Here is a 576,716-nt window from a genome sequence, read left to right as displayed (position 1 = left end):
TCTTATAAACTAATGATCTTTATATTAAATTCTATAAATTATGTTTTAAAAATTTTATTACAATTATAAAAAATTATTTATTTATAAATTTTTAAAATAAAACTAATTCCTAAGGATTGTAGTTTGTAATGCAAAATTAAATAAATATATAGTTTTAAAAAACAAATTTTATATTAAAAAGAAACATAAAAATATTCTTTTTATTATAAGAATAACAACAAAAATTTAATAATGTAACTAATATTAATATACTAAATTTATATTCTAATTCAATATCAAAAAATTATCATATATTTTTTTATTATATAATTTTTTATATAGCACAATTTTTGAAAAAGCAAATTACAAAACTAAATTAAATAAATTTTTTAAATGAAAAAAGTATATGACAATTAAGAAAATTGTTAAAAAAGGGAAGTTAAGTTATTAAAAATAAGGAAAAATGATCTTTAAAAATAATAATTAATCTATTAAATGATTTTTTTAAGAAAATATTAAAATTATATTTCTGAAACAATATTATTTTAAAAGTTTGTGATTATACAGTCTCTGAAATTACCATATAAATAGACGAGTGATAATTCTATATGCAAAAATAAGTTAAAAAAGAAGAATAGTTCTTCATTTGAAACTTCGTTTTAAATTAAATTTGAAAAATTTTCAAATACAAGAAAGTGTTAATTCCGAATTAAATTCAAATTAGTTAATTTCCGATTATAAACATTGAACGATTGATAGGAGATAATTCTATATGTGAAAATAATATAAAAAAGTTTTTCCATTTATAAATTATATTTTTAAAAAAATTGAATTTAAAAATTTATTATTTATACAACTGTAAATATTTTATCTTGATTTAGTTATAAACGAGAATATAAATGATAAAACTTTTTTTTTATATTTTTTGTTTATTTCGATATATACCTTAATACCTTATCTATATACATTAATCTATATTTACACTTATCTATTTAACTTACATCTTATCGACAATTCATTTATATCTATTAACTAATTTTATTTGTATTTAAAAAATTTTTAATTTAATTTACTTTAATTAAATTACTTGAAAGAGAAGCCTTACGAAAATATGTTATTTTTTTTTTTCGATTTGATTTTTGCATGTAGTATCATTTGTAACATGATTTCATAAAGACTCTATCTATATCGCCGATTATGGTACCAATCAATGATAATATATTCAGACAGTTAATAAAAATACGAAATAATTTATACGTGACATATATATTATTCCACAGAAGATCAGAAATAATATTTAGTGAAATATGTATTATTAGATTCAAAAAAGTTAAGTATTTATGCTTTAAATATGACAAATTTTTTTTTATTTTTTATTGTTGTATAAGATTTTATTGTTGTTAAAGATTTTTTTCTACTTTTTAATAAATAATAATTTTTATTTATTTATATATTTATTTTTAGAAAAAATTAATTATTTTTTAATAAATACATAAATAAAAATAATGAAAAGAAAATTAAACGATGAAATATCTTTTAAATGTAACAAAGATTCGAACTTTGAAAAACAATTCTGTGATATCCCTAAAATTAAAAGTTTTATAACGATTACTATCAGATTGCCGTAAAAACTTCTTTTAACTTTAGGTCATAAGTTTGGACTGTAACGTTAAAAGTAGTTTTATATAAGAAACTTGGTGAAACTGGTATCTTTATGGAAGAAACAAGTATCTGGCAATTTCAAACAGTGTTCGAAACAAAATAAAAGCTGACCAGAATCGAATCAATATTGTGCGATATTGTCGAAATAAACTGCTGTATTATCGTTGGGCAATACAAATACTAATTAATCATCAGTATCGGTTTAGAAAGAATTTAAGTTTGTTGAGAATAAAAAACTTAACTTTGTCACTTGTAGCGTAAAAATATATTTTGTTTTCTGGAATAATTATCTTTGAAACATGTAAATATAGAAAAAGAGGAAATATATATATATATATATATATAAAATATGAATAATTGATTTAACATTTTCAAAAATATATTTATCTTATAATAAAATGAAAACTTTTAAAAAAATTGTCCTTTAGGATAGAATGATAAATCGAAGGATAAAAGTCAATAATTGAAGGATAAAAAAAACCAATTATTGTATTCAATAATATAAATCTTTCAAGTTTTCATTGAATCAAATCTTTTGTTTTTTCTATTTTTTAAAATATATATATTATTTTTTCAAAAATATTTAACGTTAAATTTTATTATTTTTTCTATTAATAAAAATATTTTTGTACAATAAATGTTTAAAAAATTTGAAATATTAATAGAAATAACAAAAGAAATTTATAAACGAATTATGTATGTTTAATAAATAAATAAGAATAAATTAATGTGTTAATTGTTCGAATCCTAATTATTATGAAGAAGTTAAATATTGATGTTATAAAATATTATGTTTTAATTTTCATTTATTTATTTAATTATAATTTAATCTTATGATTATATCATATTTATCAGATTTATATAAGTAATATATTATTAACTAATATTATTAATACTATAAATTTAATTTTCAATGAAAACACTTATTAGAAGAAAAAAAAATATTATAATATATTATAATTTATGTTGTTGTATATATGTATGTATTACTTACGTATAAATTGAATAGCTATCATATAAATACGAAACATATTATAGGCAACAAGCCTAAGGCAACGAAAAGTCACAAAAAGTTTTATGTAGATTATGTAAATATTTTATATAGACAGAGTAATATTTAAGTTTAAAATTTGTTTCAATTACTGAATTTACTTACTGAATGTGAAATGAAAATATAATACAAAATAAATTTAAAAAATTATTTAAATGATTGCATTCTTTTAATTTAAATAGTTTTTATTAATAAATATTTTATATATATTTTAATATTTTGATATATTTTGATATATATTTTTTATGGAAATATGAATGATAAATTTAAATATAAATATGAAATTTTCTTATTTTTATTTTTTTTTTGCTATATAAATTTTTTTATTTTTATTTTATATCTTTTATTTAATTGATTAGGGAATTTTTTAAATTTTTAATAACTGTCGACTATATTAAAAATCTCATCAAATATTATAAAATTGTACTATAAAATTAATATATTCTTTTAATTTTAAAATAAAAATATAAATAACAATGAAATAATTTTAATTTCACAATGATAGATTTAATATAATTATATTAAAAAAAATTTCGATTGCATTCCATTGTATTCATATTTTATATTTTCATCATCAAATGATCAATTCTTATATATATATATAGGATGTTTGAAGTTTATGTTATAGAAAACAAATAAAAGAGAATAATTGTTTTATTTCTGTTACATTCCTATTGAATTTTATTCCTATCTCATTTCATCTAACATAAATTTAAACTATTTATAATTTAATAAATAAGTCTTAAGACATTTTTATATATCAATCTTTATATTTATTTTGATTTTTAAATTCAATAGAAAAGTATCTTATGAATATATTAATATTCTGTATGCCTTCTTCCTTTAATGCTAATTTCTTTTAAATTGTTATCTTTATATAAATATAATTTTTTATTCTATATAACAAGGTTTTGTTCTATCAATGTTATTAATGTCCGTATATAATATATCTTTGGTTTCGTAAGATTTGATACTTATATACATGTATATGTATATGTACATATGTACATGTATATGTAATATATTTACATTAATATTACATTAATATTAAAATGATAAAACAATTGATTCAGCAAATGATTGATTTACTCATTTTAATATAAATAAATTGATAATTATTATTTATTAATTTTTAATAGCTTTTATATGTGAATTAAAATTGATTTATTATAAAGTTTTATTGTTAATAAAATTTTACTTTAAACGATCAAGAGCAAAATCTATATGCCAATGAATATTAAAAAATTTATTGTGAGTTTACAAACAATTCTCTTAATTAGTCAGGAAAAATTTAAGATTGATTTAGTTCAGTTCAATTAATTCGAATAGTTCAATAATACAAAACGTTTTAATAATTTCAAAGTTAGAATTATTTTATAGTTGAAAATATTCTAATAGTTAAAGATTATAAATAGTTTAAAGGTTAAAATTATTTTCTTAATTCGGATTGTTTAATGATTTGAATAATTCAAAAATTTAAAATGTTCTAACTTTTTAATTTTTTCTCGAATTTTACTAATGTTCTTTGAAATTCTCTTCACATTTATCTTAGGAGATCGCTGATTCTCGCTCATAAATAGTCAATAACCAATTTTTTGATTGTGAGATATTTAAAAAAAAATCTTAGAATTAAATTGCAGACTATATCTCATAAAATCTGTTATTTTTAGGAAAATTAATTCGCATTTGTAATAAATTTTCTGAAATATAAAAATTACCGTTAAGATTAAAAAATGTCCTCTCAAGTGTTAAGATCATGTTCATATTCCAATGTTTCTAAAAAATATACAAATGCCTTTAAAAGATTCTAAAAATTTTTTAAAACAATATTATTCTCAATTCATTTTTATTAAATATTTTAAGAGAAACGCTATATTTATGAAAAATACTTTTTTTATCATTTTCGATAACATATTTTCTCATAGCTTCTCTTCTTGTCATTTCATTTAAATAAAAATTGCTATACTTCTCATTTTCGCGAGGATTGTTTCAAGAAGTAACTCTGTTAAGTAACTCTCCGAATAAAACGAATTTTAATAACAAAGACATGAGAGAGAGATAGAAATCAAACAATTTCCTCGCAAAATGAAGCTCTGTATTGTGTAACGATCGAATTAGAACAGGAATTATCTTAAAATTCAATTTTTGTTAGAAACTATAAATGAAGCAAGTTTAACTGCGTGTTAATTCACGTATAATCTAGGTGTAATCATTATCTTCTTCGTTATCGTTATTTTAATTGTAAAAAATCGATTGTAAATATAAAATTGCAAAATATGAAGAAAATAATTAATTCAAAAAATATAGAATATTCTTTAATTAAAAAATGCAAAATATGAATATCAGTACATAAATAGATTTTGTATATGAAAATAATAAAAAAAATTTATAATATGTATAATATTAACTTCATAAAATTCTATAGTATCTTTATATTCATATAATATTAACTTCATAAAATTACGCAGCATCTATACCTACACACTGATAGTCAAAAATGAATATACACGGTATTTATTTAATATTGTATATATGTTAATTATTGTATATATGTTATATGTTAATAGAAGAGTTATTTAAAAAACATAAAGTGTAGAACGAAGTGTAAAAATTAGAAATAGAAAATATAATTCAATTTAATAAATAATATATAACATAATCAAAAGTTAAATAGTTGAGATTCTATAAAAATATAAATCAAAAGTAAGTATATAACTAATTAAAAATGATTTATCTATTTATTAATAAAATTATGTACATTTAATATGTAATTTTAATACGACTTTATTGATCCATCTTTAGCTTAATCATCACAGCTAATTGTTCTGGTATGGATTCGACGAATTTATATGTTATTGAAATAAATATCATTTCATTTCATTTTTAGTATTCAATTTTAAGATTTTTCTTATTCATAATTTTTATTTTGCGTAGTTTCAAATCTAATATTTTTTACAAATTTCTATTGTATTGAAATCTGGGAATTGTGATGAAGAATTCAATTGATTTGAAGTATTTTGATGCAATCAATCTTTAATAATCTATGTTTAGGATCTCGATTTTGCTGAAAAATCCATAAATCTGGCAATTGAACTTTTGCAATATTTGCAGCTAAATTTGTTTTTGAAATATTTAATCTATATAATATTGAAATCTATTGTATCTATTATATCCATCATATTGTTAATAAAACCTAATTCTCCGATTTTAGAGACAATCATGCTTCACCACCATGCTTTAATATTCATAATATTATTACATCTATTAACAAGATTTTTCAGTTCTAATTTCGTATTTTTTTCTTTTAAATTTTTTGTTGCTTTTTTCTTCTAAAAATTTCAAATTTACTTTTATCAGTGAATAATATAATGTTATAAAATTCGACTAATTTGTTTATGAATTTCTGCAAAACGATCAGCAATACTTTGTACTTATCGCTAATTTCTTGCATAAAATACGGCTATATATATGATCTACGAATCGTACTTTATAATGTATATATATATATTTGTATTTTATAAATTTTTCTTATATTCCAGATATTTTTTGAATGAAACTGCATTCAATGAAAATATTCAATATAATGGAATTTTTTTTCACTATCATTATAATTAATTGATTATTTATTTTATTTAACTTTCTTGAACGACCGAAATGAGAAAGATTTTTTACACTTTTTGTATCTTTATACTTGTCTATGATTTTTTTTACAGTTCTTTAATAACGACTTGCTATTTTTCCTATTTTTCGAAACAAGAAAATAATTTTGTTTCTTAATTTAACAATAAGTTTCTTCATTCTTTTGAAGTTTCTATACGTTTTTCATTCATAATTCTATTTATACATTAAGTATTTTGAATTAATCAACATTGATGAAACATGAATTCACTTTGAAATTATTATTTCTAGAGAACTATTTTACCCGATTATCTTTCATAACAGACTAACTTTTGTTGTGTTTATTTATTTTGATACATTTGTAAGGAACTTACTTTTAATAAATTTGTTTTTAAAACAAATTGGAAACGGTCATTAAGATAAAAATGCTTATATATGATTGTGATACTAGAAATACCATGTACTGTAACATTATAATTTTAGTTTTTGTGACATATGCTATAAATATAATGTAGAATTTTATATGTATGAAGTACATTCATTTTTGACTTTCATTGTTATTATATTCAGTCTATTAAAAAAAAAAGACATTAAAATTTTTATTAAGTAAATAATGTCAAATGTTAAATTTTTCCACATAAAATCAATTTATATTATTTATAAATATTCGATGACATAAATGGATTTTTTTTCAACACATTAAATATATAACAAATAGAAAAATTGATTTAAAAGTGATGATTATATTAGTTTAAGGTTATCAATGTAAAGTTATTACCAATATTCTTATTTTTATTTTTTAATTTTTTAAACAATTTTTTTTACTTTAACTACGAATATTTATAACATAACAAAATATATGTATTATTATTTTCTTAATATTATTTTAAGAATATTATTTTAAAAATATTATTTCGAAATATTATTTTAAGAAAATGAGATTAACATTCAAAGTTTTTGGTTTTTCTTTTCTTTTTTAATTTTGATGTAAGACTCAATGTAAATGTGTATTTAAAATTTGACGAAATTTTAATAATAAATTTTGGAACTTGATTTCAATTTCTGTTGCAGTTGAAAAATTTTGTCGTTAACAAAAATATTGCTCCATATATCATTATGTTTTACAAATTTTCATTAAAATTAGAATATTTGAATTAGTTAAAATTTTAGTAAGATGATATATAAAAATCTTTGTTCTGATTGTAAATGTTTCTGTTAAAATTAGAACTTTTTCAATTTTTTTTAAAAATAAAAGTTTTTCATTTATACAAACGTATATTTTCTCTTTTTTTGAGATAAAAACAATAATATTAATTGAAAAATTACTATTATATCAAAACATTAGGCTAGGTATATTATATCAAAACATTATAGGTATAAAATAGAATTTTTGATGACTTATTTTTTGATTGACTTATATAGTTTATATCTTTATTGAAAATAATATCAAACAAAGTTTGATTCAAATTCAGTATATTTTCTCTATTTGAAAATAATATTAAAATTATTACAATTAAAATTTGTTGATTGTAATCAATAATCTTTTGACTTTTTAATTATTTGTAATATTTATATTCGTTAATTTAATAATAAGTTGTTTATTTCTTTTAATATAATTGTTTCGAAAATTCTATAATAATTTTAATGTATTTTGACTTTATAAGAAAAAAAATATTCAAATTATATTGAAGCATAGTTCATCGTAATGCGCAATTTATTCTTTTCATAATAAAATAATATAATATTATTCTAATTATATTCAATTAACTTCAAGTTAATTATTCTTCTACTATTATCTATATATACATTTATATATATACATATATACATTTATATAATATATATATATATATATATATATATATATTATACATTTATAATATATATATATATATATATATATATATATATATATATATTATACATTTATAATATCAGAAACAATGTAACAATTAAAAATTTTATCATTTTTTTTATCCATGCCTAAACAAGCCAAAAAAGAGAAAAGCCAAAAAAATGTTTTGGTGTATCTTTTTCTTTTACAGATCTTAGCTTCGCTATCCTTTCCTTCAACAGGACTTGTTTTATTATATATATTCTAACTCTTCTAATTCTCGGTCTTAAGGGATTTCTTGCCTTGAAATCCAATAAGCAAATCTTATTTTCTATTTTTTTTCCTCGTTTCTTTTTCATTTCCAATCAACGGCTGTTGTGCACAATTAAAATGGTCCAGATGGTATGCGCGCCGTTACTTCCGATTTTTTAGGCTTCCATCGGATGCCATTGGTGATTGTCATTGATGAAAAGTTTGAGGATTGGACGCTCTACTACATATTAAACAGGAGTTATGATTGAGGAAGTGGAAAAGAAAGAATCTCAAGATCGTAAGACCTTGGTCGACTGGAATCTTCAAAAATTAGTAAAGGATTATGTTCGACTCTCATTCTTGGACGTGCTGTCCGATGTCTTGTAATTTTTGTGATTCTATAATGAAATATTCGTGATAATGAGATTTTTTTTGTTTGTTTCTTGTGAAATTTAGAATTGAAGATGAATTTAAAATTGATCATTATGAGTGGAGATGAACTATGTATATATATATAAGTGAGATAGATTATATATATAATTTTTTAATTAATAATTTAATTATCATAGTTTATATATAATTGTAACTATTGATATCGTATTGATAAATATTAATTACATCGATATTTATATTCATAATATTCTTGAAATGCCAATAATATGAAATAGAATTGATTGAAATGGATTATATGTAGTTTTTCAAGAAAAATTATTAATTTTTATTATTATAAATAAAATTATTATAAATAAAATTGGACTTATTTTGAAAGAAATATCCATTTTCTTTATTCTGAAATATTTTTTATCGATTAATTAAATTTGATAAAGTTTATTTACGATTAATCTACGACTTGTTTGAATACATATATATTCATTATACAAATAATTTTGTGCGACAATTAATTTATTAATTATAGATAATATTTTTTTTTATGAATCGATTTATATCATTTTTTAAAATTATGAATTTTATAATTCATAAAATTTTAATGATTTAAGATTTGTTTTAAACTATTTTTAGAAAGAAGAAAAAACAAATTATGGTCGTTTATTTTTAATACTTATTTAGTGTTACAATATATATACAATATAAATACATGTTATATGGAACTACATGTTATGTATACTTTGAAATACTCATGATACATAGAAAATATATAAAGCAATAACTATATTTTTATATTTTTTATATATATAATCTAACATTTTTATATAAAGATGTTATTTAAATATTTTCAAATTTTTATAGTTTTTAGTTGATAATAAATCTAGAGTTTTAAATTTCATCTTCTTTATTAACAAAATTTTATACAAAATTACATAAAAAGTATTTTTGATCTTCATCTAATATATTTTAAATTAGTTTACTTATTCTTCATTATTTTTCTGTAATTTTGTTGAAATTATAAATTGTAATTTTGTAAATTCTAATTTGTTGAAATTGAAAAATAAATAAAATCTTTATATTTTATTCCACACTATTATTTGTTTTTCAATTATTAGGTTATAGTAAAGAATTGAATTACTATATTTTCGAAATAAATAATTATGCAATTCCACTATTCAGTTTAAATTATTCAGTTCGTTTATTTTCATTATATCATAACGAAATTTTAAATTGAAACAAACAAATATTTTAAAATTTAAATTAGAATTTTTTATGAATAAAAAATTCATCTTTTTCGAAAGAATTAAATTTATATCGCTTTTAAAATAAACAATTTGTAACAGTATGTTTATATGTTTTAGCTGTAATTGGATTTTTCTTTTAAAAAATATTTGTCTACTTTGAAAAATACTTTGAAAAATTCCATAGATATAAAAGTATTATTTGTTATTTTATTATAATTAATAATTGTAATTAAAAAGATTCTCATTTAAAATTACCATATCTTAATTTTTCATTATCATTATTTGCAGCGAAAAATATTTGAATGAATATTAAATATTTGAATGGATATGGATATTAAAGAATTAAATTTCGAAATTTATTTTGATGTTATTAATTTTTTGTAAAAATATAAATAAAGATCAACTTCATTTTTTTTAAATAGAATTATTTATTTTTTAATATAGCAAAATTTTGTATAAAAATATAATTCTGTATAAAAATTAAACAAACAAATTATATTCAAAAATTATTAGTTTAAAAGATATTGTGATAAGTAATTCGGCTATGTGCAATTCGTGTTTATTCAATAGATGAGTAAATGTTATAGAGATTCAGTCAGCATCACAATCGATTGCAGGTGATGACAGGAGTTATAATTGAAATCTTACCAATCGATAAATGTAAATTTATTTTTTTTTCAAAACATTGTTTATTCACCATAAGCACAAAAATTTTCTTTTGAGAGAATGACATTATTTTTACTTTTATCTATTACACTTCAATTTTATTTTATATCTATATAAAATTATTTACGAAAGTCTTGGAATTATTATTTATTATTAAATTATGTATTATAAAACTTTATAAATTTATGTTTACAATGAAATTCTATAACATATAAAAGATTGAAATAGAACATATATATATAAAATTACAAGGAAGAAGATAATCCGACAATGTAAACAAGTTTAATAATACATATAATATGTATCAAAATGATATATTAAAAAAAATATGAAAAAATACATATATTTTTTTAATATTATTTTGATGTTAATTCAATCGGATTGATGTCTGGATTTTGTAAAGGAGTTTTTTAAATGCATGAAACGTATTATGTAAAACTATTCTTTACAACGATCCAAGCAGAATATTTTATATTGTTGTATTGTTGAAAATAAAAATTTTTCAGCAATTCGCACTTTTTTAAATTTTGTTTTAAAACATTGAGATTTATATTTATCTAATATTTTATCAATAAAAATTAAATTTCCGATTTCATTCTGTCACCATGCATATTATTATAGAACATCTTTATGTTTTATTCTTGGTAGTAAATTTCATTTTTATAATTGCATTTTCTTTTTTTTAATATAATTTTTATATATTTTATATGTATATATTTTTATACTGTCCATTCAAATACTGTCCATTCAAATCAAAAAGACTGAATTTATTTTCATCTGAAAAGATGATTATTCCAGAAGAAATTATTTTTATTTTTAAAAAAAAAGTTAATCTTTTTTTCATATTCATTTTGAATTTTTTTGGAATAGAAATATATAGATTTTTTTTAAATTTTTCGTATAATAATTTTTTTTCAGTTAAATTATGAGATTTGCGATATTTTTTTCATTTTTTGATTTTTTAATTAAACAGTTGACTTACTTCTATTTATAAATTTTGCAATTTCTTTGTAAGATTTTCTTTTCTTATGCAATTTCATTATAAATTCATGTTCATACTTATTGATTTCTAATTTTTCTATAACCATACACAAATTCACGAAATCACTATTCAATATGAAACACTTGCGTCTTAGCATAGATTGAAATATAATGACATAAATATGAGTTTACATCATATTATTTTTTGTTATATGAAAGTGGTATTTTGATTTAGGCGGTAATAAGAAATTTCTGAAAAATCAAAAATGCAAGCATTAAACATCTCTTACAAGCGTGATTCAAATCTTATTATATTGTCTTATTGTAATTCGAAAATAATCAGAAATATTGATTCGGTTTATATCTTTTGCTATCTTTTTATATAAGAATCGGAATACACAGTAATATATATATATAGTATTATATAAAGTTAGAAAAATAAAGTGCTAAAATATTTTTGATATAATTTTAAGAATTAATCCATGTAATTAGCATTTTTGTATGTGAATGTATTAAAGATTTTTGAAAAAAGTCAAAATCAATTTTTTTTAAATGGAATTTTATTCTATCAATTTTCATTTTTATGAAAAACTCAAGTTATTTAGGGAAAAATCAATATTGTAAGAGATATTTTAAATAAGATGTAAAATATTACAAAATATTACTTGTACATATTTCAAATTCATTATTTCAAACATGAAACATGTTTTGTTTTTCAGGCTTTCATTTCATATGTAATTATATTGATGAATGTTCTTTTGTTAAATAATATTTTTATAAATCTACTTTATATTATCTTATTATATTACAAATATATATTACAATATTTTGTTATAGAATATATTCAAAATAATGACATTTAAATATTTTTGTATACTAATCTTGAAAAAATATTACATTTATTTAATATCTATACTATTTAAGTGCTACACTCTTCATTAATCTTCTACAATCTTCAATAATCTGTTTTTATAATTAGCAATTATTGGTGCATTTATATAAATTTTATTTTTTAGAATTTTCATAAAAAAAAATCTATTGGATTCAAATAAATGGATTAGTCATTGAATATATCTTTAACAATTCATTAAGAAGGAAAATTTCGATTTGTAATTTCGAACAAGAAATAATCGTATATATATATATATATATATATATATATATATATATATATATATATATATTTATACATATTCATATATATCATAGATAAAATTTTTGTATAAGAAAAAGAAAGATAAGGAAAAATTAGACCGACAAAGTTTCTGCGAAGAATTCCGTATTTAAATATAGAATTGTTAATAGAATTGTTGAATTTAATTGTTAATAATTTATAAATATATATATATATATATATATATATGATCCGATTGATGATGTAATAATATTATTAACTTTCCATTGTCTTTAATGTTGTACTTTTGGATTATCAATAGACTAATAATAAGATTTTTAAAAGTATGTATCATGATTTGTAAATATTGTTTTATTTGTAAAACATTATTAAAAAATATCGAATTTTAAAATAATCTCCATTGATAAAAATTCATTCTGTTTGGAAATTTCTTTCTATTTTGAAAATCATTTCTGTGCAATTTATATAGACAAAATGAATGAAATAAATATCTGTAAAGAATTTGTATTCGTGTTTGTTTGACTAATACTTATTTTCTTTTCTTTTGATTTATTTCTTGTATTTTAATATGTGAATCTATATTTTTACCATAGTTAAAACTTTTAATTCATTTTCTATATTTATTTATGGTTTAGTTCTTCTATACTTATTCTTGAGCATTATACTTGCAATTTCTTTAAAAATATTGAGAATATTAATAATTGTTAATTAATAAATATTAATATTTATTCTTATAAAGATTTCGAGCATGGAAAAAATTTTGTTTATACCCATATATTTTTTATACATATAAAATTTTATTTATAACATTGCACCTTTCATTAACTGAATAAGAATTCAATACAAAGAATACTAATGGACGAAGAAAATGGATGAAGAATAATCGTAATTATTTTAAAATAAAAGATAATCTAAGAAACAAAACATTTCATATATAAAATAAATGAAATGGCACAAATAAATTAGAAATGTATATAATTAATATTTTGCAAAACATTTTTTTAAATATTTTCAATATAAATGACTTTTTAAAAGAATTTTTATAGAGAATGATGATTTGAATCGATTGATATAATAAAATTAATATGATTTAATTTAAGAAAAGCAATTTGACTTTCAATACTTTTTTAACATTTTTATATACAAAAATGTTAATTATATGAATTTATAAGACCCTTCTTTCTTTCTCTTCTTATAATATAAAATTACTCAATTTTTGTTTGAAATATTTTTTGATATAATGATCATGATAATAAAATATTAAAAATATTTAAATCATATATGACTTATTTTGTAAATTAAGAATTGTATATTACGAATAAGTTTATGACACAATGAACAATATTGTTATTTTTGGGAAAATTCATTTTTTAGAGTTTTATATCTATCAGGAAAATATAATATAATATGATATAATATAATTTTATAAACGCATTTAATTTTAGACTAAATTATTTTTAAAGTTCAATAGAACAAATCATGCTTTGGATTCGGCGGAAATATCTTGTTATAATTCATCAAATTGATTTTAATGGCACATCTATGAAAACTTTTACTAAGAAAATTTATAAGTTAATTCTGTGCACGCAAAATCTCTTTATTCTTTTGAATTGCGCGCAAAACGTTTACTTATATTTAAAATATAATGCTTATATTTTTACATATAAAGATAAGAGGTACAAAAATTTTAAAAAGTCAACATTTTCTTTTGATATTTTAAGATTTATATAGATATAATATAGATTTAAGAATCAAGATTCAAAATTCAAATGATTCATAATCAAAGATTTTGCATTTGCAATCATCAATTTTCTTAATGAAAAAATATGAAATTTCATTTCACTACAATATATAACGTATTCATTTAAGTCACATAAGTTCGTATTACATAAGTAAGTTATACAAGTTCTTGAAAAAAAAATGAAGTTATCAAATAAATATAATCTCGTTAAATCATATAATTTTAAAAAAATCATCATATTATATACAAATGCCAATAAATATTATAATCTGAACAATATTATATCACGTAAAACGATTTTGTATCTACAATATTTGCAATTTTTTTTTCATATTTTTTGGAATATCAACACTTACATACTCTTTTATTCTTAAGAAATAAAAAATTAATAATTTATGGCACTTATTTACAAAAAGAATTAGAATAAATTCATTTTCTCGATTTTTTCTCGACATTTTCGATCTGATAAATAATACTACGAGAATGCGCTTGCAATCATATAGCGGCAGTGCAATCATTTAGTCATCGTGGCTACCTAGCGACAATACTAACAATTAATAACTAATCAATGCCACCTGGATATAACATCACGTTATAAACACATTACATTATTTTACTTTGAATTTTATAAAATTTATTATAAAAAACAAAGAACAAAATTTTGTGCATACAAAATCTAGTAGATTAAACATAAAATTTTTTTTGTAAATAAATGTAGATTTTATGTAATATATATAAAGCTATATTTCCTCTAAATTAATATTTATTAATCGATAGTATATTGAATTATTCGATTGAATTAGTCAACATTAGCGATACATCTTCGTTTTAGCATTATAGTGAATATCTATCTCGTAACAATGTATCAATGTGACAAACATTCGATGAATATGATTATATTTTAAAAAAATTGCAATTTTAATACCTTTTTTCATTGATATCAGTCGAGAACTTAATTTAAGCATAATCAAAATATAGGAATAATAAATGACATTTAAATTAATTGTGTATGACAGAGAAAATTTAAATCTAACGACTAAAAACTAAAAATTTTTGTGCAATTTTTCGTTCATTTAGAAAAAAATAAAAATTCACAAAATTCTTTTATATTTTGAAATCTCTGATTATTATTTATTTATATTGAAATTTTGAATTAACTTGTATTATTATAATAAAATTATTAGCTTTTTCTTAGAAATAAGAAATATAAAAATTATATACAGACAAGATATGTAATTTCCTCTTTCGTTCTATGTTCACTGTTTGCAATTCTTTTTCTGAGAAAATAATTTTAAAGACCATTTTGATGTGTTCAAAGTAGACAGAAACTTGTGTTATAGAAAATGTGCACGATATAACAGAAAAGCAATGATATAGTAACAAATATAAAAAAATGATACAAAAGACTTACTTCTTCTCAGTTTTCTTTAAAACAACTCGCAAAAAGCTCGTTATTCCTCTTAAAACATTGGTGGAAGCTTTTAAAAGAAGTTGAAAATTTTTCTGGTCTTCAAAGGTTGTTTAGATTTTCAGTCACATTCTTTTAAATATTATTACATACAGAATGAAAGAGAGATAAAGATAAATATAGTTATCTGTTTTCTTAAAGATAAATATAATTATCCCTTCTCCATTTTTCATTTTATTATTATTTCAGAATATTATAAGTCAGTTAAGTATATATTTTCTTTCTTTCTTTTATTTAAACAATTTTAATCTAATGAGATTCCATAAAAATTTCTTCGAATTGAAGATTACAAATAGCTGAACGTGTTATTATTTTAAATCAGAATTTTTAAAAAAATTTTCTTAGGATTCTTATAAGTTTTAACATCATATTTTTGGGACTATATGAAAAAGAAGATTTAGAGATTAATTAAACTCATTTATAAACTAAATTTATAACTAAATTAGAACATAATGAACATGTACATGTATGTATATATATTTTTATAAATCAAATGTAAATTCAATTTTTTAAAGGAATAGATTAAAAAAAAGGGAAGAAGAATCGTAAAAATAATCAATATTCAAAAGCGAATCACAAGTCGAAAAAGAAAAAATTTATATGTTAAATTGATAAACTGTAGTCTTTCAACAATAAATATGTTTCAAATTATTACTATATGCTTAAATAGTATGATATAAAATAATAAAAAAAAATTTAATTTTTAGAATCCAATAAAATTAAATTTGATTTTTTTTGCATAAATTACATTTATAAAAAATATAGAAAATCATATTTAATATCGATGTTATTAAATATTGTCTATTTGTTTGTGTATTTTGTTTTTTTGAAGTTTTTATATAGAATATTTCAGTTTTTATATGCTTTTTTCAAAATATTGTATAAATATAAATAAGAAAAAAAAAATTATATATCTCGATATAGATTATTTGATAGTTTGTTAAAAAATTATTATAAGAGCAAGAAATAGAAAACGAAACGAAGAGAAGATATGAAGAAAAAAATTAATGTTATTATTACATAATAATTTTTACATAATAATTTAATTAATTACAATATTTATACAACAACAATAATATATTTATAATAATTTTTGCTAATCTATCGATAAATTATTAAGTTTCATATCAAAATATTATAATCATTTACGAATTAAAACTATAAAAAGATGTATTATGTTTATTATGCATATTATATTTCTCATGTAAACTAACTTTGTATACTTAAATATTTATTTCTACATTATTTTTATTTTTTTTCACTTAAAAAATGTTGATATATGCAATTATATTGTCGTGTAACAATTATTATCTTATGCCTATATAAGATTTTAACATATTGTTAATATTACGTTGTAGAAAATATTATCTATAGCCTTTGTTTTATTAAGAAAAAAGTGTTCATAAAATTTGTTCAATTAAACAAAATGCATTTATAATAATAGAAGTTCAAAAACAATTTGATAATGAATAAAATATGATATATAAAACTAGAAATAATATAAAAATTTTTAATTTATTTTAAAAATGAAAAAGATAAACATTGAGAAATGAATTTTGCCTTTAAAAAAGAGAAAGAAAAAATATTATTGAAAATTTAATATTTCTTTAAAATGTAACGAATCAAATATTTATCTACATATATAGAGGAATTTTAAAATGTAAAAATAGCCGATTTGATTTTATTTCTTATAGGTCGAAGAAGATCTATGTCTTTATAATTATTTTTTTTAATAATAATTTTCTTTAAATTATTAATATTCTTTTAAAATTTATTAATAATTTATTATTTTTCTTAGAAAATGAATAAGCAAGCCACAAAACTAATTTTAATATTAAATTTATTAATAATTATTAATTGCATTAATCTTTTTATAAAAAATTTTATTTTAGTATTTGAACTTATCTAAAAAGTTATAAGCGTAATTTTATCCTATCGGCTCACAATATATTAATCATCATTACTAATTCTAAAGAATAAAATAAATTAAAAAATTAAAAATTAAAAAAATTTTAAATAAAAATGTCGGTTAAGACTTATTTATTATATTATTATTATTTATTAAATTATATTATTATTTATTAAATAATAAGCAATTTAAATTATCTTAGTTATTCTATATTCTCATTTTATCTTTATTTTTATGTAAATTTAAATTATTTATATTTATAACATAATAAATATAGTAAATGAGTCTTAATCAACATTTTTATTAAATGTTATTAAATTAATTTTTATGTTTGTTTTTTTTTTTAAATCGAAAGTATCTCATGAATTAATATTAATACTTATCTGTCTATTTATAATTATTTTTATCAACCTCATTAAGTTTTTACTATAATTTCTTATATTTTTATTGCGAAAAGTCATTAAATTTAAAATTCAGATAAATCAAGATCAATATTGAATAAATTGATTTAAAAATGATTGCTTACTTAAAATAAAAATCAGAATTATAATAATTGATAAGAAATATTATGCAAAGCTATGAATTATTATTATATATTATTAAAATTTGTTCAAATAATACTTAAAACAGAAATACTTTCTAAAATAATATAAAAGATTTAGTAAAGAGAAAGTGAGAAAAAAGATCAATGAAATTATATATACAAGATTAATATATTTATTTACTTTTTAGAAGTTAAAAATTCTAAAGATTAAAATAAATATATACAAAAATAGTAAGGATTAATTGTTAAATTAAAAATAGTTTAAATTCACATTTAATAAAACTTTATCTCATATTGAGTGAGATAGCTCTATTCTATCTTTATTTCTTTTTTAATATAAATTATAATTGTTTAATATAAATTATAATTTATAAATAAATCTCAATTAATTCGACAGATATTTTTATATAATTTCTTAACTTCCGATCAATTTCTAACTGATTTGTTCGATCGAACGACTCTCTATTATTCTTTGAAAATTGGTTTTGCATTAACTCGTGAAAATGAATTTGACATTCGTTGAAGCTAAGTGAAATTCTAGTCGGAATTGAATACGTGGTTCGATATTTGTTCGCAGTTTGAATAGCATCTGATTGTTGTCAATAAATCACGCGAAGAACAACCGCGATGAGAAATCTTGAAAATCTTGAAAATCTTTTTTTAATTCCGCGGGATAATCCAGAGATAATTCAAAAATATAATCACACGTTCAATTTTTCTATATTTTCTATGTAAATTTATAAATTTTCTATATACCTATTTTCTTTGTAAATTTTCCATAAATTTTTCCATAGTATTTCAGATTTCGACTAATTTTGTCAACATATTTGAAAAATAATTACGAACATAAAATATTATATAGGATGTAGTACAAGAATTTTGATACAAAAGAAGAAAGAAAAAAAAGTAAATCTAAAAGATAAAATGAAAGTAAATAAATTAAAGAAAATATAATTTTTGATATAAAATGTATATAATATATATGTATGTATTTTTTTAGAATAGTGTATATAATAATATTTTAATAAATATATACACTATTCTAAAAAAATTAAAATTGAATTCATCCATATTCGCCCTCTTAAATTCTAATTTATTTCTAAAATTTCCAATTTTTCTTATTTTTTAAAAAAGAATCTTAAGGATATTCATTTCATTATAAATAATAATATGATAAAACTCAGAGTTGTTTGTAAGAATGCTTATGTAATAAAGAATACTTAATAATAAATTAATAATAAAGAAATTTATCGCACTTTGGGAAAATTTATATTCTTATACCGGGATTAAAAAAATATATATAAATGTTGAAAAATAAATGCACAATTAAAATAAATTAATGAATCATAGCATTCTATTTTATTTCTATTTTAATTTTCTTAAATATCTCTTTTTCCTTTGGAGATATAAATAAATTTACATTATTTTTCAATCAAAATCAATTCTATAAATAAATCTCAATAAAATTTTTACTTCTTTATTTATTTTGATTTTAGAATTGAATCTTCAAATATATTATTGTCAAATATATTAACACTTTGTATATGATTTCCACCATATAACTATGATAATATTTTTATTGTTGAAAAAAACATAAAGTAGCACAAACGTATCTCGATAAATGAAAAAAAAATGATTCTACATGCATATTCTACTATTGCGTTTTACGCCCGTTTAACTTTTTTATCCTCGTTAAATTATTCGCTTCTCTCTCTCTCTCTTTTTTTTTTGATAAATTAAAACGGCGAAAATTCCGGAGAAATAAACCGACGAAAATTAACCGAAGCGCGAGAACGAATGAGAGTCAATGTTGGTATATTTTCACGAGATATTTGGATTAAAAAGTGGTGGAGACCAACAAGTTGTGATGTGCCGATAAGAGCTTAAACAGCTATGAGCCCGAGTCACTGGAATAAAGTGTTTGCATTTACGTACATATGTAACAGCTTCGTTAGAAAGTTATCGCTGATCTTGCTACTTCCAATTCTCGCGAAAGTATCGGTTTAAAGTAGAACTTTTACTACCTGAATATTCAAGTATTCGTGAAACTTAAGACTTGAATGTTTAAACTTGAATATTCGAAATTCGAATGTTAATAATAATAAATAAAGTAAATAAAAGTAAATAAAGTGAAAGTTTTACTTTTATTGAAAATTTGTATATATGAACTCTATTTATGCGAACTAAATATTAAATAGTATTTAATTAAACTATTTAATTATGAATTTTGTTTAATACTAAGGTAATTATTATAAATTTAGAATTTAGAAATGTAATTGTTCTATCACATTTGATTTTTGAAATATACACATTTTTGTAAAAATGCATGATTTTACACAAAAATAAAATATAGATAAGAATAAAATATAATCTTTCATACAACACAATTTCATTCTAATTCGAGAAATGAGGAAATTTCCCATACAATATATCATTCAATATATAATACGATTTTATTTCAATATGATTAGAGAATTGGGGATATTCTCGTATAAAACATCAATTTTTAGTACAAATATTATTATTTGCACTAATATAATTTTATTCAACAAGCATGTGTATTATCTCAGATTTGTTCGTGAATTTTAGAATATTAAAAATTGCAGTGTTTTATATCTTTTGTTTTCATTTAACATTATTTAATAATGACAAAAAAAAATTAATCTTTTTCAAAATTTAATTACTGAAATTTTATTATAGAATATATATTGCTATACTATTGAAAGCTAAAAATGTTAGAAAATTCTATTTTATCTTATAAAATAGAAGATTCCTGACTATATCAGCATTAATAGTTATTATATTATATTTTATATTTTTGAATAGCAAATATATTTCTATAATAGTTTTATTTTTTATGTAATATTTCATTTTTGTTCAAAATCGAATGTTTTTATAAATATTTGTTTTTTGAAAGCTGAAGAGAACAATTTAATTTTTAGATTTGTGTTTGGATCTCTTTTATAGATAAGTTTCTTTATGATTTTTATATTTAAGATAAAGATATCTAACACTAAACAATATGTTATATGTTTTATTTTAGCTATAGAAACAAAAACATACCACACACAGTAAAGTATATTTCTTGTTAATAATAAATTTGAATAATTTAATTACAAGACATAAATAATCTAAACAAAATATTCAATTACTGAAAATTTTTTTTAAAAAATTATAGAATCTTTAAGATCCATATTTGTTAATCAAATTCAAAATTCATTAGATAAAAATTTAATTCAAATTTCAATCAAAGAATTTTTTAAATCAATTTATAATTTATAATTTTCAATATATTATTAGTAAAATCGTTATAAGCAATATTCTTTTAAAAAAAATATATTTATAGTTTAATTTATATTTTAAAACTTAAAAAATTAGAAAAAATTTAGACTATTATAATTGAAAATATTGATCAAAAAATGAAAGACCATTAGAAGCATAGAATTTACTCTTTATAGCGGTTTTTTTTATTATCTTAATGCAAATAAATATTGCTCAAAAAATAATTTAAAAAAAGTAAGTTTTAATCAATTATCTTAAACTTGATTAAATTTTATTGAAATTAAGAAAAATTTAAAAAATTTCTGGTCAATGAATTTTTATTTATTTCGATATGGTTTTCAATTCTCAGATATTATGCAAAAAAAAAAGATAATCTTTAATCATTTCCTATTTCTATTCTTGTATTAGATTTTTCATTCTCTGAATTCTAAATAAATGATACATACAATAAGTGATATATGATTTTTAAAAAAGTATTTTTGAAATAAAATAAAATAAAAAATATAAATTAAATTAGATTAATTTAGAATTCATAAATCTTGGAATTAAATAAAAATTTGGTCTTATTTTATTATAGAAACTTTGAATTTTTGACAATTGATTAATATATAATTGTATAAAACAAAGAAATAAAACAAAGAAATGACTTAAATATATAGAAAAATTTATAATTTCTTCTTACGCTTTTACATGAAAAAATGAAATTATATTTGTGACTTGGTTTAAATATAATAGTTTATTATTATGATAAAGAGATATATTATATAGAGATATAGAGACACATGTGATATAAATATATACATTTAACATACACACAACATATTTTTACACAATTTAACATACTTTTTTTGAATAATATGATATATTTTCTATATATTAATTGAATATTTGATTATGTCGTAGTAATATAAAATTTTATAATGCTTACGAATTTCTTATCATTTCAAAAAAATCCTTTCTTATAAACTATTATTAATTGAAATGGATTTCTATTATGTTTTTCAACGAATTCATATATATTGTGTATATCACATATATTTGATAATGCTTTTGACAATTCAAGATACATATACATATATCTAAAGAAAATGATAATAAATGGTCCTTTTGAATTCATAATTTCACAGTTCGATATAATTTCACAAACGAGTGATATCAGTATAGCTATACTGGTATTCCAATAAGTTCCGGTTTAGCTTATGCGATCAAAGTAGACATATATTTCATGTAAGATACCTCAAGTCTTTGAATCGACAGGAACTTTCGTGTATCAACTCTCACTAGTTCTATCAAAATGAATTTTGTTTGTTTTATTTTTTTTTTTATTGTATCAGATTACGGGTTACGATATTTTATCAAGAATAGTGATAGGATTAAATGTATCAAGTAAATGTAGTAAGTAAAACATTTGAATCTTTTGTAAGAATTTTAGAAAATAAAAATAAAAAATAAAAAAACAGATTTGAATTTTCTAATAAATAATAAATAAATATTTTGAAAAATAAGCAATACTTTAATATAATTGGTCTGAACGTTAGATTCAAATCTAAAAGTCTAGAAATAAAAATAATATTTCTAATTTGAATCATTAATTGAATAAATTTGAAATTTAATGAATATTTTATTAGAAATTTTCCACTTATTTACAATTAAATATTTTTGTAATTACTTTTGAAAATAATTCTTGCATATTGTTATTCTCATATATAATTTAATGAAAATGATTATGATACATAATATAAGATATTTTATTTTTAATAACGTAATAAATAAAAAAACTAAGTGAAAAAATTTTGAGAAATTTCATGCTGCATAAAAATAAATATTTTATATTTTATACAATTTTGAAATTTTTTTAAATAAAAGCAGAATTTAATTAATACAAATTTTAATATAAATTTATATTAATATATAATTTTAATAAAAAATTAATAAAAAAAATTACAATCAATTATAATATAAAAATAATTAATCAAATAATTTATGTTGTTTTGCAATAATAATATATTTTATTATTAATGTAATGTACTTTGTTAATTGTGTTTTTTGTTCAATTATAATGGATATCCATGATTAACATGGATAATTCGGCTAAAATCTTCAGAAAATTTTTATATTTCTTAATTAAATATCTTATATTTCTACTAATTATGTCATTTTACTTTTTCTTATTATATTGTAATCAAAGACACGAATATTTTAAATTTATTATTATTTTTATATTTATTATTTATTTTAATATTTTAATTGTGATTATGTAATATAAAATATTATCTTATTTTTAACAATGATAAATAAAAAAATTAAATGTAAAAGTTTTGAAAAAATTTCATAATTACTGCAAAAAAAAATATTCACTAATAAATACTAAAATTATAATTATTATAATATAATTTATCTTTTCTATTTCAATAATAAATTAAAGTAAATTTTATTTTGATAAGCGCATAGAGAAAGTTTTTATTATACTTAAAAATAAAAACTCCTAATAAACAAAAAGAAAAATAATTATCAACAACAATTGCTAGGGCAAAGTGTTTATCAATATATAATATTTGAAGAGAGAATAGAATCATTAAAATCAATTAATAAAAATCATTTATTTTTTCTGTGTACTTATTTTACAAAACAATACTATTTTTTTTTATAGTTTTCTTAGAAATATTAGATTACAGAAATTCTTAGATTAAATAATTAAATTTAAAATATTGGGCACTTTAAAACAAACACTTTAAAACATCCTTAAAATAAAACTATCTTCTGGATGTATATTCGAATATGCTTCATTTATGAAATAGTGATTTTTAAAATTATAAAAATATAAAAATAATTACAACAAGTAATTTAAGTTTTTGTCTTGGAGAAATTCACAAACAATGTTCCACGTGGCGACATAACAGTACAAATGATGTTTGGACATGAAACATCATAAATCAGCACAAAAGATACAAAAAGAATGATATCTGAATTTTTTTTCTTCTTATCGTTTTTATATTCGCAGAATCAAGTTTATTTCATTTATTTCACAAAACAATTCTGATATATTGAGATATAGAAAAAATTATAATGGTTTTCTGTCTATTTTTTACTAGTTATATTTCAAAATAGTCCTTCGATCAAAGTCTATCAAAGAGGTTGCCTAATAATGATTGCAATTATTTTCTTTTTTCTTTCGTTGTTGGATAAATGTCTAATAGCTGGTACAACGATCCTTTATGACACCATTATTCGACCATTAATAACTCAACAGAGAACGTAACGAGCGCATGGAAAGAACAGAAAGAATGTTTCATAGACGTATTTTTGTGAAAGTAACAAGTATATTATGTTTACTGAAAGTTCTACTTGAAGGATAATTTAGTGAATAAATATTAAATTGTGTCATAATTTTTTTATAAAAATATTAAATAATGATAATCTATATATGAAATTTATTTGATTAATTATATATAATTATTTCTAGAAGTATATATTTGGATGTACAATTTTGATTTCCATGTTTTATATTTAGAAAAAAAATATGAAAAAATGAAAATATTTTAAAGTATAGTTGAATTTTTTGAATTCAATATCTGCAATTTCATTTATTTGCAATTGATCAGTGTTATATAATTTAAATTCAAATATTTAATTTATAATAATTTATAATAAGCATGTAATTTTACGAATTTGACATTAATTATAATGAAACTAATATATAAAATATTATTATTACATATTTTTATATTAAATATTATTATTACATATTTAATATGTAAAATATTATGTGATAAATAAAATTATTATTATGGGAATGTACAGCTGTATATATAACATACATATATGTATATATACGTATTTATATATACATATACATAATAAACTATTACAGATTTTGTATTCGCTAAAAGTTTTGCAACCAATTTGAGTTCTATTGTATATTGAAATGTAAAAATATAAAGAAGCATAAATGAAATATTATTTAGGATAAAATAACAAGAAAATAAAATGATTATTCTAATTTAACTATTATCATTTGATTATTAGAAAAGTCATTTTATTATAACAATAATGTTTTCTATGAGTTTTCTACATTTATATTTATGATAATTTATAATAATGAAATTATACAAATATTTATTTTATAATTAATATTTTTTTTAGATATTGCAAATATAATATTATTTTTCTCTCGTAAATTGTTTAAATTAATTGCATTAAATTTTACATTTTATGTTTGAAAAATAAAAAGTTTTTACAATCTTAATCTTAGGAAAACATTGTATTCAAAACATGAAAAAATACCGATATTTTGAAAGCTGTTTTTATCTTTTCAAAATGATTTCTCATTGCCAGAAAAATTCCTTCATGTATAAATCATTATGTTCTATATATATATTAAAATGAGAATATTTAAATTAGTGAATTCCCTTGTCAGATAATATACGAAAGTCTTTCTGTAGAATAATAATATTGGAAATTTAATTTTAATTTTTCAATTATTACTTTAAAAAAAAATATTTGAAATTTTATATTACTATTTTTCAAAAAATATCTCAAATGTGATAATTGAAAAATTAGTTTTTGAAATGTTTTTGAATAATAGAAATATTATTGAAATAGGAAAGATTATAATATTATAATTTAATTATAAAACATAAAAATAATTGTTTATTGTCATTGTGTATGAACAACTTTAAATTAAATATGAATGAACAATAAGTAAAAAAAATATAATTTCATCAAAATGATTTATTTTTGAGATAATTAAAATATCGAATTCAATATCTGTTCTCTTTTATTTATATCATCATTTTCTCTATCACATTATTTAAGTTTCATTTGTATGTAACATATAATATATATTTCATAACGACCTAAGGATTATTTAAGGATTATTTTTTGGAAGAGTCATAAAAAAACGATAATTATATATCTTAAAATAATGAATAATTCTTTTTCTCTCACATAGCTATTTTCTCATATTATTCTCTTCAAAATTTTCATAAAATTTTTAAAATTATAAATATAAATTATTTAAAATTATCTATATAGCATAAAATTAAATTATTTAAAACTCAATAAATAAACTCCAATATTTTTTGCATTATTTAATTTAAATTTCATGTTTATTTCGATATCTAAAATCGATTCTCGAAAGATCATCTTATACCATAAAATTTTAAAAAATAAGAAAAACAAAAATAGTTTGATTTTCTGTTAAACTTGGAGAGAAACAAAAATGAATCGATATCGTTGAAATTTCTCTGATATTTAACGAAACCGAATATTCTTCCGTTACGTTGAAAAGGGAGGGTAATGAAGGGTAATTGCAAAAGTTTATGAAAGAGAACGGTGACCTCGATGGTTAATAAGTTATCAGTGAATTTCGATATCGAGTAGGTATTCCGTTGAATGGAGTTAAATTATGAGGTAAACGGCTTTCAAAAAGAACGATATTACTGCTACTCTCTCGATTCCACTTTACGAAGTGTTCGGTTGCGATTAAACCGCTACTCGCAATTAGCACAGTTTTCCTGTAATTCTCCTCGAAACTTTGCTTCATCTACGATCACTGGTGGAAAAAATTATTGATCTCATTTTTAAGACGCTTTTTCACTCTTACCTTTTCTTTCTCGTTTCCCGTACCTTCAGTTACATGAAAAAAAGAGGATTCGCTGAAGAGGATAATTTCACTCTTGTCGGTATAAATAAGAAAGTTGTAGCATAAAAAAAAAATACTGTTGCTCGAATAATCTATTTAAAATTATTTTATTTTCCACTGTCGTGACCAATAGGGATCAATTAATTAATAGAATGCGAAATCGTTTATTACGTTAGATATTTTAAAAAATTTTGAATATATCTATCTATAGTATTATTTTATTTTTTGAAATTACTTTTCAGGAATTAATGCATTAATTCCTGAATTTGATTTGATTTAATCTTTTAATTAATCATGCATTATTTAAAAATTTAAAATAAAAAATGAATTTTTAATGAGGATAATTTATTTTTATTTGGAAAATATATTTTTTTATTGAAAAGATGTTTCATTTATGATGAACATGAACGTATCAAATTTTGATTTTTTTAAAAAATAAGAAATTTAATTTTTGTAAACATATTAAGAATAATATTTAATAAAATTATTATTATTATTTATATGTCTTATAATATATATATATATAATATATAATAATAATTATTATTATTATTTATAAGTTATAATTAATATTTTAAATAATAATTAGAAATATTTACATAATATTATATTATTTTATATATTTATTATGTATGAGGTAATATAAAGAATTCAGAAATATAAATATTCATTTTCACGATAATAATTCTTTGATTATTTATAATATAATACAATATATAAATAGAATTTTTGATTTATCAATCTCATATTTATTTTTTTATCAAAAATAAAAAAATCATTAAAAAAAGCAAATGCATATAAATAAAGTAATAAGATTCCACATAATATAGAATTCCGTTGCTACAAAATTAAACATGTTTATCTATATTATTTATAAATAATTAAAAGATTTTATGAAATTTTTCTTTAAAACATAAATATATTTTTTAAGTATACATGAAAAAGTAATAGATAAATTCATAAAAATTTTTAATTTTTTAATTAAGAATTTTTTAATTAAGAATTTGAAAGAATTTTTTAATTTTTTAACGTATCATATTCGTATGACTTAACATAATTTAATATAAGTCTATTTCATTCATTATATTATAAGAAATTGAATATTTATACTCATGTTCACAAGATATCCCTTTTTTATTTTTACGATTATAATAGTATGATATAAATAAATATTTTATGTATAATATTTTTTGAAATTTTAATTATAATACATTATATTCGGCATAATAATTACTTAATAACTTGATAATAAAATAATTTTTAACTAATTTTGTAAAATAATTCTTAAGAGAAAGCAAATATAATCTTGTGTTTAATATAATTTTTTTAATATACAATTTGTTTTTCTTTTATATTAGGAATAATATATTTTATTGTTTTAATTATTTTATATTAATAAATGATATTCGATCATAATATTATTGTAACGTAGAACAAAAATTTGGCACATATATATTAATATATTTATTTTTGGATATTAACATTATTAATATAAACTTTCATCTTTATTATATTTATTATATTTATACTTTATGTTATATTATATTTATTATCTCTACTTTATTAATCTTGTACTTATATTATAATTCTTTAACATATATATGGAATTAAATAAAATATATTTATGAATTTCATAAGTAAACAAAATATTAATACATATGAAACATTTTTGGAGAATTAATGCCAAAAGTGAAAACAAAGGCAAAAGTTTGAATAGTATACGAAAATGTTGATTGAAGTTTATTTATTAATATAATTATATTTTAATTTTGCGTTAAATGAAATAACGCAAAAATAGGATGATCTGTTTTCATCATATTGTCATCTTATTTTTGTTTCTACTTCGCTTCCATAATGAAATTTTAAATTATTTATAAACAAGCTTTAATTAATACCAATTTTACCAATACCAATTTATTATACCAATACCAATTTTTGTATATCAACTTCTTTTTTTATTTTTAAAGTCAACCTTCCAAAAATATTTCATTATATGTTATTTTCATATAATAATTAACTATGACATTTAAGACTATGACATCTTTGAGAATTGATTCTACAAATTAAAATAAAAATTGATATATAGAAAAGTTAATTGAAATTTATTTATAATTAGTTAAATAAAACGAATAAAAACAGGATAAGACAAAGATAGAATGGTTTCTATTTTTATTTCATTTAATACAATTTAGTTCATTTAGTTCATTTAATGCAATTTATAATTAATATAACTTAAATTGTTTATAACTTAATAAAAAAACTTTAATCGATATTTTTGTATAGCAACTTTTGTGTTTATTTGATCATTAAAATTTTCTAGAATATCTTACGAATATATTAATATTCTGTATAACAATGCGAGAGATTAATAATTTTAATAATATCAAAATTAATTTATCTTTATTTCTTAATTATCTCATTACCAATTCACTCACCAATCTGACAATTTTTTATTGCGAAAACTCCCAATATCTGCCATCCTATTTCACTATCCAAAATAACAAAAATTGAAAAAGACATAATTATGAGAGCTTGGTAATTATATCTTCTTCCTGCAATCGCAAAAAAATAAATATTATCAATTCTTATCATTAATAATTGCAATGATCTAATTAAACAAAATATATCAAAATTGTAATCAAAAAATTCTAGAATAATAGGAGCGCGGAATAAATTGAGCAAATTAATAGACAATAGTTTTTTGATAATTTTAGAAAATTTTATAATACCTAGTAATTTTAGTCCATTTAAGCATTTATTCAATTAATTAGTTAAAATAAATTAAATAAATAATTTATTATATACATATTAGTAAGAAATTCAAATATAAATTTCAATTGTAAGATTTTATACAAATTCAAAATTCAACTTGCAAAAATATTAAGAATTATATTATTTATATTATATATTATATAATACAAACTATACTGCATAAGTTTCAAAATGTTAATATATCTTATGATTTTCAATGTTTCTAAATTTCAATACAAAGCCAGATATCATTAAAATTATATGATTATAAATTAAATTTTATGAAAAGATTAATATGAGATATAATTAACAAACATAGAAAAAATATTATTTTTGAAATATTTTCTTAAATATAATAAAAATCAATATTTTTTAATCATTTATTTCCAAAAATTAATATAATAGATAATTTTTATAGTAAATTCAAATTTATGATATAAATGAAAAAATATTTAAGAAAATTTTATAAAATATCTATAAATATATCTATAAATATATATTTTATAAAATATATAACATAATATGTAAAAAATTATTTTTTCAAGTAATACAGCTTTGATTTGTTTTGTAGTAATTGTACTATCTTTTCATCATTTCATTTCATGTTATTATTAGTTAAGTTAAATTTGTCGAAAATAAATTATAATTATTTTTCTTGCATTTTAAAGAAAGAAATATAAATACATATATAAAATTTGGATACAATGCTCTTAAGAAATATTGAAATATAAAATTATAAGGTGTATTATTATTTTGTTGTTGAATATAGACAAATTTTGGCTTTTTTATTGATTCAAAAATGAATTTGTTTTTTCAAAACTCTCCTCCATATCCAAAAAATTATGATTAGAAATAAGATTTGGAAGAATTACTTTAAATTCTATAAAATGGCAAAAAATTCACTTTGAATTTGATTTAAAGTCTCGCTCTATTACTTATTTCTCACTCTTACCTATTTTTGAGAATTGGGCAACATTATCTAACTCTTAAAGACGAAAGTGAGAAGCATAGTATGAGTAAGATGGATTATATTCTCAAGATATTATATTTTTATTTTTTTATTATTTTCTAAATTTAAATCATGCATAATTCATTATTATAATTTATTATTATAATTTAGCATTGAAAGCTAAAATTAATTAATTATAGAATTTTAGTAAAAGAAAATTTGCAATTTTTAGATATATAAATATGTAAAATATACATATATTCATATATTCATATATTCAGATTATGCATGATTTAATTGTATTTTATAATACATTTATCTATTTTTAATTATTTTAAAGATACAACTTATCCCAGTTATGTGTAGATAGATTGATAAAAATCTATTGAACATTGATAAAAATTTGTAATATAGTTTAATCATATTTCCATTTCATATCATCATTTTATTTTATTCTATGTCACATTATCTTTATATTTCCTACAATTGCGATATGTCTTTTTTTTATTATTTTAAAAATCATATTTTTTATAATTCTCTTTTTTATAAATTTCGAAATTTTTTTATTAATCTATTTTTAATTCATATTTAACGCAATTAATTTTTAATAGCATACATTTGTCATTTTTTTCGAAACTCATAAAAACGTATAAATTTACAATTCAAAATATACTGTCATTTCAAGAAAAATTGAAAATAGTTTAATAAAATAGAATAATGTTATTTGAAATTTGGAAGAATATTTCAAATAAAACAAAATAACAAGTTAACTTTATTAATCTTATCGAATTATATCTCAATGAATAAAATCCAAGATATCGAGATCAAAAAAATAATTGATTTGATATAGACTGATCAGATTCATATTGATAAAGTATTAGATTATTGCACATGAAGTAGTCATTTTCACAAATATGTATAATTTCAAAATTTTTTTTTTTGTATTCAAATTTTTGTTAATTATTATATTATAAAAAAGTAAATTATATATTATAATGAATTATAAAATATTTATAAAAATATAGTATCAGTTTTTTGGGAGAGACGAAAAAAGTTCATATATAAGTTCATATATATATGTATATATATATATATATATATATACATATACATATATACATATATACATATATATGTATATATATATATATATATATATATATACATATATACATATAATATACATATATATATACATATATTCGATAAGGATTAATTGATGAATTGTAAGCATTTTAAATTTGCATTTTTCAATTAAGCATTTTATCAAAATGAAAGCGAGAATGCTTAATTGAGTGTGCAATATCATCAAAAATAATATATCAACAAAAATATATATATTGATATTCTTTGATACATTATTTCTGACATATTATATAACATATCTATATTATATAACAATTTTAAAATTGTTATATAATATAAAATAAAATAATAAATATCATGTAATATGAATATACATTCATATAAAAGAATTTGTAAAAATTACTTTTAATTATGCAAATTGAAATTTATCTGAAAAATTTATTATTTAATTTATTTAATTTATTAAAATTTATCTTAAAGAAATTATAGCATATTCCATAATATTCGATATTGTATGATGATTATACAATTTTATTTAAAATCGTATAATCGTTATATTATATTCAATTTGTCAAAATACATAAGAATAAATCAAAACAGCTCAAATGAATATAAATCTCATACTATAAATATTAATTTCTTTTTTGCGCTTTTATTTCTGATATATTATCAATGAACTAAGAACAAAACAATTGTTTTGATAACGGTAAAAATTATTAAATTAAATTTTCATATTCTTGTATTTAATATACGCAAATATAAGATTCGACTTCAGGTATTACTATCTTAATTTTTCTTTCTATTTAGTTTCTTTTTTAGTTTAGTTTTAGTTTCTGTTTAGTTTCTTTTTCTTTTTCTTATGATTAATAATTAATTGTTAATAACGTTATATTATTCAATATTATTTCAATAATAGTACCACGAAATCGAGTTCGAATTTTGATGAAAAAATATATATTTGAATACATATTTTAATTGAATAATCTTCATATAAAATAATTGAAATAATTTCATTCAAAGAAATAAAAATATCGCATTTAATGTAGAAAAGAAAACTGCAATGTTTATATGGATTTTTAATGAATAATGATATTAATGTAATTAAAATATAATTAAAATATAGATATTGAATTTCAATTATTATTTTTTTTTATATCTAATTTCATATCAGAAGAAAAAACATTGAATTGATACATTAATATATGAAATTTAAATCATTATTAGTGATTTTGTATCATTTTAATTAATGATTTTCTTGTATATGTAAAAATAAATAAATTTTTGTATAAGAAAACATATTCCTTTCTAAAATTTTATAGAAATATATTTTGATTTGTTTTTATAGATTTTAATAAGTAGGCAGATTGAACAAATTACGATTCAATCTATGGATTTAAATAAAATGTTGTATAGTGTCAATATTCTGGAATTTATTCGGAATAAGTTTTTATTAATTTTATCAATTATTTCTGTTAAATAATATGTACATTGTATATTGCATTACATTGAAAAAATTCAAAAATGGTTAATTGTGTGTAAAGAAATATTAGTGTATTTACTTTTTGTTGAGGAATATTGCTACGTAATGACAATGCAAAACAATAATGCTATATTCTCAGCTGAGCGTTTTTGTTCTTTCGTTGTTTTATTGTATTACTTAATGTACTATTTAAATTCTTATAACTCTTATAAATTCTTATAACTTATTAGATTAATTAAACCTAATCGAATATATTTTTATATGAATTTTTTCTATTGTTTTGACGTCTAGAATCCATTCTCGAAAAGTATCGCAAAACTAATATTTAATTTGGATAATAAAATATTATAGTAGAATGTTCGAATAACTAACATATTTGAATATTCACATAATTTTATTCTTCAATATATAATAAATATCAATAACTATTATAAATAAAATTCTTTTATTAATAACTTTTATATACCAAAACTTATATATCAAACTTTAAAATACAATTTCTTTTATTGACAATTATTGTATAAATTGAAATAATTTTCAATAATTTTATAATTATTATAATTATAATTTTTAATAAGTGATCGATTTATAATTATTATAAGCGATCGAAATAAATATTTTTCATTAATGATATTTATTGACATCAAGAAAAATTTTCAATCATTTGTATTTCTTATTGTAAATTAAAACATTTAAATCGAAAAAATAATGATTATGATGTTATTTCATTTTGATTAGAATTATTTTTAGATTATCACAATTTTATTCAAATGAAATCTTATTCATAGAAATTGATTATTTTTTTCTTTCAAAATCTATATTTATTTTTTGTTTTGTTCTATAATATTATAAATCTACATATATTTGTGTGTATAAATATATATTTTTTTATTTAAATATCAATTAAATTTATAGTGTATATATACTGATTATTTTAAAAAATACAAGTTATCTTATTTGAAATTATAAAAAAAGTTTTTATTCCTAATTTTATCTTTATATTTATTATATTCCATTCCATCTTGTATATATAATAACGTACCAATTATTTTTTACAAAAAGATATTATATATGTTTCTATTAATTCCTGAATGCCATAGAATTAATTTGATTTTCACATAATATCACGATTTTGATCCTTGAATCTGAATTAAACAGATAATTCTTTCAGATAATTCCGCATGAATCATCTTCCTCATTCGAATCGTTTTTGTCTCAAGGATCTTGGATTTTTTTCCTTAATAATAATTATACTGTGAAAGAACTGGTTAATTCTTTCACTGTCGAATTTTGTCGCATTCCATTGTGTAAACTTTTTTAATGATGTTATTGATTCTTGCTCCAGTTCTTTCTTTCTCTGATTTCCTATACTATTTTTTCCTTTTCTTTTTTTTTTGTGTTTTTATTGATACATAAGATAGTATTTCGTGTATTTTTTCACAGTGTATAGAGAGATACAAAATTAGTCGTTAAATTTGCATGTTGTCATGCGTTGTACATGTTGAATAAACCATAAGAGCAAGTGAAATTTAAATTCTTTGTTGATTATATTTTGCGACAAAATGATGGCACAGATATGATAAAATATATTAAATAGGTTCTATTATTTAGAATAAAAAACAATTTTATTATATGCTGAATCCGATCATAAAAATGCAAAAAATTTATTGACTATCATATAAATTAGGTTTAAAAGATAAATGGATAAAAATATCGATTTTTAGTATATTTACGAAAATATTTCAAAAAAATAATTTTTATAGTTATTTTTCTTCAATATTTTTGTTAATTATATCATTTAATGTAGTTATAAAATATAGTTATAAAATCTTTTCCAATAAAATCAAATTTAATTTATAATCATATGATTTTTTTTTGCCAAGATACAACTTTGAATTTACTTTGAATTTACTTGAATTTATTTTACTGAAAATTATAGAATGTGATATTATTTTGTTGCAAAATATAATTAATTGTGCAAAATATAATTAATTGTGCAAAATATAATTAATTGTAATTTGATCTTCTAAGATTTTTTAATAAATTAAAATAAAATGATACTGAATGAAAATAAATGAAATTTTTTTTTTACAGAAAAAAAAATATTTTATTGTAACAACAGTATGTGTTTAAATAATGTAAATATATTTATTTTTATAGTTATTTTTCGTATAAAATTAAAAATATTGTTAATATGAATCTATCATTTTATTAAATAATTAGGAAAAATAATGACAAATATATTGTAAAATAATATAACAATTATATCTTTTCCCTAAAAAAATCAAAAAGACTTATATTATATTTATATCTTTATATATCTTATAAATAAATCTTCTATATTTCTCTTTCTATATTTAGTACAAAATTCAAATCATAAAGTTTAAAAAACACTAGATTGAATCTCTCCCAAGAAAGTATATAATTCATCACATATAATATTATATTAACACAACTGTCTGTAATCGAACTGTTTATTTGATACTTAAATATTATTTCATATTATTGTAATAGATAATTATATGGAAATTATGAAATTATTCGTTTCTTGTTCTAGATTATGTATATAGTATAATAATATTAAAATAAAATTAAAACATTTTTATTTTAAAATAAATTTTTTTTATAATTAATTTTCATATAATTATCGCTAATTTACAATATTTTTTCATTTATTTCAATTTCATTTATTTCTATTCATGTTCAATCTATTAAATCATATAATTTACATATATGAAATTTTTATATAATTTTTTATTATTTAATGTCTATTTTAGTATATTAATATTTAACAATAAACTACATTATTATCTCATAAAGATATCAGCATATATTAGTTATTAAAAAAAAAAATATGACATTTGCTATCTTATCTCGATTTCTTTCAAAATATTTCAAAGAAAATATTCAACAATTCGATCGAGAATGTTTTTCACTTAAAACTCAGCAATCAACGATTTAGCTCTTATGACCCTATCTTCTTTTAATTAAACTTGCATAAAACGTTGTTTCATTTTAACATTATTTTTCCGTTTTATTACAGAATTATACTTAATTTTATTATAATGAAACACGAATAGGAAAAGTATAAAATAATGAATACACTTGAAAATTTGTTTTGCAATTATGCGCTTTTATCTTTATTTATTTTTATGACAGTGTAATTCTTTTTCAGTATCATATGTGAAATTACATGCTTAATCCCTAAATTAATGCAGTTTAGTAATTATTTTATGGACAATGTGGCGAGTAGCCGCGAGCAACATTGGGCGATATAGATAGAGTAATTGGCAATATAATAGATCTAGTAAGGTTTAAAGTCTCAAACTCTTTCTAGCTTCACTGCCCATAGCTTTGCCCGCATCATTACCCACGAGTAATAGACAATGAAATAAGCTCAATAGGACCTAATGTCTCAGGTCTCCACTGCTACGCTTCGCTGCCCATAACATTTCTTTCAGCAATACCTGTGAGAAATTGGACTGAGCAGTAATTATATGTATAGTAATAATAGTTCAATAAGGTTTAAAATCTTTAATCTCTACTTTGTTAATTTTGTTACCCACAGCTTTACTCTCAGCAAAATTGTCCATGGATAATTGTTAAATAGCACTAATCTAAAATATAAAGTAGAGATTTAGATTTATTCATTTCGCTATTTTAATTATTCATAATTGTGTTCTCAGCATTGCTTATGAACAATTATTGAATAGTATTGTAATAAATTCAATTGGTAGTATTTAAAATCTTGAATTTTTATTCTATAAACTTTATCGATTTATTTATAATTTTTTGAACTTAAGTCTCAAACCTTCATTCTTTAAAGTTTATAATTTACTCTGAATATCGTCCATACAATTATTGCAGAATATTGCAATGAGCCCAATTAAGCATTAGGATTTACATGAAATCTCCACATTATTAATTATCCATTACTTTGTTATTGACATTGTCCATAAACTGTATTAGCATAATATTTTATTAATAAATCTAAAATTTTTAATTTTTACTCTTCTAATTTCATTGTTCATTGCACTTTTGTCTTTACTATTATCTAACAATATTGTAATAGATCAAGTTAATAGAATCTAAATTTTTAAATCATTATTCTTATCTAATTTCAATATTATCTATAGACAAGTATTGAATAATATTATAAGTCTAATTAATGGAATTTTAAATCTTCATTTTTTCAATATCATTATCCATAATTTTTTTTTTAATATTATTTATAGACAATTGAACAGTACTAGTCTGAGATCTAAAATCTCAAATTCATATTTTCTTAGTTTATTGTTCGTAATTTTATTTTGAATATTATTCAACAATGATCGTATTTGTAGAACAAGATGAACTATTTTATATCTTAGCTATTGAATAATTGTCAAAGATATAATTATTCAATTTTTAATAATCAATTTAAGTCAATAGATTGTAATTGAAATTTGCTATTATATATATATTATTATTTGTCATTATTCAAAAATATAATTTGATGACTTGATTATCAAGATGCATTATTTTCGAATGCATTGTATCCTATAAGACTGTATTCTAGAAATAATTGTATCTTAGTTTCAAGAACATATGGGTTTTCTGAATTCTTCTTTTCAAAAAAAAAAAAATTAAATTTTTTTTAATTTTCGAATTCATTTTGTTTATAATTTGCTTATATTCTTTGATCAGTTACAAGAAAAATAGCATTTAGTATATGTATATATATTTATTATTATGTATTATTATTATGTATTTCTTATCATTCTTTTTTTTTTTAAATTTATCTAACATAAAACTTAAATTTAAGAGATTTTTAGAAATTCGATATTAAATAGCGAAAAAAAAAGTAGAAAAAAAAAAGAAACATATTATAAGGAATTTTGTTGAAAAAGGTGATACAAGCGTGGAAATAAAATAGTAAAATGAAACGAATTTTTTTTGGAAATGTTCTATTGATGATCATTGTCCTTTTTTGAATATATTTAATTTTTCCTTTTTCTTTAATGTATTTTTGTTTTATTGTTGAATAAATGGAAAGAAGAAAATACCATGATCTGCTGATATCATATATAATACTTAGGTTTTTCTTGACACATTGATATGAGATATACATATAAAACTATAAAATATAAAATATTTATGTGATAAATACTATTTTTCTTGTAATTGAAAAGTGTAAACAAATTAAATAAAATGTTTTCAAAAATAAAAATTTAATATTTTTTTTCAAAAGAACAATTGAATTGCGATCTATAGTTTTTTTGAGATTTAATTGAATTTAAGAATAGAATATAATAATAAAAAAATTTAATCTTGATTTTTGAATTTTTTCCATACATTTTTTTTACAGATCTTTATCAATTCAAAAATATAAAATCACATTAAAATAATACTTTTTATACTAATTTTTTTATACATTCTGTATGAAGTTAAAATTATAAAATAATAAAAATTAATATTTTTACGCTATGTTACAAATATTATTTTCTTAATATTATACATACGTAATATAAATTTATTGATATTTTACAAAATATAAATGAATAGTGCTTACGAATTAGTTGTTTTTCATAAAAAATTATATGAAAAAAAATTATTTTATGCAAATAAAAATCATATTTTTGAAAATTACTAAACAAGAATTTATATATTCTATGAAAATTACTAAATAAGAATTTATATATTCTATGAAAATAATTATTTTTGCTTAATTCATTTTACAAAATATAAATGAATAGTGATTAAATAAAAACAGAGAAAGAAAAATTGTACAATATTGATTATTCCAATTTTCTTTTATTATATTTTATTAATAAAATTAATAAAATTTAAGTTTATAAATAAAATTTAATGAAAAATTTAAGGAAATTATTTTTATAAAATTTAATAATAAAACTTGATAATTTACAAAAATTATGTATATAATGTATGTATTATGTATATGTAAATTATGTATATAAAAATGTTATAATTTATAAGAAACGAAGAATTTGTACTTAACATTAATAGACCATTTAATTTTTAAAATAGAACATTTTATTTCAATTTTTATTGTTATAACATAATTAATTTTTTTCTGTGAATTCGATCTTACCTTCACTTCAATATATTATATTTAATTTTATTGCGGAATTTGAAAAAATATTTGAAAGATTAAATAAATATCTTCTAATTTAATTTTAATTATCAACAATTTAACTTAAAAATAAAAATAAAAAATTCTTCTGCACTGTGTTAAATATGTATAAAAAAAAACAGATGGAAATATCATGGTATAAAAAAGATAGTAAGAAGATCTCTTATATTTTATATTAGAGATAGTGTACATAAAAGAAAATAATCATTTATTTAAACATGAAATAAAGAACCAACTCTAAAATAAAATTTTTAATATAACGAAAGTCAATGTATAAACATCAGAATATCAAAAACAATACAATAAATAATCCTAAAATATATTATAATGAATAATATATAATTGTTATTTCAAAAAAAAAATGTTAATATTTGATGGAAGAAGTGAAAATTGATTTTGATTGGTATTGTACCTCCATCTTTAATAATAATTTAAATATTATAAAATAATTTAAATATTATATATTATTAAATAATTTAAATATTAAAAAATACTGAAGATTTTAAAATGATATAATTAAAACTAGTTAATATTAAATATTAACTAAATGTAAATATTAAAGAAATGAAATATAAAAGATTTAAAATTCAAAAATACAATCTAGAAATATAAATATAGTTAGAATCTCTTATATTTCATTTTTAAATTTAAAATCCAAAAATACAATCTAGAAATATAAATATCCTATTAGAATCCTATTGATTGACATATTTATCGATGATCAACGCATTTTTTATCTGTTCGCTATTTTCCTTTTCGCTATTAGAAATCATGAATAGCGAAAAGCAAAATCCTATATTTCATGTTGTCCTAATGTAATTTATTTGTTATTACAACATAAAAAAAATGACAGAAAAAAAAGTCTTCGAAAATTTTTATAATGGATAAGCAATTAAAAAGCAAATAATTCGCCTATTACTTCACGTAGTTCACATTTTTTATCGTAAATTTATTATCGTAATTTAATTTTTCTTAAGTTTCTTTTTTTATTCTTCTTGCAATTCCATTACAAGTGATTGTTTCATGTACGAAATAATCAAGCCGTTTTCACGGTTGATGTATGAAACTTAAATTTGGTGGATTTAATATGAAATTGGAAAAATGTACCGGGTCAATTCGTAGATTCGTATGCGCTCTACGCATTCATAGAGTTTTACTGGTTTCTAGGAAATTTCTACCAGACTGTTTCAATACAATTTCTTTTTGTCAAGATACCATTTTTCTTTATACAATATGGATTTAATTACTGATAGCGAAATTAAAATTTCAGAATTTCATTTTTCTTATATATATTTTTAACAAAATTAAAAATATATTATTGTAACATTATATTTATATAAATATTAATATAATTTAATATTTTAAATTTAATTTAAGTAATTAAATTTTAGTAAATTTAATAAAAAAGATGTACAATATGTTCGTGTTTGTATTACATAAATCTATATTCATGTCTTAAATTTGACTTTAACAATACATCAGTAATAAATTAAATACAATGATGTTTGGATTTTTTAATAATATAGAATAAAATATAATACAGAAAAAATTTATATGTAATATAAATCATTATATTACTATTAAATATGCAGTTCCAATAGAAATATTTAATATTTCCTTTATATAACATATTTAAAAAGAGATGGACTCTTTCTTGAGGTTATTAAAAAAAATTCATATATAATATCATACATATATAGATATGATATTCTGGTTTTTATTTCATTGGATGCTATTATAATTTTATCTATATAAAATTTCAACTGCATATACATCATTTTTCCATATCAAGATAACAAGAAATCTAATTGATTAGTTTAGTTCTAACTCATATCATTAGAATCAGTTATTTTATTATAGTAATAAATAATATTAATAAATTTCTCAACATCTGCTATTTTTTACATTTTAAGGAAATATATATTAAGAAAGTATATTTTCTATTTATAAAATGATTATAAAATGGTTTTATTTATGATATAAATTATTTGAAATTTAATGATGCGAAAATAAGAAAAAAAAATTTGGATTGAAATTGCTATAAAATTAAATAAGAATTAAATATGGTTTCATATATTGTTGATATGAATATAGTGCTAAATCCGTGCCTTTTTTTCAATGATTACTTACATGTTCGACATAATTACTATGTTCATTTTCTTTAATTCTGTGTTTTTCACATATATTTTTATGAATTCTATGTAAAATTTTATCTTTACGAATAGTTTTGAATATTTAAAAATTTATACATTATATATAACATATATAACATATATAACATATAAAACATAGACTAAGATTAAAAATAAAATTTGTAACTAATTTCCTTTCTTGTTCTTATACATTATAGGTTATTTATTATTATTGTGTATTATCAAATGATATTGTTATAAATAAACATACTCATACTTTATATTATTCTCAAGGGACTTTTCATCAGATTTTTGCATATATACGATGCATCTTATTATTGAGAATTCAGCCATTTTTACAGCTTTAGCAAGCACCGAATTATGATTGGTCGACAACTCAACTGAAACGAACTTCATTGCGAGTTATAAATGCTCAAAGATCTTTACAGTAGACTGTGAAAGATCTATAAGGTCAATTTTTCGACGAAAAGACTAGTGTAGAACGAAAAATGGAATGTTCTACTTGCGGAATACGGAATTCCGGCTTCGTTCTATGCATGAAAGTGACTCGTTCCACCGAGATTCCGATGCAATTTCATTTTGAGTATGCATGTTTGTCGCTTTGATTTTATGCAAAATTTTCATGATACATCAATTGTGTATGGTGCAAAGAGAAGACTTTGAAGATGTTAGATGAAATTGAAAAACTTTATGTTCTATGAGAAATATATTATACATGCTTATTTTACGTATAATATATATCTTGATATTTCGGTTTTACGAAAGAATAAATTTCACTTTTATGTCAAAATAAACTGAACAGATATATATTATTAAATAAAATTGTACATATTTTATATTTTTATATTATATTTTATTTTATTTTATATTATATTATATTATATTTTATATTATATTCTTTGAATAGTATAAAATTTTTAATTTAATAATCTTTTTACTTGTAAATTTTAAATTTTAAATAAAATATTTTAATTTCTCTTTGTTTCAAAAATGATGAAAATTCTAGCTTGATGAATTATAGATATCTAATTGATAATATATCTATATATTTAACTTATTCATTTATAAATTCTTAAATGATATAGTTTATTATAAAAATAGTCCATTCTTGAAAATAATTGAGAAAAAAAATATATAAATTAGTACGAATTTTTTATTTATAAATTATGATTTATAAATTACGATTTATATTTTATAATATATAACATGATTTGATTAATGAAAATTGAAAATTTGTTAAATGAGATTGCATGATTATTTATTTTAAATCTAATTGAATATTTGGTATATTATAAAAAGTTAAATTATAGAATGTAAAAACGAAATCTAGTTTACATAAATAATATTCAATGTGTTTTATAAAAATATAAAGATATATTAATAAGAAATACAATAATACAATATTTTCTTAACTGTTTCTATTAATTCTTGAAATTAAAACTTCAATTTTTGAAATATACTTTTAAAAATTTAATTAAATTACATAAAGGAAAATATGAATACTTCTATTATCTTATTCATAAAAAATATTTTTTCTTTTCTTTTCTATGAACTTTCTATAAATGAAGCAAGTAAAATTAATAAAAAAACTAACAATTCAAATTTAATCAATTTAAAACATCTATCTTTTCTAAATTATATGTTTCGGCATCGATTCTTCGACAATTAATTATTATAATTAAATAATAATATCTTTTTTTTATTTAAAATTTTACATAAAAATTATTAGAATAATTAATTTTAAAATATTCACATATATTTATAAAAGCATAAATAAATTTAGTAGATTTTATTGAATTAATGGAAATTTTTTAAATACTTGAACAAAATGTAAAATAGATTTACACAATTTCTAAAATACTTTTATTTTTTAATTTCTCGTAATTTTGGTTATTTTTTAAATATAATATTTCTTTCATATGATTTTATATTGATTTGATATTCTATACAAACACAGGAGCAATAATAGCAAATATTTTTGATTCATTTGCAAGTTAAAATCATTTTTTTCTTGATTGTATTACGATTTTAGAGAGTTTCGGTATTATTTTTTAAATAAACATTTAAAACTTTAAGACACTTTAAAAATTTATTTTTATATAAATCAATTTATTATATCGTCATCCCATAAGACAAATGAATTTTCTTATTCTTACTAAATATCTTTTTAAGAAAAAAAATGTATAAATGTATAAAAAATGTATCTATTTTCGACTTTAACAGATGAACAAAATTTCCGTTTCGATCAAATATTTTATTTAATTTTCACACTATCATTTTTTCATTTAACTTCTTTTCTATTTAATTTGAAAACAATATGATTGATTGGTTTCATAAAGTCATAAAATTCACCAGTTTTTATGTCGAGACGAATTAAATTATCCTTGGCAAAGGTTTTTATTTTTATATAGCTTCAATTTTTTTTTGAATCAACTAAACTACTTATTTATCGTAGTTTCAACTTGTTAGTTGGTGAACAGATCTTGAAAGTTGTTCAAAAGTCGAGAATCGAACTCAAATCGGCACATTGGCTGATAAATGTTTAAAGGAAAGCACAAGAATCGTGATCGCATTCCCCATTGGGGAATTGTTAAAAAGTTTAGAAGCAGTAAGAATTTCAAATAAAAACATCAAAAGTATTTGTAATTTAAAATTATTCTTTAACTTCGAAAATTCTCACAAATATCTGAAAAAAGTTTTCTTTATTTATAAAAGCAAATAGCGATAAATAAAAATAATAATAGGAAACTTGCAACAATTATTCATTATAAAAGAACAATCGATCGCATTGCATTGTTTAAAGACAGCTTATTGGACAGTATTGTATATGATTGGCAATTGATTGGCATCCATTTAATAGCATGACAGCAACATGATACCGACATATCAGTTATCTGCGCATGAGCAATACATTATGTATGTTTCGTAATAAGATGAATAAAGATTTGTAATTACCATTCGAGTAATAAATAGTGAATTGTTACCGTCAACATTTCTATTAGACTGGCACATGTCTATCAAAATATGTGTAACTAATATGATTATGTCGATATAGATTAGTTGTCAATCAATTACGATTCTCTCAAATTTTATTTTCTCAAATGCTGTCAGGCAATAATTTTAAATATATTCATGGCATGAAACAAAATCAAACGACATTGAGCTAACTATTCTATTGAAACTGATTAAATGATTTTTAATAATTGATAAATTTAATCCAAATCTATTATAATATATAATAGATATATATATACAGATAATAATATATAATATATAAATTTTTGATAATTTTCTAATATTAAATAAATTGAAAACAATATAGAAAATAATAGATTAATATTTAATACTTTTATTACATAATTAATAATATTAATTAGAATAATAAAAAGTACATTATATCTTGGAATTCTCCTAATTAAAATCCTGCTTTTATAATATAATTATAATATTCGTTAAAAAGAAGTTTAAAATATTTTGAAAATTGTGAAAAAAATCATTAAATAAATTACTATTTATTAATCTATGTAAATCACTAAAAATTAACTAAAAAATGTCTAATAATTAAAAATTATTAAAATTAAACCAAACACTATTTAAGCATGAAATTTATAATATAAACTTATTATTAATTTTTTGTGAATGTGTAAGAAGAGGAAAATATTTGCAGTTTGATAATTTTATAATATAATTTCATAAATATTCGAAATTTCTTCTACTTAATATAAAAATTATTAGACATATCAAAATAACAAATTTAAAATTTTTTTATTTTATTGAAAAAATATAAATATTTTTAGAAAAATTGGAAAATATAATATTTTAGTAGAAAGAAGAAGTAGTAGAAAAGAATACTAAAAAATGATAACAATGTTGCAAGAATTTCGAATTAAAAATAAGGAAATATTTTAAAATATTTTCTCTAATATTTCATGTATTCATGAAGATTTTTAATAAAAAAACTTTTAATAATACAATATAATAAATGTTATATGGCAAAAATATAAATTATTTGTTTGTTATGAATTATGCGAAAAAAATCTGAAATAAATTGATAATTTTTATAGATCATAGAATTTAATATATTTATAGAATAGTTTGGAAGATCTATTCTTTTGAAGATCAAGACAAATACAAAAGTTTGTATAAACAATGTCGATTAAAATTAAATTTATTAAGTTAGAAGCAATTTATTAATTGTTTTACGATAAATAAGGAAAATAGAGATAAAATGAAACAACTTTTATTCTGTTGCTATCAATGCTATTTTGTTCTATCTTATTTCTAATTTAATAAATACATAATTGTTAATGATATCAATTATTTACAATTTAATAAATAAGCATTTATCATCATTATATACTAACTTTTATATTTTTGTTTTGGCTTCTAAAATTGATCTTTCAAAAATATCTTATGAATATATTAAAGTCTTTATTATATGTTGTAATTCTAAAACTAGTTAAAAATGAATCTGTATTCTTGTTTCATAATCTTTAAATGTAAATTCTTTAATTTATTAAGTTTCAAATAATAATAACAAAGAACAATATTCAAATCTTAATTAAGATAATTCATATAATAAATTATAAAAAATATATGAAAAAGATGATCCATTATATAATTTCGCCAATTTAATTTCAACTTAATCTAAAGAAAAATAGTTTATCATAGTTTATCATGCTATAAGTATATTCATTTTTTCAAATTTTATAAAATTTTATAACTTTCAATTAGTAAGATATAATCATGAAATTATCGAAATCGATAACGAAATCGATTACGAAAAATATTTTTAGAAATTAAATTCTTAGAAATTAACTAAATTCATAAATTAATGTTAAATTTCATTATGAAATATCACTTTTTTCTTTTTATCTTTTTTGAATTTTTCAATAAAAACGAAATGTATAATAATTTCGATTTCAAGAATGTTTTTAATTGTTCCAAATAATCTTAAAAATCTTCATTAAAAAGAAATATAACAAAAATAACAAAATAAGAATTAAAAAAAGGCAGATATTTGCAGATAAAGGATAGAAAAAATGTGAAATGATAAAAAAGATAGGAAAAAAAGAGATAAGAAAAAGGGATAGGAAAAAATATGTATATATGTACATACACAGAAAAGCAAGAAACGAAAAAGAGCGGGTTAATTTATCACGAAACTCTTGAAGTTTTCAAAAGTGAATCGCAAGTAAAGTTTCCCCCAAGCGATGTTTTATTTTAGTAGGATAAGAAAATTCGAAGAATTCTGTGCGATCAAAATAAAAGTCGATGTCCTATCCCATTGGATAAGAAGAGAAGTTAGATCTATTTACAGAATCTCTACTCTTTTCGTAATAGATCGAATCTATATACACAAAATCCTATTCCATGAATGTCTAATATTTTATTCTCTGAATATTAGTCTGCATTAATTTATAATAACACGATTTATAAAAATCGATTCTATCGAGTATCTAATATGTTTAGAACATAAAAAACAAAAAAATGAACATCTGTATTGAAATCATATTATACAAATATCGTATAAAACGTTTTTTAAAAAAAATTAAAAGCATTCATATTAAATTAGATATTAGAGCATTGTTTTATTGATATTGAATATTTTAATAAAAGTGTATTTTTTTGTGTCATAATAAAAATAAAATGACAATATATAGCTAAAATGAATTTTAAATCATTAAATCATTAAATCATTAAAAATATAATATATATTGATTTTAAATAACACACATTTAAATATTATATAATATATAGTATTTAATATTCTATATAATAGAAAGATGTAGTAATAATAGTAAATAGTATATAGTAGTAAAAAGATGAGATATTACTATCTATTATTTTAACTGTAATATTTAGGTTATAATTTTTTGAGTACAAGTGTTCATAATTGTTTATTTTGAAGGTTATGAGCTACAAAATTAGCGAAATTTAGCGAAATTGAAACTTTAGATCTTAAATTAATGCTATTTAGCAATTATTTGTGAACAATATTAAGAAGAAAATTATGGACAATAAACTTAACAGAGTGAAGATTTAATATTTTAAATTTTATTAAATTTATTATTCAGCAATATTATTAAGCAATTATCTATGCTAAGAATAAAGTTATGGATAGCAAAACTAGCAGAATTTGAGTTTCAAAGTTTAAATCTTAGTCTAATGTGATTCAGTACGTTCATGACTAAACTGAAGATATATTATATAGCTGCTATTTTATTTATAGGGATAACTGTTGAACATCAATAACATATAAATTGAAGCAACATAAAGGAAATCATCTGTTCGCTTCAATTCATCTTCTTCAATATATCCTATTTTTACTTTTCATCGTAGAAAAATTCTCTATGTTTTATATGCTTTATAAAGATTTAAAGTTATGATTAATTTAATTTTATTTTTTTAACTAATTAATTAATTTAATTTTTTTGACTCAAAGAAAATTGTAGATATTGCAGTTTTTTCGTATATTTCAAATGCTAAATAATACATTATGTTTAAAGAAAATAATATTTGTAACTAAAAATATTATTATTATATGTTATTATTGTATGCTGTAAAATTTAAATTAATGACGGGATTTCTTTTTTTTTTATATATTTTATTTTAACTTATAAATAATATGTCAACAATTTTATCTTTTTATGATAACTATAGCATACTAATGCTATATATATGCTTGATATAGTTTAATTTTGATTGTTATTATTAATTGATATCGATTGTTATTGATTATTAATAGAGGACTACCACTAACAATTGTTCTCAGACGATGTTCATTTAAATATTAATTATGTTTAATATAGATTAACTTTGATTGTTATTATTGTTAATAGAAATCAACTGCTATTGTTTATTAGTTAGAAACTTATATTTAAAATAGGTTTCAAACTATTATCAAACAGAAATCAATAAATTTGAATAATTAAATACAATTGAATATTTCTATTTCAATAGCAATAAACGTATTATTAATTCTTGGCAAGCAATTAGGAAATGTGGTTATTACTGTATATACTGTATATAAGAAAAGTTTGTGTGATATGTAACTTTGTGAAGTTATTTATTACCAGATATAAAGTTTTAAATCACTAGAATAGTTTATAATTAAAAATTTTATATTTTTATATTATATAAATTATTTATATAATTATATTATATTATATTATATAAATATTATTATTTATATTATATAAATTTATTTTATTATATAAATAAAATTTTATATTTTTAATTGAAAAATTTAATTATAGTTTATAATAAAGAATATAAAATTTTAATGGCATATTTTATAAAATAAAAATTCTGTTTCTTCGAATATCAATTAGAAATGCAATTATTTCAAATTATTTTTCATATTCATGCTTTTCACTCTTCATCTATTCAATATTTCTTATATTAAATTATTTCATAAATTATTTAAATTTTCTTAATCTATTAATGGCTATTTTATAATGTTTTACAAATTAAAAAAAAATTTTTTTCGCTTTTTTTTTATTCGCTTTGTATTGTTCTACAAAATGAAACGAAAATATTCTACCACAATCTATTTTTGACTTATAAACTGATACTAGATAGAGTTCTATATTCACTCCATATTCAAACTAGAAAAAAAAAAGAATAAGAAGTATGAGTAATATGTTTTTACAGTTGATGATATTTCCTTAATAAGATATATTCGATTTCAGATATATTTCAGATATATTCGGTTTCGATTTCAAATACTTAATAATATTTTTAATCTCTTATATATTAAAATAAATGGATATCTATTTGATGTGACACTGAATTATATATTCTGTCATACTATTAACAATTTTATAAATTTCATCAAATTTGGAATAAATATAAAAAGCTTATTAAATTAAACAAATATTAAACAAATATTATTATATAAATATTTATAATAATTATTTCATTTTGAGTAAAAATATGAATTTTCGAATAATAATATAAATATGAATTTTATTTATTAAGTTCAATAATTAATAATATACAAAATATTTTGCATATAACTCGAAAATATTGTTCTTAATCCATTCTTTATTTTATTATTTTGTGTACTGTATTAAATAATAACTCATAAGATAAAGTAAATAAATAAATAAAATTTATAGCATATTTCTTATAACTATATATATTCCAAACAATTCAATTTTATCTCAATTTTAAAAATCAATCAAGATATATAATTACATTAAAATTGAGGACGTTTACAAGTAGTAAACCAGCTGCATTTCCGATGCTTTTGTAATAATATATTTTCTCGTTTGTCAGACATCGCTTTGCTTCGCAAATCAACAAATAGGAAAGAACAAAATGTTGGACAAGTATCTAATTAAAATAAAAAAGGGATGTACTTATAAAGTCGGAGTACCGTTTTCTAAAGCACGAAGTAGAAAAAGGTAGATTGGAGGAGGGAGGTGATGAGTTCAAAGGAAGAAGTGGAAACGAAACGAGATGTTAATAAATAAAATATTATTCTCTATCTCTTTGACAAAGAGGAAATTTGTGGGGAGATGAAGTAACTGGTACATAATTATACGATTCGGTCCCTTTATCGCGAGGAATTTCAGTAGCAAGTTCGCGAATCATCATAATTCGATCATTTTTATAATTTCCTTCTGTTTGGATAAACTCGGTCGGGCTTTGAATTGCTGTCGGTTATCCTTTGTCGTGTTTCTCGACAAACTCAAATTCATTATTGAAAAAAATTACAATCGAAACAGATTAATTTCCATCTTTAATTGGAACGTATGCAAGAAGAGAAAATAATAGGAATATTTGATAAGATAGAATATGAAACAAAATCATTTATTTTGAATTATAGAAAGTTAATATGTATATCTATTAATTTTTAATAAACTAGTCGATTCAAAACATTGCAACATTTTTATTAATATTATTCAAGATCTTAAGTATAACTATTTGTATTATGTAAACGAAATGGTGAAATGATGAGAATGATGGAAATTATGTTATTTATGATTAGACAAATGTAAAATGCAAATTGAAATATTATTACATTATTTACTCCTTCAGAAAGAAATTTTTGTATCCAACGCTATCTATTATAACACTTATCTATCATCAAATTATGATTTCATTAAATTAATTCGAATTTGAAATAATAAAATCTGCCATAGTTATAATAAATAATTATTCCAAATAAATATTATGTATAAATATTCGTAGCATAAAAATTATTTAATATATATAGAATTAGTTTTGGAAATAAAATTATATTTTTAAATTATTAAAATTTTGGTTTCTTGTCTAGCATTAAATTCTGGAATTATTGAAATCCATGGAACAAGATCCATGTATTATAAATATATAATATTTAGATATTAAAACATATGTATATTTTAGTGCAAGAAATAGTGCATAAAACAAAATATTTCCTAAATCTATTTTTTATAGAAAATAAAAGAAAATATTGGAATTATTCGTTCATTTTGTGCCTTAATTTATGCTATTATAAATTTAATTTTATTTAATAGTCACTATATTTGATTTCGATCTATTAAATTATCTTTATTTTTAATCTTTATTTTTATTTTAAATCTGTTATATGTATTTTAAATATATTATATGCAATGGAAAAATTAGAAAGAATAAAAAATTTGAAGAATATTTGATTTGATTGAATATTCGATATTTTTGAACGACTACAAAATTCAATGTGTATATATATATATATATATTATATATATTATATATATATATACATATATATACATATATATATGTATATAATATTTTTATAATAATTTTATTAATTTTATAATTTTTGTAAAATTCTATATAAATTCTCTCAAGTATAAATCTATATTTAAGAATCATATTATATTAATAGTCTATATTAATAATATATGCATAATAATGAAATCTTTGTCAATGATTAGAAGTTAATACGTCGTTTAAAAACAAAATTGATCATCACAGATTACATTTTGATTATAATAATTTTATACAACTTATTTTTACATATATATTGAAATACGCTTAAAATTCATTGTCAAAAATTTAGTATTTTAGCTGTGTGATACTTGATTATGAGTGGAATTTTATCTATAATTATCAGACATGTATTCGAAATAAAGAAAAATTATATTTATCATCAGTTTTTATCATTTTGTAGAAACTATGCAGAAACATTTTTATTTTTAATTTATAATAATATGTATGTTATAATATGTATATTTTGCATATATTTAAGTATATATCATACAAATATCTTTTCTATATTAATCATATCAATTTTAAATTCAATTATTATAACATTGTACACAAATATTATCCTATAAAAAGAAGTAAATTTTATATATGGGTTTAATTATAATATTATACGGATATTAATAAAATAATATATATATATATTTGTACTATAATAATATATATTAATTATTATTATATTAACATATGTATTATAACAATAATATAACATACAATAGATTATATGTAACATTATACATATTATATATATATGTATGTGATACACATATATTATATTAAATATAATATTTTGCACAGTTTGAGACAAATTAACATTTAAAATTTTTTAAAAATTTCGAGATATATAATATATATAATATATTTTAATAAAAATCACATCATATATTTATTTATTATATATAAAACTTTGCAATTTATTTATAATTATTTCGAAACTCTTTAAATTAATAAACAAGAAGAATATATTCATATCTTCTCTTGTAATCCTAAATATCGGAGATAAATATTTAAACAGATTCTTCTTGTTGTTTTAAGAAGACGAGGATAAAAAAAAATGAAAGAAGAAACGATTCCAAGTATCCATCGTCAAAGACATTGAGCAATAATTCCTGCATGTATAATTTATCAGTATTTCTAAACAATTCAAAGATTCGAGAGGGCGATTCCTTTCCCTTTTTCAAAGGCAACTTTGCAAGAGCTTTCAAGAAAGAAGACAAGGGAAAAGAAAAAAAAGAGGGAAATCGATGGAAATATGAAATTGTTTTCAAAGTTCTGGAAAAATTATAGCATATATATGGCGGAATATATCGCGGATGAATAGCATCGGGAAATTAAATGAACAGTCTCAGGGGTGGCGTTTTCGAACTTGAAACTTTGAACTCAAAAACTTTTCCCGCTATTGTGCCTGAAATTATTTATGGTTTGTAGGTGAAAATAAATTATTGATAATCGTGACTACAAATGTTGCGGGAAATTTTCTACTCCTATTTATAAATCACTAAACATTTGCTAATTTTAAATATAAATTTATTAATCCTATTCTAAGAGAATGTTAATTATTGAAATTAAAAGGAAGTTTGCATAGATAAAAAATTGTTCGGATAACAAAATAACAGTTTATAAAATTTTATATAATGAGTAAAAGAAATATTCGTATACTAATTGTAAATGTTTAATCTTAATGATTTATATTTTTATTAATTTATTAATTATGGAAGAAATGAATAGAATATATTCTAGAATATATTATTATACAAATATATAATTTATGATTAATTAATTTATTAATATAAAATAATAAATATTAATATTTATTACAATATTATTTTATTATTATATTATAATATTTATTTATTTATATTATAATATTATTTATTTATATTTATTATAATATTTACTTATTTTATAATATATATTTATAATATTTATTAATATAAAATAATAAATAAGATCACAATATTTTTCTTGTAATAAAAATATTTAAACATTTAAATTAAAATAATTTATTTGAATAACTGAAATTCAAATAATCAATTTGTTATTACATAAGTTTTCATATTACAAAACAAAGAATAGTTCATTACTTCTCTAAATTATTTTAAATACTCAAAATATTTTATTTACTTATATTCTTATATATACGAATATTTTTAAATTTAAATATTTAAAAATTTTTTTTTAAAATTAATTAAGAAATAAAATTTGAAAAATGATAAATATTTAATGAATTATTTTATACAAAAAAAATAAATACTTGTAATTAAATGATTTATTTAACATTTTAATAATTAATAAATTGTTATTTGATTTGATTTTGATGAATTAGTTTCTTAATATACATCATTAAATTATATTATTGTTTCTAATGTAATAATATTAACGTATTTATTAACATGATTATTAATATATTTGTTAATCAATATATATTCTGTTTTTTCAGGGATAAGTGAAATTTTCATTAAAAAATAAACGTTATTTCATCAATTCTTTAATTTATTATTCTCCAAATTTCTTTAATTGACTAAATGAACATAATTAATTAAATTGAAAATATATTATTTATAAAATAATAAATAGCATTATTTTTAAATTATCATTTGAAATAGATTCCATCTAAATCAGACTTAGTGAAAGTTGCTCGAGAAAATCTCAAGATCACACCTGGTGCAAATGCAAATCAACTTCCGCTTACGAGGAAATATCGAACAACCGGTCATGTTATAATCTTGAAAAGCGACGACGAACAAAGAAAAGTTCAATAACGCATTACATGGTCATCTGGAAAAGCAATTTTATCGGAATCAATATTTGCAGAATCATCCATGTACTTCGAATCTATAGCAATCTATACGATTAAATTGCTTGAAAACTTGCAAGTTGAAGAATTGAATGCCCATCTCTCTTTTCTAACATCTGCTTCTTCATCCGTTTTTTTCTTTTCCATTCATATTCGAATTAATGTTCAACGAATTAGAGTTTTACATAAAAGAAGATTGTATAAATATGAAATATTTATTTTATTTTTAATGACGAGGAGCAAAATATACGAAATATAATAAATAGAAAAATAAAATAAAAAAGTTTGAAGAATTTCATAAAATTATATAATGCATAAATATAAATATGAATATATTTTTCATTTCTTTGTAAATATATCAAATTAATATAATAAATAATATATATATAATGTAATATATATAATATAAATAATATAAATAATAAATATAAGATAAATAATATAATATAATAAATATAGATACATAGATATTATTTTGAAAGATGTAAGTTATAAAATTATATTACATCATTAATAGAAATAATTTATTTATATACAAACATAACATATAGTGTCAAATATAATAAAATAATCACACTTAAATGGACAATTTATTTTGTTTTGCATTAATTGCATATGTAAATGTAAATTATACAGTCATGATATATGAATGCATAATTAATATGATTTTTTATTTTTCTAATTTTATTTAATATTATATTAATTTGTTTAAAAAAAATTAAATTTTTTATTCAATGAAATTAAAATTCCATATTTTCATGAAAACTCTTCAGTAAGAAGATATAATTTTCAAACTTCAAAATAAAATTTTCTCATTAAAAATTTTGTTTTTATTTTTTAGTTTGTAATTCTTAAATATAAAAAAATAATATATAAAAATTAAATTAAAATAAAATCAAAGGTAGTTAATGCTATTTAAAAAATTTATAAAAAATAAATACACAAATAACAATATATGTTATATATAAATACCGTAGATAATATTATATCTTATTAATAATCTGTATCGTTATAATATATAATAATTCAATTAATCAATTTAGGTGGCTAAAATTAAAAATATTTTTGAATTTTAAATAAAATATGATAATATCACATAATAATATCATGATAATAATAATATATGATAATAATTAATTATAAAATATATAATTGTAAATAATATATAATACATAATATATAATAATTTATAATTCATTTGAATATATGTAAAAATATAATTACATATTATAAATACATAATTATATATTTATCATTGTAGTTCTTTTTTGCTTTTTCAACTATTTTATCTATACAAAATTCTTATAGAACATTGAAAAATTAAATTTTTGTTAAACTTTGTTAATTTTTGTTTTCTTTTGTTAGATTTTTTTGATATTTTTTGGCCCTTATTTAATCGTCAATACAATCGATTCCGCATAATCAACACATTGCGTGATAATTTATTGCGCAACAAAATTCTAAAAACAAAAGGCGAACATTTACGAAATTAATTGTTTTTTTGTAAGCATTTGTATAAAATAGCAATATTTAATAATATTTATTGATATATTAATTATTTTTAAATATCAATAATTACAAAAAAGTACATAATGGAAAGATAAAAATTTTTTAGAACATAGAACATACCAAAAAATTTCCATAATAAAAAAAATATACATATCTTCTTTAAAATATAAAAATTATTTCAGAAAATTTTAAAAGTTGAACACATAACAATTCCAAACATATAGTTCTTAACATTTCAAAAAATAATACTTTATAAATACATAAATTATATAAAAAAAAATATTAAAATATTATTCCTTGACTTTTGTTTTATTATATTGTTTTATTATATATATTATTTCTTATATGTTTACTATTTCGAATAATAATAATATTTTAGTCTAAGTAAAATTTTTCAAATTGATTTTTATCTAAATCAAATTGGAAATATTACTATTAGAAGTACATTACAGACATTAAAAAATATAATAAATTTAAAAAAAGAATATAAGTGGTTTTAAAATTATTTAAAAAATTATTTAATTATTAATTTTTTTATTTATATTGAAAAATAAAATTATTCTTTTATAAATCTTTTTTTTTTACAAATAACAACACTTTAAAGAAACGAAATGAAAAGGAGAGAAAGAATGAGAATGAAATTAATAAATTCGTTCATATGAGAATTAAAACCAAATTTAAGTCAATAATGGATTAGTTTTTGAAAAGTTGAAAAATGAATTAGAATTTGATGTTTCCACCTTCTCTTTTAATTATAACAGTATAATCATTTTTTTCACATTTAAAAATGTTTTTAATCTGTTTCTTCGTTTTTCGATGAATGATAATAAAAGTATTCAATGTAGTTCTATGAAACTAAATTTGGATTTAGGAATTTCATATTAATTCTTTTTCAAATATTAAAAATATTAAAAAATTGTTTGATCAGATTAAAATGAATATTAGTATTAGTATAAAACATACAGGATCATAATTACATAATTGTATATAAAAATATGCTATATATAAAAATGTTAAGATTTTTTACTTATAAATTTATTAAATTCGATATTATTGTCTGCTTAGATATTCTATTAATGATCTATAATCTTTTAAGATGAACATGGAGAATATAAGTTTTTTTAAAAATCATAAACAAAATTAGATTTATTTAAATCATTGAATTGTTTAGATTAAGAGAATATATCTAATAATTTTTAGAATTATTAAAATATTTTCAATTATAGAACAATTCTAATCCTGTAACTATTGAAACATTTTAAAGTATTGACTATTCGAACTAATTAAACAATCTAAATTAAAAGAAATCAATTTTAAACTTCGAATCTTAAACTAAAAGAAACTAGAATTTGCACATTCATTCAGTGATACATGTAAACTTTCATTAGATTTTGTTCTTAATTAATTATGCAAGTAGATTATCGTAATAAATCAATTTTATAGCTTTATAAACGAATTGGAATTAATTAAAATTTCTCAGAATCCTTTCTTAAAACAAAATTCAAGGCTAGTTCAAATAAATTGTTGAACTAATTGGAATTTTTATCGAATTGATAATGATAATGTTCACACATTTTCGCAACATGTTCAGCTTTTAAATGATCGATTAAAATGAATTAACTGATCGGTGACGATGTACAAAAGCTATTAAATAATAGTAAGTAACAACTTATTCACATTACGAGTGAATGAATCATTTGCTAAATTGTTTTATTGTCTTTTGTAAATGTACATGATTCATCCATTAAAATAATCAATTTGCTCGATTTTTGACATTTTCTGAAAGATCAAAGGCGTATCTGTATTATATATAGCATAAATTAAAAAAAAATGATGAATTTAATAAAAAAATCATAGAGATATCTCGATGATTTGTAGTATGATTTGTAGTAAAATTCGTTTTTTTTAATTATATAAATATATACGTGTGTTAAAAAACCACACAAAATGAAATATATATATATATCTATACACATATATCATTGAACAATTCGGATTAAAAAAAACATTTGAACTATAGATATCTAATTGAACAAAAGGAATTTGTTAAATTTTTATCTAAAAGAATATTTTTAATTATTGAACTGATCAAATTAATTGAACAGTCTGGACTAAAAAAAAATCATTATCCATTAAACCATAAATTTCGAACTATGAATTTCAAATAAAAATTCTTTTGAATTCACATATTCATTCAATAATATATATAAGCTTTTATTAATATATTCTTGATAGTTTAAAATAGAATATTTGTTAACAATACAATTTTGTAATAAATCAATTTTATTACTCTATATTATAATTCCGAACGAACAAATTAGAGATAACGATTAACTTAGAAAATAAAATCTAATTCTATCTATTTTTATGCATCGAATTTTTTGTTAAAAAAAATTAACCTCTATTATCTTCTTGTTTTTTAATCATTCTTAAAATCTTAAGATATATTTCATGATCGTGAATCATATAGATAAAGCTATAACTACATTACATAAACATTTTTTATGTAATTAATAGATTAATTAATTAGATTCAAATTTTTTGCAAATGTTTAAAAAAAGATTAATTTGAAGTATTTTTGACAGATTTGAATTTTTTCAAATTAGAGAAAAATCAATTTTCTGATCTTCAATTGTATAATTTATTTATTAGAAAGATCAGACGTTTTACTATAACAATATCAAGTTTCTCTGTATATTTTTCATTTAAAAAAATGTATTTTATTTAAGATCTCGTTCACAAATTAATTATAAAAGAAAGAATAGAAGATAAAATATAGGAATTTATATGATAATGCAATAAAATTATTGATTTTTTCTTAAATTATAAATATAATTTTATCACATTAAATTTATAATTAATATTATATTTTTAGGATTATGTGAGAATAATATAATATATGAAAAAGAAATATATTATACTTTACAATAATAAAAAAATTAGAAAAATTTATTCAAATTTTAATGATAACTGCATTATTTACATAATATAATTAAGACAAAATTTTTTTAAAAACAAAAGAAAGAGTCTGATTGTGATTTTTTTTTAATTATCTTATATTTCAATAGAAACGGATTATAAATTGCTATATCATAAGTCATGACAAAAATAAGAATTAAATAAATAATCATGATATTTATATAATAAAATAAATCTTTTTTACTTTGTTTTATATTTATAAATAAATATAAATAAATATAAATATAAATAAATATAATTTTTATAAATAAATATAAAACTTAATTCTATCTCTAATTTTAATTCTTTTTGGAGAATTCTTTCTTTCTCTTTACTAATATTGTTCCCTTTTTCCTTTTCTATTTGTTCGAACTTTGCAACTGGTCTAATAACATCGGTCGCGTTAAATATGGAAATGAATTACGAAATTAGTGTAGAACCGACTTAAATAGCCGATTTAAATGCGTTATTCCGAAGAAGAACAAGGAAGAACCATTCTTAACGCGCATTCGAAGTCACTCCTCCAACTTGGTCGGATCCCCTATTTCCTTTTCGAACATGGTCCATTCTTCGAGAGGGTAAACACTGGCGAGAAAACTTAAATCCAATGGAAAAGTTAGAATATAATCTACCTTTTTTCTTTGTGATATTCCTTATATGATCATTTTTTAATTATTAGAAATTTTATATTTTAAAAGATTGAAATTTTTATTTTTTTAAACATAGTTTTGACTTTTTAATTTATATTTTTAATATATTATAAATTATAATATTTTTTTTTACATATATATATAATATATATGTATATATATATATATATAATATATGTATAATATCTTTAGGAGGATTCATTCAAATGGTTTAATAAACAAAATATATGAAAATATATATTATTTCGAAGCAACTTTGATTCATACTAGATGAAATGTAACAGTTCTATTCATCAGTCTTATTTTATTGAATACAAATTTTAATTGATTTTAACTTAATAAACATGACTGATATATTTTTTGTATTTTTAGCCTTTATAATCGATTGTCTAACTATATCTATTGTCTAACGAATATATTAACATCTTGCACATTATAAATATATTATAATAAATCTTACAATGAATATAATATACACTTTCCTGTAATTTGAATAAATTAATAAAACATAATATAATTCATAATTAAACTTATATTAATAAACATTCTATACCTTACTTTTTTTTTAAATGGAATTTAAATATTACAGTTGGATTTTTGAGTCAGAGCAATATACTTATACTTCAATTATGTAATATATGTGAATATACAGAATTTATTTTTTATAATAATTATCTTATAATAATTATCTATATAATAATGTTTGTCTTTGCGTTATGATTAGTTAGTTGAGTTAGTTATGATTATGAATAATTATATAATATGAATAAATTTATTTTGAAATATAATTTTATGTCACAAACATAATTCTCTTTAAAGAATGAACAATTAAAAAATAATTATTCAAAAACAATTAAAAAATAATTTTAAAAAATTTTTAATTTTAAAAAATAATTATAAATATAAAAAATTCATATCGTAGCATTATATTAATCAAATAAATTTTCCTCTTTCATTTTTCCTCACTATCATATATTTCCTCATCCATATTAATTATAATTTATTTTTATGTAATAAAGATAATTATTATAATTTTCTTTGTTGATTTTATCTTTGTTGATTTCTCAAAATCAGACTATCTTTTAGTAGTATTTTTAATTTTCATAATTTTTGTGATATTTTAATTTATATAAAAAAAATTTGTGCAGTTTTTCTTGTTACTTTTTTTTAGATATTCGACTATATTCAAATAAAACATCTTATATGTAACTTTTTAATATTGATGATAATATGATTAATATTACAATATGTGATAAGGATACGCACATCGTCCATTTTAATATGTACTAGGTAGATATTGTAATATGAAAAATTTCGTATGATTTAATAGTATTTAACTTCAACTTACAAATGAAAATAATTTCACCAAAAATTATGAATATCAAATATGTTCTAAACATTTTATATATTAGAACGAGATGAAAATAAAAATAGATGAATTATTTTTCAAATTCGTTATTAAATTCGTTTATTAAATTCGTTTATTAAATTCGTTTTCTCGCTATTTTTACTTTGATTTATACGCATCTAGATTATTTAATTTCTCCATTTTCAACAGAGAATTTATCGTCGTCTCTTTGATTAGGTCTACAAAGATATATCCTTTTGATTACAAGCAGCAAGGAATAAATGTATATTAAGAGATTATGAAAGTGGAAAAGTCGCGGAAAAACAGTCGAAAGACTTGTACAAACTGATCCTTCGTGATTCGTAAGAGAAGTTAATAACTAGCATAATGGTTCAAGAGTCTTCTAACGAAATTAGAGACTAAATTCGCAATTTGAATCGAATTCTTTTATTTTATTCAGATTTAAACGATTTCTTTTATTGGAACAGTCTTTAAAATGTTTCACAGTATTGGAATTGATCTTATAATAAGAAATGCTTTCGGTAACAGATGCACTCTCTTTTAACGCGCAATAGAAGAATAATATTCGAATCTATCGAGTGATATTGTTACTTAGGTTTGCTCTTCTGAATATTAATCGTATATCTTTTTTGTATTATGATTATTATTGTTATAACTTGTAATTATTGGCACAGATTATTTATGGATTATTTTTTAAATAAAGTAAATTTGTAATCAAGGATTAATTATCAAATTATTCAAATTCAAAAATAAATTTTTTCAAATAAATAGGATTTTTATTATCATCACAATAAAATATAATAAATATCATCTTCAATAAATTTATAAAATAAATAAAATATGTTATTAATAATGTAATATTATAAATGTATTGTAATTTATAAAGTAAGTAAAAATTCATAAAATGTGAACTTTATAACCCAAAGTTTTATATAAAGTGTATATATATATATAGTTTTATATAAAGAAATACTCAAAAATTATTTTTTACATATAAAAATTAAAATTTCATAAAAGATAGATATGAAAGTTCATGAAAAATAAATAAAAGCATTATATATTTATATTATATATATTCTAATAGTATATTTTAAAATAATATATTGAATTTTTAATAGTTGATATTAGCACATTTTAATTTAATCGACATCAATTTAATAAAAAATGTAAGATAAGAATTTCACATCATTTTTTCCTGAATTATGTTAATTAGAAAGAATAATCAATTAACGCAAATCTAATATTGTAATTTATATAGTTTCGAAAAAATGCATAATATGTAATATATATAATATATAATGAAATATTTTTTATTAAAAATTTTTTAGATAATAGACAATGAAAATTTAAATTTTTCTATCTTCTTTCTTTCTTTTTCCCATAAGTGTAATACATAAATGCATAACATGAATTACATAGTTACCAAATTATATGTAAAATTCTAGATTTTTAAAATCTAACGTTACATCTTATTCGTAAGTAATAAAAGGGGGAAAAGCTAACTGAAGAGGGAATAATACGATGCGGTTGCTACGCCACTTATCGAGACTCCGCATCTTCTGTTAAGCGACGTTTTCGAGTGATGCTAAATGTCATATGTTTTCATTGTCGCTATGCTATATGACAGCGTAATATTGTATGTCATAATACCATAATTTAATACTATAATAATGCGACGACAAAAGTCATGACATTTAATATCATATCATTAAAAGTCACAATTTATTTTCACGTAAAATCGTATCTTAACGCATTTATTCTAATAGATGGCGTAACAGTTACTTTCTTCTCAGTCAATTTTTTTCGTTTTTACTATTTTCAAAAGAGAATATATCAGATTCTGAAAATCTAGAGTTTCGTTTGGTAATCTATCCTTAAAACTGGATATCCATATCAATGTTCATAAAAAATTTCAATTATATATACATCTATCAAGAATCCGTGGACATGAAGCTGTCTCTCTTTCAACAATTATAAATCCTTCCACGAGTTATAGATACGATTTTGGCTCCAATTTTCCACGTATTTTGATAAAATACAAATCATAGATTTATTGAAAAGGCAACGGTGCTCGATAAATTAATAGAAATCTTCTCAACCGATTGTGCCAACAGTACCAATCGATCAACGTTGGAAAGGGATGGGCTGCCTCTTTCGTGACTTTCCGCCACGATTCATATGAGTCGATTGCACGCATCATGTACACATACCAATGCCGCGTTGTAGAATCGGAATTGCATAGCTACACGGAGAGTAATGGAAACCTTGTCGGGCACCGACGAGAGGAAACAGGGGATGAATGATCGAGATGGGAGTCAGAGGAGGGATAGAGACTTGATCGAACCGCACAGGGGAAATGGATCAGACGGAAAGTGTTCAATGTCGTGAGAATTTATTTGAAGAAAATTCTACAATTTTCGCGAATCACGGTATCGAGGCAAGCATGGGGACAGCTATTTTTTGAATAAAGAGCTTACTATTTTTTATTTTATGATTCGTTTATGCGGAAATTGATTGATTGATCAATTGCACAAAACTTAATTCTTTCGATATTTTTTATACAAGTGATTAATTTTTTAAGTGAAATCAAAAAATGTTTTTTTTGAAGTTACAAGTGCGATAATTTATAGTAGTATTTTATTAGTGAGTTATTTTTATTCTAATAGAATATTACGGAAAAGTTTTTTTATTTTAATTATATTTTATGAACGAAATAAAAAAACATATTTGTTTACCGAAACAAAAAATGAATGAATAAAAAATATTAATAATATAATATATATAATATATGTAATTATATAAATAATATACAATAATAATATTATTAATAATATTTATTATCCTATGTTATTGAGTGTACAGATTATATTACATAAGTATAATCTAATAAAAATCATAAATAATAAAAAATTTATATTTTATAGAATTTATAATAAAATTGAATTTTGAAATAATTTTCAAAAATATATGGAATATAAATACATTTGATTTATTCAAATTACAGAAAAGTGCGTATCCTATTCATTATAAGATATTCATTATAACATATTATTTATTATATATATTATTATAATATATAATATATAATATGTAATATATAATACATAATATATATAATAATATATAAATATATATAATATATATTATAATATATAAAAATGATATATATATAGATATGAAATAGAATAAATATAATATAACTGATGTACGTGCTTTTGATTTTTTTTTTTTTCGTAATTGTCAACTACTTGTAACTCGTTATTATTCAATACTTTTATTTAATCTTTTAATTTTTTAAAAAAAATATTATATAAGAATATATTCTAAAACTTTTATAAAAAAGTTATAATAAAAATAAGAAATGATAATGTATGATATACAGAATAAGTTAAAAAGAATTATCTATTCAATTGTAACAATATTTGATCATTTTCATAAATATGTAAAAATTTTTAAAATTTAATGATTAAATTAAATAATATTTATTATATTATAATTTCATATTCGAATTTGGATAGTTTATTTTATTATAAAAAAAATCATATGTTATATAAACTATATTTTAACATCAAACTTGAATATTTTTTTTACAAAGATTTAAAATTTAATATAAATAAAAATATAAATAAAAATCTAATAATATTAATAGATAAATGATATATTTAAAAAATAATCTGATTTTCATATGAAAAATTTAAATTAACTTTCTTTTCAACGAAGCTATAAATGTTAAAAATCAAAAAAGGAATTAGGGATATATTTTATATGTAATTTAACGAAATATTTTATATGCATTTTACGAATTTTATCGAAAAACATTGTAAATAAATTATGTTATACTTGAAAGGATTCATCGGATAAATGCAATTTATTTTAATTTTCTTATATTTTTCGATGTACCAAGATAATCTTGAATTTTTGTAATTGGACCAATAAAACAATAATTATCTATAAAATAACATTAATTATTAATTTTACTTGTATAGTATATGAAGCTTTTTCTTTTACAATTATTTATTACAATTTTGTATTAAATCTTTTTTATTACAATTTAATTTCGAAAGAAATACGAAATACAATTCGCCAATCATTTTCATCTTTTGTAAAAAATATAAAAAAATAAATAATGCTAACATTGAAAATATTATGATGAAAAATATTAAAACAATTACATTCACATTCATATTTTGTATTTTGAAATCAATATAAGATTATTATTATACATCATTGAACTTCTTTCTTTATAGAATTAAAAAGAAATACATTTACTTTGAAAAAATTCAAAATTATATATAATAAGTTAATTTAATAAAACGATTATTTAATTTATTTAAAACACTTTTCAATAAAATCAATACCAGTTAATTTAGTTTCTTAGATTTTAAATTATTAACTCTTTTTATTAACTTGTTCTGTGTTATTTATGTGCATATATTATTTTTGGTAAATTTGAGAGATCAAAATAATACAAAAATTAATATTCAAAAATGTTCATTGAAATGTATTTTTCAAATAATTTTAATTTTGCATTAGATCATCATTTCTTAACTTAGAATGCAAAATTAAATTGCATTAAATATTTAATAAGCGAAATAATAATCGTACAATATATTCTTTGAAACAATTGTAATAAAAATTTATGAATGAATATTGAATATTATTCTTTATGCAGAAATCATTTTCAAATATACAAATAATTTTTTTCATTTATATAATACTTGAATGAATACAAGAGAAATGAATACAATAATAAAAGATTTAAGCTAATTCGATTTAGAATTCTTCTTTAAAATATTATTAGTACAATTATTATAATAATATATTTTAAAAAATAAATAAATATATCATATAGTTTATCTTGGAATTTGATTTAGTTCTATTAAAATTAAGAAAATTTTAAAATGCTTATAACTTCAAAGATAATAATTTTTGATTAATGAAAGGCAGATTGTTAGAAATGTAAAATTTTGTTATTTAAAATGTATTTTTATTTATTTCGATTTTCGTTTTCTGATATATTGTCGTATAAAAGAAAAAATAATTTTAATCTTTCAGTATCTCTTTGTTGTGCACTTGAACTCACTCGCATCTTATTCACTAACCTATTCCAAACTACAGATAACTGGTAGTCGGTCAAGATAGAGTTGAGTCAGCAGTATTTTTTGTTATTTTTGGAAAAACGTACGCATTTCCAAAATAAATATGTAGGTCACGAGACTCGCGGATCCATTCATCAAAATTTTTGTACGATTAACCACTATAGATACTTTAAATCTTTATATCTCAGGAACCGATTGAGATATCAGAATGAAATGAAAAATAGCTTGAATAAAATAGTTCTTCTACTTTTTCTATTTCCTCAATAGATTTTAATGAGAAAACTTTTATTTTTTTTTATGTTTTTAAATTAAAAATTAGAATTTTATTTATGCTTTGCAATAGTTAGTACAATTACAATAGTTACTTTAAGTCTATTATTTAAATTGTATGCAATATAATTATAATTTATAATATAAAATGTATGTAATAAAATTTCACAATTATGATTATTATATTTTTATGATAAAATATATAATATATATTTAAAAGGATATTTAAATATTTAATTAATGTATGAAAAATATGTCATATTGTGTATAACATATAATTAAATTATATAAAATGAATGCACGCGATAAATATATAGGATATTAATACATTGGACATAATTTGATATGATAGAACATTTTTGAAAAGAAAAGTCGATTTTGAAAAGAAAAATAAATACAAAAGTTGATAAATAAAGTTGCAATTCGTGTGACGCAAATAAAAAGAAGATTTTAGAAATTAAAAAAAATTGTATTTGATATATACAAATTATATATACAAATAAAGTACTCTTACAGGTAGCTATGATTTTATACGATGATTTTATAAAAATATGATTTTATAAAAAAAAAAAAAAAAGAATTCGTTTAGAACTTCATTATTAAATAAATCAAGATAATAAATTTTTAAATATAAGTGAAATTGTCTAATTTTTGAATGAATTTAAATGAATTATCGATGGATATTTTATATGAAATAAGCAAAAAATTTAATAATAGTAATAAAATTTTATATCTTATATCCTTAAGAAAATTCAGATTAAACATTTACAGTCAAAAAACTAGAGAAAATGTCGAATTTCCAAATGCAATTTTTTAATTTTAAATGAAAAAATGAAACTAATTTTGAAATAAAAAAAATTTATTTATTTTATTATTATTATTATTATTTTATTTTATTATTATCATTATTATTATTTTATTTATTTTTATATATAGAATTATTTCTTACAATTCATATTATTTTTTACATTTATATTTAATCAGGAAATAGATAATTTTATATATACTATTAATTAACTAATTATTATGTAATTTTATATAATTCTTTATTCTTGAATTTTCTAATATGATTTATTTAGAAATAAAAAAATTATTCATTTTTTTATTTATTTTTATATATAGAATCATTACTTGCCTCATTATTTCAAAACAACTTATATAAAAATTGAATTTATTAAGTTATTTAAATTTAGATCAAATAAAGTGTACAGTCATAGAATGAAATGACTTTAACTCTGTCACATTCAGTTTATTTCCGTCTCATTTCATTCAATATAAATTTCAACATAAATACTCATTAATTAATAAATAGCCAATATTTTTATATTTATTTTGATCTATAGAATCGATTTTTGGAAGATGTTCTACAAATTATATAATTAATATAATTGAATTATTGATATATTTATATAATTAATATTATTGAATTTGTGATATATTTAAATAATCATATTTAATTAATAATTATAAAATTATGATATTTAATAATTATAAATGAATGATATTATTATTATATAATTATATAATAATAATAATAAGATTACAATATATAATATAAAAAAATATTAAAAATATACAAAAATTATTTATTTTGCAAATTATAATTCTCAACTTATTTCCTGAACTTTTTTATAATACTATAGCAATAAATGAATTGTTTCCTATTGAAATTTTGTTACGAATAAATACGTATTTTTGTTTTTAATAAATACCAGAAATTAACGAATAACTTGCTTAAATGCCAATATTACATACGCTAATGAGATCTAATTGAGATTTTATCAAATTTGAACGATCCTCGTAAATTTCCTTTCATGGTTTTCATCTCGTAAGATTCGTCCCGTTTCGGTGGCCAGATTCTGCATATGCGTTGCGTGTCTCTCGGTACTTATGTACGTGGACGTTTGTGACACTTAGATGGCAGGTTAACGCGTTTGCTCGCACGTATTCTGACGTATCCTCGTTACCGGCCAGGTAGATGGAATGCATGTAGTTCCGTATTCGGTCGTATTCGATCATTGCCGCTTGACAGGCTAATTTCGGTAATTAGATATTTAACGTCGTGCATCAAGGCGATTGATTCACGGTTCTATGTTGCCTTTGTAAACGCAGATTTCGTGGTTTCGACTTATTCTTCCGGAAATGATGATTTCCCAGCGGGGATTATTTGCCCTACGAAAGAGCTCGAAATTACGTGAAATAACGTTGATGAAATTTGCTTAAGATGCATAGTAAGAGAGCTCTTGTATACACGGTGCTGCCTGTTAAATTACGTAAGCGGATGCAAATTCACATTTTCGGTTGGGTTACAGAAATTTCCCGATCGAATTTTACCGTGTATGTACAATTAAATTAGAGAATCGCACGTCAGGCCAGGTGGTTAGAGCTTTCCAAGAGATTCGAGAGATGTCGAGCTTTCGACCGACAAGTAGGTAGCTAATACGGAATTGCAAAGTGAATTCGCACTCTGCGAAGGGATACTCTTGTCGCGGCAGATTGCCACAAAGGGTGTCTTAGCCACATCATGGAATATTCACTCTTGGAAATCGTTGCAGACAAATATATATCGCTTTGCATTCCTTTATGATGGAATTGCTTTACAAATTTATCGATACAATCTGAAAGAATATAGCTTAATTTGTGACAGAACAAATGGTATTATAGATATTTATTGGGTATAAATTGATCATTTTATAACTTTCATATTTATAATAGACATCAAGCAATACATTTAGCAGAAAATGGTGCAGATAACATGCTTTTATTATCTTCTATTATAGATTTTAATTGGTAAGATTTGTGTTGACGTGCGGACAAACAATTATTATAATTGTCATAAATTTATTTTTACAAATAAAACTTGTAACGAATTTATTTTTTTATATTGTGGATATTGTTATATTAATAAAATTAGAAGTGAAATATAATATTTATATATTGATATAAATTTGAGAAAACTAGCATCTTGAAAATATTTTGAAACTTTTCATTCATCTTAAAATTTGATTTCATGATTTTCTTTTTTTTATTTTTTTTTTATGTAATTATGTAATGTAATTTTTTTTATATATTAATATATTTATATATAATATATTTTATATATTTATAATAGTTCATATTGTTGTATTATGTTCATATTACACATGAGTTATTATAATGATTTATTATTAATATTATTAATTAGAATTTTTCGATACACAAAAGTATAAATAATATCAAAAATAAAATATTAATTAAAACAAATTGTTAAATATTCATTATATTAGTTTAAATAATATTGTACATGATATATATATATATGTATTCGATGTATGTATATACGCATATTTTTTACGCATAAAAATATTTCTATATTTTAAATATTTGTGTTTTAGATATTTATGTATTTTAAAAGCATAAATTCCATATATTATTTACATATCTTACGCGCATAACAATCCGATTATTTAACAGAACAGATTATTTAACAGTAAGTTTCTTAATTTTTTATATATTTTTTATATTTTCAAATATAAATTATATAAAAATATTTTAATCTATATCTGTTTCGTATATTTTCGAAGGCTATAGAAAAATAATATATTAAATGATATAAGAATTTTGCGCCAGAAATATGTAAAAAATATCTATGAATCTCAAAATTTATTTTTTGATATTTTAGACATTTTTTTAGATCTCTTTCTAAGATATTTTATGGAATAATTTTTACATATGACGGAATAAATATTTTTCAATAAATGAAATATGGATTAAATTTATGAAAATTTAAATATATAATTATAAATAAAACAAATATACATCCTAAAAAAAAAGAATTATATGTGTGATTTTATTTATAAATAATAAAAATGTTACTAATGAATTATTTTTTATAATTTATCTTCAAGAATTATATTACCTATATTTTGTAATAATTCTTAAAATCAATTATTTATTAATTTTTATTTTTCATGAATTATAAATATATACATATATACACAATATTTTCAATACAATTTATTATTTTCTTTTGTTTTCACATATAACATGATTAATTATATATAATTTATTTATATTTTATGAAATAAATATTTAATTTTTAATAAGATTTTAAACAACTTAAATTCCGAATTATATTTTAAAAAGATATGTAAAAAAAAAAGATATATAAAAATGAAAATCATATGTATTATCATTTTCTAATCAATTTAATATCTATTTGATCAATTTTCTATTCATATTCCAAAATTTCAAGATTATAAAAGTTTTTCTTTTAATAGGATTATGGAATCTCCAATATTAGAAGATTTATTTAAATATTCTATTATCTGAATATTTTATATAAAAAAATTTGTTCAAAAAATTAAGAAATTAAAAAATTTTTTTATTTAATTCAATTTTGTAGGTCTATAGAATATGATTTAAATGATTTTCAATTTTTTAAAATAAAATTGATTGAAAAAGATGAAATTAATGCTCAAATTTCAGTTTCTCTTTTTATATTTTTTAAAATATTTCTAGTATAAGCAAAATTTAATAAAACAAAATTTTAAATTATGAAATGTTTTAATATTGAATACTCTATTAAATATATTAAAAAAAAATTTCAAAAAGAGTTATAAACATGAAAAGATACTGAAACTTTTTTTACAAAAAAATTTTTCCATAATCTATTTTATATAGATAAAATTAAAATTAAAAATTTTAAATTAAATTTTCTTAAAATTCTTAAAATAAAACCTTTTTTTTATCATTTGTTATATTAATATTGTGTGCATAAAAAACATTTAAATTCAAATTCATTTTGTTATTAAATAACTATACTATAATTATCCTATATTAAAATAGGTATTTTATAGCTTTTTATTTATTTATTCAAAGAACTCATAATATGTAAAAATATATTTAAAAATTATATTTTAATGTTTGTATTAATTAATAGTTATAATGTAATATAATATAATAATTAAAATGCATTTTTTTAAACATATTTTATATATTTTATATTTTAAGATACAATTTCATGTTGAATATACTATTAGATGATATTAGAAGATTTTAGTAACATACAATTTATATATTATTAAAATTTTATTAAAATCTTTTTTTTTTAATTATTTTCAGTTTAATCTTTTCTTTCATATATTGTACGAAAGATTCTATCAACTTTAACTTGTTTGAAAGTCTAGTGATTGAAAGACTAGACTTCAATGTTTTTATTCAATTACTTACAACTAGTTAGCTAATCATATAACGTTTAAACATGTAAATGTTGTTCTTCTTCATCAATTGAATAAAATAAGTAAAGGTAAAGAAAGCACGGCAAGTTTAACTAAGTTTATGAATTCCAAATAGATGCAAAAAAGAAAAAAAAAGATATTTGTGGCGAAAAAAATAGAAAGTAGATTAAAATATTAATTAAATAGTTCAATTGTACTTTCTTTCAATTATTAGACAATTGATTAATTTTTAAAAAATTTTTTAAAAAAGATTTAAGTTTTATTTTAAAGATATAATAATTTAATTAAATCTTCATTTATCTACGTAAATCATCATGATAATTTTTCTATCAAAATATAGAAAATATTTGCTATTCATTTAACATATATATATATATATATATATATATATATACATATACTATGAAAAATATATATATATATATAATATAATGAAAAATTAGAAGAAAGACATATAAAATAATAATTTATTATTAAATATTTATGTTGTTTATAAATGCAAAAAGAATAAATATTTTAATTAATATCTTTTTAAATTTTCAACAATTTGTTTAAATCAAACATAATGAACATAATTAAAAATTATTAATAATCAAATTTTAATGCAAAAGGAAAATTAAAAAATATTTTCAAATTATTTAAAAATTTTTAAATCACTAAATATTAATAAATATAAATATTTATATTTAAATGAATTAAATGAGTTTATTTTAGAAAATTACATTAATAATATTAAATATAATATAACAGATTAGAAAACATTGATTTATATTATAGATGTTAAATATCAATATATTTATTGGCTACTCCTCGATTATGAAAAGAAAACGAGGAAGTATTTGCGTTCCCACAGTTGTTATTATCACTACTTTACGATTAGTAATGTAAAGAATTATTTTATTTTCTTTTTATTTATTTTAAAATCTCTATATTGTTTAAGAAATGTAATGAATATAAAGGATATATTGTTGAAATATTTTTAAAAGATCGATTTTGAAATAACTGCAAAAGTTGATATAAAAAATACCGATTAAGATTTGTTTATTAAGTAAACAATTTAAATTTGCATTAGATGATAGAAGGTAGAGAATAGAAAATTTTATGTCATAACATTATTCGTAGGAAAATATATTGTAGGAGAATATATTGAACAAACAATACAACAGTGCAATAAAAAATTCTTGTTTTCTTCAAAAGATGTATTAAATATTGTATTAAATAAAGAGAGATAAAGAGAAAATGAAATAATGATAGAGATAAAACTATAAAGCTCTTTATTTCTGTTTCGTTTCATTTAATGCAAGTTTAAATTTTTTATAATTTAATAAATAAGTTTTAATCAATATTTTTATATACTTAACTTTTGTATTTGTTTTGATTTCTAATTGTATAAATATATCATCCTATACAAAAAGTTTTCTTATTTATAGAATATTTATAAAACTAAACTTAAAAATATATATTATATATCTTTGAAAAATTGAAGATATGTATATAAACACTGTCTGCTTTTCATGGATTTCATAGATAGTATTTATAATAATTTATTTATATATCTATTGATCATCTATTGATCATTTAACAGATTAATTTTGAAATCTTAATTAATAACAATGTTTATTTCAAAATTTAAGTTCTGATTAAAATTTAACTTTCTTATTTTTTTTTATAAAAATTTGTATATATTTTTTTTTTCAAATATTTTGTATATATTTTTGTATAAATTTTGTATATATAATTTTTTTATTCAAATATGAATTTAATTTTTTTTTTTTATTAGAAATGAATGATAAAATTTTTGGTAATTTTCTTTTATATTTTCTATTAAGCTAAATATATATTAGATAATTTATTTTTTTGTTCGAGTTTAGATATTTATCTTATTTAAAACTTACAATTAGTTTTTTAAAAATGATTGCAAACGATATGATGATCAATTTGATGAATCAAAAATTATCACAATATAACATTATATTCGATATTAGCTTCAACGATATTGCATCTAAGTAACATATGCTAAAACGATAAATTATTTATAATTTGTTATAATTTAAGTTATCTTATAATATATCTTATATTATCTAATATAATCTTATCTTATATTATAATATAAATAACATTCGACATTAGTTTCAACGATATTGCAAAATATAAAACAATAAATAATTTACAATTTGATTTGATAATAGTGATTTTTATTTATTAATATAAAAAAATAAATTATATATGTGTCATATGTAATAAATAAATTTTTATTTTATAAATTTTTAAAATATAATATTTTTATCTTTTTAAAATATAATTTTAAAGCCTAATAATATTCATATAATAATATTCATATATGCCACAAATTATTATTGTTAAGTGAAATAAAAATAAATAATAAGAAACATATAAAGATATGTTTTCAATGAAACATAAATATAGTGAATATTTTGCAAATATTGTAAATATTATATTGCACATAATGTTTAAATTGTAGATTCTAAAATCATATTTGAAAAAATTTATATAATAAATTATTATTACAATATTAAAAAAAATAAAATAAAAATTCAAAAATATTTCAGAGATTTAAAAATATTTAAGAATATTATTTAAAAAACTAGAATTTTTGTTATATTATTTTTGTTATATATTATATATAGTACTAATAATCAAATCTTATCATCTATATCTCAAATATATTATCAAAATATCTCATTTGTTTTTGATGTCAAAAAATATTATAATTTATTTTCAATAATTTTTAAAAATACAAAAGAAAGAAAATTAATTAAAGTTTTTATACAAACAATAAAAATTATTAAATAAATAATTAAAGTTATTATACAATAATAATAGTTTCAGAATAATAATAAAATTTTGAATTAATATTATATTGTCGATTTCAGTATAAGATAAAAAAGAGACATTTAAATTTTATTAAAAAATTTTAGAAAAGACTTTTAAAATTAATAAATAATAAAATAGATGCAAATTATTTATTCAGATATTAAAAACAAACTTGAAGAAAAAAATAAAAATTTATAATAATTAAAACTCGGAACTTCAAATTTAATGTTTGTTATGTTTGTTATGGACTTATTATAATTGTGTAAAACAAAGTTTACATAGTATACCATTAAAACTTGGTTATTAATACAGTTTCATAATTCCTTTAAAAATTATACTATCTTATAAAGATTTCTATGTATTTGTTCATTTTTTTTTAACTTTTTCTAAATTAAAATGAAAAAAAAAGAATAAGTTCCAACATAACTTTTAAGACATTTTAATTTTTCTGGTATTAACAATGAGAAATTTACTTAGATATTTAGATATAGAATATCATTAAAAATGAAAGATTATTTTGTCTTTTCTTTAATTTATTATATCTTTTAATTCATTATTAAAAATTTAATTCATTATTAAAAAAGTTTATTGGAAAATCATTAATTTAAAAAAAATAAAAAATTTATAATTTACAATATTTATCTTTATATTATGCATAATATGAAATTTTCTAAAGTTAATTGTTTTATTATTTTATTTATAATTATTCTAAGATATTTTAATAAAAATAAAAAAAAGCAAGACATTCGCTATTTAGCTGTCTATTCTTGTATATTACTAATTAAGAATTGCTGTATTGAATTGAAATGTAAAACAGCTAAACAATTAAAAATTAAATAATTAAAAAAAAACATTATCTTATAAAAACATAATATTAATTACTCTTTTTATTTTAACATATTAACGAGATATAATATTATAAAATTGAAGATATTTTTTTTAAAGAAAATTAGATAATTTATATTTTTATAAATTAAAAATATTTCATATTTACATTTTTAAAATATTGAAAAAATATTTTAGTTTGATGCACATTTAGTAATAATGCATGATTTGATGTGATTCTTCCATAATAATCGAAGAATCGAATCAATAAAATAAAGGAAATAAAATAAAAATAAGAAAAAATAAAAATAAAAAAATTAAAATGTGTATACATTTTTATTAATAAATATCTTTCAGATTACAAAAATGTAATCATTTAAGTATTTTTTTTAGAATTAGATGAATTTAATAATTAACAATAAATTTTAGATTTATTTTTATTATTATATTATGTCCAATATCTCATTTGATGTATTCTAACTATAATTATAAATATTTACTTAATCTATAAATCGAAATTTTCTTCTTTTAATATATTTTCTCATTTTGATATTCAATATTTTAATAATGTCGCAAATTATATAATATTCTATATCTAATATATGATTTATTTTTTAAAAGAAGTAAAAATAATTAAAAAAAAAGATATTATTTTGTATAACTCAATAATTCAAATTTAATCTAATACAAAATTTATAACATCGTATTCAAAAACTAATTAATAATTAGCATATAGTAATTTCTTCTACTTTTAATTTTTCTATTTTTGCAGTACACAATAACTAATTCATGAACTTTTTCTGTTATTTTAATTGATATTTAAAATTTTTTAAACATATTATATACAAAGATATATTATTTATTGAAAGAAAAGATAATAACATCTAACATATATATATATATTAAAATATGGAAAAAAATTACTGATTTAATTTAATAAAAACTTAAAAAATTAATCTCAATGTGTATAATAATTGTTACTTATATTTACTTATATTCCAGAGAATCTAGAAAAAGATAATTATAGATAGAAATAAAAATATAGAAGTACCAAAAGCATACGTAAAAGAAATATATCGAAACATGAAAATAAACTCATGAGGAGTCATGAGTAACATAATCACAAAATAACGTTTCATTAATAACAGAAACAATCGAAAGTTGTCAAGATGAGTACGTGAAATTGATAGAGCTCGATTTTCGAGCATATTGTTCCCCTCTTGATCCCGTTCACTGTCGGTTCACCTATGGTCACGTTGCTAGATTGAAGGCTTATCGTTAGCCACGTTGGCTGACAGAATCCTCTCTCGAAATTAGACATCAGAACAGTCGGCTGTCTCGCTTGATTCCATCCTCTGTCACCTCTGCAAATCCTCTTTTCACCCCACCTCTCTTCGCCTTCGCTGTCCCTACTTTCTCGAGCTGAATGACCCGGATACTAATTCCTCAAGGTTTGTTAGGAAATTCTGACGTTTCCTCCCCTTCTGTCGTCGGAAACAAAATGATCGAGATGATATTTAGAGAGACCTGTCAGAATTTTTGTTCGAGAGGAAACTTTATAGTATTGGAAAATAGGATGGAGCGTGGCGATAGTACCCTCGATTTCGTCGGGAATCCAGTAGAAGTAAATCCCAGAAAATTAGTATTGGTTCTTTGTCATTTGTTGCTCTTTCGATGCGATAGACAAATGATGTTTTATTTAGGCTAGATTTTTGCTTGAAATTGTGTATTCATTATAAGAATAAATATGAATTTTGATGTCTTTTCTTTATTTTTTCATTGAAGTTTAAAAATTTTCTAAGACAATCACAGTTAATAAATTGATTTTTATTTATGAGAACAAAAAAATTGCTAGGTTTATTTATTATATAATTTAATGATTTTTTGTTTTCATCTTAAAAATATAATTTATATAAAATATATTCTTATATAATATATGAAATTTTACATAAATCCTGATTATGTTTATGAGAATCACATGATCTAAAAAATGTTATAAAAATTATAAAAATTATATATAAATATATAAATATATAAAATTATATATTAATATATAATTGTAAAAACAATAAGTAATAATAAATTACAAAAAGTAATAAAATTATTATTTTATTTTAACTATAGTGATATTTATTAGAACTGTTATTACATATGCACATATTAAATTTATTATGTTCAAATATAAAATATTAAAAGAAATATTAATATCGTTATTATTAAATCATGCTGAAAAAATATATAATATATAATATATAACATATATATACATATATATATATACATATATACATATATATAACATATATATATACATACAATTTCTCGTGTTAGATCGAAATTGTATTGAATAAGAAGTAAGTAATATAGTGTATATGATATATATACTATATTATATCGATGTAATATATTTCCACAATATAGGAGGAAAAGGTAATGTAGTAGAGATTATTTAAATTATCAATTATTTGAATTTTAATTATTCAATGATTGGTATATCCGATATATATATATATATGATAGTAAATAGATCTAAATTAGCATATTTAAAAATGTTTACGTTTTGAGAAAACATATTCTAAAAATGATTAATTTATTTTTTTTATAATGCATTTCTCTTATAAGTTATATACTTTATGTAATATATATTCATATTTGAAAATTGTATAATTTTTAAATATTTCACAAATTTTCTTTCTAATTCTTTCTAATTATCCAAAAAAATTAATTTAAAATAATCAAAATTTTACTATAATTCTTAAGTATTATCATTAAGAATATGTATATCAATATATTGAAACTTAGATAGGAAAATATATTGTTTAGATGATATATTTTCGAAATTAAACTCTTCAATATTGAAAATTCTATTATAAATTAGTCTATTACATTAAAAAGGAAGAAGTAATTTCAAATTGAATCACCATTATGTGAAAATTAAATGAAAACTCGAATCACGTTTGTGAAAAAATCAAAAAATTCATTTAAATGATATTGTGTCTCATAATTAAAATCATAAAATGGATACATAAACAAATGGATAAGAAAAAAAATTGTAATAAATATATATATTATTTATTTTTATATATATTTTACATTTATTAACAATAAAAAAATTTCGTTTCAAAATCATTATGAATGTTAAGATTATTATTTTTATTTTTATTTTATTTCTTTTTAATTTAATATTTAATTTATGCATATATTTGTACACATAATGTTTAATTATATATTATATATATGATTTATAGTATAAATATATTTATTTAAAGATATTATTATATTTTAATATTAATATTTATTCAAAATTCGATTATAAAAACCAAAATAAATATAAAAATGTCGTATAAAGCTTATTTACTAAGCAAAATATATTTTATAAGCAATATGTTATAAGCAATAAAAATTTAAATTAGATAAAGCAAATTAAGAACAGAATGCGATAGCATTGTAATGAAAAGAGAACAATTTTACTTTATTTATATTCTTTTATATTTCTCTTTAAATAACGCAAACTTAAATTGCTTAATTTTATAAATAAATCAATACTTTTATATATTAATTTTAGTTTTTGTTTTAGCTTCTAGAATCAATTAAAGATATTCCATGAATTAATATTATGTATAAATAATCTAAATAAATGATCGCGTAAATATAGTTGGTATATTTTGGAAGTTGATGGAAAAAAAAACAATGAGAAATAATTTAAAAAAAAGAAATATAATTACTGAAAGAATGAATAGGAAAGTTGAATTTTTAATTGAATTCAAATTTATAATAAACGATATTTTTCATTTTTTCAATATTTCTATAATATATTGTATTAAGATAAATATTTTTATTTTAATATCATATTAAAATAAAATAAATGAAATATCGAATAAATATAAACGAAATAAAATAATTTGTGTTTTATTTCAATTTATAAATCAATCAATTTGGACAATCTTTTATCCTGTATATTTGTTCAATATAGAATACTATTCTCTGTATATACTGTCTCCATATTGGGATAAAATATTCTTCATTTTCTCAACTATTTTATTGATTACAACATTATCGCACCTCTTTATTTTTATTTTATTCGGTAATTCATTATAAAACAGAAATTTATAATTTATTATAAAACAGAAAAACTAGGTTTTTCGTGAAAAATCGACGAACGACTTCTGCAAATTTCTTTAGTTTTTAATTTTCTTGTTAAACTGGTCGTTGTTTTCCGATGAAGAAGCATACGAATGCAATGCTATCACGATGAAATTACTTGGCTCATTTTGTTTGAGGGGGCTACGGAATAAATTCTGAAATAAATTCGAAAAATTCAACGCAAGGATAACAAGCTCGTACAAGTTAATCTCGTTTCATTACCGCGTTTCTTTTGTTTACCCCTTCGAGTTCTCGCAGGTACTGCTGATCGTGTTTTCTATTTCGATGGCTAAATTTCATTTTGAAACATCACTTTTTAAAAACTCGTTTCGTATTTTTTTTATAGTGTTTAATTAATAGAAACTATTTTTTTTTTAATTTTTTTTTTATTTTCTGATTGAGTTTGATGAATGAAGAAATATAAAAATTTTGAATCTAGGAATTTTACCTAACCTAACTTAGCTAATATGTTTCGCTTTTATTTATAGAGAAAATAAAATAAAAATTTATTTGATCATTATTTTATTATTAATATTTATTATTAATATTATACATTTATTTATACAATTTATTTATATTTGTTTTGGATTTTTTAATAGTCAATGAATACATAAAATATACTTAATAAGTTTTTAAGCTTAGGAATATATTTTATTTAATCTAATGTATTTTACGTTAAAATTTATTCGTAGTGCTTATTATAATGTGTTTAGAATGCTTAATTTGCTTACTCTTAATGTTATTGTAATTAAAAATTTATGATGTAAGGTCAAAAAATGAATATTTAAAATGCTATCTATATATTATACAAATTTGAAAGAAAAATCATAACTATAAAAAGTTGCATTTATTTTAATAAATGTATTTTTTTCGTATAAATAATGCGTTACAAAATTTATTATATTATTATAAACTTTGTTATTATAAATATAAAAAAAAAAGATTATAAAAGATATTTCTACTTTAAGTGCTTTAACATAATATATTATGATATATAATTTTTTAAAATATATTTTCATAAAATATTTATTTAATGATGATATTTATTTTATGATTATTTGAATTAAATATCTAAAAAAGTTTAGATGTGTTCACATAAATAGTAGCAAAATTTTAGAAGCTTAAAAAATTAAAAAAAAAAAAACCATGTATTAAATTTATTTACTGTAATCAAAACTTGCTATAATAATAAAATATATTTATATATTTAAATATATCTATACTCAAACAAAAATGACGAAAAAATATTAAACAAATATAAATAATCAAATTTTATCAAATTCATCAAAATGACTATGTTCTTTTTATTATTTTCAAAATTGTAAATATTGTATTAATTTTTTTTGACTATAAATATCAATTTCAATAAATTTATTTACTTTTATATGTACAAAATATAAAAAAAGTTTAGAAAAAATGCCGCAAAATTAAATTTTTGTTTATTATTTTGATAAACAACAGTATTGTTTACAAAAAAATTAAGAATAATTTTTTGTTTCTAACATTAAATTTAATTCGTTTTCTTTATTATCTTACTTCAAAATCAAATCGATGAATCTTGTTTTAAGTTATTCTCTCATTTAATTTTATCAAGTTACGTTCTTTTTAAGTTTTTATTATATTTTTTAAACGAATTTTTTGAAACTTCGGGAATATTAATGAGTGTCTTACATAGAAATAATTAAAAATACTATGTAAAGATGGTTTGTAATGAGAAACATTTTCAAATCTTCGATAAATTCATTTCAAACTTCGATCACGTTCTTTGTGGATTCGTTAAATTCCTATTTTAAATATACGAGCATAGATATAAGCTGTTTTAATTTATAAATAAGAATTACTTATAAACTACATACTATATATATAAAATATTCAAATAGATATTATTGAATATTTTAAAGAGTATATAATCTAGTGCAATTATTTTTTCGGCAGAAAAAACATAAAAATCATATTATGTTTTTCGTGTCACAAGCACGAAATGTATAATTCGATAAATTATAGAAATTTATATTTTAAGCAAATAATAAATATACATATAATTAAATATAACATAATTTAAACTTACAATAAAATACAATAAAATTATAATATTTTGATATTCAATAATTCCGTGTACTTGATAATCCCAATTATGAACACGTTTTATGAATCATTTACAGATATTATCTGTAAATATATTATAATATATATTATAATATATTAATAAATATATTATAATATATTATATTAATATATTAATAAATATAATATATATTATAATATGTTATAATATTATATTATATTATATTAATCATTTTTTTATATTTTTTTATTTTAAAAAATGTAACAATATAAATATTTGATTTTTGTTCTATTCCTAAATTCTGAAACATATTAATTAATTATATTATATTATATCTAAATTTATATATTTAATTATTGAATTAAGATATTGATTACTTTAAATTTCAATTTTATTATAAAGCATAGTTTTATTTTATGCTTTTGATATGAAGATATATATTTTTTTAAAATGAAATTATAATTTTTAATACATTTATCAATGCATCTCATTATTTTCTACTAAAAATCAATTTATTTATAAAAATTATTTTATATTGAAAAATAATTAATTCAGAAGATATTTTTATTTTAATAATGCAAAATAATAGTAGTACGGATATTATTATTATGAAATAATATAAATAGATTAAAATATGTAAAATGTAAAATGTAAAATTTTTAGAAATACTCTTTTTTGCTTGCTTGTTTCCTTTTTTTTATATATATATATATATATATATATATATATATATATATATATATATATATTTATATATAATATCGTTTTTCTGCAGATCATGAACATTTTATAAATTATTATATATATGTATATATTAATATAGTTGTGTGACATTTAATGAGACTTTAATGATCAAAATAAACATAAAAATTATAGAAAAATATCGATTTAGATTTATTTATTAAATTAAAGCAATTGCTATATAAACAATTGAAATTTGCGTTAAATAATAGAGATAAAGCGAGATAATTTTGTCTTCGTAATATTCGCTTTATTTATCTCATACAAATCTAAATTACCTATAATTTAATAAATAAATTTTTAATAAAGTTTAAATTAATAAACAAAATAAAATAAATTTTTAAAGTTCTTAATTTAATAAATAAGTTTTTATTGATATTCTGTATTTTTTGAAATATCTTCTGATTTTTCATATCTTCATGCTGTCATTTAAATTTTTTTATAAATGAATAATCTAAACAAAATCGCTAGACCTAAAATAATATTAATAATATTGATAATTAATTTTCATCATTTTGAGATATATAATATGAAATTATCGAAAATATTATTTAAAATAATATATTATTTATTTTATATCTATGATACTATAATCATTATAAAAATAATTGTTCTAAACAATTTAAAATATTATTTCAAATATTATTTTATAAACATTCATTATTATATGAAAAAATAATAGTCAGCTATATAAGAATCTGTTTTACTTGAATCTGAATTGGTTTTTTATTCATATCATTCATATTAATTTCATAACATATTATGCAGAATTGCTTTTTCGAAAAATAATTTTCATTATAGATAAAATTTGAACATCCTATATTGTAAAGTTTAAAATAATATATTGTAAAGTTTAAATTTAAAAATATCATAATATTTAATAAATCTTTTTAACGATTTCAAACGTTTTGAAACGTTAATTTGTAAATGTTTTGACGAAATTTTTTTAACTCCCTTTTAATTCGAATTCTTTCTATTCATGAGATTGTCCACATTGGACATGTGTTTCGCAGAGTTGTTGATTCGTATAGACAGATCGTAGAAAGGTGAAATACGGGCCCGGTTAAAAAGAATTTTGTCTCACAATAGAAAACTCTGCAACCGCGTGATGTCCAACTTTCTGTCGATTGCTGCATTTTTTTGAATGCAACAATTTCAACACATTGGTGAGTTTTTGAGTACGCACAGAGTTGAAAATGAAAAAAAATTAAAATTTCAGCTGAAGAAGAACGACGAAGTTTACAAAGAGTGCATATTATCGATATTGATTAATATATCGATAATATAATTAAGATATCATTAAAACAAATGAATGTGATTGAAAACGAATACAAAATTTTAATTAAGAAAATTATTTAAAATTTATTTCTTTTATTCTAAGTATTATCTTTTATTCTGGTAACATATGTTCTTGGGCTTGAAAGAATTTTATTTACAATTTACAATTTTATAAAAATATTTTTTTGTACAGATCATTAATTTAGACAATGATATTTTAATGCATATAAATAAGAGTAGATTTTGATAAAAGAATAGAAAGAATAGAAAATTTAAACAAAAAATTTTTAATTTATATTTTATCAATACAAAATTATAATAATCAGTATTTAATTATATATATATATATATATGTATAATAAATATATTGGTTAAATCGAAAGCTGAACGAATTTGGATATTGCACAAATATAGTACCTAAATTGATGCTATTGCTCGAAGGATCGCCTATTATTGTAAGATGTATAATCGTTTATGTTATGAGCTCTAAGCGAACGAATGGTGATATTTTGATGTAAACTGTATCATCGCTAAATTCTATCTATCCCATCTTCTTTCCATTAAAGCATTAGAAAAATTATGCCTGCTTATAAATTGTTGTTAGATTATTAACGGTAATCGAACTGTTGAAAATAAATACTAGATTATTTGAAAATACTAGATTACGTTTCACAAGCTCTGTTCTTATATATATAAAATATTGTAAAAAGAATTTCAAGAAAAATGTAATATTATAAAAATAATTTTAAAAATAGATTATGGATATAATTAAACTATATATATATAATATTTATGCAAAAAAATAAAATAATATATTTAACTAATAAAAATATGTTGTTTGAAAATATATGTCAAACTACGTAATATTTACAATATACCAATAATTTTATTATGTAAATTTGTCTACATAAAATTATTATATATATAAAAGTTTTCTCATGATTTTTTGATAAACTATTATTAAAAAATTTTTGGAAATATTGAATTGAAAAAAAAGTTCTTCTATGAAATATTATGCAATATATTACTTCAATATTACGTTGGAATTCATCTTCTATCAAATAAACTATTCAAAATTTTTTCTAGTTTTCAATATTTTAATAACTAGAAGTTAAGAATTTAATTCAGAATTTAGTTTCCATATAATAATAATTGTTAATTAATTTCCATATAATAATTGACATATAAATAAAATCAATATCAGAATAAAAATATATAATAATTTTAAATTTAGATACAATATATAATAAATATATATATATATATAGATTTAATTTCAAGAATATTTTTTTTATATTTATAATATTATCAATATATAATATCATGTATACATATATTATATATTGATATGTAAAGTAAAGTTCCATTAAATGAAGCGAGATGGAGATTGTAATATGATGGAAACAAAAGTGTTTACGTTATCTCTGTCTCGCTTTATTTAAAGCAAATTTAAATTCTTTAACATCTTCCAATAATTTAATTAATTATTTGAATGATAATTTGGATGTAAAAAGCGTTTTCGTTCTGATCTGATGAAAATATTTCATTTCATGGATAAACAGATATAATAAGGCATAACAACTGATTTGTTATAACATTTTATATAATTCTATAAATATGTGTGCGTGTGTGTATGTTAAAGGCATTTTATAAGAAATAAATTTTTTTTGTAAAATAAATTTCGGAATATTAAGAAATATTATTAATAAATATTTTTTGAAGCATGTCACATTTGACATATTCATAAAAAATTAAAATTTGCTGATTCTAATATCTAATATTAATCTCTAATATTTAATATTGATCTTTACTTAAGTTTTTTTCAATTTCGTTTTTAATATCTATAAAAATAATATTTATATAAATTTATATCTAAAAATATTATTTTATATAAATAATTAATATACAATTTTTTTACAATATTTATAAAATATAAAATTATCATAAAATTAAAATTATTTTTATTTTAAAATTTTCATTTTATTTTCTATTTTTCTTTCCTAATTTATAAGAAGAAAGGATAAAAACATAGCATAGAAAGAGTATATAGCATCTTTGTTTTTGATTCTCATTGATTAGAGTTTAGTTTATTTCGAAACTAAACTTAATAGAGAAAATAATAATAACTAAAATATATTTTGATTTTCACTTGGAAATAAATAAATTTTTTAATTAAAATGTTAAAAAGTACTAGTTTTCCATAGTTTTAGAAATATTGACTGATATCCGTTAAATTTATTCTAGACAATGAAAGTTTAGAATAAAATAATAAGAGGACTTTTCAAGTTAATTAGTTTAATTTTGTTAAAATGTTTAAACTTATCGAATCAAAAAAAATTAAAAATTGTCCCAAATTTATTATCAAATTCAAGTGAAAGAATTTTTTTTATTTTTATTGAAGCTTATATTTATAAAAAATCTTTTAAATCATATGCTCAATACAATTTGAATTGTGAAAAACAATCTTTGTTCACAATCTTTTATATAACGAAAAATTTTAACGAACTTGCAGACAATATGCAATACAATAATCAATAAATTCATTAAAAATTTTAGTTACATTAGAAAGAAATAATTTATAAATAAAAAATAATTTATAAGTAATATAAAAATAAATTGATCTTTATTAGAATCTATTAAAATTAAAAACAAATTTTCAGCTTTTCTTTTACGTTCCATACACTATTCATTTTTTCGTTTACCTGTTTCATGAGTAACTTGTTCAAGATACCTATTATTATCTACATGAAATATCTGATCTAAGGTTAATTAAACTGGCATAAGTTCTTCTCATAATTTAAATTTATGTTCTAAAAACTGTTCGAAAAACTTTTTCTAAATAAAAAATTCATATATAGTAAAAATGAAATTAAATTTTTCTAAAAATTATTTTTTCTATTTCTTTTCAATATCCATAAAATATCACTTTAAATGATTCTTTATTAAATAATATTTTGCATTCTAAATAGGATACACAAATCTGTAATTTGATTAAATTTTTCTTTCCTTTTACAACGATGCTTATCTCTATTCAAATTATTTAATTACTGAAAATTACTAAATTACTAAAAATTATTTGAATTTAGAAAAAATTAGTTGTCAAAGTTATGATTTTATATGATATCGCATTTGCATTTGTTTTCTTATCTAAATCTGTTTTTATCCTTAAGTTAGATTCCTATTTTGAGAATTTTTATGTAAATTTGTGTCTTTTTTAAATATTAATTTCTATAAAAAATATATTTCATTTCATTGAAATGTGGAAACTTAGTTTATAGTTACAATGAAAAACCATCACGTACAAAATTAATTTCACAATTTTAATATAAATTCTGATTAGTACAGAGAATTCTCACATCATATAATCGAACAGAATAAAAAAAGAAACTGAAAAAGATGGAAGTCACGTAACATGATATATCAATAATCGTTGTTTAAATCTTTAAAATATTTCTTACATATATCTTTATATATATATATCATTATCTATTAATATCTATAAAAAAAAACACAGAATTAAAATTAGTTTTACCTTAAAATTTTCGCCATCCCTCAAATCTAACTTTTGCAATTTAGCTTTTTATTAGTTCGATTTTAATAAGAGAGGAAATTATGTCATTGATACGTTTAATCGGTCTTAAATCAGGCGGTATTTCACGTAGATAATACAAGTGTCTCGATCAAGTTATTCATGAAACTTTCACAGTAAACCGAAAGATAGATAGCGCAGAAGGTGATAGAAAATCGAAAATGAAGTAGCAATTATATATGTTTTATATATATATATAAAACTAACTGTTTTGCAAACTTCGTTAATCCATGAAGAATTTTCGAAATTAATTCGCGAGCTTTGACTCGGTTATTCGATTATGGGAAACGATCGTGCTTCAGGGAACTGGAAATCCTTGTTTCGAATTGCTTTTTCTTCAGTTATCCCCACCACAGAACAAAGTAACTAAGTTCAATTCGATATATATACGCATATACCCTTCTTTTCTTTTCCTTTCTTTGCCGTGTTTCTCGTTTCCGCGTTATGTCTCTTCGAGCTTGTTCCTTATCCCGTCCTTTGAAGGACAACGCGGTATTAAAAGTTTTTAATTTGTCCAGGATGAAATTACTTGATGTAGATGGGAAATTTTTATTCGAATCTATCGTCTGAGAGAAAAGAAGGGAAAAGTCGATCAAAGAATGAGATTTGTTTTGATATCTCTGTATTGCAACTCGCTGGTGTGAGTAAGCAAAAAATGTAGCTGCAGAGTAGAATGAAAAATAATGATGAAATTTTTTTTTTATTATTTGCAATTCATAATAGAGAACAAATTTTTTAAAAAATGTGTAAAAGTGTTGTAAACTCTTTGAAATTTACAATGAAAATTCACAGATTCGTTCAAGTATCATGTTTTGAAAAATGTTTTTTATTTTTAAGAAAACAAGTGAATGCCGATATTTATATCAGAAAAATATTAAAATGAATATAAAATTATGAATGCATTTTTCAATCATTATATATACAAAATGTTAATATATGTTAATATATCTTTGGAGGGTCTTTCTAGAGACTAAAATAGATATATAATAGAAAAGTATTAATATAAATAAATAGTTTTATAATTAAAATAGAGTAGGAAAACTTGATTTTGTATTTTATTAACAAAAAAAAGATAAAAAATATATAATAATATATAATTATAATACATATAATTTTTATGATATTTTTATATGTAATATACAAGATATTAATATATATTAATATATTATATATTTTATATCTTTAGATCTAAAGATTCTAATCAAACATAAAAATTGATCGTAAAATCTAGTTGTATAAAAATTATCGATTGAATTATCACATTTATCTAGAGATGATTACGTAATATATATACGAATATCATCATTATTTATAATTAATTATATTTTTTCCTATTAAACTATTAAATAATCCTGGAAATATAATACTAACATATATTTAATATAAAATTTATTGCAGTAAAATTTGGATATTTATGTAATTCAAGATAAAAATCAATAATATTATAACTAAAATTTAAAGAAATAATAATATAAAATTAATATTAATGTTTGTTTCATTAACACTGTTTCATTCAATATAATCAATTTAATAATCAATTTATGAATAGGATAATTATATTTATATTTTTTTAAAAAGGGAAAAAATACTTAGATAAACATAGAAAATTTTGGTATGCGTAATTATAATAAAATATTGATTTTTTTTAATGATATAAAGTAGAAATAAAATTATCGTTTAATTTTTTTAAACAAAAGTAATTTATGGTTTTCTTTATTTTTATATGTAACTCAAATCTGTGAAGTCAGTGATAAGGAAGATGGTAAATTAAGTAAAATTATAATAATATTTTTTTTGCTTCTTTTGCTAATATATGCTAATTTTCTTAGAAAGTTAGAAATTTCAACTTCATATATATCTTATAATATTTTAATATTTTAAATTAGTGAATTAATGAAATTTAAATAAAAGTTTAAATATATTCTGAAAAAAAATTACGGCGTTTATAATGCAGAAATGAAAATTATAAAATAATTTAAAATAATTTTAATATTTTTCATTTATTATTTATATTTTTATTTTTATTTTTGTTATATAATTTTATTTCTATTTATTTACACAACTATGATAAGAATAAGATAACGAACTTATCATTTTTTAAGGATATTTATTTGTTTTATAATTAATGCATTTCATATTAAAATATCAACAATTTAATTCAAATTCGATATTTTATTATCTTATTAAGAGATATATCTTTCTTTAGAAATATATAAGAGACATATAATATCTTAAGTGTTTAAAGCGATAACATGATTTTGTATATTAAATATCGAAAAGGAATTATTCATATATCATAATTATGCATTCATAATTATTAAATTAATGTAACCATTTTATCAGTATGATCATTATTTTATCTAACGATCGAGTAAAATGATATAATTATTAATTAACTTTTCATTTTTCATTAAAAATAAAAATTTATAAAATTAATTTTTTTATTTAATTAAATTGTTTTACATCATAATTTATAAAATTATTAAAATAAAATAAAGTATCTATCTTTATTTAGGACATTTATTTTATTTCATCCTATATATAGAAGAATATAAAGAATATAAGATTATAAAATATTCTTTAATTTGGAAAATTTCCAAATAATTATAAATAAATAAATCAGATTAAGAAATTTAATTGTAATCATATTTAGAAAAAAACTATATAAATTTACATATTGTAAAACTTAATTATTAAAAGCAAGTGAATTTTATACTTTTGTAAAAAATAAAATTAATAAATAAAAAATTTGAAATGTAATGTATTATAAAAAGGAAATAAATTATGAAACTGAAAAATGAAAATACTAAAAATAAAAAAATTTTAATAAAAATCTTAAATACAACAATATAATCAATATATATTTTGTTTTTCATTTAAATTAAATTCCATTCTGTACAATTACAATTAATATGGAAAAATTCTAATTTTTTTCTTTTTTAATTTTTAAATTTTAATTTTTTCTTTTTTCAGTTTTTAATTTTTTTTTAATTTTTAAATTTTCTTTTTTAATTTTTAAATTTTTATTTTTTTTTTATTTTTGCAATACAATCGAGTAATGGAAATTATTATTTCACAATATTAATAAATGTCAAATGTCTTGTATTACTTATATTACTCGTATTACTATCAATTTATTTCATCAATATTATTTTCTAATTTGTTATGATACCACGATGAAAATATATAAGAAAAAATACAATTAATAATATATATAATTTCAATAATTGAAATTATTATAAATAATATTAAATAAAATTAATATTAAATATACAACAATCTGTAATACATATATGATATGCTCTGTATTGCAATAGAAGAAAAATATATCGAACATTTATTTTTATTTTAAAAAAATTTTCATTTCTTCTTAATAAAATAATTTTTATTGTTTGCTATTACTAGAATTGTTAACAATCTTACAAGCTAACATGTTTCAATCTCTTTGTTTAGGTTTAAAGAAGGAAGACGCATTGATTGTTCGTAAATAATAAAAATCGATTTTATAACGAAGAGATTGATTATAAAATTTTAAAATGTTGTATATTTTTTTAACATTTTTAAAAAAATTTTTTCACTTATTTATTTTAAAATAATACCATGATTATAATTTTGATGTTGAAATATATTCTAATCATTTTGAATAATTTTTTTTATAAATATAAAGCGGATTTTTTTAGTTTTTGAAATATTCGCAAAAATATATTTATTATGCATATTTAATATTAAACATTTTTTAATATTTATTTTTTTAAATAAATATTTACATGTTTACATTTATATTATAAATTTATATTATAAATATATGTATATTGTGAAATAAAAATATAAGTTCTGTCTCTAATCGTTCATAAAAATCAAATATTTCTTTATATCTCTCTTATTAAGTGCAAAATACTCAAAAATTAAAAATTTGAAATTAATATTTTTTTATAAATATCTCGTTAATCGCCGTTTAATTTATAAGGAAAAATTATTTAGAATGATATTCTTAGAATCAAGATCATCGGCAAAATCTTCTAAAATAAATAATTATCTTCTTATTAATTATCTTATTAATCTTTTTGTTTCAATGAAGAAATTCACTCATTTATGATATCGAATTTTCATAAATAATAAAAATCAATTTTATAATGAAAGAATTGATTATATTGATAGGAATATTTTGTTCCTCTTGACAAATAATAATATATAAGTATAAGCCTTTAAAAATAGTTTATATATATATATATATATATATATATATATATATATATATATATATATATATATATATATACTATTTTCAATCTCATCTTTGTTTTTTTTTTTGAAAAAGTAATTCAAAACGATAATACATTTCAAAATCAAAATCAAAATGAAATAGATTTTGAATAAGTTACATTTATTACATTTATTCAAATGTTTCCTTTCGATATTCATCGGAAAAAAATCTTCTCAGTAAACTCTTGAAAAAATATAACATTTCTCAAGAGAGTCGAAGACGAGAGGGAGAAAAAGAGGATAAAGACAGGAACGAGGAAAAATGTCTCGGGTTGAAGAAAGGCTGTAGAAGCGTGGAGACGAGTCTGTGAGAGGACTGCTTAATTTAACGACAATGAATTCGTTGTCCCGGCGCGAACATCTCGACGAGCGGGGGGAATAAAGTCGAGTTTCGTTCCGGTTTCGTAAACTGCTGTTGTCCCTTCCACACTTTTCCTTTATAATCGTATTGCCCGCAGGGTTTTATCCGCGAAGGAGACGCGCATACACGCGCTCATGCTCGAACCGAGAGTAAATCGCGACACGCGTGAAAATGCTCGCCAAAACTACCAGTTCTTTATCGTGGCCAAGGAATCGTGGACGGGATCTCTTTCTATTCAGACATTGCTTTGTTTATGAGGGAGGATGCCGGGATTTTCGTCGTTTCGACCTCCAATCCTCGAATTTACATCTTCAATTACTTGTTCCTCGAGAAGTTAGGAATGGGGAATGTACATCGGCATTATTATTTTCAGAATCATGGAAAGGAGAAGGGGATGATGATCGTTCGTTTGATACGTAATTCTGAGAGTAATGACATTAAAGATGTCAGTAGAAAAAAATTCTTGGAAAAAGGAAGAGATTGGTGTTTGAGGGCACTTCCAGTAATTGATAGGATGAACGTGAGTAAGAATTGTTACAAGAATTTCTTACTGTGAAGAGAAGTTATCGTGTTATTGTATAAGATGTATCATATAACAGTTGCCATGATTTTTTAATATTAATTATATATAATCTCAAAAGATCATATTTTGAATAAAAAATAATTAGTTTAAAGAAAAATAATTTTTTTGAAAAAATAATTACTTTGATTTTTTTTAAATTGTCTATTTTATAATATTGTCAATTTTAATGACCTTTAATACAAATTTAATGACCTTTTGTATAATCATGATTTTGAACTAATTTTGAAATCAAAAATATGAAATCAATGAACAGAAATATTCTTGTGAAAAATTATTTTATATGAATTAAAATTTACATATTCAAAAAATATATTTTCTTTAATAGAAGAAAATTTTATGAAGATAAAAATGATTTAGTTAAGAAAAAAACTCTCTTTTGAAAAATCCACAAGTCAACATAAAGAAGAGGAAAAATCAACAATTTATAGATCTTTTGTTGTTAAATTTTTATTAAATTTCTATTTTTGTTTAAAGATTGATAATCTTGATAAAATTATACTTATATTCATTCGTGAAAAATATACCTTGTAATTAAAAGATTTTTAATTTTTCATTTAATAAATTAATAATTTTAATAAATTTAAGAAAAATATCAAAATACATGAAATTATTATATTATACAATTATTTTTTTTTGTATACAACAAAATATTTAGAAAGATATAAATAATTTTTTATAAAACTATTTTTTTATTTATTGATTTTAATATTTTTAATTTCAATATCATTTCAAAATTACTATTTAAAAGATCGTTGAAATTATATTAACATAAGTTTAATTTAAAATTCAAAATTTACAAATTTAAAATTTATATTTCAAAAGATACTAAAAATGTGAAAAAATATATTTATATTTAAGAAAAAAGTTATCAATAAAATTTCAATTGAACCTGCTATCATTTATTTAATAATCTTGTAATATCATTGAACATAAAAGACTCAAAAAGATTAAAATCAAATTTTTAAGTTACACTTTTTCATACTATATATAATACTAATATATAAACTATTGTTATAATTTGTCATGTCAATTTCAAAATATTATTTAAAAATAGATGTTCTGAAAATTGGCAATTTTTTTTTAAAAAAAATAATTCATAATCCATCCATTAACAAAATAGTATGTACCATTATTGCATATACCATTTCATTTCTACCATTTTACAATTCTGATCATAAAAATGTATTTCATGCGTATGTGATAAATTTTATATGAATTTTATTAGCATTGCTATTATCATATAATTAAAGAAAAATGAAGATGCAATATATTCGACGTTCATTGCCGATCGATAGAGATAGAATATTTACTGTGATAAACGTGAATTTAGAGGATTCTATCTGAGCACCTTTCAACCCCCATCAACTTGCTTCGGATCATTTTTTCTTAGAAAGTGTAATAATTATTCAATGTCTACATTTACATGGAAGATAGTTAAGTTTCGTATTTGATGAACACTATATTTTACCAATTGTGATTTTTTGTTACGAACTTATCATTCATTTTTAAATCTAAATAAATCTAAATAAATAATCTAAATTCATTATTAGTAAATCTATATAAATGAAAAATGTTTTTAAGTTTACATTAAGTTTATATTTTTCAAAATCTAATCATATATTTGATTTCATTTTTTCAATTTTTTTCATGATCAATCATAAACATTGATATGAGATCGAAATGTACTGGATCATATTTTTTAATACAAATTTCTCATAACGAATATTTTTTTTTTAATTATTCCGAAAAAATCTGTAAACATTCCTTTTTAATCAAATTTATACATTCAACTTTTTTATATATATTTATAATTTTATATATATATAGAGAGAGTGAAAATATTTTTTATTCTATTTTTAGATTGAATTACTATTAAAATGAAAGTTTAATCGTATTTTAAAAAGCAGGAAATAAATTGATATGGGAGGAAGATACTATAGTAGAAACTATGAGATAAAGACTTTTTAAAAAAATTTTATTTATTTATTTATTAAAATTTATTTAAGATAAACTATATATGGGACTTTATTATTTTAATATATGTTAATATGTTTATGATTTTGCCCGATTTTAAAAGCGAATATAAATATAAAAATTGATAAAAATATTAAGATTTATTTATTAAATTATAAATAGAGCGAATATGTATTGTGAGAAATTTAGAAATGTAAAAATAGCGAATACATAAATATACAAAATATAATATTCAAAAATATATAACATGCTTAAAGTATTTATTATAATATTTAATAAATGAAATAAATTTCTGTTTCTTTTATTTTTTTATTGATATTATAAAAATTCACTTTTATAATTTAATAAATATCTATAATCTAATGATAAGTAATTTAAGTTAAGAAAAGAGATGGAGATAATAAAGCAATGTGATTGAGACAGAATGAATTTATTTTATGCATCTTATTTCGACTAATGAATTATTTGCAACTTAATAAATAAGTTTTGATCAGTATTTTTGTATATCAATTTTTTTGTTTGTTTTTGTTTGTTTTTAAAATTGATTATATATATCAACATATATATTAATAAATGCAATTATCTCTCGTACTATTTGTTATTCAAAAAAATACTTTAAAAAAAATTATATAGTTGATCTTTAATGAGATGAATTCATAATAAACATGATTATAAATATTTTTTTAAATAGAATCATATTTTTAAATATATAAAATTACTCTGTATATAACATTTATTTTTGAGTCGATTCGAAACGAATCTCATTAGAGACTGAATAAAACGAATAAAAAAGTAATAGAAATCTTTGTATATTCAGACAGAGATTTATAATAGAAGAAGCATTGCTATAGTTTCTATTTATATTACTTTAAAAAAAATTTTTGAAGAATTGTTTTTGTCTTTATGGTTAAATTCAACATTATTTATAAATCTAATTAAATGAAATAGTAATAAAAATTCATTTTATAATTAAATAATATAATTAAATATTACTAATAAGAAATAATATTCGTATCAGTTTTTTTGAAGTATTTGATTCTCTAGATTGGTTTTGAATCTTAGAATGAATATTTGTCAGTTTTAAAAATCTGTTTGTAAGTACTTCGATATTAAATTTTTTATGTCATTGAATTTCTATAAAAAATTTTTAAATATTTAGAATATTTATTATTAAATATAATATTATTAAAAAAATTTCTAATTTTCTTTTTTAATTTTTGTATTTATAAATACTTAAAAATATTATATGATTAATAATATATTTTTATTAAAAACGTAAAATTATACATATAATTTTTTTAAGAAAACTAAACTAAAGAATTATAATAAATATTATGAATTATATTATATATTATTAATAATATTATTCTATAAAACACATATAGTTATTTAAATAAATAAATACATTATACATTATATAATTCATACATTAGAAAATAGTTATTATCAAAAATAATTATGAAAATTATTTAAATGAATGGAGAATTTCTAGTAAGATACTCATTAAATTTCAAATCTATCTAATGAATATTCGATTCTACTTTGAATTATGTTTTGACTTTTAAAAGTATTCATAGAGGATTTGAATCTATTATTTTTATCATTAAGCTAAGTTGAAAATATTATTTCTTTTTTTCTAATTATTTATAGAAAATTTGAATTTTTATAAATATTTGAAAAAGCTATTTGATATAATTACTAATTTGTCTGAAGCAACATAATAATAACAACAATTAAAAAAAAATTATTTTTCCATTGTTAGCTTGCAACAAAATTTTTTTTCATTATCGAGATTCATTTTAGAAAATTATTAGATAAAATTTATAATTTATATTTATATTTATATTATTTATAATTTATATTTATATTTAGATAAAATAGACTAACTAATAATAAAATTATAGTGAAAATAAAATAAAAAATTAATCAATATGATAAAAAATTATTATGTGCTCATTAGATAAAATCAATTATTGTCAAAATATAAATTTATATAAAAAATGGATAAAGAAATTAATTTATACTTTTCATCATTTAATTTTTAATAATTTAATTATTCATAAATTTGATACAATATTCTCAATATTCATGATTATTTTTGTTATACTTAATAGTCACGTTATACTTTCAACACATTTTTCTTCATCTATACTTCATCATTAATAATAATTTAATAATAATTAATAATAATGTTAATAAATACAATTTTTATTTTTCATTATTTTTTATATTTCATTATTTATTTTATTCATATTTACAATAGAAATAACTTTAAAATTCACAGTTGAAAAAATCTTAACTTGAAATTTAAAATAATATTTTAAATCAAATAAAGTAAATGGTTAAATGGTATCAAATATTGTCATTTAAATTTAAATTACTTAAAACAATTTGTTTTAACCTTTTCGTGAAGTTATAGTACACAATAATAAAATTGATTTATTATAAAATCTATTAACAAATTCTATTTTTAAACTTAATCAAGAGCAAAGATTCATATGCTGAAGAAAGCTTACATTTATCATTGAATCAGAAAATTCTAAAAATTCTGTTAGTTCGAGATTATAAACTTCTAATAATTCAATAATTCAAATTATTTTAAGTTTTTAGATCAATAATAATAAATTTTTTTTGGTCCAGATGGCTCAAAAAAAAATCTGTAGTTTAAAAAATTTTGATATTTTTTCGAATTTTACCAAATGTCTCTAAAATTTCATTCACGCTCGTTTCGCAATGTTCAATTGAGCATATAAATAGTCAATGATATCATAGACAAGATAATTGAAAGATATTCCTAATCTAAGGAAAATTTTTAGAAATAGCTGAGAGATTGTGTCATCCACAGAATCTGATGTTTTCAGAAAATTTATCCGATTGTTTTTAATAAATTTTCTCGAGTAGGATGATGCTGATTACCTTTGAGATTGGCATGGCTGGAAAATGTCATCAAGTCACATTCATACTTCCAACCACGTCGAACTGTTTCCAAAAAATATATTCCAAGAATCTTCTAAGTAAATTCTTTTCTCAAAAACTATATCTTCTTGTCTAATATCACTCTATATCATCTATTCAATGTCTTAATACAGATAATTTAATTAATATGAATATCGACAATGGAATAATAAAAAAATATTTCAAATCAAATAAATCAAATGGTTTATTTTCAAGTTTCTTTAATTAAGTAGTTTCAATTCATATACAATATTTTGATTAAATTTTTGAAAGAAAATTTAAGATAGCTAATTTATAGGTACAGCATTCTTATAATTAAACAGTGTTTTAAGTATAATTAATCTTTTATGTGAATGCAATATATTTCATCATACAAACAAAAAGATATAATTATGATAATTTTAAAACGCACCTTATATTAAAAATACAAAATAAAAGAACATGAAATTGCATAATTTTATGAAATTATATTATTTTCAAGAATAATAAATTGTATTATTTTCTCTGCTTTATACAAATATTGTTTCATTTTCAGATTTCTTTCCTATCTTTAGATTATAAATATCGATTAAAATATTTTATTTATTCTTTTACAAAAAAATAATAAGTACGACGATATAATAAGTATTCCATCATCGTATAAAAATAATTATTCATTTGAAATGCAGTTATTTCAATATAAGCAGAAAAAAATCTCCTAATCCCTTAGGAGATTAATAATTTCACAATTTAAATATAAATCTTTATCTTTATCTTTAATCGATTTAATTAAGAGCAACGTTATTCCAAATTTTTCCTCCCAAAGATATTCTCTTTCGACTCCAGAAATTTCCAGTAGAAACATCAGGCCGAATTTCCTGCGTATGTACTTAGCGCATAGGCAGGAGGTGACATGTAAGTGGTATGCGCCCGAAGGGATTAATATTAAGGGCGCATTTCGATGTGCCTTAGCTCTCGGCCCATCGACAGCACCGCCTAGCTGTGACCCGATTTTCCTCGATAACAGCGCCTGTGCACCGGCGTCTACATAATTCACGCGTCGAATGAAGCCGCCCCGTCGTTTTCGGCCAATACAATCCGACTTGACACTTTAATCCACCGCGATCCTACGAATGCACTTCGTATATGTATATATGTATATATATATATTTGACTTGGCAATTCGCGATTTGTGTTACTCACCGGCAGATCCGCATTCTCCCTTTGCTTCTACACGCATTATCGAAATCTTTCTTAATAATCATCTTTCTTTCTTAATATCAACGACGTTCGAAATAAATGCGAAATTGGAGTATGTGCGCACTGGATTCTGGAAACGTATGTTTTTCATGATTAATTTGATTGAGTCTATTAAAAGATTTGGATGAATCTTGAACTGGTGTTTTATGTATTGTTATTTCTATGATACAAAATTTCCTAAACATCGATCATTCACGCGTGTGATGTGAACTGAACTTTTGAAAGATTATCTTGCAAGATCTAATAATTAATAATTTAATAATAATTATTTAATAATTTTTATGTTTAGATTATAAATTAAATATTATTTTTCAATATATTTGTTTTAACAATTTGTAAGTATAACATACAATTGTAAGTATAACATATAATTGTTATTTGATCAAATACGTATATTAATTGTATTATTTACCGATATGTTTTTAATTGAAAGTAAAATTATTTATAATTTGAAAAATAAATTTTGATTAAAATTTTTTAGATAAATTTTATATATATATATATATATATATATATATATATATACATATAGATAAGATATATTCAATACAAAGTTTTTAAAATTTAGATCATTATAATGATTTTTTGAAAATTATGAGCACCTTAAATGGACATTATATCGTTGAAATGAAATATCGTTTTCTTAATATTGAGCACATTCGAAATAAATGATGTTGAAGCATTGGATCTAGAAATTAGATTTAAATTTATTTTTGAATTGATATTTTGTCACTATAAGAAATGATGAAAATTAATTACGGTTTCCTGAACATAGATATTTCATTTTTGATGATCGTTTGCATAATGTGAGTTAAATTTTTGAAAAATCATTTTATGAAATAAATTTAAATCTATATTTTATAAAATTTTTATATATACTTTAACTCTAAGATCACGAATAGATGTTATTATTTATGTTATTATACATTTCTGAAATTCCAAAAACTTTTAAGTAATATTGATTACATTTTATAAATTCGATAAAGTGTGTATACTTATACTTATATTGCTATCATATAGACTTTTTTTATGAAAAATAAAATTATTTATAGCTTAAGAAATAAACTTTAATTGATATTCTTGTATACTTTTTATTATTTTGATATTAAAATTTGTAAATATGATTCATGCAGTATGTACAGATTACTTATATAAAATTCTTGAATAAAAAAAGTTGTATGAAAAAATTTATTATACGAAAGCTACAGAAGAATTATTCATTAATTATTAAGTTTACCAATAAATAAAAAATTTGATATTATTTGATATTTTGTTATAAAAAATAAAAATTTCATTTAATAAAATAAACTGATCTCTAGCTAAAACAAAAAAATAAATACATTATATAATGTATATTTTCTATATGTAATATTGAAATTATTTAATGTTGAATCCAATATTAAAATTTAATTTATAAATATATTAAAATTATAAATATATTAAACATAATTCGTGATTTTAATAGAAAAAAGTTGCAAAATTTATGTTAGCATTTTTTGTTGTAGTAAAGTTATATTAAGCATTTTTTATTGTTCTCAATATTATAAATTATTAAAATCACGAATTTCTTCTTTTCAATTTATATACGTTTTTTAATTTTGTTTAATTTTGTTTAATTTTGTTTTCAATTTTTCATTTTTATATAATATATTTAGGTATATGTTATAAATGGGTACTCTAATATTAATCTTTTCAAATTTTTTTGAATACAATGAATATTATATAATAGTATAAAATATATTGCAAGCATTAAAAAAGCTGAAAAAAAATAAAAAATAATTAAATTTATTTATTGTAATCGAAGTTTGATAGATAATATATTTTAAAACAAAGATAATGAAAAAATTTTAAATGGATAAATTAAAATGAATTTTTGACTTATTAAAATAATTATCTTTTTTTTATTTTTTTTAAATAGAATCTATTTTAGAATAAAATCTTTAAATAAAATCTATTTTTAGAATTATTTATTAATTATTTTCTTTAGCTAAAATAACGTTTAATATAAATAATTATTTATATATTTATAAATTTTTCTTTATTTTATGTAAAAATATAATTGTTTTCAAATTTTTGAATTGTATATTGTATATTATACTTTTAATTAAAAGTAAAGGTTGATAATATTAATTTTTAAATTAATATTAATAATTCATTTCTAAAGGATATATCATGTTTTAGCAAATTTCTTATCAGTAATATAAAAAAAATTATAATTTTAAAATCATTTAAAAATTAATTTGGAATGTAATGTTCTATTAATCTCGAAAAGATTAGTAGACAGTTTATTAAATTATTCAATGAATATTTCATTTTTGATGATCGATAAACATATAATAGCAAGCTGAATTTTTAAAAGATAATTTTGTAAAATGGATTCGTCAACAAATTTGAACGTGTCAGATGATGAGTTGCTTTCAAGCATATATGTCTCGACTAAAAAATGAAACAAACAATTTCGTTAATCTGTTTCGTTTTCATAACAAACAGTATGTGTCATCTGTAAAAGGAATTACATGAAATATTTCATTGTCAGTTCAATATAATATTTTCGTTTGACAGTTTGGTGATAAAAAGTATAATATAAAATGCAGTAATGGATGATAAGAAGGCATATTTTCTCCATTACAATTTGAATGAGATTAAAATTTAAAAAAAAAAAAAGAAAAAAAAACAAATATAGAATTGATATATTATAAATATCAATTAATCAAAATGATTTGATCAGATTTAATCGAAATAATCTATTAAGATATATTATCAGTCACAAAAGTTTTCATAAAGTTTATGTAAAATATAATGAGTTTTATTATATTACCTATATTATTATCTATAATATAAATTACATTATTTATAAATTATTAGGTATTTAACAATACGAATAAATGATTATTATGATCATAATTTGTAAATGACATTAATTATTTGCATTAAATTATTCTATAAATAATATTTATAAATTCTATAAATAATGAATAATCTAATACAAATTTAAATTTCTTAATTTAAAAAAAAAATTTATTATTGATAAATTTGTATTTTCAAATTTTATAAAATTGTATGGATTTATAATCAGATGGAAAAAAATTGTTAATAAGATTTATAATTATATAAAAATTTATATATAAATATTTAAACATTTATAAGTGCGATATTTAAAAAAAATTAATAGTTTGTTAAAATTAATAGTTTGTTTAATTAGCAAATATATGATCGAATTTATGAATAGAAATATATATACATATAGTAATTTCTTTTTTAGTGTAAAAATTATCTTCGAATATATGAAATCCAATTTCATCATTTTCTAATATTTTAAATATAATTTTATCTGGAAAATTTTTATAAATAAATGTTTCAATGTTACAGAACTAAAAATGTTTCAATTTAAATTTTAGCTTTAAATTGAAAAATTAATAAATAAAGAAAAACATTGAAACTTTGAGAATTAATTTCAATTTATTATAATTTGAAGTAGCATTCGACTAAAAAAAAAATTGCACCGTATATAGAATGTTTATTTTATCTAAATATGGTGAAATATGTTTTCAGCAAAAAAAATATTATAAAAAAAATATTTATATAAAAGTTATTCCAAATTGTAAGAAATATCTAATGCAATAATAATTTTTTTTTGTAAATGGATAAAAGATAATCAATTTTAATTTTTTAAATGGAATTATATAATTTTTATTGGAATAATAGATCATTTTCTCATATCCTATAAAAAAATAAAATTATTTATATTGAAAAATCATTAACTTAGAAATATTATAATTTATAGAATTCGTTATATAAAAGACAAAGAAAATAAACGATAAATAGGAGAATATTAATATTTCTCGTTTCACTGTTAAATTAATATATTAAAAATATATGATGCCATTTATAAAAAGGAAAGATCATTTTCATATAACTTTTATTCATTTATAGAAATACTATTAAAATATGTTTTCTTATATCAAACAACTTTTATATAAATATTTTTTTATAACTTTTTTAAAAAAATATTCTATTTAAATATATAATTTATATAATATTTTATACAAAGTAAAATTATTGTTAGTTTTAATAACGTAACTTATTATTCGCATAAAGTATATGAAGATTTTTTCTGCTGTCTTTATTTTCTCTTTGAATGTTTACTTGTCTTTCTATCTTGCAATTAAATTCGTTATGTTTATAAAAATAATCATTCTTCTCGTTTCTTTTTTTTAGAATGATTTTTCACGCGATAAAAGTAAAAAATGCTTCCTTCGTTAATAATGTTCGAAAGAAATCAATTTCATTGCAAACTTGATTTTTCTCGTACAAATTACGAATACATCAGTTCCAGTTTCATAAAACTTGACTTTTCAACCAAACTTTGTTTGACTTTGTAGAAAACGTTTGGTATGGAATAACTTTATATTTGAACGAACGGTAATCGATAACATCCAGGTCCGATGGATTTGGTTAGCTGGGAAGAGAGTTTTTGCATTTCGGCACGCAAATTTTTAATTCTTCATTTTTTTAACAGTCACGCGTTTACAATGAAAACAAAAGAGACAAATGTCGATGGACATTAATCTTTGAAAGTTATTATCAATGGGAATCTTGTTAAAAAAAAATTTTTTTTTACATGATATTAAAAAAAAATTGTCTGCATGTAAAATTTTATTCATAAAAACCTTTCAAAATTAATGATAAAAAATTAATAAACAATTTAGTGTAATTTTTGTATAGAAATATTGATATGAAACGTGTATTGAATAACGTAATTTATTCTTCAAATTAATTTATTATTCTAATATAAATTTTCTATTTTAATATTGTTGTTATTATTTTTAATATTATTATTATGTTGTAAATTTTCCCGTGTAATATTTTTATGTAAAACGGAAAGTATAATAGAATCTCATTGTATAAATTAGTTGAAGAACAAAAGTGTTTACATAAATGAATTTTTACGCTAAAAAAAAGAAAGAATAACAAGCAGTTTTAATACTCACTTTTATGTAATATATTTGAAATTAAGTAAAATGAAATCAATTTGTAGATAAAATAATTTCATATATAAAATATGAAATAAAAAAAATATTATTTAATGTTTCTTCTTTTTAAAAAGATTAAAAAATTTTTAAATTCTATATTTTTTTGACAACTAAATTATGAAATTTTTTAAATATAATTAATTCTGCGTTATTTCATTTCTTATAGACCTTAAATCATTTAAACTCTTTTCCAGCTGTCTCAAATTTATTGTACATTTCCCACGTTTCATAATTGTATATTTTTTTTTAATATCTTGATCTTAGTATCTGTTTTCAGTCTTGAATATTATAATATAGAGAGTGTTAATATATTTATGAGTCGATTTTAAAAATAGAACTTAAATACAAAAAATTTTTATAAAAATGTCAGTTGAATTACTTATTTTTTAAGTAATAATTCTGCATTAAATGAAATGAAAAAAAGATAAAATAGAACAATGATTTATTATGAAAATGATTTATTTAATGAAAACAAAACCAAGAAATTTTGAAAAATTTTTCAATATTAAATTTGATTAAATTTTTTAATATTATTTTTTGTTAAAATGTTAATAAGTCAAATAAATATAAAAAAGAAATATTTAACATTCATCATCGAAATCAAAAGCATTCTTTTTTAATTCCAATTATTTCATTTCATATATATATTTATCTTACATATATATACATATATTTAGATATATATCTAAAACATAAAAAAAAGAAAGATTACAAGATTACTTACAAAGATATCTATATCTATCATCATTTTCAATTATATTAAATTTTGACATCGACAATTGAATGATATTATTTTAATTATTAGAAGGCACAGTATTATAACTTCTAATAGTTATTTTTTAAAACTAATTGGATAGTTTTCATTGTAAAATCGGACATTTAGAAAATCCAAACATTTATTAGACATAGACATTAGAAATTTAATTCTAACATCTATACGTTTATTACCTATCGACATTAAAAATTTGATTTTTTACGAAATCCACATTTTTATTAGATATTACAATTTTTATTTTTTGATAAAATATCATTGAATTTTTCAATTATTTTTCAATTAATCGATATTAAATATGCATATTAATCGATAAATCGATGAAATAAATGAATTTATATATTGATTGGAATTATAAAAACATAAAAAAAGAAAATTATGAAAATTTCATTTTTTTTAGATTTAAAATGAAAAAAGACTTCACTAGCAAATTCTTAAAAAAAAATTTCTTTATGCATATATAAAATATTGAATGTCAATATATAGCATAGGGATTATAAAATGCTTATTTTTGTATACGAATAATTGTATAGGAACAATATTATTTATATAGGAAATGAATTTTTAGTGTTTATTTATTTCAATATACACGAAAATAATTATTTATTTTTATTTAATTAAGAAATTTCATTCGTACTTAAAAATTTTCGAACTTGATTTATAAGCAATTAGTCATATTAAATATAAATATTTATATTTAAAATATAATGTAATTGAAATGCAATCATTGATTTATGATTAATTACCAATTCCATATTATAGACAACTGTTTCGGAACGCTTGATTTTTCTTTGATTATATAGCTATTCTTGAAAAGAAATTCTACTACAAAGTAAAAGTGGAATCATATTTCACAATATTGACTGTGATGATCATTATTGCTGTGTTATTCTTACATATTCTTATAAAAAAAATTTGTTTTACATTTCTTTGAAAAAAATTTTTTTATTATTGCGTTATATAAAATGATAGTTTTATTAATAAAATTTGTTTTAATTATAAATATTAATAAAATAAATATTAATAAAATTAAAAAAAACAAAAAATTCCAAAAATATATAATTTCTATTTTGATTTGAAATTTATATATATAAATTATCATAAATTTAAATTAATATTTAATTAAAAATTAATGAAAAATTAAAAATTTTCAATATATTGTATAAAAACGGAAATTTTTCTTCAATTTTCTTATACAACAAAATTCCTCATTTAAAAATAATTTATTTTGAAAAAAAAATTTTTCTATATCGTATAATTTCCAAAATAATATAAAAAATAAATGTTATCAATCCTTAATTTTAAAATTAATTCTATCTTTTCAAAATATAAACAGATATTAATCGATAAAAAAAATCACTTATTAAATATTTTTTTGAAAATTATTTCTTTTATAAATTTTATCAAAATCGACGTATATCGTTTCAATATATTTTTTGTTCGAAAACGAAAACGAAATCTTAAAAATTTTATTCTATATTTCCAATTTATTTTTTCACATAAAATTACCTTCTGCCGATTAATAGTATCATTAGTTTCCGAATATTTTATATGTTAATTTTTAATTTTTAACAAATGAAATTAAATTAATTCTTAAATAAATTCGAAAAAAATTTGTTTTAATGTGTAATTTTAATAAATTTAATATTAAGACATACATCTTTTTATATATTATACGTTATATATGTATCCTATATGTTAACAAACAAAAATATAATTACGGTTTAATTTTTTTAAAATTGAACCAATTAGAATTTTGAATTTTTGAGAATTTAAAAGAATCAATATAAATTTATGAAAAAAAATTTGAAAAAGTTGTAATTGATCATAAAAAAAATAATAAAAATTTCCATAACTTTTCTATTTGAACTTATAATGAAAATTAAAAAGATACATTTTGTAAATTTATATCAATAATTTATATCAAATATTTATTGAAATCAATTAAATAAACTATAAAAATGATTGATTGAAAATTGTATTTTTCAGGATTTTTGTAATAAATCTAAAGATTTTAATATCTATCGATGTCTGTCGCTTGTTTTTATATTAATCGATTTTGATGAAATTTTTAGCATATATATGTATAATTGATATAAATTTATAAAATATATATTTTAAATTTTCAAGCTGAAATAAAAAAAAACAATCTTATTTAAATCTTATATAAAAAACAAAACTATTTTCTTTATGATTCTTATAACTTTTTAAAATTTTTTCAGACATTATATAATGAACTATTTTTTTAAAAATTTTTTTAAAAATTCAAATTCTTTGATCTAAAAAAAATTATTCTTTTTTCTGTAATAATTTATATTTTTCCATTGTTATATATTTTTATTATTAAATTACATAAAAATAAACTTAAAATTTTTTATTAAAATTTTTTATTTCATAGCTCTTTGCAGATTTCTTATTACAAAATACTATCTTATAATCTGCAAACAATCTAAAGTTTCATGTTCTGAAATTAATTTATTTAAAAAATTTTGATATATTATAAAATTATTATATTTTCGTAAAATTATTATATTATCAAGCTATTATTTTTAATTTTTTCAAAATTTTTTTCCAAATTTTTCATTAATATTTTATACATTTTTTTTTTAATTTAAAAATGTAATTTAAAAATAGCTTTAAATGTAGATTATAATGATATTATATATTTTATAGTAATATTATATATATAATTATATATATCATACATATAATTTAATAATATGTGGCGTAAGTAATGTTTCACTTGTACTGGCCATCGACAATATCTGCCACAATCATTAGATGATCATAATCATAATCGCACCACGCTGTGCCGCAATCAGTTCGTGCACTAATTCTTAGTACCAACCATAACTGCTACCGGCGACTATTAGCGGCACTACAATTCTCGTTAGGATTATTTATACAATCATATATAATTGTTGGACTATGTTGAAATTATCTAATTATTGATATATACATTTGAGAATCATTTATTCCACATTCGTTCTACAGACATTGAATTTAAAAGTTGTTTTTTGTTTATGAAAGTTTTCATTTTATTGGCTGGTGTATAAGTGAAACTAATAAACATTTATTGAACCAAGTAAATATCTATTACAAACTATTTATGGTAAAAAGATTCTTGGATGGAGCATTCAAAGAAGGGTGGAGGAGGATCTTGAGCTATTGTTTCCTATGGATCAAGACAGCAACTATAGTCTGATAATTATAAAACAAACTTAGTATATAGTATATAAAAAATAAAAAATTAATTGTTTTGAGATTTTGGCGCTATCGCAAAATGCTTTATGTCCCAATTAAAAATCGTTTTGACATTTTTAACTTTAATGATTTTGTTATATTTGCACTCAATCAAAATAATTTTGGTGATATAGTGATTAAAAAAGTTAATGACTCTAATAATAATATCAACGCTAATAAATGTTTCACTTGTAATAAGGATGCAACTGAAAGTAACTGTAATCCTAATAAATGATCCGAACCATCATCTATATTTTGTATCAAACCTAAAGATATTTTTAACTTTTCAGCAGAATTAGAAAAAACCATTGAAAAATTCCATCTTAAACACTTAGGGGAACAAATAAGGATACATTTTAATGATATTGCTGTTTTTTCAGAAGGCCTTCAGTCAAACCGAGATTCAATTTCACACTTTTGTACTTCAAGTAAAAAACAATTTTTGCTTGTATTAAAGGAATTATTTTTGATATATCTAACATAACTGTTGAAGAACTAAAATTTCATAAACTTAATATTGAATTGTATAATATTCAAATCTAGCTTATTAACTTTTTTGTTAATAGAACTTTTACTCAGGTGAGAAAAATACAAAATATAAATTCATATTCATCATCAACATCAATCAGTATTTGGCTTTCTTGATACAAATAAAGCATTTGATTCAATTTGGCATAATGGCTTAATATATAAATTAATTAAGTTAAACTTTTATCTAATATTAATCAAACTTAACTAAACTATTTATCAAACATTTCTACTTGAAAAAAAGATTTTGTTCAATTTTGTTCAATTTGATAATAAGAGGATATCAATCAGAGTTTAAAATGATAAGAGCTGGAATATCGCAAGGATTAATACTTGGTCTGCTATTTTTAATATTCATAAACGACATCCCTCATTTTAAATCAACTTTCCTAGGTTTATTAGCTACGATCTTGACTTCATTTTGCATATTCATACAATTATCCAAGCTCTTACAAAATCATCTTACTTGCTGAATACTTTATTAGATAGAAAATGAAGCTTAACAGCTCTAAGAATCAACTAATTATGTTTATTCGGAAACGCAAGCACTTTAAGAAAGACATTCCGCCATTGATACTCAATAATATGAAGTGGAATTCAGTGAAAAAAAGAAGTGAAATGTCTGAGAGTGATATTTGATTCTCAATTAAGATGGGATTCGAGTTCCATTAAGATGAAAAAGCTAATGTCACTATTGAAGCATCAAACATATTTAATGGATTCCAATTAAAATTGCCTACTATTTTAAAATTATTACTTTATAGAATATGTATACATTTGATACTAATCTGTGGAGCTCATTTGTGATATATGACATCACTAACACACCTCGCAACTTTACAAAAAATATAGAATAAAACACTAAAATTATTTATAATCCATGAATTCCACTTATGATAACATTTGTGATAACAAATCACGAATGCCATTACTATCAATAGTGTTAAAATTTCTTATTATTATTTACAATCCGCACAATCATCAAAATTCTTTTGTTAGATGTACCTTTGATTATTAAAGATGCCATATAATATTTATTATATCCTATTATATCCTATTTCCGATTAATTTGTCTCCCTAACCTCTACCATCTACTCCACCTGATCCAAGAGGATAGAAAAGATTTACTGATCATTTACCGATATCTGTCACCGATATTCCATTGTCTATTTTCTCTTCTCTATTTTTAATACCAGACAGACAAGAGGAAAATTCATGGATTATTTATTAGATACATTTACCAATTCCAGTGGCAAGTCCAGATAATAAAATATATATCATATTAGTACATAATTGATACTGGATTTGCACTTACCATTCCATCATAGCGGTTGCCGAGTTTCATTTTACCAATGCATTTGTAAACTATCTAAAACAACAATCCATTGCCCTCAATCGCTTTTATTGTACTTGTGTGAAATACTTTTTCCTATCTTTTTTTCCTTCTTTTTTTTCTCTATCTCATAATCCTATTATTACGTTCTTTGTTTTATATGTTCATAATATATTTATATATATTATGCATTCTATTATATAATGATGTTAATAGTATACTTACGGCATAAGTTTCTGAAATTATTCCTGCTCCTCAATGTTCTTGTTGCAATAATTTGCTCTTACTAGATATTATTTATTATTTTTTTTTATATGCCATTAAAAATATAGAGAGGTATTTAATCTCTAGGTAACTCTATTCCTATTTTCCTATTTATTTTCACAAGCTTCGTAGCTTGTAATTAAAAAAAAAAACTTATTTGATTATTAACAGAAAAACATATATTTTAAAGGATATTTCGTTTTCAATCTTTTTTTGAAATATAATGTGATTAAAACGTAATCTTGTATCAATAATATCATTAGTTTAAAATTAAATCCTTCTTATTTACGACTAAATTTATTCCTTGCAATTTTTTTTTGCATTAAATTAAGTTTGTTTTTAAATGAATTTATGGTATGTTTAAGATATTAAAAAATAATACTAAAAAATAATATTAAAAAATATTAAAAAATAATTTTTTATTATAAATGTTAATATTTACATATACAAATAATAATAGTAGTGTATTATGATAATAATAATTAATTATTATAATAATTATTATTAATTATAATTATATTGTTAAAATCGAAAATGATGAACGACTTTAAATATTGCATGAATGGGATGCCTAAACTGATCGAACGATCATTTACTACCATAGGACTCTATATTCGTTTATATTATGAGTTCTGAATGAACGAATGCTGATACTTCTTTGCGGCTAACTAATGATTCTAATTGTATTTTGATGTATACTGATGTATCGTCGTCGAATTCTATCTACCTAGTTTTCTATTTCTATTCTAACTCAACTGCAAGATTGTTGCAAATTTTGATTTTTCTTCTAATCTTTGATCTCGGGAAAAATGCACATCGAGAGAAGGTTGGAGGATGGGACCAATGGTTGCGTTGAAGAATGGGCTCTCGCGGAATCGCGTCGTAGCGTGTGAAGATCAGAACTTTCGTGTTCGCTCCCACGGTAGTCCATCGCATGGGATACAAATGTAACTTGTGAAGTGTAACTTGTTTATTTGTGCTTTGTTTAAATTAGATCCGGAAAACGTTAAGAAAACCGCTCATAAATTATTGTTAGGCCATTGACAGTACTTGAATTGTTGAAAATAAAAACCAGGTTATCCGATTGCTTCATAAGTCTCTCTTTAGTAATAGAGCAAGATAACTATTGCATATCTAATAATACAATAAAACATAATCTAAAGAATTAGTTTTAAAGAAATTAAGTAATTTTCTTGAAATTATTGAGATTTCGATTTCATCTCAAATCACTATCCACAACTTATTCATTTTTTTATTAATCGATTAAATTTAATAATTTTTCCTATTACAAAACGACCGGTACATTCTGTTACAAACAAATGAAACATATATATGATATAACATATTCTTATGTTGAATTTATTATAAATAACAAAAAATTCCCAACTAATTTACTTATACAGATATTATCAAAAATCAAAAATTTCAAAACATTTATATTTTTGTCTTAAGTATTTACAATAAATATTTAAAAGTGTGTAATAGATATTGATAACTATATTTTTCAAAAAAAAAATCAACAGACAAAAATAAATAGTCAAAAATTTAAAAGTTGAAAATTTATTTTAATGAAACAAGAATTTAATTTTCACTTATGCTCAACTAAAATTTTTTCATTGTTCTAGTATTTTTACACTATTGTTTAGATTTATATATTTGATATATAATATATCTTATAATTTTCACTATACTTTATCAATTATTATATACTTTATCAATATATTTTTAGTACTCTATAATTTTGTTTCTGGAATAAGTTCAAAATTACATCTCGATATAAAAAAAAATCACATAAATATAAATTAAATTTGATTTTGTAAAGAAAAATTAGTATTATATGATAGTTGAGAAAAATATTGAAAAAAATTGTAATATAGCAAAAATTGATATTTTTTCTTAATTTAGTTTTTAATTTAATGTGATAGATAATTTTTTCGATCAGATTCGAATTTTACATACGAAGAAATCTTTTTATTTTCAAAATAACGAAATTTTTTATGTATTTTATCATACTATTTTACCATTATTTTTGCATATACTTTTCACGTCAAATTCATAGAAAAAAAAGGAAATTATTAAATTTTTATTAATGCAATATTTATTAATATTTATTTATTAAAAAAATATTTATTAAATATTTATTAATATTTATATAATATTTATTAATGCAATTAATCTTGAGAAACATTTAAAATCTTATAACATGTGCTATAATCATTCATCGCGGAATGTGATAAAGAAGAATGTTTTTCTATAAAACTCTGCTTCCAAATTTTTAGGTGTGTATAGTAGATAGTGTATATATGGTGTTTTAAGTAATTTCAAGATAGTTTTCTTTTATTTATTAAAACATGAATATTGAGAAGACTCGTAATATTTCATTTTATATTTATTGTTATTTTGAAGTTCGAACATTTAAGGCTAATATTACGTTTGTTCGTAAGCGCAAATTTACTCAGAACAACTTTTCACTCTGAATTGCTCAAAGTACTAAAATACATATTCGTCTACATACCGAAGATAATTACTTGACGAAAATTATTATCTAATAGAAATACGATAGGCATTTACAATGTATTTTCCTATTTCTCATAATTATTTTCTTCTTATTCCAATTTTTCAATCATTCGTTTTAATTGTTCAGTTCATTTGTTTTATATCATTTTTATATATAGCAAAGCTATGACTACAAATTATTTTTCACGTAAATTTTTCATGTAAATTTTGTGGGGATAACGTAATTTACTTCGTAAAAATTAATTACATTTCAGAGTTTGCATTGTATTCAAAGAAAAGATATATACGAGGGGATATAAGAAAGGAACAAAAGATCTCTTTTTCTGGTTTTAGAAGCGCGAATACACTTCTATGCTTGTCAGAAATATGCAAAATCAAAAGTTAATTAAACGACTTATCATGCTTTCGGTCTCGAGCAAGATAGAGAAAATAAATCTGATGTTTAAGATGAATTTTTTAGGAAAATACTTTGATTTTCGATTACATTAATTGGGAATTATATTTATGGGTATTGTATTTATAGCAATAATTTTAATATAAAAATTTTATATTATTATTATTTATATTACATATTATTTAATTTATCAAAACTGTTTTTCTTCACTATTCTTCAACTATTCAAAATAATAACAAGGTTATTATAATAAAAATTTAAGATAAAAATTTCGAATCTTGCATCATATTGTATTAATATAAATTCAACATTAAAAAACTAAAATATTTATCGAATTAAATTATGATAATATATATAAAAAATATAATATTTGTGTTCGTAAATGAAAAAGTTAAAACTAATTAAAAGTTACAAGATTTTTAATCAAATTAAGGATTATTTTTAGGATTATAATTCTATAATCATATATGTACATATAATTTAATCCATAATTTAAATTTCATTTCTAAGATAAATTTTTTTAGAATCATGAATTATATTCATAATTCATAAGAATTTATAAAGAATGAAGTATATAGTTTTTTCATAAACATTTCACTATAGTTGATTTAATGCGGATAAAAAATTGGAATTTAAAATAATAAACTTATAATTATAATTATTTTCTCTTAAAATTTAATGATATAATATATTATCAATTTGCATATTAATATTATAAAAATTAACTTTTAATTTGATCATTTTATTCCATTATATATTGTATTTGAGAATTACTTTTTAAATTTTTGAAAACTGATTTTTTTTTTGTACAAATTATTTTATATTATAGATCAAATTAAAATGAAATAAGATTATGCTCATTTTAATTATCATTTTTTATGTAAAATTGTTACTTTTATTATATTTATGTCAATTCTGCTTTATATCTTATATTTGCACTTGCACTTTTATTTCATGATCATTTCATTTATTAATATATTAATATTTATCACAAATATATAAAATATTAATATATTCATAAAATATTTATGAAGAATTGATTCTAGAAATCAAAATAAATATATAAAAATTAATATACAAAAATATATCATGCTGATGCTTATTAAGTAACAGATGATTATAGTTTATGTTATATGCAGATAAAAAAAGATAGAATGAAATTCTTTGTCATATCGTCGATTCACTCTGTTTTCATTTTGGTTTATTCACACAACACAAATTTTAATTTCTTATAACTAAATTACAAAACCAAATTTTATGAATATTATGCAAAATTCAAATTTTTATAAAAATACGGTTTAAATTTTATAAATTATTTTATTCTTCATAATAACTATAATATAATAATAAAAATAATAAAATATCATGATAATTTTAATTATATTTTTATGTTCTATGTTTTGATATATAAAATACGAACCAATATTTTTGTATATCAATCATATCAATGTTTGTACGTATGTTTTTCATTACTTATATTTCATATATTTTCGCATATTATTTTCTAGATTTTTTTCGCATTAAAATTTTACATAAATGCATAAACAAATACAATTTATTTTTTAATTTTATATTTTATATTTCAATTTTTATATTTGTTTTGTCTTCTATAATTTCCAAAAATGACGAATATTTTATTATCTAATATATGTTAATACTTAAAAATTAATATTTTCCAATTAATAAATTAATTTCTTTCCACATTCACATAAAATATTAATATTAGTTTGCATTGTAATCTTTTAGGCGTTATTGATACTTAAAATTCCACTCTAAGAGTTACTTCCTTAAGAACTGTTTAAAACAAGTCCTTTCAACTATTTTATCTTTCTTTCTGTTTCATACTAGAATAATGACGAAGAAGAAAGGAGAGAAAAAAGAGAGAATAACATAAGGTTAGAAAGGACAGAGATAGAAATCGAGGTTGGGGATGAACAGAAATTGAAATATCGTCGGTGCCTGCTCGCCACGTGGTATCTTGTAGCGAGAAATCTTAAACAGGTTCTCATCCTCAGATAGAGAAGTTTCCATTAAAATCTTTTTAGATACTTTTAATAAAGTTTATCACGATGAAGTTGTTCACTCTTTGAGAACAAGATATAATTTATGTTTCATTCCCGTTTCAATTAAGAGTTTAAAAACGCCCCTTCTATAACATATCCATCCTGCATACCATCTGTGAATATCGTTAAATGATTTCTATACTTCTATCTTTCGTATCAAGTTATCCATCCCTCATGTAAATTTTCCTTTAAAACATATTATTGAAACGCGCGTATTTGTGTCACGAAGGTATGCCTTTGATACAGTCACGAGAGTAAGAGTTCCTTTCTCCTCGGATGTAGAAAGACCTTATGGAACAGAGAAGATGTTCATCGCTCAAAGTATTTGCCTCGAAACTTCCCCCTTAGCCCTTAACTCGAGGAAGAGTTTCAATTGGAACACGGTAATTTCATGCATCGACTACCATATCGTTTTAATTTCCCCCAACGAAACCGCAAACGACGCTGGGGAGAGAAGTTTGGACCACCATTGGAACTTGCCACCCTAACCTTCGAGCATTGCTCTCTTTGTACGTTTCGTCTTAGGAAGGAACAATTGGTGTCCCACTCTTGATCTCTTGCTCGATTGGAAAAAATTTCCTTTCAATTTATCAAATCTTGATTTGATATATTATTATATTAATGATATAATATAATATTATATTATTATAATATTATATTGTATATAAACTTTCTCTTTATTATGAAGATTAAAATTAATAAGTAAATTGTATTTTCATGTAAAAAGTAAAAAAAAATACGGAAAAAATATTTTTTATTATTAATTAAAACTTATATTTGAACTATTATTTCTCAATCTTCCGAATATTTAGAAATATTTATCATACGAGGAATCAATTTGTAAATTTCATAATTTGTAAAAATTTACTTTCAATTTATTGATACTTTAAGATTATGCGATACATAAAAAATCGGATAAATTAAATTTTGAGGCATTTGTTATATGGCATCTTATATTTATTATAGATGATTGAATAATGATTGAATAACTTGAAAAAAAGAATATATATATAATTATTTTATAATATTTTAATAATATAATCACCAAACTTCTTTATTTTTTTATGTATCAGATAATAAAAGGATTCAATGAAGAATACTGATGAAAGCAAATAACGTGAATAATGTTATGAAATATTCTTTAATTCGATATTATGAAATTTTTCAAAAAAAGTTATATTTATGCATGATATGACTTGATATGATTGATGAAAAATCAAATGATTTTGAAAATCCAGTAAAATGTTTTACAACAAGATTTTATATGAGTACAATATTGTTTTATATATCATACTATTATATGACGTATATTGTGCAACAAGTTTCTATGCTTACAATATTTTTTTTATTTTAAAGAATTTTATCACCATGAAGAATAATTTATAATATTATTTATTTATATGTTTTGACTATTATTTACCCATTTTTTATTAAATTTTTTATTATCTGATATATAAAAAAGAAGTTTGACGATTACATTAAAAAGATCCTATAAAATTACTATATATGTTTTTTTTCCCTGTCTGATACGGTCATAATGTTTAATGAAAAACAGAAATATAAATTTTCTTAGTTTTGACTAAAACAGCAATAGAGCTGTATTTATTAAAATTATATAAATAATTAAATTTTATTTTTTTTAATACCATTGCATAGTTATTTAGATTGTTGATTAAAATCTTGAAAAATAAATTATATAAAAAAAAATTATTAGTTTTTTTGTATATAACTTTTTTTTTATTTGTAATAAAATGTTAATATAACTTTATTTTTTAATTATGTTTTAATTAAATTTTTTAGCAGATAATTCTTACGAAAAAAGGAAATTTTTAAACTTTTTTTGTATTTTTTTATAATTTGCAAGTTGATAAAATTGTTGAATTTTTAAGAATTGATTTCATCTTAAAATAATTTTGGATAGAAAAAGAATTACTTAATACGTATCTATATAAATATTAAACAATATTAATATTAATTTAATATTAATATTAATATTAATATTAATTATATTAATATTAAACATTATATTTCTCTCAAGTTTCATAATTTTTTGAACTTCCGGGTTGAAGATCTTCCTTATAAATTATAAGCAACTTAAGTTCGAGTTAAATGAAACCAGACAAAAGCAAACAACGATGCGGCTGTGTAAGACAAAGCGATTTCACTCTGTTTCCTTTCGCTTCGTCTAATGAACATTTTAATTATTTATAAATAAGTTTTAACCAATATTTTATTATATTAATTTTGCAATTATTTTGAAAAATCTTTAAAATCAATCTTTTAAAGATGTTTTATAAATATAAGAATGTAAAACCTTTTTAATTTGTTATAAATGTTTCAAAATGAAAAGAAATATTTTCATCATTTAGTTTACTATTAGAATTTATAACATTTTAGAGAATTTCAATTGTTTCTAATTAATCAATTGGTTTTAATTTTTAAATATTACAAAACTATTTTTTAAATTAAAAAAGTTCCAAATAAAGAATGATATAATCTCTTGTTTTGATTATTTTGTAATTTTTATATTTATCATTATAATATATTTTAATATTTTTTATCTAAATATTATTTTCTTAAATTTTATCATGTCGAGAATTTGAAAAAATTGAAAATTCATATTAAAATATATAATTACATATATAAATATATTTACAATTATAAAACAAAAATATAAGTTAAAAATTTCCGAAATTATTTATCTTAACATATTGGCTTCGTATAAAAGAAATAATAAAGAATGTTATTAAATAATTAAAATTTTAAATAAAATTCCAAATAAGTAAAGTATATAAGATTCAGAATTTATCTTATATAATAGTGCTTGTTTAGCTGTGCTTGCAAGATTAAAATTAAAATGTGTCAATTTAAATTTAATTTATTTAAAGAAGTAAGCATTTTTGAATTATTAATGACTTTTTGTTTCAGGAATCAGAAGAAAAAAACCTTATAAATAGATTGCAAATTTATATATTAAAAAAAATATTTAAATTTATAAAAAATATAAATGGGCAAAAATTTATAAAATGTGTATAATATAAAAAAAAAGATATAAAATATAAAATACATCATGATATTTAAAAAATAAATAAAATCTATATAAAATCTATGTTTATACTTATATTTATTGAAATTTTAACTTAGTTTCTTAGGAACAAATTATATATATATATATTGTATTTTTCAAAGCATATATATATGCGTGTTTCAAAAATGTCAATTTTAGAAAAAATAACTTCACGATAGTTAAATAGGCATAAAATATGATATTTAATCAAATATTGGTTACTATTTTAATTGTATTTTTATAAACAATTGATAAATGATAGTTCATAATTTTATTATCATAAATGAATATATATAAAAAAATTCAATTAAAAAATCATATTAATAAAAATTTTTTACGAATAATTTGAAAATTATATTCAATCATTGATTATATATAAAAGAAGAAATTATTTAATAATGTTCTTAATAATATGTCTAAAACTTATTAAAATCAATAAAAACAAAAATTATTGATAACTAGATTACAAAAAAAAATTTAATCAGCATTTCACATAAAATAATTTTGACTTGAAATTATATATGGTTGAACATATACTTATATAATTACAGACATAATATAATTTTATCATAGGAAGATTTATTATTTTCAAAATAATTAAAATTTTTCTTTCATTTCTTTGTCATTTTAAATTATCTTCATTCAAAAATTTTTTCAAAATGATATTCATAATAATATATATCAAGAACATTCAAATTAATGAAATGATATCCTTTTAATAAATTCGCTTTTGGATACAATACGCTTGGACAAAAGTTTATCATTTTCAATGTCGAAAATGTATTTGAAGAAAAAAGAAAGGGCATGTGCGGTCCATGATGTTGAGAGATATGCGAGCTGAATCGTTCTCGCCAAGATAAACGTTTTTATTACGAAAAATCAGGAGGCGAGACGAAATCTAAGACCACGCGCATGCGCTGCTCACGAAGATGTTGATCACCGTGAAAAGCGAGAAAGGACATACAAAAAAAAAGATGCGTGCATTACATTTTAAAAGACGTAACTTTGTTAAATTAGCAAACATTAACTGCGTGACATCGAAAGAATCAATTAATTAGCTAGATCGTATAAAGTTTCATTTTTCGCTGTTTCTTTTCATCTATAAGAAAATTTAACTGTCACTAGAGCGAGATAAATAGTACGAACAGGAAAGATACAAAAGTAGATGCGGAATTTCGGAATTAAACGTGCAATTACGTGCAATTATTATTACGTTTCCGAATTGCATGTAGCTTGCTATTGCCAACAATATTTAATTGTCAAGAATAGTTAAAGAATCGAATAAACAAATGAAAAAAGAAAATAAGAAGAGAAAAGAGCGAGAAAAATACGGGTTTTTCATTAAATTGATATGGTGTTAATCACATAACGACAGAAATCAATCTAACAGCTCGTACAAAATTCAATTCTTATCGATTTACTTATACTAATAAAGAAAATTACAAAAAGGGAGAAAGAATAAAAACTCTCGCGTATAGGAAAGAGCGAAACGGCGAAAAGAGGGGAGAAAGGAATCAGGCGTGAGGGTGAGAGAGTTGAAAGGAAAGTAGGGGTGAGACTAGCGGTTTCTCTCCATCGACTGCCCCTCTTTATCTCCCATGGTCTCTAGTCAGTATAGGGTGGCACTCCTGCCAACCAGCCAGCCAATCCCCACTCCTTGCCTCATCCCGCTGGTAGCGCCACTCGTGGCAGCTTTCTCAATCGCTCCGTTCGCGGTGGTCAGTTGGTCTTTGTCTGTCGCGCGCGTTCCGTGATCGGGGTGTTGTCGAAAGGGTGGAGGTGTCAGGCGCCAGTCGCTACGCGGACGTTGAGCTCGAGATTTCTGTTCTTTGTCGCGAGACTTTTTCTTTTATGAATACAGTGTTCACGATCGTTAGATATTTATTCGATTTATTCGCGGTGACATGCGTTTTTTCATTGTTAATCGTGATCGGATCCGATCGAATGTTGCATCCGCGTGACATCGATCGAGGAGGAAACTCGATCTCGATCGTTGATTCCGTGTGTCCGAAAATCGCGCTCATGTGACCATTGCTTGATAAAGAATGATGAAGAATAAGTGTCGTATGTGAGACCAAGGATATTGAATGCATAAACGTTTTCGATTGTTGTGATTTGATTACTAATTACGGAGGATATTTCATAGTGTTATATGTGTAACAATGGAACTGCATCGTATGTAACGGATATCGACAGTGATTCAATGCTACCATGAGACACATGGAATCGTGACGATTTCGATGGTAAGTGGATCAGTGGTGTATCTACGACTATTTAGATGGATTTCGATGTAAATCTGATTCTGGAGATTAACGACACGTTTTGTGGACCCTTGTTCTTTATTTTTCTTGATCAGTCCCATTACTGTGCCATCCTTCGCCAAGATAGAAATTGGATAGATCAAGGAATAATCGTGTTTTCGTGTCTGTTCTTGGAATGTGAATACCGATCTGAGATTCATTGAAAGATAGAATCTTATCGCATCTGAATTTATGGAAATTAGATTGGAAAGTTTAAGTACATCACTCATCAAGGAACGTTCGACTATTATTGTAGTTATATAGATATTAATACTTGTAATTCTTCGTTATTCTTTTTTTTTTTTTTTTGATAGAAAACCTACATTAAACAAAAAACAGTATGTTTTTGAAATTTTTGAAGAAATTGTCTTGTTGTCATCATCAACTCGATTATGAAGAAACTCGAATTTCTCCTTCGTGAAATGTAAAAAGTACTTAAGAAAAATTAATGATTATATCGCATTAAAAATCGAACAAAGAATTTCGTTTTCCGAGCGACGATTTCGATTATGATGACAATTTTTAACTCCATTTACGTATTCCATTCTGTCGAAGTATGATAAAGTGTATCAAATCATTCGCCATTCTGAGATAGTGCATCGAGAAAAATCGTTCAAAAACTTCGATTTGAGTTCGACATTGGGTGAATCTTCTTGAAACGAATTCGATTGAAACGAAAAGGATATCAGAAGAAGATATATTCTCTTTTTTCTTTCGGTGAATACCGATAATCGAAAGAATCGGATAAACTGTCCAACTCTGTTCACATCCCTTTTAAACATATCTGTTCGACATCTACAAAGTTTTAGTGTCTCAAAAGTTAAAAAAAAGATGGGAAAGGCGACTGGATGAGCAAATAAACGAGGACGACAACGAATGGATTTGTCATAAAACTCGAAAGGGGACTTATCGACCGTGTCCTTCCTTTGACTTTTCGAGGACAACAGTTATAAATACGAGTTCTTTCCATACGCACGCAATTCAAGTGATAACATCGCTTCTTTTCGTTTATCCGCTTGTTTGTTTTCCTTTTCGAATTCCTTTTCTTCTTCAAGATACTCCCGGAAGGTTAAATGTTTTCGAACCTGTGATGAACTAGGGAATACGGGTTATTGTAATGCTTACTATCAATTTTATAATTTTTGTTCAAATTAAAATTTTTGTCTCTTTCGTTTATACATTTTGATATACAATAATTTCATGAAAATTCATTTTTGGATATAAATGAAATTTTTAGAAACTTTGAAACTTCAAATAAAAATAAAAATAAAAGGAAAGTTTATGAAGTATTTTATATGGATTTCAAAAAGAAAAAAAATTATTATGCTTAAGTTATTGCGTCGTTTTAACCGAATATTTATCTTGTATATTATACTTTATACATTGTTTGTTTATTAATATGGCTTTACAAAGTAAAGCCATATTTTACAAAAACTTTTCGTGATGGATATAATTAATTGTTATGTCATTAAAAAAAAAATTCTGTATATTGGAAAATTCTGTACATATTCCACGATATAGAAATAATAAGAAGTAAAAAAAATTATTTCTGGATTGTTTAAAAAAATAAAAATTGAATAATGTAATTCTTAATAAATTATAAAGTCATTAAATCATGGAATACCTATTATTCATTATTCAAAGTTATTAAGTATTATTCGAAGTTTCATCACTAATTTTATTATTCGTATAACTACTCTGTAATATATAATAAATGCCATATTTATTCTTTTTTATTAAAATTATTGAATCTAACTACTTACAAAATCTTTTTTCAATAGTATGATATTTATATTGACAAAATTGTTAAAATGGAAATAAGTGATATTATTATTTTAACATGTGGAAAAGATGAAAAATAAAAATATGAATATGCAATAAATATAAAAAAACGGTAATATTGAGAAATTATTGATATAAAAAATAAATAACGACTAATATGATATTATGAAAAAAGTTTAAAATTAACAGAAAATAATGATTTGATGTTCAAATTGAAATATAAAGTTGATAATTTTTATTTTTGTTAATTTTTGATAATAGAAATAATTGTGAAATAGAAATATATATCAATAGAATTTTAAAAAAAATAATAAATATATATTATATATTTTCGAAAAGGAAATGATTTAAAGAAATACAATTTCAAAGTATTAAAAAAAATCTATATGTATTTTTGATAACTTAAGTCATACAGAATAAAATTTAAATTACAAAAGAAAGAAAATATGAAATATGAAATTGGAAATTCATGATTCATTAATTTCTAAAAACATTTATTTTTTTTTTTAGTTTTAATTATATTATAATTTTTAGTTTAATTTATATTTCTTTTTAAACCAATTATTTTTCAATAATTTAAACATAACATACATATTTTATTTAATAGAAAACGTTTTATTTAATAAGCTTTTTTTAATAGATATTTCTTAAGCTTTTTCTTAAGACTTATAAGAATAATCATATATTAAATGTCATAAATTTGAAACATTGTATGCGGAATTAAAGAAACAATAAATGTCTTAGATCTTTAATTAGAATAAATAAATTAAGAATTAAAATTTATTTAAAAAATTTATTGTTCAATTTAATATATTCGGTATAAACTATTTAAGCTTTTTTATACAATTGAAACAAAATACATTTTAATATAACAATAATGAAGACATTCATGAACGTTCAAAAGTGCGTTAGCAAATCGAATTAAATTATATATTATGTAATATAATATATATATAATACAATAGAAAGATAAAACTGATAAAAATATATCTTATATATGATATACAAAAATTATGAAACATGAAATAAAATCTTTATTTATTTATGTATACTTGATTTGTTTATAAAATAAAATTTTTTTATTCAAATGTTTTTATCTTAAATTAAAGTATAATATTCTATAACGAAAGTGCAAAAAGATGCAAAAGCACAATAATAACTTAATAAAAATTCAAACACAACAATTTTGCATGAAATAAATCAATTACTAAATAAATTATATAATTGTTTTCGAATGATTCATCTGTTTTAATCTATTTAACGAATTCATAATAAAGTACTTCGAGGTGAAACTTTGGAATGATATTTAGGTATGTCAACTCCACTAATTTTACGATAAGAGAATTATTAGTACGATCTTTCGGAACTTTAGACAAATAGATAAAATAGATATCGACATTCTTCTAATTTTGAGAGAATATAATAAATAATACAAATTATATTTTTTACATACTTGAATCAAATTGAGATACAGTAGTATTCGGCTAACTATATTGTATCTTTTATTTTTTTATTCATCAATTTTTGTAATTGAAACTTCAGTTTTTCAGATAGACATATTTATATATAAAAATTTAAAATAGAAAAGATGTGCAAAAAAACTTGAAAATTTTAATCTTCTGTTTTTTATTATTTACCAATTTTTGTAATTAGAATTCTAATTTTTAAGGAATATGTATATATAAAATTTTAAGTTCTATATTTAATTAATTCATAATGTAATAACTTGATTGACCCATCTTCTATTTTCTTTTCATTAACTGTTATTTTTTATTTACTAACTTCTATTTTGTGATGTATGAATATGGAGATTCTTTAGATTTCGAGAAGTTGTCGAGGCGAGTTTTGTAGAATATTTACTCGTTATCGATTGTTTGTAAACATTTCCAATTCACAGTCGTATTCAACAAAACTCATTCCAAAACATGAATTCTCGAAATTCATGTATTACGAAATATTTTTGACAATCTAATTTAATTTTAAATCGAAAAAACTTTCGATCTGTTTTGATATTTTTATTATATTTCTTACATATCTCTGATTTTTAGATGATTATAATTAAATATGATTATAAAATATTTAAATTTTTGATGATAAATAAAGATGAATTGTGATCTAAAGAATGTCTATTTTTATTGACAATGAATCATAGTAAATACATATGATTCTCTATTATTAAAAGAAATTAAGCTATAAATGATATCTATTTATTTAATCATTTCTTTATAAGGAAGATTGATGTTTTAAAATTGATGTTTTCATTTTACTTTTGTTTATACACATGACATCATTAAATATAATGTATATGGTTTTCAGATTCAATTCTTTTCAATTTTTATTCATTTATTTGATTTGATATTATTTTATTATACATATTTCATTTGATATTGAAGATTTAAAATTAATTCAAATAATTTCGATATGGCATTATTATATTACTGATCTAACTTGATATTATTGTTGATTATTTTTAATATACGTTATAAATTTTGAAATAAATATTTAAATAAAAAATTTCTTGAAAATCATGAGAAAGATTGGTATATTATATTAATTATTATTAATATTAAATACGTAACGAACAAATCTATATTTGTTTGAGCATATTTATTTTTGAAAAATTATCCTCGATTTGATATTGTTGCAATCTGTCATACAAAAAAAAATAAGCCTGAATAATCGATATAAATATTACTATTCTTGGGACACTAAAAGGGAATCTCATGATGAAATACTCTTCTCATGCTCGTTGCCGATTTAATTTTATATAAAATTCGTTTAACATAAATACCGTTTATCGGCTCATATATTTTTACTTGCGTTAAAGCATTTCATAGATTACGCATAAAAAAGAATATTCTGGTAGAAATATTATGAAACATTAATGTTTTAAATATAACGATATCAATAATATTAGTTTTAAATTAAACAAATAATCGATGAATATCGCACAATTTTCGAACGCGATATTTAAATAACAATGCGATAAATATTAAAAATAATTATATATATTTTTTATTATTTTCGATTTCTCTTTGTAAAACGAGATAAATAATTAATAATGTTACGTTGTGGCGTTGGTAAGCTTGCATTGTAAAATATTTATTTGTGCGATCATAAAACGAATGAAAATTAATAACTGTAATTTGAATTGTGAATTCCATTTCTAACGGAACGAGAAAATCACGTATATTTAAATCGAGTATTAATTATTACCGCGAATTTAAACATTTTGTCATAATTAAACGATGATTCTATGAAAAAACACGATGAAAAACAGAACAGAACTATTATTTGATTTACAATACATATTTTTTCGCCCTGTTATGGCAAGATATGCCGTTTTAGATATGCCATTTGTAGTTGTCTAACGCTTATTATTAATCTGAAGTACAATATTTCATTCAAATTGCGAAGAAAAATCACGTTATGGTATTTTGTATATAAATATATATATATATATATAAACGTGAAATTATTCGAAGTATTCGCGAAGAAAATGTTAAATAATAAATAATAAAAATATATATGTTAAATTTAAATTTCGAAGATAATATACAGTATCTCACCTGATATTAATATCTTAATTTATGTCACTATTATTATCCGTAGTAAAATATATTATCAAATAAAATGGTTTCAAAACAAATATTTTGATGTTATTAATTTTTTCGTAAATGTAAAGATTACTTAAAAACTTAACTTTGTTTTTTTAAATGGATTTACATGTCTTTTTATTGTTTGATACAGATATTGTCTATAAAAAATATTAAATTAGATATAATTAGATAAATTAGATAATATGTTTAAAATATATTAAAGTAGAAGATATTCTAATTAGAATTTTATAAAACTTCTTGTATGCTAAGAAATATTCGATTATTTTTCTTATCTTTCATATAAAAAGTTTTACAATTTAAATTTTAAAATTGAGGTTAAAATGTATCCTAAATCAATAATTTTTAAATATACATGAAGAGATTATCGAATTGTTATAAAAAATGTAGTAAGATATGATTTCATTTAAAAAAACATTTTCATATAAAATATCTACATACAAAAAAACAAATATTTTTTAATAAAAAAATATGCTTTCTTTAAAACTGTTTAATTTATATTTATTATGAATGATAATAATAACATAAATCAAGATGTTTCATATTAAAAAATATTCAATATAAAATTTTAAATAAATCAGATAATATTTATAAAAATTATTGAAAAATTTGTGAATATATGCAGAGAAGTTACAAAAATACTCGAATGCATGAATTATTATTTATTTCATTTACATTATATTCATATTTACTTTTTTTGCTTCATATTGTGAATTAATTTTTCTGTGATATTTATACAGTTAGCATTTCATATTTCAATAATTTTCTATTTTCATAATGTTTTATTATTTATTTCATAACTCAATGTTCTATTTATTTCCTATTACTTTATAGCGAATGTTCGAATATTTTTGTATATGTATATTTATCGTCGCTCTCTACATTCCATACGCTACTGCCATCTACGCATCATTTTCTTTCATATGTAAATATACCAGAACGCATATAAATTACGCTGTTAAATATTTCGTCGAGATTACCTCAACAAGAAATGTGCACCAGCTTTCCAGTTGATAATTTTCGATTAAAGTAAAAATTCTTGCTTTTTTCATTCAATATCTTTTGTTGTTATATTGCAAAAATACTTTATAACGCTGAACGAAAGTTAGCTGCTCGACCAACTATTATATCTTTCTATTGTGCGTGATATTTATATAGGTTACCATTCTTTAAGTGCAAATTTTTATTTTATCATAAACTTGATTTTTGCAAATATTTAGTTTTTTCTAATCCTCAAAATGCAAATATCGTTTCTGATTGTTAAAAAAAACTATCATGAGAATGTGTCATTATGTAGTACAATATATTATATTATTATATATATATATTATTATTATATAATATAATATACAAACATCTTATATATATATATATATATATATTAATATATGTGTAATATATGTACTTCAAATTTTATCAATTTTTGAATTTTGAATTTAAGGAACGGAAAATCCGATATGAAATTCGATCGATCAGATCGTTTAATCTTTTAGTTTATAATATCATAAATCATACATGATAGGCATTATAATTTCAATTTAATAAAGATTGAATGATATATTCATAACGAAGTTTAAATTCGAGATCAAATACCAATCATACATAAATTTCGATGTTATCTTGGAATATGACATCAATAACGTTTTAAAGTAATTTAAGTACTATAAAAGAAATGAGAATACGAGAAGAGGTTAACGAACTAACGAACGAGTTTATATAACTGACAGCTATATAAAAGACTATATTTAATCTATGCATTTATAACATTATATATCGTATTTGTAATATAATATATATTATAGTTTTATATATATATATATATATATATATATATATATATATAATTATTAAATATAATATATAATATATATATAATATATAAAATTATAATATATATTATATTACAAATACGATATATATAAATATTATAGTTTTAATTGTAATAAACATTAAATTGTATTATATTCATAAAAACTTCAGTTTTAATTTGAATTTAAAATTATTAAAAGATTTTCTATATTATTTTATATTTTCCTATAAAAATTGGATTTTGAGATTTGAGTCTAATATTTATTTAACATAATAAACATAATATTAAATACATAAATACATATAATTTAATAAAATTTTTTATTAATTTAATAAAATTTTTTATTATTAATTATAGTTAAATATTGTACATATTATTAATCGTAACTTCCTATCACAAAAATTATTAAAATATAAGATTTTATATTAATTTATTATTCAAATTTATTGTTATGTATATTGATTTCGTTCACAAAAATTCTCAATAATCTTAAAGTGATTCTTTATCTGCCAATTTATTTTCCTTTGTTAAAATATTCTTTAATATTTCTTTATTTCACAAGATGTATCAAAATATTGTACTAAATATATTTTTAAAGATCTACTTTTTAAAAATTTAAATCAGATTAAATCTTAATTTATTTATTTTTTTTAATTAAGATGTGAATTTTACACGTAAAAAAGTTTTTATTGAGTAATGTATAAGATTTTTCTATTTTTCTCAATTCTAGTGCATAACAAAATGCCAATAAAAGTAATATTACATATCGAAATTAATAATATTAAAATAAAAATATATATTATCAATATTAATAATTCATTATTATTTTATTTTATTATTTTATATAATACAATGCCTTATATTAGCGATAACTAGTGTTCAAATTATATAGTTACGATAAAATTTCCATTATTCCATATTTCCATTGGAAATATATATAAATAATAATAGAGACAAGAATTCGGATAGTGAATTTTTTGATAATAAAATACAAACTTTTCTTAGATGAATTATTTTATATTTCAAAACTGATTTAAAACAAAATTAATAATTAAAATTAATAATATAAAAACGGTTTTTATTATAAAAATATTGATGTTATATTTTTTAAGTAACCAAATTGTACAAATTTTTGAATATAAAAACAATCAAGAAATGTTCATCATTCAAATAATATTTCATTTCATTCTTTTTTTCTTTTTTTTAGTGCCAATGATTATAGATTTCGCAAAATTATATACTTTTGTCAATTATATAATATTTTTAATTTCTTAAATATTTTCAATTTCGTTTCAATAATATTATACATTTATGCTTTAATATAAAAGAGATTAGTGTTAAAAATTCTAACAATAAAATGATTATATTTTCATAATGAAGATACTTAATGTCATGTTTTCATTTAATTTTATCATCACATTTTATTATTTATTTTAACAATATGAATAGAACAATATGAAAGAATAATATGATTTTACATAAAAATTTAATATATAAGTATATATTATAATATATTTATATATTATATATTATAATATATTACTAGATAAGAATATATTATAATATATTTATATTTTATGTATTTATTTATTTGGTTTTCGAAAGTTACTCACCAGTAAGTTTTTATGCTTATAAATAATATTTATATAGATAGATTGTAAAGAACATGTTGTAATAGAAAATATAAACAGAATATTTCTATTATATATATGTATGTGTGTGTGTGTGTGTGTGTGTGTGTGTACAATGTGTTAATGAAGACTAGGCTATCAATTATGACTTATTATCATGACTTGAGAGAACAACTTGTCTTTACTATAAATGTACTTTACTATAAATTATTCCTATCATAATGATCTAGAATTTCTAAATTTTGTTTCTTTACTTCATTTTATTTTTTTATACTTTATATGATATTTTATACTTTATAACAACTTTATAACAACTTTTTAATACATAATAAATCCAAAAAGTGAACTTATTATAAATAATAAAAAATACAATTTCATATATTTGCATACACTCCCAAACTGTGGTTTTAATATGATGATGACTTTTAATTTTGTTTTTTTAGAAGATTAATTAAGTATATTAAGTTTAATGTTATTAATAATTTATGTAATCATTAATATCATAATAATATGTTATTATTGGATTATTACTATTTTTCATTAAATTATTTTTAATAAATTATTATTAGTAAAATATAAAATTCAATAGATTATTTTCAAACATAATATTCATGATTATTAGGTATTGTTTTGATTTTCTTTTAAAAATAATATGCTTTTGTTAATTTGAAAAAAATAAATGTTATTAATAATATTATGTTTTATTTCATTAGAAAATAAAATTAAAAGATAACTTTTATTTCTCAATATCAATTTACCCGAATATGGTGACAACTAACCTCATAACTTCACATTGTCACTATGTGAAAGAAATATCTTATATTTATACATTTCTGAAAGAAGTTAACCATCATCAATTTAAAATTTTTTTTCTATCGTTGTAATAATGAAAAATGTCTCTTTATATTATGAATAGAAATACTATATTTTTGGAATATTGAAATATTTGAATAATAAAAGTTTTATTAAAAATGTAAAATAACAAATAATTAACAAATTAGTTTACGTTTCAAACGCAAATATTTCGAACATATCTGCTATCGTCGAAGTGACTGACTGGCATAGGGGATAATCAGATGATGCATAAAAAAAAGTCAGAAAATTGGCCGGAAAGGGCAGTAGCACGGCGCACCGATGGCAGCAGGTGACGGTAACGCAGTTTGTTTCCGGTATCGAACAATCGAAGCGAGGTGCATCGCGCGTGACGACTGTACAAAGGCAGATGCAATTTGATGCATTGTGAGCCGTATGTTCAGAAGGGCCGGTGTATGGCATGAGTGCTACCGTATATTTAGCACTTGGCGCAGGATGCCATGTAGACTATGACAGAACGCTTTTCATTTCCTATTGGGTATCTCTCGATGCTTATGATTAATGAAATCATTCCTGGCCAACGATGTTGCGATTCTTCGTCGTCTCCGCTCGTTTCCGCTATAATGAATGCTAACGAACGAGCCGAACCCCTCTTTCGTTCACGGATGTTGTGTTTCATTGTCGATGGTCGTTCGGCTTGAAATTCGTGCTCGTGCTCGTGCACGCTGATTGTTATATGCAAATCTACACGTGCGGCATATAAAGTTGGGTTCTTTTTCTTTTGTTTTGACATATACCCAACATTGCTAGAAAGAAATTGATTTCTCTTGGTCTTTTTTGCAATTTTTTTGGTGGTTAGTAACTTGTTATTCAATTGAAACTTCAACTTCGATTAAATAGTCAATCACACAATTTTGTATATGTATCTTAAATAAATTTTAATTAATAAGTTGTGTTATTAAAATGAACGAAAATTTTATTTTTAATGAAATTTTGTATATATATTTTGTATAATCATGCATAATAATGCATAATAAAATATATATTTTGTATAATATAGAATAATTTTGTTAGAATATTTTGTTTTAAAATTAATTTTTAAAATTTTAATGTTTTCTTCATTTTTTAAAATATAATTATGTGATAACGCAACGAAAACTTTAGGAAAAACTTTAAAAACTTTATAATAATATATATAAACTTTATAATAAATATATAAAACAGTCTAAATTTTAATGTTCTGTCATTTTGTTATAAATATTTTATTATTAAATTAAAAACATGAAAAAATATTTAAATTTTGAGAGTTAACTTAATCGTTTTATTTATAAAAATATCAGAAAAGAATTCATTTATACATATTATAACACATTATATTTTGTATGTATATATATATAAACATTTATTAAATCAAAATTTTGTTGTCAAAAAGTATATGAAGATTCTTATAATTGATTGTATATGTTACATTCTTTTCTTTCAAGAATCTTATTATCTGCAAAATGACAAATATAATTATTTAAAAGATATTCTATTTACTACTCTCAGATTATTCTATATATGAATAATTTCTGCAAATCGATTAGGTTTTTTAATCATTAAGTAATTTTACTTTTAAGTTTTAAGTCATTTTCATACATAATCTTTTTTTTTAACTTTTTTTTTAACTAATTTAACTATAATAAATTATACAACTATAATTTATTTTTCTGTCCATAAATAAATGTTCTTTAATTAAATAATCTGTTCTTTAATTAAAAAATTATGAAATTATTAATGAATTTCAAAATCAAAATATTATTGATGAATTCATATATTTTAATATCATCTAAAATGTAATATAATAAATGTATAGTGTTATTAAAAAAAAACAAATTTTTCCATATCATTATACATAACTCTTCAAATCGCATTTTCGTATTTTCTCGATACACTTTTTGATATAATTAATAACCAAAGTATTAAGTGATTCATACTTTTATGGAATTATATAATATTTTATGGAATTTCTATATCCTTCAATAAATGAATAAATAAATAAAAATGAAAATAAGTAACAATTATCCATACCACTTACATTTAACATATTATTATATCATTTTACTAAAATGATAATATAATATTGGAAAATATATATAGTTATCGTTACACAAGAAACGAAAGTTAAAATGATTTCTTTCGATAGAGAAATATATCTATTCGAACAGGCAACATTGTTTTTATGGCATCGTTAACCGCATCATTCCAAAGGAAAATTGTTTTTAAGAAGTGCCGTTCAAACTATCAAGATATTTAACTAGCGGAGAAGTAAGTCAGTATTAGTTACTTTGGTCGATCAGGTGTTTTAGAGAATGTAAGTAGATAATAATAATAGAGTTTTAGATAACAATTTATTACAAGTTATTCGCGAAAGTACCTCTTTATTTCGAAATAACAGCACATGTTGATAAATTTAATAGGAAAATGAAATAGAAAATGATTTTACTTTTCGATTCAATTTTCTATATAGCGTGCAGCAAAATCTTTTTATATTATTATATTATTATACGTTTATTCTATCCGATATAGTACATTCGACAAGATTTGCATAAACATTGCAAACGTTGTATATCACTAATTAAGAATTTATGTTATAACATTATGTATAAATAAATATAAAGTGAAATATCTTATCTATGTTATAGCTTATATAATATAGCCTAATAAAGTTATTAATAACTCAATGACATTTTTGTATATTAGCTTTTGCTTCAACTTTTAATGTTAAATGTATCCCATAACATTCTGTAATTTATAACATAATAAAAAAATAAAAAAGAAATACAAAATAAAAATGTTTTTATTCGACGCTTAATTTTTGAAAAAATTTAACTTGAAAATTAATTGCGTGCATTGTATACAAATATATACAAATAATAAGATATATTTCACATATGATATATAATGTTTATACTGTGAATATCTATTAAATGTTGAGATTAATTTTTGGTGTTTTTGTTTCAGAAATTTATAATAAAGAACATGTATAAATCAAATTTGTGTGATAAATTAAAAATTGGATATTACGTCATAATAATTTTTTTGAATTGTATATTGTGTTTTCTAAAAAGAAGCTAAATACAATATATTTTTGACTATTTTGAAGAAGATTTATAGAAATTATACTATTACAGAAATAAAATATATAATCTCATAAAAAAGAAATATAATTTTATTAAAATATAGTATCTTGATAAATATATAATTAATAAAAATAATTTGAAAAATATTTTAATAAATAATGTTATATTGATATTAAGAATAAAAAATTACAATAAAAAAATTTAAATAATCATTCAATATATAGGAAACATGAGGCTTTTTTCTATTACACTCTAATCAAATATATTTATTTTATAAATATATTTAATTATTATTATTTAAATATGAAATTATGAAATTATGATATGAAATTGTTTAACATGAAGACTATAAAATATATCTATAGAAGATTACAAATATTATTTATTTTTTAAAATTAAAAGAGGTAATATGAATCGTGATAATCATATATCTCTCATTTAAAAAAATAATTAAGGTTTGTATCCGGAAAAGAACAAATTGAAATTCATAATATTATTCAATCATATATTATTTTCAATCATTGATCATTATCTATGATTTACTATTACAATTTATGATCTAATTTCGCATACACAGGATGTTTATATATTATTATATTATATATTCACGGAACGTCTTTTGAGAATCAAGGCTAAATTAACCATAAAAATTAATATACAAATTAATATATTAATTGGGGCTTATTTATTATGTTGCAAAAAACGAGATAAGGATAGAGTCAGACAATTCTATCATATCTATTTCTGTTATATTGGCGCATCTTTATTTCGCTTCATCTAAACTTTAATTACTCATAACTTAAATAAATAATCTTCAATTGATTTCTATACATTGACTTTTATATTTATTTATTTATTTTTTTTTATCCTCTAAAATCTGCTAAATATGTATTATTATATCCATATAATGTACATTATATCCATATATGTACATTAATATCCTTTATTATCTTATACAAGATTCAGTATTCATTGGAACGTATAAGATGTTCTTCTAATCTAAAGGATCAACTGATATAGCAATATCGGATATCGAGATGAAAACAATGAATGGTAAACGAGACAGAATCGCGATTTGCTCACTTCTTGCAAAAAGAGTTAACGATGTTGCACAATGCGGAACATTTGTCATTATCGATTCCCGTGGTGGCTTTTACTACGATAAATATGCACCTTGCCTGTTATTACATTCCGTACGGATCGTCTAGCCTGTGTGAACTAGATAATGCGATCTTTTTCTCCATTACGCGCTATCATTATTGGCGATATATCGAAATTGTGCGCTCGAATTCTCTGTGTAAAAGGGGGAACGAGACTCGATGGAACGTGGATATCTGTGGTAGAAATTGCAACAGCTGTGGAACGTTAGGGATGTTTATCGTGCATTTACATCGATTGGATGATGATCGGATAATGAATTTCATCTTTGTGATAGCGAATAATTTCATAATAAAGATGGTTACATATAAATTATAAAATTATATACTTCGATATTTTTGAATTTTTTCGTTTTAAAATTTGTCGAACCAATATTTGTGTTGCATTCGTATCGATTTGACAATGATCAGATAAAGAATTTGATATTTGATTAATAAATAATTTAAAGTGCGATAAAAAAGTTTCAAAGTGAAAGAAATATAGTTGTTATAGGAAAGAAAACTTGAATCATTCTTGAACATTTAAGTTTCGAAATAAGATATATATTGGCTTGTAGAAAAAAATTGAATTATTCTTTGAAAATACAATTTTATAAAATTGTTTTCATAAAATCATTAATATAGAAATATAGTGCAGAATTGAAAATTTTGAAACAAAAAAGGGGCAAATTTTTGACAATTTTTGAATTATGATGTAATACATTATAAATTAATGATAATCTAATTTTATAAATAAAAAAATAAAAAAGAGATTACTTTTATTTTTTATATTTATCTTTTGATAGAAAGTTTTGGAATAAGGAATTATATTGTTGAAAATCATTTATTCAAAATTAACTTTAATGGAAAATAATTTATTTCGAGATATTGATCGAATATTTTCCTATTTTTTAAATTAAAAAAATTTCACATTAAAAAAATGATATTTATATCTTTCCTAGATCATAAAAAAATATCATTGATGTCATATTTTGTTTTCCATGAAACCAAAGGTGGATCTGATGCATTTTTTTTACTATTAAATTATTAAAAGAAATATAAAAAGATTCAAATGATTTATTTTATTATGTACTTAGTATTATTTTAGCTATATTATATGTGTATCTTATAATGATTATAACATTATTTTTTTAAATTTTATATGCATATAATTGTTTAACATGCATAATCTAATATGCAGAGTATTTATTTTATTTATTTTATTTAAATTAAAATATGTTTTAAGAAAAGAATTATGAAAAAAAAAAATCGACAAGAATTGTTTGATATGAAATAATATGCAATATTAATAGTTTTTTTTGTAAATGGATAAATTTTTTTTCTATAGAGATCATATGATAATTAATTTTAATGTTTTATATAAAATTAAATTACTAATATTAATTTTTAATCTAATCATTATTTTCTTAAAAAAGTATATCATATGTTAAAAATCATTAGTTTAAAAAAATATTGTAATTTGAAGTTTATAAGATTTTATTTTCATGCAAACATATGAAAAAAATATATATAAAGCGATAACGTTTTTCTTTTTCTTTCAACTCTTACAAATTTCAAGATACAATATGTCCTAAACCAGTAATTATTCAACATAAATAATTGAAAATTTTTTTATAGAAAATAACAATTTGCATTGATTAATAAATTATATGATTCCATTTAAAAAACAAAATATCCTTATATGACTTTTATGAGTTCATTTAGAATTTAATTGCAAAATTTTTGCAATTATTAATATTTGTTATTCAATATTTGTACTTTTCTTTAATTTTTAATTGAAATAACGATTGTGGATTGAAACTTAATACATATAATCGGAAAAAGAAAAAACATATAAAATAACAAATGGAAAATAGTTATAGTTTCTATACAAATAAAAATTAATATCTATAATAATTACAAGTTTTTGTAATTATTCAATACTTATTTGAATAAAACTAATTTCCTAATGAATTTCAAATAATTCTTTTAAAATTGACTTTCGATTGCAATGATTTTTAAGAATGAATTTTTGAATTAATAATGATGAGTACAAAATAATGTTTCAAGTAATCGTGAATTTAAATTTTGTGATGATTCAAATGACTAATCCATTACAAGTCATCAAAGTTCTAATTAAAATTTTCGATATTCGATATATTCATTTCGCTTATGCATCCATATCTGCCTTGTGTCCTTTGTGAAACTAGATTCGTTGCTAATGACAAATATCGAATATCTGTCATGTTAGAGCGTTTATGCGCAATCTGCTCTGACACTGAAGGTGTTATTAGAAATACGTCTCTGGAAGGTCGAACATTCCGCAACGCGATTCATTATTCTATATTTCTGATGAGGCTTTCGTTCGAGAATCAGCGATCTTATAATCAATCTAACAGTTATTTAATAGTATTTCACGTCTTTATTCGATGATGAATGAGTTATATATTTAGTTTTCATTAGTATTTTATGAATTAATTAGAGAAGTTTGAATGTTTGATAGGAATGTTATTTGAATTTCACCAATTTATCAATGTAATATTAAATTTAAATTTACTTAATAATAACAATAGTTATTTATCGTTAATTTTACTTATAATATTAAATATGGAATATACATATATATCGAATAAATAACCGTTTGAATTTGTATATGCTATTTTGAGAATTATGAGAAAATTCACTTATTTGAAAAATCTGATTTTAATGAAAATTTGTATATAGATATATAATGAAATGTATATACATAGAGATATTTATTTTGTAATGGAAAATCTTTTTGAATGTGTGAAACTAATATTTAAATTTATATTTTGTTATGTTTTATATAGAAATATTTTTTAAAATTAAATAATAACATTTTTAATAATATTTTTTATTATAAAGTTCTAGAAATTGAATATTTTAGTTTAAAATAGTTTAAAATTTTGCTTTGTTTCGTATCATTACGAAGTTATATTTAAAGAAACGAAAATAATAATGAAACTTATAAAAGTTATAAAAGTTACAAGTATTAAAAGTTATAAAACTTATAAAACTTTCAGTATTATGAAGAAGTTGATTTCATTCCTTTCAAGAACTAATATTTCATTAATAAAAAAATTGTTTTATATATAACTTATTAATATTTATATATCACAATGTTTAATATAAAATAAAATTTTGATAATATAATTTATTAATTGAGTTAGCTTCAGATATATATATATGAGTCAAAATCATCACGTATTTATTGTGTTACAGTACATGATGACGAATTCTTGAATTGAATTGTAATATTTATAATTAGCAAATTTAAACTGACATCATTAATTAAATTCAAGCAAAATTCTACTAAATTACAAACATAAAATTAAAACTAGGAATGCAAATAATGCGAAACATTATTACATAATGTTTCGCAAATTTGTTAGTAAGTTGTAATGTTTGAAATAACTTATTGTTATGAATTTATTTATTTATTTATTTCTGTAATATATACTATTTTAACATTGTATCATTCATTTTATGGAAATAATGAAATAAAATGAATTTTTACATGAAATCTGTTGATATTATATTTTTACTAATGGTTCGTGTATATAAAAATTAAATTGAAAACGAGAAATATTACATACAAAAAAATTTTTTCAAATTAAATTAATATCAATAAGGTAAAATCCACAAACTCAATATTAATACTTCAATAATTCTTAACAAACTCAAAACTCATCGAATTTACTACACGATTTTATTTTTCATATTTATTGTACAATCCTTATAGACCGATATGTAGAAACAGTTGAAGGATTAGAGATAGATTGAAATCTGTTGTTTAGGTTCACGATATTCGAATCTAAAACTTTATAAAGACTTTAAATTCGAAACTTTTCTTTTTTTTTTTTTTTTTTTAATGTATATTTTAAATACTTATGAAAAAATAATTATACAATCATTTTATTGATGATGATATTTGATTCAATTGATAAATTTTAATTTTTTGAATTCTTCAATTTCAGATTCAATTCAAAATTAATATAATAGTAATAATATTGATTTTTTGATTTAAAAAATGTTTTATTTTTATTATTTTCTTTTTATATTATATTATTATAATAAATTAGTGAAATAGTACTGAAAATAAATATTAATTAAAATTCGAATACAAATTAATTAGATTGTTATTAGAATAATCACAATATATTCGTGATATATATGCAAAATGTTTTTTAAATATATATCTTGAATAGAGATATTATTAAACTTGCTAACAAAGAATAGTTATTACGTATTAATAATTAAATTAATAGTTGAATTTATTTAATAGAAGAAAACTTATTTATATTATGTATCAATGATGTCGTGCCAATTAAATATTTTAATTAATTTGCTTCCTAATATGTTAAAATTTTGTCTTTATATTATTAATTATTGTTACACAATATTAATTGTATTATATTAATATAAATACTTAATAATTAAATTATATTATTATATTGTTATGTTGAATATTCATAATACAATGCGCATTTATAAACTATTACATAAACATATACAGTGTTAATATAAGTATTAAATAGAATATTAAATAAATTAGAAAATAAATAACAAAACGTTAGTAAAACAGGAAATTATTGAAATATGAAATGCTATTAATATAAATGTCACACATATAAATCATATATTCTTTGAAATTTATATTTTTCATAATTGATGATTATGAATTTTTCATAATTTTTAATAAATATTCTGATTCATTTGAGATTTTATGTACATATAGAATGTTAGTTCTTACAATTAGAAGTTTAGAAAATAAATTCTAATGGTCAAAACAAATATAAAAGATAGTAGATGAGAATGTTGGTTGGTATCTAAAGTTTATTTATATATTTTAAGCTATTTAATTTAATTTAATTTAAATTTGCGTTAGACGAAATAAAATGTGATAAATGAATTTTATTCTGTTTCTATCACATCTCTGTCTTATTTTGTTGCTGTTTCGCTTTATTTAACGTTAAGTTTAATTTATTTAACGTAAAATTAATGTATTTAATTTTATTTTTATTTTTTTATAATTTAAATTAAAAATTAATTATTGTAAATTTTGTTGAAAAATTAATGAATTCTATTAAGGATTAATTTTAAAAAATGAGTTTTAAAAAAACAAAGTTATAACGATTGTTTTGCTATCATTGATTTCGATAACTATCAAAAAAAATTTTTTCTGAATAATAATATTTAGTTGAGAAAAAATTACATTTTTATTATTATTTATTAAATAATAAATTTTTTAATAATATTAATTTTTATTTAAAAAATAATTATATTCATGAATCCAAAATAAAATAAAGAAAGAAACTAAAATATAAAACTAAAATAAAATATATAAAATTTTAAAATGAATGAAAAGTTTCAGAATATTCTAGATACAATAGTTTCCTGAATATTTTTGAATATAGTGATAACGATATTTAATATCGTGATTACGATATTTTTTTTATTTAATTTTCTAATTAATATATACATTTAAAAAAATGAAAAATAACTATTTTGTTTTTTTAGCGAAAATATATGATTTTTAGTTTTTAGTTAAATTATTTACTAAAATATCAACACAAAAACGGTTAAAACTATCAATAAGTTAATAAATAAATCTTATCATATTTTTTTATATTGACTTTTGTGTTCATTTCTATATTTTAAGAATATATTAACATTTCATATACTTTAATTATTAATATATCTTTTTAAATAATTATAAATTAGATTAATAAAATAATTACAAATTACTTATAATACTGATAGTATTAATAGTATTCGCAAGGGAATGATTCCAAGTCTTTCTGCGAATAATAGCAAATCCTATTACTCATGTATATACATATATCCTCGTACATATTCATGTAAATATATGTTGTACATGTCTGTATATATTAATTGAATATATACATAATATTAATATATATATGAAGTTAGTTTTAATTAATTTGATTATTATATCTTATTATAATTAGTATCAAATTTACAGATTTATTAATAAATTATTGAATGTAATTTTGTACATTTGAATGTAAATTTTTTGGATCGTGATCAACTACGATATTTTTATTATGATATAGTAAAAATCCATTTATCTGAATTTCATTTATTGAAACAAAATTTTCAGTATTTGATTAAGTGAACATTGGAATTGGAATTTTATTATTTGAAATTTCCATCATTATTTTAATTAAAAATGAATATTTTCTACGAACGAAAAGAAAATAGTAATAGTAGATTAATATATTAAATGAGCTAAATGTATGATTGAATTCATTTATCTGAATTTGAAGTTTGAATATTTAAATGAAAATTTATTAAAAGATAATAGAATAATATTATATAAAGTTACTCGGTTATTAAACTATCTGTCAAATTTATATAAATGGAGTTTTATTATAATCAAAGTCTATTATATTGAATCTTTGAATACGGAAATGCTATGTATTTTCTATCTATTCATATAATTTTTTTTTTGCAAAAGTAAGTTTTGTATCACAATTTTAAATATTTATATTTTTTAGCTATACTGCAATCTCTAACATGAGTCTTAGAACTATTATGTTCCAATTATTAAGTATTAAAAATAAATTCATTATTCAAACCATTCTTCTAAATAATTTATATATATTCTTTATTCGAATCTCGAGTTATAAAAAATAATAAAAAAATTCGAGATCCGAAAACTCAAAGCTTTTTAAGTTTCAAAATGTTTCTGAGGTTTTGAGTGTCTCATTCTTATCAGAAATACATTTTAACATTCTCATTCTTCCCCAGAGAATAGCCAATAGATCGATAGCGAAGGGAAACGAGGAAGCAAGAGAACGTTCGAAGGAATATATCGATGGGAAAGAAGAATGGCATTTTCGTAGTGCGATTATCAGCTAGTCCCGTTCAAAATTCGCGCGCATATTCTCTCTCTTTCTCTTTCGCTCTGTCGCGAGGAAAGCCGTCGCTGAGCCCTCTTACTTAAAATTTAAGTAGGATTTAACTTGGAAATCCTGCCGCTTGATTGGGTGATTGACGGTATAAGTAGAGCTTAAAGTTTTGCCGGTAGTTCTGGTAGAGGTGCTCGAGGCGAAATCGGCACAGTTTCTCGCCATCTCTTTCCTCGTTTGTGAAGTGGTGGCGCTGCGATCGATTCTTGGCTTGGATATGCATATATATATATATATATATATATATAACCGTGCGAACGTGCTTCACTTTAATTACCGGCGACAAAGTGGTCGAGAGTTTTGTTTGCGTTTTATTGTCTTCCAATCTCATCCGCGCCAACTCGAAAATAAGATTGCACGGAAATTAAGTTCGGATGCTTCGACGACAAAGCGGATTTATCGCGAAGGCAAAATTGACTCGCGCTCGTTTAATGATAGCTGACCCGTGATTTAGTTAGCTTCTTTTAAAGACTTGTATCGTGTATATCGGTTGTTTGCTCGATTTTAATCCGTAGATGAGAAAAAGTCTCGCCCTTCTTTTTTCTTTTTGAGATAAAATTGCTTGTTACGAATGCATATCTATGATTTTAAAATACTTGTATTTGTGAAAAATGAAAAATGTGAAAATATCTTTGGAAAAATTTTATAATGTACATTAAGATACGTAACGCACAATAATCTAAAATGGAATATATTAAATTATTCTATAAATAATACTATTTTAAAAGTATATAATTTAAATAAAAAAATGATAATATTTTTGTATAGCAATTGTATTTTATTGATGTTTTTATTGTTGTTTATGAAGATTATTTCATATGATTGAGGCAATTTTTTAATTTTTTTAAAAATAAATTTGTTGTACTTTTAATTAAATTTAATTTTAATTAATTGATTTAATTTTAATTTTTATCGCCTACAATTTCAAAGATTTTAGCATTTCATAAATTTTATCAAAAAATAAATGGGAATATTAATAATTATATTATTTGTTGAAGTTATTAATGCTTTTTCAGTATATAATTTTTTCAGTATAGCTAATAATAAATAAAATAATAAAATTATTATATTATAAAACGATATTTTTTATAATTTGTTAATATTGAATAATTTAATTTTATTTTTATAGATTTATAATTTGCTATAACTGTAATTCCTTTTTCAAAAATATTTATGAAATGACTTAGTATGTTAATATTATTATGATGTCAGAAATTATCAATAATAAAATCAATCAAAATATCAAATTATTAATAATATATTTTATGATTATTCTAATGAATTATATTGCAAATACATTGACTACTATTTACTAATACAGATCATTACTAATATTTATAATTATATCCATTTTTTTTTGATAGCATTAGTTGCCAATATTATTTTATACATAAAATTAATTTATATATCAAAAACTTCCACATCATACAATCATACATACAATGTTATTGCATATTCATTTATAATTTTTTTTTATAATTAAATTGCATTTTATTGTAAATTTTTTTAGTAATTAATATATTAGCAGTAAATATATTGTCAATAATGATATAGAAAGATTTTCGATTTAGCTCTTTATTAATGATTTTTCTTTTTGAATTATCATATCGAAATATATTGAAAAACATCTTCATAAAATTAATTTTATTGCTGTTACATCAAATTATTCAGATTCAAAAAATAAAATTATAGTCAAAATTACAAAAATATAATATCACTTATAATTTAATATCACTTATAATTAATAATGACTTATCGTTATTAATATAATAATAATAAGAGAATTTAAAATAAACGAAATTAATTTAATGAGATACATATTTCTTATCAATAACTGTATATGATGACTGTGCACATGCAATGTATTCTTATATACAATAATGAATTAACTATTTTATATATATTTATATAAATAATAATAAGAATTTCATATTTTGAATATATAAATGTATGGTGAATTTTAATTATATTTCTGTTTAGATCTCATTATTTTATCTGTTTATTATAAAAATATATATTTGCATAAATACCCGCAATATACTAATTATAAATCTATAACCTTCCAATATTTTGAATTTTATCAATAACAATATTGCAGAGCAATGACTATGGAAAAACGTGGCTGGTGCGTAATGTCGGCGATAAGCGACAATGCTCTCGTTAGCCTCGATTCTTCATTAAAATTACATAATTAATCGCGAAATTATGGAAAGCCGATTAATTTCATAAATATTATTCTTTGCTTGCAATTCCTATTCATTTGTTTTTTTTAATTTTTTCGATTTAATAATAAAAATTGAACAAAAAAATAATATTGTAAATAATTTAAAATCTATTATTGTTATTTTTAAAAATGTTGGAAATATAATAGAAAACTGAAACACATAAATCTAGGTATAGATTTACAATTTGTATACAATAATATATAATATTAATATATAATATGTATTAATAATATAATATTAACCCTTTTGTTATTATGGATGGTTATAGTCGCTCTCCATAAAATAGCATTAATATATTACGGACGACTAAAATCTGCTTAAGATGTCGTATTGTATTGTTCGTGATATTTGTCTATGTGTAATACCATGTTTCGAACAATATCATACGCAATACAATTATTAATAGTTATTATTATCATACAATTATATCATATTATATCCTGTAATGTTATTTGATTCCAAAATATAATTAAATGTGAGTGTGTTTAGAAGTTATAAATACCTCGTTTTGAGAAAAGTTTTTTTTTTCAATAAATACCGATAAAGTATTTGGGTTGTATTGAGGCATAAACGTGATCGCTGATCTTTCGAGTAATCTTTCGATATTGTGCACATTTTTGGCGCGATGGAAAAATCGCTACTAGCGAAAGAGTTAATATATTTATGGGATATTTTTAGTGAGTCAAATAGAAATTAAAACAAAGACAAAAGTTACAATTACATACAAAAATAATTAAGATTTATTTATTAAGATATTTTGAAGCTATAATTGAACTTTGCTCATTAAATGAAACGAAATAGCTATTCATTACAGTCATATTTTATTATCATTTTGTTTCATCTTATGCGAACTTGAATTGCTTATAATTTGATAAATAATTCAATTGATTCATTTTATTTATTAATATCTTTTTATTAATATTAATATCTTTATTTTTATTTCTAGAATCAATTTTCCAAAGATATCTCATAAATATATTTACAGTTTGTATAAGTATATACAATATAATAATTTCAATGTGCAGTACAACTGAAGAATATCTCATGAAAAAGTAAATTGAAAAAGAAAAAAATTTTTTTTTAAATTTATTTTTTAATTTGTAACATTTTAATCAATATTGGATGAAAAATATTATTTGCTTATTATCAAATGATATATTAATTCAATGCATTAAAATTAAATATATGCAAAATTAAATATAAATATTAATTTAATTTTAAATCATTTTTATCTTTTTTATACATAAAGTTATTTATGCTTAATTTCATTTATTATTATAATTTAGTTCAATAAATAATTTTTTAATATTATAATTGTATTATAATTTTGAAGTAAAAGTTGTAATATTTTTCTTCAATTTTTTATTTGTAATTTGAACATTATTTCTTCAAATTGCTGAATCAATAATGTTATATTATATATTATTGTGATATTAATTTTTGTTGTGATTGTAATAAATTTCGAGCAATCAAATTATTATTTTCGATCTTTACACAAAGAAAGATATAATAAAACTAAAATTAAAATCTTTTGAAATTTTAATCAAAAGCGAAACGAAATTTCCTTCTATTCAAGAACTTTTTCAAAAAACTTTTTTTTAATTCATAGATAATTATGTAATTTTTCTCTTTATTTGTGATCTAAATGCGGAATTAGACTGGAAACTAATTAGCGAAAATTAGCAATCCCTAATGGAAGCGTAATGGCCAATAAATATGAGAGCTGTTGCAGATAAAAGGAAATCCAATATTCAATTATTGTTTCGTGTATCATTATGAATTTATTGTTTCGTTTTTTGATATTTGTTTGGATATTGTTTTAAAATCCTCAATATTTCGTAAATTATTATCGCGCAAGATCTCATTAAAGCAGCTTGAATATCTTTGGCAGATAAGAAGATGAAGTATTTAATCGAAGTATAGAGCATAATCTTGAATTAGATATCGCACTTTTGATTAGAAATAGAATGAGATAAAAAGGAAGTAATAGCAGTATAAGTTTTATATTTCTTTTTAAATTCATAATTATAATAGTTCTTTGCTTAAAATGTAAGGTAATAATAAGATAATAATATAAGGTTATGTGCAACGCAAAGCAAAAAAGAACAATTGAATTAAATGAAATATATAAAATAATATTATGAAAATAATTCATTTTAATAACTCTTATAAAAATGAAAGTAATGTGACTTTCTAACAAAAATTATAAAAAAAAATTTCTATTGCTTATAAACAAATGTCATGTATAAAATCCCTTTTTTCCATGCAATGTATATGTATTATAATTTACGAATGAGAGATTTAATTCATATTATGTTACATCGTTCCATAAAATACTTTACATAATACATATTATTTGTTCAAAAGTTTCATAAGAAATCTTTATTTTTCAAATAAAATTATTTTTGAATCAAGAAATAAGTTTCAAGACTCATATTTTCTACTTATTTTTGATTCAGAATTGTAACATCATTACAACAAGAAATCATTCTTTACTATCTTTCTTATATGGCTCTTCTAGGCCGTATTATCCTCTATTATAAGAAGTCAATCTATAATTTTTTTTTTAATTTTAAAAAAACTTTTAGTTTATAATTTTTTTTTGAAACTATAAATAATTAAATCTAGTTACAAATATCGATTTTACATACTTTTTATTAAATACATTTTCATATACAATTTCTTTAACTCTTTTAACTTACAAGAAATAAAAATAATAATTATTATCCATTAATTCTTTTTTAAATTTTTTTTCAAATTTTTATTAAATTAAATTAACGTTTTTTGCACATATAAAAATAAATAAAAAATATATAATAAATTTTTTTCATTTAAAAATTAATTTTGGAGATAATTGAATTTGAAAATTTATTGATCATTATATCGATTAAAATTTAAGCGATAAAATTTTATTTTATATTTTTTGGTTATTTTCAAATAAATAGCGTTTACCAAATTCATACCCATAGAGAAATTTTATTTGTATTTAAAAATTTTTCAAATTTGACATACTTGAAAAGACTCAATTATTTTTTCGTGATAAATTATTGCTTGCACAATTATTATCACAAGACGCTCTGATATTTATTTTCTTTTTTTAATAGAATTAATTAACAAATTATTTTCTATTTCTACTTCTATTTTAATTTTTATTTCATGAATAACATTCTTATGATCCAAAATAAATTAGTCTTCTCTCCATTATCTCTCTATTTTCTTTCCAAACATAAATTTTTCGAAAAAAAACGATCTTTAAGCAAAAGAATATTTTTGTTCTCCCGAAAAGACAAGTGGAATGCAAGAATCTCGACGTTGTCAATAAAATAACCGTAGAAAACTGTGCCTTTTTCTGCCAGGACTACGAAAATTTCTTTGAGAAGGAAGATTTCGGTCCCGAGCCACCGTCCATCGAGTTCTGCTTTGCAATTTAGACAAGATTTGAGCGCAGTGATTTTCATACGGCTGGCTTGAGTAATTTGACGGGGAAAGCTTTGAGATGGCTGGACTGTTCAAAGGATCGCTTCACCCGTCGGAGACCTGGGCGAAGATGCGGAAAGACACGCGAGTATGTGTATGCGGTTTGAAAAGCGGTGTGCGCCATGTTGGTAGGCCTTGGTGGTATGGAGATGCAGAAGAAGGCAGACGGCTCGTTGAATCCCGGAATATGCATATGCAAATTATTTTTCATCTACGAGTCGATCCTCCACTCGAGTGTTTTCAGCAAACACTCGCACGACTAAGCCGAGTTGCGTCTTTAGATTAACTTTTTTTTTTCTTTCTTTCTTTCATCTTTTTTTCTTCTTCTTCCTTCTCGTTCTTCTGAATTAATTGGATCGCGATAGAAATTGAAGGGAAAAAGATAGATAATCTTTTTTTTTGTTCATTTATTTTTTTATTCTTGCATATTTTCTTGCTCGAATGTCAAGTTGTCGTGATCAGCTTTAAACGTTATTGAAGTGAAAAATGATTTTTTAAATGGAAGAGAAGTTTATTAAATCGAAAGCAATAGTTATTTTCTTAATTTAATTTAAACTTAATTTGTATTTATATATTTAATATTAAAATGAATTTAATTGGAATTGAATTATCTAAATTAATTTTCTCTGATTCTATTAATAATAAAATTCTGATTAAAGAGTTTTTGAACAAGAATTTCAAATAATTTCTTAAATATTTTTTTAATTATTATATATGCTACAATGATAGTAAAACTGCAAAAACGTGAATGCCCTGACAAATTCTTTGAACTAATTTAAAACAACATCTTAAGTATATTTAGATTATGTGAAAATCTTTAGATTAAAATTTTAATAATTTGTTAATTGGAATAAAAATTAATTCGTTTAAATAAAGTAAATATAATAATACCATTTAATCATTTAAGTCATTTTTTAATTTATTTGAATAAATTAATTCGAATAAATATTTGAAAAAGATTTATTTGTATTTTATATATGAAATAAATGTTATTTTTCATATATTATTTAGAAAATAAAAATAACAAAGTAATTAAAATAATTAATTAAATTTCAAATTGTTATTTGTTATACATATTTTTATTTCAAATAGAATATTTTCAATTTTTATTATCATTATATTTAATTTTATCATCTCAATAATTCTTACCATTCTTACCATTCTAGTCAACATCAATTTCATTTCATTTTAATAATTCTTATTTTCATTCTTCACTTCATTTTGCTCAACATTATTTTCCTTGTCATCTTAATTTATTACCATTATCATACTTAATATTTTTATTATCATTATTTTCATCGTTATCGTCTTCTTTATCATCACTATATATAATTTTTATTTTCATTATCTTCATCATCTTTATTTTTTTTTTTTTTTTTTGATAATAATTTTATTATTATCAAAATCTTCGTTAAATTCTTATCATCATCATTGTATAATCAATTGATATTGATATTATATTTTTTATTCGAGATCAAATATACATGTCTGAATAATCGATAGAAATAGAAAAGGAATGAAAAATCGTAGAAGAATTAATAATAATTACGTGAACGAATCTTTTTTATCATTATTCGAAATACGATATCGATTTACTAATCATGGAATAAGCATCGAATATATTTTCGGTATCAATGCGTCTCGATACTGAAATGGCTTATGAATTTCCCTTTATTTATCCTTTTGCTTTTTGTTATATATAAGGAGAAAAGGCCAATTCTCTTTTCTTCACCGTATCTTCATCGTGTCTCTCATAGTGACAGTAAATTTCCTATTTCCTATTTTACCGATGATTTTCAGTCCGTCTTAGTTTTATCATGAGTTTTAATTTTTCAAAGAAAACAATCTTAAAGAAAATTTTTGGTATAACGTTGCTTAATAAGTGTGATTAATGGTGGAAATTCATGAAAATGATTTTTTTTGTAAAACTAGATTTGTTAGATTTTGTTTTTTGTAATTTTAATTGTATCAATTTATGCTAAATGATTTTGGTTATATGAGATATCCATATTATGTTTTTTTAAAAATTTTATTTTACACATTTTATTTTGTATTTTAGTTTATTTTATTTTATTCTATTTCATTTTATTTTATATATGTATATAATTTATTTGGAAAATAAATATTTTAAAAAAGATAATTTTTTAATTTAAAATCTTAATTTTAAAAAATAAATTAAATAAATTGAAAAGATAATTTGATACAATAATAAATATAAGTATTTTAACACTTCAAATTTCTGTAAAATTTCTATAAAAATAAACAGAAATTTAAATATTACATAACATTTAAATAAATTATTAAAAAATTTGCAAATTATAATTCACATTTGAATTTTATTTTGTTGATGTCCATTGAAATTTTATTAGAATTATATCACGTTATGATTTTACAAATTTTATAATATTTAAGAATAATTCTGTTGCTCAAAAGATATTAGAAAATATCTTTTTTTTATGATATATACATTTTATTAAATATTTTATTTAATATTTATGCACATTTATGCAATCAGAATAATAAACAAAAGATATTATTCTCAACTTTTTATTTGATTAATTCATAAAAGTAAATATATAAAGTATTCCAAAAATATGAGAGAATATCCGTTAATTGAAGATTTTTCTTTCTAAACACAAAAGTGTATTGAATATTAATAAATATTTTTTTAATCAAAAATTATATTGAATTATATTATAAACGATCAATAAACTATAATATTCAATCTCAATATATATTGTTTAGATTTGTTCGTATTCGATCAATGGCACAATCAAGCCGACAATAACCAACGTTATCGGCTCGATTAAATACATGCTTTGTGATTGGCTAATGTTTTTTGTTAATAACTTGTTAATAAAGCTGAAACAAAAATTTTGGCAAAGAAAAATGTTACTTAAAATTATCTCAGGAATCTCCAGTTAATAGATGTTTCCATATTTTTGGAACATTATATATATATAAAATTCTTACGCATGCATGTAGAAAAAAATAAGAAAACAATTGAGAACTACGATTTTGTTTGAATTTCAATAATTTTGAAATATGTTATCAAAAACATTATTTTGAGTAATTTTATCTTTATATAAATAGTTGTTAGTTAATTTTCATTTTCGAGTTATATATAAAAATATTTTTTATATAAAAATATCATACATTGGATTTCATACATCTATTTAATTTAGATATAAATATTTAAGTAGAGTTAATTTTAATTTGGTATTAAAAGATTTATATTTGTTATTAATATTTATGATATTAATATTTAATAATATTAATATTTCAATAAAAATTAAATATAGAATATATAAAATTAATGACCAATATATAAGTATATAAAGAAAAATTGTTCAAAACAATGCCTATGAATAACATATTTTTAAATCATTGAATTTGATAAGGACATATTTTTTTTGACAAGTTGATTTATTATTAGTAAAGAATAATTTTTTATATTAAAAAAAAATAAAATTTTTTGTATAAAAAAATAAATATTTATTTAGGAAACAATTGATATTCTTATTTATAAATTCTCATATTGTCATACATACAAATATATATTTATATATTTATATATAATATATAAATTGATATATAAATAATATAAATATATAAATATATATAATATAATTTATATAAATACATATAAATTTTTTCATAATTTTTTAATAAATTATTATTGTTTATCTAAAAAATTATGTGTTGAAAGATCTTTTACATGTCATATAATGCTATATATTATATTTCTGCTCTTTCTATAAATATACTTTTCAAAATTTTTCCAATTTTTCATTTTATATCATAAGTAAAAATTTTATTTAAAATATAATTAAATTTGCTTAATATTCAATTATCATGTAAATAAAAAAATTATTTAAAGAAATAAAATTAACAAAATATATAATATAAAAAAATATATAATATATTTATTTATATTTATGTAAAAAATATCTATAAAATATATGAAATATATGAATATATATGTAATATAAAATATATTATATATACATATTTTCATAAAAATGCACAGTTAAAATAATAATTATTTTAAGCAAGAAAAATTAATAATACTCAATACATTAAAATAAAATACTCAAAATTTGTTTACGAAAAGTGATTATTTTGATAAAATAAAAACTTGATTTTGATTTATATTATTCATCATCTAATAATATATATTGAAACATTTTAATAATTTTTATTTATTCTAATATATAATAAATAATATCTAACAAATAAATCATGTAATTTTTAATGTCTTTTATTGTTGCTAGTTGCTAGTATATACATAGAAGAAGGAAATCGAATGAAAAGAATTAAGAAAGAAAGGAAAAAAAGACGACCAATTATCAGTTTGCTTTGAATCACAACGCCATTCTTTTTAATTTCTTATTTTCACACTTAGTTTCAACGACAATACATGAGGAGGTTCTGTCATGACGAATTGCTAAATAACGGGGTGTAAACAACGACGGCGACGATGTCCAATTATTTCGTTTCGTTCGAGAGGGAATTGGGGCGGGTTATGGATCTCCAACAGCCACTCGCAGTTATTTCGGTCGCGTCGATAAATACGCTTGGCCGCTATATAATTAAGCGTTGATGCGAGCAACAATACCATAACGCTGAATTCTACTGCTTTAACGAGACGAAGAAACGACGATCAATTAGTGCATAATTTCCATGCAAACGTGCCAATGGGTTCTTTTGCATACAAATTGATGAAATTCTATACGTTCAATCTTTATAGATATTTAGATTAATCCTCAAATGGAATTATTAAAAGCCTATACCTTCTGTCTTTATATAGGATATTTATGATTTCATATTAGAATTATTGATTACTAGGTTGTAGTTATAATGGAATTCGTTTATATGATATGAAATAATTTTATATCTGATTACTTAAATTTATCTAAATGAATGTCTTTGAATATTAATATTATTATAATTAAAATGTATTTATGGTACAAAATAAAAAATTAATATATTGTTATTATTTATTGTTATGTTTACAAAATTATTTCTTAATTGTTCATAACATTATCATTATCATTTTAAAAAAAATATTTCATGAAATACTTTTATGAATATGAATTCTTATTAATTAAGTGAAAAATCATAATTGTGAAATTATGTCTTCCAAATTAATATAATTAATAATAATATATTCTGTTATAAATGCAACTATAGAAAATTTAGAAATATAAAAACACATAGAATGTATGCAATATTAAAAATATTAAAAAATATGTAAAATACTTAAAGTATAATATTTTTTTCTATGATAATATTTATTAATTTTATTTTTTTAATGTACTATTAATTAATTATTATTTTATTTCTTTTAGTTTTTTATCTATATTAATGAAAATATAAATTTTATATAAGCAATTACAATTTGATAATAAATATTTTAGATATTTTATATACCGTAAGATAACTTATTGACATATTAAGTATTGTTTTAATTTTATGATAATATTCATGTTATGTTTATATAAATATTCATATAAATTATCATCAACATATTTGCAGCATTATTATTTTTTAGAATAATATTACGTTTTTTGTCTTTGTTATTTGTAAATAAATCATAATTAATCTTAAAAATCATTCATATAATGATTTCATATAATGATTCATATAATGATTTAATTTTCTAAAAATCGTTTAATGATTTTATAGTAAGCTCCGTTCATCTTTGACCAAATAGCTGATTATTTAACAATATATCAATTTTATATATATTAATATATTAAATATATAAAAATTTACTTTTTGATAATTGTTATATGGCTAATATTTATTCGACGAATTTTGTGCATATATTTGTCTATTGTACATATATTTGAATTTATATAAATTTAGAAAAATTTAATAGTATTCATTATTTTTTAATGAATCGGAATATAAATTATTCATATAAAGAAAAAATTACTTACATTTTTATAAAGCATTTTATACATTTATTTTTACATTTATATAAAGCATTTATAATAAGCAGTCCTATTATATTTTTTTTTAAATTTATTTTTTATAAATGTTAAAAATGATTATAGAATATTCATCATCAATGATCATAGAATATAGATCAAAATAATAAGTTATTATTATTTTTAGTTGAGAAAAAAAAACTTTAATAGATTTAAATTTTTCTAATAACAAAAAATATTTTATTGGAAATAAAAAGTTGAAATTTCCATTTGATCGTTAGTACAGTCATTGAAATTTAATCGAAAATTAATCCAAAAAAAAAGAAGAAGAAAATTCCTTTTACATTCACGGAATTAGAGATTGTGTTTAAGCATCCTACAAGTATTTTCCAAATCTCGTTATACATTAGCCTAGTTGACAACGCAAGATAGCGCAAGTCTCGCAAGACTCGATTCGTAAAGACGAGAATAGCGATGTTTGTTTGAAAGGAAAAGGAACGGATATTTTAGCAAATACAGACAATCCAGATTTGAAGCTATGTGAATATACGCATCTCATACCAAGGAAAATTGAATGTAAATCTAGATGGCGCGCGCGTTGAATCGAATCCAAAAGATTAGAGAATTCCAATAGAGAGGAAAACATTTCACGAACTCGCTATTCATCGTGGAAGCCATGTTCGATCTTCGATGGATCGTATAAGTCGGAGAACTTGCTTGATCTTTTCGAAAATGGAAGCTATAATTTCGCCGTTTATCGACTGTTAAGAACTTTGTCTGGTGGATATGGACATGAACGATTACTATTCTCGGATGAAATTTAAAAAGAGTTTTTCGATTTTTTTTTGAGATAAATCATAATAATAGAAATATGAATAATAAAAATAGAAATATTTTTGATAAAGAAAAAGATGGCTTGAGCGAGATATTTTTGTTTAAAATAAGATAATAAGAATATTAAAGTTTTCAAATAAATCAAATTTGAAAAATTTTCAAATATAAGCAAAAATCCTAAATACAATACAATTATTGATAGAAGATAATTTTAAAATATAAAAATAAATAAAAAATATTAAAATATAAAAATTACATAATATTTTATGTAATAATTATAATATTATGGAATAATCTTTTTCGTTTAAAAATTAATAAAAAATAAAAATTAGATATGAGAATTCATCAATTACGATCCTTTAATGGTAAACATTCAATCTTGTTTTTCAAAAATAAGGAAATAAGTGATAAAATTAATCAATTTGACTGTAATTTGAAAATTTTTCAAATGTGATTTATTTGAAAATTAAATTTTATTAAAAAAATGTTATTCTTTTTTGCACGTACAATTACCACAATTACCTTATGTACTATAATTTCATGGACATTTTGTATGTCGCATACTTAGAAAAATGATAATCAAAAATTACTTATTTCAGAAATAACCATTTTAAACATTTTGAATTGTAAGAATATCATGTCAAATTGATAAATTTAGAATTCATAATTTGGAAATTTCTCTTGTGATTTTCCTAATAAAAGTTATATTATTTTTTTTTAACAAGTGTGTAATTTTATGTATTATAATGATGATGCAATAGCAGCATTACGAAATCATTAACTATTACCTCAATATCTTTATATATTTAATTTATTTTTTTTTTTATTATATTTATATATATAATTTTTTAACTGCTTATTAATTAATATTGTATATTATTTTTTACGATTAAATTATTGCTATTGTATTATCAGTTTATAAAATAAATTATTTGTATTGTTATATTATTATGCTTTTGACTAATTCTTATTATTATATATTTTCTATTGTTATATTAATTATTCAATACCTATTTTGAAAGTAATTTCAAGAATAAATAAATAAATTTTTTTAAAAATAAATTATTTATTTCATCGAATAATCAATTCTTTAATTTATTATTTTCTTGGATATTAACCTTACTTCAAATTTTTTTGATTCAATAAAAATCATAATTTCACTTGAAATGTATCATATAATAAATAGAATTATTTGAAATAAATTTCGCTCAAATCTGTTTTAATCTAAGAATATATTTTGTTAAAGTAAAAAATAGTGAACGATTTTGGATGTTGCACAAATGAGGTGTCTAAATTGATGTTATTGCTCGAAGGACCATCTACTACCGTAGGACTGTATATTCGTTTATATTATGAACTCTGAGTGAACGAATGCTATTTTAATTCTTTGCAACTAATAATAATTCTAACTGTATTTTGATCGTAAACTAAAACATCGTTGAATTCTATCTGTCTCAATCTTCTATTTTTATTCAACTCAAATGTGAGATTTAAACTTTGATTTTTCCTGCAATCTTTACTTTTTGTGAAAATACACACTGAGTGGAGATTGGAAGAACCAATAGTTGCGTTGAAGAGCGGTTTCGAAGGATGAGCCCTCGCGGAGTCATGTCCGTAGCGTATGGGTGTCAGGATCTTTCTGTTCGCTTTTACGGTGGTCCATTACATGGTTCGTGAAATAGCTGTTGTGCTATCTTTGTTTAAATTAAAGATCTGAAAAAAGTTAGGAAAACCATGCCCGCTCATATATAAATTATTGTCAGATTATTGAAGATATTCGAACTGTTGAAAATAAAAGCCAAACTATCCGACCGCTTCACAAGCTCTCTCTTTAACATATTTCATATAAATATTTCTTAAAAAATATATTAAAAATAATAACTAAAATATTCTTAATAAATAAGGTGATATTTAAATATTTTATTTTATTTAAAAATATCTATTTGAAACATTAAAATTATTAAACAAAATCAATTATTAAACAAAATAATTTTTTAAAAATATATTAGAAATAATTATCCATTTAACATTTCATGCTTTTGAATTTACATCAATTATTTCAAATATTATTTTTCATAGTTATTATATAACAAAAAATATAATTAACAAAGGAAATATACAGAAAAAAGTCATAGAAATTTAATTAATTGATCTTTTTCTTATATTTGCTAAATATTTATATATTTTGATTATTTGCTCTTAAAATCATGCATATTTCAAATAAAAAATTAATTAAAATAATCAAAACAGTGTCATTTTACAAAAATGATTAATCTATATTTGTATAATCGCTTATTAACTTTACAATATTATAGTGTGTTAATATATTCATAAAATAGTTTTGGAGGATCCAAACTATTCAAAAGCCAAAACAAACACAAAAATTTACAAATTAAAATATATTTAATTTATTATAAGTAATTTAAGTTTTTGTTAGATGAAATGAAATGAATAAATAAGTATTAGCTTATTTTTTTGTATACGAAATTATGTTTCGATGTCTAGAATCGAATCTTTAAAGATGTTCTTTATATACTAAATTATGTAAAATATATTAATATCTTGTACAAACATATTTATGAATATCAAAACATATTTATAGATCATATTTATAGGTCATATACAAAAATAAAGAACATATTAAATACAATTTTATGCGAATAATATTAAAATATTTTGATATAATGCAAAAAATATTCATTTTAAATAATTATTTCAAATTCGTGTTAAAAAAGATACACAATTGAAATACATTTCATATGTAAAATCAAACGAATACTTCAAATAGTATTTCGATTAACATAAAAATAAATAATTATTTATTGATAAAATTATAATGCATTTTAGAAAATAAATATTTTTTATTTAAAATACTATTTTCCTCATTACCTTCATATAAATTTGCCTTAGGTACACATAAAATAGGGGATAGTGAGCAATAGAAAGAGGGATTAAACAAGCAGAGAGCCTAGGTGCTTCAATCTCGACGAAACGGGCACGCAAACGAGAAACAAGAGCAAACACGATGGAAATTAAGTTGACGGCGTCGCAAAAAGTCAGCCGGACGTTTGAAAAATCCCTCGGTGCGGTGCATCAACCCTTCTAAACTACCAATCACGATTGGCGAGCGTTGCCGCAGGCCAGAACAAAGCTAACCGCATCTACTTTTTGCCCGCGTCAATTCGGACAGTGGCCGATTATCGGCTTCCCGAAGAAGAATGAAATGGTCCTGTGGTTTGACGTTCCACGGGGTATGTCCCAAACGCCTGCGAAACTCCATCAAACTTCAACGATATTAACGCACGATTCGATCCACCGATCGATGGATCGTGATTGATCTCGATGACCGCATCGAGCTTGGAAATAACCTGGAAATGTGTGGGTCAACTTCATTTAATTTTGCAATGACTATGGAAATGTTGTGTAATATCGCATGACTGACAAAAGAGAAATTTTAAGAAAAATTTTTGTTTCGTGTCTAGTAATTTTTTTTAACGTTCTATTGAATACATTTTTCTTCCTTGTGAGAAGAAAGAATTTCGATCGATTATTTGGTTTTATTCGAAAATAACTAAATCGTTGTAAATAAATTGTATACCGTCAATTGTATACCGATAGCGAATGAATAAAATATAAGAATAAAGTGAAAAAAATAAATATAAGATTTAAAAAAATTTAAAATGTACAAAGATAAATGAGTATGTGAATTCCAAATTATAAAGAGTTAAAAGGATATTCATATTTATAAGTATGAATATTTATGCAAATTAATATTCTTAACTTGACTAATGAAATGAAGCTTAAAAGAAAATCTTTCTTGAATATGTGCGTATAATTAACAATATGTATTTTATTTTGGATATTTTGGATGTCTTTTCTATATATTTTTCTATATATAAATTCTATATTTAAATTTTCTATAAATACACCACAATCTATGAATATCTAACTTTATTAAAACTGTTAAGAAATAAAATGTTTATTTTATGAAAATAAAAAAAGATATGAAAATTTTTCAATAAATAAAATTTTTTTTTGAAAAAATTAAAATCTTTTATTTGAATTTTTATTTATTTACACATATTTATTTATATTTAAAGAATATTCAAAATTTTCTATAAAAAAATAATAAAAATAATTTATAAATTATTTTGTAAGATTTTTAAAAAAAATTTATTTGTTAATATGAAAAAATAAAAATTAATACATCGAATTTTAATACAAGTTCTGTTTTAACAGAAAGTAATCATGTCAATTAACAATTTTTTGCAAAGAATTTTGCAAATTGATTTAAATTAATTGAATATTTCTAACTTTATTTTTAATTTTTTTATTTAAAAAAATTGTGAATATTTCTTAAACAAAAATAAACAGACATATAAAAATTCATACAAAAAAATCTTACTTTTTGGAAAAAAGATCTGAAAATGAATAAAAAAATGAATATCTAAACAGAAGTAAAGTTTTATGTCTAACGCAAATTTAAATAGCTTATAACTTAATAAATATATTTTAATGAATATTTCTATCAATTTTAATTTTCAAAATTAATCTCAAAAATATGTTTCACAAATATTTATAATAACACACTGTATACGTAAATTTGTGTATATATATATATGTATAAAAATACGTAAATATTGTGTGTATTTTATATATATATATATATATATATATATATATATATATATAAATTTATATAGAAAAAATTTCAATATATATATATATATATATATATTGAAATTTTTTTCTATATAAATTTTATCAGTAAATTCTACTAATAAAAGTATGTCATATAATAAAAAATTCATGAACTTATATAAGAAAATATATGAAATTCATTCAAAAATAACTGTCAACAGTTTTATTTTCAAATATATAGTTAGTTTGTATTCTACAATAAATTTTCTAGAGTTGTTATTTTGAATATTTTTTCAACTTTTAATGAAATTTTAATCTATTTGCAAAAAAGTTTTATATATATTTATATGTTATACAAAGGATTATCATATTCTAATATTATTTATTTTTTTTTGTAGATGAAAATGTAAAAGATATATAAATAAAATTATATATTTTAATATTATGTGATAGTATTATTAGAAGATATTTTAAGTTTAATTTTGTAAAATTTATGAAAAAAAAAAAATGTAATATTTGTGCTTTCATATTTTTCTTATCTTTTATATATTAAGTTTTATAAAATTCAAATTAAAATATATTTTAAGTTAATGATTGCTCTATTACTCTAATTGAGTTAAAATATCTTTATGAAAAATATCAATCATATAAAGAAATATATAATTTTATTTAATCTTCACAATTATTCTTTACATATCCTCTAATAAAAAAAATAAATACATTTAAAATGTATTTTTCAATGTGTATAAAGTTTTTTCGCTATAAATAATAATAGTCATGTTAATCAAGAATACTAGTGATGATAATAAATTCTATTTATAATTCTATTCTATAATATATTAAACGATAATATTTTTGAATGATTTTGAAAAATATGTTTAAATCAATTAATTCGTCACAGAATAGACGTTGAATAAAAACATAATTTTATTTGAAAAATCAAATTCCATTTTGATAAAATCATAATTTAATTTGATAAAAAAAAATATTTCCAAATTTATCTATCAAAATAAACAAAGTAAGTTTTGCTTAAAACTTTCTTTAATAACAAATAGTTTAAAAAATAATTGTGTAGTTCAAATGAAACACAGTGTCTTTCCTCTCTTAACTTGAATTCAAAATTGAATATTTTTTGTCAATATTTATTCAATTCGTTCTAACTTTAATAAAACATTAATAATATTTATTAAATATATATGTTGTAATAATCGTTTTGGTTATATATTTGATGAAGTTTAGTAATATTTAATATTGATAAGTATATGATTGAGTTGGATTCGTTAAAGCTTTGTTTCATTTGATTATTTAAAAAATGCCTTCATCAGTGATAGTTTGACCACTTCTTGATTTTGATCATCTTATCATACACACATTCTTTACTAGTGAAATCACAATGATCTCTTTTAGATAAAAGTTTCAGCTGAAATTAACCTAATAATTTTCTAATTATCTAATTATCATAATATATATTATAAAAATTTATAATATATCTTTAATTATATTGAACGGAAAGGGAAATAAAAATTCTAAAATCATAATAAAATATTAATAATATATAATAAATCATAATAATAAAATATTTATTACTATTTACTTAATATCCTAAAAATTTTCTGAAAATAATATTAATTGTTATAAATTGTACTATAAATTGAATTTCACATTGAACTATAGTAAATTAATGCCTATTATTTATAAATTATCATATTCGCGCAAAATAAATTCCGCTAAAATTTGCTATATCTCGAATAGAGGAATGAAAATATTATTTATTTTATTTACGAATATTAAATTTACAATGTTTATAAGCTCATTAATCTTGTAAACGATCAATAAAATCGTGTGTAAGGAAAAGAGTAAAATGGAAGTAGAGAAAAAGGAAGAAGGAATTAGACGGTCGCAATGCATAGAAAAGAATGTGTGGCATTCGATGTATACATATTCGAATTCCATCAATTTTCTGATAACTTTGGAAAGCCTTATCGAATTCGAAACGCAGCCAATAAGTCGACAAAATCGATAGTCTGTGTAAAATAGTTCCGAGCCAGTATGTATGGGATATATATCGGCACGATTGTTCATTTAATTCCTCATATTTTTCATCTTTCTATGCCCTAGTTACAGTTGCTACGCGACTTTTTACCTGTTACTGTTTTGGCAGTTTCCCTTTTTGATTTTGTGTAAAAAAATTTTTTATTTTTAAATATGGTAGATCAAATGAATTTTTGTGTTGTCAAATATTGATTTTTTAACAGATATGTAATTAACGATGAGATTAATATCTATACAAATGAATATTTTTTATTTTAGATATATCTTATTGCATATCAATGTGATGATTAGTATTTTATATATAATCAAACTAAAAATCATTGTTTTTTTTTTAATTTCCTTTAGATTAATCGAGTTAATTTGAATTCGAAGAATATGACAATTTGAACAATGTGAATCACTCATTTTATTTAAGAAATAAAAGATTCTTTCAAGATCAAGTGGAATTGAAATCGAAACATTCAAACTTGAAATGGAATTGGGATTCTTTTAAATTTTCTTTAAAAGTTTTTAAAAAATTTATGCTTAAACTGTTTTTCCAATATAAATTTATATGAATTTCGAGCATTGAAGGATTTACAAAATCAATTAAATTGAATTCAAGTAATTTAAAGTACCTATAATAATGTGAATTTTTTACTTGAATTTTACTTGAATTCTAATAAGTTTCAAATACAATATTGAAGTTTGAAATTGAATTCCTTTCAACTTTTTCTGAAAGTGAAACAGTTTCTTCTTGAAGGACAAGTGAAATTGAACTATACAAATTTGTGTGAAGTTTGATCGTATCAATATTAATTGAATTGAATTCAAATAATCTGAGATAACTATGATAATGTATGTAAATGTAAACTATTTATTTCACTTGATTCTTAGACTGAAACAAATTTGAAGTTTCAAGTAAAGTTGAAGTTCAGTCAGAAATAATGAAAAAAAAAACAATTTACAATTATATAATATTATATATATTTTACTATTTTGAAATAATTGATTTTATTTATATGAATATTTTTAAATTTTTGAAAAATATATAAATAAAATAAATAAAATAAACACTGCGTTCAAATATTAATAAGAGTATCTTCAATAACAAGAGAAGCGGAATATTTTTCGTTTATTCTGAAAAAAAAGATAATCAGGACAGGTTCCATTGATTATCGATAATTAATCAAACGACACGCAAAATCACAGAGTTTCGGCGATGATTATTGGTCGCAAATGAAATTTGCGGGTACATCGACGAATATTAACGAGGTTGGTTATCTCGGTTTTACCATTATATTTCGTAGATTGCGGTAATTACCACATTTTTACTTACCATTGGTCGCTCTGCGAAACCGTTAATTACACGCGCACGAATGCTAATGATCGTTAATTAAAACAAAAATAGGTTTACTATGGAAGCCTATTGTGTATCTAATTGAAGAGGGAAAAATAACATCATATACAGATAGATTTATTAATCTTATTCTTTGAAAATTTCTTTCTCTAATCAAAAAAAGATTTTTCAAATATTTTCAAAATTCGAATGAAATTTTATGTAGATTTGGATGATGAAAATTCAAAAATACCACACTCCATAAAATTAAAGAAACAAAAAAAAAATTGATAAAAAATTATCGATATCTGAACTGTTCTAATTTAATGAAGAATTGTACGTTTGGGTTTATTTTATAGCTTTTATTTTCTTTGACTTCATTTTTTCAAGCTTGCTTTTTAGCACAGAATACAATTGAACTATAAGTATAGCATGATACATAAATATACATCATTCGTTTTAAAAATTAATGAAACATTCGAGGAAATTGTATTTTTAAAAAAAAAAGGATTCAAGATAATAAATTTGAAAATTTAAGTTTTTTATGAAATTTTAAAATTTAAATTTTTCACTTCTAATGAAAATCAGTTTTGTTTAACATTTTTTTTTTTTAATAACGATCTTTCTCTATGATGTACAAATAACTTTTTTTAATGAAGCTCCATAGAGTGCTCATAGATAATGGTAACTGTAGAAGCGATGACAAAAAAAAAATCGAAAATAGAAAAAAAAATGATAATAAAAAGTAATATAAATAATATAGAATGTTCGTATTATTCAGAATATTATATCTAATATTTTTGATATGCTAATATAATTTTCCTTAGTTAAATAATTTTTTATAATTAAAAATTATATAATTATTATCATATTATTATGCATTTATTAAAATTAAAAAATAAAACTACTCAATTAAAAATAGTTTAATGATATAAAAGAAAAAAATAATATTATGAAACTTTTCTGCTGAATTAATTATCTTGTATATTTCTTATTTTATAATAAAAGTGTCTAATCAAATAATATGATATACAATGGTTCATAATTTGAACATTATCAAAGAAAAATTCATTTAATTTAAAAATTAGAATGAAAATTTATGCATTTAAAAACACTTAAAACACAATAATTTATATATGGCGCAATTTTTTTTGCCAAAAATTAGCTTTCGAAATTTTAATATATTTTTATATTCTAAATAAAATTTTATCTAAGAATTTTTCTTATAGATATGACTTTAAACATTTTATAATTTAAAATTTTGCTTTATCTTGTAAAAAAAAAGTAACTTTATATATATCATTATTATGCTTTATGTAACAACATAAAATTTCATTAAAAAGAAAAAAATAATTATTATTAATATTTTATTAAAAAATAATTAAAAATGTTTTATTTATTAATTAAACATAAAAATATTCATATTAAATGAAACATTGTTATCACTAGTATATCACAAATATAAGCAAATATCGCGCAACATTATCTATAAGTTGTTGTTCGAATGTTATTCGAACTTACTATTATCCGAATGTTTCATCATCGTAATTTTCTATTATCCGTACATTTCGTATTACATATGTATTTCATACTGTATTTATCTGTTTCTATCAAAATTAATGAAGCTATTGAAACAATCTCGTCATAATATTTCTTATATTATTTACATTCGAATTATATAGAGAATTTATGATAATAATTTTATAAAAATTCATTGAAATAAAATGTGAAATTTTTAAAAAAATGAAGTAGTAAATGTGTGATGAATTTAAATAATTAATAATATGAAAAATAAACAAATAATATAAAAATATTAAAAATAAAAATATAAATAGGATAAATAATCACATCAAAATATAAAAATAAAGAATGAAAAATTATTTAAAGAATGAAATGTAGACTATTGTAATATCATGAAAAATGTTTAACATTAGCAGAAAATAATGATTTGAATAACTCAAATTGAAAATAAAATAATAAAAAAATAATTACAGAACAAAAATCAATGAAATTCTCTACAAATATAATTTTCAATTAAGAAATCGATGATAGAAATCTTTTTTCTTATTCTAAAGCATTTAGCTTTTGAAAATAATTTTGAAGTATAACAAAAATGAAATAAATTTCAAAGAATTATTTATAATAAAAAATTATATTACATTATATTAAATTTATATATTTTATGGCTAAATATATTTTAATATATTTTATTCTTAAGATTATTTATTTATTTGGTTTAAAATATATAGAATTTAGTTTAAAGAAAACTATTATTCTATTATTCAAAAATTTTATCATGCGCATATAAATCTTCTATTAGTTCCAATAATCGAAGTTTTAAAGTAACTTAATCTCTAAAACGAAAGTTTTTCGTCTTACTGAGAAATAATGTATTTCTTGTAAGTTGAAAAAGTTGAGCAGCTTATATATATTATATGCTATATGTGAGAAACTATGCGAAATCCATATTTATAATTTTTTACTTAATCTTTTGAAAATTTACGTATTTATATATTTATGATAATCTAAAGGATAATGTGGTCTTTGGAAATCATAAAATAAAATAAATGATCTCGAAAAAATTCTGAACTAGAAATAAATAAAGAAGCCTCAAAATTTATTTTTTGACATAGTCATTTTCTGATAATAAAATGTAATATATTTATTATATTTTACTTTTACACTATTACAATCGAATTATTATAGTGGAATTATATGGATTAATATCTTATTTTTAAATTATGGACAAATAATTATACGATTTTTATCTATATATTTCATTGAAGAAACATTTTTTATAATTTTTAAAAAATTATCTTATCTTCATTTTTGTTAAAATTCTTAAAATGATTTATTTCTATAATATTTGTTACATCCATTTTCCTCTTTTCTCTCTTTCTCTTTTTTATCATGATCATTACAATATATCTTTCACAAATTCGATTATTAAAAATTGTTTGTAGTTATATATTTGAAATTTTTATATGAATAGTTTGTACTTATTTAAAAATTTTCTATTGTTACTTATAAAAGTTTATCACAATTTATATTAAGGAATAAATTGTGAAATGATTTAATTAAAATAAAAAATATGTACTAAGAAAAAATATATTTAATAAATATAATATAATAAATATAATTAATCATATAATTAATTTATAATAATCATTATACTATATTATATAGATGTGGATCGTATCGATACTTTTGTTCTACGCTGAGCTCATTATGTTTCGTCGCACAATGGATCAAAAAGAGAAACAGACAAAACAGAATCGAAATAGCGATCGCACCCAATAAATATACAAGATAGGAATCATATTTTACATATATGAATTCAACAATTTAATTTTCAAATTAGATTCAAAGGAGAATATAAACCTAACCATATTATCACTCTTTCCTCTATTATCTATTCTACTTTCTTCTATTATCTAGTAATTAATTAGTAGTATTTCAATATATTATATCTTATAATAACATAATATATAAAAATGAAAATTGAAAATATGTAAAATATAATAAAAAAACGTTTCGTTATATAATTCAATATAAATCATCAATTTCATTAAATCCCATTAATTATTTTTACCAGTTTTAAATAATTACATATGCACAGATTTGATAAATAATTATATTATATTTTCCACCTATATATTTTTCTTTTTCATGAATGACAGAACTTTCTACCTGAATTGTTATCTGATACAAGTCTCGTTAAAATTTTCTTTATGAAATTTTACCTTAGCTCAAAATCGAGTTTCAAGTAATTATTCAACGAATCGAACGAGATCGAAATTGTATGAGATTGTTTGTTACGGGATCTCTAGTTACGTAACACACATATAGATCCACGAGATACGTAATTTCGATTTAAAACGTTCATGCGTTTCTTCGATGGTTTGTATACGCTAATTGTCTAATCAAGTTGGTGGATAGTTCGTTCGTGGCACGAAATTCCCTCATTCTCTTACATCCCTATATCCAGAGAAGTACAATATCGATCAGTGAGTTGCGTGTAGGCAGCGAAATGCGATTCTGAGCGGTTACCAATTCGATTTTTAAATAAACAAAAAAGATCGGGAACTGCAGCGATGGGAACGAATATATCGCAATATTCGGTTTAAAAGTTGATTTGATATTAGTTTATCAGGTTAGGTTAAATTAAATTGAAGTTGATTTATTGAAATATTCTTTAGAACCAATTTGATTTATTTAAATAAGGAAGAAAAATAAAAAGAATTATAACGTAAATTATAATGATGAAATTAAATACATCAAATATAATTTATTTGGATTAAATTAGATTGTTTATTTAAATATCGAAATGCATTTCTAATTGATTTTCAGTTTTATTTTCAGATTTATTTGGATAAGAAAAAAATGAAGAATTGTAGCAATAAAATAGTACAAATATATTGCGAATATTAGGTTTAAAAGTTAATTTAATATTACTTATTTATCAGATTAAATTTCATGAAAATATATTTTTGAACAGTTACTAATTTATTTATAGTAATGTAATGTACAATAATGTAGTATATCGTAAATATTAAATCTCGAAATTAATTCGTATCATTCATTTATTAAATTAGATTAGGTTATCTTTAAACATAGAAATACATTTCTAAGTAGTTGTCTATTCAAATAAGCCAAATATGAGAAAAAGAGAGATAGAACCAAATATATTGCAAGTATTAGATCTAGAAGTTTGTATTATTTATTTATTATAGAATTTTATATTATTTATTTATTACATTAGATTAGATTAAAAATATTTTTTTAATTACAATTATGAGTTTGATTTTTAAAAAAATTAGATATTAGAATTGTAAGATCGATAAGACCAAGTATATTACAAATATTAATTCTAGAAATATTAATTCAGTGTCATTTATTTAAATTGGATTAAATTAGATTATGTTTAAATATCGAAATACGTTCTTGATTGGTTTCCAATTTGATTTATCTAGATAATAAAAAAAAATAGAAAATTATAGGATTAAATATATTATAAGCATCCTAAATCTAAAAATTAATTTTATACTGGTTATTTGTTAGTATAGGTATAATAAGTTTCTAAGAGGTTATCAGTTCGATTTATTCGAATAAAGAAAGATGAGAAACGGTGATGGATGGACAGAAACCGATGTATCAGAACACATTTGGGTAGGGATAATAAGTATCGAATTTGAGATAATTGCGAGGTGGAATCCAATTAGGAGAAATTCTTGTATATTCAACAAGCAATCCCCATGTTCCATGGATAGATAGAAGATTATCAATAAAATACTTGCGTGTTTGGTAGCTTATATGATTCCGATGACTAATTTTATTCCCGGTTTCATTTGTAATCCCGAAGTCGTCGATAATTACAACATATAACATGATTTGGATTGGTGGTTTATAGAGATTAGAGAGACGTTAACGAGAATTCGATCGGCCATCCATCGATATCTTCATCGTGCGATCGTTCAATTCTAGGATGAAGGAAAAAGCTCTGGGATTCGATTAAATTTCGTTTTGGGACACTATTTTTTTTTAAAAATACTTTTTTCATATTTTTTAGTACTATTCGATGAATAAAAAATAGTGGTGCCTCAAAACGAAGTTCATTCACTTATCTTTGCCAAAGAAAAATTGTACGAAATGTAATAAAAGGATAAAACGGGATTTTGTTACTTTTTGTACAAATTGCAATAAAAAAATTTCTCATTTCAAAAAAAAGTTTAAAATATCTTGTTTATTTTAATATTGTTTAGATGTCATATAATTGACATCAATATGATAACGATTCGAAAAAAAATAATATTAATATGGCTTCAACAATTATCACAATTATTAATATTTCAATCGATTCAAAAACGAAGAAAAGAAAATTTTCATTTTTTTTCAAATCCAATAAATGAGAATACTTCCATAATCGAGAAATCATAAAGATCTCTCTTTCTGTTTTACTTTTTCCATTAATTGAGTTTCTGCAAGAAAGATCGGACAAAAAACAAATTCGAGATTTCCGATAATCGATAATCAAATTAAAAGAAGTCGAAATCGTTTTCGAGTCTTACTAGGACTCGAGTCCACCAACTCTATCTTGTCCTAAATACCAATCGCTTGAATTTCATCCGAAATTCTATTTAAATCCAAGTTCGCTGAATCTCGGCCAATAATTATTCAATCAGATTCCTAATAAACCGCGTGCAAGGAGCAAGGGGTTCGAATCGTCGCGACTCACGCGGATACGCGGGCGGAAGAACATGGAAACATCTTCAGGCACGATGCAATCGAGGGGGATTCCATTTGCTTGAACGGTCGAGAGATAGTTGGAAGCGTGGAACGGCGGCGAGATAACGGGGAAATAGAGAGGCGAAGCGAGCAGGGTGCTCGAATATCCGATAGACGAGCGGAACTGCCGGTGTTTATCAATTCGGGATATTCTAGGTTCGTTGTTCTCGCGGCGATGTAACGCGGCAAGGCCTCTCCACGCAGAAGATGGATCGTAGCGAGTTTCCAAGTTCCTGTATACCTCGATAGAGACCGCCACTCTCGCCATCGTTTCCGCCTCGATGACGCGGGTCCGCATGCGGACACTCGACGTGGAAGGATGGAGACAGTTCGCATTGGATCGCGAAAATATCGAGTTAAGGTCAGTTTATGTTATCCGTCCAAGCGTGGAATGTTTTGGTTCACTTCGTTTCGAACAAAAAGATAAAGTAGAAAAGTTACTTTCTTTTCTATTTCGATGATTGTTGGATATGTTACGGAGGATAGGATTTTGAACAATTTTTTGCGACTTTTGCAAAGTAATTGGTAAATTTTTATCATTTTTGATACTTATTCCTTCTTTTTCTGAAATTTTTCTCGCGACAAAGTTTCTATTCGCGACTATCACAGTTATTCTGTTACGATTTAAAATAGACAATTTGTTATATATATAACAAATTATATATATAACAATAAGTTGAATATATTACATTCGAGCATCAACAGTGATTAATATAAATGATGAACTATTTGTTAGAAAAAATATATATTTAGTTTTTTAAAACTTCAGAAATTATGGATTTTCATCCTCAAATTATGTAAATAGAAATACAAAGAATTATTTAAACAGTATAAAAATAAAAAAAAAATTTTAAAACGTTAAAATAATATAATAACATTAAAACAATATATGAAGAAATTTACTTTAAATTTTTTATCTCGGATAAAAAAATTGTGAATTAGAATTTTGTACTATTTCTTTGAGTTTGATTGATCTCTTTCGAGTTTTTCATACGCAAAGTAAGTAAACGTGAGATATCATGCAAAATTTCTGACCAATCGAACAAAAGATTGTTATTATTAGAATTTATAGAATTTTGTTTATACATATATATCATATTAGAATTTATAGAATTTTGTTTATATATATATATCAATGTATAATTACTACTTATTTTCTGTTAATGTAAATACATGGCGAAGTAATTAAAACATATAATAGATAAATCAAATAAATTTATTTCTTATAAATTCTAATGAGTTGAAGATACTCGATATTGGAATAAAAATAATTATCCAAAATAATAATTATCGTTAGCTTGGAAAAATTTATTCTATCAATTTAGATTCTTACTATTGCATAGAATATATGCCCGTATGTGTCACAAAATGTGTGTCAACATATGATCGTGACTTGCTTTTCTTAATATAAATATATCATAGTAATTGATATCTAAAATATAAAATATGAGCTAATTTCACCAATATTTAGTATCTATAAAAAAATCCTTTAAATCATTCTTACGCTCTAATAAATATTGCTGTCATTGTAACTTGTACAGTAATTACAACTAATAATATAATAAATAATAGTTCAAGGTTGTTTTATATATTTTATTTATTTTATTTATTTATTATTTTATTTAGTTTACTTCTGATGAGATTACAGATTACAGAATTACAGATTATTGTTGTGCTTCCAGCGATTCAATTTCAACTTAATGATGCTGAATCTCGTTGAGATTATTGCTGCTCAGATAAGAAATAAGTACTATTGATATTGAAGTGACTTCTGTTTACTGGTTGATCTTTCTTTCGCGGTGGTTGAATTTCTTCCCGTTGCTCATCTCGTTGCTGCATTCTTTGATTTGATCGGTGATTTTGATTTTTTTGAAAAATCAATTAAGGGATACATTGACAATCACGTCTGTTCCTTCCAGTATCGAAGGGATGGGATGGTAACTCGCGAAATAAAATTTGTACTATTTCGAAATTGTCTTCTGGATAAGGATTGCAGACAAATTACTTTCAGAATTATCCTTCAAAGTGTCTGGTTTGTAACATATCTGCAGTTATTGAATGTAAAAACGAAGATCTTAAAATCTTAAAATCGTACGATTTATTAAAAATTCTTTTAAAAATTTTCACTTAAAAATAACCTTATATTATTATAAATTATTATATATTATATATTATTATAAATTAATTCTCATATGTTTCGTTCGGCTTTGAATGATTTGGTATATATACTATTGCGACGTAACAGATTCCATGGATCTCTATAAATAGAGGTTAAATGTGATGATATTGATTCATCCGTTTTACATTTTGGATGCCATGATATATTTATATAAATAATTGGTAAGTGTCAATTGATAGATTAATAAATTCATAGTCTAATATTCATTCTCAATTCAATTTATATCAGTATCATTTAGTTCATTCAGAACATCAATCAAAGTTTTATTCATTGACAATTAGAAAGTCAGGATGATTTAACACCGCACATATCACTGATCATAATAAAATTAATAGCTAGTTTCAATATTGCTTATAAATAAAATTACAAAGCAAACGATTCGAATATTTGAAATATTCGAAAAATTCAAAATATTTGAATCGTGGTATAATTCGAATATTGGTATTAAGATGAAATTTTATGTGATAAAAGCAATTTTTTTCGCAATATATCTAAGAAACTAAAGTTAATCACTGATAACATATCGAAAAAATTATTAAAAATATTATAAATATTATTATAAATAAAATATTATAAATATTATTATAAATAAAATATTATAAATATTATTATAAATATTGTTTTCTATAACTTATATTCAAAATCATTAAAATTTGAGAAGAAATAATTTTTTTTGCAATTTTTTTATTATCAAACATGATATTTTCAAAGATTATTGAACATGTAGATTTTGATCAGTTTAGACACTTTATATATTCAGACACTTTAGACAAACAAGAAAATGATTTTGCTGCAGCGATTAAAATTATTGATATGTAAAGAAAATCATCTCGATTTTAAATTAATCTAAATCTAATTTGTATTATACATATCTATCTAATTTATATTATTATACATATTTTAATTAATTAATTTCTATATTTAATAAATTAATATTATAATTTATTAAAAATTATTTAAGTTAAATATGAAAAATAATAATTGCTAATTTTTGATTCTCATTCAGTTATTAGTAATCTGTATATTTTAATTAATTAAAAAATATATGATTACAACATTTGATAAATTACTATTGCAAAAATGTTACATATAAGAAAAGTAAAAAATGATAAAAGAAACAGAGCAAACAATTATAAAAAGTACTGCTAAAGATAAAAAACAAAAGGCAAAAACAAATACGACAAGAAACATGATAAAAAACTTTGTTTTACGTGTGTTTCCTTCCTTGTTAAAGTAGGATAGTAATTATAACTAGCCAAAAAAAAAATTTGTGAAAATATATATTCTAAACATAGAAAAAAATAGTGAATCAAGAACAAAAAATACGACGAATTAAAATAAATATAATAACACATTATTGAAGTGTTTAATAATCAAAATAGTAATGCATTATAAAATAATGATACTGAAATTGAATATGTCTCAATAGATCTTGTTGGATTTTATTAAAGATAAAAAAGGATAATAAGTGAAAAAGGAAAAAAATAAAGAATTAAAATAAATAGAATAAAACATTGAATAAAACATTGTCCAAGAATTAGAACCCACGTTATCTATTTATAAAATAATAATACTTAGGATTGAAATTCAATCCTAATGTCTTGGCTACAGTTTCATGTTGCTCTTGTTTTTTATAAAACATAGGAAAAAACATAGAAAAGATAATAAATGAAGGATAAAGAAAGAAATAGAGATAAAGAGTGGTTTATTAAAGAAGTAAATAATGTATTTAGTTATGCCATGGATGTATCATGCAATTTTATTTGAAAAAAAGGATAAATAAATAAATAATAAATAATAAAATAAATAATGAATTTTATTCGAATTAAAATTGAATATATTTTGAAAAGAAAATAAATTATAATTTGAAATAATGAATGAATAAATGAATGAATGAATTATTTACTTATTAAAAATACTTTATTTTCATAAATAATTTTTAATTTTGAAATACAAAAAACAATTATTTTTAAATTTTAATTAATTCAAATGAACAAATAATTTGATATAAAAAATTATGATGACATTAACTATTATTTCGTGTAAATAAATTAATTTTCATTAGAATATCATGAAACTTTGAATTGAAACTTTTATGATATAACTATTTAAAATAATTCGCAAGAAAGACTTGTCTCATATTCTTGTTTTCATTTGATGTTGTAGCAAATGAAAACAATTTCTCCACAAAAACAAATGATATAATAAAATTAAGGAATATTTGATAATAAATTATTTAAAATTACTTAAACAAAGAACAAAGATTATTTCACTTAAAAATTAAATAATGAAATAATCTAAAAAAAATCATTTCAGATAAATTAATATATATATTAGAGAAAACAATAGATAAATAAACAATAAAAATAATTATAGTTATAGAATCAACATCGTATAATATCTAAAAATTAATTTATCCTATCATATCAATGGATTTTCTCGTAAATTCTCAGCAGCTTATCCTTTACTATCACATATTACACCACGTGTAATATTCAAAAGTGAATTATTATCGTTATTTTAACAATATGATTAATTCAAATAATACTCAGTTAAAAATAAAATATATTATTTCTATCATTTTTATGATTATTTAGAAAAGGAGCTTTTTTTATTGATTTCGATGATTTCTTAATATATCGTAGAAATCAATATTTTAAACAAGAATTAAAATCCAATTTTGAACAAATTTTTATGCATACACTTACTCTTAATTTTCGAGATAGATATTTGGATTTGTGAAAAATCTTTTGGATTTATGAAATGAGAAAATAAAATATAAAATAATCGAACGACCGAAATTACAATGATAGATATCAAATATGATGCTATCCACTTTTCAGACTGATAAATAACAAACTTTTGTCTTGAAAATAAAAACAATTATCGAAATGAAACAAAGAAAAAATGAAAGTATGATTTTTTTTCTGTAAGGTAATAAAGCCTCATCATAATATTTATTTTTGAACACCATTAATTTCGAAATCTTTTTCCATGCGTGACAAGTTTTTTCATCTCAACGAAAAATTCTGCCGACCTACTTTTGATAAAGAAAGTCATTGCTACTTTGACTTCATCATACTACTAAAAATGAATATCCTTGAATGTTTTTTTCAATTTGAAAGAAGTGAAAATCTGAAAGGATTTGGATTGCAAGGTAGATGCGATATGACCTCAAATTTTAAATTCGCAAGAACATCAAGAGTTCTACATACGGCGTTCGACCAAGCATTGTTGTTCAGATCGCATGCATTTCAAATCTCGCTCGAAACTGTATAAAATAAACTTATCTATATTCGGCATATTTATAAAGATGAAGTTATAAAAATGCTCATGCAAAACTATATCTTATTGTTGTATATAGATGAAAGTTCATTACAATCAATTTTGATATTTTAAACTCATCATAAACTATAAAAAAATATCTTTTTAATCATAAAATAATAAATAAGTGATGATTGCAATGGATTTGTATGTATAAGAGAAATTCTATATAGTAATAACAATTTTTTTTTGTAAATATCTTTAAAATTAAGATCAATATGCATAGGAAAAAAAATCATCAAAATCGGCAAGGAAACTTTTTTTTTTTTAAATATCAGTTTTTAAATGTTTTATTTCAAACAAATCAAATGTTTTATAACATTGTTTAAAAACAATGAAGTTACGATAGTTGCAATAATTCTGTTTCCTTTCGCTTCGATGTAAATCGATTCACAATTCATAATCGTACGAAATTTAATGATAGGAATAAATAGTCGATGCTCCGTGTTGGGATGTAATTTGCATCAAATGCTGTGGTTGATTGTTTGAAAATAACTTGCAAACAATGGAATAAGCACGTTTTGAAATCATCGCGTTATGAGGTATGGACATGAAATCAGGACATGGAATACTATTCGAAATTTATTATTGATCGACTATCGGGTGTCAACATTTGACCAATATTTGCACGATATCTAGTAAACATTGATTAATCACTGTTGTATCTGACTAATAATTAAAATCGGTTTCGTGCGTCAGAGAAAGAAAGAAATATACGCGTTAATTGTTTTTACATATCCAAATTCAGTTCTCGATCTGCTTTCAATATACAGGGTGTTCTATTTGAATGGAGTACAATCTCCAAAAATTACATAATTTTTATGAATTATGTATGTATGTATGTATGTGTTTCTGTAAAATATGTAAAATATATAAGAAATATAAAATAATATAGTAATAGGATCGACTGGATCTCGATCATCCAAAATCATCGAGAATTTCAATTATCTGTTATCTTTTGTTTACTTATATCAAATTCATATCTTTTTTTCGAATTTCTCTAATTACTTTTTTTTTTCATTAAATTTCTATTTGTCAGTTATTCATTATTTTTTAGATTGATTGTTTAAGACTGAACTGTTAAATAATTATTATAAATAATATATTATATTAAATTTAATTATAAATAATAATATTTAAAATATAAAAATGGAAAAAAATTATATAAATTTCGCCTACTTCATGATTCGATTACTTCATGATTCTCGACTTATTTGAGTTAATTATTGTTTATATTTGTTTATGCTGATTAATCGAAATCATATTATCAGTCTATTTACAATTCTAAAATAAAAAAATAAATATCTATATTCTCGTTACATAAATATCTGTTAACAATGTAGAAAAATATTTATAGAAAAATTGAATGGTTTAAGAAAAAACAAATATTTAATACAATTTGACGATAATTATTTTTGATTTGATCGATTAGCAATCACCAATAATATTAATTAAATAATTAAAAATTAGATAAATTTAAATCATCCGATATAAATATTATTGATTTAGTTTATTTCATGATCTATATTTTTTCCTAAATTGAGCTACAAAATTAATTTATTATTAATAATTAATATATTAATAAAAATTATTTAAAAAAATATTTCAATTTTATTTTTTTTTAAACAGAATCACATCTTTTTAAATATAAAATATTGTTAGCTATTTTTTATAAAGAAAAGTATTACGAGATCATTAATTATTATTAATTTAGGAAATATTTCATCTTAATTTTATAAAATTTACTATATAAAAGACAAGAAATACGTGAAACACTATTTTTTTAATTTTAAGGGAGTATTTAATTTTAATTTTAAGGAAAAATAAAATTTAATTAAAATATCTCTTAAATTATAATGATAATTTGATATAAATGATCTTTATGTAAAATGATCAGATTGATTATTTAAAAAATTATGATTCTATAAAAAAAAAATCAAAATATATCTTTAATTCGATGTCTGATTTCTATACTTCAATCTAGATAAAATCTCTCAACGTAATCAATAATACGTATCTTTGAATAATTCAATCTGTATTCAAACTATTTTTCAATATTATCAATATTCTGAGATATACGAATGAACCGGTTTAAACAGAACACTGTATATATTCATGAAATATCATCGAATCAAATCAATGTTCTGTTTCGTCTAACTATATTCGGTTTGCCATTAATTACCGTGAAATTATTAATTCTCATTGATACACGATAATAAATTGCTTCTATCCCTCGAATTTTCCATTCGTCGTTTTAATTTTCTCTGCTTTAACAAACAAAGTTACAGACAAAATGAAATAAAATTAGACATAAAAAAGCAAGATTTTTCGATAACAATCTCTTTTTGTGGCGGATGTTAAACTGTCTCGAAAAAAGATGTAGATATTGGATAAGAGTTACATTGCGCATTATTGAATCGATCCATGAAGAGTAATGTCTTGTACGAGTTATCGATGTACATGTACGTTCTTCCTTCGACTCGAAGAAGTCTCGAATGGAACCGCAAAGCCGATTATTTGCGCTATTTATAACCATTTCAAGTTAGCGAGGAAAATATTCATATAAAATTCTATCTTACGTAATATTCTATTATTTAGATTAATTATATTTTTATCCATTTGCATATGTGTCAATTAAACGATAAATATTATTATGTTATCTAATATTTGCAGAATTTGTTATTGTTATTGTTATTTATCTAATATTTGAATACGAAAAAAATAGTTTTAATTCTTTTGCTAATATATGTTGTAATATTGTGTAAGATTTTTCTGAATGAAGAAGCCCATAAGGCACAGAAATACTTGCTTAATTGTCACTTTTCTTTTTGATTTTAACTGTTGTGAAATCATTCTCATTAATTAATAGAATTAAAATTTCTAATTTTGATATATGAAGAAAGAAATATACTCGTTAATTGTTTTTACATATCCAAATTCAGTTCTCGATGCATATGCATATGCATTTAGAAATTAAAATTTTTATGACGAATGTTTCAGATGACATTTATTATTCTGCTTGTATTTGCTTAATCGAAATCGTTTACGCAGCAATCAATGAAAAATGCAATTATATAATTAATAAATAGTAACTAATAAATCTTCTCTTGTAATAAATAATTATATAAGATAAATAATTATAATAAATAATTATATAAGTAAATAATTATATAAGAGCATTTTCAATTATTTTATTTTAATTTAGTATTATGAACTGATAAAAAATTGTCATTATATTGAATATAAAAAACAATGAAATTTTTATTTTTTCCATTTTTTTCTAAAATGTATCATTGTTAAAAAAATGCTGAAAAATAATAGCGTGAACACTATGTTTGTATAAACAAATGTTTTTATTGTGCATGTATGTGTGAAATGTAATTTATAGCATATATATTATACTATATGTAATTTTGAAATTTGTTAAAAAAAAAAAATTTCGTGTGAAAATTTATCTGTTCAAAAATCAATGTATGATTGAAAAAACGAAAAAATTAAAACTTGATAGCTCTTATGAATTAATTTTATCCAAACTATTTTTATATATAAAAATAATATATTTTTATATATTTTATATATAAAATTTAATTTTTAATTAATAATTAATTTTTCTAGAAATAATGTTTTCTAGAAAACATTATTATTATTATATATTATTAGAAAATAATCGTATAATTTTGATTTTTTTGTTTCATTCAATCTGACAAATAATCTTTTTTATATATATTTAAAATAATAATAAAATCTTATTCAATACTATAGTTCAATATTTTTATATAGAATTATAATTTCAATTATAATTGTTTAGAAGTTTTTAAAATATTAAAATAATTATATTATTTAATTTTAAATAAAAAGTTATCATTATAATAATCATTATAATAATTAAAGAATTAAAATTAAGAATTTTCGTACAAAATCGATGTCTTGTGAAAACGTGATATGAAATCATTCAAAATATCATTTGAAATCATTTGAAATAATTTGAAATTTTAAAATCATGTGAAATCGATCAATCACTTTTCTTTTGAATGATCAATATTTCATTTGTTTGAAATAAATAATTGATATTAATCGATATTATAAAAATTTAATATTAATACTTAATATTAATATTCATTCATAAATAAAAAATTGCAAAGGATTCGTATTTAAAGATAAGTCAAACAGAATAAATATTACAAATTCATATATATATAATGTTCGATAAAATAGTTAAAAATACAATTTATTATTTCCAATCTATTCTACTTCTGCTGACAGTCGACGAATCGTTAAGAGATAACGAAATATCAAACTGAATTTCATCACGCAAGAATGCTTCTCGCTGCTTGAGCATCAATCTCGAAATAATGGAGCCATAGTCATGACTGATGGTGCGGAGAGTCGACTCTCATTGTTTTTTTGTTCAATCCTTGCGTTTTTCCTTCATCTTTTAGACTGAAAAATCATGAAAATCGTTAGTCTTTCGTTAGATGCGATTAATCGCGTAGAAAACGGAAGAAACTTTTAACGCGAGATAAGTTGATTAGTCAAGAGATGATCGTTACTTTCTCGATGAGAAATTTTTTTTTAATCTTATCTTTTTTTGTTGAGTTGTAATATTTATATTCTTTTTTGTAATATTTAAATAATTTTTCGACTTCCAAATTTCTATATGATAATGCTCGTTTTAATGTTTGCAATCTAATAAGATGGACATTTATGGCAAATGATTTCTGTGATTTAATTTGAGGAAAAGAGAAGAGATGAATATGAGTTAAGCAAAGAGTAAATGTCAAATTTTGTCTGTCAATTTATCTTATTCGATATTTTTGCAATTCAATTCGAAATATTATTTTGAAGAATGTTTCAGATATTAAAATGAGCAATGTTATATTATATAAAATAATATAAGATAGTGACTTTTTAATAAGCTTTTATACAAATATTGAATAAGATTTTATACAAAAATTGAAATTAATGATATTGATGATTTTGAGCAGAGACAATCAATTTATAAAATACAGTGATATTATTCCGTTTATATAAATGAAATCTCGCACAACGCCTGTTTATCTAAATTATCTAAATTTAAAATTTCAGCCGAATTCATTTAATAATTTCTTATCATTAAATTTATATCTTTATGATATAATATAATTAGAAATATATTAGAATTATATCTATCTATGATATAAAATAAATAATTTATTTATTAAACATTAATTTATTTAAGCATCAGACAATTATTATGTTTGCAAAATTATTTCTAAATTTATAATATTAAATATATTATTATGTATTATAGAAAAAATATATATAAAATTTTTTTATATGAACATGAACTTTTATTAATTGTATGAAAAATCTTAGCTAATAAAAGAATTAAATAATAAGATTCATATTTAAATAAAAATAAATACCTTGCTTACGTTAAAACTTATTTTCAATAATTTTTATATCTATAATGATGTTCTACAACAATGCTTAGTTAATTACACACGATCACACGTGTAAACAGCGTAATCAGAATTATTTATTAATTAATTATTCGGAGAAATGATGTGATATATTTTAAATATCTAAAAATATATATGTATTTCAAAAAATAGAATTTAAATAGAATTTTTAATGAATTGATATGAAACTTAATGACAGTTAAATAAACAGAGAGTGTGACAATAAATTAATTATTATATAATTTGTGTATACATCTTTTCTAAATCAAATTATAATTACAATATTGATAGTTTCTTAATTTTATATTTTTTAAAATTTGTTATATTTTCGATTATTTATAGAAGATGATAGTCCAATTTTTCAATTTTTGATTTATTTAATAAATTATATAGGCATGAACTATGGATATTGATTATAAAAATTTCTATATTTAATAAAATATGTATTCAATTGTCTTATATTTTCATAATTAAAGATTCAATGTAATAATAATTGAAATATTTTTTCGAACATGTTTCATGTTAATCAATAAACTCTATAATTATTTGAATTGATAATATCAATTAATTAAAAAAATATTTAGCAATTTATTTTATGATAATAAAATAATACAATATCAAGAAAAATTATATTTTTATTAAATATTAATTAATTGTTTATTAAATGTTATTTTTTTTGCATTTTAAAATTAAAGATTTTATTTATTTAAATATAAAAATTGCTTTTTTGATGAAATAATAACAAAGATAACAAACTTAAATAATTTAAAAAATTTAAAATATAAGAAAACATAGAAACTTATAAGTTAATACTTAATCTTAAACACTTATTTTGTTTTCAAAATGACTTTAAATTAATTATATTATTTCAATAGATAATATAATAAATAAACTTTAAAGTGTTTATTTAATTCTTATATAAACGTAACTAAGAGCGTATATGAGCGTAATATATTGAGTGTGAATATAAAATTAAAAAAAAAAATTTATTTGCACAGTTAATTTTTCGATAAACATTAATATTTCTGTAATAACGTGCAATCACAACAGAAACAAATAAAAGCGAATTTTGATTTTTTTCACTTTGGATGTCGCGGATGATTTATAACAATGAATATGAAAAATGAAAATTGAAGTAGTTTTGTTCAATGATTCGATTCAATTCTTAAAATATGTTAGTTCTTAAAATATCAACTAATGCAAATTATTTCTATTTTATCTTTATATCGTATAATTGTAAATTCAACTTTTTATATAGACTTATATATATTTTTTTGCTTTATATAGATTTATATATATTTTTGCTATTTGTTTTATATATTTTTTTACTATTTGTTTTATGATAATTTTCAAATTTGTTATTTCATAGACATTGATAGTTTCGATATGTTTTTAAAATGTTTCATATATTTATCTTTCCATGGAATTGACATTTTCAAACTTTGCTAACACAATTATACGGTAAAACTACATGATATCTAACAACCGTTCATTTGTTATTGAACAAGTTTTTAAACCTGTCAGTACCGCTTCACTACGGATCAATCTATTCATATTATTTATGGAAAAAAGAAATGGCTTTATTTTATTCAATAGAATGTTAGGTTTTCACTTTGGATGAAATGCAGAAGAAAACAATCTTTTCATTGCATGATTCAGAATGCAAAGTTTGAATTTGTTTTAATTAACATAATAGAAATTATTTCTTTTATATATATTTTTATATATACGTATAACACATATATGCAATATCAACGATTAATCAATCTATCCTAATTCTGTTCTCTAAGTTATGATCGAGTCCTCTTGCATAATGAATGTAAGAGATAGAGTTTTAATCTAAATTTTTAAAAAATAAAATTAATTTGAACGCAATCATTGGTCTGAATCATACGTTTCGACATAATTTTCTTACCTGTTAGATAAATCATTTAATCACTGCGGAGATAATGTTTTTATAAAAATTAAATTAATAGCTTGAATAGTTTCCAAGTTGTTTCGTTTGAACCTAACATTGTTAGAATTCTGATATTACGATGTCATTAAAACACGTTTGCAATAGCATTTTCTATAATGTCGCGCAACGAGAAACATTGATGGCTTCCGCTTCGAACATTATCAAGTTTAACATGTTTTTCGATTAACTATGTTATGATCGAATAAAACGTCCACAATCTGAAATCAAAAATTTCCGCCACGTGTATAACATAATTATGAACGCTATTGAAAATGTGTGCTGTGGTTTCGAAATACAAACTATGGAAACTATGAAATGGAAGAGTGTTTGACAAGATTTTCGTTCGAAAACGTGTTTCTAAATTCTGTATCGTCTCATAATGGAATGCTTGGATGTATTTTCGTGATAAAAATCAAACACCAGAAATAAACATCAAAGAGAGGTATAAATACTGTCTTTCAATATTCCAGTAATTTATCATTCATGGTATTATAATGGTCTATTACTTCTAAATATTACATATAGTGGCGTCAAAATTTTATCAATCTTATTTAAATTGAAAGATTTGAATATTTATTGTGAAGATAACTATAATATATATAGTATAATTATAGAATAGTATGTTTAATCATTAATGTATAAATTTGATCGTGATTCTCTAATTATAATAAATATTTTCTAATTGCAAACGATTCGAGAATTTTGCAATTGTCTAATAAAAATATTGATTTTCTTTTTATTATAATTTATTATAATTATAAAAAGTAATGAATAATTGCATATTTATGTACATATTGCATACATATTTATGTAAAGATGAATATATTGTGAAAATGAAAAATGTTGTTGATATGTTATTTTGTGATTGGAATTCTGAATTTGATTAATTATATAATATAATTCTTTAATTATAGTAAATTATAAAAGATTTAGAACTTTCGCAATTATATAATAGAAATATTGATATTTTTTTATATAGTTTGAAAAGTATAGAATAATTGAATAATGCGAAGATGAAAGATATTGATGTGTCATTTCATGATTGACTTCTAAATTTTATTATGTGATTCTCCAATTTCGACAAACATTTTTTAAAAATTTAGGAATTTTGCAATTATTCGACAGATATTGATTTTTTTAAATCGAATCATTATACAATATATTAAAGAAAACTGTATTTATTAAAAATTTATTCTTGATGTGATATATTAATTGATTTCTAAATTTGTATTCTTCAGTTAAAGTAAGTATTTTATAATTGCAAAAAATTTAAGGATTTTTTAATTATTAAAAAAGATAATAATTCTTTTGATATAAATTGATTGATTTATGTTTATTAAAATTAGAAATTAAAAATTAGAATTAAAATTAGAAAAAAAATGAGTGAAAAAGATAGAGGATATTATATGTATAGTTAATTCTATCAAAGGATTATTTATAAGTGTTAAATAATTATTTACATATATATATCATGGAAGTGACTAATATGTTTATTCAAAATACTGAAATATATGTCATTGATATTCTAATTTATTATTGAATCTAAAAATTAAGTACGACTTTTTATAATTATGAAAAATTCCGGATCGAAGATTTGCAATTATCCAACAGAAGGACAACGTATTGATTTCTATTTTTGATTTCTATTTTCTATTGATTTTTCGTAGAATATAAAGAAAACAGTAAAAAAGAAATAAGATCGATGATCGAAAATCAAGATGAAACCAATACAATGATAATATTTTTTTTATTTTTCATTTCATTTAATATATTTATTTAACGTACTTAATAAGCAATAATAATTCTTTTAGCATTATTTATTAAATAAGTGAATATAATCTGAATTGTATTATTTTTAATTTTATTACACTTTTAATCTGAGAAATACATTTCAGAAAATTTAAATTAAAAAAGAAAAAAAAAGAAAAAGAAAATAAAAATATTTTACTGTATTATCTAAATATTTGAGATTTTTCATATGAGATTAAATCAAGCTTTGTTGTATTAAAAAAATCCACTTTACAATGTTGATGTCTTTACAATTATAAAATGTTTGTTTATTATATTTATTTATTATACAAATAGCTTTATAGAACAGAACTTTTATTATTTAAACTATCATTTTGACTTTATGTCAAAAAACATTATTTTTTAAAAATAATCATCTTTAACTATCTATCGTTGAATTTTTTCTAATTGTAAACTTAAACATACATGGAATGACAAAGATGAAGAGAAATATAAACAAAAAATACTCAAAGATCTTTAAAAACAGTTATTTGAACGTGTCATTCACGTTATCAAGACATCATTGTTGAGTTAAGTCGGGAATGATAGCTTCAGGGTTATCGCAAATGCAGGAAAAGCGGTCTTAGTTAGCCACGTCCTATGGGAATCCAGTGAAGGGACACAATTTCCACGATCTCAGCTTGACATGGTCGCTTTGAGAATGAAGTCAATTCTTCTTTGAGGTTGCTTGAACTTGGCCTCGTGCGGTCTAACTTCTGTCAGAATATACGCTTTCCCTTGCGACATCATATAGAAGATGAATAAAATAATTTGATTATTTAAAATATCTGATTTCTTTATTGATAATGTTAATAATGGCATATAAAAAGAGAAGTTTAATAATTTTAATTATTATTTTAACAATTTAATATTAATAATTTTTTTATAATTTTCATAATTTCTAATTATATTTTATAATTATAATTATGAATTTATAATTATAATTATGAATAATAACTTTCGTAGAACATATAGAGATTATACATTTTTTTAATTATATATTTTTAATGAATTTTTTCATGCGTTGTTCTGTATAAAAAAATAAAAATTGTTACCGGATAGGAACTGCATAAAATTTTAAAATTTTAAAATTGTTAAATTTTTTTTAATAGAAAAATTAAATGAAAAATTATTAAATAAAAAAATTTTATGAAAAGATTTCTAATATAGATCTTGTTTTGCGTTAATTAGTTTCGATATCTTCATTGATAATTAGATCCATGACACTAAATATTATATGTACTGCTATTAAAATAAAGTAATTAATGAAGAATAACTAAAATTTCTTTTTGAAATCAAGGTGATCCACGTAAAATATTACAAGTTATTTTTTTCTGGAAAAAATACTTAATATTTATATTAATTTATTTTCAATAATTTTATGGAATCAAATCAAAATATCTCTTAAACTATATATTTTTAAAATTTATGGTATGAGAAATATGAATATGTTCTTTATGTTTCATATGATATATTACAAAATTCAAATTAATATATTTCTTAATTTAATTAGAAATTTTTTATTAAATTAATAGATTAATATTTCTTTATAGAAAATAATTTATACTCTCGATTAATGTAAAATATATATAATTTATTTAATAATGATCGGAAAAAGAAATGAAGTGATATATTTTAAAAATATAATTCAATTGGTAACATACTTCATGTTAATAATTTTTTTATCAATATACATGAAGATATAAAGATTAAAACTTTTTTTTCAATATAATCATATTTTTAATTTTTAATTTGTATTAATTAATACAATATATAAATTAATATAATTAATTTTTTGTCTAAAAATAATTTAACATTTCTTTTATAAAAAAAATTGTATTACATTGAATAATATATTAAAAAATATATTGTGTTTCATTAAAAAAAACAAAGTTGATCTATATTATATGATGTTTATATACATATATTTCCTTGCAAAACAAAAAATGATTGAATTAATAAAAAGATTATTAGTTGAATATAATTTCAAATAGATAACATATATTACATAATTTTCAATTTTTAAATATGTTACATAATTTTCATTCTGTTAAATTTATAAAAGAAAAATATTCAAATTCTATTCTAAAGCATAATTTATTATAATATTTATTTTTTTTATATAATAAAATAATAAAATGTTATTCAACTTATAACTAACTTTAATTTTTAAATTAATATCATTTAATAAAACACTTAATTATTAGATTTTAAATGATTTCACACATTTGTGAACGGATTTATTAAAATATTATATGATTTGAAATTTTTGAATGTACAATATGATTCGTGTAAAATATTACAAGTTATTTTTTTTTTGGAAATTATAAAGCTTAATGATTGTTTATTAATTTTTTTTAATAATTATAAAAAAGACTAATTATGTGAAATTCAAAACATAAATATAAAAAACAAAGAATTTTTTTTTTTAAATTGAATATATATTAATTTTTTATTTGTTAAAATAATTCTTGCAAAACTGAATAACATTTATAATATTTTTTTATTATTTTTTATAACTAGAAAATTATGAAGAAAATTAAAAAAGAATAAAGCTTAAGTCAAAATGTCAGAAAATAATTAAAATATTATTAATAAATTGATTCTAAATTCATTTTATTGTTCAAAATATGTTCATACTATACCATTGTATAAATACATTATAGCAAATTGATTTTTTTTTGTATTCGTAAAATGGAAATTATTCCATCAAAAAAAAAAGTTACTTTCAAACTACATTATAATTTTAAAATAAATAATGTTAAATAATTTAGTTTATATTTTAGTTTAAATTTAAATTTTAAGTTTAAATGATAATTTTAAATCTGAATATATGGATATGTTATAGTAAGTCAATTTATTTTTTTATATTCACAAAATCAAAAGCAAATAAATTGTGCTTCGCTCTGCAGCATGTAATTTTTATTTGAAACATTTCTTTCTATTCTGTAATAATAAGTGATGTAAATGATTCTGTATTGTATACTTTTCTGTTTATGCCACGATCTCTTATCATCGATTATGATGATCATTCAATTTCTTTAAACTCTTCTATTTTTTCTTTTCATTTTTCTCTGTTCTATTTTCTTTTCATGCGTGACCATGAGTTTTCAAGCAATTTATCCGTACGAATCTGCGGCAAATGTCCTCGAATATTATTTGAATCGAGAGCGTTTGAAGAACCGAGAAAAATCTTTTGAAACTCGGTCTTAGGAAGTTTTAAGGACTTGGGGAGTTGGAAGAAGTACGTTGTAAGAAGGAAAATAGCTTCCACCGAGAAGCATTACGCGGATCTCGAAAATATCTTGAAAGTTTCACTCTACGATTTAGGTTATTTGTCGCGTATCGTTCATTTTATGATCTCTTATATTATATGCGAATCACTTAAATTTTTATGTTTATATCTATATATTTTTTTTCTTTTTTTTTTTTCATATTGTAACAATCATTGCTATTCACTTGGAAGAAATGAAAAATGAACGAGAAATGAATATTTTTGTCATAAACTTATAATTTTTATGAAAATTTGGGTGTAAGTAGAACGTAATAAGTTATACATAGAAGAATTTTTTTAAGGAACTGAAATTAAGTTTTTTTCAACATTTTAATATTTTTTTTATGTTTTGATTACAATTTCACTTGAGAATTTTTTTACAGAATGATAAATCATTAAATTCTGAACATTTTGTAATTTAATACTTTGCTTTTTTTTATATTATATATAAAACAGAGTTTTGTTTAAAAAGCGAAAAAAGCATTGAAATCTATTAGCATGATTTCATTTTCAAATGATATTTTGATAAAAGAAAAAAATTTCGTACAAAAAAAATATATGTATATATAAATTTTTAGATTAAATTAATTTTCTTTGTAAAATAATATATGAAAATTTTTATTCTTTACTATAATTGGTTCAAAAGTTCGTTTAATAACGAATATAATATAATTTCTTCTTTTTTTTCAAGAATGGAATTCATAATTTTATTATAAAAAATGTTATCTTTTGTACAAATTACAAAAATCCATAAAATATAAATGATTTTTTAATTTTTTTTCTTTTTTTCTTTTACTTCATTTTCAATAGCAAACATTTAATTTCACTTATTAATAATACTAATAATAATTTATTAATTATTTATTAATGATAAACAATAATAAATGTACATGTTTATATTAAAATTATAATATAACATTTATTATGTTATATTATAAGAAAATTAAAATTAACTGTATAATTTTAATTATAATTATAACATAAATGATAATTCATAAATTATTTGTACACTTTTTTTTCTCATCTATTATTAAATATATGTAATATTATAATTGTTCGATGTTTGCTCAATAATAAAATAAATGAAAAAGAATTACAAAAAATAATTTATATTTTAGGAGTTTTAACATTTGTCACAATAACTCACAATAACTTGAAACTTAAAATTTAAAAATAAAAAATAGAAAATTTTAGAGACAAGGTTTGAATAAAAAATTTAAAGTATAATTTCCAATTTTCATTCTTTGACCATGATATTCAAATATATTTGTCTCACTAAATCTATTGACTTTTTTCCATACATTTTATTATGAAAATTATGAAAATTACATACAGTTATGTTTGTAAATAAATAGTGGATGTTTATACATTTATATAAAATATAAATAAACGAAAATGTGTAAAATGTATACGATATGAAAAAAGATACAAAATATTGAAAATAAAATACACCATTAGAATGAAACATTTCTAATTAATTCCATTTTTTTAATCATGTTTACGTTTCAATCTATTTAATTAATTGCGTAGTAAAGTATAACGAGTATATTTGTTATGAAGAAATAGCAATTTTTTTGTATTAGGAATATACTCGTTATCTTTTCATTTTTGTAATTTAGACTTTAATAAACACTTTTATAATAGAACAACATAGCTAACAGATCAAGTATCTCTATTCTAGTTATAAATTATTGAAAAATCCTACATATAATCTAACAAGCAAGACTGAAGGATGTGGTCAATTAAGTATGATTCCAGTAGTAATTATAATTTGAAAAAACGGGGTCGATTTAATCCCACGCTATTTTTTGATCACGTACTGTCCTAGATACCAGGAAATATGGATCGATGCATAATTGTACGTGATTTATGAACGTAATCTTTCCAAACGCATTCGACGGTTTTTAAATATGCGCTTCCCTGCATGTTTCGATTAATTGATTCCAGGCCCCATAAATTCGCGTGACCCATTTTATTCTTTATCTTATGGCATATAGAATCGTTATGTGATCACTTCTATCATGATTTCTAAGATGTAATGTATATAATATATGTGTAAATCTAGCAATATACCATCATAAATTGTACATATTAAAATTTAAAAATAATATTTCTGAATATTTGCATATATCTCTAGAATACTCTATGAATCTAGATCTTCGAGAAGTCTAGTTATCATCAATTAGTCGATAACACAAACGAGTTTTGAAGTAAATAAAACAATATTTTGCACATTTGTAAAGAAAAGATATAATTATATCTTGATAAAATATCATGCACTGTATATCTTTTTACTCTAGTATCATTCAAATATATATTTTTTTTCAATTGATATTCGTAAAATATTTAGAAACTATTTATTTAGTTTCATTGCAAATTTTATTACGAATAAAATAAATATTATATGTTTTTTTGTTGTTGTTTGAAACTATCTATGAAAACTATCTATAAGGATATTTGTCAATATCTCTTATTTCAAGTGTTTCAAAGAGATATCAAATTCTTTTCTCTATTATGTTCAGCGTATTCTATTTTTGAAGAAGTCTTATATATAAAGATGAACGGAAAGAATGCAAAATGCTTTGATTTTTCTTGCGGAAAGTTTCATGGATTACGAGGAGAACGTGGAAATCATTGAAAAATCGACTATCCTCCAAGAGTTTTCAAGAATCGTCGCTGATAATCCTTCAATAAGTTTTTCACAAATTTTTCCAAAAATTTTGTCAACTTGTCCATAGAATCGAGATTGAATGTATTTGAATATTGAATATAGATTGAATATGCTTTTTCTAGAAAATTTTTTTTTTTAGAGTTTCAATGGAAATGCGAATCAGTGTTAATAATAATCAAAAAAAAACGGAATTGAAAATTCAGAAACTTATGAAATTAATTAGAATAATATTCAGAAATAAAAATCTCTAATCGCTCACAATAATTGTCAATAAAGAATTATTGTTTGTCCAAGAATTATGTCATTATTACTCGGGTCCAAATCGAATGAATTTTGATGATTGAACTTTGATGGTTTTTTGATAAAAAAGGAAAATTCAAACAAAAAATTCAAGATCAGCTTAAATTACATTAAAAACGTTAAAAAAGAAGTATTAATAATATATGGTACAACAAATGCCACAGCTAATGATATTATCGATTAAAAATCATCATTAATTAAGTCGATATTAATCGATTATTATTTTCAATTGACTGATTTTCTGAACTATCGATAGAATTTAAATATGATTATCGGATGGATTAATGAGATTTAATATTATTTTACTATTTACATTATTAGTGCTATTGAATTAATGAATTCATTAACAGAGACAATAGAATGACTCATTCGTTAATAAATATATATGTATATATTTAATTGTTTTATTATATTATTATATAATAAAATTATAATTAAAAAATCATTTTCAAAACTATATCTAAGTACTACATAAGTTAAAATATCTTTGGAGGATCGATTATTGAAGAAACTTAAAAAAACATAAAAGATCAAAGATCAAGATTTATTTATTAATGATAATTTTTGGAAAAATTAAATATTTTTTAACAATTTTTAATTTAAAAGTTTTTTAAAAGTGTATTTCTTTATTATTATTTTTATAAATTTGTTAAAATTATAATTATTACAATTATAATAATAATAATAAACCTCAAAAAAATATATAATCAACAGACAGATCTCTAATTTGCCATTATAAATTCATGTGATTTTTTACCCTGATGATAATAAATTCAAGAATTCTCAAAAAATAATTATTATCAAATAGTGGATCTTTAACTTGAAGAATGTAGGAAATCAATGGAAGAAAAATTTTTTTTAATTATATAAAAAATAATTATCCAATTATAAATACGAAAGAGAATATTATTAGGAATTGTCGCTTAAAATTTGAAATGAATCGAATGAAAATCCATTATTATTTTTGTAATATTATTTTAACCATTTTAAAAAACTTAATTTTTGAGAAAAATATAATTTGCAACAAATCTATGAAACGACATTAGAATTTATTAATTTAAGAAACAAAAAGTATGTATAACTATTTTAGTAAATTAAAGACAAATAATATTCTTTTTTAAATTAGAATAATTTTTTTATTATTAAATTGGGTCAAATTTAAGTTTTTTTGAAAAATTAAAAAAATTAATGTATTAAATAATACGTAAAAAAAATTTGAAAATAATTGCAATTAATCATGAAGAAAATAGGAAATATTATTTTTTATAATTTTTTTTATCATAAGTCTATATATGAAAAGTTAAACGATATTTTTTGTAAATTTATATCATTTATATATATTATATTTGCTAAAAATTTCATAGAAATCAATTAATGTAAAAACAAGTAGTCAAAGATATAATAATCTGTAGATTTCCATCACATATCATGTATAATATAGTCATTGTCCTTTTTATTTATTTCTTTTTTTTTTTAATTATGCATCACTATTTTCGTTTTATATTAAATTTTTTAACATAATTTTTTATTATTTTTTATCATTATATATTTTTTATTATTAATATATATTATAAAATTTAAAATTTACTGAAATTTCATTTGTTTTTATATTAAATTTTGTATTAACACATGTTATAGAATTTAAAGTTCACTGAAATTTCATTTGTGATTTTATTATTGAATATTGCCAGCAACATCATTATTTTATAGTTGGTATCTATTTGTTTTTCTTCGATATATACATTTCAAATGTTTTATAAACAAATATCCGCAATTACATATAATAATAAATATATTCATTTAGAATATATATACATATATTCATTAAATATATTTATTCAGCTAAATCCGTATATTTTATTTATTGTTTTTACTATCAACACATGTGAGACCATATTTGAGCAAAAGATCGAAATTCTCAGTGACGGATATTGATTTTCTATAATTCATATACCAAAAAACTGGTCAAAGAAATGCAAAAAGACTATTGATATGCAAAAAAATCGGATATTATAAAATAATATTGTAAGTGATATGAATAAATTATATATAATAAATGATTTAAGATGAGAAGGAATGAGGAACGAATGAAAAAATATCTAGTTTGAGCCAATAATTCGAACATACATAAAGAATACATTTTACAAAAGATTTAAAATTGGATGTGTTTTGAATAAGTGAATCTTTAAGAATGCGATATAATTGAGAAGCATAAAAGAATCATATGAGAATCGTATCTTAATCATTTCAGCGAAAATCTATTGTTATAATGAGTTGTTATAATTGTTATAATAAATTCAAATATATTAATATTCAAGTTTTAATCATAGATAATATCGTTCGATTTAATTTACTCGCTTTAGTGATCCTATCAAATATCGAAAATTCTTTTCTATCTTTCACTTTCTTTATTCGAAAAGTTTATAATCCATGTATCAATTATCATAGATTCGGAAATCATGATGATGCATATATTCAAATTGAAACAAAGATCCACCATAAAATTATATATATTTGTATAAAATATTTATATGTAATCAAATTGTGATTATCGATTATTGATATGTTATTGATAGTTTTTAATAAATCGATAATATTATGTTAAGATATTATTTATAGATAGATTTTTTATAGATAAAAAAGATTTTTTATTTTTTATTTAAAGTTTATTTATATTTATTAATAAGACACATAAAAGTGTTAAATTTGTAATTACTTGAAATAAAAATAGATTGGAAAATTATATATTATTATTTATTTAAATTATTCATATTTTAATTATATTTTAAATATATATTTAATATAACATTATTGGTCCAAAAATATCTTATAATAACTTTCAATAAGAAAAATTCATAATTTTAATCCGTTATTTTTATCCGTTATTGATATTTTAACGATATTATTCATGATATATGAATATTATACAACATAATATATCAATTATTAATTATCGACATTTATTAATTACCATATCGATCGGTACAATTTTAACACATAACTAGTTCTCGTCTCGCCAAATATTGGATCACAAGATTGAGAAAGAAGATTTTTGTTTGTTAAAGAAGATTTTATCGACTGTTGTTAATCGTAAGTTCGTTCGAAAAGATTCGGTAAACAAATGTAAAGATACGAAAAAGTTCGGAATCTCGAAAAGCTTGAAACGAGATGCGGAGATAACTCGAGTTCCAGATAAATCAGAATTTTGTTGCGTGTTTTCGATCCCACGGCACCAATCAAATTCCTTGCCTACAAATACTCGCTGATTAACTCCTTGATTGAATATTTCATGGCGGATGGAGGAAAGCAATAACGGTGCAATTAATGTTATTAAATTTTGCGCAATTCAAATCTCGGATACGATCATCAATACCGACTATAAAATTAAACTACGATCAGAACATATATCCTATTATCGTTTCGTTCAATATAATTTTGATATAAAGGTAATTTTCGAACGAGATTCAGGAGGGAGAAAAAAATCAACGTTAAAATCATTCGATAACAGGAACAGATCGAATAATATCGTTCGATTAAAATTGAAAATACGATAGGCTGCATGTTCCCATGTTTCCGATGATTTTTCAAATAATCTGGCAATCCTAAAAAACGCGGGATTAGCTTCGATGAAATATCACTTGGGCTGTATTTCGCGAGAAACGAGAAGGGTCGATTTATTCGAATAGGAAAAATCGTTAGGTGTCGAGGAAAATAAGAGTATATAAGGTGTTATGTATAAAAAATATTAATGAATAATTCGCTTTTGATGAAAAAAATGCATTAAACTAAACTTGTTTTAAGGTATAATCTTTTTTTTATATTGTAGCTACAGAGATTAATTATACAGCATTATACATAAGTAATATTTAAACAGATTGATTAATTAGTATATTTTATTTTATATCATTTAATTTGGTAAATATATTAAATATTATATATTTGAATATATTTATCACAGAGAAATTGCAATTTTTTGCATTGCGAAAAAAATGATGTTTATGTTATTTGAAAATTTGTATATAAATTAATAAGATATTTTTAAATAATTTGAAATATAAAAAAAATAAGGAAGTACAAATTTACTTGAAAAAATAAAAAACAATATTCAAAAAGAATCAAAATATTTACCATGTTTACCATATCACTACGTATCATATTTATTTTGTATCGTATCTTACTTTCCAAAATAATATAAAAACAAATTTCGAATTCAGAATTCCGTACAAATTATTTATTACAGATTCTGATAAAATTCTAATTTATTGTTTTTATTTTATATATTTGATTTTCTTCCTTTAATAAGAAAATAATGAATGTTTAAATTTTGTTAATAATATCATTGATTAATAAAATTATTATTTTAATTATTAATATTTTATTTTTAAAATAAACTTTTTTAGAAATTCAATTATTTACTATATTTGATGAATATAATAATTAGCACTTAATTATAATTATATATAAGAATGATACATCAACATACATAAAAGAAATCAATCAAAGAGAGCATGAAAATATTAGATTATTTTGAAATAAATTATTTTTTGTTTTACGTGATCTTAAGCGACCTTCAATGATCTTCAACGACTTCACTTTCAAATACACGATGAGACTTATCTCGAGAGATCAATTAGATTAGATCAATTTTTATCTTATGGGAAGCATACATTCTATGAAGCAGAGATTTGAAATAATTCTAAATGATTTCGATCCTATCTATTATCAAAAGCTAAGCAAAAAATATATTATTCATTCTAAAAAATGAATATCTTTTTTACAATAGTTCTATATATAAAAAAATTATATTAGAAGTATATTAAGATTATGACTCCAACCAAGTTTTGGTATCATTCTATTACCAATAAAAAGTAATTATTCGGATAATTTATTTCGTATGTCACACCCTATAGAGTGACATCTTCATATTGTGGAATCATGACTCGAAATTAATAGGAGATAACGACCGGATTCTGCGGAAGATTAAATGATTGTCGGTGTGACATAAAATCGGTTGTTGTCCGTTCGCGATGAAAATCTGTAGATCGAGCGATTAAATTGACAAATAGCTCGATTTGCTTAATGACGCTAATGACGCTTTATGTTCGCTGATGATTTGCAATGGCAATTAAGTAAGAGGTTAGATTTCTATGTGCCATTTTTATGGAAATTGAAAATCATTATAAGATCGAAAATAGATCGAAATAAAAAATAAATATTTTTATTTTTTCAAATGTCAAGATAATTAAAATTTTGTTAAAAATTATTGTTTCATAAATAAATAATATTTTATACATATATTTTATTACTATCTCATATAAGTAATAAATAATAATTATGAAATGAAATAAAATATAAGAAAATATTAGTATAAAGAATAATATCTATTTCAAATAAATAATAATTTTTAATTTTAACATTATACGTATATTAAATTTATATTATTGCATAGAGATTGTTAAAATATTCGTGAAATTTCTTTGGATAATCAATTTTTAGAACCAAAACAAATAAATATTTAAAATAAAAATAAACGTATTTAAAATATAAGAAAATATTAATACAAATAATAATACTTCATACATTACAAATAAGATGTCTTTAACATTAATATCATTGCAACACAATATATTGAATTCATAATTATTGTATATAATTTATATAATTGTTGTATAATTATTGTATTAATTATTATATAGTAACATATTACATCAAAAATTCTATTTTTATTTTCGATATGTAAACAATAAGAAATAAAAAATAAAATATAGTTATTTTCGATCTTATTGCATTTCATTTAAACATTAAATTTAAATCTAAATATAATAGTAAATGATATTTATTTTTGATTTATATATTAGATAAAAAATATTATTTTTAAATATTTATTCATAGAAATATTTTTATTTTTTAAATATTTATTTTAACTTAGTTCAAATTTTTTTGATTTGGAAAATAATTGTTGATGATATCTATGATGCTGATAACGTGATTGTTAGATGGAAAATGTGTACCTAATACAGTTAATAGATCAAACGATAGATTGAATTAATTGAATAATAATATTAAATAATTAGAAAATTTTTTCAATGTTAATTATTATTATTTGTATTATAAAAAATTTAACAATAAAAATTTGGTGTTGAGTTAAAAAAATATGATGGATTTTATATCACGATTCATCAATATCAGTTATCATTCAATTTTTGTTATTTCTTTTTGTATATAATCAGATAGATCCTCACTTGTCATCTGTTCAAAGCAATGTTACTACAGAAAATATTGCAATGTTTTATTTCAATGTATTATATTATTTCCGATGAAAAATCAGATAAATTTCATATTTTACATTTTTTCCTGTCACAATTTGTTCTCAAATTATTCAAATTAATAATTTTTCTGCTCTTAACTGTGAATATTATTTTTTTTCTTTATGAAAATTAAAAATAAAATAATTGTTTCTCATATTTTTTGATTTTTTTATTTGTATAAAAAATTTTATAAAAATCAATATATTAATTTTCGTATGCTTTCCATTGTTCTTTCATACGATGATGACATTATGAAAATTATTCGATGCATGAATTTCATAACATAGTCCTGTTCAATTTACTTATGCGAGTTGAATAATTCATCGTATCATATGAATGTTATTATTTATCATTATTTCTATGTTGATCTTGATAAAATGAACAATTATTTATTCCATATTCGAAATTGAAATTTTTTGAAATATTCGAAATAGCAATTTTGAATCTCACGAGATTTGCCATCTAAATGCTTCCATGTATCATATTCATATTTATCATAAATCGTTATTTATGTATGAATTATTGTATGAAAAAGCCATAAAATTGACGTCAGTTTTCTTTATCTATTAAAATATTTCATTTCATTTTTTCACATGTCATCATTTCACTGAATCGGCAACATATTTGTACATTTTTCATTTATTTTGTTATGGATAATATAAATTCATTGTGTAAAATATCGACATATATTTCTTCGATTCGATTCATCAATTTCCAATCCACGAATTTTATGTAATTCTTGGTTGAAAATTAATCACTAATGATCGAGTAATAATCTCCATTCAACAAAAGATGACCATTTCGAAATGAGACAATTATATAAACATACGAATTTATAGAAAAATTAATAATTATATTATATATATAATTTTGATTTTTCTTTTATAAAAAAAGTATCATATTTGTCGCTTATTTTTTTAATGAAACCATATATGATATAATTAAATGATTTTAAATTGATAATAATAATAATAATATCATACAATCATAGTGTTTATGATTCTTCGATATGTCATATGCTTTAATGATTGAATAGAATTATATATAATAATCCATCCGTTTTAATGATTAATAATTTATTCTTTATTTATTTATATTATATATTGTAATTATGAATTTGTTGGTTGAAATATTTGCTTAATTATTTGAATAAATTGCTTGAGCGTATGTGTTAAGTATATGGAATGCTTGTATAATTTGAAATGAAAATTTGTAATTAAAATATTTTTTAATAATTAATTGGAATATTGTAATAAGAGAAAATTCTAATGAAATAACTAATAAATTCTTTTAAAACTTTAAATGTTTCATTTAAAAATAGTTTTTATTTGGGATTGTGCTATATTATAGCACAATTCTTTTTTTCATTCTTTTTTTCATTTGTTATCATTTTTTCTCACTTAATTATATATTTTTTCCTTATCCAAATAAAAATATCAACAAAATTTGACAAGAAACTCAATAAAATCATAAAATTACCAATTAACACACACTATTTCTTTAATTCGCAAAGACAGATCTCGAATTATTGCTCATATATAGGAATAGATTGCAAAGGAACAAAAAAGAAAGAAATTCTCACGTATGCAATAAAAAACAAAAAGAGAAAACACGATTCAACATCCAATTTGTTCTAACTTCATACAATCATATCCTCGTTTCTATTCTAATTTGCTTCTTATTTACTAAAATATTATTCTATCGTAGATAACAAAGATTGAAATATCAATATATTATCGAATTATTCTGTACAATTGTTTCCGAGCTGAAAATTGGCCACTATTCAGATATATGCCGAGACAAATCTCCGTATCGTTTCTCACCGTATTCCTACGACTACTATCGTTAATCCTGTTTCACGAACGCACAGAAAGGAGGGGGTGGTGTGTTATCCATGAAATGTTGGTCGAATTGGTCGAAACGACGCGTATATTCCGCACACGCGGCGCGTGGACATATCCGGTTATTGTAAGCGCGCTAATCAATTAGGGAAACGTTATTCACCAACGATCGGAGAGAAGTGTTCGTGTTTCTGGACGATCGTTTGAATGGTGTTGGAGTCAACGAACCAAAAGGGATGATTCGACATCGGTCACTTGTTATCCAGTCGGTCCAATTAAAGATCTGCGCTTTTTAACATCGATTGCTTAAAGAAAACGTCTCCTTTTTTCTTCTGTCTATACTTCTGTTTATTATAGATCATTAGAAGCTTGTTAATTTAAAGAATATATTTATTAACGATTTAAGCGTAAAATAACTTGTAACTTTTTGATGTTGTATTTCATCATTGAAATTATATTTTGAAAAGTTTTGAAAAGTTTTCAAGTAATATTATTTTAAGTTTATTTTTTAAAATTATTTGAAAAATAATTTATTTTTGAAATCATATGAATGAAATATTTCAAACGAAAGTAAATAAATATATTTTTAATTGATTTGTTTAACATTTCGTGCAATGAATTATTATTATTAATGTCTAATATTATTACATTCAACATTTATCAAGATTAATTATATTTATTGTTTAATATATTCTGAAAGTTATTTCAAAAATGAAGATTATTTCATTAAAAAATAAATACTATTTTCTCAAATAAATAATTCTTTAATTTATTATTTTCTCAAACATTTTTTTCATCATCAAATTCCTTTAATTAATCAAATAAAGAAATAAAATACATTAGTTCAAATAATGAAAAATGTTATTTTAAACAACTATTTTTAAATTATTATCTGAAATAAATTTCGTTTAAATCTACAATGGGATTAATTTTTCATCGTCCTTATTTTTTTATGTTACATTATATTTAAATATATAAACTTAAATATATTAACTTTTTATCTTTACTATATTATATTATTATATTGTTTATATTATGACATATATATATATACAAAATTATTTATACAAAATGTATAAAAAGATTCAAAAATTTTAAAAATATTTGATATTCATCGAAAGAAACAAAAAGTTTTTATAAACATATGTTTAAAAATTATTAATTTTAAAATTTTTACATGCCTGTTAGTTTTTATGAGAAAGTGGGTCAAGTATCAGTTTTAGCAGTTGGCCATCATATCATGAGTGTAGAACATATTTTTTACAAAAATCTTCAAGCACCCGATACGATGGGAAAATTACGTGAGAAAAATTCTTCTCTCTTCTTGAGTTTCTCATAAACATAGGCAACAGCTCTTTAAAAGGATTCTTTGAAACATTTAATCAATTTTTCGAAATTTAGATAATATTTTTAGCTCCATCCATCCGAAGATTAATCAAATTCATAAATTTGACTTAATAAACGAATTAATTTCAAAAAATATAATAAATGTCTAGAAAGAAGAATTTAGCATATTTTCCATTGAAAAATAACAACCATCAAAAATCAATTATTCACAATGTGATATTATTTCTATAATATATTATGTTTTCCATTTTAATACATTTCATTATTTTTCATAAAAGTGCGCTCGATTTAAATCCGATAGATTTATTTTATCTGATTATTTTATAATGATAAAAAACATAGTATTCAATAAATCAATTGCTTTGTTAAATGAATTGATATAATAATAATGAATAAGAGAAACATCGAATATCTTTCAATATAAGTGTATTTCTATTAAAAAAAATGTGTTAAAATATATATTAACTGACTCCTGGAATAATGAATCATTTAGTTCCAAAAAAAATTTTTATTATCTTTAATTTTCTGTTTAAAATTTTTATTTTTATTGCAAAAAATTTAAACATTTGGCTGAAATATCATTTATATAGTAAATTAAAAATTATAATAAATATATTGAAATTTTTTTCAATCTTTTTTTTTTAATCCAAAACAATAAGAAAAATAAATTAAACATATATTGTAAAAATAATATCTCAATGATAAAAACATCTCTTCTAAAAATTAATGATATTTGAATTTATATTTATTAAATTTTTTTTTTTTTTGATAAGTATTATGCATTTGTAAATTTATTTCCAACTTTTTTATATATTCTATAAATATAACTATCTACGGTTACTAATAATTATTATTATTATTAATCTTATTATAATATAATATTATATTATTATGTTATTATGTTATTATATCATTATAAATTCATAATGATGTTTTATACTGAATTTTAATTTGTGAATTTATTTTCTTTTTTAATATTTCGATTATAAATTTTCAAATATTTATTTGATATTATTTTGTAATAACTTTTTTTTTGAATGTATATTATATAATTTTATAAAATTTGATGAAATGAATTTTTTATTTTTTATATTTGCAATTTTATAAATTATATTATTTTAATATATATATTTTATATATTGATATAATATTATATGAATTATACTAAATGTATAATAATTTATTCATTTTTTTTTATTTATATATGTCTTATGTATATGTCTTATACAAAATAAATGCATATATAATATAATTAAAATTTAATTCATATATAAATATCAAAAAATAAAAATTATTAACGTATTCATAGATATATAAACTATAGTAAGTATATTATAATATTAAATATTAAATATTTAAGTATTTGAAAAAAAATGAAAAGGAATAGAATAAATTTTCATATTACAAAAATTTTCGAACTTTTTATAAATCTAAAACAATAAATTGTTTATGATAGCAATTTTCTTAATGAACTGTGGTAACGAAAATTTATTTAGTTACATATTTCTTTTAAAAAATTAATATATTCTGAACAATGTAATGTATTACATAATGTACACATGAAAAATTAATAATATTACTATTTTATTTTCATAATATAATCTTATAAAATATATAATCAATTGTGACTCTAATTGAATTAAAACATAAAATAGAATATAATATTTTACTGGTTTGTATAATATTGCGAAGTGATGAGAATTAGGATAAGTTTCATTATTTTTTAAATATATCTTAACAATGTTTTATAAATATTTTAAAAACTAAGCAGTATAGAGGAAAATTTTTTCAGAATAATGATTTTGATATTATAATGAATATAATAATATTATACATTATAATAATATTATACTCTACACATTATTGCATTATATTTTCTTAAATACATTAATCTTGATTTTTTGAAAATAAACAATAAAATTTTATTTTAGATGTTTTGTTTAGATTTTTAGATTATTTTCGCATATAAAATAAAATAATTTTTTTAGGTTAGATATATATTTTTTCATAAGAAAGCCGTACAATGCGGATATTCAAAGCGATTAAAAATAATCATAAAGCGATCATCGCATTGGATGTTATTCGATTTTTGTTTTGTCGCGAATGATCGATTTCTATTTATTCTTAATCCATATTCTTGTTTTCTTGTTCATTAAAAGTGTTTATTTAAACGTAGAATTCATTCTGTGTTCTAAATAAAATCTCACGACTAGAGACACGGACAGGATTTTTTGGGAAATAGATGTGCCAGATGAAATTGTTTTTCCACGATAGTGGAGAAAACAATGTCATTGTTTGCGGACGTGTTCAAGTTCTATCGCTATGGATTTATGAAATTTTTGACACGCGATTCGACTCGACCAGAAATCAGCCGAGCCATCGAATTTTCGAACGAATATGTATTTTCTTGTTTTATACCGAGAGCTCTGAGCAGTTTTTCTGTTTTATACCAAGCCGTGCCGCTCGTTTAATTACCCGTACGCCGTTCTTTAATCCTGCTGTGTTCCGCTATGCGACCTAAAACAAATTTCATTCTTTTCACAATTCTGTCGTTTACAAAAGGATAGCTTTGTATTCTGTGATCTTGTTTTATATTACTTGATAATTGCTTTGCAAGCAACATTTTTATGTTTACAGACAAAGATATGATGAAACGTTATTCGCCGATTTTAATGAAGCTTTGAAATAACGTAGCTAGTTTATATATATAGATATATATATGTAAATGTTCAATACATATTTTTTTTTGTATTATTTCTGTTAAGAAGTGAAGATTTTTTACAATTCCTGAAGATTTGCACGTGGATCAATTATGATCGATTGATGTGAAAAAAGAAAATAGATTTTTTCTGGACTGTATAATTTATTAAATTTAAAAATAGATACATATTGAAAATGATATTTGTTAATTTCACTTTTCCTTTTTTCAAAAGAATAAATAAATATTTTAAAATTGTTAGTTGTTCTACAATAAATTCTTTAATAAAATATTTATTGTAGACTATTATGTGTGTGATTATTTTCTGCATTCGTTGTTATATTGAAAAATTATATCTCATGGAATCATGAAGTTATATGGATCTTTGATTAAAATTATATAAAAATTGTTTTTGTTATGAATTTTTTAATTTACATAGAAGATTTTTAATTTAAAGAAGAAGATATAACTAAAGGTTCATATTCTGACGTAATTGTTTTTTCAAATTAAATTAGCTCTCAAGTCAATGTCTTTTATATTCTTTGAGATATTTAATCGAATATGATTTCTAATTTAAAGATTGTTTCCATATTTATAATATGAATGAAGAAAATATATATCAAATATTTTTCTATTTTAAATTACATTACATTATAAGAATGTTTCACTAAAATGAATGATTGATATTTTGGTATATTTCATTTTTAGGATACTGATACTATTCGAATCATTATAATCAAATTATTAGTGTAACGAATATTTATGTTAATATACGTGTATTAAAAATAGTCTAATGTAAATTTAAATTACATTTTTGTATATCAATTTACTATTGTTTGTTTTAACTTTTAAAATTGATATTTTAAAAATATTCTATGAATATATTAGCATTCGCATACATATATACATAATTTTAATTAAAATATCCTATGTAATATTTCAGGATGTCTAAAAAATCTAAAGTTTTATTATTCTCTTTATTGCATTCTTATTAAGATATAAATAAATAAATTAAGCTCTTTTGAGATATTTATAAAGAATATATTTTGAGAAAATATTAGATAAGACAGAAAAATAATAATATAATGGATCAAATAGACTCAAAAAACAAATATATAGTAATAACTAGACTATGAATTTTTTTGCGCGATAAATAATCAAAAAGCATATTACCATTAATATATCAATATAAGATATCATGGTATAAGCGACTGTGATTCTGTATACAAAAATAAAGAGATAGAAAAGAATATCATTTTCAAAATTTCATTTTCAAATATAAGTAACATTAGCTATTTTTTGATTAGATACGAATAAATTATCGATATAAAATAATTCTATAAATAAAAAATATAGAATAAATCTTTTTCTAATTTAAAAATTAGTTTTCGAAAAGATCGGATTTCAAAATTAAATTAAACGATTTCTTGATCATAAATGTTCAATCTTTTTCAAAAAAAAAATATAATTGATAAAATTTTATTTTATATTTCTTGCTTTAATTTCTAATAATTGAGAGTAATCATCTTTCAATAATTTATTTATATGAATTCAATATTCAGTTCATGCAATAAAGAATTAATAAATTTTATTTTTATTTTATTTTATTTGAAAAACATGAAAATGAAGTTCTAAACAGAAAATTATTTTTTTTTCGATTTATTTTTTTATAGAATCACCACACAATTTGTATCTATATATCTATAAAACTCTATATGAACAATTAATAAAAAATTAATAAAAATTAAAATTAATTAAAATTAAAAAATGCAAAAAAGTACATTTTTATTCTTTAATAATAAAACATATTTCTGTCAAGATTTCATTACTTTATTTATATCCTATAACTTGTGCATTTGCATAAACATTCACAGTCTATTAAAAAAGACAAAAGAATTAATTTGAATCTTTATGTATGTTTTTTGTCCCGTTTTTCTTTCTTCTTTTTGCATTTTTCTCTTTTTCATTCGAGTTTAACAAGTAGACTCGCGTTTCAAGAGCCGGATGTTTAGCGTCCTGTGTATCAAACAGAAATTGCTTTGTACCACGGCCCACTTTAGTTCCTCGACGACCTAATTTGCGAGGTTAATCGTGCTACTCTCAATTAGTCGCAGCATCTGACTAGTCCATTAGCGATCATATCTCTTCTTTCGAGCGATTGTTTCGTCTTTGATCGTTCTTTCTATATCATCTTTATTCAAAAGTATTTAAATCGGGCCATTTAAAGTCTTTCTCAATCACAATAAAAAAAACATTTTATCGAATGTGAAAATAGTGGAAAAAATATTTATTCTTTAAGATCAAGTTTTATTTAATTATAAAAATCTTCATAGATTATTTTTAATTAATTTACAAAGAAATAATTCATATAATTTAAATTAATATAATTCATATAATTCATATAATTCAAAAATTTTTGATTTTAATAAAAGTTTGTACATATTTTATACGTATATGAACAAAATATTATACATAATTTCTTTTTCGATGACAAATCTCTTGAATGAACTTAAAATTATTTTTTAATCAATTCTTTATATTTTAAATTTTAATTTTATCTAGGATTATTTTTTACAAAATATATTTTTAGCAACAGAGCATTGAAATCTAAACATTTTATATATTTAAAATTTTTCTCTTGTGCTATTATAAATAATAAAAAAATTATAAATAAAACACCGAAAAAATATTGAGATTGTAAGATTGAATTTTAATTCCAAAATATTAATAAAAAATTACTTCATATATAATACATTATATTTTACATTATTGTTGTTGATTTTGATAAAACAAATTGTTAATTGAATTCATATAAAACTTATGAAACTTTTTTTATCTTCTATATGTTTATTATTTTATATATATACAATTATTAGTGTCATTTAAAGAATTTAATTATTATTGTATAAAATAAATGAAATTTTTGTTTTATCAATTTTATTTTCTTTATAATATTATTATTTATAATATTATAAAGAAATTTATAAAAGAAACTTTAAGAACTAATAATGTATACACTTTTTATATATATATATATATATATATGTATATATATATATACTATAATAATAAGTACATTTACATATATTAGCTATATATAACATATGTATAGTTAAATGTTTGAAAAATTAATTTCAAAAAAATAAATTTTTATGAACGAATAGTATTATATTCAAACTCAATAAAACATATATTTCAATAAAACAGAATTGTTCCTTATTAAATAAAAGATAAAATGTATGAAAAATTATAATGAATATTAATTTTTTATAAAAAAAGTAGAAATTAAATTTCTTGAAATATTTTATTTTTAATTAATAATTAATAATACAATTAATTGAATTAAAAATAAGCATCTTTTTAATATTTATACAACTTGTTAGTATATTTCTGAAATATTTTTGGAAAATCAATTCTATATGTCAAAACAAACATAAAAATTAATATAAAAAAGTTAATTATAAACAATTAATTCTTTCTATTTGTTGACTACTGGAATCAATCCTCCATGAATATATTAAAATTTTATAAGAATTATAAAAATTATTAATATTAATGTTATAATAAATTTTTTTTGTTTTAAAAAAGATAACATTTTCAAGAGCGAATCGCATTATACTCAAATCCATTATATTCCACGTTCACAAAATTTCATATTAAACAATATTATTGTTAATTGATAAAATTTGTTAGCTAAGAATTAGAATCTATAAAAATTTGTATATCTAACTGCAAATAAATATCTTTTTCAATCTTTTTTAATATCTTTGGAAATTCCAATCTTTTTATAATAGAATATATATACTCTGTATGTAATAAATTCCTCTTACATTACAAAATTATATACATAATGTTTCATTTCAAAACAAACGCAAAGTAATCAATTTTAAGTAATCAAAAATAACACTAACCATTGAAATTTTTTGGAAATAAATTATTTTGTTGGAAGAACCAGTTCGAAGTGCACTGGAAATGGAAGTCCGGAATAGCTTGTTGAACGACTACTTATCGGAAGGTTCTCGCGACTTGGCTGAATGAAATCTTTTCACTTGATGTGTTCAATCTTTGATCCTAAGGAAATTACAGTTCTCTCGAGAAGTGAAAGAAAAGATGGCAGAGAAAATTATACGACTGGCCATGGTCTCTTCGACCTATCTCTTTTTATCAATGGCACGATGAGAGGAAGAGGGAAGTTGCGCGCAAACACAAAGTCTTGAAATATCATGGTCGCAAGAATGAACCGAAAAATTTTCCATTTTATCAAAAAATGAAAAATTGATATGTATGGAACGAAATATAGCGAAAAAAATTTCTTTTTGTTATTTGTGACTTTTAATATTGAAAAAGAAAATAAAATTATTTTCTATGAGGATATTAAGTTTTTGTTAAATATTGTGAATTTTATAGATAAATCTTTTTAAATATTATAAATTTAAAAACTGCAGTAAAATATACATAAAAATATAAAATATTTAAAAAATTATGTATTTTCTAATTTTGTATATTATTATATATATATTATTATATTATTATATTGTATATTATTATATATTATTTTTTACATTTCTTCTTTTCGTAAAAATATAGTTAAGATTTTCAAAAATATTTTAGTAAAATTATGTTATATAATAGAATACTAAGTAGAAAAAAAATAAAATAAAATTAAACATTTATTCATAAATTTTTTGTATAAACATGTAACGAATTCTAACATGTTTTTTACGATTGAAATATTCCTTGATTCTACTACATAAAAATAATTAAAAATATTTGTCCAATCGGAAGATGTAAATAAATACTCAATCTTTAATTCAACCATGCATCAAACATATTGCAAGGCGAAATGAAATATACGAGTAAAATTTTCATTTGCTATTTATGATTTGTAATTGAGTATTAAAATTATTTTTTTATATCAATATTTAAGCTATTAAAATCTGAATTCAATCAAGAAATTTTTTTAAATATCATAACCACTAAATATTATTTTTATTGATTTATTGATTTTATAATTTTTTTCAGTAATTTATGATAAAATAAAGTTGATGAATGAAAAAATAATTTAATTTCGTTTATAATATAATAATGATTTTAATTTATTAAAAAATAATTTCGTAATCGAAAAAATTTTAAGTAGATTTGGAATAAATTAAGAAAATTATTATTTCGCAAGAATTCTTAATTTTTTCATAAATATTTTGAATATCATTTTAAAATATTATAAAAAAAGTTATTACAATTAATTGTATAGAAAAGTAAAAATTAAAGTTAAAAAATTCATTTAAAAAATATGTATTTAAAAAAAATTAAAACTTCAAACATCTCTTTAAAATATCTCAAAAATTAATTTTATATAATAATTATATAATTTTTATTTTTTCTCTCAAATATTTAAACGATTACTTTGATTTTAAAAAGTAATGAAATTATCAATTATTTTATTTGAATAAATGGACTTTTACTTTTGATTATCATATATTATTAAACTTTTAATTTAAAAATTTTTACAATGCAATCAAATTTGCTTTCATATCTGTTAAATTATAATCATTTTAAACTAATTTAAATAATTCATCAAGAAAAATTTTTATATTTTGATAAATATTCTATTATCATTATAATAAAAATATAATATAATAAAAATAATTTTTTCTTATAAATAAATATCACAGAATATCATAGAATTAGCATATTGATTTATAAGAATTATTCAAATAAGAAATAAAATAAAAATTATTTATTCTAATGATTCAAAAATTAATTAATCTAAAAAAATAATTTATTTGTTTAAATAACACATTTCATTAATCAAATATATGAAATTATCTTATGAGAAATGTTTTTTATGTATCATATTTTTACATAGTTACATATAATGGATTCTATATAGTCAAAGAACGGAAAAATAGATTGCAAAAAAGAATACAAGAATAACTATAAAATAGTTATATAATTACAAAAATAATAAGATACTTTATTCAGAGTATGGTGCATAACGATTTGCATGAATGAAAAGTATCGAAGCTATAAAATAAAAAGCAATGGTTTATGCAATCACGCCACCGAAATTCAGTTCAATGATTCTCATTATAACATTTTAATGCTCAAACCTGATCAATAACATGGTTAGTCTACCTATTCTACAAGTTTACAATATAAAATTGGCAATTTAGCATTTCTCTACTTTTTCCCAACCATTTCATAATGGTATAACAACGAATATTAACAAGGAAGTGTATTTAAAGTGTTAAAAAACTTTGGAAATTTCCTCCATTGGAATAGCTGCAAGTTTGCGAACAGTTTCGTTCGTTTTATTCCCTGTATATTAAACGAGGAATTCTCCTTGACCTGGAACTAGAGTACAATAATGCTAAAAGAAAAATTTTTTGATTGAATCTACGTGACTCTGTCCAAATAAAAAAAGAAAAGAATCCTCGAAATGTAAGGAATAGTTATTATATAATATTTGTGCTTGATTTGAAAAGTTTGAACTCGTGAGATTTGTAAAACGAAAAGGAACTAAGTATGACATACGTATAATATTCTTTGAAAAAGAAAGAATAATCTTTCAAAAAGGAGAGTAAGAATTAATAATCTTTTTAATTAAAGTTATCTATAATGAAAAAAAAAGTTTTTATAACTACACTTATTACGAAATTTAAAAATTAAGAAAATATTTGCTAATTTCATTATATTTTTATTTAGTCTTTATGCAAATATATATGCAAAATAATCTTATTATGTTTATTAATTTATTATTATTCTTTTATGTATTATTATTTTTAGTTTCAATTTATTTATTTCAGAGAACAAAAAAGATAAAAAATTACAAATACTTAATTTTTTCAATTTCTCTTTTCAAATATATCTTAAAATAATATTACAAAGACATTTATCTAATTTAAATATTTTGATTTTGATAATTCTAAATGAAAAGTCATATTATTTTTTTTATTAATGGTTTTTCAGGGAATAAAATCAATCTTATTTTCAGCATCTTTCAAAATCTCAAATATAATTTTTTCTAGAAATTCTTTTACAGCAAAATAATAAAGCATTAAATTCTGAATATTTTATAGTTTTTATAATTTTATAGTTTTTAATTTTGCTCTGTTTCGTATTAAAAAACATAAAAAACATTAAAACTTTGAATATCGATTTCATATTCATTAAATAATATTTTTCTAAAAAAAATATTATGTTCACATTTAAAATATTAAAATAAATAATAAAATTTTATATTAAAATATAAATACAATTTTTATTTTTAATTTTTTGAAGAAATTTTTTATTTTTTGATATTATAATTTATTTGATTATTTATTTTATTTATTTGATTTATTTTTTTTTATTTATTTATGATATTTTATTAATATATAATAAGTTATATTTTGAATAAATTTTTTTTTTGATAGAGTATCGCTTTAAGAATAAAATCAAAAATCAATTTTTTGTTGAACATAATTTTACATAGCAGCAAAATTTTAAATCAAAGAAAATTTAAAAATTATTATTATATAATTATTATAAATAACAATATAATTACAATAATAATACAATTATTATAAGTTTCTAGAAAAACTGTACTTTATATTTTGACAAAATTTAAAAAATTTCCATTAATTCTACTCCTCAAAAAGATTTACTACTTTATCAAATAATAATAAAAAAAACTATAAATCCTTTTTCCGACGAAAAATAAAAAAACATAAAAATATTGTCAAATAAAATTTATATTCTTCAGTTGTATATATTATTAAGAAATACTTACTCATAAAAGTGTTAAAGCGACAATAATATAAAAGAGTAACCGCAGAGACAATCTTTCGGTTTGATCGATCATCTTCAAATTCGCTATTTATTAGAGCGATTGATCGGATGCATTTAGGTTTACGCCTCGTGCACGTAGAGACGTCGTTGCTCTATAGAAAAATGGTCGAAGTAAATGCAGGGAAAAGAATATCCGCGACAAATCATCCGGTGATAAATTTATGGCAATGGCGCAATGGCGGGGAAGAGGCGGGGTGAAATTGTTCGGGACGTGGGGCGAATTCAGCCCAGGGTGGACGATGTCCTCTGGCGATAGTTCCCTTGACTCTGTCGTAAAATCCATTACGCGATTGAACGGGTTGAAAAATTATGAATTAGATATAATAAATGTTGGTGCGGCCGTGTGCAGAGAAGAAACCTTAGTAAAACTTTGTTTCGGCGACTTTCACGTTATTAATCTCTTTAATATTCGAATAATTTGTGATTTTCATTTTACAAGGTAAAGGAAATTTAAAAGAAATTAACGAATTAGATTTTATTGTTTCGCAAAAAAATTAATTGAAATGTTTTTGATAAGGAATCATTCTGATTCTAATATCTTTGATAAAAAATATATGATTGTAAAATAATTATTTAGAATATTTAGAGATATTAAAATCACAGTAATAATTTTCTAAAAGATAGAACAGATTGGGATACGATAAAAATTCAGAATGATCGAAAAATTAAATCATATACCTCTTTTAGAATTTTATCATAGTAATATGAACAATAAGTAATAGATTTGTAGTAATAGAAGTGATATTTGTCTAAAACTATTTTATTTCTCAATTCCTATTCTTATTTAATTCTTATTAATACTTATTGAATATTGTATATATCATAAATCAAGATTAAATTTAACTTGAAACTAATTAAATCTAATTTTCTTTATATTTATCGTGGTGAATATATGATTTGCATATTTATTCATTATAAGTTTACTATTTGTTTTATTTTTACTGACAAGATCGCAAAAATGACAGAATGACAGGAAAAATTAAGCAAAATTAAACAATTAAAATTTATTATGTGTTATTTCTATGTGATATGTAACACGAAACAAATAAATACTGTATTCATTTAACAAGCGATTTTTTATTTTATTGATGTTCTTATTCTCAAATAAAAAACAAAAAATAAAGATTAATAGCGATGTCTAACTCTTTTAGCCTCTCATTTACCATATAAAGTAGATTAATATATTTGTGAAACATCTTTGGAAAATCGATTCTAGAGATAAATATCGTTTGAGTTATTTTATAAAATAGATGGGAAGATGTTAAGATTGTCTTAAATTAAATTAAGACAAATTAGCTTCGTCCCATTTATAAATTTTGCAACGAAGAATAAATTATATTGAAATAAACTATAAACTAAAGTGATAACAAACGAAGTATAATGAATAGAATAAAAATCCTCAATTATTTTATATGAGGTTTCGTATATTCTTCACGAATATCTTAAATTTAATGAAGTTACTAAACTTCAAGATGGTTAAAAATATGTGACTTAAAGCTACATTATTAATATATTATAATTTGACTTGGATTAAAATATTCATTCAAATTTCAAATAAAAAATTTCTAGATTTTTTAATTTTTCTCGAATAATAAATTTTGAATAATGCATTTATACGATATCACTATTGTACAAATTGTCAAATGCTATCGAAAAATAATAATATATTAACTAAAATAAAAATGAATTAGAAACGAAGGAATAGAAAAATTTTTAAAAATTTAAAAATTTATAAATTATGACATTTTATGAAATATTGAAAGAAACATATAATGCTTTCAAAATGTAAGAGATGAAAATATAACACTTATGTAATGACAATATAATACTTATGTAATATATTTACATTTATATATTTACATTTACTTAAATTTAAGAAACTTGCATTCACATTTCACTAATGTGTACAAAGTTTCACCATTATGCAGTATTATAAAAATAAAAATTAATCGAAACGAACTTTTCCTTTTTACTATTCATATACTTCTCAACTTTATAACATCTCTTTCATAGTTCACGTATGATATCAAATGACGATTCTCGTGAGATTCAGAATTACGATTCCGAGTTTATGTTTTTTCGTTCGATCTGGCGTCGACGATTCTTTTCAAATTGAAACAGCTGACGAAACATGGAACAAATAATAATAGTATTCACATGATAGCTATAAAATTTCTCATTTACATTTAACTTGAACAAAAACAGTATTACGAAATTAGATATTCCATTCAAAAGATTATCTTAACAGTTTCACTGTTATTTAATATTCGATATATTTCAACACAATAAAATCTATTATTTATCATTTTTTTATTTTCATTACGTATCAATTTGCTTGATAATATGTAAGGAATAAATGAGGCTTTATCGCGTAAAAATGAAATATGTGAACATGACATGTTTATTATCGACTTTCTTTTTTTTTTTCCAGGTTCTATTATTTAAGGAATATTTATAAAATTTTTATCAGATGTATTATGAATGATATTGCAATTCGTTGGAATTGAATTAATAAAAAAATTAAGAGAAATTGCTGAATAAAATTGAATAAAGTAATCCAATAAATTGATGATCAAGATTAAACTTTTTTATTTGTAATCAAATTTTTATATAAGTAATGGAAGAGGAAGAAAATCGGCAGAAATAAGAATTAACTTATTAGAATTAAAAACATTGATAAAAAGTGGATCATTTTTGATTTTCATCTAAATCTGACACGTGAATCATTTATGGAAAACATAGATTGTAATCCGGCTTAGTCGAATAAGAATTAATGGTTCATAAATTTTTTTATATTTTTTTTGAGATTGGAATTGAAAATGATAAATAACACTTCATGTATCATTAAATTCTTCGAATATGCTTGGATAAAAATTAAAAAAAAAAATTTTTCAAATATTTTATTTTATTTTTTATTTTAATTTATTTTTAACATTTTCAGTAAATGTGCATGAGTAATATGATTATATCACAAATATATGAATATCACGTATGAATCATGATTTATAGAAATGAAAAAATAATCGGAAGTATATATATATATATCGAAATAATAATCGGAAAGAAAGCTAAGGATATACGATAAAATAATCAAATTATTTGTATTGGATACAACGCATTCTTTTCACCGATATAATCTGATCATGGTTGATTTATGGAGATTAAACTGGTGCTCGTTAAATTTTACATCGTTTATAGCGTTCAACTGCGCACATTGTTAACCGAAAAACCAATTACGAAACATCCATCGATATTTGTATAATTATTTTTTTATTGTGAAAAAAATTTATTTTTAATACGAAATTACGAAACATAATTTTTATAAAAATAAATTTGAAATATTACAAAAGCTTTTTAATTTTTGATTTTTTATTTCTTATTTTTGCTATTAATTATAATATTTTTTTTTATATATTTAATTATAATATTTTTTATTAGTTCTATATTATTTACAGATTTTTTTAAATTTAATATGTAACACTATACAATATATACAATATATACAAGACTTTACAGTATAAAGAATCAAAGTAAAATTTTTTTAAAAATGATAACTTTTATTAATCTATTTTAAATTTATTCCATATTTCCTTATCTAAAAAAATATTTCTTTTACATGTTATCAAAAATTAAGTTACTATAAATCATCAATAATAAAATTAAGAATTTTTGAGAAATGATAATTTTCTTTAATCTATTTCAAAATTATTTTTACGAAGAAATTATTTTCTGAAAAAAATTAAAAATTATTATAAAATTATTGAACAAAAATTCATAAAATCAATGAAAATAATAATTTTTAAATTGTTTGCGTTGTTTAAAAAATTATTGATTCAGGTTTGAATGTTATTATAGCAAACAACTTTTGTTCTTTATTAAAATTCATGAAAGAGAATTTCATCCCCATGTTTCATTTCACTCTAATATGCACGCCTGTTTCGCTCTTCCTACTTATTGGCAAAGTAAATAATTCGACATCCTTGGCGCGGCGAGAATTTCAAACTCGTGCTACTCCCATTCTTCGTTTGATAAATAATTACAACGAACAGCCGTGTGTCGTCTAAACTCCGCCGGATAGTTTCGAAGCTTCCTGATAATAGACGGAATATCGGAGAAGCGATATTTGTACGATATATCGTTGGTGGAATATTGTATTAATCGTAAGATATTCTCGCATTGCGAGGCTATTTTTCTTCAAACTTTAATGGGATGGAAGGAAACATCCCATAAAGCAATTGAAATTGAAGCATAAATTGATGTTACATTTAAATCGAAGCCTGATTCGAAAGAAATGAAAGAGGTTTATCGGTGAGAAATAACGAAAACGATCGAAAATTCAATCGTTTCGAAGTGTCTTAAATCATAGCGGATAGATACGTGACAAGCGATACGATATAATGTAAATTCTAGTGATGGGTGTGATACTATTTTTTTTCATGATTTTCAAACAATTGTGAATAGATGCAAGCAATACAATATAAATTTTAGTGATGGATGTACTTCTTTCTCATGATCTCCAACAATTTCGTATTTAAATATTGTTTGAAGATATATGATGTATCGAAAAAAATAAGGACCTGGAATTAATATATTAATATCTAATATATTACGATATTATCAAAAGTATTGTATTATATTATATTGGTATTACAATGCCAAAATTATTAAAATAAGGAAGAAAGAAAGTTGAAGTCTTCGAAGATTCTGTCAATAAACATGTTGCTCATGAACAATCAAAACTACGATGAATATCTCCAATAACATCTTCAAAGACATCAACATATCAAGATCATATAGCGAAGCCTCAAGAAGAGTAAAGCAAACTATTAGCACTCACCTCCCTCGAAATCTGAAAATTCAATAATTAATTCTGATTCGAATATTTCTAATAGTAAGGATATAAATGACTTCAAAAACAATGTAATTCGCTAAAAATGCACTACCAAACATTAAATTCCTAAAATCAAACTAGCGACGTACCGTTCTCTCTTCGATAAAATCAATAAAAAGTATTCATAGAAGTTGCTCAGCTCATTTTTATATAAATGACTGCCTTTTCCAATTTCAATTTCAGAATGCGTGTTCGCTACACAACAAGCTAATAGAATTCGATTTATTCTTGAGAGAAAACGATGTCGGAATTGCCTTACTCCAGAAAACCTGGTTTAACTCGGGAATTGAAATCTCCTCAACAAATTACAATATCATCAGGTGCAATCGCAATATCCAATTCCATTGGATCTTCCCGATAACATCGAGACAATACCAACAAAGATAGTTCCATTTAACTTAACAGTCGTTTCAGTCTCTTGTCCTGTTGAAAACTTGGCAACATTGGACATGATCATTGGATTTAATGGATCATTCATCTCGGGAGGTGATTTAAATGGCAAACATTCCAACTGAAATAACTTTCATTCTAACCACAACGGCAAAATCTTAGACAAACATGCACTAAAAAGGATTTATTCTATTATTGATCCACTTTCCCACATCCACTTTAAGCAGGGCTATCTCTCTATTATTGTAAACTTCTTCCTGACAAACTCATTTACGGACTTGCAGTGTGAAGTCTCCGAGAGTCTATTCTCTGATAACAAATCGGTCTTATTAATACGTAGTAACAAGTTAAAGGTTATCGCTTCAGTGCCCTCCACCGATTCGATTAGCAATAGAAAGGAGAGGATGCACAAACTTGGAATAATAATCTAAACTGTCGTCAATCAGAGAGATTAACTCAGCGATAGCAAACTTGCACCGATTCTAGGAAATGTCTCTTTAAGATAACAAAATATGCTCCAAATCGATTCATTTTCCCTAATCCAGAGCTGAAAGAACTTATCAATCTAAGAAATGCAATCAGACATCGCTACCGGAATTCATACATTTCATAATCATTATCATTAAATAAGCATTAAAAAAAAGATAATCCATCTTGAATGAATGAAAGTACATACAAGATCAAATAGGCAAAATAAAAATGGACCACATGTTCTAATCTATTTACAGGAAGATAACCTGAAAGCCTAATAAAATGCCATAAAAGAGTCTAAATAACTATCACACCAATAATGAAAAGAAAGCCTTCCTCTAGCGGATCAGTTCAGTGTATGACTTAACTTACAACTCAGTGTCATGACTGCAGACCGAAGTCAATGAAGGATTAACAATCTTGGGATAAAATTTTCCCGAAAATATTGAAAAAAGCATCCTTCAGGGTTAATTTTCAATTGTATTACATTTTCAGAATTTGCATTATAACTTACCTTCCCCTAGCGTGAAAGATTACCAAAGTAATTTCCATCCTTAAAAGAAAGAATCACAAATTTCTAAAAAGTTATAGACTAATTAACAGACTATTATCGATAACAGCAAAAATTTAAAAAAAAACAATATACACAATACTTATGAAACAAATACTTATAAAAAAATATCATCATTAATGAACAATTCGAATTAGAAAGAACCATTCCATCACCTACCAGTTGATAAGAACGTCCCAGTATCACTGCCACAATACATTGAACACAAAAATTCTCAGATATAGTCCTCTCAGAAACAAGGCCTTTGATTCAGTGTGACACAATGGACTAATATATAAATTAATCAAACTTAAATTTCACTTTAAATTAATCAAATTCTTACATATTTATTTACATAACAGATTATTTTTTGTAAGTACACAATAAGAAATCAGATTTAGAAGTAATAAGAGTTAGTGTTCCCCAAACTTGGGATCATTATTATTTCTGCTATATATCAATGACATATCGTTCTGCGCTAAAATCTCCTTGACTCTGTTTACAGACGACGTTGCAATATTGAGTACATTATATAGCCATCTAAAACTAGCAGAATATCTGCAAAATCACCTCAATCTCATAGCAAGATTCTTCAAGGATTAAAAGATGAATTAAATAACTGCAAAACTCAAATAATACTATTCATCAAAAAACTAAACACTTGAAATCAATTCCTTAAATTATCGTCAATAACCAGAGTGTACCATATATGAGAGAAATCAGATATGGTGTTTGATTCAAGATTACGATAGGCTCCAGTAATACTGGATAGATATAAAAAGACTTTGGTAGCGATCGCTGCTTTTGTGTCCTTATAGATCTATGTTCAGTCTTGAATCAAGAGTTAAAATTATTGATATACAAAATGTGCAGTGGTAATGATCTATAGAATACATTCGTAATCCATTACTGCTAAAACGCACTTGCTGAGTTTACAGAAAGTGCAAAACAAGACCTTCAAGATAATATTCAACAGTCAATCAGGTCATCACTTGGGATCCACCGCAAGCATGCTATACCTACTCAGGACTCTATTTTCTAGTAGTTATATAAATGCAAGGTCCTTAATACAGAACACCTTGAATTTCAGCAGGAATAAATTTCCTTTTAATCCAATCATCAAATTCCTATTGGATGCCCGGATCGAAGACTTCAATCCTGTTCCATTTCCAGCAATAGTAATAACAATAGTAAAACCACAATATTAATAAGTAGCCTCACTCCTCCTTGATCGGAATGAGAGTCTCATTACATGTAAATGAGATTTTCAATGGAGATTCTTTACAACTCACTGCCCAATCAATCTGGAAAAGAGCAATAACACATTGGACATGCCATAAGATTCCCTTTATCACTGTTCCAGCGTATCAGAGTAATCTACCCTCAATTGAATTAAAAGTCATAAAATTATTATTCATATCATTGCATCAGAAGTTGAAAGATCGTGGTAATCTATTTTCAGTCGGATTCAGAAAAATGAACCAATCCTCCATGAAAAATTAGGTTTTTGAAAATTTTTTCCTAAATTCAAATTATTAAGTTAAAAAAAAATTAAATTGATTAATATATCTTATAAGCATGCTCCTGAAGCAATAAGGATAGGATTTAATCGATTATGGTTTTTCTTATATTCTCAAATTAAATGGTAAGCAACATATATACATAATTTTGTATCTTTTATTTTCTATGGTGAAGAAGAAAATTACTGAAGAATATAGATGAATGTAGATTAAAACTGTCATCACTGTCATACTGATTTTGAAATCATAGAGAAAGAAAGAGATAATTGGAAAAATAAATTCAGTTATTAAGTCGTACTTTATTTTGAAAATAATAAAGGAGAAACAAATTGCCATGGTTTTGATCTTTAGTTTTCAATTAACTCTTTCCTTTTTCATTACATCAAAATCAACATGTGACGTTATATTAAAAGTTTATAGATTTTAAATTCAATCTTATCATTAACATCAACCTTGTATATTCTAATTTTTTCAAAACAACAATCAAGATTTTGAAGTTTCTGATCATTCTGAATAAGAGCGAGATGGAAGAATATAAATCAATCTTAATGTTTTCGCCATGAATTGTTGCAATATAAAATATCTATTTTGCATTTCTAAATCTTCATGATTCTAATAACTCTATCATCATCTAAATTAAGCTATTATTGTTTACCTTGAATGATAATTGCAAGAATTTAATCTCTGATTTATATATAACAATATTGAAGAAACATAATATAATTCTAATTATAATAGATAAATGTTACATAAAATAAATCTAAAATAAATCTTTCAAAATAATGAATAAACAGTTACTGTATGAAATTTAGAAAAAAATATAGCTACATTTATTGAGATTAATGAAGTCTTAATTGCAACTTCTATTAGAATCGAATTTTGGATTGAATTTGTTAGTATTTCTTACGTATTAAACAAATACAAGCCGCATTCTCATATTATCACAAATAAAAATATTCATGTTTTCAAAATAATAATTTTTTCGTATTATCCGTTTTTGTTTTTATCATCCAATTGAAAATTAATATCAACTGATGATCGATTATTATAATGATCATTTTTGATATTAATATATCGATTTCGCGAAATCAAGTACGAATTTTTTTTAATATCAAAAATATATGTAACAAAAACAGTAAAAAAAAATTAAATGAAAATGAAAATTAAATTAAATGAAAATTAATGAAAATAATAAAACGACATGAAATATGAGCATATATGAAATGATTCTAACAATGTAATTTGTAAATATAAATGTCAATTCTTTTTAGGATATGCTTATAAAGATTCAAAACAATCGAATAAGAAATCATTTACATTTCGATTTTTTAATAGTATCATATATAATATTATATCATATTATATGTATGTCATGAATTCTTGTCATTAAAAATTAATATTTGAAGAGCACAATAGATTACTAATGAAAAACTTGTAAAAATAATAATAAAAATTAATCCTAATATAATTTAAATAAAATTTAATCCTAAAAAAAATCTAAATTATTTTAATAGATCAATAATAATAATCATAAATAGATATATAATATAACATAAATTCCAATTTATAATTTCATATCAATTCAATTTTTTCCAAGTATCTCATCAATTTCTCATTTTCCAATAGATCGAAACCTAATGAAATCGATCGCGGAATAATTGTTTATTTTCTTGAAAATTATGCCATGGATAAAACATGTTCAGCAACAATAATGTTGCATAAATAACGAAAATCGATTTATCGTAAATAGCATAAGGAGAGGAAGAATAAATCTAGCGTTGAGGAACGAAGGAGTTGAGCCGTGTTTGCTGACTCGAGTCCTTTGGTTGAATTTCGCGTTGCGGCTTGCTGTCGTTGCAGCTTTATCCTTTTGCAGACGATATCGATTATTATGTGAGACCATAGACTTCTTCGATACCACTCAACTTCTCCTTTTATCGCTAGATGTTGAAGGAATTTTTAATAAGATATGATAACAATGTTTAAAATCTCGAAATATGCGATTCTTGTTGAATCATATAATATTTTATAATAACAATGAGTATTTTCTCTGTTATATAATAATTTTAATCAATATAAATTCTATAATTAATTCTTTCGATGTAAAATTGACAATTTTTATTTATAGATATTCTATTTTGTGATTGAATTTCTTTACAATCTATTAAACAAATTAAAGAAAGAAATTGATTTAAAAGTATATTAATTAAAAATTGTCAATATACGATTATTATTAATATCGATAAAAATTATTTCAGATATAATCCAAATATTTTTTGTCATAATAAATATTTGATATATATTTCGTTATAAAAATTCGTATTTACAATCATAAATTGACATATATTTTCAAATTTTCAAACTCATATTGTATATAGTATATATATGTATACATTTATATATATATATATATACATTTATATATATATATATATATATATTACAATACGAATAACGTTCCAACAATCATTCTTTTTCTTTTCATTATAAAATTTTATTATATTTTTAAAAAAACGTAAAAAATTTTCTATTCTATATTTATAAAGCAACAAATGCATAATAATATTATACTTACTAATTCCAGATTTCTATCCAATGAAATTCAAATTAAAAATTAAGAATTAAATAAAGCAATCAAATTTCAATAACGTATCTTCTTTTTTTATTCTTTAAAAAATGTGCAGGGAAATGAAAATTTTTTTTCAAAAGAAAAAAAAAAAAAAGAAAAAACGATTCGTGTGAAATTTTCACCGACTCGAATCTATTAATTTTTCGTTATTTCAGAGAGATTCAAAAGAAGTTTTTATTTAATACCATACAAAAGGATGAGGTGAGAAAGGGAAGAAAAAGAGAGGAACAGTATACAAGCAGAAAGATTAAAATTTCCCTCGATCTAATTACACGGATAATAAGCTTGGACAATTAGAGAGCTCTCAAATAAATGGCACGGTGTGCATGGAATACCGTTTGCATAGTGTTTACTCTACTGCCCTGGCAAAACGGCTACGAATGAAATTTCATCACTGCGTTTGTCCAAGTGGAAAGAGTTGTGTTGAATTTATTTTTAATATCTCAAACTTGGCGACGCGATATTTTTAAATTTCCTACGCTTGTCGCATCACGCGATGAATTTTTCGTCGAAGTAAAAGTTGCAATTTAAGGAGATTTGCAACAATAAGGAGACAACTTCACTTTTTATATATTTATTTGTATAGATTTTTTTATATAGATTTTTAAGCATGATTTTTAAAGTATTTTTCACTTTAATCTGAAAAAGTTTATTTCGAATAAAAGTTTTTTTATCAGATATAAATTACGATATTAAAGTTTTTCAAAAAATAATTTTGTTTTTCTTTTTTTTTAGATAATGAATGGAGGTTTTAATATTTTTTAAAAAATTATATTTTAAATTTTATAATTCATAAATATCTCAGAATAGAATATCTTATATATTATGATTTTGAAATAATGTTGAAATCAAAAATATGGAATCAGTAAATGGAAATAGAAATTGAATTTTTATGAAGTAAAATTTAATATTTAAAATATTCTCTGGCAAAATGAAATTTTACAAAAATCAGAAAATTGGCTTGATTAAATAATTTCTGCTCTATTAATGTTTTCCAAATTTTTAATTGAAATACATGAAAAATTTACAAATTAAAGTTGTAAATTTACAAATTAAACTCAACAATTTTTAGTTTTCCCATTAAGTTCTCATATTCTATTTTGGTTTATAGTTGAAATAATTATAAAATAAACTTTAAAAAAATATATTTAAACAAATAAAAAAATAAATATGCCATAGATAAATTTAGAAGGAATGCACAATTTCGTATATTGCAAGATATCTAAAGACCATTTCTCATTCATTGATTCCATTTTTAATTTCAATATCACTTCAAAGTTATAGAATATAATATTAAATATTAGATATAATTATAATTAGATAATAAAAAAAAATTATTTGTTACAATTACCGATCAGTTTACAAAATCTTAGTAAAAATTACAATATAGATTTTACAAGAATTTACAAAGAATTGCTAGAATTTACAAAGAAAATATGTTGGAAAAAAATCTTGATTTTACAAATTGAAAGCAGAAAACTTGATATTAGATAATTTCGATGATTCAGAAATTATATGAAAATGATTTTATATTATTGTATTATAATTACATATATATAATTGTATTAGAATATTACTATAATATTATTTGTAAATACATTATTCATTATAATAAAGATTGCAATAAAATTGATTCTGTCTTTAAATTTTTTCATTAAATTCTTTATTTTCTTTGTTTTAATACAAAGAAAATAATTCTAACAATGAAATGATATTTTAACAATGGAATGATATAGAAAGATATAAATATAATATTCAATATACAAACTTAATAATAATTCTTGACTATAAATTTATAATAAAGTATACAATATATTTTAAGATAATACTTGATTATTAATTATTTTTTATTAATTTACATAAATAAAATTTAAATTGTTTTCTTATTGCTAAAGATTCTTCAATTATATACATATATATGTATATATATAAATTTGAAAAAGTTATCGAGAGTCAAAAAAGTTATCAAAAGTGATATTGTATCAAAAAATTGGATTTTTGCTTATATATTGTAATAAGAACTAAAAATCATTAAAAAGTAATAATAAGTAATTAAATAAATGTATAAATAGATAAATAAATATATTTATTGAATAGTAGTAGTTAATACTCAAGTAGCATTAATGTCAATTAATGTAAAGAATAAAAAATCAAAAAATCAAAATAATATAAATATGTAATTATTAAATACATAAATAATACAATGTTGAAATATTTGTAATTATTTATAAAAGAACTTATACTTAGAAATATTTGTGAACATTAATATCTTATTAAATTACGAAATTTTCTAACTGCAATAGAACTTTCATTATTCAAATACTATAATACTTGAACATTCTACTAATTAGTTATTTTATTGTTTGAACTATAAATAACAATATAAATAGATACATTTTTTGTTATTATAATAATGGAAATAAAATTTAATTTGAAATTAGACACATTAATACAGCATATACATTTAATATTTATATATTTAATTTTAAATATATCTTTAATTTTAGTTATTAAAATGAAATTAAATATAGATATTTAAAAAATTAAAAAGTGATGAAAGTAAATATATTAAAGAATAGGACAAATATAATATAATATTAAAAAATTAACATAATAATTAAAAAATAAAAGGATAAAACGAAATATTATTTGCAAAATGATCATTTTTTTATACATTAAAAAATTAGCTCTCTAAAAAAATATGGAATTTTACAAGAAAAATTATTTTTTATATTGTATTATTATTTTTATTTTATATTATCTCAATTCTCTTGCGAATAAATATTCTTCAAAAAAAAATTCTCTGTTCCATTATCCATCAAAAGTGATATCCGAAACATCTCTATAATCGTTCGAATAATGGAATTTTTACTGTATATAATTTCGTCATTTACTATATCTACCATTCCGCTAATATCGGCAAGCTTGATGAGATGATGACTGCAGCAAGATCGACGTTTTCTAACATGAAGTTTCACGGCATGTGAAGTCGATCGTTCGATCACACTGTATGCAACGGCCATCACACAGCTTTCCAGTCTATGAAGTGTTAGATTACTTTGCTCCATCATGCAAATGATGCAACGTATATGATGCGCGTGTACACACTCGGCCAGACGATTCGGCTCGTGTTTATGATCACTCACGGATTGCGTGGACTCATCGATGCAGCACTCATCTCTGATTACCATGATATATCACGCTCCGCATCGAGAATCGCGATATTTTTCTAATAGTGTATTGATCTTATCTGACAAAGAATTGGCCATTCATCAATGAGGATTACATACATAAGTGAGATCAGTTTGTCACTGATTAGCTTTTGCGCGATGGAAAAATTTGAAAGGTTATATATTCCAGTCAGTATAAAAACTGCTTTCTCGAATTCAGAATGGGATTGAAAATTGCAGTCCGATGAAAACGGTTTCTCTGATGTTTGGCTAATTAACGCTACTTTGTAATCATTCGTTTTCTATTTCTTTAATATTCGTTACAGTATCAACGCGATTAATAGTCGTATTTGATACGATTGCTGATAGATTTTCAACGGATAGGATATGAATTTTTTGATTTATATGATTTTTACATGAAGTTACAAAATAACAAAAAGATTGAAAAGAGATAGTGAATGAGATACTTTCGATAGATAGCGAAAAAAATGAATGAATATTTTAATTCTAATTTGTACTATAAGAAAAATAGAATAATATATAATTTTATAATTAAAATAAAATAAATTCATAATAAAATAAATTCATAATAAAATAAAATAATTTTAAATTAAATAAAATTTAAAATAAATAAAATAAAATAAATAAAACTTCTATAATATATAAGTTTTTTTCTATATTTTATTTTTTTATCCATTTTTATTTTTTATTTTTTTAAAAATAACGTAACGTTATCTTGTTTATAAATTACTCATAATTTGTATCGAATAGATTAATATAATAAAGCAAGATATTGATATTATTTTTTCTTTATATATAAATATTATAATTAAAATTTTATTGATTTTTTTAAATTATATAAGTATATAAGTAATAAAATTATATAAGTAAGTTCTTTTAAATTATGTAAGTACCATATAAATTATATAAGTAATTGCTTTATATTAAATTAATTATTATACTTTCAACATTATTCAATATTGATCCAGTAGTGAAATTAATAAAATTCATCATTCTTTACATAATAAATATAATTTAAGAAAAAGATGTAATAAAAACATATATTTATTCTGATATTTAAAATATAATTAAATGTATGATATAAAAAAATATAGAGAAAATAAAATAACAATTTTAAACAAAAAACAACCTTCAACATTTGAAAAATATAATGTCTAATAAAAATCAGAAAAAAATTACATATCTTTTTTATTTTTAATAATACAGTGTAGTTTCTAATAAGATTTAATATCCAAATATTTTATTTTTCCTGTATTCATTAATATATTTTCTATGTTTTTCATATATATATTTCCTATTTATGTTTTTCATAATTAGATATTCTATATAAATAAATAATTAAACTAATACGTATTAAACTAATAGATATGTAATAAATGATGTGTGAATTCATCCTTTCTGTTATTATAGAATAAAATTAATATTATATATTTTAATATTAATTTATATTAATATTTATTTATGTTTATTATACAATTACACAAAAATACATTTTCTATCCATTTAATCATTGCTGTTATCTACTTCAATTTCTGGAATTTGAGCTCTAGTTTTTAAAGTATGCACATGCTTGTAAAACTTTGAGATAGAATAGAAATACTTTTTTTTATCTCACTTATAAGAAATGTTTCTCTCTCTCGTTTTTTACGAGTCAGTGGAGCTGGAAAAATCGAAAAAGGAGCTGACAACAATTCTCAGAACACTTACCATTACTTTTCAGATACTTGATATGTTCCGATCTCGATCGTATAACAGTTGACCGGATATTACTTTGGTATGCAATACCAAATATTGAAACGAAATAGGAGATACTCAAGGAGGTAGAAAATTGTGAAAGTGTAACAAAATGTAACAATGAAATTGCAAAAATGTATGATATCGAGATATATATTACTATTATTATTATAAATTAAAAGCAAAAAATAATAAAAAATAACTATTCAAATGATTTCATAAAAAAAATTATAATGAAAGCAAAAATTTGAAAATCTGGATTATATTGTAACAATAATTCTGTGAATCAATATCTGATAAAAAACTTTCAAAATTTGTTTCAAAAAACCGATTATGGAAAATATTATCTTCAAAACAAGATTAAATATTATATCCTCAAAAGTAAATAATATTTTCCATAAAAATTATTAATTTTAAAATTTATTTATTATTTTTATTAATTTTCAAAATCTCAAAAATTTTTCTACATAATACAATATTAGAATAAGAATATTTACCAAGTTGATATCAAAACCTGTATAAAGTTAAAACTTTGTATAATGTTATCTTTTTATCGACCTTTTAAATAGGTATAGTTTACCTTTGTATTAAAAGAAGGCTCCAGTGCAATTTTCGTTTCCAGGCGTATCAAAATTCCAAATAGTTGATCCTTTGAGAACAGTATACGCTTGGGATAGGCGTTCGTGATGATAGAAAAGCACACATTCAATTAAACTTTGTCTTATAAAACGAGCGTATTTTCTTTTTTATTTTGACGAAGCATCAATGCATTTTATTGACTTATCGATAGTAGGTATTTTAGAACATGTAATTAATTATTTATTGTAAGTGAAACAAAGATAAATGAATGTAATTATATTTTAATTTAGAATTATTAAATCAAATTGTTGTTGTATATTTTCGATTGACATAAAAAACTTGGAGAGATTGGGAGAAGCGGGAATAGATTCTAAAATTACTTTTTTGATACTTATTAATTTCTTGTAGCAAATTTAAATGTCATTTAGTAAGTTGTTTATATTTATTAAAAATAATAAATATTCTTATAGTGAATTGATATTTTCATTAAAATATTTCTTAAACAATTGAAGTTATAATAATTGATTTTATGCATATTGTTATGTACAATATTATATTATTGAAAATATAAAAAAATATAAAAATATTGAAAATGTGATGATTAATAATATGAGGACGCTATGCGTTAATATTAATGTGTTAATAATATGTGTTAATATATATTAATATTAATGTATTAATAATATGTGTTAATATTCAATATGTATTTAACTATGTACCTATATCATAGGAAAATTCAATATATTACATCAAAAATTTTTTATTAATATCTTAAAATTGATAAAAACTCAAAATTAAAATTTTAGATTTAAAATCTATTCTTCTTCCCGTCTAAATTTCGTATTAATTGAGATTATAAGATAAATATATTATAAGATAGATATTTGATAAATAGAATTTTTGTGAACAATGTATATTCACAAAATTATTAGATACATATATATAGTTGATAATACTAATTTTAAGAAATTTTAATCAAAAGATTTAATTTATCTGCAAGAATTTACTTTTTCTTTATAGACTGTAAATTTTTATACAAATACATATTTTTCATATTGTATATATTTTGAATATTTTAATTAATCATATTGAATATTTTAATGAAAAAATGATATATTAAATTTTGTTATTTAATCACAAATATGTTTAAAAAAGTACAATAAATTTTAAGCAAAACTATATCTGACTTTAATAGTTGTTATTAACAATTTTTTAATATTATAGTTATTGAAATTAATAGGAATTTTTAAGTGCAGATTATTGATTAAATTTGACATATTTATATTCATATAAATATATGTTGATATTATCATTTGTATATTATGAATATAATGTGACAAAAATGATATTATCTACAGAAAACTAGAGAGAAAACTGATTATTTCAATGTAGATTTATATTTCATATGTAATTGTTATGAATATTTTTACAAAAAGAGATATTATAAAATTAACATGCTAATGTATATAATCATATGTATATAATCATAATGTAACATCTTAATTAAGTGAATAAGTGTAATTACAAAATTATAAATAATTCAGTTTAATATGTACTTGCTTATGTTATTTATATTATTATAATAAATTATATTGTTTTATAAATACAAATTATATTGTTTTATAAATACAAATATGACTTACAAATAATTTATATTTATATTTAAAAAAATTATTAATATTGAAAATCATATTTTGATATTATATTATGAAATATTATAATATACATATTGAAATTATATTATTTTACATATTAAGATTATATTATTTTAAATTTGATCAATCTTCATATTAAAAATCATAATTTAAAATGCTAATATTAGAATGAATATGGGAAATCTAATTTTATCTAATGTATATAATATGAAATAAAGAGATTTTTAAATATAGATATAACAAATAAGAAAAATATTTAGCAATATAATATATAGTTCATAAAATAGTAGTATACGATATTAAAAAGAATTTAAATTTATATATATTTCAAATATCTTTTATCTTTTTTCAATAAAAATTCATTTTTCCAAATAAATAATATCAATTTATTTGCTGCAAGAAATGTCGAAAAAATTATTATTATATACATATCATAACACAAACTATGATAAATAAATATAATAAAATTACATAATATATTATGTAAAATAAAATTATATAATATATGATATACATATTTACATAATATATACATATATGTATTTTAATATGTTATTAGTTAAATATTTTAATATTTTAACACGTGTTAGCTGTTATATACAATATCCACAAAATGATTATCAATTATTAAATGATTATCAAATTACCAACATTTCAAACATTTTTTTTTTTAATTCAAATAATAATTTAACAAAATTGGAAAATATATAGAAAAATATAGGAAAATAAAATGATTTGGGTTATAAAAATTCCATTCGCAAAACCACAAAATAGAAAAAGAAAAAGTATTATCACTCGATGGCTCGTAAAAAAGGAGAAGGATTATTGAAAACAATGTCACTTGTTCGAACCATACGATAAACGGTTGTGTCGGATGGCCTATCAAACGCGTTCATCCCGTTCCGATTGCTGTACAAGCTGCAGCAGATTATTGTTTCAGCCATCGGATCGTGTTAAACCGTTCTGTGATGATAAATTGATATGGTAGTCTCTACGACATAACGAGGTCCCAAATTAAAGCATTCGATTGCATTACCGATTGATATATACAACACTTAACTTTCTATGCATCCTTCTATTTTAAATTATTAGGAGCTAAATTAAAACATTTTAAATTATTTTGATTAACTTTTTCTTAAGTTAAATTATATATATATATATAAAATTTATATATATTAAGTTAAATTATTAGGAGCTAAATTAAAACATTTTAAATTATTTTGATTAACTTTTTCTTAGATTAACTTTCTATATCAATTTACTTAATCAAAAACATCTTAAACTTAGACTTTAAACAAATTTAATTTTTTAATATAGTTTAATTTTTTTTATCTAAAAACCATCTTTGAAATTATTTTATTTTATATTGTTTAATATTTTATATTATTAAATTTTGTTTGTATTATCATTGCTTTCGACAATAAATTATCTTTATATTTTTAAATTAAATTTTTAAATTAAATTTAAGCTAACCTAATCTAATTTAGTTTAATCATATTGTAAAATTTATGTTTATTGTTATTAAATTTATATTGTTTCTTTTCGACTGTAATCTTTATATTAATGAAAATTTTAAATTAAATAATCTAATTTAATTCAAAATAATCTATTTTAATCATATTGATATCGATAAAGATTATATTTATCGATTTAATTTCTCATTGTTCTCTTTTGATCAAGAGTCACCTTTATATTATTATTTGTGAAACATTTTGAGTTAAACTTAATTTAATCATATTGCAAAGAATAGATCTTTTCGTTATTTAATTTCATGGTGTTCTCTTTCGATAAATGATTTTTACATTTTAAATGTAAACGATTGAATTTATTTTTTATTCATCAACAAATTCATCTTATAATTTAAATATTCCCTTCTATCTCACTTAATGTAATAAATATATAATCATATATTTGTTGAAAATATATGATTATTTAATTTCATTTTCATATTGTTTTCTGATTGGATTAATTTTTTATGAGTGAATCTATAAGTTAATGATTCAAGTATTATATTATATTATTTTAATTTAAAGTTTGGAAAATAACGTATCTTTAATAATATATTTCAAGATCACGAAAATTATCATAAAGTTTTACATTTTCTTATTTTTTAATAATTTCTATACTTTTATGTAAAAAATTATAATTTTCATATGTTAAAATATTTTTAATTTGATAAAAATTGCACAAGAAAATAATTATCAATGATTATTATTATTAAGTAAATAGCAACTTATTGATTTATTTATTAATATATAATAACAATATATAATATATAATATTAATATATAATAACAAATCTTATTTACAAATATAATAAGTGCAATAAGTGAAAATCACATTTATATCAAAATATATCATAATAGTATATTCAATTTATTTTATAAATTCCTGTATTATATTTATAAACTTTTATATATAGACATTTTTTAAATTGGAATTTAAATTGTTTTTTAATTGTATGTGATCAAGATTAGAAAATCACATTTAAGCAAATTACTCATAAATTTTAACAAATTTGTTATTTTCTTTAATTATATTTTGCATTTTAATTCTCTTTTTAATCCTTTCATTTTTCAACATTTTATAAAATAGAATATGAAAAATATTTGATAATTATAGAACCATTAAACAACTTAACAGTTAAAAGCAAGTATCATGCAATTTTAAATGATTTTAGAAAGTACGATGCAACAATTTATAACTACATTATAACTAATATATAACTACATTCAATACATTATCTTAATTCCTTGAGTTTTCTTTTACCAAGAAAATAAAGAATTAGGATCGATATATATGCATCGATAACATTGCCTCTCGACTAATCAATAAATTAAAGAATTATATTTACAAAAATATCATTGATCCATGATTTATTTGTCACATACTTTTACGATTTTCATACATTCTTTTTTAAGCAATATTCATTAATTATAATAGAAAGGTCACTTTGTTTCACACAAGAAATTTTAAAATTTAATTTCTTTCAATAATATATTTCTTGGAAATATGTTATTTAATCAGATGTTCCATTTCGAATTACAAAATTTAAATTTAAAAATTTATCAATTGCTCAATAACAGCCTTATCAAGACAAAAAAATCTTAATGAATTATTTATTCATATACACATCGAATTTCTGCTGTAAATATATAAATATAATATAATGAAAATTGAACAAAATTATGCAATGTAAATTAATATTAATATTAATTTTTTGTAGAATCGAACTAAATTGAAAACTGCATTTTAATTATTCAACAACTTTCTCATGACATGTATTATTTTTATTAATCAATTAATATTTCTTTTATTTTAATATATTATTATAATTAATAAATCTATTAATATTTTTTATAATATTTTATTACTATTTATATATCAAATTATTGTATTGCACATACAAAACTATTTTATTTATTATCATAAATTTTTATGACTATCATTTTTATTAATTTACTAAAATCTATTTATGATATATAAGTATTTAAATATATATGTATTTCATATCCATCTCAACTTACTTTTTCGATTTATATTTTTTACATCTGAGTTAAATTTAACCCATATCTAAATCATATACTAAATCCCATATTTAATCTATTTTAAATAAGAAATGGCGTTTTTTCATATGAAAGATATTTTCATAAATATTTCTCTCTACCTTGCAATCTTAGAAAATATAGGATAATATCAATTTTCTATCGATCAAAATTCTTAATCATCCTCGACACGTTCAGGAAAATTCTACATTCTATTCTTATGAACATTCTGTAATACTAGATGCTATATCATAGTATTACAGGATACTATATGCTATACAGGAGTGTAATATATATATATATATATAATATAATACTATACTACATCTACAGGACTATAGTGCAATCTATCCACAATTGTGATGAAAGGAAAAAAACTTTCTGCTGCGAACAGAATCAGAAATAATTTAATCTAACTTATCTAAGCAAAAGTCGATTTATTAGTAAAAAGATAAAAGTGAATATCCAAGACAATTAGAAATGTGTAAACTTGGTTTTGATTTCAATTTAAATTCAAATATACGTAATAGTAAAAAGTTATTAGTCAATTTAAAAAAAAATTCATGAATGTTTTTTTAAAAAACATATAAAAGACTTTTTGCAATCTAAATTAATATCAAACTTTTGATAAATCTGATAACAATCATAATTTTCAAAAAATAATAGATTCTCGTTTTCTTTTATTTTATCACAAGGAATATAAAATATAGGTTAGTCTTCAAGTTAGTTTCTGGGAAGGAGAGAACGAAATAATCTGAAATTATGATCGCTGTCACATTGGAAGAAACATGGTTTCCGAGATAAACGAGTTTTTAAGAAGATAATTTTTTCATCAAATGTCTTGTACGTATCAGGAATTTTGGCAAGTTCGTTGATCTTAGTCAGAAAATTGTAACGCACGAAGAAAGAAGAGGAAACGAACTCAGAACGTGTCGTCATTCGAAATTCTTGGACCAGTTTCGACGGTTTGGCATTGATCCAATCGAGTTGATTTCCTAAGATGAGTTCGAGATTACATGGTCTAATTCAATTCCTTGAATATTATTTGTCTCTTGTGCTCTGACTTTCGGCTTCTTGTTATGGTTTCATTTTACGCCACCTCATCTTTGACAGTGATATAAATCATTTTAGATAGATAATAAATAGATAGAATTTAGAATTTAGAATTTGTTATTTATTTTAATTATTATATATGTTGATAATTAACCATTATTCATATATAATATAATATATTAATATACTATATTATGTTAAATATAATATAATATAATATAATATAATATAATATTATGTATTTAATAGAGTATAAGTCTGTAATATATTATGTTCTTATATAATACAGTATTATAATAAACAGTTTCGATTAAAAATATAAAATCTGTTCTATATTTGTAACTATTTAGTATGAATGTTAATTACGATATCAAAGTTATGACAATTACAATATCTTTCACAAGATAATTTTTTTATTTAAATGATTTTTTTTAAATTTTGTTTCAGGTATGACAATTAAATATTAATGGACTAATCCTACGTAACGAGCTCTTTAACATGCTGTCCATATTGCTATTTATTTGTCATCATCGAATGCTGCTAATCAATAGCCAAAGATCTACAGTTTAAGGTGGATTTTAAACCCATCACTAATATCATATAGTTTTCCAAAGCAATTATCTATCTTAATATTAATCATGTTTGATATAGTTTAAAATATAATTTCTGATTATACTGTTTTATTCCAAAATAAATAATTCGGAATTGGAATTAATTATTTATTATTAATGATTAATTATGATTCTCAGACAATATCGATTCTTAGTGACATTGAATAATCATTTCATTGCATGTATGATTTTCTGGCTGTTTCTATTATTGAATAATAGTAAATAATATTTGTTCGATTATTTTAAATCCTTATAAAAAATCGATAGTTATACAATTTACGTTTACTATAATTTTTAAATTATTAGCATAATATATTCATTCTATTTTTCTTTTTTTGTTTCTTATGCTTGATATCAATAAAACATAAAATATAAATGTGAATAGTTTTGATGTTCGATTTTTTCGATGTATTCACTAAATATTTAAAGATTCAATACGATATTATTCGTCATAGATTTCGATACAATTTGATATATTATATTTATAACGTATATCGATTCTGATTCTTTGCTCTTTTTATGTTTTATAAATTTTCAAATAACTACTTAAAAATTGCGCGAAAATCGCTAAAAAAAGGCTACGTTCATCACATTAGTAGGAAATTACAAAGTTGGAAATGATATTATTTTTCGTATTTTATATCTCATTTTTGTACATTATTTTACAGGTAATTTCAAACAGAAAAGTGAGTATCTTTCGATTTCGAATCAGAACAATTATCAATCGAGAATATATTTTAATTTTCAAATTCTATAGTCAATTAAACAATACAACTAAATTCTTATTCTTACTTCTAATTATAAAAAGCAGCAGATTATGAATCAACGTGATAATAATATGCAACAAAAAAGTTTTTTTCAGTAAAATTACGCGTGATTAATTACTTTGATCCTGTCTTAAAAAGTTAGAAAGTTTAAACTTTCTAACTATTTAAAGAACTGAAACAAAGTTAATTTACAACAACAGATATGATGACTGAAACATTACGATAATGAATTGAAATCGTCGAATGCTAATTTCCATTGGAAAATGAGAATTAAATATGTCGAGTGTTTGAACTTGGCTTTATCATACTTTCTAGAATTGCCAAGGTAAATTATCACCTGGAAATTTTAATAAAATTTACTTTATTAAAATATGTAGGATCAATAATAATGAAAATATCAATAAAATTTATAATATATATATTAAAATTTAAAATATCTTTTGAAATATTTTTTTTTTGGACATTGTATTCTATAATAATATTGTTTTATTCAAAAATTAATATGAAAAATCAATTTGTTAAAAAAAATCAAAGTTTTATTTTAAAACAGATTTAATTATTCTTTATAATTGTATAAAATCGTATTACAAATTGTATAAAAATCGTATTACAAGATAATAAAACTTATTAAAATCTATTTTAATTATTAATTTTTATAAAAAGTTAATATTTTATAATTCAAATAAAATATTTTAAAATTCATTTATTGCAAAAAATTATAAATAAAAGAAAAATAATAAATAATAAAATTTTTTAAACAATAATAATTAAAATCGATTATCATTTTTTAAAAATAACTAAAATATTTTTGCTTAATTAATGATAAAAAAAATATTAATAGCTAATTAGTTTGAATTAATATTATTCAAATATTATTAATATTATTCATATCAGAGTAAAAAATATGATGTATTTGGAATATCAAGATATTTAAAGAACTATTAGCTGTATTTTATACATTATCTAATTTGTAACATTATAAATAATTAAATAAAACCAATGATATTTGTATAAAAATAAAAATTTTAATATTTTTGATTCGCAAAAGAATAAAATTGCAATTTATAAAAGTTTATCAGCAAGTATCATTCAATCTATCCATTTGCATTTTAATTTCATGGTTTCATGTGAATTTTGCAAATATTTTGAGAATTGACATAGAACATAGTAAAATTGTTATCCGAGATTTTAGTTTTCAATGCCATATTGCTAATTCGAAATATTGAAGATAATTTGTATTCCATATAACAAGAACTGTTACATTATTCAGATTAGTAAATGATAATGAGATAATGAGATTGACATTATAAATAAAATGACAATATGTAAACCTATATTTAACGAAAATTTTGAAAAACTGATTGATTTAATATTACCATAATAAATAGATATTATAAATTAGCATTATAAAACTAGAAATCAAGTATTTATTTAATTAAAGTTTTGTAAAATAAAGAAAATTTAGAATACAACGATTAAATTTTCACTTTATTTTTTAATTAAATCAAAATTTCAGATACTTTATTATTTCTTTTTTAATATTATTCAAAGTTTGAAATAATAATTTTTTACTTTTCTTACAATCTCATACAGTTTTATTTGTTCTATGCAATAATTTTTTATTCATTTTAAATAAATTTATATTGCAAATATGTTGCATTTTTCCTTTTTAAAAATTATTAAAAACGAAATTTAAAAATTGCGATAAACGTATCAAACGGATACCAATTCTGAAGAGGTCTTACTGCGTCATTTCTGCATAGATAGATAGATCTATCTTCCTCCCAATCTATTGGACCACGAACGATTGTGCTCGAGGTATTAAAGAATCGTTCTTTCTCATTTCCGGTCGTTCTCGACTCTGTCGAGATTGCTCACCGATGTATTCCCTCGGGTGCCTACTTTGCTCTTTCGTCGCATTCCTCCTTTGGTGATGCCTTTTTCTCGATTCGTGGCTGCATCGAACCGTTATCATCCTCCTATTTTGCCTCTCCTCTGCTCCTCTCGGCTCTGATTTCCACGCCTTTCGATCACGGATCGTCGCGTGTCGAACAATTCATGCTCGAACTGCACACATCCCCTCCTTCTCCTCTTCTCCCTCTCTCTTTCCGCTCATCCACCAATTAATAACGTCTGCGTAGTTTAGTGACAAATGTTGTCTTACGTTCGAGTTCCATTGTTTCGAAACAAGTTCATTAGAGTTTCGCGATTCTGTTCTCACAGTTGAATTAATTATTGCCGCCTTTTCTTTACCAAGATCGATGTTTCGGGTTTAACCGCGCAAACTTTCGTAATAGAGTAATTAATCTTATCGAGGCAACGCTCGAATACGTGGGAACGAATTATCGCGGGAACGCGTGGATTTTGTGGAAGAGACGAGAAATTCAATGTCCTTTTTGTATTATAAAATATTCGTAATGAAAATTAAGAAGAAGATATTATTATCTTTAAATAAAGTTATAAAAATTTAAAATAATATATATTTAAGATGTATTTGCAAATTAAAATATGTGTTTCAAGTGATTCAGCATTGGTGTTCTGTTAATATTAGAAAAATTTTTCATTCTTGATATTTGATGATAAAGATAAGTTGTTTCTGAAAATAAATAATTTAAAATAATAAAAATTATTAATAATAATAATAGTAATGACGGTATTAATAATAATTATATATAAGAAAGCGATTTACAGACATTGAAATATATTGTGATTGACTTAAGTGATATATGAATATATTGATATACATGTGAAATTTCAATTAGTAAGTAGTAAAGTTAATAAATATAAAGTTAATAAAGTTAATAAAGTAGATTTTGAAATATCATAACGCTATATTTGAGTCAATACCTAAACAATGCTGAAAATGATAGAATGTTTCAATTATAGATCTATGTTTTTTAATATGGTATTTATGACATTTCAAAATCTATTTTATTAATTATCTTAAAACCTTATATATATATTTAATATATGATTATATCTTAAATAAAAATGAATTCAAAATCATTTCTTCTATTTTCTTTAATTCTCTGAAAATTAAAGAGACACGAAAAAAATCACTAAGATTAGATTTCGAAGAATTGTTAATTTTTTAATTATCGATTTTTATCTTTTTTAGTTTGTTATATAACTTATTCTATCCTACTTAAAAATCACAAAAATCTCCTTCAATTTTCTTATTTTATAAACAAAATAATTACTTTTTTTTTGCTAATATATTGTTAATATATATTTGCTATAATATTATGTAGTATCATTAATTTTGATTTTATTTTAATAAACAAAATTTTAAATATTACTAAAATATATTTAAATATATATATAATATATCTTGCTTTTGCAAAAAAAAAAAATATATATAATTTTTGTACAAAAAATATCCTCTAAAAATGTAAAAGGAAATTGAGTTTTATACTTGAATTTTTCTTAACGTGATGGCGTTACGTGTCAGCAGACTGAAACCGAATTCTCGGAAAATGAAAAATATTGATAAAGGAATATTTAAAAAGACCGAAAGAGATAGAGATAAAAGCAAAAAAGAGATTGAGAGAAAGAGTAGATATGCAAGAAAAGCTAAAGATAGCGAAAAAGTTACAAAAGGTAACTCTCTAAGTTATCAAGTGGATTCAAATGGAACTTTGTAATTAAAAAAAAAAAAAACATTGAAAACAAAAAAACTGAGAAAAATAAAATAAATATATAATAAAAATATATAAAAATAAAACTAGAAAATCGTATGGACTCGATTAAATGCATGAAATAACAAGATGTAAAAAAAAACATATATAAAAACTTCAAAGAAAAAATTGCAATAGCCAAAATTAAAAAATCATCAATTTTTTGCAAAAATTAATTTAACGATATTTATAACAGCGATATTAAATTTTTCATTTTGAATTTTACAAGATATTCAAAATCAAAACTCAAGAATATAATATAATTTTGAAGAAAATGAATCAATGATTAAATATGTTTATAATTAATGAACAAACTATAAAAATTTTTATATGTATATTTAATTATAAATCTAATCCGTAAATTTATTTCGAAAATGCCCAATAAAAAAATAAAAATTATAATATTTTTCTTAAAAATGAATACATGAAAAAATTGTAACAAAACATTTTATATAATGTACAAAATATTATCATTAGATCTTTAAATAAATAATTATCTTTAGATAAGAATTTTAGATTAAAAATTATTAAATACGAAATAAATTGATATATTATATATAAGAACAGAATGTATCTATTTCATATATTATCATATATTTCACCAAAATAAAAAAACAATCAAGAAATTTGTATATTCAATTCAAATATGAAATAATATATATTCTTTAAATGCAACTTATTATTATTTATTATTATTATTACTATATAAACTTGTAACATACATATTTTGTAATAATTGTAACATCAAAGTTTCGAAAATTATTATAATATAAATAATTTCTTTCTTATGATTTAGAATGAGAAAGATCGATTTTTATGAAAATCGTATGAAATTTTAAATTTTAATCAGTTTAATTTAAAAAAAAACCATTAGTCTATATTTCTTGAAAATTTTTACAAAATAATTTTCTCTGATTTTAATTCTAAACAAAATTTCCGTATGATCCAAAAAAAAGTCATTTGAAAATCTTATATTCTAAAATATTTATCGTGACAATAAAAAGGCGTTTCTATCTTTTTCGCGTAATTCATGAGTTCCGTCTTGGTCATTAAGTGAAACTGTAGGAAAGCGCAGTAAATGCAAAGTTTGAGTTATTACAGCCGAAGAAATCGCTTCCGGTTGAAAAGAGATTCTGGTGATATTTTATTTTACTTAGCAGGAACAGAACTCATTCTTCTTTATCAGTATGGAATACAGAATTTTCTTAAAATAGCGAAAAACGAAAATACCAAGTTGCTTGAACAATCCGTATAATTAATAATAAACTGTTCATTCGTGCAATTATTTAGCGTAATTGAAATAGTTCTTATATTTTACTGGAATTATAAAGCTGGATATAAAGATGTTTGAAGTTGACAATTTATATATGAGACAATTATAAAATTAGTGTTTTTAATATTTCAGAGATATCCATATTAAAACACAATAATATCAATTTCATGTATTTTATGTTTTTCGTTTTATTATTTTTGTTTTTTATACGTTTATAAATTATATATATTTATAGTGAATTTAGATAATTGTAAAATTCAATATCAAAGATTTGCAATTATCCAACGGAAGTATTTTAATTGTTATTTCTCAGAGTTTTATTATATTATTATTATATTTTCTGCTAAATAAATAAATATTTCACGATGTATAGAAGGAATTTTTTCGGTATAATAATGAAAATGAATATTTTGCGATTACGATATAGTATTGTGTATATAATACATTTTTTTTACTTTATAATATAATATTTTTTTCTTTATATTTACTTCTAATATCATAATATAACTACCATTATAATCTCAATATCTATTTCTATATAGAATCATTTCTATCTATATTTCCTAAAATTATTTGGATAGAAGAAATTTTTGGCTTTCCATATATATCGAATAATTATCCATATTATCAAGTCTAAATTTAATTAAGAAATTTCGATCTAAAATTTTTGAATTATTTAAAATATATTTTCTTTAATATTCATAGAGTGAAAGTTTTTCGATGGTAGTTTAATCTTTGACTCAAAAATAAATTTTTATCTACTTTTTTCTTCAATTTTAGATGAATATTTAATAAATATTTTTAATATATATCTTGATTAATATTTATATCAAAACAGAATCCATTAAAAGTTCCAATATATATATTTTTTATATTCTTGGATAAATGTTAAATAATTCTTGTGTCTTGTTAGATCCAAAATATAAACGAATACAAAAAAAAAATCAGTTTCAATAATTTTTGCGAAAAAATTAAAAACCTCCAAGAATTTTTATATATTATGTTTATATTTATTTCTTTTTTTTTTTTTCAATAATTATTGAAATTTATATTACATCGTTATTTTTTTCAAAGACAATATAAATATTTAGATATAATTCTTTTTACTTTTATTTTTATAAATGTACGCAATTTTTATTTATTTTGTGCATATAAATATCACAAAAATTTAAATGGAAATTATAATATTTAATTATTAAAATTGTACAAAAATAAGATTTTTAATGTAATTTTCATTAAGTTCAACAAAAATATTCTAATAATAAGAACATTATAATATAAACAAATATAAATTTGATAAAAAAATAATTATTATATCTTAATATGTTAATTTCATTTAAATTTTCAAAAATATAAATTGTAAATTGTATTATAGCTAAATTCTTACTTTTATGTATGATTCAGAAGCTAATCAATGTAAATCATATTTTCTTAAAATAAATTACATAATTCAAAAATTTCTTTATTGTTTAAATTTTTAATTAACATATCAATAGCTATTTCAATAATTTAGTATTTAATTGATTTGTCAATTGAAAGTTTAAAAAATGATATTTTTGAATACTTATTTTGACTTAATTTTAGTTGACTTTTAAACTCTGTATTATGTACAAAAATATTAAAAATGTATTATTTTTATAAAATAAAAATCCATTTTCACTTTATTACAACTTTTCATATAAATTTTATCCTTCTAAACTTCTCTCCATTCAATGTAAATTAATTCATTTCTTGTTTCTTTTTACTTTCATTAACTGCGTCACTCGACGAATTTAATGAGGAAAGCAAGTGTTACGTAATAATAGAACGCGCGAAATGCAGGCATGAACTATTTACAAAGTTTTCCCTGCAAAAGCAACCGGGATCGTAGAAACTTCATCGGCTAATAGAATGTACAGTACGAGATAAGTTAATAGAATATAACCTATCTCTAATAGAAAGAGGTTGGGCCGAAGAGATAAAAGAGAGCTCTTCGTTTCCCTCCATTAATTTTTCCGCGTAAAAGGAAAGGTCGGATAATCGAGATTTTACTACGCAACAAATATGCCAAAGGATCGGTTGCTAGGCTGCAATTAACTTCTGCTTGAACGCACCTCATGAGTGTACAATCGCCACTAGAAAAACTCTAAAACGACACAAATAAAAAACAAATATAAAGAGAGTTCTACAATAGAAAAATAGAAGTAGGATAAAAAACAAGAGAAAACTTTCAACAGAAAAGAGATATTAGCTTCTTTTAGCCAAGATACGAGGCAATAAATAAAATTTGAAAATATTCTTCTCCATATAACGATGCACAGTTATATTGCGTGAATTCTAGCATAAAGAAAGTAGTGATTAAACTGGTACCAGCGCATTCTCATTCCGTAAAAAAATTAAAAGTTTAGTAATTTTTCATTTTCAAACTAAGATAAAAAGATAATTAAAGTTTTATGATTATACTTTTGGCTTTGATTTTTATATTAATTTCACATTAAATTGCCAAGCAGGATTATTAAAAATAATTAAAAACATGACATAATAATATAACATGATGCTTGTATTAATATTATCTTATAATTGCAAAACAGATTTATATTAATTCATATTTATAACTTTCTTACGTATTATGAAATTTTTGTTTTTTCTACATAAAAGTAAAAGAATTCAATTCAGCCATATCAGAAATATATTATCTCTATTCGATAATTACAAAATTTCTGTTTTAAATCTTTTAGAATTATATGTTGAGCAAAAATATTAATTTCTAATTATATTAATTCTTAATATACATAAGTTGCATTGATATATACATATTATTCTATACAATGATAATAAATTATAACTTCATACGACATATTAATCTTGTGCAAATATTTGGATGATAAAGAAATTAATAAAGTGTAAAATTATTTTATTATAATACTTATTTGACAATTCTCATTCTATAAGAATAACTTATACTTTTTAATTTGAATAACTGTTGTTTTACTTAATTAATTATCAAAGAACATAAACTTTCTAATACTTTATCTGTAGTCATGGAAGAAATATCATTTCAATTACATTAAGTTATTAAGTTAAATTATTAAATAAGTTAAGTCATTAATTAAATAAATCATGTCACCATTTCACAAATTTTATTTATTCGTTAATTTGATTACCTGTCTATTTGAAAAATTATTATGTTATTAAAATCTCTTGTGTGCAATAAACAAAATTCTTTACAATATTCAATGACATATTTTTTACTCATACATTCTTCATAAAGTTTATATATATGAAAAATACATATATGAATGAAAAATTAATTTAATGTTATATGCTTTTTTATATGCTTTTTTCTTATGATAAAAAGTTTTTCTGTGATTCGAATGACATTTTTCTTGTTGAAGTTATTTCGATCATTCTCTGTTAAACGCTCTTAGAAACTTTAATAAGATTCTTTGCGACGTCTCTATCTTACACGTATCCACACACAATCATCTCATTCTCAATTAATTCTGCTCTGCAGTTCGTGAAAATTCATATGTCAGAATGTGTTTTAAAATATGTTTCATTCATACATAGGATTATTGATGATTTATGGACATCTAACAAAACGGAAGAAAATCTTATTTTCTTTAATTTAATTAAATAATTTAATTTAAGAATATAGAATAAATAAATTTTTAAATAAAGTAAATTCCATTAATTATTCCTTACTTATTTTAATTCTTTGAGAATAAATTATTTTTATGTGCAGATCGAGGATATTTTTTATAGAAAATGAGATAATATAAATTAAAGATTTAAATATTAGAAATAAAATAAAAAATTTTATGAAAATTTTAGTATATAAATTATAGTATAATTATAGTAATAGTAATTGAATATATATTAAAATTTAATTTAATTTTATTTTATTTAATTATAATTTCGATATAGCTATAATGATTTGTCCATAAAGATTAAAAATAAATAAATATATAATCAAATTTGATTCAACTAATAATATTCGCTATTAGATAAATGTGATGTTCATCTTATATTTACATATATCATTTTACGATAATAGAAAGCACGATTTGGAATTATTTATTTTATTTTATGAAATATTCCTTTCAAAATATTATTTTTGTAAAAATAATAAAAAATTAAAACTTTTTTTGGATTTATCAAAATGAATTTTTTAATTGGAGCGAAAAATTTTTATTTGTTATTCATTTTGTGAATATGAATGCAATGACTTTATCTTATACCATTTCAGATTTAAACTTCAAAAGGCAAATTCTTGAAAAAAAAAAAAATAAATAAATTTTAAAAATGTAAGATTATTTTTAAACAGTAAAGAAAATTTATTTTCTAACTTCTAAATTTAATGAATTTATAAAAGATATTTTTAATAAAATTAATTTCTTAAATATTTCTAGAATTTTTAAATTTTAATTTTTTTTTTTTAATTTTTTATATATTTCGATTCGTTAATTTTCTTTTTATATAATATCATTAATTATAATATTTTTTTTCATAATTTTGTTAATGTAATAAATTTATTTTGTTATTTCAAAAAGAAATGTTCATAATAGAAATTAAAAATTTTTTTAAAATAATAATTTTCTTCGATAGATTCCAAATTTAGTTCAAATTTCTTCATTTCTTTCTTCATAGTTATACATAAAAAGAAAAATTAAATTGATAATAAAAAGAATTAATATTAAATCAATAAAAACAATAATTTTTAAATTGTTTGTGACATCTTAAGATATTGATCAAATTCAGATTTTATAATTCGAATACTAATTATTGAAGATAATTTTTAATCGCTATTAGAAATTATTAATAATAAAAAAAAATTTGTCTTCATCTCAATTCTTAATTCTGCATACTTGCCTGTTACGAAACCCGGTCAGATCGAATTAAACCGATTGAACTTCGATGAATAAGCCTCATCGAAACTCGAATTAGCCATGGGATTTTTGATAGCCAAAACACTTGTTTATATCGGATAAAGAAGAAAAATATTGGTCTGCTCTCATCTCAAATTCTACGAATGCGTAAGATGTTTTCATTTTTTGAATTAACTTTTAATTCGATTTTTCTATTCATCTCTTTTCCAATCTTATTGATTTTGATCTTGAAAAACTTTCGATTTAACAATATTTTCTGATTGATCGATTGACTATTAATTCGAAAGATCAAAAGATCGATTTATTAATTTGAAATTTTGAAATTGTAAATATAAAGTATCACTTGTAAACTATATCATAGACATCATGTAACAATAAAATCTTTTTGATTTACATTAAAGATAAAAGTTCTGGCGCACCTTTCTTTCACATGTTAATATTTGCATCATAAAAATGTTATAGATAATTTTGTAGATAAGTTATGTACGATAGATTATATGTGCAAATTCAATGTGTAGAATCTCTCAAACGAAGATCATTTATTTTAATGAAATTACATATTTTTTTGTATGCAGCAATCAATATTTTATTTTCAAAAAAACATTGGGGAATATAGATTGAAAATTAAAAATTATGATTTTTTTTTGTGCTATATATTTATGAAACACTTCTAGAGGATCGATTCTATAGAAACTAAAACAAATATAAAAATTGTTATAGGAATTGAAACTTATTTGTTAATTTGAAGACATTTTTGTATATCAATTTTTATGTTTATTTTGACCTCTTGAATTGATTCTTTAAAAGTATTCAATATATATATTTGTAACATATTTGTTAATGCAAGAATTACTTTCGAAATAAACGATATATACAATATATCTAATTAATTAATAAATAACTAAATAATAAATGTATCGTTGTCGATGAAATAAATATGAAATTTAATACATTATATTTTTTTAGTAAAAATATTATAAATAATTGATAGAGAAGAAAATTTTTTTCTGAAAAAATTACAGTTGATGCATAATTTTTAAAATATCTATTTTTTTATTATATAATTATGATATAATTAAATTAAATTCAATATTAAATATTATATTTATTACTATTATATTTTTAAATATTATATTACTATATTTTTCTTTAATTATTAGAAATAAATTATAAAATTAATAATAATTATTAAGAAATATTTATAAATTGTTCACAATAATCATTATTATATTTCTTATGTGATATAAGAATTTTCGGCATGTTAATAAAAAATATTAAAAGCAACAGTTATGCATATTCCACAATGTTCAATTTACATCGTTTTTTACATCGTTTGAAAAACTGTCGAAATCAATTATGGAATTGACAAACTGTCTTCTGCAGTGTACTCGTGATTAATTATCCCTTATCTTCCGCTTCTTTGTTCGCCCAAGACGAACGAAGGAAGTTTACGACTGACGTGAACGAGAAGTTCATTAGAATTTTATCAAGTCTCATGGCGGATTCGAGGATCGTCCAGAGAATCCGTTACGTTCCCAGAGCTAGATCCTGATATATCCAGGCTCGACTTCATCTGCAGATTATTTCTATTAACCTGGTAAATAACAAGTCCTTAATACGGAAGGATAGAATGGTAGCGGCTCCTAATGTCGTTTTTCTTTTCACTCGGTCGAAACGAGTTATCATTGGATTTATAAGATGACACAATTGCATCTATATATCGAAAAATTTATTTTTTTACGAGCCCGAAACACGCTTCTTGATAGGTTGGCTAATTACTATTGCACGTGATTACTGCCGGGTGAATGATCGCGAGTAAATTGAAACGGGGAAAGTTTGGCTTAACGGTAGCAGAAGATTCTCGATTTGATTTCGAAACTTCGCAATGGAATGATGGATTCGACGAATATAGTGGAGCCTTGAACTCTGACCATAGTTCTGGCCAAGCAGAATTTATAAGAGGAATTTGATGTGATGCGAATAAAAAAATAGGGAGATCGGGAGTATAACTTTTTAAACTGCACTTATTTACATTAGTAATTTTCCCAAAGCTGTGCTATTTTAGATGAATATAATTTTGAAAATGAAATACTTTATCTCCTACAGTAAGATTTTAATAGTATTTTATTTGAAGAATATTAAAAATATTTGGATTTTGAATTATTTTATTTAATTATTGAATTATTACTTTAATTTGTTTAAATAGAATACAAATAATTTCTTAATCTTTCTTTATATGCTATACATCGAAAATCGTAGTACATTGGCACATGTAAAAATATTTTTTTTAATATTTTATTTAAAATATAATATAATTTTTATCATCATTTTATTATTTACAATTTTAATTTCTTTACCCATTTTAATTTCTTTCCCCATTTTAATTTCTTTCAATAATCTCAATAATAGAGACTTTTTAAGTTTTAGAAAATAAGTTGAAGAATGAATCGAAAAAATTGCATTAGTTGTGAATGATCCAATATTTTCAAGAGATTAAAATATTTTATTTTATATTTTAGATAATTAAAATAAAATATTTTATTTTGTTATTCAAATTGATAAAATAAAAATATTTCATTTGCCGAAATTTTATATTCTATTTAAAGTAGTCTTTATTTAAACAGAGCAGAATTTAAAACATTAAATGGTATTTTGAATATTTATTTCATCAAATATTACAGCACTGTAATTTATTATCCTCACTACACGTCTCGATACTCTCTCGCTAAAATTTAAATATAATTAATTTAAACAAAAATTCAATTCCTATAATTTTAATTTTTATTTTATAAAAATATGTTGATTTTATTTGTTTGATTTTATTAATGAAAATGAGAATAAATATGATATAATTAAAATGATTTTAAATTAATGATATTATTTATATCGCTGTTATTTTCTGATTATTTGTCATTATTTTTCATTAGTTATCTCTTGTTCTCCTTCAGTTTGTTTTTCTTCTCAAAGTATTGGCAAAACTTAAAAACGAACGTTCAATTACGTTCAGTTAGTAGTTCAAAAGTTATTAAAGTTGAAAAACTTTGATCTTGAATTGTGAATGTGTTAAAGGCATATGTACTTTGAAAATTAAAGTTTCAGTTGTAGAAATTGATGGACATAACTTCACAACAGTTAAACAAATAAAAAGTGCGATAATTAATGTAATTATAAAAATAAAAATTCAAAAGCACAATAAAGCTTGATGTTGGAAGAAAATAAAGAGATCATGAATAATCGTGGATTAATAAAAATCAACGTTATATATAATAAAATTTGTAAAAATTTGATTAATAATTACATGATTATAGAACAAAAACGAAAATAAGCGATTTTCTGATTTGTTCATTAATGAATTTTTAATAATGAATGAAACAACAAAATGCGATAATGAGTGATTTTATAATTGATAAACATTGTGAAAATTTAATATCACTATTAAGATAGCAAAAATTCAAATTAGAAAGAGAAATTTTTTCACCAATTTTGGATTACTAAGATTAAGCTTTGAAACTTCTATTTAAAAGAGTAAAATACATAAAAATACTTACGAGAAAGACAATAAGCAATGAGATATCTAGCATTGAAGTAGTCATGCGTTATTTCCTGTACGTAACACGCACAATGAGAATTGTGATACTTAGCTGATATAGAGAGGAAAAAAGTTGAAAAGAATTTATAAAAGTTTCGAATCCAATATGTAACCTGTTATAGAGAATAAATTGTGAGGCGAATTCGTCGGTGGTTCGAAATGAAATTTTTCGAATTCCCTCACAAAATATCGGCCAAGTCTGTATCGACGATGATGCACATGCATTGCACGGCACACGTACATATGTAAACGTCGTAACATTTGTGTTCGACAAAAAGTACTACCGTTTGTGACCAATTGAAAAATTCCGGCTTTGTTAATCAGTTGTCATTTAATCGGTGCTCAAGGCTATTCAAGCTTGGTTAGTGTTTGGTGTACACGAAATCTCTGAATGTTTCGCTTTTCCTCATTGTTAGGCCAGTAGCCACTAGCGATTTCTGTAACGTAATTTCAGTTCAATACTATGTGTATTTGTAAGGATATGACTTTTAAAATTTACTACGTAACAGTGATTACAGATCAAGATAGATAAGAAAAGATTCATTTTGTCGATAATCAAGGAATATTTAATTATTATAATAATAACAGTCACTTGATGACTTTAGATATATATCTAATCCATATACTATCCTCTAAATTTTATTAATTCATTTAGTTATCATTTTCAATTTGATTCTAAATTGAATATTGATTTTTGATAAACATTTTTTTGATAAAAAATAATTGTAAAATGAAAAATGGTAAAAAATCCAATTAAATCAAAAAATAATAATGGTGTAATGGTATATGGAAGCTTATTAAATGCATGTACAAATGCTCTTTCGATGTGCATTTGTCGTGTAGAAACAGATGCTTGTGACCGTGATATATTTTCTTAACGATGAATGTACTGTTTAGTGTAGTATACGAGAGATGAGTCTTTCACAATGTCACAGTAGATGATCGTGTCGGACGATTGGAGTACGATGCATAATTACAGAATAGCTATCTATTGTCGTATCCGACGGTCAGAATACAACGTGTTCACAATTAATTAGATTCTCCACAAGTGAGGCTCGTGCCCTCAGAAAATCCCTCTCTAATTCAACTGGAAGGATCACGATTTCTCGATAAGGCATGATAATAATATCACGATCAGTACTTGACTGACAATACTAAGTTAGAAGAAAATTCTTCGAATTGAGTTAGTGATCAAGATACTGATAATCATAGATATCGTATATTTATTATAGATTTTCTCGAATTAGGAAAATGTTGGATCCGCTTCAGTTAGGAAAAATATACAATTATAAGTGACAACTAAACTCTTCTTAAAAATGGCAATTTTAAATAACTCATCCTTTGTTTAGATTTAATGGAGATCGATGAGCAATAATAATAATAGAAAAGGGTTTCCATAGGTGGATCTTCTTTTTCGAATAAGCTGTCATAAATGCGCGAGCAATAAATATTCGCGAACAATGGCTTATATTGACGATTTATTGAATATTTGTAAAAACATATGCAAAAGAAAAACTGGATATATGATATGAAGCTCTTTGTGTCTTTTATATTTTTTGAAAAATTTCGATATACATATATGTATATATATTTGTATATATTGTATTTGTATACAATCGCTAATAAAGTAAAAATTCTCCATAATATGTACGTTCGTCGTTTACATGGAATGTATTGATCATATAATTAAATCAAAGGAATATCTAAGCTAAGTTTGAATTTATGCAATAACGATTTTTATTTTTATTGTTGGTATAAATTCTATCATATTTACAATTATATTTATTCAAAAAATTATATGAATAAATTAGATGTATGCAAAAACATATAATGTTCTGCTGATGTTACAATACAATATTATCATAGAAGGAAAATATATCAATATTCAATGATGTGATTGTTTTGAGAATTATTAATGGTTTTTATTATACTCATCTTAAATTTTTAAAAACGTATGCATGAAAATTAGAATTTCAATAATTGGTGATCGTAGATAATTACGCGATACATAAATAGAATGCGATTAACTTAATTATTGCAATTTATTAAATATTATAATTAATATATTTTATTAAGTAATTAGTTGATATGATGTAACTAAATGATTCTATCTGTTATTTTATTATTTAAAATCTAAACTTTTTAACTGTTCTAAGTATTTTAGAATAATGAATAGATATGACTTTTACTTTATGATTAAATAATTTTTTGATTATTTGTTTTATTCTAATACTTTATATATTTTAAAATTTTAAAATTATGATCAAATTGTATTTTTATCTCTTACTGTGGTTTCCATAAATTTACGATCTATTGCAATTTATAATGACTTATTCCAATATATAATTATTTATTATAATTTATTAATAATACTTTAAAGAATGTATAAACAAATGGAGAATTTATTCAGAATTTTAAATAGAAATTTAGCTAAAGATAATGAAAAAAAAATATTGTTGTGTGTTTATATAAAAAAAATAAATCTGTTTTTTAAAAAAAATATTAAGTAATTTTATTACAAACTTTCCAAACTGTCTTTTCTATCTTTCTATTACATTTTCAGCATGTTATTTCTCTAGGAAAGAATATAGAGAGTTCCTTTCTTGTGGAAAAAATCAGAATGTGTTGAATGGTTAAACTGATGTGTGGAATTCTTCGATAAAAAAGCTCTTATATATATTAAATAAAAAGTATTTCAAATACTTATTTAATGAGTTTTGATAGAATAATAAATAGTATACCTACAATAAACCAAGCTTACATTCAATAATTTTTAGAAAAATATATATATCATTTAAAAAAATAATTAATGGAATATATCTCAATAATAACATCTTACCGAATTTTATTAAAATCAATAAGATTCTGAGTATTCTTTAGTATAAAGCTTAAATAAAATGCAAAAATTAAAGAAAATGTTCTTTTAGTTTTTTAAATTACATTACATAATTACATTACATAATTACATTACATTATATAATTATATTACATTGTTTATCCATTTACAGCTACTTTAAATAAACAATATTATTATAGAATATAAGAATAAAAAACAACTTCATATATAACGTCAAATATCTTACAAACTATCTATTCCCAAAACTAATTATCATTAACTTCTAGTCTTTTTAAAATCTATCACTCTGTAAAAAATTAAATTTATTCATGCCATTTCTTGTTATGCTACATCATGCTTTACTATTTGATTCTTACCATTCAAAAAACTCTTTTCGTTAAAAATACCAATCATCTCTAACCTTGTCGTATAAACTTTGTCTTAACTATAATTGTAACACGGTGAATAACACGCATTTTAATGCGCCGATGAATATTTCTCGAAGATCCTTCTTTTTCATCCCTCTTGGCTTGTTCAAGAGCTTCGGATATCTCCAACAACGCAGGATTTACGAGGCGTACCACTGACCCTAGGAACGAACCGATCCGTTTAAATAGTTGGTTCAGGGGAAGATTTGTGTGTCGGCATACTAGGCCGTGCCATTGGCCAGAGGAATCGAGCGAAGCTCACCGGATTCCCGCGTAACTCGAGCAACTTTACGATTCCAAGAGCTTTTCTATCTTCTTCTATCTCTCGCCTCTTCTTTTTCCAAGAAACATCCGTGACAATATTTGAACGTTGCTCGGCCATTTTCATGTCAGGGTGGTTGAATACGTGTACATGAATATATGATCCTGAATTTTGTACGTGCGTCGAGTTTATGATGAATTGATTTTGGTAAAATTTTTTAGTAAAACTTTGTCTTGAAGTATTATTTCGTAAATAAACAGAATTTTTCAAAATATTTTGACCAATATTTAAAAAAATTTTTTTTACTATTGCGCTCAATTTTTTACGTAGATTTACGAAACAAATAAAAGTTTACAAAAAAAAAAGGAAAAGAAAGGTTTCTATTTAAAATGATAGCGTAACGACAAAATGATCATGCATTATTAAAATATGACCATTCATATGTAGTATAATTTAAATATTGACTGACGATAATGAAATTATAATCTGATATCCATAGTTTTATGGATCACTTTATATGTAAATATTATTTTTAAATATTTTTCAATTTTCACTGTTTAAAAATGAAATTATATTATATTATGTATTTTTATATTTAATAATACAAATTTTATTAAAATCACAGTAATAATTTACTGTATCTTTGGATACTTTTATTATTTGGATAAAAATCTATCCATTGAAAAGATTGATTCTGATCTTTATGATAATTTACTATAATGACTGATTGTTCAAGATATAATGCTTCATCATATGCTCCATATGATTCTTTTCTTTTCTTACTGAAACGATGCTAATTCACCATATTTCTATTTGTTTATTGAGAACATGATATTAATTCATCGTATACTTTTGAATGGATAAGAACGAATAAATATATATTGGAAGAAGAATAAAAAGTGCTAATTCAATTCACATATGAATATTTTCATTTAGATCGATTACGAACTAATATATTAAATTGATTTAATCAAATCTGAACAAAGTATTATTCTGATTATTTCTCAACTTACTTGAGATGTTATCTTTTTTTTATTTTTAAGAGAAAGAAGATTTAAAAAAAACGATTTTCAATTTACTTCTAAGAAGTGATAAATCCATATCTCTTTGTCCTTAAAGTATAATAAATTTCAAATGAATTTAAAATGAAATAACGAAAAGTAATTAATGAAATAGCGAAAATGTGACGATAGGATGGAAAAAATTAATTTAAAGACGAAAATTATAATTAACAAATACAATCTAATTTTAAAAAAAATCTAATTTTAAAAGATTTTTATATCTAGCGACACGATAATGTCCTTAATAATAATCTATTATATCTAATAATAAGTTTCGAGTAAATACCATAAATTGATAATAAATAAATTTAAAGAAATTGCTAAATAAAAAAGCTATCAAAAGTCTCAAAAGTATAAACGAAAGTTTAAAAGTTTCATTAATTCATTCTATTGTTTATCTGACTTAATTGTTCTAACTTGATTAAAAATATAAGAATATTTTTATTACTGATTGAGTCGATCATATCTATATACTATAAATAATATATTTATTAACAATACGCAGTTTCATTCAATATTTTTGTGAACATTATAATCTTGTTCGTAATTTAGAAAATTTATAAATAATCAAATTCTCACAATTGAAATTCTCAATGTTTTGTACTTAATCCATCAATCAATATAGAATCTTAAGAATTCTTAATAGCAAAATCAGATATCTGTATTAAATTCAAATGTAAAAAAATCAATGCGGATACGCGACTTGGCGAGAAGCGGTGCTAGAGGACGCTAGAGGGCGCGCTTTGAATCGTTGGAAGAAGCATTTAAAGCGTTTAATAGCGTACTGCAGCAGATTCAAGTTCCGTTTTCTATGTTGAGGTAACAGCATTCCGTGGTTTCCATTGTCTGCTGCACACCATTATTTCATGCGCATTTCCACGCGCTACGCTCGTTTTCTTTCCATTCTTCCCGATCACGTCCTGGCTAATCTTGGGAGGAACACGTCTTTGACGCGTTCTATATATATATATATCTTCTTGTTACTTAATTTTAACCTCTATACTCTCTTTACATTTTTTTAACTAATGCTATGCGTTGTATTTCATCGTTTTGACCTCGCGTTTAATTAAAAGTTTATTGTTACTTGTTACGTTCCTAAAGCATGAAATAGCGTTTGTTTTGTTATTTGTTTTATAATAATGTACGCGGCTCATGTAATTCATTGTCATTTTTTGATAAAAATAAACTATAAAACATTTATATTTGAAAGGATAAAATCGAATAATGTGATGGAGCTTGGCTATTTATCTTGTTTTAAATTTAATTTTTTAACATATAGTGAAATGATTTTAAGTTATATCATGGAAGATTTTTGATCTTCTAAAGAATAGAAAATCGAAATAATGTTATGGTTAATTAGGTATTGTGTGAATTGAAGAAATATATATAATTGTGTGAATTGAAGAAAAAGTGTAGTGTCAAAATTTTACCTGTTTGAATAACATTTTTTCATTTCATCTTGAAAAAATGTATGAGGATATTAATCCTTTGCACTTCATATCTTTTTCGTTCGATCGAAGCAACAACTCCAGACAATTTCTCGTTTGATGAATTTCTTAGTTGAAATGATTTCATACATAAATTAATGTAAAAAATTTTTATCTATATATATTTATTTTATATATATTTTATTTTATCAAATCTTGTAATAATGTGCTCTCACATTCACTGTCTATTATTTTTATTTTTCATTCAATTTATATTCTTCTTATACTACATTTCTATTTTCATCATTATTTTCTCTATCATCAATTTCTTAACGAATAAAAATAATTTCATTATTTAATAAGGAAAAATCAAACTCATCTTCACTCAAACTAATTTCATTACTATGCTTACAAAACTCAAAAACTTCGAAAATTATATTTCTATTACCACAAAGTTCTGTTAAATTCGGACTAACGCCAAAAATATAGTTTGATCCGCCATCACGGTCTAATTTGAGATAAAAACACTATTCGATAATATATTATTCTACACCTCATAAGATTATATATATAAAGAGCTTAGGAATCTATTCGTGAAGCGATGTTTTTTAAAAAATCAAATATGAATAAATATTTTCCCCATTCCAATTGCCACATTACGATCCAAGTGATGGCGGAGAATCATATATTTTAAAGTTATCATATCAAAGTTGTATCTGAAAGTTACCATTGAAGTAAATAAATTAAAAACCAAAAAGTTAATAAATTTAATTAAAGCAATTAATTATTTAAAATTATTGATTAAAAAAGGAAAAAAGCGAATTTTCGTGGCGAGTGAAACAAAAACTAATAGAATAATTATAATTAAAAAAGCAGAATTAGCTATCATATCAAATACAATTAATAAATTTATCTGGAATAAGAAATAATATTATTCGATAATATATTAATTTTATCCAAGATATTTTTTAGAATTCTTTATGAAAGAACCAATTATTTTGTTCTTCGATATTTAATATTCCATTGATACATCATTCTCTTGTTTAAATTATATAAAGATTTTTTTGAGAAATCATTTAACATTTCTTTCCGATAATAAAAATAACTCTCAAACAGATAAAATAAGATATAACGCTTTTGAATATATAATCTGAAATAGAGATTTTACAATTACACAATAAATAAATCGATTTTGCATTTATAAAATATTTATTGCATAATCGAAATAAATCTTTCACAGTTACATTACATATCGATTTTATATTTACAAAATATTTATAGCATAATCAAAATAACTCTATTACATATCACAGATTGATTTTACATTTATAAAATATTTATTGAATAATCGAAATGAATCTTTTATAGTTGTATAAAACCGATAACTATAAAATTCATTTCGATTATTATAAATATATATATTTATATATTTATTGATTTTAAATCGATTTAATACTTATTATTGAGAATATAAAGTAAATGCAAATATTAATAAATGATGGCATTTTTTTTGTAAATTATATCAATAAATGTTATTCTTATTTTAACAAATATATTTGTACATCGTCACGAGATATTCATGTACTAATCTTAAAAGTATTTATCTAAACTATAGAATTTTAAATAAGGGCATTTTAAACGTTTCTTCTCACATTTATAAAATATTTTCTACATAATCAAGATGAATGTTTTATCATAAATTGATTTTGCATTTATAAAATATTTATCGTAAAATAAAAATAAATTTTCACTTTTGCACTTACATCCATTATGGATTGATGTTGCACTTATAAAGTATTTAACATAATATTAATCATTTTCGGCATACAAATCAAGTTATTATCCATAGGGCTGTATTCTATTAATATTTACAGCATCGTAGTCCTCACTCAACGTAAAATAATAATGCCAATTTCAAACAAATCTTTACACTCTGTACTTAGTGTGTTTATCTGATCTTTGTTCTAAAAGGATCGCGGTTCGGTTCGATAGGAATTTGCAATCGAGAGTTACATCAATTCGATGCCTCTATAAACGCGCTGATCCTTCACTCCTGGCCCTGCCAAATTGTCGTTCCGAATCGTAGAACGTTGCGCGGAATTTTATTGCCGTGAATTTGCACAGTTTATTTGCGTTCCCCGTCGCCAACTTCCTATTCGTTTTCCCGATTTTTTCCCTTTATTTTTCGTCAACGTCACGTCCCACACTGTCTTTTTTTCTCGACCGACATTCGGGTGATGAATTTTCCAGGTTTTTTCTTCGTTTTTTGCAACACGAGTTATTCGCTTGTTGGACTAGCCATCTTGTATTTTGCGATTAACAAGTTAGTTATAAAAGTATTATCGATATTATCGTGTAATAACAGTGATTTCATTCATTTTCCTTTTATTCGTTCATAATTGAAAAATCTAAATTAATATTAGTAATTGGTTTTTTTATTCTTTTTTTGTATTAAATATTGCAAAAAAGTTTTTAAAAAAATTGCTATCTGATTTTAAAAAGTTGGATATAATATAAATAAGTAATAAAATATAATATAAATAATAAAAGATATAATATTTAATGTATTAATAATAGATATTATACAATGAATTAGGAATTATATAATGAATTGATATAATGTAAATTTGAATATTGCTAAAAAAGGAGTATTTAAAGAGTGGAAAATTTAATAATTACAGAAATTTGATTATAATATAAATAAATATATCGAAATAGGTGTAATATATAATATTATAATAATAATAATAACTAATATATAACAATATAAATTTAAATAATAATTTGTTAACAAAAAATGCTTTAGAAAAATTGTTATTTGAATTTAAAAAAAATTTAAATATAATATAAATAAATATAATATAAAAAATATGTTGTATAATAATAAATATTATATAATGAATAAATATAATGTAAATTTGGATAGATATATTGATAGCTATAGTAATGTATATTGATATTAATCTATATTACTCTATATAAATGATAGATTCATTATGAATAAAATGCAAAATAAATTAAATGAAAAATAATAATAAGATAAATAAAACATAAAATTTGGAAAAATTATGTGAACAAAAACAATTAAATAATACAGAATTTTTTTCAATAAAAACTGAAGAATGAATGAATGAAAAAACAAGAACATAGAACTGAATGTAAAAATATTTTTCTTTTGTTATTATATATGAATATGTGAAATATAATATTTTATATTAAATATGTATATATATATATAGTATAATATTTTAAATTAATATTTATTATTAAATTAATATATTTTAATTTAATATTTTAAAAGTATTATTAAAAACATAAAATACAAAATAAAAACATTTAAAACATAAAATATAAACGTATGGAATTTAAAATTTTTTGAGAGAATTTTTTTTTTAAATTTCATTCTGAAAATATATTTTTTTTATAATACGCAAGAAATAATTATATTAAATAAATATTGAAATTTTTAATATATGAATAATTTTTTACAATTTGTTGTTAACAATATAATTCTAATAAATGAGAAAGAGATAAATAATAATAAAAAATAAATCTATAAATTTAAATATAATATGGCATATTATAATTGATTATAATAAATTGTAACTGTAATTAAAATTTTATTAATATAATCGATAATATAATAACTAATTATAATTGTTAGATTAAGTTTTATGTTTATTCTTATTTATTTATTATTATTAAATAATAATAATTAATGAATATTGATCAATTAATAATGCATCATTAATAAATTCTAAAATATATTTTACATTTTAATGATTTTATCACTTGAAATATTTCTGATTTGGAATTTGAATTCTGAATAAAAATTTTAAAGTTTTATATTCTATCATAATTTTTATTGAAAAAAGTGTATCATTCGATTATATTTATTCATACAATTCTTTTAAACTTTGCATACATTTTATTTATAATTGGTTGATTATCTATAGTTATATTCATATATGATTATATATATGTATGATTATTGTTTACAACGATTTGTGAAATTTCGTTGAAATCCATGCCATGAAATCTTCATGACATAAAAAGATATTTTAAGATATTTTACTCAAGAACTATTAGTTAAGAGTTTCACATTGGTTCTAACTAAATTCTAACTAGTTTCATGAAATAGATATTACATATTATAGGAAAGGGAATCCAAATTATAGGAAAATGATCTAATTCATTTATATTATATTAGATTGTTACATATAATTTGGAAATAAAATAAATAAATAATCAATTTTACAAATATTTGAAATAATTTGGAATTTATTGAAAAAAAGTATAATATTTATTATATTTTATTAATTTAAAGTTAAATGAATAGAAATTGAATAGAATTTTATTATAAAAAATTAAATATTATAAAAAAGCAAATTATGATTATTATAAATTATTATAAATTATGATTCAACATCAACTTCATTATTTTTCTCATAAACTTTAAAAATCAGTTAAAAATATTAATAAAAGTTTAGAAAAGTTATATTAAAAAAATAAAAATAATTCATTAGTCATTAGTGTAAAAAAATATATAATTAGCAAATATAAGTATAAAAATATAAACAAAGGATAATTAATTATTGATAATTAATGATAATATTAATAATAAATGATAATATAATAATAAAAATTTAATTCTTCAATGGTGGGATCTTATTTTAGGATGTCATAAAATTATTACAAATATTAAAATTATCTTTATAAACTTTCTTTTGAATATTTTTTTATGAAATATATATATATATATATATATATATATATATACATATATATATACATATATATATTTATATATTTATATACAGTATATATATTGATATACCTATTGCTTATAACTTAATAAATAAATCTCAACTGACATTTCTATATATTAACTTTTATTTGTTTCAGTCTTTAAAGCTGATATTTCCAAAAATATTTCATGAAAACATTAATATTTTGTACATAAAATGGACAATCACTATAGGATGTTTTTATATAGATTAAGTATTCCTATTCGATTGACTATTTCATTGAAATAAAAGGATTTAAAACAGCAAATTTAATATAACTTAATATACTTCCTTCTACTTTAAAAAATTACTTAAAGAATATTAATAACTTTTTTAATTATGCTACAGTAAGCAATTAATTATTTTCATTATATTGCATTATAAATTTTGTGAAATATATCACACGCTCTTTTTCTCTTATCCAATTTCCTTTTTCGTTTCTCAGTTGGTGAAGGACCAACTTGAGGGTAAGCGACACGAGGGATGGCACGTGAAATCGCGAGGCGTGTATCATATCTTGCCCTTAGCACTCTGCGTTCACCATCTCGTGGCGTATGCGTGAAATCGTGAAAGGGAGAATCACTTGAGCGCTTAATAGCGTGCCACCAATCCTCGTTCCGGTTACAACGGTTTCTATTGTTTCGCTCTATCGTGGCAAGTCTATCGCACTGTCAAGTGCGCGCACATATCACTCTTTCTCTCTTTCTCTTGTTCTCTTTCTCTCTTTCTCTCTTTCTTTGCTTTCCTTTTTTCTTTTTTTTCCATCATGTTGAATGTATATGATTTTTCAAAACGTTTTTACACTAGTATCCCTCTGGTTAAACTAAATATAAACTCAATTAAAATTGGTTAAGTTAATTTGTAATTTAGTATATAGTTAGCTTGGTATAGAAGTTATATAGAAGTTCAGAAATTGGAATATTTTGAACAAAATATGGAATAAAATTTTTCGTTTCGGATTAAAATAAATAAATAGTAAAATAAATATATGAAGAATATGAGTTTTGTGTTTTTATATGTAATTTGAATTAAAATGTATTGTTTTAAGTTTTGTTTTACATATATTGAATGAGTTATATATTTTGTATTATTCAGAACCAATCTCTTTTATCACTTTGAATATTTTAATGTTTATAGAGATTTTTTTATAAAAAAAATTTTATATGTAAAAATCATGGTGTAGAAGGAATGATAATGAATATAATATATTTATATAATATTATATAATATATATTTATATATTTATATATTTATATAATATTATATATTTATATAATATTTATATAATAGACAATAAGAATTTTTATATTTTTTGTATATAAATATATATGTATTTTAATTCTATATTATATAAAGTTACAAAAATGATATAATAATTGAAACAGAAAACAAATTTTTTAAATTTTTAGATCGTTGTATAATATATTTTTATATGTAAGAGATTTGTAGAGGTTTGTAAATTTGTAAAATTTAAAAAATTTTAAATTTTATTTTTTTAAAGATACATTATACTTTTATTCCTAATATTTTTATTTGATAATAGATAAAGGTATAAAATAAGAAAAACTTGTTTTTTAAATTTTCTGTTCAAATACTTGTAAGTATTATTTATGGACAAAATGATGTATTAAAAATAAAAAAAGAAGAAAAAAAAGATAAAAAAATATTACAAAGTAATACATTTTCTTAATCTATTTAAATCTAATCGGTTTCTTTATCCAAAATTATTTAACAAAAAGAAAAAAATTTTACTTAAAATTTAAATTATTATAAATTAAATACAAATAAAAATTTACAAAATCAAAAAATAAGTAATAATCTTTAATTTGTAATATATTATTATATAAAAACTTATTATCATATTATTATATATTATATATTATTATATTGTTGATTAAATTCAAATTTTATCAATTTAAATTACTTTACTATTATTAGATTTTTTGTTTTCTATTAGAAGTCATAAATGGTAAAAGAAATTTATATTAATTAGAGTTGACCGTTATGATCCGAGTTTTATTCAATTTTATCACGCCATTTTTCTTTTTTCTCTTTTTTGTCATGCGTTAAACCTGGAAAATTGAAATATCTATCATTGATTATTCGCGAGTTCTAAGAAAATTTCAATTAGAACAACTTTTTGTTAATCTTATAATCATATTGAGAAAAATTCTCGATTTTTTTCTTTCTTTTCTTTTCGTTTTGGATTCGATTAACTAACAGATCTCTTTCAGATTATCAATGAACTAAATACTTGAAAAGTTTAAACTTTGTGATATATATTTAATTCTGGATATTATTGAATAACATGAAACAATTATTTTATAAAATAATATTAAATGTGAATGTAAATGTAGTGAATGAGATGAACAATTGAAGAACTCATTCAATGAATATTTATTTTTTTAATAATTTATGACAAGATTATGTAGATTAGAATTACAGTATTATTTAAAATTAGATTTTTTATATCATATTTTAGTTTTTAGAATGAATTTTATTTGTAACATCAACGCAAATTTATTATTTAAAAAATTTAAATAAATAGAATAAATACAAGTATATTTATAATATTAACAAAATATCAGTATAATATGTAAATATTAGAGATTAATATGATATTTTATAACTAACAAAAATTTTCTATTTATTGCGTTTGTCAATATTATAATTGTAATTATGCTTTAATTTTATAATATTTGACTGTTTAAATTTATTTCTTTGAATTTAATTAATAAAGAAAAAATTAACAATTTAAACTTTAGGAAGCCTTAATTATTTTTCGCTAGAAATTTTTTTTAAAATGAAATTATAAACATAATTATTATTATTATTGATTAAATTTTTAATTCTTGATGTAACAAATATTTCTTAAAAAGGAAATATTCTGTTTTTTAATTTTTTGAATTTCAGGTTTGTAAATATAAAAATCAGGTTTCAAAAGAATCTATTTTTAAAAATTACATAGGAATATTTTTAGTTTTTCTGTATCACAAATTGAAAATAATAAATTAATGATAATAAATATTATCACCTAAATTACTTATTGTATTGATTCATAATATGTGAATGAAGGAAAGCGAACTACGTCCAATTATTACGTCCAATCAAAATTCAATATAGATACATTTAAATAATTACGTTGAACGACTAGGAAATTAATTTTATTATATTTAGTACTTAATATGGTCAAAATATTGAAACGAGACATCTGTTTATGGATATAATGCGAGTAAAATAGAATTATCTAACATTGTAATTGTTAAAACATGAGTTTGTCTATTTGAAATTTTGATTCTCTATCGAACTTCTTCTCTTTTGAGAACGACGAAAATGATTTTCGGCTTGAACTTTCCTCATTTCTTTTTCCTCAAGATTCTAAAAATTTAGAATCCGGTTAGTTAATCGGCTAATTTAATTCTCTATATTTACAAGATGTCAATATATTCATGTGACGGAAAATCAATTTTGACGTTTAAACTTAGTACACAATATCGATTAAAACATATTCATTAAGAAATTTAAGTTTATAGCAATAAATATATAATAACAATTCTCTATATTTCTGTGAAAAATTAAACAAAAAAGAAAAGAAAAATTTGTTTTTTTTTTTAATTTTACTTTAATATTGGAGTAAAATAAATTTAAGATGAATTTTATAGTCAGATTAACATGATTTTAGATATAATTTGGATTATATTTGCATATTTAATAAATTAATAATAACTTTTTTTATTTATTAAGTATAATGATCATGATTGCTTTCTTATTTAATAAAAAACGTAAATAAATATCAAATTCCGTTTCATATCTTTTAATTCATATTAAAAATAAGAATCTATTAAATAATTATAAAACATTGATCTTTGCATTCAATATTTATTATAATCGAAGAGTTAACTTTTATTTCTTAATCAATTGAAAGTTTGAATAGTTTCATTCAAACTCACCGCTTCGATCCATGTTAAAAGAATCAATACTTATATTTGATAAGCAAATTTTAAGTTCCAAATTTTTTTTAATTGACAAAATATGATTTAATAATTAATTAATAATTAATTAATTATTTTCTGTTCAAAGATCTAGTCAAACCATGTCAAAAGTAATAATCAATACGTACGTTGGATAATTGCTAATCTTCGGATCAAACTCTTTCGCATTCATTCAATATTTATTACAATCAAAAAATTGCTGTTATTTTTTAACTAATGAAAAGTTTTAATAGTTTCATTCGATTTTAAGCACCAATCTTAGATTTATATTGAAATTTAAAAATAAATTTCATTATCGAATCTTTTTGTAATTCAACATAAGTGATAGTTTTCACAATTTCATTCGTTTCCAAGCTCCAATCAATCTACAGTAAGAATCAATACGTCTATTGGATCAATTGTAAATTCGGTCTTAAATTCTTTGCAGCTACTCAATATTTACTATATCGAGATTCGAATTTATCCATCGACTATGCTAATATACTGAACGAAATATCGTCCATGCTTTGTTTATGAAACGTTGAGAGCGTGTATCGTGAACACGTCGAACACGATAGAAAGTTTAATAAATCGGTAGAAATACAGCGTTTGTTCGGGACGGTTGAGCTTTTACCCTGCACTTTACGATGTATACCGTTTGCCCGGTAATCAGCTCAAACTGACCGATAAGAGGATGAAATTCATCCTCTTATAGCGTTTACCCAGTAGACGGCTACCGTTAGGAAATTGAAAGCATGCTTGTGTCGAACCTGCGGATTTATGCCGATCATAATCATTATGGTAATATATTAAACTTCAATCGATCTTCTATGCGAAACGTTCGTTAATAATCATTGCTTGTGTTTTACTTATCGTATGAATCATGTGATAATTTCCATTTTGCGATCCTATGTTATAGATTAATGCATTGATGTGTAAGAATATACTTTATTTTTTTCTTTTTTTGTGAAAATAATTTTCGAAATTTAAAGATGATTAAAATATATGAATTGTTGTTTGAGAGTAAAAATCGATCAATTTTGTTTCTTTATGAATTTTTAAATTTTAATGAAGAATGTGTAAGTAATAGTTTTGAAAGAATTTTCAAAATTTTAAAATCCTTCCAAATTGTTAATGTGCATGAATTTTCTTCTAGAATAATTTAATTATTAATAATATTAATGATTTAATAATTTATAAATTTAAGTTTTAAACATCTTTTTATAAATACAATTTTGTATTAGATAGAATAATCTAATAATCAGATATCTTATGATTTAAATAACAATCATTTAAAATTTCATTTCAAAATTCAGTTTAATAAATTTATTATTAATATATAAAAAAATTTCTTATTGATACCTTGAAAATTATAAAATTTCAATAAAAATATTATAAAAATTATAATTGTGCATTAGATTCATAGTTGATTTCATATTATGTCAATATTAAAAATTGTTGATATTTAATTTTAATCATTTTATAATAATAAAAACTTAAATTTAAAAAAAAAATTAATCGAGTATCAGTGATTTAATTGAATATGAAAATCTAAATTTCAAATCCAATTCGAAATTTCATTTCAAATAAAAAATATGAATATATCGAGATATTATCATCATTTTTATTTATCATTTATACAAAGATGAGAAATCAGATGTTACAAAATAAAATATCCAAATGATATACATTATTATTGTATAAGTGTCAAAAATGCAAAATGTATTATAAAAAAACAAGTGTAAAAATTGAAAATCACGCAGCAAGAGAAAAACAAATTCATTTTTGAATAATTTTTAATTATTTCATGTAATTTTTGTAAAAAAATATATAAAATGTATTGTAAAATATGTAATTTCATGTAAAAAAATATAAATATATAAAAAATATTCTGTACGATTTGATGCAAGTTTTTTTTTGTAAATCGAATAAAAAATGATTTATTGTATTATAAATTTTAAATATTTTTTATTATATAAATTATATTTATATTTATTATATTTATATATAATTTTTATGCGATATGAATATAAAATAATATTTTTTTTTGTTTGATGTGTAAATGTAAATATATATTTTTCTTTTTTTATATTGGATTGATAAAACAATAATAAATCAACAAATTGCATGTTTTATTGCTCATTGTTTACATAAAATAATTATTTTTAATTTTTAATTAATTTTAATAATTAGATATAACAATTTACTACATCAATTTACTATAATTAAAAAAAAAAATAATCAAATAAAAAAATTTTTAAAAGACAAAATAAATGCTATTTAAAATGTCATTCGTTGAGATTTGTAAAAGGAATTGAATGTCGATTACTTCTTGCAAAGGTTATGTCTATACTTTTTATCATAAGTTCAAAGTTGCCCTACTATCCTTTGCTAACTATCCCTTAACTTCTACGATTGATGTCCATCCTGTGGTTAAGCAGTGGCCAACTAGTGATCACTTTCTCCGAAATCGTTTCTACTGTGAACACCCAAAGGATTTCCTTACGATTTCAACTACGATCAAACTGTAAACAGTTTTTATTTTTAATGGTAGAAAATAAACTATAGTTTTGTTATCTTTTTCTTTTTTCATAATATTTTATATGCATTCGGTCAAAATAATAGAATATGATTTTCTCGAAATTAATACAAATTATATCCGTATAAAATATTTCTTATTAATGTAGAAAAAGATTAAACACTTTTTTTCTTATTTGATTTATATGATTCGTATATAAAATAAATGGGACTGAAAATAATGGAATTGGCGTGATAAAATATATCAACGAGATTTTGAGAATAAAAATTGTTCGAGAATAAAGAATGTGATCGTATATCCATCATGTTATGTTTAGAATAAAAAAATTGATTTTTATTATATTTATGACAATAATAATTTTTTCAATATTTTTATAAATAACACAGTATAGCAATAACCTTTTCCTATAAAATCAAATTTGATTTATACAATTTTTTTGTAGAAATGTAGCTTTAAAGTTACTACAGAAACAAAAAAAGTTAAAAATATATATATATTATAATTTTATTATAATTTTATTATTAATTTTATTAATTGCTTTTTTAAGTTTTAATTTAGATACTAGTTTCTGTTTTTATTTATAATATGCCAAAATTTTATATTTTATTATTTTTTTTTACTTATGTATATAACAAAATGAATTATGTATATTTATCTATCTAATAATTAATATAAATAATATTATTACGATAATATTAATTCATAATTATTATTAATATTAATAACAATATTTATACTTTTCTTTTTAAGAAATTAAAATAAATAAATTTTATCTTTGAGGAAAAAATTCTATCATAGCACAAGATAATGTTACCGGAAATTGAAGTAATTGTGGATTTCAATTTACAAGGAAGTAAGGAATTCCTCTAATAAGAAGTTATACAATAATGCCACGCAAAAAGAAAATTCTAGCAATAATATTACGAGAAATATTTTAAAATATTCATATTTTAAGCAATACTTTTATTGCAATTATCAAGATAGGTACATGCATATAAATTATAATATTTCTCAAAGTTATAAAAAAAAAATTATTCAATTCTTTAAAAGAATGTAAAATAAAAAAAGAAAATATGACCTGAATTAATGACACACAATAAAAGTGAACACTGGCCAACAGAAAAAAATAACTGTAAAAGATATGAAATAAATTAATATATCGTTCATTTAATGTTAAATAGCAAGAAAGGTGATATATTTTTTAAAGTAATAAAATTCTTATTGCCATTATGACAGAACAAATAAAAAAAATAGTAATATTGTTTCTTGAAATAATAAAAGCTGATATTATCAAAATTTTATGTATTTGCCATAAAGAGATTTTTCAATAAATATATACTCAATATATATTCAATAAATATATAATAAATATATATATAAAAATATATTTTCTATAAGACAAAATATATATCTTCAAAGCATATTTATTTCATAAATGTTTTATTTGATTAACAAGTTACATTCTTCAAGAAAATTAATTTGATTCAAAAATATAGAACATAATAGACTATATATATAAAGAAATTTTTCTCCAACGCTTGATGGAAATAAATTAAATCAAGAATTTTTTTTTAAATATAAGTTTGTAATGCGAAATGGAATAAAACTTTTCATATAAAAAAAACATTTAATTTTTCAATGTTTCATTATTTCTGTAAAAAATATTCCATTTAATATAAAAAAATTACATTTAAAAAATAAATAGTGAAAAAAGCGATAAAAATTTAAACTTTACTCGCTCAAAGAGATTTTAAATAAATTAAATGGTGAATAACCTGTTATATTTTACATATGTATAAATTTTCATTAAAATCAAGATTTTTGAATTGGATAAATTTTTTTCGGAAATAATTCAAATACTTCTATCCTCGCTGTATTTAAAAAGAGCAAATATTTAGACTATTTGTATATTTTCTTCCTATTTGAAAAAACTTATTAAATTTGTTAAATTAAACTTATTAAAAACTTATTATAATTTCATGAAAATAATTTTCAAATATTTTATTATCTAAAAAAGAAAATATTTATTTCAATTAAAAAATATACATATAATTAAAATAATTAAAATCAAATCTAGCAAAAAGTTCTATTATTTTATTATATTATTCTAAAATAATTTGAATTTCATCTAAAAGTCATGATTTGTCACGTTATTCAAATTTACTTTTTCATTTATTACAAAATGCAAAAAAATACATATTAATCACATTTAAATTTCTTTATTTCAAATATTATTGCCCAGATTTGTATTAAATAAATATTATTTCTGTAATTTTCTTCTTATATATACATTTTTGATGCCCTACATATTAATATCGATCCTCTGTATAAAATTTATTATTCGAAATTAATACAATATACATACAATCACGAGATAAGAAATATTTTTATTTCTTATAAAAATATTATTATCCACATTTGTATCAAGTACAATATTATATTTGTAAACTGTCCACATGCTTTTGTTACCATCTATATCTATATCGATCCTATTCAATCGAATCTTCCGACCAATTCCCCAAATTCTTCGCGGATTCGTTCGCAATTCAGCATCGTCTGCTATTCACGTAATTGTCGCGCTTAACGAGCACGAGGGGCAACAATGCGAGGCGGATACGGTGTATTCGGCGTGGATCGTTGAAACGAGTCTGATATACGAGCCGTGACGTCGGGTTCGAATGATATTTCGCGGCGTATTTAATTTGGATCGTCACGGTCGCGCGCAAACATTCAATCCGATTTGCTTGTAACGGTGAGGACGGTATTCGCAAACAGAACGGGCAAATAAAAATTTCACGAATTTTTCGTTTCAACCGTCGAGTTGCCAGTCGATGTTGGCGCACGTGTTACCCAAAATTCCGAAACAGATGTACGTGAAGGCGTTAAAATAAAAGAGAAGCAGTTAGATATAATGGGTGATTAAATTGTTACAAACGTATTAAAGAAGAAGGAATTATTAGAGAATAAGATGATAATGTAAATTGGAATTCTTCAATAAAATTAATATATATTTTGACACATTTTATTCAACAACTCCTAAGAATAAGAGATTTTTTTCGAGATTTTTTAAATAATATTATAACTATATTTATAATATAGTATAAATATAAAATTAATTTATTTATTTATTCATCTTATTTATGCACTTTTCCTTACATTCTCTCGATCTTTATCTATTAATTCTTTTATAAAATTTATTCTTACGATTATCTTTGTTGCCCTGTTTTTTCTTTCTTTTTTCCTTTAATTTTTCGAGCCTCTATAATTTTCCTGTCCTGTCTTTTACTCATTACATTTTTTATTCTATTGATTCCATTTTTTCTTTTTTTTTTCTCTTCTATTCTTTGTATCCTCTTTCCATTTCTCTATGCTTTACAATTAAATGTTTAAAATTCGCATATCTGTTCTTTCACAATCTTTCTTTCTTCTTTTTCTACTATTTATTTCAATTTTCTAGATTTTCGCATCTGGATAATATATATTGAATTTATTGTGTCAAATTTTGATGAATATTATTTTCAAAAAAATTGTAAATATCGAAATTCTTATATTAACATATTCAAAATCAGTGAAGTAACGCACGTAAGTATTCACCATAGAAATTTCCTATTGTATGACAATTGAATCCATTCTATGGTTGCGTCATGAACGTTTCCAAGAAATATGAAAAATGCAAAAAAGTTTTGCATATATCCGATTATTTTTTTTACATTCAGTATACGAATCATCAGAATGCGTAAATATTTTAAATATTTCATTTTACAACTTGTTTCAATACTCAATAATATGAAAACTTTCTTTTTGAAATCTGCTTTAGAAATTACTTCAGCTAACAATCCAATAATAAGAATATAAATAAGAATATTTATTCTTCCATTATTCTTGTAATGATAAAAATTACTATTCTATTGTAAGAATGACTTATGAAAATAATAATTCTTCTAGTAAGAATTATTATTCTTGCAAGAAGAATAGCTTTTAGAAGAATAATAAATCTTTTGATAACGGGAATTACTATTTTTGTGAGAAATATTATTATTCTTAAAAGAATAACTGTTACAGGAATAAATTTTACTATTTGAAAAATAATAAAATGATAATTTCATTTTTATTATTTATTTATTCTTTATTTTATATCATGAAAGGAATAATAATTTTGTTTTATTCTTTTACAAGAATAATTCCAACTGGTATTTAATATCCATCTATAAAATAATACTTATTATGAGAATTATTATTATTATTATTTACATGATAACAATTTAAATATCACAAAATATTAAAATACAAATAACTTTATATTTGCATATATATATATTTTATATATGCATATTTTTGAAATTTTAAAGAGTTCAAAATCATTATAGAAGTATATTTAATAAAATATACGTAATAAAAATAATATATTCAATTTCATTTTTGATCATACTTTAAGTGAATAATAATTTTAAAATAATAATAATTTCAACAATTTCAATATACGTTATTTAATGATTTATAAACTATATTGGTTCTATCTTAGATTTTTTCGTGCAATTTTTTCCAATAAAAACTTTAAAAAAATAAAATGTGATGAAATAAAAATAAAATAAAAGAAATTCATAAGTGTTAAACTTTATTACATATTAATTTACAATAAAAATATGAAATATATTGAAGATATATACTATGTATAGATCTTTCAAATTTTTGTCTGTCTTTATAAATATCTAATATATATTATTAAATATATTTAATTCAATGCAATTTTGTTTAATTTTTTTATATATAATATCGAAATTAATTTATAAAATTTAAAACAAAATAATATAAAATTAATTTCATATTACAATTTGTTTATGCAGAGAACCAATATAGTTTATAAATTATTAAATAATGGACATTAGCTTCTGCATCGAATCATAAAAGATAACATTATTGTGTTTTTTGATTTTTCATAATTTCATTATAATTTAATAGTTTTATTAGTAATTTAGTTATAGTAATAAAATATTTATAAACTTTTCTTTACATAATATTTTAGTTTTATTTTTAGCTGTAGAATTTACTGCAAGTTTTGGAAAAATCTGGGGCACCTGTATATACAGATGGCCGGTATCGTTCCCTTGTGGAAAAAAAAGTGATTAACCCAGTCGTAACGGGGCTGACTCCAGCCAATTAATTTTACTCGGCGCCAAAATTTCATGAACTGAAATGTGTTTCGTTTCACCTTCCGCGTTTCGAATTTTTCGTCACGTTACGTTGCCTAGTATTATTCGTCGTTTTTAATCGTGAAAGATCCTTTAAATGCTTCGAAAAATATGGATTTCTGCTAGAGCTGCAGGAACGCGAAGCGAAAAATAACCAAATGGAAGATCAATTCAGCTATTGATTTTATGCATAATACGTACATATTTCATTTTACGAATACGTTATTATATACCATTATAGGATTTATGGAAATGGAATCTACGTTAAAATATATGTGATTTCATTATACCAAAATTCAATTTCAATATTGATTTTAATCTCAATATTTTAAACTGTTTTTTGACCAATCATTGATATATAATGTATATGTCAGATTTGAAACGTTTATAGTTCAATTTTCACTTTATTTCTAATGAAAAATTTTAATATATGCGTATATTTTTGTTGTTTTGTGAACCAATATATAGATTATAATATGATTATATAATAATAACTTGATGCTTAAAAAATAATTACGTATTATGATATATAATAACGTATAATAATGTATAAATAAATTTATTATAGACTCTATTTATTAATTGGAAACGCTGAATTTAATTAGAGAAACATCAAATATAGTGTACATTGATTTCGATTAAATTTGAGAAATTATATTTACAGTTATAAACGTGTTTGTAATTTTACCTGTAGATATATAAAATGAGAAAATTAATAATATTTCATAGTATAGGGAATTACAATATTAGATACAAAGTTTAAAAATAAAAGTTTTACAATTATTGTACAAAGGTATTGATTCTTATTTCTAATATAGGTCAATCAAAATTTTTGGAGTTTGATTGCATTTTTTGTTAGGATAGAAAATCTAGAAAGAATAGAAATTTTGTAATAAATGTAAGGATATTGTAAAGATTTTACAATTATAATAATAAAATAGTATTCATATTTAGTTTATATCTATAATTATCGAATAATGATGTTAATTTTTATTTCTGATCTAGTTGGAGTTTAAAATGTAATTATATTTATTTTATAATTTAAAAAGAATAGAAATATCGTCATAAATGCAAATTACATTGTAGATTTTACAATAAAATATATAATTATAAAATATGTTTATTTTTTACATATTTAAATTCTTCTTATGATATATCGAAAGTCATCTCTTTAAAGGCTTAGTTAAACAATTAATATTGCGAAATAATATTCAAATTTCTTTCTATATTTGAATTTCCAATTTTTTATCAGTCTTTCACTAATTTTTATTCTCTATGATTTTCGTTCTTGATAAACATAAGATATAGCCATATATGATTATAATTCATCTGAACTGTGTACATATATAATGAATAATTTGTATTTATTATGTCTACATATTTATATAAAAATATCGCATTATATATTAGTTCAAAAAGTTTTATATAATAATAGAAATTGTTTTTTAAAATAAATCACAATTAAATTTATATTTTTGTTTTATATAATTTTTTAATAAATATTTAATGCAAAAAAGTAGTTTATTTTAATAATAATTTTATTATTAATAATTTACAATTGATAATAATTAATAATAATGAATAACAAAAATAAACATAACTTTCTAATTTGTAAAAAAAAGAATGTATTTTAAATTTAAATAAAATAAAAGAAATTGATATCATTGTACATAAATTAATATTTTAATTTAAAATATTTTGTTCTTCAAATTGATTACTATATGTATATTAGCTTCATAATTGTTGATTATCTGTTTGTGAGGAGTGTTTCAAAGGAGAAAAAAATCATTTTTAATATTAAATGTAAATATTTATCATTAAAATTTCAAATAAAATGATTAAAATCTTTAACAAAAATTTTGTGCAAATAGTTTTAGCTTATAAGAAAATTATAATATTCAGTGTTCAATTATATCATAGTTTCATCAGTCCCAAATCTCTCCTATCAAGAATTTGCTCCTTATTATATCTTCAAATATATAATCATAATTTTTTTATTTTTGATAACTTTGACAATAGTTCTTCATAAAATATCAAATGTTATTTCAATACATTTTTTTTTACAAAATACAATTAACCGGGCATTATTGTAACAGTAATCTTAAATACATATTTCTCAACTCTTATCGATAAATCTCGCATATGATATGTGAATCTGAGAAACATTGGATGTAATGGTGGAAAAGGGTGAAAGAGTATGCGAGGCGCGAACAAATGGCGAAATTCGTGGTGGGATGGAGTGGGTTCAGTATTTCATCTGGGGTTCGTGTTAATGTCGAAGTTAGCCGTACCCCGTCGTTAATTCTCAGCTGAAGCTTCATTCGTAGGATATTTCAGCGTTTCGCTTTGCGGTTGTTGAAATACTTCCTGGCCGGTCCAGGCTTTTTACTTGGCCGATCGTTAATTAACTCCTATCTTTCTGACTGGAACAGATGCTACCGTGTAAAATAAGATTCAAAATTCATTCTCCTATCGCATCTCCACTTATTTCTCTCTATCCCTCTTTCTTTTGGTACCCTTTTAGTAATTTACTTCTTCTATCTCGCGAAAATATTTTTACGATTACTGTATAAGGAATAAATAATTAAAAGATTTCTTTTTCTTTTCTTTTTTTTTCGTTATCATCCTCAGATGAGTTTCTTGGAACTAATGAATACACTTTGAATTATAGCAGATAAATCTAGATATCGAGATAACTAGTTGTAAAGTACAAGTTTATTAAAATTGTTCTTCATCAAGAAAGTGATTCGAGAACGAAGATTGTGTATTTGTGAATTGTTGTGTTGTTGTTTAATTTCGCGATATCCGCTTGTAAGGAAGGTGTCATTTATTTGAGTTCAAAATTGGAATTCCAAGTTTCAATATTTTGTGAGACGAATATAAAAGAGATTGCTTTGTTAACATGTACGTAATCTTTGAAGATTAGATATAAAATGTAAAAATTTTTATTGGAATTTTATTATATAATTCGTAATCACGTTATTTTTCGAATATTACACGATTAAATGTTTTTTTTATAACCGCAAAATTGATCTGCATTATAAATATTATACAAAAGATTCATTCTTTTAACATTTCAAAGAATTATTCTCGATATTTTATGAATAAGAAATGTGATCAATATAATCTTGTTTCAATATCAAATATTTTAATTAGAGATATCTTTCAAATAAGTTAATAAAATAAAAAAAAATTACAAAGAATAAAAAAGTTTTATAATTGCATTAATATTCTTCTATCAATGTATTCTTTTGATATTATCGATTCTTTTTATTCATCGTTTTTTACACTTGATAAAAATTCATATTTTATAATAAAACGGTAAACAGTTAAATCACTAAAAATAAAAATCTATATTTTTATTAGATAAAAAACTGAGCTTCTAAAAGTCTGAATCTTTTGCATTTATAAAATATTATATATGAAAAAACTTAATATTTTTATTGCGAAATATAAAATTTATATGATTTATTATTTAACAGTTTTATCTGGAATTTTAAATTTTACAATAAACAATTTTATAAACTTTTTTTCGTGATAATATATGTATTTTATATTATGTTATATTATATTTGAATTAATTTCATTTAAACATTGTACTATCTTAAAAAATAAACAAAATAAAAATGTTGTCGAAGGACTTTTCCGGCCAATAAGCTGTCTCATTTTGTCTTCATTAAATTATAATAAATAAATCTCAATTGTTAGTTTTACATATTAATTCTTATATTTGTTTCGATTTTTAAAATGGAACAAAAAATGTAAATATTCTGTAAATTAAAATATAAACATAATTAATATATAATATAATTAATAAATATAAATATAATTATAAAAAAATAAATATTCTGTAAATTATTTTATGTATTATTAAATAATATTATGTAAACTATATTATCATTTTAATAATTTCTCAAGAATTGTTTTTAATTTGTTCTTTTAATAAAGTCATAAAATATCCTGTTTCATTTGTGAAGACAATTAAGAACAAGTGTCCATTAACATTTCTATGAACTTTTCTATAGTAAATGTTCGAATACTTTAATAGAATCAATAAGTTCAATTAATATTATAACGATAAAAGAATATTTTTTACTGTGATTCGTAGCTATTAAGTACGTCGTTCATTCTTACTGCAATAATTATCGTTGCGAAAATAATTAGCGAATTTTAACAGCACGTTGTAACTGACGATATTGTAATATCATACTGCTGATATTGCATGATTGCCTAATTACAGGCGAAATTAAATTGCTTCATTAATTTAATGAATAAGCATTAATTAATATTTTCATTTCAACTTTTACGTTATTTTAATGTTTAAAAATCGCTCTCCAAAAATCATCTATGAATATATTTAAGAATCGTATTTTTAAATTATTTAGCAAAGTAAATTTTTATTTTATTAATAAATAAATCAGTCATTAATAATTTTGCATACCAACTTCTATATTTGTGTCAATATCCAGAATTGACACTTTCATCCGTAAATATATATCAATACCTTGTATATTTTATATTATTTAATAAATTAACTATAATTTAATAAATAAGTATTAATTTTATATATCATCTTTTATATTTGTTCCGTTATTTAAAATTACTCATGAATATATTTAATATATATATTATATATTTTGTATCAAAATTATATTTTATGCTAATTTATATATTTTATTTCTAAAAACTTTTTCTAAAAATTGCATACAATTTTTTTAAAAATTGCGTATATTTTACATTATTTATTAAATATTATATTATTTACTTAATATTTATTTAATATTATATTATATTATATTATATTATATTATAAATTATTTTTGCATAACAATTTTTACTGCTCACTTCAGTATTTAAAATCGATTCATGTCTGAATATATTATTAACACTTGTATATTTCGAAGAGATGGCCGACGAGAATATTGAGTATTTCAATCCGGCGAGATTAAATGTTCAAATTAGAGAACTCGTAGCTCGTTCTGAGTTGATTGTTTCCGCCACATTTCTTCTCTCCCCAGTTCCTCGAGATCGCCATCCGTGTCATCCTTCTATCTCTTCTTCTTTTACTTCTTCTCCTTTACAACTTGAACTCGTTTTAAGCTTCTTCGATTCCTTAAATATATCCATCTCTTTCGAAACGAGATACGATTTTCTCGTTAGCGTATATCGCATTTGTCTGGAACGTTGAACGCGTTATTTCCAATGCTTCCTATCGTCACAGACGTTTGAACGATGTGTAATTATCTTTAGAATCCTTGGTTAAAGTCAAACTCTCGGTTGACTCAATTCGGAAGTAGATGCTACTGTTTGATGTTAGACTTCTCAAGACCTGGAAATCCAAGTGATGCGCTTGATATCTAATTGTGATTAATTACAATTCTAAGTATTCGAAATAAATTGATGTTTGAATAATTAAATTTATTTTATTAAATTTCAAACGATTTGATTTTTATTTTAAATTTGCACAAATTTTATTTTTCTCGTTATTGAATGATATATATATTTTTTATTTAATTTTTGTTGATTTAAAGTATTTAAAATATTTATTCATATAAGTTATTAATTATCGAAAAAAATTCTAGGATTTTCAATCAAACATTTTGAAATTTTCAAATAAATTGAAAATATATAAATCTCAATACAATATTCTACTTTCATAAGTTAAATTATAAAATAATCAAAAATATGAAGAAGCTATAAAATTGGATATTTTGAAATCTATGAATGACTGAAAGAATAATTCACTCTCTTAAATAAAACAGGAAAATAAAACAAAAATACAAAGTATATTAAAAATGTAATATTTTTTTTCTTGAAACTCTAACGTTAAACTTGAAGAACAACTAAATCTCTTTACGAATACATTGCTACGAATAAAAGATCGACTTATAAAAATTCTATTACTTTATTTCATCGCCATAAGAAACGTTACATCCCTAAAAACTTAAAAATATAAAAAAACATGATCTAGAATGAAATCACGAGTACAAATGTCACGATCTCGTCTTCGAAATCGAAATGAATTTGATTTCTTTGCCTGTTTTTCTAATTATTCCAATTTTCTTTATCTCGAAGTCGATATTATCAAGAACTTGTATCTCGAGAATTTCTCGAATTGAATTTGAAAATTTGACTTTTTAAAAGTAAATAAAATTTTCATAAGTTTCCGGAAATGATGAAATTTGCTGCAGTGACGAATAAATAAAGCTTAAGTAAACAAAGCTGCTCAAGTTTTCTCTCGATCCTCTTCATTTTGATCATACAATATGTATGATCAAACGGAAGACGAAAGAATGATTTTAATCCGGATAGTTCTAATGAAATGCAGTAGTACGGTGAAAAATAGGTCAGATTGCTTACATTGCTGTTCTGATATTACAAATAGATTACTGATCATTATTTATAAATATAAATAGATATAAGTCTAATAATGATATTTGGATTTGACCAAATTGTAGAAATTAAATTAATTTAATCAATTAGTGACGGGAAACAATATTTATTACCTTTTTGTGGAGTGAGCAGAACAATAATTAATATTATCTAGTAAAAAACTTAAAAAACTTAATAATTAAATAATTAAATACATTGAAATTAATTAAAGAATATATTGATGTATGTATATCGATTTTATATATATTTATAATATCCAAAGATTTAATTGTGATAAACATAATATGATATAAAATATTATCGAAATTATTTTAAATGTTATTTAATTATTTTATTATTAATTATTTTAAATTTTATTTATTTTTATCAATTTTTCATATATTTATATTATTGGAAGATTTCATTTGATATAAATTATATTAAATTATCGGAAAAATAAAATTCCTTCGAAGGTTTTCTTTTGAAGTCTATCAAAATTAAATCTGTCAGTAAAATAAATACATGTAAAATCAATAGATGTATATCGAATATATGATATGTTTTTAATTATATGTATATAATAAATTAAATAATTTGAAAAAAATTCTTAAGGCTTCTTGAAGAATCAAAGAATTTTTCTTTTTATTGTATGATATTTTTTCAAAGCAAAAATATTCTATTAGATTATAAACGTATTAATCTTGGAAAGAATCTGGAAAAGATCTTTTTAGGCAAAATTTCAAAGTTATTATATTTTTAAATCTTATCAAAAATATGTATCCAATTATTTATGAGCGATAGTATATCTGACTAAAAAAAATACATTCAATTAAATATACACAGACAAATTAATAATCTTAATATATACTGATTTTGATTAAATTTTACATAATTATTTAATTATTTAATCAATTTAAAAACAAATATTTGATTCGTGCAATTTTTTGATTTAAAATAAATCAATCTTTTCATTTTCAAATTCTTTTTTTTATTCATGTGATTATAATTGTAAAAGACAGAAAATATCAAAAATATTTGAAATAAAAATTTTATTATTTATTTAAATACTATAATATTATTAATTTATGGAAAAAAATTCAAAACAAAATTTTTTTATGGATCAAATTCTCTTTTTTGAGAAATTTTAATTTTTTTTTCAATGAATAAAAATTTCGATTTATTTTAAACTGAATTATATACTGCAATATACAATTATTTTAATTATTTTGTTTAAAATTTTCACTATAATTTTTTAAATTTTCTAATTTTCTAATAGTTATTGGATTAATTCTACTGTAGTTACGATATGCTGTCGGATTAAAGGCTATTATTACTACTTATTCAGTTGAATGTTAGTATTTCTAATTACTTATTTATTTCTATATAACAGAATGAAAGGAAACATATTCTTTGTTATTCTTTATTTATAACAATAAACAAAATCTTATATTTTTTAATAACATTTCATCTTTTAGCATATAAATTTATTTAAATAATTTTTTATCATCATAAACAATTAAAATCTATTATTTTTATTGATTTTGTATAGTTTATTTTGTAATGCTTATTTAATTAATTGTATAGTATATATATACATATTCAATATAATTCACAATAATTTAATTTTTGTTTTCAAAAAATAATATTTCTTTCTATGCAAAAATAATTTTAGATAACAAATGATTTCAAGTGATTAAAAAAAAATTATTATTTCGCAAATATTCGTAAATTACTTATTTATATTATTTTAAATTTATTTTATTTTATATTTTAAAATAAAAAAAAATAATATAATTTAATAAATAATATATTACAATTTATAATAAAAATATTTTATATGAAAGCCAAAGAATTAAAAATTCAAAATATCTTGAAAGGAATCTTTAAAGTATTTTAATAAATTTTATAGAAATATTTAGTATTATATAATAATAGTATTTACAAAAATTATATATATAATTATTTTTCAATAAAGTATTTTTTATCTAATAGTTTATATTTTATTGTTCATAGATAGATAGAAAAATTAAAAATTATTTATTGTTTTTGTAAAGACATAATAATATAATTCCATAATTATGATGTATTTAAATCTTATCAAAAATATCAAAAATATTCAATGATTAATCTGATTATACAGCAAAGTAAAATGTAAAGAGTTAAAAATATAATATAATTATTTTTAATAATAAAAAGGATTTATTTTGTTTTTAATCTTTTAGAGTTATAAAAATTTATTTTAAACATCTATCTATCTGGAAATAATGAAAGGATTTATTTCGTTTTAAAAATGCATATGATTCAAAATGATCATAATATAATTTTAATATAATGCAGTAAAAAAAAAGAAAAAAATATTTAGATTCGAAGGAAACTAAAATTTTCGGAAACATTTAAATATTCGAAATCGTCAGTAACTCGCGATCCATTTATAAAATTTATTTAAATACGAATAGGAATATATCTTTATATTACATTTCAATATAATCTTTTTGATTTTTAATGTATTCAGTTAATGGATGCAAAGTTTTTGCTATATTCTATGAATAAAATATTTTCGATTAAAAGACAAATTAGGAATACATCATACTGCTTTCATCGATAGAAAAAGGTTTTCAAATTTTTCAAGAAATTTATATAACATATCTCGTAATTGAACATACTTGTATCTTCTTTGCTGAAGAATAACTAAAAAGTTATTTAGTTATTCTTTATAAGAGAATTTATAAGAGAAGAATACTAAAGTTAAAATTACTTATTAAAAAAAAATGTACAAATTAGATGTGTAATTCAATTGACTATATTTTTCTATTTAAATAAATTTGATTTATCTTCCACTTAAAACATTTCATTTATATTCTCTTGCAATTATTGCTTTTAATTATTGTTTGCAATTATTATTATTATTTTATTTATTTATGAATTAAAGATGTAAATTTAGAAAAAAGACAAAATATAAATACAAGAATGAAATATAAATAATAATATTATTAAAAGTTGAAAGAAAGATCAATTGATAGTTAATATATTATAATATATTATAATATAATATAATATATTATAACATAAATAATATTAATAAATAGTTAATTAAGAATTAGTAATTAAAAACTATAGTTAGTTTCTAATTACATAGTATATGCTTATTCAATTAATTAATAGTTATGATTAGTATAGTATAATATTCATGAAAAGAATAAATTAATAATAATTATAATAATTATAATTCATATTGTTACAAGCTTTGACAGCTAAAATATAAAACATTATCGCCAACATGAACTACTAATGGAACTACTATAGAAAATGAGAACATTGGTTGTCATTGATATTAAAAATATTGATTTAATGAAATTTTGTTGAGTATGACGTTGTTCTCTACTTTTAAGAATATTATATTGTATAATAAACTAATTATTATTATGTAAATAATCATAAATTAATTAAATTGTAATTAATGTGAAAAGTATGTAAATAAAATTATGGAAGTATAAACGTTAACTTGATGCAACATTATCTAACTAATTTAAATATTAAATTACTTTTTTCAACATATAAAATTAATAATATATTTTGTTAAATTGAGAAAGAATTTGTGAAAATCATTATATGAAGCAAAAAATGATATTTATTGATCTATTGATTAAAAATTATCGCCTATCGAATAAAAAATTAAATTTATTACTCTACTCTCATTATCGTTAATTTTTTCAAATTATATTTGTATATAATTTGCATGCATGTAACATTAGTAAGTAATGTTGTCATCTTAATGTCTTAGAAACTATAAATGTTGTTTAACTTTATGACACTATCCAAGCTACCTAATCATTCTAATCTAGCATAATACTCTTCGCTGTTAAGAGAATTTATAATAACCTCACTTTCATACTCTCTATACTTTACCTTTCCATCTGAATTAGTTGGATTCTAAGAAGAACTTCTAAATGAATAATTTATCTGTGAAAGTTAAGAAAAGATATAAGAAACAAACTAAGATTTACTTCTTGAACAATTTATTAATTTTTATGGTTTCAATTCTTCTAATTCGAGTGAATTATATTTTTAATATAGATGAATATTTTTCAATGATTCTTTTTATGAAAATTTTACTTTTATATTGAATTCCAGGATATTGGTTAAAATTTTTAATTAAACTTAAACTAAATTTAAAATAAATCAATTTGAATTAAATTTCTATATAATACAAACTTCAAATTTGTTTAATTTAAACCTAACCTAAAGTTAAAATAAATTTATTCTGAATTTACTCAAATTCAATTCCAACTAATCTAAATTTATTTGACATAAGGCAATTCTAAAACTAATTCAAACTTATTTCAATTGTTAAAAGTGCAATACTATCTAGATCTACATATCATACAAATATTTTTAATAATATATAAATAATATAAAATATTTTGAAAACTAAGATTAATATCCAATTACATGCATAGGAAAAAATTGTTAAAATATATCAAAAACTTGACAACATATTTCAAAGATATTAAAATCGATGAAGTGAGCCTATTTTAAAAAATTATTTTACATTAATTTAATATTCAAAAAATGATTAATTAATAAAATTGATTAATAATTGTTAAAGTTGAAAAATGAACGATTTTGGATATTGCATAAATATAGTACGTAAACTGATGCTATTGCTCGAAGAATTACTATCATAAGAGTATATATAATTTATATTATGAGCTCTGAATGAAGGAATGATGATATTTTAACTCTTTACGGCTAATTGTAATGATTCTAACTATATCGTCATTGAATTTTATCTATTCCGTCTTCTCTTTCTATTCTAATTCAATTGTCGGAAGATTTGATTTTTCCTCCAATTCTTGCTTTTCGTGAAAATGTATACTAAGAGGAGGTTAGAGGGATCCATCGTTGCATTTTCGAAAGATGGATCTTCGCGTCGCGTTGCAATGTGTAGGAGTCAAGATCGTTTTCATAGTGGTCTTCATCATCGCATGACATGTAAGTGTGGCTTGTGTAAAAGTGGCCGTTGCTGTGGTATCTTCTTGTTTAAATTAAAGATCTGGAAAGTATTAGAAAAATGCTTAGCATGCTCGCTCATAAATTATTGTTAAGTTATTGATAATACTCGAACTGAAAATAAAAGTCAGATTATTTGATTGTTTTACAAGCCCTATCTTTAACTATAATAATCTCAATGTAATTTTTAATAAAAAATGTTGAATTTAAAAAAAAACTATAGAAAACTATTTGAATCTTTACATACACAATTTTACATTACAATTTTTTCATTTATATAAATTTAAGACTTTAAGGACTAGAGATATTTATTAAAAATTAAGATAAATAATTAATGAACATTTGAATATTTTTATATTGATTTAAAGATAAATTTTTTTCTTTTTGCATTAAAATAAATTATCAATTATTTTCCTATGTGTATTATTATTATTTTTTGGACAAATTGTTGAAAAACGAAACAAATATTAATCAAAATAAAATTTTAGTTACTTTTGTCCAATACTATACATTTCTGAAAATACATTATTATTTTACTTTTCTATTTTTCTAATATAGAACGATAATATTTTTAATATTCTTAACTTTCTATAATATAAATAATGCAATGAAATATATATTTATTTTATCAGTTTTTAACTTAAAAAATGAATAAATTATATTATTTTACATAATAATGTGAAATTTCAATATATATTTTTCATATTTTAAAAGAACAGTATTGTAAAATTTTATCTTAATTACTTCAGTTTCTTTTTTATTTTTTTAAAATTAATTAACTCGATAATTGAATCACTTATCCTATCTTGAACGATTATTATACAATTTCTCAGAATATTGTAACGAATTATTCTAACTTTTTAATGTTTAAAAATAATGTAACAATATTATCATTAATTTTTTTCTCCACTAACATCATTTACGAGTTTAAGCAAATCCATTATGATATAATGATTTCTCTATATCAAATAAATTTTTATTTACTCTCAATTTAAAAACGAGCATTAGAACAATAATTATAATATAGTTTCATCTATATTTTTCAAACGTATTTTGTAAAACTGACATTTTCAACCTAAAGTTTGCGCGTGACTTGATCAATGACGAGAACTCACTTGTCTTTTTGTTTTGAATCGTTACGTCGAAAGAAATACAACGAAGAGAGGAAAATTCGCGAAGAAGTGACGTTACGAGTTTCACTGCCTTCATCGTTAAAGTCAATTTGGCTTGTTTTCGCAACTCGTTCTCGGCGATGCCTTCCCTTCTATAGAATCAGACGTAGCACGAAATGTCTCCGATAAGAACGACTTTTCCGTGAAGAGACGACGCACTCAATTATCCAAACGTCTCGCGAATCAGAAGAGAAGTCAGATATCTCGAATAAAAGAGACGTGTATGTATATAAAGTGTTTTGTTGTTACAAGGGGGTGATTTCTCGCGAGAAAATAAATTGAAAAGAAAGAATACAATTTTTTCATTTGAAGCTTTGTTGAGTAAATGAAGTTTAAAATTTTTCAAATTTCGGTGAAATTTGATAATTTTCGATTTGATATGAATTATCAAAAGGAAATTACATATAAAGAGATTATATTAAATTTTATCATTTAAATTTTTATTTGTAAAAAAAAAACATTTTATTATACAAGCAATTATTATATTAAACAAATTTTTAAATTTATATTAAATTATATATATTATATATTATAAATTTTATTTATATTATAATATTTAAATAAATTTTCAAATTTAATTTTCTCGAAAAATAATTTAAAAAAAATTTATTTTATATTTTTTATTTATTTTCATATGCAAAATTATTGATAGTTCATTCATAGCAGAAAATAGTTAATTTTATTTCCATTTGAATATTTTTTAAATTTGATTTATTTAAAAAATTCTATTTTCAGAAAATTCTGAATATAAAACCAAATAATGATTATATGTAAAAAAAACTATTTAAAATGTTGTTTCTAATAATGTATTTCAAGTATTGAATTGATGAGATATCTTAGAAGTAATTCTTAAAATATTAAATAATAATAATTTTGGTAAAATATAAATTAAAATTTATAATTATTGAAAATGATGCCATCTAATTGATTATGTTAATGCTCTTCAAATATTTTATCAAGATCAATATTCATTGAACATTATTTGTATCTATAATTGCTGTTTTATTTACATTTATTTTTAGAAATATAATTATATAAAAATATTTTCTATATCTGATCTTACAATATACGATCGTATTTTTAAAGTTTGAAGTAAGTGTGAGTTAGATTTTTAAACAGATTAAAGACAAATAGATTTAAGACAAATTCAGATTTGGATTAGATTTAAGATAAGTTTAGAATATATTTAACTTAAATTAGATATCTTATAAGTATAATGTCTAACCTAAAGTTATTCTAAATGAATATGTTTTAATTACATTTAGAATAGATTTAAGTTGGATTCAGAATTTGTTTGAATTAATTTGAAATCAATTTTGATTAACTATTAATTTTCTGGCTAGCAATTGAATGAATTAAAATCTAACATTAAATTAAACACAATCTAACATTGATTTATTTCTTACTTAATATGTATGTATATAACAACATATGTCATTTATATTTATTAACAAAGAAATTAATTAAGAAATTAATGAATTGCGATTCAAGAAATAAGTATGACATAGACAACTTTTTCCTGCATCTATATATCATTTAATTCGTGTAATCACCCCTTCCACTCTATTGGTAAAAAAGTGAACTGTATGTATAAATTTCGTTTAACTTTATTTTATGGTTGTTTCGTTTCTTATCGATGCATCGACGCGCGAAAGTTTTCAGTCGATAAATTCTACGGAGATACTAAACAACTCGAGAAAATCTATACCGAAAACACTTCGCGTTTCTTCCATCGAATGTAAACCTTAGGATTCCTAAATATCACGTTTACAACTCTGGAATACGAAAACGCGAAACTCGAAGAGAGATTTTACATTCCCGGTTTATCAAATGTTATTCCAATGATGAGTATGCTAGAATTGTGCCAAGGATAATGATATAAATAATGCAGAGAATAATTCCCTGTTTATGATATCGTTACTCTGTCGGTAAACCTTGTTTCACAAGAGATAGTTTGAAAGAAAAAAGAGAAGTATGTAGTTTATCCGGGTAAAAGAGTATAAATTTTATTTCCAGTCGTTTGTGCCTACGAGGAATGCTTGTATTTCTAAAAAATTCATCGACAAACATCATGAATTTTCTTCAAAGCTTATTCCTTAACATGAATACTTCGCCATCCAGTTACTTTTTTTCGAATGGATAAACTAGCTACATTTCGAAAACATATTTCGCTGTTTTTATACTATTTACTATCGTTTGAATTTATGAATTTCACTACGCTTAAAAAATAAATTTGATTTATGTGAAAAGAATGAAATTTTTAATATTCTATTATGCGTATTATGATAAATAAAATACAAATATTAACTTTTTATCTAAAGATAAAAAAGTGCTAATATGGTAAAATCGACAAAAATTTTATTAAAATGAAATTTAGTTATTTAAAATTTTTATACTTATAAAGTTTCAATACGTATAACTTTTTAGCTTCTCGTATCAGATATACAAGATAAGTATTCCGTAAATGAAATAGATTTAATATCGAATATTTTTAGTTATCAAATATATATTATTTTATTAATTTAAAATAATATTAATTACTAAGTAATATTTATAGTAATATTCGCTTAATTTTAAATTTATTTATAGCTTAAACAAGTTTTTTAATAAGATATGATTAAAATCGTGATAAAATTCAAGATTAAATGAAAAATTTTCAAACTTTCAATGAAATAAAAATACTTTACGGTTATAATTGTAATATGATAATTGCAAAAAATCCAATATTTGCAGTTATTCAAGGATATTGATTTTTACTTTTAATACAAAAAAAAAGAAAAGTTATAATTATTCATAATCGTATAATAAATACGGTTCATATTATATCATAAATCACAATATATTCATAGTTCACAAATATATTCATAAAAATTGCATTTAAAAAAAAATTAAAAAATTTTAATTGTTTATGAATATTTAATCTTGGGTCAACTTAAGAATCCAATGGATAAAATTTTTGCAATTATGCTATAGATTTGTATTGCAATTATGCCATAGATTTTTATTGCAATTATAAAATATTTACTAAAATTTAGAAAAAAAACTTGATTAAAAATAGATTTTTATCCTGATTAAAAAATATAAATATTATTTTTTACAAAAAAAGATATGAAATATCGATTTAAAATAAGAGTAGAAATGTATGATGATGATAATGAATAAACACGAATAAGAAAAGCCACATAATAATTAATGAACTAGAAAATCATCAAAAAATAAAAACCCATTATAATAATTCATTGAAACAATTTGAAATAACTCTATGAATTTATGAACTTACTGTATATTTCTTACTGCATATTTCTCAAAATCAACATTAAGAATTGGAAGGAAACTGTAATGAAGCAAATAAATGAAGCTCTTTTTACCTGGAATATGAATATTTTCTTACTCACAAAAGCCACATCTCTAAAGTTTTATCAAACATCATTTACCAATCATTCCAATTATTTTTTCACTCGCGAACAAATAACTATGCAATACATACCCTTAAAGAGTTTCGTTTCAAAAGGCTTTGACATCTTTCAGCAGCGCATTTCGTGATCTCTTTCGCGCAAAAATTTTCTCGTCGACTCGACGACAAAGGGCAGGAAAGAGAGCTCACGAATCAAGAAACAACCGTGATGGGAAAATGAAACGTGTCCCGGTAACGAAGAAGGCAAAAGGGGGGGGGGGATGATTTTCATGCGTGAATGAATGAGAGAACGGTACGCAGCGAGTAATCTCGCGTCTTTTGCCGCGGAAGGAGGAGGAAAGAGGAGGAAGGAGGGGAATCACGGAGCCGCGTTAAGCTCGACGTCGACGTCGTGCAATCGATGCCAGGCTGACATAAAGAGCTCGCAGTAAGGGGACGAAAGAATAAGCAGAGAGTGAGAGCTCGTTGTATGGAGAAGATACACGTGCATATCCCTGTGGATGGGGTGGGAACAAGCGTAATCCTTTTGTCTTCGTGGACGTACGGGTGAAGGTTCCATGCGTGTTCACGAGTGGTAGGATACAGGGACTTTAAATGGTAATTTAAAGCGTCGACAGGGAGCGCACGGATAATTGAGCACGTAGTCTCTGAAAGCGGAGTTTGAGGAATGAATATCCATGGGGAAGATGATTACGTTTAATTTTAATATTTTGATATTCAATATTTTAATATTATTAAAAAAAATTAATGAACATTTCTGTTTCGTAGATTAGAAAAATGAATGAATATATATATATGTATATATTTTTTTTTAATGCTCCTTAACGTTACTATGAGAAATTATATAAGAAATTTACCTTTCAAGAAAAAAAATTATAATACAAAATTATTTCCTCGAAAATACAAATTATTTTTTTTATTTGTTCAAATTATACATTAATAATATACATTTAATATACATTTATAAAATAATAATAATAATTATTAAATTTAAGAATATAAAATAAAAAAAACATCATAAAATTTTAAGATGAATGAAAGATTTCGAAGTCTTTATATTTATGTAACATTTATCTAATTTTATTGGTAATAATTTTTTGCACGAAATATATAAAAATTTATTTTCATTTTTTCAACAAAATTCATTTTTTCATTTTTTCACAAAATTATTGCTTAATTTTTCATTTGGAACATACATATTTTATAAAGAAATCAAACAAGTAACACTAAGATATTCAAATATAAATTAATTAATTTAATTACTAATTTAATATTGAAATATTTTGAATATAAATTAAACATGTAAAAACAATAATTAATAAAGCAACAAACAATACTAAACAAATAACTGAATTCAAATGTAATAATATGATCAGATATTTAAATATTTGAATATAAATTAAATAAACGAGAAATATAAATAAAGTTAAGATATCTGAAATCAAATAAAACAAATATGGGAATATTTGTATATCTGAACTTAAATAAAAAGAATATCCAATTACTCAAATATTCGAATTTAATTACATAGATTTAATTATATTCAAATCTTCAGATACTTGACACCGCAAATAATAAGAGTCCTAGTTTTTATCACAATCTCATCATTGTCTTATATCTCAAAGAATATATTTTTGTTTGTTGCAGTGATTCTATTTAAAAAAAAGGTGTGTCTCAATTTTGATTCAAGATCACGTTGGATTATGTTTTGATTCAACCAGAGGAGTTTGTAGTTGTCGGCATAACTCATCGGTGAGTAACATGATCAAAAAATTTACGATATTTACTTACAGTGTAATAAATAGAATAAAATATCTCAATCTTTTTCAATCTTTTTTTTCGATACAATGTTATCCATAAATTAAAAAAAAAAAAAAACGAAGATTGAAGAAAAATTAATAATTATTATAAAACTCGATATCTCTCTCGTTGTTAGATATACGCATTCAAAGAAGCTAATATCACAAAAGCAAAGTAAATAGAGTGTCTTTCAAGTCGATTGCGAACGAGCAAATGGCATCTCGTTCAACGAGACGGCATTCGTGCGCAAGGGAGTGCATCGACGATAAATTAATCGTTCCCTTCGAGCCACGTTTCGAGCTTTGAGCTTGAAGAAGAAATGAATTCAGTCGTTCACATGTGTTACTCCTGACTCTTCGTTCGTCTTTAATGCACTCGATAATTACCAACGAGATTAATGGATAGCTTTCCGAATGCGCCGTGCTCACCAATGTTAGCAAGTAATAACGTCGCGTTTTCCCGGGAAATTGAACCGATACTCTCTGAGAAAAGTAGAATTCGTTTCGACTCAAACGAGAAATGAACCGAGTTCATGAAAAATGAATTGAATTCCTTGCTCGTATTATCTACATGAGAAATATACAATTTTACGAATAATCAAAAATATTGTTAAAGATTCGTTAAATGCAAATATATAAACATAAAATTTCTATTATCGTGGAAATCTTAATTTTCAGTAATAAATCATTTAGTATTACATATCTTATTTTCATTATCTATATATTTTATTATATAAATGAATTAAATGCATAGATATAATCTTTATATATTTATCTTATTGTAAATAATTAATCAATGTCAATAAATGTCAATAAATACGATATTAAGTTATAATATTTATCAATAAGTTTACATAATATTTGCTGATTATTAACTTAAAATAATTATTTGTTAAGTGTATACTATATTTGCAGAGTTACAATCCTTTTGTAAAAAACTTAATCATTCATAATTATTATATAGTGAATGTATTAAATTTCAAATAAAAAAAAATTAATATTAGAAATACAACTATTCGTTAAATACACAGGCTTAATCTTTACTTATAAAATGATTAATTATTCAAATTAAAATATTTAATAACTTGTAAAAATAAATTAATATCAAGTAGAAAATACAATAATTGATCATAAAATACAAAAATTGTATCTCTATTTAAGCAAAAATCAATTTAAAAATTTTGACTCAATAGAAATTTTTCTTCTAAAACTCATATTTTGAAACAATATTAATACAACATCAAAACTTTTCTTTTAATTTTTGTTAATAAAAATTTTATGAACATTTTGATGAAATTTTTCGGATTAAAATGAGAATAAATACGATATAATTCCATTTATATTTATTAATTTAATTACAAATAATTAAATTCATTATCGAATGAATAAATCGTGTTCATTTTAATTTTAAAAAAACTTTACCAATATATTAACGCCATTTTTATTGAGAAACAAAAAAGGATCAAAAATAATCTTTCTGTATTATTATTCATTATCTGATAAAGATTCTAATTCTTTCTAATTTTCTTTTTCTGTAGATATTATAGTATTAAAATAAATAATAACGAAACACTTAAAAAATTGTATTTTTCACACAATAAATATCAAAAATAAAATCATCCAAAATTTACATATATTAACGAATTTTTATTCGCAAATCATCGATATATCGTTGTAATCGGTGTGATTGATAGTAACAACTGTGGCCTCAAAAGGAATGACGCTTTCTCGTTATCGATACCAACGCACGAGCATATAATTACTCGGTCCAGTGAACATGCAAATTTAGTTTTTGTGCCAGGAAATGGCACCGAGACGCCTGAGGTTAGATCGCCTTTTACCCTTTGTATATTCGAATTAACATGTCAGCGTTACGTCTGTTTTAACATGTCTTTCTTCAAATAAACATCGCATAACATTATAATATGATACTTCAAAAAGTTATTTGACAGAAAAATAGGATTTATGCTTTTCGAATACTTTTTAACATCTTTGTGATATAAAAGTAAAAAGAATCCAAAGTATTTTTGTTAATGACTAATGTAATTAGTGATGTAATTAAAAATTGTGACAGAATACATGACACAGTAAAAAGAAAAAATATTAAAAAATATAATATTACATGAAAGAAAAAAATATAAATATACGCGTCGCATATAAATTTAAATTATAAGGAAAAAATTAATTTTAAAAGAGAGTTTTTTATAATTATTATTAATTGATTTTTGATAAATTTATGTAAAAATTGAAATTTCGTATTTAAGTAAAAGCAAATTTGACATTTTTTTTAAATTGTGCCATTATCAAGCGACAATATTAAATTCGAACGCTTTTATAGCCGTTTCCTCTGTTTACACATTTTTATCGCCTGAAAATGACTTATGTCGGAATTTATATCTCTATTTCAAGAGGATGCGAAGTATATTTATTTCCAGCCGGCAGGTAATTTACATTTAAATTCGCCCCGCTTTAAATTTCGCATCAACCGCGCGATAAATCCTTAGAAACTAACACGCCACGGTGATTATCTGAAATCAACGACGACGAAGAAGGGGAAAAATGTCCACGATCGCTGTTGGTTTCCTCGTAATCGTTGGTAAGTAATACGAGCCAGGTCTCCTGGAGGGATAGGGGGATAAAATGCACGATTTCAAGTCGAATTACACCCTCGACGATGTAATATCGCGTGACTGGGAATTGTAGATGATCTTAATCGAAGTGGCTGTGTAACTTTACGAGAGAACTTTTGAAAATCTGTGAATATCGTTCATGGCGTAAAAAATTATTAATTTCATTCGATAATATCTATATGATTTCTCTTCTTGTATGAATTTATTTTTGTTTATCTACACAATTGTCTTCAATTAAAATGTTCTAGTTACAAGTTTTCTTATTTTTTAAGATATAACGAATATTTTATAACTGAATATAAAACCAATTTATGGTGTAATTGTAAAATTCACCTTATTGAATTGATTTGATATTAAATATTTCAATATCAATGAAAAATAAAATTTTTTTCTGTTTTTTTAAATTGACTTTTGTTGACATATTTTTAACTAAACAAGATATAATTATTCTGAATCGTATTTATATTTAATGAATGATAATAATGTTTTTCTTTTTTTTTTTATTAAATAAATAAATATAATTCAAATTATATCACGTCATATTTTAAAGAATTTATTCTTATTTTGAATCTTCATAAATATATTAATAAAAATTAATGAAAAAAATAATTAAAATGTTATATATATAAATTATTATATAATTAAAATGTCTATTGTTATATGAGAAATAAGAATCGATCTCTATTAGATAATTGCAAAGTTTAATTTCCGAATTTTTTTCAATTATAAAATATTTAAATTATATTAACTATTTATATTAAAACATTTTTAATTCTATTTGTTTTTCATTACTTTTAAGTAAAATTATAAACTTTTATGCGTTTTATTTTAGAGATTTTAGTTTAATTTATAAAAGCGAAATATAAAGAAAACGATAAAAATTTTAAATGTCTTTGATTTCATAATATGTAATCTACGATTATATACATTATATACATTATTAGCTAAACGATCAGAATTTGACTTTCTGATGTGTTTATGATCTTCTACAACTATAATATGTCATCATAAACATTAATCAATCCAAAATATTCGATCATTGATCGATCACAGTCATACATCAATCTATCGACTTGATTTTTTCCGATTCTAATGGCGGAAATCGCCGATATATGTATAATATTCGAATAGAGATAGTTCATTTTCATATTCAGAGTTCATGGAAATCTAATACACCGTCGGAAATCAGTTCATATTAGTTCATTCAGCGCAATAGTTTCAGTCAGTTTCATTTAGTTGAAGTGATTCGATATATACCACACTTCTATAAAATAAATATTTTCTTAAAAATAAACACATACATTATTTTATATACGTTCTTTAATCATTTCTATCCGAATCGAGATTTTATTTCAAAGAGACTCGATTAATTAATTATAATTAATTTATAATTCGAGTATTGATCATAAGAGATTAATCATAAGAATTTTTTCATGCTGAAATTGTTAAGTAACTGTTTAGTTTTTTAAATATTAAATTTATTTTAACGTTTTACACAAACAGAAGATTAAAATTTTACTTATCGCATTCATATCAAATCACTCATCCACAAAATAATCTCCATTATTCGATCTTATTCGTATAAAATTACGTAAATGCAATTCTTTAAGAAATGTGAATAAATTTAAAATAACGAAACCATACAATTCCAAATATGTGATTTTAATCATCTGATCGTAAAATTTTCTCGAGCAGACATTTCCTCAGAACTTTACATACATAAAAGTTTCTCGTTCTTTCAATTCACTTATCATTTTTTTGCTTCAAATTACACAAAATTCATTTCTTCCACGATCGATCACGATTTAATTCCGCGGCTGTGAGTAATATATTCGGAATGGCGGCCGTTAACTGTGATCGCGCAAATGAACGAAACGTGTCTAGCTCCCCTCCCCATGCCCTTTTATAGTCAACCGAATTCAATCATAAAATCATAAATGTTTGAATAGAGAAGCGTTATGAAATCGATCTTGACGATGCTGCATGCTGCATTATTATCACCGGCACTAACCAGCCTGACACGAGGTTCACCGAATAAATTATCCCGTTCTGTTTGCCCTGTCCATCCTCTCGCGCCCTTTCTGTTTCCCACTACATGTATTCTCTCATCATGGAATCGCAGTCGGATAAATTGCCAGGGTAATTAACTCGATCGGACATTGTTCTTCTATTATTCGGATGTCTATCGTGTCTATAAAGTGTTTTGGAAGAGAAGATACGAGATATTGTTCCCGTTGTGAAATTATGTTCTCGACACCGTGATAAAATTATGTACAAGGAATTTGGAAAGTAATTATCTTTTATCAAGTTTTATTTTTTGATGGTTCTCGTATCAAAAATAGTAAAAGAAAGTAGTTGAAGAGGAATTTAAAATATATATTTTTACTTTTTAATATATAAAGAAATAAAGTTGTAAAATTTATTAAATATAGAAATACGTACTTGTTATATTGTGCTGTTCACAAATATGTTGGTAAAAGTTGCAAAAGAAAATAGAAAATTTTAATGTTACATCTCAGTTTTATGACCTACTTGATGTTCGATTGACTTAAGAATGATAGAGATAAAACTTTTACTATGCCGAAGGTTTGTGTTATTCGATCGAATTGAGAATGATGTAAGTAATGAAAATGCAACTTAGTCGTATTGTAGAAATATATAACAAAAATCCATTATGTAAACAATAGATGATATAGTAATAGATAAGAAAAAAGGATATTATTCATGTATTTGATATTAAATTTATAATAAGATAAGACATAATTAAAACGTTGTCTATGATTGAATGAATAATTTGTTGAATTTTTTTATAAAATAACAATAATTTTCCGATTATAATTAAAATAGAATAACTGCAAAGAATTCGAATATTTGTAGTTATCAAACAGAGGAATTAATTGTTATTTTTGATGAATTAGTGCTCGAAATCTAATGAAACTAATAGAATTTTCATTTAACAAATAAGAGATTTTTTGATTTCTCAATTATAATAAATATTCATTTAAGATAGAAGTTTTATAATAATCCAATAGAATTGTTTCTTACTTTTAATAAAGAAAATAAATTATTACTTTATTATTGCAATTATTATTCACTTTGTTATCATACTATTAAAATATGATTTAAATTGTTTGTTCTTATTTTAATTAAAGAAACTATATTGCATTTCATTAAAAATTAATAAAAATATATTAAAATTTTTGTTCCTTTAAATTTGTTATATTGTATTATAAAAAATTATAAAAAAATTTAATTATAAAAATATTATAATATTAATATCGCTTCATAGATATTTCATCGCAAAGATTTTTTATCAGAAATGAATTTTTTAAGTTTTCATGATTATATTATAAATAGAATTTGCAATTATAACATATTTATATATAAATATATAAACAAATAAAATACATCTAAATAACTTCTTCACTTTTGACAATGAAAAAAAATATATATATCAAATAAAAAGTTATTTAGTTTTAAGAAATATAATCTAACGTTAATTTGTTTGTAAATAGAGATCATTATTTCATTTTTTTAAATGAAATAATGCTTTTTTTTCTTTTAATAGAGCTTTTATTTTTTAACACAAATATAAAAATCTATAATCAAAAATTTAGTTTTTCATAGTTAATAAATTTAATAATTATTTATATAATTAATTACATATAATGATATTTATGAATAATATATGAAATTTATATAAGTGTTCTTAACAACTTGCATTTCTTGAATTTCTTTCATTCACTGAAAAAGGATTAATCTCGTTTTTTCGATGATTTACATTTCGTTTGAAAATCATTAGAATATTCTTTAAATATATTATTGTCGAGATTTGGAATCAATAAATTGTCTTTTGTTACAATTGTTATAAATTCACTTACGATAAAAAATTATTTAATATTTTTTTCTGGTAATAAAAGTATTCTTAAATTTTGCTTTAAAGATAATATCTCTGAACATGTAATTTAGCATAACGTTATTTTTATAATGGAAAAACAATTTCAATTCGTATAGTGTAACAGGAGTTTGTTTAGACGTATTTTAGGTTACGTGGATTATACATATTGGATTTTGAACGCGTAGGGTGAAGTTCGAGCTAATTAGGGACCGGTTATAGAACGTGCAATTATTGACTGTGCAATTTGGAAAGCTAGAGAGGGCGAATTAATTAAGAGATAACAAAGAGTTGAAATTTTGTTTATTATTATTCAAAGGAGAAATGAAATGGGAAAAGTATCAAATAAAGAATAAATGAGAGAATAAGTAATCTTGGTAATTAGAATTTTTATAAAGTAATCTGTTAATTTTATACAATATTTGACGCATAAATTCAAACATTAATTGTTAATGAAATTAAATTTAATGAAATTAATAAAATATTGTGTTAAAAAATTATTTTATACGAATTATAAATAATATAATAAATAACTTTTTCATTTATGAAATATCAGAGAATCAATATTCTTAGATTTAAGTTGAGACAAAAAATGAATACACTGAATCGTGAATATAATTTAATTTTTGTTAAATTTAATTTGAAATTTTTAGAATTTTGAAGATTATATTTTTATCAATCAATATTTATATAAACTTTGAAATTTTTTGCATGTTATTGTCTAACATCAAGTTTAATATCTCCAATCATTCATTCAATCATTCATTCAATATTTATAAAATTGAAAACTTATATTGTATTATTTAAAATTTTTTTATAAATATCATATATTTGATTATAAACTGTGTTTCAAAAGAAAAAATTTTAATTGTAAAATTTTATGTTCTATTATGATTTAATTTTATTTTAATTACAATTATTCTTATCATTTATATTAATTATATATAATATCTTTGGACATGAATACATTTTTTCCATTTATTATAATTTTATTCTTCATAAATGTATAATTTCTATATAATTTGTATTTTTATTTTATAAAAAAAATAAAAATACCGACCAATAATAAGTCAATATAAATCATTATAAAAATATATTAGAAATTCTTGATTTTCATTTTTTCAACAAATTGTTTCTTTCCTAATATCTCCATCTTTTAAAATCTTCGAGAGGAAAAAAGAAAAGAAAAGATCGACGCAAATATCCTATAGAGAAGCTTCTGCATATTAATTTTTATCTTAACGATCCATGCTTTGGGCGTGGTTTCAATAATTAATTCAGCCATCACCATGGAATCGATATGGCTGTGCGTGCTGATCTTTGAGGTATATATATCATAGAGTCATGGTAATTAATTTAAAGAGCAAAACGCATGTATCGATGGTAGTAGAAGCATATACGATGGTAACGCGTATCGACAACCCGCTTACAGTGACTTAATTGCTCTCATGCATAATTTGAGATCTTCGCTTCTGTCGCGCCCTCTGTATCCTTCTCGTTTGCTCTCCGTTTCTGGCTCTCGATTTCTCTCTCCACGTGTCTATACGCATCGCTAATTGCAATTCGAGAATTGTTGGCGTTCGATGTTAACCCTCTATTGTGTTTCGATCGAGGTAACCTACTTTACTGTCCCGATTCTAAACAATTAAATACACGAACTTCGTTAATGATAATAAGATTAAATTGCATATAATTCTTTTTCAAATTTAGATTGTTAGAAAAAAAAATTTAGATTGATCAATAAATGATTTTATTTAATAATATTGATTGTTTCGATAAATCTGTTGGATCAGTGCAAAGCTACAATTTTGAATCTTTGTTGTATTTTTATTAAATATGCGCGAAATTTTAGATCTGAATTTTATTGTACTGTAGTCAATTGATAGTGAAATATTAAATCTTTCAATATCTCTGTTAGATAAATTTTGAATCTCATCTGCATTATATAATAAAATATTAAATTTTTATATTTAGATAAGTATAAAACTTTTCTTAGATAACTTTTAGATATCTCTGTAGCAATATATTAAATCTTTCGATAACTTTGTTGAATAAGCAAATTCCATTCAATTTCAATTTCTTTTTTGTACTGTAGTTTTATAATAATAATTTCGATATCTTTGATGGATAAATGCAAATATTCTTAACTATTTTTTTGCATTGTAGATAATTTTGCAACTATATATTAGATTGATACCTTTATTGGATAAGTATAAATCTTTAATCTTTATTTTCTATATTATAAAGAGTTTTGTAACAATATATTATTTCGATATCTCTGTTGAATAAGTATAAAACTTTAAATCTTTTTTTATAATAATAAGATAATTTTTATAATAAGAGAATTTCCTCGACTAAGATTAAATGATAAAATATATAATCTTGAAACATTTAATTTTATAGGTCATTTGTAAATAATGATAAATTATATCAAAAAAAAATTTATCTTTATATCAATTTTTTTTTATTTTAGAAATGAATCATGTTTTTTTGAAATAATTGCTTTGCAACTTAGTTACATATTAACATATACTTCAATTAAAATATTTTTATATCGTTCTTTTTATGATAAATAAATTATATATATGTTTTTGAATTTCTATAAAGTTTTAATAAACTTTTAAATATTGCTCAAACGATTGCAAAAAATATTTTATTGATATTTTAATTATTATCATATATATATTTTAAAATGAAAAAATGTTAAATAAAATATTTTAACTGAGGAAGATAAAATAAATTAAAATTGAAAATTTATTTTTAATCAATTTAGTTTTCAGATATTACATTTATATAAAAGAATAATTTAATAAATAGAAACAAATTTAGTACTCAAATCGACAATTGAAAGGAAATCTGATTACTTCAAGAATAATATTTAATTCGATTTGTGGCAAGAAAATTTTTTTATAATAAAAAATAATAAATATTTTATAATTATAAATTATAATTATAAAATTCGAAATTAAAGATTTCTAAATATTCATCAGAAATATTAATTTGATGATTCGACTTGTTGAGTTTATATATATAAAGATGCGACTTATATCTTGTATATTTATATATGAATTGGACGCACTGGACGTGATTGTTCGAGTCTGTTTTATCTGTTTTCCTTTTTGATCCGTCGTGCGACACAATATAATGACTTCAGGATAGTAGAACGAAAACACTAACATGACTTACATCTATATAACATAGTTCTATTTTTCCTTTATTAAATATATTCTTTCTTGCTGTTACTTTTGGTCAAATCATTTCAGAATCTATAATAGATTATGAGTCCACTATCTTCCATTCTGTAGTAGTGAGTGATTTGACATTAAACGAATAATAACAATAAATTCAGCAATACGAAAGAACAATTTGCAAGGGCCAAGCATGCAGAAATATTTCATACCGATTGCGCCAATAGATAAGATGAGTCAATCATTGAAGGGTCATATTATTTCTCATTATTGAAGGTTACTCAAGATATTGCTATATTTATTACTTAAAAGAGAGAAGTTCTTAAGAGAAAAATTATTTAAAACAATTTTATGTTGATAATCAAGCAGACAAATATAATATAAAAAATTTGAGAACTGATTGTGATAAAGAATTCAGTAATAAAAATTATTTATTTATTTATCAATTATTATTATCGAAATTATTATCGATTAAAAATTATTTATTTTCGAAAAACATTAAACATGAGACAAAGATGTTTAGCGCGTACATCAAAACAAAATAGATTTATCGAGAGACAAAATATAACAATTAAATCAGTTTAAATCAGAAATATATATTACATATAAAAAGTTAGCATTATATTTATGGGCTGAGATTACGATTATAGCTGTTTATGTTAAAATTTGAATAGCTACAGAAACTTTAGAAGAATCATCGCCGTATGAAAAATGGCATAATGAAAAGTCCTCTGCCAGCGCATTTTCAAAAATGATTGTTATGTTTATATATCGAAAAGTCAAAGAAGCAAGAGAAAGTAAATTCAGAAAAATATTTCATGATCGATTACAGCGAAAGAAATAAAGCTTATCGGTTATTCGAAGAAATATTCCTGTTACGAAGAAATATTATATATATAGAGATGTTATTTTCAACAAAAAATCCTCGACAATCGATTCAACGAGATTCTTATGTGCTTCGTGAAAGATATTCGATGTTAACAAAAGTCCATTCTGAAATGGTTGAAACATTTTTTGTTACTTATGAGCCACAAACAGTTCAAGAAACTAGAGAATTATAATAAATGAATAAAAGCAATCAATGAAAAATTTGAATCTCTTGAAAAAAATAAAACATTTCTACTTCCAAGGCTAAGCGATGTTAATATTATTTCAAAGGAAAATATAAAACAGATGGAATAATTTGTAAATACAAGGTCAAATCTATCGTAAGAGACTATACACAAAAGAATGACATTGACTATAAAGAAATGTTCTCTCATTATAAAATATGATATAACTGTTAAATTGGTATTATCGTTATTATTGTAATGGATTTGAAATTGATACAATTTGACGTCAAGACTACATTTCTGTATGGTGATTTAGAAGAGACTATTTAGAGCAACCAACTGATTTCGAGCTAGATAATATATTGTATATTTGTTACGAAACAAACACCAACAATGGAATAAAAGAATTAGTAAATTTATGTATGAATATGGTTTGATACAATCTAAAAATGATGCCTATATGTATTACTTGATTTCAGAAATTTTAATATTTTAGAATTTAAAGTTCACTAAAATTTTATTTATTAAATTAAATTTATATTATTTATATTTATATTTAATTATATTATATGGTTTTATTATTCAATGTTGACAGCAATACCATTATTTCATAATTGGTATCTGTTTTTTCTTCGATACGCATATAAACGCATTCAAATGTGTTTTGTAAACAGATGCGTATAATCAATTATATTCATTCAGCTAAACTCGTACATTTTTTATTTATTGTTTTCACTGCCCATTCAAAAAATTACGAAAAAGCAATAAATAATTAGATAAAGTACAGTTAAATTGAAAAAGCACGTGGGTTAGTTATCCGGTCCTGAACGAACGTGAAATATAACTTAATCGTAATGGAGTATAAAATATGTATTAATAAGCTGAAAGGAAGATTGAACTTCATGGAAATTCCAAATGCGCGTTACTTTGAAATTCTGCGGTACATGAGAAATAATTACAGGTGAATCAATTCTTCCTATACCAGGAGATGATGCGAGCACGCGCTATCTGGATAAAACTCAACAATACAGCTCAACGCATAATTGTTACATAGTAGATGAAGAACCACTTTTACATATTATTAACTATGAATCGGTTAAGGATATGTGGAAAAAGCTGGAATCTGTTTATAAACAAAAATCTGATACTAGTGTACATATATTGTTGCAGCAATAATACAGTTATCAGAAGGAACTGGGCGATGATGTCGCTACTCACATCGTAAAGCTCGAGAATCTTATACATTGGCTGCAAACTCTGGGTGAAAAAATTCCAAATTAAATGATCATTATTAAAATACTCATGACATTACCTCCGTCATTCAAATACTTTATTAGTGTGTGGAAATCAACTCAACCCAACGAAAGAACTCTCACAAATCTTATTTTAAAGCCCATTGAGGAAAGAAGAACCGAAAAAAGGGCAGAAAATATTGCTTTTATTGCCAATAAGCATCAATGTAAAAAAAATTTCAAAAAAAGCAATGTTAGATCAGGCGTATGTCACTATTGCCACAAACCAAGACATTGGATCAAGGAATGCAAAAACCGAAAAGCAGTAACACCAAAGAAAAATACACAGGAAGGAAAGGAGAGGCACTCATCGAAACCGTGTTTGCAGAATATAATTTAGAAACATCCAGTGATGTATGGCACATGGATTCGGATGCGATTGAACACATGTCAAATCATCGCGAATGGTTGTCATATAAAAAATTCGACACAGTAAAGAATATTAAGATAGGTAGATGGAAAATATTCAAGCAATGGAATCAGGAGATATCGACATTCTTGTTTTCAATGGAAAAGAATGGATGCGAAATTATCTTAGTAATATTTTTCACGTACCAGAACTGAGTTTCAATCTTTTTTCGGATGTAGCTTCTGATAAAGGACTACAACAATATTCCGATGATAAAAAATGTACATTCATGAAGAATATATTGTTGCAGTGGGAAAAAAAAAATAAGTTATTCGTAATGAAATTTAAAGTCATTACAGATGAGCATCAGGCAAATGTGGCAGTATTCTTTTTTTTCTTGGCACAAACGAATGGTTCATCAGAATGTGGATCAAGTGAAGAAAATTCTAAGATCCAAGAATATTTTTTTTTAAGGATCAAAAGTTTTGTTGCGAAGATTGTATCCTAAAGAAAGTGCAAAGATTACTATTCCTACCAAAAAGCGATACAAAATTTGAGCGCATTGGAAAACTCATTCATGTAGATCTTTCAGGTTCAATACAAGAAAATTCGCTTGGAAGAACTCGATATTTTTTAATAATAAAAAATGACTACAATCATTGGAGAAATTTATATTTTATCAAAAATAAATCAGAAATATATCTAGAGGATTTCTTTAAGAAGACTGATAAGCATTTAGAAAAAAGAATCAAGATCTTCAGATTGGACTTGAATTTGTCAATAAAGAAATTGAGGAATTAACACGTCGATATGGCATTACACATCAGAAAACGATGCCATTTATTCTGGAACAGAACGGTTTCGCCGAACGAGAAAACAGAACCGTAGCTAATTTAGCGATCGTTGCATGCAGGAAAATTACCAATCAAAATGTGGCTTGAAGCAGTTAATTATGTTGAAGCGTTTTTACTTTAAATAGAACCGAAACTAGCATGGAAAAGAAGTAACACCCATTGAACTATAATTCAAGAAGAGACCGAACATTTCGAGCCTCAGAATTTTCGGAGAAAAAGTATACTTTCATATAAAGAGAAGAGACGAAAATAGGACATCAAAAGGTGTTTTTGTCGGATATGATGAACACACAAAAGGATTTCGGATCTGGATTCCTGATAGAGGACAAGTTAAAATATGTAGGGATATAAAATTCACAGATTACCACTACGAATTTAATTCAAATGAAGAATGGAAATTATATCATAATCTTTGAATAGAAATAGAAATAGAAAAACGACACAACCAAAATAAATGTTGAATCGAAAATTGTTATTCAGTCAGAAAATAATGAGCAAATAATTCAGATGAAGAATCAGACTTAGAAAACAAAAATCAATACGAACAAAATCGACATTTGAGAGACAAAAATAAAATACGCCGAACAGACAGACTCACGTACGGAAACATTTTAAACACAGAACAAGATAAACTGGAAATGCTATGATAACGCAATCACATATAGCAATGCAATCAAATATAAAGAAGTCTTGGATGATGAAATTGATTCTTTGAGAAAACCTCAAAGAAGGTTGAGTTTAAAACATGGACATTAATAAATCCTCCATCAGATCATCAAGTCATAGATAATTGATGGACAAACTGAAAATGAATAACGATGGAAGCATTCAACGATTCAAGGCAAGATTTGTTGTTAGAGGTTTCAAACAAACTATTGGACTTGACTATCATGAGATGTTTAGTCTTGTAGCTAGATTCGATTCAATAAGGACTATCCTATCTATCACAGTCTCGAACAAAATGTACTTACAATTTGTCGTCAAGATGGCTTTTCTTCACAGAGAACTCAACAAGCATCAACTCATTTATATGCATCAATCGAAAGCATACAAGGATAGAAGTGACTGTGTTACAAGTTGAATCGTAGTTCATATAGTCTAAAGCAGGCATCAAGATTGGTATCATCGTTTTACAGTAGTATTGAAAAAAGCATGATCTCACGTCCACCAGACTATTGCGTATTTATAAATGGAAACGATTGGGACCGATTGATTCTAGCGATCCATATCGATGATAGATTAATTAGTGCAATCATCCATAAACCGAACCAATCATCCATAAAAAAGTTATTAGTTGTTAGCTAAACTTCGTAAGGAATTTGAAGTAACATCCAATGAGATAAATACATATCTTACAGATTGAGCGATTGGCAGATGGATCTATATTTTTGCATTAGAAGGCTTATACTAAGAAAATTTTGCAAGGATTTTGGATGAAAGTGCTAACGCAGTAGCAATCCCAACAGAGCAAAACCATCAACTGTGCGTGAAGACGCATAAAAATGGGTATAAGAAAAAATCAAAGTTTCCTTACCTTTAATGTACTTGTCAGTGGGTACTAGACCAAATATTACATTTGCAGTAAACAAAGTCAACCAATATTTGGAAAAACCCAAAATTTATTGGAATGCAGTAAAAAGAATTTTCAAATATTTAAAAGGAACAAAATATGGTATTTTTTTCAACCAAATAGAATAATCACATTAAAACATTTAATGATGCAGATTGAAGACTGAAACCAGAAAGTCCACTACTGGTTTTATATTAAAACTAGGCGATTATGCAATTGCTTGAGGATCAATACGACAACGAATAGTGGCTCTATCGATTACTGAAGCCAAATACATAGCAACTAGTCTAACTGTAAAAGAAATCATATGAATGAAAAGTTTGATCAATGATCTAGCTATGTTTAAGAATCTTACAACGACTCTTTACATGGATAACTTGAGCGCAATTAAGCTTATTAAAAACCCAGAATTTCATCGAAGAAGTAAATACATTGATGTATGCTATCTTATGTATGCTATTTTATACAGAGACAAATTCAACAAAAAGGAGATTCTTCTGCAATATATAGCATTCGAGGATCAGCAGGTAGACCTTCTGACAAAACCCGCCTGAAAAAAACAGTATTTGAGATACAAAGAAATCGACTGAATCAAGAGTATCGAAGACATGATAGAGGCATATAGAACTATGACACTCAAATATAATAAACATACACACATTAAATAAATTTTAGTTCACTTTTAGTGAGAGTGTTATAGAATTTAAAATAAAGTTATAGAATTTGAAATTTTATTTGTAGTTTATTCAATGTTGCCAGCAATACTATTACTTCATAGTTGATATCTATTTGTTTTTTCTTCGATATGCATATTTCAAATGTTTTGTAAACAGATACACGCAATTACGTATAATCAAATATAATCATTTAGCTAAATCTGTACATTTTTTATTTATTGTTTTCACTGCCCAATCAACATTTAATTATACGTGTACTATATGTTTATAATGATATAATCTATTGTAATAATTATTTTAAAATGAATGATTTAATTGAGCGTTTAAAATAAAATATTTGGAAACTGAATATTTTGTCGGAATGCAAATAGAAAGAAATAAAAAATTGCGAACATTAAAAATGTTTCAAAAGGCTATGGAGAAAAATTAAGTAAATTTAATTATAGAGATTATTTTCCAGTTGTCTGCTGATCTTAATCTTAAATTTACTAAGACTACTGATATATAAGTAAAAAGAACATTGAATCATTCTCTTATAGAGAAGCTATCAGTTCGTTAATGTTTTTAATGACTGTTTTAGTGACTATATAAATATAAAAAGAGACGATAAATTATGGTTTAGTTTATGATCAAACATCAAAAGATTCAATTATGTATTGATTGAGTAGGCGACATAAATATCAGAAAGAGTACCACGGGATGGATTTATCATTTGAACGGTCTTGTAGCATGATTGTCGCGTAAACATTCAACGGTTGTTATCGTAGCAACTGAAGCGGAATTTATAGCTTTTTATTCAGCAACGAAAGAAATAACATGATTAAGATCTTGCAGACTTAAATTATTTTCAAAATTTCAAAAACCGATTTATTGTGATAATTAATTATAATTATTTTAATAAAAAATCTAAAGTCATATAAAACGTCTAAACATATATTATGTATCATTTTACTTGCGAAAAATATAGAATAAGAAAAATAGATGTTAAATGTATTAAAACTAATAAACAAAATAAAAAAAATTAGCCGATCTATTTACGAAAGCATTACTGAAGCAAAAATTTCAGACTTTGTTATTTCATAATGATATTAAAAGAATATGATTTGTCCGACATGAATGTATAATTTTAACTTTATAATTAAGATATTTGTCGAGAGGGAGTTTTGAATATTGAGTTTATATTTGTAAAAGTGCAACTCATCTTGTATATTTCGGATGTCATTGGATGCGATCGCTGTTTCGATTCTGTTTTGTTCATTTCCTTTTTTGAATCGTGTAACGCGACATAGTGAATAGTAGAACAAAGGCATCGGCAAAACCCACATCTATGTAATAGTATATAGTTATAGTTTAGTCCTATTTTTCCTTTATTAAATATATTCCTTTGTATTGTTATTTTTGTTCAAATTATTTTATAACCTATGCCGTAATAAAAATAATAAAAAAATTTGCTACACAACAGAAAAGAAAAACGAATGAAAGAAAAGAATTATGTAGAACTGCTCGAAAAAGATTTTATCAATGATATAATTCTAATTCAATCGTAAAGTGTTTGTATATTTGATTTTTTTTTTCGTTGAAATTTTTACTAATATTTTTGACATTTCTCTGAATAAAATCAGAATAAACACGATATATTTAATTTAAATTATATTTATATATATATAAATATAAATATAACTGATTTCTTTATCTATTAATATTTTTTTCTTTATTAATAATTTAATAATTAAAATCAATAATTAAATAAATAATTAAATATAATCAAAATATATTATTTTTAACTTTATTCCAATCAGGGGATAAATACGTTGAAAAAATTATTAAAAAAAGAATTAGATTATATTGTTCCCTATATTCTGAAAAGAACATAAATCAAATTTAAACTAAAAGAAATTTTGATTAAAAATAAGAATTAATTGTTGAACCATTGTTGAATAATTGCAGAGCTTTGATTTTTAATCTGTTACAAGTGTTAAATTTATTGGTTCTGGAATTCTTTTACGATGGTATTTTAATCAAAGATATTCAAATTTCAAATTTCGATCGAATTATTAACAAATAAAAATTAAAATCATTAATTATTAGTTAACTATAGCTTTGGTTATAAATTTATTACAAAAATATTTATTATTTTTATACTATTTTTTGAAACTTTCTATTTTAATTGTTATATCATAATTTTAATTAGAAAAATCCTATAATGAATTTAGACTTCGAATTTCGATTGAGTTACATCAGAAATAAAAATTAATACTTCTATTGGATATTTGTAAAACCTCAGTTACAAATTTTTTACAGTTTTCCAATGCTCCCTGTTCTTAGAACCCTTTAAATAATGACATTATTCTAATTAGAAAAATTTTACAATAGATTCAAAATTTGCGTTTTAATCATTTAGAAGTAAGAATTACGACTATAAATAAATTGTAAAACTTTTTTGAATCTGTTGTAATTATTAAATATTTATCATTTCTTTCCAAATTCACTTTCCAAATTATGTCATTTTAAGCAAACAAATTTAACGATATGATTCAAATTCTGTTGAACAATTAGAATTAAAAATCACTACCTCTATTGGATAATTGCAAATCTTTGATTTCGAATTCTTTCTATTTATAAAATATTTTCTCTAATAAGTTATTTTATATGCTCTTTCTCTATTGTAACGAGATTTGAAACCTGGAATTTATGGTTCCTTTAAATTGCTCCAGGGTTGGATATCGTTCAAATTTCCAGAGGCCACGGTAAATAACTCTAAATACTCGCTGTTGCTGGTACAAATGGTACATTGCCGTGGCCGGGTTGGCGCGCGAAATTTCACTAAATATGTGTACCTATTATACGAAAACACAATACCGGTACCATATGGCACGGCTAGACTCCGGCTAACCTATTTGGGCATCATTCATTCTGCCAGGGAACCTAGTATTTACTGTGTCATATATCTGCAAATATTTAAATCTTCGATCAATCATAACGCGGATACACAGTGCGCGTTGCAGCATATCTATTGTTCGTCCTATACATCTTAACCAGGAAATTTGCGAAAGTAAATATTGTACCGAGAGCGAAAAACAAACGAAACTACGTATGTATATCGATTCAACGGAAAATTGACAAAGCTCTGTCTGTTGGATTTGGAAGAAGGATTTATATGCAATTTATGTTTGTCTTATGTTAACTCTGTTTATCCGGTTCGAGATGAAATGTATCCGTATTCTCCTAAACATTATTTCCAAAGTTGTCATGTGTATTATTCGAAAGATATTTTATCGCTTCTTTTGTACTATTATTAGCGTTATCAGATCGAGGAATTCGAAGGGTTTGAGGAGATCATGCTAGAAAAGAATTGTTGTTTAGCAATCTGGACATAATATAAGTAGCATAGATAGAATGGTAATAGCAATGATGAACTTATGATAAAGGAAATGAAAAATCTTTCATTTGAGGAATTTCTTTTGATATGATTAGATTAAATTAGATAAATCGAATCGATCGATATCATAATTTAAGTCAAAAGATTACGAAATATTTTGTTTCATTTGTGATGAGAACTAGAAACAAATGCATAAAACCAACACAAGTTATGATCGTGAAATTTGAACTGATCGTCAACAATATATAAATTGAAACAATATCATCAATCGTTGAAAACGATATAATAAAATCGTGAATTTGATGAAATTAAGTTAATATGTTAAAGTTTACATATTTGAAAACCGAAATGTGTAATTTGAAAAATTTTCGATAAGAAATTTGAATTTCGTTTATATCCATACAATAAAAAATATAATTTTTTTAAAATTATCTTTTAATTATAAATCATTAGTATACTTTTTACAAAATTTTTATACACAGTATTTTTATACACATGAAAAAAATAAAGTTTAAATAAATATTTGTTTTAACAATATTCTTCAAATGCAGTAACAATATTACATTATGTACTGTATTTTCGATTTTTGTGTCTTTTTGCATGTAATATATTTTTATAAATTCAAAATTTGCATAAATGTAAATATTCATAATCTAGACATTACTACCTTTTTATTACTTTTTTTCTTCAACAATAATAAATCTCTTAAATCCTTCGATTTAACTAGAAGATGACATGGAACGAAGTTAGATTAATCGGAATCACTAATTATAATTCACTTATAATACTAATCGTACTTATATGCTTATCGAAATATTCAAATAGCGATTTTCGTGAAATTTATAATCATGGTTCTATATTATTATTATTTTATTTTTATTATTCGGTTAGTTGACTAATCATTTCCTTTGAATGAAAAGATGATTGACAAAACAAAAATAAATGACGGTATTCACACAATAATCGTTATTCGCAGTACTGGCAATAAAGTTCCTAAACTAATTACATTAAATTAATTTTAAGCGGATTACATTACAAATATTAAAACATATTATGATATATGTATCAATTCAAATTACAAAACATCATTATATCTCTTCCAACATTCTGTAAACTATTGATTTGATGTCTATATTGCAACACATTTCTGTAGAACTGCTTTAAAATAATAAGCATTCAATTATAAAATACTCATGCACCAGCATTGTTCATAAATTATAGAAATAACTCTAAGAAATCTCACATCAATTTAAATTTAAATTTGAATTTAATCTAATTTGTTCTAATTCATATAAATGCGTAAAGTTAATAAGAATAGAAATATCGAATCAATCATGATTTTATCTTCGTTTCCACCGATTATAGATAAATAATAAAATCAAATATATATCAAATAGAAAAAATAGTTGCAATATATTCAATATAGAAAAACAAAAAATTAACATACAAATGACTATGGTTATTTTTGACTATTTTGATCACTAAAAAAATTCTAAATTTCATTTTAAATCATTGTGCTAAATATTATTTAATTAGTTTCATATTAAAAAATCATGGAATTTGTAATAAAATGTAATTTTTGTTTAATAATAAATATTAATAATAAATATTAAATTGTTAAGTGAATTTTCATATCACACATATATGATTTTATCAATAATCTTATCATCTGTAAGTATCACGTACAATATTGAACAGAGTAGAAAGTTCATTTACATGTTTCAAATTATTTTGATCAATAAATAATTTAAAAAAATATACAAAATATTTATTATATAATATAATATAATTCTATAATATAACTTGTTCTTAATTTTAAATTATAATAAAATTTATTTTACAATATACAAAATAAGCATAAAAAAAATATATAATTATAATTTTATAATACATATATATAAAGAATATTTTAGATCCATCGAAATTGAAATATTATTCTTAATATTTTGATCTGAATATTAATATTTATTTTTTGTATTACAAAAGTAATTTAAATAATTTAAAATTATAAAAAAATAATAAAAATAAAATTATATAATAATAATAAATAAATATTTGCATATTTTTATCTTTGTTATCTAATAATTATTTATTGAATAAAATAATTATAAAAAAATAATAAGCTCATGATTTTGTCCAGCATTATACGTGTAATTTGAATAACTATCAAATATTATAAAAAAGTATGTATCGCTATTACATAATGCGACGATAAGATATTTCTTAAGCAATATATTTTATTTTTATTTTATTATTTTTTAAAATAAATTTTTTTTAAAATATATAAATAAAAATAATATTTCTTTTCTTAGCTAACAATTTATTATTATTTAATAAATTATTTAATTATTATTTAATTTATATAAATTCCTTTTGATGACTAAAAATATTAAAAAACAAAGTTATTTACATAATTTTTTTACGTTTTTTTAAGATTCTATATGATTTTCATATATGAGAGATGCAACATTATAAAATATCACTCATTTATATTCATATATATACATATGTAGTTGAAAACTTTATTATAATATATCCTTTATATAAACTTTATTATAAAAATATCCATTGTTCTTTTTTATTCATACCTCGTGCGATACTTTCAAGATAGTTTCAAAAATTCTAAAATTACGTAAATATATTGATAAGCAAAACTGTGATAAAATTTTTGTGGATTTAAACTGTTTTTACGCTGGTGAAATACGAAATCGTTACGCCAACAAGAATCCTTACGATCGTAGGAAACCGCAGACATTTTTGTATCCCTTGTATTAGCTTCCATTTCTCTGTTCGATTTTAGGAAAGAAGGATTTGGGTTAATCTACTCAAGTCAAGATTTTCAGGACAAAAATATATTTCGTTAATCTTTCAGAAGGATTTTCATTATCGAAAATTTAAAAATTTTGTCGAACGAATTAAATGACGAAAAATTTAAAATTTTAATAATTATCTGGAGTAAAGGTGTTTTATTGATTTCAATAATGTTGAAATGTATTATAAAAATCAGCATTTTAAATAAATTTTTCTTATCTTATTCTTATTTTTTGATGATACGCAAAAATATTTTTTATTGCGCACGTTACATTTATGAAAGTTCAAATGAAGTTACAGATAGATTTGTGATAGATATTTTAAATTATATTTGTATTATATTTGGTTTAAATAAAGAATATTTTTAATTCCATATATTGTATTTGTAATATAAATGAATGAAGTTTGATTGTGGTTGATTTGTGCTAAGTATGATTTAAATTTGTATTATATTATGTTTGAATTAAATTTAATAAATTTAGAGAATTAGAACCAAGCACAAAAAAATTATATATAAAATATTTATTGCTATAAATATTTTAAATATAAATGATATTATGAAAATAAATTGATTTTAAATTTTAAATTTTTGTTTTTATAAAATATAATATAAATTTTATCAATTTTACAATATTTATAGCAAAGAAAAAGCATGAAATTTATCGTTTAATGATTTTAACGTTAAATTAAATTTTTAGTTAACTTTCTTGAATAATAAGTAAATGAGAGTAAATATAATTTTGATTGATCTAATCTTGATTAGAAATTTGATTAAAATCTTTGATAAAAAATAAAATTTTTTCCTAATTTTCAATTTTTCTTTATTTATAATTAATACTTAAATCTATTCAACTGTGAAGAGAAGAGCATTAAATTGAACGAAATAATTCCAAATTCAGCAAAATGTAATAAATTTATTCTGAACATAACTCATCTAACTCAAATTTATTTATTTAATATAAATCCACTCTATATTTGTTTATATTTCTATCTTATTATCTTTATATTTCTATCACTCTATATTTTATTATATCTATATAATAATTCATATTTATTGCTAAATCGTATAGATATAATTAATTAAAATTATTTTTTTACTTTTTTTATTTTTCAGTATATTTTAAAATAAATTTAAGTTTTAGATATCCTTTAAATAAAGTTAAAAAGTTTTACAATTTTGCTTTTTCTATATTCTATATATATATATATATATATATATATATATATATATATATATAGAATTTATTAAATATAATTATTAAATATATATATATTAAGAATGTTTCAAAGAAAATGATGCAAATTTCAATTTTCGCGTAATGTTTTGAAACATTAGAAAATTTTAACTAAGAAAGTCAATATATATAGTATCAAAAATATATTTTTTTATATACTAATTATAAAAAAGAACATCTGTTATATAATGAGTTATAGATTTATTTATACATTTTACAAAATTAATACATTTTTTCTTCTTTTTATATTTTTTTTCTCTTACTGTACGAAAAAGTACATTATAATAATACGTACAATATACATATTAATTAAATATCATATTAATCTATATTAATTTATTTATTAATTTGCTTGTAAATTTATTAAGAGATAAGATATAATTTTTTTATTAATATGTAGTGATATATAAACGATACCTCGCATCATCGTATACATTACTATAACGATTTTGATAACACGTTTTAAAAGCATCAAGATACGTGCGGTGAAAAAACTGTCCTAAATAATTATCAAAGTTTTTTTCACTGCTCAAAAAATGTACCTCGCCATTTTGTTTTTAATTTTCGCACAATTCTCATCTAACTCGTATCTTTTCCGCTTTATTACCATATTATCCAACAAACTAGCGTTTAACCAACACGATTAAGCGCCATTATTCATAACGAGTATGAAACTTTGCTAATCCACGTTATCCTTTCTCTTCGCAACGCTCACCACAAATTAACAAACCGGTTGACCCAAAATCGTGAAAATGTTGCATGCACGACCGCTCGCGGAATAAATCCTTGTCTTCCTGTCATCTATCCCCGTGGTTACTCGAGTTGGAAGCGAAAATTTCCCTTACACCGACAAAAACCTTCCTGTGATTCCAGCTCGTTAAAGATAAAGAGATGGATTTGATTTTTCGTCACATTACATCATTTCCCAAATTCGATTAGGCGATTTTTTAATTTTCAAAAAAGAGAGGTACATATTATGCAATGTTATGCAATGAACGAAAAAAGTTATGGGTTTTAATAGACAATATGATAATACAAATATGAGAAATATAATAAGATATATGTATGTATGTTATTGTGCTTCTGGCTTATTTTTTTTTTTCTTTAATATCATCAAATTGACGATCATTTTTTTTTTTAAATAAATATTAATCTTTCTGTTTCATTCTGTTAATTTCTTGCAGTTATTAAAAGTAATGTATTAAATTTGTGATGTTTAATTTAGATTTTTCTTTCAAAAAGTTTAAAAATGTATGATAAATAACAATGAATCATAACAAGTAACACTCTTTTATCGTTAGTTGAATAAAAATTGTACATTATATATTATGAAATATAGATTATTAAAAAAAATTTAATTTACATTAAAGATTAATACTTTTTTTTACTAGTTCAGTGACGAAAACTTTAATTTTAAGTTTTTTTTTATTAGTTTGGACATTACAGAAACTTTGCACACTCTTTTACCTTTAAATCCATAGTAATCCATAAATTTTTTCACATTTTCATACTTTTTGCCATTTAAGATTATATTAGCATTTAACTGGTGAAAAAAAATTTTACCAATAGAAATAATATTAAATTACATATTGCCTAAATAAGTGTTGCAGCATTAGAACTTGATTAGAGGAGTCTCATATCAATTATCTGAATTATTAGCGACTTTGTTCTCAATTCGCGTCACTAGATCGAAAAAGAAAAATATTTACATATAAATTATATCGAATTATTACATAAATTGGAAAAATTATTTTCATTGTCTGTTAAAATAAAATATATGAAATTGTATTTTATCACGGATATATGTTCAGAACTTATAACGTGAATAATGAATCCGAAAGCACTCAAATTTCATCAAACATTTTTGTCAAATGTTTCTTATCTTTCAATATCTATCGCTTTTTATGATCCATAAATATAAAATGAAACCCGAATTTTATGTTTGTAGCGGATATATCTCGCAACCAATTTCAAGCTGTGAGTGTGTATGAAAAATATGGCTCGATAAAATTAGATATTTTGAGAATTATTATCGACTTTTTTCTTGATTTCGTTCTTTTTGGCTTATAAGAAACGAGAATTAAGCATATTTTTTATAAATAAATTGGGGATGCTTGTGCATTTTTGGTAAATTTGAATATGTTCAAATCTATATAGTACACGAAATATGCAAAAAGATAAGAAATATTCTCAGAATTATGATACTTAAAAAATGAAACAAATTTTTATTTGAATCCCATTTCATTAATTGTTTTTCATAAAAATTTAATTTTGCATAAACATTTCTATAATAATATATTATACTTCATTCAAAATTCTTCACTCATTATTGCATTTGTATATCAGTTTATAATAATTAGTATATTATTTATTTAATCAATTTTTCAATTTTTATTTTTCTCCTTGTTTCGTTCTTTAGTAAAAAATATATATCATTTAATTTATTTATTACAATTAGTAGAAATATAAAATAGATCTCTCAAGAATATAAATTAATTTATATTATATAATTTATAAATTAATTTATAATATCATATATATCCACCACGTTTTATAATTGTAATGTTCTAAAATAATTCGTGTATATTAATCTTGTATAAATATGTCTCGAAAAATGATATGAATACTCATTCGAAGGAATTCTTTATAGAACTTTTTTTCTATTATTATCGTTCGCAGACTTCTATCAAACGTAAACGGATATCAAATCTAAAAAGGATCGAAAAGGAACGTTATCCGAGAAGACTGTCGTTTTTGAGAATTTAGTGGACACTTATAATCGTATATTTTCGGAGCTCGATCCCAAGAGTGACATGGCTGACTCAACAGCAATCAACATCAATTTTCCTCTAACTTGGTGGGGGGGTTACGAATCAGCCACTGACCATCATGTTATTGGTTATTATTGTGCCCCACCTAGAAACTAAGATCCTCCCATTCGAACTAGGAAGGGATTTTCTAAGGGATTACGAGTGTTACTTGTAAATAGAGGTTCAGGATGAATGCGTCGTATTCTGACGGCCGGATACGGCAATTAGATAGTTCGTAAACATATCGTGCTCTGACACGTCGGATACGATTGCCTGCTGTGGCAATGTGTTCTCTCGTAGACACGCGCTCCGCACGTGTGACCACTTATATATAGTGTATATATATTGTATATATACTGTATATATATATCTTTAACCTTTTGTTACTACGAGCGACTATAGTCGCTCTTCATAAAATGCTACTGATGTGCTACGGGCAACTAAAGTCGCTTTACATAAAATGTCACTGACATACTATGAGCGATTATATTCGCTCTGCATAAGATGCCGTGCTATTGTATATATGACAAATGATTGAAATATATCAATTTTATTTTTCTCTGGAAATGTAGTATCAGTATGTGGATTACGAATATTTATAAATTTCATTGCAATCATTCAGGAATAAAAATACCAATTGATTATTTGGCATCAATTTTAGATTTTTTAAAATTATTTTGTTCTGAAAATTTTATAAATTGTTGGCACGACAAACGATTATCGGAGTAGAATTGATGAGAGTGCTAATACGAAAAATTCCCGAAACGTTTCTCTTTAGAAATTTATTGTTTCCTCGCCATAAAATTATTAATATAAAAAATTGTCATATTACAAATATTGGTCTAACGACCAATTATTGAAGAGCAAAATTTTTGGAAAAATTATGAATAGAGATCAACCATTTTTATATTTGCTAAAAATTTTACATTTTAATACAGTTAATTCGGCAAATTTTGAATCATTATTTACAAACAAATAACAATAACATTTCGAATAAATCAGGATAAATCAATCCACTTTGTCTTACTGGAAAACACTTTCCTTCACTTTACACAAATGAAAATACAAAACGAAAGAATCCGTTGCGAAAGTGTGTTGTATATTTAAAAATGTTACAGGAACGAATCGCGATACCAGTGCCAGATGTTTCGACCAATATCACACGCAATACCATTGTTAACAGTTATTATATCATATTATTATATTCTGTAATGCTATTCCATTCCAAAGTGTAATTAAATGTGAGTATGTTTAGAAGTTAATAATAAATAAATACCCTGTTTTGAGGAAAGTTTTTTTTTTCTAATAAATATCAAAGTCAAAGCACTCGAGTTGCAGTGAGCTGTGAACAACCGCTGACAATCTTTCTCGAGTATATTTTTTCTGCGCACATTTTTGGCGCGAAGAAATCATCTGGGTTAAGAAGTATATTACACATCTATCAAAGGGCATTCTACAAGCATCCAACTATTAACTTTCATCCAAACTAAAGCATTACAGTACTACTGTTATACGCAGGCGAATATATGATAAATATTATAAAATCGAAATGGATAAAAAAAAAGAAATCTTCACTTTAACAGAGAATCTGAAACTTGTCTAAAGGAAGACAGTTATCAGTGCAAATATCTTACTAGGCACGCGCTGCAAATGATTATGGCGCGGGTTGCGGACGGGCAGAAAATGGACAGTTGAAAATATAAAGCTGTCAGTCGCAAGCGTTTATCCCCTTGTGCCGTGTGCACGTGGCCACCCTCTGAAACGCAAGATCCATCCTCGAACCCCATCCTCGATCTGGGCCCTCGACTAGACCAACGTAAGAAATAACGTTCCGCTCTGCGAAGCAGTATGATTAACTTTGGAATGAACGGCCGCTGGCTGGAACTAATGCCTTTGTAATGCTGTTATTCAACGATGCTGTGTCTGTCAGTTTCATCGTGGTCCTCGCGTTTCGAAAGACTTTTTAAGCAAATTATATCCTTATTATATTGTTTATAAGTCCTTATTATAGTGTTTAATCTTTAGATTCGTTCAATGTTTTTTTTAATATAATTTTTCTATTTAATATTGGAATTTTTTAATATTGTAATTACCGTTCTAATAGCAAATATATTTTTGTCTCTGTAATTTCACGATGAATGATCGTTTAGATATAACATGGTTGGCGTCAACGAGTTGTTGTATATTGAATTCTCATTTTCATTAAAAAAAAATTATCAATTTTCAAAATATCTATCTCTTTTGTAAATAATAAAGTTGTGACTATTGATTATCAATATATTGATATCTTATTGATATCTTTTAATATATCGATAATATTGTTGTGATTGTTAATAGATAAATGATTAAATTTTTTATTTTTATTTAAGGTTATTAAGACACAAATTAAATTATCTGTAACAAATTATAATAAATATTAATAGATTTTATTGAAAAATTATATTGTAATCTATTTGAGCTATTTTTTATTTATGTTACTGATATTAATAATCATTAATAATATCTTTTAATAAATAATTTTCATCAATTATTTTCATCTGTTATCGATATTTTAACGTTATTATCAATATTTATCAATATCGATATTCACAACTTTAGTTAATGATAAACTTGAAAATTTTATAACATGGTGCTTGCTATTAAGATATGTAAATGATAATAAATAAAAATTTATTGTTTAATTATATTAGCAAATTCTTTATCATCTGAGTCATTGATCATTGATATCAAATCATAATAAAAATAATAAGTACTATTCCTCAAAAATAATAATCTTTCTAATTGTGTCATTTTTCTAATCATCATTTCCATCTGCTGACTTTATTTCATTTAAAGAATATTTCTTTTAATTTACTCTATACATATATAATTATATATATATATATATATTAACTTTTATATTTGTTTTGAAATCTAGAATTTGATCTTTTAGAAATTTCTCACAATTGTACAAACACTCTGTCAAATATTTCGTGATTGCCAGACATCGCGAAGACATTGGCCGTTATATAGTATTAAAGTTCAGAAGTGAGTATTGGTAGAATTGGTAGCATTAACCCAGATCGAAAAGAAAAGCTCAAGAGGAAAACTCTTTATGGCCAAAGGAATTAAGATAATGTCTTATCCGAATGAACTGATTAGAAAATGATATATTTTACTATGGCTTTCTACTACCACTATAAGAATTTATACTATTATGTTAAAGTAAATTCTTACAAATAATCTAATTACTCTTTTTGCAAATATATTCTATGATCTAATCTTCATTATATTTGCAAACATATCTTCTTTTTTTGCATATTGTCAATGCTTCAAAATATAATAATCAATTATTTTAGTATAATAAAATGTTGTATTTCTAGTATGATTATAATGGTAATGAAGTGACGAATGCGATATCATTTTTTAATTTGTCTTTTTTTTTTTAAATATTATTGTATGCCAAACTAAATAATTATATTTGTATTATATTTAATGAATTTTAATATTTATGTTTACTTATAAGTTATTTATTTATAACCTAAACATTTTAAGTTTATTTATCCTTAGTTATCCTAATATTCATTTTCAAATTTGAATTTAGATCTCTATTTCTTTACTTCATCCTTTATTCAATCTTAAGATATTGTTCCCTTCTTTCTGAATTTATAATATTTTTACTTGTACTAAAATTTCTCATTCTTTTGTTTGTAACTCAATATAATTTGTTTATAATAATATCAAAATATATGTAATGTAAAATTTCTAAAAACCTAATTACCTGGTATCATTATGTATTCATTATATTATAAATGTCAATATATTATAAAATTATTCATATATTAAAATTATTAAATTATTCATTTATCATATCATATCATATCATATCATATCATATTATATTATATTATAAAATTATCATATATTATAAAATTATTCATTTTGAAATAATCTAGATGAAAAATAATATTTAATACATTTTCATGTATCAATTTTTATATTTGTATTGATTATCTAAAATCAAATCTCCCATTATAATAATATATTAACATCCTGTATATGTATGTAATAAAATCTTGATTAAAAGATAAATGAGAGTTTTGATACTCATGTAACTTTGCAATTAACTGAGTAACTGAAATTCAAAGATTTTTTGTTTCCAAATTCTAATGGTGAATAATATAAACAATCTGAACAATTCTGAAATTTTCAAAAATTCCATATAAAGTTTCAAAAAACATAGACCATTACATTTGCTAAATAAAAGAAAAATTTGTAAGTTAGATGTAGTATATTGCAAAAATTAATAAATTTTTTCTTTAATAAAAATTTAATGTCATTTGAATTTTTTTAAAATATATTTTTATGTATATATATATGTATACACACAATTATATTTGTACTTTTGTAATTTTTTTTTAAAAATCATTTCAAGTAAAAGATTGATTTGTTTAAAAATAATGATTTTTGTTTCTAATGTCCAAGGTGTTCCAGATAAAAAAAAATAACATACATTGCGCAATTTAAATTCATAAATAATTAAGCTTGCATTCAAGCTAATTTTTAATAAACTTTTAATAAAAATTATTTATTTTTTAATAAAATCATATTATTACATTAATGACTATGCAAAAAAACTTGAAGGAGATCCAACAGCCAGAGAAACTACATCGTATGCCATATGTATATTACATGGCATACATATGCAATATACTGTACATTTATCGAGAAAGCTATACATGTGATACGCATTCTTTGAAAATATTTAATCCTTTGAAAATATTGTAATACATGTATTTTTTCCGATTTTTATGAAAATTTATATTTTTCAAAGATTGCAATATTATTTTTGGAATTATTGGAAATTTCGACAATAATATTTATCATTCTTTATATATCAAAATATGCATTTCCTTTGTTGTAAAATTATATATATTTTTATTTATGAAAGAACTTTATAAAATTTATTTTAAGCTTTTAATGAAATCAATATTTATATTCATTTATATTTTCATATTAGTTTCAAAAGTTTTTATCATTCTGGTAATATACACTCGAAAAACCATTTTCGATTAAAAAGAGTTAATTATTTACATATTATTTACAATTTAAATATTTCTATCTCTCTATTAACTTAAATAAGTTTTAATTTTATCTCTCTTGATAACTGAATATCACAATTTAAAAATATTGTTAAATAAAATTCAAATTTTTTGCAATTTTTTGAAAACAAGAAGGGAATCTACTTTTAAATAGATTCGAACTTTCTATCAATGCTAATAAAACAAAAAAAAAAGTACTTCAAAGTAGAATTCTAAAATATAAATGAAGATAATCAATATTCTAAAAATTCTCTATTGATTTAAAATTAATTTTCTTAGTAATTTTCTTCAACTTTAAAAGTAATTTTTCGTGTATAACTTAAAAAAATGTGTATAAAAAATAAACTAAAAAAATAATCATTCGCAATTTTTTTTAATATTTTTATTTTCATTTCGTGTTTATACATATCGTGTTTGAAAAATTGCTTATTGAAATATAGACTGTTATACTTTTATGTTATTTTTAATTTTATTTACTTATTTATCTCAGAGAATAAGAAATGTAAATAAATTAACAATCTTTTAACTTTTGTATATTATGAATCAAAATATTTTTAAACAATTACAATTAGAAAAAAATTAAAATAGAATTGTAAGAATTCTACCAATTATCTATATTTCTATAATTTTTTTTTTAATTTTAAAGTTTATTTTAAGAATTCAATAAAATATAATTTTCTAACTGTCATAATTTTATTATTACTAATAAAAGATTTAATTTTAATATCGAAATACTTATAAGTATTTATAAGTAAATTTTTGAAACTGCTAAATATTCGTTTTAAAATTTGAAATTATCTTAAAAAGATCAAATACATCACAAATATTAAAAAATTAATACCATATTCGCTTTTTATGAAATTTTGCTGAATTTGATTTGAATTTATAAGAATATATTGAATTTGATCCCATCATTTTGACATGCGGAAGCATTAGCTGACAAGTAAATCTGGAACACGCCTGACCCATATGTATCAGAAGACTGGTTAATTAACCCTTCTATTGTATTCAGACACAGTAACATGACACAATTGTATATTGTAACATAATAGTTATGGAATTGAATTTTACTGTAATCAGATTATTGAAGTTTATTCATTTTTTATAGATTTTTATTTGTTGAAAAGAATTCGTATTAAATTTATAAGAATAAAAAATCATATTAATTGCACGATTAGAATTTTTATGGATATAATGAAGGAATAAACGTTCATGTCCGTAAATTAATCACGTAAAAGTATTAATATAGAAAGATTAAACTTATGAAAAGATCGAAGTTTAGAAAATTTTATACAACGATCAAGATATAAAAGATAGAAATTGTATAAATAAAAATAATATGTTTTGCATTTATTTTTACTTGACAAAATATTAGTGAACAAAAAAATCTTGTAATTAAAAAAAAGATAATAGAAATTTAAAATAAAAAATTATATTTCTTCAAATATTAATTATTAAAATTATTATACTTATTATGTTCAATAGAAAATTATAAATATTAATTTTATGAAAAATATGATTTCAGAAATTTATTATTATCTTTTTCAAAACTTAATTTTTGATTCTCAAAATGATTGTTTAACAAAATTAGATGTATAAAAATTACATAGAAAAAAAGAGAATATTTTTTACAAACATTTTTTACGTTTCTTAAAAAATATAAATTTTTCCAAAAATAATTAGTAATATAATATTTTTTATTTTTTGATATAATTTTTATATTCATATTTTTCAACATAGTATCATATTTGCTCACGTATCAAAATAACATATCTCGTTATTCTTAATTTTATTTTGCATCATTTTCAACTTTTATTTAGTATTTTAAGTAACACATAAAACCTTTTTTGCCATATAAATATATTTCATATTTTTCATTTTATCCTATTTTTGATAATTATAAAATTAAAAAAATTTTAGTTTGTATTATAATATAACCAGTAATAAAAACCATATATATAGAAGCAAAAAAATGTTAAACTTAAAATTTATTAAAATTAAAATTCTTTTTATTTTTTTTTTATTCGTTAATTCGAAGAAAAAATTTCAGAAGACTGAAAATTAAATAAGAAATTTTTATCCACAAATCTTATAATAATTTCAATACTTTGTGAATTTATTGTAATAAATTAATATTTACGGAAATATATAGTTTTTGAAATTTAGTGCACATACAATTTTAAGTTTTAATAACCATTTACAATTCTGTATACAATAATATTGCACAGATTTTTATAAATGGTTATTTTTACATTATTGTCACAAAAATAAAAGAATTTTCTTGATTATCTTCATGACATTAAATCTTAAATTTTTATATTTTCGATTTTTATGAAAATTTTGCAGAGAAAATTGAATTTTTCCATGTTATGTACAATATATATATTGTTATAATAATTCATTTTGTATCTGAATACTTTTTAATAATTTATTTTTAATTACTTTAATTACTATTATTATTCTATTACTCATTATATATAATATATATAATTATTTAATTATATATATATATATATATATATATATATATATATATATATATATATATATATATATATATATATATATATATTATATAATTATAGATTATTAAATTCTTATTATCAAAATAGTATAATATACGTAAATTGTATAATACATTACTAAAATATAAAATAAATCTTTTTCATTTAAAAATTAATTTTCGAGAAATTTGAATTTGAAAATTGATCAATTTCATGATCATAAATGTTCAATCTCGTTTCTCGAAAACAAGGATATAAATGATAAAATTTCATTCTATATTTTTTTTTATTTCTATATGTAAAATAACTTATCAATAGTTTATTTACATTCAATAGGGAATTGATCAATTTCATTTTTATTTGTACAATTTTCAAACATGATTTATTTGAAAACAAAGTTAAATCAAAATATATATATTTTTTTATTTATTTTTCTTTTGTGTTGTTTGAATCATGGGACATTATTTCAAAGATATTCTATATATAAAAATACGCATTTTGCAAATAATTTTCCATTTTTTATTTATTTCACTTTTCTTTTTTTTAATGTTAATTATTATGAATTTCATAATATTATATATTTTTGTTAATTCTAGCATGCATATTATTTTTTATACAATATTTCTTAAATATTTTCGATTTTATTTCAATAATTAATATTATCAATATAATTATGTTAATATAACTAACATATATGTTTACATTCTGATGTTAATAATCATAATACTAAACTGTTTTTAATATCAATTTCAAATTAAATTTTATTTTCATCATTGTGATAAAAAAAAATATCTGTTCACATTGTTGTGTATAATTCAAATATATTTTCAAGCTGTATTTAAAAAGTAATTAGTCATTAATATTATGCAAATATTATTTTACTATATACAATGTGTATCTTTATTTTATCTTCGGTATCAATTTCAATTCGATTTAAATAATACAAATTTGACAAGTTTTATAAAAATATATATGCATGTTTATAATTCAATTCATTAAAATGAAACAGTGACATCGAACAACGAACGTTATATGAATTTTGACAATTAAATTTTATTAAAAACATATATTTCTAATTTCATTATTTCTATACTATTCTCGTAATTTATCCATGTGACTTTTTTCCCCAAAAATCAAAAGACATTTCGAAAATCGTCATTTTAGAGCAATGGTCAACGTTCAAAAAATTGCGATTGAAAATTTCAGTAGAATCGATTTAGCATTAGAATTATATCTCCATTCGGTATATTTTTGAAATACATAATATATATTTTTCATAAATATTTATTTTAACATTAATTTTTTTATATTCTAGACTCTTTGTTTATTTTATCAATATCACCATTGTAATAACGAAACTTTCTTGATTACCAAATACGACGTCAAATGATATTTGTTATATAATTTGATACGAATATTCGATATTTAACTAACGATGTAAGGTACACGAGTGATGTTCGACGAGATAACAAGATCTCTCGATCATATAGCGCACATATAACGCATAACAATCGATACATAAATCCATAACCTGTTATATAACGGTCCAATCTCTCGAAACATGACTAATTCGCGAAAATACGTTAACAATTCGGGAATTCCATTGATCTTGACAAATTTCAAGTCACCTGAATGCATTATACGCTCTACTTATTGTGATAAATGGCGATAGATATTACGAATGTCACTTTAACAATAGAAAATTAAACTAGAAAATATAAATTCGAAATTTTATATAACGAGAAAAATATAATGAGAGATAAATTTCGAAGTACAAATATTGAGATTGAAATCATACATTTATAATTCCTTTTTTGCAATTCATGAATAATTTTAATAATGAATAAAATTTATTTTTTAATAATATTTAAATTATTTTAATTTTAATTTTAATTTGATTAATAAATTTTTTAAATTCCTCACTCATATAATAATATTTACATTATATTTGTATACTTAATATTTAATATATATAACAATACATAATATAATATTTGTATATAGAATGTTCATATAAAGCTAGGAAAAATTTTAAAGTCATAAACTAAAAAATATAAAAGTTAGAGAAATATTTGTTAAAACTTATTTTTTAAGTTGTACATCATTTAGTTTCGCATTAAATAAAGTTTCAGATTAGAAAAGAAGATAATATGAAAAATAAATTGCACTAAACATTTTTGCATACTAATTTTTGTATTTTTTTTAATTTCTAGAATTATTCTTTAAATTCTTTTAATTTCTAGAATTATTGTTCTTTATTGTTTCTCATTTTTTGTCGATATAATAAATAAATTTTCTTATTAATTTTAAATCTATAAAATTATTTTTGTAGATAGGATAGAAAAATTTAAAAAAAATTATTTTTTTTATAAACATATAACGAATTAATATATATCTTTTTTAGTTTTTTCAGTCATAGTCACTTTTAATATAATTTTCATTAAAAAATAGTATTATTCTCAAATGGATACATATTTGAAAATATTTATAGGCAAATGTAAGTAATAACAATGAATTTTTACTTTCAATGAAATATTATAATCACACACAATAGAATAAGAACGAAAAATAGGAGTCAAATTTTTGTTTATAATTTCTAACAAAAATAATATTTAAGTTATTAAAATTTTAAATTTCATTAACGAATTTTTCATAATGATAATTTACAAATTATTTTCATTAATTTTATATATTTTTTATTTAATAATTCATTTACAATAATTTAATTTTTATTTTCAATGAATAATAACGTTTCTTGTTATGTAAAAATAATAATTTTAAATAAAGAAATTTGAATTATATATTTGGAATAAATTAAAGAAAATGCAATGTTCTTATTACCAATATTCCAAACTTTACATGTTTATGAAAACTTTTGAATTTGACGTTGAAATATAATTCATTATAATATTCAATTTATTTTTTTTAATAAAATAATTAATAAAATATTCAAGTTATATTCAACTTCAAATTTTAATATACAACAACAAGCATTGTTCAATATACATTTACTCACCTACTTTTCAATAATTTTACAAATTAATGAAACTAGTCATTTCATATACAACACTCCAATATAATACAATCCCTTTTATTTCCAAATCCAATTAGTACACAAATATCACAATAAATGCAATAATATTTAAATACTTTTAATATTTTCCACAATATTTTTTTCATACGATATCTGAAAAATTAAAAACAAGTTTTTTTTTCAAAATTGTAATTGCTTCGCAATTCGAGAAACAGGTTAGAATATACGAATATTCGAGGTGCACAATTAAACGTATACTAAGTACATAGCTATTGTCACATATTTCGAGGTGAAATTTTGACGTTGGTCTCGAGTTTGAGTTCGATTTACAATTACTCGAAAGGTACCGTGACGTACGATTCCAACTAGTGAATTTTACCGCTGTAACCGCAGAGACACGACCGACACGGGATTTTGTTAACGTTGCGGATAAGAAGGACAGTGGAAACAGACAGTGGAAAATATGCGGCGGCTGTCAGTGGCAACGGTTCGAGACTCTTTCTCGCTTGGTTAGAACGCGATCATCTCGACAAGGATTCATTCTGACTACGTGGAACTTTAGAGGAATTTTCGTTAATACCGCTGTAATTTGTTTCGAGTGTCGGTTTCCAGTGCTTCATATTTATACCCGATGATATATCATAAATGTAACGTCGAGCATCCGTGTCGAAACTATTCTTGAAGTTTCGAAAGTTCAAACTGATATGCGGTAATTATTATTCGTTAACATTTCATAGCGATATCATATATTCACGAATATAGTATTAGATTTGCAAGCGTGAACGAGTTTTGTAATTTGAAACGTGATAAAATCAGGGATAGGATGAGAGATTGTTAAAAGTTTCGATTAATTATAAAATAACTATTTGATCATACTGAGTGTTGGATAAATGGATAAATAAATTAATTAGATTATGAAATAAATTAATTTTTGATTATAATAAATGTTGGATAAATGTAACATATTTTTTTTAGTTTTAATGTATGAGTAATGAATAAACTGTGAAACAACAGTAATTTTTTTTTATTATTATGAGTATTGAATAAATATTTGAGACATTTTATATTATTTTATATATATATCGATTTTCAATTTCAACATGATTAGATTATCGATTAGATTATAAATAATATAATTTGAATAAATGCAAAATATATGGGACTGAAATTTTGTAATTATCGAATAAATGTATTGATTCTTAATTTCGATATATAATTGGATTATGAAATAAAAGTAATTATTTGATAGTAAATTAAATAAATGTAAAATATTTTTGTCAAAAATTTTGTAATTATTAATAGATTTTCATTTTGATATAATTTTGAGATATGATTTTAAATTATGAAATAAAAATAATTTTTTATATAATTATAGTAAGTATTGGATAAATTATAAAAATAATAATTTCTTAATAAAATACTTAAGAAATTGTTTATCGAATATAATTTGATTTTTAATTTTGATACGATTCAATTAATGATTATATCAATGATTATATAATTGTGTATATCTTTATAGAATTACAAATATAATAAAATATAACGGAATAAAAATAAAGAAGACCAAGAGATGAAATTTAATAACAAATGAGGTAATATTATATGGAAATTTTTTATTTATAATTTTTATGGAATATATTAATATATTTATGAAGTTTTTCTGATTAAAATTAGATTGAATTATTTTTGAAAATAGAACTAAACATATAATACTATTTAAATCATTTACATATTTAATAATAATAATTAATAACATTCTTTTCTTTATTTATTAGATATGTATATACAATCGAATCTTTAAATAGAAAAATATCATTTTTTCTTTTTAGAATCATGATCTACTTTTGAGATATTCTATTTAAGAACAGTTTTTTCTTGAAAAAAGAACGAAAACGAAATTATTACTTAATCTGACACAATTCGATAAAAGATTCAACAATTCATAAATGGAATACGATTTCACGGTTGATCGTTGAATGAGTAAAGCGGAATGAAAAATTCTCCTCCCCCCTCCTCTCCCCTTTTTTTGACGAAATCCAGGTGGATATGCAAACGAGTCCTCTTCAGCCGTTCTTTCTGCTCGTTTAATTTTATAGAAGCGGAAACGGCCAGCATTTCGAAGGGAATGCAGCCGGTGAAACGTTTTTCTCGGCGAGGTAAATTCTTTTATAATTAAAAATAAATCCCATGTTCGAGCCGTGCGACGACGTTCTCGGAGAAACATGATATTTCAAAAAGGAAAGAAGAAAAAAAGGAAAAAAAAAGAGAAAAAAGTTCACTACGGTATAAGAATTTCCGCTTTAATGGACAACTCATTCCATATTTTTTATTATTATCAGGCGAGCAAAAGCTTTGTTCCGTGAAATTTTATACATTTTTCCCCTCCGATAGAAACGTTGAACACGAACGAGGTATTAAAAAAAATTATTGCGATAAATGTATCGCCTTGGCACAGATTTATTAAAATTTTTTAATTAATATTTATTGTACGATACGTGAAATCGAAACACTTTGGAAATCGCCTCGATAAACTTGTTAATTCGATACAAAGAAGCACGCCGTGCATGCGAATTCGTGGTAATGTAATGAGTTACGGTGACTCCAAAAAAAGATATTAACACGTCCTTTAAAACGCGATAACTTTTTTAAAATTTCGAATAGCTTGTTAATTGAATTAGGTGAAAGTTAAAAGAATCAATTTACTATGTGATGTGTGAAACAAAAAAGAATCTTGAAAAAAATTTTAATTTGTAATCGCGAGAAAAATAATGAAAATCGCTTTACACAATATTTTTATCTGAATTTATGAAAATATAATAAAAATTTAAAAAACAGATTTTAAAGATTTATATTAGTTATATATACAAAATATATAATCTCATGATGATAATTCAATGTCTCATGTTTCATGTGAAAAGTAATATCGAGAGAAACATTACTAGTTCTTCAGTGATTGAATGCATAAATGTGAACGAAGATTAATTTCATTTTTTTATTATAATATATATAAACGTTTTAATTATATAATTTTTTAATACATTAATCAATGCAGTTCGATTAAGTAATTTAGAAGATATTTCAAATTAAATTTTGTAAAATTCAAATTGAAATATCTATTGAACTGTTAATTTTTAAACAATACATGGATTAATAATTTTTACATTATGTAATCCTTCTCAACTATGATATTCATTAAGACAGTATTAATGCATTCATAAATGGCAATTCGTAATTATACTATAATTGGTAGCCCGAATATTCCCATTTAATAGAGAGATGACCACCTTGGAACTGGTCTATCTAGTATTTAGTCCAGTTCAGCAGTTGGAGACTCCTTTGCTGCCATTTGAACATAATTAATGTAAGATATATAGGATTCAAATAGATGATACAAATAGAATCAAAGATATTCTATAGCTCGAAATAAAACAAAAATATAGAATAAAATTCGATAATTTATCCTTCGATTTAATCTATTTATTTCATAATTGGTAACATAGAGAAATCTATACAATGATAACTTTCTACTGAAATTTCATTGAGAATTAAATTTTAATTCTATTTCATTATATTTCAATATCATTATTCCATAAGTGTACAGTTTAACGTTAGATAAGTTCATGAGTATCGAGACGTAATTATATCTTGGTATAGGTTCAACGAAATTCCAAGCTTTAGTCGAATCTCATTAGAATTATATTTCTGTACCACTATTCCAAATGAACAGTCTATCTGCCGATAAGTCACATTATATTTCTTCTCAAATAACTTATTTATTCAATTATTGTCATTTATAGAATTGCAATCAATGCTTAAGCTTATAAATAGCGAATATACATCGAATATATAAATGAATATATGCTCGAATTTTATGAAGTGATATCAAAATAATATAATAGAACATAAATCTCTTTAAATACTTGAACTTTTCTTAATCTTTTTTTTTTATTTTTTCGAGTTTTATCCGATATTTTTCTAATCATTGTTCGTAATTGTTTCATCAAATGATTTAATTTAAACGTTCTACTTCTTTTACTCTAATGTCTAATTCGCATAAAATGAATAGAAGAATAGCGATAAGAATCTCTCTTGAATGTAATAATATGATAAAGTATTTAAATTTCCTCAAATGCTTAAATCTCAATCTTTCTTTCACTATGTTCTCATTCTCTATGATCTTTCTTTGTTCTCAAAGATAAAATAAGATGTCGATTTTCATATTTTTAGCAGTTGCAATAAAATATATCGAGCCATTATCTGAATATATGCTCGAAGCTTGAGTATAATAAGATATAAAATGCAGGTATTTAAATTTTGTCTGAAAATTATATTTGGATTTTTAGAATTCTTTTTATTATTTTATATTATTGTATTTATATTATATTATATTATATTATTATTGTCATTCTCAATAATCTTTGTCATCAACAAAGATAAATTAAGTTTGAATTTTATGTTTTTAACAGCTATATACTCACAAATGATTCCAAGCTAAGAGCTTATAAATATATGATATAACAATTAAAAATTAAAATAAAATACTGTCATTTGTTCAGGGATGTTTGGAAAATTATTGGTAGTTTCTTTCTCGATTTCTGTCATTGTCTCGTGAAAGAAATAAAAGAGAAAAATATTTATTGTGAATATTTATGTACTTATGAAAAATTTGAATATGTATACATATATGATTTACAAAAGGATATGAAATATTAGATTATCAGCATTGTTAATAAGAAATCGGCTTATTATCATATTATACATGTCTAGTATTTTTAATTTAATTTAATTTAATTTAATTTCAAATCTAATTTCATAGAAACGAATCAAAACGATATCAAATGAATTATTATTGAAATAAAATATTTATTTGAAATGAAATAAAATATTTTTATTTACTATTTATTTATAAACAATTTTGAAAATCGATTTTATTTGTTATTTGTTTTTCTATCTCTCCAAATCAAAAAAAATGACATTTTTATTTGCATATAGTAAATAAAAAGTTGTTATTTACAATTACAATTTCATTTATTATTTATTATTAAATAAGAATTTAAGAATTACTTCAGAATTTATTTGAATATTTATTCATAATTATTATAATTAATTATTCTTCGTATAGCTTTGATTTTTCGATGTTATAGTTAACTGCGGCCGATTCGATGCTTTGAATAAAAAGTTACTAATTTTGAAATAACTTTATTCTTAACTTCAACCATTCAACGAATTTTTCGAAAACCAAAGGAAAACTAAGGGAAACGATTAATCAAAAGGATCTTTTCCTAAATAATTATTTTAAAATTTAAAAAAAATTAAAAGTAACTTTATTCAAGAAACAAGTCTCTATCTAAATATCATTAATCTAGTTCACAAAAATTAATTTTGCGAATAAACATTATGAGATAATAGAAAAGAATTATTCCATTTTACGTATCTTAAATTTCCAAAGCGATTCGTGCGCGTTAAAATTTGAAATTCAAATTCCAGAAATCGGTGGGTAGAACGGTTAAGGGGGGTAGAGAAACAGCGACTGGCCCAATTAACCGAGTACACGTACACCATACCGTATTTAGAAAATCACCACTTATCACAAGTTCAGCGTAGAATCGAAATTCCAGGAAATTCACGGAAATTTACCGAAATAATGAACCGTTCTACGAGAGGATACTATTCATTGGCAGAGGCGATATAATTGGAAGACGATTCGTCATGATAAAATTAATCCGGTTCACCGAGGGCCGCGGATGAGCGTGAAATCAATGATAGCCGGCGATCGCGTGAATGTCGGCGTGGAATTATCATCATCGTCATCGTCCCCAATAATACGGAAATCGATCCGGCTCGATACAAGGATGACCTCAGCCTGGGGTCATCCCTTTGACACGATGCTTATCGCGTCGCATCGTGATTGACGCATCAGGTCAACCGTTTCTACTGCGATTTCATGTTACCACTCTATCACTCCCGGCTTTTGTCACCGATGGATCCGACGTGCAAGCCTGCTGCCTTGTTTACACTCGATTATACGTACGAGCGCGTGCCGCGGTCATTAATATTCTTGCATTATTTTTGCTCGAGCGTGGAACAAAAGAGATCGATTTCCAGCTTTATTTCTCCACCAATTCCTCTCCTTATTGATTTCCTTGAAAATTTGCGTGTTTATATATGTGCACTTTTTTTCAAGACTGAGAAAACGATTCATACGTTATAATTATTTTTTATTTATTGAAAGTTTACGGGGCTGTACGAATCATCGATTCATATGTGACATAACTTTTTTTATAAATTCTAAGAAAATGGAGAGGAAGGATTAAAAGTATTTAACCTTCTAAAGATTATAACTTTTGATTGAAAAAAAATTTGGTTCTTGTAACAAAAAATTAATGTGATAAATTTCAAGCTTTCTAATGATGTATTGTTCGTCCACGAAAAAACTACGAACAAGATGGCAGAGAGATTCCGCTTCGTTTTATAAACTACGAGTATCGATGCTTAGGATGAGTTTGTATCAATATTATGGTATCGTCGTCACTGCATTGTTCTGTTGCATTCGATATTTGTTTATTTGTTCTCTTCGTCGGATGATTCGATTGATGTGATTGTTTCAATTACAAATATACACACGACACGAAGAAATATCAGGACGAAGAACAATAGTAATTAATTTTCATGTATTTTTTTAGTTTGCATGTTTGTGAACGATTTAGGAAAATCAATGTTTCAAAAAAAGTATCATCAATTTGCTCCATTCGATTTTTTGCTATGTTTTTGCGATAGATTAATTCAATTGTAGATGACTCGATTTCAAAATTGATCATATTTGGTCAATAATTGTGTTTGAAATTGGCAATTTATTGATTCTTTGATTGAATTTACATGGGGAGCTAAATTGCTATCAAAAATTATGGAAAATTTATTGAATATTTCGAAGAGTTATCCCTTCTAAAGTCTATATTTTCTACATTTATGGAAGGAAAACAATTTCTCTTTTCTTTCCAAATATAATTTTTCTACTACATGGAAGATATGGAGATTTTTATGGATATTTTCCAAAGTCGTGACGTACATTCTTTGTTATCTTATTTAAGTCTAAATTTGGCGCTATTTTATTATTCTGGATCTTTTCGTCTGGGCATGAAATAGTTGATTTAGAAAAGAAAAATGCAAAGTCTAAAGATATTAAAATTTGAATATCTCTTGAATGACACATAATTGTTTCGTTTGTTGATTCATTTCAATATAAGATTTTCTGAAAGAAAAGAAGAGATAAAAAAAGATTATGAGTATTTATCGTGCTAAACATTATTTAATTAGTTTTATATTCAAAAATCATTTTGCAGAAAAATTAGTTCAAATAATTTTCCTTTTTTTAAATAAATAGTCTTTTTAAATAACTGTTATATAATAGAACTGTTAAAAAAGATGATTAAAAAAACTTTTATTGAATTTTTCAATATATTTCGATGTAATTTTCTCAAATTAATTTTACTTTTGAATATCATATTTTGTGATAATATTATATGTGTATCTTGAACAGTCATCGAATATTATATTCTAAATAAATTTATTCTAAGTATTCTAAGTAAAAACTGATTATTTATGTGGAACATGATATTTTTTAAATATTTCATTATCTTATTTTTGTAAAAATAAAATATATTTTTTAAAATAAATTTTCAATATAAATAATATCTAAGTCTTTTTATTTGCAATTAATTTATTATTGCAATTCGTTATAGTTATCATACATAATACAATATGAATATATAAAAGTATCCATTATTTTTTGATAGGATTTTTAAGTGAATTTTAAGTGGATTTTATGCAGATATATTTATGTTCAAATATTTAAACAATATGTAAATAATATGTCAAATTGTATAGTAAATTATGTAGAATAAATTATGTAGAATATATGCACACAATTTATTACATTTTACATTTGCAAAGTACATTTATAAAACAGTAATAATTTTATTATGTATATTTAGTTATTATAATTTGCATATATATATAATGTATAGATATTTTGGAAATCAAATTGATTAACTTGTAAATTTTTCAATTTCATCTCATAGTCACATATATGATGAACATTTAATATTTGAAAAACAAATGATTTATTTTTACGTATTCATTTAACACAACATAAATTTAACAAACTTAAAATAAATTAATTTAACTTAATTAATTCAAATTTAATTAAATATATGTAATAACTCATAGTAAATTCTAATATAATTAGAAATAAAGAATAATAATTGTAATATTAGATTTGATTGCAATACTGGTGATCAAATTGAAGATTGATTATTACTGCTTGTATTCATCAATCAGATTATAATCAGTTCTATTGAAGAATCAAAATATGCTTGTGAAATTCTTATTTATATATATTTATAAAAAGAAGTTTTCAATTTTTTTAATGTTATAGAATTTATTCAAAACATATAATTGGAAAACTTAGCTTTATTTTGTCCAACATTTTTGTCCAAAAAAAGAATGTAAAAATAAAAAATAATAAAAATAATATCTAATAACATACAATTAAAATATATATAACTTCTTAGGTACTTTTATGTCTAAATTAAAATTACTTAAAATTTAATAAATAAGTCTTAACCAACATCTTTGCATGCCAATTTCTGTATTCGTTTTGATCTCTAAAATATAACTATTTCGTATATATTCGTATATATCATTTTAACTAAAAAAATTTTTTGATAAAATTCAGATCTTAAATATCATCAAAAATATTATCATAAAGCAACTTTTGTTTTCCATTAAAATTTACACGTAATTTCGCTTTTACGTTTCATTTCATGCTAACCTTCATTGAGAAGCACAAGTTATACGTGCGATTTGTTCGAACTAACTAGAAGACTCTGCAGAAATAGTAAGGAGATATACGTTACGTTACTTCCTTTGTATAGGAAAAAAGAAACGTGACAGAAGAGATCAAAGAACAGAGATCCGTGAAAAATCTTATCGAGTCGAAGTTCGAATTTTGACTGTGTATAACATCGTAAAATTGGACAGGCCAAAGAATTTTAACTTAAAAAAATAGGAAAACAGAGAATAGAAGGGAACGAATAAAAATACCACATGAATTATCTCAGATTTTCATCCAAGATAATTTAAAAAACAAAAGAAAAGTGATGATAAGATGTTGTTATATATTTCAATTTCTTGTGCTAAGAAAAGAAATAATAGATCTCTTTAAATAAAGTATTTACGTTGTTCGATCGTTAACACAGTTCATTTTTAGAAAAATTAACATGTGGAACGAGATTAAGCTCGAACGAAAGGCAATCCACACAGGCGGAAAGATCGACGAAAATATATATGTTCGGAGAAATTTATCATTTGCTGATATTATTCGATATTTTGGCCGAGATGAAGCCAGAGATAAGTGACGTTCCACACTGCAATTCCACCATTTGTTATATATATATATATATATATATATATATATTATATATATATATGTGTGTGTGTGTGTGTGTGTATATATATATATATTTTTTTTTCATTTCGTTTGAAACTGTTCGAAACCTCTCTGGAGCTTTTATTCATGATATTGCAGATCGGAAAGATTAATGCATCGAATTGGATTTAAATATTTTATAGGTGTCTATCTATAATTTGTACAGGTGCGACTAACCGATCTGTAATCTTGCGGTAAAATTTAGATCTGTGATTCGTATCAACGTCGATTAGTCACATGAAAAATTGCGTCAAGTCTTGAATTATGAGAATCGAATAAAGTGACTATATGATTCCTTTATGATTATGTCGCAATTTTGAAAAATTTTATGTTAGCCCATTAAGATCTAATTGTTAAATTTTTATTCAATGTTTCTTAAAAATCATAATTATAGAAAAAAAATTTCAAGGATTTTAATATTTTTAATATTTTTTCAGATCATCATTTCAATCTTTTTAACTAGATTTTATATGACTTTATCGATTTAGATCATCTGACTAATTGATTTTGAATTATTAGATTAAGTTAAGTTACGTTATAGAAATAAAAATTGGAGAAATGTTTATTACATTAAAAAATATAACAATGATTTAACTTAATTTAATTAAAATACGACACTAAATACAAAAGAGACTTATGAAATATCTTATTTATGATTATTTATAAACATAATATAATATTTATAAACATAATATAATATAATATAATCATTATATTCTTTAAATACTTATTTACTTACTTATGAATTAAAAATCAATAAACTATTAAAAACTCTAAAACTATATTTTTATAAATATTTCAAAAGAAAAATATTACATAAATCTGTTCAATATAATTTAAAACGACCCTTATAATATCCTTAAAATCGGCGAGGATTCATATTTACTAAATGGATAAATAATCATCTTTGTTTCAATAATGCGCAAATCCATCTTAAACTCGATGCAGGATTTTTAAACAGTCCTTATTCACTTTTGCTCCTGACTGTTGATTACTGAATATCATTTCAGGGTCGTCGAATCTTGGATAAGCATCCCACTTCGTTAATTTTAGACGGTAATTAACCGGATAATAAATAAACATTTGATTTGCTTATGAATGAGAGCGACACTGAGTCGAATTCAGCTTCGACCGATAGCCATGCAAATCGAGAGTGATTACTCTTTTTTGCCCCAGTTACAGCTTAGGCTGTATAAAGCGCATCCTCGACTTTGAAGGTAAAGAGTTTATGCTGTTGAGTTTCGCGATCCTTTTCGGAGTTTTATAAGCATCCGTACACTTTTCTTCAAGTCTTTCCCTCCGAACTTTTCATCAACCATATGGCTTATTTAAGTAACTCTCTGCAAAAAGGTCCACCCCGGCCTAGTTCGAAACCAATTTCTTACTCGAGATGGGAAAAGATTTTGTTGATATTTAACCGGGTGAGCATTCAGATAAAAATAAAAAAATTATACATAATATAAAAAAAAATGGAGAAACAAATGAAACGAAGCAAATAAATCGATTTCTGTTTTTAAGATAGGAAAGAGGTCATGTACCAGGTGGCCAAGGCAAGTTGATTAATTACGCTACAATCCTCTAGAATCCAGGATTTCAAATACGATTCTTCTTTCGGTAAATTATATTATGGATTACTCTTTTTCTTTATATTCGCGTGATTGAAATTCGGGATGAAAATATTTGATATTGTAGAAAGAAATATTGTAGAAATTATCTTTATATTTATTTTATTAGCCATTAAACATTAATTTATATTGTTCATGATGTTCCATTATATTCAAATATTCACATTATTAAATATTTAAATTTGTAAATATAGTATTGCTTTCGTAAATAGCAGTGGATCAATCTTATAGTTAAATTTGAGATTCGTTTTTAAATTTTTAAATTTTGCAAATACTTTGACAAAAGGAGAATAAATAATAATAAATGAAAAGAATGATAAAAAATGATAGTTAGATATGTGTGAAAATGTAAGGAGTTAGAAAATAAGAGTTTCATTCGAATTCTCTAGAGCATCTCCAGACTATTCGAAATAAATATTTGTGCTCTATCCGCGGTATCAATTTCAATTCGATTGGAATATTATAGGCGATTTGGCAACGAGTTTTATAAGAGTGTTACAGAAATGAAACAATGACATAAAGCAACGTTATGCGAATTTTTCCAATTAAATTTGGCCAAATTTGTATTATTGAGCTTTCTTCTTTCCGTGATTTAAATTCGCATGAATTTTTTTTTTGTTTTCAAAAATTAAGAACCATTTCAAGTGTCGTCGTTTTATAATAATGGGCAATATCCAGAAGATTGTAACTGAAAGCAGTTTCTGAAGAAATATTTCACAACGTTGTTACCATTGTGAGAATAACATGTCTACCAGTCTAGTTTCTCAAGAGAACTATTTCAAAGGAGATAATATATATTCTTCATAAAGAAAAATTGCTATAATTTTACAATAGTAGTCTCATTATTTTTTAGATACACTTTATATGGATTTAGATTTTTATTATTATGAATTTAAAATCATTTTTATTGTATCATATTAGATATCAATTTTCATCAATAAAATCACAGAAATATGATAAATATATTTTTATAAAAAAATTAAATTATATTGAAATTCTGAACTAATTTCTTTAAATGAGGATAAAATGATAATTATAGAGTCATATTACTTATTACTTATTTTCATAAAAATTCTCCAGAGAATTTAATCATATTAAAAAATTATAAAAAAATGTATACTAATGAAAATGTAATTAAATATTAATTTTTATAATTAATATATTTATTGGACAAATTTAGAGAAACAATTTTACAATCAAAACAAATCAAAAGAACTTACTGATACACAAAAATAAAATCTATTGATCTCTGTCTATATAAATCATTTTATTTTTCACCTAACGCAAATTTAAATTATAAACTAAAAATTTAAATTATAAACTTATAAACTAAATAATACTAAATAAGTCTCAAGTAATTTTTACATAGCAGCTCGTGTTTTTTTTTTTTGTTTTTAAAATCGACTTTCCAAAAAAATTCCACAAACAAAATTCCTCAGTATTTGATACAAAATATCAATTTACAAAAAACTACGAGAAATCCGTCTCTCTTAATGAGGAAAACTTTCTTTACGTGTCATAAAATTCTTGTCCCTCCCACAAAAAATTCAGCAAAAAGCATAACCGAATCCCAAATTCCAATTGCACCATATCAAAACTAAGAATCAATATCTCTATTCGATAACTGCAAAACTTGAATTCCTTATCGAATCCTTCGATAATATTCAACATCCACTGCACGCACAGAAACATTCAAACTGTACACGCAACGAAATACAATAAAACGACACGAAATACACGAAGCCAACAGCGCCGCCCTGCTTGCTCCATCCTTATCCATGATTGTCCCAGATGCCAAGTGAAATCGAGAGTTCGAGAGTTAACGAAAGATGGTGGGATGGATGGTGAAAATGGAAAACGATGGAAAAAATAGCTGAATCTTATTGCAGGGTGTAATTCGATGCACGCGCGTCCCATTTGTTCGTCAGCAGAAGGAGAGAATCGCGCGGATCGGAGGATTCCGCGGAAATAAACGCGTACCGGGCAGGAAGTCATTAGAGCGGTACGTGATGCAGCTGGATCGCGGAGGGAGCGCGGCATGAAGTCGGTAGGAATTAAGATGAAATTTTTAAAGCGGTTGGAAATTCGAAATTCCCTCGCCGTACAGTCACGCTCGAAAACGAAATCGGGTGAGAGATCCGCGAGAAGTAATTGGAAGTCGTGACCAGCTGGTTCGTTTCTCACTAATGGGTGGTTCCTGAAAGTGTTGGCTGATTCTCTTCGAAACAGAAAAGGGAGAGTTTTCGCGTCAAGTTTAATCCTTTCCACTCCTTTTTCGCTCGGCCGAACCAACAATTCCACACGATTTCACACGCACCCATTCGTGTGAATTTCTTAGCTAAGTTAAAATAATTTCACGCATAGATTAACGTATAAAACTTTTATATTCTAATATTTTGGGTATCTTTGCACGTAAAGAAAAAAAATTTGTTGAATATTAAAATCTATATTGTTGTTTTGTATATTTTAATAATAACGTAATTATTAAGATGCATCCTTGGTTTATTAGGGCAATAAAATATCGTTTGATGTTTTTCACTTTTCTTATTCTATCGAGAGCAAACTTTACAATCCCAATAATGTGCTCTCACAGTCACTATCTATTGTTCTTATTTTTTATTCACTTTATATTCTTCTTATACTATATCTCTATTTTTATCAATTTTTTCTTTCTCTCTATCGTCAATTTCTTAATGAATAGAAATAATTTCGTTATTTAATAATGAAAAACCAAACTCATTTTTGCTCGAATTAATTTCATTATCGTATTCAATGCTTACAAAACTCAAAAACTTTGAAAATAATATTTCCATTTCCACGATTGTAAACGGACTAACGCCGAAAATGTAGTTTTATCCGCGATATAATTTGAGATAAAAAATCTAACCATTTAATAGTATATTATTCTACACTTTATAAAATTATATGTATCAAACATAAATAAATATTATGTATCCATCCAAGTGGTGATGGAGAGTCACCTCTCGAATTATCGCATCAAACCGAGTAGTGATATCTGAGAGTCATCATTAGAGCGCAAAGGCTCGTAAAGCAGAAATATGTAATGAGCTGGAAATATGGAAAAATAGAGAGATATATAAACGATATATGAAGATATATGAAGGAGGAATAGAGGAAAGAACGTTGCAAAATCATATAAATATTCTATAATAAAACATTTTTTATTCGAACTTGTAGAGAGATAAGATTGTTTGGATAAAGCGGATAGAATTTTCTTAAATGAGTTATTCTATATTTTAAAATAAATAGTAAGCTTATTAGTGACAATACCGAGATAACAATACGAAATACGATATTTATTATAAAATTAAGGATTTTATGCTGTTATAAAATTGCACAAACTATTTTATATATAGAATGATTCTTATAAAGTATTGCGGCACTAAAGACCCTTTGAACAATCTTTCTTAATTCGAGCTTTAAATTAATGCTTATTTTAAATATTCGACGAAAATAAAGAGAGAACATGTAGTAAGAGGTATTTGTTTATTTTTGAAGAAAGATATTTGTTCTAGAAGAAATATATTGCAATCTGGATATTAACAAAATGTTTGATTTCGAGCCAGTTGTTCAGAGATATATATTTCGAGAGAGACGGATTGGATAGAGTAAGAGATTGACTAGACAAATTTGGAGGAATGAGAAATCCAATCTCTGTGTATTGATTACCATAGCGACCGATTGTAAAGTGACCTTATAAGAATAGTTAACACGAGCACAACAATAAAATGATTAACTAAAGTTTTATATTAACAGAACGAAAAGAAATGTGTGTTGGGATTGTAATTAATGACTAATTAATTTAATTAATGTAATAAATGGCTATCGCGCCGCTGAGTTCTCTCGTAATTTCGGCGATCGAAAGCTTAACAATTATTTGTTAAGGTAATATATTGTTCGAGACAGATTATGTACTTTAATTGTCGCGCAAAGAAAGAAATATAAAAAAATCGAATAAAAAATTTTTAAGAGAAAAATTTTTTATAGATAAGAAGTGTTGAAGCGTTTAGATAATATTAAGATCAATTCAGTGTTTTTAAAATGAAATTCCATATTTTTTTATCTTATTAATATGATAATGATTTTTTTTTTATAAATTCAGCTATTGTTGTACAAAGTTATACTATATTATTATAAGGTTAAAAATTTTAATTATCATGTTTTAAGAAAATAAAAATATAAAATAATGCACTTTTCACACAGTCACAATGCTTTTAAATAAAAAATATAAAAATCAATGAATCATTCATTACGGATTATTTCTTGATGATACGTAAAAAACATTGTTAATTAGATTAAATTATACAAGCAGAAAACAATGATATCGAACATTTTGATATAATATAATCATCAATAAATATGTTATCTCGAGATATAATAGTTAAAGTTTTTGATCTCATGTAATTTAATATGTATAATTTTTTGAAATGATTGATGAATTCATAAAAAATTATTAAATTATAAAAAAAAAATATAGAAATGAACTTGACATTCCATAATTATTTTTATCTACAATATTATCGTATACAGAGATTTTCCTCCCTTGAATAAAACGTTTTTCTTTTCAATCATTTCTTTCTATTTATAAGAAAATTCAATAATAAAGACATCTATTTATATTTTTAGAAGTAGTGAACATGATAATATATTAAGTTATTTAGACAGCTATTAAATATTAAGATATTCCAATAATAAAAATTGTGAATATATTTAAAAATAATCTTTAAGATAATGTTATTTTATCTGGATATATTATTATTTTCAAACGAAATAATTTTTTCATTTTATTTTTTATTTGATCAAATATTTTCTTGAAATGATTATTCAAATATTTTTTAATTTTATCATGCCAGCATGTCAATTATATCAGAAATTCAGAAAGATTTTTAAATTCCAAGAAATGGAAATATAACTATAAAATCATCCAAATATAAAGAAAATTTTGAAATATAATACTATAGTACCAAGAAGATGAAGATTATGTATCATTTGCTATAATGATACATTTATCACAATATGCATATCTTTCTGATGAAGTGAGAATAATTTTGAAAATTCAACTAAACTATAAAAATTTTCGTATTTTAATTTCAATTAAATATTAATTTAATTAAAGATTTTATCATATTAGATTCTTATTTTATTCGAGTAAAGTAATTTGAAGATAATTTGCTTCAATTAAATCCAAAATAAAATTAATTTCGTTTTATTGTCGCATAAAAATAATAATCTTGAAATAATCCATTACTTCAAATAATTTTCTGTTATTATTGTTTTATCTCAAATAAATGTATGCTCAAATTCTAAAAAAGATATTGGTGCAAGGAATTTTTGATGCACAGAATTTTAAGAAGGAGAGAGATTGAAAAAATAAAAAGGATGAAGAATAACTGGGATTTGGAATAGAAGTGAAATGTGAAAAAGGAAGAGGGTGAAAGAAGAAATAGAGATGATGGATGCGCGACGTTAGGAAGGAAGGGGATATTTTATGGAAAGTATAATAAGAGAGAATAAAGAAGGGGAAGAATAAGATTTTATATAATATCTAATCTTTTTGAACAGATTGAATAGTATAAAATTTGGTCGCGTCCTCGTTCGACATAACATTGTCGAGCAACTTTTTGAAAAGTTAGTAAATACTCAACGATAGTAACGAAAGACATCCTTTTCTCGACGATATGTAAATGTAATTTGGAGCGCGTAAACGTAAGTTTCCCGTGGACATTTGCTTGAACGCGTACTGTAAATATTTTATAAGCACAACCAACCTACGGCGTAAATCCAAAAAATTCATGATTTAATACCCGGATTTAATGATTTAGTACGCGAATTTGCAATCTGTAACTCTCGAAAGGATTGCTTTAATTATTTTTTATTTTAACTAGGGATTATTTTAGCAAGAATTTTTATCATTATGTATCTCAATATAGGTATGTAATAATATTTGATTGTTTATAACATTGATTTTTTGATCGTTCGAAAAGTTTGTATATTTGATAAATATAAAACCAATTAATGATAAATAGAAAATGTTCGCTAAGAGATGATTTTCTTTGAGCTAGTTATGTAAGAAATTTATTCTTATAAAACATCAAATAAAATAATAATAACACGGTTGTGGAATTTTTTTCAAATGGATCTATTTAAAATTATTAATTCTAATATTTTTTTTTTATTAAAAGAAAACAAAATATATATAATTTAGATTATATTCATATATTTAACGAATGAATAGTAACATTGATCTTTATCTATTTTTTTTATTCGTTTTTTTATTTATTTTTTCTACAAAAAATAAAATCAAACTTAGTGCGCGTTTTTATATATCCAAATAGAAATTAATATTTGTCGAATGTTCTAAACTATGATTTCAAATTATTGGTGTATTAAATATTTGATGTAATTGAAATATCATTATTATTTATTATTGTTATAATTAATTAAAAACTTTAACAATATTATTCACTCTTGAATTTCATTAAATTATATGAGATCAATAATTAAAAAATCAATACTTCTACTATTGGATAACTGCAAAATTTCAACCACGAATTTTTTATTATAGTTACAAAATATTCACTTTAATTTCTTTTAATTCAGACATTATTATGTCATAATTAATTCATTTTAACTGTTTCATTCAATTCGATATCTTTATATATATATATATACATACATTAGAATTAAAAATCAATACTTCTATTTGATAATTGTAAAATTTTAACTTTGAATCCTTTGGAAATTATCCAACATTATCAACATTTTCCAAAAAAAGAGAACAAACGATATAAATATGAAAAAAAAGAGAATTAGAAGAAAAAATATAAAACGAGGATAAGAAACAGAAAAAAAGTTACAAAAACTGAAGAGAACATGCAACAACGAAGGCGAAACCGGTTCAACGAATGTAGGACAGCTCGTGGCGTTGCTTTCGACGTCATTGTTTGCTCGTGTTACTTAATTGGTACGACATCCATGCTCACGCGTATAATTGGAGAACGAACGCGGGGAAGAAACGTCGCATCGCGGAGGCGAGGAGGAAGGGTTGAGAGGTTGAACCCATTTATAAAGCCGTTCCACGGATCTGGCACAACTGGTCACGCCCCCCCTTTGACGAATTAATCACAGGCTAAGAATTCCTAGCAGGGAACCAGGAAGGCGTTAAGGTCTGCACGAACGATTCCGCGATGGATTACGGCCACGGATGTTATACTTAAGTCTCTCAATTCGCGTAATCGCGTTACTTCCCGCCTAAGACGATTTGCCGAACCATCAGCTTTGCATGAAATTTAATATCGCGTGAAATTTGTACCCGTACACGTGACACGTTGCAACGGAGCGCTTAATGAAATTGTGTCTTTTCTTTCTTTTCTTTCGATAAAATTTTATTACAAATATGCATACTTATTACAATGATGATATAAATAAAAAATTATAATTTTGAAAGAAACGACTTTGAATGATTTGAATGATTTGATTATTGTAAGTTTTATATCGATATTTATATCGAGATGTTAAATTGAAAGTAGTCACGATAATTAAAATTTTATTTATTAAGATATAGTAAGATTTTCAAGGAACAATCATTTTCTCTTATTTAATATAAAAATCAGAATGTCATTTTTCTTTTTTTCGTTTTTAAATCTTATTCATATTAATATTATAATATTTTAATATTTAGTATGCAAGAAATTTTATAAAATTAAATAAATTATTTAATTAAATTAATTATTAAATGGATTAATGCGAATTTAAATTTAATTTTTTATTTAATTATTTAATCATCTTATGCCTGACAATGAATTAAAAATATACAGTCTAAGAACAAGTCAAAATTTAAAAAATAAAAATGATTGATATAATATATAAAATGTTCGAGCGAAACTGATTTAAGAATTGATTCTGAAGATTGAAAAAAAATACTTAAGTTGATTTGCAAAAATATTTGAATCTTATGTTTCAAGTTGTAAGTATTAGATAATATAATAGATAATATAATTGTAATATAATAGATAGATAATATAATTGAATAAAACAGAAAAAGAATATAATAAAAATCACTTCATCTAATGCAAATTTAAATTATTTATAATTTGAAAAATAACTTTTGAATTAAATTTTAGATGAATATTCTTACATATCAATACTTTAATTTGATTTAATTTCTAGAATCACTCTTTTTTATTTCAATCATCATGTATAATACATTCCTATTTAACACGTATATATCATATCTCTCATATATGTAATAAAGTTTTCTTAATTATCAAATATTTTCTAATTAAATTTCATTATAATATTCTTTATTAGTAATTCAATATTTCAATCTTATTCAAGTGCCTTGCAAAATCCAATTCATTTATACTTCAACAATTCTTCAAGCAGTTGTTCAATATTCGCAAGAATCCGATTATTTTTTCATTTTTTTCTTGAACTTGTCACTAGACAAAGCTGATCATAGTCTTCTTCGTCCACTTGATACTCCATCTAAGAATATGAAGAAGAAGAAAAAGAAGGAAAAAAAAACCGATAAAAGTAATAACGAGGACCGATTGAAGTTTCAAGGTCTTTCGTTGAGGTCCATCATTGATAGAGTAGGCGTCGCTTCTGTCGCGTCCGGGATAAGAAGAAGAGAGTAAAATTCTTGGAGGAAGTTGAGTAGCCCGTTTAACGACGTGCCATACTCTTCGTGCTTGGCATGCGGTTCTTATTATCTTTCAACGAAGAGGTTCTGGAAGATGCTCCCCCTAAAGTAGATGGAGATGTCTCTACTTGTCAGAATGGCATATCGGCTCGACAGTCTAACCACTGTGAATTAGCCCATTTATTTTTATCATCCAATCGAACGCAGCTGTCGAAGCAACCGTGGAAGCAAAATTATGCCATTCCTCTTCATTGTTATTGGTTAGCCCTTAATCTTTTATCAAATCATGGCGCATAAATATTATGATGGAGTTGATATCAATATTTATTATGATTGTTAAAGTTTACTCGAGTATTTATTTGAGTATTCATTCGAGAAGAAAGAGTTATTCATCTATTTCGATTATCTTGCATTTAAAGTCATCATTATGAGCAATTTTTCCTCCCTCTGTGTGTGTGTGTGCTATTATCATTTGGCTTTAGTTTCTGTTCGATATTATTGAAAATTTTTCATTAAATTTTATTCTAATGTAGTTCAATGATCATTCATATACATAATAATAAAAAAAATGAATACATTATAAGTTTAGATTAGATTAGGTTTCAGTTTATTGTATAACATTTAACTTATTAAAATTTTGGTTTCAAATATAAAAGAAAAAAATTAATAAATTATAGATTAGATTAGATTAGGTTTATTGCACTATACACACACAACTATATACCACAATTCATCATGGCATGAAGTATTTAGTTTACTTAAAACTTATGAGAGGTGATGAGATTATTTTATAATTTAAATTAATAAAAGAATAAAAGTAATTGATTACAGATTAAATTAGGTTACGTTTAATTTATTGTATTTTCATATAATTGTAGCGTTTTTTGTCAGATTAAAGATTGTATTACCTTCCATAATTATTATCTGTATTTATTTTTATAAACTTTAAAATTTTTAAACTTTTTGTAAACGTATGTTTGTTACCTATTTATTCATAAATTACTGATCGTATCGTTCGGAAGAAATACGATATTGAATATCAGCAATGATATTATATAATATAGTAAGAAATGAAATAAACAAATATACTTAAAGTCAACACTTGGAAAATTGTAATATTACATCGAAATTGAAAATTATTATTTCTTAGAGATATCTTCTCTGAAATATAAAATTGAAAATTTTTTTGTTAATTTCCAACCAAAATGACCGAAATGACTTTGTTCCATATTTATCATTAAACATATTTTAAATCCTAGAAATTTTGTGAACTCCTTTCTACAAATATTGCTTGTCTAATAAAATTTTTTCTAACATATAATAGTGAAGATATTTGAGGTGATAATAATTATTGATTTATTCTACTAATGAAAATTTTTTTCTAAATACCTCGAGGAACGATAAAATATAGAGAAAAAAAATGTATTTCAACATCATTTCGATTCTTTAATTACTCGAACTTTGTTTCAAAATAATTATAAAGAATTAATCGAATAAGTATTAATCGTATTGCCTATTTTAAAAGTGTTTAAATAAATTATGTTAATGAGTATAACACAAAAAAAAATTACCATTTCTTTTTACATTTGTCATATGTAGCTATTAGGTTAATAACTATCGATCCCTTTTAATAGCCAGAAAATCATGCATACTCACGATTCTTTGCTAAGGATCGATAACCACTTAAGAAGCATCATGACCTATCGCTAATAAATGCATCGTTATATGACGTAGAGTAGAGCTACGACATAAATAGAGCAAGCAATACTACGATCGTGCCAGAAAGATTCTCTTGGGGTGAATTATTGTTGTCATTCGACCTCCTTCCCTATAGTGTCCTCCTTTCTCTCCGGTTACACGCGTGACGTGATCCCGGGATTCAGTTGGAGCAATCGTTTGCTTGTTCTACTTGCATATTATCATTGGTTCATCGTATGCTATTCTTCGTACTTTTCGACCGTTCAACTTCCTTTTCTTCGTATTCTGAGATGCTGCATACTGGCTATTTGATGAACAATGTGTCCTTACTGATTCGTCGATTTCTATCGAGGATATAGAAAAAGAAAACTAGTTCGTTGCGAAGAAAAGAAATGTGTATTATCAATTGTACTGTTTTTATTCGTTTCTTGCAATACGAGATGAAAAATTGAAATGAGGTAGAAATGAATAAAATGGCTTGGTTATTATTCTTAAGAATGATTAGAGAATTTGGATTTTTCTATTGATACTAATGACACCATTCTGAGAGATTAAATGTTATTTGAGAAGTGTAAAATGTGAATTATAAAATTTGAATTCAAACATCAGATTATACATTTATTAAATGATTTGTAAGAAAAAATTTGTATCATTTGTTTATAACATTAATTATATGTATACTAAATTGGTAATTTTAGTATAATAATAAATCAATTATTATTATTGTTATTATTACACATTATTATAAATGATATGAATACTAAGAGTAATGATTTATAAATACATAAAGCATAATATCTAATTACATATATAATATTAGAGAAATAATTAAAATATAGTAATAATATGAAATAATTATAATATATAATATATGTATATAATTATTCTTCTTTATCAATAAAAATTAACATTAATTTTATCAAAATTATTTCTAGTCTTTTTAGTCTTAATAAAATACAGTTTTTATTAAGTATTTTATTATATTAAATATAAAAAAAAAGAAAAAAAAGAATCTTAAAATTTAAAAAAGAACCAAACTTAGAAAAGAAAAAAGATATTGTGAATTTAAAAAGAGAACTTAAAAAAAATAATGAAATACGGAAAAACTTTATTGTGTTAAACTATTTGTACTTACTCTCGATTAAATTAATATATTTTACAGATGTCCACAGATCGGATGATAAATTTTGGAAATCAGAACAATTATTTTTGAAAATGACACACTGGAAATATAAAAAAATGTTTCTGTCAAAAGTTGAAATTAAAAAACAGATTAATTATATGAGATAATGAATAGTATTAATTTTTATTTCTGATATGAAATTTAAAGTTTGAATATATCATAATATTTTTCTAATTAAAATAACATTATAATAGTTTCGACAGAAAGTTTTAAGAACAATAAATATTTAACAACTACATCAAATTCAGGATCGAATTTTTGCAATTATCCAATAAAGATATTAATTCTTATTATAACTCTATCAATTCTCGATGTTTAAATGTATTGTAAGATTTGTCTTATTCAAATATGACAATTTGATAGAAAGTTCTAAGAACAATAGATATTTAACAACTGTAACAGATTCGAGATCGAATTTTTTGCAAAATTCAATTCAAAAAGTATTACAATTTTATTTTTAATATGTTCTATTCTATAATATTTCGAATTCTGTTTTCATCTTTCGTTGAATGTAGAAGAAAAATACGAGTAAAAAAAGCGATACTCAAAGAATCAAAAATAATTAATTAATGCAGAAATAAAAATTTATTTAATTTTTCATTATCATTTAAGAAAGATTTTACAAATATTACGAATATATTTGTAAGATTCCTGTAATTAAAATAAAATTAAGCACGATATAGTTTAAATTGGATAAAAAAAAATTTTATTACTTCTTTTTGATTTTATTTTAATCATAAAATTTTTCAAAAATATATTGATGAAAACATTAAAGGAATAAAAATTTTATATTATTATTTCTTATAGATATTTGATTTTAATTAAGTTATACATCTATACAAGATTATATAGATACGTGTTATACATTCAATTTAATAGTAAATATAAATCTTTATCTATAGATTAATTTTGCAATTATAAAATATGTAATATAAACCATAAATCAGTTATAAAGTAGAATATTGATTATTAATTCCAGAAACAATCATAATCACATCGTTAAATAAACGTATTAAACAATATCGATAGAATAAACAACAAAACTTGTATTTAACTACATAATTAAGAAACTTGTATCGAATATTTGCAATTGACCCATTAGTGGATCATTAAAGTACTCGATACCTCGTGTTTAAATATTCGATAAAAATGATCGAATGATTAAGAAAAACATGTTGTAACGCAATTAACTTTTTTAATATACAACATTACACTTTGAATCCGTTGGTAATCCACTTATATTTCTCTTTTTTTTTTCCTCGTCGCAGTTAAATTAACCTCGGTCTGGCCGTTACGTAACAAGTAGTTTACTTTCCAGTCGAGGATTAAAAGCGGAATCTTCTCTGCAATGCCTTGTAAGTAATATATTACCACGCTAAATGCGTAGCATTCATTTTATTCCAGCTTGGTACACAAGTTGATGGTTAAATCTCAAGCGACCAGATGGTTAACAAAAGAAATTTATATACCACTGATCCCAAAGATGGACTCTAATAAAAATATTTTTAATAAAGATAAAATGGAAGAAAGAATGTAATTTAATGGAAGAGTTATTGCCACTGTAGGGTCATGAATTTCATCTTCCATGTAACGCTTAAGGATGCGATATTTATGCAAACAGAATGAAACTTTTAAAACTAATAATGTAGAAGTTTCAGGCACAGAAAATGTAATCGCAATGTTTTATTTGTATTATGTGTCATGATATGGCAAAGTTTTAAATTAAATTAGGAGTCTGCAAATGCTATATATATATGTTATTTGTCCGTATAAAATATCCTTTTCTTAATAATAACAGAAGATCATCCACAATTCGATTTGTTCATATGAAAAGTAGATATGATATTTTAGATATAATAAAACACATTAATTAAGATTTTATTTTAGAATGAAAATTACATTCATATTTTTGTGTCGAAACTGGATTGGAATCTGGTTACAAAAATTATCTATCATATTAAGTTTTGAAGATAAATAAATAAATATTTCGATTTTTGTCATATGGTATTTTCTTATAAAATTAAATTAGATTTATAATCGTATGATTTTTTTCTGTTACAACGCTTTAAAGTTATTCGAGAAATATTAAAATTTAATTATTTTATCGTGAAGAAACTAGGCATAATCTGAAACTCTTGACGTGATTACAAAGTTCTTGACAAGATAATTATTGGCTATTCAGGTGAAAATGTGAAAGTTTATAAATTGAATATTCTAAAAAAATCTTTTTAATAACTATAAAATTATATACTATCTAAATGGTAATTCTTGTTTTGATAGGTTAAATTTTCATTTTTTAATCTCAAAATCAGTTTTTATATAAACATGATTTATCAGATAGCTTTACATATGTACCCTGTTTAATTAAAAGCAAAGTATTGAATGTTATTTCGATATTCATTTCATATTTTTATGTATAGTCATAAAAGAAAAAATTTTATTGAAACAGCAAAAGATAAAATTTTTATCCTCTAATTTTTTAAAATAAAAAACATGAAACTGCGTTTCAAAAATATAATTTATTTTAATAAATTTTAGAAAATTCTGTTCTTAAAATTATTTAATTACACTTAATATAAAAACAAGAAAGAACAAGAAAAGATATTTTGGACTCTTTTTTTCAAACGAAAACTATCAATAAATATTACAATACAATGGTAAAATAAAAATAAAATAGATCGATTATATTTCGCAACAATCTATTCATTGATTAATTTTTCAAATATTATTATTAGATTATATTTCGTATTATGGATATTTATATAAATACAAATTTTTATGGAAAATAGTTAAAGAAATAGGATTAAGATAAAAATTTATTTTATCATTTGAAGATTCTAAAATAATGTATTTTATTTTATATATTTTTTGCACACTGTTCATTGCATCGATATATTGCATTGATATATTATTGATATATAAATTATTAATTATTCATCAAATATGAAATTATATCATAAAACTAATAAGTATATTGTAGTACAATTGCATTTATACATATACATGTGTATAAAAAAAGTGATAATAAAATAGTTTTATCTTTAATTATAATTTTTATCAAAATTTTTATAAATATTTATTCATTTTCTTTTTATAAAAAAATACTTAATATTTCGCTTTAATTATATTAAGGTCTAATTTTAGTTCAAAAGGAAAAGTTATTTTAAATTTTCTTTTACTATATTGTGAATTCACGAAAAATAATTGAAATGAGAATTCAATAAATAAAAAAGAAAGAAAAGAAAAAAAAAGAGAAAAATGCAAAAAAAATATAAGTTATTTGAAATATAGCTAATAAAACTGATAATATCAAAATATTATATAAATATTATAATAAATTTTCATAATACAAAAGATACGGTCATTTTCTAATTTTACATATAATTTTTACATATCCTCCATTTTGTATATTTTAACATATCATATTTGTATTTATATTTTAAATAAAAATCTGAATTTTAAATATTATTTACATTATATTAGTCTCAAAAAATAACAAAAATAATAATCCAATCTCTATTATTTTATGAAATATAAAACACATTCTCACAATCGCCTTCGATCAATATTCCATCTAGATTCAAAAATTTTATTCATTTTCCCTAGAATTAATATCATCATTAAATATTTCCAAGAAATATGTTGATGAAACGAATTGAAAGCGAATTGAAAACGAATTGAAGGTGACGTTTTTATAATATATCGTTCGGCCGCGTTTTCGAAGGATTAATTTTTTCTGAACATGTGCCGGTGCATGTTAAGAACGTTTCAATGGAAAACCTATCCGCTCACCGGCGCGCGTTTTAATCGCGCCGATTTTCGTATATTTTAGTCTGGGAAGCCGCTGGTTATTTGGATACAGTGCACACCGGACACGCATAGTTTTTTACATTTATTTGCCTGAGCGTAAAGTTATTTCTTTGTTTTCTTTTTTTTTTCTTTTTTTTCTTTTTTTTTTCCGACCGATCGATCGAGCTGTATTTATGCGAGCCACGATTCAATTCGGTTCCTAGTGTACGTTTTAAATGAGAAGTTGCTTGGACACAGGATCGACATGCAATGGATTCTCCGTTGTGTGAAGTGATTGAAGGGACAAAAGTGTTCGTGTTTGAGAATATTTTCAAATAAAATGATGGACTTATGTAATTTTAAAATAAAAATTTAAAATGAAATTTAAACAATGATTCTTTTATATATTAATGAACGTAGTAATACTTGAATTGTTTTCCATCATTATCGTATTTTATTATGTTAGGTAGAAGAATTATTTATCACACACTATATTTCATTTTTAGAATAATTAATGTATAACGAAACTATCTGGATTTTTAATAAGAGCAATACATATGCATATGTATGTGCCATTTATAGTTATAAATAATTTTGAATGGAACATTTCTTTTTTCTTATATTAATATTAATGGTAATATACTAATATTTTTAAATAATAGTATTTAATGATTGATTTCCTAACGCTATTTTTGAAAAATCATTTCTTATGTTCAAAATTATTTTTCTTATTGCCTTAGATTTTCAAAATATCCGAAAATATTTTAGAACATTTATTAAAATATTCTATTTTATTATGTGATCATTCTAAACTAATTCGATTTGAAATGGAAATAAAAAATAATAAAATATTTGAAATATTTTATCTCAGATTGTAAATTTTTAATACTTTTGTAAATTATTTAAAAATATATATGGATGTTAATATATTCCTGGCATATTTTTGAAAAATTGTTCAAGTGTTTTTTTCTTTTTTAGATTTCAAAATTAAAATCTAAAATATTTTAGCTCGAACATTGTATGTTATATTAATAAAAATATTATATAAAATATTGTATAAAATTCTCAATTTTTTGAATTTACAGACATCTAAGAAAAAAAGTAATTTAAGAGAATATGATGAATTAATTTGTTTTTAGATTACATTGTTCTTAGATTTATTTCTACTATTCATTATTAATCATAAGATGATTAAAATTATAATCGAATCTATTTTTATAAATGAAATAATTTAGCTAAATTCTTTCAATTTGATATTTAATTTTTTTCGAAGATCACAAAAAACCAACAAGAATAGTACTTTTATAAATTGTCGTAATATATCCGTGGAATATAAGATAAATTCTAACGATATAAACATAAAAGTCGATATACAAAAATATCGCTTGAGATTTATTCATAAACAATTTTAATTAAATATTAAATTATAAATAATTTAAATTAAATAAAGTAAGGCTAAAACAGTTGCAACGATAAATAAAGGCAATACAATCTCATTCTATCTGTGTTTCACTTCCTCTCACACAAACTTTAATTGCTTATAATTTAATAATTAATAATTCAATATTTTTGTATACTAATTTTATTTTGATTTCTAAAATTGATTCTCTAAAGATATTTCATAAACATATTAACATTCTATAAATAATATTCGAAATACTATTTCAAATTATCAAAAATATTCATTTCAAATAATTTTAACGTAAATAATAAATATTATAAAAATCATTTATAATCATTTATAATCATTTATAATCATTCAATATATCCAGGCACAATTCGTCCAATATGTTCGAAATTGACATCAGTAAAAATAAAAGAAGAAAAAAAAGAACAAAGAAAAAAGAACAATCCGATTTGTATTCGCATATATATTGAAGCAATGATTATCGTCTTTGCGTAACGCGCGTTCATCGAATGGTACGTTACGCGGCCATTGACACGAAACGGGGTCGTTTAAGGGATGGACGAGCCACGCGGGTAGGGGTTGAGACGTTTATTGCCGGGCCGTACTTTTACACCCTGCCGTTGCTCTTAGCAACCCTTATTTGCGTGGTACGGCACAACCGGCCTCCGTCGAGTATGGAAAATTTACGAGAATGCTCTCCGAGCTTTTCGAGCCCGAGCCTCCAACTTGTCGACCTTAATCGTTGTCAAATTAAAATTGCACACCGCGTAACTTACTTCTCTGCTGAGTTTCTCGATATATCTCGAGTTGGACGGATCCCTTTAAAATATCTTTTCTTCAATTTCGTCTTTACTCGATCTCCTTTCCTCCCTAAATTTTTATTAATGCTTTTACAAATGCCAGGAATATCGATTTTTCGAAAGATAATTATCGAAAAACATCGTTATTTAGATAGAATAGAGTTGGATAGTAATTTATTGTATTTTTAATATTACTGTAATTAAGAACGTTTTTGATAAATTGTCTTTAACATTTGTTATTAATACTTGCTATAGAATGGACGAAATCTCGTTATGCAATATCATTATGATATGCTTTGAACGAGATATTATAACGTAATGTCCTTCCTGTTGTGTACACATAAATGGTTTAGGGGATATTATGGACGAGATATCTCGATGCGAAGGAACATTAATGGTATTTGACAAATATACTCGTCGTACGAAGAAGTGAGATATCTTTTGTAAAAATTGGAATTTTTGCGAAAAATGAAAAATGTATTTCTTTTATTATCAATAAAAATTGAAATAGGGAATAACTTTTTACATTTTCATGAAAATATTGTATAATATCGATGCAAATCAATTAATATGCATGAAATTGAACTCAATTTGTGAAAATTGTCTGAAATCAATAATGTGTTTGTTACTTTATAATTATTTATTGCACAATACCATTTTAGTAATTAAATTACAATTTGAACAGTACAAATCATAAATCTCAATGTATTAATAACATTTGTTATATTAATGAATTTTTAGGCAATAAAAAAAAATTATAGATTTTTAAAAAAATTTTTGATCTAACATGTAATATTTCCTATTTTAGTTATAATTAATTCAATTTATAGTAAATATATTTATTAATATATAATGCATTTAATGAAATAATATTTAATTTTAAATGAATAAGTAAATACATACTTTTAAAATAAAATTTCACTATTAAAAAATTAATCAAAATTATTTCGTATATGATATCTTTACATAATTTTTTTTTAATTTTTTCTCAATCTCTTCGAATACCTATCAGTTCGAATTTGGATATAATACTGTATAAATATGTGAGTAAAAAAATATATCTTTTATTTATTATGTATTTTTATTTTATACGTAACATTTATATCTATTAATTTCTAACTTTTCTATTTAATCTAGAAGATTTATAATAATATATTCTTTTAATATTACTTTTAATATTCTTTTAAAATTTTAATAAATTCTTTTTATTTTTTATTTTAAATAACATGTTTTTTTTATTTTTTCTAATGTATGTCTAATATTGTTTCTAATATGCGTATAATATGTAATTGTCAATTTATTTTCTATCGTGAGATTATTCTCTCATATGCAACAATAATGAATATACCAAAGACAAACTGATTATCGAGTAAAATGTTTGAGATGGAATTTATATTAAAAACAAATTATACTTGCGTAGTTAATGTTAAAGTAAATAAGCAATTTGTTTTGATTATATCCAAAACTATGTAAATAATAAATATGTATTTCTCACAAAGTACACATAATATTATTGCAAATTATATTATCGATTTAACCGTAATCAAAAATGTGTTCATCTGATAATTAATAATTATTGTATTAATTATAACCTTTAATTATAATGGTCACGATTATACCTCAATATGATTTTACATTAATCAAAGTTTCAATTATTTATTATATTATACTTGTCTAATTTAAGATATTGTTCGTTTGTTCATTTCCTCTATCTATTGTCTATGCGTTGCATTAAAATTATTTATAATAATAATAATAATAATAATAATAATAATAATAATAATAATAATAATAATAAAAGGATTAAAAGAATTCTGATAAATACTACAAAGAATACTAATAATAGAAGAAAATAGAATTATTTATTTTAATTTAATTTACAATAAATTTCAAAGAAAAAAATTTCATACACAGAATATATAAAAGAATATTTTATTATTCGAATCTCATGAAGAAATCGAAAATATATAATTTTTTGTATTCTGTAAGAAGTAGAGTTTTGTTTTCAAGAAATCAAATTTGAAAATTTTTCAAATGCAAGAATGATTTACTAATTATGATTGAATTATTAATAGATGGTTATATGAAATTGAACAAAAAATATAAAAAAATATAAAATAAAATTTTATCGCTTAAATTCATTTTTGAGAAAATTGAGATTGATTATATACAATCAAGTGAATTTTCAAGTTTAATTTTTTCAAAGATTAGTTTTCAAATGAAAAAAATTTATTCTCAATTTTTTATCTAATCAATAAATAGTTAATTTCATTTATATTTAAAAATTTTTAAATTTGTCAAAATTTGATTTGAAAATGAAACCTTTAATAGAAAAATTTTGTCTTTTCTTTTGATTTACTTATTTTTTTTTTTTTACCAAGAATTATTATCTAATTGTACTACAAATAATATACAAAAGAAATACACTTTACACAAATTTCTCTTTTACAAATGATTCTAATGATAAAACAAAAATACTGCATAAAAAATAAAATATAATTAAAACAATAAGATATTTTATATTATTTTTTATAAGAGGAAACTAAATACAATATTAATAATAAAATATCTTATTATTTTTCACATTTAAATATTCAATGTCTAATTGCTTGGCCGTTTAAAAAAACGCAGTTTTTCATGATTCGTCTTTTGTTTCGTTACGGTACATATATATTGTGACAGAAATTTATTTTCACGTATGAATAAAATGCAAACATAATTCTACTGTCGGCATGATTCTGGTATACACAGTTGAACGATTTGAAAAAGAACGGAATTTTAATAAATTATAATAGTGCCAATTTTCTAACTTCAAAAAATTAACAAAATCATACTATTTTAAAGAAAAAAAATTGATTTAGATAAAAATTTGAAAAATTAAAGAATAAAAAAAATGATCTATTTCGAAAATAATTCTGTCACACTAGATTTCATGAAAAAAATAATTGAAAACTGATAGAAATATCGTATCGATGGTATTCAATAAAATTTTTGTAAAACAAAGCTTTCAAAGTTGAATTATTGTCGAGCATGTAAACTTTAAAAATATTGATTATAAATTATTAATTTTTATTAATAAATATTTTTCATTTCTTTATATGATACAAAATATTTCAAATATTATTTTAATTAAATAATAAATTTGAATAAAAATACTAATTACACAATGAAAATCTTCACAATATGTTTATACAAAAAATTTTTTAAAAATTTATTGATATACTTTCAAAAAATTTATATATTAATTTAAATTACAATCAGTCACAAAAATCTTCATAGCTATTTTGATTTAATGTTAATAAAACAATAGTTTTAGAATAGTTTAATAGAATAATTTATTTTTTGAAATGGAATATTTTTTTGAGAGCATGAAATTAATCCTTCAATCTTTATCAGTTTTTTTATATCTAGAAATATAATATAACAGTTTTTATATTTTTATTGTCTAAAAAAACAAAAATAAAATAATATTAATTTAACGCTTAATAACATCTTTAAAGTGATATTTTATTATTAAAAAAAATTAATTTATATATCATTAAATATAGCTTACTATATAAGCTTACTGTTTCGCATACAATAAAATTTTCATTTGATTTTAATAAAAAATTTATTAGTTAATTTTATATAGGATTTACTATACGTATATGTAAAAACTTTTGATTGAATATAATTAAATGTTTAAAACAAAATCTTATATAAATCTTGTATTGGCAACAATTTTGCGATACAATAACAAAAATGAATTAGTTAAAGTGTATACATTTAAGCATATATTAATATACATTAATATACTAATATATTCAAATATTTAAATATTTCATTATACAAGATGTTAATATATTCGTAATATAAATCTTTAGAAAATTGATTCTAAAATAAACGTAAGAATATAAAGAAATATCAGTCGAAGCTTATTTATCATAATTTATTAAATTATAAACAATTGAAATTTATATTAGATGCAACGAAACAGAATAAGAGATAGAATAAGATTGATGAGATTCTGTTTTTGTTAATTTTGTTTCTGTTTTATTTCATAAATGCATTTTATAAATTATAATTATATAGTTATAATTATATAATTATATATTTATATCAATAAAAAAGCGATATTTTATATTTAAATTTCAATGTTTGTTTTAACTTTTAAGATTCTTCAAAGCTATAAATGTATTAATATCTCATAAATATATTAACATTCTATATATTAAATCATCTTATAAATAATTTTTTTAATTATCTTATTAATAATCTTTTCGAAAGTTTAATCTCAATAAAAATATATTAAATATAATATTTACTTATTTTTAATTTATAATATATTTTCACTATATGTAATATTCCATTTTCAAAAAAATCTTGTTTTTCAATTAAAATAATTCTAATTCATATGTTTCTCATTTTCATAAGTTAAAAAGTTTTATAATAATGGTGATTAGTAAGATTGGTAAATTTCATATATTAATCAAATAATCTATCTTTTTTTGCTCTTATTCTGATATTATTATAATAGAAATTTATTTACTTTAGTAAATTTTTCACTAATGCTAATAACTTATTTTTCTAAATTATATGCTATTTATTTAATTCTTGCTATTTTTAATTATAATAGTTTGATTTCAATAAAAAGTTTATAATAAATGATTCTTTGCAACTAAAATTATTTTTTATTAATGGAATAATATATAATATAATATAAATAAATAATTATACGAAACAAAATGTAAATATGTTAATATACTTTATTAATTACGTAACCGTATAATAAAAACTACATACAAATATATGATAATAAAACACAAATATATTAGTTATAATGATATAATAATTTAAAAACATTATATGTTTTCAGATAATGTTAGATACATGTGAAATAGAAATCTCTAATGCTATTGAAAAATTTTCAACGTATCATCGCAGAATTAATTGATCTAATAAAAAGAAAGAAAAAGAAATCGATGTTAAACCTAACCTAAAAATATATTCTTCTTTAATACAAAATAAACAGTGACTTACATTAATATACATCAGAAGTTACCATTGAATTAAATAGAAATCCGGTATTTATTAACTCGACTCGAGGAAGAGAAAGAGAAAAAAAAAATAAATGCTGAAGAAATAGTGAACGTTCGTAGAATGGTGCTCGACGAAGCGAGAATGAAGACTATTTGTTAAGGATTAAAGTTAACAAGATTTTCGTTTCGAGCGTATCGCGATTCACGATCATTCTCCAATTAAATATAACTCCAGCCAAGGGGAAACTAAACCGGTCCTTCTTGTCGTTCCGCGAGGAAATAAAGAGATCGGCGCGACATGCCGTGCCACGAATCGCCATTCATACAAAAATCCAAGGGAAAAGGTATTATCCGCGTTGATGTTCGTTCGTGATGGTTTTACTTATCGTTAGAACTCGAAGGCATCGAGATACAAGAGTGATCAAAGAGCCGACGCCTTTGCCAGATCTCTCGTACATTACTTCCCAACTTTCTTTTTTCATTTCGCTCTTTTTCTTTTTCTTTTCGTTTCGAATGTCATGGAAGAAGAGACAGACGGATCTCTCTCGACCCGAGGCATAATATAGTTTCGTTGGCCTTTGATGGTCAAAGTGAATTGATTCCTCGTCGAGGAAATGGTTTCTTTGTTCTGTGACAAGTAATTAAAAACAATTGAAGGATTGATAGACAGAGTGTCTTTGCGAACGTCTTTGAATCATTGGATTCGATCTGAATTAATTTGTTTAATATTACTTTTTATTTGATATTATTTGATTATTGTCCGTAAAATTATATGATACATATATTTTCTATATTTTTTGAAATTATTAATTATATAAAAATATTAAGTATTAATGGAATGTAATTTTACCTATTATATTTATACAAAGTATATCTTTCTTAATAAATCAAGATTAATTGCAGATTATATATTCTTTTTTCGTATAAATTTGACAATTATATTCGATTTATGAATTGCTTGTATAACATTATTTGATTTTTAAATCAAATAATTTTTATTAAAACTATAATTTCTAATAAAAATTCGAATATATCGATTAAACAAAACGCTTGTTGCTTATAATAATAAATTCTAAAATTATGTTCACTATTAATCGAGAAGAAATCATAATCATTCTTAACATTCATTCTTATAGTATTCAAAATAAATTACTCTTTGATTTCATGTAAATTGATTGAATATAAAACGAAACAAATTAAAAGATAACATTGCCAAAATTTAAACAATAAAAAAAAGCAGTTTTTCAAATCTACAAAAATATTTATTTTGGAAAAATACTACTGTCCTAGTAAATTTTTGTTTGTAATTGAGTTCATTGGTTTCGATTTGTAAAAACGAAAAACAAATTAGATTTCAAGATTCGATCTCGAAAATCATCGAATCTTTATTATCAAATCGAAATAATTATATGCTCATTGCCTATTTTTAATTACTTTGATCCAAAATTATAAATACAATAAAAACATAAGTTGAAATTATGTTGTTTATAAATGTTTTGAAACATTTATCGTATAAAAGACATGATTCTCTAAATTTATTAAAACTAAACAAATTAGCATTGAAAAACCTAATATGTTCTTCATACCTTTATTCTTACATTATCTATTTCAAAAATGTTACAAGTTACGAATGTAATAGAGATTTGTTAAATGCAAATAAATTGAGATCATTTTGAAACATTTATCGTGTAAAAGAAATAATTTTTTTACTTTTTCATAGGAACATTTCATAAATCTAATTTATGAATATATCATAAAACAATTAGAAATCAAATAATTTATATATATATATAATTTTTATGTTATTATATAAAAAGAACATATCTGGCTTAAATAGATATGTTATGACTTGTTCTGTATTTGTATTATTCGTGCAAATAATTGATCATTTAAATATTGAAATTTAAATAATCGATATTTTATTATATTTCAAAAGAAATAATGGCCAAATTTATATAACTTGAATAAGTAAAATTTTTAAATCCATAAAATTTCTTTTCTTTTTTGTCATATCTCGTATTTCTCATCGCTTCGTTTTTATATCGTTCAAGTTATCATGCTGAGTCATAAAATTAATATTCCCAGGTATTACATGTGTAAGTCCACTCTATTCACTCGTATCGCAATTTTCCTGATAATCTCTATCGAACGCACCCCTGATATTTGATTGCACAAGAGAGGAGGGTTATATGCTGCTCGTTGAATCAGATACTACCCCTTATTTCTTGACCAAGTCCCCTCGAGCGATACTTAACAATGTTACTTCAACCTATGTTCAACCTTAATGATATAAATCCGATATCGGAGATATTTGCACGAATTCTTTTTTAAAATAAATATTTTCAAATATAAATACTCATTATTTCTTGTTGAGAAAAGATTTTTCATCTCTGAATATAATATCCAGTAATAAAACTCCATTTATATGAACTTGTTTAGGGGATAAACGAGTTCATGTAAGTAGGTCAATCGAATAATAAAAAATCCACTTAATTATACTCGCTAGCTGTGATTTTTCATTCAGTTAATGGGAGTTCATATAAGTGAATTTCAGAAACATTTGCCTATAAATCTTTGATAATTGAAAATGCTTTAAATTATGAAATAAAAATATCTAATTTTGAAATAAAAAATTAAATAATTAACAATTAAATAATCTAATTAACAAAAAAACAAATTTATTTGAAAAAATGATCTTTATACTTACATAATTTCAAATTTTACTTGAAAGATAAAATATTCATATAAATGTATAATAATGTTTTGAATTGATGGTTGGACAATTTTTATAACAATAAAAATAACAAAAAATCAATTAATTTAAATGAGAGAAAATATAGATTACTTGAAATGATGATGTTTGCAAATAAATTTTAAAATCTTTTTTAAGAGATAAAATACTTAAATTAATTAGTTTATATAACTTATTTATAACATTAATAGACATAAATTATTTATTTAAATGTAAATTAAAATAATATACATTTCATTTATTCAAATTTGAATAATTCTTATATTTTCTCATGAATTTTAATTATAAAATATAACATACACGAGAAAATGATAGCATATTCTGATGATTTTCATTATTTTTCAATTTCGACGCAATATATCTTGAAAAAAAATTATACGATTATAACTTTGATTTTACAAGACTATTAAAACGACGCAATTGGAAAAATTATCGTTGGAATATTTTTGTAATTGATCGATCGATTATCCATTCATTTTCTAAATCTATGGTAATAAACAGATTTGAATTCAGCACATGAAAATACATAAAAATTCTACTATCCTCAAATAAAATTTTTTTTATTTTTTTTATTATTTTATATATATATATAATTTTTTTCATCATATATGAACTACTTTTTTTATTCATTTTTTCACATGAATAAATTAAATTTATAGAAAAAAAAATAACTACCAACTACCAACTTTCCTATTTAATCTACTTCTACACATATTATTAAAAAAAATATTTTACTTGAATATGTATATAAAATTTGAATATACTACAAGTCTCGAGAAACATGAATTTGAAAATCATAAGATATTTTATTGTAATATTATATCGCTATTTCCTTCTTCCAGACACCTCTTTAACTATTTAAATTCAATTAGATCGAAATCAATCGAAATTCGTCTTCCATCATCTCCATGTCCTTTCCATATCTTCCAAATCATGATATCCAGATCTCCATTAATCGTTACGCATTAAGTATTATTATATTTCAGCCGATGAAAAGAAACATCGCATTTGTTCCATTCCCACGAAACGAATCTCCTCGTTCGAGGAATCCCCTTTTCTCGTGTCCATGGCCCATTCTTTTATCTGTGAATTCGCATAAAACTTCGTTTTCTGATCTATGCGAAGCTCGTGTTCGACGCATCGTCATCTCAAAGATCAGTTTTACGAGGGAAGCATATGTTTGAAAATCGTTATACTTTCCATCTCTCTCTCTCTCTATCTCTCTCTCTCTCTCTCTCTCTCTCTATTTCTCGAGCCACGTTAATTCGAATTTATTTGCCCCTACGAAACGTGGCTTGAAGCTTAATCTGTTTTGCATTTTCGCCCCGTATAATTCCGGTACTTGGAATTCGTCGATGTGTAATCGATGTATTCGAGGTTTGTCTATGTCTATCTTTTATTTTTGTTTATTTAAGCTGTTTTGTCTCATTGAAATTAAAATCTTTTAATCTGAAATATTCTATAACATTGTCGTTATCACAGATGAATATTATTTGATAATATTGAATAATTTTCAATATTTTCAATTAAATTAGATCTTAAGCGTTCGATAATATTTTATTGTATTATTTTATTATTGTATATTTTATTATATGAAAATTAAAAATTAAAAATATTGGAATTGCGTAGAATGAAGTGGTTTATATGATTCTTATGAGAAAAGTTTTCGAATTAGTTTCTGCTAATTTTAATATTTAATATTTAATATCGTGATAGGATAAACATCAGATAAAAATATTACGTAAATTATTTCTATATATATATCTTGTAATTATTTTTATTATTGAAAGGATCTCCTTGACACAATATGATAAATACATTATTAATATATTTATTTTTATGATATTTGGCTCTCTATTTCTTTACTTCTTTACTCTCTATTTCTTTACTTACTGTTCTTTGAAAAGATAACTGGAATTCAATCATAAAATTTTTCAATATTTTACTATTCTAAATAGTGTATTTTAAGATCAATTTTTGAAATTTTTCTACAATAGGAACAGAATTCTGAAGTTTGATCGAACTATATTAAATTTATTAAATTTCAATATCATTATTTCAATGCAAAGTTCAGATTCTGATTTTTTTCTAGAATAGGAACTTTGAACTCTAATCGAATCATGTTAAAATTAAATTTAATTCCATTATAAGTGCAAAGTTCAGATCTTGATTTTTAAGATTTTTTTTTTCAAAATAGAAAAAGAACTTTGATCTAACTATATTAAGATTAAATTTATTATTACTCCATAAATGCAAATTCGAGTTTTGAGATTTTTTTTAGAATAGAAAGGAAATTCTGAGTCAAATTATATTGAATTAAATTTCAATACCAGTATTTAATAATTACACAATTTGGATTCGATTCTTGGACATATATCCAACATTTATTGTAGCTTTACATGAAATAAATGTAATTAAAATTTTAATTGCTAACCATAAAAAAAATTTAATATTTTTAAAACATGTATATTAAATTACTTTGTTATCGTATCATATTGGAATAGCCATTCTAGAATTTTGCTTTATCGTTCCAGTTTAATTTTTCATATATAATTGACTAAACATTTTATTTTTCAAAGCAATTGCATTGAATAATACAATTATTAAATGTCAAATTAAATTATGTGATTTTTTTTTATTTAGTATTATTAAAATGTGTAATTATAAGTCACGTAATTCATTTCATCGATAACTTGATTATTAATTATTAATATCGAAATATTTATATATTCGTTTACATCTATTTAATTTTTAATGTAAATTTTAAATTAAAATTTTATTTGTAAATTATTTATTTTTTAAATATATAAAATGTATATTTGAAACAAAAGCATGTATATTTTATTAATTCTTGATACGATTGAATCAATATTGTGCTTAAAATTATTCCATTATAATATTAATAATAATGAAAATATGAATGTGATATTTAGATTAAAATTTTTAATTTACATTCGACAAATAATATGAATTTTATATGGATAAATTACTTTCGTTAGAAAAACTAAATAATATGTAGCAAAATTAAAAGATATCATATTCCTAAATGAAATATGAAAAATATTTCAATTAAGCTCAAATATTTCAAAATTCTATTCTTGTTTTCCATATGAATTATTTAACGAAATAATAAATTATTAATACAAAATCAATATTCAGCAAAATAATTTACTATTATAAAGTAAGTATTATAAAAAATTATAAAAAAAGATATTTAATCAAACAATAACAATAATAGTACTTCTATTATAAATAATATTTAAATAAATATTGAATTATAAATATAATAAATGTAATAAGTAAATATAATAAATAAAAATAATAGAACGTGAAGAAAGAATTCGTCACCCAAAATTAAAGTATCCATTTAAAAATAACCATTTCTCTGACCATGAGCGTAAGTACGAAACGATGTCAAACCCCAAATGTCTATCGCTAAACACATTTACCGCTGCAATCAAGATTGACACATCCATCACTTGCTCTGTCACTTCTTTCTCGATCACGGGTGAAAAGGGCCGCATCCGCTAAAAGACATGACGTGGCATCGAGTTCGATCGTTATCGAGGCTCTCCGCAGGTGGACATCGTCGCGTTATACACGAATGTATATTGACAATCCGTCAGAGAAGAACATCAGGAATCCTTGATCACGCTCTCCTCATCCGTCCACTCTCATCCACTTTTCATTCGATGCGCAGCTAAAAAAGAAAGAAAGAAAGAAAGAGAAAGAGAAGGTAAAGAATCTTTCAACGATCGAGCGCCTCTATTCACAGGAAAACTGTCAATGAGGTAAATTTCTCAAAAAGATTGATTGATTGTTTAAAAAAGAGAATGAAATTTACTGTTAAGGTAGGCATATCATATCATTGGCAATGATTTTTGAAAAATTAATTATTGAATTTAGACAATTTCAAATGTATTTTGGTAATTCTCTCTTATTTGATTATGATAATTTTTTCGATCGAAAGAAATAAAAAAGAGATAATTATTTAGAAGTGATCTCTTATCGGTTTCAATGATCTTCATATATTATCAACAATTTTTTCCTGAATAAATTTTTAATATTCAATTTTAGTTCTATTATAGTTTAATCTTTTTTTTTTATAGATTTTTTTTTAGATACTCACAAAAAATTTTTGTTAAATTTATATTTTGAAAATTATGATTTTGTCAATATGATTTCTCTATATGTCATTCATATTTGGATATTTGATGTTTCTTTCAAATAATGTATTTAGTAATTATTTATATTAGTATATATTTATAGCGAAAATATTAAAGAAAATTTAATTCATAATAAAATTATATGAATTTCTGAATTATGATAAATTATAATTATAATTTTTAATCGTGCAAAAAATAAATCATGAATAATTATATAAAACGTAATGAACGAATAAAACCTAACCTAATAATTTATTAATTTTTCAATTTTTTTTAGATTAGATTATTAAATATATTATAGATTAGATTATTAAATATAATTGCTATTAGATTGCTTTCGTAAGAATGATTTTTTATTAACTTACTATAAATTTAACAGAAATATTTTTATAAAATGAATATTTATGAAAATATTTTTATGAAAATAAGACCATAACATAGAAACAAATTTTAAAGAATGTTAAATTTTATAATAAATTAACTTTTAAGTAATTAGTAAAGAAATAATTCAATAGAATTACTGATATAACTACAATGATTGAATATTGTTTCTTTTACACTTTATTTATTCGACAATTTATGTTAATTTAATATCTGTATAAGTTTATTCACGTATTTGAAGATAACATTACTCTTTAGTTAACTAGAAAATCATCTTGTATCAGATTAGACGTAGCACGATATTATCCGTAGATAGATCACATGCATAATTCGTCACATTAACGACAGGATTGTCTACAAACGTCCGTCACATATCAGCTTTAATATTCAATATTGTCTCCATAGATGGCAGCAGAACAAGTCATTTATGATATAAATCAGCTATCACTAATTATAAAAATTGCAATTCTTAATTCTTAATTATTAAGAAATTAAATTTATTTAATTTTTGATTTCTTAACTTGAATATTCGTTTGCACGTTATAAAAAAAAATGATTAAATAAAAAACAATAATAAACAATAAAAATCATAAGAAATAATAATGAGCAAAACACATAGATTTACGATATATAGATTTATCATTATTTATAATTTAATATTATCTTAATTACATCATATTTAGTTTTATTTTTATTGGCAAATTTAAAAAAAATGATCAATTTAAAAATATATTATATTTAAAAATTATTTAAAAAAAATATTAAAATTATAAAATTTTTCCTCTAAACTCTCTACCAACAAAAGAATATCGAATTATTCGATTTCAAGTTAATCGTCTCATCGAGTGAAGAGTTAGCATCTTTCATCAAGCAGTGGATTACCAATTACAAACATAATTTGAGAAGACACTATTTTAATATTTTAATCCATTCTTTCAATCTATTACTAAATTCTCTTATAAATGATTTTTCATTTATGTTTCTCTAAATATAACATTTAAATCTTTCTGTTTCTTAAAATAGGAATTGTCTTTCATTTTTAATTTTTTCTATTCTAACATATTCCACGATTAAAAATAGAAACAAAAATATAAATTTCGAATCGATCATAGAAATCGAAATGTATTACAGTCTTTGAAATAAAAATTTAACATTTTTATCACAATTTGCTTTATTGAATAAATCAAATTAAAAAAAATCACAAGTTAGCATGACTTGTGCACGTCAATGTGCAATAATTCACACGCTTGACGTACTGTCTAGTGTAAACAGATGGGGTAAAATTATCTTTCTGGATTTCCTTTCCGGATGGCTGGACTCCCCGCAGAGGTCACTCTGTGGGAACGATGGTAAACCGAGCTTCCTACTACTCAGAGTAAGGAACAGATCGGTTTTATTACGCAACAGTGCCGAGGGTTGAAGAGTGATGACAGTTCCTTACGTAACTTGTGGTAGATTCTTGATAAAATGGATCTTTTTTTTTTTCTTTCCTTTCTTAATGAGACTGGGATTAATTATCTGACATTTCTGATAGACACTTTGCAACGTGAATATTGCAATTGCTTCGCGATAAAAAAATATAATTTAGAAAATTGAAAGGAAAATGAAAAATTGTCAGAGTGAGAACATTGAACATAGAATATTGAAGAGAATATAAAGTGAGAACGTGTAAAGTAATTTCAACGAAATGTTAATTTTTGAAATTATATAAATATATATCGTCATAACATTATTAGTTGGTTAATTAAAATTATTAATGAAACAGTGTTTGCGATATCATCGATTTACATGAATTGGTTCTTGAGTATGAATATTGACGTTTCGTGCTATTTAACGGAAATTATCGAACGGCTATTTATCGATAATTAAAAGCAAGTTTCAACATAAAGTCTGACGAAGAGCGAATTAACGTTATTGTTTCTTAGGTTATGTTTGACCCTTAGCATAAGGCGAGATAATCGATGTTCTTTCATAAAACGAAGTTTTTAAAAGACATCATGATTTTTTCTTCCTTTTATATTTATTTATATCATAATTTTTTCTTTATTAGATTATTTCTGTTGACAATTATACAATAGTCGTGAAAGCTTTTGTATATGTCGCATGAATTCAATCATTGTATTATCAAAATTAATTTTTATTTTAATGAAATTTTGTATAATGCATTGTATTTTGTTTTCAAGAGAATATTGTATTGAAAAAGTAAAATCAATCTTTAAAATTTTAGTATTTTCTTTTCTTTCTTTTTTCTTTCTTTTTAATATAATTATTAATAATATAATCATTATAAATACATAAGTTAGTATTAAAAATATTATTTTACGATCTTATTGCTTATGATTTTCTGAAAAGAAATATATATATTCTATATTTATTATATTATATAAATATATATATTCTATAAATTATTATATACATGAATATTTTTATGTAAAAGATTAAAAGTTGTTGCTAATTATAATTTATTAGCATTATATTTTAACTATCATTTATTTAATAGCAACACAATACCAGTTTAGCAATTTTAGTTATTTATGAACAAGACAGATATTTTGTAATAAGACGAAGGAATTTTGCTACGTAGTCATAAATCAAAAAATAATAACTAGACACCAAGAGATGCTAGAATTAATAACAATTTCATTTTTCAAAATTTTATTATAACTTTCTCTAAGAAATGTAAATACGCAGAAAATAAATATAAATCTGGATATTCAGATTATTAAATTATATATTCGTGGAAGAAATCAATTCTCAAAGGGTTAAAAAAAAATCATAAAAATTTGTATACAAAAATATTTATTTCAAATTTAAATTTTTAAACTAAATTCTTTATTAATTGAATTATTTATTATATTTGAGAGATGAAGCGAAACTTCAATTGCTTAATAAACAAATCGAGTTTCAATATTTATTATATATATATATATATATCAACTCTTTTGTTTATTTTAACTTTTAAAATTAATCCTATAAATATATATTCTATGAATATATTAATACCCTGTATAAAATATTTCGCCTATATGCATCTCACTTATATGAAAAGTACTATGTCAAAAGTAGATGCTGTCATGCTGTTAAATATCAAGCGATATCAATCAATTATCGATCATTTTATCAATAATCAAAGTTGTTCTCAAATGGATGATAAAATAATAGAAGTCAATCAGACAAAGGACAAAATAACACAATAATCTTAAAATAAAGATAACTAAGAAAAACTAATAAGCACATCAATCAATAGCTCAAAAAATATACAATATACAAAAATATATAAAAATTAATTATTCGAAAGAAGCACACAATAGCGCGGATACAAAAGAAGATTATCATCAAATCTATCCTACTAGTAACTTATCGAGAGACAACTCTGAATCTGCCATTCTTCGTGGCATATTTCGATCTCGATTTCACAAGCCGTCTTCTTTATTTCGTCTCGATCTTGAGAAATCCTACTCGAGAAATCGAGTGTAGTCTCTGCTCGAAACGACGCGATGTCTTGAACATTCGATCTCGATTTCCTCTCAAACGTCACTTCATCGATTCGATCCTTAACGACTCGACGTACGCGAGAATCGACGTACCTCGAGATCGAGGAGAGAGAGAGAAAAAGAGAGAGAGAGAGAGAGAGAGAGAGAGAGAGAGAGAGACTGACATGGGCCAAAGAGTACTCTTACGATATGCAGGCTTTATTTGCCCATGATAGAAGAGTTCCATAAGGCGAAGACGAGTGCCACGAATGGTGGAGCGAGACAAGGAGAGAGATGGAGAGAAAGCTTGAGAGGGGAACGAACGAAGAGAGGAGGGTCGAGTCGGTCGTTGACGGAGGATGATGCCGTGGTCTCTGGATCGATTCTGACCCGCCACCATCCCGACGTCGCAACCACCAAGCATCGGCTAACTACTCATCGTAGATGCGTATAATAGTGCACATCCACAAGCCTACTTCCAGTCCTCCTTCTACAGGATTGCTTCTCCAATCCACCTTGATCCACATTAATATCGTCCTTCTCTCGTTCTTTGGCCTGGGCTGTGTAACAGTTTGGATTAATGTGTGTTTAATGACTGACAAATTGTAGATCCAGAAGAGATGTTTTATGTTTCTTAACATCACACGTTTGCATTTGTTTTTTTTTATAAAATTTGATTTGAAAAGTATGTAAATAAAGAGGATACATCATATCGATTATCTAGAGCTGTTCTTGGAACTTTATCTGTTATTTATCTATTGTAATTTTTTTTATGAAATTTGATTTAAAGAATATATATATATATATATAAGCGAAGAATTTATTTAATGATTCTGTCCATTTATGTAAGATATATATTTACTTTCTAAAAAAAAAGAAAATATCACGTATAAAATATCTTATTTGAAATGAATTATACAATTATCTAAATTATACGTTATTTAAAAAAATATTTCAAGGATATTTTATAATGATGATAAATCATGATGATAAATGTGAATATGCTTTCAAAATGTTATTTCAAGATAATCTTTTTTTTTTTTAATGAAATACTATTCTTTTATTCAAGTAGTTATGTAGCTTATTCTACGATGAATTTATTGATTTAAATATATTAAGATCATTATTATTATATTTAAAGTTTATCATTGTTATCAATGATTAATGGTTCTCAAGATTTTATACATATATTATATATACGTCATTTACTATTTATGATTTTTATCGAAAATACAATTTTTTCTGATAAATGATGCGCATATGTTATCATTGATAATGTTTGGCCATAATTATGTTTATCTTTTAACGCTATAATGTTGGATAATTCATCTCTTAAATTGGACATATGCTTCTCAGAATTCATAATTTTATTAATAGACTATTATATCGATGAATAACATTCTAATAATTATAAATTTATTATTAACTATAAATATATATAATGTTTTAAATAGAAACAAAATGTTATAATACAAAATATATTTAGAAAAAACTTAAAAAACTTATTTATTCATAATTCTAGCATAATTAATAGAAATAAACAAAGAAACCTATTCAAATCTTTTGTTTCTTCTGTTAATAGTTTTTTTAAAAAAACAATCAAATATACATACAATCCAAAGAGAATATTTCCTGTAATTTCCTGTGCCATTGATTACGAGAGACTTTTCTGACTTAAGCTAATTTTTGTATTTATCTACATAAGTTTAAATAAATATATAATTTTATTTCATATATACAGTCTGTCTATATATTCATAGGATATTTTTGGACGATTGCTTCTAAAAACCAAAGGAAACATAAAAGTTAGACAAAAATATCAATTAAAACTTAAATTAATGTTAAGTTATAACCAATTAAAATTTGTTGTTTAAACGAGCGAGACATACAATTTTTTATTATTACTTATAAATTCTTGTTTATTTCAGCCTCAAGAATTAACTATGAATATAAATATGACTATTTCAAGTAACTATTTAATTAAACTATTATTTGAATTATTTGTTACATGATAAATGTTTATTATAATTTTATATTATTATTATTGTAATTATAAATGTAGAAAAAAAATTATATAGTGTAAAGATAATGTGATAGTAATTAAATTTATTTTTTAAAATGAAATCATTGTATATTTTTTTTAATACATTAATCAATATTATTCTTTTAAAGTACTAAAAAATTATTAAGCCACTAAAAAAAATTATTTTAAGATATTTTAATATATAAAATTTGTCACAAAGAAAGATAAGAAAAGTATAAACAAAAATATTTTATAAAAAATAAAAATCTAATTAAATACTATTGATTAATATATTTAAAAATTCATAATTCTATTAAAAAAAAATTCAACCGTTGTATATCCATTTGCAAAAAAATTAATAATACCAAATTATATTTGTACGAAATATTTTTCTATACAACAAATAATTTATCATTTACTAGAAGTAACCATATTTATTTTCCATATTAACATCCTATATACTTCAGCTTAGAAATATCATATAAAAAAATATCAATAAGTAAGACACTCGTCACTCTCTTCGCTTTTCGTGATCGATGCTGAAATAAAATATTGCATGTTCGTTGTTTCAATTGTGAGATTCCAATGATACGTTCATCATCCATAGAAAAACAATCCGTGTGGATTGTCCCATACAGAGGGCTCAACGAGAGCGTGGAAGCATGCGACCACATGCCAGCTTTCTCTTATGCTGACACCATGCGTGCTAACTCGTGCATAGCGTGGTATCAAACACAGACATTGGACAAATCGTGTGCACTGCTGGCTGTTCCCATACTCGTGCATGAAGGAGGAGAATTGCTCCGCAGTTTCTTTGTACGAATTGAAGGGTTACGAAAGATCGTTTTTCGGATCTGGAATGGAATCTGGTATAAAAAGTGATTTTATCGTAACGGTTGAGTTCATGTTTATCTGGTGAGAAATGAGATTGCGATTTCGATCGATAATATAAGATCGAATCAAATTGAGATTTGGATATTTGGATGGATTTTGTAACTTTGTGTTAATTTTTGCAAGAAATTCGAAATTGTATAAAGTAAATATAAATATAATGGGAACAATAAGTTAAATCTTTCGATCGAGTTATGAATTATTATTGTATCTGATTGAATTGTCTCGAATTTTCATTCGTGAATAATTGTTGTATATGAAATCGAATATCAAGAGAAAAATGAGAGAATTAATTAGCAAAGTTAGAAGGAACAATTATGATTTTCAGATCTAAAAACTTAGAATTTAGCTCTATACTATGATACTCTTTTATTTTGTCATTGTTATTCTTATTTATGCATAAGCATCTATAAAATTTGCAATCAGATAAGTTTTACAAAGATAATTTTTGAAAAATAGCATCAATTTTTCAATGGTGGCAATACTGTTAATAGTATATTTTTGGAAAAAATAAAATCACATAAGGAAGAATATCAATATATGCATTTTAAATAATAAATACATCAATAATAAATAATAAATATTATAAATTTTGTCATTATTATACGTTGTTCAAAATTGAATGGTCTTCTAAATATAATTAATAAAATTTAAATCAATTATCAACTTGTATGCAATCTATAAAAAGTTCATAAATATATACTATTATTTTGTTCTATAGTGCTAAAATATTAATTTTATTTATTTTTTTTTTTACTTTATATGGAACATAATATGAATCAATATGAATCATATTTATATTAGAATATTAGAATCATAGTAATATTAAAATATTAAAAAATTAGAATTTAGAAATAATTGGCAAATTGAAATTGATTTAAACTATATGCAATATCCATATATAGAATATATAGAATATATAAACAAATCTACCAAAATATATATATATATATATATATATATTATAATTTTATAGAATTTAATATGAGAAATGATAACACGAATATGTAAAAAATACTTTATATTTGTTTAATAAATTGCTTAATTTAATATACAAATATATGAAAAATCAAATGATATTCAACAACAAGACACTAGTTCGCAGCACTTTTATACAATTATTTTTGTCAAATAACAAAATTTCTTTCGTCTTTATGCACACAGCTGAATCTAATCTAATCTTATCCAGATATATCTATCTTCTATCTCAATATTTTTTCAATTATCACGCCTAATTTTCAATCAGCTCCGTTCGAAATTTTTTTCGATTCTGTTTTCGATCTAATCTATGCCGGAACGAAAAGAGGTTTCCGCTTGGGAATAAGCATAGCGACTTGGTTCGAGAATTTTGATGCATAGCATTGCCTGTCGAAGTAATCATAGTGTTGGTGTACGAGCCAGACTTTCTCCACCTTCTGCACAGCATCGTGCTCGCAATTTTCCACAGTCTGTCGATCTTGTTCCCAGATATTCCCTCGCCGATGATGCTCGATCGTCGAGAAATATCCTTCTTTTCGTGAACATCGATTCTCGATTTTTATTCATCCCTTTTCTTCTTTATTCTACCCTGCTTGCTTTCGCGGAAATTAGTTCGCTACGAGTTCTGACACTGCGTTCTGTCATGATTAAAAGGAGAACAAAGAGAAACGAATTCGCGTTGTCTACGTGCATCCTTTCGACATTGTCGAGAAGTATCGGGTTAAAGTGGGTCCGTTGAATAATCAAACGAAGAGAAATTAACCAATTTAATTCCGTGACGGTTTGAGTCTGCTTCTCTTAAAGACAATAGCCCTGTGTATACATATTCATGAAATTTTCGTCACAGTTTTTAACACCTGACTACGATCAGCGCTTTATTAAAGAAACGCTTAAAATATACAGTGTTGAGCAAAATTCGTGGTACGAGCGAGACCAGGAAGATATTATATGGGCTATTATATGAGCTAAAATAAGAATGATTAAATTGCTTTGGAAATATATCGTTATTTCTTTTTATTCTTTTATATTTCTTTTATATTTATTATTTCTTTTTATTATTATTATTATTATTGTTGTTGTTGTTGTTGTTATATTTTTAAATAAGTATTTTTGTTTCTTTTTTTTAAAGATATATTTTTATTATCATTACGACGATCGGTTAATTATAACTTTCTTATCGATTAAAATATATTTTTATCATATATATATATATATAAAAGATATAACAATTCGAGTGTTTGAAAAATAAAAGAAATAAAAGTTAAAACTAATTAAAAATATGCATAAGTAATTAATTTAATCAATAAATGAATATATTGGACGCGAGTAATTAAGAGTCACATCACGTCATTGATCGCCATGATATTAATATGGAAGAGATATATCCAATTTAAATTAAAGTAATTTCTTTCGGAATCGATTATTTTTTGCCATTTCTCAGGTAACAAACTAATTTCTCAACGAAAAATTGCATCTTTTGAAATGATATAATCGTCGATTAAATATTTAACTTTTGTTTCATTCTTTAAAGAAATTAAAAGTTTAGTTCAAATGAAAAAAAATGAAAATCGATTAGAATTGATCACTTTTTATAATTTCTCAGACAAGAGGTATCTAATTTTTCGATAAAAAAAAATTTCATCTTTTGAAGTGATTACCAAATTTTTTATTTTTTCTTTTGCGGATATTTAAAAAAATCATAATAACACGAAAGAAATGAAAATTCTGTAATGTGATATTTAAAGAGATTTGCTGATTTACGATTTATTAATGCTCTAAATCAAGAAATGTGTGTTTAAAGACGCAAAATAAATAATTTAACAAAATTGATAAATTTTCAAATTTGACTTTTCAAAAAAAAAAACGAATTTTATTCTTCTTGACTTTTATTTTATTTCAATACACTATCTCTGGTCTCATTTATATTACGAATTTTGATTCGTAATTTGTTTCATTATATTTTAGTTTTTAAGGTGATTTCTCGTATCCCAAGCACCAACGATATTTTTCTACTGAATCCAATGGGGATAATTATAAATTAGAAGCTGAGAAACAACTGTGATAAAATGGCCGTTCCCAAAGGGCAATAAACGTCGTGAGAACAGAGGTTTGGGCACACGAGTGGCCACGATTTCACATAAATCAACTGAGTGAAGGAACACGGGAAATCAGGCCGGATATTATATTTACTTCCGTCCGGAAAGAATTTATTTATGAGACTCAAGTATAGAGAGTGTTTCAGAAAGTTCATAAGAAATACTTATCGAAATAAAAATGAAAATCTTAAGAAACAACTAGGATTCGAAAATATAAATTTTTAATAGAATAACACACTTAATTACGGTGTTTATATACAATTTATCAATATATAAGCATTTTCCAAATAACGTATCGTAATATAATGATAGAAAATTCACAAATATTTTATTAAAATTTTCTTAATAATATTTAACATTTATTAAATACAGTAGATATCTTGATTTTTTGTTGTTGTCATAAAAATCATCATGAATCGTGATTTTTCTGTAATTATAGTTAGTTTTTATTTTTCTATATAATTAACATATAGTAATAATAATATTATATTATTTTATATTATTTTATTTCTAGGCTTTAAATGATGATCGAATAATCGGTCATTTGTCTATTTGGTTTGGACTTATAATTTTTAAAAAATTTTAAAAATATTATAATTAATGATGAAAATATATTTCATTAAAGAAATATTTAAAACGAACAAATTAATTAAAAAATTATCATTTATACATTGAATTAATGGCAAATTTTTTTTATTCCACTATACCATACAACCACTGAGAATACATTTCCTAAAATCTCGATCTCGTATTAGAGTGAACTCCGGCATTCGCCAATCTAGATTCTAAACTTCTGTGACTCTTTTCCGCGCGGAAAGTGATATTTTAAAAATTCATGCGCCTTCCTGCTGAAGTGCAGAAGCAGTGAGGATGACATCACGGGGTGAGCAAACGAAGCGATTGCAGGAAAAGAAATGATTGTGCAATCATAGAAAAGAAGGCTATCGAAAGTGGGAATAGAAGAACGAATAAATGAAAACGAGTAGATGTGCAAATAAAGAGAATTTAGAATGAATTAATATTTTACAGAAAATGTTCGGTGAAAACGATCGTCAAGTCATTGAAACTGTGGAGAATTTGAATTATATAATTTGAATATAATAAAATATATTCAACTCGTATGCATCGATTTTTATGAAATTATGTGAGAAATATTTTTCCTAAAAATAAAATATAATAATAATAATCGTATTTTTTAATCGCTTCAATATTAAAGGAATGAAAATTGTCCCTGAAGTTGAGAACTGAAAATATATTTTTGGAATTTCTCAGAAATCGATAAACGAGAAGAAAATTTTTTAATTATTTATTTAACATGTATAATTGATAAAAAAAATTTCTTAAATCTGGTTCTTAAGAAATCTCAAATAATAATATGTTTAATTCTTTATTTTAGGAATTATTTTTAACTTTGATATAGATGATAAAAAATATTATTTTTTTCAAAACTATTACTCATATCGATTTTATCGAAATCGACATATATAAATTTTATAAATTTTCTTGTAATAAATACCAAAAATAATACTACATAATTAATTTATATATAATTGACAATTTATTATTTTTATTCAAGAAAATAAATATTGAAAATAATGAATTGCATAATTTAAAATGTCAAATTTTGCAAGTTTATTGATTCGACATTTTTTTTTCTATTTAAATATAATTAATTTTGAGAAAAATTATTTTGAATGTATGATTTTGGTGAAAATGAAATCAAATAAAACGTAATTTAAATAATGACATTAAATGAATTTAAATGAATAATAATATAAATCAGTATATAAATCATATATATCTCGTTTACTTTTATTTCCTCTAATTTTTCTTTATTCATTTTCATTTGTTGTTATTTCTCACTCACGGGGAACTTAGAAATTAAAAAAAATTATAAAATTTCACAAATAAAACAAGTCATCTTATAATATTAAAAATATTTAAAACTCTACTTTTCTTTCGTATCAAAATTTAAATTTAAAATTCGAAAATCACTGAAAAAAAATCAGAATTTTTTTTTCTAAAATAAAAAAATTTAAACAAAAATTATTTTATCGTTCCATTTTGTTTACTAACGTACTAACCTAACCTATTGTCACTTGTATATTTTTTTTCCTTATCATTCTCGAGTCGAAGACTGTTAATAAAACATAAGCGAACTCTTGAAATTCGATCGCTTCTATGATTAGAGAATCTCATACATACTCTAATAATTGTTTCGAACTAACCGTTTATGTCCCTGCTGTCTCGTTCTTCAACTCGAAACAAAGGATTCGAAGAAGTTTGCATTCTAACTACCGAAAGACAGCCGAAACTTCTAAATAGGCAACTGTCGTCACTGCAAGATAGAAGTCTGTGAATCATAAATGAAGAAAACGTTTTCGATCTTCGAACGAAGGTTATATCAATCGCTAGACTTGGCGTCTGGAATTTCAATGGGTGAATACAAGAGTGATAGAGAGAGAGAGAGAGAGAAAGGAGTCGAGGGAGCGGCTCGACGAAATTTTCATAATTCTCGTTTCCGGCATCTAGTTACGCGCGACGTTGCACAACGAAGCATGCAAGAAGAGACTTGACGGACGAAATCTGTCTCGCTTTGGAAATGCACAGGAGGAAAGAAATGCAATGGCAAGGCGGAAATTCACTCTTCGTTTTGACTCGCTCTCGATATATGCTGGCGCCAAGACTGGGGAAAATATATAGATTTTTGAAATACATAAATGAAATAAATATTTCTATATTTCTATATTTCGTTCGAGTGATAGTAATTTTGTAATAATAAACATTTCTTCCGTAAATGTGAAGAAAATAATATTTTAAATAAATATTAAATCATAAATTTTGAAATAATCATATGAAGAAAAGAGATATTCAAATAACAATAATGTTTAATTTTAATTTTATATGTATTATATGTGTTATTATATGTATTATGTATATTACATATATTATGTATATGAATATATTGACAAAAAATTAGAATTTATATCTTTTATTTTCAATTGATTTCCTATTTTTAAATCTTTTATGAACTAGTAAATAATAAGTTTTGTTTCATGAATTGTTTTCAAAAAATAATTATTTTAAATTTATATTTTACACCAACTTTCTTAAATATTAACCATTATAAAAAAAAATAAGAGAAATTTACAAAAAAAATATTTATTGTAAAAATATTTATTGTAATAATATTATTAAAAAAAAAATATTTATTGTAACATTATTTTATTATACTGTCAAAACATTTTTGACTATGTATCACTTTTTGGTAATATGGAAAACAGAAACTTAAAAATAAAATCAATAACAATTGTTTTTAACAATAATTCAATTGTAATCCAATTTTTACTTTAAATAGTGAGAATAGATCGATTAAATTATTAGAAATTATTTAAATTAAGAAGATTAAAATATTAAAATTATTGATTTATTATTATTTTAATAAGCTCGTGATTTAAACGTTACACGAAATGATATTATCAAACGACATTTAAAAATTAAATACTCCTTCAAATAATATTTTCTTATATTATTTTTTAATGTTTCATTTCAACCTATTTCAACCTTTTCAACACTTTTCAATTGACAATACACAAGTTCTCTCTCAGTGAGAAAACTAAAAGGAAATAGATAGGAAGACTAGAAGAGAGAGAAGGGAGAGAGAAAGTCGCGCTATCGTCTTTAATTTCCGTTTGACCGGTGCTTTTCTTCCCATCGTGAACAAGATCCTAAGTCCTTGACCATGCCGAGATTTTTCAGGTCACAAGACTTGTTTATTTATGGCGACGATCGGACATGTTAACACTCGGTGCACACGACTTGGTAACACACGTTTCTCGTGAACTTCTTACACGACTCGAATTCCAAATGGTCGTTCCCCTGGGCAGAAAGTTAAGCTTTATCAAAAGCGATTAAACTTTGTGTGTTTTCTTCTTTTTTTATTTTTTCCTTGGTGTCGGGTAAATATCGCCTTTTGCCCTTTTTTTTTAATGCATAGATATTGCAAGAATATTGATAAGATAGTCGATATTTATTTGATATTCAGATTTCGAAAAATGCGAATTGTAAATAATTTTTTCGAGGAGTAATTCTTCGATGCGATTATTTTTAGGAATTGTTTTATAGAATATTTCGTTGTGATATTTTTATTATTTATTTATTCCAGTGTGAATATTAAATTGCGTATTTAATCATCGACTAGTTTTTGTTCAAATATGAAAAGAAATATTGTACAAGAAATACAATATATATTTTGAAAAATATTTGGAATCTAAATTTTATTTCGTTGAACAAAGGTTTTAAATTTTATTAAAATGAATGATTAGAGTTAATAATAAACTTGCAGATTACAATTTATACTATCGTAATAAATATAGTAACTATATATAGTAAATATTTTATACTACTAAGAGATTTAGAACTGAAGCTTTGCAATTATGCAATAAAACTATTAATCTTGCTTCTGATTATTAAAGATTTAAATTTTTTTGATTGACAAATGAAACAAGATGCTTATTTATTTAATTGATAAAGAAAAAATTTATTATTATAGGTTATTATACACGTTATTATTTAAATAAAATTCGATTAAATTTGATTTCATTTTAGTCGAAAAAATTTTATAAATAAGTTAGTACATTTAATTTAGTAAATTTAATTTTTAAAAAAAAATCAAATATAAAAAATTATCATTGTATTGTTTTATGAATATTCGATTTCGAGTTATATTGTATTATCCGTATGTCAAATTCCACACATTCACTTCTTTCTATTATAAAAATAAATTTTTTATAATTACATCATAAATTTGCAATTATAAAATATTTATAAAAGTATAAAAACATTGAGTTAGAACTTTAGAAATAAAAAGATTTTTAAATCTTTTTACGATTCTTATCCACAAACTTGATATTTTTTTATTCGAGTGCTTATCAGATTATACTAGTTTGAATTGTATCGGACAAAAAAATTATTCTTATGATCTTAAGATTGGATAGATATCACGTATTTAGTAAAAATATTAAATAATTTTATTTTTTATATTTTTTTGTATCTTTGCATATAAAATTTCTTTTTTTTAACTTTGTTTATCTTTATTCATAAATTTATTCATTGAGGATAACGATTTTTACCTGATAGTATATGAACTAATTATTAAAATTTTAATACTAAAAATATATTATATTTTTTCATTAATTTGAAAAAAATATCTATTTTTTCTTGATTTATAAGCAGAAAACAAAGTAATAATAATAATTTTTTTTCCTATTTCAACTTAAATGGAAATAAAATTATTATTTCCTTTTTCCAAAAAGAATTTTGTTTAATTTTTTTTAAAGAATTTTTTTAAAACCTCGTTTATTTATTTTCCAATGTTTACTTTAAACTGAAATAAAATAACTATTTTTCGAATTCGCAAAAAGAATTTTCCGAAGAATGCTTTTAAAATTTTATTTACCTATTTTTCTATTTTTGTTTTAAAGTAAAAATAAAATAACTATTTTTTAAATAAAAAAACAGAATTTTGTTCAAGTTCCATTTTGAACAATCTTTTTAAATCTTTACTTTACATAGTTTATAATATATATGTATATATACATATTCTATATATACATATATAGAAACAATAATCAAAATTTTTTAGAATTAATAATTATTTCTTTTTTTTCTAATTTATATAAAAAAATCTTAAGTATATCTCATAATTAGAGTACAAATATTTATGCAAAATCAAATTTTTATGAACATAATTAAAGAAAGAAAGCTTAAATAGAGATTTTCTTTATTTTTTGAATAATGCATATTATAGCATTATATATTTTATCTTTTTTATATTACATGAATTTCACATTCTATGTTTATACAATCCAATTTTACACGAGTGTATAAACATTCATGCTTAGCATACTACATCATAGTGTACCATTTTCAATTTTAATCAAAAGTTAAAAATTGATTTAGAAATCTCTCCTGAAAAACGAATTAAATTGAAAGAAATATACGAATAAAATGAATAACTTGGTTTAAAAAAAGTCATGCTCACGTGATGAGACAATAATCGTTCCTAACAATAATTTAGCTCGGTCAATTATCGTTCCTGGAAGCTGAAATATTTACAGGACGAACTGATGTTCGATTCAATAAAATTGTCGTTTACGAGGATGACGAATCGGTGACGGGACACATATACGGTCGAGATATGTGGTGAAGGAAATTACAAAGCAATTTCGCGATGAAATATATTGGGAAATCATTTTGACGAGGAATATCGAAAGTATCTATTATACAGGATACGTTATTGTTACACGAGAAAGCTATAGATGATAACGCGGTTGATGTCGCGTAGGAGTGCTAATCGCAGGTCACTTGCCACTGAATAAGGTGATGTAAGCAGATCTATGCAGAGTGTGGCGCATTAGGATTGTGTCTGATTGTGTCATAAATTTATGAGGAAGGATCGTATATAGTTTTCTATTATAAACGTATCGATTGTGTATTTTCGATATCATTGAGGGTTTGGACTGGTAAGAATTAAGATAATGAAATTATTTGTATGATTATTTATATTTGTTATAATCAAGTCGGATAATTAAAATACTTATAATTTTCAATATTTTTCATGTTTTTAGTAAAATTTGAAAACTTAAAATTTAATTGCAAATTTTTATTTTTATTATTAATGTATTTTACATATATACATATACATATATTATAATACGTAATATATTATTATTTTTTTGCAACAATGCTTCTGGTCAAGCAATTTTTTCGATATATCTGGAGTTTAGTTAAAACAATTGTTTACTAATCATTACCAGTCATCACATTAAATCTTAAAAGAAACTTCAAAGAAACAAATTCTTGATATTTGATAAAATCATCCAAAAATAAAAATACCATAAAATACCGATACATGTTATTATTAAAAACAAAGGAAGATAGAAAATATATATATGTGTATGTATGTATTAATAATTAATAAAAATAAGTAAGTATTAATAATTAATAAAAGTAATTAAGCTATAAAATAGAAGATTATGCAGTTTATTAATAACTTTAATCCATAGCATTAATCAATAAATTAATGCGTAGCGATTATATCGCTATTTATTATCGATATTTAATATCGATAGTTACAAAATTAAAAAATTATTAATTTTATAATAAAGATTTTTTTAAAATTTAAAATTATATTCAATATTATTACTCCAATTTATTATCATTGTTATAAAATTTGTAAAAATTTACCAAAAATCAAAATTGATTGCCACTATTAATATCAAGCAGCGATATGAAAGTTCAAAGTTCAATTTTTTACATAGAATCATATAATAATTTTTATTGCACTAATAATAATCGATGTTCGTTATTATAAAAAAAAATGATACTAAAGTATTTCGAAAAATCTTTATTTTAATTTGAAATTTATAAAATTTATCAAAAACAAAGCAAACATGAATAAAAATTGAGATAGAATATCATTTTTCATTATTTATCTCAATTTTTGTAAAAATCTGTTATTTCCGTAACATTTTTTTTTTATTAATATTTTACTGTAATTAGATAAAACATAAAATCCTGTATAAAATTATTAATATTGTCCAGTAAAAATATGTTATATTTTTTCGTTAATCTGAAAAATAAAAATGTCGAAAACACCGCAGCAAATATTAAGTAATTAATTTAAATAAAACTTTCAAAAATTAAAAAATTAAAAAAAACCTTATCAATCTTTGTCTTAATAATTTAAGTTTTTTTGATTATACAAAAGAAACAATTTTTTCTTCCGTATTTGCTTCAAATTTATATAAAATACATATTTCTTCCATTATGCATTGAATGAAAAAAAGTTTGTTCAATTTCTTTTTCAGATAATATTTTTAAAATTTCTCTTATTTATAATATTTTAATAACAATAAAAGAAATTGAAGTTTTTCAATTGTTGATCTATAATATATCTAATCTAATTTGAAATTGTGAAATTTAAATTATTAATATCAATTACAATCATATATTACAATATTATATTATATTATAAAGAAAAGTAGGATAAGAAATTGTAAATGGGCTATTATTATTTTTGTACGATAAGAAATATAATGTGTGATTAACATGTAGCATTAAATATGAACTGACCTCACGATAGTTCCTGATCAATCATAGACTGTACATCATAAACATTATATTTAGATGAATTTAACTCTTTCGTGGGCAACAAAATATCTAAATATCTATCTCTATATTTTCTTTCTGTATTCTTGGCATATATATCATAAAATCGTAAAAATATAAATTAATATAAAATTTTCCAGAATGATGATTTATAATTTCAGCAAGAATATAAATAATTATTGAGATAAAATATAAAAATGGATATCTAATTATCTTCATAAAAGTTGAAAATAAAAATTGAAGAATCAAAGGATATCTCATGATTTTTATATTAAAATTAATAGTACAAATGTATCAATTGAATATCAATTACGATACATTTCAATTATTGATATATTTATTATAACTTAAACTAAGATATTTAATGAAAGAAATTTAAGATTATACAAAATTTATTATGCAGAGAAATTTTTTAAGCAGAGAAAAAATATATCATATCTTACTCTATTTTATAAGGCAAATTTTAGAAAACTTTCAGAAAATCTTATTTCTATTCGTAATTAAATTTGTTTTTGATTTTTTGTTAAAAAAAATATATCTTTAATATTCTATTTTTCTTTAATTTTTCCTATGATTTTTAAAATAACAAAATCTTTTTTATCGAGTAAAAAATCCCATTTTTTTTGATAGTCTAAGTTTCACTTGAGATTTTTAGAAACTTTTCAAATTTTCTTTATCTTTTACTTAATTTTTTATTAGCATAAAGAAATTTTTGATATCTTATCGTCGCTATCGTTTTTATGAATCTTAGAAATGATGATTATTAATAAAATATTTTTTTAACAAAAAATTCTATCTATTCGATAATCTAGCTTTTATTTAAAATGTTTAAAAACCTTTAAAGTTTTCTTTCTCTTCTGATATTTTTTTTTGGTTTTTATATCATATCTTTCCTATTTAAAAATTCTTAGACACTTGTGAATCATTCTCTGTACTAATGTGCTCTGGTTAAAAATTCATAATCTAAATCAAATACCATCAAAGAAACTAAATAAAAACTAGCATAAAGAAGAAAATGTCTAATAAAAAAAATTAATTCCATAATAGCTGGTAGGAAAATTAACGATCGCGAATTCTTTAAAGTTCTTTCGCGTGTCAATGGCGCGTTGATCAACGAAAGCTCTTTATCGGTTGCTACGCTATCGGTTGAAAAAAAGTTTCACGTCCGGTGAATCACGAAGCAATTTAACTTGAGCGGAAAATCCATTTCGTCGTCGAGAAAAAAGGGGCACGGAACCATCAGCGCGTGAAAAATATTAACTAATTTATATCGTAGGATTTAATAACCCGAGGAGTTGAGTTCGGGGTGCAGAGACTGTCTATTACAGTTGGAACAGCGTTATTAATACAAAAGGAGGCTCTTACGACCGATGGGTGGCCATCCTTATCGTTGGCCCTCTGCCATTACCGGGTCATCGGATGTGCGCTGTTTCAGCTGCTGTAATATATCGGCAAGTTGAAACGATAACTGGAATAGCTCGTGTTATTTTGGCCATGAGAGATTGATGAATGAAATTCTGGTTGAAGATATTATTAAAAGAATATTTAAAAATTATTTTAATGAAGTTATAATGAAGTTGTAGTATTTTTAGATTTTTTAATTCTAATAAAAGAAACATAAATATTTCAATTTTTATGAGAAAAGATATTATTTTCATATGGCGAATATTTTAATATTCTAACAAATTAATTTATCGATCAATGTTTTTCGAATAATTTAATTTAAGATAAAGAAGAACTAAAATAAAAATTAAAAAATTAATAATATTGTAATAAATTTACAATTCATAATTAGAAAAAAAAAATTTACATTCAAAAGAAATATTATATATTAAAATATTTATTTTATAAATGTTTATTTCTTTTTAATAACAAGTATTTTTTTCAGACATTTTTTCATAATATACAAAAGTTTAAATTGTTATTTCTTTTTTATTTATTCACATCATACTAATTTCTTTATACTTTATATTTATATTATACTATTTTATATTTAAAAAATTGAATTCTTCAAATAAATTTCATATTATCTTCGCCCAAAAATATTTTGCCAAGAAGAATATTTTTAAAATGAAACTTCTTCATTTATTTGTATTAATTATCGTAATATTTTTTTCAAAATATTGATTAAAAATACTATTCCGCGATACATATATTAATTTATACGTTTTTATCATAGAAAAAAATAAAAAACAATGTTGATCAATTGATCAAAAAGTAATAAAATAAAAATTTTATTGTATTATAAAAAGTTATAATATATGTAATAATATATGTATTATTAATTTTTTATATTAAAAAATATAAGAAATAGATAAATAAAATATGATTTATTATTAAAAATTCATTATGTTCGATAAATTTAATTAAAATCTTGTTTTATATTTCTTTTATTTCTTAATAATTCATCAAAAAAAGAAAAGGAAAAAAGTGAACGTAGAAAAAAATAGTTATTAATCAATTCTTTACAAATCATAAAGTAAGAAATGTTAAAAAATACTTTCAATATTATCAAGAGTCTTCTAATTATTACTAAATATCTTTTGCATACATCTTTTACGAATATGATATTAAAATATTTTCGAGAAATGAACGGAGAAATAGAAAAATATGTAATCAAGTTAAAAATCAGTGAAAAGGGAGACAAGACAGATGATAAGTTGCTTTAATGTGTAATATAATCAAAACCAGAAAAAATACTTAAGGTTCAAAAGAGATAGTGCTCAAGTATTCACCGGGAGATTCGTTAGTAATTCGGACGTAAGCGGTGGAGGATTCGCGTTATTTTAGGATTCATTTTAATTTGCCGCGACGTTGAGATTCTTTTCCCCCTTTCTCTTTCCTTTTTCAAACATTTTTACGAAAGAAAAAAGAAAGAAAAGAAGTGAAGCACTCTTTCCATTCGGCGGTCGCAACTTCTCGTAAACTTCGTCCCTGAATTTTCCTGTGAAAAAGCTTGGAGGCACTCAAATAGAGGAGGGCTTATGAATGCGACTCCAAGGAAAAATTTTTGCAACAAGAAAATTTATTAACAACGGTTGACCGCGTTTTTTTGCGGGACACCGATTCACCATTGCGAGCGCGAATTTCCGTAGAATTTTTCCCATGTATGCGCATGTCTGTGTGCATAAAAGAAGAAATACACATGGATGGAACCACGTATTTCGCGAAACGTTATTTGCTCACAGCGAAGCACTTGCAAACAAATGTGTATTTACCCGTTCATTACATTCATTTGACAACAGCTCCCTCGATCCCTCTATCTTCTTCCTATTGAACATTAGTGTATCGTTTTTTACGTATTCGTTCCGTTAATTTTTCATGGAAATTACCGACCAGTTCAAGGTCAATCACTCTTATGGTTTATTTTATTTATATCTTATTTATTTTCTGTTCAAAGTTAGCTGAGTTTAGAATTTCATAGTTGCAATCGAAACTTCAATGATTTCGAGAAGATAAAGTTATTTCCTTTAAGCAAATTCTGGACGATTCTTATTATGGGATTATACAATATATAATATTATCAGATTATCAGATTATAATAGAGATTTTATGCTACCACTTATAAATATGAACTTAGATTTTCGTGAAATCGTGATTCAATAAGACGAAGTCAGTTTAAAGTGATACGATAAACAAACAGAGGATCAATATTCTAATCTAACTTGCTGTAGATTAGAAAAAGCAAAAATGCAATTAAATTTCGATCGAATACACAATATCAATTAAATTTTATTTACTTTAATAAATTAGGACGCATTAACTTCTGGTTCAATAATTATATTTTTCTTTAATGTGAGAGAAATCCTCAAAGACAGACCTCTAGAGGGAAGATCGAAATGACTTGTATCGAGTAAAACCTGTCTCATTAAGTACTGTGGAAAACACACCTGATACTACCCATTGCCTTTCTCACGGTTCTTTTCAAAGAGAATCAACAGAACTTTTCAATGTATATATTTTTGGTAACGTTGAACTTACACCGATAGTTTCTTATCATCTAGAGCTACAATTCCGTGGCTTTGAGATGATACAGAAAGATAACGTTGGTTTTTCTTAACGGAAGCTGACATCACGAATCAATAAAGATAATATTTCTCCTGAAAGATTCGAAGACTGAAGTCACTAGATATCACTAGAATTATTACTAGATATGTCTGCTAAATAATATTAATGAGAACCATGGTGACGCTTATAGTACTTCATGTTTGGTACTAAAGATAGATAGACAAGCCGAACAAGTAGCGACAAATGTGCGATGATTCGATTATGACCATGTGACCAGTAGCGGCAGTAACAAATAATAATAATAGCCAAATAATAATCAGTATATGTATAACGAACTATGTTTAACTGATCTGAAAAATCGCTTTAGCTAATGACAAGTAGATTAGATTTTTAAATTCAAATCTTTCATAAGAGCTGTATTTAGTATTTTTGAAAACTAATAATAATTAAGAAGAAAATAATTAATACTTTATATATATTTATATATATTTGATGTTATATATAGAACATAGTATTTTAATTAGTTATTAAATGTAAGTAAAAGTAATTAATTAATATTTTAATATATGTTTAATTTTGCGTATACATATGAAGTATATTTCAATTAGTTATTAAATGTAAGTAAAATTGGATAACTTTAGTTCAAAGTTTCATAATTTGAGAACATCTAGATTCTGTAAGACTAGAATTATGTTCAATCTGTGCTTCAAGGCCAAGTATAATTATTTATTCTTTACAATTTAAATTTAGACTAATTCGATATCTACGAATTTATATAAAATATATATTTTTATATAATATATAAAAAAATAAATTATTATCATAGCAACATCAATTAAAGTTATTTTAATTTAATAATAATGATTATTATAGATCTGTATTTGTCTCAATTTTATTTTCTTTTATTCTTCTTTTCAATCGTATATCTTTCTTTGTCACAATCGAGCTAAAAATATTGGTAAAACAAAGACTCGAATTAAACCGAGTGAATTTGAAAAATATATTTGAGAATCTCATATCTCTCTATAATTGACTTCTATATATTCTCTATATATTGACTTCTTTTAATCGATTGTGATTAGCGTATAATAGCGATATTAATATTAGATAAATATCCAGTTTTTATTATTGGGTTTCATTGACAAATTATGAAACTTACAAATATCTAATTTAAATCTCAGTTTTTTTCGTATTCACACACTGTTTTTTTTTTTCAATAAAAATACAAAGGAAAATTCTTTGTTTTGATCAAAGAATTTGATCTTATCTGAATTGCCAATAATACCACTATTCTATAATATAAGTGCATAATTTCAATTTTGGATTCGAATTTCTACATATCTAACATTTATTATATTCAACGTATGTTTTTACATTCGATAAACTGCAAAGGAAATTTCGAACTCGTCAATCCATATTAGGATCAAATTTCAATACCATTAACTCCATAAGTGCATAAGGATCGTTGCCTCAGGCTGAAGCCCTTATGCGTATCTCATGCTTTCGTGCATATCGTGCATAAGCACCCAAGCTAAATATCCCTGCATCTCGACTACGTTCCAATTGAATCTGTTTGTAAATCACTATCTGCATGATTCCGACAGTAGTCTGAGTATTCTACTCTTTGAAAGGATATTATTTCCAGAGTTTGGCTCGATCCTCGTGATATCGATTACAATATAATCGTCGATTGGTTTGATTTGATTTCGAGCTCTACTAGATTAAAACGAACTCTGTTTGAAACGTAGCTCCATGGCTATGTCACAACTCTAGTAGAAGTATTCACATAGTTCTAAAATGGTTCTTTGCACAGAATAAGTACTCGGTTTTGTTTATTCAACACTTATCTAACGTTTATTGTAATTGAATTGAACTGTACTATAATAGTGTTTTTTTTTTATAATAATTTTGACGCTTAATTGGACAAATGAATTCGAAGGAGAAAAAATTGATATGAATCAAATTTTATTTAATAGTTTATGTTAGATGATCTTATATGAGATTCCATTTTTAATTATAAAAATTAATATATAGCAATGGGTAAAAATACATTAAAGAGTGCATTATTATATCTTCACTTATTGAATATTGTAATCGAATACTCAGATATTTCAGTTTAAATTTTTTACATATATGAATATTCGAATATTTAAGATTTGAATAAACGAGACTACTTAAATCTTAGAAAGTAAAGAAATTTTAACGATGTTCAAAATTACACGTAAACGTAATATAAATTTTTATAAATAAGTTTTATAAATAATTTAAATGCAACATAAAAGTGCGAAAATCGATTTAAATCATGATGGGAAAGAAGAACATAATTTTCAGATAAATTAATTAATTTATTTTCGCATCAGATTTCCTAGTTAGCGAAAATCTCTCTTTTCAATTTGTTATTCACCGTGTATAATATCACGCGACTGATTATTATGTTTTTCGATATTCGCTTGTAAACACTTTAAAGCATGTAAGTATTAAAAAATTGTACAAAAAAAAAATATCTAAAATTAATTACCACTTCTATTTTTTTATTCAAATAATTTAAAATTATTTGAATAAATTTGAATAAAATATTATTATTAAAATAATTTAATAATTTATTCAAATAAATCACAATTTATAATTTTATTTAATTAAAAAGTGCATTATTAACTATATTATTATTTGAATTATAAATATCATTGCAAATTTATTTTAATATTGTAATGTAAATTTTAAGTTTAATATTTCCAATAATCTTTGACATTTTGCGGTTATGCATAATTATAAACTTAGCTAAAAAAAAATAATAGAATTCCTAGAACGAATGATGCACAATGGAACATCTGTTATCTCCCTCATATCTCCATTTGTAAGATCCACTACCATTATTATTTTCTCCCACTTTTACAATGATTAGACATTTTTTGACGATAATTTAAATTAATCAATCAAGATGATTGATGACCATAATTATTTTATGTCAAAATATATAAACATATTTGTTACATATTTCAATTAAATAAGGATTTAATTAATTTACATATTACATATTATATATAACCAGTAATTAATAAAGAAATATGTAAACCAAAATATGAAGTAATATTTGTGAATAATTATTTGTGAATAATCTGTATTATTTATTTCATAGCTATAATTACAATATTGAACCTGTCTTCAAACATTTCTTATTTGAAATTTGATTGGTGATTATCAATTAGTGATTATTTTCTTAAAAAAATATAATTTATTTAAATTTGAAAAATAAAGATTAATCGATACGACCAACGTATTTTTTATTTATAAAATTTATAAAAGTTGATATGAAATGTCAAAACTTATAAAATGATATCCAAAAATACAAAATATTCAAAGTATTTTTACATCTATATTACATACATTTATAGAGAATATATATAATAAATAAATAAAATAAATCTCTATTTAAGTTTCATTTCTTTAATTATGTTTCTAAAAATTTAATTTTATATAAAATATCTAATGTCTAATCATAAATAATTTATAGTTACAAATAATTTTTGTATTAGATGAAGCAAGACTCTTCATTTACCTTTTTTTATCTAACATAAACTACGATTATTACAATTAACTAAATAAATAAATCTTTACTAGTGTTTTCACATTTTTTATTTATTAACATTATATTAATATTTTTTATTTTAGCCTTTAAAATCGATCTTCTAAGGATATTTCACAAATATATCAACAAGTATAATTAATTAAGGAATCTGCAAAAATGAATAAGCTCGATTTGCGTGCAGTTAAACAACTCTCTCATTCCAAATTAATCAACGTTGAACCTTTTGATCTTCTTTCCTCGATACATTCATCGATATTAGAATCGATAAATTTCCATTTCCTCCGATTCCAGTCGCTATATTAATTTCATTAATGACCTCGTTATCAGTCGCTCATCCAATTCGCTTTTTCAGCTTTTTAATCTTTGCATTATATTCAATGCGAAATTTCATTTTCCATCGAGATTATCTCGATATTTTATATTAATAATATTTGATCAAGAACGAGAATTTAGATTAATTTGACTTTTTTATTAATTAATTGATTAATTATATGATTGATTATATATGCTATATTCTGTAATTATATTATAATAATTTAATTATGTACTTAATTATCGTCGTTAGATCAATTTTAAAAATATATCTCATTTAAATTATAGAAATTTTGAAAATGAAAATTTCATCAATGGTTATAAATATATAAAATATATGCAGGAAATCTTATTTTCAAATAACCCATATAAGTGACATGTAATATGATATTTAATATATTTATTTAATTTTTTAACATATAATATATTTTTTTTTATTAAAACAAATTAAAAATTCTTTTATTAATATTTTATCACAAGAAGTTCGGAAAAGAATATTTTTCCATTATTAATTCTCGATCAAAAGGAGACCAAGTCAGGTCACTTTTGATTATATTTGAATTGTAGATAGCCTAATTAAATATCATTTACATTATCGGACATTTGGGTCAAAAGTGACTCAAATTGATTGCGCGAAAGATAATAGATAATAAACAATTTTCACAGTCTTTAAAATCTTTTTAATCCTGAAAATGTTAATCAAACAGTATACAAATTGTCAAAAAAATTCTGTGATATACAAATATTTTTTTTTTCGTTCGATTTGAATAACGAATAACAATTGTTATTGCAGGTAATTCGTTATAGAAGAAAATTATCTAGAACATTCTAAAAGTCTTTAACTCGGACTATAGTACATACGTAACGAACAGTTTAAAGTCCATCGTATCGAGTAGATCGAATAGATTCGAACAACAACTATTCAAAGTGGCAATTTCACGATATAGAAGGGGTTTGCAACACGTACAAACAAAGCTTACCTACAATCTCTACGGTACGCAATATTTGTCGACAAACTATAAATATCAGGTCCCTAGCTACACGAAGTAGCAATAGTTTCCACGCACAATTGCAACATAGTTTAACTTACAACAAGTAATAGCATTGTACTATTATACTATTGCGTTCTCTTACATACAGAGTATTTCAGAGAATCGATACAAAGATTTAGTAAGATATAGCATTTATTATAATAGAATTATTCTTATAATATCCAATAATATCCAATATATCCAAATATCTCTATTCACATGTTTTATTTTATTAAGATTTTATTAAAAAGATCTTTTTGTCATAAATAGATATTCTAGTTGCTATTTATATGTATATTTATATTGTACCATTTATATACTTTTATTATATTTTTATAATTATACATTGTTACAGTATATTTTTTTATATATATTTGCCATTTAACATACAGAACATAATATATATATATCCTAGTACCCAAATAACTACCAAAGTGAAGAAAATTATATTGATTTATAGCAATTAAATAAGAAAAACATAAATTTCTAATTTAAGGAAGTAGAGAGTATGATAATTACTTAAATATTAATATATATATGAAGTGTATTTTAGAGATTAAGGAACATTTAATTATATAAACTTTAATTATATAAAAGAATAATGAAATATACAATATAAAATAAAAATACAATATTATTGATGTCAATAATGTTATCAAAAAAAAAAAATTAATTTGGTCGTATTAGAATATTCCTTCTTTATAATAATAATCCCCAAAGACTATTTTCTATTCCCAAAAGTAAAGGAAATATTGAAAGGAAAACATTAATGGGATCAAGAGTAATAAGACCATGAAGACCATTTTACGAAATCATTTTCAAAATTTAAACAGCGTTGTTTGAATAATGGCATCGATACGTAATTTTCCAAAGGGAATACTTTAAAAGTGACCTCAATAACATTCTGTATAATAGCAGTTATTATTTTAACATCCTTAACACCGAATTGGACGCTTATCTGGGCAGATAACTTTTGTGAATTCGACTTGAGCGAAAGAGAAAAAATAGATATAAATCAGATAAAAAAATAGTTGGATTTCGTTCAATAGTTTATTTCATTCGATACATTTAAACTTTCATTTTTATTTAGCGAAGATAGCAATGGATACTAAAATGAACATATTGACATATATATGACATATATCATATATACATATGAACATATAAATATATTATTTCTCAATTGTAAAAATTAGGTTTTATCCGTGAAATGAATTAAATTAAATTATTTTAATATATTATATGTTTAACAATAGATTTATGAAATCCGTCAATTTGACGCGTTTTCGATTTTATGCTTAAAAATTTTGAATATGCAAATATTATTCTTTAAATATTATATATTGGTTTTTAATATCCATGTTTTATTGGATATGATATATTTAATGCAGCAAATATATATTTCAATTCGTTTTCTTTAGAACATTTATATTTTATTATTTCTAGATTGTATATCTATTTCTAAAAAAATCCATCAATTGACGGGTTAATTTATATAGATCAATCATTGTAAAATAAACAAAAATGAAATAACAATGAATAAGAAAAAAACAATACCAAGCAAATGATGACTTTAGCAATAAATACATAATTAAACAAATATTTATAATTATGATATAATAACAAATAATCCTTTCAACGATGAATTTTACAGAGAAAAGAAGTGATTTTTGTAAGTGAATCTGTCTTATTATTTTATAATAACAAATAGATTTACGTGAGAGATAATTTCAACAGCGTGTTTTGTAAAAAAAAAAAAATAATGCTATTTTGTTTAATAAAAATTTATTTTCGCAAATGAATATTTGAATTTTTCAAAATATTTTCAAAATCTATCCAAAAAATATATTTTTTTATATTTATATTATTATGGGCAAGTCTTCAAAAGATAAGAATTGATAAAAAAAGAATAATAAGAAGAATAAAAAGAATAACCAGGATAAATGAAGATCATGGATAAGATTCTGATATAAACAAATTATACGAAAGCGGAAGAGGAAGAATTTGACAATATATGAAATTGAAGATTCTGACAACAGTGAAAATGAAAATTATCACAATACATACCGTGAAAGAAAAAGAATGCTGATTATTTCAGATTTTGAAAACGAAAATAAAACAAAAGATGTTGAAAATGAAGAAAATATTGTGAAAGCAGAATTTTGTAGATGGCCCTTTGTAGATGTGTTTATAATTATTTTTAGATTTGGCAGCCATCAATGCCTGAATTATTACACAAAGGGACCATAATTGGTAATAAATTGGAATAAACAAAATTCGAAAGAATTTTCTTTTTCAATTAGCCAAAGAATTGATTAGCCAATGACAATCACGACAAACAAAATACTAGCTTCAATTCAGTGTTTGGGATCTAACTATATTTGCATGAAATCTAACAAGTATATATGCGAAAATATACATTGAAGATAGAGTTTACACGTAAAAAATGTATGAAGACAATAGTAAATAAAAATCTATAGATTTTAAATAATTTACAAAAAATTGCATTTTAATATACCCGTCAAAAAAACGGATTGCAATAAAAAAAAGATATAAAGTCAATGTCCGTAAATCTTGTGTTAAGAAATCTCATTTTTTAAATCTTTTTAAATCTATAGATTTTAAATAATTTACAAAAAATTGCATTTTAATATACCCGTCAAAAAAACGGATTGCAATAAAAAAAAGATATAAAGTCAATGTCCGTAAATCTTGTGTTAAGAAATCTCATTTTTTTAAATGTCTATTAATAAATTAAAACATAATATATTATCCGTAAATAATGTAACTTTAAGCACATAATTCTAATAGAAAAATAATAATAAGTATCTATTTAAGTATAATTATGTAATTGATTAATTGTTTTTTTATTGTCAGTTATTTAATTAAAATTACTTAATTATTTAAAGATCGTTTTTCATTTTTTAAACAAATTTCTTGCTTTTAAATTAGAAAATTAATATTTAATGTTAATTTTTATTGTTTGCATTTTTTCAAAAATTTTAAAAAATATTGTAACAAAAAAAAAAGATAATTCTATAATAATGGATTAAGAAAATTTAGTTACAATACAGTTCATTTTTTATTGCTATTTTTGTAGCGTGTAATTAAATATTATCACAATAAAAAAGAATTTGTTCACAATTTTTAAATAGCAATCATTTGTTTATTATATATTAATAAAATGATATATTATTCATTTTTACTGTAAATCATAATCGTTATTTGATTTTAAAAATTTTTTTAAAAATTTATAACGATTGATTATTTATAACCTCAATTTTCGAAACGATATAAATTATAGAATAGCCTAATAAAAATTGATAAATACCGATTTATTAAATCTGATTTTTTTTTTTTAAGCGATTAGGTAACATTTGAATCCATTCTCGCGCATATCACAAACGAAACCAGTTAATCAACGATCTAATTTACGATTACCTACTAATCGGTTTAAAATGGTTTATATTTAACCAGCCATTCTACTTCGCTGTTCCATTCGCTAATTTATCATTTCATCTCCGCCCAGCCAGCTCATCGTTCCATCAGCCGCGTCGATTGAGCGAACAGAATTTAAATTACCCGTATAATCCTCGCGCGGTATCGCGGCTCATTAAAATTACACTGGCTGATTTATTTCTCGCACATTTCACGGATGGCCGATGGATTGCACACCTACGTGATTCAATATCTTTGAATATTTTCGATGTTTCATCGAATGTTTCGCATTAAATTTTATCTATTTATGCGTCTAAATATTATATTAAATTATATATGAAGATGAAATTAAAGATACAAAAATATAAGATTTAAAGATCTTTTTTATTATATATTTTATTAGAAGATTTTTTTTTTCTTCGATATTATCATCTCTTCTTTCTTTTCGTTAATTTGACTTGTTTCTATGTTCAAATATAATAATATTTTTGTTATTCTGGTTTGATAAAGTAAATTTGTAATTTGCTAAAATATTTTTGCCAATTCAAAATGTATTTTTCTTTAATTTTTCAGATAAATTGTATCAGGATATAAAAATTTTTATATTGACGCAAGTGTACATAATTACTTATTTAAAGAAATTAAATATGAGTTATCTTATATTGAATTTCTTTTATAAAAAAATAAGAATCATGTATGTCAAAATTATCAAAATATTTTATATTGACCAGAATTTATAAAATAATGTTATTTGAAGGCAAAATTAAATTAAACTTCTTCTATAACTCAAAAAACTCTATAAGAATTTTTTATATTTTATTTCATTATGTTTTAAAAAAATTTGAAAATTAAAATATAAATTTACTTTAACACAAATTATTTATCATATGTGTTATTTTATTTTTCTAATTCAGAATAATTTAGTACCTGTCGTGAAATAAATTGCTAATTTCTGTAATGGAAACTTCAGATTTTGAGATATACCTTTTTAAGCAAAACGCTTAATTTTTTTTTCTATCTTACATATAAAAAATGATTTTTTTTCTCGATTTCCAGTAAAATAAAATCTAGAAAGAAGTCGCAAATAATTATCAAAGCATTTATTTCTCCGGATAACTGATATATTTCATAACTGATATATTTTTGATTTTCATTATTTAGATGCAATTCGATTTCGAAAACTTGAGATAAGTATTACAATTTGATAGTAAACTATTATCAATGTTATTCCTTTTCTTTTAACTATTAAAATTATGTCCGAGAATAAAAAAGAATATTTGCGAATTTTTCTTTCTTTAATTTTTCATTTTAAATTACTGAAAAGAAAAAAAATATTAATTTCATTTCAGTATTTAACTTTCGTACAAGATTTATCATATTCACAAATGGCTATTTAAAGTTTCAAATTTCCCCTTTAAATTTTTTCGAATTTTCTCAAAAATTTGAGATCTAAAATCTCCAATAAACCTATAATCTTAATTTCTAACTCAAACGAATCAAAAAAAAAAAAAAAAGAAAGAACGAAAGCAGAAAACGGAAAAAATGCGGAAAAAGATTGAAAGCTAAAAAGGAAAATGGACGAGAGCGATGGATAGTGTTCGCAAATAACAGACGGCAAAAGCTCGACCTCGATCGTCGAGGATAAAACGTGAACAAAGCTGTCACATCAGCAACAAGGGTCGAAAACTCGGTCGATCTCCTGCTAGAGAGCAGCGCGATCAAGCATTCGAATCTAAAAGCGATGGGGTCTAGTCTTTTGATCGCGAGGTTATTTTCTTCCTCTAAGCTTTCATCGCCCCTCCAAGGATTTTCCAGACGAATTTGTGCTTGAAATCGGCGGTTTCCTTGTTACTAGCCACGGTAACCGTAGGCGAACAGGTGTGCATAGAAACGGGGCGGGCAATTAAGTTACTAGTCGATTCGAACCCAGTTTCCAAGTTTCATAACCCGACCGTGTTACCTCCCAGTAAATCTGTTGTATCCCTGGCTAGCCGTGGGTTAGGTTAGGTTGGCCGAGAGGCAACGTTGCCTCTCGTAATTTTGTCGATACGTTCGCCGCGCAATTTAAATCCTCCCCGAGTCCAATGCACAATCCCTTTCCCTCCCCCCCCCCCTCTGTCCTCTCGAACTTTACGAGGATATAATGCTACGTGATGCGAAATTGGAACGAGAAGGTCCGTACTATTTTCTATTATAATCCAGCATAGATCGTTTTTTTTCCGATAATTTACCTCATTGCTCACTCACTGGTAGAAAGAAGTCTCGCGAGGCGATAGAGGGGCAAGATCATCACGCTATGTAATAATAGAAGATTTCTCTTGAAAATTCAAAATTGTGAATAAAAGAATTTTATTGTACAAATAAAATGTAATTATTTTCATTTGTGAAATTATGCATAATTGAGATGTATTTCAATAGATTTTACGATCTCTCTTTGTCACATTAGAAAAATGCACATGAAAATAAATGTTCTCGTCCTATTTTAGTCGATTAAAAATTTCTTTTCAGTAATGAATAGTTGATTTGAATTTAATAAGATATAATAATTCGAGACAGTGATTTGTTTTTCCGATAAATAAAGTCCTGATTTTGTATACGTAAGAAGTTTTAGAACTAAGTTAAAATAGATTAGATTAGATGGCGATTTTTATTTTTATGATATTAAATAAAAATTTATTTTGTCATACGTACTATGTATAATTTTCTTAAATTTAGGATTAAGTTAAATTAAATTAAGATAAATGGTAGATTAGGTTAGATAATAATGTGTTTTTATTTTTAGAATATTGAATAAAAATTTGGTTTCGTAATGATATATCTAAAAAGTTATAGAATTATAATTTAGTTTGGTTAGGTCAGATTGGGTTATTGATAAGGAATTATTATTTTAATAAACAATTTATAGTTAAATAAAATTTACTATATTTCAAATAAATATTATGATTTAATTTTAAGATTGTATAGAAAATTAAATCATAATATGCTATACTATATAAATTTTTATAGGCGATCAAATCTTTATTTTTATTATGTAATTTTGTTTTTTTTTAGAAAATGATTAAATATTAATATATAGATTCAGAAATATTATATTAATACTATATTAATATATAAATTCAGAAATATTATATTAATACTATATTAATATATAGATTCAAATTGATTGACTTCACGTATCATTCATCTATGTTTTGATTTCTATAGAGAAATTACTGTATATAGTTCTATGAATGTGTTTCTAAATGCGAAATAAATGCATAGTCCAAAAAAAAAGAAAAAAATTTTAAAATTAAAAAATACTGTAATTTTCGAGAATTTATTTTTGAAATAAAATAATGGAAAAAAGGATAAGATTTAATTTTTTTGATCTTAATATTGCGATATTAATTTTTTTTTTTAAAAAGAATTAAATCCTAGCCTAAATTAATATTTAATTTTTTTTAATTGTCTGTACATAATTTTTTTTAAGCAAAATTTTTTAAATAAAAATTATTAATAACATTTTGTACAATTTTCTTTTATTTTGCAAATTATTTAACTCTAATCATTTATTTTATTCAACTTAACTAAAAAAAGTATTTGAATTTATACAAATGACTTATAAACTGAGGTCGATCCATGATATGATGGCGATATGAAGTCGATCAATTTGTTTGATCAATCAAAAGTCGTTTAAACTTCATTTTAGCCGAATACTAATGCAACTAGGTAATATGTGTTAAAACGATAATTAATTTATAGCTTAATTTAATACCAACTTAACTTTAATTTGAGTTAAACTCATGATGCAATGAAATAGGACATAGATAGTATATAGAGTAATAATATATTTTGGAAGTCAAAATTATCTATATATACATATATTTAAGATTAACATAAAAATATCGATTATTATTTAAATTTGCGTAAAGCAATCGTTTAACGAAATGTAATTTAAAATTAATTAAAATTAAATTAAAACTTAAATTACATATAATTGTAATAAATAAGTCTAATTTTTATATACTTATTACTTTTATACTTTTATGTTAGTTTTGATCAAAACGAATATAATTCCACGAATATATTAATATTTTACATTTTCATAATAAAGAAGTTCAATGGAAAACAGACATATTAATTTTGTGTTTATCATCATAATAAAATACAATTTTATATTTATAATTTGATGACATCATCAACTATCTAATCTATATATCACTTAAAATAAATATAATTTCTTATGAAAGTAAAATTTTTTTTAATATAATCATTAAAATATAACATGCTCCTATTTATATTGAATCTCTCAATTTTAATATATAACAATTTAAGTTTTATACCTTAAAGAATTAAAAAACTGAAAGAAATTATAGCAAACAATCTCTAACCAATTTCAGATTCAGTGCTTCCGATCAAAGCAATTCAAACTCTTGCAAACAAACAACATATTTGTTTTAAAACAATGTTTCAAATTAATTAATTTTCATTACAAATCTAATCTATAAACAATCCTTCAAAACTTCACTTTTTTTAAATCTTCCAATACTCTTTGAACCTTAACGAACCTTTTCTCGAAACTTTTGCCGAAGTCACTTGCAGGAACACGCTTTGGAACATCTAATACATATTCGTAGAACGCATATACCGATTCCCAAAACAAGTCAAACAATTAAAACGAATTCATTGGATTATGGATACGCACGCGTGCAACCACAAAGAGAATTAATTCGGACAAGATGGATCGTAATTCTCTGAAAGCGGCGTGTCCCTTGGAAACAAGAGAATGTGGCCACACGAGAATATGGCCAAGCGCGCAAGAAACGAGAGAGATAGACGCGGAGGAGCACAACAGAGAGAGAGAGAGAGAGAGAGAGAGAGAGAGAGAGAGAGACTGTACCCGGACGTTCGGTCGTAAAGCTGCGCGTATCCGGTCTCCGGCGCACATGAACGTCCTTCCCACGTGTAACTACATCGGATTACGAGTGGAGTTTCCGATGCGTTCGGTGTCAGGATTTGTTGAAGTCTGGCCAACACACAGATTCGGACTTGGTCGTGTAATACCGGCGCGCATATCGCAGGTTTCACGGGTCGACTGTCAAACCGTAGTCTAGAGGTTTCCCTTATCCCTTGGCCGCCCAGCCGATCTCTCTTTCTATTTCTTTCGGCGGCCACCGTTATTACGTTTGTTCGACTGGTATGGTTGCGAGTGGAACTTCGTGTCTCGTGGTTTTACGTGAATTCTTCTTGCGGCTTCCTTGGAATCTAGTCAAGGATATTTGTGAAATACAGTGGTTCTCAAGATTGTACATATTTCTCAAAGATTCGTATATTTCCTTTTGAAGGTCATTAAATGTCGTTATTATTTTTAGTATTTAATTATTTTATATTTAATATATTATATATTTATTATATTATATTATATATTAAATTATATATATTATATATTTAATATAAGGTATCGTATTTTAATATATATATATATATATATATATATATATATATATATATATATATATATATATATATATATATTCCTTTATATTCCTATATATGTATTCCTTAATTGAATATTTTTTTAAGATCACTGTTGTTATTTTTAATTATTTTGAATTTTTAAGATCTCAATTTTATTATAATTATATATATTATTATATCGTACAAAATATTTTCTATGGAATTATTATATTAAATATATAATTTCTAGAGCTATTATACTAAATGTTTCTTATTATTATGCTATTTTTATTTTACAATTTTTAAGATTTAATTATTTTATTATAATTGTATTATCATATATAAATATTATGGGAATTAATTAAGTTTCTTAAAGAATCATTGTTTTTTAAATCATTGCCATTTGGCAACATTTAATATCCTTTTATTTATATATAATTATTTAATTGTACATAAACAAAAGTTAATTATAATTATTTATTATATAATTATGTACATTAACATATTTTATAAAATTTTTTTAGTGTCTTTTTAATTAATAATATTTAATATTTATTTATTTCATTATAATTACATTATAATATTAGCTATATATTATAATATATTCCATGACTATTAAGATTAAGGACAGTATTGCTAATTATTCTAATGATAGAATAATGATAAAATTGTGTTAATTTCTAAAATTTTCTTTAATTTATATAAGGAAGGAAAGAAATTAAAATATTACAAAACAAAATTGTATTTCTAAAATGTTTGAAAAATATTATAAATATTGATCAATGGTTTTTATTACAAAACAAAAATTAAGATATAAAAAGCACACAAAAAATACAAAATCATCATCAATATCTTTATTATTAGTTAACATTCGATGTATTTCAAGACAATAATTGTTATATATATTGATGCAGTACTTATCATTTTTCTCATCACGTATTTTATTTGATATTTTTTGTTTTAATTTAATATTCCATTTATTCAATCTATTCAATTATAATCTTTTTATTTGGAAAAATTAATTTTTTAATTTTTTTAATTATCAATTTTAACATAGAATAACTAATATATAATATTATAAAAAAAATCGACATGTATTAACAATAGAAAAAAAATAAACAACATTTGTCATCTTATCTGAATCTCTTCTATATAAAAACACATTCTCGATTTCAAACTCCTTTTAATCTAATTTTTATTAATATAATCACCATTCAACATTTACCAATCTATCTATCTTTTCTCTCGCGAATGACTGTATCGACTAATAGATTTTCACTCGCGTAATTGCTTTTAGAACAGTTTCTCCATGCAAAGCATCGTTTCACTTTTTCAGAAACTATAAATGTATCATGTCGGCTAATTTTTATAGCTTTAATTAAGTGAAACCGCGACACGGCATCGCTTGAAGTCGATGATTTTCAATGAACCGTTTGAGCCAGGAACTCGAATGTTGCTTCAACTATGAAAAATCGTTGCGAGGAAATTAACCAACCATCTCTATATCGCTTTGCATCCTTCCACTTTTTTCTTTTCCTTTTTAATATAATTTTGAATACGACGCGACGCGATGAAGTTCATCGTTTGCTTTGAAAACGAAATTGCCATTGCCGTGTCGCACTTTTATAGATGAAAGTTATATCGGATACGATATTTTTTACGTTTTAATACATTCGCTTCTTTACTTTTTATTACATTTCTTCTTTTTTTTATTACTGTTATTGAACATATTTATTTTGTCATAGAATTTGGTTCTTTTAGATATTTGATTTTTATTATGTGAATTGGAAATTGTATGTTTTTTTAATATTGTGTTTAATTTTTATTCTTACGAGATGGATTTTTCTTATGTTACAATATTATGAAATATAATATAAAATTAATTTTCAAAATGTAATTTTAATAGAATATTGTAGGTCTTAATAGGCCAATAGTATAGAAAAATTGTAAAAATTTTAAAATCTATGTAAATATTACTTTGAAATTAATACTATTAATCTCATTTTTAAAGTATTATATTATAAATTAGTCATAAATTATACCAGATGTGTAATAAACGGAAATTAACTAATTTTGAGGAAAGATTTTTATATGTAAATTAGAGAATAGTTACAAATAATTATTGGTATAAATAATTTTGAAAATTTTTTTTTACAAACATAAATGAATTTTAAAACAATATTTTTAAGATGTTGATTTCTTGTATCATATATCATTAAATAATAAAAACAGATTAAATTTTTTATATTATATGAAATACAATAATTATCTTCTAATGTAATTACTATTTCAAAAGATTCATTTGGAATATTCTGTACAGAATACAAAATACTAATTGCAGAAATGGAATAATTTATTTATAATTATTTATTTCAAATAAAAATCTACTTTTTGTTACTCTCGAGTCAAATCTAATTTTGATTAATATCATTATAAATGTAATTATAAAAGCTAATTAATAATTCATTTCATTCATAGCAATCTAAAATTTAAAATAAAAACAATGATATAAAATTACTGAATTAAATTACATATATACTTTTAATATAGGAAAGTAAATTATAAAATAATTTTCCTTAGAATTCATAACTATTAATTTTCAAATGTCAATCGAGTTTTAATTCTAATTCCACAATTATTTCTAATTATTTGTTTCTAATTATCTATTTCAAAATTATATTTTCGCTAATTCTGAATTTAATTTAACAATTTGATTAATATTATTATTTTAAATATAATTATAAAAATTAAGCTCTTATGAAGTCAAAAAAGAACTTTTGTTAATTATTCGTTTATTAATTCTATCTTTCAATAATTTATTTATAACTCAGATAATGTTTGGATTTAAAGAAAAAAAGAATAAAACTTTGTTTATATACGTCGTGAAATTTCAATTACTTTTAGCTTATTATTATTATGTGAACATCTTACCTCAGAATTAAAAATAAATATATTGTATTTATCATACAAAATAAATGAAAAATTAATTTCTTGAAGTTAGATAGTTATTATGTTTGTAAAATTGTTTTTAAATTTATAACGAAAAATTTGAGTTTTTTATTCTGAATTTAAAAAAAAATATTTTATGAACTCTTATTATATAATATTCTTATTAAAAAATTATAATAAATTGAGAAATTCCCATCTATACATAGTAAAACTCCTATTATATAAACATTTATATATTGTTTTTGTTTATATAATGTACATGTATATATTTGTCGATAAATTTATATATTATTAAAATTATTGAAACATTTTCTTATTTTATATAAGATGTAATTTTGTAAAATATTTTTATGTAAAAAATTATCTTTTATTTATCTTTATATACACGCAATATTAACATATTATTTAAACATTTAATATCTAAAATTAATATCTATTACTTTTTAAAAAATTATATGATGTTTTATGTTATTTATTTAAATTACATATTCCCTTCTTATTCAATATTTAAATACGTGTTGTCAATATATGATTAGATATTATTGTTTGCCTAACAATATAATAATAAACGTGATAATCTTTCGAACAATTTTCTTATTTCTATGATAATTTCTTTCCATTTTTCTTTCAAATACTTCTACAACAACTTCTCAATGAGATCGTTTATTGAATCATCATCTTTATAAAATTATATTATTATTTGTAAACGAAATTCTATTATATATATACTTTTTAAATTGCATATTTTTAATTAATAATTCAGTCAACAACGAAAACTAAAATTTAAAATGGAAACTATATACATTGAAAACTAAATTACACGCGTAATAATTATTTCTAATATAGAAACATAAATTAGAAAATAATTTTACACCGTTTAAAACCGTGATTATTACTTACTTTCGAATAAATATCGATTTTTCAATGCTTCAATTCTACAATTATTTTAATTTCGTTATTATGCAATTAAACAAAATGATGACATACGAAATTTGAATGTATCGTAATTTTAAATACTCCTTCGATGGTTACACTTCCCCTTCATAGCATATGAATTTCGTTTCGAAAACCAACATTGGAAAACTTGTTGCGTTATCGAGAATCGTGAACGTGAGTGGTGAGAAAAAAAAATTCTCTTTTTTTCTGGATCGGCATTTTTTTCATCGTGATAAACTTGTAACATTTCCAGTGACCGATTATGATTTAAAAACAAAAAATTGATCTTATCGAAGTTATTTTTTTTTTCCTCTAAATTTTTCAGTAAATATGAATATATCGTAGTTTTGAGGAAAATTTCGCCGTTTATTTCGATCCCAATAGAAGTTTCATCGATGTCGAAAGCACCGCCCACGAGTATGGATTTTTCCTTTTTTTTCTTTCTTTTTTTTTTTTCTATTCTCTCTCTTTTTCGTTTTTGCACGGTCATGTTAATACTTCTACCGCATCGAAAGTTTACGAGAGCGTTAAAAAATCGCGAGGCATGCATGTTCCAACGTTGGTTTTTCCAAAACTTTCGAAACCGGTGCGAATTGCGAACAGGGTCGATTCATATATTTTTGAAATACCTTTTCTCTCTCTCTCTCTGTCTTTCTCTCTTTGGCTTATTCACTATTTGTAGTGGAAAAATTTGTCCTTGTCCTTTTTCCTCTTTTTCGATTTTTTCTCTTCTTCTTCACCTTCCTCTTTTCTTTGTACTTTCCTGTTTCGCTTCTATTTATAAAGTGTAAACACGTGATACCTTTGTTTGCCGCGTTTCATAAATATTCTCGAGACTGGAAAAATTAGTTTTCCGTTTCTTTGTTTGTCAACGTCGTGAGCAAAGCTCACGCTGCGTCAGCTTTGCAGAATCGATCGCGTCTTTTCCCTAGCTTTCCGGTTTCCCGGAATTGTGCCTCTTTTATTTACATATAAGGGAAACGTACAGAATTATGTATATGACAGATTTAAACTCTATACCGTATTTATTTCAAAAATTCAATTTTGAAATAATCTTGCGTGTGGAATAAATAATTCAAAAAATTGATACTTGTTTTTTTGCGATATTAAAATGTTAGTAATTTAAAATTATAAATTATGTACACGTTATTTTTCAAAAATATTTAAATGTTAATATAATTTTGATTTCCATCTTTTGTATCCAAAATAAATATAGGGAATGTTTATGTATTCATGGAATGTTTTTAAAGAACATGTTCGATTTTAGATAGATAAAACTAAACACAAAACTTGATATATAAAAAATATCGATTGAGATTTTTATTTTTATTTTTTATATATCTTTCTCTCACTTCATTTAACACAAACTTCAATTCTGTCCGTAATTTATTAAATAAATCTTAATCAACATGTTATTTTTATATTTGTTTTCAGTTCTAGAATCAATATTCCAAATGTATCATAAATATTATCATTTTTTCTTTATATAGCGTATTAAGAAAGAAATTATTTTTGGTCTTCGAAAAAAATTTATTATTATATATAAATTTTTAAATATTCATCTAAAATAATTTCCTTTTTCATTCAAAAGTTTCCTATCTATTGATTTATTTTCCAAATTTTTTTTAAAAAATTTATAAGTTTTGAATTATTTATAGAAAATAATACATTTTTTCTCTGTCTTACTGTATTAATACGCTATATAAAAAAATAGTATAGTGAAATCGAAGTTAATTTTACGATTTTCAAAAATGAAATTATTAGTTAACTTAATATTAACTATAATTTTTTTTTAATAAAAGTAATTTATTCTTACAATATAAATAACAAGAAATATTGTATTATTGTACGTTAATATTGGAAAGATACGATAAATATCATGTCCAATATCGATGTAGCTTAATAAATAATGGCAGATTATGGATTAATGGATCTTATTATTAATTCAGCATACACATTCGCTCATATCCTTCCACGATTTGCAAACACACATATCATCAGGAGAAACTAAAGACTTCATTAAATTTTACTTGTAAAATGGACATTTTGGCATTTTGTTCTTTTCTACAATTAATTTAAATAAGAAATTTAATTTTATTTATAATATGTAATATTAATAATTCATTTTAATTATTACAATAGTATATTAATTTATATAATATAAATTTATATTATTATAATATCGTAATTTTTATTTTTAAATTTAATTAATTTTAATATTTAAATAATTTTTTAATTTTTTTTATTTACGTTTATTATAAAAATATTTAATAAATATTGTATTTCAATTCTTTATATTAATTAGAAAATTTTTAATCTTAAGATTACAGTTTTATACAGATTTTTCTTCAGAAATAAAATCTCCAATTAACGATTTTTTGTGCTTAAAACACCAGAAAATTAGACTTTGATCATTGAGCATCAATGATTTTAGCGTCAATAAGATAATTTATTAAACATGCTGCTTATTCATTGTCGAATGTTGCATTATTCAGTGATTCAACCCCCTACCGGTAGTTGCTTTTCTTTCTGCCTTTCCATTTATTTTCCGGATTGAAGAACAAATGAAAAGCACTTGACTCGTTTCTAGCCGGGATTATGCTTCTTCTTCCCCTTTTTACATCGTTTTTTCTGATTTTTATTGCTTGTCATTGTTACGTGATCAAACATATTCTTCCCGATACTATTGGATATTTCAAAATTTAGTTTCGATTATTATTAAATTTTATTTTGGATAACAAATTTTTGATTTATTTTTATATCGTTTAATATAAAATATAATCAAATAATTAAATTTAATTTTCATTATTAATAGATTGTTGGAATGATGTTATAAAAAATTACTAAAAACAAAAATAATGTTAATTATAAATATTTTAAATGTTTATTTTAAATGATTATAAAAAGTTATGAAAAAACTATAACAAATATCAAGATATACCATCATTTAAAGTAAAGAATTTTCATCAACCATACAATAACAAATATGTTATATATAAAATCTAACTAGTTTTATATAAGTTAAGTTTTATATATTATTAATCCAAAAATATTGAAAAATATTGATGTAATATATTCATAAATTTCATGTTGAAGGAAAAATTTTAACAATATTCTTCAAACTATTCTATTCTAAAATTTTATCTTATAATTAAAACCAACCTCTTTGTGATCACTATAATAATTAAAAAAATCATTACTAGAACAAAGAAGCGACCATTTCCTTTCTCGTCACGAACAATTTCAAGGTATCATGGTTCTTGCGTTTCATATCTATCCATAGACCAATCATGAAACAAAAAAATCGCTATTATAAGAATGATTGATGGACCAAGTAAAACTAACAAAATTAACGAAAAAGAATCCTTAGAAGAAAAAATTGTCATTCTCTCTCCCATTCTGTCATTATCTTCTTTTTCTCTTATTTTGTTTCTCTCGTTATCTCATCCTCCACTTTCCTTCATTCTACCATTCTCCTTTATTTTCTCATTCATTTTCTTTCTCTCTTCCTCTTATTTTTCCCTTTTTATCGTCCATTCCTTTCATTCTTCCATTCCATTATATATGGAATTATTGTCTCATTCCTTCGTTCTTCACCTCTTTCAACAATGCTAATAAAAGTAAAAAACACATGTAAAGTAAACACATTGTTGATCTTCGCCAAGAAATTGTTTCGCGTAGAATTTTTTAAGCCGGATAATCATATTTTTCGTTTCTGGGATGCACGATTGATGTCGGTGTTGAAATTCGGGTCGGAAACCGGTGACCGATGATGGTATACTGAGGAGGGGGAGGTGCCACTTGTTCGCGGTTGTCGCCTCGTTTTACGCAAAATTGGAAAATATTTCGTCCCTTCCGTCACAACGAACGTCGGCTCGTTATGTTAACCAATGCGTGGCCAAATGTGAAACGAGTTACGCGAATTGCATTTCGAACGATGAAATTACGGAAACGGTGGTGAAAGTGTAAGAATGATTAGTAGTTTCATTCGCTGTTTTGTTTATCGTTTGTTCCGTTTAAATTGGATTGTTTTCCGGGATATATTTTTTGATTATCTATTCAACGTTTGATAGAAGTAATGGTTGTATCAAATTGTTTTGCAAGCAATAGAAATAAATCCATTTATATTATGTTATGTTATTTTTATCAAGTAAGAGTAACAAGTAAGATAAGGAATAACAGATTAATTGGATTAAATAGTTTATTTCTATTCTAGATTAATAATCTGCATAAACTGCTTTTAAAAAATATTAGCAAGCAAAGCAAGATAATCAATAAGATAATTAACTAAAATTATAATAAAATGATTTGCATCTATATTTATTTTCAAAATGTTAATATATTTTTTATAGATATTTTTGGATTGATGCTTTGAAATAAACACAATAGTTGATATATAAATATATGTTTTAAAATTTGTTAATTTAAGCAATTAAAGTTTTCTCTATTTTCGTGATAGTCTTGTTATATAATTATTTCATTTTGTCTTGCATAAATTCTAATTGCTTATAACTTAATAAATATATCTCAATCAAAACTTTAACTATACCACCTTTAGCCTTTAAAATCTATTCTTCGAAAGTATTTCAGAATATATTGACATAATATAATAAGAATAAATAATTTATGAATTAAGATATAACAGAATTTTGTTAAGAATAGTTCAGATATGAAAGAAAAGTATTTGAATTTATTGTGCGAACTAAAATGCATGGATATCTAAATATTTGGACAAATATTTTTTGTAAATGGAAGAATGTTTAGAATAAATGAAAAATAAACAACTTGAGAGACAAGTTGAGATCAATTTTTGAGAAAAAAAGATATATTCGTGAGAAAGAGTCAAAATTTATTTCTTATTATATATTTCTTATTATATAGTTTAATAAATTATTGCTATTATTTGTCAAAAAATAGTTAATTCATTTTTATAATTAAACTTAATCCCTAAATCACAGACGTATTTATTCGAAATAATCCTCATGCTATATATTACCTATAAAATGTTATTATAATTATGATTTATTATTAGTAATAATAGCAATGATAATATTGAAAATTCTATCCTCGTTTCATTTAATTCAGAATTTTACAAATTTACAATTTTATCAATATTTTTATCAACTTTTGTATTTTGATTTTTAGAATCAAAGACTCCAAGGATCTCATGAATATATTAACATATTATATAATGAAAAATAAACGAAAAATTTGAGCTTTAGCTGACTTTCTATTATCCGAATTATCATAAGTTTCTCTGGTTATATGAATTTTTAATAATGAATATCTTTAATAATCTTTAATATAATATAATATAATTGAATGAGTGTTAAAGAAAAATTATATTTCATATACGAAAAGATATGAAAGCAATTTATTATTCGCTGTAGCAATTAAACTGATATAACATACAATCTTTTCATTTTGAATAAAATTTTTCAAAAAAATTTTTTATAATGTTAATAACGATAAATTATTTTTATACATGCATTCAATTTCGTAAAATTTTTCTAAATGAACACGAACATAAATCAAATGAAAAAATTAGATAAATTTCTATTATATGAACGATCTGATTACATACAAGTTACTTAACAAGTTTACACAATAAACAAAGTTCTACTGTAAACTTGTCTCTGCTAACAAATTTGCTTTTGCTTGATAAATTGGAAAGATTGTAGGGCAAGTCTATTTTCGCGCTGCAAAATTAACTGACAGTTGGAAGGAGTCTTTTGTCACTGGATGAAGTGTGTTCACGAAGAATATGTATGCACAACGACTGAGAAAGCATAAGAGTGGGTGTTGTCGTGCGCATTTGACGCGCAGCCACTAGTAGACACGAATCCTTAAATTATGAACAGCTTTGTCGAGTTCGTAATATTACCTCGAGACCAGGTTAACTTTCCCATTTCCCTCCGTGTTCGACATTTTACACCGTGGTGTTAGTTTGAAGCGTCAGAATTAATTTTGTGCGTCGAACTTGCCGAAAGTAAAATATCTACGCTTACTGTCGATAATATAATAGTGGTTATATTACCTTATTAATAGCCAACATTGTATTAACGTGATATTTCGTTCGAGTATAATTTTTTTTTAATAAAAATAAATATATATTATATTTTTTAAAAATTATAATTATAAAAGAATATTTTAAGGATTTGTTTTGCATCATTATTTTTTTTTTAATTTCTTCAAAGAAGTTTTGGCTTCAAAGAATGAATGGTATAGTAATTTAATGTTATAATATATAACGACAGATTACATTGTTTATAGATAGAAACAGAATTAATAATTACAGAATAAAAAAATTAGATTTTCTTAAAGTTTAATTAATTTTTGTATGAATTATAAAAATAATGAAACAAATGAAATAATGAAACATTTGTTCATATTGTTTTTCTGCTTTCGTATTGAAATCATGTATAAAAGAGACTTCTTCACAAAGTAAATTCATTTCTTGCAATCTTGATACATAAATAAATTAAATTAAATTAAAAATAATTTATTTATATATGTATAAAATCTTTTTTTCGATAAAATCGAAAAGAAAACAAATTAGATAAAAATACAAAGATATAAATACTTTATGTAATATTTTGTATAATTCAAAATAAATTAACGCTTAGAATTATTTGTCGAAGATTCAAAAATTCAGAGATACTACCAAGAAGCCACCATAATTAAACATAACTCATTGAAAATTTTTTATTTTTTGAAATTCGAATTTCGTTTTCTTTATATAAATTATAAATATTAATAAACTATTCTAAAAAAGCTATAATCTATTAATTTTTTCAAATTTTATCTTTGAACATATCCTTCTATTAAATCTCAAAAAAGCATATATCGAGATAAAAAAATTTGCTAACATCTATATATCTATTATTTTATTTGATCATCAAAGTCAAATTTCACCATTAATCCTTTTGTTATTACTGGCAATTATAGTACTACATAAAATGCCACTAATATACATGAACTATGTATGGCGCATAGTGAATAAGTTAGTGCCTACTGAAGAAGGATAATTTACTTTTTTCCAGACATAAAGATATATTTTATTTTTTTATTTTTCATTTTATTATTTTTCAAATTTTTTTTATCTTTATTTAGATTAATTATTTTTAAACAGATTTTATCCCATCCCTTAAAATAATAATCTGTATGTTCAAAAAATGACAGGAAGAGCGAATCGTGATACTAGAATTGTGATTTGCGATGTTGGTCTATATGTAACACCATGTTTCGATCAATATCACACGCAATATCGTTATTATTATCATACAATTATCATACAATATATTATCATATAATATACAATATACAATATACATATTATTATATTCTGTAATGTTATTTGATTTCAAAGTGTAATTAAGTGTGAGTGTGTGAGAAGTTATAAATATCCCGTTTTGAGTTTTTTTTTCAATAAACACCTTCAAAGCATTCGGGTTCCAATGAAGCATAAACGCTATGGTTGACGATTTTTCTCGAGTATTGTGCATATTTTTGGTGCAGCGGAGAAATAGCAAAAGGATTAATAACTGTTTAAAAACACTTTTATTATCGATAAATAAAATTTACCTTGAACTATATATCTCCAATAAAACCAATAATAGACCATATTTGTTATATTACCATTAACAAAAATAAATTGTTTAAAAATCCTCTGTGACGATTGTTTCTATTTAATAACCAAAATCAGTTAAATTTATTACAAGTATTAATATTAAGTAAATATTGGATGGATAACCGGTCAAGATTCATTTTACTGCTATTGGCGTAAAATCTGAATAATTCATATGAAACTGGTAGATATCTGTACTAAATGACCAATATTGCTGACTCGATATTGGCTAGTAATAAACAACAATAACACCAATCACAGTTACGTTGGACACATTTAATATTTGAACTATTTGGAAACACCGTCAATACTGGTACCATAATCTGCCTGTAAACCTTAAACTGTATCGTTGGCCCGTAACAAATACTCGTGAAGGTATTGAATATCGATTTAAGCAACAAAACATATTCGCAAAATTAATAACCAACGGAGGAGAAGCGGAGTTAATCCTTTGGGAAAAAAGTATCGTTGCGCACAAATTACAGATCACGAGAAAAATTGCGTGAAAAGAAAGAAATGAAAAGAAAATATCGAAGTTTTGACGACGACGATTCCTGCCGCGAGTTTGAATAATCGACGATTCTCGTGAGAGACCAAGAGACTCTTTTCACTCGTATTAAAACGATGCAGCGCGAGAAGAGGAATCGGATTTGGTAAATGCGCGTTCATTCGCGCGTCACTCAAACCGCGTTACAGCTCGATTTTTCCCAGTATCGAAGTATTTCACGCGTTCTCCCGTGTTAATTCCGCGACTAAGGATAAACAATCGGAGCCCATTGCGTGTCGCTGGATGCCGCGTCTTGTTTTCGGCATTCTCTGTATCGACAGGTTTGACAGGGCATGGTTGCTCGCGTTCACGCTGCAAACGTGGAAAAAAGGGTGCGATCGACAGTGGTTCGATTGAAAACTGTCCGCGTGATGGGTGAACATTTACAAGTGGTCTTTGTCCCGTTGATACGAACAGTTTTTCCAAGATTTAGAATTGCTCTGTTAAATTCGTTTTCTTTATTGTCTTTATTTGTTTTCTTTTCCGTTTTAGTATATGAATTAAAGTTTATTTCAATACATCTGTGAAGTGATAGACAAATAATTAGATTATTATGCAAAATGTGATTATTAGGCAGTAATTTTTTTATGTCACATGAAATGTTTATATAAAACAACTTCATATATTATACCGTTTTTCTAAATATTAAATTTTTCATTATGATTTTTATTATTATTATTATTATGAAGAATTAAATATTTCATATTATTAAGAAGGAATTAAATATGTATATTATGTACTTATAAATAATTGAATTTTATTAAATCAAATGGAAATTATATCAATGATCTGAAAGGAATATATATATATTCTAATTTAATTAATCTAATTCTAATATTATATTACAATTTTTTTACTAATATTCTATATCTATTTAATTTTTATTGTATAAAAATTTCATTCATATGAATAATATATATATAGTTTATATAAAATTCCATTATATTCAGTTAATCTAATATTTTCTTAATCGAAAAGATTTTATTGAAATCATAAAAGAATATAGAGGAAGAAAAAAAACATAAAGAATAAAACTTCACATGAATAATGATAAAAGTAAAGCTAGAAAATGAAACATTTCTCCCCCAGCAATAATATTGCTTGGAAGAGAAGTCAAAATCTGTCACAAGAATGTCCCAATGGATGTATATATCTCGCGGTTGTTTGAAAATTATTCCGTTCAACAACGAAACAATACATATAAATGGATTCACTGTGATATGTCCGCATAATGTTTGAACGTACTTTCTATGTCTTCCATAAGACCAAACTTTCTTTCAAGTGTCGAACTTCTCACCATTTCATATTTTTGTATTCTGTAGAAGTTCTAATATTAAAAATTTATTCTGTCATTTAATAATAAGTTTATTTTTATTATGTAATAAATAATAAAAATAAATAAATTTAATCTTATTTTTTCAGCGAAAAAATATATAATATATAATTTATATAATCGTCATTTTTGCAACACATCAACAAATTTGATTATAATGTCCGATTATAATTGTCATTTATGTCATTTATGTTATCAATACTTTTGAAGAATTGGACAATATAACAATGATATTAAAGATAAAAAAATCAGAATTTATATTAATATTCATGAAATTTTAATTTTTAATCAATTAATCAATTTTTGATTTGCAATGATTAATTTCCATTTTCTAAAATAAAACAATAAAGAATATATAAGATTTAGTTATAGCTTTTAAGTGGAAGATAAAATAGAGTTTAATTATTAAATATGATAATTATAATAATTATTAAATGAAATTTAAAATTAAATTATGGTTTCAAATGAATAAAGCAAAGATAGCATTATTTCTATTATTTATTACAAATTATTTCTATTTTTTAAATGGAGCTCTAGATTTTGTTATTAATCAAGACATTGTATTTTTATTTTTTATAAAAATTTATAGAATATTTTTTTATATATAAATATTAAATAATTGAAATTAAAAAAATATTTCTTACATCAATCAATTTTCGATAAAATTAATTTAATATAAATCACATAGTTTCATTTTAAAAAACAAAGATGACTTTCTAATCTGTGAAACATTTTTCATCGTACATCATTTAAAACGAGAAATCATTTAAAAATTATTCTTATGAAATTTTATTTTATCGTTTTCATTATCTTCAAGCTATATATTGCAGATGTTGCGTCTTTAGAACATTTTCAATGTTTTTCTACGCATTTGATTATCAATAATATCAGAATATCTTTTTTTTTAATAAAAAATTTTAATAAAGAATCCTTTAATAAAAAATTCTTTTCCTTTTTTAAATAAAAAGTTTCCTTTTTTTTCCCTCAATCAATTTTTCTACAATTCAATGAAAATTCAGCGAAAATTTTTAAAAATGTATAAACAAAATAATATAGATTTAAAAAAAATAGAATACAATGCAAGAAAAAATTATAAAACAACCATAAAACGAGGAAGCGTATTCGAGTTTGGAAATAACTGAAATATTTTCGGTGCATCGTTGTTCTCAAACCAACTGGCATTTTCGCTTGAAGAATTTCTTGGAAAATTCATCGGATGCACGAAATTCATTGCATACTAGATAAAATAACCAGTCAGTTTCACCTGGTTGATTACTTGATTATTTATTCGTGTTCCATCTTCTTATTTCTTTTTTAACCTCGCAACAAAAAACAAAGAAACGACCAAAAAGTATGTTTTTATATATGTGTTATATATATGTTTTATTTTTATTATGCAAATTTTAATCTCTTTAATATTAAAACCACTTTCAATAATTCTCTACAATTTAATTTCTTTTTCTTTGTGTGAAGAAAAAAAATTATAGTCTTGAAAAATAAATTATGTTCAATACATTTTAAAATAAGAAATATCGATCACAATTATTATAAATATATTTCTATATATTTTTATATAAAATAATTACAAATAAATCAAAAATCTATTTAAATTTTACTTAAATTGTACCATTATTGTTTTTATTTTATTTTATTTTATATTTATGTTAAATTTTTAACTAAAAAATCAAATAAAACTAAAAATTACAAATATATATATATGTATATGTGTGTGTGTGTGTGTGTGTGTGTGTATATGTGGCTTTATACACACGAGTAAATAACATGACAATATAAAGAGTTTTCAAGAGTGCTGATTCGGTTAGATATCGGTTTTTCTTTTATTTCATTCCTTTATTTCATATTTCAATGAAATATCAATATTTCCATGTTATTTATGTGTACATATAATATCATATGTTTACGATCGTCTCTATATTGTTTCGAGAAAAATAAAATTCTTTTGAAATACTTTCAATGCTTGATTACATATGACTTTTCATTCGTGCCATGTGTATTGAAAATAATACATTTTGTTGGATTTGTTGGAAATTGAATTAAAATGTATTAAAATGTATATGAATTAATAACTGTAAGTTGACAGATGGTATTGTAAAAATACGTATGTTTGTTAAAATAAATAATTTAAAAAAAATAATTACTCTTTATGAAATTATAATTATATAATTTAAAAAAATTTAATCTCTTATATTTAATGTGATTTTATTAAATTCATTTCTAATTCTAATGATCAGTATATTTGAAGAACAATTTTCTTTCAATTTTATGTTTAGATTGCATATTCAAATTTGAGTTATAATTGCACCGTTATTTTTTTAAATATTTTTTATTTTTTAAAAAATTAAAATTAAAAAATAAGAAATAATACATACATATCGAAGTAAAGTACAACTATAAGACAATAAAAGAAAATGAAGTTTATCAGTTTTGTTTTAAAGTATATGTATTGTGTCAATTTATATAAAAACGAAATTCATTTTCATTCATTATAATTGAATTTTTAACAGAATTTGATATGTGTATATTATAATAAATGTCTAATAAATGTTGGTCTTTTTTTATGTAGTATAAAAATGGATCACAATGGAATAAAAATAATCCTAACTATAATAAAAGAATAACAAATCCATTTGTTACTTTAGATTAAAATTAAATTAAATTAAAAAAAAATTGCTTATAAAATTATTATTTTGATTTAACATGAAAAAAACTGATTGAAGAAAAGTATATTTTCACACAATATTTATTCATACAGTTATATAAAATAAATCTATTTTAATTTTTAATGAATTTTTAAAATTTAAAACGGTGATAATAGTTGGTAATAATAAAAACCTTTCTTAAGAAAATAAAAAAGTAAAACACAGAATTGATTTATGATTTTTAAACTGTAAATATTGAATAATTTATGTATTTGTACACAATTTGACTATTCAAAGATTTAGAATGCTTACAATATTCAAAAAGATATAAAATATTCAAAGTATACCTTATGATATTTGAAAAATAAATAATAAACTTTTATTTAAATTTTTTTTCATTTACATAGTTATGTTCATAAAAGTTTGATTTTCTATAAAAATCTACAATCTAATTTTATTTGTATTAATCTCAAATTCTTATTTGTTATTGATTTATTTTATTTTATGATTTGAATAAAATCAAATATTGGAATATCTTATATAACAATGAAATTCTTTCAATTCTTCAAATTTTTAAAAAATGTAGCTTTCGTAAATACACTTAAAGTAATACAGCAAACAATTTTCGTTTGATTTGAATATATCATAAAATTTTTATCAATAAACACAAATATTCTAATTATCTTTATTATTATCATTTTTTAAATTATTTTTATTATTATTATTATATTTTTTATCATTCGTTATACAATTCTTTAATTTAATTTTATGATTTTTTCTTGATGTTGAATAAAATCGAATGGTATTCGAATAATATAATTTAATAGAATTTAAATACAAACAATAAAAATAATTTATATAAAAAAATATTTATCTGGACTGATGTTCTGCAGTTTCAACATTTATTTGTCAAAATTTATTGGAAGTATTTAGACGAATGCATTTAGACGAGATAGAAAGCGATAAGAAAACGACAATAATGAATTGAAGTTTATTTATTATTAAATATGGCTAGATGTTTCATTAATATTAATATTAATTTAATGATATAAAGTTTTTATAAATAAATTGTAAACAAATAATATTATTTCTTATTTGATAAAAATTTTTTATTTTTTAAAAATCAATACAGAAAAGATTGAAATGAAATATCGTATAAAATATTCGATTATAATTATTCAAAAATAATAATTATATACTAATTATAATAATATTATAATAAATTATATATTATATATTATATAATAATATTATAATAAATTATATATTATATATTATATAATAATATTATAATAAATTATATATTATATATTATATAATAATATTATAATAAATTATATATTATATATTATATAATAATATTATAATAAAAATTAAAATAATATTCAGAAATAATAATTTAAAGAATTCTTCAATTCGAAATAAGATTAAAATCAAAAATAAGAAAATTATTATTTTTCTTTGTGTTAGTTTTTAACAATTAAAAAACCAATAAAAATGTTTACTTGAATTCAGGAATTATAAATATTTGTATTAATTTTTAATCATCGATAAGTAAAGAACTAAAAATTAAAGCCTCAAACATAATTTTTCTATTTTTATAATATTATACCTTAAATGTTTGAATAACCAAATATTATATATAGTCTTATATATATTCTTATAGTATCTATTTATTCTTTCTATATTATAAAAAAAAAAGTTTCAAAATTATCAATAATTTAAAGATTCTGTTAAAAATTTAAAATTTTTAAAAATCAAAGAAATCAAGAGGGTAAAGTGGAAGTTAGATATTATATATAGATATTATATTATATTCATATGATTTGGAAAATAAATAAATTTCTCTGGTTTCTCTGGTCATAAAGTCAACCGATCTTCTTGATAATTCACTAATACTTATGTTTCGATATCAAATGACATTTGTATCGAGGAGAAAAAGTGTCGTCTCGTTTCTCTCGTTCTCCTTCATTAACTTGTTTTCCTGATCTCGTGTATACCAGTGAGCGAACATATTACTTGAGACGTCCATTTTCCTCTTCTTCATAGCACGAGATATTTCCTCTTCTTCTAAAATATCCTTAAAAGTTAGTCAGAATTTTTATTTTTTCTTTTTTAGTAACACCACGTTGATCTTTTTTTTTCTTTATTAATGTTAATAAAATTTTATTATTATTATCAAATAGCATATTGAATATTTCACATTCAAAAAATTCTGAAGAAATCATATATTTTAATATTCATTTTTAAGTTATATAATTATATATTCAAAAAAAATTTCGCAATTTCTGGCATGAATCAACAATTTTGGCATAATAATAAAAATTACTGAGTTGTTGGGAAAGTAATTTTTTTTCATGATAATGAAATACTTTTTTTAATAGTATATACATATTTTAATTATGGTCCAATATATGTTGCCATCTTTTAGATAATAGCATGATTTTGATCTTGCATCACATACGAAAAACAAATTTAAGAATTAAACAAATTTTTCTTATAAATAAATCATGAAATGCCAAAATACATAATAACAACATTTAAAATGAAGTTGATTGGATAAATAATCAACTAGCGACACTCGCATGAAAAAACGAAATTACTTTCCAAACAACGCAATAATATTGTGCTAAAGTAATAAAGAAATCAAAGTCATTGTAAATCTTTCGATTATTTATTATATTATATCATTATATTCAATCATTTATATATTTTTATTCTTTTATATTATATTAATATATATATAAAATGTATGTAAGAACAATAAATAAAATAATATATAAGAATTTTTATAATAGGAATGTATTCCTAATTTTTATATGTTTTGAGTTATAATATTATATATTCGGTTAAGCAATTAGCCGTTCGGTTAAGGAATTAATTATAAAGATAAGTTAATGATTTTTTAAAAAATTTTTTCAAAATCTTATGTTATTGTTAAAAAAAAAGATAAATCAAGAATAAACTATTTCACTCTTTGTTCATTTGTGAATGTAATATTTTTTTCGACATATCCATTTTTATAATTGTATTACTTATAACAGAAATAAAAGAAATTCATATTCCTTTGAGAGGAATTTTTTTAGAGCACATAGTAGTATAAAAGTCAAAGAAACTTTAAGACTCTGTGTCATAGTGGACTTGGCCATTTCATGCCATGTTTCAAGAGGCTCTCTTAATTCCACGATATAATTTGTTTCTTTTTTTTCAATTTATTTTTTGTATTAAATTGACACAATATTAAAAATAATTAATAGCATATCTATAATACTATTCTTTCAATTTATTGTATACTTTTAAATTTGGCCGTATATTTTAAGTAAAGTTATTTTATATATTGAAATTATACTATTATAATTTGTGTTAAATATTATTTTTGTCTTAAATATCACCGTTTAAAAATTATAATTTAAACAATAACTATTAAACATTATTTATTTTTATTATTCTTCAACAGTATTATTTAAATTTGACATAATCCCTAATAAATTAATTTTCTTATTTCTTCATGTTTGACAAAATTAAATTTAAAATTAAATTTAAATAAAAAATTTAAATTAAAAAATTAGCAATGAAATCTTTTTTATTTCGGAATCTCACAAATTACCCGAATTAATTAAGATATAATTAACTTTCCATTTAAAACATTCGGAATCAATTTCACGAATTCTCATAAAAACTTCCAAGCACCAACGTCCATTTCCTATGGGAAGATTCGGTAAATTTATGGGTTCATTATTTACGTTTAAAAGTTACTTAAAACCGCAACGACCGTGAGCTAATTTGGCTTAGAAAGAGAGAAAAAGAGGAGAGGGGAGGGGCACGGCGCGTAATTTTAATTTAAATTCGGGGAGAGAATGTTATTCAAGGCCGAAGCACTACACTGTCCAGCCTCTGACTATCCGGACAAGAACAACAATCCAACCAGTTTGCTTCGTTCGCTCGTGTCCCATTTATCGAGCGTAATGACCGCTCGTGCAACGTCACTGCCAAAGACAAAGTTCACCGGTTGTAAGCGGTTATCCGTTCGCAGAAAAAGCAAGAAAACTTTGGACGAAAGTTGGCCTATTTTTTGCCGGCTCGCTGTGGAAAAGTCGTTAAGCCGTCAGATGCACTTTCTCGAACAGGTTGGAGAGGCAGCTTGTCGTCGAACAGCTGCTTGACGAAGTCTAATTTGTCCGGACAACAGCTATTGTTCGCGATTACGCGGGTGGACGACGAGACCTACCAAACGAGAAGTTAACCACTTTTGTTGGGATCACGCAGTGCAGGACGGTGGTTATCCGTTCTGGATTGGGAATGACGTGTCGTGCAGATCGATGATCGTTTGCCTGGAAACTAAAGGAATAAAATGATGCATGGCGCGTTCAATGTTTTGTTGTTTCAAAGTTATTGTAGTGTAAAGTTATTGTAAAAAATGGAGCGTTAGATACGTTGTAACAGGGATTTTCAATTTTCTTTTCGTCTCATGCACGAATTAATTAAATAATGAAATTGAAAAAAAAAAAGAAATTGCAGAGAAAAATTAATCTTTTTAATAAAATTTTTTAGGAGTAAGAAAAAATTTTTCTCTATTAATGATTTACGATGAAAATATTTTTTTATGATGTTTTAAATAATATGTCAAAATGTGAGATGTGTTTTCGATTTAACTTTAAAGTTTTACTAAAATTTAAAATCTTTTTTTCTAAATACATTAGTTTTAAGCTTTTCAATGTTGTGTATATAGATATTCTTAATTAATTATTAATTAAATATATTTTTTCATGAAATAATTATTAAATTTTTATGCTTTTTTTTATCATAGATCACAATAAATAACAATTCTTTCCAAATTCTCTAAAAGATTTAATCTTAGAAAAATTGTTCAAATGTTTCAAATATTAAAAATATATTATTTAAAAAAAAACTATTACAAAAAGTGTATCATTAATAATTGGTAAGAAAGAATTTTTTTCACAGCTTCTAAAGAATATGAAAAAAAAAGGTATTTTTAAAAGAATTAATAATTTTATTCTCATTATTAATGATTGATCATTTTTTTTTAAATATTCGGCTTTAAAAGAGATTAAATGTTTAAATATTAAATTTATTTAAAAATTTTTTAAAATTTGATCCTTTTTGAAATTTGAAAGAATTACGTTTTATAAAAATAATTATTTTTTTTAGATTTATATTATATTTGTATTTAAATAGAAGTCAATATTAACTTCTAATAATTATAAAAAGACAAAATTTGAAATCAATTCGGTTTTGATTTGATGTCAATATTCAAATCTATATCATCATGCATATATTCAAGAAATGGTGGATTGCATCGTTCGTAACGTTAAAGCTGTCAAATCAGTTAAATCATCAATGGTGGCGAGAATTCAATACATAACTGCAATTCCAATCGAGCAAGTATCAACCTTGCCGTTACAAACCTAATCGTATCCGTGTGCTCGTGATTGCTATATCTTGCCACGTCAATAGACTGTCAGAGACAGATGCTACATATCGATCTTATTAGACGGGAGGAACAATAGCAAACAAATCACGATCGCGTCAATGTCTACATGTACAGTGACGCAAATGGAAACGTTTATCCAGGTGATCATTCGCTCTTATCTTACTCTCATCAAAGTCGAGTCCCTCCGTTTGAGTGATTTTCTATTTTAGAATAAAAAACTTATAAAATTTATAAAAAAGAAATAAAATTAGAAAACTTCTAAGAAGATTTCTAAGAAGTTTAGATTTTAAGTAAAAATCTTCACTTCTCTTGATACTCTTTCTAATCCTAGTTAAGAATGACATATCTTGTCAAACATTAAAAAGTGAATTTAATTTTTTATCAGATGTATTTTGTCCAATAATTTCGATGAAAATCAATTTATAAGATACACGAGATATCTCATGAACGACTATTATTTCACGAGATATTTCGCCCATAATATTCCTAATAAGAAAGTAAATCGAAATGAATGTGAAAGGAATAACATTTTTTCCTACTTTTTCCAAGTAAATCAAGTTTGAAAATTTTTGGGATACAGATGAAATTGATTGATTATTAATATACTCAATTAGATAAATGAATCATCGATAAATAGTTATTATATTTATGAAAATAAGTAAAAAAATGTATAAAATAAAATTTTATCATTTAAATCTTCGTTTTTGAAAAAATCGGGATTGAATGTATTAAGATAATTAAGATTTTCAAATTCAATTTTTTCGAAAGCAAAGTTTGAAATGAAAAAAAGTTATTTTTAATTTTTTTCTTTTGAATATATGAGATACTTAACTTAATCTTATAATATTACAAATTATAAATTTCTTAGAAATAATTTAATATTTAAACATAAATTTTTATCAGCAATAAAAAATATTTTTTTATTGTCTTACAATAACTACATAAAATGTTCATACACACTTTTATTTTCATAAGAAAATATAGAACGCGTTAAAAGAGAAATGGTTATATACTAAATTAATCCTCTTTTACTTTACTTATTTAACTGCGATAAAAGATAAAATCGATATCTTCGTTAGATTCTAAAAAAAATAGCCTGTGATATTTTATTTAGCATATCCTATATATAAGTTTAGCGTTAAGTATATCTTAAAAAACAAGCGGAACTTTAGTTTCAAAAACAAGAAAATCCAGTAGAGAACGCGTTACGTTTATCAGAACGATAATGCCAGGCCGTTAACGATACTTGGTGAACAAATACTTGGTGAACGGTTTTCTCGTTTTATCCCATCGAAGTTCCACGTGTTACCGCGTTTCATCCGCGTTTTTTCCCAGATCTCCAGGGTATTAAGCTTGTAATCGTTTCCAAGTCTTTTTATCGTGGCGGACGAGGATAAATAATACCGGATGGAATTCCAAGCTCGTAATTCTGCTTGTGACGTCGCCAGACGTTTCATTAAGCTTTTGTTGTTCGACGCGTTTTTAGAATTCGTCCTAAAGTTTGGCGGAGGGGGAAGATAAATAAATTATCGTGCTGCCCTCTCGCGGCTCGTTCTGTTCGAGGGTTTTTTATTCCCGGACGCGGTTACGAAAATTTTTCATCATTCTGTCCTGAATACTCGCATAGGCCGACGTTTTTTCTCTCCCCCTTTTTCTTTAAATCCGGTTTGTATGCGAGATTTTGCACTGATTTTGTTGCAGGATATGTCGTAACATTTTGCGGCAGATGGAACTGATTCTAAAAATTTGTAGAATCGTAAAGTAATCGCTATACTATGGAAATTTTTTTTTGTATTAAAAAAAAAAAGAGAGAAAAATGTGCTTGTGTCGCTTTTAAACTGACTTTAATTCCGTTTCTGTTCTGATATTAATATATTTATATGTGGTCGTATTGTTTGAGTCTATTTGACTTGTTATATGCGCGATACTTACGTAATTAAAGTTACTCGTTGATTTCTTTGACATTGATAAATGTAAATAATAACTAACGTTATGAAATATAATTGAAAAATAGAAATAAAATATATTTAAACTTGAAATTTTATTTGATATAAGTTAGAGAGATTTTAAGAAAGGTAGATTTGATGTAATTTTTGATGGATTTATTGTAAGTATTATGGATGTATTGTAATATTTATTTTAGATTATTGTAACTTATATATAAAATTTTACTCTATTCTTATTTTAAAAAATAATTTTAAAAAAAATAATCTAATTTTAAAAAATAAATGAAATTATCATAAAATATTATATTTCATATATAAAACCTATCGAAACGTCTATTAATCGATAACGTGATTATAATTTTTAATAATTGATATATAATATTATATATATTATATATATTTATTATATATATATTAATTAATTTATTTGTATAAATTTCTTTAATCATTTATTATTTATTATTATTCAACTTATTTAGTTTTCAAACTTTTAAATTATTATATTTTTTATAAAAATGATAAATAATAATAAAATAATAAAATTTTATTAATTTTTGATAAGTTATGTTTGAAATTGATCGTCATAGTTTTGATACAATGATTAATTATCAGAAATATTGATTAACGAAAATAATTGTTAAATTTTTCGATTAATAGAGAATGAAAATTTAATTAAATTTAATAAATAAGCTTCTACTAATATATAATCCACAAAAAAAAAATAACTAATACTAATATCTTATAATCTTTATCTCTGTTTCTCGAAATTAATGTATTCAAATTTCATATATATATTTATATAAATATAAAAGATTTTTTTTCATAATAATAAGAAAATTAAGTTTACATTTGCAGTTTACATTTTTCGTTCATGTGAAAAATGAATATAACAAATTGATAACACAGGATAAAGTAAATCAAAGAGATTTTTTATTTGAAAATGAAAAAAATTACTTACATATTTTTGTATATTGAGTCCAAATCTGGCTGTGAAATTCTATCATAAGTTTCATAAATATATATCCATATGTTTATATATGTATATTATATAAGGAGAGTTAAGTTAAGTAATGATGAATAGAAAAAAATATCGATTTTTGCTATACTTGCAAGAATAAAATCCAAACTTAATAATTTTTTTGCCAATATTTCTATCAATTGCATTGCATAATACCAATATTTTCTTGTGAAATTAAATTTAATCTATAATTATATAATTTTTTTTGCTAAGATATACAACTTAAAAATTATTCTGTATAAGCATAACAAGATTTGTATTGTGATATGAAAAAGCATCTATATAAATTAGATAACATTTTTCATACAATAATCGAATTTTTACTTGCATTCATAAATTACAATTCTTGACCAAAAAAATAAAATTACTTACAATTTTCAACATTTTATGTGTTTTTAGTAAAATTCAATGCCATTTAATAATAATTCTATTAATTAATAGATATATATTAATAATTTATTCCTCTCTTAGAATATATATTCTTTCCACATTTGTATATATAATTATATATTTTGCTAAATTTTTTTTTAAATAGATTAATATAATGTTTGATATAATGATGTTTCAAGTAAACACTAAACATTTTTAATTGAACTCATCGGAAGAATTGTTTTGTTATGATTGATATTGGAAAAATATATTAAGAAATAACAAAATATTATATATCGTAATATCATAATACATAAATTATTAATAATTATTAATATATATATATGAAATATAATAATAATTGATAAAATTTGCAATGAAATTTCGTTCAATCCCTTAAATTTTATCAAAAACACATCGAAACACGTTGAAAATTAAAAATCTGTTTCGAATGTAATAAATCAAAGGTTAAACTTTCATTTCCTCCTATTTTCAATACAGTCAATAATCAAAACTTTTATTTATACGAATAAATTTTTTTTACGAATCAAAAGTTAAATTTTGAAATTCAAAATAAATCAAATTAAAAAAAAAAACAAGAAGTTAACTCGAAGCATTCATAGATACTTTTTGGAAAAGAAAAAAAAGAAAAAAAAAAGAAAGAAGAAAGAAAAGTACCCAGATTATACAGTTAAATCACTCGGAGCAAAGCAATCTCTTCGAAATACGGTATTACCTCGGTTTTCGCCGCCTGGCCTCCTTCCGCCCTAACAACTTACTTAATATTCGAGCGCAGCATCAATTAAAAGCTGCTTCGCGTAATTCACCGTTAATCCATCTACCAGCATGTTTAATTATCGTCTTGGCAAAGTGGGTGGTCCATAGCCGAAAATGTCTTTGGGGGTGAGGAAGAATAGAGAAGGGAAGAAATACGGTCCTAGAAGCGACTATTTTCTGACGTTAATTAATTGTTTATTGCCAAAATTAATCACCTTTCGCAATGAGGTTGACTGGTTTCCAAGGGAACTAGAACCTTTCACACTTTTAACGACCTTTCTTCTTGATTCATCGATCTAATCCAAAAGATGGATCTTCTATTCTCTTGTGCCCTTAAAGAAAGATGTTCGAAATTGTTTCGAAATATTTTAAATTGCTTTTTTATCATATTTATACATATGTTTTTGTTAATAAGATACATATCCGATTTATTTTTCATTGATATTGGAATGTTTAATTTTTCTGTTAGTTTTTCGAAAATATGTCTCATTATATTGGAGTTTTTTGTTAAATAATATTATTAATAAAATTGAAAAAGTGATAAATTGATCAAGTTATAGATGTTCAAATTATTAGATTTTTAATAATTTTTAATGAATAAATTAATTTTTGGAAAAATAATATAAAAAGTTTCTTTGAATATTTCATGAATAAATCTTATATTATTGTGAAAATAGAAAAGTGGAAGTTTTAGAAAGTTTTAAAATTCTATTATTAATTAAAATATTTTTCTTTTTTAAATAATTTTTAAATAAGTTTTTAAATAACTAATAAACTACAATTATTATAAATATGTTATCATTTGCATGCAAATCAAAATTTTCATTTTAAAAGTTATAATATATCATGAAAATTTATTTTAAAAATATGTTTTATATAACATATTATGCACATTTCCATTGTTGGTAAATTCTGAAAATAATTTAAGTTATAATTAATATTAGAAAATGAATATCAGTTCTGTAATAATTTTACGTTAAATGCATTTTTTTTTCAAAAAATAATCGATACAATAATTCTATCATTTTTCAATTAATTTTAAAATATTTTTAAAAAATATTTATTATAATTATTTTTTAATTTCTTATTTAATAGAAAAGAAATAAATATTCAAAAAAAAAAAAAATCAATTTCAAATAATGAAATTTTGTTAACTTTTCAAAATTTTTAAATATTATGATATACCAATTTGTATGTATCATTAATATAAATTGAATGAAAATCTATTTTCTCAAATATTACGCAAAATTTTTTGAAAAAATTTTGTTCGATATTTTAAAATGAATTGTAAAATACAATAAATAAATAAATGTGAAAAATAATTGAAACAAGTAATTAAATATTTATTGTTTAATTATCAATTTAAAATTTGAAGTTTGAAAAACATAATTAAACAATATTTTTTTATTTATCTTATTAAACATACATTATGCATTATAATAAATTATATTTTATCATAGACTATATTTCTTCATGTAGATTTGAAATTTAAAATTTTTAAGATAAGTTTTGTCTTAAAAATAATTAATAATATAAATTACTGATTTTTAGTATTTTTTTACTATTGTATTAAAACAAAATCTGAATGATAAAGAAAAGAAACTCAACAGCAACTGTTGATATTTCTAAAAAATATCAATCTTTTTCAAAAACTCTAACTGTGATTTCATAATCCAATGAATTGCTAATAACTCAATATTGTTAAAAAATAAATAAAAAAAATTAAATCAAATAAAATGAAAAAAATAAATAAATTTAAAATAAATTCAAATAAAATAAATTTAAAAAAACATTTTTTGTAAATATATTAATGTTAAAAATTACATTAAGAATTTAATCATTTGCAATTCTAATATTTAGATTAAATTCTAATATTTCATTATTTGATCCTTAATGGATTAAACATGTCATTTTTCAATTTTTTCAATTAGTTATTTCATAGTTTTATCTATTATAAATCACAGCAACTGTTCAAGTGAAGATTAAACGCTGATAGCCGAAGCATAGCTATATCATTTTTTCCATTTTTTTCATTCAACTTTTTCGTTTTGATTTTTTATTTGTATTATGTCCTATCAATATATCCTATATCAATAATCTTTCACAAATCTCTATTGTTCCACGTTCCAATTTCATACGCGAAGTTTCTATGGGTCAAGAATAAAGTTCGACTCTTCAAAGTTTCCACCACGAGAAGAGTTGCTCGCATTTAGGAGAAATTATCGTTATTCATTGAACACTCTCACTAATTTCCGATGACTTTCACTCCATTGAAACAAAATAATTAAATGAGACATTGATTATTTTTCTAATTAATTTTTTTAATTCGAAAAATAAACATGAATATGTGTATTTTAAATTTGAATTAATGCTAGAGTGGATTTAAAATATAGGACAAAATTCTTTTTGAATAAGAAAGAAATTTCATTTTATAATAATATTTAAACTTATCAAAAAATTTAGTTAGAAATAATGAAAAATTATTCTATTATTTCTATTGGTTCTATTAATTTTCATAATTTAAAATAATTTTATTTTTACTTTTAAAAAATAATGTTTTTTTATATGTTTCTTTATATATATATCCATATAAATTTGGATTAGATTTGGATTAGATTTGGAGTAAATTAAGAAAAGTTTCATTTTGATATGTATATCATCTTTGATTTGTATATTGATTTTGAAATGACTCATAATAAATTTATAATAGGAATAAAAAAAAAATATTACAATTAATGATATCATCATATTTTTTTTGTTTTTACCAGAATATATTGAAAGAAATATAAATATTGTCAAAATAATTTTTCTAGAAATAATTTTGTAATAACAAGTTATTGTGTTAATTGAATTTTATGTTTTTAAAATTATATTATATATACATAATGTCATGGATTTTTTAAAAATATTTCTTATAAATAAATATATATGTTCTTATAAATAAATATATATATATATATATTTTTATGATGAATATCATATATAAGCAAAAAAAAAAAATTGCATAATTTAACAAAATGTACTTTTATTCATATCATAAATGATTCAAATTCAGAAATTGCAACTTTATTAACCTTAATTAAAAAAAGAAATAATGATGGAAATATTGAAGTAAACTGAAATTCTCTTTCATTATTAAACAGAATATTTATAATTTTATATTAGTCATAATATGTATTTACTTTAATTTACTTTATTTTGTATTTAATTTATTCCAATCTTTAATCTTATATTTAATTTATTTTATTCATTATATCTATTTCATTTATTCTTAATTTTCGATTATCGCATTTTATTTCATTTATATTCATTTTATTTCACATAGAAAGAGAAGCCAGAATTTGAAGGACTGTGTAAAAAACTGTGACATAAAAAAATGTCATACAGCTATATGGGCTATAATATGAAAAAAATTAAGTGTTACGTTAAACAACCACTTCAGTATCTCACTACGTATTCACGAAAAAAAATAGAGAGAGAGAGAGAGAGAGAGAGAGAGAGAGAGAGAACGAAAAAATGGTACAAATATTTCCCTACAATTTTCAACGAACACACTATGTTCGTCTTTTATAACCATGAATCATTCCAACATAATATCAACACGCAAACACCTCGAGGAAACTCATATTTTCTTTATCTTTACCGGGATATTTATCTTTTCTTTTCCTTCTCCACGCCATTCAATCCTTTCCCTCCCTCCCTCTCCTTCTACCTGTCTCTTCCTTTAAAACTTCCTCTCCCAGGCGGCTCGGTGTCTCGCAGTAGTTACGTCGCAGCTTGGTCAGACGTCGTGACGCGGGAATAAAACTCGCCCATTCATCCGCCGGTTCCGCTTTCACCCTTTCGCTGGTTCCTTCAGGCCTTTCCGTATAAACGCTCCCTCGACGAGGCCTTTTCGTCGCGAAAGAACACGATGGAGATATATATCGGGGCCATTGCCGTAACTTTCGTGATATCTAACCGGAACGAAGCTTCTTCGCATGGTGATTTGGAGGGAAATTGTTTTTGTGAATATTGAATAAACGAATATTTTTTTAAATGAAATTTTATAGCAGGATAATATAATGTAGTGATGAGATAATTATAATGTAATTAGGGAACAGAAATTGTATGGGTTTTAATTAAAATTATATTATATGGTGGAATTTCGATTATTCGAACGTCAATTATCCAAATTTTAATTATTCAAATGACTGATTATTCGAATACAGGATGAGTATATATTTAAATTAACGTTAAATTAGTCAATCGCTAAATTTTTATATGTTAGAAATTTATAAATTTGATTTCAATAAAAGTTTATGTATATGTAGAATGAGTTCTACTTGGAACATGTTTATTTTTCGAAAAAATTTTTCAAAAAAATTTTTTGCATAAAATCAATTTTTAAACTTTTATAATTTTTTCGTGTTTTGTATACAATTTCATTTGGAAATATTTTTATAACAAGATAATAGAGAGTTAAAATTTAGATATAATTAGAGAGTGTGAAGAATAGAACTATGTTTTTTGAAATGAATTTAACTTTTTGTTTTGATTTCGAAACTTATAAAAATTAAGACAATTAATTAGATTAAGTAAATAATTAATATTAAAAAAATTAATTGAATATTTTAATCTCGTTAAATATTGTAGTTAATCGAAGTTTATAATTGAAAAAAATTATAAAAAATATACACAATAGAGATTTTTCTGAGAACCAATGAATTGTTAATAACTATTCATATTTTTCATCTGAAGATACGATGCAGAGGAAGGTTCAAATTTTTAGAAAGGGTTAGTGGGATTAATCCACTGAAGCCGATTCTATGAATATTCATACATTCATTTCAATTTGCATTGATTCTGAATACCGTATACCTGCTCCGACCTTAGATGGAAAATTCGTCATAAATTTGGCTCGAGTATTATTCGTACCAAATTTCTGGACTTGAGCAGGAACGATAAATACTCACAATTTTTAATCTAGTTCAATATTTTTTTCTTTCTAAGTAAATTTTATGATATAAATTGATATATAAATTGATATATAATGAGACAAGCTATTTAAGGTATTAATTTTTTACTTAAAAAATTTAATGAAAATTATGAAATGATCAGATTAAAGTAAAAAAAAAAAAAAAGAAAAAGAATATAATTACACATGTTTTCAGTATCATGAATTTAAGCAGTAACAAAATTTATTTTAATATAATAGATTTTTCTTCTTCCTATTGCAGAGAATTTTAATTAGCTTAAAATTTTTTGAATCAAATGAATCAAATGAATAATATAGATTTCTTTCATTCGTGCTCTATTTTCGATTCTATTTCGACATACAAAATTATATTTTATTCATATAATATTTTTTTAAAATAAAATATACTCACGAATATAATAAAATAAAATAAAATAAATTCAATAAAAATAAATTAAAAATAAAATAAATTTCATAATATGCACTTTTAAATGTCTTTTTGTATATTATTAGATTTTTATATATTCAAATTTTCAATAATGCATACACATTACTAATATACTCATAATAATAAATTTTCAATAACAGTTTTGATATCTAATTGTAAAATGATTAAATATTTCTAAAAATCCTAAAATCATGTTTCATTGTATTAAAAAAATAAAGAAGATCTTATTCATACATATAATAATCTCTTAATGGTGGAATACATAAAACACTTTAGTTACCATAGTTAATGTTCTATTATCTTTGGAACTTTATCTCGGTGAAATTGAACAGAAGGATGTGAGGAGTTGAAAGCTTACGTGGTCAACCGAATCGTGAAAGTTTGAAACAGCGAATCAGTTTCTAAGACTTTCGTCTAACCGCTGAACTTAGAAGGAAACCGCGTGATACCTGATACACTCATGTCGATCAAACTTTAGGAGTAAATACACAAAAGATTAAAAGACACTTAACGCTGAAACTTTAATTTTATGTGCGCTTTCGTTCACATATTGCAGGATATTTAACAATACGTTTTAAAATACATAAATGAATATTATTATTGTAATATGATATTGAAATTAATTAATTATTTATATTGTGAGAAAATGTTTTAATAATTACGTTATAAATCTATTTTAATTTATTGAAAAAAAACAATAATAACGCGCAATATTATTGGAGATTATAAATAAAATAATTTACATATTGTTAATCAAGATTAAAAAATATTATTTTACAACGATAAATAATCAGTTTTATGATTTTAATCACGTAAAAATGATTTAATTAATTTAAGAAAAAATATAAATATTTTTGGTTTATTTCTTACAAAAGATTGTATAAATTACAATTAGATAAAAAAATGATTTGTTATGAAAAAAATAATAAACGAATAATTAAATGTTTGTTATCATATTAAAAATTCAACTAAGTGTTAACTAATGTTAACTCATTAAATTGGTAACGTATTAAAATTTTTATTTAAAATTGTATGCTAAAATATATCTTTACGTAATTTAAATTTCATACAAATAATACAATCACATAATGAAGATTATAATCTAATTTTGCAATAACACAGAAGATTATTGATTATACCTACATTAAAGGATATTCATTTTTATTACTATATTGTTTTAAAAATGAAATTTCTATAACTTTTCTTAAATATTTAATTATATAAGGCAAAAATAAATAAATGAAATTGAAATGATGAATTTTATTATATTATTTTACAAATATTATAATAAACGTTCAAAAGTAAACGTTATGTAATATACGTTAGTTATTATAATATATATATTATTAATTTTGAAAAAATAAAATAAAAGAATTCTAGTTATATTGCTTCGAGCTTGTCAATGTTTCAATCATATAAATTCCAATATATTAAATCCAATCAATAGAATAAGATATTATACATAATAATATGATTATGATTTTATGTAGGAAAAAGTAATAAAAATGCTAAATTAAATATCAATTTTATTTTATTAATTTTTTTATAGATATTAATTTAATTAATATTAAAGAAATTTAAATTAAAATCAATTATTTTAGATCTTAAGCAAATAACTTTACAACATCTATTTCAAATCTATATTTGTTTCTAGAATTATTAATTTTCTATGTATGTTAAATATATTACAAATACATATAAAATATAAATATATTTCTGTTTTCATTAAAGATATAAATCATTTTTTTAAAAATAATATAAATGTCCCTTATCAGCTGATTGTTTAGTATATGATAGAGAGAATGTTAAGTATTCTAAAATTTAATTACATTTATGATTGCAAGATTAATATTATATGAGGGATAAATAAAATTCTATACAATAAATTAATATTAGAACACTGTATAACAGCCAAAGTTCATAATCATACAAATTTTTTGTTTTACTGAAAATTAGTAAATTTTTAAATTTTGATATGAACACTCAATATATCTCGAACAAATATTCGATTCCTAATTTCGGTTCTTTCGTACAATTTCTCTTCCTAGTTTTTGCTTTCTTCTATTTGTCAGCTCTAGACTCGCATTAATCATTCACTCCTCAAACCGAAGATCCCTTCTATATATTTCTTCTAAACCTTTTTCTTTATATTTCGATATATAGAATTCACTGTATTTTTATTTCAAAAGATCTTTAATAAAATATCTATTTACCTTTTGATTCTTGGTATCTTATTGAGTAGTTTTTAATCTTAATCTTTTATTCGACCCAAAATAAATTATTTATTTATTTGATACAATTTATTTATGAAAGAATAATTTTGTTGTTCTCATGACTTTATTATTACAAAATATTAATATATTGATGAAATATATTTTAAAGGATCGACTTTAAAGGCCAACATAACAGTTGGCATACAAAAATATCGGAATAAATTATGAATAATTGAAAATTATTTCTGTTAGAATAATAAAATAAAATGATTTTATCATCACATTTTACTCTATCTCTATTTTTTATTAAAATGAACTTATTTGTATATTTATTTATTGAAATGAACTTAAATTGCTTATAAATTAATAAGTTTAATCGCCTCAATTGACATTTTTGTATAAACTTTGTATTCATTTTGATTTGAAGAATTGATTCTTCAAAAGTTTTATATAATATATAATATTCAAAAGTTAATATAATATTAATGTATATTGCTCCATATATTATATGATAGTTATTTTACAAGTAAAATTTTTCAAAATCTTAATTATATTTTTTTCATAATTGTATTGATATATTATTTAATTCGTTACAATCTGAAAAGTTGGCATAAATAATATTTATGTTTAAAATAACAAAAATACTTTTAAAAAATGAAAACTAATATAATATGTTTCAATATGTTACAATATAATTTATTATAATATTAATACCATCTTGCATAAGTATAATATAACTAATTATTAATGAACGATATAAAAAGATTAAATAGAGTTCTTTTATTTTATTGTTTCAAAAATATAACTATTTTTTCTTCATTATTTTTATATAAAAAATTTTTATTTTTAAATTAAATTATTATTAAATTAAAAGCTAATTATATTACGATATCGTTTTAATTTTATCAATCTTTTAATTACCGGTATTAAATATCAATTTATAATAGATTATCTTTTTATCGAAAATATTTTTAACAAAATTTATGATATATAAAAAATCATTTGTATTTATTAAATTTTATCAATTATTTATCTATCAATTAACCAAATTTCAATATCTATATAAAATAGGGAAATATGTATAAATATGTAAAATATTAATAAGAATGTAAAATCAATAAAAACAATTGTAAGAGTATAATTAGTAGATTGTTGAAAAATTCTTTTTTCTTTTTATTATTATTGAGATATTAAATACATTATTGTTAAAAAATGATAAGTAAAAAAAATAAAAGCAATTATAAGAACATCCAATCGATTAGTGAAAAGAAAATTTATTTTTTATTGATGAGATATTAAATCCATTATTGATTAAATACACATACATACAGGTGTTCTTCAGTGCAATACACAGCAAATATGATATTGATTTCATTTTTTTTAATTCTTTAATTTGTTTAATGAATATATTCATCATGAGGAAGTGATTTTAAGATAATAACGAATATTTGAATATTATATTCGTTATATGAAAAATAAAACACACAAATTTTATAAAAAAATGAAAAATGTATTTTTTTTATTAGAGTAAATAAATCATATAATCCACGACTTTTTGCATTTTCATGAAAATATTGTTACATTTGATATCAATATTGAAATTAAAATGATTTTTTGTGAAAATCATTGCATTTTTTCAATCTAATTATTTTTTTATTTGTATCTGATACACAAATTATTTATTCTTAATACCAATTTGATGATTAATTTAAAAAATTTAAAATATTATAAATATATATTATTTATATTAATAAATTTTTGAACAATGAAATTATCAACTTTTTGAAATAACTTAATCCATAATAACTTAAAATTTATTATAATTAATTTAAAAAGTTTAAAGTTAAAAGTTAAAAGTTTAGATCTCTTCACAGTAACTCTCTATTTGATGAATATATTTGATTTTAATTACAGATACACGGATTCAAAATAAAATTTCTCTGTTAAATGATCGTTCGAATCAAAAAGCTCACGTATTTACGTGATTATAATACACATCAAAAAGATATAATATATACATAAACAGATACACATTTTTAGAAAATTTCATTATTTATTCGAAGTATTAAATAAATCTTATAATTAAAGAATTGTCCATATTTATGAACTACGGATTAAAAGGAAATAGAGAACGTTTCACTCATTTTGATGATTAAAAATGGGAGAGAAAAATCTCTTTGCAAATCCGCGAACTACGGTTGGATATTGAAATAAATTTAACCGCAAAGTGATTTCTTTCTTTTGGGGATTTTCCACGGTTAAAAGTTTCACGGTAAAAGCCAAAGGGATTTGTCGAAGCACGTTTCGTCGTATTTTATTAACGCTCCGTGCATGAGAGTGTAACGTGTGATGTAACATTGAAATTGGAAATTTTAATCGAAACGTTCTATCGAAAATTTTTGTGTGGGAATTCAGGAGTGATAGGTTGATATATATATTGATATATATGTGTTAAATATTTTTGCGACAAATCGAATTTCATTTTCTCGAAGTATTGGGAGAGATTGCGAAAGATGAAATTGATTTTATTTTCGATGCTGCTTGAATTTTCAAGAACTTTCAGGATTTCAAGGAAATTCTTGTCTGAATGCATATTATTTTTTATAGTAATTTATGGAAGTCGTTCGTAGACAAAAATTGTATAGTATGGATCAGAATTATATTTAATAGTTAATTAGTTAGTTCATTTCAACTATATTAAATATTTTTACAATGAATTTTTGTTTACAAATTTTTGTTTACAATAAAAAATATAATTATAATACTAAATAGTATAAATCATGTTTGATTATTCATTATTCATTCATATTTGTTCATTTATTAAAACGTTTATTAAAACGAGAATTTATTAAAATGTTAATTTTTACAGTCAATATTAAAAATTGTAATTTAAAAGTTATAATTTTAGTTTAATGTTGTTCTTTTAAATAAATGATTTTATTTTTTATAAATGTAACTTTTACATAAACTTCGTTTTCTAATATACATTCATGTATAAGTTTGAGGTTCATATAAAAAATTTGAAATTGGAATAAAAAGTTTGAGGAAAATTTTATTTTGATATTTGAATGTAAAGTAAAAAATTACATATTTAGAAAAATAGATATTTCTTTAAAAGAAATCAATAATAATAGATAATGTTAATCAATCACAATTTTCATTGTAATTGAATCAATTAATTAATAGCATTGCGGATAAAAGCTATTAATTAATTGATTATTTATTAAATATATTATTATAAATAAAAATATTCGATTATATATATATAAAATTTTTTATATTATTTAATTATTGTTTACTGAATTTATTTAAATTTATTAAATTATTATTTTATCGTTATTATTATTTTTTAAAATAATTTAAAATGATTTATATTATGTAAATTACCAGAAAAGGATCAATTCAATTTATTTCAAATAAGGAAATTTAATTCTAAATTCGAACAACTTGAGGATTGAATTGTTTTCTGAAATAAATTACATTCGAAATTCGAGGTTTCAGTATACTAAAATCTAGAATGTTTCCATGTATTTATTGTACAATACTATCATTTGACAAAATAAATTTCGTTTTTCCTGTAAGTTCAATCTATTGGTAATTGCAATTAAATTAGATATTAATTTTTTCCCTATTTTTACTGTGTTAAAAATATCTGAAATTTCGAGATATAATTGAATATTGAATACATTTAATGGATTAGAAAAATTGTAATTATTTTATTCAAATTGTTTGCAACAGGTTTAAACAGAAGATTAATGTTCTTTTAATATTAATAAATTTTGTAATAAGTAAAAAATAAAAAGAAAAGTATGAATAATAAAGCATTGCTTACTCTTATCTTTTATATAATTATAGAAGTTTTATAAATTTCAAATTAAAATTATACCTTTACAAATTTTTTAATATAAATAATTTAATACATTTCTTTATAAAGATTACTCCACAATCCATCATATTTACATGTACAATAAAATTTCATTAATATCAAAATTTTTTAAATCAATCTTTTTCATAAAACAATGTATCATGATTTTTCCAACCGACTATAAATTTTCTCTTCGTTTAAGATAAAAATTTTCATTTTCGAAAGAATGTAAGCCGTGCAAATGGAGAAAGAAGATCACAGGACGGAATAAGTTTCAGAATCTCCATTCGTGTAAATGCGAAACTTTCTACGAGTATTTTTGCCGGCCAGAAGAATAGGTTCTCTCTCCCGAAAGAATCAGTTTTTTCCGTGAGCATATTTAATATCGGTGGTTAACTTCACTGTCGTAAATTGCATTTTTTCGCAATAACCGCGAAACTTCGCGGTATCTTTAATGATCGAATTAAATTTCGCAAATTTTTCTCTAAACTCTTATCTCTTCTACTCCCTTCCCCTCCATTTTCCTCGTGCAACCGGATTCTCCGTGGTTACCTTAATAGAATTAACCACTCGTTCATAGCTGATATTTTAGTCGTTTTTCGTCCAAAAGGATTACGTTATAACGTATTAAGGCATCCCTTGTTCCCTTGGATATCGATTCTCTGCAAGACCATCGACCTTTCTCTCTATTTCTCTATTCCTTTAATTTTCGTTTCTTGCATCTTAAAAAATAAATAAAATAGTTATAAAACAGAATAGATAAAAGTTTCATAAAAGATTTGAAATTTTTAATGAATATCGTTTTTGCTTTTTGTTTTTTTTTTTTTAGAATAAATGAATGAATTGTATTTAAATTTTTTCAAAATTTATGAAAACTTTTTGATTTTAATTAAAAGGTAAAAAATATATGAAACCTCCAATATTATATAATATATTTCATATAAGTTTTTTTATTTAGAAGTGAAGAATGTGTGGAATTTTAAATATTACAATATATCTCGCAGAATGAAAAAAATTGCTAAAGAGATAATGGGAAATTAATTTTCAAATTATTCAGATCGTTGATTATAAAAATATTTCATTCAATACAATATAATTTGAAAGAATATTTAAAAAGAGATAAACAAAGATAAGAAACATGAAATCGGTTTAACAATTAGATAAAATTATAATGATCTGAAGAAAAATTAATTATTAATATATAAATAGTTTGAATAAAATTTTTCTAAATTTGTGATAAGATAATAGTTCGTCTATTCTATTTATAGAACAAATTCTTTCATAATATTTTCCGTAGTTTTAATATTTTATATAACCGAAATTATTTAACAGATTTCTAATATAATTCATGTGGAATTCAAATGAAACTGTTAAAATTTTCATTGGTTATGAAATAATAAATCTTAGAAATAATAGTATGTTTTCGATTAATTTTTTGAAATTACAAAAGATTTAAGATTCAAATTTTGCAATTATTCAAATATCCAGGAGATATTTTATTCTTATTTCTAATATAATTTGATTAAAACTGGAAATTATTAAAACTTTCAATTATTTAATTACTTATATTTCCATTATAGTAAATTTTCAATTACAATTATAATTGAATAGTTTATTTTATAAGTAGAAAAAATTGAAATTTTACAATTATATTAAAAATACTGATTTTTACTTTTAATATAATTCCACTAGAAATAGAATTGAATAAAATTATTAAAAGTTATCTTTCAATTGATTATGAAATAATAATTTTTCAATTAGTGAATATTATTTAATAGCAAAATATTGGAGATTGAAGCTTTGGAGTTATCCAATAGAAATATTAATTTTTAATTTTAATATGAATTTATTGAAGCTGAAATCGAATAATATTTTTAAAGCTTTAAATTAATTAAAAAATATGATTAATCATTTTCCATTACTTATTCAATATTAAGAATAATCGAAATGTCAGAATTAAATTTCAATATTATTACTCCATAACTGTTCATTTCATTTATCTCATTTCTTAAATCTCAATTTTCAAACATTTATAATCATCAACTAACATAAATAACAATTATAGAAAATTACCATGCTGTCATACTATTATATAGGAAACAATTAAAAAGCGAAGATGGTTTTTTAAAAAGGACACATCTAAGCATGTCCAAAAAATACCTCGCGCATATATGTATATATAAAATAAGAAAGCTTCTATTTTTGTTTCTATAATTTCATTTTCCGTTGATTCCCCTTCATCCCCACTCTCTCCCATTCCTGACCCCGATTTTATTGCATCACCTGCTCTTCTCGTATCATTTCCTCTCTCACACTCGTGTCCCTTTCTGCGTTCCATCCTATTTCTCGCCATCCCATTTGTACCTTGTGCTTCTCCTCCCCACTCTTTCCCTCCCCCCTCCGCTTGTCATGCTCTCTGTTATTTAATCGAGCCTCCTCCCTCCGTCCTTTGTCCCATCACCGATAACTCACGGCCCTCCGCCGTTCTTTTCCACTTTTTCATCCTTGCGCTGTCCCTAATTCCCTTCTCAACCGGTTAAATCCTCCTCGGTCGTTCCCTCGGGATCCCAGTCGATCCGCGTCTCCAGTGCCGCCATCTGATAATAACGCGGCAGCCGGAAATAGAGAGCACTCTCCTCCTCCTCCAGCTGATCCCTTTTGTTTCACCCCTTCTCGCCGTGATTCAACCTTTTCCTCCTTTCGATCGCGACCTCCCTTTATGCCAGACACCGGTAAAAAATAATTGCGAGCCAAAAGCGGCGGAGATTCACGGCCGGTTTTTTTGCGACGAACCGCGTTTCGTGTACCCTTTTGTCTTCGATTGCCGCCCGATGACAGCGCCGCTTTGTCATACGCCCGCTGGTATCTCGTTACCGAGTTGCCGCCATTTCGAATTTTTGTGAAAATTACGTGGGGCGTGGCGGAGCGACGAAAGTTTTTTTCGTTCACACTATTTTGCAAGGAAATTTTGATCAATCTAGAAATTTTGATTTTGATGAAGGTTTAATGAAGTGATATTTTTTGATGATAGGAAATTTGCATTGCCTCCGTTGATTCGTTCGAATTTTATAAAAATTGTATACAATATAAAGATCGACGAAATGTTTAAAATATTTTCCAAGGGAATTTAGATTAATTCAGAAATTTTGATTTTGATGACAGTTTATATATATATATATGTATATATGTATATAAAATATGTTGGATCATATATGTATAATATTTTTAATACAAAATTTCTTGAAAAATTGAAATCAATTCTTAATTTTTTTCAATTCACAATAGAATTATTATTGAATTCTGAACATTTTATGATTTAATAAATAATTTATGTTTTAAAAAAAGTATTTATTGTAAATTTAAGCATTGATTTCATTTCGTTTAAAAAAAAACTGCTCATATTCTGATCTACGTAAATAATAAAAATTATAATTTTTTGTAAATTTAAAAAAAATTTGTTGAGATTTGTTTTAAAATCATTTTATAGAGAAAAGTTTCTTTCTCATTTCAAGTTCTAAAAAATTAACGTACGATTTTTTTCTATTATATTCCACTTTAAATAAAAAACCACCAGCATTGGAATATATAGATAAATTGCACTATGAAATTTATTCCTTATAAGCGTATTTAATGTGTGCTTTAAGATTAGATTAAATGCTTAACGTGTATTTAGTATATGTGATTAATATATACTTTGCGTATTTAAATATAAATGAAGTTATTAAGAACTGATAAAGCGTCGAGAAAATAATATTCATTTTTAAGGATATTAAATATACTAAGTACACGCTAAATGTATTAACTATGCACATGTTAGACGTATATTACCATATATTAAATATACAATACATGTATAAGGCATATGTATAAGTCGAAAATGCAACTCATCGTAACGTATTTTTAAGTTATTCTAAGCGGCACATTTTTCATTTAAAGTGTGATAAAATGACAAGAAAAAATCGTATGTCAATTTCTTGAATATTATCATAAAAAAAACATTTTTCTTTATAAAATGATCTTAGAAGATATCTTGAGAAAAAATTGTTAAACTCTCTCATTTGAACTTTTTCTTGTTTAATATGAAAATATCATATAATTTCTCTTTACGATATTATAACAATTTAAATATCAACAATTTTTTATAAACATCGATTCATTATTATATTATGAAAAATATAATTTCATAAAAATTAATATTTTTTGATATAATTACATTATTCCATTCATGCCAAAATAAAAGTATACATATCTGATCAATCGATTTATTATTATAAAAAATATTATGATTAAGAAAAAATAAAAAAATATACATTATATTAAAAATATTCAGAAAATTTCAGAAAAATTCACAATTTTTTATATAATTAAAACATTCTATTCCTGTCATCTTTTCCTCACTTGAGAATATACTTAATCAACCATATATATATCATATCTATATTACAAGAAATATAATTTCAGAAAGTTTACAATTTTTTATATAATTTCAATATTTCATTCATGTCTTTTTCTTCCTTACAGATGTACTTTCAGATGTATTTATGAGAGTATACATCTAATCGATTATATTTACATATAATAAGAAATATTACTTTAAAGAAGATTCACGATTCTTGAATATATAATTACAAGTTCCACTTGTATCATTCCTTTTCCTTACAAACGAGACATGTACATACCTAATCGACCGATCTCCCTCGACAGAAAGTACAGTCAAGGATTAGCGCTGAGCGATCACCGATACCGGATATCGATCCTCGAATTTCCGCGGAGGAATAAGCCGGAGGATCGAGCTGATCGGAACGGCTCGTGCCTCGGATAAAAAGGAAAGAACGGATGTATCTCGCATGGACGCACTAGTTGGTCCCAATTGGATGCAGCCATACGTCGCGTCGGCTGGCTTCATTAAAAGCTTCTCGCTGGCGCGGTGAAAAAAAATTTTTTTCTCTCTTTCCTTTTTTTTTTTCTTTTGTCGCTACCGCCGCAACCGCACTGGCGGCAACTCGACGCGAGCCGAGGACATTGTTAATTAGAAGTGTGCGAGGAGAAGGGTGTGCGGGAGTGGCGATGAGCGAAAAACGAGGAGAGCAAAAGAAAATGTCGCGATACGACCTTTTTAAAAGAGGCCACGCTTCAACTTACGCACAGTAAACTTGTGATGAAACTTGAATAGTGTAAATCATTCCAAAGAGCGGGGGAATGTTGACACAACTGTTGGAAGGGAAGGATGTTAGTGAATAAAGAAGTTAGGAATGGAATTGAGTTTACTAACTAGAACTAGGCTTGTAGCATCAAAAGATTTATTTTAAATGATTGTATTGTGTATAAATGATTGTAATTAAAATGATGAAATGAAAATAAATTGATATGTATATATATACACACAATTATATCTCTATCTGAATCAAATTACAATATTAACTTTGTTATGTTTTCAATAATCATTAAACAAAAAAAATAAAATCATTTGGACAAATAGGTTTAATTGTTGCAATACATATATTGTTATAAAAAGATTGAGATAAGATAAGGATATTGATAATGAAATGTGATTATTATATAAAAAGAAAATATTTTATTATCACAATTTTATAACTTATTCTTATAATTCGTGACATAAATATGAGCTGAGAATTATAATGAAAATATAAATTGTCTTTGTATATATTTTATATTCTTCAGTTTTAATATATTAATTTTTAATTGTATCTAATATGTATAATATATAATATATACATTTAAATAAATATATATATATATCTTATATTCATTTATATCAAGAAAGTTAAAGTTATGATTTATTTTCTATTGATCGAATTATTGAGTAATATTTTATTAATATTTAATAATTTATAGAGCACTAAAAAGTTTTATCTCGTTTAACCAGTATTGATTTTATCTTCTTAAAATGATATTTCGATTAAAAAAAATTACTTTATATATGAAATTATATATAACATATATAAAAATAATAAAAATTTAAAATAACTTTTAAATCTTTAAATATATAAAATGTTCAAATTTTATTTCTTGTTATAAAAAATATTTCGATATGAAATTATGAAAAAATACCACTATAACTTTAAAAATTGATTTCCTTACTTTGTCAAAAAAAAAAAAATTGTACGTTTTATGCATGTTATATATATATTTTCTTTAAAATAACTTTCTTTTAAAATTTTTTATGATTCTTTTTTGTAAAATAATATTCCAATTATGTATACTGTATGTTAATATATATTCGATTCTAGAAGTCGAAATAAATACAAAAATTGATATAATATAAAAAAATATCGTTTAAGGCTTATTTAAGTTACAAACAATTAAAGCTTGCGTCAGATAAAACAAATAGAATGAAATAATTTTATTTTTATTGCATCACTCCCTGTGTCTCTCTCATTTAACTTGAATTATTTCTAACTTGATAAATAAGTCTTAATCGATATTTTTATATACTGATTTTGTTTGTGTTTGTTTTTATTTCTATAAACGAATGTTCCACGAATATATTAACATCTTATATACGCTAAGGTTTTGAGTTCGATTCGAGACAAAAGTTTTTCCGCGATTTTCTATGCCAAATAGACCAATACTTTTTCACGCGGTTGAGTAATGCTCTCTCAGGTAAAGTTCATAAATAAATGTATATACCCGAGTATTCTCGGTAAATATAACGGCGCTTTTCTCCGGGGATCTTTGGATCGGAAACGAACGATAGAAAGATGGATCGGTTTTGCGTTTTTTGGCGGTGATCGTGCACTCGAATTATTCATACGCCACGTACACTAGACGTGTATACAAGACGTACAAAAAGGAGAAGTTTAATCGGAAATTTTAATCGAATATTAAAATTTTCAATTTTTGAAGAAACAGTAATTTTTTGCGTATTCTGTCTTGAGGAAACAATTATTAAACAATAGTATGAAATATGTGGAAAGAGTGTACAAAGAATTTTTTATATTTTCTGAGAAATATAAAGAAGTTTCAAACAAAACATGTTTTACTTTGAAAGAGTTACAATTGCAGTAAATTTCAAGCATGTTTCAAGCAATTATTTCTTTTAAAGAAATAAAGTCTAAGATTTAATGAAATTTAATATAATTAATTTTTCAAATAATTTCGTAATTAATTTTTCTCTTATTGTTAAAAAATAATGTAAAAACAACTTCATTTTTTTTATATTTATTATATATTATATAATTTTTCAAATAATTTCGTAATTAATTTTCCTCTTATTGTTAAAAAAATAATGTAAAAACAACTTCGTTTTTTTTATATTTATTCAAGTTTCAATTTTTTAAATAATATTAAGAAAATAATTATAATTTTTTTAGATTTTATTTTTGTATTTATTAAAACATATACATTTCTTCAAAAGTTCCTTATCTAAATACAGTTGTATAAACTGAATCTTTAAAATGTTAAGATCTTTAGAATAACTAAGAAGAAATAGATTTAAAAGTTGAAAATGCTGTAAAAATCTCTTATTTATAAAAATTAATAGTTTCATTTATATCATAAGCTCTATTTATCTATTAACTTAGATTCTCATATAAATTTATAATAATATTGATAAATAATATTGTTTTGAAAGCTTACAATCATTTTTAATTACAAAGAATTAATTTAAAATTAAAATTAACTCATAGTTACAGTTTATAATAAAGAATTAAATAATCTTAATGAATGAATGATCAATAAATAAATTGCAAAAAATTGTTCTTGTTCATTATAATCTCGTTTATCACAACAAAATATTAATTATATTAAAAAATATTATAATATTAAAAAATATAATTTAATATATTAATATTATTAATTATATTAAAATATTATAATATTTTATATAAAAAAATATTTAAAAAAATGAATAATATAATTACCATATTGTTTTAAATTAAAATCAATAAATTTCATTTTATTGATTTCAAAATTCCTCAAACGCTTATTGAAAATATTTAAAATCACATTAATTAATCAATAAAGCATTTTAACTAAAAAAAAACATTTTTTTAAAAAAGAAATTAAAAACTTTAAAATTTTTAAAATTTTAAAAAAAGAAAAATAAGTATAAGACATATAATTAATGTTAATATAATAACTATATTCTTTTTGAACTTTTAAAATTTGAAATTTTAAAATTTATGAGATAACTTAATATTTTAATGTTCAAGAACGAATTGCATTGTTCAAATTCCTATCGCGAGAACCGAGAAAAAGAGAAAAGTATAAATGCCACTAACAATTCCAATATTCAAAATTGTTCTTTTCTAAGATTGGAATCAGCCATGCAGCTATAATACCATTCTGTAATATTTGGATTTCCAGGCATAAGAATGAGATAATATACTAAAGAAAGAGAGAGAAAGAGAGAGAAAATGATATTCCTAATAATATTAATACCTGAAATCATTTGCGCCCAACAGCTTTTCCAACCACGTTCCAGCTATCGTCAGCATTGAAATCTCTATAAATACAACGGAGAGAGACGAAACACGGAATTTCATCGTCCGTAATAATTTTAACCACGGATATCATCTATGGAAAATCCTAATGATTACACTGCATGTCACCATTCAAAACCATATGTATACTATAGAAAGAAAAACAAGAATTATAAAGAAAATATGAAAAAGTATAATTAAAAAATATTCATATTTTTTTTTTACGTTTTTACGTTTTTCTAGTTGTTAGTAATAAGTTATTGTTGAATTTATTAGAACTATCGATCTAGCATTTTATTTAAATATATAATAAACGAATGATTAAAAGTAAAGTAATATTATAAAGAATAATTAAGTATATATAATTTCTGGTTGAATAAAATTAAATATGAATTTTATAAAATAAAAAATTGTATCTAAATATTAAAAACAAAGAATTTCGAACACGTCAATTTGATTGATTTGATAACTATATGTTATATATTAAATATGAAAAAAAGAGGATAAATAAAAAATAAAAAAATAGAGATAGATGATTAGAGAAGAATTTAAAATAGAAATTTATATATTTACAATTGTTATTTAAAAGTTGACAATTTTAAATTATATAAGTTTCTCAAGAAAAATCAAAGATTATAAAAGATTATAAATATTAAAACAAATAAAATTAATATTAATAGATTTTGATTTTCTATTTCTAATCTTTGAAATATTTATTTTTTATGAATTGTAATGATTTTGATATTCTTTTAATTTATACAAAATTAAATTTATATATTTTAACTTATTCTTCATTTGTTATCTATCAATTATGTATAGCATTTTATTATATTCATATACATTTATTAATTTTTCATAAGTAGAAAACATAATACATAGATTATAATGATTAAAATGATAGTATTTTAGAATACCTCGTCGTGAAACATGCAATACAATAAAGTAACGATATTTTTTTAATAATGCTTATCAGATCATGTATTAAATGTTTGATTAAAAATAAATTGTATATATATTTCAAAAATAATACAATTACAATACAATAAATAAATAATTTACATAGAATAAATTAATAAATTAAGAAGAATAAATTTAAGAATAAATTAGATAAATCTAAAAATTTATTCCTTTTGTTAGTTTTATTTTAATAATTGACATTGTATCCACGAAGGTTGTCTAAAATTTTATTAAGCCATGTTGCATGAAAGAACTGTCGTAATTTTTACATCGTGTTCTATCGAAATCATATTTTCAAATATATTCCATATTATTGTTGACTGTATATTATATTTTCAATCTCGTTACTTTTCAAACGTGTTGTATGAAACTAGTGACGAAGCGACATAAAATATGATATCATGCAAAATCGGTAATTTTGATGAAATATCACTGGATAGAAATTGTAAGTGAACTCGATGAAAATTCGAGGCAAGGAATCGATTAGGGAAGTGAAACGATCGAGGTATTTTGCGTACGATTCGATAGGAGTACTGGTTTTACTCTCGCTCCCATTCTGAAGTAATCGTAAATGCATGTCGATTGTGAGTAATTCTGCGATTGAAAATGTTTTCCATCGAAAGAGAGAGAGAGAGAGAGAGAGAGAGAGAGAGAGAGAGAGAATCACACGTCTTATGATTGGGGAGAGGTATAACAGTGATCGATTAAATGTTTTTAATTTTCAAGATTTCCATCAATTTCTGAAATTTAATTTTTTGAAAACACATATTTTAATTGTTTTTAGAAACTATTATATAAAATACGTATCATAAAATATAAGAGAAACAGTTTTTCCTATCTAATTTATAAGAAATAATGCTTCCTCTTTCTTATAAACTAATGAAAATCGAATAAGAATTCTCGAAACATCTGATTTCTCAGATTCAAACTGAAAAGGCAATATGGCAAATAGATTCGAATTCTAAGTCAATCGAATAGTGTTATTTCGTGTATTTTTGTATGTTTGAGATATTTGTTATATAATTTATCAATTTTATCTTTTAAGACTTATTTATCTAAATTCAATATACAGCATATTAATATATTTGTAAGAAATTTTTTGAAGAGCAAAATAAATAAAAAAATTGGTATAAAAAAATGTTTTGATTAAAATTTATTTATTGGAAGCAATTAAAATTTACGTTAAACAGAACGAGACACAGATACAGTGAGACAGTTCTATTTTTGCCACGCATCTCTTTATCTAACGTAAACTTCAATTAACTTGATAAATATACTTCAGCTGAAATCTTTTTAATTAGTCTTTAAAATTGACTTTCTAAATATGGTCTCTCAATATAAGCTATTTAATTACTTGTTTATTCACATGTATACAAGATATATTTAAAATTACTATTTTCATTATTATTGTTATTATTATTATTATTATTATTATTATTACTAACAGCGACAGTATTTGAATGATTTCAAAATATGTGTATTATTAAGTTTTTCGTAGATAGGTACATAGATGTCATATGAAGGCCAACTTTGTTTTTTCAAATGGAATGTTTTTTCATACATTTTTTAACGTATTATTTGACAGTTCGACATTTTCTATAAAAAAGTACCGATTTAAAGTTAAAAGTATACTCAAAAGTCATTAATTTAAGAAATATTTATAATTAATTTAAGAAATATTTTAATTTCAGCTTATTATAATTTCATAAAATTTATTATATAAAAGGCAAAGGAAAAAAAAAACAGTGTTTTATCTTGTATAAACGTTAAATAAGAATAATGACAAAAATCAAATCGATGAATTTCAAGTAAGATGTACTATAATATAAAATTTAGTGTATAAAATTTGAAATGTTAAAATCATTTTAAATAAAGAAAACATAGCTGAATTCAATTGCTTGAAACATTCTATATACGGATATTATTCAATCGAATCGTTCTTTGTCTCGATTTAAAGTATGTTTCGAGTATCCTTGATATCGTTCCTTGTTTAATTTCAAAGGCGAACAATGTCGGTTTGCTTGTATTTATATTACTATTCTTCGAGAAATGCATTCTCGAATGCATTATGGTATCTTCTGGAAAGAAGCCATGCTTTCGCGAAAAGTCACGAGGCGGATCAATATCCGACTTTATTCCGAAGTTTTAAGTTCTTTGTCTCGTTCCCATTCCCCCGAGTGGATAGAGTTCCAGAAGCACGCCGAGTTGAAAGATTCGAATGCACAAAGGTTGGAGGAAATTGCGGGAAGACATATGCGCAGTAAGTTTGAAAGGGGACGTGTGACCCAAAAACCGAGGCTCATTAGGAGTGGCAGATCCTGAACGAAGAAATCTCTGGCTGGCCAAGAGAATTTACCAGGTTTGATTAAAATGTTTCCAGAATTTTTATTTGTGAAGAAAATTTTGCAAGAAAATTGTGCAAGAAAATATTTCAGACATTGCTTTATCCTTTAATATTTCATTTTCAGAATTTTTATTAAAATTAACATTTTCTTTATTTTTTAATTTATTCAGAATTATAAATTAATGTTCTCTTGTTATTAGAATTTTCTTTTTCCAAGTGAAGCGTTAAAATAATCTCGAATAATTATGAGAATAAAAAAGTTCATAAATTTTCAATCATGGTTGAGAAAGTTTACAGAAAAATCATACTTTTGAATCACAAATTTAAAAAATTATTTTTAGAATTAAATAAAATTAAATATTTAATTAAATATATTAATAATTAAAAGATGATTAATTCAAGATGGATCAATAATCAATATAAATCTCTTACAAATACGTACTTATCAATATAGTATAATTCAAAATTTCTATCCAATATGACATATTTATGACAATTTATATTTTTTTTAATCTTCGATTCATTTCTAAATCGCCATTTTTTATATTATCGTAATATTTATAATTTTGTTTATCTTTGGAAACACAAAGAAGTCAAAAGTTTATATATTATTATAATGGAGCATTCTATATATTGTTATAATATTGTTTGACGAAAATTATTGCAAATTATGCGGTAAAAATGTTTCGTGGTTAAAAGGGATAAAAGCAAAATCTTTGAACGAGTTGAAAATTACATCAAAGTGTTTCAAAAATGTTTTAAAAATTAAAAAAGGAACTGGCATGTGCTATATTCTATAGAAAATTGCATCGAAAATGATTATATCAATATTAACAATGAGACGAATGAATATAAATTAATAAACAATGAATAAATGAAATAAATATAATTTCAAGTTCATAAAACGTCAAATTGACATTTGTGGTATTTTTACAACAATTACTTCACCGCTTTAAAACCATGAAGTGGAAAAAGAAGGAAAAAAAGAAAGATAGAGGAAAAGGAAGCGTAAAATTGATTTAGAAGCGTGAAAATGGTGCAAAAGAGTAGCTCTTCCAACGAATGTAACGTGCGGATCGCTCAAAAGGAAGGTGGTTTCTCGGCTCGAAAATCCTGTCCACGACAAGGGGCTCGACGTGGGGCGCGTTTCAACGCGCGCGAGCGTACTTTTTGTCAAGAAACTTTGCTCCGGGAAAGCGAGATTGTCCTTTTAAAATGAGAATGTTCTATCCTTGAATCCATCCTTCCTTATCATTGCTTTATCATTTAGATCATTATCAAAGCTTGGTTGAAAATCGTCCACAAGACCATCGTCTTTGATCCTTGCAGTGAATTTCGTATGCGATACAAGTGGACGAGATCTACATGTATCATTTTATAATGCGAAAAGTTTCTTGAATGAAGTGTTGTATCGATGTGATGCGAAGTTCATTGTTAGTCAAGTTTGAGATTCATTGTATGCGAACAGTCCTTGCAGTGCATTGTTTTGTCGACGTAATATTGTCTATAGCTTAACACGAAATGACTTTAACTCATAGATATATATATATATATATATATATACTATTTTTGAACTTACAAGCGAACTTACAATGAAATATTGCAATGATTAAAGAGAAAATTGTCAAAGTTTTTGAAAGGAACTGTGTTCATTTCTTGTATTTTTATTGATGTTAATCTTTGATCAATTTATTTTAATAAATTAATTACGATCTAATAATGTAATTTATAATATTTAATATCCAAAAGTATTTTTGATTCATATTTTTTAATTTTTTCAAAACTTGGATTATTATAAAATATTTATAAAAATATAATTTTTAAAATATAAAGTTTAATATATAAATATCTCTGACATTCAGTCAATTATATAAAACAAAACAAACGTAAACATCGTTATATGAAAATGTTGGTTGATTATTTATTTATTATAAGTTATAAGCAATTAAAGGAAACGAGAAGCGAAATTAACACTTGCATTTTTATATTTATTATAAAGCTTAAATTAATATTGATGATTGAATCTATCACGTTTTCTAAATTATATCTTTATATTATATTGATTTGATCAAATTATAATATTGATTTAAATAATTCAACATTTGAAGGTTATGTTTATGTATAAATAGATATATATGTAGATATATCAATTATTTATAATTGTTGCAATCTATTATAAGTATATATAAGTATAAGTATATATAAGTATATAAGTATATATATTATAAATAACTAAAATATGAAATTTCCATTTCTCTCTCAAAGAAGTTCTTTTGAAACAATCTAATATAATTTATTTTATTTTTATAATATTTACTTGATAATACAAAAGACTTTTCTTAATTTATTATAATAATTATATTATTATTATATATATAATATATATTATAAGTAAGTATTATATTAAGTATATATTAATTATTAAAGCTGAAATATGAATTGAGATGTATATGAATTACTTTACTAAATTTCATATTGATATTTCTCGCAATTGGTATTTCACTCAGTTATATTTATAAAAGTATATAAATATGGTATAAGAAAAAATAAAATATGATAAAAAGAAATAGTCTAATAATGTATTATTTGATGCATATAGAAATCATCTTATTATTCTACATTAAAGAAAATTAAAAATATTAAAATAGAATAAAATATAAATATATTTATATATATAATATATATTTATATTATATATATTAGAAAAATATTAAAATTTATTATCTCTTTCCTTGTTTTTCATATACTAAAATTTGAAAATTTAAAATATCTTCTAAACCAATCAATTATAGACATAAATACATGAATATATTTACAAAAAATAAAAGAACTTATTTAACAATTACATTCATCAATATATACTTAAACATAATTGTATTAAACACAAGTTATAACATGATGTCCATAAAAAAATAAGGCCTTCTAGTCGTATTTTCTTTCTTTGGACATAGATATGTACGAATTGAAAAATGTGCAAAAACAACAAACCGTGACAAACGAGATTTCGTGTGAGGTCAAAGCAGAAATAAGGAGAGGGAGGGGGGCAGAGCCCCAAAGCGGCACCACAAACTGCGAGCGAAGAAAAGTCGGAAATGGATTCCTCAGGAGTGCGCAAATGAGGGTAGACTACGATATAATATTACGAATCTCTCGTGAACTCGGCTAAATTCAATAGGAAATCCGACTTGGAATAGCATAAGCCATCTCTCTCTCTCTTTCTCTCTCTCTCTCTCTCTCTCTCTCTCTCTCTCATTCTTCCTTCGTATCCCAAGTCTGTCTTCTATAATCACGCATAACACATGTATATACCATATATACGTTATATATATATGTATTATATATAAAATGGTATATGTAGGATGAAAGAGTAGGTATATGTAGGATGGAAGAGTAGGGTAGAAACATTGTGTCTAATTGCATCCGTTGCCGTTTTTGTTTTAGGACCACTCGACGGATGAGTAACGAAGCGTGGCCCGCTCTCAAGGTACGGACACAGCCTCTTTTCTTGTCTCTAACGAACCGTTGCGAAATTTGTATTCCAGCTTACTTGCATGTACAACGCAGGTAAAACGCGTCGTCTCTCTTTGTTTTCTTCGTTTCTCGACCTCCTTTTTTTCTTATGTAGATGTCTTTAGTTTTATATTTCTTTCTTCCATGTATCTTTCATTTTCTTGTTGAAAGAGATAGAGCTTGATGATCGTATGCTGATTTGAGATTTAATGATAGAACTAGATAAATTGTGCGTGAAGTGAATTCAAATATTGATAGACTAGATTTCCTTTGTAGATTGTATTATTATTTGTTTCTATACTCAATATTGATTGTAGTTGTTAACCATTATTTTATAATTTAAAATAAATTCTGCTAAATCATTTAATAACAAATAGTGTTTCTAAATCATTAATAATATAACATGTAAATATTAATTACATGTTTAATTCTAATTGTTGTGTATTGTTTCTAACATCGACTTCTAGAATTTAATTATTACATTGGAATCTACATTTTAAAGTAAGTTTAAAGCTAACAATAACAACAAATAATATTCTCAAGTCATTCATCCAAATAATAACTGAATCATACATGTAGTTTGATGATTAAATAAGAATATGTTGCAAATGTAATTGATTTTGAATTTTTTGTGATAAAATGATATTTTTAAATTGTCTTGAATTTAAATACGATAGATTTGAATCTTGGATGAATATCGAATATTGATCGAATGAATTTAAATTCATCTTTAAAAAATTAAAAAATTTCTTAATAAAAATTCTTCATTCATTTAAAGTTAATTTTTCGTTTCTCCTAAAGATAATCATTATAATATATAATTTTATCTGTTTTGTAAAATACCAATTATTTTTTCAATTTTTTTTTATAAAAAATGATTTAATTGTAAATTTTACTATTTTGAAAAACATAAATCGAATTCATGTGAAAAATTTTTTCGAAAAAGAAGTAAGTTTTCTTCGTAAAAAATAAATATTTTTCAAAAATTATTTGTATAAATTTAAAAATCTTTCAAAACAATAGAATTTTTATATAAATTATTTTTTAATACTTTTTCTTGTTTACGATTTATAAGTATTTAAATAAAAATTCTTCCATAAAAATCCAATTTCTTTTTTAAATTAAAAAGAGTACAAAATAGCAAAATTTTTAATGCAATAATTACACAATGTTTCATTAAAATCTTTCTTCAAATATTTTGAACTTGACGTTATCACTACAAAATCCTTTCATAAATTATTAGATTCTTTAATCTCATTTATTTTTAAAACTATTGATTAAATGACCATTTATTTAATTATAAAAATAATGTTTTTAATATCAGAACAAAACATTTCTTTATCGACGCGCATAATTGTAATTATTTATTCTCTCCTGTCTCTAATTAGGATAATTACAATAATTGTTCCAAAACTGACATTGCATTACATTTGCATGTCGTTTGTCGTTTGATTGATCCAGCGAGGATACTTATCTCAGTTTATTCGCGTACGCCGTTTAAACAAATTATCATTAAATTTGAGTAATTACAAACATATACAGAATGAAATACAAAATAGAAGAAGAATGGAACGAAACATAGGCAAAATTTTTTTTTCGCTATTTAAAATTTTTAATAGCAAACAAGCACTTTTTTGAATTTGATCAATAAATTTTTTTTTGAGATGCTGTATTTAAATTAAAAAATTATTTTCATTGATTTTGTGAATTTTTGATCAATAATTTATAATAATTTAATTTTCGTTTTCAAAAAATGATATTTCTTCTTTTTTAATGAAATTTAAAGTAGATTTGATATAGAAAGAGAAAACTTTTATTTCACAAAAATTTTTAATTTTAATTTTGATTAAGAATTTTTGATTAAGAATTTTTATCAAATTATTTATTAATTATATATTAATTATTTATTATTCAAAACATCATTTTATATTCTACATATTTATATACATATACAAATTTCGAAACAATAATAAATTACTACATATAAAACTAATAATATTAATACTAATAAAGAAAATACAATATTGAATAAAACTGATACTAATGAATTACGGAATTAAATAAAAAAGATATTGTGATTGGTAATATAATAGATATAATATAACTATTAAATATACGTATACATATACATTTATAAATATACATATATAAAAATATGTGTTTAAAGTAATAAAAAACTTATTCCATTCCAAAAATTAATTTAATAGAAATTATTTTTCATACATTAATCTGAAACATTACAGTTAAATTAATTTCATTATTTGAAAACAATCATAATTTTTAATTTTTTTATTTTTGTTTCTTTCTCTATCATGCAATTTTTCGCGCATTTATATTTTCCAATTTATATATAGAAATATCATTAAAGAATGTTTTAGCATTAAAGGACGATTAATGAAAATTTACAATTACGCGAGATAAAATTAAACAATATTGAATTGAACTCTGATTTCCACAGTCGGCCATCTATAAAATGTTTTTCACTCGCAGAAATACGAGAATTTGCAAATTGATATCGTTCTCTGTCTCGCATTAGTCAATTTTTGTTTTAATCGTGGAAACACAATGCACGCGCTAAACAATTATTATAGACGAGCTCGCTCATTCGAATTAAATTCTTGGATATTTCTCATTAATTGATGACCGCAGATTTCCATTTAATTTCCCGCAAATTTCAACGGGATTGATGTGCATTCAGGGGAGAGATGGGGGTACAATAAAAGACCTTATTGTCAATGAAGGATAGAATTGGATTTGTTCGATTTATGAATTTACGGTAGAATGAATATTTTTGAAAAAGACCTTTCCAAACATTGAAAATTGGAATATAATTTTTGAATATATTTTTTGAATATAAAAAAAATTGTTAAATTATTATATAAACACATGCAATAGAGGTTTAATTATATTGGTAATATCACGTAGAAATATTTGGCATGAATATAATAAAAATTTAAAGAATGATTCTTTCAATTAAAATAAGAATTAATTACCAAAATCAAGAATTATTTTTGTTTGAAGCTTTGTTTTTTAATTATTGACTATTAAAATCGATTAAAAAATTGATTGTTCGTATTTAGCAATATTTAAAAAAAAAGATTAAAGACACAATTTTTTTATTCTTGATTTTCTCGTTTTATTTTAGCTTAAAGAATTATCTTTTTATTCTTTCAGTATTTGTAATTCAATATTCTATATCTATGAAAATCTGTTGATTATTATAATTGATTGATAATATATATCAATGCAACAATGAGAATGTAAAATGAGATTTCTCTTTTTATTAATGATATTATATTCCTTTTCTTTCACAATTTTTTTTCCGACGAATCTTTTTGAAATTAACATACTGCATTTTTTTTAGAAAAATATTGTTACTTATAATTTAAAATGAATTTAATTGAATATGTTCTTAGCGACAAAATATTAATATTATAAACAATTCTATAAACAGTATAATAATATACATATATATTTAATAATTAATGAAAACAAAACTAAAAATTATTTTAAACTAAAATATTTATCTAAAATAGAAAAAGTAACACGAATTTCACGTTATTAAGTTATCCATTTAATAACGAGTGCCAATATTTCTACTTAAATTGCTGAAACATTCGAGTGGCTTGTATAATCGAGATTGAAAACTTTTTATATTCTCCGTCTTTTAAAAGTTTTCTCGTTTCATCGCCATGAAGCGTTAAACGAGAGAAATTTAAATAAATTTTTGCGAAAAGAAGCAAATTTTCTTCAACAAATATCGATAATATTTATTTATTAAAGGAAACTCGGGTGACTAGTTTATAAGTACTTGTTATAAACTGTTATAAACGATATTTCTTGCAATTGTGCGATATATATATATATTCGCCGTCAATTTCTGTAATCGAAAATCGATGATTCGTTCCTTGATTCCTTAACGTGCTTTTAATATGGCTTGTTTTTGTTCATTAAAGAGGAGGATTGCGCGCGCAATTTTATCGAAACGAACTGCGTCGACGCAATAATTAAGGAAGCTTAATGGAAATTGGAATGGATTTAATTCGAAGAACGAAATTCGTAACTATTTCGAATCGACGCCGCGGTCTTTAATTATTCTTCGACTCTTTATGACATTTATCGATAGCTGGAAGAATGTAATTCGATTGAGATTTTAAGTTCGAGATTTCAATGCGAAGTATACAGTAGTAGTCGCAATTTCTGCTCCTTTAATTATCTCCATCTATTTCTGGAATTATAATTTTTGAGAAATAAATATCGTAATATATTATGTTATGCCAGTATATATTTATGCAAAAGATTTCTATTTTTTGAAGTTGATAAATTTTGTTGAATTTAATATATGAAGAGTTAGGAAAGCGTAAATAGAAGAGTATTGTTTTTACAGTAATGCTCGATTCTGGATCGCACTTTTTTTTCTGTTATGTATCTAAGTTATTTTTTTTAATTTCTAGAAATTAAAATTTCATTTTTTGAGACACCCATATAACTTTAAAAATTGAAATTAACATAAATACTTTATTCTATCTCATTATACATATATAAACTACGAATATTTATGTAAAAACAAATTTTTATTAACACGATTAAAAAATAGAGTTTGAATAGAGATTTAACTTTTTTTTTTAAATGACACGTATTATGCGTTAGCAATAATTATATGATATTATAGAAATATTAAAAGTTGGCTAAAAAGAAAAAAAGCAGCTGAAGAAAAAAAGAACAGTTGAAGAAAAAAAGAGTCAAAATATGCGATTATATTATATAATTATTTTAATTATTCGTTTTATTTTTTTATTATTGTATTTTATTATTAATGCAATAAATTTTATTAAAACAAAATATGAATATACTATATCTTTTCATATATTATATGTATTCTATAGATTTGATATATTCAAATTTTTCGATATAAATTTTTAAGTATAAATATGAGCATATTTTTACTTATAAGAAATATTTTTCACGAATTGAAATACGAAATCGAGAAAGAAATTTCCTTAAAACATCTATTTTTCCTATATAACTAATGTCTTCCAGTCTTGTTACAATTAAGCGGGCACTATTTCATTCATAGACGTTTTTATTCACCAAAATACAACGATTATAAATAATTATTAAAACCTAGAATATAAATTTATTATGTTAAATTTAGTATAAAAATTTATAAAAATTTAGTATTTGTTGGAAATTCAAAACATTGAAATATTTTGCAACAATATTTTGAATATTTTTTTCCATTGCTTTTTAATTTATTAAGAATTAAAAAATAAAGTTGTTTATCAATATTTATTAAAACGTTTATTAAAATAAATGTAAATGCCATCAAAAACATTTTTTAAAAACTATTGGATTATTAATGTAATAAAATGTATTTATTCAATAAAATATTTCCGATATATTGAATAGTGAAAATTTTTGAAATATTCAATATAAATAAATGTGATAATAAATATTATATATCATATATCACAATAATCTATTACATAAAAACAGAAAAGACATTTTCGTGATTTAATCAAATTTTTATTTTTATGATATTATTATAAACATTTCTATAAATAGTATAACAATATACACATATATTTAATAATTAACGAAAACAAAACTAAAAATTGTCTTAAAGTAAAATATTTATCTAAAATAGAAAGAGTAACACGAATTTCACGTTAATAATACAAATTTTTAAAATTTTGTGACATTATTCCAAAAATCATCTAAAAAAAAAAAAAAGAAACGATAAAAAAAAATATTTTTGACAAATTTTCTTTTCTAATTATAATTTTAAAAATAATAATATATTATGTGACATCTTACAAAATGATAGGAAGTTAATAAATTAGTTTCAGAAAAATCTAAAACATTTAATATTAGATAAAATAGATACAAATAATGCAATATCGAATATCAAATAATGTAATAATATAATATCAAATAGTACAATATTAAATATTAAGAATATTTAGAATATTTTTATATTTTTAAGATTCAAAATGAGTTTGTATTACATCTATTATGATATTGGTTTAGATTACGTTATAACCCCAAGGCGGTTGTCAATCAATTAATGAGTTTAAGTTTGATTTAGCTTGTGTTATAACAAGTTAATGTATTTGATCGAATTTAATTTTAATCAAACCCAAATTCATTTAAATATTAACTAACTATCTTACAGTAATAATCAAATTAAAAATATATCTAGATTTAATACATAACCTAAACTTAATTTAGATTTAAAAATCTAAGTCAAACTTTTAAAAAATATATAACGTTAAAATACTTTTGCTTGTACATTTCTAAAAAATTTTTTCAAAATACTAACGATTTATTTCAAGATCAATATTGCATGATCAAGATCATAATTTAATTATAAGAAAAAAAAAGTTGGTTCGTTATAATTCTTAAGAAAGATGATTTATGAATGAAAAACATGATTTTAATTATAATTTATATAAAAGTACAATAAAAGTACAATAAAATTATATCTTTGTTTCTTGTTACGTTTTTTTTACAATCTTCTTAATATCTTCATGATATTATATGTTATGCCTATGCCTAGATTCTCATATCCTATAAATAATTATTATATTGATTTTTTTGCACATTATAAATGTTTTTAAATCAATATAAAAGCAGATAACTAAATAATATTGTTATATTTTATTATTCAATGGAGTAACTTTATAACAAATGATATTACAACAACAAAAGATATAGTAAAGTTTTTCACATCAAATTAAAATGTTATAATGAACAAACAGGGGAAATATAAAATTTTATATAAATTAAATTTATATATATTGTTTGTTTTATTTGTTATTAAATTTATCCTATTTTGTATAAAATCATGTATTTAATAGTATGCTGTAATATATACAAATATAATAGTATATCAATGTGTATTATAACCAATAAATATTATAGTAATGAACAATGTTTTATAACAATTAAATCATTATATTTCACTCACAAACAATAGTAAATATTCTATAATTACAAAACCGATCTATGGCGTAAAAGGTCCATCTCATTTTTGAAAAAAAATACCTTGATATTCGACAAAATCAATAATCCTGTATCATATATTTATGATAAATGCAACAGTAAAAGTTTCTTATTTTTCCTTTCTTTTCAATAAAATTCTTCTTAATCATTTCTTCTATTTTCCTGTTTAAAATAAAATCAATCAATATAATATAGATTAAAAAAAGTTGATACAGAATGATAAATATAAAAATAAAAAAAAAATAAAAGAGATAAATAAAAATTTTTCGTTTGAGAAAAATTACTTTATTTTTGAGTAGCTTGATTGTTTTTTAAGTGATTATTTTTAAATTGGATACAAATAAATTATTAATAATAACTTATTCTATATGTGAAAATGTTAATAAAAAATGTATAATTTTGCAATTTGAAAATTAAATTTAAAAATTTGTCGATTAAATAACTGAGAGAGAAAAATAAGCAAAAAATGTAGACTAAAATTTTATCATTCAAGTTTTTTTTTTAAAAGTCGAAATAAAAAGATCAAACATATATAATTAAAAAATCGTATAATCAATGAATTTTCAAATTTGATTGTATCTTTTTGCTTATTTTCACATTTGAAATAATTTTCTATTAATGTTCATTCATATGCTATTGGAAAGTATCTATTAATTTTACTTATATTTAAAAAATTCTCAAACTTGATTTGCTCGAAAACAAAGTCTTTCTCTTCTATTCTTGATTTTCGTCTTATTTCGAAAACCATAAAATTTTCCTGGCATTACGAATTGAATGAAATTTGAACTAATAATAGAAAACGCTATCAATAACAGCCCGATAGAAAAAGAGTCGCAATGCTGTCAATATCTGGAAACGAAAGAATTTCTCGTTCGTATCTCGAACTTTTAACAAAAAGAAAAAAAAAACAAACTCCTTTCGATCCACATCGCAAAACTAAGAATCAATTTTATCTCTGTTCGATAACTCCAAAAGTCTCGGCCTCCATTCTTTCGTAGTTATAAAATATTTATCACAGCTCGATATTTCTATTCATGTTAAAAATATCACGGTGACGTTCGTGGGTCGCCATCACTCAAATTGAAATGTGATCGTTATCTTTCCTGACACGAAACTTTCAATTGGAGAATGAAATAGCATCGTGGATCAAAGATCGAAAAGTCGAATTCTCGTGCTCGTTCGATCCCGAACGTGAACCACAGATTGGAAACTGGGACACATAGGGAAAACGTCCACGATCGAGAAACTCGAGGGCTTTCTCTAACGAACAGTGTCGAACAGGTTTTGCTTTTCGATGCGGCGTCATTGCGGAAGATGAGCTCTCGAAAAGAACGCACTTTTGACCCGGATCTCGTGCGCTCGAAATCACTTGTCAAAGAATCGTCGCTCGAGTTGCGATTGACTCTTTTTAGAGTGTTCTTTCTTTGCGAAATTTCTATTTTTTTTTTTTTTAATAGTATACAAAGAAAATAAGCAGAATGGAAAAATGCTCGATAATGTTGAAGTTACATAGAATATCTCGATTATTCAAAACTGATTGGAGAATGTATTAATGTTCGGTTAAGGAAATTTTTGGATAATAAAATATAATCTTGATATTGATTTTCATATATTTTAGAAAAAGAAAGGAGATAAATATTATATTTATGAAATAACAGTAATCATAAATAATAGGTTTATATATGATTTTTTAGATATTGAATTGTACAACAATTTTTTAATTAATTTAATTCAGCGAAATTAATGATGTTCTTTTATGATGCCTTGTAGTCTATCTAATCTTATTTCTAAAACTTTAAATGCTTTAAATTGTTGATTATCGTATTTTTCATCTTTGAAAATTTAAGATACATTAAGTACAATATTTAAGATTCATTTTAGAGTTTTGTAGCTAATAAAAATTTATTGAAAAAAAATCTCAATGATACTTAATATCTATAATTTGTTATATTTTTTTGGTAAAATTGTACTTTCTGCACTCAAGTTTTTTAATTTTTTTATTTCGTGTTTTATTTTTATATTTATCTATAAATGTTTTCATCTTAATGAAATTATGTACTATGCTATGATCAATATTACAGATTAAACAATTAGAATAATATGGATAAATTATGTAGGATAATAAAAATTGGATGTTTTTAAAAGAGTGAATTTAAAAGAATTTGACTGAATTATTAATTAGCTATTTTACAGATTTTTATTATACTTTTAGCGACAATAAAAAAATATAACTTTAGAGAGAGAAAGAGAGATAACTATAGAGATAAATATTAGAGATAAATATTATTTCTGAATTTAATAGATAACGAAATATTTTATTTCCTATATTGGAAAATTTTCTTTGCAAAAATGTGATGAAAAAAACTTTTTACTAATATTGAATTTTTAACTTGAAAAGGATTTTCGATAAACGAAACAAAATATGTCGACATTGAATTCGAGAATAATATTTCTTATTTGGATTCATTTTTTATTGAAGTTTCTTTCGTACGTATTTATATGTATATTACAATTATCTTAAAAGATAAAACTTCTCTATATATTATTTTTTCTACCAAGAATTCAAATAATGATCACACTACCGATATATATATACAAATTAATATTTATTTTGATAAATATAAAATAAAGAACGAAAAGTTTAAGAATTCATCCTTCAATTCTTCACAAAAATTCATAAAAATCCTAATTGTGCATTCAATTATCTCTAACAGTTTAAAAAAATTCCCAAATCCAGTTTCAATTTTGATCTAATTTTTTCAAAATAATTCAAGAATCATTCTCACACTCGATTTATATAATATTTATCAACGGAATCGCGCACCGTATTCCAATTTCAAAACTCTCCGTTCAAATCTCACGAATCTAATTCCATTAATTCGTACAATTTCACATGATAAAGGAACATCGCTCATCATCATTAATGTAACGCGGATAATATCAACCTTCTTCAAAGAAGGATTCGATAGAAATTGAGGAATGATATCACGGAAGCGAGAAACAAGTTTAACGCGATACAAAATTCGGGCGGTCGTATATACTTTTTAAACGAGGACATAATCAGGGAACGGTAGCATCGCTAATTACGTTAATTCTCCGCTCCCGGTTCGTTTGACTACCGTTTGGGAGAGGAGAGGGGAAGCGGCGTTGAACGGGGTGCGCAGCTCGCGTGCAAAATGCAAAACAGACGTTTGTGTTCGTTAATCTTTTAAATCTCGTCGCCGCTCGCCCGGATTTTTTTTTTCAACTGCTATGTAATTACGCGCCTACGACCCGTTCCCGGGATATTCTATGCGTTGGGAAAAAAAATGAACGCGTTGCTTTAAACATTCATTAAAGCAGAACGCTCGTTCCTTTCGTATCTCCGTTTATTTGTATAATTATTCTAATTGTTTATGTATAATTGTACTTGCTTCTTTTTTTCGAAATTATCTTAATTATTGTATCCGTTGCAGTGGCGAATTTTTTTCTGTTTCTAAATTTTTTTAATTATTCTGGAAATATTAGAGAGGAAGAGAGATCATTAAAATTGGAATGGTTTGCATTTGTAAAGTGATCAATATAAACGAAGATACGATATTAATATTAAAATTTCAAACATTCATATTCACACCAATTTTCATGCTATTTTAGAATTCATTTTTCGAAAGTATTTTAGGAATATTTAATTTTATTTTAATATTTGTTACTACAACTTTTTATTTTTTATTATTATTGAAAGTAATCAAATAAATATATCTCTTAAAAGTAATTTAAAAAACTAAATTGTGTGTTATAATGATTATTTATATTTCAACATTCGAATATTTTTCTTCCATAAATTCAATATAATGCGTAAAAATGATAGAGTTTTCAAAAAACATTAAAAAAATAAATACAATCTATCAAAAAATTTAAATTAATCTTTAATGAATCAAGAAATTATTATTAATAACAATTAATTATAAATTTTAATTCTGATAATTTTAACCTTGTTTTTAAGTGCAATTAATTAAAATTATTTTCTTAATTAAAATTTTATAAATAAATAATCTTATTAAAAATTATATTCAATTATCTTATTTGCAACAACCTAATTATATAGGATATTGATCATATAGTATTTGCAAAAAAATATTTTCAATCTCCTATATTTTCAATTAATTTCTCCTACAGAATCACTTCTTCTCGAATGTACTATCAATATTAAGACATCTCATGTAATTCTTCTACATCCTATCGTTGTAACTATGACAAACTCTTCGATCTATCTTCAACGAGGGAATTGCACACGGCTACGGAATTGCTACGGAGAAGATTGTATTGCAATTTTATAGGTTTATACCTGTTTAAGGAACAGTAAAACTTCAAATGCAAGTAGATAAGTAAAACGATAAAAACTCTCGACTTTGCTCCATTGTTTTTCTTCAAATCGACTCTCCACTCTCCATTTTCACCGATCTCTCTCTTGCTCCCCCAATTTTCGTTCTACCCTTCTGTCTCTTTCCAGGAGATGGCAAGATAAATTGGCACGGGACTCGCCGTTCAAAAGTTTCGCGATATTTCCACCGTTAGTTAAAATTAGTGGAGTTCGCGGACGAAAGTCTGATAACGATATCTCTGTTTCCGTCTGGTTCGTTCTTCATCGCGATTACGCCTATCTACGCTTCCGGCCTCACCTCTTCGCTTCTATCAACTCGTTATAGAATGCTTTTTCTAATTCCCTGCTGAATCGTATAAAGTTTTTTGCGACTATTTGCTAATCTCCTCGCAGGAAAAATGTAAGAGAGGAAAAATGAAAAGTGTTAGAAAATAGTAGTTGGAAAAAGTTTATAGCAGGAATGATTGCTGAATTGAAAAATAACATTTGGAGATTTGATGTAAGTGATTTGATAGAGATAAGATAGAAATTTTAGTAAAATTCTTTTTTCTTATTCGTGATTAATACTTCTAGTAACAAAAATTATCTTGTGTATTAGATTAATAAGTTTTTTAAGATCCAATTATTATTTTCATTGAGTGATCTAACCCTTTGCACTCGAGGCATTTTTCACTCAGCTGAACCAACAACTCCAGATACATTTTCTGCACTCGTTCGGGAGTTTTCTTAACTTCTTTTTTTCTTAACTTCGTTTTCTTCTTTTTATCGTCAATTTCTTAATGAATAGAAATAATTTCGTTATTTAAAATAATCAAACTCATCTTTGCTCGAACTAATTTCATTACCGTATTCCATGCTTACAAAACTCAAAAACTTTGAAAATTATATTGCCACGATTGTTAAATTCGGACTAACGCCGAAAATGAAGTTCAATTCGCGATCACAGTCTAATTTGAGATAAAAAATCTAAACATTCGATAGTATATTATTCTACACTTAATTACACTAAGATTATATGTAAAAAGCTTAGGAATCTATTCGTGAAGTGACATTTTTAAAAAATCAAACGTAAATAAATATTATCGCTGTTTGAATTGCCGCATCAATCCAAATAGTGGCAGAGAATTACCATTGAAGTGCGAAGAGTTGAGTAATAATTAGTTTCTGTATTGAATAAATAATATTTCTTATTATATAAGAATAATTTTTTGAATGAAAAAATTTTGACTAGATTTAGAATAAATTAAGGAAAATTATTATTTCGTAAGAATTTTTAATTTATTCATTGTGAACGTCATTTTACATATTCGTTTTAAAATTATGAGATATAATTCATTTTTAGAATTTCTTAAATGTGTCATTGTAATAAATTTTTATTGTTATGAAACTACATGAAAATCATTTTTATTAACATGTTGCGACAAAACATCACTTTATTATAATCAATAAAATATATATAATATTAAATATCATATTAAATTTATTGCAATATTTTTAAAAATATTTTTAAAAATTCTTATAACTTTATATTTCCGTTAGTTAAAGATTTCCTTAAAATTCAATAAATCTATTATATAGTATTAAAAAAAGAATATATAATCTAATTGATAATATAAAATTGATAATATAAAAATAAGAATTGAAAGATCAAAAAATATATTTACTAATATTATTTAAAAAGAAATAAAATTAGAACCGATAAAATTTTAGAAATAAAAAAATTATATTTTTTGAAAGAATTCTTAATAACAACATAAATTCATAATATACAAGTAAGAGAAAAAGATATTATTATTAAATATAAAAATCGAAAAATATGTTTACGAACGTGATTTAAAAAAAAGAAAAAAAATTTCAAATTTTCTCTCGTGCTATCTAAAAACTCAATTCTATAGAATTCTATAGTATTAAATTTAAAAGATTAGGAACAAGCTTTTTCTCACTATTAAAAAATAATTACAATTTTTACAATTTCACTTCATCTCTAAAAAAAGAAAAAAAATTTACAATTGATAAAACACAAATAAAATTAGCAAAGAATCGAAAAATTTTACAAATCTTATAACGAAACAAAAAAACTTAAAATTTAAAATCTCTTGCATCATTTAAAAATTCAATTTTACAGAAATTACGTTTTACGCTCTAAAAATATATAATAAATAAATTAGAGGCAAATTTTTTTTCTCTGTTAAAAAATAATTATACAATTTTAACAATTTCATCTCATCCTAAAGAAAAAAGATAAGCAAGAAAAGAGAGAAGAGTGGTGGTAACGCAGCAATGGCGGCAAGGGCAGCAGCCGAGGGCAAGATGCTAATGGCTCCATGTTGAAATATTCTCGCGTTAGGGGCATCTCGGTTTCGGTGCACGGCTAATGTTATTGGCCTGTCGAGATAGGGGCTTATCTGGCTGCGGGTATACAGCGACACGCACGTGCTGGAACAGTAACCGCCGCCTTTGCTCGGTGCACAATGGACACGCAACGCGGTCCGACGCAATTATAGTCCCCTCTGGTCTCGATTTAAACGGGACGACGAAAAACGAGTCTCGTGCAGGAAAACGCAAGGGAGTTAAGCTTGGAAAATTGATTGCGTGGCGCTTGAAACCGGGTTACGATTGGACACGAACAAGGCGGATTTTGTTTTAAAGGAGAGATGTCAGTGGAGCGCTTCGTTTAATCTGGAATATTGGAAACTTGTGATTAAATACACTTAACGCGAAAAAAACGGACCGTTCTACTTTCTTTTTCCCTTTTGTCTCGATTTCTGCTTGTGGTCGAGCATTGGTTATAGGATCAAGAAAAGAGGAGATGATGGAACACATGTTTAGCATAAAATAGCAAGAAAATAAACAACAATTTTTAGTTTAAATTTGCATTATTGTAATATACGCTTTATTCTTTTAAAAAATTTTTTAAAAAATATATTTTGTCCTATATTTTATAAATTGGTTGTAGTGAATAAGCTAATATAATAAAATAAGAGAATATTGGTGTACTTTTTTACTTTATTATTTCTTTAGGTATTACAGTTATTAAAGTTATTGATTTAATTTTCCTCAATTATAAATGTATTATAATTTTACTGTATTAAGTTTTACATTAAATTTATATTTTCAAAAACTGAAAAATAATTGTAGAAGAAAATTCTTTTGATAAAAGATAATTTATTAGATAATTTATTAAGAGATTTGATCGATTCTGATATTGAAATATTTATAAAATTTTTGAAATATTCATTCTAAGATTCAATTATTTCACAACTGATTTATTATTATATCTTACTAATATTCATTGAATTTTATGAAATAAATTTATAAATATCTATATATTGAAACCAATTTTATATATTATAGACTTTTTCACTTCTTTTCAGATTTAGAAGAAAAGCTATTTTAAAAATCGGAAATATAATATTTTTTCGTAAGAAAAATAACAAAACTTAAAATTATTGAAAATTTTAATATAATCTATTAGTTTTAGATTTTTTTAAATATTAGTTATAAGCAAAAATATAGAGATTAAAAAGGAGATTAAAAAATAACAAAATCCAACATTATTAAAAATTACAAAATATTCAATTCATATTAATGTTTCCATCGTTTTCTCAGATTTTTTTTTCACGTATGCATAAAAATCTCATTTAATATTCGAACGAATATTAACCAGATAGTACTTTTTGTACCTTCACCAAAACCATTTTTCCCCAACGTAGATGTTCTGTGTGTTTTAGCAAGACTTATTAAAGCTGTCCGTTAGATCGTACGAAAGAACGCAATATTTCCGTGTTCCATATTCCGAGACCGGATATAAAAGCCTGCGAAAGAAAGGCATCCGACAATGGGGAGACAGTCTTCCACGAAAAGTCGAAATTTCTAAAAAATTCCACGAGGTGGCGCGATTTACACGTAGAACTGCCACTTTATAAATAAACAATTTTCAACTTGCCTCAAAATAACATTTAAGATAAACATGAATAATTCAATTTTTTTAAATATTTTAATTAATATAATTAAAACTCACATGATCGAATTTTATTCAAGAAAAGAATGCAAAATAACATTTAAATCAATTTAAAATTTTCTATAATATATATTTATAATATAATATAATATATATTTATAATATAATATATATTTTAAAACTCGATTAAATTTAAATTATATTAAATTTAGAAATTAAATTTCTAATCATACATAACGATTTACAATTATGAAAGACTTACTCCACGTTAAAAATATTATAACTTTTTTTAAAACAGCTTTTTATTTATGCTTTTCAGAGATATCATGTAAAGAAAAAGATAATTTTTAATCATTGACTATCTCTCCATTCTTGTTTCATAGTCAGATTTCTCAGATCTGTAGTCAGATCTTTATATTTCGACACTGATCAATCTCAAATTTCAAACGAATATATGATCAATGATAGACGTGAATAAGCAGTTCTTTTCACTATTTCTGAAAGAACATATATCATGTATTAAAATATAAGACATGGAAGTGTATCATATAATAAAATACTATGGATATTTTGTATCCATATATATTTGCAATCGATTGAGATATTCGGATAAAACAAAAAATGATTTTAATGGGTAAAATTTTCTTTATTTTCTGAATGAATTTTAATAAAAAAACTTTTAATTTCTTCTTTTTAAATAAAAAATCAAAGTTTTATCTGTAAGTTGTCAATATTTTATAAATATATATACAATATACATGCAATATATATATAATTAACATACGTAATTCAACATATATTTTATATAATATTTATATTTTTTCTAATACGATATAATTTTTAGCATATTAATTTGAATTATATAAAAATTGTTAAAAAAAAATACTACACAATTAAAATAACAATTTACAATTACATTTATCCTATTTTTAAATTTTTTAAATAATAATACTTATTAAAAATCATATTTTATCATAATTTTTATACTTTGAATAAAAAATAATAAATTTTTTTTTATACTCAGTATTTAATTTATAATTTAACAATCTGATTTCAGTAGAAAATCATTGAAGAATGTAGGTAATGCAAATAATAAAATGAACAGAGAAAAAAATGATTACGGAGAAAGAAATATCGATATAAAAATTTTATAATTTATAAAAGTTAACAGTTTCATTCGATTCGATCTTTAAAATTTCTACCACTTCTAGATGGCAATTCCATTTTAACGCACGTGCGACATCCTTCTTACGGTCGGGCAACGCAAGGAGGCGGGCCGAGGCAACGGCTTATCTACCGTAAGTAGTTATGCCGTGCGATATGCACGCGTCGGACTGGCAAACTCCTCCAAGGCTCTATTGTGCCGGCGACGCGCATACATTTCAACCAACTAACGATTCCTATCTCCTTACAAATTTATGTCTCATTTATACACCGTGACTCCTGCCCTGTACAACGTCGTGCAATTACATCCCGGATCGTATTCCAAGCGCGAACTTTTCACTTGTCCTCGACTAGTAACAGGCGTGAATGGTTATTATGGTAATTTCACACGTCTGTCGCGAAAACGAATCTTTTGTAGCAAAAGTTGATCGTTGCGTGAATTACTGCTTATTTTAATATCGTCATTCGCTTGTTAGCGTCATAAAATAATCAAAAAGTAATTGGCAACAACTTATTTATAGCAATTAAAGCGTATTTTAATAGAAATACGTTTATTTAACGATAAATGATGCGTTTGCTGCTTGTGATACACAATGTTTATTTTATTTTATTATAAAATGCAGTGTCTAGCGAACCACAGTTTAAATTGGATTGTAATTCCAATTATAGTCAATTATATTATTTCATTTATATAAATCACTATTTCAATTCTAACTGATTTAAACTATTATTAATTTTTATTAAATCATAATTTTTTAAGTTATGTAAGTTAAATTAGATTTTAAAAAATGTATTATATATAAGTTAGTTCTTAACTTAACATAATCATAATTTATTCAATATAAAATTAAATTGATTTTTTAACACTTTTTTCTTCGATAAAATTTTCCTTAAAAAATAAATTTTTTTTTATTATTTTTAGGTTTTTATTTAATGCTAAAAAGGTAGATATTTTTTATTGTAAACATGATTTATATACTTTAATTTTCATTGTAAATGATCCAGAATTATTATCTTCATGTAGATCATATTTATCTCGAAATTCTCTATTAAAATGTAAATAAAATCATTTCGTTAAAATCTTTATACTCCTCTGCTTCTATCTATAAAAAAGATTCATATCATTCGACAAGTTTGATGCAATTTTTTTCTGTTATCAAAAGCAAGCAAGTTATTGGCCTATTTTAAATGTCCCCTTCCATATAATTAATTTTTGAATTAATTTGAAATCGTCGATCAAATTGGAAATGGAAAATAACAAATTCGAAAGAATTTTAATATTAATTTTTACGTGTAAATAAACTGGGATAAAGAAAAATTCGATTGATCAAATAAAATGGAATTAAGATGAAAAAGATGAAACATGAATTTATTCGGTGAAAATATTTCGTATTTTTTTAAAAAATATTTATCAGACTTCTATTCTTTGAAATTGATGAAATTGATTCGCACAATATCAGTGACTCGAAAAACTGACGCGTTGCAGAATTGCATTTCGAGTTTTAAATCCTTTGAAAACATCATGCAATGTCGCATCGCAGTACGATGCTTTATTTCTCTCGAATTTCAATCACTTTCAGATGAAAATAATACAATGGCATTTTATTTCGTTGCGCCAGTTCGTTAATCGTACATGTTTCGCTCGAATAAAATCCTCTCGTATCTCTTATAAATATTTCTTCTTTCTCATCGAATTTCAAATGATGTCATTACACGCGCCAGATCAAGTGACAATTTCTGCAATTTATACGTTGCATCAACATTATAAAATTTATTTTACAGGATATTTTTTTGAGTAGATTAAATTTTTAATGTATAATTAAGTTTCTAATATATTTCCAAAGTATAATATTTTTAGTGAAAATTTTTTTATAAGTGAAATATTAAAATAATCTCAAATAAAAATAAGAAAAACGTTTATGAATTGATTAATATGGATTTCAAAAGACGAAAAATATTCTCTTTATTATTCTTTTATTATTATTCTTTTTAATCTAATTATTCTTTTACCAAATACTATGTCATTGGATATTATGCATCATCTAGATATTGTACACTATATTGTATCCTGAATATTGTACACTATATTGTGTATCATTTCAAATGTTATATAATATATTTTATATTATATCATATCAAATATTGAATACTATTCAGAATACCATAATAAATGAATATTATATTAAATACTGTACAGCATTTCAAATACTACTGCTAAATGCTATGTTTTAGATAATGTGCACCATATCAAATATTGTAAGTTATCTGATACCATATATCATATCAGATACTATTTCCTAGATATTTGTACCATATCACATATTGTATTCTAGATAGTGTACATTATATTAAATAAATATAATATTATACACTATGCATAATATTAAATATTATCTGCCATATTAAATCATATATATTATATCATATACCATGTATTAGATATTAAACTATTGTATTAGATAAAAAAATATATGAAATATTGTATTTTAGATATTGTTAAATATTATATATCATATTTCATATTATGCACTGTGCTCTATCAAATATTTTACTATTATATAGTCTACTATATCAAATATTGTCAAATATTGTCAAATGTTATTGTTTTAGATATCAGATATTTGATATTATATATTATTTGTTCATCACAAAGTAATATTATGTTTCACTTTCAAAAGATTTCGCATAAAAACAATAGTAATTGCGCATTGAGAAATTAATACCTTACCTAATTAATTTTAATTTCTTCGAAAATTTTGCTTGAGTAAATTTCTAAATCCAACTGTGATATTAGAAAATTTACATTATCAATATTTTAATCTGATTTTCATTCAAGTTCTTGAATTTTGTGGAATAAACATAATTAATAATATTAAACATTTAACGTACATTGAATTTTGACAAACGATATATGCTTTCGGTGCCAATCGCAATTTCTACGTCATTTGTTCCAATTGGTTAATTATTCCTTAGGTCGCCGATTTCCAACGGCATCAGTTCCGATAATCGAACCGATTTCAGATCGGACGAAACGATATCGGCCAATGTCGTGATAACCCCCGATATACCAGGATTTCAATTAATGCGGCTGCACAGCGTCGAATCTGTGTAAACGTGGCTATTATTAATTAACCACATACACGTGTATTAGCGGTTAGTCGCGTTACGCTTGGTTAAATCGGCAGCTCGTGTCCGATCGAAAACTTTTTCTCCTGTCCAGATATCGATCAATACTATTGAAATTAATTCGTTGGATTTGTAACATTTATTTATTTTTTTTTTTCGATTTTAAATTAAGTTTTCAATTCTCGTCCTATATTTGCAATCGGCGAAATGGTGTAATAAAAAAAAAATTGGAAAAAGTAAAAAGAAAGAATTGAAAAGCTGCAACGAGCAATTTCGTTAGAAAATATGGAAAACAGAGCTGGAAATTGGATCGAAATTCGTTGGAATGGTTGGTTTTTTCTAAACGTATGTAAAAACAATTTAACAAGAATAGGATTGATGAATACTTGTTACTATTCCAAGTATACTGAACGTGTAATTTAATGTATAGTAACAAATGTTGCGGTGACAGCTTTAATTTTACCAATACTGAGTATTTTATGTGAATAGAGTTAAATTTTGTTGCAAATATTGGATATTCAATATTTTTGGCAATTGGTAACCAACAAATTCGGTATCATTTGTAAATATCGTTAGCGAATTCCATATCGACAAATAATTAGAGAATAAAGAACTTCGTTATAGTTTAATTTATCAATAATGGATTTTTGTTCTTTATTCAAAAATTATAGGAAAATCTTTTATTCTATACATATCGCGAAGAACGCAATATTAAACAATATATACAAATATATCAAATTTTTATTTCTATTATAAATAAAAAGTTATTATTTAAGCAGTAAAATTTATTTTTAATGTTTTTTAACAATTCTATTATATCTAAGAATCATTGTTAGATGAATATTTTTCAAATGATTATTTAATTCATATTTTATTTTGTTCTTTTTTTCTATAGTTTATCTAACTTCATTTGCATCTACAATCAATTCTCTAAAAGTGTTCCACTATATTAACACTATATAATATAATTTAATAATACGTAGATACGAATTTAATACATATGTCTAATATAATGTCTACAATATAAATAAAAGTTAATTTAAATTATTATAATTGAATATAAATTTATAAAATCAACTAAAACAATAATTTTTAAATAATTTAATATTTACGATAAAAAATTTATCGTTTCAATTTAAATTTTAAGAGTTATTGGAAATATAAAAAAAGAAAATTTTGCATCTATAATTTATCCTATTCGTTCATTGGTTTAATTTTTTTCGCGATTTAAATGCTTTCATTTCGTCGTCGATTTCACGAATAATTTCCTAACAGGATTATTCTTTGATTACTCGTTCTATTTCTTCTTCATTGACGTTTAAAGAATACGATGTCGGTCTTTAAGGCGATAATGAAGCGTCTGTGAAATTTATGCAATTATCTTTTTTCGCAGGAATTCCTTTTCCAAAGGTTCTTGTTCTTTGAAAATTATACATTTTTCTCCCAATGAAGCTGTTAGAAAATATTATGGTAATATAGAAAGAAATTCATTAATTAATTTTTATTTGCTAGAAAGAGAAATAACGATTCCATGAAAAATAGAGTATTAAAATATCAGCACGAATTATTTAACTGTCAATTTTATATTTGTGTGCAATATTCGAAAATATATCAAATTTAATCTATAGATTTCAAAATATATTTATTTTTAAATCGAATATATGTTTATAATATCTGACAACTTTTTTATTGTTGATAAAATAGATTTATATTAAGCTAGACAACTTGCAAATTAAATTGTTCAATTTCATTTGATCGAAGTTTATATGGGAGATTTAGAAGGATTTAATCGATCGATTTGCTTGAACGAATATTTATAACAATATTGTAAGCATTAAAATGGCAAATAATTTATAGATTAATTTAATATCAATAATTTTATATCCACTGAAATAGGATATTCATATCAGTTTTACAATTTTCAAATAATAATATAAATGTTTTGAGACTTAAAGAATTAAATATTAACAGTTTAAGCTTTTCGTTACAATTAATTATTTCTTTTTTTATAAAATTTGTTAATTTTTAATTACCAAGCCTGAATTACCAAGTAATCTGTTAATAAACTAATAACAATACAAATGTGTAAACTGACTCACTTAAAAACGCTGAAACATATAACGCATGTACCAATTGATAATTTACAATATAGATGGATACTGGACTACTTCCATTAATTTAAATCTGTCACTTGAATCGATATATACGTTCCAACATGTTTCAGTTTATAGATTATTTAAACCTGACAGTTGAAATATTTTGAAAATTATATTAGGGAAATCAATATTTTAAAAGATATTTTAATTTGAATTTTCTAAATTTTATCACATAAAAAATAAGATTACGCTAATTTTTCTTCCGTATTTTAAATTCTTTATGAAATTCAATTTAAAATATCTCTTAAATTAATGATTTTTCAACATAAATTTATATAATAGTAACTTTTATATTAATTAGTATAAAAAATAACAAATTATATAAATGACTCATTAAAAAATACACGATTTCATCTAAAAAAAAAAAAAAACTTCTTCTCAAAATCGTTCGAATTTTTTTAAAGCTTTTTTCAAATTTTATAATTCATTGTTTCTAAAATTATGGCACAAATGAAAAGTGAGTTATTTATTCGTAATGTAAAAATGATTTGAAAATATGGAATTTTTCTCAATTCGTTTTTGAAAAAATATAGCTTGAAATAGACACTCTTGCAGATGCACGAACGAGCTTTTCTTTATTCCGTTATGACCATCCCTTGCGTGGAACGGTTTGGAACATAGAATACACGTGGCGTTTATAGCTACTAATAGCTAAGAAGTAAACTCGCAGCTGCAACTTTTACGCGAGTTTATCACGGCAACAACTATAACCGGAGAGGTTTTATATAGTTGATAAGAAGTGATAAAAACGTGGACGAACTTTATCATCCTGCCGCTATTTTTGCTTTAATATCGTCACGATTGATTAATTATATCGTTGATGATAAATCTTTAATCTTTATGTTACTCCTTAATATGCACCATGTATTTCGTTTCATTACTATGTTTATTTCAATCACAGAAGAAACTTGCCAACAATATTTTACTTTGATACTTGTTAAATCGATAAATTAATGTTTCCATTTGTACTTTAAGAAGTTAAATATTAATTATGTATTTTAGAATTTAAAAATTTTCAGAAAATGGAATTGATCAATCTAATTTTTGAAAATCTTTTTTAATAATGATATGCAGCAATAATATAGAATAATGTTATAAATTGTTTTTACTGCATCGTGCAACAGTGATAAGATGCGAGAATATTTTTTTATATTGTTTACAATAATAGAATCAGTAAGCGAATTGATAAATTGAGGATACATTACAGAAATTTGCTCGAAGGATCATAAATTTTAAATCGTGTGCGATAATAGAAACAAAAGATATTAAGCTTGAATGGCGATTTAGTAATGCAATTTGTTAAGTAGAAACCAATTTGTTTCGAAATGCAGAACATTTGAAAGAATTGATATATTTGAACAATTGCTGTTATCGACAGCAAAGCAAATTTATTTATTTATTGCAAATATTCAGCGTTATGAACTCTATTAGAAAATGTTATATTCAGAGATGAAAACTTGGCTAATCATCTATAAAATTTTTCTATAGAAGTAAAAACAAATACTTCTTATTATCAAAATCTAAATACTTTACAATCATATTGCACATAATAATAATAATAATAATAATAATAATAATAATAATAATAATAAGATTGTAATAATAATAACTACATAAAATATACAGATTGTCTTTATAGATTTCAATTTTATCTATATTTAATTATTATTACCAATAATTATTACCAATACCTCCCAATTCATGTTATTGTTCTATTCTATTTAAATATTTTCTTTGTGTTTTTTATCACGTAACAATCTTGTACATATAATCAAACAAAAATGAATACTATTCTTATAATTATTTATTTTGCTATAGCACATTATTATAATTTGTAGTATATATAATATATAGATATAAATATATAGATATAGTATATAGTATATAATATAAACTATATTATAATAATATATAATATAGAAATATACTATATTATATTGCTAAGTATTATAGTTATAATAGCTTATTTATTTTCTCATCATAAATAATTAGATTTTATGATATTTATATTTGATCTGAAATATTCTTTTTTCCATACAAATTTCATAGATATATTTATTTCATTGTCTAATTTAGAATGAAAATAACAAGAAATATTAAGAATTAGCAATGTCTGATGAATCGTAATTGGAAATTTTAGATTAAAAAAAATTTATTTGAAAATTGAATTTTATTACTTTCATTTTTTCAATAACTATCTATAGTAGTAGTTAAGTACTCGTATCTTTATATATCTTTTTATTATTTTTGTCAATAATATGCAAATTAAATTTTCCACCATAGAATTTTCAATAAAATATTTAATAAGATTCAAAATATATTTAATAATAATAAAGTAATGAAAATAATTTAAATCAAGCCAATCTATTGGAATTTAATCCTTACAATTTAATTTTTGATAAAATTAACAACAAACTTGCAGCTAGATCTTATTTTTGCTTTTTACGTTGGATATAATGCTTAATGTATGATGTAATAATATGAAATTATTTATATGAAATTTTGAAATCAGTATTATATATGTCAGTATAATACATTCTTATATTTTATAAATATATTACAATCAGACTTTTTAATTAATCATTTCATTTCAAACAATATGGATAATTTATGATCGATTGATATATTTGATTTTAAATACTATGAATCCAATTTATTATTTTTTTTTTCATTGCCTTCACAAATATATATGAAAAATATTGTATGAACCATAATTTTTTTATGGATCATAAAATTTGAATTAGTAATAAAGAACATTACTACAGTTCCAGAATTTGGATAATAAAAAAAAATTATTATAATATTATCAATATCAAGAATCAAAAATAAATTTTTTATCCATATTTCATATCGTTTAAAATTAATTCATTGTTCAACAGTACATTCACAATCATAATAAATTTTGATTTCAAGATGAAGAATCAAAATGAATCGCAATAAAAAATTTTCAAAAATTTCCAAAAACAACACAACTCTTCAGAGAGCAGAAACATTCATTCCAACGAATTCTCGCGAAACTGCACAACTCGATCGAGAGAAAGTGGCAGAATCGGAGATAGCATGGCACGGTCCGCAAACAAACTCACCGCCAGAGAGGCGGATCGGTATTTGACCGATTAAACGAAAATCCGTGTAAAGGGCGGTCGAAAGGAGCTTAGAGAGCGGTTCCGTTTGTATCGGTAATGCAACGATATCCAGTCGGCCGTCCGCGAAAATCCTCTCCTAAATTTGAAACGTAAATTTCCTTGGAACAATGGCGGGCGTCGCGCGCGCCCTCTATCGATTCTCGTCCCATGTATCCCGTCGAATTGTCGTTGATACTGTGGGTATCACGAAAACCTCTCGAGAAGAGGGTCGACACGATCAGGCGGTCGATTTAATTAAGCGACGAGAGACAATTGGCGTGGTTCGTTCGTTGCTCGTTAGAGTTCCAACTTTTTCAATCGCGCTAAAATGTTTGCTTGAACTTTGTCCGGCCGCGAGAGTGTGCTCGTTCTCGCGCGTTGTCGTCGATGGGGGAATATTGGTTTCGCTATTCGGCAGAAGAAGAGTGGGTTTAGGAAAAAAGGAGAAAGCTTTTCGTGTTGACTCGTTCCGTTGACTGTTTTAATGACGTCGAACACTGACGATGTCGTTACGATGACGAACAACGAGATTTCGAGGTTATAGGAGGAGAATCGAAAAACGAGCTGCAAGCATTAAACCGGTTTGCGATTCGCCTCTTTTCGACTCTTCTCCTGGGAAGGATCCTTTATATGCTCGTCGTTTGTTCGTTTTCCGCTACAGATGTTTTATGTGCGTGCAAATAAGAGAGAACTTGTTTTGTGAAACGATGAGAATTATTTGTGGATTAGTTCGAGGTTTTAAATAAAGAAGGATTTATGTCAATATTATCTAGAATTAAAATTTTAATTTTAGTATAGTTTTTGGATAAAATAAGATTGTAAGTTTTGAGAATAAATCTATAACGTGCCGAGTAATAGTTGAGCTCGATATTAATATAAATAAAATTTTTTTATTTATTTTTTAGTCTATTCAATTAATATAATTTAAAAATACAATTTTAATGTCAAGAAATCATTTTGTAAAAAAGTTACGGTTGTTTAAACGTATTAATTCAACATTGATATAAATCTTTGTATAATGAATACATGTTTTGACATGAAAATTGGAATATGTAAATTTGGAACGTAGATAAGAGGCCACTTGTGAAAAACGAAGAATGAGAAATTTGACAATGACGGATTAAAAAATTGATGTGACAGTAGAATTATAAAATCAAATAATCGTGTAATTTAACTTGTGTAGTTAACTTGTGTAATTTAAAACTAATGTACTTTTACTGACATTTAAATATTAACAATTTAAAAAAACATTTAATTCCTATAATTTTATTCCTATAATTATATTCATGTTAATGAGATGGAACACGATATAATTAAAACAATTTTGAATTAATAATAATAATAAGAATAATCGTAAATCTATACGCATCTTGCTTATTCTTATTTCCTGTAATTCTCTGTTATTATTTTTCATTTATTATTATTTATTTTTATTTAATCACACTTTCTTTTCCCATTTTTTCAGGACAAAAGTATTAGCAAAATTTGAAAGCAAACATTCGAGTTATTCGAATAAATTATGAAATTATCTCTTCATTGATTAAGAAATGTATTTTTACAATTGATTATTTCCAAACTGTTTTCCTACTTCAGAAAATACTACTATATATTAATAATAGTTGTATATATAAAAATATCACTTGAAATTTATTATTTATTAATTTAACCATTTTTATTGTTTTATTCAAGCTGAAATTGCTTAAAACTTAATAAATAACATTCCCATATACTATTTTCACATTTATTTCCGCCTCTAAACATCCCACAAACAAATATAATAATACAATACAAATATTAATATCCCACATATATGATAATGGAATCGTGGTATTGGAAAACTTTTTCTAATCAAACAATCGAAGAAAAATAAAAATGTGTAACGAAAATTCCAGAAAATCATGGGAGGGGGAGTATAACTTTGAAATTTTATTAACGTAGCGGAAGAACGTTCTTTCGCTCGCAAATTTGTCGAAGGCCGTTCCTCTTACTTAGATTTCAGGATAATTGAAACGTTCAAGCCGGATCGGAGCCGAGGAAAAGTTTGCCGGCTATTTTTCTCCGGTTCTGCGTCCGATCGATTGCAGGAAAGTTCGTTGAACAAACGCGGCAAGGGAAGCTGCGAACAGCGGTGATGGTATCTCTTACTTTGCGCGATTAAAATGATCCTCGAAAGGGCCGACGCTCCTCGGCGATAGACCACGAGGAATAATTATTATTCCGCGATGTTGAGAGCGGAGGAAGATGGGGGAAATAGCGGAATCGTTTCTTCTTCAAACGCGACAATGGAGATCTCCTTCTTCGAAGTAGTTTCGCAGATTGCACGAGCGTCAAAGGGAGAAGGAGGTAAAAGAAGGTAGGGAGTAATAATCAAAGGCATTTTTAAACGTCTTAAAGCGGACTAATCTCGAAATATTTCTTTGACGAAATAGAAGACAGAATGATATATTTCTTTGGCCAAATAACGATCTAGAATGCATTAGAATTCCCTTCTAATTATCAAAATCAAGAATTAATTAATATATCAAATACTATTTGAGGAAAATTATGTGTAATGGTTTTGAATTAACTTTTACGATACAGTATTTGATTATAATTGAAAACTACTATGTTGTTGGATTTTAATATTTAGTACGAATAAAATTATTATCTTCTGTGAAGGAGAATATTTTTCGATTGATCGATTATTTGATTAATTAAATATTATTTGAAGTCCATTTTTTAATTCTTCTTAGATAATTCTAATTCAATAAAGTGTATGATATACAAAAATATTACTTCTTTTAATCAAAATAGATGAAACAATAGGAAATAAACTAATATGTTATTAAAAAAAACAATTACAATAAAATTCAATGATATATATTATTAACATGTAAAATGCAAAAAATTGAAAATTAAAAATTGTTTTTGTCAATTTACAAAATACAAATATTACATAGATCTCAATTGCTTGATAATATTGACAATAATTGAAATGCAGAGATATGAAACTAGAAACTATATTAGAAGTATATTAGAAGGAAAAAAGAAAAAAAAAAAGAAAGAAGACTTTTGATAAATCTGATAATAAAACTAAAAGTCTTATTATGAGATAAAATTTTCAGACAATGCATATACTTTTTTGTTTACAATAGTCAACGTCTTTGCAACAAAAAGATTTAATTCTCGTTAAGTTAAATCATAATTAGTGTATTCATAGTTAAAATCTTAAATTCTATATTTCTGATTACTGTTCAAAATTAATTATATTTGTTAATAATAATAAAAATGATTATTGCTAATATCCTTTACAATGTGTAACGATGAATATTTGAATAGATGATTACTATATATCAAAATCTATTTTAGATCAATAATTAATTAATTAAAAAAACATAATGTGCTAATTATATGACAGATAAATAAATTAATTAATAAAAGTAAATAATAAAAAATAAAGTAAATTATAAATAAATAAATTGATTAATGAATAATTAAACTTTATTTAATTTTGATATTTCTAGAAGATTTCTGGAGAAGAAAATATAATATTATATAGCAAGATAATTAATATAACACTAATAAAGATAAGGAACAGCCATTATTATTCGTACCAAAGAAATAAAGAAAATGATTTATTCTTCACTTTTCTATAAATTAAATAAATAAATAAAACTTAGGTTAAATTCTCGACACAAAAAAAACCAATTCAGCCCCAAAAACATTTATGTTACTAATATGTAAAATGCAAAAAAATTGAAAATTAAAAATTGTTTTATCGATCGAAACTGATATTTCTCTGTCTGAAGGAAAGAGTAAGAGAGTACCTTGAATCAGAGAGATCGCTTTGGGAGCACGGCACTCCTGAACGGAAGAAAGAAAGCGGAGAGAAGAAGAGCGAGCTTCTCTCGTGTGTGTTTCACAGCGAGCGCATGCATGCAAATAGAAAAACATGATGGAAAGAGTGTAAAAGGTTGCGGAAGCTGAAATGTATACGCCGGCCCATTCATCGGGATGAAAAGGTTTGTTATAGGGGCAATTACTGTGGTGAAGCAAGTGCGCTGACCTCTGCCAAGCCTCCCCCTTCGTCCACCCTTGCCATCATCTATACCTCGCGCGCCTTACGGTTCCCTGCATTTTAGATTAGTTTAAAGTCGGTCGAAGCGGGCGAAAGCAGCAACTAGCGAGTTGCTCGATAAGAGGATTAACTGATAGGGTAATAAGGAGAGGGCACGTGAACCTTCTTTTTTACCTCTCTTCCTTCTCCTTTCCTTCGACACCTGCGGATGCATTACTTCTTGTAAAACTTTTTTTTCTATCGTACTTTTTCCATTTTTCAGTTCAAATTTTTGTGAACGAATTGAAAAACGAGGTTTGTTTTTACATTTGTGTTAATAATTACTCTTTTCCTCGTCGTGTTTTATTACGAAACAAATATTTGGCGTGGAAATGGTTAATTAAACACAGTAGAAGAATAATGATATTTTTGACTTAGAAATATGATTATGTAAAGACTGTTATGATAATAAGAGAAATTTATATGAAAATGTTATTTGACATAATTGAGTCACAATTGATTCGTTGTATGTCAAGTAATATAGGAAATTATTAAAGATAAATAGGAAATGAAAAAATATTATCATAGTTTTTAATTCCGGATTGTAACAAAATTTTAAAGTTTAAAAATTAATGTGTATATTTAATCATTTTTTGATATGTTAAGCACAAATAGAATGATAATATTTTCTATCAAATTTTCTCTATTACAAGATTACAACATTAAAATCCCAATTGTCGATATGTATTTTAAAGAGACTTTTAAAACTTTTAATAACTTTAATAACTATTAAATATTACAATATTAATTTTCAGAGATTTCCAAAGATCAAAGATTATAAAATAAAAAAAAAGCAATTTACAGAAAGAAATTCGTTACATTAATAATAAATATTTTAATTTTAATTTAGAAAAATAAATAAAGAATTAAATAAAAAATTATTTTAGAATATTAAAACGTTATTTCGTTTACTATGTATATATTTATTACGTATATATCGTTTAACATACATTAATGTATTATAAATATAATTTTTTATCATATGTTCAAAATTTGTATTAATATTTTCGTATCAATATGTTTGAAATATTTAATATATTCGCTCTTTTGTTATTACTGTAACAATTTATTTACGGCAAATCTTTTTAGAGGAAAGCCATTTTAAATTTACGTACAATACACATTTTTATGCGAATATTCTATGGTTTTAATTATATTTAACCATATTATATTTAATATAGTTTTAATTATAATAATTAATTAAATCAGGATTTTTAAAGAATCCTCGAAGAAAGATAAGACTAGCCTTGTTAAACGAAGCTCTGCATTTTTGTTAATACATGACATTTTAGATGGAAAAAAAGAGCTAACTAACGTGTTAAGTTACGTGACATTAAATGACGTTGTATGTCTTTAGCAAATTCAATAATGACAATGCAATAATGACAAAATGATAAAATTTAATATCATGACCATAAAAATCACAAATTTATACATAGCAATCGCAATATATTATTTCCTTTTCAGTTAGCTTTTCCCCTTCTTTCGATTTTTAAATGTGACATCACGTATTGAAAATCTAGAATCTCATCTGGATAAAAGACAAAAGACAAAAACTGATCGAGGAGCAATAAAGGAATCTTAGATCTGGAGAAAATTTGTTGCAATGCCGAATTTACTACTTAACATTTTTTTTCCAAATCATTTGAGAAAAGCACAATAATAACTGCATCCTTATTAAAGCAACAATGAACAACATTTTGTTGATGTTATATAAATGTATATGAAAAAGTTACATTTCCATTCAAGTAATAACGAAAAATATTGTCTTGATGTTTCATATTACTTGGAAAAAACTGCTCTTTGTTGCAGATTTCTTCATATTTTTATTTCCAGCAACGAATGTTGCCGCTTGTTGCCTTTTTCCATTCGAAGCGGAAAAAAGGTTGAAGGAAAATAGGAAACACTCGTGACAACAGAAACAAATTTTCCTCCGTACATATGTTTTATCGCATTTTTACTATGCAATCTTTTTATAAAAATATCTGTTAAAAATGTACGTCAATGAATGGTAAAAATCTCTTATACATAGAAATCTCAATATAATTAACAATCGTTCTATGTACGATATTTGTAATTTAAATTAACTTTTCGATGCTCTAAATATTTTGTATTTGATAAATAAATGAAATTTTAAAGCTCGTTTATTTGTTGATTTATTTGTTATCATTATGCTTGAATGCATAATTCATAAGATGCATGCAAATTTCTAAATTTATTCAAGCTAACATTCTCTTCTTCGCTTCTTTTTTTCTTTTACATACTATTAACAAATAAATGATAAACTGTAATTGCTGCAAGTTTTCTTGAGATATTGCAGCAAATAATTTTGATAAATAATTTGTTGTTAACAACAGATTAACTAACTTTGAAATTATATTCAAAATCAAAATGTTCCTCAAATTATATTGCTTAATCATAAACAAAATATTTTTTTAAATAGTTTAATTTATTGTAAATATTATTAGAAAAGATAATAGATAATAAAAGTCAATAAAAATATATAGCTTAATCTTTTGACTGCGAAGAATTTGAAAATAAAATATATTAATTGAAAAATCGTTCGTATCAAATAACATAAAAATAAGCAAATTGAACATTTATAAACATTGTTCGTGGTCAAAATATTAACGTGGACGTAGTTTAATTATAATTTGGTATAATTTGGTAAAAATAAATTTTCTTAATGTTAGATAATAAAAAACTTTATAAAAAAATATACACTTTCATACAAAATAGAAAAATTGAAGATGGTCAGTTTTCAAGAGTATAAAATCAGCAATCTTGATATACATATTAAAAAGATTTTATTTGAGACAACATCAAAATTGCCAAATAGGAACAGTATCCTATCTCCTTCTTTCAAAGTGGCTCAATCTTCGGCAAATTTTCAGAAGAAAAGAATATATAATGTCATATTATTTTTGCTGGTTTTACTATGTAGGCAAATACGCCACGTAACCGAACTTCTGCCACGTGATCAAGCGTCATATGATCATGTGCCCTTAATCTACACGTCTAATCTAGTAATGGCAATGAAAATAACGTGATATATTCTTCTCTTACAAAAATATATTGTAAGCGAATTGAATCGTTTTTTAATAATAGAAGAACAATTTAATAATAACAAGAACAATTTTGAACAGTATGATAAAAAGACATATCCTGATATGTTGCTCATTTCACTTCTTACTAAGTCTCAATACATTCATTCGTTTTTTTCCTTAAGCTTAAGATCTTATATATTATAACTATTACACAAAGAAGGCGATAATTTATATGAAGAATCTTTTCAGTTTGATTATTTAAACCAGCCTTTCTTCCAAGAGAAATCTTTTCAGCTTTATTTCTGCACAGTGCAAAATCAATTATAAAAGAATAAAAAGAATGATCTGAACTGCTGTATTTAAATAATACGTTATTCTTTATTCCTTTTATATTTATTTGTGTTTCGTTTCACGATTTCGATGGTAGATAAAATTAAATAATTTGATAATTTTATTATTAAATTAAAGATGTATTATCGTATAATACGATATTCCATTGCTACAGTGAACTGTAATATAATCCTGTCGTCGAGAGTAATCGTTAATAAATTTGGTATTTAAATGAAAGCTGATTTCATGCGAATGTTTTTCGGGTGGAAAAATATGATGTTGATGCGCATGCAAATTAAATGAATAAACGAGCGAAAATTACCATCGATCAACAACGTCTAATTATCGATGTTTATACAATTAACGTGCAGTTCATTTTCTTTTTATCTATCTATATTTTTTCCATGCGCAAACGAAACAATTCTACTCGAATTTAAAGTTTCAACGAGAGATATTTCGATTCGAAATATTTGCTGCCGGTATGTATAAATTTGTCGAAAATTAAATAGGAAAAATATTTTCATCCTTTTCGCTCTAGGTGAATGAAATTTTCGTTTCAAAATTGCGAGGAATGATAAATGGCTGACATTAAACGCTTGTTGTTTCTGCAAAAAAAAAAAGAGAGAAAGATGGTTGATATTTCATTTTGAAACGAACTTCTATGCGAATATTGTATATTTAAATCAATAAATCTGAAATTGATGGAATTCTGGACAAAATGAAAAAAACTGCCAAACATCAATGACACAAGAATCGAAAAATTTTATCATATTTGATTTAAATCTTTCAAATTTTTAAAATATTTAATTTGAAAAAGATTTTTATTAGGATCCTTTTATTTAAATGCTTATGCATTATAATAGAAGAATAAAAATATTAAAAAATGGCTCAAATACGAGAAAGAAAGTTTTTTATAAAAATTACATATTCATCTCATTGCGTGAAATTTTTTAAAAGCGTGTGGAAATTTTATTCAAATCATATCTTTTTCTTCAACATTATTCATTTTTATTTCTTATTTTCATAGAATTAAATTTATATTAAAATGTTATTACATAATAATACAAAAATTTATTTTTTGCTAAATTTTAATTTTTTTTTTAATAATAAACTCATTTAAGTCTTAATTAGTAACATGTAAATAATGCAATAAATATTCGATTAATATATGAAATAATTTATTTTATAAATATGTTAAAATCTTCAAAAATTCAATCATTAAATATCGTTAAATAATACTCATTGTATCAATTTAAATTTATTCGAATTTATTCGAATAACATTTTAATATTGTATGTTCCATAAAAATAAAAATTTTTGTAGTGAACTATCAATATTGAATTCCACTAGTTATGATTTAAATATATATGTATTATATTATACATTGTATAATTGTAAAGAAAATATTTTTATTTGAAAAATAAATCTAAATTGTAAAATAAAATTTTTTCATTTAAAATTTCGTTTTCGAGTAAATCAAGTTTGAATATTTTTCAAATACAAATGAAACAATTCAATTCTTAATTGGATGTGAATAATAAGTGATCATTTTATCATAAAGATAAATAAAAAATATAGAATAAAATTTTATCGCTTGAGTTTTTGTTTTTAAGAAAATTCAGATTCAAAATATATAGTCAAATAAAATTATGTGACCAACGGATCATCTCCTATCCAATTTCAGTTATATTTGAAAATTTTTCAAAGTTGACTTAGTCGAAAACGAAGCTTCAAATGGAAAAATTTTGATCCGTATTTTCGGTTTATTTTTTCTCCTGTCCATGACACCTTATATACATTTTTATTATAATATATTCGTCTATTTCCATAAAATTACATCTACGTAACACAAAATAATACTTATCTTATATTATATTATAAAAGAAAAGACAGAATTATCCACTTGCCAAATTGCCAAATTATCAACAAATCCACCGATTCACAATTGCCAATAATGCATAAAATTGAATTTTTCCAGCCGGTTAGATTCGACTCGAGCCATAAGAACTAATTAAGACTAACTAGACTCGGGTGAATCCATCATATTAACCGTGGGACTAATCGGCCGGGCCGCATCGACGATAGGAACGCGCAATTTCGAATCAATCTCCGGAGAATATCTGACAGGGGCCGGTCCTCATTTTTCCCCAGCTCTGCAAGCGAATCGATAGCTTTATCCAAGTCACCCCTGGCTGGCCTGCAACAAACGTGAAACTCCATTTCCGTGGAGAGCGCAACCGTGTAACCTACTTCCTTTCCGCGTAAACCGAGGTTACAAAACACTACTTCTCCCTTAATGACGATTAATGTATAGCCGGGCAGATACAGGAGGAAGAGGGAAAAAAGTGGAAAGAAAGAGGCTGGAAAAAAAAAGGGAGCGTCTCTGGAAAATTGACTCGAGGTTCGATCGATCCTCGGGTTCGAGGTTACCTCGTCGTTTGAATCGACAATTGCTCCGGCGGAGGAACTTTTTCTTTTTTTATCAGGGCTAAATAAACAGACATTTTTTCCCCTCCTTTTTTCTTTTTCTCCTTCTTTCCCTTTCGCTCTGTTTACCAACCCATTTTTCCATTCTATCGTTGCTTTCGGGAACGTTCGAACGTTCCGGGAACCGTTGACTCAGGAACATTCAATTTGGGGGAAGAACGTTTCGATTCCGAAATGTTTTATTCGGTGGCGCTCGGTTCACGAACGTTTGATCCCGGAAACCATGGATCCCTCGAAATGCTGCATCCTTGAAACGCTGGGATCTCATAGTGACACGTAGGTTTAAGAATTCTGAAGAATCTTGAAGGATTTTCTGTGATTCGAAAACGGTGGATAGACGTGCGTGTATTATGGAAATCAGGATTAGGATACGAGATAAGGAATAATATAATCATTGAAAACAAATTGTTTCGAATACTTTATTATTTTTATTTTGGAAATGGAAGATTTAGATTGTTGTGAATGAAATGATCGAATTTTCTATGTGATGACATTTATATAGATTTATTGAAAATAATATTAATTAAAATATCACTCGGAGAATTTAATATAAAATATAATGATATATAATTATTATAATTAAGTGATTTGATTAATTTATTTGATTATTATCGGTAATTTTTTTTCTTTTTTATGATTGTCAATTACAATTTTTTACACCAGTAGAAAATTATTTGTTTTTTAATGCAATTTTTTTTAATATTCTTTTGATATTATCAATAATTCTTTAACAAGTTACGTAAAATTTTAAATTTCAAAAAAAAATACTCGAATTTGAATATAGTTCATTATATAACAAACAATTTCTTCCTTTGTAGATAATCGATAAAATAATATTTATATTGTATTCATCTAGCTTCAAAGTATTATTCAATCGTGCCTTTATTTATTATTTATTATTTATGATTTTAATGAAATTATTTTGTATGCAATAACAAATTGACAAATATTTTATTTTCTTTTAAATTTAAATAAATTGTTTTCAAATAACTTTTTATTTTAGCTATTTTTATTCAAATAAAAACAATTAATAATAATTAATTTGATATAACTTATTGAACTAAATATTAATTTATTAACATATAGAATTCGTATAATTAAACTGCATCTGAAAATTCTTGTTTTAAGCATTTCATCAGAAAGCATTCATATCTTGGTAAATCTATCATTTTAGCAAATGATAACAACAAATAGCAGATAATTCGAGTTAAAATAACTTTCATTTTAATTTATAAAGGTTTTCGTAATGAAAAGGAAAAAATTTAATCTTATATTTTTACAAAACTTTATATTATTGTAGCATTTTCACTTTTTGAAATACAAAAATTTATATTTTTGATTGACATTGATATAATAGAATTAAATAATATCTGAAAAATTATTTAAATATACATTTCAATAAATAAAAAATAAAATAAAAAATTATTTAATTTAAAATTCAAATAACGAAATAATCTATAGTTATTTATTTATTCAAATAAATTAATATATAATTATTTCAAATAACATAGCATTAAAATAATGTAATTTTAAGTGTTAATTTTTAAATATTTTGTTTAGATAATGCAAAAATTTGATAATGGAAACATTGTTTTATTACATTATATTTTTGTATATCTTGCGTTATTATATATAAGATATATAAGAGCAAAAACTTTCTTAAGAAAAAGTTGGAATATGAAACTCGGGTTAAAAATGTCTCATTTCAAAGGAAAATAAAGGTAAGATTATAAATACGTAACGAGAAAACTTTTGTGTTAAAATTAGATTGTCAATTTTAGAGCAGGGATTAAAAGAAATAAATTTGTGTGAATATCGTGGAAGGAATTTTTATTTGGAACAAACTATTGTGATGATTTAAAATTTTTATAATATCATTGCATGGACTATTGATTATAGAATCAAATATATATCATTTCGAATACATTGCAATTTATATTTTATTTTATTACAAATTTCATTTGTTTATCGAATTTACGTCTAAGAAAGAAAAAAGATTGCGATAAGGACATGCCAGTGCAGAGTATCATGTGAAGAGATAGTGTAGAAAGTAAAGAGTTAATTACATTAAAGATTCTGTACACAAGTAAATGAGCTGCTTCGCCGTGGAGAGTAATTATTAAAGTGATAACTGGTATAATAACAGTTTTACAACCATTTCATCCCCATCTCTTTATATGCTCTTAACGAAGACGTGGTAATTAAAACGGCCACTGTGCTTGCTTAACCTCCTTAGCTTGTTCGCGATTAACGATGCTATTAAGTGACACATTATTCAACATGTTATTGGATCAATATAGTGAACACTTGCTTCAATGGTTAACCTCTTAAGTGAGAAGAGATTATGTATTCGATGTCGTAAATCCTTTGTACAGATAGCAATATATTTGCATAGTAGTATAATTTTGAAGCCAAAGAAAATTTAGTAAAGTCAAAGAAAATATATTTATAAAAGAGATTATTAAAAATATTAATAATTTCGAAATATTTTGTTAAGTTTCCATTTTTCACTTCGAGTTCAAATCGTTTAATAAATTCAAATTAAATCGAAATTTATTTAATAGCTAATTAAAAGATTGGATTAAAGATAATGTGACAAATATAACAAAAATCAAACTTAAAACTAAATTATTTCGAATTTAACTCAAACACAAACAAAATCTAATTCGAACATATTTATTTTACTTAAAATTATAAATTATGTTAAATCTAATCTAAACATATCATAAACTTATATAAAATTTATTCTATTAAATCTATGTAAAACTTAGTCTAAATTTATTTTAAAAAGTATATTATGCTAAAAAGTATAATGTATAAATAATGTATAAATAAATAAATATTGAAAATATACTTTTATATATTTTAGAATTTTTACGATTATTTTTTATATTATCAAATTATGTTGTAAAATTGTATAAGCTTAGTATGTGATAATATTGTTTCATATCCAATATATGAAAGTCAATATTTTAAACTTTAGAAGGATCCATTGAAAGAAAATTTATTTCTGGTTACAAAGTTTATTTCAAAACAGATTTCTTTTCAAAAAAAATACCTATAAGTAGGACAAAACATAATCTTTCACAAATTATGCATTCATAAAAACTGTATAATTTGAAGATCTAATTTGATAACTTGAAAAATCTCAAACGAATCTAATGAATTTTCCTTCAGTATTTCTATTTTATCTATTATTTTCATAACAATAATTCTTTAATTGTGACCCATTTACGCACCTTTGCCGTTTCAGAAATTTTCCAATGATAAAACAGTCAATAATATTTATTTTATTGTCAGTTTCGAGAAAATTCATTCGCATTTCAATCTTTTCTCTTGCATCGATTCTTAGAGAATAATACAATAGTTTTAAAAAGAATTTTTTTTTCTTTTCTTTTTCCATTTTCATTTTGTTTTTTTTTTTTCCTTATTTTTTTTTTTTTTTTTTTTTAGTTATTGCTTAATAAAATGTATAAATGCATACTGTGTCGATAAAAAGGGCAATGTACAAATCGACAGAGAATTCAAGCAACCTGACATAATGATGCTTGAAAAACCTGAATGCGAATTACTATGAACTTCTGTAACTTTCCTCTCCACCTCCTCCTGGCACAGTCTAGCTGACTGGCAAAATGAGCGCATAGAGTGGAATACACTTTTAATTTTCGCCGACTCTTTCTTTCTTGGTCGGTGCATCATTACGTGGGTTGAACCCTTTTCAGAATGAAAGTTGAACTGATAAAACAGTCTTGGATCACGTTTTTCAGTATGAGAAAAGTATTTTTGCAAGTAGTAATGGGAATAAGTTGATCATGTAAGTTATTATAAAAAATTTAAAAAAAATATATCTTTTTTGGAAAATTAATAGAATATAAATAGAAAGTTAGTTCTATAATTCATTTATTACAGTTAATATAATTCATTTATTCCATATTTGATTCCATATGCTAATATTGAAATTTAAAACTAATATAATATTCATTATGAATTTAGAGATTTTACTTTAAAAGTAGTTCTATATATAGAAAAATATATTATAATAAAATTATGGAAATTTTGTTTACTGTTTATGATTTAATTGAATAAATTTTTTAAATTTGTTAAAAAATTAATTAATTGTTAATAATTGAATAAATTGTTTAAATTTTTTAAGAAAATGTATTTTTTTAATTCTATAATAATTTAATCATTTCATGAAGAGTGAGAAAAATTCATTCTAATATCGAAGTACTTATAAATAAATTTTTGAAACTTACAATAATCTGGATCTTTTTTATGCAATAAAACTTCTTTTAGCAAATGTAAAAAAACATATATAAAATGCAAAAAATATATGTTTAAAAGTAAAAAAAACAATATATGTTTAAAAATAAAAAAAATATAATCATGTAAAAAAAAAAATCCAAATGTATTTATTCATTCATAACTCGAAATTAATTTTAAGTATATAATTTATACAAAATATATAACAAGAAGTATATAATTAGGAAAATTTTATCTTTATTTCATCTTCAACGATAATTAATAATAATTAATAAATGATTGAAGAAAAACAAAGAAGAAATCAAAGAATTTAAAAATATTTATATTGTATTTTTTCAATTTATTATTTATTTTACTTGATCCAAAATAATTCCTATTCATTAATAAAGATGATCTTTAGATATATAAAATTTTAATCCGAAATAAGAAAAGTTTCTTTATTATAAGAAAAGTTCTTTTTTTTTAAAAAATTGAAAAATTTCGTCCACAAAGTGAGAAATATGAGAACAAGTGTTCCATGAAAATAAATAAATTTACATGAGATTAAAATCGCTAATGACAAAATGAGAGAACATATCGTGCCAATAAAATCTATTCAATAATTCACAAATAACTCAAAATAACGCAAAATATGATTGCTTTGTAGCAGTGTGAACAGATTATAGTTAGAGATAGAATCAAGTTCAAATTCATTTATAAATTCGAATTAATTTCAATAATCATAGATTTTAATTAATGAATAAAATAAAATATTTACATGAATATATAATGAGTATACTTGCAAAGCAATCGTGTTATCTTTTAGAATGAGTTGCTATAAATTCAAAAACATATTTGTAAATATAGCAATCCATTAGTTCTCAAGAGACAATCCAATTTGCGATTCATAATCGCTTCCAAGCTGAGAGACAATGAAAAAATACTCGTAAAAAATTCAAATATACTTTATAGTATCATTTATGTTTTTCAAAATAACTTATAAACGATTCTAACCCATTTCGTCTAACTTCAAATTTATTTGAAAGTATTGCTTCATTTATTCGAATTATTAAAATAAATATAAAATATTCTAGATAGGTCCAAATTTACTTACTTTAATACATACTTTATCTTATCTTTAGTTATAGCGAATTCATTTGCTAACGGTGTTTATTCGAGAAGCTGTATATCAAAGTAAATACATCAAACATCTGTTCGCGAGCTCACAGAGTATTTGGATGCTCTATAATAGTCTTAACAAATTTAATGCTAAGCTTATACTGGCTAGAGTTTATTCACTTTAGTATGGAAATAATACTTTTACTTATTTGCGAAGAGAATTTGCAAACAACTTTGTTCAGTAGATGCAATATAATATTCCAGCATTATGATTTGATTTAATTATGATTTGCTATTATCTCGTGCTTTTTGTGTTATTTGAAAACAAAGCCGGTATACGTGACATATATGCATAACAAGTAACTAGTTTTGAGCATATCGAAATAAAACTATAAAATAAACATGACAAGTAAATATTGTATTTTATAATTAAAAATCGAGCTACAATATAACTGCGAGAAATTATTTTGCAATAAGAGAGGGGTACTTTTTACATTGCAAAATTTTTCGATATTTGGTAAAAAAGAAAATATAATCAAGTTCTTTTGGATAATTGTAAAATTTCGATTTTGAATTTTTTTATAACATTCATTATGTATAATTCATAATGAAATGAGGATAATAAAAATATTAATACCACTAGTTCTCGTATGGTATGCTCCAAGTCGCATTCATATAATTCTATATAAAGTTATTTTTTTCTGGAATAAAGAATTCTTCTAACATCTCTGGTTACAAGTGACCCAAACTATATTTATAAAACCAGCCGACAGACTGGATTTATGGTACGACCAGAGAGGAAAATTTTTGAGATTAAAACCTTGATGTTTTTATCGTCTAGATAAGCATTTAAATGATACATAATTTTTTCAAAAAATAATTTTTAAAAAAATTATTTAATATATTCAATTTTAAATTATATTTACATTTTTATTTTTCATCTTATTAGCAAATTATTATCCAGGAATTTTAAATTTTATAATTTTGAAGAATCACAAACAATTTTTAATATTTTTATTTTTTGAATATTATAAATTTTTTGAATATTAAAATTATAATAGAATAAAATTTGCGAAATCTTTTTGGATAATTGATTCTACAGACCAAAATAAATACAAAAATTGTGTACAAAATTATTAGTTAAGATTTATTATGTTATAATTAATATTTTGTTGTAAATACTTTAAACGAAGTAAAATAGATACAGAGATAGAGATAGAATCTCTTTTATCTTTGTTTTATTTTATCTTTGTCTCACTTCATTTAGCATAAATTTAAATTGTTTATAATTAATGAATAAGTTTCAATTATTTTTGCTAAATATTTATATTTATGATATGTACGAATACATTTTTTATGAAATAACTTGATTCTTAATATGAATTTCATCATTTGATTAAAAATAATTATATTAAAGTTCGATTTAACAAATTTAATATCTTATCCATCAAAAATATAAGTAAAATTATTGTATATAATTAATTTGCTTATTTTTATTTGATTATAAAAATAACTATTATTTATACAATTAAGTATTTGTTAAATTAACTTTAATTATAGTAACTACATTAACTTTGATATATTTGATTATCGAAAATAATGTACACTTTGAAGTCTATATTAGATGAAAACAATAAAAAAATAAGATAAGTTCATAAAAAATCACTAATCACTATCACAATGATAAGATATGATTAATTTTGATTAAATTAATGTAATTTGTTAATATCTAATAAATTTATATATATATATATATATAATTATAATATTATATTATATAATATAAAAGTTAATAAATATATATATATATATATATATATATACTAATTATCATTAGTTTAAATTAATACAATATCAATTTCTTCAAACCTCCAAAAGATCTAACTAATCTAATTGTAAAATTAATAAAGAAGTTTCTTATAAGTTAACTTCATATTTTTTTTATCATAACTGTCGAGCCATTGTCCTCCTATGTCTTGGAGATATACTGTTACTCAATTCTCTTTTCTACAACATAAATTCAACAAACTTCCAATTGAGAATCTTCTTCTTGCATAATTATCAATAATGTTTTTGATTATTTTTTATCATTTTATTTATTAATCATAATTTCTTGTGAATGATTCTTTATTCCTTTAATATGATCTTTACAAAAGTTCTATTAATATCCCTAACAATTTTTTTATATTTTATATTTTGAATTTTAAAGCTATAAGATCTCAAACTTGAAATATAATTCATTTCAAATTATTAATCTATCAGCACTCGAATCTACTTACGATAATATTTAATTTCATCATTAGTTAGGTGATTGTATATCATGTTCATCAAAATTAATAAATTAGGTAACGTCAAGTTTCGAATTTGTTATATAAACCATTGGACAAAATTATTATCTCTTTCATTCATCGTTTCATTTTTTATTTTTAACTAAGTGGATAGAAAAATCATCGCATTGAACATATTAAGATTGAATTTTAAAGGATATACGACCACTTTTTTTACCGATAACGAAGCATAAAAGTGTTTTCTAATTTAGAAAGTTGCTACTACGTTGATATAATATCATGTAAGTTAAATCTAAGCGAGGTTGAGGCAACTTTTGATAAACTAAAACTGAAATCCTTTAACTTGGTATAATATTACTCATAGTTGTATCTTGAGGCTTAAAACTTAAATTATCAAATTTTACATGAAAGAGTGCATGTTGTAACAAATATATCATAATGAATTAATGAATAAATCTATCATTATAAAATTAGAATAATCGAGTAAAGAAAAGATGACAAAAGATGATTTTGAAAATTTATTGAAAAAAGAGACAGGAAGAATCTAATCATTTTGTAGTTTTGTGTTATTCTTCTACAAAAGAAAAAAAAAAAGAAAAGAAAAAAAATTTTTCTAATTTACAAATAACGGAAATAAAAATAGTTTATCGTTTATACAGAATGATAAAAAAAATAATAATTTTTAAAATAAATAGTACTCATTGAAAAAAAATAAAGAAATATTATTCTAAGAAACATGTAAAATTTAATATTTTTAAGATTATAAATCTTTACAAATGAACGATTACTTTGCTTTAGAAATAATTCTCTGATATAAAAATCTATGGAAATTAAAAGATGAAAAATTTCTATATTTGGAAAAAAAAGAAGTACTTTTTCCATTGTTTTTATTTAATAGTTAAAACAAACGAATTTTGCTTAAAAAAGAAATTATTTGTAATTTTGAAAATACTAATTGTGGATCTATGCATTAGAATATTTTTTCTTTATTTAAAAAATATTGTTTATCTTAAAAATTACGAATCCTTATAATTTGTAAAGATTATAAATTTTGTATTTGTATCATTATTTTATATTTTATTTTCATATAACATATTTATTTAAATTATTATATTGAATAAGCTTTGAAAAATCAAGTATCTGCATATTTTGAATAAAAAAACAAGTGCTTTTATATAGAAAATTCAATTTCTAGTAGAACGATGGTTGTCAATAACAATGACGATTATAATTGAGGATTTTGAAACAAGAGAGGAATAAATCCATTTTTAAAAATTTCCCAGTTATTGTCTCGTATAAACTAAATACAGATGTCAATAAAAACCGATAAATTTACCGTAGATACAGATAGCTGCATTAAAAAGAAATAACATTTTTGATTCATAAAACAAGAATAAATCAATAAATTGTTTATTTTTAAATTGTGTATTAATAAAAAGCAACTATTCTTTCAATATTTTGTGAATGTGCTTTCAAGTTTAAAGAATTCGTCAAATTTTAATTATAAAAATAACAATTTTTTTTTTCGATTTATTTAAAATCTTCCTGATTTTTTTAAATCATTATCTTAAAAAAGTATTATGAAGATTTTTTTTAACAATCGTTCTTGATTAAATCTTGTTAAAAAATGTATTTCTTTGAAATAATTTAGATTAGATTAACTCAAGTTAGTTTTAATCAGATTTTACTATAATTAATGATTCTCTACTTTATTAATAATTGTTAGATTAAAAAAACCAATCTAAATCTAACGCAAATTAATTGATTTTTTATATAATTTTGATTTGAAGTAAAACCTAGAATAAATAAAAATTAATTGCTTTTACAAAAAAAAATTTATTTAATTTTTGATTCCATGATTTATATTAGATTTAAATTAGATTTGATTAATAAATTTAATTAGCTTATCGTTTATTCAAAATCTTGTAATAAATACATTGCCAAATAAAATCTTACAACAATAATCAATATAATAATCTTTGATAATATATTTAAAACTTATCAGAGGATAGTATCTTTTTATAAATATTTATCTTTTTTTAAATTTGTATTCTTTTAATATTGAGTTAAAACAATTTTATAAACAATTTTTTTTTTAATTTTCCTAAATTTGTTAAAAATGTCTAATACTTCTCTTAATAATGTTAATTAAATAAATTATATTTTATGAACAATCGATACCTTCATATTATTCATTATAAGAAAATCCATTGAAACTTTTATCCAATTTAATAATTCAGTTCACAATAAACAATTTATCCTGAGATGTATCATTTATGTTACGTTAAATAGATACTTACTCGCCCCAAGAGATATATAATTAACGGTTTTACACTTTCGAGAAAGCGTGTCGAGTCTTGGTGCCAGAGGAATACGTAACACGAGAAACTTCCTTGCGACACCGTTAACGACCATCTCCTTGTAATGTTATTTCCCGCTAATAGATGTAATTAATGATCGTCCCAATTTCGTTTCGCCAAGAAATCTCGTAAAAGTCGATCAATTTTCTTCACTTTGCCACCGGCATCGCCTATCTATATTTTTTATCTCTAGTTACAACATTCGATAGATTACGTTATTAATAGCAACTTATCTTTGCAAAACTTTACACCCTTTACAATATTCCTCAGAATATGTAAATGTTTCAATATTCCTCAGAAGGAGGATTCCACTTTCAATCAACTTTAACGCTTCTCACGATCTCAATTACCGCGCTGTAATCCTCGAAGTTTTATTCTCGAAATAATTATTCTCGACTACTCACGTAAAAGTAATTGTTCTTCCAATAGTGTTCTATTTAGCATTTTCGAAATAATTTCCGAGTTTAGAGTTTAAAATTTCATTATTTTCTTTGTCTCGTTCTCTTATTGGGACAAATAAATTAAGCTTTTTAAGTTAAATTTCTACAAAGGATCGTATGAATTTATACTTTTATAAATTTTACTTAAAAAAAACATATAAAAGATGTGTGAAATTTTAAATATTTCAAGATATTATTAAAAAAGAATAGGATATTTTAGCTGAAACAAGATGATTTTTCAAAAATAAAAGAATATGGAATGACAATTTTTGATTTAAGCTTTCGTTTTCCAGAAAATTGAATATAATATTTCATAAAGTATGTATGCGTAAAAGATAATGAAAGTTATATTACAAAAATATATTGAAGAATTTGTAATATAATTAAATAAATGTAATATTAAAATTTAATATGTTAATTATCTATAGTATTATTTAATACAAACAAAAATATAGTATTATTTAATACAAACAAAATAAAATATAAAGAAATATTATTAAATTCTATCTTTTAGCTGCACGTGCACAGAATTTCATAATTGATTTTTTCGAAAAGGAAGCTTTGTCAAAAATTATCATTTTACACTTTCTTTTTGTATAAAAAATTATTTATTTTCAATTTATATTGCGATTTTTAATATATCCTATACAAATTATCTTTAAAAACTTTATTCTATTTCTTATCAAAATTATCAAAATAATTAGTTTCATATTCTTTATTTTTATAATTATTAAAAGCATATGAATGCTTTTATACAAAATTGATGACGAATTATACAATTGAGATAAAGAATTTATTACATATATTTATTATTAATTTACGTTATAAATTATATCAAATTGTATTATTTTTGTATATGTAATACATTCATGGATATATTATAAATCTTTTTATTAATAGTGTTACTATAATATAATATAAGTAACAAATTACAATAAAAATTGATAAAAGAATCCAATTCATTTAAAATAAAATATTATAAAAAATATCATAATAAAATGAATTTTGTCATTATAATTGTTAATATTTGTTATTTATTATATAGTTCACTTAAAAGAGATATAAATCCAATAACGCTCTATAAACGTAAATATTTTTTTACAATTTATTTTATATTTTTATAAATTTATAAAATTGTGATATTTACATATTTCCTTGATCTCTTATATAACCATTTTAGCATCCGCAATCTGAACTAAATCTGAGCAGATAACTTCAACGAAAATGTGATTTACATCAGATAAAAGATCAGTGTCCAACAGTATATTTTATTCAACATATTTGAAACTTACTCTGAAATTTCATTTCCAAAAATTATATATCCAAAATGTGAAAAACGAAAACTAAAAAAAATTGTTATATATGTATATCTAAATATACACAAATGAATAAAAATAATATATTACAAAACATTAAATATACTATATATATATAATCACATCTCTGAAAAGTAAAAATCAACAATAATTTTCTCGAAATCATTTAATTGGAATAATAATAGTCTAAAACCAATTAATTCGATTTATTCGATAGTTTTAATATTAATTCTTGACTTAACGCGAATTTCGTCGTCTCCAAATTTTTTACTTAATTTTCTGGCATGATGATTTCTCTATATATTAACTTTTTCTCCATACAAATGAAACTTTACACTCGATGTTAATTCGCGACTCTACCTTAGCTGAAAGTTAGACTAATCGAGGATAACGCGCTAAATGAACCATGTCGACGAAGAAGAGGAATCCAGATACAATAGAATTCAATGTTGGTGGTGGGTGTGAATTAATAATGAGAGTAATCGTACGAGTATACTAGGTCATGTACCGTGTTAGCTAACCGAGGTTCGAATAAACCCGATTGACATGTTTATACAGAAACACGATCGAAGGTTGAAATGGAATTGTCGATATTGTGATCGGCGTGTTCTGTTTGCTGTAAATAAATTTTTTAACAACATTTTGTATTTTATAATAATATTTTATTTCTCTCAATATTAATTTTTTATTATTTGTTTTTATTGTATTTATCGTGATATCATGGATAATAATAATCATGGATAATAATAATAATAATAATAATAAGTTATTATATTATAGTTATTATATATAAAATAACGATTTTTTAAAAATCTTCAGAACTGAAAAATAATTTAATTAAAAATTTTGAGAACTGAAAAAGAGAAAAAAAGAAATTCAAAAAAAAAAAAATAAAAAAATAAAAAATAAAAAGTAGAAAATTTTATTATTTCATTTTAAAAAATGCATTTTTCTACTGAAAGAATTTTGGAAAGATTGATATGTTGGTTTTGAATAAAACATTTGATTTCTATGGATATGTTCTATAAAAGAAAGTTTTATACTAGTAACGAATATATTTTTATTTATAAATATATATATATTTATAAATAATCAAAAAGTTTTTAGAATATTAAAAAAATATGTATCTCAAACATAGGACAAAAATCGGTTACAAATAATTATGCAAATTATTAATAATAATGCAAATTATTAATGTTGACAAAAATTTGAAAATTTTTTAATATAAAACAAATACTTAAAACAAGAAAATAAATATATGAATTAATAATAATAATAAATCCGTTTTTATTTTTCTATTATTTGTTTTTTTAGTAATTTTTAGAAACATAATTTATTGTTATTATAACATTATTAATTTCTTCTCCACTAATAAAACAGTAACTGACAAAAATAATATATACATATACTATATAATTATATAATATATACTGTATAAAGTAATAAAAATAACTCATTTGTATTATATTAAACTTTGCGCTATCGTTACTTTTTTCATTAATTTATAAATTATTCATTCTTAATATATTCATGCATAATTTACATTTTTTTATTTTATAATATTTATTTTATAATAGCTATTAATTCTATACTTCAAACGCATATTTTATATCTTTAATATTTATATATAACTATATATTATATTTCTAAATATAGTTATAATATAATTTCTATATATAGTAAAACTCTATACATTTGTAATTTAAACGTAAGAAGAAATTAAATTGAAAATAAAATATAATTTAATTTATTTAATATAGGTCAAGAATTGTTTTATATACAAATAATATATATAAGAATATAATTAATTCACATTCATAAGTTCGGTACTAATACAGTACAATAAAAAGCGAAAATTTCAATACTCAATCAATCAGATAATAATCAAATATATATATAAAATTTCCTCCCTTATATTTGCAATAAAAATCAGCAATTCAATTAAAAGCGAAATTTTATTACAATGTATTCGCGTTAAAATAAATGACAACTGAAATTTTTCCATAAAAATAATTTCAATTAAAAATAATAACTAGCTTGGATTACCATTCCCAGAGGATGGGAATTTGGGATTTAATTCTCATTCCTACATACATATTTAAAATCATGAATGAGAATATTACTGTTGCCAAAAGCTAAAAGTAAAATTATAGACAGACTTTTTTACTCTATTTATTAAGAATTTTTTCATATTTCATTAATATAAAAGTATTCACGCCATATTTAATGGTTCTATAATAAGTAAAAAAAATTACCGGCAAATGATTGTTAAATAATTTGAAAGAATTAATATATTATAAATGCAAATAATATATTACAAATGTAATATTATGATTGTATAATATCCTTTTAAAAGACTGTCTAAAATATGATATTAATCTTTAAATTGTTTATTAAATGTTCATAATCATGATAGAGGGTAATCTTTGCGTTTAATTTGCTAAAAACATAAAAGAAAAAAAACACCTTAATATTGCAACCTTTAAATGCTTGAAAATGGCATGAAGTTTCAAAGATTTGATGTAGCATAACGATGAAACTGATTCATATTTAAACTTTGATAATTAACTTTTCTATAAATATAATATAAATATAATACAATTTCTTATGACATATACAGTATAAACAAACATATAATTTTCTGTATATCAATTTTTGAATAATCTAAAAAATTTAGATTATAAAATAAAATAATTAAAAAAAAAAACGTACTCAAAATAAAAATTATGAAATTCAACACCAAACGATAACAATGTTAAAAATTTAACTTATTAACAAATTTTAATTTAACTTATTAAAGAAATTTAATTTCAAAAGAAAATAAAGATGATTTCCTTTGAATCACGATTCCTTATTTTTAAAATAATAGAATAATTATAACGAATCCTATACTAAAAACAATTTATGATCATAATACAATGATTATAAATCGTTTGATAACCCATTTCTCATTTAAAAACCGAATCAATTCGTGTTAAACTTCGTTATAATGGAATCTACAAAAGCGCGCCATAGTTCATAGAAAAGAGAAAAGGAAATGAGAGGAACATCAAGACACAGTGGTGCGATGAAACTGCACCTTAGTTTGTGCATCCAAGTGCAACGTTGTTGCGAATTATGATGTAACCGCAATAACAGCGCCGTGCACGGTATCTCGTGGGGATTAATAATGCAAGGAGCCGCATTTACAACCGCGTTGGGATCAGTCCCCTTACACGGATGGAGCCTCGCGTCTCGTGTATGCACACGTGTACACATCCGCGCATGTATAACGGAGACTTGAAAAGTACTTTAGCATGCATCTTGCACGTAAGTGCAACCGTGCACTAAGCTGTGTACGTGCACGAGCGGCGATGGAACACAGGGGAAAAGTTTCTCCCTTGAATCAAGCCTCGCTCTTCTGGAGCTACTTGCACGGATGCAAAGTCTCGCATTAACGACTCGATTATCCGCGAACGCGGTTAAACCTTTTGGGGCACCCTATTTTTCAAATTTATTTCTTCTATTCTCAATATTTCATGAGATGAAATGTGATAGTTTTGCGTTTGGAAATACATTTGTTAAAAAGTTAACTAATTCAATAACGTAATTAGTACATTTTATCTGCATTCGTTAATATTATTAAAAAATATAATAAAAATTTTTAAGAAAATAATTGATCAAATCTATCAATAATTTAATTTATAGCAATAATTTAATATGTGTAATTTAATACATATATTATCTAATCTAACTAATTCGTTAATCTATGTTTTTATAGTGTAATAAAAATTTAAGGATAAGTGCATATTAATAATTTAATTCATAGCAGTGATTGGAAATATATAATTGATTAAAAAATAGCATCAGATAAAACGTTAAATTTATCCAACGAAAAATAAAATGCATATTGGTCTATAGTTAATCATATATCATCAAATTTAAAAAACAATAATATTCTGTTTTATTTAGTATATTTTCTAATTATTTCATATTTTTCTACTTATTAAATAATGATGCTATTATGTTGAATATCATTTTAATGATAAAAAAAGTAAATGATTGGAATAAATATCATTATGAAAATTGCTTTCTTTCATCCAATCTTTTACAAGATATTAATGCAGAATTTAATAATCTAAATCTTAATCTACTTTAACTCATACAATAATGATACTCATACAATATCGAACGAGTACGAATGATTTTTAAACTAATTGGATTTCTGAATTAACAACCGATTATATTTCCTCATTGAATGTTATCAAAAAATATAAAAAAAATCTTACCTAAGTCACATAATACAATAATTAAATTTGAGAAAAAACTGATCAAAATATAAAATTTTTTTTTATTTATAAAAAAATTAATAAGAAGCATTCGAGATCGTTCATTATGAAAATCGAAATTTCAAAAAACAAAATGGCGGATGCATTAAAAAATATTCCAATCTAACAGAAACTTAGTTAATCACCGTGTTATCTGTGTTTAATCGAAATCTGGTCGAAAAAATTTCCAACAGTCATCGGGCAAACTCGGACCGAGCCAAGTTTCTTTCGATGTATCGTTCCGGGTTTTCGTCGCTTTTCTTTCTCTCGAATACGGCGTGACGTTTGAAACAAGGGTTTTTAGTTAAAGTTGTTCTTGTTGTTGTTGTTCTTATTGTTGTTATTACACTGGCTGTCAAGCGCACTCACGCCAATCGAAATGGATTAACGATACCGTGGAGATTGTTTTCTAAACGTTACCAGTTACGTTGCCCAGGTTAGTTACAATTGTTGAGCACGACGATTGCATCGGTTATTAGCTTTCCTTCTCTGATAAGTACGAAATGTAAGCGACGTTTGGGCGCAGAGTAAACAGAGAGAACTTTTCAAGAGGCGTACGGGAAGTTTAATTCGATACGGTGAACATTGTAGTATCCTCGAAGCATCCACGCGCAATGATTGGAGGATCAACTTCATCTTACACGTTCACGAGGCGAATCGATGCCGACAGATGTGTGCACCGCGTAAACGATTGATTGTGTCTGCTGCTATAGCGATGGTTGAATTGTTCCTGGAGCAGAGGTCGTGTAACCGACTAATTACTCCGCCTTGTTCGTGTTGCGGGAATCCAAATAGTCTCTAATTTCACATCTTAACCACGGGGAAACCCGAATTGAACTGTAATCGAACCGCAAAATCTATTATAATCTCTGCGTACTATCTTCATTAATTTGTTTTTTTTAGAAAAAATTCGCGTATTCTTTTTTTTTTATTCATTTTTTATTCATCAGAAAAATATTCATTTTTTAAAAAAAATAGGTAGATAATATCAATTAAATATCATGTAATTATATTTTATTTAATTATTTTAATTATTTATTTATTTCTGTTGTTTATTTTAATTGCTATTTATTTGTTGTTAAATTTTAATTGCTAACTCATCTATTCTAAATTTTTATTAAATATATTAGAATTATATTAAATTTTATTATTATATTTCAATTATGTCATAATGAATTGGAATATTTTAAAATTTTATTAAAGATAATATTATTAAATTATTACATGTGTTTCAATTTTACTAATTGAAATTAATTATTGGTGATATTCTTATTTCTCTTTATTCTTGATGTTCAAAATATAAGCGAAAATATTTTTTATTCTCCATAAAATATCTGTAAATATTAGAGTAAAGTTTGAAATAGATTCGTGAAATAATAATAAAAATAAATTTGGTTTATAATTAGATAGATTTGAATTAGACTTAAATTGTATTTGGGTTAAGCTTAAAGTATATTTAAGTTAGATTTAAGTTAATTAGATCTTGTGTCACTTCCTTTAATCTACTCTACTTCGTTGTGGCCAACTAGCAATTAAATGGGCTTGGGTTTAATTTGGATTGATTTAACGATAGCTTAAAACTTAACTGAATACTACTTGATATCGATCTAAATCTATTGCTTAAATAATTCCAATCTCTAATTTTTTAATTCTATTTATCCAAAAAATAAAAAAATAATTAGAATTTTTAAAAATTTTATTTATAAATTTTATAATTATAATATTAATTAAGTTGTAAAATGACAAAATTTTAATTTTTTAAATTACAAATTGAAAATAAATGAAATATCCTTAAAATTAAATAGAATGGAACAATTAATTATAATCGTTTCTGAGATAAAAATTCAAACTCATTAGATAACATAATTATACAATTTATTTTTAATTATAAAAAAAAATGTTAATATATTCATAGAGAATCTTTCAAAAATTGATTTTAAAAATCAAAACAAGATTCGAAGTTTAAGTTTGATAAAAATATCCTTATTCGTTTCATTTCATAAAAAAATAAATTAAAATATTTATAATTTAATAAATAAGCCTATTTATTATAGACATTTTTGATACCAACTTTTATATTTGTGTTGACTTTCAAATACATGAATATATTAATACCCTGCATAAGTGTATTTTTCATAAATACAAATATCGTTAATCTCTTCAATTAAAAGTGCAAGTATCAATAATCCGAAAAATATCGTCGATAATATCCGCCATTCACAAAACAATACAGCGACTTTTCCTCTCGCGAGAAATCTTTTACGAGCATCTTAGCCTTCGGTGGAAATAAATTTCGGAAAAGAAACATTGGTTTCGGTGAAAGATATCGAATCACGTCATCGATTTTCAAAAACAAAAAAAAAAAAAAGAAAGAAAGAAAAGAAACGGGAAAAAAAGTTATAACCAAATAATCTTGAAAGAGTAAACATCAGGGAACGAATCGAAAACTCGACGCACAGAAAGTGAAAGGAAAGTAAAACAAAACCGGATGAAAAAGAGGAGAAAAACGCTTCTGATTGGGGTGATTGGAGGCATGAAACGGTACGGAGAATAAAAATTGAAGAACCGCGGTGGAATAGTTCGCCGGGTTGTTCGGCTAAAACGAAAACAATCGACGGAAAAACTCAATATACGGAGGCAATTCGGAATGGGAAGAGAAAAGGGAGGGAATGGCAGGTAGAGACGCGGAAATTCGAGGCTGGTGGCCGATTCGTGATGAGAGGTTGAGCGCGCAAAAATGAAACTGCGCGGAATAAAACGTTAGGATCAGAATATAGCCTGTTACATAAAAATCAAATGGAAGCAAGCGAGACATAAAAATCGACAGGGAAATATAGGTCTAACGTTCTGCTAAATTCGCAACTGGGGCATGTGCGGAGATCATGAGTTGTTGAGCATCTGTGTAAAATGATAAAGGGACAGGAAAAAGTTGTCTAATTCTGTTGTTTTTAAATTCTTTTAGATTACATTGCATGGTACTATGATCATTATTATTATTATTTAATTGGAATGCATTAGTCATAAGTTTGTAATTTTTGAATTATGAATTTTGACTATAATGTTATATAATATTTTAAGGTGATCATTTATCTAATAATAATTAATTTATAAAGATTAATTTTTATTATTTGTATTGTTGCTGTTGTTGTTATATTGATATTGATGGTGGATAAATCCAACCATTGTCAACAACATATTGTTAGTATTTTTAAGTAGTTACTTATTTAAGTATTAACCATGTTTAATTTTAGCTTTTATTGTTATTATTATTAATAATAAAACATCGATATTAATTAATATTTCTTTATTTTTATTTAGAGTAAAAATTTTATTTTATAATAATAATATAATAATAAAATATTCTATTCAATATTTGTCAAAATATTTTGAAATAGTCGATTATGTATTTTTTGTAATAAAATTAAAAAGTTTGTATTTATATATATATATAATAAAATCTAATTTATTTTTCTAACAGATATATCATATAATAAAAATGATTTCTGTTAATAAGAATTTTTGTTTTCACGAATATTTCAAAATTATTACAATCTATCTCTAAGTATTTAATAAAATGTTGAAAATAATTTAATTCTAATACCTTTTCGCAAGAAAATCTTTTGATTTACGTACATTTTTTTTTATATTTTGTTGCAGGTACGATTAAAATGTTAACGGAGACCAATAGATCCCACGCAACAAGGTTATCAGTATTTATTTATTATTATTAATGATATCGATTGCTGCTGATAATTTAATAAACTGAATTTCAAATCATTACTAATGACATAGATGTTAATGATCATCAATTCTGAAACTTAAGCTTAATAAATTAAGCTTAATAATTAATTTTAAAAATGAAGTTTATGTAAGTTTAGTAATCGTTGGCGAGATCATTGCATCCGTAAAAATTATAATTATATAGATTTGTATTCTTTTTGCTCTGCTCAAATCTATTTTAATCTCTATTTATCACGCGAGAGTATAACAATTTACTTACTATCTTCACATAGTATTTATTTGAAATACTTAAAAACGATCGAGTCAACCGAAAAAAAACAAGATGTTTCAAAAAACATTGGTGTTATTATTTTACGAACATATTAAATTTAATTTTATAAAAATTCTTTTCAAAAATTTTGATATTGATAAAAATTGAATTTGATAAAAATTCTTTTCAAAAATTCTACACGTATGCATTGGATAAATTAACGCAAAACAATTTTCTTTTTCATTTAATTTTCAAATATTTTATGTCATATGTAAATGGTCATCATTATTCTGAACAAAAGACTGAAGAAACTGCAGCATTTGATTTTTGCATAAAAATTTCGTTCACATAAGAGGAGAAAGCTTTGAAAAATTCATTCTGTTTGTTTCTGTGAAATATTGGCGAAAAAAATTGATAAAAAGGCGAGAAGGAATCGATAAAAATGAGCCACCAGGTGTATACCGACAAAAGAGTGTCTAAATGATAAAAGCGCATAATTCAATCTGGGTAAAAGACAGCCACCTCTCCTATGCAATGTTTTAGAACTGGTTGAAGAGCTACGCGAAGAGATGAGCCACCCTTCTCTCATCTATTTACCAGGGTATTTTACATCCCTGGACAGATGTCGTTATTCACGCGAGTCGAGCGCCCCCTTCTAAGAAAGAAAAGGACGATGTTACGGAAAAAGCTCGAGAGAATCCGAGTTCTTTGCGTATCCCAGTAATACGACCACGTTTTTCGCAATCTACGAGATTTTTTGATCTCGTAAATTATATGTTTTTAATCTTTTTTTCGAGGATAAATTTACCGAATAAACGTGACAATTTTCGTGTTCGTTTCTATATTAAAATTTCATTCTTAATTCTTTCTCTGAGAATATTCCACGGATTGAAATGAAATGTAATAGATTTGAATACGTTTAAGAATACGTTTAAATGTTACTCAACCTCATCGATATATTTATGAAGCAGTATGGAAACATATAAGAAAGATTCAAAAGAATTCACAATTTCCATAATGATGTGTTATAACATAAATATGCAAAAATGCAAAACATGCATATGATTTGCAGAAAGACACAAAATAGCCAAAATAAAAATCATTTATTAAATTTCTACTTAAATTCTATTTTTCTGAATGTAAAAATATCAATTTTTATAAATATTCGCAGTACATTAAGTCGAAATCGTTTTCATGATGTAAATATTCAAATTCATTTATTTTTCATCCAATTCCTTGGAAAAAGATTAATAATCTAATCTAATTTAAAATAATTCAATCTAATCTAAAATATACTAATGTGTTATAAATAATGTGTTATAAAATATAAAATATAAATACAGGTAACTTTTGAATCGATGAATTTTTAGTTTCAAAATCGATCATTTCATTTTTTATTCATACTATTAAAAAATACAAAAAGTAATTTAGAAAAATTTAAAACTAAGATCAAATAGATAATGTTAGATATGTTTTCGTTCGTAATAAAAGTCTATACTCGTTGTATATTTATTTCTATAATTTTCGAAGACGAAATCCGAGTAATCACAGTTTACAAGCAACACAATTGAGATTTCAATAGTCTCGAGTATCTTAACGGAGACGTTATTCAAAGTTGTTCATCGATCGAGTTTCACTCAAATTCCACAGGAATGAATCTTATGACTATGGGTTATCAGATTATACTTGTTATCAGATTTCGTTTGACGCTATGCGAAATTGTTTACTAACTACGATTATTTGCAATACGAAGATTCGTTCGTAACATGACGAAACATCGCGTGAGAGACTCTTAATTAACTCTTTCGTTACAGAGAACAAAATATCTTGGCTCTATGATATCGTAGACGAATGAAATATCTTACTATGATGTCTATACGATGTTATGAACGAGATAGTAATGTCTTCTTTAGTGTTCATGAACGAAACTCCAAATTCGGATACTTATCTGCGAATATAATTTAAGAGAAAAGGAGATAAGTATGAAGTAGATAGAAAATCGGTGTTAATAAATTTTATCTAGCAGTTTATCTGATTCGGCACATTTGAAAGTCATTTTCGTTTTTAGAGAATTTATGAGAGTAGCAATGCAATGAAAATTTACTAAAATTTCATGTAGTTGATAAATTAAGAATGTAAAAATTGATATATTTGTACTTATATATATTTTTATAAGTTAATTTTATATGAATGTTAAAAAATATAATATAATATCCAATGAAATATTTTTGTTATTTCCTAAATATTAAAAGAAAAATTTTACATAAAACAATAATAGTTTGCAAAAATCAACAAATCAACAAATTGTATATTGATTGATATATTTGTCATTTTATATATAAAAAAACTTTTACACTTAGAAATCTAATATATATAAATCTTTAAATTTGATTTTTTATATCATTTTCTTCTATTTCAATTGTATTTATTAATAGTTTTAAATCAATACAATGGACAATGAAAAAATAGTTCATTAGGTTTTATTAGGTATTACTCATAAAAAATAGACGATATATTTCATATTTCATCCTTAGCAATTGTTATGTGAATATTTCCATAATAATAAAAAAGACATTGTAATTAATAACATTATGACAAAATGATTCGATAAACTATAAAAAATTTGATTTATAAATTTCATGAATAGAATCCTATACCATAAATATAATTTTTTGCTCTAGAAATTTCTCCTAGAGCCAGCTTCAAAGCGTGAATACTGAAATATTCTGCAAATTTACATTCCAGACATAGAGTCCAAAATTTCTCCACCTTAGTAGTCAGCTTTTCTTACGAATGCGACGTGAATTATTTGTGAAACACGAAACAATTGTTACGGAGAACATTTCTCTCATGCATCGAATTCCGCGTCTCTAGAGACTTATGCCGCGTGAAAATATCTGTAAAAATATAGATAATGGAACAAGATAATTAACGCGCATTTCTGATTAATATTTCCTATGAATTTTAAGATTTATATTTTAATTTTTAATCTTATTTTAATCTTGTCTCAATTTGATGTTTTACAATGATTATAAGATAGTATTATGCATGTATATTTCCTGAACATATAGAAAATGTATATTTTTAATATGTTTAATGAAATACGATTTGGAAATCAAACAGCAGATAAACATTAAACATATTGTTGATATATTATTTTATCAGTGTTTTGAACTAGAATTTTTGTATTAAACGGAAAGGAACTCTAATTTTTTAAGAATCGAGAGAGTGCCTTGATGCAAAATATGAAGTTCTCGATTCGGGGTCCATCGCCACGGATTTTTAAAATTTAAGTTCATTTAACTGAATTTTGAAATTCCCTTCCATGAAAGAAACAAAAGTTTATAAAGAATTTCTTTTATATTTGAATTGTTTTACAGGATTTTCTTTTGAATAACGACGTATAACTTTTTATAATTTTTATAAAAAGTTCTATAATTCTAATTCTAATTTTATTTATTATCTAATCAACTTAAATATACATGTTATATATGCACCATGGTCAAATTATTACAAGGAGAATGAGATATAAATTTTCATTGTAAAAATTCTTATATATATATAGAATTACTTTATTCAATATTTATATATCAAGCTAATATAATAAAAAAGGAATGTAAAAATACAAAAAATATAATAAAAACTTAAATATAATAATATAATGGTCAATTTTTTCAATTTTTATTGTTATATCGCAAAATTGTTGCAAATACAAAATACTTAATATATAATTAAATACATAATAAATATTTTCAGAACTTTTAGCAATATATAAACATATCAAACGTGCAAAGACATTTATTTGATGAATCAATATAAATATACAAGTTAATTATATAATAACTTAACTTGTAATTGTAATTGTGTAATGTAATGTAATAATGAAATGACAATAGTACTAATATTATATATTAGATTATATTTGATATATTATTAAATGATATATTATATTTGATATATTCTAAAATGAATATTTTAAGAGACATATCTAGATAAGTTTGCAACATCACAAGTTATTTCACAAAAATTTATTAATATAATTTCTTTTCACATTAATTCTAAATTTTCATGGTCTTTAATTACAAAATAAATGGTACAAATAATAATACAAATATAATAAAAAAAATTAAAAATTTGTATCATTATGGAAAATATCTTCGATACCGCAATGTTCGAGCTCAAGTCAAATAAAAAAGATATATCATAACTTGTACGAGAGAAGGGAGATTCCTGATATACAAGAAAGACGAAAGTGTACACGTATCGCGGAAAAACCAGGACCTCAGGGTAAATCCTGCGCGATCAGCGGAGGGAATCGAGGGGAGTTGGAAAGTTATAATTTGTCTGTCCCGCGGAAAACATACCTTACACGTGGCCGTTCTGTCGCGCATAGTTGGACAGATGCCGTTATTCATAACGATGAAACTTTCGAGGAGGAAGATGTTTGCGTTCGAGCGGAAAAGATAGATAGACGAAGAGGGGCATGACAAAGAAGAGAATTCCCATTTGCCTCGGTCGAGGATTTGAAATAGTTTTGCGCGTAACATATCTGAGGCGAACAGCCTTCTTGGTTGCTGGTTGCCTTTTGAGATACTTTGAAAGATACCGATACAATTTTATATGATACATTGTGTATCAAAATAAATCAAATTGATAAATCATTTGTTATAAATTGTTAAAACTTGTTATATATATCTATATATATATATATATAGAATATTTATTGATTAATATTTAATGATATGAAATCATAGGCTTTTATAAGAATCAGAGTTTGTATATCATTTGTAAAGTTTAAATTTTAAAGTGCAAATTGAAATGTATTTAATTGTTTGAAAGAGTTTGTTTATTCGAATGTTTTAGATTCGTTTAATAGATGCATTAATTATGATTCCTATCAATATAGAGATATCTTGAAAGCGAAATTCTGATCAATCCATCATTCGTGAATAATTACGAATATGAATTATTATTACTATATATTCAAAATCCATTTAATCGTTAAATGATTGTAACAAAGCTTCGGAATTTAGAAAAAAACATACTATGTCCAATCACAAAAGCTCCATATCTGATTACAAACGTTAAATCTTGAGTTTTAAAGGAGTTTTAAATTCTATAAAAAAATTATATTTTTAAGTCATAAAAAATATATAGTAATAGAGAGAGTTGGAATTTACAAAAAAATATTTGTTCAACTTTTCTATTGAGAATTTGAATTCTTTAATTTAAAGAGATGGCGTTTGACTAACATCTTACTATAATCTATAATCTAAAACTTTCAACAGATATTACATAACAATACCAGTTAAGATTTAAAACTTAGCGATTAGAAAATTTTTTTAATTTATTGCAACTATCTAACTTAAATTCTAAGCTGTATTCTAAATTTAAAATAAAAAATCTTCTCATCTAATTGATTTTTTATCTAATTTACAGCTAATATCTATTTTAAATATTAAAAATACAATATATAATATAGAAAAAATTATTTTTACTTTAACTTAAATTGAAATTTGAAATCTTGCAGTTCTTTTTTAATCAACCTAACGAAATCTTATTTCAATCTTAGTATAATATATATAGTCTAAAAAATATTTTTAACTTGAAATCCAACAGAATTTCTTTATTCTTAATAATTTTGATTCCTAATCTACGCCTAATTTATTTTAGAATTTAAATCTAACTTAATTCAAATCTATCCCAAATGTACAATATAGAAAATATTTTTCATTTAACACAATGAAAACTTTGTAATTCTTACCTAATCTATCTAATCCGAAGCACGTGTAGTATAGAAAATATTTTTGTACATATATATATATATATATTTAGAAACTAAAATTTAATAATATAATAATAATATATTAAATATAAATTTAATAATATATTAATAATAATATATTTAATAATAATATAATAATAAATTCAATTACAAAATATTATATGCACAGGACACAATTGTACAAAATAATTTCAATAATATTGATAATACATTAAAATAATCCTTCTTACGAAGCATCAAAAATCGACTTATTCCAAAGATCTTAAACGGTCCACAGAATCTCGTTAAGCAATATCTCGCCCAAAACGTCAAGCATCATGCGATCTCGCTAAGCTACGGTTCCATAAATTGCTCCATTAACCCAATCATCTTAGCCGATAAGACCCGATCACAATACCTTCATCTGAAATCACTCGGATAACTCTGCAAACATTGATCTTGCGGAAAGTTTGTTCAGTCCGCAGCCCAAGGATCTTTAGGAAGGATCGTTCCTTTTAAAAATTTTTTCTCAACTTCGCCAGTAATCCCGTTCACGAAATAGACCATCAAAATCCAAAAATTAGGTTTAAAATTATTAATCATTTGTTTACGAGCAAGATTGGAATGAAGTATGCATTTGTCGAGATACAGCATACAAAGAATTGAGCAAGCGTTTATTGTTTGTCCATAAGAGGTTGTGCTTATGTTAATTCGATATGAAGAGAAGATTGGCATCGATTTCATATTAAAACTCGATGATGAAATCGATTGACTATCTCTGAACGAACGTCACTGGATTGCATAAAGAGTGGAGAAAGAGAGGAAGATGTTTGATATTTCGTGATGGTGCGCTTGAAAACTGATACTTTCGATTTTTTTTTTTTTTATGTATTCTGTTATTGAAGCCGGCTAGTTCGGCACAAAGAAGTGATATTGGAATTTTTATGTAATACAGGGCAGAGGTATTGGACCGACGACGGAACAAACAAACTATGCATTCTCAAATGTATGCGGAGCAGGTATGCGAAGATGAAATTTCTTTTTCCGCATTTCCGGTCGGGTTTATAAACAATCGGACAAATACGAATACACAGTCACGATTCAACGTCTTAAAGAACCATCTTATTTCCGATCCTCCGTAAACATATCTCTCGGAGGAGTTGTGTCCTCTCTTTCCGCGAGGAATATAGATCGGGTGTAAGATGGATATTTTCTTCGAGTTTCGAAATATAAAATCTTTATATTATATTTTTAAACATTTCTTTGCATTCCAGATCTTTTTCGCTCGGCTTAGCTAACTTAAAATGATTTTACAAATTAACTTAATTATAAAACTTTTATATTCTGATATTTTATGTATCTTTACACGTAAAGAAAGGAAATTTGTTGAATATTAAAATCTATATTGTTGATTTGTGCGATATTTTAATAATAACGTAATTACCATGATGCATCCTCAGTTTGACAAGATAAGTATTACGATAAAATGTCATTTGATGTTTTTCCCTTTTTTTATTTTATCGAAAGCAAAATAATTATTACTTACAATCCCAATAACGTGCTCTCATTGTCTATTATTCTTATTTTTCATTCATTCTATATTCTTCTTATAGTATATCTCTATTTTCATCATTATTTTTCTTCTTTTTATCGTCAATTTCTTAATGAATAGAAATAATTTCGTTATTTAAAATAATCAAACTCATCTTCGCTCGAACTAATTTCATTACCGTATTCCATGTTTACAAAATTCAAAAACTTTGAAATATATTTATATTTCTATTATCACAACTTTCAAATTCGGATTAACGCCGAAAATATAATTCGATTTGCGATCACGATCTAATTTGAGATAAAAAATCTAACCATTCGATAATATATTATTCTACACTTTATAAGATTATAAAGAGTTTAGGAATCTATTTGTGAAGCGATATTTAAAAAAAATCAAACGTATATTGTCGCATCGATGCCAGAATCGGTGCCAGAAAGTCACCATTGGAGCGTAAAGGATTAATTCTTTAATCAGTTACATGTATAATTACATGTATAAATGCAAATTATTAAAAAAATTATAAATATAGAAAGAATGATGATTTAAGCAAGAGATGAATAGTTCTAAGGAAAATATAATTTAATGTAACTAGTTTCTAATGAAGATTTTTGTATGAGGATGACTGTATTTTTTTTTCTTAATGGAATTACGTAATTTTAATAATCAATTTGTATACAAAAAAATGTTATTATTTAGTCGAAAAATCATTGGTTAGAAGATATTTTAATTCGAAGTTTGGAAAGCTTTACTATAAAAAAGAGAAATGTATAAGAAAATATTTTACTTTGTCCATTTAGTTGTCTTTCATACAATAAGCTTGATAAAATTTAAGTTGAAGTATCTTCTAATTTAAATTAAGATAGGTAAAGTTGGATAAAGTTTTCATTAGACGAAACGAGGCGGAAATACAATAAGATTGCTCTATCTCCATTACACCGACGTACTCTATTTGCATCTTTATCCAACTTAAATTACTTATAATTTACTAAACAAGCCTTAACTGACATTTTTATATACCAAATTTTGCGTTTTTAGCTTGTAGAATTTTGATTCTGTACATATATATGGAAATGTAGTAGTAGAGAGTGTAAAATATATGATATCGAAAAATCTCGAAAACCTAACAAGCTCAAAAATTTAAAAAAATATTTAATAAAATTAATAAAAAGTTAAATTATATGTATAAGTCAGATTAATTTTTTGGAATATAATAAATTTCATTCGAAACATTTTTTTATAAAGTCAATAGGTAATGAGTTATTTCAAGTGGTTTTGCTGGCTCACTCTCTGCATTAAAATAATATAATATAACAGAGTTAATATATAATACAAATATATTACGATAATACAATATAATAATAGGAATAATGGAAAATTCGTATCATTATGAAAATTGAGAAGTTAAATATATAATATATTTCTTCGAAATTATAGGGTAATATTATATAAAAACAATTAGGTATAAACTTAATATTTTTGTAAATAATCAATATATTTTATATATAAAATTAAAAATTGTTTATTACAAATTAAAAATTAGAATCCGAATAATACCGAAAATTTTGAATATTGATTTCTATTTATTACAATTGAAATTTATTAATTTTTCATATTAAAAGATTTTCGAATGCAACTACATTTTACATTTTTGTCCTATTCGATACTGATTTCCTTTACATCCAAGTCTCGAATTTTATTACCAGGAAATATTATCGAAACATTACAAATTTAATAATATCGAAAATTCTGAATATTAATATCGGTTTTTTACAATAATATATTAAAAAGTATTAATTTTCTGTATAAAAGATTTTCAAAAATGCAACTATATTGTCCTTGTTTGCCGAACATTTAACATCATTATTATATTTTAAGTAATAAGAAATTTTATTATTACACAAGAGAGCATAATTTAAAATTAATAATTAAATATCGAAAATACGATATTCGAAAATTTTGCATATTGGCGCAAGGATTAAAGGAAAAGTATCGAAAACTGACGAGCTTCTCCCTTTTCACGCTTCGTTTAATAATACCAAGTTCACAACGTTGGCTTCCGGTACACAATAATAGTGCTTGAGCATATTGCGAGGCGCGTCACGTACGCGAGGATTAAGAAGCGTTTCCCAGGAGAATTTGCTTGGACAAATTCGGCGAGGAAGAAGTACGCTCGCAATCCCAATCGAGTATCCTCACCCCTCGGTGTAATGTTTTAAAAATACAACGACGAGTAACATCGCCGGAAGTGGATGAATTATTCAGTCGAACGCTGGAAAAATGAGTAACAGTGTACTACTAGAGGGCATGGTCGACTATTAAAGAGTTACGGTACTCAGAATATCGAGCAAAAACGGTGTTTTCGCTTCGGTGTTCTTGTTGCTTGAACGAGTCTGGTGGCGTATTATTTAACAATGATGCTGAATATTTAGAATAATTTATCTCTCGTGTGTCTCGTGTTCTTCTAATAATGTCGAGGACTTTGAGAAGTTGGGAATAATCGATCGATTTAACGGAACGATCTCGACGTTAAAACAGATATTGTAAAATGAAGAGATAGGAAATAGATGAATAATTATGCGAGTGCAATAACTGCAACAATCGCAAAAAATCGAAGACAGATTACAAAAAAAAAAAAAAAAATATAACAAAATTTAAAATTACTGTATTATTACTGTATTAACGAAAGGAATGAGAGATATATGGAAAATTCTTGTTCATCTTTCACATTTCCTGAAAAGTTCATAAGCCAACTATGCGCATTAAACTCCTTATAATAGGAAACCGCCATGATGCATACACGTCATCTGAACTGAACGTGTTAACACATTTTATGCCAATTTTATAGCATGATTATCATAGCTTAGATTCTTAAAGAAAATATTTTATATAATGGTTATTAAAATTATTATCGTGATAAGAAGGACTTGATGTTATATAAAATATAATATATTAAATTCGTTTAAAATTTGTAAATTGAAAAGTATATTATTATACGAAATAATATTTTTCTTAATAACGTATATAAAAATATTTGTGGTATAACATATTAAAAATTTTCTTTTCGTCTTTTTTTAATTATTGGAAAAATAACCAAAGAACGATTTCATATCTTCAGAAATTTAAAAAGGATCACAATTATGATTATCTTGATTGCCATTAATTAACCTAACCTAATATAAAGTTAACCTAATCTAACGTAATTTTAATTGAAATTTCATTTAAACGGATTTAATTTGATCTAATTGAAATCAATGATAGTTTAATCTGACCTATCAAAAATTGTTACTTTAATAAAATTTGGTAAAAGTGACGATTCTAATGTTATATGAAAATAACAAACTTCTCGCATATTGAAAAGGAAATGGAAAATTAATAAAATGGCATAGCAATTTGATAGAAAACAAAAAACAAAACAAAAAAAGTAGTACAATCTTTTCGAGAGTATAATCCCAGTAGTCGAAATGAAATGCGGACAAGTGAGGAGAAATTGTAGGCTAACGGTCCATTTTTCTCCACTCACCGCAGCATTTCGTTTTTTTCTTCCCTCGGAGTTCTTCGTTCCGAGCGCACCCTCGACCGTTTCTTCCTTTCTTCGAATGACGGACAGACTTGTCCGCATTCATTGTGCCTCCCTCTTTTAGGACCGCTGTCGCGGTTACAAAAAAGCAGAACGAAAGCTGCCGAGGAAAAGGGACGAGTAGAAATTCTCAAACCGCTCGAGCGAGCCTTCTTTCCCCTTCTCATTCCATTCGAGAGAAGTAAAACGAAAAGAGCGAAGAACCCGAGACAACACAGTTAATGCTGTTATCGACGAACCTGCGGTCGATGTTCGTCTCTGTCCCTTTGGTTTCTCTCTTTTCTCCCTTTTCCTTTTGATCAACCACTCACGTTGATAAGTACTCGTTTTCGAATAACTAATTTCTTCTTGATTTCATTACTTTTTTAATTTAATATATTAATCGAATTATTTTTTAATGTTTTGTAAATGTCGTTTAATGTTCATTGAAATGAATTTGGAAATAAAATGAAAATCTCTTTTTAGCTTTATTAATTTTTTTAAATTAATGTAATGAATTTTTTAATTCAATATAATCGCTTTATTAACTACTTTAATTTAATATGTATAATAATATGTATAATAATATATTTTAATGTTTGTTGTGAAAACGATAAACGAAATTTCTCCTTCAAATAATTCATAAATTATTTTAAATCATGATTACTTTATAATAGAAATATAATTTTAAGCTACTTATAACGAAGTTTGCTACAGAATAATCGTGCAAATTATTTTTAGAATTAAAGAGAAAAAAATATTTCTCAAACTTACCACCAACTTAATATAACAAATATCCTATGTAATGCAAAAAGTATTGGCAGTATAAAAAATTAATGTTAAATCTTGATGTCACGCTTTAAATTAAATCATATTATTTAATAAATTTTCTTGCACTCCATAATCCAAAATTTTTTTCATTCTTAACATAATCGTTGAAATATTGCAATACATTAAAATCCTTCAAAATGAAATTAACCGAAAGATTTATATATATCTCATAAATTTTCCCCGAAACTATCGTCGAAAGTTTCATTCCGCAATTTTCTTTTTCGATATAAAACATATCTTCATTTTACGTCGATTTGATTAATTTCTTGCGAAATTTATTGCTCTCTTTCAATGAGAAACAGCAGAAATATCGAACGAAATAAATCAAATAAATAAATAGACATTAAAAAGTTTATAGGATGCTTAAAGAATATTTATTTAAAAAAATCAAGAATTACAGAAATTGCGATTCAAGCACTGTGATTAAATTCAATGTTTGAAAATTGTAAGTGATTCTTAATTGTAGAATAAAATTTTAACAATAAGACTTGTCTCATTATTATCAAAAGCATAATTTTAAATGATATCAATCAATCATTATTAATCTCGAATAATAATAATAATAATAATAATGAATCAAGTATTATGCAAATATATTCAAATTTTGTCTAGTCAGATTTGTGTTTTTTTTTTTTATAAATTCTTCTTATATCAGAAAATTTATGGATGTATTTATTTTGACTTTTTAATCCTTTTTCTTTTTTACTCTCTTTCACTCTATCTTTCGTATTGAAAAAGAGAAGTTCAAACTCTGATTGTGCCATATCAGGATTAAATTTCAATTTTATTATTTTATAAATCAGGTTCGGTTTTAATTTCGGTTTTCATTATATTTCGCATTAATTTTTCTTTTTTTTAATATTTTGAGATTTTTTTTTTAATAAATTAATTATTTGTGCTTTTTGGGATTTGTGAATCGTAACATAAACGGTATCAAAAGATCTATTAATTCCGATTTTCACTCAAAATAATAAAATTGATGTTTATTCCAGTGATATTTATTATTTCGATCCGTATGAAACAATTAATTAGTCACATCATTGTTTAATTTAATTGGATGCGAAACGGATATTGTGTTTCTGGAAAGCGGGACAGATTAAAGCGCCTTGTGTAAATATTCCACTCTATAATAGGCCATGCACAATCTCTGGAAAACTTTAACTCTTTTGACTCTGGCGGGACACTTATATATCTCGATAAAATATTTCCTTTGTTTGGGAAATATTTAGGTTATTTCGTACTTTTATATAATCTATTTAATTGCATATTACAATTATTAATTGATATAAATTTTATCTGTATATATTTTCAGTATATATTACAGTTTTTATTCCTAAAAGAAAAAGAAATAAAAAAATTAATGGAAATTTAATTAACGGAAATTGATGGAGAAGTGTTAAAAGAGTTAACATTTCGAAGGCTGCATAATATGCTTGTCAAGTAGTAGAAATTGTTTCGCTGATTGATCGATTAATTCTGTCTAATGGAAAATGAAAATGCACTTAATATTGACATCAATTCCTATTATCGATATCGAATTTCCGCAGAAAGCAGTTATCATATACATCGTGGGCCAAAAATCATATAATAGTAAACGAAACTATCAAATGATTTTTTATACCATAAATTTTAACTTTTATTGCCTTCTAATATTATTGAATATATCTAATATTAATGAATATTATTTTGTACATTTAAATAATTTGTAGCTTTTTTTTTATTTTCTATAGATCAGTTTGATTCATAATTTTATATGATTTATGGATATATTTATTTTTATTTGCATTATATATTTTTTAATTGTATATATTTATGAATAATATCATTATAAATCCACAATATAGAATACAAAATAAAATAAAAAGTATAAGTATATATATAAATAAATTATAATTTCACCATATTCGTTATATTATACTCCATTGCATGTAAACATTGTATTAATTTAATTTTGCTATGAAACTAAACGTTTCAATATAAGGAGAAGTTTAAGTAGTCAGGCCTGAGATGTACTAGATTTCAAAATACTACAGGATAGAAATTACGTTAGAAATTAAGCCGACCAAAAACGAAGTCGTAAAGATTAACAATTCGAAGATAATCCGCGAATAAATCATCGTAGTCCATATCTCTATCCATAAGCTCGACTTTATAGCGTTTAGGTGTACATACTGTCTTCGTAATTGCTGGTCGTAATTCTTCTGCTATCGAATTAACGTACTATCACAGTTTATGTATGGACTAGATCTATCATGCGCATTTTTATATAATCTGTAATGCAATCTGTAATTTATATTTTTACACTTATATACAGCATTATTTATTCAAGAGAAGACAATGATGCTATTCAAAGAGAGAAGAATTATAATTAAATATTAATTATATTTGATATGAACTAAAAACGAAATGATTTAGCCAACCACAATAAAATTCTAAAATTCTAAAATATTAAAATTTGTATTCAATTTTTAAATTTTAGAATTTTAAAATTGTATTAATCCTTTATTTTATAGATTTTATATTATTCGGGAAATCAGTAATATTTCCAAATGATAAATCATAATTTTATAACTGGCAATTTATTATTTCCACTCAAAGAAAGATGATAGAATCGTGATTTGATATTTTTTTGCAAAATTTTAATAAATAATTAAATTAGAGAAAAATTTCCACTCAAAGAAAGATGATAGAATCGTGATTTGATATTTTTTTGCAAAATTTTAATAAATAATTAAATTAGAGAAAAATAGAATTTCTATAAATTTTTTCTTTGATATAAATATATTCCATTTTGTCAATGAAAAAGAAATACAATATAGTTAAATTAATAATAATAATGTCATAAATCTATATTTATTATTTTTATTTGATTTCCTTTTTATTTTTTTTTCATATTTTTCTTTTTCATTCATTATTATTTGTTTATTTGAAAGCAAATAATCAAATCGAAGCCAAGTAAATCGTATATCGTATATCGTTTCTATAATTGGCTTTCTATAATTCTATAATTGGATTATATAATCTTATAAAAAGATTGATTCTGAATTGCACTTGTGAAGACAGTTTAAATTTCAAAGTCATGTTATGAATTATATAATGAATCGTAATCAATACTTCAAATACTTGGAAATACTAAAATCTACAATATTACTATAATTGGAATCTAATCGAAGACAATTTTTTTTTATTTTATTTTTTATTTTTTTAAATTCATTTCGATGATTCGATTGAATATAATTGCATTCGAAATCATAGAGATATGAAAATTTCTAAAATTGCATCGATAATCCAGAATAAGAAATAGGAAATTCCATAAAATTGGATAAAATCTATTCTTTATAATTGTAAAATAATATTACAAGTATTTATGAACTATTTTGAAAGATAAAACCTAAGAAACATTAATGTTGTCAGAGTGTACTTCAGATTCGAATTTTTCATCATTCTCTTGAAAACGAATTTCGCGAAGGTGGTGTGACCGAAAGTGTCTTGACTGTCCTCCCCTTGATGAAATTTTCCAGATCGGCTTTCATTGCCAGCGGGGGACAAATACGTCGGAGGCAAACTCGGCCGAAACTTTCGAGATTGCACGGCGGAAGTTGAAGGCGACGAAAGGGCGACGCGCGTCCGTCGAAGAAATTGAATTAAATTGCTGATTCCTTGATTTTCCCGTGCGGGCTCACTCCTTCGAATCTAATTAATAGAGCCAGAGTAAGCTGACGCGTTTAACGAACGCTCAATATTTGTTTTCATCTCTCTAATATTTCTCTTCTAACTGTTACTTCTTTGTTTTTATAATGATTTTTAATCCTACATGATGACAAATTTCATGGAAGATTTACGAAATTAACGAAGGAAAAATTATTACGATCAGATAAATAATAACATAAACATGTTATGATCAGATAGAATAAGACTATATAAAATAAAAAAAAGAACAATCAGATAAAATATATTAAGATCAACTAGTTGTCAGCCTAATTATCATTCGATAAGAGAAATGAATTGGATAAAATTATATATGATGAGTTCAGATAAATGAAATTAATTAGTCATTTCTAGATTGAATAAAACACGTTGTCAGACAAGTGGAATACACTCGTTGGACAATAATAGAATAAAGAAATAATATCAAAGGGGAGAGGAATAATCCAGTTTTATCCAGGCAAAGTCAATAATCTGATCATGGTCAAAATAGGGAGTATCATATCTGATATGATCAGACAAGTAGAATAGTCGTCGTCAAATTGTTCAAGATCGGATAAGTGAAACAAATTGGTCGCAGAAATGGGATAAGTTATCGGGTAAATAGAATAAGATAGTCATCGTCAAGCAATGAGAACAATCTTAGTCCATCCTAGCCACGCAGGTCATTTACGGACACGACGAATAAACTAAATGCAATCGGTTGAAACGAATAAGATTAACTGTTATCGAAGTAAGTAAGAATACGAGATTCGTTTTTAAGCAAGATTAAAACGTCTCATGTTTAAAATTACGTAGAATAAAGCAATTAGAATAAGATAAGAATATACATGTTATGCTCCAACCCATTTTTGGAGCTATGGAATATAGTAATAAAAATAATTATTAAGGAGTTCGATTTGATAGACGATCAAAGAAAAAGTCCATATGCCAATGATTGTCAGAATTATTCCACTATCAGAGTTCGAAGTTCTGATAGTTCTTGCTGTTTTTGTAGTTCTGTTTTCTTGCACATTTTTAAGGGTTCTCCCCCAAATTTGTATCCTCTGGGTACTGAAACTCTTGCCATGTTCCACTCGTGAAGATTTTTAGTAGAAGAAAGCTCTTTAAAATGAGGGGCTGTTATTCCGTTGTTTTCCCAGGAAGCTGTTTCATGCGTGTTTACAATAATTCTTTTCAGGTATAAATATCATCTCAGTCACCAAAACCATATTAACACTTTAGCCATGCCGAATTGTTTCTAAATGTGCAAAGCAAATTTTTCTCTTCTCTAAAAACAGCATTGTCTTGCATCATCCTAAATCATTTGTTCAGAACAATACTTATAAAGTCAAATAGAAAAAACGTAAATATATAATAGTTAATCGATTTGTTAAATTTCTTCTCATGCAGAACAACAACATCAAAACACAATATTAAAACACGATATTTTTATCTTCGAATTGTACCCTTTCTCGATCCCACGGATTATTATCTCGAGGCATTAAGAAAGTTGGTTCACGATTAATTTCAGTCCTTGGTCACAGAGAAGTTGATGGAGCCTTCCAGGGAGCATTGTCGAACGGGAACAAATACGGGAAAAGGAGGAAAGTATCGCGACGCGAAGTTTCCTGGAAACCTTGGTGATTTCCAGAAGTAGAGAAAGAGAGAAATAGAGAAAGAGAGAGAGAGAGAGAGAGAGAGAGAGAGAAAGAGAAAAGGAGAGCAAAAGCAAAATGGAGAATTCGAGGGCGCCGAAGGGGAAGCAATTGAATTAAAGAAGCTCCGGCTTTCCACCGATCCTTGTCTTATTCGACGTCACCTCACGATCCCGGCCGTGTTTAGTTAATGTAGAAAACGTGCCTCATTTGCTCTCCTTAGCGGCGACAATTCCACTTGTTTAATATGCAAACCGATCCATGCTCGAACTTGGACCGATTCGATGGGATTATTCGCCTCGTTTCGTCGACCCGTCTTTCCATTCCTTTTCGCCTTATCCTCTCCTCCCTTTTCTTCCGTCAAATATTCCCTTAATTCTCTCTTTCTCTCGAAAATATAACCATCCCGCACAGAGTCAGATCCAATTAGGATATTAAACAGCCGTTCAATCGTTCGAGAAAGTTTCAAACGTGTTTTCTTAGCCTTCCTCATAAATCTCCCTTCGTTATCGATCTGCCAGGAGGCCGGTTTTACGATCGATGCTGAGCTCAAAGACGAGGAACTCGTCTCGATTTCTCGTCTCTACGCCGAGCCCCCTGCCTAGCTTTTTCATCGCTAATTGATTCCAGAAGTTATCTTGGGGAGTCGCATCGCAAAGCGCTACGAATCGTTATTGGCAAACGTTTTCGAGCAACATTTGCAGAATGGTAAAGGTTTCAGGTCGAGAATAACGAGATGATCGCTGAGTTTCTAATGGAATAGCCCGATTCTCTGGAGGAATTTAAGAGAGTGTATAAAATAGGTTTCGTGTCGATGGAAGTTTGGTTTTCAAAGCTGTTTTAATCGCGATTAATTAACGTGAAGTGTTAACCTGATTATCTTATGATTAAAATGTGATGGATTAGAGTTGCGTAAGCGTAAGAGTTGTATAAATATCTCTAAAGGAATTTGATTTTGCTCGAGTATTTGCATTCTCCGCAATTTGCATGCTTAATTCGTGTTATATAAATTTTCAGGAGAGGGGGGAGGAGGAGAGTATTTATTAAATTATTGTAAATATAAGGATATTTGTTAAAAATATATTTAATTAAATTTAATAATAAATTACAAAGTTCACAAAATTCAAGAGATTCAAAAAGATTTAAAGAGATAAATATGAAAAGATAATAATAAATGTGAAAATATTTTCTCATTTATCACGAGAGTACTATTTTAATAGCGAGAACTGATAGTTGGATAATGGTGCTAGGTTAATTTTAATCCGTGTAATTTAAACATTATTGTAAAATAAAGAAGAAGAATTCATGATAATTAAATTACATATATAAATAATATATATTTACAATTTATTTGCAAATTAAAATTAATAATTTATAATTGATTCTTCAATAAATGCTCATTTATTTTTTTATTTATTTACAGAGTAAATTATTCAAAAGTCAAAATGTTTTGTTTTTAATTATTTTAATTTTAAAATTTTTAATAAAAGGAATCGCATAAAAATTGATTTGAAAGTCATATAATTTGTTATTAATTCATTTATTATTCAATTATTATTCATTTTTCTTTTATTATAAAGGACATATGAAGATTAAATTTTTTTATGGAATTATAAAAAATTATTAATGGAATTTTACAAAATTCAAATTAAAGTATTACTTCAATTATTCCATCAAAACATGACTTCATTTAAAGAAATAAATTTAATCTTCAGATATTTTCTATGTATCCAAAAAAGAAACGAACTAAAATTATAATATTTAAATAATTTTAAAAATATATTAACTTTCATTATTAATTAGAAATCGCTTTGTATACTTCAATTATTCCATCAAAACATGACTTCATTTAAAGAAACAAATTTAATCTTCAGATATTTTCTATATATCCAAAAAAGAAACGAACTAAAATTATAATATTTAAATAATTTTAAAAATATATTAACTTAAGATAAAACCATTTTTATTTCCATCTCATTTTATCCAACACAACTTCAATTAATATATATAACGTAACGAATAAACCTTAAACAAAATTTTTCTTTTATTTGTTTTAGAATTTATTATGTAAAAGTGAACCATGAATGTATTAATATCAATATGTATTCTAAATATATCAAATGTTTTCATTCGTATCATAAATTTCACAAATTTCAAAATTGACTCATATAATTTCTGCGCAAAGGACGCATTAAAAAAAAAAGAAAAATAATAATAATAAAAAAAATCGTATATTCAATATTCAAATCCGCACAGCTGTGGACACGCGTTAATTATTATCTTCGCGCGATACAATAATACATGAAACTGATTTCGCGGGATGAAATACATTCGTGCATACGTTATTCAGATTGAATATTCGGAAAAATATGAAATACGGCAAGCAAAAAGCTGTCGGACTTTTATATTCGCGTCGCGTCTACCTTCGGCCCCGACCCCATATTTTTTATTCCCGATGAAAACGCACATTTATTATAAAAATCGTCGCCGTCACTTTGCAACGCGCAGATTACATTCGATTTTCGAGCTTCGTCGATACTTCTCGGTTATTCGTAATGTCCTCTCTATTTTTCCATGCCTGTTATATTGCGCTAACTGAAATTGCTCGATTCTTGTTTTTCATATTTTTTTTTTTTATCTACATATGTTTTCTAGAGTTTCGAAATTGCAGTAAAGAATATCGAATATTTTAAGAAATATATTAAAAAATATATTATCAAAAATATAACTATTTATATATAAAATTATATCAATTATTGCATAATTGTTCGATGTCTATTTTCTAAATTTTCTTCGATGCCTGCTGTGTTTTTTAAAATAAAATTTTTCACTATGGAATATACGTTCTGCATAATTTGAATATTTTAAAAGGCAATTTAAAAAGTTACCGCGTCATTATGATTTATTATCTTATCTCATTGGTGTACAATAAATATTTCATAATTGCAAAATAAATCTATGATATAAATCCTATTAAGGCACAATTAAAATCATCAAACTTTCATTTTCCGAATTTTCTTCAATCTTTATATATTTTTGCAGTAGAATTTTACATTATAGACTATGTTCTTCATAATTTGAATATTTTAGAATGAAAATAATTTACAATGAAAAATAATATTGTATTCGTCATCTTATCACTGAGACATAATAAATTTTTTATAATTGCAAACATGGACATGTAATATAAATGCAAAATTTATTACTATTACTAATAGCTCTTCATATAAAGAAATGTATAATGTATAAATGTAACTAAATCTGAATAAATTCAATTATGAAACAATAATACAAAATTTGATTTTTGGTTTTTTTGAATAAAACTTATATTAACAAGTTTATTTATGATGTTTCTTTGATTAAAAAAAAACAAATAAGCATGTTTTAAATTAGATTATATTTATTTATTTAATAAATAAAATAATTATTTAATAAATAATCATTATTACTCATTAAATATATAAATATAAAGATTCAAATAAAATAATATTATTTTATTCAGAGAAATCTTAAAAATACGTTAAAAGTTTAATTTAAAAAGAAACCAAAAAATAATAATAATAAAATTTTAATAATAAAATTTATTATTATTAATATAAATATCTTTTTCAAAATCTGGATATTTTTCTGTCTTCAACAATAATATAATAATTTCAGTTATAATAATAGTTAATAATAATTTTAGTCTCGAATTCATAAAATATAAATAGACTTTTAATAAATTCTCTCAAAATCTAGACATCCAATCTTTTTTCATCTTTTTCCATAATAAATACAAATAAACTTCGATCTTTTGTTGATTTATTTCATAAAGAACTATCAATACTTCTTTTAGATAATTGCAAAGCTTTAGTCTCGAATCTTTTGCAATTATCCAATATTCATTTATATAAAATATATATATATAAATTTCAAATAAACGATTCATTTCATAAATACGAATTAATATCTCTAGATAATTATAAAGTTTCAATCTCCAATCTTTCATAGTTATTCAATATTTATTATAATCAAAAAACGATCGATCATTATATTATAAAACTTAATCCAATTCTTACAATATTTTCAATTCATCATTCCTAAAATTTCCCTATTTTTCTTCTCCTAATTAAGGAATTGCATTTAACAATGCATCAAAACACGTTACACGTTTCCTTTGAAACGATTAATTTTAACACGCGAAACATTACTAAATACCACCGTTTCACAAAACCTTAATCAAGAACACCTTTTCTCCGCGATTTCTCGGAAAAATTCGCGGGAAGAAGAGACGAGAAAAGAAAATGAAAAAAAAAAAAGATAGAAGAAGAGAAGAAAAAAAGGTTGAAAGTATTCTCCCTGGATTTAATTAACGCGAAGATGCACGGTCCGTAAGCGCACGCCACCTTTCACCACACGATTCTCCAATCTTTTCAAAAGAGAATCCATGCCTCAAATTCCTGGTAGATCTCTCGCGCGTGGAACGATCGATCACGCGATAAATAACCAAGTCAGGATATTTTCACGAAACGACGACGACGACGACGACGACCCACACGTACATCTAAATCTACACATGCTTGATCGCGTTGAATTAAATTCATTAAACGAATATCGCGCGAAATTCCTTTCGACCCGGAATCACCCATTTCGTACTGATCCCGCTCCGTGTCGTTGAATATATTAACTTGCGGCATGAATTACACGAGTTACTTTCACGATTGGGGCGCGTTATGCGTACCGTTTCATTTCAATCGTTCGACATTGATCGTTCGAAATTATTACTCCTCGAATGATCGTTCGACATCTCCCGGAATAATTATGCGAAACTGATTCCTATGGAATATCATGAATGATATGAAATGTGCAAAAGTGCTTTTATTGGGGGATTTTAACATTTCTGGAATATATGAATATAATCGATATCTTCGATATATTCAATGCGAAATCGAATGTAACGCTTGTCGAGTTAAAGTGGAAATATTCATATTCCGATAGAAAAATAAAAAATAAAAATATTTTGAATTTGTATATTTTAATGTAAAATATGATAAAATTTAATAGGTTTCAAAATTTTATAAGATCTCAATTAAATATTAAATATTATATATATTTATAATATATCTATGATATATCAGAGATATCAGTAAGGAAGTTAATTCTGAATGATGGCAAGATTCATAGGAAAATTAGTGAGAATAATTATGAAAGAAGGAATAGATATAGTCAGATAACTAATATAGGCTTCTTATTAACGAACAAATAGAACGAAATGTCTGGATAAATGAAATGGATTAGCCAGATAGATATAATAAGACAATTATCGTCAGACAAAGGGATATTATTAGAGAAATAGAATAGGATAATTATTGTCAAAAAAAGGAAAAAAAATTTAGTTTTGGTCAGGTAAGGATAACAGGCAGATTTATATATAGAAGAGCAAGAATAGATCAATTAATGCCATAAGCAGATTAAATAAAAATAGAAATAGAATAAATAGAATAAGACAATCATTGTTAGATAATAATTGTTAGAGAACAAGTCAATCTATTCCCCATATATAAAGAATAGATCAATAAACAAGTAAAAATATGATTGCCATCATTATTTGATGCTCTTCATAAAAACTAGTTCTTCTATTTGATAAAACATTTTTGTTATATGTTTAATAAATGAATATTTTCATTTTATTATAATAGAGCAAAGTTAATTTTGCAATTTTTTATTTCTAAATATTTTAAAAATTTTACATATTTAATCGATATTATTGACTCAAAATTGTTTCGCTTTAAATAATGAAAAAATTATTAACCAAAATTTAAAATTCAATCAATTTTGAATTTATATTAATTGCAAATTAATGTAAATTTCTCTTTAAAACAATTTAACAATTTAAAATATTTAATGAATTGAATTACATAATAAGTAAAATATAAATATATAAATAAAACTAATTTATATTGATATATAAATTATAAAATTAAAATTATAATGCGATATTATTCTGATTAATATATGTATGATGATAAAAATTTAGAAAGTTTTAGCTAACTGTAAGTTTGATGCGCAATTTTAGTTAATTATAAATTAAAAATAAAAACAATTCTCGTTTGTTTTTCGTATTAAAATCTTTCGATCGAATATAAAAATCAAAATTTCTTAAAACATATTGATATATGGCATAGAGTTAATGTAATTTAAATAATGTAATTTAAATAAAATTATAATCACACTTAGAAGTAACATATACGAGATACAATCCTAAACTATGCAAACTTAACTAAGGAGAGCATGTACAGATCTATCATAAATCTAATCTCTATTTTCGAGGTAAAACTAATACAAGTCCCTTCATGTTTGCCAAACTTTATCGTATGTTGCATTACTTTATCATAAATTATTCCAAATCTGTTGCAAACTTAACTTCATTTTCAACAAGTTGAATCAACAACTGGCCTCATAAGAGTTAACAAACTTACAACTATATAGCATGCTGAAAATTATAATAATAAAATGATGTACAAAATATTTTGCAAAAAGCACACATACATCGACTGTTAAATAAATTGATATTTTTTAAAAAATACAGCTATCTTTATTGATTTCTATTTTCGGTTTTAGTTTTGATCAAAAAAGTACTAAAAAAGTATTAAAAATATTCGATGCATTTCATTTTTATATATATTAAATTAAATTATATAATTTTTCACATTAAGGGTCATTAATAATCTAATTGTTTGATACTTTTTTTTAAAAAAGAAATGTAGCTATTCTTGTACTTCTTATTCTTTTCATTTTTGTTATCGTATTATCTTTAAATTGTATCAAGTACAGTTAATTACAAAAGCTTGACTATGATATTAATTTTTTGATAATATTTTTGATATATTTATTAATAATTTAATGTTTGATATTTTTAAAAATTTTATATTTTTGCATTTAATAAATATTCGATACATTTTATAATAAACTATTTGTTTGAAAAAAAATCAGAAAAAATATAAATATTTAGAAAATCTGTTTGAGTCCAATTAAGCACTGAATTATCTTATATATTTTATACTAAATAACATAATATTATATCCGATTCACATGAAATTATATTTAATTTTCAATCTTCTAATTATTATTAAACTTTGATCAATACTCGACAAATTTCTTTCTTTCGAAATCTCATTTAAATCATATGAATCAACTAACCATCAAAATATTAGTACTTCAAGAAACCATGGTCGTTGAAAGAAATATAGCGCTTTTTCTCTGGAGCAAACCAGCAAGAACTCGCTGACGTAGCGGTGCTCGTCGGCTCAGGACCAACAAAATTTTCTAGGAGCTACCTGGTTATTAGATTTGGAACGGCCGACGAAATTCATTGGCCTCGAAAAAATCCAATTTCACGGGAGGATTTTGTCGGTAAGCCTCGCGATTGACTTTAATTGCATCTATGAAGTGCCGGGAAAATTAAGGGCCCCGATTAATTACCCTACGAGCCTAATTCACTCGGGAAGTTATCACGCAACTGAACGAATTCGGAGTTTCCAGAGTTATCGTGAAACCTAATAATAACGAAAGCCAATTTATGGCTGACATACAATATTTGTATATATATATATATGTACATTATCTCTTGAATTATTATTGATTGGATCTATTTCATTATTGGATTAAGATTAAAATATCATAATTGTATACATATTTATCATAATTTTCTTTGCAAGTTATTATTTTGTATATATTGTTTTATGTGTTTAGAATATTCCAAAAATAAGGATACAATGATTGATGATTCTATATGCAAACTATAAATCTGAAAAAAATAATACTTTTTCATTTAAGACTTCGTTTTCGATATAAATGATATTGAAAAATATATTGAATATATTTGATTTTGGATATTTATGTATTAATTGAATTATTTCGAGATATGTTTAGTTTATGCTCGTATTTGTTAATAATGATTAAATGTAGGCTATTTCACTATTTCTATAATTTTTTGAAATAGTTATGCTGATATTATAAGTTTTTGATATATTCTGCAAAAATGAAATAGAATATTCTATATTTTTTAGATTATTTTCTAGATACTTGCTTTTTTAATTACTTAAATTGAATAGTTTTTCAAATGATTTAAAAAATTATTATTTTTAAGATCTTAAATATTAAATTATTTTTGATTTATAATAAAATTTGTTAATTTAAACGTGTAATTACTAATACAATGAAAATTAGTAACAAAATTTGAATTATATTAGAGTAGAGTTTTTAAAAATATGGAAACAATTCAATTATGGAATATTAAATTATTTCTGATTTGAATTAGAGTTTAATTTTAAATTTAATATAGATTTAGATTTCTAAGATCTCTATGATGGTATCGAAAGTTAAATTATATATAATTCAAATTACAGTTTGTTAATTATTAACATAATAATAATTGTTAATAGTTTGAATCAAGTTCAGGATAGGATGGAGAAATTCTCCAACAATCTAGACTATTATGATACTTGGCATAGCATTCAACGACATACCACTCTGTTCATAGTCTTAGCAATTAAAATATAATTCTGAATCTAATTACATCTCGATTAATTTGTTTTTAATCTACTTTTATGTTTTTTTATATACATGATATTTATGAGTTATAGTTGTAATTTATAAATTTTATTTGGATTCACATTGAAATGCAATACACTTTTAATCTGCCTGTAATCAGTACATTTTCTTTAACCATCTAAATGTTTATGTCTTTTTAACAAATTAGTATATTAGATTATTTTATTATTTAAATTAAGTTGAATTAATCTATTACAGATATTTATAATCAATTCTAATTTAGAATATGTTATCTAAACTCAATCATCGCTATGATATCTGAAATATAAATTTTCAAACGAGTTAACAATTTGTAATTAGAAAGAAAAGGATGTGTCAAGAAAACGAAATTTACTACAAAAAGTTGATTGATAGTGGAAAATTTAAATGCGTGTTTAAACATAATACAATCGTAAATCCATTAAATCCATTAAGTCATAAATCCATTAAATTTTATCAGAACTTTTATAAATTTACATAAAAATCGTACAAATTGATAAATACTAAATATCAAATATTTATATTAACAAGTATATTATTTCATAACAACTATATTTTTCATAAGGAAAATTAATTTAAAGGCTAACACGAAGAAGTTAAAAGCCAATTAGAATGATTCAAACACCAAACCGATACAAGTCAAACATTCCCTCCCCCTTAAAGGGAAAAAGTTAATTGTCCAGATCACTGAACTAGAATCCAAAAGCGAGCAAGTTCGTATTAACCAATCAAACTAACGATATATCCTAAATCTAATCTCCAAAGATCAACAACCGTTAAAACACGCGAGCGCTGTTTTCCACCGAAGAGACGTTTCGACCGTGTTTAGAAGCCACACCACCTCAATCATCCCGGAAGAAGATGAAAACTCGATGGTGCTCTTTCTATTTTTTCGGTCGCCGAAAAGTCGCCAAAAAGAGAATAAAAAACGCCCAAGCACCCATTTGCATGGTGAAAGCGCGTCGAGAAAAAAGAAAAGAAAAAAATATATATATATATACATAAAAATACCGTAAGATTTCACGGAATTGGAAGGAGAGGAAGCGTCGTAGAAAGGTGCACTCGAGCCGCACTAGAAGCGTTCATTTTTGATGCCCATTATTTTCGTAATTAGTCTCGAGCGCGCGAGACTCTCCTTAAAACCGTCGGCGAAACGAGATCAGCCAGGTGCAGCCAGATGGAAAACTTGAAGCGGGCTGTAGTAGAACCGCGTGCGCGTACCGACAACGCGAATGCGATGGGTGGGGCCTCGAGGGGAAGGGGAAACACGAGTGGAAAAATCTCTCGCAATCATGTATTTAAATGGAACGAAGCGGCCGCTGGTTGCCGCGTGCTCGGTTAAATAATCATATAAAACTTCTGGTGCAGCCACGTTCTCGTAATTCGGCTTTGTGCCAGTTTTCCAACCTCTTCGTATCGGGTCCTGGATGTAGCGAGAGAATTTCTCTCGCGGTGGTTTTCCCGGTTGGATAGTAAGTTCGGTTCGGATTGAAATTGTTTGATGATTGCGCGGGAATTTTTGAATGATCGGATGTATCACGAATAGTAGTCGAAAGTTCTATACGTATAAAGTGGGTTTACAAGTTTATTTGCGATTCGATATGAAATATCTTGATAAATGATAAATGATACGAAAAAAATGTTTCAGACAAAAGTTATTTAATATAAAAAAATACATTAATAATTTTTTTGCAGATGATTATGTTAATTTTAATTCTTCAAATGGAACTGTACAATTTTTATTATCAGTGTTGCAACTTGTTATTTTTTTTAGAAAAAAGTATTAAACTATTTATGTTGAAAAATTTTTAATTTCTTATTTAATTAAAATTCCATTTAAAAACTTATTGTATGAAAAATAGATAAGAAATATGCGAAGCGATATTTTATTATTTCATATTCTTTTTATTTTTCATATAATTTTTATTTTTCAATTTCATATTTCTTTTTTGTAATAAATAATACCGATTAGAATTGCACCGATTAGTGCAATAAAAATTATATAGTTTCATTTAAAAAATTAGAAATTAAAATTTTCATATGATTTCTATTTATCAATTAATGAAAAAATTTATCAATATTGTAAAATGTATTTCTTTTTATCAAACAACTTTTATCTAAAATATTTCGTATCATTTATATTTTTTAAGATACTTAAACGAGTCACAATAAATCAGATATTGTTTACAGAATATTAGTATATTCGTAGAAGACTCAATTATAAAAATCGAAACAAATATAAAAGTTAATTGAATTATAAGTAATTTAAATATATGTTAGATGAAATGAAAGAAGAATCGAGTATAATAGCGATATGATGAAGATAGAAATCTATTTTATTATATATTATCTTCATCTTGTTTCATTTAATGCAAATTTCAAATTTCTGTTTATAACTTGACAGATTTCAATTGACATTTTCTGAGACATCAATAAAATAATTCTATTATATTAAAAATATATTCATGTATCATGTATCATGAATATATTTTTCGATAACAAATTTTATTATATTGAAAAAAATAGATCGTGATTTTGCGATAACAATTTATTAAATAATGATTGATAACTCATACTCATCAAAAAATTTCTTTAAGAAAAAAATAAAAAAAAGGAATTTTTTTTATTTTTAATTTATCATTTTATTTACATATTCTTTTTAATTCATTTTTTTAATTAATCATTTTACGTGCAATATTTGGTAATATACAATCTTGCTAAATAACTACACTTAAAATTCTCATATAAAATTCTCATTAGTTATTTCATCGTAACAGCAAATGAATAATGTGTAATATATAGTATCGATGAAGTATAAAAGAAATTGAAATAAATGCAAAATAACATTAAATCATTTATTATTGCATATATTGTTTATTATTTACATAAATAAGTGGAGATACAATGAACGTAGAGAGTGGAAAAGCACGTTCATTTAAAAAGTTCCAATTCTCCAGTCTTCGAATATATCAATATTTTCCTCTTCGAATATATTAAAGCTATTAATGCTTTCATGTTATTTCGATACATAGTTCTCGACATAACTGGAAATAACTAAGTCTCATGACAGCTATTTTTTTCCTTTATTGAAGAAGTAATATCGTCACCAAGAGGCAATCTTCATAGAGATCAATGAAACTTTAATTCTTTTCGTAATATTTTCAAGTTCATTATATAAATTCCATCTATCTATCAACGTTAATACTTAATTCAATATACCTTTATAACATCGATTTTAGTTAAAAATTTTTTAATTAATGATTGTATTTAAACTTGTCGTTAAAATTTATATATTTTGAGAAAAATTAGAGAGATTAAAGAAATATTTCATTTTTTTTTGAGAAAAATTAAAAGAATGTTGTTACATTAAATTATTATTGAAACAAAATATTATATTATATTATATTATTGAAACAAAATATTTAAAAAGATATGAAATGTATGAATTTCTTTTTTTAAACCACTTTAAAGATCAATATATTCTAACTGATCTATATATGTCAATTAAAAATAACAAATTTTATTAAATTTAATTTTTATTTTGCTTAATCGAGTCACTATCTCACATATTATATGATCTTCAATTACAATAATAACAATTATGGTAATCATTTCTATTAAAGTTATCAATCACATAGTTTATATTATTTTCTATCCTAACCTTAAACGATCGTTCAAAAAAATAACCTTAAAAAATCGTGATCCATTATAAATTACGAAACGCCAACCCAAATGAAGAAAACAATCGAAAAATCGAATCATCTTTCTTTTTCCGCCATTTTTATAATTAATTCAATTGAATTAGAAGCAAAATCAATCCAATCCAAAAAAAGAAATAAAGAAAAATCACAAGCGTTACGAGGAAAACAATATCATGTTAGCCTAGAGGAGATTTGGCGCTGCTCCGATGTCAATTCAGAATGAAATTCAACCTAAAACATTCATGGATATAGCGATCCACGGAGAAGAGAAGTATTTTCGTCGGCTCCATCCTGGCTCAGTCGGTTGATCCCCCTCCGGCTTTTTCAAACCAGATTTTTCTCCGCTCAGTGAAATGAAAATTTCGTTCGATCCGCCGATGCAATTCCCCTTAGTGGCTGGAAATTACTCGATTATCCGACACCGCTTATTAACCTGAGAGAAAGTAACGCTCCTTCATCCTGCCCTCGCCACTTTTGCGCTGAAATGATGTCCGGTTACCAACAGCTACCGACCCTTTCGACGGGCCTGTTTAATTGAAAAAGTTATAGACAAGTTCGACGAATCGACGCTTGGCGATTAATAGCACGAGATCCTTTCTTCATCCGTATCCATAACATTCGTTGCTGATTACGACATTCGACTTAATCCATTATTTTTGTTTTTTCGTTTTTTTTCGAATTTACGTTAACATATACGTTGTTGATTCATTTTAAAAAATGAACTTTCGTTTGAGGAAAAATGACGAATTTGGTCCGTTCTTTTGAAAAATAATCCCTTTATATGAAATTCGATGTTTATTTATTGTACTTTAATCTGTCACCGCTAGATGTCTCATGTTTCGTTCTTTCTCGCAAGTGATTACTTTCATCTTAACTTAATGATGAAATAAAAATTGCAAAAATTACCAATATTGTGGCGAAGATTTTCTTTATCATTAAGAGAAAAAGTAATATTACATAGAAGTATATATATATTATATTATATAAATTATATATTCAAATGTTAAAATAATCATTGTTTTCCATGTCTTCGTTGAAAACTCAATTCTTTTTCTCATTTTCTTTATTTTATTATCATATTTTCTACATAGTCATGTCTTTTTATTTTTATTAGTTTTGTTATAAGAATGTTATAAGAATTGACAATGTTTCAATATATCACTAGATATCTCTTTCCTATTGATTTTCTTGCAAATAGTTTTCTAAATATAAAATACAAATCTCAAATCTACAGTTTCCAATTTTTGAGAAAGAAATCATCAATTGTAATTTTGATGAGTCTGGTTGACAAAATGAAACATACTAATGGAAGCAATAATGCAATTACATTTTTAATCATGGAATTTAAACAATATAATGTTAAAATAAGTTATTAATAATTTTTTGTTAAATTGATTACATAGTTTTATATTATCGAAAGGATCTATTAGAAATTAAAAGATGTATAACAAGAAAATGAAATTTATTAAAAAAGATTAATTGAAATAAAATATAAGAGTTAAGAAATATCATCAGATTTAGAATAAAGATAAAATCACGCAGATTAGAAATATTAAAAAATCGAAATTCTAATATTTCTATATTTGTGTATATTATATTTATAAATTTATTGAAATTGCATTTATTTTCATTCTGTGAAAAATTTTACAATGATATAAAAACGAATGAAATTTAGAATCTGAAAGGTTTTTGATTTTTTTGGATCATCATTTGAATAGAACCTAGAATTATCTATTCTCTTTTTGTAATCTTTTATCTGATTCATAAAAGTTTTTTATATGTATTCAGTAATATATTCTATCATTCATAATTTAAGCGGATTACACAACAATGAATGAATATGAATGAATATTCAACAATTTGTATTTAAAACTTCATTTAAATTGTTCGTTAAAAACACGAATCTTACGAGAATATTTGTTGAGGAAGATTCAGGTGTCTGGCACGATATTGTTGAAAAAGAAATATGAAGTAAAGTCGTTAACTAACATAGCTAGTACGCTCTGTGGTTATGGAAGAATTTTTTCCACGGAAAACAAGGAGTTAATTGCTACGGAGAGATGCTTATTGCATGAAAGAATAGAGCCCTGATAAATTTTATGCTCGTTACTTATGGACGCGTACGCGTGCTTTGCATGTTACGGTAAGGCATTTTGCATACGCTCTACCCAGGAAAATAATCCAGTTGTTTGTTATAATGTACTCTTCTTTCTCCGCATTTTAGAATAAGTATTAAAATTTCTTCGCAAGAAAAATATGAAGCAGCTGTATGTAATCTATCTTCTTAATCTATTTTCGCTTGATTTCATTGGTTAAATAAAAAAAAAATAAAAATAAAAATAAAAAATTAAATTATTTTCTAATAATGAAAAGGAAACTTTAATCTTTCATAATTTCAATACAAAAAAAAGTTTTTATAAAGTGAACTTTTGAACTTTTCAATTTCTGATTTGAGTTTTTATTTCTTACTTTTATATATTGTATATATTAATTGTAATATTTTTTTATAATTTTATATTATAAATTTATTTGTATTTTAAAATAAATAATAAAAATGATATTTATATAATATGAATATGTAAATTAAGAATTTCTTTGCAATAATTATTTTCTGTTCCAAATCTAATCCAAATTTTTTTCACTTTATATATAGATACTTATATATTATATTTTATTATATATAGATTGAGAATTGTAAATTATACTTTAAAGAACTTAGCTTCAATGACCTTGGTGTCAATCATTATTCTAACACACTTTAGATTAAAATATTAGATTTAAAATAGATTGCATTAAAATATGAAACAATTTATAATATTATTAATTATTTTTACATAGATAATTTTCTGAAAGCAAAAATTAATGAAAATTTAATAAAATCGATGAAAATAATAATTTTTAAATTATTTGAAAATATCTTCAAAAATTGATTGATTAAATTCAGATTTTTAACAACTTTTTTTTTTATTAATAGAAGATATAAGTAGCAAAAAAAGAATTTCGTTCTTATATCGTTTCATCGCAGTGCATTCAAAAATGCACGACAGATATCGAACGCTTAATTCCAGATATTATTTTCAACGAGGCCGTGAATGGCCTCAACAATTTTCAACCCCTTTAAAGTATGATTTTCCTCGAAAGAGCATCTCGAATCGCAAATGCCGTTATTCGATCGATCGAAAATCATTCCAACGCAATTTCCAACATTACACAGCTTAACCAGTGTGCTCGAGGATTTGGCTTTCGTTTCGAGAGTTATCTAAAGCCGGATGGATCCGAGGTAAAGAACATTTAATCCATATCTGTTGTACTACACACGTAGGGACACACGTGTTCTGGCTGCCATCTTTCCCGAGAAATTCATTTTTCTCGCGATCGGGACAAAACTGGTATTACCACTCTAAAACTTTCATCGTGCTCGGTGTAACAGAAACAAAGAAAGGGCAGCCGCGATTGTTTCGCCAGACAATGGTCCTATAAATGAGTTAGAACTCGGCCGAAGGCTGTCTCGGTGAAATTGGACTGTCGTGTAACTGTCAATCAGGCTTGTACCTGAATAATCTATTGAAATAAAGCATTTTGAAAAATGATTATGATTAAAATAATATATTATCTATTCGATTAAATGTTGATATTTAAAGTAATTATGAGTTGATGCAATTGAATACATGATTTTTTTATATTATTTTTAATTTGAATTATTTAAAACAGTTTTTTTAACTATTTCATGAGTCCTTCTTAATTTTAAAAATTATTGAATAATTTGTTGATCAAATTCAGATTTTAAGGTTAAAATTAAATATTATAATATCAAAAGAAATCTTATTATTATTAATAATCGTGAATAGTGAAAAAGAATTTTACTTTTCTTTTGTTTCATTTTAATTGAATTCTTCTATTTCTATCTAAATCTAAATATTATCAAATTTTGAAATGTTGAAAATTATAACAAAAATTTTATTATGTAAATTTTTTGGAAAGTAATAATTTAGTATTTAAATGTATGTTTTTATTAATAAATAAAAAAATCTTATCTCTGTAATTTTTAATATTCCTCAAATTCCATAATATGTTCTATAAAAATTATTCATTTAGTAATCACAATATCATCGATAGCATTGAATTATATATATATATATATATACACATATTTTTTTCTATTCGATATCTTACTACAATTATTTATATTCATATTTATAAGTTTATATTCTTTTCAATTAAAATTTAAAAAAAAATAGTCGAATTTTTAAAAAATTAGAAAGTAAACAAACATTTTTATTTTATAAATTTTAATATAGAAATATCTAGATTTAAAAAGTCCTATCCAATTGCTATCTGGATAGCTCTTCTTAGATAATCATATTAAATTTCTATATATTAAAACTAAACATCTATATAATTATTATTATTCTATTTAGAAAATAAAATTAAAAACAATCTCAAATTCAAAGAATTTATTTGTATAAAATTAATTCCACTCGCATTTCCGCGAGTATTCCGCACTGAATAATCGTTAAGTCTCGTATTAAATTAATCATTTGTTCAAGAATAAAATTCTCTCGTTCGTAAGAAATACGAATAAAGCATCGCTTGAAAAACTTTAAAAATCGCTCTCACCCCTGACAAGAATAAGATACGTTCCTCGAGAGAAATGCCATAAAGCAGCGGTAGGATATCGTCTATTTGCACCTATCTACCAATGGAACTCCTCTTCTTTTCTCACTCTTTCTTTCCTTTCCACTTCTTCATGGAAACGGACGGCACGAGTCTCCCGTTTTATTGCTCTATAAACTGCAATGTAAACCGAAGAAAAAAACAATTCCGCGGCCTGATCGTAACGGGTCCGAGAGCAAGGGATTACAGCCGACATCCGTGCCTCGAGAGCACTCGGTCGAGTTACGACGACATTTGCGTCCACGCTTCAGTCTCGGTTACAGGGACGAGTAATTGGGGATGAAAGAGGATTTGTCTACGACCAGTACAGCTAGGTGATTATTCGTTTCGAATGGGTTAAGAGGGAAAGAGGATCTTGGAAAAGTTAACTTTTAAAAGCGAGAAAAGCATTTTAATGGATGAAAAACGATTCTGAAAGTATGTAAAGTATAGTTTCTTTAAAAAAAATGTTTCAAAACTTATTTTAATAGAGGGTATTTTAATAGAGAGACGATGGTTGCTGGAAATAGCAAATGGATAGATTTTTCAAGTCTTTAATGTTTATATATTGATGCTCTGGGTAAAATCAGAATTATTATTTTATTTTTATTATTATTATTATTTTTCAATGATGAAAACATTTGCTTGAATCGTTTCAAATTTCATGTGCAAAAGATAGCGTAAAATTAATATTTTTGATGCCATAAGAATTTTGAAATTGTAATTTTTTACTTTTTTTTATATTTTTGAATATTTAATTCTTATTTCTATTATTATATATAATAATATTTGATTAATTATTCGGGGAAATAAATATTTAAAGAATTATTGGTATCTTTTTTCGTAATTTCGCTTCAAGAAAAACTTATCAAAAATTCTAAAAATTGATGGACATCTGTTTGCAATAATTAAGCGAATAGAAAATACAGCAATTAACTCAGCATATATCATAACTCATATATATATATATATTATATAATTATATATATATATATATATATAATTGACATAATTATCTTAATTTTAAATATATATATAAAATAAGACAATTATGTATATAGAGATATATATTCAAAATATTATTCTTAAAAATATATTAGGAATTACTTAAATAAAAATCGGTGAAGTGTATTCTTTTCCACATAATTATTCGGATAAACTCATTACTTTGCAGTAATTCTTTTTTCTTTAAATTTATCTTTCATTATTTAATTATCGTTTAAACTAAACTGTTATCGAAAAAAATTTAATTAAATTGTTCAATATTGATCATAATTTCAGTGTTTTTTCCAATTTTTTAAAAATAACAATTTTAAATAATAACATGAAATAGAATGAAATTTTAAATTGCAAAATATTCAGATTTATATACAGACCTCACTTACTCTATCACTCTATTGCAAAAAATATTTCAAAACAAAATTGTATTCCAAATATGAAAAAAACACCGCTCTTTGAAGATTAATTTCATTCCCTCGAAAAACACATTGCCTCGCGTATAATCTATTATACTCTCCATATTATATGCATATATCATATATTTCACAAACACTCGTAAAAAATCAAAATTTTTGAATTAATTAATTCAAATTCTCTTATAAAACAAAATACGAACACTTTCGTCTCGCTACATGCGAACATAAAAGTAGATTGGAAAACTTAAAACTCCCTTGCCAATTTATTCGCGACTTGGCGAATTTCCACAACGTTTCCCTGGAGTTCATCGATTTGGGAACAGGTGTCGCCCAGGCTGGTTGGTATGCGGCCGCGCTTTCATCGGCGACGTTATGCAAGCAGTGTGTACACGTCTGTCGCGAGTGTAAGCCCCTTCACGCGTAACATCGAACTCGAACATATTCCGAGTTGCATATTTTTCCTGGGCAAACTTTATGCGACGCCTGCCGCGCGTACGTCGCATCGAATTTTGACGCGAGAAGATTCGAGCCTTGCCGTTGTATTTTAACCGGATTACCCTATTGCCGTTTCGCGTCGAAAATTTCACGCGTGTATCACTCGCGGTCTTATGCGTCGTAACGTTGTTGCATTATCGTTCAACGCGTTAAGGAGCAAACGTTTCAACGAATACTGCACTGTGGAAGATAGTAGATGGATAGAAATGTAAAATTTTTGACTTGAGTGCAAGGAATAGTTATGTGCGATAAAAATGGGCTTGATGGCACTCTTGCTTTGTTTACGACGATCTCACGGATGAACTTCCAGAAATAATAAACTCGTAGAGAATGTCGAACTGTATCTGATCCGAGTTTTCTTTAAGTTATTCGATATATTCTGTGTGGCTTCTTTGTTTGTTGTTATAAGTAAGTACATTATAAATCTGAACTTAGTAAGTATATGATAAATTTAATATAATATAAATATATTAAATATATTATGAATTTAATCTAAAGTAAATATATTAAGTATTAAGTAACTATAATTTAATTTAGATTAAAAAATTTGATTTCATAAGGTTAAGTATATGTTCATATGAAAGTTATTGATATTATAGATTAGATTAAATTAGGTTAAAGTATATTAACGTTTTACATTTACTATAAATAAAAGCAAGAATTGACTAACTTATAAAGCAGAGTTTATATCTATTCTATCTTTGATTAGAATAAATAGAGATTGTTACATTATTTATATTTATTTTTATTAACTTTATTATAAGTATATTTCGATGAATAATTTATAGGAGTACATGTAATATATGTATATAATTGATTCCTAGTAATTTGATTTTTATAATCTTTATATAAATTTTAAATAAATATGTCTATTAGTAACTTTGATTATCAATTATATTACCTCTATGTTGTGATTTTTAAATTAGTAATACTAATATGATTTTAATTATTTAATGTTATTAAAAATAAATTTGGATAAATTTTTATAATTTTTAAAATTTAAAGTTCTTAGATTCACCGAAATAATAATATTATTAATATTGATGTATTTTCACATATAAAAATATTATTATATAAGTACATATGATACATTTATAATTATATCTCTACTTGAATAAATGTTAATATCAATTTTACCAAAAGAATTTACTTATTTTTAATAATTATTAAAAAGCATAAAATTTGATAAATTTTCTATCAAAATATTACAAATTAATTGCAATTTCAGTTACTTACATTCCTAAATTCAATTTCTGCAAATATTTATCTCCATTAAATGTGTATAATATTCACGTTTCTCTAATTTCAAATCGTCAATCATATGATATCTCGAATATCGTTTGCACCAGTTCATAGAAGCTTTCAATTTATCCGACTTTTGCCCACATTCCAGAAAGGCCCGTTAAGATTGACTGCCACATGGATAGTTAACAAAGTCGGAACTCCTGCGATGCTGGTTAATTGAAGGGAACACAGTAGTTGGCCGATAGCACGGCTAGTAACCGTCCAAGTTACGAAGCGAAATGTTTCGCCGGCATGCGCACTATCTATCGTGTAAACCGTTACATCGTTAGGTTCGAACGCTGCTTTGAAACACCGAGCCAGGCACATTTGAGGATCAGCAGCGTTCCTTCACGAAATATCCAGAATCATCCCTCTAAAGCACGCAATGCTTGCTCGACGGTTGAAATATTAGGGTGACGAGGGGATTTCTCAGTGGAAACTTTTCCTTGGGGAAGTCAGGCCTCTTGTTATTCTTTCTGTGAGTGCCTGAATCATCGCCAGCTTTCCGGCTTTCGTCGAAAGTTAATCTCGTCGCAGATTTTTCGCGTTGTGTTGGCACTCTGTGCTCTGGACGGATTAAGAATATTATCGATACATTACTTGTGATAGCGATACTTCCTATTCTTATAGGAAACCACGAGTTTTCTTAAGTATTATTATTGTCCAATTCTGTACAAATAATATTTTCGATTTGTTAATTTGATATTAATTTAAAATAATATCAATTTTTAAGATTCGTTAGATATTTATTATAATATCAAGTGTCTCTAGTATCAAAGTATTCAAGTATATAGACTATAATATTATGTTTCAATACTTAAGTAGTTAATTGTTTGATTATTCAAATACATATTCGAATTTTGAATCCAAGATTCATATATTTTGAATATTTTGGACATATAATAAGAGCCCTGCTAATATTCGAATATTTGAATCTAAATTAAATAAATTGAATGAAATTAATATATAAGGTTAATGTGCAAAGTTTGATATATTACATATAAATTATATATATAAATTTGCATATAATTATGCATTTAATAAATAAATCTCAACCAACATTTTTGTGTAGCAATATTAATTTTTTTAATTTCTAAAATCTTCTTCAAAAATATTCCATAAATATATATTATGAATACTTTTATTTATAAAGTTTTGTTTATAAAGTTTTTATATGTATATATAAAATATACATACATATAAATTTTATATACAAAGTATTTTTGAATACAATTATCTTTTAAGTTATCTTTTGTTAAACTATTCGTTATTCTAAAAACTATTACAAATGAAATTAATTTTTGTTTTGAATGGTCATTTTATGATGATAGTCTTAGTAGTGATTTGAACATAACTTTCGCATAGATCTAATCCATATTGAATTCATTGATTATGACTCAATTTTTTTGTAATATCTCAAGATAGCTAAAATATATTTATTTAAAAACTATTTTTTATTTAAAAAAAACAATATCGATATATAAATCTATTCTATTCCTAAATGAAATTCCACGTTAAATAAATACTTATTAATTTAAATGGACACAAATTCTCCTATGCTTTTTATTTCGTCCCTTTCTTTTCGAATCTCTCTCCTCGCAGTATCGCACTTTCGAATTGAGTTCAAATTTAGATTCATGCAGGAATGATGAAAAGGATTAAACAAATCGTTAAAGAGGGAGCATCGTCAAAGGAATTAGGCGAATGCAATTAACATTTTAGAGGAAACTCGTAAGCAGAGGTGATCCTTTCAACGTACCACTCGGAGACGCGGCAGACCAAAATTCCCCGAGAGTTTCCGCGAGTTCTGCGGCAAGGATTTCGTGTTGGCGGTAGAACGGCGGGCTGACGTCTTAACAAGCGCGCTTCCAGCTACTCAGCGAAATTAGAATCCGAGCGATCGCTCGAACTTGCATAGCTGCTGCTCTTACGTCTTGCTTACGCGTCTCGCGACCGAGATTCGTTAGCCTGAGAACAAATTCGCGGTGGTACGCTTCAATGCGGCTTGTTTCCTCGAGGTGCTGGTGAGCATCGTGGTCTCGCGGCACAAAGAAGCCACGAAGGAAACGAGCCATCCAAGTCAACGTTGATGTCTAAGAATGATATTCATAGTTCGAAATTGTTTCGAACTATGAAACAATTCTGAAACATGTCATCAAAATAACGTGTAAAAAAAGTAAAAGTGGTAGGCAGAAGCATATAGTCATGAACCATTTTTTAATTCTAATAGGCATTCTTCATAGAGGTCGAAAGATGAAGATAGAGGCTTATTTATTATCATTAAGTTATAAATAATCGATGAATAATATTTAAACGTCTTAATCTTAATAATATGAAATTTGGAATTATTTCGTATTTCTGTCTATATAAGTATAAATTACTTATATGATGGTTTAGTCTGATCATATTACTAAGTATAGCTGAGACAAAACTTATTGTTATAGGAAATGTAATATTTTATATTGCTAATTTAAGATAAATTTCATTCTTGTAATGAGTATTTGCTATGATATAATATAATATATATATATATAGTTACTATTCCTCGTTCACTTGGATTGATTACCATTATGACTAGTATTATCATATATCTATTAGTTACTGAATACTATTATGCTCAGAGCATGCAGCCTATGGTTAACAGTATAGCTTACTAGCTATAGTCCAAATAGACAAGATGTAGAATGTCGTATGAATATCTCTAATCCTTGTAGGAAGGATTCATTGAAGGATTCACGACAGCTGTCCTAAACTAATTATATGATTATCACATTAAATCAATTAATTACGAAATGATAATTCATTTGCTTCTATTTATGGTCTATCCATCATATCGATTTCATTTTTTATTATTTTTACTATTTACTGTGATTATTAAAATTTCATAATTTCTTTTCCTTTATTATTGGCATTTCATTTTTCGATTGTATGTTGATAAAAGTGATTTTACAAAAACACAGATTTAAAAATGATTTTCAAAGACAATTAATTGCCACATTAATTCATACTGTATTCAAATAAAATCCTATTACCAACTGATGGTAAGATATATCTTTATTATCGTAGTCATAAGAACCTAATTATTGCAAGGTTTGTCATGGCTTCATACACTTACATAAAAATGAATTGCACAAGATTCTAACTCGAAGTGCCATAAAATTTTATATCAATTTTGAATTTTGAATTATTATTCATATATGATTTTCATTTCTCTAGATTCTGATCTGTTGACTAAAAAAACAGTTCACAATATGAAAAAAAAAATTGTTATACCTACCTTTTAACAACACTAGCCTTTAATTAGAACTTCACTTATTAGAATGAAATTTTTATTATATGAATATATAACACTCTGATTATATAAAAGTTCTCTATAAATGAAAACAAAGATTTTACATAATTTGAAAAATGAATTATATGTATAATTAAATTATTTATTTAATTATCTCAAAGATAATTCCGATTATTTGAATTAAAAATTAAAAATAGTGAGGATATATAAACTTATTTTCCATCAGATTCATATAAATGAAATTTTATTACATTTTTGAACAACTTTACTTCGCAAAGTGCGGCTTGCAATTCTGATCGCATCATTGAAATATCTTGCTTGTCTCCTATTTGATGAGTTATTATTTTTCAAACATTCACTTAACAATGTCTCCTCGTATAATGGACATTGCTAATCGCCTCGAGGCAAATATCATGTTATGAAAACAATTTTATATAATTTTCTCACGATGTTTGGGATAAATCGGTGTTTGTATGAAAAGGATAATCTGCTTTGAAAATAGACAATAGACTTGAAATGTAATGCATTGTTGGATATATAGTAGGTAAATTTTGGCAAAACCGGTGATTTCCCATGTTCCGGATAGATTATAGATATAGCTATCCATATGTGCGGAACAGGTGGTGGTGTATGCATGCATTCATAAAAGAAACGTACCGCACACGTATTCATTTGCATACATATTCATTTGCGTAATGCATGCTAGTGCACGCACGTGCGTTCCTCTGTTTTATTCATTTACAGATGTTATTTGCCATTTCGCCAACGCTGCCGAAAGGTTTTCCACGAAAATAAGTAGAGTAGCGGTGGGGCGGTGATGGTGGAGCAGGAATATTTTGCAAATAATAACTGGTGAAACTGGTAATTACAAATCGTGTTATATAAAGCGGAATCTGTTTCCAGAGTCGGAAGATGATTACACAAATGAGCTTCGAAATTATCAATATTCGTTAAACGAGATTGAAATACCTCGTTTTTATCTCAAATATACTTGATTTGAGCATGCATCCCATTTAAATTGTGACGATATTTATCGCTTATGATTATCGACGAAATAAGATTACATCATGATTAAATCAGAATGTTGAGTCGATTGTTACGATTTTCAATTTCAATTGATGATACGCGAAATAAATTTTTTATCACTTAATGTGTCGTTTTTTCCACCATTTTCTTATGTATAAATATATTTATAATATGTAGATACACTTATAATTGATATATTATATGATGTTATTCGAATTAGACTGCTAAATTAATAGATTGTAATATTCATATAAGAAGATATACAAGGTCAGATATTCAAAACATATTATGATATTTAAAAAACGAAACAAAAATTTCTATTCAAATTCTATTGTAGGTTTATTAATTAACATAAATATTATGTACAGGATGTTAATATATATATATATATATATATATATATATTCGTTAAAAGTTACGTTAAAAATTTGAGGATCGATTTTAAAGATAAAATAAAAAAAGTTAACATAAATTTTATCGATTGAGTAAAATATTTTAAATTTGAACTAGATAAAATAAATCCCTATTATATCACAATTTCATTCCATTTTCGTCTAACGTTTCATCTAATGGAAATTTGAAATGTTTATAACTTAATAAATAAATCTCAGTCAATTCTCTAAAATCAACTTTCTAAAAGTGTTTCACGAATATATTATATAATATACTATTTTTGTTCTATTCTAGATGGTCTATTTAAATGAACTCATTTTTTTGAATTATGACGATAGAAAAAAAATTTTACATAATATGAATAACATCGATGTGGCAAGAATATTTTTTCGAAGCTAAATTTTTTCTAAATTTTCAAAATCATCGATATACGTTTATGTAACTGATCAAAAAATGATCACATTTGTATAATAACACGAAATGACTTTGATCTTTAATTAAAATTAAAATAATAAAAATTTTATATGTCCAAATTGCCACTTTTGAACCTGTATATATCAAATTTTTTCAAATTACAGACATAATAATACTTATAATCGTTAAAATGAAATTTTTTAATTATTTCACATGATAGCATTAATTTACATAAAGATTATGTATAATGTTATAGCATTATAAGATGAAAACACAGTTTTTGTCAAGATTCGAATTTTCATATACAAACTTTTCAACTGCAATACATAAGCGTTCTAAACTTATTAAACCAATGTGTAGGATCAGTTTGAAGTTTGCTTCCCTATAGGGAGCGAAAGATAGATACATCAATCGTTATTGGAAAATAGAAGAGAACTTCGAATCCTCCGAGTATCAATTAGAATCTCAACTCTTCCTTACTCACTAAATAACTGAATAATCAAATAACCAAATCGAAAACATCAAGTGTCTTTATTGAAATATCCAGCGAGACTATGCGAATAATTCTAATTCTCATGAATGTCGAAGAAGGATCGTCCTTAAGATTTCACATAATCGTTTCTACGATTGTATAAAGCTTGGTTACTTCTGTTTTTCAAGGGTAGAATTCTTTACTATCGAAACAAGGGAGAGACAAAGTTGTCGAAAGCGATGGTCGAGGATGCTTCGAGGAGGAAGAAGAAAAAGAAGAAGAAGAAGAAAAGAAAAACCATCCCTCGCTCCTCTTTGAGGGAGAACTTTTCCGCCGCGTTTTCGAGGGCGAACGTCGCCAGTCGGAAGTTGTTTTCATCTCGCGCTCAACCCTGTCTCGCCGCTCACTCTCGCCAACTTCCGGCGAATCGTATCTCGAACGTACCCCTGACCCTTTGTGCGCATCCACGAATCAATTTTGCAACGAAGGAAGTCTGCGGTATAGTCGAAAGCCGGCGCCCTATTCGCAGCTAACTCGCGTTTCGAAACTCGCTTTGACGCCATGTTTCCGCTCCCTGTTAAATGGAACATGGATATTATGGTAATTTTAAATTAATCGCCAGTTCGCTAGAAACGAAGGGATCGAGAATAACAGGGCCTAGAATCTCGAGATTCGGTTTAGGCAAAAGGTTCGGGTTTATCTTTGTCTAGGAATGGCTTTGGAACTTTTCACTTTGCGGAAGGAGATACGAATAATTTTATTTTATGAGAATACGAGAGGTTGAGAAGTATTCTCAGAGTTGAGAAGCATGATATCATTGTATCTGTGGTAAACACATTCATGAGATGTCTTTGGAGGGAAGATATTCTGTTTCTAGAGGGGAATATTGATAAACAAAAGTGTCAGTCGCGGCTCGTTTATCGAGTTATTAAAGCAGTTTAATTTTGTTGGATAAAACAACAAACGGGATGATAGACGATATGAGGAGGAAAGGAAATAAAAAATTAAATTGCTTAATAATTTGATAAATAACGTTTTTTATATATAATATTTTTATGTACCAAATTTTCTATTTATTTTGAAAATTGACTTAATATTTTATGCAAATGATAATAAATAATATAATATTATAAAATCATTTCATAGATATTATCATTTTTAGAATTAAAATTTCAATAAAAAATACCTATTTATATATATTTTTTGATCTATATTTTTAAAGATTATTTAAAGATTTTATTATTTGAAAAGTTTAATAATAGAAAAATATATGATATTAGTTTATTAGATTATTAACAAAAATAAATCGAAAAGATTCAAAAAATGAAATTTTTCTTCCAGAAAGAAAGTTACGACAATAAAACTCTTAAATTTCTCTTATCTTATATAATAAAAATTGCAATTTTTTACCACAAAAAAATTTGCAGCTCGAAAGAGATGAAAAAAAACTATCATCCTACAGACAGAATACTATTGCTTTAATTACCGCGAAGGGTTTTAATGGCCGTGGCAGAACGCAATTAAGAAGTGCTCGTTACCTCCACGGGGCATTAAGAAAAGGCAAAGAACCAAACGGACATTAGCAGAAGACTCGACCGAGAGCCGTTCATCCTGTGTTTTTATTATTTTTATCGTTATTATTTTTATCGTCGCAGAGATCTAATTATGGTCGTTCGAGTGGAGCGATAGGCCACGTATTGCCATAAAATGGCGAAACATCGTCCGCGAAGAAACATATCGTAGGAAAAAATTAGAGCGCCGACATAGTTTCACAGCCAGATAAACGACCACCGTAACTCACGGACTTTTCGAGCTTTTGACTTCCGGCCGCCAAGGTCCACGGCTCGTTTCGTGTCCGCGATACCTTTGCTCGCTCGACCATGCTTCGAGGTCCCGCGAAACTCAATGCTCACAGCGAGACATCCAGCCGACCTTCCGCCACCGGTAAAAATTAGTTTACGGATGCGCAAGTTTCGGAAACTGGGTTCCTCGAAATTGGGCTTATGGCCGAGGTTGTGACTGAGGCAAAGTTCTAACTCTACGATGTTACTTTGCAAGTAGTGGGGACCATCCTGTGTTTCAAATTGATTCCTCTCGTTCCCCGAGGACCTCGAAACGTCGCGCCTTCGTTTTCTCGTTTGAAATTATGTTGGAAAGTTATGCTCTGATACGTTGATAGTTCTTGTTCTCGAAATTGGGAAAAATATATTTTGGGAATGGATGGATTTGCAGATATATATGTTTTTTTTCGTTGCAGCGAATAAAAGTAAAATATGAGATGATGGTTTTAGGGAAAGGTAAGTAAGTTTGTGAATTCTTTACTTCTTGTATAGAAAAAGTAATTTAATAAATAGAAAAGAATTTTATGTGTTTTAGAGTAAACATGCTGAGGGAACTTTTTGTTTGTGATAGAATATCTTAGATAGTTGAATTAAAATCAGGAATATATAATTAATTATTATATTAATGATATATATCCTGTTCACACATATACATATTTCGAAAAATACAAGTTGTTTGGACGATGTAAATGATATTTACTTTTTTAAGAAACGTTACGTATCTTTGATGAACGTATTTTCGAAATTTCAAGATAACTTTTGCTTTTCTAAATAGAATTATATGCTTTTAATCAAATAAGAGAGATTTATTCCGCGAAAATGTTTCAAGACCATGTCAAATGGCTGATAACTAATGACGTCGATCAACATATTGATACTTATACTTTTTCTCGTATTTCATAAAAGAACAAGTTATAGGAAAGAATCTAATAATATGAAAAGTTGTATAAGAAATACCAATATATTACTTCTGCAACATTGGAGATGGTGCAACTATCTTTTAGAGATAGAATAAATCGATACTTTAACGTTCGAGATTATCATTTCAAAGATAAAGTAACAATTTTTAAATTACACATTTATGTAAATTATAAAAATAAAATTATAAAAAATTATAAAAAATATATAGATCTATTTAAGATTTGTTACAAAATATTTTCCTCGAAAGAAATTTTATTTGAAACACTTATTTCATAATTAATACTTCAAAAGAAAATTACGCGGTTCAAATGGAATCTCACTATTTAAATATAATTTATAATAAATTAAAATGACCAAATTTGCAATATTTAATAAAAAGAAAACAAGAAGACAGTTAATCAAGTTAAAGTTAAAGAGAATAGACTACTTCGCGATATGAAAAGAAAACTTAAAGAAAAACTTAAAGAACCACCGTCGTTCATTTTTATTCAACAGAAACCATAATATAGCAAGTTTCCTGACTTTCCACCTCGATAACCATCCCCACATTCGAACGATAAACATATTCAAGAATAACTTCTGGTGCTCAGTGGAGCGTCTATCGAGCATAACATCAGACGTTCCCGATGTTATATTTAAAGAATCGGGCCGAAGCGACCGATCGGAGGCGGCGCGTCGAGCCTTTTGTCTCGATTTCCGCAAAGTCGAAGGCTCTCGTACAGTCTAGTTTACTCGATTGTCACAAAGAGGTTGCACAAAAAGGGAGCGAGATGGAGAAGAGAGCGCGTCCATCGTCGAAGAATGGCGGAACGAGCCGTGACATGTCGCGCGTATTGCCATGCGTTGGGGTTGGTGGCGAATAAGTGTGGTGCCGAGAGGGTCGGCGACGAGGGGTGAAAAAGGCAGAGCCGAGGAGACACCGTGTCGCCGTTCTGGCGCCCATGTTGCTTGGAAAAAGAAGAGATAGAAAATCAAAGAAGGAGAAAGATTGAACCACCGTATTGCGACGAAGATAGCTATAGTGGTTTGAGATAAAATAGTAGAAATGAGATAGCGATTGGATAAATAGAGATTTTTCAACGAAAAGACATTTTATTTAATATTGTTTAATTTATTAAATGATAATTTATCAACGGCAATAATTGAAGATGATCAAATTAATTTAATTCGTTTGTATAAGCTTTTTTTGTATAATATAGTACTACTTCTTTTATTGATGAGTTAATGGAAAACACAGATCATAGAATGTGTAAATTATCTAATAATGTTGAATATAAACTGTTAGCGAGTCACTGAACTAAAACAAATAGTTAAAGCAATATATGATTCTATGATTACTTCCATTGATAAATCAACAAAGTTGAAACGAAAAAAATTGCTTGAAATTGCTTCAAATAGTTAGAATCGTAAATTAAATCTTAACGGTTAATTTCCGAAAAACTTTTTTCGAAAGAAATAGTTTTCGCTTTGCTTAATTCTATCCCATTTTTAAACTCTTATAGTTACTCTTTTTATCTTATTTTTTTTTATACTTACTCTACTTATATATTTTATTATATATAATGATAAATTTCTATATAGTTTAGAAAGTATTATTTTTACAATTAGCAAAAAACCAATACGTATACATTCATAAAGCAATTTATAAATTAATGAATAGATAGGACAACAAACATGCACGTCAATATTTTCCATACATTGAATCTCTCTATCAATTTCTACAACTTCTTCCAATTATCGATCAAACAAATTCGCATGTACCATCATTCACATGCAGAGTCAAAAAGCATATTACTTTATTGTATGATCAAATACGTATACAACTCAAATATTTACACAATGCACAAAATTACATAATTAATGAAAAATAGATATTTTGTACATTCCGCAGATTAGTTGTAGCATAAAAGTAGAGCCTTTATTTACATATATTTTTATTATTGGTTCCTTCTCGGTTAATTACATTCAGAAATAAGAAGCTGGTTAGTTGACCCTAATCAACTTTTCTTTGTTCAAGGAAAATGGCTGTATATATTCATTAATTAAAATTTCACTATCATACTCTTAATGATCACATTGCATAGTAATAGGACCATTGTTCGTGGATCAATAGGAAACCTAAATTTATATTTATGAAAATTTATATTCTCTTCATTTTTATGTCTTCTCTTCATATTTCTTGTCTAAGTTTATATCTCATAATTTATAATTTCTTATTTTTCTCTATTCTACTTTAATATATCATTACTTATATTTTTCATCGTGTTGATCAATTTAATTAATAATGACAATACATATTGATTAAAAGTGATCCAATTAATTTGATTTATTGTCAATTTAAAATCTCTATATATTTATTCTTATTAGATACTTTATTATTTCTACTTATTTAGGACTAGTGTCTTTTGAATGATTAATCAATTAACCCAATTATGCGAAATACATATTATTATTTGTATGAGGGATGAATGGTTTTTTATTTTGTCCAAATTTTTTCAATTCAGTCATATCACATAGTGTTTTATTGTAATTTTAAATAATTTATTGTAATTTAAAAAATTTAAGAAGAAAACAATTTTTAAAAATTACAATATTGTAAGATATATAGTTATCTAAAATATGTGCAAAACTAATTAAAGATATGCGAAAGATCGAAATATTGGCAAAATAAAAGAATTCGGATTTGATTGATTACATCTGATTTCTAATTAAATTTATATAATCAGATAAGTATGCATTTTGAAAATATTACAATATAAATAAACTGTATATCAACACATGACATAGAAAAAAATAGTCTTATATTCTTTGTATACTTACTTATTTCTTTGTGCCTACTTTCTTTTTTCTCTAGAGTATTATAATCATTTATGTTGTTTTGTGTATTTAATATAATTAAGGAGAGAGAATTATAATTATTTATCGATTGGATTTTTAATTTACTCAATTTGCTGCTTAAATAAATAAATTAATCATTAAAGAGATATAGCTTTAATTAAAATGAATTATTATGATTGAAATTTCAATGTATTATCAATGTATAACATATATTAGTAACTATATCTAAACTTAATTTAAATGATCGAATAAAAGTCAATAGTTTAAATTAAATATTTGTTTATAAAATGTTTTATAAATTATAATTAAGAATCATAATTCATACGTAACATGGTATTATAATAAATAAAATTTTATATAAATAAAAATATGACCTATTTTTATAGATAATCAATAGATGTTAAAAAGAATTTAATTATAATGTCACGAAGATTTTCTTGATTTTAATGATTTTTTTTAAATTTCGTTGCAGGTACAACAACTAAATACTTAAGATGTTAACGGGAATCAATGGATTCTTCATAACGAGGTTGTTGGCATGTATTCATTATTGTTGTTGTTATTATTATTTCTTGATATCGATTTCTTGCTATTATTTGTTAGGAATTTGCATTTTAAGATCAATTTCGAATTAATATCTACATTTTCCAAAATTATTTATTCTAATATTAAAATTAAGATTCTAATTCTAACATTCTAATCAACCTAATTTTAATTCTAAAATTTAAGCAGATATTATGACTTAACAATAGTAACAAAACTATACTCTAGTAATAATTTTATTTTTTATATATTTTTTTATTTCGACATATTACAATTTTTATCATAGGATAGATTTATGATCGACAACAACTAATTATCAACGACCTACTATCAGCCAATGATAAAACTATTATACTTATTGGATTTAAAGCATTATTAAACATATTGTTATTGTATAATTTGTTAATATTCGTGAGACAACTTTAAAAAGTTATTTCTGAAGGGCAAAACAAACAAATATTGATATATCAGTTGAGACTTATTCATTAAGTTGTAAATAATTAAAGTTTATATTATAAATGAAGCGAAATAGAGATATGATGGGAAGAGAACAATCTTATTCGATCTCTAACTTTATTTAACTTGAATTATTTATTATTTAATAAATAAACTTCAATTGATATTTTTATATATCAAATTTTACGTCTCTATATAATAATGAACTCTTTAAATATATAAATATATTATTATATTATTTGGAAGTCAATATAATATCAAAATAAATTATAAAATAAAATATATAATTATAAAATATACATATTTAAACATTTATAATACGATAATTTCGTAACATTAGAATTTGTTAAATATAATCGTTAAATACTATAAAAAGATACAAAGATAAATTAAAAATTTAATGTTATTTAAAACAAAATTTAAATTTAATATTTTTTACATTGTTCTGCAATTGAAATACAAAAAATACTAAAAACTAAATTCAATGGTTAAATCTAGCAAATAACAATATGTGTCACTTAAAGGAACTATAGACAAAATAAAAATATTAATTTCAATAAAATAAAATAGGAAACTCTCTTTTAATTATAAACTGTAAAAATTAATATCTGCCAAATTAATATTTCATATAATACATAGCTATCAGTTTTTATGAATATTCTCGAATATCAGTGAAGCATAAAAAATTTATCAAAAAGACAAAATATTATATAGCTATATTGAGTCGAATAGTTTTTATCAAATGCGAATGAAAAAGTGAAATTTAAAATGGAACATGAAATATGGAACAAATAGATACTGATAATGAATAAATCAGAAAAAAGATAATCTAATTTTTATACGCGAAATATGTATATATATTTATTATATATATATAATTCTTCTTATCATTTATCCTTTAAATGCGAGAATATTCTATATTTGCAATAATAATGTTTAATCCCGAATGCAGAAAAAAAGAAATTATAATTTTTAATGGTAGAAATTGTGTTGAAAGTACATAGCTATTTGCGTAATTCAAATTAAGTGATGACGAATATAGTATAAATGTAGAATAAATTTATGCCTACTATAAATTTGAATTAATTATAACGAAATGGTAAATACTACGAATTAAATTATTTATAAAAGATTTAGCGGAATATTTCGCAAATCGACGTATAGTTGACAACTATAAATGAGCTATCTTATCGATTGAAATTTGCATTTTTAAATTGTAATCGTTAAAATGGTGTACAATAGCAAATATATTATTTGTGATTCAAATTGTCAATCAATAATTTAAAAATTATCATTTATCAAAATTGAAATGGAATATGAAATTTAATTTTTTTACGATGTTATTGTAATAATTCTTATAGTAGCATTTGTCACAAAGTAACAGATAATATTAATATCTAATATTTAATAAGTGAATCTTAATATTATAGTAAAAAAGAAATATGCTCGTATGCAATGAATTACAATTTGATAAAGAGAAAATTATCAGAAACATCTATTATATGATAATATGTATATATAATTACAATACAATAATGTTACATATATTAGAATATATATTACATTTTTATATTTGCAATTATGATCAAAATTACGAAATCGATATTTAAAATTAAAATGTATTATCATTTTTTATTTTACAATTATATTATTACAATTTGTTTCAGATTAATACTTTTTTATAATTGTAAAAATTTCAAAATCATTAAAAAATAATGTATATATTTTTATTTTCTTCAATATGTTTACTAATAATTTAATCACATATTGCAATTGAATTTAAACATTGGGACAAGAAATGTACTTGAACTTCAATATTAATTTATTTGCATGGAATATAACAATATTTTTATAAAAATACGAAAAATCATATTGATTTTTCTGATTTTTTTAATTTTAAAAAAAATATATACGTTTCATTTTTCATTTTTTCACAATTTCAATTTTTATAACAATATTTTCGAAAGATATTTTATCTCATGATTCATCCAAACACCTTCAAAATTAATCATCTTTGTCATTTTAATATTGAAAAATGCGAAAATCCACTAAATTCGAAGAACAAGTGGCTGGATAGACAGCAGGTTCAGCAATCGGTGTTTAAGGGAAATCTCATATTATATTTAATCGCGGATAATCATGCGGCTCGACCGGGCACAAAAAGGGTTGGCCATTTAGTCGGCTATGTGTTAATTACGTAAATACCACAGATTCATTATGTGACCGCTCGGATTATGGTTAGCAAACAAATAAATAAATAAAGTTTCACCACCGAATTACGCGAATTAATGCCACTATCCGAATACCGGTACGTTAATATCGTTCCTCGGTTTACAGCGAATAATTGACACAGAATCCGTTTCGATACCGGCCATTCTATACTCTGCGCCGAATACCGCCAAAATTATCCGTATCGCGAAACGTTTGCCCGTTTTGCAGAAGGGATATTAATCTCTGCTAATCATCCAGTCTTTCATGATTATAACTCTAATGTAAAATTAGAATCAAATTTGTGCTTCGAACTGTATTTTGTTCGTGCAATCTTGCTAATAATGTTTGAGCTTTGTGTCAATTTATTGTGAAGGTTTAGAAAATAATTGTTAGAGAATTATTAGTGGAATAATTATTAGTGGAAATTTGTAATATGATTTAAAGGGACAATTGTTATTTTTAAGAAAGAACATTTAGCTAAATAATTTATTAATTTAAATAATAAGATATATATAATAAAATAATAATAAGGTGAATGAAAATTATCTACTAATAGCGAAGAAATTTTGTCTTTGATAACTCTTACACTTGTGTAAGAGATAGTTTCTGTAGATTTTTTAAATTAAGAAATGCCGTAAAGACTTTAAAGTTTTTCAATTTTTAATTCTAATTTTAATGAATTAACTTATCGATTATATTTTCTTATCGATATTTATTTTCTTTGTAATTTATTATGTTAATTGTATGAATAAAATGAAACAATTGTCTGTTACACTATTGTCTTGTTTTCTTTTCACTTTTAACATAAATTTAAATTGCTTCACAATTAGATCGTGAATTATTATAAGCAAATTTTTTAAGAAAATGTTTATTATATTTCTCAAATGTTATAATGTGTATCATACTCTATTTTATATTTTTTTTCATGCACAATCTATACATTCAAATTTTGCTTAAATATCCATAATCTACTTATAATATGAGATTGAGATTTTGTATGTTTCATTTTTATAATTTGATTTCTAGAATCGATTCTTTAAGGATGTGCCACAAACATTAATATCTTTCACATATATAAATTATAAATATTTTTGTTCTTTTTATTAGCATCTTCAATCTTTTAATTTTTTTTTTTTAATTTTATTTTCTTACTATAGATAAATAAATTGGTGATTTCTAAAATGATTTCAAACAATTTTTTCTTTATGAAAATTTTCATTTTGGTTTGTCAATGAATTATTAACAAAAAGCATTGGCTAATCACAAATCATATAAATGCTGAGTTGAATTTAATACGCTTCATTTGTTCGACTAATCGCAAATGGCAGATACCCAATGCTATCATGACAAGTCTACTATAATTCAATGTTTTCCATGAATAATTCATCGACAGAGCCAAAACAAAACGAAAATTTTTATTTGAAATTATTCAGAAATTACTTAATCATCAATTCAAATTCTTATCTCAATTAAATTTTGAGATGCATTATTTATAGTTTCTATATTCATATATATATATTCTTATTATTCAATTTATTAACTTCTGTTAATAAACATCACCATCATTATTATTCCATTTAATAAATTTTTAATGAATATCATTGTGATTAATTATTACTTTTATTATATTTATCGATTCACCATCAGCCTGATCAAACGAACGAACCAAATTGATGCCATATATCTTTATAGCTTTAATTAAAGTACCAGCTCGAGTAATTTGCCACAACTTTACGACCAATGACTCTAGAAGAATAACCAAGTTACGCAGATAATAATATTTTGGTGAAAGTAATTCGATGCGTAACAATCGGTTTCCCCTTTACATTTCTCTGTTTTATTGCACGAACGTATCACGAAGGAGGGACCAACCCATCAAACTTGGAGGAAAATTTCGGGATAATCCGAAATTTTTTCGATAAAATCCTTTCCCTCCCCACGAACTCTTTTTCTTCTCTCCACTCTAGTCCAGCAGATTAAAATCGTGCAGCTGTTAAACCGAATGAATTTCATAATTTACTCCTTAATTCGAATAACTTCCTTAATTCAGCCTCCGACGAACGAGATCCTCGCGCTTTTGTGTGCGATGAAATTATGAAATTTTAAATGATGTCCCCGATGAATAAGGGGGTTTTTTTGATCAATGAGGATATAAACGTTTGTCTCGAATGTTACTGAGCCACGAGAATTGTCGATGATTCAGAGTTACTGTGGGATAGTTAATTTTCACGATGGATAGAATTTTGCAAAAAAAAAAAGAAAAAAATAAATTTGACTCCCACAGTGATACTTTGAACTGAATTGAAATCTGAATTTGATCGTCAAATTCTTTTAAGATACGATGATAATTTTAAATCAAATTATTAACTAAAAATAAATTATTACGAATAATGATTTTGAAATTGATTTTTTTACAATTTTTTAGTTAGATAATTTAATTTTTATTTTCATTAAATAATATTTTTTTTAAGTAAAAATAATTTTAAAAATGGTAAAAAAAATTATATATTTTATCAGAATTTTTCAATTTGCATATTCATATTGTGAATATGATTTTGATATATAAGAAAAATCAAAAAGTTAAACAAATATTTTAAAAAAGAATTAAAAATTTTAAAGCATTTCAAAAATTCATTTCACGAAAATTATTTTTTGCATAAATTTAAATGATTAGAAGCAATTTTTTTTCACTAACTGATATTAATTATACAATCTTGAATTTTTAATTCTATTTATCAATCCTAGGAATATACGTAAATAATAAAATATAATAAAAATTATAAATAATTTATATACATATTTATTTTAAAAATAATATTTTTTATGTAGAAAAATTGTTTTCATTTTATATTCTCAATATCTTGTTTAATCTTTTTTTTAAGAAATATTATTAAAAAAGAAAAATTATATTTTATCTTTATATTTTTTCACAAAAGTAAATTTGCTATTATAAAAGTAAATTGAAATATTAATTATAGAAAACAAATTTACAAGAAATTATGAATAATAATAAAGAATTTTATCATTTTTTTTTTCATTCTATCCTATATTTATTTTTGTTTAAATTTTAGATTATTATATTTTTTAGAATTTTATTACAAGATGTTCAAAATTGATACATTACAAAATATAATTAATGAAATAAAAGATGATTTTATAAAAAAATAAAAATAAATTGAAAAAAAAAGAATAAAATTTTCTCATATAAAATTTTACTGAACTAAATCTTAAGTTTGAAAATTGATTAGTTTCTAGTTTGTAATAGGAGTAAATTATATAGATAAAAGTTATGCTACATCGAAGAAAAGAATTTTAACTCGTTATTTAAACTCTAATTTTGAGAAAGTTAAAATTGAACCAAAAAGTAATTACATAGTTTTGAGAAAATTGAAATTAAACAAGTACAATCAAAAAATACATAGTCGTATTAGGCAAATTTTTAAATTCAGTTTTTACTAGTTTTGAAATAAAAAAACTTTTATTTCACTATTTTTTTCATATGTAACTATCAATGATTCACTCACGAATTTGAAAAATTTTCAAATATGATTTATTCAAAAACGAAACCTATTCAAAAGCGAAAAAAAAGTTTTTTCTTTTCAATCTTTTTTTGTATATATAAGATGTTGATATATTTATAAAATAATTTTAGTAGATAGATTCTATAATAAAGACTATAATAAATATAAAAATTACTATACAAAAATGTCAGTTAAGATTTATGTATTATAAATTTATTTTTGCCTTAAATGAAATAAAATGACACAAAACAATATCATTATATCTTTGTTTCTTTAACGCAAATTTAAATTGCTTATAAATAAATTAATAAATAAATTTCAAATAATATTTTTGTATGTCAATTTGTGTACTTATTTTGAATACACTCAATAAATCCAATTTTATCCATCGAAAAATAAAGTTAAAATTATTACACTTCGTTAATTTAATTGACTATTATTAATAATTCCTTCGTTTATTTTTTATGATTTAATTTGTTATTTGTTACTTTTTACATCAATCATACTAATATTAACAGCAATTTTACACGTCACGAATTTTAAATTCATACAACAAAGCACTCAAATATGATGTTGAAATATAATAATCATTACAATACGCACAATTTATTTCTTCGTAATAAAGATATTCTATAAAACAATTTCCAATTCAAATTGATGGAACAACTATTATTTAAATATTTGTGAAATCGACGATTCCACGTAGAACAATTTAATACCATCTTCAAGGTACAAATTTCATCGAGGATTTAAGAAAAAGAATAATTCCACGACCCAGAAATGCTAAGAAGCCACGGTTTAGATAATGGAAAGAATGTTCAACGAAGACAAATGCGGGAACCGACGCGGTTGCAATTTAAGGCGCATTTAACGTTTCCGGACCGAGTAATTTGCGTCAGACCGAGAATATGTTCTATGTCCCTTTTGTTATCTCTTTCTTGTTTCATGCGTGCGAACCTGTTCGCGTCCTCTTTTTTTCTATTTTTTTTTTTAAAGGTGTCCTATTCGTAATGATTGGCGCACGTTTCCGAGGATAAGTGGAGAAAAACACGGGAATATGATTCGAGTCTACGCGGATGGAAAAACTAGCGGGAAGAACTTTTCCACTCTTCTGAAGTTTTCCAACGTCACGTCGTAAATTGCGCTATTTTCTTCCCTGCTCGAGTATCTTTCGCACAACGCACTCTGCATTCAAAACTGGTGGAATTTTTGGTATCATCATCTTAAAATTCGTGTTAGTGCATAGTTAAGAGATTAGTTTAAAATAGAAAAGGAGGAAATTGTGAAATTGCATAATTAATGTAATCAAATGTGTCACGAGATCAAATTTGTCTAATTAATAATGATGCTTGAATAATGAAGGATCGATTCTTAATAATAGAGAATCATGACATCGTGATGATCGTGACATATATGATTCTCTTATTATTAAAAAATATCAAATCATAAATAATATTCGTTCTATCGAGTATATTTTTATCGATACATTTTGAGAAGAATTGGTATCGATACATTTGCAATTCACGTATTTTATTATTTTAAAGATACCATTATAATATGTTTTCATTCTATTTCTGTTCCTCATATTTGATATGAATAATATGTCTTGATGTATATGTGTTCTTTTTGATTCTTTTCGATTCTTATTTATTCACTAAATATTCGAAGATTGTTTGGAATAATTTTTGTTTTTAATTTATGATTATCTTGATACCAATACAACTTGATATTGATATAACAATTTCAAATTTTTAATTTCTAATTTTTTTTTATATATCATCAACTTTCAAATAATATTTTGAATAAAAAATTGCTCAAAAATCTATCATTATTTATAACTACTTTTGAAAATACATTTGAAAATAAAAAAAAATAGTTTCAAGTGTATTTTTAATATTGCTTTTTTTTAAATCTTTTTATATAAACATTATGTATAACGATATTTATTTTCCTAAATTTAGAATTAGAATAGCTTAGAATTCAATAAAATATATTTTTTTAAATTCTCGCAATTCCAATTTATAAGAAATTCAATTTATTCCAATATTAAAGTATAAAAGTAAATTTTCAAAACTAACAAGTAATCGTTTTAGTTCGAAACTATAAAATATTTCGAAAATATCGACAATGTTCAAATCTACTGAAATCCTATAAAATAATTTGCATTATATTTAATTATATTATAAGTATCATATCTAACTTAATTCCATCATTACTAATAGTATTCGAATCATTTCTATTAAACTTAACTCATATACAAATTCAATAAACATAATCCCATCACTATAAATAATGGTTCTTCAAAATTGGATGCAACGTAATCTTCAAGAAAAATGTAACGGAATGCGTATCAATCTTTCGAATTTCGAACAAAAAGACGAAATCATATAAAAGAAAAAAAAAAAAAATCGAGGATCGATTCGAATTTCACGGAAAATTGAAACGACATAATCCGTGTTTCGATGAGGCACGTTGAAAGAAAATACGGCACGAGGATGAACGACGATTCCGCGAGCCCCTGTAATTTCGCTGGATGGCGTTGAATCCAATGGCGTGCAGACAGGCAATCATAGTGGCTACGAAATCAAGATCCAAAATAACCGTCGTGAAGCTACGCGGTCGTTGATTCCAACCGGACAATTCAATCCCAAGATTAAACAGTCGATTACAATTTGAAGCGGCGGGTCTCGTTCGAAATTAATTTGGCCACCATCCAAAATCGCAACTCCGCCACCCCGCCCCGGTAAACATATTAAGTTGTATTCTCGTGACTAACAGGTCGCGACGCCCTCTCGTCGTCGTCGCGAGAAACAAAAGAACGCTGTACCGGCAATTTTCATTATGAGTTCGCGCCACGATGTTGAGAGTTCATCAAATCGTGATACGAGAATGCTACTGGAATTCCGTGGATTATTATAAAACAGGAATGTTCGAAACGTTACATTTGCATTTTGATATTTGATTTTAATATTTAAAATTTGAATTATTTAAATTCGTGGTTATCGATCAGTAACTTGGATTTATTTTTTATATTTTTAGAGAATATTTCTGATTGCTTTGTAGAGATTAATTGTAGCTGTTTATTTTTATACAATAATGAGATGAAGCACTATTAAATTGAACTATTGAATTGTGTTTTCTTTTTCAATAAAATTAGACAATTTTGAATTTTGAATTAAAAATATTTTACAATTAAAAATTTAAAATAATTAAAAAATTATTTTATATGTACGATTTGATGTAATTTTTCCGCAATGATTATCGAAAAGTTATTAAAAAATCAAGAAAATTTCATATCATTTCATATTCATTTGTTACATAATCTTTTAAAAGCTTTTTGAATTACATATGATTATGTAAGTAATTTCTAAAATGTTTTATTTTTTGAATCCAATAAATGAAAAAATTTTTAGACTTATTTCTATTGCAGTATCCAGTATTTAAACAACTTTTTATAAATTTTCATTCATATATCATTTGACTATGTTCTCTAGTAGTAATTATTTATCTAACCTATAAATAGTTAACATAGAAATACATGTTTAGAAAATTTTTATTTCTTTTAATAAATCTTTTCATTGATATATTGTAAAATGCAATTTATTACATAAAAATAAATAAATACAAATATGTAAATTAGAACAATAATTTTAATATCTATAATATAGTACATACAATATGTATCTATAATCGATACATTATACAGATTTGTATTAAAAAATTAAGCATTGCAATTAACGCACAGTAATTGACTCACAGAAATTCTTTCATTATTTTGATTGATATTCGTTATAAAAAACTTTTTAAAATGTTATATTCAAAAAAGATAAATTTTATTAATAAAGAGATAATAAAATATAACTTTTTAAATATAACTTATTAGAAACTTTTTAAAAAAAGGAAAAGTAGAGGATTTGATTTAATAAAAATTTAGAGGAATAAATTTAATGAATAATCTTAAAAATATAATAATTGATATTCTTATCTTATTTATATACTTTATTTTTTCAAAATAAAGTACATAAATTTTTTCAGTGTAGTATAATATGATTATTTTAATATAATTTATAAATTATTTATTATATGAAAAAATATTTCATATTTAAATTAATATTATTTTTTTTTGCAACTGAACAGTAAAAGCCAATTTTATTTTCTTATATAAAATTATATCTTTCTTAATAATCAATATAGATTGAGAGAATTTAATCACTTCTAGTAAAAAATTATTAATTTAGAAGACTTTTTAATTTTTAAATTTACTATATAAAAAACAAAAAATATTCCATTCAAGCTTCCTTTATCTCATTAATGTCTTTAATTAAAAAGAAAAGATATTATTAATAACAATAACAGCAATAGTTTCTAGACTATAAAAATTTATTTTCGTTCCAATCAATGGAAATCAAGAAATCGCTTAAATAATCCAAAAAACTAATTAAAAATTGAAAAAGAAATTTTGTCCATCAATCTTTCTTAATTAATTCTCAATTACACTAGCATTGTAATTACTGACTGAGCATACCAGAAATCCTGGATGATCACAGTGATCACATTTCTCCATGGCATTCAATGGCGCGCTAGCTATGTAGTTAATCCGTATGTAAATACATATTACGACAAAGTGAATTTAAATCGACTGTCGGAGATCATCTGAATACGCAAATGTAATATATTTACCATATTTACATATTCAAAATAACATATATATATATATATATATATATATATATATATATATATATATATAAAATTGATCATCTTGAAAATCGAACTTTTGACTTTAGAGAAAAAAAATATTTTATACAAAATATGAAAATATTTAGAAAAATGCAGATAAATATTAATATCTGAAGATCATATCATGATACAGCTTCGTATAAAAAAATATATAAATTTATTTTATAAATTATTAATTATTTTCAATTTTAATTCTTTAAAACTTAATTATCTGTAGTGATAGCATTCGGCAAAGAATAAATAAATAAATCTCAATTTATATGTTAACTTTTCTCTCTTAAGCTGACACTTCGCAAATATCAACACCCTGTACATATCCATCTAACAAATTTCTCAAAATTATAAAAATAGATGTTCAATGCGATTGAATAATTTTATATATCTTATATAAACAAGAAAATAAACAAAGAACAAACGAAAGAAAGTCGAGGAGAAGCGTTCACTCGCTTAGAGAAAGTAGGGAAAAGAGTATCGAGGAAACAAAGGCGGATCCCAGCGTGTGGATATCGACGTCGCTTCGATTCCAGCTTACAAAGGAAACAGAAAAATGTCCGAGCAACGTTCCGATAAAGGGACCACGCTCGAACGAACCTCAACTCGGCCGAATGCATCTGGCTGCGTGTTATCGGCTCGCCTGCAGACCTTGCGGTTCGACGTTTGACCAAGGTACAGGTATTGGTAGGAGGGGTGTTAAGGCCGTGGGTCGTGATCGACCCCAAAGATAATCGCCGGTTCTACCACCTATCGCCGGTGACACGGGCCAGAAATCGGTGTCGTAAAGCGACCACAGGTCGATTGACCGGTCACCACCCTCGTCTTAATTCGATGTAATGCGATCGAGCCGGCCGATTACGGGCTCGATTGCACCCCACCTGACGTCCGATACTGGGGTAGACACCCCTTAGATAGCGAGGAGACTTGACGAATCTTGATAGGGGAGGAGGGTGTGTATCGCATTGTGCGGTCGTGCTATTAATTGTGCGTCGGTAAGGTAGACATGTCTGGTTACCGGCGAGACTACAATCGGTATGAAGAGAATGCGTGTAATTGTATTTCCCGCGAATTGCCACGATTTGTGGCGTTAAATGGATGGAGGGTTGTGAGAACGTATTTTAGGGAGAGATTGAAGTTCACGGGTGATGAAAGATGGAGAGTAAGGAGGGATGAAGATATGGTCGGTATCAAATCATGCTAATTGTCTTTGCATCGTATTTCACGGATTTTTTTTGGTAATTTATGGACGTTTATATAGATTTTTAAAAATTGGAATTTTAATTTTTTAATCGAATCATGGCATCTTTGTCCATATTTCAACTTATTTTGTTTGAATTTCACTTTTTATAATTGAATACAATAATCTTATATCACTAATTTTATTATATTATTTAATTATATTCCAATTTATAGTAATAAAAATATAATAAATTATAGAATAAATAAAAAAGTTCATATTGTCTCGAAATTGTCAGCCAAATTATAAGTTTATAATTGATAATGAATTTAATCTAAATAATAGAAAATATAGCATAATAATAAATTTATACTTAAAGAAAAAAATAATAATTATTTGTGAAAAATATAAGCAATTTGAAGATAAGATCTCATAATTACGAATCGATAAATAAAAAGAGAATGAACATTTATTTTGTTTTTTTATTCTCTATGCTATTCCAGAACTTCTTTTCAGCAACATACTTCTTTTCAGCAAAAAATGAGATCATAGCATATTATTTATAAATAAAAATTATACAAAAGATAAAGAAATCTATTTGCATTATCAATTTGAGCAATTCACAATAGTGAAGTCTACATACTATGATACATATTATGAATGTTAAAAGTATAAAAATAAAATTTCTTTTTCCTTTATATCATTTTAGTTACTATATAGCATGCCAAAATTTCATCTCTTTATATTATATGCATAATTTGGATATTCATGGGTCATAAAGATATCAATACCACTAATTCTCGCATATAAGATCTAATCGCATTAATGTATAGTGACAGCTCGTTCATTGTCCTCTGGATTAATTGTTTGTTGCTAAATACATAATGCAAATAGTGGGAATGATCGCTTGCATTTAGTAAGATAATTATTATTTGTTTCTGTAAAGTATCTTTGTCTGATTGATTGATAAGTTTGTTCATTGAAAAAATTTAAATTTTTGTGTGCAATTTCGGTTCTGTTCCCATATAATAAACAATTATTGTGATTCTATGTGATGTTATGTTTTCACTATAATAAATAAATCTAATCTAATCTATAATAATTTAAAAATTAAAAATATACTTTTTATAAGGTATTTTTTCTTTAAAAAAAAATTCATTAAAAATATAACGAGTGTTCCACATAAACTTAAAATGAAATAACTTGTAATAAAATAAACTTAGAAAATATTTTAAAAAATCTAGGAGCAGTTTGTGCAATAAAATATAACGAAAAGTTATCAATGATTAAGATAAAATCCTAAGAAAATTTTAACAACTCTTTGAAACTTGTAAAAATTAAAAGTAAAAGTAAGACAACTATTTGTAAGAGGAATGATGACAAATGCATTGAAAATATATTATACACTGTAAAAATATATGTATAAAAATATATATATGTATCGTTTAACAGCAAATCAATTCATTACATTCCTTTGATTTATATTTATTTTTCTTTTTTATCCAAATAAAACAAATCGAGTTCAATATTTGTAAACTTTAAAAAAAAAAAAATAAGAATGATTGGTGCAACTAACCAGTAATAATTTTAGATTTAGGAATCGTGTTTCGTCAGAATACAAGGTAGTAAAGAAATAAAATTACATGAAAAGTGCGTTTCCACGTACCCAATGATACGCTATACAAGCGACATGTACTTCGCGCGATGTTTTTATAACTCATTGTTAGACTTTTTTCCAACTGTAATTTGTGCAGGCGAGCAGTATTTTAAATTTTGCAAAAATCTACACAGCGATAGCTGTGTACCCTGTATGCTGGATATATTGTTAATCCTAAAATGTAGACACGAGAAAATATATTTCATCTTTTGAGATCGAAATAAAATTTAAAAGACGACACAAATACATTCCCTTTCACATTTCTCTTCAACTTTTTCCCTTCATTACATATATTGTTGTAGCAAATTTAAAATTCTTTTGAGAAGCGATGTGTTAAAAATCTCGGATAATATTCTGATTGTTAAGCTATTTTATTTTTTTTTTTGAAACATTATCTTAAACATATATCTGCAATCTTAAATTTAATTTAAAAATTAAATTAAAGATAAGTAATTAAGAGTTTATAAAATTTTTCAAATTTTCAACGTTTAAATTAGAAAATAGAATGGTTATTACGAGTTATAATTACGTGTCATTCACCAGTTGAACTGAATTTGAAATAATTGAGATATCATAAAAAACTATCGTTGATTTGTTTTTTCTTCTTAAATTAATAAACTTAAGTTTAATTCGAATTATTTGCTACATATTTAGATTATACATTATTTTATCTCTAGAAAAGAATCTCGAAATTTATTTCTGTAAGTTGAATTTCTACAATCACTGTTGTACAACTCGAAGTAATTACTTATGTGTCAGTAACACGACCACTTGATATCATTTTCTTTCAACTGTTATTTCAATTTTCTTGAATTCTTAAAAATAAAAGATGACAATTACGAAAATTTCTTTCTTTAGAAAAGAATTGAACTCATACGTTTGAAAGAATATTATTATTATTTTATGAATGATAGACATTAATATGTAAAATATTAATATATTTGTAAAATACCTTTAAAGTCGAGTCTAAAGATTAAAACAAATATAAAAATGATATATAAAAAATTTGTTTCTTTGTATTTTGCAAACTTTAACCGTTTATAATTCAATAAATAATTTTCAATTAAAATTTTTTGATTTTTAGAATTGATTTTAAAAAAATATATCTCACAAATATATTAACATTCTATGAATAAATAGAAAAAGAAATATAAATACAACTTTAGTTCTGCAGAAAGATACATAGAGTTATTAAAAAAGTATTTGAGACAAGAAATAAGCTGTCAATCAAACTATGTGCAAAATTAATATTATCAATCGAAACTATAATTTGTACAAAATATAATATATAATTTATACTAAATATTTATATATATATCCTTTGTTTTTTTTGTTAAAATTTTGAAGAGTAATATTATCTTGAAGTTAAATAAGATTAATATTTCTAATAATATCTTCAGAATTTTAACAAGAAAGACAAAAGAAACAAAACAAAAAAAAGTCATATATTTTTTTTCGAAAAAAATCTTTATTGTTAAACTTTTTTTATTAGAAAATTTTGATAAAACGAAATTTTCACAATTCAAAAATTGTATCTTTGCCTTTAAATTCGATTGTACTAATAATTCTATGGCTGGTATTTGAAAAGATTTCGACGATCATTGAAATGTGGTAAAACTATAACATCGTACTTCCTCCAACTGAAAACTCTGGGGACGACATTTGAATAAAGAATACTGCAGAGTTGTTCGAACAGGGCGACACACAGGGGCAAAAATATATCGAGAAACGACATCGTTTCCTGTACGACATGATTCATAACTCTCCGCGAGGAGTAAAGAGGCAAAATAAAAGCCATTGTTCTTGGCTTCCCTGTGAATCACGTCGTAAATTCAAGCTTCCGAGAGTTCACCCATTAGACACACGCTATGTCTTGAGTTCCAGGGATCCGTAGTTTTCTCTTGGCAGCATTGGGAATCCGTGATGTGTATTGTATGGCAATAATTTGATTTCTTTCGAGCCGAATGACATTCATGATATACGTGTTGGTAGCTTCGATATTTCAAGTCGAATCATCCTACGATCGATTAAGATACCCTTCATTTTTGTAATGGAAATATACTTAGGGTAAACAGTCATTTAACTATCATAAAATTCTGTTGATTTGTTTTTAATATATTTTTTAAACACCTATATTAAATATTTATATGCTTTTTTTTTATATTTTTAACATTAACATTATTTATAACAGAAATAGAATAAACAGTTCTTTAATTTAATAGGAATATGAAAATTTTTGAATAATTTAAAGATATTTTTAATTTTTTCTTATTAATATTAAGGTAATATAATAATATTATAATTTGCGAAAAGTTTATTATTAATTTATTATTTTACTTATGTTCATTATTTTTTGTGAATAAATTGTTGAAAAATGAAAAAAAAAATATTAATCCAAATATAAAAAAATATTGTCACATAATAATTTATTTATTATTTTGCATAACGATATTTTTAGCATTGTTTTAACTTTTGATTATTTCTTATAATAAAAGTGGATAAATTTAATTACAAATAAAATATAAAAATTTTTCTAATTTTTAAAAAAATTAATTATCCGATAATTAGCACAGCAACTAGATTTTTACTCTAATTATTTTTAAAATAATTATTTTTCAATTATGGGTCATCGTGATGCAAATCGATGGGATAGTTTATATTTAAACTAAAATTTATAAAGATAGAAATCGATAATGATAGTCTTTGATATCTTTGATAATAGTCTAGATTGAACAAGAAAAATAGATTTTTAGAATGAATTGATGTTAACCTAATTAAAAAACGATTGTTCATTGTAAACTGTTTTTAAAAAAAAGATTTTTTTCCTCTATTACTTAGATATCAACATTAAAATTATAAATAACTTTATAGTATTCGTAATTTAACAAATAATGTGTATTTTTTCTAGAATTTTTGTTTTTTCTTTGATTGATTCAATGTTATATTTTCATTATTCCAAAATATTTCTACAATGTATAAATATAATAAATCTGTAATGTCAATGTAAAAAGTCTATGTATAAAATATTATATAATTAAATTTATAATTTATAATTTATAAAATTAACAATATATAAATTAACAATAAAATACATAAATTTGTCATTAATATACAATATAGACAATAAATTTTGTAAAACAATTATTCAAATTATTTTATTAATAACAAAATTATCGTATGTTAATCTTTTTTTTGTTAGAGTATAATTATATAAAAAATCTTTTAATAAATATTTAATAATATTATATAAAGTATTCAGTGAATTAATATATATGATTTTTCAAACATTTTGATAATCTGATAAAAGAAAATGTGAAATTAAAAATGAAATTAAAAGAAATATCTTTTCTTCAATAACAATTGAAATTCACTTGATTTTCATAATAATTTGAATATCTCAATTTAGAAGGAGATTCACGAACACTATTCAAAGACTTTTGAATTGGAAACTAATTTCTAACCTTCCACGATAGATCACGAGCAATGAATAGTCTCGATATAAAGGGAACAATGTAGCCATTGATATCAAAGGCAATGATTCAAATTATATGTATAATGTGCCATTGTGATGTATCACAAGATGAAATTGGTCGTTTGCGTCAAAATATCATACTTAAAAAAACAAATTTTCTGCCATTTGAATGAGGTATTTAATGAAGGATATAACGAATTATTTTCTACGGTTCTTATTAATCACTCGAAACTTGATTACGATCAAAGTTTATCGATTCCATCGACCTCGTAAATTTATATTTCATTCGCGAAATCATTCTTTTCTTGATTTCGAGCTAAGACGATGGAGATTGCGAGATAATTGCGATATAATCTTATCAAAAAATGAGAGAGAAAATGAAAAAATAAAGTTTTTTATCTAATTTCTAATTTCATCCAAGATTTATTAAATTTTTTAGATTTATCAATTTTTATAGATTTGTGATTTACATGATCTTTTGTTTATTCGTCGTTTTTCCTTGTATTAACACATTTTTTATTTCGTTTAATTCTTTCTTTTTCAATCAATCGTTTTACTTATGTGAAACTCACATAATTTCTCATATTGCAGATTTTTGAATTCAATCTTCAAATTGACTTTTAGTATTGATATCTTATTATACATCACGCTATATCATTTATTTTTATATATTTATATGAAGGAAGAAGCAGAAAATAGAAAAGATTTATATCTCTTTAGAGAAAATAAGAATTGCTACTTTGCAGTTTAATCATTTCAAAATTGCTGAAACGATATTACAAACTGATTCTCTTATCAGAGAATTCCAAAATAAGATTGTTTATATATTGTGTTATATTCAAAATTAAGATTAAAAGCGATAAACATAAGCTAAAATAACATATTATTTTGCTTATTATTTAGATAAATTGCATTTTTATTAAGACAACAAATAATGGCTAATATATCAATCAAAAGATATTTTTAATTTAACATAATTTAATTTAATCTAAAATCTTACCAATATTAACATGATTTGAACATTGTCTAAAATAAATTAATATTTTATGACTTTATTTGTGACGTATATAAAGATGAAGAAATGAAAATTATTAATTTTTATTAACTGATCTCTTCCTTCTCTTAATATCTTCTTCTACCACCAGAAGAGGAATTTTTTTATCAGCTGAAATTGCAGGAGCATATCTAAAATACTTCTTTACTACCTCGAGTAATTATCAAAATTTCCCAGAATAATTTTTTCAATGAAAAAAAAAAAAAATTACTCTCCGAGAATTCATCGTTCTTTCCACGACCAATCATCCTACAAAGCTCTAATTTCGTCTCACGGAACAGCTGCCCCCCGGGACGCGCGTCCGGCTGACGCCATTACGATTTCAATTATCGAGGAAACCGGACCCCGGTTCGAAAGACTTTTTTTCTTTTTTTTTTCCCCTGTCGAAACCGTCCCGTGAATATCGATCGAAGAAAAATCTCTGGAATCCCTCGTAACCTCGAACGTGCCTGGAATTTTGGTCACGGTGACCTTTTTAAAAATTGATCCTGAAACGTGATTAGACGTATTTCGCTCATGGTTGGGGCGATATGCTCAACCCCTTAGCCGTATTAAGCAAGTGCAACTCGAGAAGAGTCGGGAGAATGGGGCGGGGAGGAGAGAACTGAAACTGGAACAGGTCGAGAATGAAGTTAACCGTTTCGCGTTCGACTTCCATTTGGACCCACAGAAATTCCGAAATGGGATTACGATTCGTAAACTGATCAAACACGGTTAAAAATATCTAACGTGTCCAGGGTTTTCCATTTATATTTAAATTTGATGTCGCGGGGCAAACGAATATGTTCCTGTATTATATAGATATTTTCTTTTCTTTTTCTTTTTCTGCTGAGTTATCATACTATCATACTATACATATGTGTCGATACGAGATAGTTTCAGTGAATAAATGAATAATGGATAAATTGAAATTGATGAAACGATTTTAATGATTTTTAGTTTTTAACATTGTAACTAGGATTCGTCATATGAATTCTTGCGTGAGAATAGTGTGAAAATTGGTATATTTAATGTTGTGATTCGTATCGTAACTAAATGAAAAAAATAATATTTTAATTAATACGAGAAAATTAAACTAATTATAATAATTAATAATAATTAATTATAATTTATGTGATTAATATTTTGGTTTATATAATAATAACAGATGAAAAATGTCTTGAATCATAATAATTAATTATAATATAATTAGCATAGCTGATGTAGTTATTTATTTTATAATCATTATTCATACTGTAATTCCAATTGGATACAAAGGAAGAAATAATAGATAAGATCTTTAACTGTAACTACTAATTATCCCCAAACTTAAATTTCAAATGAAAATTAAATCAAACATCTCTAATTTGATTTTAAAATTTTAATTTAGACAATCAATATATATTCTTAATCGTACAATATTATTTATAAGAATATTAAACAAGTACTGAATGCTCCATATATAATATAATAGAATAATTGTTATTTTTTTTACCTAGTTTCTAATTTCTCTTCTAATGTAAAAATTAATTTCTGATAATCGATTATGCGCCATTAGTGCATTAACATTATTTAATTATTCGTTATATTTATTTTTTTTATTTTTCATATAGTTGAATTATTATATTTTTTATAAACATAATGAAAATATATTTTTTTAATTCTTTATATATTACTAAAACTACCTAATCGTCATAGTATTAATTTAAAATCTCACATTTATATTTCAATACATTTTTCCTTTTCTTTATAATTTTTTTAAAATAAACAAAAAAAATGAGAAAATATGGTTATATTATAATTAAATGACAATATTAATATTCACTTGTAAGTTTGTTTAGTAATATTTCAATTCTTAAAATACAAATACTTTAAACTTTTTGCTTATTAAATATTTTAAATTTATTCTATTCTTTTTTATATCTCTTATATTAATAGGCAAAAGAATTAATTACTATAATAAAAAGAACTGAAGAAAAAGATTCTGAAATCAAAAAGAAAAAAAAGAGAGTTATTCTCTTTTTTAAGAACATTCTATATTTTATTTAATCAAATCAAGATCTTGCAATTATTCCAAGAAATATATCCTTTCACAATCTTCTTGAATAAGAAGAATCTTCACTTTATCTGTCTACGTACTTTCCATGCAAAACACAAAAGCGCAAAGCGACGTTACCCAAGGATTCACGCAATCGAATCAATTTTCTTCCTTACCTGATTCCCTTTCCCCCTATCCTCAACTGATACAAAGTCAAAATTCAAAGAGGTTCGAGGAGACGAGCGCTTCGTCTCTACATTGAATTAAACAACGAGAACCACTTATATACATAAAAGTAAAGTGAAAGACGATGTCGCGAACGATTCTCCATAAAAGAAGACACGTTTTTCCTGTATCGAGGACTGTTCCTTTCACAGCTTCGCAGCACCCCTTGGCATTGTCGTCTTCGTGGTTGCGAAAGCTCTCTTTTGTCGACGATACCCGACGAATCGAGGAACCGCGGTCGAAATAACCGGTTTTCATCCGAGAGAACGTTGGAAGGAGCCAATGAAATCGCGGTACGTTTCTCTTTTTATCGCGAGTGGAACATCTTTGGCTTTGCTTGTCACGCTTGCGGAAATTCTATGGAATTTGAATGGAGGAGTTCAGAAGAAAAGGCTTGCTATTCCGAGGGCGCCACTTGCATCTTTCGATATTGTGAAATGTATGTGAACGGGATATTAAAGCGATGATGTCGCTATTGATTCGAAAAAATCGTTGAGTTTAATTGGATTCATCAATGGTTTATATTTATAGAATTCTTTGATTAAAAAAAATTGACTGAAAGAGAGTGAAGGAGATTTGTGGAGGAAGAGTTGTTTGTTTTTACGAGACGATTGTTTTTATATAAATACGAGATGTAAATTGTAAACACATGCAAATTGGATATTGAATTTGGTTTATTGTGAGATTATTTATTGTGAGTGACAAAAATTGAATGTTATGCAAAGAGATCTAGCTTTGATCCAGTTATTGGTCGCTTAATTGTCAATAAAGACGAAGTGAAATGCGTTTGGAAAGATACAGTCGATCGCAAAAGTATTCGTATACTATTTTAATAGTTGAAAACTTTAATAAATGAATTTACTGTATTTTGAAAAATCTAATTTTGATGAAAATTTTTTATGTATATAAATATAAATATAATAATCGGTTATATATAGAGCAATTTATTTTTCCACGAACAATTTTTTTGAATACGTGAAATTAATTCTATACAATTTCAGTTGGAATTATTTTTTTATAATCAAATAATAGATCATTAAAATTTGAATGATTTATAACGTTTTATATAAAACAGAATTATTGTGTTATTTTGATAACACAATTTACTACTTAATTGATTTATAAAATATATAATAGTTTTAAATGATTTCAGAATGTTGACGACTTTTTTTTCGATTTTTTGTAATTTTGTTTCACTCGAAGAAAATAAGAAAAAAACATTTGTTCCAAATAAAATTTTTGAAAAATTATATTAAACATATTTTTGTTAAAAAATTATATGATTATTTTAATAAAAATATTAAAATCTTTGTATTTAAAATTTATTATTACATTTTATTGTGTTTTTTTACTGATATAAGCTGTAAGTAACAATAAATTCAAAATAAAATGAGACATAATTTACTATTTGATCTAATGAATTGATCATATTATATTCAGAGATTTATTTTTT

The 576,716-nt window shown here is 22.8% G+C and overlaps 2 long non-coding RNA genes across 2 annotated transcripts; both read left to right on the top strand.

Annotated features, from left to right (window-relative positions):
• The first annotated feature begins 119,321 nt into the window (after positions 1-119,321).
• On the top strand, positions 119,322-554,819 carry LOC108003189 (uncharacterized). Its single transcript, XR_009831824.1, has 4 exons — positions 119,322-119,872; positions 285,632-285,736; positions 450,844-450,886; positions 554,669-554,819. It is a non-coding gene; the product is annotated as an uncharacterized LOC108003189 (long non-coding RNA).
• LOC133667026 (uncharacterized) lies at positions 541,601-544,053 on the top strand. Its single transcript, XR_009832115.1, has 2 exons — positions 541,601-542,123; positions 543,109-544,053. It is a non-coding gene; the product is annotated as an uncharacterized LOC133667026 (long non-coding RNA).
• Positions 554,820-576,716: the final 21,897 nt, after the last annotated feature.

The sequence above is a fragment of the Apis cerana genome, linkage group LG11 (assembly GCF_029169275.1).
Source record: "Apis cerana isolate GH-2021 linkage group LG11, AcerK_1.0, whole genome shotgun sequence".
Classification (NCBI taxonomy): Eukaryota; Metazoa; Arthropoda; class Insecta; order Hymenoptera; family Apidae; genus Apis; species Apis cerana.
The sequence above is the reverse complement of the archived record's forward strand: the minus strand, read 5'-3'. Positions and strand labels throughout refer to the sequence as shown.